At 46.2% G+C, this 576,716-nt stretch overlaps 2 protein-coding genes across 11 annotated transcripts; one reads left to right on the plus strand and one right to left on the minus strand.

Moving 5' to 3' along the window:
• Window positions 1-27,457: 27,457 nt before the first annotated feature.
• On the minus strand, window positions 27,458-58,121 carry LOC138504372 (uncharacterized). 9 transcript variants are annotated; one of them, XR_011279827.1, is made up of 6 exons: window positions 57,973-58,091; window positions 55,627-55,726; window positions 55,110-55,189; window positions 49,094-49,198; window positions 47,159-48,652; window positions 45,757-46,666 (listed from the first exon to the last, which is right to left on the minus strand). XR_011279827.1 is itself a non-coding variant. In XM_069624827.1 (5 exons), the coding sequence occupies exon 5, from the start codon at window positions 30,990-30,992 to the stop codon at window positions 28,641-28,643; it is 2,352 nt and encodes a 783-aa protein (XP_069480928.1). In that variant the 5' UTR covers window positions 30,993-31,995; window positions 49,094-49,198; window positions 55,110-55,189; window positions 55,627-55,726; window positions 57,973-58,091; the 3' UTR covers window positions 27,458-28,640. The 9 variants fall into 9 exon arrangements, 5 of the variants coding, with proteins under 5 accessions (XP_069480928.1, XP_069480929.1, XP_069480930.1 ...); XM_069624827.1 differs by lacking the exons at window positions 45,757-46,666; window positions 47,159-48,652 and adding an exon at window positions 27,458-31,995; XM_069624828.1 differs by lacking the exons at window positions 45,757-46,666; window positions 47,159-48,652; window positions 57,973-58,091 and adding exons at window positions 27,458-31,995; window positions 57,713-57,965.
• A 104-nt stretch (window positions 58,122-58,225) lies between these two features.
• LOC138504373 (tropomodulin-3-like) lies at window positions 58,226-477,346 on the plus strand. 2 transcript variants are annotated; one of them, XM_069624833.1, is made up of 10 exons: window positions 58,226-58,291; window positions 200,083-200,286; window positions 214,467-214,623; window positions 285,343-285,462; window positions 302,454-302,540; window positions 334,088-334,218; window positions 360,076-360,183; window positions 405,552-405,695; window positions 406,337-406,481; window positions 473,622-477,346. In XM_069624833.1, the coding sequence occupies exons 2-10, from the start codon at window positions 200,161-200,163 to the stop codon at window positions 473,654-473,656; spliced, it is 1,053 nt and encodes a 350-aa protein (XP_069480934.1). In that variant the 5' UTR covers window positions 58,226-58,291; window positions 200,083-200,160; the 3' UTR covers window positions 473,657-477,346. The 2 variants fall into 2 exon arrangements, with proteins under 2 accessions (XP_069480934.1, XP_069480933.1); XM_069624832.1 differs by lacking the exon at window positions 58,226-58,291 and adding an exon at window positions 194,815-194,992.
• Window positions 477,347-576,716: the final 99,370 nt, after the last annotated feature.

Raw genomic sequence — 576,716 nt, forward strand, 5'->3', positions numbered from 1 at the left:
CACAGGTAATGCTCCATCAGTTACGATTTCTAAGAACTGGGATTTTGAGGAATGTGAAGGGTAACTCCTTCAATGAATAGGGCTGCGGAGAGGTTGAAACCGGAGAGTGCATAGGGGATAATTCCCCCAACTGCTAGGTTAGCAGATAGATTAAGGGTGGAGGAGCAAGAAAGAGTGAGGCGGATAGTGAAGAGCGGAGGAAGGATAGAAAATGAGAGAGAAAGAAGAGGTTAGGCCTCTTCCTACGAGGATAGAATATAGGCTGTAAAGGGTGGTAGATGCGCAAGAAAAGAAAAAGATGAAGGAAGCGCAACAGTTAGCAGAGGAAGGGGTAATGCTGTTACAGTGGCAGAGAGATGAAGAGTGGGAGGAAGAGAGAAGACAGGCAAGGGACGTAGTAGGAGGAAGGTGGAGACATGGGCAGATTTTTGTTATATTGGAAAACTTGGTTATCAGAACAGTTGAGGTGGACATGGAGAACAGGGATGCTGCTATGGGTACAGAGGCTGAGCGAGAGAGGGCACCCTATGGTAGTGCCAATTATGCTTCCATGCCTTTGGAAGTGTTAGGGGATGTAGTAGCCAAAGTAGATGATGAAGAAGAAGAGGAGGAATGGGACGTCGAGCCTGGAGAGCAGGGTGTAGGCACTGTAGGGGAGACATAGTATCACACGTATGACACTGACACAAAAGATACAATATGTAAAACCTTTATTAACTTTGTGGGGTTTGGAAAAACTCCTACTTTGGCCCATTACTAGGATGGGAGTCATCTCGACCATCAAATAATAAAGAAAACAGTCTTAGGGCCTCATCACGAGATGGGTAGTAGTCCTTAAATACAGCGGTAGCTGTGTTACCATCGTATTTAAGGGTCCACCCAATCATGAGTATGGCATGTTTACCCCCAGCTCAGAGCTAGGGGTAAACACTGGAAAAATGCTGATTTTTGGCTAATACCACCAGCGATAATTGTGCTGAAAATTCCATATTTGGTCCAATGGACCCAATGGGGAATAACGTTTACCGGCCAACCCGTGATCCAGAGGTAATACTGCTGGACAGGTGGGCTGTAATGCAAATAAAGTTGGGTGGTATCCCTGTCGGGATATGGCCCAACGCGTGATGAAGCCCTTAGTCATATCTGTCAAATCAAAATGGCCTATGCTAACAAAACCTAATGCCTGCCCTATCTCTTGTGCAATAAAATGTGTACAGGAAGTATGTATATAAAAGGAAAATTGGTGTTTGACAAAGAATAAATGTGGCTGAATCATATAGACAGCATGGAATAAGGCAGTCTCTACAGGCAAGATGAGACGCCTGTCCTTCCACGTTAAAAGCTCTTGTTCCAGTCTTCTCCAAATAACGAAACAAAAGTTCACACCGGTCCCCCTCTGTCGAGCTCAGAACTTTTTGAACTAAAGAATAATTCAACATTTGTCCCCCTCTGTCGGGCTCAGACCTTGCACAGTTCAACGTTGTTCCCCCTCTGCCGGGCTCAGACCTTTCACAGTTCAATGACACTTTTCGGGGCTCCCCTCCGTCATTTTTACACTTTGAGTCTCTCTCAGCCGGGCTCAGACCGCTTTTCGGATGTCGAAGACTTTCAAATGTGCGGGACCTCCTTTTCAGACCACAGCAGGACCACTTTGACTTAGAAATTAATGTTCAGCTTTTCCTCTTCCCTTCTGCCAGGGTTAACTTCGTTCACTTTCACAGTTCATTTACTTTTACTGTCTCAAACAATGCACCTTTCACAGAGACTTTTGAGTGGGATACTCCTTTTCGCCGGACCACTCTGTTACTCAGTATCGCTGATTCCACAGCTGTCTGCACTTTAAAGTTCATTCACAGGTCTGCCTTTCCTTGCGTCTCATCCACAAGCATGCAGCCTTCACTTGTGATATATTGTTGCAAACTTCAATCCTTCTTAGCACACACTGGTCTCTCAGGTTGCTTGCCAACTCACCGGCTGTGTGTGGTTCTTTATTGCTTTTTCGGATTTCCAATTCAGGAGTCAAGGGTAGTAACACAGGCTTGGCCTCGCCTTCCTAACTCTGTTCTTCACCCAGGAGGGTCGCTGGCGTCCTTGCAATGCAGTGCAGTCTTCGATATTGGGATCTGGCCTTCTCCACATGTCTTTCGTGGCAGTGTGTAGGCTACGACCTCCAGTAGAACTCTTGGGGCTTCCAACCCGCGGCTCTCGTCCCTTGCTCCATCACTCTGCTCCAGTAGGTTTGCCTTTGCCCCAGAAGTTCTGCTTGCACTTGTGTACCACCTTACTAAGAGTGTGTCTCTAGGTTCCACTTTTTAGCCATGTGAGGGGAGCTAATTGGAATCAGATGTATGCACTTGAAGGCAAGTGCCTGACTTTGCCTGAACCGATTAGCGGGACATGTCCAGTACGATGTATGAGAGTTAGTCTTGTTCCTCTCAGTTGCCCTCTTCCTCGGCCTGGTGTTTGTGCAGAAAAAGGAGGGGGAGTTGGGACCTTGGATCCTAAAACATAGGACAGGTTGGATGTACAAAAAAGGGGGGAAAAGTGTGTCTCACCATCCACTGCCTCACCCCCACTCCTCGAAGACCCCTCACCCAGGTGATGCTCCCGCACTGGTCCATCCCAAGGGACAGGATTCAAAAGGCATGGCCATGCCCTGGCCACCTGAGAGATAGATCCCCGGGACCAGTGGGTGAGACACCATCTGGTTTCTCACAGCACCCTACCTCCTTCTCCAGTAGCAGTGACAAAGCACACCATGGAGCCATAGCACACAACAGGGTATTCATATGGCTGCAATAAGTGGTAGGGGAGACATGGGGGGGAAGTCCCAGTAAAAACAGGTATAACTCAGTTTCTGTTGCTCCAGAAGTGTCTGGGAAGGGTGTATCATGTCATGTGGACCGGAATAACTTGATGAAAACACCCCCCTCGTTCACTGCAGGGGTGGGGAAGTGGATTTATGGATTGGAGAAGCATACTGCTGGTGTCATGTTGGTCATAGGGGACATGAAGACCTTATTCACTGCCCTGATGGGGGAACAGTCAATCAAGCTTTCGAAGAAATCAGAGTATCCAGGAGTGCAGTTGGATATAAATACACATGATGGAGCAGCTTCTAATATTAGTAGGGTATGGGTATGGGGGTCTTGTAGATTATGTATCCCAATAAGTCTTATATCAATTTGATTTTAGGTAAGATGATGAAATTGGATGATGATCCTGCCTCACACATCCAGTAAAATTCAGGAGATGTGGAGGTGATGATTTGATGATGTGATGATTTGTTTACCACATGCTGAAAAAGGGACTCCCAAAAGAAGTCCAGCACGATTTTGATAAAGGAGTTGGGATGGAAGCCAAGAGTTGGCCTGAAATTCAGGCACTGTGAGCCAGGCATAGTATCAAGAGATGACACAGACAACAGAATTCAAGTTTATTCAAATGTCAGGATGGTATAAGATCTAACGGCAAGCTGAAGTCGAGATCTTTAGCAAGTATCGGTCAATTGCATTGAAGCTTCAGTCTCTGTTAGTTCAGGTTGTGATATTTCCCCATGAATTGGAGAAACAGGTAACACTGAATGTTTGGGTGGAACATTTTAGAGGGTGTAGATTGTGTCAAGGGGTCCTCGAGGAATTGCAATGCATCTTCATTGTATTCAGTTTCATCTCGTCGAGTTGTCACATGGTCGCAATGGTCCATGGCCACTTTGTACGGTTCGCTGGTGAGATTCCATTCAGTTTCCGCCAACTGGACATAAGCATCATGAGTCTGCTTATTGACTGGACCAGGCTGTGCCCCAAATAGTAGTTGCTCCATTGTGAAATCTTTGCACAAAAACATGCTCAATGTATAGCACACATACAGCAGATACCATTTTTAAAATAAAAATATAATATGAATAAAACATCTGCCTAAAAACTTCTCCAAAACAAACATGTTAGTTCTTTACCTTTGTCTTCTTAATTTGCTTTGAAACCATGGGCTTCTCTTTGCCCACTGCACTACCAAGCTGAAAAAAAGTGTTTTTATATGGTTTAAATCCAGCAAATTTAATTTCCACGCAAACAAACATATGTACATATCTACTAACAGAACCAACTTGAGTGGCTTGAAAACATTACAACATAAAAATGTATTCCAAATGCAGTGTGATGTCCAATTCTATTCAATATTAGGTTATGTTCACCTCTGGTTCATGTGCCTCCTCTTCTAATTCCACACCTTGGGTACATTCCTTGAACAGAATATTCATTAAAAAAATGAAAATGTCAATGATTAAGAACTGTATACTATAAGGTTTGTTGGCGCAAAACACTAATACAACATTGGTATGCACATACCCTCGAAAACAGTGTATGTGATTTAGTCATAATATACATTTCAGATTTCATCTGATAACCTTCCGCGATGACACATGTACTTGATCTGAGATCACAGTGCAAAACATACTGATTGTAATGTCGCCCTCATAAGATTTTTTATCTATTCTGCATTAGGGAGGAAGTGGAACATTAGAACCGAAATAAAAAAAGTTTGAAACAGTGCAAGGTTACATGAATTTCAGTCCCAACTAATATCCTTTGTAGGATTTACTTTCATGCTTGCAATGGGACCTGTTAGTACGCATACCTCATACTCTTGACCTGCTGCAATGGAGGAAATCATTGTAGTCGAAGTTCCCACGTCCCCATAACACAGTACTTGTTTTAGCATGGATAAAAACAGCAAAATGGAACTGAGACAATGAGATTCAGATGACTGTGCATATAGAGAGACACCTATACATGCCACTTAGTATAAATAACCAATACTATACCTATTTTATTTTTTTTTAAATTCCAAGCATAACACATTCTCGTAAAGGACAAGTACAATGAAATTACTTGATAGGCGAGCAAGCTTGATGTTGACGTCGTAAAAGTAAATGATGCAGAATCTTGCTCCTTAATTTTCAGTACATGGGCCTCATTAAGGCTATGGCGGTACCCGTGCCGGTAATTACCGGAGTGTTTTTTTTTCCGGCACCCAGCAATTACCGGGGCATTCTGGCCCCGCCGGACCTGATAATTGCCCAGTGCCGGGTGCCGGTATTTTTTACTCCCCATTCCCATTTGAGCCCCATAGGGTTCAATGGGAATGGGAAGGCCATTATTGACGGTGCCGGTGCTACCGGGTAGGTCTGCTCACGGGTGCCGTTCTGCACGGCGGATCATACCTGCCGGGCTGACAGGCACCTGCGGGCAGACCTCATAGTTTGCCTGTCCGGTAACTACGGTACCGGGGAGCTTACCGGTACCAGCAAACTTATAATGAGGTCCATTGTCCTAAAGTAGTACAAGGGAAAAATTAAAGTAGTATTAAATATGTGAGCAGATGCAACGCTCGAAAAAAATATCACTTTGTGCATGTTGGTAGGGCTCACCATAGGGATACTGGATGTGTCGGTGGTTTCGTCACTTGTGAGGGTCTGTGCTTCTGTCAGTGTGCTCTACGAAAAGAAGGACTATGTCAAGCAACATATTATGAAAACATTATAGGGCACTATGGCATTGCTTACCAATGGTCACAATTCACTGATTTATTAGAGGCTCCAGAAAGCAGGGACAGATGTAGTATAGTAAAATGAAACAATTAAAAATTGTAAAACTAAAGTTTTCATAGTTACCAGATTCTTTTGAATTTTAAAGTAAATATACACCGAAAGCTCTAATACGTTCATGAAGTTGCTTTTTCAATACACCACTTTAATTAAATTGAGAGATCACAGACAATATTTATTTATGCAGACCATCGTACTACATACCAACAACCATAACTAATTCATCATCCCGGTCTCACCTGAGGCACAGTGGGCAAAAATTGAGTTGCAAATGCATTTGGAAGAAATTTACAAAGAATTCTGGGTCGATGCTTTGTGTACTTCGATTGTTCGTACATATCATCAGTTAAGTGCAGGGTGCACATGCGGAATCGATTGGCCCTCATGGGCCCAAGACATCCTGTGCTCTACTTTCAATCTCATCCACTGGAAAACCATGATTTATAATCCATTTTCGTATTAAATCAATATCCTTCGGAAATATATGCAGGACTGTGCCCAGACTTTTGGCAAGGCTCACAGAATGGCAACAAAAACGATACACGAAGGCATTCTTGAAAAGTCGAAGATCTGTTTAAAAAAATATAAAGAATTAAAAAAAATACTGCATGCATGTGATGATGGAATTATAATACAGCTATGTCTGCAATATTTGCTTTACTCAAAGAACGAAAACCTGTGTAACCTAGTCGAATGAACACAGCAATAACTTTCTTACAGAATTGATTGATATACCACAAATCATAACGTGTTACTCATCCATTGAATGACCTTTCATGAATCAAAAGAAACATGCTTGTAAACATCGACCACGAAAGATTCCATTCTATTTCAATGCACACTGATGCAATGTGCCATTTACCGAGATCAAAATACTTGAAAGATTAGACAATGGTGAAGTCTTTGAGATAAATGAACATTACAATACTGGGCACATTAGGTGTAAATAAATAAAAACATTGAGATAAGCGATCAATGAATATAGAGAAGTAAATAGATGACCTACCCTTACCTGGACGTACAAACAAGCCGATTCAGCAAGCACGGAAGCAAGTAGCCGTGAACACGTATCCGGGGAGCAGGTAGCATGATGACGAGATACCTTGTAGATCTCAGAGATGTTCTCCTGTTAAATGTCAAGGTGTTTGTAAAGGATTAGAAAAGTGGGTGTGCATGTGAATGTGTGACGTGCTTGTTGCAGAGTCTTGAAGAGGGGAGTCTGGAGACACTGGGTCTGGGGAGCCCATGAGAGCAATGGTCACCGTGCAGAATATCCCTTTTGAAGTGTACATGGTGTTTGGCACTTTGGCCGTTCCCACCCTAGATGTGGTGGTACACACCCAGTGTCGAAATGTTACAAACCAGAAGGTGGTGGCAGTGCAAGGAATCACAGCAGTCTTGCATTAGACTACTTGTCAGAATATTTGAATGATTACCCGAGAGAGAGGGAGAGGGACCTACTATTTGGGGGTGTTTAGAGAAGGATTGCATACCAGGGTCCCCCGACTGCCTGCATAACTTAGAACCTACCCTCTGCCCTCGAGTTGCACCTGGTGGTAAAGGAGAAACTGGGAAAAAAAGAGCTAGAGTTGGCGCAGGTTGGCTGGCCCCTTTTCCTACCATCCCCTGTCCAATTTCATAGTGTCACCACTGGGTATTGTGCCCAAAAAAGAACTGGCAAAGCCGTCACTGAAGACCATGGGAATGGGGATTAACAAAATTACCGGGTGCTTGATTTCCTGCCCGCGAGTCCTCGAATAGCCTGATGGCACCGGGAAGTCAGCTGCCGGTAATTTATTTTACAGGTCCACAGCAACCCGACGGTAGCACCGGCCGGGTTACCGCCAGACCCGTAATGAGGCCCATTGAGTCTGCATTCCGCCTCCTGCCGGTTCACCCAGATAGTTTCTACCCGTTAGGTTTCCACTGGAAGGGCATGTTCTATGTGGACAAATGTGGCTTTCTGGAATGGGTGGCGTGCAGGGAGGAACATCGGGGAGGGATCATCCATTACCTAGATAACTTCCTGTTCATGGGCAGGGAAGGGTAGCAGGATGGTACCCACACACTTTCATCCTTTGAGGGTCTTATGGGTAGGATGGGCATCCCCCTGCCACCTGGTAAAACACAGGGCCCCACAGAAGCGTTGACTTTCCTAGGTATAGAGGTAGATACAAGGGATGGCATTTGCATTCTCCCTTGGGAGAAAACTAAAGGGCTAGTTGTTGAGATAGAGGACGACCTAGGAAAGGAAAAAATACAGACGTTAGGTAAACTGAATTTTGCTTCAAAGGTCATACCCGCTGGCAGGGTCTTTGCGCACAGGTTAGTTAGGGCAACGGCAGGCGTTAAGCAGAGGCACCACCACATCTGGCTCAGTTCCGCTTTAAAAGAGTATCCAAGAATGGGGCTTTCTTTTCTACAGGAATTCAATGGTGTAAGGTTGTGGAGAACTCCCTGGGAGACAAGGGATGAGCTTCAGTTGTACTCAGATGCATCAGGGAGCAAAGGCTTTGGGGTCATTCTAGTTCAGATGGGGTGGTCGCGCCAATGGCACAAGAAAGGCAGCACCAGGAATATTATGGCACTAGAACTTTTTCCCCATCGTGGTGGCTCTCATGTTATGGGCAAAAGAATTGGGAAACAAGCAGGTCCGGTACTGGTCTGATAATAAAGCCATGGTGCAGTCCATCAACTTAAAATCTGCATCCTGCCTGGCAGTGCTCAGCCTGCTGAGAAAACTGGTCGAAATTTGCCTGTGCAGTAACATTGAATTTTAATTTAGGGCCCAACATGTGCAAGGGATTGTTAATATTGCTGCTGATGCGCTTTCTCGTTTTCTGTGGAGCAAATTACGGAAGGCCCATCCTGCAGCCAAGGAGGAAGGGGCACAGTTCCAGAAAGAGTGGTAGCACCTGGTGTCGTGGCAGGGCATTGTGGGACCTGGGGGAGGATCGCTCACTCTGTGCGTAAGGTCCAGGTACCAGCGAGGCTATTTTTAAGTTTATGAGTGTGTCACAGGTGGTCGACCTCACAGAGGGGGCATTGCAGGAGCAGGTGCAGGCCTTTGTGGTGTGGGCACACGAAAAGGGGAAGAGCAGGAGATGGGCGACAGGCCCCCTTGCAGCAGTAGCATTTTACTGCAAATGTATCGGTGGGGAGGGCCCCAACCAAAGGATTTTTAGTGCATGCAGCTTTGAAGGGTTGGAGGTGTAGAGAGGGCCTCAAACAGGACGTCCGCAAACCCATTCATTTTGACTTATTGAAAAAATTGCTTCTAGCGTTAGAAGGAGTATGCTTTAATTCCTATGAGCTATCATTATTTCGGTTTGCATTTGCATTCTTTGGGGCCTTCAGGATTAGTGAATTGGTTTCCACCAGCAAGAACAACAGGTCAGGTAAGGCCCTTGCAGCCTGGGACGTCTCCTTTTTCATCAAAGGCTCGGGCGAGGGATTAAGGATAATTTTGAGGATGTGTAAAACCGACCAGCAGGGTAGAGGTAAATGGGTCAAATTGTATGGATCTCCACACAGAGAGAGCACCCTTGTCCTTCTCTTGAAACTATTCTTGCCAACAGGCTGCAGGTTGAGGGACCAACACTACATGAGGATGCAGCACCCCTGATAATTTTTCAGTTCAGGAAAGTACGATCAGCCTCCTTGATAGCAATGGGGATTCACGGCAGGTGTTGGTCCACACAGTTTCAGAATTGGGGCGGCCATGACGGCCTTCATGCAGGGGATATCTGCGCTGGCCATTTTAAGAGCAAGACATTTTTGTACTAACAAGCATGGACGGGCCGGTTGCCACCCCAGCGGCACCTCAAGCAAACCAGGGCTGGGACTTTGTTTTGACCAGTTTTCTTTTGTATCCAACAGATGACGCAGTGTGGATAAATGGTCATTCATTTATAGTGCAGACCGAGAAGAAGGCGCGGCAGTGGAGAGTAGGATCCAATTCAGGAATTCGTGAGACAAAGGTGGTCTGGTTTGGCACATCAGAAAATAGATGCCACTGTTTGGTGCCTGCGGTGCAAGGGCAGCTGCAATGGAGGGTGGCCCCAAGATTTTTGGTCGTACATTGAGGGAATTTATTTATTTCATTTATAAAGTGCACACGCAACCCGGATGAATGACCTAGCCACATGAGGCAGGGGTCGCTTACTGGCCCAGATGCAAGTGGCATTAAGGATCCTGGCGTAGCTGTGACGTAGAGCCTCCTCTCCGGAGGGGATGGAAAAGTCTAGGCGGTGCCTGAACAGAACCCTAGAGAAATTCACCAGGGTGGAATTCTAAAAAGGAGGGGGGTTAGAGTGGGGGAAATCGACCAGTTAAGAGGCTGGAGGGCCCACATTGCATGCGGCCCTCCTGCCCCACCTTCTGGGGTTAGCCATAACCTTGCATACTCCTTCCCCTGTGGGAGGAAGTTTGCGTCACCTGGACCGACCAGGCTTGGACTGGCCTATGGGGCAATAGGCTAATGGCCGAACCAAAAACACAAAATGCCGGTGTGGGCCAGTTTTTTTGGTCAAAGTGGGCCACTTTTTTGGCCAATGTGGGCCATATTGATGAGTTACTACACTACGCGGCTAGTAGTTTTGAGCAGTGTTGCTAAGTAGATATTCTTCAAAATGCACAATCTGCATTACATTTTATCAAAAAACTCCCCCTTGGGTACTATTCAAACAGTGTTACAAAAGGAGTGAATAGGCATTTGGAACTGTGGCCCACTTTTAAATTGGTGCTGAGATGATTTTATGGCCCAGTTCGACCCGGATCAGGGCTGCAAGCAAGAGGTTCTCTCTGACCCAGGCTGTCTGCACAGGTTACTGAAATCTCGCAGCACTTCCCTGTGTGCTACAACTTGTCGATCAGGACCTGGTCTCTGCGGCTGGCAGGCAGCCAAGCACCCCAAAAACATCTTCCCAGAGTTACCCAGTTTCTGCACCCTGCTTTCACCTCAATGCTGATACTATTGTGGAGTAAAAAGGGTTAGAAGAGATGGTTGAAGAAGGGCCAGGCCGGGCTACGCCACAAAGCAAAGGCCAAGCAGCCCTCTGGTGCTCCTTTTGACAATGCCTCTGTAAGTTTCTGAGGTCGAGAAAAAGCCAACGCAGCACTCATAGAGAAGTCTCTGGCCGATCATGGCTGATCAGGGGTGTGAAGGGCAGAAGGCAAGCTACTGCCGCACTCTAGATGTGGATGTGCATTTCAGAGCTTTGGTTCCTTCCCTCTTTTGGATTTCAGTGTACCTCAGAACAGGCTCGGACTGGGCTATAGCGTAATAGGCCCATGGCCGAACCAAAAACAAAATGCTAGTGTGGGCCACTTTTTCGGTCAAAGTGGGCCACTTTTTCGGCCATTGTGGGCCAGTTTGAGGAGTTACTTCACTATGCGGTTAGTAGTTTTGACCAGTGTTGCTGAATAAATATTCTTTAAAATGCACAATTTGCATCACATTTTATCAAAAACTCCCCCTTGGGTACTATTCAAACAGTGTCACAAAAGGAATGAATAGCCATTTTCAACTGTGGGCCACTTTTTCATTGGTGCCGGAGACAACTGTATGGCCCAGTCCGACCCCGGGACAGACACATCCAGTCTCAGGCCCGGGGGGGGGGGCTGCTCAGGGTCGTCCACTTGTTTCCAGCAGCACCTGCAGCTGTGAGTACGGACTGTTAAAGATTGGTATTCCTTTGTAGTTAGAGAGGGCAAATACATGAATAATGTTTCCATTACAGGTACTGTAACATATCTTGTGAATACCTTTGATGAATGTGGAGTGTGCCATTGTTTTGACTAGTAGGATTGTAGATGCATGTGGTAACTTGTTTTGTGTCACAGGCGGAGTGGTGAGGCGGTCCTAGCATGGGAGGAGAACTTTGACACTGTGGTCTTTAGCCACGAGCAGCTGTGGAATATCCGCGTTCAAGCCCAAACCGATTGACGGGCACTGACTCCCCTTGTGGACAGCTGAGACTCCTTCACCTGAAGTCAGTGGTCCTGAAGATGACGGACTGGCAGTCCTGAAAACCAGACCCAGGTGGCCGCTTTTGCAAATTGCAAACAGCGATTGGCACGGGTGACCCCTTGCTTGATCAGCTTGTTTTTCTATGTGGCTGGAACCGCCCCGATTTGCTGTGCTCCAATAAAACTGTGTTCTTTATGTTTCCAAACCATGCAACTGTGTCTGTGTAGATTATATTATGGATGTGGACCTTGGACCCATGGTTTTTTATTAAACTGATTGGAGAAAGGGGGTGGGTAGAGTGGGGAGGTCGTCCCCAGGAGAGTATCCAGCATTGCAAGGGGGGTGGGGGACCAACAACAAAAAAAGTTCTGCTAACTCCCCCCAAAAGCAGGGTGCACAATTCCATATAGTCTCATTTGTGCCCATAAACCACCCGCCCCCGCCACAATCTACTTTTTCGGTAACATTAGTGGTAGATGGCATTATAACGCATAACAAAAATAAATAAAACTGCAGAATTATTACCGATGCAGGAAACTTATCTATTAGAGTTCTGTCCAGGCACTCTGGGGCAAAATACATACAAACCTCCTAATTTACATACGGATTGCTCCAACAGAAATGACTTCACGGAAAAGGACATTGCAAATAGCATCATACGTTTTTGATACTTGGAGGCACCATGAAAGCGACTTTAGAATACGTTGCCATAAGTAAGCCAAGTGGCAAATAACTTTGTGGTGCAAAGTACCTAAATTGCACTATTGTTATTTATGGAGCAACTCTATAGTCAGGCTTTTTTTTTTAAAAAAAAAAAACAGCCCGATATATTAACATAAGCTCTGAAGTGAATCACAGAGCTACAGATAAGACACAGTGTGATTAAATGATCTTCCCAGGATCACACGTTTTGGCTAAAAATGGCGAAACCGAGATGTGGACAATTTAAGCAACTGAGCACATCTTCACAGGTTTAGTTGATATATTTATTAAGGTGTCCCTTTGCATTTCATGTGCTTAAATAATACTTTATTTAAAGCAAAGCCTAGGAAGTAAAGCACATTACATAAGAAACTACCCTTTCATAATTAACTTTACACTCTATACATCATTTTAGAAATATATTGAGCAATAAGAGGATGGCTTTAGTTTTATTCTCCCCATCCTTTATGCAAAGTCACAATAGCATCATACAGATTAATGTTAGCCTAACAAATCCCCATTGGATAAAGCCATAGGCCCTCATTACGACCCTGGCGGAATTCGGAAAACGATGGCGGAAATGCAATACCGCCATCGAATAGCGCTCGGTGCGACTATGACCCGTCACCGCAAAGTACGAAGCCATTAGCGACACCGTAGTGAACGCCAACGCTAACTGCACCAAGCACGCGCGCGCGCGCCATGCCAAACCGTAAACACCACCATGGCGCAAGGGTACGCTAATTCCGACCCTAGCGGACATGTACCTAACGCCATCAAGCATGGCGGAATGTACCATTCCGCCATGGTGAGAAGTACGGCATCGCGAATCAACCGTAAACGGCCCCACTGAGTGCCTGTACACCGCTCCCTGCCCACAAAGTACAACTCCCCGTAGGTGCAATGAAGTCACAATGCAACCATTGAAATGTACAAGTCACCCATGCATGCCAACGAACAAATGAAACACAAGAGGGGCCAATGGGAGCTGCAGGGCACAGATGGCACGAATACAGAAGCCATCCCAATGGACATGACCACAGTCCCCCACCAAGAAACGCACGCAAACACAGGCACCTGTGACCAGCAATATTCCGAAAATCACATCATTCCACCAGTCCACCTGGCTGACCGGCATCTGTTACACAAAACCCAATCCCCCGGCCCTGAGCATGACAACATTCAAACAGTCATATTGGCAGCCCCCATCCCTGACCTCACGGGCTTCGTAGGCAAACGCGCCCAGTACAGTACCACGCAACTAAACTCCGAAGCTGGAACCCAATGCAGATCTCCTCACAATACATCGCTCCCCAAATAGGAATATGCCACATCACTTGCAAAGAAGAACACTACACGGGCCAAATCAGAATAGAAATTTAATGCACAACAAAATCACCAAGCCCATACAGCCATCAGGCCATGAACTCCAAAACACATTTCACCATTGTGGGCTGCATCCGCAAGAAATGACCAGCCACTACTTGTGTGACGCCCTGTTCCATCATGGTACACAGAGCCACATTCACGTACGAAAAGGCAACATGGAAGCGCACAGAACCGCAGGGCCGTCCCAATGGGGAGGTACTAGTCCAGCTGAAAGGCCGAAATGTTGCTCCGAGCCACTAGTACTGCGTAAGGGCATGTGGCCTATTGGCGATCGTCCCATAAGATCGTAATGCTGCTCCACTGATTAACACGAAGCAGCAGGTGTCGGGAGTAAAAGCCATCTGCAGGAGTGGCATACAGATGGCAGTGGCAAAAGGGGAGGAGATACCTGTCAACCAAAAGAAAAGAAAAAGAACAGAATGGCCATCAGAACTACATCCGAACAACTCACTTCAATGATCACACTGAATCCACAGCCATATGCATGTTAGCCCACTCCAAAGGATCATCACCACCCCAAAACCACTTGCGACTCATAACCATCTATATCGAGGTGTAAACACCATCACAAACGAGTGTACCTGTGCATGCGTCTGTGAAAACAGAATCCATCTGATGGGATTGTTAACGTGCATGGACACAAGTGTCTGAAGGCGCGTCGAGAAAGGGAGGGCTCAACAAGGCCAGATAGACGATGGTCCCACTATGGCAGCCCTGCATCACATAGCGCAGGGGAGGCGGATAGATTCCAAGAAGCCCTGAACATGGCAAACTCTGTATCAAATCACCTGCCCATGCATCCATTCATCATTCCCTCATCCCGGTATAAAAACGCCTGAACATTTACTCACATAACATTAGAAATATCCATTGAGTCTGTGCGTTATGCAGCCTGCAAAATCCACAGTGCCCCAGCCCGTAATTCCAGTGTTGCGAAGTAACATGTATTTGGGAACGTCCGGCCTCATCGCCCACGTCGCTATTGCGCATCCCAAACTATTCATATCAATCATTGCTTCCTCGCCATGGCCCCTGTCTCAAGGACATTGAACAATAGAACGTTATATTTGCAGTCAGACCTGTGGGCATCTCCTCGCCGCGAGCTGAAAACCGAAAGCGCCGCCCTTCGAATTCCTCATTTGCAACATCACGTCGAAAAGGCATCTGTGGCCGTTTGAAATCACAAATTAATCCATCTAGTGCGGCTGTGTGTGAAAATGGCAACTGCCTTCACCCACAAATGGGACGCCCCGCCCGTCGGTGCAACTCGGTACAGTGATGCATGAGGGCCCACCGTTACTCGAGTACTACGTTCCACTGACCCTTCACAAGTCTGTTCGCGACGGCAAAGATTGTATGTGAAACAATGGGACCATAGCCGAATGTACAAATCAACAAATGTTACACGGCCATCGGGTACAAATACATGATTGCAATAGCAAGATGCCATTACCGAATTGCAGCGTTGTGTGCGGGACGTGCTCGACCAAAGGGGAGAGCAGCTTGCACAGGTGGAATGAATCACCACAGGTGGAGGCCATACAGCCTGAAAACACATAAATTGCACACCCAGTCTCCTCCCACAACCACACCCACTCCGAAATGCTACCGGCAGGACTCGCGATGTTGGCCCTGGGGGACCTGATAGCACTGCAAGTACTCCAACTCCAAGAAGAAGACGAACACCAACTACAACCGGCCGCACGGAGGAGACGCAGGAGGAGGAGGAGGGCAAGGCAGGGCCAGCAAGGGCCGCCAGCACAGCCACTACCACCACGCAGGCAGGCCGCAATCCCACGCCTCCGAGCACATCCGTTCAACCTCACTGATGAGCAGATCCACACCCTCTACCGTTTGGACCGGGACACCATAGCCGCCATTGTGGACATGACACAGGCTGACCTTGTCAGCATGATAGATAGCCCAACCGCCATCCCACCCCTACTGAAGGTGGTGTCTGTACTCCACTTCCTGGCCACAGGCACCTACCAGCACACAGTCGGACAGTTGCATGGCATTTCTCAGCCACTGTTCTCACGGACACTATTGCAAGTGCTCGATGCCCTCCTGCAGCACGCAGACGACTACATCTCCCTACCACGCTCGGAGCAGGAAATTACAAACACGAAAGTGGGATTCCATGCACTTAGCGGCATACCGTGTTGCATTGGTGCCATCGACTGCACCCATGTTGAATTGGTCGTCCCACATGCCATGGAGGCCCAGTACCGCAACCGAAAACAATTTCATTCCCTGAATGTACAAATGGTGTGTGACTCCAACAGGATCATTACACATTGTTGTGCCCGATTCCCTGGATCTACCCATGATTCTATGGTCTTGAGGAACTCTACAATACCACGCTACATGGAGCGACACGCAGGGAACAGATCCTGGCTACTCGGTGAGTCTCATTACATGCATGATAATGTGGGGTATGTGATTCGGCAATGACCTGGCAGGAAGGGGGGGGGGTGTGCGTACGTAGCAATGGCATTCCACATAATCCGTTTATCGTCCACATACAGGTGATGCTGGATATCCACTGAAGAGATGGCTCCTCACACCAGTCCGGAACCCACGGGACCAGCATGAGGAGGACTACAACCATGCCCACTCACGTACCCGTGTAGTCATTGAACAGGCATTCGGCCTACTGAAGACTCGTTTCCGCTGCCTCAGCAGGTCTGGCGGGGCACTCCTGTACCGCCATGAGAAGGTTGCAAAGATGGTGATGGCATGTGTCATGCTCCACAACATGTGCGTACGTAGAAATGTGCCCATGCCCCCTGACGCAGAACTGCAAGCACCTGATGATGGTCATGATGAGGGTGGGGATGTGGCAGCACCTCAAGGAGTCTGCGAGGCACCGGAGGGCCGTGACATTCGTCAGCATCTCATTGATGCATGCTTCTAGCACTCACGCCTGGTGGCTGATACATGGACACGGTACTCGTGGCACTGTGTGTGTCTGGTACATGCACAATATGGACTGTACGCCTATGATGGCCTAGTACACAATGATCATTGTCCACACATCACATTGGTTGATCGTGCACTGTTTATGGCATATGTGATATCATATTGAACACCCTATCGACCCGCCACCCAAGTGAGCCCAACACACCCCCTCCACCCTCCTACCTCCCCCCCGAACACCAGTGTCCAAAGATGCTCATTGTCAGTGGGCTGTCGCTATTGCAAGCCCCCTCTGCGGGTATCAGGGGCACCCCTGCCTGTGGAGCGCAGGTTCCTCCCAGATCTACGTTGGGGGCTGCCCTGGACGGAACTTGCAACGGATGATGTCTCTGCCTGCTCACGTCCATGCATGTCCCTAAGGGTTTGTGAGAGCTCAGAGAGCACACGGCGCACTGCGGCAAGTTCGGCACATACGTCTGTGGACGTCGCATGCAGTTCCCCCCTCAGGCTCTCGGTGCTTCTCTCCATTTGGACACTCAGGCTCTCGGTGCCACTCTCCATTTGGACTCTCAGGCTCTCGGTGCTAGTCTCCATTTGGACTCTCAGGCTCTCGGTGCTACTCTCCATTTGTGCCCTTAGTGTCTCTGTACTTCTCACCATTTCTGCCCTAAGTGTCTCAGTTGATGTTTCTATGTCTGCCTTAGTGCCCCCACATTCATCGGCATGGTCCTTGAGGAGCGTGGCCAGTTGCTGCTGTTGCACGATTAACTGGTCGAGGGACTGTTGCCTCTGCTGGGCCATGGCCATTTGCGGGGGTGTCACAGAGGGGCTGTTGACCTCATGTTGCCTTGCCACAGGGCTTGTGGGGGATGGCCAGTCGTCGTCTTGTGGGTGCCCCTGCGTGGTATCCTCATGTTGTACGGGATGGGACAGACAGGGGGATTGGGACAGGTCATGGATGGATCTGACTTCGACATCCCCGTCTTCTGTGTCGGAGCATGCTGCCATGAATGGGGTGTCACCTATGGTGCTGCTGCCACCAGAGGCAGTGCCTTCTGTGGCATCCGTTGGGGGGACCTGTGGTGGTGGTGTTGTGGGCATGCTGGCTGCTGGGGTGCCTGTTGATGTTCCCTCCTCTGTGCTGCCACCTGATTTGTGCTGCTGCCGTGTCTTGATGCGTGCAGCTGAGGTGGAGGGTCTTTGGCCGTTGGTCTTGGCCCTCTTTGCAGGTGTGCTGGTAGGGGTGTCCTGATGCTCGTCGTTTGGATCGGACCCTGTGGTGGAGTAAAGGAGGGCGAGGGTTATTAATGGGTCTGTGGGTATTGGAATGGCATTGTATCACATGCATTGGGGTGGTACCTGAGGGTGATTTGGGTCGGGGCCTTGGAGGTGCTTTCATTTGTGTGTGGAGTGAGGGTGCAGTTGTTTGGCAGCCTGCAGTTAGGGTGTGCCTGCTGCACGTGTAGTGGGTGTTTTAGGGGTTTTTAATTATTTATGTATTTATTGTGAGTTTTAAAGTGCGCTATCAGGCCGATGTGTGTGGACGTTCTCCTGGACATGTGTTTCTGTTGCACTATGTGGACACATGGTACTTCACATGATTGGACATTGTGGATTTAGCATTGTTTTATTTGGCCCACCTACCTGAATCTTCGGATGTCTGCACTCCTTTCTCCATCCCTCCGACTCCCTCTATGCTCTCCATTCCGATGGTGGAGGCACAGATTTCTTCCCAGGGGGTCAACTTGATGGGTGATTCAGGACCTCCGCCGGTGGCTGTGGCAATGTTGCGGTTGGCAGAGAGTATGCTGCGGACGCGTATCCGCAGGTCGTCCCATCGCTTTCGGCATTGCTGTGGGGTGCGGGGTGCGGTCCCCACCGCACTTACCCGCTGTGCCACCAGAGCCCATATGGCCTTCTTGTTTGCAAGTGCCGTCCTGGTCATTTGTGTGCAGAAGACGACGGCAGCATTCTCCTGGAGGGTCTCTGTTGGCACGGTGAGTTCCTCACGGGAGAAGTGGACCTGCCGCTTGCGGTCGCACGCTTTCTTCGCTACTTTTCCCATTTTTCTTGGTTTCGCTAGGGTGGATGACGGGTTGGGGTGTGTCTCAGAGTAGTGTTTTTAGTGGTTGTGTGGTTTTAGTGGTTTTATAGGTGTACGGCGGGATGTTTCCCGTTCCGGGCCCATGTTTTTACTTCCGTTTCCGTATATTTACGGTCACCGTACTTTCCGGTAGGCGCACACTGCGGTGTCCGCTGTGATGGGTGGCGGTATTGCACCTAGGGCGCCGTACGGCGGCGGTGTGGGCCGTTTTGGGGTCATTTCCGCCATCGCGGACTTTGACCTTCCGCCATGCCGTGGTGCTCGTGCCCGATGGGTCGGAATGGGCCGCACTTTGCTCCTTCGTGCAATGGCGGAAACGCTATTTACGCTGTGGCGGTCCGGTCAGTCACTTTCCGCCAGGGTCGTAATGAGGGCCATAGTCATTATTTCATAAAGCCTGCAGCATTATGCACCCTTCTCACTGCCTATCACTCCCTCCCATGCACATTTCTAAAGGGACAAAAGTCCCTGCTAATAGCCCCCTCCCTCCCATCAGTTCTTAATTGCTCACATTTGCTCACGGAGCTCCTTGGGACATTTTCCTGGCCGCGGGACACCTCTCCCGTTTAGAAAGGGTAAGGGGTCCTGCTGCCAGGACAATGAGCATGCAGAAATTGCTCAACACACATTGTCCTCCATTCGGGACACCTTTCCCGTTGGGCACCCTCATTGAGGTGCCAACGGGAAAGGTGTCCCAGTGACAAATGTCCTAGTCAGGCTCTCAAAAGAGCCTGTGGGGGGGGCAGCTTGCCCCCCTTGCTCGGTACGCCACTGGTCGTCCCGCTTTACCCGCACAGCTCTAGTGATGGGGCACTGTTTCACACAGTGCAGTAATTCGCCTACCCTGAACAATGCATCCCGTGGTCCACTGTTCTTCCGGGTCTGAACAAGAAGCCGCGCAGACAACGCTCTACTGGAACCCAGACACAGTATTATCAGGCACCAACTCTGAGGCTGTTAGGAGACACCCGCAGGAGTTCAATGTAAGAACACCCCCATTATTTTAGGGGTTAAATGTCCGTTGGCTCAGTTGTGGGGGCTCTCAGGCGCATAACTGCAGCTGCGGTTCTCTACAGGGCAGCCTTCCAGGAAGTTCTCAGATGGTAGGTGAGCCCTGGGTGGTGGCAGGCACATCCCTTCCTGCCGCAGACACAGGACAGGGCTACAGTGTGCCCCAATGCACCAAGACCAGGTGGCGCTGCAGATTACGAGAGCGCAGCTTCCATCTTTCACAGATGACATTGAATGGCTGGTTCGGTGAACACTTTCCACTGGAACGGAAGGCATTGCACCGGAGGAGGACCGGAGGAAAGGTTTGCAAGAAGAATTAGTGTTAGATTAAAACTGGGTGAACAAGGTATGTGGGGTCATCAATGTGGGTCTGTTCGTGACTGTGGGGAACAGGCTGGTCCTTCCCGCAGCGCACAGGGCTGGAGGTCACACCCTGCTCAGAGGACCGGGCACACACTCAATGTATAGCCCATCCGGGAGCAGGGCACACACCCGGAACCTGTGCTGGTGGGTTCCCTTGCACCTAGTTTAGGGCTAGTCACGGTCTCAGACAGCATAGCTCTTAGACTTCTAACGAGGTGCTTTCATATTATGGCGCTGCTTCACTTTCCCTTTTGAAGAGGACTAGAGGGTAATCACAGCACAAACTCGTCAATCTATGTCATGGCCACAAGGCAAGAACCACAAGCTCCACTACATAAAGGGTCTAGTTGGACCCAGTCCTGGCGCCTTTGGCACCAGGCTCATGAGAAAGTGTGCTCTGCACACTTATTCTGGTGCATGTGCTATTTTCTCCCCTGCAGGGCCTCCAGGTCAGACGTGGCCATAGGAGTGCATTGGGCTGCACATGCAGCATCTTCTGAGAGTGGCAGGGTGGGGCCACAAGTCAGAACAAATGGAAGTTGCCGGGACCAGGCTATTTAAGCCTGCCCCCAACCGCAAGTGCTTCGTGTTAGTCTGCTTATAGCAGCGTAACGCTCTCCGCCGCCTGAAGCACATCTTACCTGATTCCAGCAATAACCATCCCTGAAGCGCATCTTACCCAATTCCAGCAGCAACCGCAGTCAGAGCGCATCCTTACCTCATTCCAACAGCAACCAAGTCGGAGCGCATCCTTACCTGATTCCAACAGCAACCGCAGTCAGAACGCATCCTTACCTGATCCCGACTTCCAGCCTCAACACTTATTCGGGAGTCCATCTTCGGCCAGCATCATCGCGGATCCACCCGCCGGCAGATCTTCGGATAACAGCTACCCGGTCTGAATTCGCCATGCCATCCCTGCAAGAGAAAAGGACAAACAAGGTTAGAAAAACTATAAAGATATTACGCTCAAACCAATCCTCGCGCTTGACCTAAGAACCAAACTTACCACCTATTGGGACATCGTGACCTCTTTTTCTACATTGGGGCTCGCTTCTTGCACCGCAATTCCGTTGGGCCTCATATCACCTATTGGGAAGAAAGAAAGAAATTACAAGAGATACGGATAATAATCAAGGAAAAAGACATTACAAAAGAACACGGACAATAATCATTATCGAAGGATACTTACCTTTGAAGTGGTTCAGCCACAGCCGGTCTGGGCTGCCATGCACATGGACCAGTGAAGAAACTCAGTCTATCTAAAAGTGCCCCTGCAGTGAGAAGCAGGAAGGAGAGCTTGCCACCATAATTAAACAGGTGAGACTATATGGTTAGGCGCATGCTCACCACATTCTGGGAAGAAGGGTGTGGGGAGAGCACAAACACATCACAGCATTCTCACAGCCTCTCGTATTCTCGCAGGGGCAGTACCAACAACCAGCGCAGTCCACAACACAGGAGCTGGGGAAGAAGCCTGACCAAGGGGAGTCGGTTCCAGAGAGGGCTGCACCGTGCCCCAACGTCTCCGCAGAGACCAGGTGAGTGTAACAATCTAGCAGTAAGCTGGGTGTATACTGTTCCTTGCTGTGTGCCATGCATATACCGTGCCCCCAGGGCTGGGAAACTGAGTATTGGTCTGGAACAGCAGTTTCTGCTGCAGAGAAAGTGGCAAGACGTGTCCCGCAGTACAAGGGTAGTGTGTATAATTGGTGGTGCAAACCATAATCCTTCTAGAAGCTCAGGGTAGATGCCACGCATCCAGGGCAAGCCTATCTTTGGGCACACAGATTTTGATCGAAGGAGACCGGTCCGGGGGTGGGGGTGTTGGTAGCAACCCTGGTGTTGCACATTAGTTCTTACAATGCCTATTGTCATTGCCCACCTGCAACGTTCGGGTAGATCCTTACTGGGATTGGGCAAGATGGTCCCTGCTCCTCAGTGTATGTTTCTGTAGGGTATATTTACCCAGCAGCAGCGACTGGTGACTGCCGCTCATAGGTGCTTTGTATCATCTGTCACACATAACCAACACCTAAGTGTTGGTGCTGCCCCACAGGCAAAGGGCAGAGTTGGTGCTGCTCTTGGCTACCCGTTTCTTGTGTTATAGGTACTGTGTGCAGGAAGGGGGCAGTGGGTGGAGTAGATGGTGGTGGCATCTGCCGTTGAATATTTGATTAGTTCCTTGGAAAAACGGAAAGGTGGTTACTGGTTTAGTGCTTGTGCGTTCAGTGTTCGAAGTTGAGGGGAGCTGGGAGCTATTTAGCTCCTGTGTATAGCCTAGAAGAGCCTGGTTACCCTGACAATAACAGGCATCAGGAGATACTTTTGACTCCACAGGTCAACCAATGACGAACAAATACATCTATGTGAATTTAACTCTGTGCGTTTGGGACAATTTATAAATAAATATTAGGACTCCTCTGTACAGCATTGGAAGCATAAGAGGTCATAAACCATAGCACAATGATAAGTTTGCATCTTGTGTGGAAACTTGATTTGTGGAACACTATGTACTAGCTCCTTGTTCCCCAGTGTTAGAACCTGGTCACGGATTAATGCTGGCAGGGCCGGTCTGAGGCACGGCCAGTGTGTGCAGTGGCACAGGGCCCTGCTAGTCAGAGGGGCCAGCAAGAGACCAGTGTCTGCTTAAACTGCTGTGCAGTACGAACCTTGTGTGAGGCCACTGTGTCGCCTGCCAACCTCTTGGGGATCTCTAGGGAGACGCATCCCTTCCCAGCAGCCCATCAGATGCTGCAGGCCCTTTAATGACTGCTCATTACATTCTTTCCTCAAGCTGCGCATTAAGTGGGGGTGATTTACAAATGACGGCCCATTTAAGAGGCCATTGTTTTGGAGGAGACGTTTGTAATGTTTCTGTGTTAAAATGCAAATAAGCATTTTCATTTTGAAAGCATACACACACAAAGGACCAGTTAACTGCCTAAATCTAAGCTCTCCTCCAGGCCAATTACAATAAATCAGACAACATTTTTAAATTGGCTACTTTCTTTTTAGATGTTCATATTTAATGCCCAAAAAATAATTTTTGGTAGAATGTGATATTTTCATCACATATATGAACCCTTCATTTGTAAATCACCGACTCTGAATGAGGTAACCTTTTCACACATTAAATGTGGTTTGTTATGTCTTGAAAATACTTTTTCAAAATTTTAGGGACATTTTTTGCATGTTGCTTAATTGCATTCTGGTATTTGTAGTCTCCCAGTCAAGATGGGGGAATAATGCCATAATTGTACAGTTGTTGCTTAACATATTTCTGTAATGATTTATATATTTGAGCGGGCACTCATACCTTACTATGGTATGTGTACTTTTCAAGTCATCTTTATAAAGCAGAGTATTTTTGAAAGCCAGAAATGGGGTTTAGGTGGGGAATGATGAGAGGTCAAGCAATTCCTCAATATTTGCCCAGGATGTGGTAATAGAGGTTACAATCCTGGAGATTGGTGCAGTTATTTTTCCTCGATTGTGGCCATGTACTGCTTTTCACGGCACAAGTGAAGGATACATGTGGTGCAATTTCTTCTAAGGTCAAGTGAACTAAACTTGTATCGTTTACTTTAAGATATGTTCACTCACTCTTCCGAGTATATTCTTGGGTGCCATCTTTTGATTTTCGCTATGGGGCAAAAGTTCCCACACCGAGTTAAGCATGGGAGCCGTACCCATCTCCATGTCAAAACACCACATTTTACAGCACCTTTATTTATTGATACATTTATAGAAAGCACACAAACCTCATGCCGCAGGAATATGAAAGACAACATGTGATTTACAGGAATGTCTAAACGTATAACATTTCAGCAACAGTCTCCCAACCTGATCATTTGCCTTTGCAACTTTCTGCAATAGGATCCCCTGCTATTCTACACCCGGTGAACAGTTTTGGCCTGCTTACCCTCTCCAATCAAGGCTCAGGGGGTTCATTAATCAGGCTACCTTCTCATTTTGTAGTGAGCAGCACTTAATAAACGTAGTTATTGCTATTCTTTTTTTGGGACACTCAAAATAATCCTCATCAGTAGCTTGTGAAACAAAAGCATATCTCTAATTTGAACAATATGCCCAAATATACAAACAATAAAAATAATCGTGAAACTTCTGCAAAAACAGCAGTTGGGATCAATTAGCTAAACACAATCACCATATTTTTGCAATGCCTTCCACAGTGTTTTTAAACCAACGTTTCAAAGGAACTTTTGCAAACAGTATTCCTACGAGATGGTAAGAGATGCGTTCAAGTTCCTGAATTGGAGAGTGCTCTCAAATCCAGCCTTCACCACTTAACCGACATGAGAGTTCCCGAACCTTTTATCACACTATGCCTTATCTGCCAAAATTAGTAGTCTGTACAAGGAATTCAGAGATCTGCGATTTCAAAAAAATCACATCCAATATTACCAAATAGATAAATGTCAATATTGACAATTCATATACTGGATGTCAGTGTATGTGTCTACTACCTTACACATGGCAACATAATTTAAGTTCCCACGATACCTTTGCATACTAACCCCTGCTTTTGTAGTGAATTAGCAGCAGTAGGTAAGGGCGTGGGTGTTGTGCTGAGACTATGGTAAATGCACACTGCAGGATGGAGGTACCGGTGTTGATCTTATTCCGTACAAGGTATAGAAGAATAATTCCAGTGGGAGCTGGGGGGCTTCTTATATCACCTCGCCCTTCATACATCACCTCAGTATATGGCCAATATATTAGGTGGCTGTGGGCATCTGTCTCTCGTTCTTATGTCAAATGCAAAATTATGGGAGCAGGGGAGGTGTGCTCTCTGCTCCTTTTCACCCAAGTACATGACCTGGGTCCTATGAATATTAAATACTGGCAAGTTTGGGGCTGTGCCGGAATTGTTTGTGGATGTAAATAGATACTTCCTGTTAGGACGTGCTGACTGTTCTATTATGAGGGAGTCCCCCATTGCCTTGTTTTCCACCCTTCCATCGATGCATGCAAAGGTGAGGCTAGGTTACAGGGAGCCTGCTTTTGACAGGTGTGTTCGCTCCCCGCAGAACCTGTGTGTCGGAGGCCATAGATGGATATCTGGCACCCATGTTGAGAACTTATGTGAGAACAGAAATGGTCTCAGAGCTGCTGCTTGGTGCACGTGCAGCAGAAATAAATCAGAGCTAGACAAGTCATCATTTTTTTATTTAATTTCCATTTATAAAGCGCACAACTGCCCTAGGGCATCGTGGCGCTGTTACATCACATTCACTTGGGTGCAGGCAAAAAGCAGTGTACAGTTCCCATTCAGGGTCATAACGTATTAGGCGATAAAAGGGTCATACATATTAGACGATAAACAGCTCCTTGGTTACAGTGGAACAAACAGTTATTTGAATAATATGGTTTTCAGAGACTTTCTAAAGGCTAGGAGGGACGTTTCCTTCCTGAGTTTGGGGGGTAGTAGGTTCCAGGATTTTGGTGCCAATACTTCAAAGCTAGTACCGCCGGCTTTGGCTCTGTTAAAGACAGGGAGCGCGAGTTGGTCAGAGTAGAGTTCTCGCTTGGGTCTGAGTGATTGTGAAGAGTGTATCCGATCAGCTAGGTATTGGGGCGCTGATTGGGAAAGAAATTTGTGTGCGATTGTGAGCACCTTGAACAATATGCATTCTTTGATAGGGAGCCAGTGGGCATCTTGTCTGGCCTGGGAGATATGCGCTCTCCTGGGGATACTGAGAGCAGCTCAGAGAGCATTGTTTTGTGCAATTTGTAGCCTGTTAATGTTCTTGGCAGAAGTACCTAGCAGAAGGACATTGCAATAGACCAGTTTGGCTCCTATGGTGGCTCTGGCAATGTTGAGACAGTTCTTGGCAGAGAGGTAGGGTTTTACCGCGTTGATGATTTTAGTAGTGCAAGCTGCTGATGAGGAAATGTAGCTGACTAGTCTATTCATGGAGAGCGTGGAGTCAAGAAAGACTGAGTGTTTTCACTGCAGTTGAGACTGGGATGATCGCGTTTTCAATGCTGAAATTGCTGTATTTGGTGTCCAGTTTTTTTTAGGGTTTCCTTGGGGCCTACAATTAGGAGTTCCGTTTTATCCCCGTTAAGGCATAGGCCGTTTGCTGCCATCCAGGCCTGGATGATTGCCTATGTCTGCTGTAGTAATAAATAATAAAAGTACACTGTGTATGTGCCCAAGTTGAAAAGGAAGATCTTCCTGGAATCATTCTGGAAACATCCATGGCTAGTTCAGGGAGATCATCCGAAGCCATCCTGAAGTAGGTGTATAGGCCGAAATATTTAAATGACATGACTCTAGAATTATCACAGAAACTACTCCAGGATGAGTTCTGATTACTTCCAGTAATGATCTTGTGTTACTCCAGGATAACCCCATGACAACGTCAGGATGGGTGGGATAACTCCAGGATGACCCCAGGACAACTTGAGGATGGGTGGTAATTACTCCAGGGTGACCCCCATGACTTCAGGATGGGTGGGAGGGATTACTCCAGGGGGACACCATGACAACTTCAGGATAGGTGGGAATTACTCCAGGATGACCCATGAACAACTTTAGGATGGGTTTGGAATTGTGAACGATTATTGCAGACAACTTCAGGAGCAGTTATTTCATGTTGCTTCCAAACAATTTAGGAAAAGGGTTTTAATTCCATGTGTGTAAAATGGGTGGCATTACTACAGGGTGAGTATAGTTAAACATATGGCTAGTGTACTGGAAAACCTCAAGGGAATCACAGCCATCACTTTCCATCTTGTCCTTCTTTGCTAGAGCACTCAAATGTCATTAACAAGTTTGTGGGTTTAGTATACAAAGCTACAAATCTACCCTACAATGTCATGAACCAACCTGTAAACTCCCTCATTTCAGTACTCACCTCTAGCCAACATGGCATCACACCCAACAAACTCCAACAATTACAAATCACTGCACTTAAAAACACACTTTCAGTGACCTAAGCAGAATCTGTTAAAGGTCTACCTGCATGGCAGGCTGCCGACCACTTCACCCAATATCACTATGAGCAGCTAGCAATAAGTTCGATCATTCACCACACCCAAGAAAACACTAGCTGACCCCCTACAGAAATCAATAGAACAAAAACATGTACCATTTACAAGTTGTCACCAACCTACAAATTCACCAGATAGTTCTACACACAAGAGCACTTGCATCTTCAGTTCACAGAGCACCGTGTGAGCTACAATTACATTGGGCCTCATTACAAGTGTCGGGGGGAAATTCTGCCGGGGTCGGCCGGGCCGTCCGCAGACCTCCGGGCAGGGAGGCCCCAACTCCTCCCGTATATCCCAGATGAGATAGAATATGAGACACACGCAAGAAGCAAGGTGACTCTGCTGTTTATTAAACAAAAACGGCAGGGATGGGTCAAGGAGCGTACGCGTCCGTCCTGACACACACACAATCGTGGGGCTCGCAGGCCCTTTTTACCTTAGTATGACGCGCTACTTGCGTCACCTTAGAAAGTTAGCAAAAAACCTATTGCCACTCTTAATTGGTTGCTCAAGTGGTAGGGTTAGTATAGCATACGTATAGAGGACAATATTAGTGGACAAGGGTTAGTCAGGTGATATATCTGGGTTGTCCCTACAATTAGATACATGAGAATTGTTACATGAAGACTACTGATGATTGGTCAATGTTAATGGCGTAAGTGATAAGAGCCCCATGTTCTGATTGGTGCGCCCGTGAGCTTCCCAGCTTGGGACCATCGCTGTTCCCAGCTCTCGGTGTACCTGTCATTTGCAACAATGTTTCACTATGAGACAATGTGAGGACTTATTCATGAGCTGGAAGGCCGACTACTCCCACTGTCGCAGATGTCCATTGAGCCTTTTAAGTGTGTCTGCCTGTGTCTTGTACCAAGGGATCCAGACGTCTTCTTTGTCTTGGACTTGGCATCCTGTCAGGTTCGGCTTGGTCACGTGAGGTGGGACCGTGTTTGAGGCAGATTTTTGCACAATTAATATTGTTTTTCTACTGTGTGCCTGGTTTAATTTGCAGGTGTGACTTTAACGTTGGTGCGCGGCGTGCAAGGTTGCAACATCGTGCCCTTGATGGTCTGCTTTCGGAATGTGGGTTTGCAACATTGCGACCTTGGCTGTCTGCTCTCGCCGGGCTCATTTTGCAGGATCAGCAACCTGACTCTTGTTCTTTTAACGTCCATGGGAGCTCTTGCTTGCGGCCTACTTAGGCCTGGTGTATAGGTGGAACCGTTTGGTGCACAGGCGCTTTAGGTTATAGTATCATATTGTCTTATGACCAGTATCGTGTCTTCGTTATATTTCTCATTATGGTACCTGGGTTTAGGAGAAGCGTAAGCAAGCTCTTTAGATGAGTTCATGATGCGTCTTGCGTTTCTGCATTTTGAGAGCCTTTGTGGAAAATAATAAAGATGCACGTCCGTGAGTATGTCTGTCGCCTATGTCATAGCACTGAGTATATTCTTCGTGTAGATTGGTGCGGGAGTGTCCAGTGTGTATATTTGCACAGGTGTGCTGACCGTTGGCTAGGTCGTCATGGCATCTCTAACGACGTTTTGGTTTTAGTCTAGTTGATCCGTGCCGCAGGTGTCAGCATGGGCAGGACGTGCTGCTGGGCAGGCAGATGGACACATCCGTATGTTCCTGTACCAGGGTATTTGGTCGTCTGGTAGATGGGCAAACTCTTCTCGTGGCGGGTGCCTGGGCCGTGATCCTTTAGGCCAGGCGCGAGAGGGGAAGGACGGGAGCCTGTTTTTCCATTCTCCCACTTCAGTCCCCCCTCTGGTCGACTTGTCGACCACAAACATATCCTTTTCGTTATCTCCTCTTACTCTCCATATTTTAGTTATTCCTCCTAGATGTCCATAGTGGTTAACATGATCTTCGAATGACCAATACATATATTCACATGTTCCTCCAGGAGTACAGTATACCCATTTCCCTATGTAACTCCTGGGGTTTCTTGGGTTCTCGATCTTCACTGAGGGTGGGTCCAGATGGTTGGTGATGATCTGGTTGCGCAGCTTCTCCCTCTCTTGTATTATTATGCCTGCGTGTTGGCCATCATCTGCTGGCATCAAGGGGTGCATACCGACCATTTCAAGCAACTCGTCGGTGGTGCGTGCCTTCCAAAATCTTATTATGATCAGTGTAGCTCCAGCCAAAATAGTACAACCAACTATAATTTTTAGTCCATCTGACAGCCAAGATGGCATCCATGACCATAATAGCGAAAACCAGCTCTCATCCTTTTTCACACCTTTACTTTCATCCATCATTTTGGAGTGCATCTGGGCCAATTGTGAAACTGCTTCTGTCAGTGTACCGTTGTCAGCATCGTTGGCAGGAATGAACGTGCAGCATGATTGTCCTATCTTTGCGCATACTCCTCCTTCCATGGCTGTGAGGAGGTCCAATACATATCTGTTCTGGAGTGCTACCATCCTTACAGCTCGCAGCTCCTCTTTTATTGCGTTGAATCCATTTACTGTAGAATTGATGGTCATCATTAGTTCCCATCTAGTTATCTGGAGCCATTTTGCGTTTGCGTAAGCCTGCAGTCCCGGATGGATTATTGAGGAGAAGAACATTGCTGCTCTGCTGAATAGTCTGTGTTCTGGCGGAATTGAAGTGAGGGCCGTTTCCGACCTTCCCCATAGGTAATTTCCAGTCAGAGGTTCTCCTTGTCTTTTCCTTCTATTTAGGACGGTATTATTGCCGTTGGTCCTGTTCCCTTGCTCCTCCTGAGGTGGTGCAGATCTCTTCTTTCTCTTGTCCCCTTCATCCATTTTGGGAAAGTTTGCCACATTCACATGCTTCTTGGGTACCACTAGTGATGGTACATTGACGTGCACCATCGTGCATACACCATTCCACAGAGGGGGCAGTGTGTGGTATGCCTTTTCTCCACAGGCCCAGTAATGGTCCATTATTACTGCTGTTCCTGCTCCCCCCTCAGGTAACTCCATCACGCTGGCACAATTGGTGTTGTATCCTACGTCCACCTCTCCTTTATGTTGGTAGCATACCTTAGGCGCAGTCAGCGGCAGTATTGTTATTGGGTCTTCATCCGTCTCTATCCATGTGAGCATTGGTACGTACTTGATCCAAGTCGTCCAACATCTGTGGTTGTGTGCCTCGATAGTTGAGATAGTTTCCTTTGTTACCATGTTGCTTCCAATCACTCCTATCTCCCAATTGTTGTCCAAGTACACCTTCCCCGTTATCGTCACCAGTGGCCTCTCCCAGCATCCTAGTTTACCAGGAACTTCAGTGGCATACCAATCACATGGTAAATACTGCAGTGTTACTTTCTTTGTTTCCCCTTTTGCAGGACCACTTGTTATGTATCTGAATGCTTCTGCATGTAAACTGCTCTTGTGGTAACTCAAATAAGTCTTGAGGAAGTTGTTTTCGTATGGGTACGAATCTTGTGTTTTCCACACCATATGCACCACTGTCCCTTGAAATCTTCCTTTCGTTTGGAACAGTGCCAAGTATATTATGCATCGTGCTGTCTTTTCATCTATTTCTGTGGCAACAAATGTTCGGGAAGCGCTCATGGCGTATGGTATTAATGAGCAAACGTAGCAGCTGTCTTCTGTTGTCTGCTTACCAATGCGGGTCATGTGTTGGTACCATATGTTGTTTGAGACGTGTGCTGAATCTTGGATATAATTATCAATACCTTTATTATCTGAGTATGTGCTGCGTTGAACTCTATTTTGCTTGTGTATAATTTTACTAGTATCACCTGACGTAACACCTGTTGCAGCTGGGGATGGGGGTGTATTAGGTTTGGGTACAGCAATAATATTGATAGCACAGCTGTACTGCCATACAGAGGCAGCCAAGAACCCGGTGATCATCAAAATCCCTATTATTTTTATTACATATGCTAACTTCACCGGCATTTTTGCTCTTACCTTGCTGCGGTCCGGCAGCGTATTCTTGCGACGTTAAAGTTGCCCGCCTGAAAATTCTCAATATGCTGGTTATTAAATGTTAGTTGTTGTTGTTTAAGCTCTCCCTATAAGGTAGTCATTCAGTGCCCAGGCAAAGAGCTGTTCCCACGCCAATCTAAGCGATCTATCTCTTAGGGCAGGCAAGTATGGGTGGAGGTGGGGCATTGAGTATTCTATGGCCAAGAGGAATGCTGTGTAGTACACACGTACCCTTCTCTTTTTCAGGTACGTTGGCCTTTTTATTTCATATACAAATTGGTGCGACAATTCTTCTGGGTAGTCATCGTCTGAGGGTACCATCTACTCCTGGGCAGTGAATTTGTTAGTTATCTATTTTCTTAGCAGTACAATAATACGCAGTTCCTGCATGTGCGAGAGAAAAGAAAAGAAAGCATTCACGTGTTTACATGTGTACTTGTGCAATACAATGTCCTTTAGTTCAGTTATTACTCGTAGTGGGGGTAGGGGTCAATGGGCAGGGGGTTTGGGCTCAACTGGCGGAAGTATTTTTACTCTTTGAGCGTGTGACCATGGGGTGGGCAGTATGGGGATCACCCTTTTCTTCTTTAGTTATTGTCTCTGGGGACTCTGGGGAGTGACAGGGTATGGGAACACTTGGGTCGTTGGCTGTGATAGAACTCTCTTCCTCCGTCGGCGATGTTGTTGTTGTTCTTCCAATGGACCTGTCGGTGGCGCTGGGGCGGGTCTGGAGTTTGTAGATCTTTACATCGTGTAGGTGGTTCCAGGCACGCTTATCCTGTAGCTTTACTGCTCTCGTTGATACCTCCTCTACTAGATGGGAGCCAGTAAATCGCGGACTGTTCCACTTCCTATTGAAATTGCGAAGTAGTACGTGGTCACCTTTAGCAACTTTACACAGTCTTTCTTTTTCCAATTCTTTATCCGCGTCTTCTTGTTGATTGCTGTTAGACCCGCCCTGTGTGCGCTCGAGCTGTTGAGACACAAACACTACACTAGTAATCAAAGAAGACACAGATTGGTACATTTCATCACCAAGAACACTCGCTGTGCTTTCGTCGTCGGTAAATGCTCTTGATGTTGGCGTTAGGGGAAGGCGCATTTGACGTCCGGTAACCACCTCGTGTGGGGTGATGTGGTGGTCGGACCCTGGTCTATTCCTTAGCTCAAATAGGGCTAATGGAAGGCAATATAACCAACTCTTCTTTGTTGTTTGCTGTATCTTTGCGATTGCCTCCTTTAATAGGCCATTCAGGCGTTCACATACACCGTTGGCCTGTGGGTGGTATGCACATGCAAATTTATGCTTTATGTTCAGGAAGGATGTGATGTGCTGGAACATTTCGTTTGCGAAATGTGGGCCATTGTCTGACCTTAACACCTCGCACACTCCCCATCTTGGGAAGACCTCCCTCACTAGGAATTTAGCTGCTCTAAATGCATCTGGGTGTGAACAGGGCCCTGCTTCAATCCACCTAGAGAATGGGCATACTACTACGATCATATACCTATTTCCTTGACATATGTTGATCATATCAACATAGTCAATATGGAGATGCCGGAAAGGTCCCTCTGGCCGGGGTATAGTACCTCTTACCACCTTTAGAGTATGGCCGGCCGTAAACTGTTGACATGTGAGACAATTACTGATAAAGTTTGACACATGAGAATTTAGCTCGGGGCAGAACCAGTCTTCCCTAATTCGTGCTGCAATTACTTCCTTGCCTGTGTGGGCTGGATGATGTAGTTGGCTCAGGGCAGTGTCCAAAAGTGCCAATGGTATTACAACTTTTCCAGTGCCACCCTGGCGCCATAGTGCGTCAGTTGGTGACTTTGTGCATCCTCTTTTTACCCATATTTCTTTTTCGGCCATTGGTGCAGCCGCTTGTAGCTCCATAATCTGCGTGGCTGGGAGATGGGTGTACCCTTCTCTTATCAACATCTCCTTAGCCATTCCCCTCCCTCTCCCTCTCTGTGACTCTGGGGGGTTCCATATCTCACCAAAATATGCAGCATACTTCGCATGTGCGTCTGCTGCTGCATTCCCCTTCGAGACGTGGTCTTCACCATTGGTGTGTGCGGTGCATTTTACTAAAGCTAATTCTTGGGGGTCATTTATTACTTCAATTAGTTCAGCCAATAAGAGAGCATGTTGCACTGGAGTGCCATCAGCTCTCCTAAACCCTCTTCTTCTCCATTTCGACAGCCCTGAGTGGACAGTGGATGTAACATATGCGCTGTCGGAGTATATGGTCACTCGTTTGTCAAAGCTTTCCTTCAACGCCAAGATCAGTGCAACTAGTTCCGCTGCTTGAGCGGAGAAATGCTGTGGTAATTGTACACATTTTATTGCCACACACACCGGTACCTCCATCATTTTTACCACTGCTGCCCCAGTTCTCCTTATACCATCCCCTTGATCGATAGTTGATGACCCATCAATAAATAAGAGCTCACCACCCTCCAGTGCGTTTTCTTCAACCTTTCTAGTACATGAGTACATTTCAGTTATTTCCGTACAGTCATGGGCATAATCTCCCTCCTCAATTACTTCTGCTAGGAACCTTGCAGGGTTGACCGTGCTACATCTAACAATTGATAGTTCAGCTCTTGATAAAATGATCTCATAACCTGATGCTCTTTGCGTGGTTAGGGTGGACTTAGGTTTATTCAATATCGCAAATAGTGCATGTTCCACAAACAGTGTAGTTGGGCACCCCATGGTGATTGCTGATGCCTTTTCCACTGCAAAAGCAGCTGCGGCGAGACCTTGTTCGCAAGGGAAGTGACCTAACATCACAGGATCTAAGTGGCCGCTGTAAAATGCTACTGGTTTGTAGCCCATGCTTGTTTTTTGAGCCAACACTGCTTTCATTACTGCTGAGTCGCAATGTGAAAATATAAAAAATTGTCTCTCATAGTCTGGGGATGCCAGCACTGGAGCAGTTGATATCGCATCTTTCAATTCAGCAAAAGCCTCTTTCATTTCCATCGTCCACCCCAGCTTTTTCTCCCCTTTATTAGCTTCCCTTAACTCCTCAAGCAGGGGTCCTATGTATGAACTGTAATCAAATACCCACGCTCTACAGTAGTTGCACAGCCCCAGGAACTGCTGCAGTTCCCTCACAGTTTGTGGCATTGGAGTGTTTGAAATGGCCTGTGCTCTTTGTGGTGCAATCTTTCTTCCATGTTGGGATATAAGTTGACCAATGTAAAGTACCTGTTCTTGACAGTACTGTATCTTTTCCATGTCTACCTTGTAACCTTTTTCAGCCAATATTGTCAACATCTTTAAGGAGTCCTCTCTGCATGTTCTTTCGTTCGTGCTGCAAATTATTATGTCATCCACATACTGCAACACTGTGCTTTCCACTTCAATGTTACCCAAATCCATCTGTATCACTCTATTGAAAATTGAGGGTGATTCGCAATACCCTTGTGGCAATCTAGTGTGTTTCCACTTTGTGTTTCTGTAAGTGAAGCTCGTCAGATCTTGTGAGTCTGGGTGTAGTGGTATTGAGAAAAAAGCATTTTTAAGGTCGATCACTGTAAATCGTGATGCCTCTGCTGGAATGCCACACAATATCGTGGCCGGGTTTGCTGCTACGGGATATTCCGCTTCTACTATGTTGTTCAAGGGCCTGAGGTCCTGTATGAGGCGCCAAGACCCCCCTTTAGCCTTGCGCACTGGGTACACAGCCGTGTTGCAAGGTGATTCCGAGGGGACCAATATGCCATTATTTATAAGGGCCGTTATGGTTTCATATATACCCTCATCTGCCTCTTTTGATAGTGGGTACTGTTTTACTCTGGGGAGTATTGCACCTTTTTTCAATTTTATCCTTACTCCCCCTATACTTTTTATGCACCCCACGTCATAGGGGCAGTAGTCCACAATGATTTGGGTACCTTTGACATATCCTCCTTAAAGAAGGGGACAGGGGTGCATGCGGGTGCCTCAAGTGCCATTGCAATTTTCTGTGCTACTTGTTTGTAAGCCACTCTTAGCCATATTTCCACACTCATCATAAACGCCATTTCACCTTCTTCCTTTTCATCTGAGAACAGCTCCTCATCTGACACCTGGGTGAGCCTACATCCTTCTGCTAATGCTATCACGGCCCTCCATGCTCTTCCTTCTTTGTCTTGGGCATGTACAGCAATGTAATCAGCTGTTGCAATAATGCTCTCAATGTCCATTAGGATCACCTTTCCTTCTAGTTCATTAACAGGTGTTTCTGGTCTGAACAGATAGGCTGCTGGCCTCCTCCATATTTTCCCTTCTATCCCCGGCATCCATGCAATTGCCATATCTGTTCCATACTGGAATAGTTCGCCATCTACTGGCTCCGCCCTAATCGCTGTCTGTCCGCAGTATGCTTGCATAATCTGTCGTGCTGCGAGCATGCTAATCCCTGGAGTAGAGCAAATTATGCCGTCCTCAGTAAAGGAGATCGTCATATTCAACCTGTTCATTATGTCTCTCCCCAGTATATTTACGGGTGAGGCACTATAATATAGAAGTGGAACTGACAGATCATAATCTCCAATAGATAAGGGAATGTTATCAGTAAAGGGAACCAACCCTCTAGCCCCAGAGAATCCTTGGGTGGTCATGGCTTCGCCTGACATCTTAAATTTACCTTCCCTTATGCAAGACCGGGTTGCCCCGGTGTCAACAAGGAATGATATTTTGTCACCTATCTTTACCTCTATGCGTGGCTCCTCCGCACTATTAGGTGTTACTGACAGGATGGGACACACCAAGGCCGTCTGTGGGCTGTCCTATTGAGGGTTCAATGATTGGCCATTTCCTGTGTAAGGGTTGTGTCCCAAGACCGTCACCCTACCCAGTTGTGTTTGTTGTGCTTGGGGTTGCTGTGTCATCGCTACCTGTTGTTGTGGCAGTGAATACCTCTGTGGCTGTTGTTGTGTTAATTGTTGTTGTTGTTCATTTCCCTGTTGCAACGTCTGCTGTTGCTGTAGGCCCTGCTGTTCCTGTGAGGGCCTTGGTTGTCCCCGTTCACTCCATGATGGTGTTCCTGGTCTAACTCTACACGTGCGTGACATGTGCCCTAATAGTCCACAACTCCAACACACTGGCGGTTCCCTACTTTGCCATGGAAAGCTCCCTGTGTTGTCCTGGTATACTGGTTGCCCTGTGGGGTAGGGATTTCTAAGTCCTCCCACCTGGTGTTGGGTGTTATATCCGTATCCTCTCCCTCTCATAAATCCTCCTCTCCCCCTGTTATAATTATAATACCCAGCTCCTGCCATCGTATGTCCTCCTCCCATGTTGGTCATGTATGGTTGTATTGGCGGCGCCTGTTGTGTTACAGTCTGTGAAGGTGGTATTTGGGCGGAATCTTGTGCAGCCACTACTTGTGTGGGGCTTTGGGTCATTGTTGTGGGCGTAGTTATTAGTGCCCCTTCCATTGTGTATTTAGTACGTTTTTTCTGTAGTAGTTTAGCCTCTTCCGTTTTCCTGTCCTCTTCCTTTTGTTTCATTTTTCCTTGCCATGTCCTGCAATGATGCACTATAGTAAGTTGTATTTCTGCCCATGGTTTTGCTTCCATTCCCACTACTTTCTTTAGTTGTTTCTGAACTCCTTCTGGGAGCCCTTGTACTAGTATATGATAGAATATTGCTGGTGTTTTATCCCATTGCTCTCTCGTTTCCATGCGCCACTTCTCCTGGATCTCCTGGATATAATCAACAGGATCTTCATTCTCACGCATCTTGCATGAGGTAATTGCTCCTATGTCTGATGTGTCTGGGTACTGTACCCTCAGTGCCTGCCATAGTGCATGTCTGCAGTTTGCGAATGGTGCCCCATTGTGCGATGTGTTTGTTATTGTTACCCCATGGAATCCCGCTCTTTTCCAAATGTCATCCGCTCTATCCCCTAATATTGATATTAACAGGCCCTTTACATCTCCTACTGCCAGTTTCTGTCCTGCGGTGTGTTTTTCCATTTCATATATCCACTTACCCGCACCTCCACTTAATGATGGGAGCCTGCATTTTATATTTTCTTTATCGGTATGCTTCCAAGGGACATACTGCGGTCTAACCCCTCCTCTCTCTAAAAGTGGCATCAAGTTATGTCTCGTTTCACCCTTTGTGTTCCATAATACCGAGTCCTCACACCCTTCCTCCTCTTCCCTTTCTTCCACATTTTCACTTTCGTCCGTATTTCCCCTGCTCGTAACTCTTTCTTCTCCATCTTTTCCTGTTTTTAATGTGGGCATGTGTATTCGTCTTTCCTTCCTGCGACTAGGGAGGTTTCTAAGCCGATATGCATAGGGTGTCAGTTCTTCTGTGAAGGGCGCAAGTTTTATTTTGCGTAACGAGCGTGAGGTGGTTGAGCATGTAGGGTGCGATGGGAGAGGGCGTGATGGGGATGGGGATGGTGCGGACTCATGTGTCTGTCTTTCCACTATTCCTCGCTCTCCCTCCTCACTTCTCTCCAGTTCATCCTTTCTCCTACTGATCCATGGTGAGTCTGTGTTGGTCCGGGTGATGTATAGTTTATCTAAACTTTCCCTTTCACTTTTTCTTCCTTCTTTCTCCACTCCTTCTTCTTCCTCACTGCAAAAGTCAGTCATAAACGGCAACCCCCACTCGGTCTTTTTCCCCTTGATCGTTACTGTTTGTAAGTCTATTAGGTCCAGTTCTCCTGTTTCTCCTTTATCAACCACTCCCCTTTGTGCTGATGTTGTTGCTTCTTCTGTGTTTCTATATACATCCCCCTATTCTCCACTCTCCCTACTCCTATCTTCTCTTTCTCCTTCATTTCTCTCCTCCATCTCCCTACTATTTTCCTCCCTTTTCCTTTTTAATTCCTCCATCACTTCACTTCTCATCTGTTCTAGTATTCTTTCATCCTCCTTCTTCCTTTACCATTTCACCCTTTCTCTTTCTACTATACTCTCTATCATCCTCCCTTCTTCGTATTTCTTAGTTGTTTCTGATAGTAACCTCCTCTTCCACATTGCCATTTCTTTTTCTTTTTCTTCTTCCCTTTTCTTTTCTCGCAGTACTACTCTTGATACCCTCTCTGCTGCTGCTTTTACCCTTTCAGCTTCTCTCCTTTGCTCCTCTGTTCGTTCCCATATTTTTTCCAATTCGTTATTACCTTCTTTCCTTTTCCTCGTTCTCTCTTTCTCCTCCCTTTCAAGCTGCTTGATCAATTCATTCTGCTCATCCCTTAATTTTGCTAGTCGTTCCTCCAAAATCTCTTCCTGTTGTTGTAACAGCTCTTCCCCCCTCATTTCACTGTCCCTGGCATTATCCTCATCTGTTTTCTTTACTACCTCCTTCTCTTCTCCTGTTAATGAACCTCGTAATTTTAATAATATCTGTGCAGCTACCCACTCATCATTTCCTATTTCCACAGTCTGGTCTTCTCCAGTCCTCCCCTCCCCTGCTGGCATCTTCCTATGAGCCACATATGGTGGAGGGCTGTATGCCGGGTTCGAGTATCCCTCAGCCGCCCTTAACTGTCCTCTTTCTATTTCTCCTAATTCTCTTAAAGGGTACAACCCCCCTCCCTCTGTTTTCACCCCCCTTGCTATGGGTATCTCGTTGCTCGGTTCCTTTTTTATCTCATCTGTTTTATTATTCTTTTCTCCTCCCTCTCCTCTGTTCCCCGTGTTCTTTGGGTCCTCACTCCCCTTTTTCCCATCCTCTCCTCCCTCCTTAATCTCTTTTTCTTCTGGTATTTCCCCCATAGTGAACATTCCATTTGGTCCTGGTCGGGACCCCTGGAACATCCTCCATAAATTAAACACCTCCACATGGTTTGCCAACTTCTTCCCTTTATATGTATTGTGCAGATGGTTTAATAATGAATGTTGGACATATGGATCGAAGCTACCATTAGGCGGCCACGGTGCTAGCATTTTGTTATCCGTCCCCTGGGTCCATTCTATGCTATATTTAATCAGTTTCTCCCTATGGGGTGGCAGTGTTGTGCAGATGTGTTGTAGTGGGGTAGTGAGGGTGTTCCCCCACCCTCCCGATCCTGTCCCGTATGACATAGTAACGGTCCACTTGTTACCCTTCCCCTATCTGGTAGCAGTTTATCTCACCAGCAGTTTACAATATACAGCCTTATATCGTTTACCTGGCCCCGTAAGTTTGGGGACTTACGATAGTCCGCTAAGAAAAATTATAAAGAATATAGTATGTTACATTTGTATATTTCCTTCTGTCTTTCTTTCTTTATACAATACCCTTACGGCCCCCTGCGGCCGAGGCGCACGTAGCCCCCTGCGGCTGCGTACCCCTTATGACGTTCTTATACAGTCGTCCTATTTTCACGTGCTCCCCCCCCTTCTACACTTGCCGTGGCCGGCGTTCTCCGTGCGCAGCCACGTTCCCCGTTTCGCCTTTCCCCGATCAACTCATTACCGTTTATCTCCGTTTCCACTCCCTTACCACAATTCTCTTTCCCCACCACTCTCAGAAAGAAAGATGCCTTGTGCTCGGGATATCCTATGAAAGCCCTACTGGTGACGTCACCGATCTCTTCGAGCTACTGATAAGTTCTTCATATATTCTTTAAGTTCAAAATGCACTTTCAATCTACCCCCGTTAACCCTACAGCTGTCTTCCTGTCACTCCTGGAACAAGGTAATCAAATCAATAATATAATCAGACTGCGCACACTGCGTCGCCTCGCGTGTGATACGCCCCTCGACAGGAGGGCTTAACCAGCCAATTATCTTCCGTATTAGGCAACTAGCTAGCTACCGCCTACAGGGAAACGTCATCTACCTATCGAGTTTCTTGCTCGAACAATAGGGATCCTCATCTACTCATTGATCAATAAATGCCAAATCGTAGGAAACCACACACACCCACCCTTGCACGTAGTCGCTACCTAGGCCAATCAGTTTCTACGAGCGGCCGCACGTGATGTTTTCGTGCTCCGCCCCCCTCTCTCGCGTAACGTAGTCGACTGCTCTCGCACTTGTTCGACTACCATTCATTCTATTTCCAACATTAAGTTGTCGAACCTTCGCCGCGCACCTGTGCAACACCTCCCGCCTCCCTTATTTAATTCCTCCCCCCTCCCTCACAATTTCGCATTGCTTGTTGTGCGTGGCATGCTCACCAAGTTCTCTTGATGCGGGGCCGCTCGACTGCGTGCACCCCTCCAAGCGGCTCGTCACCTCCCCTCGTCTGGACCACGTCTGGACACTCGCCAACCGCGGGCGGGATACTTCTCAAGCGGCTCCCGAGGGCCAATATTCGGATTGCGCTGTCCGGTCTTCTCGCAGCTCCGCGATGGTCCTGTAGTCCTCAGAAGGGGGCGACGGCAGAGGGGGCCGCGCCGCCGGGCCTCCCCGCAACCGGAGTGCCTGGAAAAAGTAAAAAAACAAAAATAAAAAAAAAAGGGCCGATCTTAAACAGATCTCAGCAGTGCCTCCAACTTGTCGGGGGGAAATTCTGCCGGGGTCGTCCGGGCTGTCCGCAGACCTCCGGGCAGGGAGGCCCCAACTCCTCCCGTATATCCCAGATGAGATAGAGTATGAGACACACGCAAGAAGCAAGGTGACTCTGCTGTTTATTAAACAAAAACGGCAGGGATGGGTCAAGGAGCGTACGCGTCCGTCCTGACACACACACAATCGTGGGGCTCGCAGGCCCTTTTTACCTTAGTATGACGCGCTACTTGCGTCACCTTAGAAAGTTAGCAAAAAACCTATTGCCACTCTTAATTGGTTGCTCGAGTGGTAGGGTTAGTATAGCATACGTATAGAGGACAATATTAGTGTACAAGGGTTAGTCAGGTGATATATCTGGGTTGTCCCTACAATTAGACACTTGAGAATTGTTACATGAAGACTACTGATGATTGGTCAATGTTAATGGCGTAAGTGATAAGAGCCCCATGTTCTGATTGGTGCGCCCGTGAGCTTCCCAGCTTGGGACCATCGCTGTTCCCAGCTCTCGGTGTACCTGTCATTTGCAACAATGTTTCACTATGAGTACGTGCAGACAATGTGAGGACTTATTCATGAGCTGGAAGGCCGACTACTCCCACTGTCGCAGATGTCCATTGAGCCTTTTAAGTGTGTCTGCCTGTGTCTTGTACCAAGGGATCCAGACGCCTTCTTTCTCCTGGACTTGGCATCCTGTCAGGTTCGGCTTGGTCACGTGAGGTGGGACCGTGTTTGAGGCAGACTTTTGCACAATTAATATTGTTTTTCTACTGTGTGCCTGGTTTAATTTGCAGGTGTGACTTTAACGTTGGTGCGCGGCGTGCGAGGTTGCAACATCGTGCCCTTGATGGTCTGCTTTCGGAATGTGGGTTTGCAACATTGCGACCTTGGCTGTCTGCTCTCGCCGGGCTCATTCTGCAGGATCAGCAACCTGACTCTTGTTCTTTTAACGTCCATGGGAGCTCTTGCTTGCGGCCTACTTAGGCCTGGTGTATAGGTGGAACCGTTTGGTACACAGGCGCTTTAGGTTATAGTATCATATTGTCTTATGACCAGTATCGTGTCTTCGTTATATTTCTCATTATGGTACCTGGGTTTAGGAGAAGCGTAAGCAAGCCCTTTAGATGAGTTCATGATGCGTCTTGCGTTTCTGCATTTTGAGAGCCTATGTGGAAAATAATAAAGATGCACGTCCGTGAGTATGTCTGTCGCCTACGTCATAGCACTGAGTATATTCTTCGTGTAGATTGGTGCGGGAATGTCCAGTGTGTATATTTGCACAGGTGTGCTGACCGTTGGCTAGGTCGTCATGGCATCTCTAACAACGTGTTGGTTTTAGTCTAGTTGATCCGTGCCGCAGGTGTCAGCATGGGCAGGACGTGCTGCTGGGCAGGCAGATGGACACATCCGTATGTTCCTGTACCAGGGTATTTGGTTGTCTGGTAGATGGGCAAACTCTTCTCGTGGCGGGTGCCTGGGCCGTGATCCTTTAGGCCAGGCGCGAGAGGGGAAGGACGGGAGCCTGTTTTTCCATTCTCCCACTTCACAAGTATGCTGGTCCAGAAGAATCAATGCCGGTATTACCTTACAGGCATCCTTTACCACACCGGAGTAGTCTGAGTCGAGATTCCGGTGACACCGGCATCATCAGGGACCCACCGTTGCCGGTATCGGCGTTGACCCATGGCAGCCAAGCCAGTAACACTGGCATGCCGCATTTAAGTCCACATCATGAGGTGAACGGACATGCCGGTAATAACAGATACAATGATGCCGGAAACACCGGCATCACAGACCAAGCGTTAATAGGAATCTGGTGTGTAGAAACCTGCCACAGGTGCACACAATCAGCACAGGTGGAGGAAATGGACTGTGGCACAGCACAAAAAGACCACTCCCACACACCACACCCCTTCCAAATCCACAATGCTACCATTAGCACTAGCAGTACTGGAGCTGGAGGACATGCCTGCACAGCTACTTATTGAGGAGGCAGTGAGCCAGAGGATGCAGCAGAGGCGCAGGAGGGCCATTATGGGTCAGCAGATACCCAATGTGCTGGCAGTTGTACCTTGCAGGCAGCCACCAATCCCTCGCCTAAGGGCCACCCCATTCAATCTCACTCCCGCGCAGTTCCACACCCTGTACCGGCTGGACAGGGACACCATCACCACTATATTTTACCTCATAAGTGAAGACCTGGTGAGCCTAATCAATATTCGGACAGCCACCCCCCCCCTTGTTGAAGGTAGTGTGTGAGTGTGTGTGCTACACTTCCTTCCCACAGGCACTCAGCACACAGTGGGTCAGCTGCATAGATTCTCCCAAACCAGTTTCTCTTGTGTGCTCATCCAGGTGCTAGATGCACTCCTGTCCCACGTACGTGACCACATTAGCACCCAGGGAGTGCGGAAGTGTATGCAACCAAAATTGCATTCCAAGCACTTGCAGGCATGCCTGATGTAATAGGTGTGCTTGACTGTACACATGTGGAGCTAGTGGTCCGGCATGATGTGGAGGTAGTGTACCGCAACAGGAAGCTGTACCATTCCCTCAATGTACAGATGGTGTGCGATGCCTGCAAAATAATCACACATTGTTGTGCAAGATTCCCAGGCTCCACACATGACTCCATGGTGCTGCACAACTCCACACTACATGGCATGATACTCTGGACAACGTACCTGGCTGGTGGGGGGGGAGTGTCTAACCACAGGGCCATGAGGGTGGTTGAATTGGGGGTGGGGGGAGTTAACAGCATTCCTTTGCATCTTGTACTCATTTTGGACCTGAAACATGCTGTTCCCGTCTTCATCTTGTAGCCTGGCTTGCAACTTGATGTGTTATTATTCTGCAATTGTATTAGCGCTCACCTCTTGCTTCTCCACTCTTTTTGACTGCTTACTCTCTGTTCTCCCCTCTTCTCCGTTCTCCCCTCTTCTCCCCTTACTTTCTTCTATGCACTTACTCTATCAGAATTGTCCCTGGACCTAGTATGATAGCAGCCTCGTCTGTCTCCTCCCACCTCCCCTGTCACCACCACACCCCCATCCAGCACAATCTGAAATGTCAGGCTTAGTACGATAGTCGCTCGTTTTGTCCCTCCCCTCCCTTTCTGCACCCCTCGCCCTCACCTTTTGTTTTTCTCCGGCTCTACCAGAAATGTCATCAGGCCTAGTACGGTAGTCGCCTGTCTGTTTCCATTTCCTTCCCACTCTTCCCCCTCCCTTCTTTATCTATGTCTTAGCTCTTGTACTATCTGAAATGTCAGGCTCAGTACGATAGTTAATTTCACATCCTTACTGTTCATGGCCTGTTGGAATGTCATTCTTTTTTCCCTTGTTCCCTTCCCTTGCCTTGAAGCGCTTTGAAACACATTGTGTATAGGCACTATATAAATAAACTATCATATAGGCAGTGTCTCTGCTGGGTGAGTCGAACCACAGGGCCATGAAGTGTGTCCAAACATAGCATAGCAAAGCATGGTATGCATGAAGAGCAGATGTGCAAAATGCATGCATGAATCCCATCATCACACCTGTAAATTCCCCTAACCATTACCAAGTATCCAGTGACATGCACTGAGACTAGATATGCCAATAGAAGGCTAAGGTAGATGAGGAATTACACCAAGCAACCTCATCATTCTCAACCTACGCAACATCAAACCTCACACATTGAATGGGACAAGGCCAGACACAGCGTACTGGGTGCCTTGAACTTTGACTCATGGAGATTTACCAGGATGTGCAACACAGTGAATGCATGCCGAAGTGCAAGGCCTTCACAGCTGTGTCTCCATGCATTTAACAGACACAGTGCTCACATCAGCACATGTATTAGGATCATCACAAAACAGAAACCACATGTACCACAATGCACCACTCTGTAGTGACAATGCATGAAAAACATGAACACAGTAACGCAATGCACAAGTCATGTTGCTCAGCCAGAGAGAACCATCTGCCACACTGAAAGTAATCGTGACTGCACTCACAGCCCACAGGTACACCGCAGGTCAGTAAGCCAGTCATGTCACCTTAAGGGACACCTTCTAGTTGAATGGGACAAATCTGAAATTCAAAAATGCCACAAATCGTGACTCCCACCAATACATGATTGAGAGGTGCAGGCCTCAACCAATGTAGCTTCTTTCCACCATGCAAGCACCCACCCAGCCATATTCTTGTAACATACCCCTTCACCCGAGACACATTCTACCAATGGATATCTGAACTAGTCATATGGGAGATGGTGTAGATGGAAGTGTACGTGAAGACCTGACTATGTTGAATGCATACCGAGAAGACCACTGTATTACAAAAGCAAATTAGTCAAATATGTACATTGCCACTGTATAGGCACAGTCCATTTCCATTGCTAAAACATCAACGACAACTGAGTACATTGTTGTCGGATGTACTTGATTTGAGAGAGTGCACGTTAACAGTGGATGGGTCATGTGACAGCAACTGCACGCATCGCCCCCCTCCCCAACCCATGGATCAGCCCTAAATTCACTTACCGGGTTCATAGACAACGACACACGCCATGTACAGTCATGAATCCCTGTGCTAAGTTGACTTTTCAAATGTACGCTGTACAGCCAGTGGCAACATGGAATTACCAAATAAATCACAAGTACCCTTTCTCTTGCTCCCATGCAGGTGATGCTGGTTATCCCCTGAAGGCATGGCTCATGACCCCATTAGACAACCACACAACAGGCACAAAGAGGCCTAGAACCGTGCACATGTATGCACTCACTGCACCATCGAGCAGACGTTTGGACTGTTGAAGGCCAGGTTCCGCTGCCTCAGCAGGTCAGGTTGGGCCCTCATTTACAGACCAGAGAAGGTGGGCAAAATAGTGCTGGTATGTGCCATGCTACACAACATGTGCATCCGGCACAACACCCCCCCTGACATGGACATGATGCCACCAGAGGATGAGGATGAAGATGTAGGAAATGCTCTGCGCCACAATGGAAATGATGGACGTGCCACACGGCAAAACTTAATTGAACACTAATTTTGATGGACTGCTAAGGACACAGCACTGGGCATGGGTCACAATGGGCACTGAACACTGTACATGATTAAATAGACTCACACCGAATGAGCAATGTCCAGTCATGTTTGTTGGAAACACCAGGTGTATCGCATAAGGATAAACTATGTACAGATGTAAATTACATTGCCTAACACTACTATACCGTTGTACTGACCCACCACCCCCTCACCCATTACCCCCACACACCCTCCCCCTTTACCCCCACACACACTCCCCTTAACACCATAACCCCTTCCCAACTACTCCCTCCCCACATGCACAAGAACCTTGGCCTATTTACGACCCCTTTTTGGTGGATGGGGGTGAGCCACTGGCATGCAATTGAGTCGTTGCGACCCAACACACAGGGCTACTTTGAATGGAACTGGTTGGTGTTGTGCTCTAGGATGGGCCGAGTGGGGCTGTGATGTGGCATTGTTCCGCTATAGTGTTGACCAACAAGTTGATTGACTGCCATTCCAGACATTACTCCATTTCCCTCCCTCACCAGGTGGTACACCCCCTCCGTGGCTCTGCCCAGCATCCATGCCGTGTTACGTGAGGTGTCCTGCATTGTCTGCCGCACAGTTGTGCCTCAGTAAAGTACTGCGTGACCAAGGCGTGCTTTGCCTGCTGCCTTTCCTCCATCCTAGTGAGGCGACCCTCAATGTCTCTTTTGTGACAGAGTCCAGGTAGTGGCGTGGTTGGTGGGCTCCGAGGGCCTAGGGGAGCGAACACTGGTTCATCCTCACAGCTAGTGTCGGTCAGTGTGTCATGCACACTGCCCTCGACAATGCTGTGTGTTCCTGACTCTTGTGTTGGTGTTGCAGGTTCATCCGGCTAGCTGGGTGGCGGGGAAATAGGCTCTCCCTGCTGGCTGGGGTCCGAGGATACAGGCTCTCCCTGCTGACGGGCCAGCTTGGCAGCAGGTGTTGGTGGTTGCCAGGGCTGCTTGGAAGCAGGTGTTGGTGGCTGCCGGGCAGCAGGTGTTTACTGCTGGTGGGGGGCTGGGCCAATGGTGTTGTGGCACGCTTCGGTCTTGTGGTGGATGTGCTTGGCTCCTGGTTCAATGTGGTGGAGTTTCTGCGGCAGAGACGTGGACCTGGGTGTGGTAGCATGTTCCCCTTCAGATGATGTGCCTGTGGGGGACAGTGAGGCAGGGCATCAGTAATGGGAGTGGATCCATCTGACAGACATCAATGCTAGTACATACAGAGTCATGTGCATCGTCATGGACATGGCCGAGGGCATGGCATGGTGCACACATGAATGTGTGGGGGATGCAGTGTGGGAGCATATTTGTAATGCGGCCAGGGGTGCTGGCGTTTAGTGGTTTGGGTGTTGTGGGCATGCCACAGGAGCTGTGTGACATGTAGAGTTTGTGGAATGAATGCGTTTCACTTGTGGACATTGCTGCGTTGAGGTCGACTCTGCAGGAAGGGACATGGTGGGTGCGTCAGTGGTGTTTTATTTTGGTCTTGCAGCCAAGTACATTGTACTTGCGTGGAAGGATGTTGTCGGTGGGTGGTATGGCAACAGGGATCTGGTGCCACATACTTGACATTCAGATGTGACCATTGGCATTGGGGCTACAAGGTATGTAATGTAACTTTGGGGGTACTTTCACTCACCGGCATCATCGGATGTTACAGCTCCCGCCTCCACATCTCAGACTCCCTCTATGGCCTCCACGTGCAGGACAGTGCTGCATGTCTCCTCCTAGGCCTGCAGTTTGATGGAGGAATGGTGCTCCACCTCATGTGACTAGGCCCTGGCTGCACTCTGCGGCAAGGAGGTTGCAGACATGGAGACATAGGTTGTCCCACCTCTTCCTACAGTCTCAGACGGTCCAGGGTGTTGTCCCCACCGCCAAGACGTTGCAGGCCACATCCTCCCAAATAGCCTGTTTCCGTATTTGGGCTTGGCGCCGCAGATCTGCACAGAATACCTCATCTGCGTGCACCACAAGGGTGTCTGCCAGCATGTTAAGTTCCTGTTCACTGAACCGGGGTTGGCGGCGGCGAACAGGCTGCTTGAAGACATGTTCCTATGTGTGGGTAGGTGCTCAGATTTTGAGTAACTGCGAAATGAGGATTGCAATGGATTGTGTCTTAAAGATGGCCACCGGCGCTTTTCCTGTTCCAGCGCAATGATATTATTTCCTGTGCCGGCAATATCGGTACCGGTAATTACAGACTCCTCAGTGCCGGAGTCAGTGTCTGCGACATCGACGATGCCAGTATCGGGCCATTACAGGCATGCCGGTGCTACCGTTTCCAGCAATCCGGTGCTACCGTTTCCAGCATGCCGGAATGCGTGTGCACACTGACTCGGAATCTACCGTAGATTCCGGCAGTAGTGGTGCACAGACACGGTAGCACCAGCAAACCGGTAATTTTCTTTTTTTTAACCGGCAAACTCGTAATGAGGCCCATTGTCAATTAGTAGTAGCAGCAGCTGACATAGCAACCAAACTCTGTTGTGGAGATGTTCCAAATCCATTTTTTTTAAAGACTGTAATTTGAATGATTGAGCAGGTGTGTGGGAACGTGCAGGGGTCACTGCACTGTCCAAACAGGCAGGACAGTCACGTGTAACAAGGGCCCAGTGTTGAGAAAACATGGTGACAGAGCTGAGCTTGTCAAATTAGATCTGTCCGACAAAACATTTGTAGCAGACAATTAATTGACTGTTACTTTATAGTCCAATATTTTGTAGTTGTTGCGCAACTACATCTTTGGTAACTGCAACATTACACACAGACATCTGTTGATTTGCTTGGCCAGGTGAAGTAACAGAGGCGGGTTCTGAGGAAGGAATGCAGGAACAATTAAGAACACTAACCATCCCTGCCAAAAGACTACGTTTTCCAGCTTTTGTCAACTGCCGTGAATACAGTTGGGAATAGTGAGTTTCCACCCATCAGCTTTTACAATACAATTCTCTTGTTATTTTCACTGCATCTTCTTGTTGTTCAGGCAACACTCCAGCGCTTCCCAGATTCCACCAGTAGCTGCTCTTTCTCCCCTGCCTTTCTTTTTAAGGCCCAATTAGTCCCTCTGCATCACAATAGATTTTCATTATTTCGTCACATTTTTTCTGTGTCTTCATACGCTGTTTCTTGGCTGTGGGTATTAAAAAGGCAAGTTGAAACTTCAAAATGTGACTATCAATACAACAAACATTTTGCTTGAGTTGTACATGTGGTTAAGCGACTCCCCTTAAGCACGATCCAATCCATCCCCTTGGATTTTTGCTTATTCTGGCGCTCCTTTGGCACGTGCCTACCTCCCCATACAGCTAGCCACAACTCAGTCTAGCTGCACACATACTCCGAACTTGACTACGGTCCCCAAGGGGCGTTCAACCCATTGCGTTTGGCAATAACCTAAAATAAATCATGTAGTTACTCTAGAGGAAAGAGTTGCTGTAAAAAAGTGGTGGGCATTGTGCAGCACTCATCTGTATGTGTGAAAAAAAGGGAAAGCCTCTTCGTATGGACATCAGATGTACCCTCCTCCCCCAAACATCAAATAGATTAACAACAAAATATATACAATGCTTACCTGCCAACTAGAAAAGCACTACTGCCTTGAAATCCTTTCTTCACGTATTTGTCTTCTACTTTCATCAAGACCCTCTGAATCGAGTGCTATGAGTTGAGTTATTGCCTAAATGTAGAAATAAGTAAATTTAGTATCCTCCAAGTATTTGTGAAACGCGTCTGTACCCAAAACCATTAATTTATAATTTATACTGGGCTTGCTGTGGATGTTTCTGCCTGATGTGTCCCAATTTGTGAGTGAAGCGCCTCTTGGTGCTCACCTATTGTGGACTCAACTAGTTGCATCTGCTTACTTATAAAATTAGAGGTGAGTGTTCTGGAGAGGCAATACGTTCTTAACTGCAGAGCTCTTGTACCGAAAATGCTGCAGAGTCCTTGAAAGGAAAAGCACCCGTTACAGTTTCTTAAGTGTAAATATCAACCATAGAGTGCCAACTTGCAGACAGCAACATGTACAGGAAATTATAGGAACCAGAAATAGGAGGGCATGCAGGGACAGAATCCATGACCAAAGTGATCTTTACTGGGTGGGGTGGGGGCGGGGGGACACAAAGTCAATATTACACCTTAGCAGGCAGGACTTTGCGAATATGAGCCAGGCACTATCCTCCAGAAGGATCAGATGTCTCCCCCACTGCCCCATAAGCATTGCTACTGTGACATAAATTATGCACTAGAGCTGAACAAGTGCATCGCTCATGAGCAGTGGAAAAATCCTGCAAAAAAGTAAAAGCCATGGGTACATTTTGCAGAGGCATGGTTTCTCATACATGTGCCACAGCCTGATACATGTAGATAGCTTATTACTCAGAGGGTCGAGTGCACCTTTCTGAGAAGTGCATGGACCTATTCAGGTGGAACATTGTTGGGGATATTGGAGCAGCAACAGCATTATATCCAGAGAGGGGCAGCCAGTAGGAGCATTTATCCCCTACTTGGCGATGGTTTGAAAGCGATCAGACTGATCAGTAGAACAGCCATTGTATGGAACTAGAAAGGGGAAGGGAAGGAATCACCCCACCCACGAAAAGGGGGCCTCTGTATGCTGAATGTATGCTGAACAGCTAGGGTGCCTTAAGGGAGGGGCCTTCAAACTGGGGGGCCGGAAAGATGCCCAGCAGTGGGGGCCTTGAAGCATTATGGTGACTGTTTTTAATAGGAAATATAACCATTTGTGGCGGGGGGCGGAAACTATATTTATACTAAATGGTGCGGGGAGCTCAGCATAAAACAGGCTTGAAGACCACTGCCTTAAGGGAATAAAGTGACCTCCCACTTTCAAAGAGCAGAGCACTACTTTCAAGCCCAGGTCAGAAAACTCACTGGCACACCAGTCCTCTGATACACAAGGCTGCTGAAAAATCCGGCTGAATTATCTATAAAAGCAAGAAAATAGCTCTAAGCTCCACAACATCTAACAAGAATGAACTGGTACCATCATTCGAGACAAAAAAAAGAAACTAAGTAAAAACAACCATCACTATAAAAATCATTCACCCCAGATCATCATAAACAATCAAAAAAGATATTTGATTTTTGTATTTTCAAAAATTAATGACAGTGATCACTAGCCCTAGCCAGCATTCAATAAAGTTTACAGGCAAACTATCTTCAATTAACTGCTGAGGGGAAATGGTTGGAAAAACAAACTGCATTGAAGGGGCAATAAAAACCCCTCCAGGAACCTCATCAACCTATACTGAGAATGTGACATAAATATGACTAGAATATGCAGTAATCCCGAGTCCCTGAATCTTACATTTGTACATATTACACCATGTAGCGATTTCCCCAAAGTGTCGAACAAACTAAACGTAGATAGAGGAGAGCAAGGGTCATGGAGGGAACTAGAACACTGTCCCTGGCGCATAAAGGCTGGCCCAACTAGCCCTACTGTGAACTGAAAAGGCAATGGAAATGGAGCTAAACAAGTCCTTTATATGTTCTTTAAAATAAATGGCGCAAAAGCAATACAACAGCTCTACCTCATGGGTATAGCATCCGTAACTTCCAGCAGTGAAAAAAGAATATTCAAAGCATTACAATACAAAATGATAGTCTTTGAATGCCATACAGTTTGCTTTTTATAGGAGGGGGGGGGGGGCTTTACAGAACTTCTTTAGGGCTGCTTCGATCTTGAAATTAACTTTGAGAACAGAGTACCACCTGTCCTGTACACTTTTCATATTACACAAATCTCAAACCGATGCACATACACAATTTGCCCCAGCTTGAACAAGGTGGAACCGGGGGGGGGGAGGGGGGTGTGAGGGATGGGGGGGGGGGGGGGGGGGGGGGGGAGTGCTGGACAATTAATGGATGCCACTTTTTTTGACGTGCGTGGCAGACTGAGCTGCTGTGTGGTACGGAGCACACTCTATACCACACAGCAGCTCAGTCTGCCATGCACTTCAAAACTTAGCCAGCATTCATGCCAGTTTAACAAAACTTTGCCACTTGGCACCATCCTTCAGAATTAAGCAATATTCAAGATGCTGCAAAAGTCACATGCTTCCCACGAGCAACACGTCAACAATCCCCACACAAGGGAAATCTATGCCAGCGGGCATCTGTGCACTGGCATGCAGCTGTCTGGGCAACTTATTGAAAACTACAAGCTCTGTGCTCTTTATATACAAAGACACATTCACACAGGGGCTACGCGACACTGCAATGTTGTTAAGTAGACTACTGAGTTAAATCTTGAGTACCGCTGGGCCCGTGCAACTCTTTCCTTCACAGTAAACCACTGGAATGATTTTGCTTGTACCCACTGAAGGTGCGGTCATGTGCAGGAGTTGTTTATGCACCGTACCATACACATCGCACAAAAGGGCACTGCAAGCATGTGGATAATGGACCACTTTAGCAAGTAAAAAAGCAGCCAGGGATTTTACTAAGGTTTGTTTAGTACATTAAGCTTCCAGTGTTCAAGCCCACATGTCACTGTCCCCTGGTGGGAGGGTCCAAGTGCTCTTCCAAACTAGCAATCAATATATGTGTTACCATATAGCAGTGCCAGCAAGATAGCAATTAGGTTTTTTGCCTTTTTAGAAGAAAACAAGAAAACTTGTTATCAAGAATTTTATTTAAGTCACTCTAGAGCAGTGGTCTTCAAACTTTTTTGACCCTGAGCCCCCCTAAGAAAGAATTTCCTGGATTGGGCCCCACTACACACATGGACTCCAAAATGTTTATCGGTTGCGAAGGGTTATCGCCCACTAGTGTAAAATGGTGCCCCAAATGGAGGTGTGGGTGACAACTCCAAATTCTTTCAAAATCATTGCTTGCAATAACTAAAATTAGATTAGAGGGCAAACATTTGTAAACACAGCATTCAGAATGTTTTGCTACAGAGGACTTGACTAAATGTAGTGTTGGATATTTATTTCCTACAGGAACATTTGAAAAGTAACAATTTAAGTGCAACAACTTTGAGATTACTATCAATGCAGTCACATGCAAGTTGGACAGAGAACTAGTGTGAAGGGTAGTCCTGCCATTCAGCAGCCAGCCTGTCACTACTGGGTTCAATTTTTATAGTAGCCAACCACAGGTTTTCTTCCAGCTCTGACCGATATTTAGTCTTTATGGGTGCAAGAGCTGAGAATCCAATCTCGCAAAGGTACGAGGTACTTAAAGATAACAGTACATTTACTGCACATTTGGATAAAGTTGGAAACTCTGCATTTTGCCAAAATCCACCAAGACAATTTTTTTAATTGGCTCTCCAGTAAGCAGTCTCTTTGAAGCACCATTAGTTCCTCTTGGAGGTGCATTGGGAGGTTGGCCCCTACGTCTGCTAGGAAAAGCTGAACCACTCAGTCATTGCTGTTACAATTGTCCTCTCGAAAGTACTTTGAGACTGGTTCTGAGATGGTTTCGTATTATTTCCACAACACATGAATGATCATACTCGTCTCAAGTGCATCTGCTAATAATAAACGCATCGGAATGCAGACATCAACTCTCGTCCTCCAAAGCTCCAGCTTCTTCTTGAATGCCAATATTTTTGCGTTCATAGCCAACAATGTGGTTTCTGTTCCTTGCAGGGAGAGGTTTAGAAAATGTAGCTTTTCAAAGATGTCGCCATAGTAAGCTAAAAGTACAAGCCAGTGTGAATCACAGAGGCTCTTGTTTCGCCTGGTCTAAACCCAGGAGAAAGTTCCAGAGTTCCTAGACGTGATTTAAAACCATTCCCCTGAATAGCCACCTGACCTCCGTGTGAAACAACAAACCATCATGTTGAGCTCTCATTTCTGCACATAACGTGGCAAACAGACGGGCTCGTGGGGTGCATCTTAATACAATGTACAATTTTTACAACAGAGGTCAGCACCTCCGAGAGTCCATTCCTCATATTGCGCACATGCAAAGCTTCCCGGTGTATCACGCAGTGTGTCCACAATATATTTGGAGCTACTGCCAACACTTTTGCTTTTGACCCAGCTCTAGCACCACAAATTGAAGGAGCACCACCACATGCCTCCCACTTTATGCAGTGGGAACTTGAAGTAGTGAACAATGTCAAAGACTACAGATGCAGTTGCTCTGCCCTGAAATGGTTTGCATAATAAGAAATCCTCCAATATTTCTTTTCCATCGCAGTACCTCACATAAGCAATCAAATGTGCTTCTTTTGAAATGTCAGTGGCCTCATCCAACTGTAGGGCAAACTGACTGTTTCAAGCGCAATGTAAATTCTGTACAGATATCAGGACAGGTCAGCGATGCAACAGAAAATTGTGGTGTCAGGTATAGGGATACATTTGCATTTCTCTGCTGCACCGTCAACAATAATTACGCGGTTGACAGCCAGATATCTTCTCAGCATCTGTAAAAAGGTTTTGGCCCAGATAATGTGGTAAGAAGCTTCCAAAGCTTCTGCAGGTATGGAGGCCACATTTTTAACCATGTCTTTTTGCATTCGTATGCCTTGCAGCTGCCGTACAAAGAAATCCCTGGTCTTTTTTGCTAAATCAGTGTGTTTTGTGTCCAAATGCTGCCTTAATTGTGTTGGCTTCAGGCTTGCTAATGTAGCGCCACAAACCACACACTGCAGCTTAACTTCTCCAGCAATTGCGACACATGTGAACCTAAAGTCCAAATAAGAGAGATCATATTTCCGTGTTTTTGCATTTTTTTGGTCTGTTTCCACCTCTCCTGTTTTTGTTTGATATTCCTACCATCTTTGGGAACTAGGAAACTATGCGGTTCTGTGATATTTCTGCATTTTAAAGCCTGAACACATAAAAGGCCGATTCTTTTAGCCGTTTTTGTATTGGCATTAAAATGCACAAATATCACATCGTGCACCCACCCACCACCCCCATGCTGCATCAAAACACGCATCCTCCCCACACAGTCCAAAACTCACCTCTGCCTCCTGCGACAACTCCGCTGGGGATCATAGCGCCCGTCAGCCCCTGCGTGCACTCGTGTGTGGCAGGGGTTTAACAAGTATGATAGTTAGATTTAGAAAGACCGCTCTGTGCAGTCACAGAGCAGTCTTTCTAAATCAACATTTTTCCCTCCCCCCCCTCCCCATCGGTACATTGAACAAGATCTTTTCACTTAGTGCCAACAATCTATCTAAAAAGGGAGTCTGAATCTGTGAAAACATTGCAAACCCACACTTTAGTGTATGTCACGTTAGTTTTTAAAAGCAATTCAAAGTTTTCAAAAATGAAAAATGCCTCAAAAGATTTAAAATGGCAAACACCACATGCAAAGACTCAAAAGGAACCATATGAAAAGCTTGGGGGGTGGAGGGGAACTCTGCAAAAATGGGTCGGATATATTGGTTGGATTAAAAAAACACACATTGATACAAGTCTCAGAAGACTCCCTGTTCAGATCATGAAATTCTAGCTTGAATGTCTTTTTTAAATGTGGTCCTGGACTAGGTCACAGATTGGCGGTGAAAACCACACCTGGATGCACATTGCACAGGGCCAATATATAAACCTTCAGCACTTCTACTCAATCAATGGTACATAGAGAAAAGAAATCCTTACCTGCCTGCGTGACTGAGTCAAGTGCTTCACTGGATTTTTCTTGCTTGGACACAGGTGGTTAGGGTGACACACTGACTTTTCTAGCGATGATGTTGCAATGAAACCAAATTAGTCAAGGAATCATGGGTCTACTTGAGACTTCAAAATTAAGATTAGACGAGTAGGGGTTAAAACTAGCTCTTGGGTGTTAGGCATCAGCTAGTAAGCAGGACAGAACACCAGGAAACCAGAAGAGTGTACATAGTGCACTGTAAATGAAAACTCCCACAACTTATTTTTTACATTTACACAGCACACAAAGCGGCCCTCGAGCATCGTGGTGCTTACAAGCAGGGGTTACTTAGTTACAAAAAAACAGGGGAAAAAAACTTGAGACGTGAACTTTCAGCACCACCCTAAACTGGACATGGGAAAGAACAGCCTCAAAAATAGGTTTGAAATTCGGATTGGGACTAACATTTTAAAATTGCCCCAAAATCACCCACAGCTAAGTACAGTTAAAAAACGGCATTCTTACCATCGGCAAGTCCTACTACAGAGGTCAGGATTTTTTTATGGTGCCAATGCTGCTGGGGACTTTGGTGCCCTAGATGGGATGATGGGGCCAGTTTGTGTTCCTGCAATTGAAAAAGTACAATAACAAAAAATATTATAGACTTCTCAGATTGACCGAACCAATATTTGGCCACTATGCCAGTCAGCACACATTCTCCACCTGCACACAAAAGGGAAACATGGTGCAGGGTCCTACCAGGAAATCTCCAAAGTTCCCTATAGGCCACTCCACCCACGCTGGCAGACAGAACAGAGAGCAATCCGAAAACATACCTGAAAATGTGACTCATACTCAGTCACAGAGACAAAAAATGAAAGAGCGAGAGAAAGAGCATCAGCTTGTTATATTTCACCCTTTCTATTCCCTGCCTAGAATAGTTGAGAAGTCCAGCCAGCTGGTATTCCAATTATTCATCTACATATTTTAAATAGAATCAGACAGGGTAGTGCTTAACCCACCGATCGAACTTTCGGAAACATCAATAGTCATTTAGCTTTTACTGCAGTTCATTGACAGCGCTGAAGTAGCAGCAGACTCTGCCGTGGCTGCCATGCCAGACACGAGGGCCCCTGGCTTCTCTGTACCCACAGCAGGAAGATATACATGAATTCCAATTGAAATAACTTCTATGGCAGTGGTGCACCCAAAGTACTGGTGGTAATGCAGTGATTTTAGTACATTAAGGGATGCACAGACTCGGCTCTAAAGTAGATGGCTACCGGGGTTGCTCAGTAGGTTGACAGACCGTTACTGAGACGTTATATATGCAAAATATAATTATGTGTACTGATATATTGTCTTTTCTTTTAATGTGTTTAAGGTTGAATTTAACCAACACAAAAAATATATGCAAAACTTGTAATCGAATAACTTTTTGCAATGACTTAAAAGTGCTGTAAAATGTGTTTGGCCAAAGGATGGGTTGGCACGCATGAACCCAGTTCAAACTGCTCTGAGCACAATGGAAGCAGCATTTATTTGTGATTAACCAGTTTGATAAACATAAAATCTTTATAAATGTAACCTGTGATCAAAACACAAAGCAAGGGGAACATAAATTACAGAGCACTGGTGTGAAGAAAAAAATAAAAATACACCATCTCAAAGAAAACTAGTGAACGCAATCGGCAGCGTTTTGGAGTTTGGAAATGACATTCCGCCTATGAACGTGTAAAATGCACATTTGAAAAATAATGTGTCCAGCATGTATAATGCACGCTTTCAACAGTGATCCCTCCGCCCCCTATGCTGCCACAGTGATGTTCATGACCCATTGATTCCTGTAGTGTCCCATTCAGGCCAGAAGAAAACAAACAGGATGAGCAAATAGAGCCAGAAAAATCCCGAGTAACAGCTCGGGAAAGAAGCACTGCAAAGATTAGGTCACTGAACCCCTAGCTTCCCTCTGCGAAGCTGGGGGCTTGGAGGCAGTCCCCGAGACCCAGCCAGACATTGGATGTCGGATCTTGGGCCCGGCCAGAGCCATCCCATGGACCAGAAGGCTGACAAGGCAGAGAGGCAGCCAAAGCAGGGAGTGGGGGGGTTATATATCTGGCTCCCCCACAGCAGATTGCGGGACCAAGCAATCGGCTGCAGGGGAGCCGGATATCATACAACACCAGTAATGCGTGCTTCCGTCCCCGCTCGTCTCCCTTCCCCTGTGGCCCCCTGGGTAGGGGGCACAGTGGGATAGTATGGCTATTAGGCAAAATACTCAATTGCTGCTATCTTTCTGGCAAGAATACATAGGGTGTTGCTTTTTCACTGTATATTATACATGAACATGCAGGCACCTAGTCAGTGAGACAAGGCAGGGAAATTAAGGAACTCCCTCCAATACAGACAGCGGAAGAAACACCTGTAGTGAGAGGCGGAGGCGTCAAGAAAGACGTCTTTGGTACAATAGACTCTGGCTGGTACTGGTCAATGCACTGCCTGGCAGCAATGAGCGGTAAAGTTAGGCACATCTCCCTGCAATGCTCAAATTGGAACCCTCACCTCATAAAGGCAGTAAAGTTACAGAAATCATGCCAAGGGAATTTCATACCGTGGCAGCAGTGCAGAAAAGGAAGCAAGCACGCGGTTTTGGTAAAAATGGGATGACATGGTGTTGAAGAAAGAGCGCATATAATCCGACTTGTTGCTGGCAGCCGAATTTGCTCCCTCGGCGTGCACGGCCAAAAATAACTTCTGTTTAGAGGATAATACCAACCAAGAAGACACACATAGATCCGCTGTTGCTGCAAGCAAAACAGAAAAAACAAATTCATCAGGACCTAAATATACCTGGAGTTTCGAAACACTTACGAGATGTATAGGCGCCTATAAATACACGACAAAAAAATAAATATCTGCCCATATACTGCAGGGCGTGCCCCTTCCGCCGTGATTCTCTCCCTAAACACGTCGACTTCTAATAATCCACAGTGAAAACTTCACGATGATTTAACAGAAATACGTGGAAAACGTCATGACGCCTTAAAGACATTTTACTAACTGTCGGCAAACTTTTAAACAAATACACAATGCAATCGGGTCTCATACGGACTTTAAATGTCTTTGACAATGAAGCAATATAAGGCCCCCGTTTGCGGAACGCTCGCTTCCTGATTCCAGGCAGCTTTGGGTGAGTACCTGGGAGACAGCTCTTGTAGTATATGGATTTTTTTTAAAAACATCTATTAACTTAGTTCCCACCTCTTTTCGTCATATTGGTAAGAGGAGCCCTTTTGCAATCTCTGGAAATATATGCTGAAGCTTTCATTCGTTTTATTGTACTTATCACATGTTGAAATTAAACATTGCAAGTACGTGACTTTCTAAACATTCGGTTTTGAAATTACACAGGGCAGCCTTTTGTTGCTATTGTAGACACAGTAGCTGCTCCGAAGCTCATTTTATGGTACAGTTCAGGCTCTGGCATGATTGCAGACGTAGTAACTGCTCAGCTACTACACAGACCGCGGTCTGGTGTAGTGACTAATACCTGCGCCAGCCAATGATGGAAGACATGCTACTGTCTCCGGTTCCAGTGCCTACTGTGAAATTGATTCCTAGGGCTAATGGCTGCAGCGCCTCTAATTTCCCCGGGTTTAAGGAACCTTCTGTGGATAACTGTTGGCACAGTGTCTGTTCTAGGAGTAATGGCTGCAGACACAGAAACACTGTGATGAATATCGGAAGACTTGACTGTTGCGGGCGTGCCCCTCTGTGAGCACCACACGGGACAGTGTTCTCTGTCCGGATTCCAGGGTCGTCCTGGCAATCTGCGGCATGCCCAGTTTATTGTGTGCAGATGCGGTGGAGTTGTGTCACAAATGCTACGGCCAATGGAATGGGCTGCTCACTGCTATATGCGAATATCCACGACCTTGGCTTCTGCAACATGGGTGGCACCAATAAGGCATCCTAAATGCACCCTTGCCATCACATTAACGGATGACCCTGTGTCCACCAGTATAGGTATTGGGGACCAGTACTTTAAGTGGGGTGAGAAATTGAGGAGGTCGAGGGGGGGATTACTTGGGGGTGTGGCTTGCATGATGGGTGTGGCCTAATTGATGGGCGTGGCCTAAAGACCAGGTAAAAATGGTCTGGCCTACATTACTAAGTACATATCATAACACAGACTGCTTGCTGCATGCCTTAAAGTATAACAAATCAAAGATCAATGTCATTATTTATTTAATGAACCCTTAAGTGGGGCGGACAAGATGTGTGCCTACTGTCAAGACCCATTTTAAAGATTCAGTCAAAATTATGTTTATTTGTCCTATGTACTAACAGTTCTATCTGAACACTTGCTATATGCATGCAATATGATTGGAAAGAAAAATAGGGTTTCAAAGGGACCATTTACCCACACTTTCTTGAGAGCCCAATTCATTGGTAGTCTTGCGAGGGCCATTTGTTCAAAGTCAGCAACATTTGTATAAGCAACAGCAACGTTGGATATTCCCAGCTCAATAATTATTTCAAACGCACTGAGATTGTAGCAATCGCTTATCAAATCCCTTTTAGTGCACGAGCATAGCAGCTGAAAATGGGAGCTACATCTTTTTATAACACAATGCACAGCACAATGTTTACTTCAACTTATATTTATCCTAGACCAAGCTGCTTGCCACACATTCTTGTTGCTGGTTGGCAAAGCCAAGTCGGTGAGTCCATGTTGGAGGCAATGAGTGCAACACTGGGACAACTTGCAAACAGTCAAATAAGGGCAGAGCTTGGTGTTGATGGTTAAATGGGGGCAGTGAACTGCACTGAGGCAAATCGGGGCACAACCTGACACGGGTAAAAATGGGTCAGAATAGGGCACTGAGGGACTAATGGGACAGACCCCGGACTGAGGGCAAAAGGGCAACAGAACTTGCCACGAGAGGTGGGTGGGTCAGAACTGAGTGCCAAATGAGAACAGAGCTGGCACTGAGGATCAAATGGGGCAGAACTGGGAACTTGGGGCCAAATGGAGGTAGCACTGGTGCTGAAGGGCAATGAGCACAGAACCTGACACTGAGGTGCAAATGGGGCAACACTGGCACTGAGGGCAAAAGGTGGCAGATTTCACTACTGAGGGCAAAATGGAGGTAGATCTCAGCACACAGGGCAAAATGGGCTAATAACCAGCACAGAGGGCCAAAAGGGGCCAGAATTTAGCACAAAGAGCCAAATGAGGTGCACTTCAGTATTGAGAGCCACACATAGGCTGTAATGTGCACTAAGGGCCAGATGGCAAACTTTGCACGGAGAGCTACATCTTGGCATTACTGCGCACTAGGAAGAAAGTGGATGTGGCATACTTAAAAGACTTGAGGGCTATAGCCGATAGGAGTATAAGGGCAGAGCTTACTGTTGATGTGAAATGGGGGCAGATATCTGCACGGAGGGGCAGAACTTGGCAATGGGGGCTGCACAGAGCTTAACTGAGGGCATAAGGGCAACCAAATTTGCCACGGAGGCATTATTTTAAGTGTACCCCGATACACAAAAGGAACAACATTTTTTGCAAGTAGTTTGAAACGGCCACAGGCAGACTCGGACTGGCATGTAGGGCAGTAGGCCCATGGATGAACCAAAAAAAAGCAAAATGCTGGTGTTGCCAGTTTTTTGGGTCAAAGTGGGCCACTTTTTTGGCCAATTTGGGCCAGTTTGAGTTCACTTTTTTAGCAAGTAGTTTTGACCAGTGTTGCTGAATAAATATACTTTAAATTTGCATCACACTTTGTCCAAAAGTCTCCATTGGTACACAGAAAGGGGACGTGTCTCTGCTGCTCAACTATGCAAATTGCTTTATGTACTTGAATATGAATGGAATCAGTCCTTGAAATGTAGGACCACTGTTACGGTCTATGACTTCAATGTGATGCAATATGTTTGATATTGACGCTGGAGACCTTGTTTTAACAATAAATACCAGTGTAATTGTTTTTTATGAAATGTTAATAGCATTTTTTTATGATTTAGATTTAACCTTTTGAATGTGAAAACCGTGTTAAAATTTGAGCTATTTGTTATCCTCACCTCTGAGGTAATACATTCTATGCTTTAATGAGTTACAATTGGGACTCTACTCCCTCTGGGAGTGCATTTGGGCCTACTGTGTTGCGATGCATGGTTCTGGTTCAACTATGCAAATTGCCCAGCAGGGAGGGAAAAGGACAAGGGTGATGAAGGATCAGGAAGGGATGCCCCTTTCTCTCTCAAATAACCGTTGGGCACTTTTTCATTGGTGCCCGAGACAATTTTACAGGGGACTGTGCAATGTGGGGGGCGGGCATGAAGGCAAACAAGTTTTGCGAATCGGGGGGTGGGGGGGGAGATTTGGGAAATAAAGAAGCATGGGGACAGAGAGCATAAAGTAAAGGGGGGGTGAAGGAAAGAAATATTGAGGGAGGGGAGGGAAGAGGGCAACAGATGTGTCAGTTGCAGTTTCAGCTGGTCGAGGCGAACACACTGAGCAGTCACTTACCATGGATGCATGGCTTCTCCGTCTCGTCGGTGCATTGTGCGTTCTTGGTGGTAGTCTGTGGCAGCAGGAGTGGAGTCCGCCGTCCAGTGTGCAAAACAGGTAAACAAATCCAAAATGGTGCAAGCTGCGCTGTGCACCCTTTTATCAGGGCTGGCCTAGGACTCTAACTTCCTGTGGTGACCTCGGCAAGGGGTCACCAGAGATAGTAAGTTTTGAAATGTTGTGCATTTCTGGCAGGCAGCTGACTGACAAATGCCAGCCAGCCATAGGGTCGCTCAAATACTTTGTGCAACGCTGTGACTGGCTGGCACTTCTGTCATGGTGGCGGCTGGCGGTCTCATCTCCCGCTGCGGCCGTGACTGGACTACCTGCCATGGAGTAGTGGGACCGGAGGCCCCCGGCTCAGTCTCACTTTTTGGAGACTGCCCCGGCCCACTTAAAGCACTGCCGTGGATTCGTTGATCTGTACGAGACACCGTGGCTGCTTCCAGTTGGTGGCGCGCAGCGCACTGACGCTGGATATAAAGATATTTTGGCGCGCACCGAGGAAGCACCTGTGAAGCACCGCTTTGCCTGCTCACTTTGAACCTCTGTGCTCAGTTTTGTTGTGCCGTGTTCTACAGTGGATTACCTACGTCTGATTTGGAAACTAAGCCATGCCCACAAGCGTCAGCTTACAAAATCGGGCTCCTGCGCACACGCACCGAGGAAGCACCCATGAAGCCCCGCTTTGCCTGCTCACTCTGAACCTCTGTGCTCAGCTTCGTTGTGCCCGTGTTCTACAGTGGATTACCTACGGTATTTAGCCCACAAAGACTATTTCAAGCTCTGACTTATTTATTGTTGCTGTCAGTCTAAATACTCATCTCTTGTTACTTTAGTCTGATTCGGAAACTAAGCCATGCCCACAAGCATCAGCTTACAAAATCGGGCTCCCGCGCATGCTCGCTGAGGAAGCACCTGTGAAGCACTGCTTTGCCGCAGCGTCCAGTGCCTAGGGCAGGGTGCTTTCTTCGAGTGCGCTCTTATTGTAGGGTGCTCTTAGTGCTATTATAGCGTGTGGTCCACTACTTTGACACATGGCATACGCACAGCGGGGGGCTTTATTCTTTACATACAGACATGCCCTCGCTATGAAGGATACAAATTATGTCTGAATCGCAACAACTCCCTGATGACCTCATCGAAGGAGGCGGCTCCTCTAATGCCTGCCGCTCAGAATTGCCATGAAAGAGATACTAACGAAACAAAAAATTACAACTTCAACTAAATCCGACTTTCGTTTTTATGGATTTGGGAAACCTCCACCACTAACTCTTCCCATCACAAAAGAACTATTTTTACCAACTTGATCGTTCTTCAAACAAATTACTCATGGTTAAGCCTGTTCTTGGTGATTGTAAGCCTACTAATTCTTTAGAAGGGCCTGGCAACATGGACTGCAATATCTCAATTTCAGACAGCATGGTGCTGCAAGATGCACAATTGGGCATGCTTGCTGGCGTAGAGCCAGACATTGAAAATCTAACGGTCCAGGAGGAAGTGATTATTGATTTAAACTCAACAAATTCCGGTTTCTCTGCCAGAGAAGAGGTGCAAGATCTGTCAAGCTCATCGGATCTGTTCCAGCATTCCAGTTGTAACATCTCTGCACTTGTCATTTCCTATATTGCCCCGACTCCTCGTAGGCCCACCATGAATGTCTTTCTCCAAATAACCCTTCATTGACTAGATCGATACAAATTACATTACAGGTAATGAATACAGCTTTGATATCTCTTGCTAAGTTATTTGAAACATTGGATAGTAAAGTGAATGGCTACTCGGGACAGTTTGAACAGAACTTAAACTGGCAAAAAAAAATCTGACTAACTCTGGCTCAGAATTTGAGACCCGATGCTGCAGGCCCCTCCTGTACTGCTTCTCGGTCTATGGCACCTGAAGCTTCACTTATGCCCTCTATTAAGAATGTGGTTTCAAACCCTGTGTCCTCAATCCCACAAACACCTGATCCCAAGCCAGCATTTGCTCTACCATTTGTTAGTGGGATAATGACCGATAAAACTGACATTGTAGACCCAAGTATTGCGACATCTGACGCAATCGCAGGGGTGACCTCGATGGGGAGACATGTAGTCCACTCATCTAAGGTGGCTTATTTGCTGTTTAATAAAAACGTACCTTTGCGTCCACAAGCCCTGGGGTTAAAGGATAATAAAACTCAATCGAAAAAAGCAAAAAATATGAAGCTACCAAAAACTGATAAAAATGCCACAACGCTTTTTAAAAAACTTGGCGAAACCAAATAAGACTAACAATGGCCTCCACTGCTGTAACGAAAAAATATTCGAATTTGGACCTGTTGGAAAAAAAAACAAAAGGCATAATACTCATGTACCACCCATGATTATTTCCAACTCATTCCCCGCTTGACGATCTTATTAGTGGTGGAGGAGCAAGGTTGAACACCTAAATGGGATCCACGAAATGCCACAGTCACTGAATAAGTCACTAACTCTCACTGAGGGTGTGCGTTGTGCCTTGACCAGGGAAGTGGTTGATAATAGATTGCACTAAGAAAAGAGATGGATATTTACATGCAACACATTCGTTTTGAGCCCCCTCGCCTACATTTTATGATAAGCCTGAGCGCGCAAAGGGCATCGTCTGGAGAGTTACCTGGCTGTTGGGCTGTGGCTGCTGTGTGACTGAAGATTTCTGTCGTTTTTCAGTCTGCTTCCCTTGAGGTTCGCCTGTGCGGCGCGGACACCCAGTGCGGAGGCAGGAGTGGAAACATCATTGCGCCGGAGCGCTGCCTGACCACGCCTCCTTGCCCGCCCCCGGCTCCTCCCCCAGGAAGGAAGCGGAATTTAGGTCTGACCCAGACACCCTTGCGGCGCTAAGCCCGAGCGCGCAAAGGGCATCGTCTGGAGAGTTACCTGGCTGTTGGGCTGTGGCTGCTGTGTGACTGAAGATTTCTGTCGTTTTTCAGTCTGCTTCCCTTGAGGTTCGCCTGTGCGGCGCGGACACCCAGTGCGGAGGCAGGAGTGGAAACATCATTGCGCCGGAGCGCTGCCTGACCACGCCTCCTTGCCCGCCCCCCGGCTCCTCCCCCAGGAAGGAAGCGGAATTTAGATCTGACCCAGACACCCTTGCGGCGCTAAGCCCGAGCGCGCAAAGGGCATCGTCTGGAGAGTTACCTGGCTGTTGGGCTGTTTGGCTGCTTGCGGTTGTGGAGACCGCCCCGCTACGGGTAGAATTGGTAATTCATTCACCCACTAGGAAGCCTGCACAGAGGAGCTGCACGACAGGATGAAACCAGCCCCTGCGTCCATGGACATCTCTGCAACGGGGCTGCGAACTAGACTCCAGGTGTGGCAAAGAGTAGCCTCTTTACCAAAGGCAAAGGGGAGTCCTGAGCACTCATCGAAAGCGATCTCGTTGAAACAAAGCCGCCTACCTTTTTGCAGCAATAAACGAAAGTGCCTTTCTGGGGGGGCAAACACGGATATGGGGAACAATGATCCTCAAATGTGCCCTAACCCAGATAACTCACGATTGATATCAAACTCCCCGAAGCATCCCTCTATAGGAGGGGAAACGACCCCTTCTCCTATGATTCAAAACCCATCAAAGTCCCAGAACGACGATAATAACCAGGTGAAGGGGAAAGTTCAACACAGTGGTGAGTCAGATGCAACTACCCGAAGTGTTTGCTCGGTTCCCTCAAAAGAGCATACCAAAACACCAGTAGACTCCAATCTGCTCCCGGAAGATCAACAAAGGGAGGCCACGTGTGAGTTGGTCAACACGGAAGCCGACAGGGAGACTGGAATATCAAATGCTAGAAGCAAAACTGATTTGAGAAAGGATTTATCCACTTCTCGAAGTGATGATGACGTTCAAATGAGCCACCGTGCCGACGAACCTGTCGAAACTCTTATCGAACCTAATCTCGACATGGAGCTCAGGATGGAGAGCTCAACAGAGGAAAAGGGGTTGAGCAAACAAAGCGTCACTCCGAAGGCGCCTAGTAAATCGAGAAAGAACTCTAGTAACGAGACGGCTCCATTATCTGAGCGTGGAGGGACTCCCGGAGATGATTGGGACGTCATGGAGTTGGGCCAATGGGAAAAAGCCTTGCAAGTTTCTACAATCGATATGGAGGAAAAATCTTGTCATCTAGGCACCTGGGAGGCCTCCCCAGTAGCTATAGATATCTTCCAGCCATACAGGGAAGAGAACTGCATCCAAGACCTTATGGATAAAAGCAACCAAAAAACCCATATAAATATTCAGAATGATAAATCGGATAGGAGGCCAAAAGATGGCACAAACGAGAGAAGTTCATCTATGACCTTAGAAAATCTAATGATGGAGCCGCGTCCAATTGACGGGAATTACCCTACAAAGATGGGTTTAGACAAACACCCTCAAAATGATTCTGAAAGGATGACTCCTTTAATAACTCAGGAGTCCAGATTGCTGCCACCAGTTAACCTGAGTAACTCAAGCCTCGCGAGTAAAATCATGCAGGACCTTACGTTACTGACGGGGAAAATTCAAAGGGAAAAAAGGAAGAGCTTCTCCTTAATAAATGAGAAGATGGCAGCATTGGACATGGAATTAGAAAAAGGGACATCCTTTGTGAACGCCGATTCCGAGTTATCCGCCATAAATCAGCGGGGCGATAATGCGAAGCTAAACACTGCTCTTGATAAGACCAACACTAGCTCAGGCTGCCGAATACAAGATCCAAAACCGCAACTTGCAGTCGGTGGACCTCGTATGATAACTAAAATGACCCAGACGTTGGCAATGGATGACCTAGTGCCGAACCCGGATTCTCCACGAAAAGATCAAATAACCCAATTAATCAGCGAAGCCTGTATAACTGAAAGAGCAAAGGACATGGAACATATACAACAAGTGATCATGACCTCGCTGACTATCTCATTAATGCCTTTTCTCAAACTCTACGAGGTGATAAAAGACTCGGTACAAGAAGTTACTACTACGAATTATTAGGAGGCAAATATGCAAATGGATCTGTCCTTACAGAACCTGAATATACGAATAAATAAAGAAGCTGAACAAACTCAACTCTGGCAAAATCGCCTGTGTGATCTAGCAAGAAGGGATGCTAGTGATAAGTCACTGCTTATGGAAGCAGTTCTTGAAGACTGCAAATGGATGAGATCTTTGCATAAACAAAATAAAGTGGATTCGCAGGCGGTGGAAAATCTAAACCGAGGGAAAGGGCCTATGAAACTGAAACAAAGTAACGATCCAGTGACACCTCGTGAGGAAATAATCCTTATCTCACCTGGTTGTAAGGGAGATCAAAAACAAGATCCGAAACCCCAATTAGAGCAGCCTAACTTTGCGATTTTCTCAGGCACAATCACAAAAGAGAAGGAACATCGGTTGGGAAAAGAGTTGGTTAATAAAACTAAAGAAAATGGGAAAAAAAATCAAAAAATGAAACGCTAAAATGGAAGGTGAATGGATCAAGAGCCTTCTTGAGGAATTTAAGAACTCCTCCGAGAAGGGAAAATTTACAATGTACTAAGAAGCCTAGAAGAGAGCTGGCGTTGGGAGAATTAGATAGTATGGAGGCCGTGGGAGTGAATGAATCTAAAATCAGGGAGCCTTCAGTGGATGACAAAAGGGGATGATTTGGATAAATCCACGGACTTGAGTGACCTGATTGATCTCATGGACAAAATGAGCGATGAAGATGAGTGGGGAAGAATCAGTCCATCAGATTGGAAAACAATTGATAACTGGGACACGGTCGATTTGGATTTATCCTCGAAAGGGGGTAAGAAATCTCAAAAGAACCCAATTACTAAGTCCACCGAGGGGCTAAGAAAAAAACCTGCCCCTTCCGAACAAGATCATGATGACAATGATGAACAGCCCTGGTGCTTCAAAACCATGGAACAAAAAAGGAAAGAGTTGGCTCATAAAGAAAAGAATGTACGATTTCAACAAGATAATACTTGCCTTGAGCAAAGAAGTACTAACAGTGAAAAGGACTGTAGGGTTGATAAAAAAAGACAAAGGTCGTACGCTCCAATTCAAAAGAAACCATCGGTCTCCAGAGTATACTATCTGAAGTTGGAAACTATATCTAATGGACCTAGAAAGGCCCTTCTAAATAGATGCTATGTTATGTCTCTCTGTAAGCAGATTCCAGCGCTTTGGGAAATTTCAACAGACGATATAAAAGTCGTCGAATTCCCAAGGGAACAGAGGACGGATCAAGTAATATTACATCTTACCTCAAATGAAATCAAACAGAAGTTTCTGAAGGCCAACGAATATCTTAAAAAAAAGGGCTATCGCCTAGAAGATTGGGAATGGGATACCAAAAATTCAAAACCAAAAGATACAACAATGGGTGGCAGGAGACCCAGGGCGGAGCCCATAAAACTTGGCAGGGAAAAACCATTGGCTCACGTTTGTAAATCAAATGATAGAGTAAGCAAGGAGGCGAGAAAAAACGATGTAAAAGCACGGGAGATGGAGGGAGAGGAGAAAAAAACTAGAAAAGAAAGAAAAATCCTTAACGACCAACCCCCTACAAAGGAGTACTCTGTTGAGAAATGAAAAAATCTGAGATTCACAGTAGATAACCTGGGAAATCTAAGGAAGGGACAATCTAACCAGAACTACCCAGAACTTAAAATTAATGATCGGCTATGGACGATGACCACCTGTGATTCTAAGAAGCAATAGAGTAAGGAAGAGCAACATAGATCTGCATACTGTGTCTCATGGAATACCAGAGGATTTCAACATCTGTTCTCGAAGGATAGTGGCTTCCTAGCCAACTACGATCTAATCTCCATTCAGGAGTCCTGGCTGCGAGAACCCCCAATATGTGAAGGCTATGAAGTCTACTTTAACCCGGTGAAAAAGGGCCCTAAAGGTAGACCATTTGGGGGTCTGATGGTGTTAAAGAAACTGGATTCTCCACTGCAAGTCCTTGAACATGAGACACCTAATCCCTATGTGCAAATTCTATTAATTGCTCTTAAAGCAGAGAAACAGGATGACTCCAAAAAAATGACTCTTATTAATACTTACTGGAGCGAAAACATGCCCTGCCAGGAGAATTACCTAAAATCCATCATGAACACAATTGACAAGTCCATGATTGAAGATAAAGATAAGTTGATTGTATTCAATGGAGATCTAAACATCAAACTTCTAGATAAGGATGGCAAAATTAGGGAAACAGAAAATCTACGAGGAAACGAAAGTCGATGGATGAAGGAAATGTCTATCCGTGATATGAGGATGCTAAACAGCCAGACCAGAGGCGATTTAATGGGTGCAAACACATGGCATAACGGGAAAACCGCTGCATGCCTCGACTACTGTTTCGTAGGCGGAAACACGCTTCCATGGATTCAATCCTTCACAATAACTAAGCAAGCCAATAGTGACCACAGTTTGTTGAGAACCGAACTTGCATGGGACATTAGATTAACAACAATGACCAACAAAGGGAGCGAGACCGAAGTTTCGTGGGGGAGAAATCGATTGAGATTAAAAAATCAAGCCATACCGAAGCTGGTGCAGGACTATCAAGAAGCCTCTAATAAAGGTGAAGAGTCAGTCGAATACAAAGGGTTGTTGGAAGCATTTGTGGTTGAGTATGATCCAGCGAAAGTGAACAGCATTGAAAAAAAGCACGCATATGACGAACTTGTAGTAACTAGAAGAAAGCAATACAGAACAGAACTCAAGTTCATAAAAAAGATGAACAGCACGGAGAAAGAAGATCTCTTGAGGAAATGCCGGCAAACTTATAAAAACTGGCTGCGTTCTACTCGTTACCTAAGAACACAAAGAGACGCTGAAAAAATGCTGGCAGCGATATCAACAAATAACACAAGATGCACTTGGGACTTAATTAATAATAGAGACTGGAACCAGTCAGCACTAGGAGTCAATCAAGTCTCAGAGGACAGTTGGTTCCGGCATTATACCGCGTTGTTTAAAGGGAAAACCGAGGAGATTGGACCTGAGATAAGAACGGAGGGTCCTGCCTGGGCCCTGAAATTCGATAGAGCTGAAATACTGATGCTCATTAAAAATCTCAGCACCTCCAGGGCTGCAGGCCCTGATGGTATCTCCAACAAAATGCTAAAAGAAAACTGTGAAGGTTGGTCTGACCTGATATATGCACTTTTCCAAAAAATAATGAAAGCTAAGCAAATTCCAACCACGTGGAAGGAGGCATATATAGTCCCCATCTTTAAAAAGGGGGATCGTGGTAATCCAAGGAACTACAGGCCGATTGCATTGTTGGACTCCATCGGTAAACTCTTCGCGTCCATCCTGTTAAGGAACTTAAAAAAATGGGCCTCAGAAACTAACATCTTGGACGAGAGACAGACAGCCTTTATAAGCGGCGTGGGCACTGCCCTTAACCTGTTTTTGATAAACTTATTAAAGGCTAAAGCACTGAAAGAAAAGACCACGATCTATCTGGCTTTTATCGATCTTGAACAGGCGTTCGACGGAGTAAACAGAGAGCGCCTGTGGTCAAAACTGAGTACCAGGGGTTGCCCGACCGACCTGCTGGAAGCGATCCAAGCTCTCTACACCGATACATCAATTCAGGTTCAAATTACTAGGAATGGTGGGCTATCTAGGAAAATCAAAACAGCATGGGGAATTAAGCAAGGATGTGCATTGGCCCCCTTCCTTTTCGCCCTCTATATGGCGGACATGAAAACAGCTCAAGACCAAATTCGTGCTTTCCCTCCGAAGGTAAATGGAATAGAAGTCCCGTGGATGCTATATGCAGGCGACGTGGTATTCGCTTACCAGACACCAATAGGTCTACAGCGACGAATTGAAGCCTTCAATAAATATCTAAAAGGTAATCACATGCAAATTAACATAAAGAAATCGACGATTTTATGCATGAAATCACGTCGTGGGAAAACAACAACGGGGAAACGACAGACATGGATGTTGGAAAAGGAAAAACTGGAGGTAGTGGAAACTACCATATACCTTGGTATTAGGCTAAACAAGAACTGCAATGAACAAGCCCACTATACCCTGATTCGTGAAAAATTGGTAGCCTTGACCAATCAAGGGGTACTCCTACATTTTAGGTATGGAAAATTCTCAATGTTGCGAATCATTACATTTTATAAGCAAAAGGTGGTGCCCGTATTAACGTACGGAGCAGAGTCACTTCTAGCATTAAGATGGGATACTTGGAACTTATGTGAGTCCTACTTTTGGCGCAGGATTCTACATCTACCTAACTCGATTCCCTTAGTACTCATAAGATCAGAATTAAGACTTCAATCCATGGTCTCAATTACGATATGGATATCCCTATACCGGAAATGCATCCTGGACAAACCGGCGCAGCCTTATAGAATTCTAGCAAGATCTGGTCTACCGAACGAAGATATAATCCTGCAGGAGTGGAAAAGGAGATGTGAGGAAACCCTGGTACAGTTGGGCATCCAGGATGATATCCTGAAGTGTAACCCGGTCAAGGCTAAACGAATTGTTCGGGAAAAAGATTGGGAGGAAACTCAGGAGAACAAACTGTTACGATCTTGGTGTCCTAACATCATTTGGGAACGCAAAGCACTTAACATCCTCCCACCGTACCTACAGAAATTTCCATCTAAACACTACAGAGACCTGCTGTTGCGCTGTAGACTCAATATATGGTGCTCCCGTGAGGTAAAACTGAGAAGAAAACTTATCGAAAAATCATCAGCGTTCTGCAGGTTCTGTAGAAATAAGGACCAAATCGAATCTGTCAAGCATGTGATGCTAACATGTCCAGCCTTGGCATCAAAACGCCACTCATATTTGGGAAGTTATACAAGTAATATCTCCTTGGAAACTGAAGAGGAATACTGGGAGCGTCTCCTAACAGTTGAAAGAGTTGGGCGGACACTTGATGCTCTAAAGTTTGTCGAATCCCTAAAGCTGAATCAGGAGGAAAGTGACACAGTAGGGATCCAGGACAGTATAGTCTGAAGGATTATCTTTGGGAATCCTGTTGAGGACCCTTCTAGGGATGAATGTTAAAGGTTTAACGTTGATTAACCAATAAAACATAAATAATAAATAAATAAACGGTCAGGCCAAATGCACAGCGCTCCTTACCAGACCATCTGCTCTACAAATCGGTGATGACACCATTTCTGGTCATACCAGTAAAAAAGTACCCTTTGTCGAACCAGAGCGAAAAACGTATGCTATGTCGTCCAAGTCTCATATTTCTAGTACCAAAAATACTGAAGATCTGTCTGAGATTAGGAACTCTCTCGCTCCACTGTTAATAGCCCAATCTAAATGTAAGAACCATTTGACCCCACAATGTGGAATTAATAAAGGTGATATCGCAACCCAAGTGACTAACGTGAAGTCGACCTCACAAAGCTCGGAGGTGAATTAAAAAAGATCCACATTGCTTCCACTTGAAGCAAAGCAAAAAATAGACTTAAGACACTCCCTGTTAATCAGTTGTCAGGCTGATGCTTTTCCAACATATGACATGAACAGACAAAGCATCTTAACGCTCTTTGCAGATGTAGCAGCCTTAGAAGATATTGTATCTAGTGATTTGGATCAAATCGAATTCCCCAATAACTCAAACTAGGGCTCCCTATCGCTGACACCTACACCAGTGCCTCCTCCAAGGAAACGCTCACCGACATTTATTTATTTTTCTATAGCGCGCAAGCAGCTGAAGGGCATTGAGGCGCTGTTACTTGCAAGAGCTTAGTTACAGTTGCATCCTCTTTGTCGTGCCTTTGCCAGACCATATGGACCCTTCATATGGTCTGTGTTCTCCCCCCCCCCCCCCCTCCTTATCCTCTTCTCCCATTAATGGAGTCACCCGCTGGGACGCCCTCCAGGCATCCTTCCATTCCTCTAAGGTCATCATTAATGCTTACTCTAATGGGACTGTCCTGGTCCAAGGCCCTCAGGCCAACCTTCACCTCTTTGAAAGTCGCTTCCCGCCCCTCATCAACTTCCTTTCTTCTCCTGCTGTGCCCTCTCCCCTTTTCTTGACTACCTCGCCTCCCCCTTCTGCCTCCTCCTTGGCTACTTTGCCTTCCCCTTGCCTCTCTGCCCCCTCTCGGGCGCCTTCTACACATCCGCAGGGCGTACCTTTTGATCTGTACCCCTCCCCGGAAGTCCTTCAAGGATGGCAACCTTCTCCATATTGCCACTCTAAACTCTCACTCTGCTGTCAAACACTCCTCTGATATCTGCCGCCTTCTGGAAGAACTTGACCTTGATGTCCTCGGTCTCACTGAGACATGGTTCACGGCCAGCTCTATCACAAGCTTTGATATGCTCCTACTGACGGCTACAAGATCCTCTCCATCACTCCTACGTCTGTCACTCCTATGCAGGCCTAATTGTCTTTTGAATACCTAGTCTGCAGGTTCTCTTTCTGCCATAGCCATTCACTTACTGTGGCTACTATCTATCGGCCACCTGGTCAGATTTCATCCTTCCTCTGAGTGGGCGGACCTCTCCGCCTCACTCCTGGCCTCAACTACTCAACTCCTTCTTGGAGACTTCACCATCCACCTAGATGCCTCCTGTCCTCCCTCTGGACTCTTTCGCAACCTCTGCAACTCTCTCTCACTCGCTATTCTCCCCTCTGGCCCAACCCACTCTGCAGGGCACACTCTTGATGATCTGATCTCCTCAGACCTTCCCCTCTCTGTCCCTCTCACCACTCCTCTCTCGATCACTTTCTCCTCTCCTCCCACCTCACCCTCCCTACCCCTCAGGTCAAGCCACTTCATCACGGTCACCCACCTTCTCGGTCATCCGACCCATAAAGCGTGGGTCAGCTGAGGCTTTCGCCGACACCTTCTCACCCCCTCCTCCCTCTCTGGCTGACTCTCATCATCCTGACACAGCCCTCTCCACGCTCCGCTCTGCTATATCTGATACTCTTGATATCCTTGCCCCTGTCATGAGACAAGTGTAGGGTGGCCATGAGGAAATGGTGTGCTGCATGTACATCTCTGACAAGCTGGCCTGCCGCCTGCTGCAAAGGCAATACTTGCTCTCTGTTTCAAACCAAGAAGAGAGCGCATATCCAAGCCCGTGTCTCTGCGGCATCTAACAACTTGGCTGAACTCTTTCAGATCTGCAAGGAACTGGCCTATCCTGCTGCAGTCTGTACCTCTCTTGTCCCCTCCAAGGCCCTCTGTACGGCATTGGCTTCTCACTTCATCTCTAAAACCCAAGACAACCTGTCCTCCCTCATCCTATTCCCTCCCTCCCTCCCCACACTCCCTGCTCTTCCTCTTGGTCTTTCTGCAGCCATCTCTCCTCCCTCCTTCTCTGCCTTTCCCCTGTTCTCCACAGACAAGGTTTCTAGACAAGTCCGATCTATGAAAGTCTCGTAGAAACAGGTTAACCCCTGTTCCTCCAAAACTATCAAGGACCACATTGACGCCCTGGCTGATTTCTGCAATCACTCCTTCGCCACTGGAGTCTTCCATCCCCCCTGAAGCACTCCCTTGTGACCCCTTAAACCCTCTGCCGACCCTTCTGCCCGGCTAACTATCGCCCAATCTCCATCACTCCCTTCCTGGGAAAGCTCCTGGAGAAACTGGCCTTCTCCCAGCTTAATCTCCACAGTTGTCTTCATGACCATCAGTCTGGATTCAGAGCTGCCAGAAGCACGGAAACTGCTCTCCTGAACATTCATGAAGACCTGCTCTCTAACACACCTTGCATCCTCATCCTGCCTGATCTCTTCTGCCATTGACACTGTCATCCATGCCATCCTGCTCAACCGTCTCCGTGATAACCTTGGTATCACTGGTCAGGCTCTGACGTGGCCGACTTCTTTCCCCTCCGACCGACCCTCCCAGGCCCAATTGAGGTCTTTCCTCTATCTTTTTATTTCTGTGGTGTCCCCTAGGGGTCTAACCTCACTTCCTGACTGTTCAACCAATGCCTGTCACTCCTGGCCCACCGCATAGCCGCTCTCTGGGCCAACTTTCAGTGCTATGCAGATTACACCCAGCTCATCTTCAAGCTACCCTCGGCCTCCTCTTCTACCTCCCTCATCTCTGACTGTCCACTATCCAGGAGTGGTGTGCCACCAATGACCTCTGCCTTAATGCCAGTAAGACTGAGATTCTCCTCATCGGCACACCTGCTCCCTTCTTTCCTCTAGCTCTCGCTGCCCTCTTTGCCCTCTTCCTGTTCCCTCCTGCAAGGCTAAAAACCTTGGGGTCATCTTTGACTCTATCACATCTCTGACATCACTAAGAAGTAGCACTACCAGCTGCACCTCCTCAGAGGTATTCTTCCTTTCCTCTCCTTCCCCCAGAAGCTCACTGTCTCCAGCGCTCTGGTTCTTTCTAGGCTGGACTATTGCAACAGCCTTATTTCTAAATCTGTTTGCTTCTACTCTCCACCCTCTGCAACATATTCAGAACAGGACTGCGAGACTTGTCCTTGGCCTCAAGCCCAGGGATCGTATCTCTCCAGGACTGAAATCTCTGAACTGGCTCCCAGTGGCTGCGAGGATTAAGTTCAAAACCCTCTGCATCGTCCACAAGGCCTTCTGGGGCCTCAATACCTTCAACTCTCTCTTCCTAAATACCTTCCTTCTCAAGCTCTTCACTCATCTGCCTCAACTCCCTCAGGGGGGTCAGTCGCTTCTCCAAGCAACGAGTTGGTGGTAGATCTTTCTTCGGCAGGGGCCTCCCTCTGGAAAAGCCTCCCCGAAACTTGAGGAGAATCCTATTTGGTTCCGGAAGCACCTCAAAACCTTTTTCTTTGCATCTGCTTTTTCTCCTCCTCTCCCTTGCTGAAACTGCACTTGGTACCTGGCCACCCTCTGATCTTGGGCCCAGGTTCCCTCCCCCAAGTCGCACTCCTGCACTGCCTTCCCGGCAACCCCCGCATTTGGGGACTTTTCTGTAGCCCTACAGTCCCACTACCAGCACTTGACACCTGATGTCTGCACTTACCCTTGCACTTGCTACATGCTGGCTGTACTTTTACTTATTCCTTTTTTTCTTATCCCATGTACTGCACTGTCCTCTCCCCCTTGCCCCCCGCACTTCTCCTACTTCCCTTCTCATGCACTTGTACAATCTGAATGACACCTGGCCTAGTAGGATCGTTGTCTGTCTTCCATCTGTTCCCCCTCCCTTGTTGCACCTTGAAACACTTGTGTATATGCGTGTTATAAATGCCATATCAGATCAGGAATAGCACGTATATGGATGAAATCGCCCATTATACGAAATACGATTTGGCTAGCCAAAACTGCATTATTTGATCTTGGCTTCCTGATCACAACAAATACTGATGCACATAATAATTTGAAAATGTGTCCTAAGGACTTACAGGCAAGCGCATCTAGTGCAGATTCGCTCCCTTTCTTAGGAGAAGGTGACACACCTCGGGAGTCTCGAGCAACTAAATGCTGTTGTACTCTGAGGGTATAACTAGAAGAGCCATCATGACAACAAACTATATCTTTGACTAGCTGGAATACTTGTGGGTTCACACTTGCTTAATAATTCACAAAGCTTGGCTAATTTATGTGGCCACCTGGAATAATGATGACCTTCATTTCGAATCTACAATTCGAGGTACGAAAGTAAGACCAATGTCTGTGTTACTGACGGCGACACATAGCCTAGCCAACATTCAATCAATCTCTCAAATCTCCCCCATCCTTTCATGCAATTGACACATCTTACTATAGGCTCATTAGAACTCACATGTGTTCATCTTTATTGGAATCCCGTGAGTATTTCGAATGTAACTTTTTTCAGAGAGCTGATTAGTTTGATGGAAAAGATTGTTTTGAAGCTTGACATTGTGTATATTGTTGCTGGTGATTTGAACCTACGTTTGTTTGACCAAATATCTAAAATGAATGAACGAATCCAATTGTGGAATAATTTCACTAACACCTGGAATTTGACAATATTGAATGGTGAAATGTAATTGATTCACCGCCACAAGCAACTTGACATAGAGGAGAACAGAATGCATCAATTGATTACATTTATGAGTCTGAATTTGTTCATTGTGTCTGATTTTGTGATAGTTCCATCAAATTCTAGCGATCACTCCTTATTGACATTAAAGTTGAACATAGGCATGGTGTGTGCGGCAGTCCTAAGTGGGAACGCATTTGGGGGGGGCTGGAGACAGATAATCGGCTAAATATGCTCAGTTGGTCAGAGAAATCTCTTCTGCAATATCATGATCACCTAGAAACAAACCTTAGTCTAGTTACGCAACACTATGTGGGTAACAACGAATACTATGATCAGTAGCAACTCTATGCTACTAATTTAAAAATTGTCTCAAAACGTTAGTTAACTCATGATTTTGATCAGGTTAGAGACAGGAAAACTCTTTTTAGAAAGCAAACTAGACCAACTAGTCTGTTGCCGAAAGCTCAAAGATCAATCGCTCTTCGTGTGCTTAAGACGAGCTACAGGAATTGGACTTAGGCTTTCAGAAAGCTGGCGAAATAATGATAAAAGAAATGGAGGAAAAATACGAGGCAAATATGGAAGATAATAAACTCCTCCACCAATCCTTCTCAATTGCCTACCCAAATCAATGGAGTGACTGGACAAAATTGGGTTAAAAATGTTACCACTCTGTATGCAGCCCCAGTGCAAAAACTCGCTTTGAGGGCTTTAAATCTATCCTACAGCTTTGCCCTCGACTTCGATAAGGATGATCAACAAAGCGAGTTCTTCCAGGGCACCGAGCCTGGATGGACTTTCTAATTCCATCTTAAAAAAACATCCAGACATCTGGGTCTCAATTCTTTACACCCTCTTTCTTACTATACAGCAAAATCAAGAGTTACCACAATCATGGCGTCATTCGATCATTGTGCCAATTTATAAGAAGGGTGATCGGCAGAACCCCTCTTACTATAGGCCGATCGCCTTACTGGACGCACGAGGTAAAATCTATAGCCGCTTGGTGTTGCGAGATCTGAATGCCTGGTCACTAGCCACGAACAGGAAAGATCCATTCCAAACTGGTTTTGTGGCGGGACTAGGCACGTCCATCAACCTCTCTATATTGAATACCTTAAAGTCAGCTTATGCCATGCAGAAGCAACCCCTATACATGGCTTTCGTTGACTTCAGCATGGCGTTTGACTCGATTGATGGAGATCTATTGTAAACCAAATTAATTGCCCTTGGATGTCCACCATCCTTGGTGACAATAGTGACTCTCCTACACTCACACCTCAATGCAGATCAAATTGAACATGGAAAGCCTTCTCTCCTCCTCAATAAAGACCAAACGTGGACTTAAAAAAGGGTGTCTATTGGCCTCCACGCTCTTCAATCTGTTTATTCTTGAAATTGGAGTTAACTTTGCCACAGCCATCGCCGATGCTCCAAAATTGGACAACCAGACGATAGCTTGGTTACTCTATGCTGATCTGGTGTTGCTATCACAAACTCCAAGTGGACTACAGAAATGATTGGACCAACTATCCCAATAAGTATCCAAGAATAATCTAAAAATCAATTTGGAAAAAACACAAATTGATGAATTCGGAAAACCTCAATCAATATTTTCAAATAAGTTCAAGTGGACTATAGAAAATCAAACGCTGAATGTTGTTCCAGAATATAGATACTTGGGAGTGGTAGTTAGTAACTCTTCTTCAGACAAAGTACAAGAAGTTACCTTGATTTCAAAAATAACTACTCTGATATCCCAAGGGAAAATTCTTTTAAGTATGATAATTTTACTTGTTCACACTTAATGTCATTTTACCAACAAAAAGCTGTTCCCATTGTTACTTATGGAGCAGAAGCCACACTCCCAAAGCCAGAACAATTTTGGAACAGATTGGAATCAAAATTTTGGAAACCTGTGCTAAATCTACCTAAAAGCACTCCTTCTATGCTATTACGATTTGAGCTTGGGTTGTTATGGATATATGTCCAAGTTGTGTGGAAAATGTGTTCATTACTTCGTAAATGTTTACTGGGGCTCACTAATCGAAAATGGTATAGCCATCCTGGCAAACCATATACTGACTTCCAATCAGACATTTCCTTTGAAATGGAGATCACATAAGTTAAATGCATTAGAAGATGCAGATGTTACAATTGACCTCTTGTTAACAAATCCCGATGGAGCAAAGACCAAATTATGTCAGGCTGATTGGCGTCACACAGGAAAAATGCCTACTAATAGTTGATTTTAATAGAGATTTTTTGGCCATAAGAAATTGCACACTATGACAGACTATCTTATTAAATGCCCATCTTCGCAATTAACAGCGAACGTTTTGGGATTTCGTCTTAATTTCTGGCTGGTAAATGACTTCTTGGCCAGAAGAGGTATAATCAGAAAAGAATTAGGCTAGTTTCACTTCTGTAAAGTGAAAACGATTAGAGAGACACTCCAACATATTATTGAATGTAAAGCCTTCTCGGTTCAACGTTTGCTTCTCTTATCTCTCATGCCAAAAATGTCTGTTAGGAAAACAATGAATAACTCCGGTTCGAGTTATTTGCTACCGAAAGATTTCAGTCAGAATTGCGACAATTCATATTTATTTTTTAGCCTTTTCCTCTTTAATTGTTGCCCATCATACTGTAAAAAAAGTTTTGTGAAATATCAACTGTGAATTGCTGGTTGCACGCACATCGTTAACGCTGTTTAAGCCAATAGATCTGAATTTTAAACTCTATTATGATGAATGAAATGCGTGAATTGTAAACTGGATAACATAAGAAATCAATGTGAAAGCTTGCACTTCTGTTTTGGATATTTTAAAACAAGTAGCGTTATTTTAATTTTTGAAAGGTTAAAATGCTTATCCAAACAAAATAAAATATATATATATTTTCATCCTCGTCCTCCTCCACCTCTTTGTGAATTGGGCCATCTTCCCCTTGATCTACCTGGGAGACTTTTGGCGGGTGCTGTTCTCTAAATAAGCCTGACCTTACTGGCCCCCTCTGTACCACCACTGGTAACGGTGCCATGCACATCCGAGCATGGTGGTCCAGCGTTCACACGCCTTCCTCTGCACAGGACATTGCGCCGGGTGTGGAAGGTCATAACCGCACTTGAGGCATGACTCCAGAGTCCTGCCTCCTGTCAAGCTGGCCACCACTTGGTCATCGGGCACCTCTTCCTCTTTGACATTGATCCACGGCACACACCACCTCCGTCTTCCCTGCTCGAATGGCGGCATCCATTTTCGACGCCCTCACTTCAGACACCTCATGGGACCGGCCCAGCTCCAGTATGTGGGGCTGCGTGAGTCCTGGTTCCAACAGCACCTGTCTTCTCAGCTTGCCAGACGAACAGTTCTGTATGAGCTGGTTCCTGACTATGGTCTGTGGGGTTTCCCAGGCACATGACAATCGACATCTGGTGCAGACGGCCATAGAATGTGGCCAGAGACGACTCTCTGCCTGGCGCTACACATGACGAATCACTCATAGGCCGCATTGGCTAAAGGCATTACGTACTCGCGTAACACGTTCTTGGTTGCTGTGTATGATGCATCCTCTGGCTGCAATGATTGAAAGATTTTGTGCACTGCTACTCCTGCCGAACCTGGAAGTGTTGCCACTTTGCTGTCCTAATCTGTCTCCCCTGTGTCCCAGAAGTACATGTCTAGATGATCTATCCAGAGCCTTCACCTGGGTCCAAGACTCAATGGGGCCCCAGAAATATCAGATTCTGGCATTGGTGTAAGCGCCCCTTGCTGTCTCACATGCACTCACCGCTCCATCTTCATGGTCTCCCATGGTGGTGAGCGCACGAGTACCCCACGTGGAATCTGGGGCCGCAGCTCACGATGACACTCTCCAGTCAGAATGCATAAAAAAAAATAAAAAATCGAGCGTGCAGATAATAGCCAACACTCCACCCTCAGGCTTGCTGTAGTGATGAGTGGAGGGGCAGTGTCCAAACAGCCAGAAATGTCCTCGGCGCACAGGCCAAGTTCCAAAAATTGAGCGTGCAAATATCAGCCAGCACTCGACCCTCGGGATTGCCCCACCACTAGTGCCCCAAACAGCCAGGAATATGGAATAACCTCCCCAGCGCAAATGCAAAAAGTTACCAAAAATTAAACTGGATGGGACAAAGGGAAAGAAAAGAGGAAAAAATCCCTAGGCCTCACTCACCCCTCTCCTCACCTCAACACTGAAGAGAAGTGTCCAAAACACCCCAAATTCGTTTTCTGCCAATGCATGAGGGGGTCCAAAGATTGATGTGGGAGGCACACAAGCACTCCCAATGGGAGCCGCAACTCTCACCACTATGTGTAGACAAAATGGTGGCCATCTGCTTAGAACTGGCCGACTCTGCGGCATGGAAATCGGGATGCCTCCAAGAAATCTCATTGCCTCAGCCCTGCGGGTTCGCACGTCGGATCAACCACATGACTTCGTCGCCACTTGACTGTTGCCGGTGTGCCCCTCTGGCCTTTGTGCCCCGCAGCATACAGAACACACAGGACAGTGTTCTCTGTCTGGCTCCATGGTCGCACTGGCAATCCGTGGCACAGCCCGTTTATTGTGTGCACAGTTGCGTCATTCCACTGCATCTGTGCCCTTTAAGGGACAGGCACTACAACTACCTTCTGCTGATGGTAAAGGCCCATCACATCCTCTGGCTGGAGCAAATGGGTGCAGAAACAATACCTGCTCTGGAGCTAATGACTTAGGATACAGTACGTCGTACCTGCTAATCAGCTACATCAGTACCTGCCTAGGGGCAAATCAGAGGCCGTACCGGATTTGGGATACCGATGACGGACACAGTACCTCCTAATCCATTACATATGACCGAATACCTGCCCTGTGCCTTGTTAGGCAGAAACCTGTGCAGTTCCCTTAGGGACCACTGCAAAAGATTTAAGACTACAGGCGTTGGCAGTAAACCCACTTGGTAGCAGTCCGCACCACCCAGATTTACCTGGTAGCTGTGGCTGAGCAGTCAGACTTCCCTCAAGAGTTAGGCAGTATGCAAAGTATACACAATAGGCACTCAGATACAATAATACAAGCAAACACTGACCAGAGCTTTGGTATCAAAGTATATAATTATTTATTTAAAAACACAGTTGAAACACTCCAGCACCCTTATTGTAAAATATTCTAAACAGTTACTATTGTAATATATACACCCCTTTTTCCTTATCAGATAAGTCACAGTAAAACACCACTTATTTTTATACAGAGGTGAGCGCTTAACTAGATTGCACTCTAATAAGTTTGTGAGAAAGAGAGGGAAAAAGACAGAATATGGAAAGGTACACCACTCTAAGATTGAGGGTGCTGTGTAACACATATGTTAGCAAGGCAGAAGAGCAAAAGTCACTGGTGAGCCAAAGTCCAAAGGCTGGGCCCACTCTTAGAGAGCAGAGAACAAATGCGCCCAAGATCACAGTTACACTAGGCTTAGAAAGTCTTGCAGAGGGTTCAAAAAGAGTTTAGAGAGGCTTAAGAAAGTTTAGCCAGGGTGTCCCAGACTAACCCAGGTTCGAAAGCCGGGGGCTAAATCTACCCCGTACAGTCGGTAGCAAGGGAAGCCAGGCGGGACATGGTACCTTAATTGGGAAGGATCCTCCAGCGGTGGCAGTTGTTCCTGGTAGTGGGTGCAAGTTGCGTTGTCGTCCAGGGGAAGAGAAGATCTCGACTTGTTGGAAAGATGAAGGTCGTTGCACTACCAGGGCAGAAACCAGCCGCGAGTTTTCCGGTTAAAGGTGGTACCTTTTGTTTCACGTTCGTGGTAAAACGTGGTATCCCGGTTGCCGGGGTGCTTGGCACGGGCAAGGCGGCCACGAGGTACGTCGGGAAAGCGAAAAGACGGTGAAACTGGTTATCCCCACCAGTCAAAGGAAGAAGACTCTCCGGCGGGAGATCTCCTCTGTCGTTGGGGGGAAAAGTGGTGAGGCAGTCCAGCAGGGCTCCACCGGTAGTGGTGTCATGGCAGGTCGGCTCAGCTTCTCCCTCGTCGGATTCCTAGGTCCTGTGGCGACTTCTGAAGTTCCAGTCCCCAAAGCCCTGCTTTTATGCAGCAAACCCCCATTCACTCAGCCTAGCTGTCACTCAAACATGCTAACACTTGGACCAATCAGGATGGAGTGCGACTTGAGTTGCCTAGGCAACTCAGTCCAGGGTGCCTAAATTTCCCTCCAACCCTCCTAAGTACCCCAGACAGAGTGGCACCACTTTTGAGGGCTTCTGTGGAGAAGCCTGCCAAAGGGCTCGGCTTGGGTTGGAGTCACAGAAGAGAACACAAATGCCATTTCAGAATCAAGTTTTGGCAAAAAATACCAACCGGAGAATTAATATTAATTAAATAAACCAGCGGTATGTTCGAGGCTACCGTAAATAATTAAATACAGATAGTAGCCTAAAACAATGGGAAATCCCATAGGAAAATATTTGCGGTAGAATATAAAAAGTAGTATCCACTGCCACCAGCCAAAACTCGATCAGGTGGGACGGAGACGTGCCCCCTCGACTAACAGACCCCGGGGCAATTTAATTGCCCCAGCCAGTACGTCCACAATATGATGGTTTGTACTGGTTCTGTTCAGAATTTAAGACTAGTAAAGTAAATGGTGACTTTACATGCCCTGGGAGACAGTAGTCAGTCCCAGGGTATGGAGTCTATACTGGGGGGTCACTATGACTGACGCCCCTGTGTTACTGCACTGAGGGTGCTGTGTAACACATCACAAAAACACATGAAGCCCTATGGGGTAAAAGACCCCATAGCCCATTAAACACATCTAGATCCAAAGAAACACACTCAAATCATGTCCAAGAGTGAGGGTGAAAGAGTCTCACTCTTGGCAGGAGAAAAAAATAAACCCCAAAAATCCAGCAAAGCTGCTGGGGGACTCACTAGGCTAGGAAATTCAGCCTAAACAGAGAATTCTCCCTAACATGCCTTATAACTACAGTTACAATACCTGCTCTGCACTGTACGTGCTCTGGGGCTAACTATTGCAGGCATGGTATCTGCTCTGGAACTAATGGTATTTAACATAATACCTGCTTATGAGAAAATCTGGGGTTAATGACTGCAGAAACACTAAAAACCCCATGTACCCTTTCCTTGTGTCCTTTCCCATTCCTAATTCACCGGCACCTCGAACCACACTCTCTGAAATTAACATACAGCGTAAAGAAGTGACCAGTAGGGATAAACCAGTGTCATGATTTTCGAAACGTGTTTGGTGCAACTGATGGGATGTTCATTCACTACACTTGCGCCAAAAAGGTGGTGAACCACACACAAAGGTCTTTTCCCACCAAATGCACAACTGCGCAAGGCAGAGGGTGGAAAGGGGGTTTTGTGCATTTTCAAGTAATTCCCGATTTTCAAGAGGTTCAAAACATTTCCCTTTGCCTATTTGGAACAGGTGCAGAGGGATATAACATGTATGTATAGGTCACTTATGATCCTCTCGTGCAATGAGTGAGTGAATGATGTGTGTGAATAAGCAAGTGAATGTTAAGTCAAATAATGTGGGTATGTTTGTGCTCAGCCATGGAGCTGATTTTGGCTGGTGAGGGCAGCACAATAAAAATGCACCTTGGTATTTTCAACAGTAAGAACACATGTAACCCCTCCCCATCCCTTCTCGCTCCCCCACCTATTCTCCTTGACCCCAAAACATGTAACCAACAACACACCCAGTCCTGTCCCCCAACCCCCACATCCCTGAGTCCATGAACTATGTAGATGGCTCCCAGTCCCAGGTTTCTGCGAGTGGCCAGCTATCTTGCCAGCCGTTGTATGGGCCCTTGCACCGTTTGAGAAACCCCCCCCATACCCCCCGTAGTCCTAGTCTCCCCTGGAAACTTCAGCCATATCTCCTCCCAGCTTCCTGTGAAGGCACCCTCCCCAAGTGGAGCGAGTACTCACATCGGCCTTAGAAATCTCCTTTTCCTCAGGCACCATGCGGCCTGCGAGTCCTGCTGCAGATGACGCAGGACAATGTCCTAGTCAGAGAGAAACCTTTGGTGATTCCCCTTGAATCAAATAGGTCACCCACTACAGTGCCACAATGTTCTAGATTTTACTAACCCATTTGTGTTCTGTAGGGGCAGCTTTTTGTTTCCATTTGTGTGCCACCACAAGTGTTGCCGCCACTATCAGGATGATATGTCTGTCTTTGAGCTTTCAACAGTAAATTTTCCAGAACCCCGTCCATTCCCGGTATGATCATCCTTGTGTTTTCTGGCATCTGACTATTAGTTGCTGCACAGGTCATGTCCAAGTAAGGCTGTAAGACTGGGCATTCCCACCAAAAATGCTTCCACAATCCCAGTTCCCCACATCCCCTCCAGCAGAGTGCTGATGCAGTTGGTTAGAATCTGTCGTTTTTCTGGGTAGGATGCCATTGGACCATTATCTCAATCCACAACTCCTGAATCTGGATGGCCTGCGTGAGCTTGTGGATATCTGCCCATAAATGAGTGCAAAGTTCACCCTCCAGCGACTGCCCCATTGCAGTTTCCCACTGCTCCATATAGTGCAATGAATGGCTCCTTGCCCCTTCTGCTATAATCCCATATAACGCATATAAAGCTCCTACAAAAGTCCCAATGTCTATCATTAGCAAACAATTCAAAGGGGCGTGAGATCCCTGGTGGCCGCTGACCTGACCACTGGGGTCGTAAGCTACTGCCTCAGTTGAGTAGCGATACCTCTCCCACCCACCCCCATCTAGCCGAAGTCCTGCCTACACTGTGCAAAGGATTTGATGTCCTGACACGAGAACATGCCACGTAGTGTGCGGCACCCTGCCACCTCCACCCATTGAAGGCACCCCTTTCCATACCCAGTGTCAACTGGGGATTCCTAAACATCGATGTCTGCAGGGAGGGGAAGGTCAAGTTCACCCTCGGCACCAGCTCATACCATGAGTCCCCCACTGGGGCCCCTAACCTGCTATGGTACATGTTTGCATGTCTATCCCCCTTAGGTCGCCACAACAGCTTGTCCCGGGGCAAGCCCACCACCGCTTTGTCCATTAGATACCAGACCTTCCTGCAGTCACCCCTGAAACAATCCCGGCTCGCTCTGAATTGAGCCGCAAGGAAATGGAGGAGGTGGTTTGGTGCTCACAGCCCTCCCTTGCTTCTGGGAGACATTAGCATCTGCATAGCTACCCTAATTCTCTTGCGGTTCCAAATAAATGACCCCACATGTTTTTGAATGGTCCTGAAGAAACCTTGTTACTCTCACTGGCAGGGCCGTGAAATAGTACAGGATTTCTAGCATTTTAAGGGCATTTATCCTCCCCATCGAGGATATTAATAAGGGTACCCGTTCCACCAGCAGCCGGTGCAGATTTTCTGCTAAAGGCAGGTAGTTGGCACGGTAACGAGCACCCAGAGAACCAGTAATCTGGACCACCAAATATCTAATGCCGGTTTCTGCCCATCTATAGGGTACTATACCCTGCAATTCCTGAACCTTTTCTGAGGGAGTGGCCATGTTTAATAATGACTTGTGGGCATTTATTTTTAAACCTGCCATCTCCCCAAATTGAAGTTCCTGTAAGATCCCTGCATTGAGGTTTCTTGTTCTCTGATCAACAGGAGCATTTCATCAGCAAACGCTGCGACTCTATTCTCCTCACCCCCAAAGGGACTATCACTAATATATTCAGAGGCCCTAATGCTGGCCAAGAGCGGCTACAGGTGGTTGGCGCTTAAGAGAGGGGGAAAGTGGACTACCCTGCTTAATGGCTCGTGAGACCATGATCCTCTGGGAAAGTTGGCTGTTGATTGGCGGGTGCGAGGAGGGAGTTCGGTAGTTGGCTGTTAACATTGAAAGGAATTTAGAACTGAATACCAAAACCTCCATGGTACGGAAGAGGAATGGCCATTTGACCCGGTTTAATGCCTTCTCAGCGTCCAACACTTGAGTGCAGAGGTTTTAGATTTATTTACTTTTTTAATCGAATGACAGACCTGCTGAGGTCTGCCTATGCCTAATAAATCCCGACTGGTCTGGATCAATCAGTTTGGGGAGGAGCTTATCCAGGCATGGCGCCAGAACCTTGGTTTAGATCTTTGTGTCTAGATTAATAAGGGCAATCGGCCGGTACGAACTGCATAGTGACATCCTTTCCCGGCTTTGGGAGAAGCACAACCTTGGCTTCCTCATTGTTCGGGTGAGACACCCTGCCCCTCTCCCCCACCCCTCAAAGAGTTGAAGAGCTGGCCTAAGTGCAGTATCAGTGCCTCTCTAAAGGTTTTGTAGAAGGGCGCTGGAAAGCTACCCGGAGCCTTTTCTGATGGCAATGCAGCTATAGCCGCCCTTTTTTCTTCCGGAGTAGTGTCTCCCTCAAGTTCTTCCCGTTCTTGAGGAGTGATCTTAGGGAGAGGGCACTGACCGGTATTTCCCTTTGGGCTCCCTCGGGGGGAATCTGATGTATAGAAGACCTGTTCGATTCTGTCAAGGCCGACATTAAGTCAGGTAGAGCTGTGCTTTATTGCCTCCCTTACCCCAGCTTTATTTTAAGGGTTTTCTTTGATGCTGCTTTTTTCCTAATCAACCTTGCTGACAGGCGATCCGCCTTATTGGCTTTCACATAATGCCTCTGTTGGAAGTAGAGCAATGAAGGCTCTGCAGCTCTAGTCTGCTAAACATCCAATTGGCCCCTAATCAGCCGATATTCCCTTTGCAGCATACTCCCAGCGTTATTTGCCATCAGAGCCATTGTTTGTTTAGCTTCCAATTCCTCCTTTAAGAGACCCAGTTCTTTGTCCCTCTGGCACTTCATCACAATGAGCTCCCCCTTAATGTAGCCTTAAACGCATCCCACACCACCTGGTCCCGTACACCCTCTGTTGCGTACAAAATGTTATTCTTTATGTCCTCGCATAGGATTCCACCCTCAAGGATGTGGCTAGGAACTTCCACCGCCATAGGCATGGTTTGTTCTGCCCCATATTTAAGGTAATCGCTATGGGCGCATGGTCTGATGGGGCGATCACTCTTAGCTCTATCCCTGGGATCCTACCCAATAGCGACCTTAAAATCCAGGAGTATTCTGTCCTTTAGAAGGATCTATGAACGTGGGAATAAAATGTGTAGCCCCCGTTTCCCCAGTTCCCTCCAGCCATCTACCAATGCCAATTGGGCTGTGCGTTAGTCCAAGTAGGTAGATGGTGCCACCTGGTTGCAGAACACCCTTGTCTGCTCTTGGATCCCAGGCCAGAAAGTGGTCTACCAATATCTGCCCTTTGGCAAAAGTCTCCAATTTGGTCAGTGTCGCCTGCAAGAACTTATCTACACCTACCCTGTGTCCCCCCTCTGTAGCTATGAGCTGGAATCCTGGGATGGCCCGAATAGCGATTAACCTCTCCACCTCCCCTGTGTTACCAGGGGCGTTGAATTGGAACAGATGCCGGTACCCCTTGATTTTTATGCATTCTCACCTGCGAACGTGCATCTCTTGTAGGGCTACAATTCCCACGACTTCCCTTTCACCAAGAACTGTTCCACCTTCCATCTCTTAACCGGGTACTTAAGCCCCCCGACATTTAGGGCGGTCACCCCAAGCAATGCCCTCTTTCCCATGGTCGTCTTACCATGCAGCTCATACTGAGTGGCTGCCGTTGGGATCCCCCTGAATCCCTTTCACCCTCCCATCCCTCTCTGGGCGGGCTAAACTAGCCTCTAGCTTCCCTCAACCCATCATCTCTGGAATTGAGCCCTTGTAACAACCCAGAGTAAACCTAGACCCATGTAGATAAACCAAGACATCCTGTACCACCCCCCCGGTACCTTTCCCCTAACTATCTCCCCCAGGAGGACTACAATATTTCTTCCTGTAACCCCCCCCTTTCCCTCAGCGTGGCGCTCCAGTGTCGGTGGGCGTCTGGCACCTTCCACTCATGCCCCCTTGTTGAGGCTGGGAGGGGGATTCAATCCGGCACCTTTGGCCCTGTTTATTTTAGCCGCTTGTCAAAAAAACATCCACTCTCACATTTACCTCTTGAGCAGTTCTCTCTCCAGGCTTTGTCCTTGCCTTGGTGACCCTTCGTCCTCAATCTTCAGTACCCTCGTACCTTCCTCGCAGGTGGTGACCCAATGGGGTTTCCCTTCCCATTCAAACACTAGTCCAAAGGGAAAGTCAATTTATAGCATATGTCCACTTGCATTAAGGCACACGCCACCGGGGCCATCATCTACACTTCGCCAGGGTGGTCTGGGCTAGGTCCTGGAAAAAGTTCTGAGCCATTGAAGCGGATTGATCTGGCCCTCCTGGCAGCCACTAGCACCTTCTCCTTCTGCCCGTACTCGTGTAATGCCACCATTACATCTCTGGGTCTGGCCCCCGGCTCTCCCCTCTTTGGCCCCACTCTGTATGCAGTCCAGCTCTATCCCGACCAGTCTTTCACCTCCAGCAGGTCCGCGAACACTTGCTGCACCATTATGCGTAGATCCTTGTCCGCCACCGCCTCAGCAAGGCACTTTATTTTGAAATTAGATCTTCTTGAGCGGTTTTCAGGGTCTTTGCTCTGGGTCTCGAGGTTCTGTGTGACCCTTACTAATTGTTCTACCAGCTCGTCTATCTTGCTTGTGTCCCCTGCGACCTCTTGTATGGCGTTCTCCGCTGCATCACTCCGCTCCTCTTGTTTTAGGTCCCCCTTCACCTCTTGCAACGTTTGGGAAAGTTCTGCTCGCATCATGCTCAACTGCGACTGAATGGTGTTTGATATTTTGTCCCCTCCTCTGCTGGTCTTCTCTGCAAAGTGCTGGCTTCAAAGTTTGGGCAGGGGCCCTCCCGCCACGCTCTCCCACTCCTCACTGTCACTCTTCTCAAAGCTGGTGATCACTGCCTGCACTGGCCAGCCTCTACCTGCTTGCACCCTTTCCTTGGGCCAGGGCGCACACTGACCTGTGATGATGCTCCCCCAAGGGGGAGCGAGGGGGAGTAGAGCCCCTCAAGGTCACCGCCTTCCTGCCTCTTGACTTGCGCAGTGTGGCTCCTCTCGTTCCTCTTGGCCGCGCCGGGTGCTCTTCTCTGCTGCGCAGCTCTCAGCAGTGGGCTACAGGTATGGCCCTCTGGATCCTCCTGATCTCTGAGACGTTGTTTTGCAGGCGCGCGAACGGCGTGGTCCCACCTTGATCTTCCCTCTGTTGCTCTCCAGCAGGGGAGCCCCTGCTCCACAAATCCAGCCCGCTGTTCGACCGCGGATGCTTTCCACGCCTCGCAGCCGCACTGGATCCTCCGCACCCTGGGTCTCCCTGAGTGGTTCTTGCTTGCAGTTTGAGCGTGTCTCAGCTTGGCCAGCCGCGGGTGCAGTGCCCCTGCACCTCAGACACCACAGACGATGGCCGCACACCACCTCTGCTGAAGTCCCCCAGCGATCCAGCTGTTACACTCCGCCACCGCAGCCTACATTGATAAATCCCCACCTGGGAAAGGCTCTTTTAATCTATGTTGTCTTGGGCCCCGTGGGGTGAGGGCTCCACCCTCAGCAGCCATCTTGGAATCCCAATCACGATGCACTTTTTAATGGGTATCCATCAAAATGGCATTCAAAATGCATTTTTTTCGTTTTTTAGAAAGGATGATCTGCTTTTGTGTGACTGCTGTGGCATTTTGTGGCACCAAGTCTAGCAGTTCTTTGCTGTGGCATGACATTTATTTTTTATTTTTTTTACTGGGATTCTGACAAAGCAAGCAGCCTAGATTGGCATTTAGGGCAGCCAGTCAAGCCACTTCTTACTGTGGCATGTTTTTTTTCACTGGGTATCCAGGGTAAAGCAAACCTGATGAGCATTATTACGCATCTAGACTTGCCTGCATTGTGCAGCCAGTTTGGACAGGTTGTGCATGTTTTCCTATAGTATCATTACTGGCATTATGTTATTGTAAGTTGATTTGTACTGCACGGCTATCACCCAGGGGCAGTCTCCAGGTGGTCGCGTGGCTCTGCAAAAATGTGGGGCGGGAAGGTTAGTGGGGGGTGGGGGGAAGGGTGAGAGGATAGTTTCAGAACCAGAAGGAACGGGTGTCTGTGTGTTTTGCATGTGGACACTTACGAGCGGCCTTGCGCATTGTAACCGTATGGGTAAGATTCAATGCCTTGGGTGTGTGGTAGTTTTGTGTTGGTGTTAGTGTTGTGTGGTTATGATGGGTTGGTCGTGTGCACTGGTGAGATAGTGTCCATAAGGAATTCAGAGTCACAGGTGGTCGTAGCTGCAAGGTAGTCTGGCATCTTGGTGTGTTGTTGCATTTTAGATGGTATTGGGGTATATTGGTGGTTCACTCTGGATGTCTGAATAGTAATGGTTCTCTGTATCGTTGAGCGTGGCTAGTCCAAGATCTGGTGTACTGGTGTCTGTTATGTAGGAGGAGCAGGAAGGGAAGAGGGTTAGTAAAGTTGGTCAGTTCGTTGTGGTCTCTCTCTGGGGTGGCCCTTTGGATGCTGCTTGATGGTATCTAACCAGGTTCTTGTTTGCAGTTCTTTGGTCTTTTTGTCTGCGGTGTTGTTGCTGGTGTCCCTTCTAGGTTGTCATTGTCTGCTGGATAGCTGGGTTTTGAACAGTTTCTTTAGGTGATGTGGTCTACTGTGGTTCTTATAACTTTGGACATGTTGTTCCAGGTGTTAGCAATTAGACGTGAGAACGCTGTTCTGCCTAATTTCCTTTTTTTCGTCTTGTTTTGCCTATATATGTAGGTCGTTGCTGGATCTTAGATGCCGTACTGGGCGATACCTGCTAATCTTGTCTTGGAGGAATTCTGCTCCTTGTCTGTGCAAGGCTCCGTGGGCGATGCAGAGTGCTTTGAATTTGATGCACTTTTTTACTGCTAACCACCGTAGGGTTTTCAGTGCTGGAGTGATGTGCTCCCTTCTGTTTAGTCTTGGTAGGATCCTGCATGCTGTATTTTACACCCTTTGGGGTTTCATGGTGAGCCTTTCTGGCATTCCTAGGTAGAGGTTGTTTGTATAGGTAATTCTTGTGAGGTATAGGGATATGATTGTGAGGGTTCTGTGGGAGAAGGAGAGGTAGTGAGTAATCCGCTGAATGGTTGTAGGAGGAATAAGAATTTTTTGGCGATTTCGTTGACTTGCAGTTCCTGTGATAGTCTGTTGTCCATGAGTATTCCTAGGTTGTTTACTCCGTTGGTAGTCTCTGGTTGTTTTCCCATGCCAGTCCAATTGTGAGTTCAACTGGCAAGCATTATTTTCGTTTTTGCCAGGTTCAGTTTGAGGTTGTTAGTTGGCATCCAGTTGTTTATGTCTCTGGGGCAGTTGTTGATGGTTATTTTGTTCCTGTGTTCTTAGTTTTCACAATCAGTTGTGTCGTCTGTGCAGTTGTAGGCGGTAAGTCCGTGGGATCAAATGATTTTCATTAGTGGGCACATGTAGATGTTGAAAAGTTGACTGGAGAGGCTGGAACCCTGTGGGGCACCCACATAATATATTTTTGGTGTTTGAGGTGAATGGTGGTAGGTTCTTTTGGTTTGGTTTGTTAGGAATAAGGTACGCCACTTTAGGGTGGATTCCTGCCACATTCCATCAATCTTTTTATTCGTGTTGTGTGGCTGATTGTGTCAAAAGCCGCTGAAATGTCCAATAGACGGAAGGCCATTTGGGTGCTGTCTGCGTTTATTTTCAGGTATTCCTATATCCATAGAAGTGCTGATTCTGTTCCTCATCAGTCTGAAGCCAACTTGTGATTGGTCGAGTATTCAGTTTTTGTTTTCTATGTGCTTGATGGATTTTGTGAACGTGGCTCTCCGGGATCTTTGCTGTGCTAGGGCAGGTTGGATATCGGTCTGTAGTTGCTTGTCTTCTGCACTTTCTGACCTTTCTTTTTATCAGTGGTTTGATGTATGCTGATGTAATTTTGGTTGGTTTACGTTGTCGTATACATACATACATATATATTAAGAACGGACATCAGAGGACGCTCCCACGGGCATCACAAGGCTCAACTGGAGTCACTGCAACCGCAGCGCAAACACAAGACACTGAAACCAGGACCCCACAGGGGGCTACAAGCCAGTACCAATAGCCTTGATAAAGACCCTCGGGTTGAAACGCGTGTTGGCTGACGAGGGGATTCAAGAGCCCCTATTGTACTATATGTATATGACAACGTAAACCAACCACTTGCACAAATAAAAGCGAAATGACATCCCAGACAACGTGTAAGAACAATTCTTTCAAACCCACTAAGCAAGATAGCCAGGAACGAACCCCCCTTCTCTCCTCAACAAATGAGGTGGTTGGCTAAACCTCAAAACTAGTTACCTGTGATCTTGGAACTTGCCCTTCCATACCGATGCACCAAGAATACAGAGCCTAGCAAGGCCATTGCCACATTTAGAGCCAACAACTCTTCGACAATATAACATGGTTCTCTGTGGGCCACCACACTCTCATGATTCTTTCTACTACCTCTTGCCACATCGTGTACCCAACCGTCAATTGAAGGCCTCATCAGATTTCTCGAAACATGCAGGATTTGCATGCAACTATTACCTTGTATATGAGCCTTACAGGCCTAATCGGGCGAGATGATAACAACCATATTTGGTTTAATGGAAGTTAGAATTTAGGACTGGCGTCCTGGTCTTCAAGAGAAAATTATGAAATGATATCACTACACAAATCCAAACCCGCAATAACTGATTGCTTCCATAATATGGTGAGAATATGGTTTTATTTTAAACTACACTGACATTTCTATAGGTGAAAGACATTTGAGAGTTGGTCATTAAGATCTTGAGGCTATGCTTGAAGCTGCTGATTGACAGTCTAGGCGCTACACTGTTGCTACAAGAATCAAAGTCATGATTTGGGCAATACCGAGCCTTGAGGGGGAACCTGTTATCACTACCGTTTTACCTTCTGCTACCTGTTGAGTTCCAGGAAGAAAGGCTCCCATCTTAGGCCCCTGACCAGGAATGATGCAGATGAATCTTTCTCAGCGAGTGGAAGGACTTGGTGATGTATCAAGTTTTGGAGATATATTTCAAAATCGATATAGGAGACCATATTGTTAACACAAAATATATACATTACATATACTGAAAAAAGTATCTACATTTTGATATTTACACAGCTGCTTGTATTCTCAAACAGGAAGAGGAACCCTGCATTTGCTCTTTATTTTATCTTATAAATAAAGGTGTTGGCAGCTTACAACGGAGCATTTAACCCGCATAACAATATTGAGATATATATCGCCATTCAGCCTAAAAATTGACATGACTTTTGGACGAAACTGCACGTGCTGGGCAATAATCACACTCCCTCCCGTCAGTGACCGTGCAATTGACAGAGAGGCAGTGTTTGTTTTGACAGCCGTGGTGGTTCTTAAAGGGCAGTACCAAGCCTGATTTGCTTATGGTTTCCCTTCGTCTGAAATGGCATGAGCAGGGCCCGGCAGTCTCCAGAAAGGGCTCATGAGCCAGGGCGGTGTGGGGGCCACCCCCGACTAGCCCCAGCCAGCCGACACCTCAGGCAGCCCGTGTAGAGGCTGCACGGTTAGAAGATGCTTTTTTCTAAACCGAAGTGCTGACACCTGCAAGCAGCAGGCGTAATGGTGCAGTGCAGGCTGCCTGATGTCCATGTACTTGAACCAGGAGGAGGGATGACCTCCCAGCTCTCATTTTGTTTCGAGTAAATAACTAGTCATCACTAGTTACTCAAACAAAAGGAGAGACTGCGCCCTCAGCCCTCCTCCTGGTTCAAGTACAGACCTTTCATTTAAGGAGCCCGTGGTTAAAGCGGGCTCCTTGAATGAAAGGCCTGCCTGCTGTGTGCGAGCTGGGGCACACTGGTGTTGCACCTTTTGGTGTGCTCAACACCTTTTTGTTTAAAAGGAGGGGCTGGGCGCATCAAAGGAAATAATGCAAGTGGGCCCCAGCTCCAACTTTTACCAGCCCCCTCCCCCCGCCCCCACCCTCTCGATTTCCAATCCCACTTACAGCACTGGGCATGAGGCAGACAAACTGTCTGCCTAGAGTATTTGGCTGTTATTTTTAATTCAAATATTTTCCATCCATCATTCTTCTGTTGAAAGGCGCCCTGCGTGGCACCGATATGAGCAGGCAGTGGGCCTGATCTTTGGCTGCTTTGACACTAAAGCTCCTAACTGATAAGGCCAAAACCCGCCTCGGAGCAGTGCAGCAAACCAATGGGCCCGAACACGACAGACTGGTGCTCTGGCAAAACATGTCTTGCCGCCCAGGGGCTTACCCACGACACTCTCGCACGCACTTGAACAAGCAGGCGCCTTTCAGAAGACTCTGCAGCAGGCTCAGCAGGGGTTGCTTGTGCGTGAGACAACTCTGCTTCAGAACAGGATACTCCCAGCAAGATCTGTCCTGAAGCCGAGTTGTCACTTGCACGAGCACCCACGTTTCAACTGACCTGTTCAATAGACTCCGCATGCTCAACTGAATACAGGAACAGCCAAGGGCTCACATGCTTGTAACTGTCCAGACTGGTATGTCTGTCCTGCAACGTAGACCTTTTTTTCTTGAGGCGAGTGTTGTGACCAATTAAACCTGCAGACTAACTTGCATTATTCGCTCAAAAGGATTTCTTATCGCAAGACATGTTTAAAATTGAAAATCTGGACATACTTATGTTCCCTTAATGCTCTTTGCTTGTATGCAATCGTCAGGATTGGGTTCTTATGAAGAGATCTTGCTTGACCTTTCCTGATGAGCGGCCCCCCCCCCCCAGTACATGTCTTCCATTTCCAGTTCTGCGCTGCAAGTGTTATTTTGCAGGGGGCATGTGATCTGGCAGTTTGGGCTGTTCAGGCACGTTTTGGGAAGGGCCTGATTCTAATTTGCATGTAGTTTCCCCATTCTCTAAAAGCTGTGCTTGCTATAAAGCGATGGAATTGAAGGCTGCCTTGCGCAGTTGCCAGCGCTTTGATGAACTCACGGCGTTTTCGCCGATCAGTCTTCAGTGTGCCACGTGTAGAAGACCAGGGGCTAGGAATGGAAGTTGCCGTCTGGCAGTGTTCAGAGTGGCCGCCCCGATTGTGTGGACTGTTGAATTCCCTCGTCGTGTAGTCTAGTGGATCCCTCTTCCTGGAGGCAGCTTTTGAAGGATGCGCTTGCGCATGGGCCGCTTAGTTAACCCTTGCAGTTGCCGTTGCATTCAACACTGGACTACTAAGCTTGTTAATGTTTACCACAACTGCAAATCCTAAAGAAATTGGAGGTGGTGTCATGATTTAATATTCTCTGCTATTGTGGCTCTTCGATTCAGGTAAGAACGGAAGCCTCCGCATAAACTACTATTCTCAGGAACCGTTAATGCGCCCTTACGAAAACGTCGGTTTTCTGTGGTGCCAAGGACTCTGCGCCGTTGGCAGGGATGGAAGTGGTGCCTCTCCAAATTGAATTTAGTGCACAAAAGTAGAATTGATGGGTAAAAACTAGCCAATCAGATTTTATCTGAGGCATATTTGGGTTGGGGACTGACACACGATCACATGGGTTGCCAGTGGGGTCTAGACCTAAATATTTTAGACCTATATTGCTTGCTCTTTCCTCTTGGCTGGATGATGGAATCCCATATGGAATGTGCACTTAGCACACACATTGCTCTTTACGTTTTAGGTTGCCAGTGAGTGTCATTCAGTTCATGAATTGAATGATTTCCGTAAATGTGTAATCTAATGTTGCATTAGGCAGTCCATAGCCTCCATTTTAGTGCCTGTTTCTAAAGTGTGCTGCGTTAGCCACGTTTTGGAAAATATTTCCAATCCCTGGAGGCTATTAATTCATTCAGTAAACTGGGATGAGGCAGTGCCAGTACATGAAGAATGCTGATGTCATGGCTATGTGAGGGCCTCCACTCAGGCCTCCCCTCCGAGATGTAAGTAAATTGCTAACATCTGGGCGAGTGAACCTATTGAATTACACAGGGATTGGGCTTACAACATCTGCGCAGACCCTTGCTTAAAGAGCAAAGCTTCCTTTCTCGATTGAAACAAACGTAGAAAAGCAATCTCTGCTCTTTGGTTTTTGGCCCATCTTTGGTTTGTGTGATCATGAGTATAGGCCGGTGGTGAGGCTTGGGTGATCATGAGAATAGGTGGCTGGTAAGGCTGGGGTGATCATTTTTATTTATATTTGTAAAGCGCACTAGCGGCATTGAGGCGCTGTTGCATGAATTTGTCTTGGTTACAGGAGGGTTACTTAGCTCATGGTTACAGTGAGCGTGAAATAAAAACAGATGTTAAATGGAGGAACATGCAATGGTGGTTACACTTTTGGTTTGTCGTGCAATTACAATGAGGGTTACATCATAGAGAGGACCATGCAGTCACTACGGGGGAATAGCACCAGATACTATTTAAACAGTATACTTTTTATTGCTTTCCTGAAGGCAAGATGCGAGTCAGTACTCCTAATGTAAGGGGGTAATAAGTTCCAATGAGTCGCTGCAAAGACCGGGAAGCTAGTCTCCTTTATGAATTCTCTGGGTCTTGGGAATGGAGATCCTGTTGGTATAAGCAGTTCTTGCGGGTCTGGATAGCTTTACTATTCTTTGAGCAAGGTACAACGTGCCAGGTAAAGGACACATTTATGCTGCAGAGCAAGAGTTTTAAAGACTACCCTCTCTTTAATGGGGAGCCAATGAACCTGCTTCTGGTTTCAGAGAGGTGCTCCCTCTTGGAGATGCCAGTGGCAGCTCGAAGGGCATTATTCTGAACAGTTTGTGGTTTGTTGATTTTTTTTTTTTTTTTTTTTTTTGCGGATGTTCCTACAAAGAGGGCATCACAGTAATCCAGCCGAGATCCAAGAATTGCTCTCACAATCGTGAGACATTTCTGATCTCACAGAAAGGGTCTAGTTGCGTTGAGCAATTTGGAATGGTGGGCTGAGGTAGCTGCAATGGCTTTGACCTGCCTGTTCATGGAGAGGTCGGAGTCCAGTTAGACCCCCAAGGTCTTGACAGCTTGCAATACTTGGATTGGAATGTTGTCAATCATGAAGGAACTGTATTGTTCAGTTTCCTGAGGGTGATAGGTGATCCAATTAGCAGAAGTTCTTTTTTTTCACCCTTTAGGCCTAATCAGTTTTCTGCCATGCAGGTTTGGATGGTGGAATATATGGACTTGAGCGTTGCCATGTCAGCCTCATAGTCACCGGTCAGGGGGATGAGGACCTGCGTGTCATCAGCATATTTGGTGTATGTGATGACCAAGGGATCTAAAATGTGGAACAGTGGCGTTGTGAACTGGTTATAGAGGGTAGGTGAGATGCAAGATCCCTGTGGTACTCCACATTTTTTGTTGCTTCAGTGGGCACAGGCTAAGTCGGAAGACTTTTATAACCCTTCCTTGGAGAAACGAGGTGATCCAATCAATGGTCTTAGGCGAGAAGTTGGCAGCGGAAGAGAGATGGTGACAAAGGGTATTATGGTCCACCAAATCAAAAGCTGCAGACAAATCTAGGAGCAGAAGGAGAGCGGGTTTGCCTGCATCTCTGAAATCGTCCATTTGATTTTTTTTTTTAGGTCCAACAGTGAGTGCTGTTTCGGTTCCATGTCCTGGATGGAATCAGGCCGGAGGCCAACCAGATTGTTTGCTCGAGACACTTTTGGACTTGCAGATAAGCTTCCTTGTTGAGAATTTTTAATGGGAATGGGACCGTAGTGATGGGTCTATAATTCTTTGGGTCAAGTGCTGGTTTCTTGAGGAGAGGGCGTACCCATGCTTCCTTGAGACAAGTAGGGACAAGGCCTGACTGGAAAGAGATTCATGAAGGCTCTAAGGAAAGGGGCAAGGGTAAGGCCGAGATCTTGAAGTTGAGCCGGACATGCGTCCCTTTTGCAAAAGGAGGGTTTGATGGAGGGCGATGACTTCTGGTTCGCTCATTTCCTTGAAGGCGAATGGAGGGGAGTCCCCAGCAGTGCTGGTTTGTGATTTAGAGATTTGGTGGCCGAGTGCCTGTTGATGGGTAAGGATTTTATTTTGTAGAGTGTTAAGTTTGTCGGGCATAGCAGATTGGATCTTATTACACCTTTGTGGAGGGTAGGCAGGGTGAAGTGAGTTTCTAACTCCCTGAAGATAGCTAATATTTCTTTGCTCCCAGATTTAGTATTTGCTATCCTTGTGTTAAACGATGAGGCTTTTGCTTGAATTATGGCAACTTTATATTGTTTAGAGACCATCTTAAACACCAAGTTGGAGGCGTCATTAGGGTTAGCTTTCCAATGGGAGAGCGCTGTCTTTTTCCTCGCACGTATCTCAAGAAGCTCTTGGGGAAAACCAGGCGTTAGAGTGCTTAATACGCTTAGCTTTCCTTTGGGTAAGTGGGGCGATGGCGTCAACTGCTAGAGTGATGACTGATTTGAAGGCATTGGCAAGAGTTTCTGGGTCACTAGAGAAGAGGGCCTGAAGGGCAGGCACTAAGAGGTAAGGTTTGAGCTTTTCCTTAGTGAGCTGACTAGAACTTCTGGTGAGTGCCGGGGGGAGGGGAATCAGTTGCTGACAGGAGCCCTTCGTGGTATTGAGTACAAATCCAATTGCATGATGGTCAGACCAAGGTCTGTGACCGTGATGGAACAGTTGTGTTGGGTGACCCAGTCAAGGGTGCAGCCTTTAGTGTGAGTAGGCTCCGTGATAGCCTGGACGAACCCCAAGGTGGATAGGGCTTTAAGGGAGGCAGCTTGGGAGTCGTTTGGATCATTAAGGCCTAGGTTAAGATCTCCCAGGAGAATTGATTGGGAGGTTTTCTTCAGATTGTCAAAGAGTGAATGAGGTCATCTTGGAAGTCTGAGACTGGCCCTGGTGGTCGATAAATAATATGTAGGGCAATAGTGCAGTTAGGGGAGAGGTTGACTTTAAGAGGAAGGTAATCACTATTTTGGCCAAGTTTCCCTTCCACCCTTCTGATAGGGATGGTCTCTTTAGCAAAGAGCTACCCCTCCGCCTTTCTGAAGAGAATGATCTTGCCTGAAAATGGTATAGCCTGATCGGATGGCAAGGGCCAGGGCTGGTCCGGATGCTGCAGTAAACCAGGTTTTGCGAATTATCAAAAGGTCAATGTTCTAACTGCTGATGAGCTCATGAACGTTCAATGCATGGGCAGGGAGAGAACGGGTGTTGATGGCGCAATTAAGAGGAGCATTTTGTAAAGTCCTATGGGTGAGACCTGGTACAGAGCTATCCGTATTGGGCCCAGACAGATCAGCATTCAGTGTTTGGCATAGGCAGATCAAGCTCTGCAGTATTTGGCACAGAGAGGTCCACCTTTGCAGTATTATGAACAGGCAGATCAACATTCAGTTAGACACAGGCAGATCAGGTTCCACAGTATTTGGGACAGGCAGGTCAACATTTGATAGCATTGGGTTAAACAAATCGTAATGACACTTCCATCTCTGATTCCACCTGCAGTCTGTAAATAATTTTTATTCCTGTTTTTTGTACAAGTCTAGAAGGAAAAAATGGAAAATTAATAATGGGGAGTAACCAAGACTAATACTACTTTAGCTTAAAAACGATTCACACTTCCCCCAACGCCAAGAAAACCAGTTGGCTCTGAGGTTTCAACATACTGTATCAAGGATTGATGTGCAATTATAAAGTACTTGACTTCACTTGCATAGACAGACTTTCTTTTGCATAGGTCCTAACTCTAGGTGGATGAATCAACTCCAGTTATTGGTTGTTAGCCTAGGCAGCGTTGGTCTAGCGACCCGCTCCCTGCACCTGCCCCCATTTGCCGTCCAAGGAGCAGGTGAGTCAATCCGCTGTGTGCAACCCCTTTTCTGGTGTTTTTTTTGTCCAAAAAGTGTCCCCAGGCCCCGTGTGCCCCTGTGCTTTCCCAGCCTCCCCTTCCTCAGCTTCCTGGTCTTCTCTCCCTCCCATCCCGCCCACCGGCCCTGATTGGTCCTGACGAGAGTCTCCACCCCTCATTGCTAGTCCTCCAAGTGCAGCCCTCTGCCCGGCAGCCCATCGGCTAAGGACCCGAGGCAAAGGACGGCTACAACAGTGACGGCCCCAGGTTTGTATCTGCAGGTATCCGCAGGAGAAGCAAGAAGCCAACAATAAGTGTGGCAAGGGTGGGGACTGAAGCAATTACTTCACGCCATACTACTCTACCACTGATCCTCAAAGCTAAACCATTGTACTCTCTTCCATCTGTAGTTTAATTGCATATAGAAGTGCGCCTAATATCCTCTCTGTGCAAAGTTGAACTTAGACGTGTGAGTTTAGAACTGTGCTTAATAGCCTCTGTGTAAAGTCGTATTTAGAATTGTGCCTAATATCCTCTCTGTGCAAAATTTGAAGTTAGAAGTGTGAATTTAGAATTTTGCCTAATTATCCCCTCTGTGTAAAGCTGATTTTAGAATTATGCCTATTCTCCTCTCTGTGTAAAGTTGAATTTAGAAGTGTGCCTAATATTCATCTCTGTGTAATGTAGAATTTAGAAGTGTGCCTAATAGTCTAATATCCCCTCTGTGCAAAATTGAATTTAGAAGTGTCCCTAATATCCTCTCTATACAAAGCTAAATTTAGAAGTAGACCTAATGGCGCACCTTGCCCGAATTTAGAAGTGTACCTAATAACGTGCGCTAGTTGAATTCAGAAGTGTCCCTAATACCCTCTGTGCAAATTCAACTTGGAAGTGTACCTAATATTCTCTGTGTACATAATATCCCTCTCTGTGCAAAGTGTGCCCGTTAGTGTTGAGTTATTAGTTGAATATAGAAGCATCCCCAATATCCTATATGTACAAAACTCATATTTAGAAATGGGCCTAATAGCGCCCCTTGCCTGAATCTAGAAGTGTGCCTAATAGTGTGCCTCGATTGAATTTAGAACTACAATTAGAAAGTCCTCCTAAATTGCACTAAAAGTCCACCTAAAAGCATACCTGTGGCGTTGCTACACTAAATTTCTCCCTAATTGCTTGTCTGTATTCCAGCTTGCTAGAAGAAAGTCTACCCAACAGCATAACTGTGCTGTAGTTGCAACTAAATAGGCCACCTAACAGCATACCGTAAGGTGTAGCTACACTTCAAAACGGCCTAATATCTGTATCCTAGTTAAAATTAGTACACTAAAGTGAATAACCTCTCCCTGCTTAGTGGAACCCAAAAACCAAGACTAAACTCACCCATTGATAGAGCCGAACTTATAAAGTCCAACATAGTGTAAGTTGCACCTGAAACTACACCTAATAGCACGTACTAACCATGAGTGCACCCAATCCACCAGGGTCGGCTGGAAACGACCACCGTGGACCGTCTCCACTCTCTGGTCAGCCTTGCCTTCCGTCCCCCCCTTCCCAAATCATCCCACCCTCCTTCACATCCCCTACCCATCCCCTTTCCAAACACCAAGCCAGAGGGGCATGATTTAAGCACCCTAAGGCCACTACTCCCCCGCACCCCAACATCTAGCAGCCTACATTGATCATGCCTGCTCACCTCACTATCCTATCAGGCACACCCTGCCCTGAAATAATGCACCCCCCGGCTTTTCCCACTAACCACCACCACATCCCCCCCTGACCACACCCCTTCCCCCTCCCTAAAAACCACACGCCTAGCCCTAGCAAGAACAGAAGCCTCACCCCTCTCCCCCTCTGACCCCCCTACCCTCTCGCACACAACTATCGCAACAAAGACACTAAAGAGGAAACTTACCTGGTCCCCCTCAATCTCTCAGCACTTCTCGCCTCCCATGTCTCAACCCACCACCTCACTCCCCCAATCACCACCATCCCCCCTGGCTTCACCCTTCCTGAAACCCCTCTCCCTCGATTTCTCAGCGACCGCAACTGAAACTCCTAACCGCCTACACTTCACCTTCCCAATCGCCCTAACGCACACATCCATCCACTCCCACCCGAAAACCGCCAACTTTTCTGCTCGTCCGCTTTTTCCCACCGATCAGCAACCACCCCACCACTCTCCCTCTCCCGTTTCCACCCTCTCCCCTCCACCCCCCTCTGCTGCAGCTCTGGCACCAACCTCACCTACCTAAGTGAATTATATCCTATTTAATGCCCGATCCGTAGCAAAAAACAGACACTGCATCTTTGACCTCCTCGCCTATGACAAACTAGACCTGGTTTTCATCACCGAAACTTGGTTCTCTGACGACTTCGCCCCGATCGCCAATGAAGCCCCTTCCCCCCCCCTCCCGACTACTCCCCCATAGCATTCGTCTTCAAGTCTCACTTCCACGCCTGAATCATTTAAACCTTCCATTCCTTCCTGCGAATCACTCCCCGTTAAACTATACCCTCTCCCTGTCATTCTCTCAGCTCCCTAATCTGCAGACCCCCTGGCTACAATAGACCATTCTCAAACAACCTCTGCGACACTATTGCCACCCTTCAACTAAACCATCCAAACCTCACCCTTCTTGGAGATTTCCACATATGGCTCGACATCCCCACCAACCCTATGACGTACTCTCTTGTTGACGGTCTAGACGCGATTAACCTCCAACCCCACAAACGGCTTGACTCACTAGAAAGGACACTCTTGATGCCAACATCTGGTCCGATTATTTCTTTTGCCATTCGCTCAACCGAGCCGCTTCTCGTACTCTAACCTGAACCCCCGAATCTACGCAAATGCTGGAAAAAACGAATAATCGTTCCTGACCTAGCCGACGCACTCCTCCAGTCTCCTCCACCTACCTGCCAACTCAATAAACTAACCCCCGACGCCTTTGACTCATGGCTCAACACCTCACTAATGCGGCTCACACCCTCTTGCAAACCATCAGCCCGCCGTGGCCTGTTCCCTAGATGGTTCACACCTGAATTGAAGACCACTAAACTATATAAATGCCTAGAACGCAAATGGCAGAAAGACCAAACCCAAGAGCAGAGCCACCTTGGCCCGACACCTTCATCAGTACAGGGACGAAAACTGGAAAGAAAAAAAGTCCACTACAAGTCCCGAATCCTAAACTGCAAAAACCCCAGCAAAGAACTTCACAAAATCATCACCAAACCGGCATGCACTACCACCATCCCGACCCCCTCACAATCACTGTGACTCACTCTTCCACTTTTACGCCACGGCTCTCGAAAGAACAAATGCGCTAACCACCAAACTTGCTCTTACATCCACCAGGCAACCCTCCCCTAATACCGGCCAACCCACCACCTGTGACCACTGCGCAACCAACATTCGACTCCTTTAGTCCAATATCACCCGACCAATTTTTAAACTTCTCTGTCTGCAAACCATCCGGCTCTCCACTAGACCCTTGCCCAGCCACAACCCTCAAAGAAATGTTTGCTTCTACATGCGCAGGAGAAAACGCAAGATCCATCATAAATGACTCCCTTTCCTTGGGTATTTTTCTCGACGCATTCAAAACGGTTCATGTCAAACCTCTAATAAAAAAAAAAAACTTCCCTCGAGCCCAAAAACTACCACCCCATCTAAAACAGTAGGTTCCTTGCCAAACTCATTGACCGAACCGCCTACTCCCAACTAAATGCCTTTGTCGAAGCCAACAATCTCCTAGACCCCGCACAATCAGGTTTCCGAGCCCGACACGGAACTGAAACCACCCTAACCTCAATCTGGGATGACCTTAAAATCACAGGAGACTCTGTGGGATGTGCCGCATTAATCCTTCTTGACCTATCTGCCGCCTTCGACACAATCAATCACTCCTCCTTGACCGCCTCCACTCCCTAGGAATTTGTGGAACCGCTCTCAAATGGATAGCTTCATTCCTCAAAGATGGGTACCAAACAAGGCTACTCTTCACCTATTCCTCCCAAGCCCAACCAGTCGACAGAGTTCCTCAAGGAGCATGCCTATCTGCCCTCCTGTTCAATCTCTTCTTGATCACCCTCCCACCAATGATTCGTTCACACAACATCCTGTGTTACAACTACGCAGATGACACTCAACTAATTCTAAAACTCCTGAACTCGAAACCCAACTGCCGACCTGACCTCGCCTCTTGCCTCCTCGACAGAGCTCTGGATGACCCAAAGCCACCTCTTGGTAAACCCCTCCAAAACTGAAATCCTGGTATGTGGCAACTCCGAACTTCTTCCACACCCACTACCCTGGCCATCTGTCATGGGCAACTCACCGACTCCCTCTAACTCAGTAAAAAACCTTGGATGCATCCTTGACCCTGACCTAACACTCATGCGCCAATCAACATCGTCTCAAAGTCCTGCCACTAACACCTTAAAACTCTTAGGCGCATCTTTCTATGTGTCTCCTTTCTCAACAGACTCTCCGCGGTCCAATCAATTGTTATATCAAGACTGGACTACGCTAACCCCCTCTACCTCGGAGTCCACGCTTAGCCACTGAATAAACTTCAAAGAGCACAAAACGCCACAGCCAAACTGCTACTAGCGCTCGGCCAGAGAGAACCTATCTCCCCAGCCCGAAGGGTGACTTTCAAAACCTTATGCATTTCTCATCGAGCATTGCATAAAACCGGACCTCAATAGCTTCAAGACAAGCTAAAACCCGATCACCCTCCATGTACTCTAAGATCAAGCTCAGCCGGCCTCCTAGTCATACCTAAAACAAACTCAGTCAGGTTAGGCAGATCATCATTCTCAGCCTTGGCCCCGACTCTGTGGAACGCACTCCCACCCCACATCTGCCTAACTGAAGATCGAATGTCTTTCCGCAAACTACTGAAAACATGGCTCTTCCCCTAAAACCAACCGTAAGCAAACTAACCCAAACTGAATAACAGCATCTCAATGATACCAACCCAACAAACTACTAGATCTTGAATAACAGTAAAACAAATAACACAACATCAAGATCCATGCGAGAAATCGACAACTAATACTGCTAATGTAAACTAAAAGGACAAACAGAATAGAACGAGTAAAGTAGATCAATGCAGTGAAGTGGATAAAAAGAATAAATTGTACGAAAACTGTAATGAGGTTTAAATTAATGAAATGGATGTAATAAGTGCAATGGACAAAATGGGCGAAATGAATACAGAGAAGAGGATGGAAAGATGAATACAAGAGACTGATGAATACACACAGATGACACCGACTGTATGAGTGCATGGTATAAATGGAAAGTACAGAATAGACTATTCAAGTACATGAGAAGGGTGTAGTGCATGAAACAGATGGAGAGCACAGAACGGATCCAGTGCGTATAACAAGTGACATGGCCTGAATCGATAATGCATGATGAATGAACGATGTGAATGTAGCGGATGAAATCGTTGGAATGGATGAAGTGCGTGGAACGGATGGGGGTGTGTAGAGCGGAGGAGTGTGTAGAGCGGATGAGTCTGTAGAGCGGATGAGTGTGTATAGAGCGAACGACTTTGTAGAGCAAATGAGTGCATATAGCAGATGAGTGCGCAGAGCGTGATGGGTGCGCAGAGCAGAAGAGTGCGCAGGGCGGACGGAACGGGTGACGTATGTGGACGGAATGCATAAAACAACTTAGAAATACACAGAGCGGATTGGAGTGCGTGGGGCATTTGAAAGAGCATGTAACCCATCATATATCATATCGCCACGCGTACTCTTCTTTACACCACCATTCAACTAGAACAGATACAATGGCACCATTCGGTATAGCTGTTCTCATACCAACATCTGCCTCATACTCCCCATCACTCTAACTAAACACTGCTGGTTACACCCCCTCCTCCCCCAGCCAGGCGATCTCGTCAGGCCTAACGCAGCCACAATCAGTCTGGATAAATCCTGCCAGAACGAACACATACTCTTGATCTCTCAACCACCACACCTACCGCTAAGAAGCAGCTATTACACAAATGCCACACCAGCTGCACACATATCCGGTGCTCACACGCACCTTTGACTCTCTCTACTGACTTGAACTTCGGTTCCCAAGGGCGTTCAACCTACCAGCGCCTTCAGACCATACCAATGGTACATAAGGCGCTATATAAATGCAATGTAACATAACATAACATGTCACAATGGGGGAATCACCAGATGGCGAATTATGAGGCTGGTTAAGTATGACACCATGTGGCAGAATGGGTTCAACAGCATTTGGTAACCTATGGTTGAACAATACATGGCTTGCAGCCATTAGACAGTGTGGCGCATTAGATACAAAAGCAGAGGCAGGTTGCGGTAAAAAGGCCATTCGCTCAGAGGGAGAGATTTTCTTGAAATGACGCACCATAGGGTCAACCACCATGGCCACATTTGGGTTTGAGATTTTCCTATGAAAACATTATACAATGAGGCTGCTGTCAGGGATTCACATGATGGGCGCGTAGTGCTAATCAGATTAGCTGTATCCACATTATGAATGGTGGGCAAGGCGGCGGCCTCAGCATGATTTGGTGGTGTTCCTGAGGTTGAGCTTGTGAAGGAGGAGTGTTCCGGGTTTGTGAGGCAGGAATCTTTCACCTTCGGCGGGTGCCAATACTGCACAGTGGCTATCATGTGCGGCGTACTTGGGATGGAAGGGCAGGGTGAATATAGGATCGGTGATGAGGTGGTTTGCGTGCATCTACGCAACTCCTTTAGCCAGGGCACATATGTGTGGGCTAAATACGGTCTCGGGTGCTGGCAGAAGTCTGAAGTGGTCAGTGGATCTCTTTTCGGATGCGCTGGGTAATGGGAGTGCCAGTGCCCCTTGAGCACAGGTGCACATTCCTGGAGTGTATAGACTGGGCGTAAGTGAGGATTATAGAGGGTGCGCGCTCTTAGGCATGTCGCTGTGGCAGCAGTGGGGTTATGTGGAAGGGTAGCTTGCTGGGCAACAATAAGAGGGGGATCATTGGCCGTAGAACAGGCACCATTTTTAGAAAATGCTGCTTACCTTGAGCTGGTGGCAGGTTTCTGTGGGCAGCGGTATCGGTCGGCAGCCTCGAGCTGCAGAGAGGAAATGTGGCCTTCGCCTGTCGGTCTCCGCCCCCCCCTCCCTTTAAGGTGGGTGGGGAGAGGCAGGCAGAGAAGGCAAATCACAGCCCGGGCCTCTGATGCTATCTGGCACTTCTGTGTTGATGGCTGTAGCAACAGCCATGCTGGTGGCCATTTTGCTGTATTTGCGTCCTGCTTGGAAAGAAATGGCTGCATCTGACACAATGGGGCAGCCTTGAATCCCTCAAGGCCTTGCAACAGCAGAGCAATAGTCGTCGGGGCTGGAACGTGGCTCTCGCAGCAGAGCTGCAGAGAGGAAATGTGGCCTTTACCCTCGGCGTTCGCCCTGTGGCTTTTCATGAGAATAGGCTGGTGGTAAGGCGTGGATGATCATGAGAATAGGTTGGCGGTAAGGGTTGGATGTGAGATGCAAAGTCAACCTGATACTCGAGGTGTGAGACTGCGTCATGAGCCTTTATCGGGTCATATGGTGGTAACCAGCCCCAGAGGTTGGGAAGAGTTTGCGTAGTTGGACTCTGTAGGGCACCCATGATTCGCATATTTTTCCAAACTACGTAGTAGCAGCAGTGATCCTGCTCATCTATCTGTGCACCCTAGTCGCAGGTCCGAACCCTTGCATGGTCTACACAGCCCTTCATCCTTCCTATTTCGCTGCATTTAGCATTGATGGGTTGAGTAATGCTCGCTCCAAGAAAATAACCTTTGGTTTATGGGGAAAAAAAAAAAAATTTCATGGCAGCTTTGACTGATGTCAAAATCTTTTGTGGCAACACAGCCCTGAGCCAATTTTAAAGTCTTTATGCAGCACACCTGTTTCTATTAGGCTCTTTTCTGGTCTGAGGGTGAAAACCCGTTTTTTCAGGTGGGTTGAAGTCCCAGTTTCCATTGGACAGACCTTTAGAGCAGATGGTCTGTTTTGCTTACCGGCCTAGGGGGATCAGTCTTTGGGCTTTCCACTCCTGTGTCTGTGTTCGTGCATGTTTGTTCATTTGTGCCTTGTGTGCTAGTGGCTTCAATGCCTCAGTGATCTGGCTTGGGGCCTTCTGTGTCCTTTGTGTGTTTACGGTTCTGTGCATTGTGTGGTAACTGGTTGTCTCCATTATCTGTTGTGGTATGCTTGTCCTGTTCCAGTGGGAAAGGTGCAAACCATGTATGGTCTCTGTTAAGGTATATTGCGTTAAGCACAAGTATTCCATTTACATAGCCTCCTGACTTTGTGGACTAGTCTCTAGCAAGTATGGACAAATGTGGGAGGCTGTCATGCTATAGGCCTTTAGAATTGGAAAAAATTAGCAGTGCTATGAATGGTGTTAAGACCAGCTGAACTTTCACCATCTCCTGCCTGAGATTCCTGGTTTTTGCTCTTTGGGATGGCTGTCGGCGCACATCCCTGTGAAGCGCATAGTGCAAGCTTGTGCAGTAAGTGAGATGTGCGGTAACGGTATGGAGGTTTAGTACCACAAGACCCTCCCCATGTGCCTGCTTGTTTGTAGATGTCATACGTTAGTCCCTCTCTGATGGTGCATCAGTCCTTTGGAGTGGCTGCTGTTGCCAAAACATGGGGCGGTCATGGTGGAAGTCTCTGGGGTGGGGCGGTGTTGTAGTACTTCTTACATGCAAGCCTTCTCACATCTTTCCTTCTGCTTTTCTCTCCCTTTCTTCTTTCCCCCCCCCCTGCCCCTCCTTCTCGGTTCCTTTCCCCCTCCCATTAGGGACCAAATAGGTTCCATCCCCTTTCCCTGGCACCCATGTACAGTGCCCAAGAATGCAAACCACTTCAGGCCTTGCAAATTCTTTAAAATCCCACTAGACCTGCTGGGCGAGTTCCGGAGTTTACATACTCGACCTAAGAGAAATGCATTTGCCCCAAGGTGAATGTTGACCAAATATTTACTAGTGCTTTTGGTAAAATGGTGCATGTCACATAAGCTGACTTCATATGTGGTGCAATGGTGTGGAGCATGTACAGCAAACTTGTATTTGCCATTGACTGCAGTGTGTTTGCAGTAAATTCAAAATAAGTCTAACATCCCCCATAATCGCCAGCACGGTCGAGTATTATGCAAATGGTACTCGCCCTTCATAAAAACTACTTGCTAATGCTAGTGGCCTTTGGAAAGGGAGCATTCCCTTTTCAGCCCAGGGCACTCATTGAGTGTTTTGTTCTCAAAAGATGGGTTTAGTCCCCATAAAAATGTGGCGTGCCCTGCCTACTGCAAATCCCAGACAGATGCCTTGTTTATTGGTCTTTATCCTCTTGTGCACTTATGAACCGAATTGATATTGTCTGCGTTTCGTATTAGCCTTTTTTTCTAGCTTACATCTGGCTTGTTTGTCTGCTGAGTTAAATCTAAATGTGAAACTCTTGGGCAAAGGGGAGTCCAGACCAGGTGCTAATTTTAAAAGTAGGTTATATAGATGAGATTTAGGATGCTTGCTGCATTAAAGGGCCATAGGGGACATATTGCTCACCGGCACACAGGCTCCTGGCCTGTTGATTTCTAAATGTTAGTCATTGGTTGGATCCAGCTCTCGCTATGAAAATGTGCTAGTCCATCAGGACATGTTTTCAAATTTTACATATTGCTTATGTTTCCCAGCTGCAGGTAGTATTTGCATATTTCCATTCCCACACTATATGAAACCTGTAGGTAATGGCTCTGTGTCCTCTTTAGTACTATAAATACTATGGTGTGGAAATATGTATGATTCTAAACCAGTCCCTTTGTTTATTAGAAAATAGTTTTTACTAGTTTGCCCTTTTTATTTGGTTTTATCGGGATAGCTGGTTAAAATGTATACATCTAATTTCATTTTTTTTTTTTAATGGATATTATGAGACACACTGGGTTGCCTGTTCTGCCAGGAAACGGCACACCCGGCACGGTGCCCTATTTCATGACAGAAACAAATTAAAGGAATCAGTTTTTTCCCTTCATTATGGTGGTTGTTTTGGTAGTTGATGTCCTCCTGCTATGTCTAGTGCAGACAAATAATCTGGCTGAAATGTATGCTTTTTGGTACCCTTTTCTCTACCTAGATGTAGTCCTGGTGTTACTGACCTCGGTTGCTGGTACAGATTCTTGCCCACCAGTATGGGCAGAGACCAATGTATGACCAACCCAGCCACCAAGATAGTCGGGCAACCGCCAGCAAACTCCAGACACCTAACAGGAGAGGGGCTACCACCGAAGTTCTTCGATGTTTCTATGAGATAAACAACCCTGCATGGATGGCTTTAAAATCTCTACAGGATCTATATTAACATAAGTCATGACTGTTCTCATCCTTGACCCACTAGGCATCACCTACACAAATTACGCTGACGCGCAGATCCTCGTCCCACTTTCAGGCGACTAGAAACCTGACACCAAAGCCCTCCATGATCTATTCCACCATCCAAACATGGATGGCATAACATTTGCTTTGTATAAATGGGGACAAAACTGAGCTTCTTTTTAATTTGCTTCCCTGAAGCCCTAAGGAAACTTGACAACCAATACAACGCCCTCACCATTGACTATCTTCAAATCTGTCTCCCAAGCCGTCAAAACACTTGGAGGCTACCTTGACTCCAACCTATCCATGTCAAGACAGGTCAAGGCCATAGCATCCGCAGTGGCCTACCACTAACTGCAGCCAGACCCTTCCTCTCTGAGCAAAACTGCCTAACCATTGCCAGAGCCATAATTGGATACCGCCTTGATTATTGCAACACCCTCCTTGCCGGCACCTCTGCCAAAAACACAAACTTGAAAAAAGGGTCATTTCCAAAGCACTGGCCCTCACACACAAATGCCTACACAACACAACCCCTTTGTATCTCTCTCAAAGAATCTCAAGACCACACACGGCCAAACCCACTAGAACCCCCTGCCCCTACTACAACTGTATCACAGTACCGAAGGTCCTTAGAACATGCACCGGAGGCTTCAGCTTCCCCTTCATTGCTGCATCCCCCCGGAACACTTGCCTTGTGTATAGGCACTTTACAAATAAACATTACCATACCAGACACCCACACAGAGGATTAGCTTTCTCCAATATTGTAACTGTCGAGCACTCTGCCAAAGGAAATTCACACATTCCAGAATCATTTTAAATTCTGGAAAACAGAGGACCTAGTATTTAAACACCTTATCGATTACCAAGCAGTCAAGTCCCCTCTGCTTTTTAAGCCACCTAGCCCATCACTCCAATATACGGCATCTACTCACTCCTTTACGCCTCTGGCATATTTCAAGGAAACTCCAAATTTGCTCTCGAGCACACAGCATCTACCCACATTTTGAACCTGGACTACATTTTAAGGGAATGCCATACCAGCTCCCCCAACACAATGACATTTGGGTGACAAAGGGGCTTTTCCCTCCTACCTGTCCCACTGCATTCCAGATTTAAGCCACACCATGCCTGGTGCCAAACTATCTCAGCCCTAGTTGAGACGCGCTTCTTGCTTTTGTGCAGTACCATATGCCACGCGAGGTTGCGCCTGGAGACCTTTGAAATACAGGCAAGGGCACTGTGGGCACTCTTTCAGCCTTTGCTAACTCGATTCTATTTGATTTTGCCAAAGATGAAAAAACCATCCATTGGTTGATTTTGCCACAAATCTATGCAGGGGGAGACCCCACCCCATAATCTCACATTTATTGACCTAAACTCACACATTTGCGGCAACATTTGTTTAAATAAATTAGACTAAATGAAATTCGATTAAATGAAATTCGACATTCTGCCACGGTAAAGCCTCCCTATCCCGCTAACTCTACCACCTCAGATACTATGAGGCAAGCTGTTTGCATGTGACTTCCTATACCCTCTCACTAGACGGAAACGTAAACACTAAACGTCTACAACTAACCTACTGATCACCCTCTTGACCCCCACCCCCCCCCCCCAGCTCCGAGTACGTCTGTCTCCACACAAGAGCACAGCTGTCTGGATTATTTCTTTCTCCCCACACGCCAAACCCGCCCACTTTCAGATCCACCAGAGCACCGCATCATTGTATGGTATAATGCCTAATAACTATGTCCCTGCTATCCAGGAGCGGCAACTGCCTTGTCTCGCATTACAATAGCCCTATTCCAATAAGGGCCACTCCTTGCATGGTGCTCTTCTAAAATATAGCTGTTTTCTGATCTTTCGATAACTGTCAAATTCTGTATGGGCATTCTGAACCCACCGTGTGACATTGCGTTTGGCTAGAATTAGCTAATCCGCTACTGTTTGTGTATTTTAATCTAAATCTCCTCATCCACAGTTTTGAAACATTGGGATTAGTGGCAATGTCTTACTGTCCAATTGACGCACAGTGGGAATTTCCAAATGAGAGGCATGTTTGCACGATGATGTCTCAGAAGACCCATGTGTCCCTTCAAAACTAACGGTCATCCCTAACTTGCCATTTTTTTTCTGCAGCCAAACTGCCAACTGTGGGATTTTGTTTTTTCCCCATCCGGAAACCATCAAACTATAAAGACCCTTTCCTGGAGGAAACGCTCCAGCAAGAGGCAAATGGAGATTAGCTGAATGACTATTACTGTGTCCTTTTATCTTCCGCTAGTACTACAGAGGGCATGACCTAGAACTGTATTTTTACAAAACAGTCAGTAGGCAAAGGTGCTGTGGTTCTCATTGTAAAACCTGCATATGTTGTGCACAGTACCAGGCTTTCTTTTCGAATGTTTAATGGTTATTTATCCCAATTATATTTTTGAAGAAAAATGCAGTTGGGGTTCGATTTGGGTGGTGAGGGGGCTGGTGATAGTTTGCCGTGGAGGCTGCCCCCCCAGCCCCCCACATTTTCCAATAAAAAAAAGAAAGCTGTAAGAAAACGTCAGTAAAAAACACATAGAATCGTTGTACCTTTTTTTTTTTAAAAAAAAAACAAAAGCTTTTTATCATTTTAAAATGTATTTTCTTTTTTCTTTTCATGGAGAAACCGGACTGGAATTGTCCATTGTGGTTTTGGTATTCTAAAAGTGTCCCTGGCTGTTTGACCCTGATATGTATACTAGTTCACCTCCAGTTCTAAGCCACAACAGCATGCCATTATGGGTATGCAAATTAGCTCAAATGCAAACCCACCATAACTTTCTTGCTGGTGTGAAAACGTGGCCAAATGATCCAACCACAAGGCTGTCAGGACTATACTGCACTAATGATCCCTAATAAGGGTGTAACCAGGTATGTCATTGTCCTGGCAGCCGTGCAAACGTCTGTGTTGGGTTGATTAAGGGATGTGTAAAGTTGCACTGCCCTCTTAGACCAGACAATTTCCTGGAGAAAAAGGTTTGCATTTGAGCGAATTTGCATACCAACAATGCCTTGATGTTGTGGCTCGGAGCTGGAGGTGAACTTCCAGCGATGGCTACTAGGTGGCATTGTGGAATGTGTGGCTCAGCTCAAATGGACATTCCTACTTTCACATTTCAGGTTAGCGTTTTTTCCAAACCTTTTTAAACCCACCATAACCTTCTTGGTGTGTTGTGTAATATATATTCGCACGCCATTTAAAAAAAAAAATGGTTCAAGTTTGAATCCTTTTGGTGTTCAGAATCGTCAAAGGAAAGCATTAAAATAATGTTCACTAATACCCCAACGCAGTTCTTTTCTAAGGCATAAGGTTCATGCACACGTTTATCACCACTGGTTTTGTTTGAGCATGTATATGCATTGTTCATAATGCAGCTTGCTAGTGGCGATCTCGTATGAAGATCTGCCAACAATGCAATGACAAGGTAACTGCATGCACACAGGATTGCGGCACAATGGGAAATCGCCAGTACGTTTTGTTAATAAAAAAAGTGTAATGTCTATTGTTCTAAAGAGCTGAGGGCTAGCACAGAGGAAGTCATGGAAAATCTGGATTCATCGGACCACGAAACTGATGGAAGGGAGAACTTTGAATTCAATAGGAGGGGAGACGAGATCCCAACTTAAACAAGTTGCTTTAGCAGTTTCCCCGAGGATTAGAAATGTCAGTGTCTGACTGTTTTGGGCAGCTCCACAGGTTCTTGAGGCCCAGAGAAGCCTTCTTTTGCAGGAAATTGGACAGATCTCTTCCAACATGATATTTAAATAGAATGCCGATGTTGGTTCACTCATTCCCGTGTTTTGTTGTGCTTCATGTCACCTTGTAGCATTTCAGAGTGCTTGATTGACAGGCATGCTTTGTAAATATGGGGTTGGTTCTTTTATCAATTTAAACATCCCATTAAACCTGCTCCCAATTGGAAATAACTCTCCAGCCTTCTGTAAGACTTTGGGTAGGCAGGAGAAGGCTTACCTTAAACGAGATCATGTATCTCTAACAATTAATAGTGGTTTTTCGTGGGCCTAGACTTTAATATATCCAAATAAATATAAGAAGAACAATCTCTTGAAATAGTTGCGTCGGAAGATTAACTAAATGACTTGCTGTATATAAGGAAGTGACTATTTGAGCCCTAGGTATGTAGGTTTTTATTGCCTTTTCGTTTAAGAGATTCATATATTCTAAATTGGTTTGTTGGATGTAATTTGAAATTGGTACTTTTGTTAATGGGCTCAATATACTATCGCAACTAGGGCCTTGTAGATACAATATCATGTTTTGCAGAACAAAATGGATGAGCTGTATACTGGATGTGTAAAGAATGTTCAGAATACATTGTATCAGGCGTTGTGTTCACTAATCGGCTGACAAATGTCTCTTCACAGCGGAGGAAGGATCGAAACATGTACATGACCTGTTGATATGCAGATAGGATATTTATCTAAACCAACCTAAATCTATATATATGGATGGACTATCAATAGCAGATAAAATACATGAGATACATGTTCATTTACAATTGCATTTGAAAAGTCCTCTGTTGATTTATGGTTGTTATATTTGTATGCTTTTATTGGTTTGTAATAAGGGAGGCTGATCATGGAACAATATTGTGGTGTTGCTGTTGGGAATAGTTTATAAAATTATTTAATTGCAGGAATCTGACAATTGAATGTAGATATACTTTGCATTTACTGAATGTATAGCTTTTATCTGGACATGGTCAAATGGATTTTCTTTTTGTTGTGGTTATATAGAAGCTGATGAGTATCTTCTATATATTTTGAGTAATCTTTTAAATGTATATTTTGTGGAAATTAGTTTCATGTGTATGGATTTGAAGCTATTTTAATATTATGGGACTTGTTTCAATAGTAGTCCTATTATTTTTAAGTAGGGTCTCTGTAAATCATTGGAATTGGTTCAGTTGGAGAGATTAGTGTTTTTCAAAGCACTCCACAATTCCTGGGTTTTGAGTTCATTAACTCTGCAAACAAAATAACTTATAACAGAAAAAATGAACCAAACGGCCCTGACTCATTCACTACTCTCCACCTGCTGAGATTACTTTGGTTACAGTCTGTATGAAAGGTAAACTTTTAGTCCTACAAGCAAAATATCATTTTTGTTAAAAGCCGATGAACCCAGCCTCTGTAAAGAAAGTGCTGTAAAGACTGAGTTTGCAACCCTTGGATTATGACCATGCCCGCCTCGTCCAGTCCACTCCAACACCCCTTAACCAGCACTACCCCTCAGGCACCCTTACCTGACTAGCCTGAATCTGGTCCACTCCTTCGATGCACTAGCTGACCATTACCCCTGGTTTTTCCCCTGGCACTTGTCGTCCTGGTCTACCCTCAGCATTTGCCTAGCACCTGGGGCCCCTGCCTTCCTGCACTTCTCCATACCACTCGTCCCAGCCCCTCCTCCCTGATCTGGCCCTCCCTCTGACCTGCCTCCCCCCACACTGCACTTGCACAATCCGAATGTCACTTGGCCTATTAGGACCATTACTGTTTGTTTTTCCTCCCCTGTTCCCCCCCCCCCCCCCATTGTCTTGTGCTGCCTGGAAACGCTTTTGTATAGTCGCCATACAAATAACAAAACGAGATTCCGTCTCCAGCTCTTTGTCACAAGATAACAATACTTTTTTGGTCCAAATACATCACTGTGTTGATACGATCTCATGTCTACAGATACAGCTCAGGTTATTCTGGTAATCCTTTTGATGTCCAGGCATACTGCAGCAAGCTTGTGATAAAACAAGATCAGGTTTGAGCAGTGATGTTTTTGTGCTGGTTTTTATAATGCCAAATGTACAAACTATTTTAAATCCTTAACCACGGACACCAACCAGCCCTGATCTTAATATAAGCACTGATCTGTGCCTGACTCTCAAATCGGCATCTTCCTCATGTTCGTAAACTATCTGAAGCCTTTTCCGTAATGATCCACCCATTGTCTTGTCAACAACCTTTAGTCGTTTCCAAAACCTAGGCATTTGGGGATGGTGTTTTGAGTACTTAGTTTGTGGTTGCTTGTTTCCTTCCCTAGCTATTTGACCCAGTTGCACATTTGTTGAATGTTCCTAAATTTGCACACACTTTAATCCTACAAACTCCCCATGCCCATTAAAATCTGTCTGAAAGATTACATTTTATTACACTCCACTATAATCTCACGATTTGAATGACCGGGTTCGAAATTGCTGGGAGCTATTTCGTTTCTGGCTCTAGCGGGAGGATAGCTCGCTGGCATCATGGTTGTCTTGGAAGCAAGACAACACTGAGCAGAATGGGTTCACTACCCGGTGCCATGCTTAGAGGCTGGAATCTAAAAGCTCAAATATCTGTGTGACAGTGGCAAAACGCGCCAGTTGCTTGCACTCTGCTGGCTTTGATTATTTTGGGCAAGATGAAAGATTTGAAAACGGTGATTTTTTTCTGAATAAAGATTCAAATATGTTAATCTTTTTGACTCGTGGACTTTGAATTGAAGGGAATTGTACACTCCTCCGTTATAGTCCCAATAAACAGACTCCTGGGTTCTCCGTACAAAGTCCTTTATTGAAGTTTCGGTGGACCAGGAAGGAACAGAGAACGTTGCAACAACGCGTTTCACACTGGCGGGTTTCGTCAGATTGTTTGGATCAGGGTATTTCCGGTGTATTTACATATTCGAGTGCATTTTCCATTTCAAACGTCCAGTGCAAACAATGTATGTTTTGTTAGGCTAATGACTTCCGCCATATTGGAACGTGACTGGAATGTTAAATAAATAATTGACCCTCAGTTTAATTTGCACTGCAAATTATTGTCCACGCCTGTTGTGCCTCAAATTGTATGGCCACATGGTTGAAAAAGGAATATATATATATATATATATATATATATATATATATATATATATATATATATATATATAATTACAATGGACAATTGATGAAGTGCAAGTTGCATATCATGACACTCGAATTCTAGAGTATCGTAATAAAGTGCTTTACGTGCAATGAACTCGCCATAAAGTGCATAGTGCTCAATATTAAAATTCCCAGCAGTAAAGCCAATCCAAGCAATACATCAAAGTCCACATCAGGGGAGTTTTGCTAATGCAAAAGCATGTCCAGATTTAACATTACTCGATGGTATTGAGAGCACTATATGTGGAGTGATTGCAAACATAGTATAAAAAGACAAGCTCCTCAACAGCTTGGAGGTCGGCATCGCACAGTAATAGTCCTTGTGAGGGCCCCTGCACCAATGGCAATATACCGTGTATAAAGGATCCAGTATCAACTATTTGAATAGAGGTGCGTTGCATATTACGACCTCCTTAAGGTTCAACAATCCGTGTATAACGCTTGATACTTCCAATCTGCTAAGTTGCCAATCTTTCTGTGTCAAAAGAATAGACCGCAATGATGTACCGCTGCATTTGGCAGCCCATCCAATCTCCTCCAGAATAAAGTGCATAGTGCATGATGTTGATTGAATAAAGTGGCTTATATATATTTTTTTTATATTTTATGCACAATTTGGGCCTTACTCAATTGTAATGTAGACGACACGTGGATGTCAGCGCCAAACTATGAGAGAAAGGACCATTGGCCGCCATACCCACAAGGCTACTGACTTGGGTACACTCTGCTGGATGCCCAACAGGCATGCATGCAAAAGCTACATTAACTCGCTCAGTTGGGAAAATATCCATCCAGCCCTTACTTTTTTAGTTGGAAAATATTAATTCTTCCAGAGGAAGAGCACACCCTTGAAGCACGTGTCGGCTGGGTTCACCATTCCTTTAGACTTCACTAAGAAAATTCTCATTTTGTATTACGATTTTCTAAGGCCCACCCATCCTGTGTCGCCATTTCATTTGTTAGGGCTTGCCCTATCAAGCCACCCATTTGTTATTACATAAATGCATGCATTTACACTTATCAAATTTACAAATCCTGTGGTAAAATACTGCCTGACTTTCTTTTTTCTTTTTTTTTCTTGTTTCAATGCAAACATCTAATGCAATTACCCATCTGCGAATGCCAGTTTTCATTTTTTGTTTGCGAAGCGCCTGGCGTGACCGTATGCTTGCACTGAACTCACTTGTCCAGTGTGTACATGGGAGACGCACCATTATCTGTCTCCAGTGCTACTCACAGCGTTACCCCAATACTTGCCCACTTGCAGTGCAGTTGACTGGGACACTCCCATGAATTACTCAACTATGGCAAGCTGGCGCTAGTGATTGGGACATTATCTCTTTGTGGGCGGGAATGTTTATAAATGAGCATTGGGACACATCAGACATTCAAAGTAGGATGGGTCCTGTATAGTAGAAACACATTCTAGTTTGTATCTTTTGTATAGAATGTACATTTAAGCATGCTGTACAGTAGCCCCATGCATCCTACAGGTAGCCCCTGCTTACTGTGTGATGCTTACTGCTGCTTTTAGCTTCAGCTAATATATATAGCATGGCTTTGGCTCGGTGATCAATGAAACCTTTTACAATTCCACAACACATTGGCTCTTTACATTCTCAGTAATTGCTTTTTTTTTTTACACATTTTTCTATATTCCTTGGGACATCCATTTATGAATGGTGTCACATATGTCATAATATTTCAAAATGTAAATGGACACCATTGCTGTTTCCATGAACACGTGCATTAGCCAGTATTACTTCCAAAGAGAGACATTAGTTTAAGATGCAATTTCAGAAAGTGTGCTCTTTTGCTCATGTGCTCCTAAGACGACTTAAGCAGTTGTGAAGTGCCATGATGCTATGTTTGAATGCAATCAGGAATTAAGGATTTAAACTTTTAAAGTGCGTGTGACGTTTATCGCTTGAAGTCACAGCCCTGTCTCCAAAGTAATAATTTAACTCATGCAGTGAGTGAAAACATGTATTTCTTAAGTACAGATTAACTTGTCCCAGGAGGATAGCTCAGCGGCAGCGTGCGCGTCTTGGAAGCAAGACGACACGAAGCAACAACAGGTTCGATCCCCGGGTCCGCGCTTAGAAACCTCTGGGTGTTTAAGCGCGTTATAAATACGTAACTAAGACAAAAAAAATACGCAACTAAGAAAAACAAACAATTCCTGTAACAGCGCCTCGATGCCTACGGGCTGTGTGAGCGCTTTATAAATGTAAAATAAAAAAAAAAAAAAAAAAAAAAAAAAAAAAAAAAACCTCTTGTGTTCAATGCCTGGAGGATTAGAGATCGGTGCTGGGTCATGGCCTGACCTACTACTCTACACAGTAGCACTTAAGTTTTATTCTTTAATGTGTGGAACGGAAAACTCAATCTAGCAATGCTGAGTTGATGAAGGATGCAGGGTCCAGCAAATCGTCTCCAAGGAGGCTGTGCCCTCCTATCGTGTCTTGAGTGACATTTCCTGCCAGCTGTTGGGTAAGGGCCTATCCTGGGCTTACACTTTCGTGCAGGGCACTTGCAGCTCCCTAAATGTATGTCTTTGTTCCTTTTCTAGTGTGGCTGATAAATATGCTGCAGGGAAGGCCAAGAACTGGACTCCTCTGACATCAGCAATAAACTGAAAACACAACCAAAGAGACACCTGACCATGATGCTATTGGTTCTATAGGGGCGACAAATTGTTCCTCGAATAGTTGTTTCAAAGCGAGGCTTATGGAAATTGAAAAACACACCCTCCTTACATTCTGTGATGAATCCTGTAGAGTCCTCGCAAAAACCAAGTTTCCTCCCAGGTAGCCTGGGGAAGGCAGCCACTACCTGATCCCGGGGGTGGTGTTAGCCAGCAGGATCACCTGGGAGCAGAAGGTCCCAAAGGGAGCAGGAGAACTCAGTTGGGAGGGACTCCGTTTTTTCTTCCTCGGAGGAGGAAGAGTCTGTAATGCCAGAATATGTAATGGCTCAGTCAGAGAAAGTTATTCTTTCCCAATGCTGTCTATTCTGATGGTAAAGACTGTTCTCCCCAATCCTGTAGTGCGAGTAAGAATCTTCTTCCCAACGTTTAGCAATTGTAGAGGTGAAAGCTCCTATGTTCACTAGGATTACTAAAGATGAATCTAGATTCGGAGTCAATTTTCCTTAGATTGCAAAACAATTCAGTATAATCTTGTGAGACTCCTTTTTTAAAAAGGTAATTGAGAATAAAAACAAAGGCGTAAACAATTATCCCCTTTAAAAGAAGCAAGATGACCATTGGGGACTTCAAGTCCCATAATGCTAAAAGTATTGGACTAAGAGGGATGCAGAGGCCCTAGATTGCAAGTTGCAGGCAAATAGGGTTAATGACCCAAACCTCAGGGAGACTGGGAGGCACAAAGGCCCACTCGGGTGCATGCCATAGAGAAGAGTGCAGGCCATAGAGAAGAGTATCAGTGGGCGGCAGAGTGGTTGCAGTAGCTCCACATTGCAGTTGAAGGACAGTACAGATCCTTGAACCGCTGTGGTTTGCTGTATGGATGCCGATTCGGATATGGCTTCTTCCTTCAGAGACCTAAGTTGCGGAGGCCATACAGCAGAAAGCGTTATTTGTACAAGCTTTCCCTCGTGAAGATCATGGTTGCAGGCGTAGCGCGCCGGGAAGCGTGAAGCTAAGAAGCCTCTTTTCTCTATTCCCCCCCCCCCTCAGCCCCACAACCCATAAGGCAGAATCTGGTGGCAGGTGAACGCCAGAGAGCCCTTGGAGCGCGGAATGCTCCTGTTTTGCTCAGCACGGATCAAAAGGAAAACTAAGCAAGGCTGATTTCCATGCCACCCGGAGCAGAAGAAGCGGATAAACTGAAGGCAGCGAGGCCAGTGGACACGCACATCAAACCCGGTGAGTTCACTTGTGTGTTGTGACCCTGCAGCCCTCCGTAACCGCCTCCTGTCACGAAACAGGTGTTTTGAATATCAAACTAGTTGAAAAAGAACCAGTCGAACTGATGTAAAACAGAAAGAGAATTGCTTTACATACCAATCTAACACAACATGGGGAAAGTAGCAGCGTAAGGACTTGGTGGGCAGACCAGCAGAGTCATTGTGAGTTTAAAGGTCAGAAAAATTGCCAACAGTGCAAGGGGGCAATATTGCTAGAAACAAATGTAAACAACCATTGCCAAAGCCAAAAGAGTACAATAACCCATCCTGTTAAGGAGCAACATTGCCAAAGCCAAGCGGGAAAAAAGTTGTGTGGGAACTCTAGTGCTCCGCCTACTCCCAAACGCAGCCAATGGAAATAAGCTGTTGTGAGAACATTAAATGAAACTCCACCCTTGAAGAACAAATGTATAAATCGTCCAATCCAAGTGCTGAGCTGGAGTATGCTTGTCTTATTTGCATAGACCTGCATAATAGTCCAGCAGTTAAGTGGTTAAAACTGAAGCAAAGGGGGCCTAAACGTGTTTATTTCCGTCTTGTACATCATGCTACTTAAAAGAGAATAAAATCACAATTTCATAGTTTCAAATCTAGTGTTCTATAACCGAGATCCCAATTTTCAAGTGCAGAAAAACTCCATCTGGTCGTAGAAAGGTGTGTTGGAGAAGTGCAGAAGATTCACTGTTATGATTCTCAAAATATTAGTATTTTTTTCTGGCTAGACACAACAATGATAGAGGATTATTGATCGACTGTGAATAACCAGGTACTCATGAAGGCAAAGTTCAATTTGTATTCCTTGCTGCATGACCCAAAATGTGCACTCGCCACAAGCTAGTGATAATTGACTCTTGGAGTATGAAATGGGGTGCTGCGTGCATGTGGCAAATTAAGAGGGCGAGTGTTTTTTCTGCGTGGCTTGTAGCTTGCAACATGACATTTTTACCCCTGGTACTATTGCTAAATTTCCAAGTATAAAAACATGACCTAGAGAGGTTTAGTGTTTGGTAGACCCACAGGTACCACATTATTTCACTTCTGGAACTCCTCCGGTAGGGCGAAGATTTAAATTATTGGTGCTCCCGGAAGTGAGTAGCAGCAGCACTAAATACGCTTCAAAAGTCCAATGATGCAGCGGTGAAGCCAGTTAGTGCCGGCAGAAATCACCCAGTTTGTGAAATTGCAGAGAAACGCACGGAGTTGTTGCCCCCCTGGATTGTGGACTGTAGGAGTCGGTCTATAAGTAGCCACACAGTGAGAACGTATAGCCTCCAGTTTTCCCAAAGTGTGGACACATCAGTTTGCATTAGGGGGCACTAAGAAAACTACTTTGTGGGGCGGGGGAGGGGACGGGACACACAGTTTAAAACTTATCAGGCGAGGGCTTTCCTTTAACCCGACAGGGAGCTGTGCCTGCATAGATGGTGTGTAGATCTCTGCGTCCGTACTCCAAACACCCTCTCCAGTTTGTGAATCGTTGTCTGTGCGCAAACGGAATGGCGTATAGCAAAAAAGGCTATGGGACACTTACCCGCAGCACCAGTGAGTAAGGACTATGCATGCATATTCTGAAGTACATACTTACGAGTAAAAGGGTTGGAAACAGCCTAGACGTTGATAACTTTAAACAAACTTGAATGGAAAATGTGAAGTCTTTTGTTTTTCTTAGAAAATCGGTGGCCAGGGAACAGCAAAAGGCCAAGAGATTTGGTGGACGCTAGACACCCCTACAAATAAGTAGCATACCAGCCACTATGTAAAAGAAAGTGAATTCTTGCAATAAAAAAATAGGAGGGGAAACCATAGGAGCCTATACCTGGCACACAGCTCCAGGATTGTGTTTGATTAAAAAGTAATTTTTTTAATTGTTAGGTTCAAAGCAGAATGGATTACAACATATCTGAGTTAAAATATGTTGACTCACCCAAAAATGTCTCTTGGGAATACCAATTACATTTCTACTTCCTAAAAATTGCGTTTACTCTCCTTTAAAAAAGTATGCAGTAAGAAACTAAGTGCTCTCATGGTAAATGATCTTCTGCGATTGAAAGTTGTACTAGGATTTTACACTCCTTCTAAAATTAAGATTCTGTAGGGAACATGGGAGGCCCTATGAGGGCACAGTGGCAATACAGTAAAGTGGCATATGATGTGGCGTGGTGGGCTGATCAGGAGTGAGCTAATTGCTTGCCTTAATGGTCTTTCTGACTGTGTGGAACAAGACAACATCCTAGCTGCCTGCTACACTCTTAGCGCGACGGCATGGGTGCAGTAACCATGTACCTTTTTAGTTTGGCGGGTGGTGGGTTAGCCAGTCCAGTGGCCCCCAGGCTTTTTTGGTCAATGTTCATATGAAATAAAATGGTGAGCAAAATCCGAACCTTAACGCAACATAAACGGTGTTGGTAAGTCGGTCAATTACACAAATGATCATTTTGGACCTTTTACTTTGTTCTTTCTCTGCGCTGGAGGTAGTACTTTAAAAATATTTTATATCCTTTGTGTCCGTTTTTTTATTTTAAACTTTTGGCTATTAGGTGGCGCTTTATCACCACCTATAAGCCAGTAGTATTGCGTTGGAATCGAGGTAGGAGGGAGATGGGATGCGAGGACAGGCACAGCCTGTGGGTGTTTGACTGGCCCCATGCACGTTCCACGCACTATCTGCCTCTCCCCAATCCAAAACACCCTCTTGAGATCTTTGTTAGCTCTATCATGTAATAGCATGCAGTGTGCATGCCAGTATTGTTTGTAAGCAATGTTCTGAGAATAAAAGCGGAATTGCTGCTGTAAACGAACACCTTCTGTACCAAAAATGCCAGTCTTGGGCCATTTGATTTATAAGCCACGTGTCCTCATATTTGTGAAGTACTGTTAAAGATGAGCATTGGGAAAGCAAGCAGTTGTGTGGCACCGCAAAACGCGTCGTTCTTTTGCATTTCCTTGTTTTGTGACAAACTAAAAATAAAGGAATTTGTTTGTCTGGAACTCCTTTGGCGTGTCTGCCTCTTTGCTGAAAGCCATCACAGCGTTTTCTCTTGCTGCTTTTGGGTGTGCATCCTGATTTTTTTTTCTTCTTTTTGCTTGATTGCAAAAGGATGTTTTTCATATTATTTATATAGATTTGTATGTATTGTAAATTATAGTTTATTACATATTTTTACATCCAAGCCAAATCTCCCTCACTGTATTTCACTCACACAATCTCACTTCCGTATCAACTATATTCCAACATAAAATAGACCACTATTCGCAATTATCCAAGTTTAAAGTCTTAAAAAAACTATCAGAATAAATCATTGCTTAATCACTCCTTCTGACTTCGCATCATCTACACTTCATCAGTAATTATACATTATAACGTCGATTTTGACCAATTCTCAGACTTGACCAACTCTTGCCCACCAATCAACTTAGTTCTATACATTCTTATCGTGGAATTGCTTCTTTTCTTTGCAATAGATTGTCCAAGTAATCCACAACTGCGCAGGTCAACGAAAATTTCTGGCCTGCCAACAACTTAGACCACCATTTCGCTATGTTACCAAATCTTCCCAAAAGGAGGAGCTTTGTGCTGTTACCGCTAAGCATCAGTAACCAGATGTTTTAAAGACTCATTAATGTCACAGAATTGACAGCGATTGTTCAAGGTAGTCTCATCATGTTTTAAAAATAAAATTTCGTTTGTTGGTAACCTATTCAGACGTAGCCGCAGGAACTGATTACAATGGTACTTCGACAGAAACTGTTCCAGGTATTTAGGAATCTGGTTTACACCTTGACCTTCACATTCCAAGTCTAGACTGGAAACAAGATTAGATCTTTTGTTTATGGTGCTAATCCAATCATGAAGTAGTAGGGTTTTTTTTTGTGACAGAACACAGATTTTCCTGCAGTATTTTGAGATTTGTTCCTGCATCAACCAAATAAGCATTTATCATCTCAAACCACTCTTTCAGCAGCCCTTGGTGTGCGTTCTCATAATACAGATTTAATATTTGATAAGGACCCGAAGATGACTCATTGATATTTTTCTCCTCAGAGAAACTGACTTCCACATCACTGTTTCGAGACGGCAGTCCTAATTCATAGCGAATTGCTGCAATTGAAACGCTGTTTGGTTATCGTAGTCCCCAATGCCAAAATTGACCCTCCAAAATATTCCACGTTGAGTTGCCGATGTTGAACCCTGCCTCCCCGCCGAATGTTATTGCTGCTACAACATTTTGATGATAAAACCTGATTTATCGGTTTGGCTGAAAACTTGCCAGTCGAGTGTAATTTTGTAGCTTCTAATTATTCATTTGTACCTTTTTAGATCTTCAACCCATTGTCGTTCTCTTATGGAGTTGTTAGAGGACTCCCAGATAGCGGATACAGTCAGTCCGCTCTAATTCGGAATTGGCTGAATACCATTTTTGAAGTTTTTCCCCTTCTTTCCAAGCCTCGAACCAAAGTACACTATATTTGACTTTCTAGCATTTATTTTTAGGTCGTTCTTTTGTAAGTATGCTTCTAATGTGTTCAATAGTAATTGTAGCCCAATTTGCATACAATCAACTAACACCAAATCATCAAGTTACCCAGTTTATGGGGTGACCATTAATCTTGGGTGGAAACAAATGGCTATTCAGTAATGCAGATGGAAGATCAGCGATGTACATCTTGAAGATTAACGCAGCTAGGGAGCATCCCTGCTTGACTGCCCATTCAGTAGGGATTTTATCCGCCAGTCATCCTCAGCACTGATCTTCACTCGAAAGAGGTGTTCATATGAAGTAGCTGAATAGCTTGAAGATCGACGGGACAGTTCCACATTCTTAGTTCTTTCCACAAGGTGATTCTATTCATACTGTTGAATGCTTGGTGAAGATCTACAAACACCAGGAATAGCTTCTTCTGACCTAATTGTTTCGAGTTTTAGTAAGGTGTGCAGGGGTACATTTAATTCCACCCCAACTCCTTTGGTGAAGCCTGATTGTCTGGCATCTATTTATTTCACCCTCCAATAACCATTTCGCTAATCTGTTCTGCAAAAATGAAGCAAACCTCTTTCCAATGACATCCAACAAGGCAATCGGACTGTACTTTGGGTCTGTTCAATCGCCCTTTTTAAAAATGGGCACACCTACCGCTGATTGCCAAGTTCCAGGTATCTTATTTGTTTGTGAGAAAAGAATCTCAAATGTGGCCCAATGGTAGATGTTCTTCAACATTAAGTTGGTCAACCCATTAGGGTCAGCCACACCAGAATTCAATTTTCTATCGCTCCTGTTATCTCAACTTTTGTAGGTGCTGTTTCCCAAGGAACTCACTTCTCAGTGAGTATGCTTACCTCAGGGAGATACAGATTTTTAAATAACTTTTGAAATGTTTACCATGTGTCGGCGCTCACTCCTGTGCTCAGATGGGCCTTCTGAGATAAGGAACCAGTATTTAGTATGGCCCATGTTTCTCTACTTTTGTTTGCTCAAATCAGTTTGAGCATCCCTTCAGCACGCTCTTGCTCGCAAATCAATTTAAAGGAGATTAACCAGTTGCAATGTTTCTGGCGGCATTTCTTGCTTTTTTGATAAACTGGTCAAGATTACCAGATTTTAACAACTTGATTTTGTACAACATTTTTTTTTCTTGGCTCATAAAAAAAATGTATATGCTTTTGGTAGTCTACTCTAAACACACTGCCTATTCTTTTGAATTGCAGGAGTAATGCATCATACTCTATGGCATTAGTGCCACTTGTATAGCCGATAGAAACTGAAGTTATTAGATCCAAAATGTTCTTGGTCAATCTTAGACGGCTTAGACCTTGGTTTATCTCCAACATGCCTGTATAAAAGTCTCTAGCTGAAGGTAGAATGTCCTCCCAAATCATCTGTATGGCGTCATGGTCACTCTTTTAAAACATTTTGTCGTCAATTTATTGATTTTATGAGATTGTTTGAGTCCCAGATGTAATTAAGATCCTTATGGTGTCCATTTCTATGCCAGGTGTATCTGGCCGGGATGTCACCTCTTGTCTGAACATTCAACATGCTGCAATTTCTGATAGTAGGTTCTTGCATCTAACGTTTACCTCTAACATCCTTCGGATTTTTATCCATATCTTTCAATTGGCCATTGTCATCCACCCAGGAGAAATTTAGATCGCCGCACACTAGAATGAAAATATCTTGAAATTCATCATACAATCATCGATTACTTGCATGACTGATGAAATGAACTTCACAGATGAGATCATCGAAGGATTCCAATGTATGTTCATGACCAACAAATTATCTTTTTTGTTGTTGATAGTAGCTTCCATTATCTTAGCGTTAACAAAAATATTGGGATTCAATTATTTTATTACAGACCAATTTGCTTTGTTTTGGATCAAGGTTAGAAGGCCAGAGAAGGGGCGGCCGTCACTATTTTTCATGGCACCATTTAATAAAACTGAAGCCATCACAAACAGGAGTTTCGCAAAGCCAGGTTTCCTGGAAACCAACTATTGCATGTTTTCCTTTCTTTAGCTTACCCTCCTCCAATAAGTGGGTAAACCCTCGCGTGTTCCAGGAAATTGGTGAACACTCCTCGAGATGTGCAACACTTAATTTTTAAAAAAAGTTTTTGCTAATGTTGAATTGTGCTTCTTTCACTTAAATGTGCCGATCTTTTAGATTGGTCCTCATTCTGATTCAACACAATTCTCTCTGAACGAGTCTTCTCGTAGCTTTCCTTGAGTAAATGTCTTCACTGTTCATTATGTGTTAACGCATATGATTTTGGAGATCTTTATCTTGAATTGTTTCATTTGGCTGCATTTTGGTGACATGAAGTCTGCTTATCTAGTATCCAAACGTCAACAGTTCATCTCTCGCTGCTCGTAGAGCATTCTCAATTGTGAATGAACATGGAGGATGAACCAGTCTGAACAGTCTTCTGAAACTGTCATGATCTCTGCTTCCAAAAGGTCAGGGTTTTCCCAACTCCCTTGGAAGCAGATCCATAACCCAGGTTCCGAGTGCCAACCAGTCCCAATTGGGACCTTTTGGACCCAGTCCTGGCGCCAGTGGCACCAGGCTCATAAATATGCCCAGTCCCAGCGCTGGAAGCGCCGGGCTCATAATGCTTGGGTGGACTTACCTTCAGCAGACCATGCTGCTTACTTGCCTGCCAGTTGAGCCTCTGATCCTCTTCTGTTTGGAACTACTTTTCCTGTTGGGTGGGGCTGGAGCCACTCCCTAGATTCAGAACACTGGAACTCTTCTGGAAGGCAGGAACTCTTTTCTTACCAGGAACTCTTTTCTTACTTAGGCGTGGCTGTGGAAGGAGACACCTAAGCACTACAGGAGGCTATTTAAACCACACCCGGTGGATGAATCTTGCTTTGCGTTATTCTGCAACCTCTGCAGCAGAACGCTCATCGCGTCTTCTGCATCCGGTCCTGGGCCTAAGGAAAAAGGCTTACCATCCTGAATCCAGTCTTCAGCAACACCTATAAAGACAAGAAAGAACAGGTTAGCATTCCGGCATCTGAAAGGCAAAGGCTTACCATCCTGAATCCAGTCTTCAGCAACACCTATAAAGACAAGAAAGAACAGGTTAGCATTCCGGCATCTGAAAGGCAAAGGCTTACCTACTCTTCGTGCGCTCCGGAGGCCTTCGGCGCTGCATCCCGCATCTGAAAGACAAAACAAGGTGCGTTTAAAGACATTGGGGAACTTTAATACTCACGTGCCATTACTCCTTTCCACATCTAATCCAGTGGGTACTCCGGCACCCTGCAGCCGCTCCGAACTCGTACCTGCAAAATAAAAAGACAGTTAGAGCGCATAGTGAAGCAGGCAACAAGCGCTTACTTACGTGCTTCCAGGCGCTTCTATTCATCACACGGGCTCCATCTTCAACTCACTTCAGCCCGTCATCCGCCATCGCCAGAACCCTGCAAAACAAGAGACATCATTACTAAAGACTTTAAAGACATTTGAATGACTCGAAACTTACCGTTCGTGCAGTAAACGACGGACAGCAGTCCTCTGAAGTCAAGAGGCCTGCGCTACCTATCCAGTGAAGAAACTGGTTACAGCACCCTGCCCCGAGGCAGATGGAGAGCTCGGCATTCACTTACCTAAGGTGAGAGCGTTAACCTTTGGGGGTCTACAGGAGAGGAGAAGAGGAAAGAGATAGGGACACCCCAATAACCCCAGTTCATTAACCCCATATTTTCTATCTGCAGACATCTTACTCTACACGTCAGGCATACAGTGCACAGAGGTCCAGCCCAAAGAGCCAACCGGGTGCTACACATCACCTTTGAAGATACGGTAGTCGCCCAGTCAAGACCGGCGCCTCTGCGAGAATCAGGTGAGCGTTACAGAAACCTATTCCACAATGTCTGTCATCTGTTTTAATTATTTGTGAAGTCCTGTTAAAGATGGGCATTGGAAAAGCAAGCAGTTGTGTGGTATAGATATTAGAAGGGCGTTTGCCAGGCACGGACATCCTACGTCAAGGAATTTCCATGTTGCATCAGTTGCCATCGTTTAGGCCAGGAAGTAACAATATGCCAGTTCCTGACAAATGCTTATCACTTGTCTACTTTTTCTTTTTTTTTTTTTAAATTAAAATGTCAGTCTGCATACAAACTTTTACATTTTCGTCTCCCGTCATGTTTTTATACATCTGATTATTTCATTACCGTTTTAAAATTGAGGGAATTCTTGTCAACAATTCTCATTTTCCATGACATGTTTCCAGAATTGTATTGTTATAATCTTTTTGTTTGTCCCAGAGATTATCTGCGACATCCCATCTTCACCATAGCTTGTTTTTAGGTGTGGTATCGATTTTCCAAATTGAGTCGTTTATTTTGTCCAAGTTGTGGCATTTCAATAATATATGATGTACTGTCTCATCCTGATACATTAGTTTACAGAACCAAAAGAATTTATTTCCTTCTGGGATCTGGTTAGTTGTAGCAAGATATTCTCTTGTGGGGAGAATATTCAAACGGAGTCTTGCACGTGAGCCAAAACGATTGGGTTTTTCAATGCGTGCTCATATAGGCACTGCCATGTTGTAAGTGGGTATTCCGGTTGTGCATTGACAAGCCATTCATTTAGAAGAGCTTCCTGCCCGCCTTGTCCTCCATATTAATTTAGCTGTAATTGAGTTGGTGCTCTGCCTCAGGGTTCTGCTAGGGGTGATAAATTGCACCCTGAAATTTGACAATGTCTAGGTGAGAAAAAGGTTTTTAAATTGAGGATCTCCTTCCCAGGGTCTAGGAAAATAATTTGAAGAGTTCTATGGAGAGCATGTAGTGCGGATATACCAACCGAAATAAATGCAGTAAATTCCTTTTGCGGCATGCTTCGTACCTGCTGCAAAGAACCTGTCTGTTCTGTTGAAAGGTTTGTGTTGACATTTAGTTCTTCGCAGCAAGTGTCGCCCAGCCCCACCTAAAGAAACATTTTCATAAAATACATGTAGCCCGTCAGTGTTTTAATAAAAACATCGTTAATTCGCCTTGATTTAATCCTTTGCACCGCATTTTAAGAAACCTTGGAAAATGTCTCCCTAACCACCCCTGGTACTCGTGTTGCATTGGTTCAAGATCATTGTATCACATTATTTAATACTAAATCAATAACCTGGATTGAAATATTGATGTGTATTAGCCCATTGTATTGCGCTCATGTTTCGTTATTTCTTTTAAAAAAAGGTCCTGCTCCTTTTTGAAAAGATAAACATTGGTCATTTGACTGGGTTCCTCCCCCCCGCCTTCAAAAAAGATGCTGAAATGCAAATGAGTTCCTAGGAGTAACTCTGCCTTACTCCTGTAACCGTCTAGGCGTTAAATGCTTTAAAGAGAGCATGCAAAGCCTCCTTATGGGTAAATGGTTAAATCTGTAGGAGTCTTGGAGTTGGCTGCCCCCACGCTGCCCTGGGAGAAAACCTGCATTAGTCTCCATTAAGCAGCTGGAATCCTTTCAGAGGGCTGATACTGGAATGCAGATAAAGACATTCCCTAGAGCGCACCCTAGGGCCCCGCATCCGTTGACGGAGTGGAGTTCGTGTATTACACAATATATCAAGGAAGAAAGTTGGGGGCACAGAGGCTCCTTGGGAAGGACGACACACCCATGTTGGTTGTGTTTTGTTCTGTGTGAGAACAAAGAAGTGCGTGTACCCGCAACGGACACATCCGTTTTTGTGGCCTTTAAATACGCAGCATAATGCAAGCGAGTGACCTCGAAGTATATATTCTATATATTTAGGTGAGGAAGCCAGTGCCCCAGATAATGTTGAAGTTCGAGTATTTTACTCCTTGTTTTGTAAAGTTGGGAATACAATTATATTTAAGGGAGTTTATAAGCGAGTAAAAATCTAACTTTAAAAACGAAATGTTTTTGTAATGAACGTTTCTTTTCTCCTGGTTATTCATGCACATTGCAATATACAGGGTTACCTCTTCAGGTGAGGCAGTAAACTTAGCAACGCTTCTTCCTCTGGTTCTACGTGTACTCGAATAAAGAGCTGTGGGGGACATATTTTCTATTTTTTGTTGAATATTTTTACTCCCTATTTTTTTGTTGAGACTTTTTGCCTATTTTTTAGGGAGTAAAAGTGGTTGACGCACCCCTTATTTCTGGAGGCCGCTCAGTGGACTAATACATCCTCATCTGAAATTTGCACAACAAAAAGGCCATTGGTTTGAATCTGGATGGTCCATCAGCGTGTCAGGCCTCTGTGTAATTTACATGTAGAGCTGCAGCAGGATGTGATGCAGACCAAGTATGTTGATTAGATTTAACCACTATAAAATATTCATATTAAGTTTAAGCTTGTTGGAGATTAGCCCAATTTTCTCAGTGACCTTATTGACACAAGGAAACGGTTACTGTAGTGCGGTATGGGGGAGGGGGCGTGTAAGCATCTTTAAGGCCAGGACCAAGCAACCATGCTGGAGTGTTTCTGCCCTCAAATCCCTTGAGGTTGCCTCTTACTTTTTTTATTTATTTTTAATAAACTTTCTTGGTCTCTTAATATAGATTGTTGGTATGGGTGCATGATGGTGTTGGTCTTGCCTGGGCAGTGCTTTTTGGGTATATCTAGGGCATCCCAGCTTTCCTCGTCTCTTTAAGAGGGGTGTAAAGTAAAACCGCCTGTTGAGATCCTGGAGATACATGGCAATGTCCTGGGAGGATAGCTCAGCAGCAACGTGCTCGCTTTGGAAACAAGTCGACACAAAGCAACACAGGTTTGATCCCCGGGTCCGCGCTTAGAAACCGCTGGGTATTAAGCGTGTTATAAATACGCAACTAAGACATATTACTGTAACAGCGCCTCGATACCCCCGGGCTGTGTGAGCGCTTTAAAATTCAAATAATGTGGTGCTTCCTCACACGCCAGAGCTTAAAGCTTCCACGTTAACTTATTTGATGTCTCGCCTTCTCTTGTCTGCTTTTTTTTGTATAGGGTGAATTGAATGGTCCTCTGTGAAAATTAACATCAACCTTTTGTTTTCAACATCTTCAACATCCCCATTTCATGTGGCAGTGGGGGGCGCAGCGGGGAGTGGTGACTGTGCTTTTAATAGAAATGGAATCGTGAGTTCTGCGATTTGATGCACTGAGTGACTTTTGTGTAGGTCAGACTTATCTAATGAAACCTTTTTAAAAAAAAAAAAAAAAATGTGTGCAATTCCAGGCTGGCCTTTGACACACTTTACACACCTTCATGAAATTGTTACGTTCTGTAAAACTGCTTTTCTTCTCGTCAGTACACTGTCATGCGGCTTTGTTTTTAAAGACCCTGATATGTGTAGTGATTAAGCTTCCCCTGGAGCTGAATGCTTGGAATGTTGGAGTGAGTGACAGAGAATGCAGCCTGAGAGAATGTTGATGTATGAATGTGTTCTGTGAGTCAGCTGGAGATGTAGACCCCTGAGTGAGGGGATGCTGGTGCATGTTGCCTTAAACTCAAATGTACTTGACATGCTAAACCTAATATGATGTACAGGAACTGTAATAAAGAAGCGACTTATACATCAGAATATGTCAGTCCTCTTTGGAGAACCCAAGCTTTACAATGGCGAGGAGGACGATTACTGTGCTGGGGGTACAGTAGAAAGGATGGGACATGCACTGCCCCCAACCAAAGAAGATCCTCTCAGGTAGGGGCAGCGCTGTTTGCCTTTAAGCGCTGGATCCAGAGGCGCAGGATGTAGAGGGCAGCACCAGGCCTGGGGCCAGCGGACGGACCTGCCTAGAGGCGGCAGGCAAAGGACAGTGAGGGTTCAGAGCCTGCCAGGTTAACTTTGGCGGGGGCTAAGGGACCAGTAACAGATCTGAAGGGGTTTGGAGCCCATGGCTGCGAACAGGAGGGGCTTGGAGCCCATTGCAGTAGCGACTGAAGGGGCTTGAAGCCCATTGTTGTGCTGTGGAGGGGCTTGGAGCCCATTACCAAAGAGCATTAAAGGCGCCTGGGACATAAGTGACTTTGGCTAAAGCTCAAAACACCAGTGAAAGAAGGGCTGTTTTCTTTAACAGTGCTGCAGGATCAAAGGCACAGCGTCTGATGTTGAAGGGTGCGTGTTTCTGACAGCGAGTGCACAGTGGGACTTGAAATCCGTTTGGCTGAAGTGCTTAAGACTTAGAGCAAGGTTGCAGAAGGATACTACAGTGAGACTTACCCGTCAGCAGAGGCAGCTGGTGTTCTGTTGAAGGGGTGGTCTTCAGGTGCTGAGCGGTTCCGGGGTTCATGGGTGCTGCAGCGCAAGCAGGAGGCACCGCCTGAGGCGAAGCGAGAGGAAGAGAAGGCTGTTTGTGCGGTGCGGCAGCCCAGTGGTGGAGCATGTGAGGCGTGCAGTGGGGGAATTAGGAGTCACAGTGACCGTTACTGCAGAGCTCTTTTCTCCCCGGAGGCTTACTGTGAATGGTGACGTCATCCAGAACGCCTGGGGAGATGGTGATTGTCCCGGCTAAGTGAAGACGTCAGCTGTGGAGGTTTCCGTAGGTTCGTAGCTAAGGAGAGAGCTGAATAGTAAAAGAAGAACCCTACGACTTTTTTCGGACGTCGCAACGTTACGGGCGTTATTGAAGGGTTCGAGACGATGAGGGCAAGAGCAAATGATGTTATACTTAAATTAAAAAAAAAAAATTGTTGGTAATATAAAGCATCAAGATGAAGCAGGGGCCGTGTGCGCAGATGGTAGTCATGCCGGCGAGCAGCTGCAGCACAGTGCGGGCAAGTGCAATTGGAATGCTGGTCTAGTGGCCAGCGGGAAGAGGGGCCATGTCCCCAAAGGTACTTTGTTTCAATGGGTGCTGGCAGGAGAAGCAGCAAACGTGGACACATTGTTTTGGTTCTGGTTATAGTATTTTGTTGTAACAAGGTTACTATAGTGGCGTGATGTGAGGCCTGGGGGTACGACTGATGGTGTGCATGAGATGAGTGTAAATGTGTCGTGGCCTGTTAGAATTTACACGGCAGTGAGGGTGTTTTAGCACATGGTTTTATGACCATGTTAGTTTCAATAGAACAGTTATGTTTAACACATTTTTTCCACAGATGGACTTTTTTTGAAATTTTAGGGGAAATGTGCAGTTTAGTGCATTAATAACTTGATGCTTAGAGTATGATTAATGGTTTTCCTTCCCACAGATGGACTCTTTTAAAGTGATAGGTAGTGTGGACTGGTAAATGTTACTCCACATGGAGTCTGTGTGCATCTGAGATTGCCACACTAATGATTTTGCGTTGTAGGTGGGACTTTCGTTCTAGTTGGACAACTTAGAAGTTTATTGGTAAAGCTAAGTTTTTAATTGTAATTATAATTTTTTCGTTGTTGCATCGAAATGGTGAGATTGCTATGGTAGTGGTGCAATATGTGCTCCGTGTTGTAATGAGTGTTATGTTGAGCTTCCTCGCAGCAGGAGTCTTGGCTATCATGGTGGTCCATGGGACACAGGTAACTGTTGGGTGTGGCGACACAGCACCTTGTGTGTTTATGTTGTTGGATGTTGTCCACCCAGGTGTTTGGAATTCCCTGCCTGGTTCTTAAGAAAGTTTAGTGCACAGCTTTTTGTTGTGTGTTGGTGTGAGCGAAGTGGTAGGTTGGTAGTCGCTGTCGCGGAGCAAGTTGTGCAGATGAGGAGAGAGGTTGGAGTGCCTGGGGAGGTTGTGAGGATTTGCAGTGGTGCAATTTTCAGTTGTTTAGTGTCCTTTCCCCACCATGTAGAAAAGGGGAAGGGCGTTGTTTGAGTGAGTTTTGGTATCACTATGGTGCAGACTGTTTCAAGGTGTGGATGTGGGGGTTTAAGGTTTTGGTAGTTAAGTACATACAGGGGATGGTGTGTGTGTGTGTGTTGTGGATGGTGTGTGTGTTGTGAGTGTATTTCTTTCTGGTAGGTGTCATCATTTGCTCATTAAAGAGGGAAGATATGTAGTGACCTGGTTTCCCTGTTACCTTTGTAGAATGCATGGAATGTTGGGTGAGTGACGGAGAATGCAGCCTGTGAGAATGTTGATGCATGAATGAATGAATGTGTTCTGAGAGAGTCAGTTGGAGTTGTAGACCCTTGAGAGGATGCTGGTGCATGTTGCCTTAAGCTCAAATGTACTTGACATGATAAACCTAATATGATGTACAGGCTTTACAATATGCCTCCAGAAAACAAGTGAGTTATGATTCTCGTTTAGGAGTATTTTTAAAAAGTAACATTGTAGGTAGTTTTGAAATAGGGTCTGTTTGCACCATTTCAAGTGGTGTTAAGAAACCAGTAAGGCCAGTGCATTGTGGGGGTGTTTGCAGTGGATTATGACACAATGACTGTCACTTTTCCTGTGCCTGTGAGCTTTGGACGAAGTCACATTTTTTAACAAAGTCCCTCCGAGTGCGCTGCTTGCCTAAAATCCACACTTTATTTGCATTTTTAGTTTACATTAAACCTTTACCAGATCGGGGGGAAACGGAATCTCCAAATAAGTTACTTATGTCTTATACCACTGACCGTTAAGTTAGGTGGACATGGTTTAAAGGGGTTCGCCAAAACATTTCTAAAGAAACAATCACAATTGTCACTGAAGTTTGCTCTCCACTCAACAAAAATTTCCACCATGCTTCAGCCGTTCGTGTTCTAAATTTAAGTATTTGTCCTTTCATGGGTAAAGGTGGAGCAGCTGGTAAACGTTTCTTTCATGTCGACTAGTTCACAGAATCTGCATGAAGAATTACTAACTTCCTTGTTGACTCGCACCAATGTAATTTCCCTTGTCTTGCTTGTACAGGTTGAATCGGTTTCGCATAAATGTCGTTCTGATCCTAGCATCAGGACATTTCTTTAGATAGGGTTGTATCACACCTTACTTTCTGATCTCGGCTGCCAGATGATGCAATTTTAGTTGGTGTACCTCTTCTATAGTAGTTATACAATGTTTTTCACATTTTTGTTTTGTTTTTTTTTTTTTAACTTTTCCAGGATTAATCAGGAAGTTGTCCACTAAGCTCTCGAACTCTTTTGCACTTGTTCCCCCAGGTAGTAATTGATTTAATCGCTCCATGAAGAAGTTCATGTTTGATCCCCTCGATCATGGGTGGGAGGGCAGCGGGGGTGTAGCATTCATACTTTTCCCAACAGGCTCGGTGTTTCCCATTGGGCTGCCGTCTTCAGAATACCTAGCACTAGTTCCTTTCTGGCTACCTGTATTGGGATTGAGCGAGGCAGGCCAAGGAATTTTCTCCAAAAAAGCCTTCCAAAAGGGCTCAGTGCTTAAAAGGCAGGCCGAAAAGTACTGTAGGTGATGACCGGCATGACGACGTCCCTGTAGAACTCGATTATAGGCAGGAGCAAGTATTTCTGTTTAAGGATCAATGCTTAGCTTGCCAGTGTCCCAACCTTCTTATTTTAAAGATTCAGAGGTGTGGATCTCTACGGTGCTCTTTCAAATGAAAATTCCTAGATATTTAAAGGATGGTACCTTCGCAGTTTCTGGGTGGTTAAAGTGCATTTAAATTTACTTTTCCTCACTTCAGGGCCCTTTTTTAAAATGAGGATCTTTTTTTTGTGTTGATTTCTCGGTTTTCCTCATCGTGTTCCTGCAGTCAGTCCAACTGCTGTAGGCCTAATTCGGTGTAATAAAGGACTAAATCGTCAGCATATAATAGATGTGACCGTTCCATTTTACCAAGCTTTGGAGGAAAACTTCGAATAGATTCCATAAATTCTCCCAGGTCTGCAATGTAAAAGTTGTGGAGAGCCTGCGCCAAGAAGCAGCCCCGTTTAACTCCTCTGCCTGTAGGAATTTCCTCACTTAAGAGCCTGGAAATGTTGCGGCCTGGATGCGTTGTATAGGCCTTGAATTTGTTTCAATAGATCTGCCGATCACTTCTTCTCAGCTAACTTTTTCCAGCAACGATTTCAGTTTAGGCTATTGAAAGCCTTTGAGAAGTTCACAAACTCCAGATTTAGCTTACTGTTATTTCCAGGATCTTATCTTTTAAGCATGGCGATCAGAAGAGCTGGTCGCCAACCCCTTTACAAAGCCTGCCGGGAACATATTTTTTAGTCAGTTCTTCTGCAGCCATATTGTCAATCTTTTTAACCACAGGGTAGCATACAATTTCCCCAAACCATTGTCACAACCCCCATCCAGAAGACCCCCTGGCGAGCCCAGGGGCCAGGAAGGGTCTCCACTAAAACCAGGCATCCTTGGCCTAGGCCTTCTTGGGGCCAGTCTTGGCGCCAGGCTCATACTTGATAAAGGACTTGTATTGGGAACTACTTTATTTCAGTATCGCTCAACATGGAGGCATCCACATAGCTTGGCTCCTTGGAACCAAGCTATGCGGTATAGTATTTTTGGGTGTGGTACCATAGGAACTATTTTACCTGGACTACTTTCTTGAAGCTATTTAAACCACACCCGACTGGGATAACACGCTTCGCTTTACTTTGCAATTCTGCAACGTGACGCTCACCGTGTTCAGCTGCACCCGCGAACCTCGGAAGAACAGCATCTGTAAAGGAGAAAAAGGACATTAGCAGCAGCAGCTTACCTGTAATTTCATCGTTGGCTGTCCACGGCTCTTGAGATCAGCATCCTGGAACCAGCGCTCCTCCCGAACCGGCGGATCTGCAAAAAAGGGAAGAAACAAGGCATTAGACATTATTACAATTTAATGAACGGTGCCGAAAAGCTTACCTCGCAAGCCACTCCTCAACCGGCATCGCCTGAGGAATTCCATGCACCGGGTAAGCACCACGACCTGTGGGAAGACAACAGGTTAGCAAGAGGCAAGGCATCATAGCGCTGCGCTTAGCATCTACTCACCGCATCAAGGTGCTCTAAAAACGCCATTACTTACCGGCGAGACCCAATTCAGTCTATGCCACATATTGGACTTCCGTGCACCTAAGGAAGAGAAAAGACAAACCAAAAAGGCATGCAAGGACAATAATATACCACAACAGTAAGACCTTGAAAGACTCAAAGCGGGCCGGCATCAGTGAAGTAACTCGATCGCAAACGCCCACCAAACCGCGCCCCTGCCAAGAAGGCAGGACAGAGAGCACACATGCATTAAAAACGAGGTGAGGAGAGGTCCAGTAAGGCCGCGGGTATACGGGGTGGCGGGAGACTGTTTATCCCAGTTGCCCAGTCTTGAACATTGCCCACCTGTATTCCAGGTAGAACCCTCCCGCTGGTCACACCGGGGAACCGCAGAGAAGGATACCTGAGTCCCAACTGCTGGGTGGCGTCCCCGTGGAACCAGGTGAGCTTAACAACCATCCAGCAGAGCTATTGGTCTATAGTTGTTTGGGTCTGACCGAGAGCTGTTTTTGAATACAGGAATAATGTGGCCTGTTTTCCAAGATGCCTGGATAGATTTCGAGAACACATTTTGGAGCACCAGATGTTAGCCCACTGCTCCGGGTTTTCTTTTAACATGTGGTTGGATATCCCATCTGGTCCAGGGGCTTTGGATGGACTTAATCGTTTAATCATGGTAACCAGGTCATCATAAGCCTATGTTAGGTACCAAGTGGATTGTGCCACTGAAGGGGATTATTCCCCTAAAGTGAGATCTTTAAATAATGAACTGAAAAAAGCAATCCAATTTGCCTCCATCACACCATTTGTTTAAAATGCTCGGTCTGACTTAATGACTTGATTAAGGACCACGTCTCTGCTGTTTTTCTGGCTAAGGATTTTAACATGGGTTTAGCATCTTGTTGGAGTAGAACACTTCTGTGGCTTATGCACCATTATCTATAGTTTGCCTTTATTTGTTTAGTTTCAGCTGCATTTGTGGGGGTCAGAGATTTCCCAATCAACTTAAGGGCATGTCGTGTCTCCTTGCGTTTCAGGACCAGTTTACGGTCAAATGTATGATGGTATGAAGTTCTCCAGCATGGGGTCTGGCATGGATTCACATGCTCATGAATATTCCCCGTCGTCAGGCTGGGAATCTTCGGTAAAGAAAAAACCAGTATCAGTTTCGTTTCTGATCTGTCTTTCGTAGCAATAACCAATCACTGGTCTCTGCGTCATACTGACCACAGCCAATGACTGCCCTCTACCTAAGCACCGCCTCTGGCAGCCATCTTCAGATTTTTACCGCACGTTCATGTGTTGGGATCCTCGTGCTATTGCTCTCGAGCGTTAGTGCTATTTTTTCGCGCTTTTTTCACAAAAACTTCGATTCTTCGGTCAAAGAGCCTCAAGCTCCACCGATCCTACATCCGATCTACGGGGACCCGTGTCGGATTCATCTGTGCCCCTCAAGGGTGAAGATTTCGTCGAGCTACGCTTCGGAGGACTCCAGAAGCTTCTCAGGCCCGGTCTCGGAGATGGCCCAGGAGAAGGGAAGCTCGACGCCCGGAAAGCTGTTCAGGGTCTGCCCTGGATGCCAGCTGCAGAACGTCTTTAAGGAGGACGAACACTCTTTCTGCCTTTACTGCCTTCATGAGGACAAAACGCACGTGGAGAAGGACTGTGCGTTTTGCGGCAACATGTCGGAACGGACCATGAAGGACCGTCATCAACGTCTCGCCAACTGGCTGCAGGGTAAGAGCCCGTCTGGCGAGAAGAAGAAGAAATCCGAGCGGTCTTCTAAGACCTTTGAGGGCGCCCCGGCGACGGGGGCCCAACATAAGGCCAAGCACCGCGAGTCCGCTGGCACCGGGAGCGCCGAACGGTCGGGCTCTACGGGCGCCAGGCAGGGCGCACCCTCCCCGGCACCATCAACCACGAGCCAACGCTCTGGGTCGGGTAAGAGGAAGGCCGAGCACCCGGCGAAGCTCCTGGAGAGGCCCCGGTCGAGCTCGAAGGCAGAGGAGGAGCGTGGCAGTGCCCCCTCCCTCAAGGACAAGGCGGTGAGCGCACCTAGGGTGGTGAAGGCCTTGATCCATCCGACCAAGCCCTCTATCGAAACGGTCGCGGCGGCCCTGGCCCAGCCTGTGGAGGCTACTCCAGTGGTGGCGACCTCAGGGCCCAGAATCTCCCTGCCTCCTCGGAGGGAGTCTTCTTTTATGCCCATCGATAGGACCCCCGTGAAACCCTCCGTGGAGAAGAAGGGGGGGCAGGGCGTCGTCGTAGATTCGGCCTCAACCTCAGAAGAAGAGCTGGTCGAGGTCTTAAGCCACGGCCTAGGCGTGGAACAAGACCAGCCCGTCGGAATGGGTCCCGACGCAGGCGACGACGACGACATCGTCGAGGATGCCGACGGGGCCCCTGCTCGCCCGTCGGATTCCCCTCTGCCAGCGCCGCGAGACAACTCGGCGGCCATTTTGTTGGCCATACAGTCCTTATGCACTGAGATAAGGACGAGGCTACCGTTACCGACGGAGGAACCTCTCCCGTCGGGGGATCCAGAACCGGGACCTTCTGGTGTTCCCCCTGCCAAGAAAAGAAGGATCCATCCTCCACCTCCTTTTCAACCGTCGCGCCCCGTCCAGCCCTCCTCCCCGTCCACCCGAGGGGATGATACGGGGACTGACACGGCAGCGACGGGTACGGACGACGAGGCATACGACGAGGATTTTCCGTCGTCGCCCCCCACCAGGGCTTCTCCGCCCGACGAGATCGGATCTTTCCATTCCATGATCTCCAGGGCTTCCGAGCTTTTTCAACTCTGCCCCGAGGAGAAGAAAAAGGAAGGCTTCCTTTATCAGCGGCGCGAGGCCAAGAGGAAGACGGTCCTCGCAGTGCCTCTGTTGGACGACATTTGGGATGAGGGCCTTTCCCTCCTCAAGAACCCTTCCACGACGCCAGCTAGAAGAGACCGGTACGAGAAGAAGTACCGGGTCCCGGACACGGCCCCCCTATGCCTCCGGGCGCAGCCTACCCCGGACTCCGTCGTCTCCGCGGCGGCCAGGAAGAAAGCGGGGGGGGGGTGCGGCCTCCACATCGACTTCCCCGCCGGACGGCGAGGGAAAGAAATTGGATGCTATGGGACGTAGAGTCATCTCGTCGGCAGCGACGACGATTAAAGCGGCCAACGCCTTGGCTATCGTGGCCCGCTACGACAGGGAGCTCTGGTACAAGATGGCTCCCCTGCTGGATTTTCTGCCGGACGACAAGAGGGCTGAGGCCCTTGAGATCCTCCAGGAAGGTGAAGTGGCTTCTGACCACGCCATCACCGTGGCGACGGACATCGCCGACGCTGGGTTCCGCCAGCTAGGCAACGGCGTTTGCCTTCGACGTCGTGGATGGCTCAAAGCTACGGATTTTCGGCAGGACGTCCAGACCAGAGTCCTGGACATGCCCTTCGACGGGAACAACCTGTTTGGGAAGACGGTGGACGATTCCCTCCAGGCCATCAAGGCGGATACTGAGACGGCCCGGGCCCTGGGAGTCCTGCAGCAACGACGGACGCCCTTTCGGAGCGGCGGAGGCAAGGGCGCCTCCAAAGGTTCCGGTGGCGGTTTCGCTTCCTACCGTCAAGCGGCCCGCTCGTCGTCGCAAGAGGCCTACAGAGGACGAGGCAAGTCTAGCGGACCCCGCCGTCGTCGCCAAGGAGGTCAAGGCGGCAAGGCCGCGTCCAAGCAGGATTGAACCGGCCGTGGGGTCGGGCCCCCACCGAAGCACCCCGGTGGGAGGCCGGCTGGCGGGCTTCGTCAGCGTGTGGGAGTCCATCTCCACCGACCGTTGGGTGCTGGACGCCCTGGCCCGGGGCCACGCGCTCGAGTTTCAAAGAAGGTGCCCGCGCGTCCCCCCTGTGGCCAGGAGAGAACTTCACGTCCCTCAACTTCTCCTGGAGGTAAAGGCGATGCTCAGAAAGGGCGCCATCGAACTCGTCCCAAAGAGGCTTCGGGGCTCCGGAGTCTACTCGCGATACTTCCTCGTGAAGAAGAAGACGGGAGGATGGCGCCCCATCCTAGACCTGCGACGGCTGAACAAGTTCATCAAGGCGCAGAAGTTCCGGATGGTCACCTTACAGCACGTCCTGGGTCAACTGGAGGAAGGAGACTTCCTGTCGTCGTTGGATTTGGAGGATGCCTACTTCCACATTCCAATCCTAAAGGGGCACCGAAAATTCCTCAGGTTCGTGGTCCAAGGGCGTCATTACCAGTTCAAAGCCCTTCCCTTCGGACTGCGGTCGGCACCCAGGGTATTCACCAAGTGCCTCGCACCGGTGGCGGCGCAGCTGCGCCGCGAGGGGATTCACGTCTACCCCTACCTGGACGACTGGCTCATCCGCACCAAGACGAAGGAGCTCGCCGTGGTCCACACGACAAGGACCGTCCAACTCCTCACGGACCTGGGATTCTCCGTGAACTACACCAAATCCCACCTGGTGCCCGCGCAAGTCGCACTGTTTCTGGGAGCGAGGCTCGACACAGTGTCCCTTCTGGCCTCCCCGTCGGAGGAGAGGACCAGGACCATCTTGGGCAAGGTGCAACGGATGCTGGTGGCCGACGCGGCCAAAGTGAGATCCATCAAGTCCCTCCTCGGGATGATGTCTTCCTGCATCTACCTCATTCCCATGTGCAGGCTCCGGATGCGCCCGTTGCAAGAATTCCTGGATGCGCGCTGGATCCAGACGACGGGCAGCTTCGAAGAAAGGATCAAGCTCGACGAGAGTTTCCGGCGAGCGATACGGTGGTGGGGCACCCGCGCGCATCTGACGGCGGGCATGGACTTCCAGACCCCAGCCCACCAGGAGACTGTGACCACGGATGCCTCCCTGGAAGGGTGGGGAGCGCACACCGAAAATCTGCACGCGAGGGGACTCTGGCTCCCGACGGAGAAGTCCCTGCATATCAACGTCCTGGAGCTCCGTGCAGTGTTTTGGGCCCTCAGGTCCTTCCTTCCTTCCCTGAAGGGCAAGGTGGTGAGGATCTTCACCGACAACACCACCACCATGTTTTACATCAGGAAACAGGGCGGAACCAGGTCCCCAGCGCTGTCCAAGGAGGCGCAGGACCTGTGGCATTGGGCCGTCGCCCAAGGGATTTTTCTGGTGCCGTTTCATCTGGCAGGGATAAAAAACACCATCGCCGACTCACTCAGCAGGGAGCTGCGCTCGTGCCACGAGTGGGAACTACGGCAGGATCTGGTGGATCGCCTCTTCCGGCGGTGGGGCACACCCCAGATCGACCTGTTCGCGACGGCGACGAACACCAAGTGCCGGAGGTTCGCCAGCAGGTTTCCCCAGACGAGGAGCATGGGCGATGCTTTCTCGTTCCCCTGGGAGGGCCTGTTCCTCTACGCGTTCCCTCCCTTGCCTCTGCTAATCCGGCTCGTCAACCAGCTCAAGAGGTCACGGTGCAGGATGATCCTCGTCGCACCTGCGTGGCCGAGGCAGATATGGTTCCCGGACCTTCTGGACTTGTCAGCGTCCCCGCCGATCAAGCTGCCGGCGGACGCAGACCTACTCTCCAGGGAAGGAGGCGCCATCCTCCACCACGACCCGAAGTCGCTGAACTTGCAGGCCTGGCTCCTGCAGCGCTAGAGTTTGGAGGATACGACATACCGGCCGATTGCAGAGAGGTTCTTGCAAAGGCCAGGGCGTCCTCGACTCTTAAATGCTACGGACACAAATGGAAGAGGTTCTCTGTCTGGTGCCACGCACAGAAGATTAACCCTCTACGGATTACGGCTCCCCAAGTACTGCCGTACCTGCTGACGCTGGCCAAAGCTGGACTGGCACACGCGTCCATCAAGATTCATCTTGCTGCGATCTCCCGATACACCAGAACCACGGGGCGGACGTCCTTGTGGTCTCATCGTCTGGTGAAAGAGTTCATGAAGGGACTATTCAGATCGTTCCCGCCGGTGAAGGCTCCGGCCCCGGCGTGGGAGCTCAACGTGGTGCTGACCAAGCTCATGGGACCTCCGTTCGAGCCTCTGCACTCGGCCCCGTTGAAGTTTCTATCGTGGAAGACAGCTTTTCTCGTGGCCATCACCTCCGCACGACGACTGGGAGAGATCCAGGCCCTTTCCTGCAAGGCCCCGTACTTGACTTTCCACGACACGAGGGTAGTGCTCAGGACGCACCCCTCCTTCATGCCCAAGGTACCGTCGGACTTCCATCTCAACGAACCCTTGGTGTTACCTGTGTTCTTCCCGTCGCCTTCGTCGCCGGCTGAGAGGGCTTTGCACTCGCTGGATGTAGCTAGAGCGCTGAAGTTCTACGTGGATCGCACGAAGGGTTTTCGGAAGACGTCACAACTCTTTGTGAACTTTGGACCTGTCAATCAGGGGAAGGCTCTCTCGAAGGCTTCCATCTCCAGATGGCTCTCCGGCTGTATCATGTACTGTCACCGGTTGGCAAACCGACCGCTGCCTGGCCGTCCGAGAGCCCATTCCACCAGAGCGATCGCAGCTACCACGGCGTTCCTATCTGGTGTGCCCCTGCTGGACATATGCAGGGCTGCTACGTGGAGGTCGACGCACACCTTCACGAAATTCTACTGCGTCGACCGGGATTCCAGGGAGGAGTCCAGGGTCGGCCAAGCAGTGCTGCGCAACCTGTTCGCCTGAGGTGAGCCTGGTGAGGAGGTAAGATGCTTAATGTTGAGTTGATGTGATGCTTAATGTTGAGCCTTTGCCACCTCCCGTGGTTGTGCATGTGTGTACTGCTATGTATTCTTTATTCATGAGCATGTGAATCCATGCCAGACCCCATGCTGGAGAAGGAACAAGTTACTTACCTGTAACTGTTGTTCTCCAGCATGGGTCTGGCATGGATTCACATGCGAACCCTCCCGCCTACCCCTCTGCGGCTCTTCACTTGGTCATACTGCCACTTCACGTGCTTCCAAATCTGAAGATGGCTGCCAGAGGCGGTGCTTGGGTAGAGGGCAGTCATTGGCTGTGGTCAGTATGACGCAGAGACCAGTGATTGGTTATTGCTACGAAAGACAGATCAGAAACGAAACTGATACTGGTTTTTTCTTTACCGAGGATTCCCAGCCTGACGACGGGGAATATTCATGAGCATGTGAATCCATGCCAGACCCATGCTGGAGAACAACAGTTACAGGTAAGTAACTTGTTCCTTCTATTGCTTGAATTCTGGCCTGTTCCTCTTTCAGGATAGTCGGCAGGTTGATGTAATCCACCGGGGTCGGGAGCCTAACTGTGCCGAGTGTTCTAATTCTCATTGAGAGATTTTTGATGACATCTTCCACTGCCTTTGCGTTCATTCAGTCGGTTTGCCTTATTTGTCACTTCGACTTGAATGTGGCTTGTCAGTAAGGGACCAGGTGACTCTTCCAAGCTGATTAGCTATAGCCAGTTATGATCACTTCTCACGGTAGGGACTACTTCCAGAGAGTTTGTCCTTCCTTAGCTCTCGAGGTAAAAATATAGTCAATGACGGATGAGTGGGGGACCCCTTTTCTATTTAGAATGGCGGATAGTTGTGTTCGAAGAAGCCATTCATCCTGCGCAGAAGCCATAGTTCAACTTTTTCCGCGAAAATAGTGGGATTGTTATCTTCTGGTTCACCGTTTTTTCCGCTGCTATATAGGGCATTATATAGGGCATATTAAAATCACTGCACAGAATGACGGAGTTGTTGCAATTGTATGCTTAGTCAATTGCTACAGTTAGCTTCTCCAGTAGTTTAGTATAGTTTGGTAACACTCCAGTAAATATTGACAGGTGCCTTTGCGTGTGTTTGATTGTTGAGTAAAGCTTTTCATCTTTCCAAGGATAGTATGTTGGAGGAAGGCCCCATTGTTGTAATATTTAATTATTTCAAACTTGGCTTTAGCGTTACTTAGGGTTAGCAGCCCAGCTCTTGGTCTGCCCATCTCGCCCCTAAAATCTGGGTTAAATAACGATGTAGAACAGTCAGTACTAGCTCCTCACTCAACCATGTCTCTTGTAGGCCTATAAAGTCAAGATCGTCCCACGGCAAAGCATTCTCCAAGTGGGAGAAGCCTCTTGTGTTCCAAGACACGAGGGTAAGGGTCCTTTGCTTATTCTCTCCGCGGGAATCTCTACTAATGCCTATTTAGTGCCAGGGCTGTGGGGAGCCAGGTCCAGGAGGGCTCCTCAATATTTTCCACCAATGGTTGGGGTTTCTTTCTTCTGGTCTTGGGTATGTTTCCTGTTTCACAGTTGGTCAGAATGAGTTTAGGTTTTGACAGCTTTGTGAAGGACGCTCCTATCAATGATTGCCTAGAGTAGGTTCTTAAGGCATTCTTGATTGCAGACTCTCGGAGAGGGTCTCTTGAAGGCCTGGTGGCCAAGTCGTTTTCTGGGTCACTCTGGATCCTGTCATCCTTGAAGTTACTTAACGTGTCCGGGTTTTGGTCTTTGTAGGACCTTTTGGTAAGGTCTGTCAACCCAGCATTAGAAAATTTGCAGCTGCGAGAAGGAGTAGATAATGTTTATTGGTTTGTGTTTTTTTTTTTTTTTTTTTTTTACTACCAACGATTTCAAATGGATGTGGACCAGTTCTGACCTTCTCTTCTAAACTCTATCACGAAATCTTCACTGTCGATTTGCCTTAGCTGAGGAATACAATGGCATAATCTAACCACGTTCTGTCTAAAATGAGGCTTTCCCCCTAATCTACCACTCTTTCCAATCTAAGGCATCGTGTGTGATCTTTTGTAGAGTATGCATGATTGTTGGGTGGGTTCGCTGTTCTTATCTCGTGATCTGCTTGATATGGAGTGAGACAACCCCACCTTTACACCCCCCCCCCCCCTTGGCTGCAGTGTCTTTTCCACTGGGCCAGATTGGCTGCTCAAATCTGCTATCCTTCTCAGCTTCTATTAGTGTGGCCCTGGTTAGAGATGGTAGAATGGGGACGCATTTGCATCGGTCCGCTTTCTGCTAGACAGTGTAGATTCCTTCCTTAGGGATGTCTTTCCTCCTGGTCTATGAACTTTGCTATTAGGCGCTCACGTGTTTCTGCTAGTGAGAAAATGAGACCACTGTTATACTGCTAGTGCAGATTTTTGTGGGGCTTTGAGCAGATTCCTCTTGAGGGACTGATGGTGGCGCTTCACCTAGTGTTGGAGCAATGTCTGTCTTCCTCTCTCCTAGGTGGAATGTCTATTTCATTCTCTTCAAATGAGTAGACAGTAGGTTAAGGAGAGGATTACGGGCTCCCTGGGACAACTCCATATCTTCATTTGGCAGGCCTTAGGATTCCCTTTTGAGGTTAAATTTTTTTTTTCAATGTATGGGCTCTGCAATTCCCCTGTTGCTTATTAACCTTCAATGGCAATGAGTTTTTTGAAGAAATGGCTTTGTTTCCCGGCGAGGGAGAAGTAGCTCTCTGGGAGGACGTCGCTTGGGCCTTCTGGTTTTTTTACCGAATGAGGGTACGTTTGTTCACCCTCGCTCTTCTCTGTATTAATAGGCATGGTCGTCAAATCCAAAGTTGTCTTGGGGACAGGAACCATGGTTTCTGGCATTTCTTTAGCAATCGTAGTCCTAGCAGAGCCCTCTTCAGAACTAGTCCTACTGGAGTAACTTTCCACTAGTGGTGTTTCCTTGGGTATGCACTTCAAGTGGGGGATGTGGGTCTTCATATAATGTATTACTAGTAGATCTTCGAGTTGGTTGACCTTGCGGTGTGGAGTCCTCGTTGGTAGGTTGCCCGAGTGAATTGGCGGTCTCATGTCCAGCTCTTGCATGTGCCTCCGCATAGATCATGTTTGAATGGATCATTGCGAGTACAGTGCTATGGTTCGCCAGGGTTTCATGAATAGCATTGTAGAACTTCATGAAAGGTGCCATTGTAATGGTAACTGTTGACATTTTGGCGAGGGAGTCTTGTTTAGAGGACCTCAAATGTTTGGCCTCAGAGAGGCCAGCTGTCATCCATTTTTCTTTTTTTTTTTTTTTTTTTTCCTTTTCGAAGATGGTGGTTATGACTAGAGCTGGTACGGTTAAGATGCGGGGACAAGGGGCGACAGGATATTTTTGCGTTCTGCTCCATTTTACTTCATCCTACCACCTCTGTAGTTTCGACAAGAGGATTTCCCCTTTGCAGGTCGAGAGGCTACATTTCTTGACAGCAGACTTGCATTTCTTTTGATTTCCGTTCTTCCATTTGACATTTCACTTTGCTTGTTGTCCAGGGTTGTGATAGCTGTTCTAAAAACCTTGATGTCCTGCTGTATGTCTGCTAGTGAATTGCTAGTAGGGGCAACTCGACCCTGTTCTAGCAGGTCAGTGTTTGTAGTCTTGGCGTAGTATTCCGTGGCCTCAATTGCCACAGACTCTAAAGGGATCAGTGGGTTCTTGCTCCATTAAAGAGGAGTGGAAGATAACTGTGGCCTTTTATGAGCCGGTCTGCTGCTTTCGGTCAGCCCCTCCTTATTAAATTGTTTTATGTAGATCCCTGCAGGGTCTGCGAGTTGGTGCTCTTTGTTGGCTATACCCGCCAACAGTTTGCAATCTGTGGGTTCAGACCTTGAAAGGTCAGCCGAAGGGATTGCATCCATTTTAGATTTCAAATCCAGGATCTTAGTTTGGGTCATTAAGACGTTTTTTTGGGTCCTGGTTGGATCCAATAAGCCGGAAATGGCTGTTAAACTCGGTCCTCAGTCTCTGAGTCTGACCATTTCTCTTTTGGCAGCAGAAGCGCCCTCTGGGTAACGACTGGGCTTGGCAACATGGAATCGGAGGGGCTAAGGGGGCAAGCCCTAGCACCTAGTTCAAAAGAAGCCACTCCAATGGGTCAACAGATAGTTTCACTTTCTTCTGGCCCCCACATGTCATCTCTGCGAGGTTGAAAACCGTGATCATGGGGTGGTTCAACTTGTCCCGTATAGCTTTGTTTTGGCTCTGGAAAGCTGCGACTCCATTTTCCTCAATGTCATTTTGATAAATGTTGTCCATGGGAGTCCTTGGCCCTTTATTTTTTTTTCTTTTGGGCTGAATTATTCTGGTTTGTAACAGGAGGGTCCCATCTGTGTAATGGAATGAGCCGACCGTTCCGTAACATTACTCGCCGGACTCCAAAGCGCTTGATTGGCGCTAGTAGCGGTCGGGTTCTGAGATTATGGTAATTATCTCTTCCTGCTCCTTTTGTTTCATAAGTGGAACTTCTACAGCCAAGGTAAGCTGCGAAGGGAGAGCTGAAAGACCCCGGAGGAGAGGGAGAAGGGGATGATTCCATATGGTGCACAGCGCAGGCATCGGGGATAGCAATCGGGACGGAGCCAGGCGTGAGCTAAGGGTTAGGTACTGACACCTTTTTCATGTGGTGTTGGAGGTATAAAGATCGCTATTTCAGCAGCCTTACCTGCCATCTCGAGCAGTGCGGTTTGTAGAAGTCTACGAGGCAACAGCCAGTCTTTAAAGCGCCGGCTTCCTGCAATGGTCGCGCAAAGCTATGCCGAAAACTCCTCAAACTCGCAGCACGGTCCAACTGTCCTCAGTTCTCTGGTTTATCATTTCTCCCTTGTTTCTTGGACATTGTTGGTCCGTCAGACGGTCCAGCCACCCCGGACAGTCGGTCGACTGGTGAGTGACTCGACTCGTCGAAGGAATCCATGCAGCGCTCCGTGCCTGTTCTGGGTAATTAAAGGTTTTCTTAAAGTGCCAGGCTTCAATGTAGGCAGCAATGGGTAAACGCATGTCCTTGCAGTCAGCAAACCAATATCGAGTTATGACCATCTGCACGTCTTTTCCCTAGGCACTGATCCAAATATGAAAATAACATGTCCATGTACTGACTTTCAGGCAGTTAAAAAAATCTATAAGCTATGTCGTGTATTCAACTCAACTACGGTAAGGACTGGCTGGAATTTTTACTATTTGGACCCCTCTCGTTTTTGGATGAAAGTGTAAAAGGATAAAGTCAATTTGGAGGAAGAGTACTTTTGATTGTGGCTGAGGATACAAGACTGTAGGACGGAAACTAGCTGTTGAAATCCGTGGTTTCTTTAGAGGCTGTTTGTACATGCCCCTTGGATTTGTTTTATATTCCCTTTTTTTGCTTTTGTGTTCCAGCTGTAACTGCTTGTGTGTTGAAACAGTTGAAGCCTAAGCAAAATAGAAGGTCCCCTACTATTTGGTTGCAGTCCCATTTGCATGTTTTGAAGCTTTCTATCCCTGGAAGATTGGCCAGGCTTTTCTTTTTGGATACCGGCTGCTTCAGCCAGAGAAGTGTTGGGGTTGCGTCACGTGTGGTTATTGAGGATGCAGTGACTGATTAGTTATCGGTAGGACCCTACAGTACTTCCGTCTTTTGTGGACATGATCAGTTCATCTTACTGCCGCTTCACGCCGCGACTGTCAATCCCACTTCACTCTCACACCACCCCCTCTCACACAGTCTCCTCTTCACCACATTCTGCATTGCTTATTCCTCTTTGGGATTCTGGCCTCCCCACTTCTACATTGATGTCAATCTATCCCTGCCCTTAATTCATCTGTCACTTGTTTCCTTTCTGTCCTCTGCTTTCTCCTGCCGGATTCTGTCACTCAACTAGCTCCCAGCGCTTTGTGGATGCCTCCGTGATGACCATGTTATAGCTATTCCATTGGGGAAACTGCACGCTTTGCTACACTCGCGCGCGTTTCCCAGCCTGATGTAATTACTGTGATACCACATTCTTCTACCACTAATGTCAATTACAATGTGCCTAATGCCACCTCCTTGGTGCCCACCACCCCAGTAGCTATCAAGAACAGTCTGTACTGACAGGGCTATAACCACACACTCACTCACCACCCATCTCCAACTCCCCCACACCCATTCGCCATCCTCCAGTCACCACTGAACTGCATCTCAAATGTGCCATGATCAATGCCAGATCTATCAATGCTCATGCCCTTGACATACATGACCTCATCTCCACCCACAACCTCGACCTCCTCATGGTCACAGAAACTTGGCTACATGAAGCTTCGGGCCCTGCACTCTTACACTCACCCCCCTCGGCTACGCCATCATTAGACAAGATCGACCATCCAAAGGCGGAGGTGTTGCGCTAATAGCCAAAGACTACCTAGCCATTAGAAAAACTGAGAAATACATGATCAATAACAGCGACTACCTCCAACTCAAACTCAGCCTCTCTCTCCACAATGCACCATTGCCATACACCTTGTCTACCGCCCCCCCTGGGGGACTTCCAGTCCTCACTCACCTTCTCAATCTCAAGAAACCTTCCAAAGCTATCCTTCTCGATGTAAACTTAGGTCTCCATGACACTAAGGATCCAGCTGCTAAATCCCTCAACTCAGCCCTTGAGACTCTAGGATTCCAAAACACGATCTCCGACCCCACCCACTCTCTAGGGAGAACCCTGGACTGGATCGCCCAACATAACTGCTCTATCACCATCAGGGGTAATACCCCCACCCCATGGTCTGACCACCACATCATCTCCCTAATCATACCCATAACTAATTCCTCTACACCATCTCCTCAACCCTTACCCACCTGCCTTCGCAAGAAGCTCCCGCCAGCTAACTAAAGAGAGATTACCCTTCCAAGGCCCAGCCTTCAGACCACCCTTCTCCACGGATCCAGAAACTCTCGCACTCTCATACGATGCCGCCATCAAATCAGCCGTCAACGCCATAGCCCCGCTCAAACCCTGTAAACAAAAACCCATGACTCACTCAAATTCTTGGTTCACCCCAGACCTACTCATCCTCCGCACTGTAAAACGGACAGCCCTCACACAAAGGCAAACCTCCCACTCAGATAAAGACAAACTCGCCATCAAAGCACGCTCCAAAGAGTACAAGAAGGCCATCATCCTCGCCAAAGTGAAATCCTTCCAATCAAGAATCACTGATGATACCAACTCCAATACCAAAGAAATCTTCTCCATCTTCAGAGAACTAGAGACCCCTATGCCCGCCCCCCCTAAACTTCACCAAAGATAAGACATGGTGTGATGAAATCCAAACAGCCATGCGCAACAAACTTGGCACACTCCAAACCAAAATACAGCCCACTAAGAACCTGCTCACCACCACCCCCATGGCCCCCCGCCCCCGCCTCCCTTGACCCTAGCCTTGTCTTTTCATTCAAAGCCATACAGGAACAAGACATGATCAACCTCATGAGGACCCTAAAACCATCCAACCGTAAGGGTGATTCCTGCCCTGCCTCTGTTATTAAAGACTGTGCCAAGACCCTCTCACCATTCCTGACTGCTTTCGTCAATGCCTCATTTGCCACTGGGAAAGTCCCCTCCTGTCTGAAGGAAGCTTGGGTCCGCCCCCTCTTGAAAAAACCCTCTCGACCCCCACCTCCCCCAATAATTACAGGCCCATCACTACCGTCCCCTTCCTGCTCAAGATACTGGACAAAGCAGCCTATCTGCAGGTGCAGCACTTCATTGAAGAAAACCAGCTCCTAGGGCTACGCCAATCTGGTTTTCGCCCCAGGCATGGAACAGAAACCGCATTACTTGATCTAAAGAATCAGATGAACGATGCCAGAAACCTAGGCAAACCAGCTTTACTCCTACTCCTCGACCTCTCTGCAGCATTCGACCTCGTAGACCACCATGTCCTATGTTATCACCTTTCCACTACAGTCAGATTCTCCCCCGACGTCACGACCTGGCTCACCTCCTTCCTACAAGACAGAACCATGCAAGTATTTTCTGACCTAGCCTCCGTCTCACCCACCATCATGCTCTGTGGAGTTCCTCAAGGCTCCTGCCTGTCCCCCACCCTTTACAACATCTTTACACACCCACTCTTCCTCATTCACGACGCTATGGGTATCTCCTACACAAACTACTCGGACGATGCCCAGATCCTCCTCACCCTCACAGGCAACTACGACAAGGACTCGCTATACTTAACGACATCTGCAACACCATCCAGGCCTGGATGGCAGCAAACGGACTGTGCCTACACTACAACAAGACAACTCCTCCTGGTAGGTTCTCCCGACACACTAACAAAATCTCGACTCACAATTTAGCCACTTCAGTATTGACTCCATCAAAATTCCTGTATCAGACTCAGGCAAAACCCTTGGAGTCTATTTAGACTCCAATCTATCCATGAGTAAAAAGGTTAGTGCTATCTCCTCTTCAGCAGCATACCACGCCAAACTAATGAACGCAGCTAGCCAAAGAGAACTGCACCAACCTAGCCAGAGCCATCACAGGCTCAAGGCTAGACTACTGCAACGTCCTCTTCCTGGGAACCTCCCCCAAAAACCTGGACAGACTGCAAGTCATCCAGAACAACACACTCCACGCAGCTCAAGGCATCACGAAAAGAGCAGATTACTGCCTCCAGGAGAGCAGCCCACTGGCTTCCAATAAGAGACAATGATATTCAAAACACTAACACTACCCACAAGTGCATCTACCACTCTGCACCCGAATACCTCTCACAAAGGATTCACCCCTGCTCCTCCACAAGGCCAATTGGGACACCATACGCCAACATGCTCTGTGTGCCGATGGCTCCAGCTTCCCCTACCTAGCACCATCACATTGGAATGCCCCACGTCCCTCTATACAAGGCGAGGCCTCCCTCAAGACATTTCGCAAAGCCATGAAAACAGTGCTCTTCACGTGAAACACGCCACTATCTACTGCCATAATCTACCTGCTCACCACATAAATGTGATCCCACATAGGTGAAAAACATCCATGTTCATATGTATATTCTATGTATCCTAATATATACTTGCTCTATGTACAACTGGTTCTCCCCATGTGCCCTCTCCCTGTAACTAAGCTCCCCTCAAGTAACAGTGCCTCAATGCCCAAGGGCTGCTGTGCGCTATACAAATGTAATAAATAAAATAAATTAATTGGAGATTGGCTTCACTATTGACTCCTATTCTTTTTCTACTTGGCATATGCGTTTTCAGCCAGAGTTTGACTATTGGGGTGTTCAGGACGTACAATGATCTTTTGTATTGCAGGATTAATCTACATACCCTTTGAAGTCCAGTGGTTGAACTCATTACAACCAAGTTTGTCAGAGTGAGGATACCGGTGCACTTTTTTTTCCCGTTTTTGACAAAATGTTGTAACTAACTTTAGCACAAGTGAAACTCTAATGCATATAATGTACAGGGTAAATGATCGAAGCCCGTAATAAACGGCTATTGCACTAGTAAGGTACTGCCGTTTTATTACTAGGGTTTACACGTATGCCTTCTGCATGTCTATTGAGAGTCTGGACGTTTGTGTTGGCATAGGTGTGATGAGATTTCTACATCCATACTCTGTATTGTAATGCATGATTTGATATATTTTATTTATATCACACTCATACACAAGCTTTTCAGAACGTGGCAAGGAAGGGGAAACAAGGAGAACAAAAGGATCTTACTAGGCTCAGTGGCATTGAGAGCGCACAAGTGCATGGGGAAAGGGGGAAAAGTGCAAGGGAGGGGGGGAGAAGTGGCAACTTCAGAGTAGAAAACAGATCAATAGTAATAAATAAAATAATTACAATAAAGGTGGTAGTGCAGCCAGCAAGTGACAAGTGCTGGGTTTAAGGCAGCAGACAGGGTATGTCTGATAAGTGCAGAGAGAACAAAAAGGGTGGGGGCCTGTATGGGTACACATACAGACCCCAGTGCGAAGGGTGGCCCAGAGGCAGTGCAGGAGGGTGGTAGGGTGAGCAGGTATCTGGGCTCGGTGGAAAAATGGTGGCCAGGTGCATGGTGCCAAGAGAAACTGATCAGCAGGGGATGGGGGTGTGAAAGCAGAGGTGAAGAGTAAGGTCTTGAGGTGCTTCCGGAGATGGGTTCCAAGTTTCAAAGGGGCAGGGAGGCTGTTCCAAAGAGGCTGAGATCTACCCAAGCTTGGTTCTTTGAAAAACAACTGATCCGGAGGGAGTTAAAGGAGCAAAGGGCTCGAGGTGGGAGTTTTTTACGGAGGGATAGTTGAAGGTATTTTGGACCTAGTTCCCAGTAAGCCTTGTAGACCATGCAGAGGGCTTTGAATTTAATCTTTGCACCCATTGGGAGCCAATGAAGTGATTTCTGGAAAGATATGATCCCAGGAGTTGAAGCCTAGGACAAGTCTTGCAGTCCTGTTCTGGATTAGGACGGAGAGTAGAGGCAGGTAGATTTAGAAAGAGGCTGTTACAATAGTCCAACCTAGAGAGAACCAGAGCTTGGTAGACGGCGAGCTTCTGAGGAGAAGGAGAGGAAAGGCAGAGTACCTCGGAGGTGCAGAAGGAAGCTTGACTTTGAGGGAGTTATCCGAGATGTGGGCGGAGAAGGAAAGTGTGGAGTCAAAGATGACCCAGAGATTCTTGGCCTCACAAGTAGGGGGTAGGAGGAGGGCCAAGGGAGGCCGGCCAGAGAGTGAGGGGAAAGGATGGTGAAGGTGTACCGATGAGGAGGATCTGTCTTGTTGGTATTTAGACAAAGATCATTGGCGGCACACCAATCTTGAATGGCAGCTAGGCAATCGGAGATGAGGAGAGGAAGTGGCTGAGGGCAGCCTGAAAATGAGTTGTCATCAGCGTAGCACTGGAAATTTGAGCAGAAAATAGCAATGTAGTGGGCAAGAGTTGCCAGGTATTGGTTGAAAAGCCAGGGCGAAAGGTTAGACCAGACCCCTGCGGAACACCACAGGTGGAGAAGGAGATGGAAGATGGGAAGGACCCAAGTTGGACCTGGGAGTGTCGATCAGAGAAGAAAGAGGTCAGCCAGGCCAGAGCCTGATCAGTGATACCCGGGTTATCATGAAGACGATTGGGCAGGAAGGCAGAAGAGAGAAGGAGTAGGATGAGGACAGAGGGAATGTTAGAGTCAAAATTGGAGAGCAGATCTTCACGGATATTCAGGATAGCAGTTTCTGTGCTTCTTGCAGCTCTGAAGCCAGATTGGTGATCATGGAGAGAGCCAACAGAATCTGAGTGATGGAAAAGCTGGCCATCCCTCAGCTTAACCAAGAGTTTTCCAGGAAAGGGAGTAATGGAAATAGGGCGATAGTTAGCTGGACAAGAAGGATCAGTTGTGGGTTTCTTGAAGCGGATGCACAAGGGAATGCTTCAAAGGGGAGGGGGAAGGCCCCTGAGGCAAAGGAGAGGTTGCAGAAATCAGCAAGGGCTGGAGCTAGGGTATCAATGTGATCCTTGATGGTTTTAGAAGAACAGGGATGAACCGGTTTAGACCAGGCTTTTCATAGATCAGATTTGTCTAGCGACCTGGTTAGGGGAGAAAAGAGGAAAGGATGAGAAATGTGGGGGTGGCTGAAGGAGGGTCATTAAGCGAAGCCGAGAGGGGACAGGAAGGGGAGAGGAGGAGAGGGAGGACAGTATGTCCTGGGTTTTTGAGATAAAGTGAGAGGCAAGTGCATTGCAAAGAGCCTGGGCTGCAAGAGGGGGGGTAGAGACTGCAGCAGGGTTGGCCAGCTCCTTGCAGATTTTAAAGAGTTTGGCTGAGTTGTGGATTCTCTTCTTGAAGAAGACGGTCAGCATTGTCTTGAAGTAGGCTACAGGCCAGTTTGTAAGAGGGTGAACAAGAAGCCCTCCATTTCCCCTCAAACGCACTACACTTAAGCTTTAGTGTAGCTAGGTCAGAGTCCTATCAGGAATTGCACTTGGCTTTGGACTTCAAACAGATCCCCATGACAGGGGAAAGAGCATCAAGAGAATTAGAAATGGAGGGGAAGTGGGAGGGGGGGAAGAAGGTGGCAGTAAAAGCCTCAACTGGCACACTCTTCATGGCACGGATGTCCGAGAAGGTAGGTGGCAATGTTTGGGTAGGCTTGGGAGCGGGGGGGGAAGAGGGGAAGCGGAGGGAGAGATGAGAGAAGGCGGTGATCGCTCCAGGAGTGCAGAGTGGTCAGAGGGATAGAGAGGCCAGAGGAGATCAAGACATTGAGTGTGTGTCCAGCAGAATGAGTCTGGCCAGAGGGGAAGATAGAAAGGGAATTGCAGAGGTCACGAAAGAGCACAGAGGAGGTACAGGGAGAATCATGATAGATGTTAGTCACAGAGGAGTTGAGTGGTTGAGGCGAGGAGAGGTCTGCCCATGGGAAATTAGGTAATCTTCACTGGGGCTGGTAGAGAGTAGCAACAGTAAGAGTGGGTAGGAGAGGGAGAGCCTGCAGACCAGGCATTCGAAAGAGTACGTCTGCGTGGGAATAATAGAGGCAGGAATCCACTCGGGCAAGATTAGGACTACACCCCCTCCTGACCAGCCAGATATGGGTGCAGAGAGGATCTTGTAGCCATCATGGAGGAGTGTCAAAGCTCGTGACAGAGCTGGCCGTGAACCATGTGTCGGTAAGACCGAGGACATCAAGGTCAAGTTCCTCAAGAGGTGGCAGATGTCAGGAGTGTTTGGACAGCAGAGCGGGAGTGGCAAGGTGAAGAAGGTTGCCAGCCTGAAAGACCTTCGGAGGGGTACAGATCAGAGGTATGGCCTACAGAGGTGTTGAGGGAGCCAAAGGAGGAGAGGAAGGGACAGCAGGAGAAAAAGAAGTTGATGCGAGGGAACTGCCTATCGAAGAGGAGGAGATTGGCCTGAGGGCCTTGGACCATGACTGTACCATTTAGGTAGACAATGATGACTCTGGAGGTCTTAATGACGACTCTTTTGGGAAGTCTGTTAGGGTAACTGGATGTGCTTCTTGTAAGGTGCATGGGGAGCCAATAGCAGAAGGAACATTTCTTTGTAGAGGACATTTCACCGGACACCATTTTGTAATTGCAAAGCAGTAACATTTTGAATGGTACCCAATTGTACTCCAAAAATATCTCCTAGTCGTCCAGGTTACTAATAAAGATTCTACATGGTACCATCACTACCAAAGAAAAGCTTGCATGCAATTGGATCAGTTGCCGGACATGGCACTTGCTCAGACATATTCCACATTGTTGGGTAACATCTTCAGAACATTCTTTCTGGCAGCTTGCTCTTTTTTTTTCTCTCTGGGTTTCGCCAGGCAAAGGTCTACAGTACACATAATACACCAGCTTTATTTATGTGAACTTGATTAGATATGTCAACAAGCAACGCGCTAGTCGCGAAACACGTTATGCTGCTGAACCTTCGGTTTAAATTCTATGGGAACGCCATATGCTGATGGTTTTTAACACGCTTTGATGCATCAATAAAGGCGTTTGCTGATTACTTGGGCTCAAATCCTGGTTGTGGCTACTGGCTCTTCAGAGTACAACTCGCCCCTCTGTGTTCGCAGCAGGTTTTGAACATTGATTAGATTTTTGTGAACAGGCACTTGCTGTATTGTATCATGCTTTTTACAGTTTGCCTGGAAATTGTAAATCGAGAGCTCAGATTTCACAGGAGTACTTTAAACTGGTCGTGGTAGTAAATAATTTTCCTTGGGCCTTCCCGGAGATTCCACTTGTGCACAGCTTAGTTTACTAGGTCTGATGGCTCCAAGGCCGATTTCTTCATCCTGTACAAATGAAGACCATTCTTGTCTCGATTGCTTGGAGTCACAACAGAAATGTTGCCTTGTTGTGAAACTTGCTAGTACTATGCTACTGTATTCTCCTGTCTTGGGGTATAAATGGCCTTGAATCTGGAATCTTCTGACGCAAAGTGGGCAGATCCAGCTCCTCCTACACTCGGATTACCATCATTGATGCTTATGTAGTCACAAGTTAGGGGTGTACAAAGGCCAAGTTTAAAACCGGATGGTTACGACTTTATTATATTATCCTGGGACTAGGACTTGCTTGCAGTGCAGCTTCACTAGGCCTTTCGTTGATGCATGCAAGAGTTGTTCGGCTACAATTGGCATTTAGCTGTAAATCTATGAATTTGCCTTCGTCATACCCAGCTCTAAAAAGATCAACTTCTGCACTTATCCACTCCTGTTTAAAAACCAGATCTTCAATGTGGTCTTAAAATAATTCTAACCATGCTTATCTAGCCTGTCTTGAACAAGTGATGTTTTGATGAGGTGTGACATGGGAATCTGGTTGGGCTGGGGCATAAAATTGTTTTGTGCCCCAATGAGAATGTGTCCCACAGTTAAAATGGTGACTTGTTCCTTTAATAATAGACTGAGTAGGATCCAAGGGGAAGTTGTTGGGTACAATTTGTTACAAATATACCATTTCTAAAGAATATTTGTTTAGTTACACTGGTCAAAACTATACTCTGCAATTTATGAGGCTGCCCAACATTGACCAAAATAACAGGCCCATGCTAGCATGTTGGGCCTGCACTTCGAGCACTGCCCTAAAGGCCAGTCCAAGCCTGCATGGAAAAGGATTTTCTTGATGCCCATTACTATTTCTCCATTGTGTATGAACTCTCTGCAAGGCTTTTACAGAGATGGGGTTGTTCCAAATACATACCCAGTCCTAGCATCCAAACTGTGGAACTCCGTGCCATTATCCATCACAACCCTTCCGTCCGCCACGCTTTTTAAACACAACGCCAAGCTATGGCTATCCTCTACACCTCAGTCACTACCAGCTTAAGCCCCCTGCTCCACTACTCATGCACTACCGGCACTTTTGCTTGTGAACCTCCTGTTTGCCTGTACCTGTAGCCATGCCACTTTTGTACCTTTGTGCCTTTTTAAGATTTGCACCTATGAATATAATCTTTGCCTGTCTGTAACTGTATCACTGCCATCTTTGTGTACCTGTGCCTTTTAAGATATGCGCCTGGTTGCAAATAAATAAAATACAAATACTGTTCCTTTGCACAGTTAGTTTTCAGACCCAACTGATCTATCTCGCTCCTGGTCTGCAAATCTGACGGTGTCTGTGTTTTTCTAGGTCACTGGCTTGGGCTAGTGGTGTCTACATTCCTAGGAGCTGGCGTAAACACGAAAACTACCGTTATTATGGTAGCAGTAAACCTTGGGACGGACAGTTTTTGCCCTGAAAATAGTCGAGAGAGCGCTAGAGGCTTTCCTTGATGGGCAATTTGCTGCACCTCTTGCACCCTCAGCTTAACACTGCACACCATCCACTTCACCCGGCGAGCCACGATCTCCACCGTACACGGGCCACACAATTTCTGATCTGGCAGACTTCTCTTTTCTCAGCTGCTTGTACTGATTCGGGGGGAGGGGGCGGGGGAGGGGGCTTTAAAACTTTTCAGGTGGGGCTATATAAAGTCTGTTTAGCTAGAAGTGGGAGTCGGTTCCATCTCTGGCATGTCATCCCTGCAGTGTCTAATCACACAATGATTTCGAGCTGAGAGCGACAACTTTGAAGAGACGCAGAGTTCCTGACCGGAGATGCCGGAGGAGGTTTGAATAACCCTTTCCTTCCTGAGTTGCAAGTGCTTCAGAGGGGTCTTTTATAGTCTCCCCGCACGCAATCTCCCACCATCAGGCTTGGCCCCGGAAGCCAGACCTGCCCAAGTCGCAAACAAAGTCGTGGGTGGGAATCGCATTTTAAAACGTCATTTTAAAAGAAAACACCATGCTTCCATGTAAACCAAAAATGGCTACTCTCCAGGGGTAACATGTTGATATTAAACCTTCTTATTTAAGATTATTCGAAACGAAGTGACCCAAAAACAGTGACACAATCCAATGTACCACTTCGTGTAAATTCAAAATGGCCAGGGAGGCTGCAATCTACACTGGGTTTAATGGCAACTGGTTTAATGGGACACAACCTTCCGTTCAATCAGCTGGAGTTGTACACATACTCCAAAACACGGCTTTTGAACCACAAACAGGCAGGGGGCGGGAGAGAGGAGAGTTCGCTACGGCTGCGGGCTGGAGCAAGGAACTGATAGCCCATGCAAGGACCACTGACCTGACAGCACAGCGATTGCATCTCATAGCCTACAAGTGGGAACAGCGTGCTTCAAGCGCCTTGCCCTGCCTGGACTGAATGGGAAAGCCCAAATATCGCACACTTGAGGCTACAATTATGTGGCACCGAGTCGCTTCCCAGCACACTGTTGTGGAAAACTTTGCAGCATGTGCACGCAAGTCATTGAACTGGGATAGTGGGGCCCACTGCCATTTTAGCATATAGCGGAGGCACCCGGCCTTGTAAGTTGTCTCACAGGACGCACTACTACCTTTTGTACCAGAATCTATATTCAGCATTTCAGCCCACTTGACGCACAAAACGTGCCCTGAAACTGCCTCTTGACGGGTCACAGAAAATGTGACACAATGTAAAAAAGCAGGGTAGTATTTTCAAACCTAATGCCTTACTCTACAACAATCCACTGAAGTGAATGCAGTATTCTTTCGTCTTTCTTGCCCTCTACGCTGTATACGCGTTTGGCAGTGGCCACCATGCGTAGATGTACTTTGTATACTCGTGTGTCTTGAAGCAGCAGATGTTTGCAATATCCTAATGGAAATTAACGCGACACATGTTTCGTTGATCTTGGGACCTTCGACCTTTAAAATGTCACGATCATTCCTGCCACCGAACCCTTCCATCTTAACCACTAAATATCTCGCCTATCTTTGTCCCTAGCTTGTAGTGAATTCCTAGCTTGTCGGAGATGTTGGTGATTTTTTTTTTATAGTGCACCAATTCACCGTTTATATTCGATAAATGGTGTCTGATTAATGACGAACTATTGCCATTCAAAGGCGTTATGGAATCCTAGAGGGTTTTTTCTTTTCAGGAGGGAAATCCCACAATCTGCAGCAGATTTCTGGATTTTATTTTTGTAATGGGTGCCTGCCAATTAATGGTATTGATGGAGCGGATTGATAACCACTGCATCAGTGTCGCTTTGGCACCCTTCTTTTATCCAGAACCCTGACCCGTCGTTCTCCCCCACCCGCCCTCTACCCCTCAACTCTAAGGAACTTCTATTTTAGTATTTTACTTTTACCTAGTTTAGTTAAGCATAGTTGATACAGACTGCAGTTTTCTTTTTGTATAGTTATATTTTTACCACCGGGTCATTTAGAAATCAGTGCTACCATGACCTCGGTTGTAGCAGTGTCCCCTATTCAAATTCTCACGTCTGTTCCTGGTCAGTTCAATTGTAGCAGAAAGTGCAAAGATTTGCTGTTTGCTGTCCTGTTTTTATGCAATTGTGTAAGCCCGCCTCATTACAGGTGCCCCCAAATTCCGCTATTTCTACAACACTGCACGCGCTTTGTGCACGCTTCACTTGTGCTCCCTGTCCGCCAGGATTATATTAAAAACTGCATCGATCACTTTCAAAGCAGTATCAAACAGAACACCAATATATACTTGGTGGCTAAACGCCACACCTCTGGAGGCTCACACCTCATGTAGCAAAACGATCAAAAGGTTGGAGTCAAAACTAGCCCTCAAAGAGAAGACTCTCAGGCAGTCCTTTTGCCACACCCCTACCATCTGGAACTCAATCCCAGCAGAGGCTAGAAATGCCCCACCATCATCCACGTGTATAAAATGCCAACCCCAATTTTTTTTTTTTTTTTTTCCCCTGACGTGGTCTACAAGGTCATTGCAGAGTTTCTCCGAGGGGGTTGGGGTGTTGTCGCAGCCTGGTGGGTTTCTCATTTCTTTAATGATGTGAAACATTTCTTTTTGTATGTTGGTGGCCTTTGTGATTCTGTCATCATAATACCTTCTCGTTGCCTTTTGAATTTCCTTCTAGAAGCAAATCTGTGCATACAAGAACTGTTTTTTTTTTGTCTTGTTGTAATCTTTCCTCCATTCAAGTTTCAAGTCCATCTTTTTGTTTTCCTTTTTTCATGGTGCTTAATAGTGGGGTAAACCATTGCCATTGCTCTTTTTTTTATGGTGTTAATGGTTTTTCTGGGGCTATCTTGTCAATTGTATCTGCAATCCATTTGTGTAATATCTCTGCTTTCCCGTCTAGGTCAGCTACCTCAAATTCTGTTGTTGAGGGCTTGGTTAACTCCAGTTGTTCAATAGGTTGCTTTCTTTGACGTCTTTCCAGTTTCTTTTTGTGGTGGTTGAGAGTTTAAGGGGTTGGATGCAAACTTGCGTAGGCAGGATGATTACGAATGGGATGATGAGATGGTTGCTTCACAGTAGTTGTATTGGCAGTGCCGTGGTGGAGTTTTTCCTCGGTGAAAAATGCATCCAGTGTGTCCTGAGTGTGTTGCCCCTTTTTTTTTTTCTAGTTGTCGTAGTTTCATGGTGGTGCGGCATTTAGTCAGTGAGTTTTGGGAGTTGGCGTGATTGTCTTCAAACCAGATGTTGAAGTCCCCCAGGATGATTAGGTGTTCGTGGATGATGGCTATGTTGGTGATGGCTTCTATGAAGTTGTTGACGAAGGATGCAGCATAAGTTGGAGGTCTGTACACCAGGATGAATGTGATGTTGGTTTTTGGGCTCGCTGTTAGGTGTATGACCATGGATTCGCAGTTGAGGATGTTGGGTGGTTCGTCTGTTCTTATTTTTAGGTGGTGTTTGAATGCTATTGCGATGCCTCCTCCTTTTGTTTTTCCTATTTATTTCAAGGCATTTGAAGTTTGCTGGAAGGCAGCTTTTGGAGTGCGATTTTGTAGTCGTCGTCCAGCCAAGTTTCTGTGATGAATAGGATGTCAATACCATTGTCATCGAGTAGGTCGAAGATCTCTGTAGAGTGTTTTGACATGGATCTTGCATTTATTAGATTGCAGTGGAGTTTGGAGGTGTAGTTTAGTTTGGCTTTTCTTGTTAGGTTGTCTTCTGATCTTGTTGTGTAGGTTTCGGGTTGTTGGCGTCCTCGAATAGTTCTTCTAGGTTTTGTCTTGGGTTTTTGTTTTCGTCAGGTTCGTCTCCCAGGTGTTGCGGTTGTCGATTGGAGGTTCTTCTAGCTTTGGTGATGTAAGGTGTTATCGCTTCGGTCGTGTGTTTGGTGTTTCTGGTGGTGTTCATCCTTCGTTATTTTGTTTAATGTTGCTGCTTCTGGCGTTGTGTTGGTTCTGTCTGGTGAGCAGTTCTCAGCGAGGTATAGTTGGGTAGAGGGATTTTTCTCTTCTCTCAAAGTTGGTTCGATTTTTGATCCTGTCTGTGGGGGTGTGTTCTGTTGTTGAGGTTCTTAGTTGGAGTTCTGGAGTGTTTGTTCTTTCCCTCGAGGTGGGTCGTTTGCACGGCATTATACGATTCCAAGCTGTTTAGTCTTCCAGTTGGTTTGGTTTTGGTCTGGTTGACTTGTGGTGTAGTACTTGGTGTGGATGCTGTCCTCTACCGGTTTTAGCCTTTGTCTGTAGGTGGTATTTCCAGCTGATGTTGCCTATTCGTTCAGTCTCTGTCTTGGTGGGGGTAAGGGAGGTGGTTAAGAGTTGTATAGTAGGGTGTTAACGGTGTCTCTTTAGTCTGTCTCCCTGAATGTGGTTCACTGTGTTGAGTTAGCCATGTGTGTTTAGGAAGGACATGCACCGGTTGTGGAGTGACTTTGAGGGGCGCAGCTAGTATTTACTCCCTTGATGTAGTCTGGGCATCTAAGCCCTGTTAGATTTGAGAGACGGGTCTATTAATGCAATCTGAGTACCATATAGTGTAATTTGGAGACAGAACCCTACTAGACTTGAGAGACCTGTGTACTGGGAGAGAGGCCTATCAATGTGGTCTGGGTATCATACAATGCAGTTTGGAGAGAGAACCCCAATGGACTTGGGAGACCTGTATAGTGGGAGAGGTCTATTGATGCGATCAGAGTGTCATACAATACAATTTGGAGATAGAGCCCCAGCTAAACTTGATACCTGTATAGAGGGAGGCCTATCAGTGCAATCTGAGCATCACACAGTGCAATTTGGGGCCAGAGCCCCAGCTGAAGCTTGACCTGTATAGTGGGTGAAAGGCCTATCGGTGCAATCTGTGTTACGCTCACCTGGTTCCCACGGGGGCATCGACCGGAACTGGGCTGCTGTTTCCACCAGCGTGACGTGTAGCGCCGAGATGACTGACTGGACTGGCCCGCTCGGTCTAGTTTGTCTGGCTCGCAGGAATATTCTTCTGCAAAGGAGAAGAGGAATTAACCACCCGTGGAATTGAGTGTCAACCCACCTTCCCCACTCCCGTTGTCTTCCCACAGATCACTCTTGATGTCCCCTCCTTAGTCTCACCTGATGGTTTGGAAGGATGAGCTCTCCATCCTGCGTCGACCGCAGGGGCGCGTTGATGACCAGTTACTTCACTGGCGTAGAAGAATTGGTGAGTTCCAGTATTGACTCTAGTCCAATTGTTCATAAGAGTTCAAATGTCTGATCTTCACTCTGTCTGATTCCTTGCAGGTTGCCGATTAATCCACTCGAAGATTTCCAAATGCAATTGGTAAGATTCAGGTAAGTCTATTGTGGTTTTCCCCTTAGGGGCCGGGGTACGGCGATGAAGCAGAGTGGACTGCGCAGACCCGAGATGAGGTGAGTACCCCTGTGGTAAATCAGGTAAGTCCTTGGGGGTAGCTTGTATAGCCTTAGAGTTCCCTTGCTCACCTTGCTGTCTTTGTCTCCTTAGGTGTCGGAGGGCGGCCGCGAGATGCAGAGAGCGTGATGGAATGCTGAAGTACCGCCAAGCAGGTGAGTTCAGCGCGGCGCCGTAGGAATGCGAAGCGATGCTTCAAAGACTTCTGTCTTTCAGCTCTGTGGCGAAATGGATCAGGATTCAGGTAAGGATTAAAGTTAAAACTCCTGTTCTAACCTTTATCCTTTACTTCTTGTTTCAGGAGTCCCAGGACTGAAGCGGGCGTGGCTGAAGACTGGAGCTGCTGAAAACACGGTGAGCGTTACGCTGCAGCAAGCAGAATAACGCGAAGCACGTGTGGCTGTCCGGGCGTGGTTTAAATAGCCTTGGAAGAAGATCCAGGTAAGTATTCTTCCACAGCCCCACCCAAGTAACAAAATAGTCCCTTAAGTAAAATGGTCCCTCCTAAGCCTCATTTGGCTTGAGTCTTCATGCAGCATGGTCTGCCTCAGGTGAGTATGCAGCATGGTCTGCTTCAGGTAAGTTATCAATAATGAGCCTGGCGCCATAGGCGCCAGGACTGCCCCCAAACAGCCCCTAACTGGGGCTTTTGGGCATGCTCCAAGTGGCATGATGCCTGCTTCCGGGGCTGCTGGGCCTGGTCTGGTCTTCCGGGGGCAGGCATCATGACATCTGAGTATCCTACAGTGCAGTTTGGAGACAAAAACCCCAGCTAGACGAGAGACCTGTATAGGTCTATACAGAGCAGTGTCTCGGCATCTGGGGTAGAGTGGTTGCACTACTCCTGACCCAGGCCTCGTATCTTACTGGTCCTTGTAGTCGATGGTTTACGGCAGGCCACTACTTCCCCTGCAGACACCTGCTGGCGCTCCCCAGAGCCGCCTCTGCTGAAGCCGCCCCTGGTTTTAGGCCCCTAGCCACGGGCTGCACGGGCAGAGGGCTGTCCGTGGAGGAGTGGTGATGAGGGCCGAGAGGACCAATGGATGCAGGGGGGGGGGGGGGGGGCGGGTCGGGAGGCGGGGTCAAGAGAAGCAGGAAGAGGGCGAGGGGTGGGACAGGGTCTGCAAGGGGCCTCTGGCCTTGTTGAATACACATAATGATCCCAAAAGCCACTAGCAGCAGCCAGGGGCAAGGCTAACCGTGCGCCGATAGAGCACCTGGAGAGGCTGGGGGCTCACCCACTCACCTGTACGGCCCGGATGGCAGTGGCGTGCAGGTAGAGGTGTGAGTAGCACACGGGCTCAGTGCAGCCTATCTGGGCTGGTGGGAGGGAGCGAGGCCGGGAACAGGGGATGCAGGAAGCCGCGGCCTGCGCTGGGGTGGGGGTCAAGCAGGGGGCTAGGGGCTCAGAAGGGTAACGGGCAGCTGATTTCTAGGCCTAGGGGGTTGGGGGCTCACCCACTCACCTGCAGGGCCCGAATGGCAAAGGATACATAGAAAATAAGCGCTAGCTACTTTTTGTCATTTTTGTACATGCGAGCAATTCGTAACACAAGGAACGTTGCTTCAGTTTCCCAATACGAAAGATGGAACGTTGAGGCAAAATCTGATACTTTTTATTTATGTAAGCAGCTAACGTAGTGCAAACCTATAAGCGCTCCGTTCTTGTCGCAGTGCAAAAACCTTTGTTCTGTGTATTGTGGAAAATCTGCTTGCTCCATTCTATGTTGCACGAGCGGAAAAACCGGTGCCAATTGCGTTTTGTTAAATTGGGAGTGTCTTTCCCCTGAAGATGACCTTTTTTCCGTGCTTTCTCTTGGGGGGGGGGCAGAGAGGGCCTGGGGCAGCCGCATTTTCCGTCGACGCTTCTTCCAGCGGGGAAGATCTTGGATGTTAAATCTGTGTGCATTTCTACCCACCCCCCCAAAGTGTGAGCCTTGTTCAGATGAAGGAACCATCCTCCTTTAAAAAGTAGGTCATTGGTTTGGTTCCGTGTGAGGCTGCCCTATTCCTCGGTTGACATTACTTTGAACACACTCGACAATGCCGAGCTCTTCGGTGCGAAGAAGCCACAGTCGGTTTGGGCAGCGCTTCAAGCAGCGTGGGTAGGTGTTTGACTCTGCAGTTGGCAGCTTAGTAAAGTACTCCCGTGTGTTATTGTACTTGGCGCAGTCTTTTTCTTACAGATACACTGATAACATAATTTACGTGCCAGAAATCTTTAGCTGGTTCTTTTGAAAATATCCGTAAAAAATGAACACTAAAAATACGTAAACGTTCAGAAAAATATTTTCTGAAAAAAGTTAAAAATGAAGACGCTTGACAAGGCGGAAAAACAATCGAAACAAAAGTACACCCTTCTGGCGAGTAATATTGCAGATTAGAGCAGAGGTATTCATTGTGGCGAAGGCCACCGATTGGGGGCGGAGGGAGGGTGTGGGGGGCTGTAATGTCGGGTATGTCCATGAGGGAATCAGCCGGTTTCAAAAGGGAGGCGTGACTGCTTTTAGTCGAAAATCTAAGCATGTTTAGCCTTGGGTGCTACCCCCACATTTTTTAATCCAGGAAGTGGGGGAGGAGGAGGGTGCTCGGGATAAGTTTGGAAACACCTAACCCCTTGTTTAGAGCAGATGAGTGGTGGGGGTGGTTCGAAGTGTGCTTTCAGCGACGGTCCTTGTCCTCCCACATTTTGAAAGTAAGTGTAAAGAAAGGGTATTGAATTGAGCCGGAGGATGGGTAGGTTCTGGCGGTTGTCATGTGCTACGAACACATTTTCTTAGACTGTTTCTCTTGTACATTATATTCCGTATTAGTTTACTGTCTCCTTTTCATTTTGTGTATTCCTTTGATATTAAAACGTGTTCCTTTTTAACACTGCACCGACAGTGTGCATTGTCTTTGCTTTTGTGCCTCCCATTACATAATTGATGCAAGAAACCCATGTCTTACTTTGAGGCTTTGCTATTTTTTAACGGCTCAGCCTGGAACATACTCCAGCTAAAGGCAGTGATGTAAAGAAGAGTCTGTAGTATTATTCCAGACGGGCGATTGGCCCCAGTGATCCCCTATGGCCCCATCGGCATGCTCCCTTTTTCCAGGACTGGACTGTTTCTAGTGGCCGTTAGCAGACCCGGTGTTCGGAGCCCTACGAGATGCTGTGAGGTGTGGCAGGGGGGCTAGGGGAGACCAACACCAATGGTCTTCTATTTGTTTCCAACGGGGTAGGTTAGTGTCGGCCTGCCATGTGAAAGCGTGTAAGAGTTGCGCCATCAGACTATAGTTAGAAACGTCTGAGACCCCAATGCCTCCCATCGTTGCCCCTCTGCATCACCCTTTTTGGTGATTCTTGGCTTTTTCCTTCCCCAGACATAGTTCAAAACCCTTTTTTGCAACCTTTGGATCTCTCCTGGGTGTATGGTGTCTGGTAGCGCCAGGCATTGGTAGAGTAACGTTGGGACCAAGTTCATATTAAGTGCCAGAATTCTCCACAGCCATGAAACCTCTGTTTTGTGCCAATGCTCATGTCCTTTTAATAGGGTTTGAAATGGTTGGGGGGGGAGGTTGGCCCGGTATACCATTTCCGGTCTATTTGGTATGTTGACTCCCAGGTAGGCGATTTGGCCCATGGGATGGGGCTAAAGTTTGTTGGCGCTTCTCTATGCTCCTGGGTAATGTTTATTCCCAAGGCCCTTGATTTCTCGTAATTGACCCTGAAGCCTGCCAGTGAGCACTCAAGGAGGATGTCATCGGCATACATGGTTCCGCCCCAGCTGTAGCCCCTATGTGTGCGTTATCCCAGATTCTAGTTGGAAATTGCTCCATTGAGAGAGCCACTATTAGGGGAGAGAAGGGGGCAAACCTTGGCAGGTACTTCGAGAGATGTGGGGCATCGAATCCTGTTGATTCTTAGTGAGGTGGAAGGATGCTGGTAGTTGGCCATGACCCATTTGCTAAACTTCAGGCCGAACCCAAAGTGGGTTAGTGTCTTCTGGATGTAACCCCAATCTAATAGGTCAAATGCCTGCGGACTAAAAAAAGGAATACCCATTCCCAACAGAAGTATTTGCCTTTTTATTTTTTTTATTTCTTAAGGCAAGTAAAATTCTATTTTAAATGCAAAGTAAATTTATTTTTGAATCCATACTACTTTGCAGTACTGCCGTACTGGTAACGCTGTTCGAAATTATGATTCCTTTTTAGTTTGCCATTAGGTGACCACCGAGAAATGGCATCTAAGGGACATTTGCACACCCGTTGACAGCCCATGACCATGCTAATCCCTATGGTCATTTTCACCAAGTTCCTGCCCCGTCCAAAAGACTGCCTCATGGACACTGTTTGCTTTAAGCAAGCCTTGCCATCAAACTTTGCACTTGAAGTGCTTGCCAGTGTTTTTTCAAAGCACTAAAACTGGTGTAATATAAATGTCTTAACCTGGTCTACCTCTAGCCACTCGATTTATAAGCACCATGTATGTCCTTTAATTAAGTCCTGTTAAAACGAGCTTTGGCAAAGTCAACAGTTTTGGCTTGTCTAGAAGTGCTAGGCATTTGCCAGGCACTCCTATTAGATGCCCAGGTACTTGCATCATTTTGCCCCTGGCCCCATAAATGGCCAGTTAATACCACTACAGCAGTGCCTGGCAAATGACTTTCCCATGCCTACACAAATGCCCAAACTGTTGGTATAGGCAATTTTCGTTTTTAAAAAAAAAATTTTGGCAGGGTGGGTGGGAATATTTTACTTTTTTGGGATTGTTCTTAGCGAGTACAAGTGGCTGATATGGTACTTAACTAGGGTGGGGGAACCCAAGTGCAAGGGTTTAACTTTAGTTTGCAGTATCCCAATAGACACGCTGCTGAATTTAACTGACATGTATTGTAGAGGATGGTTTCCAGATCTAAATGGTTTTGGAGTAATGGTAATTGTTAACGCTTTGAGAAGAGTGGGGTTGGAGCTTGTTCCCAAGGGTCACGTCTCCGCACCTCTTGGAGTGAGTGAGTGCGTGTCTCTGCTGACATGGATTTCTCTTAGCAAGCCACCCCCCCTGTAGTGCAGGTGGCCATACGATTGTCGATGAATCCCACCACCGCAATATGTAACGTGGATGGTGAAGTTAAATAGCAATTTAGCTAGCAGAGATTTGATCGTTTTCCCCTCTCTAATAATCGGTAACATTAGTAAAATCACGCCTATCGCTTGCACTGTCTAAATATGGATGAGGCGATCCAAAGCCTGGGTCAAAGGAGCAAGACCCTTTTTTCGATGTCTGTTTTCGTAGTTTAGAGTCAAATTTGTTGGTGTGTAGGCCGCACCATCTCCATAGGTTTCCGATGGCATTGGTTGAAAGGTGAATGTGTGGCATTTGAGGTTTCCTTCACTCGATAAATGGTTTCCACTCTGGCAGGTAAATGGTCTTATTTTGCAAGTGTGGATCAGGGCCTCCTTGGGCTTGTGATACTTCTCTATGGACCTGGAAGCAAAATGGCATCATTAATAGGTTATGACTCAGTGACCAAATTGAAACTTGAGGAGACCCTTCAAACAGTGGTCTGCAGTCTCCAAGATGCACCCTGCCTTCTGTTACACGTTTTCCAGAATGTTCTCCTAGTTCTTTGCAGCTGGCTCTCCCATGCAGATCACCTGACCTATTGCCTTAAGGATCATGGTCTTCCATATTCCACGTGTCAGTACTTTTCCGTTGCTGCCCGCCTAAGCCTGCAGTTTGCAGGTCCATACCACGTGACACCCACGGTGCCTCATACAAATGCTGCGTCATCGGCTTCCTCACCTTGCTCTGTCACGCACTTGCTTTGAAAATTAATCCATTGGATATCACGCTTCACCATAATAGCTGGAAAGAAATGTTGGAGAAACGGCTCTAAATATTAGCCTCCAAAGATATGTATAAACAGTGACCTCACGTTATCGGAACAAATAAAATAAATTTGCATGTACATTTCATGTACATTTCTAAGCAATGGATTAATGTTAGCTGTACATTAGCTACTTTTGTAATAACGTATTAACTAAGTGTGCCTTCAGCCACTTGATTTATAAATCAATGTGCCATCTCATCTGTCCCTTGCACTCTGTAAACTCTAGGATTGGCAAAGCCAACAATGTTGGCTTGTGCATGTGTATTCCGCATTTGCCAGGCACTGACATCATATGCCCCGATACTCCTCATATTCCTGCTGTTGCCATCCTAGGCCAGGTAGTAAGTAGGTCCTGTGGGGTTCAAATCTAGCCTCAGACAAAAAAGGAAACTTAATTTGCCTCAGTTGGGCCTAAAATGCAGAGCATCAAAACCATGCAGAAATGACTGCCACATCAAAATGCTGTTTCCAGAGAAATGGAACTAAATGGGCTTAGAAAGTGTAGAACCTGGAGCCGACAGTGACAGACAAAAAGGTAGTATTTTACTTGATGTTTTCAAAGAAAGTCATACTTTTCATTAAAGCTGATGCTAAAATGCAGCATGTGTAAAAGGGAATTGTTGACCATTAAAACTCCTTTGCCTGAGTCACTCAAATATGTATTATATAGTGAAGGGGACATTGTCATGATGTGAAATATTCAAAGGCCTTGTGATATTATTATGAAAGAATATTTGTATAGTTATAACGTGCTTATTAATACCAGTGAGTGGTTTCTAAGCACAGGATCAGGATTCAAACCTGTGTTGCGCTGCATTGTTTTGCTTTCAAAACAAACACGTTGCCCCTGAGCTATCTTTCATATACAGATGTAATATTCGTGAGTTTTCTGTACCAGAAGAGCTGTATTCAGTCAGCTCAAAGGCATTTTCAGAAGAGATTTACAAGGTTAAACCCCCCCTCCCCCCAATGCCAAGTTGAAAAATCTCCCCCGGACCTTTGGAAGCTCAAAGTGACGAGATTAGTAGGGCGAGCTTGGGGCCAGGCTGCAGGCTTTATGGGGTTAGCAGATGACCCCATAGATGAACAGAAGACCCATTACAGGGGGACATTTAAAAAAAATAAGCAGTTCAATTTGCATTTGCAGTGTGCCCAGGACTTGAATGACAAACGACATGTTGCAGAACTGCCTCATGATGCTGAGGGAAAAGGGTATACCATATGCCCTGAAAGATAAGGGCGCTCCCGTACCTCGGACTTTGCAAGAGTGATTAATGGTTTTACCCCAGGCCGAAGCCAATAGAGGAAGAGGGTTCCAGATCTCTTGTTTAGTGGAGAAATGAAACCTAACGTACTTGAAGTAAAAAATATGCTTATAACTTGCAATCTTTCAGAGGTGGCTGTGAGTGTATGCAAAATCAGTTTGATAGTCTCAGCAATCATAGGGCGCACAGAAGGAGAGGGTGAGAGTGGGTGGAGGGGTGGTAGGATGAGACCGTAGTTGTCCAATCCAGATCGAGAGCCTATAAGATGGCACTTACTAATTGTAATAAGTTTGGGTGTGATTATGGCTTTGAAAGGTGGATGCACAATAGAGGGGGGGAGACCTGCCTAAAATCTGGGCGGAAATGCCGATTGTTGCAGAATGTATCCTTGCCTGTGAAACTGCTTGAAATTACCTGGGTTGGAACTGCTGATGAGATTGCTGGAGAAAACCTATAGAGCGGAAAGAGGCTGAGATTTTTGCCCAAAGAGGCAAAAGAGGGATTGAACCTGGAGAATATCCATGACTGGATTCTGATGGTCCCTGTCCTGTAGATGACCTCAGCTTGATAGGTTTACTGCAGTTATGCCGTCGGTGGAGCACGTCATTTGTGCCTGCCGCGACGGATGATCGTTAAATTGGAACCGCCGCGCACGCACTGGTATATATTGAACCAGGTCACTTTACGCTGCGTTTTGCTGCACAACCTATTAAGTGGACAGCCTTGGATGCCTACTACCCAAGGGTGCCGCCCATAGCAGTGAGACCCAAGGTGTAGACTTCAGTGGCCTTTCTGGGGACAGACAGCAGCCACTCCAGTCTACTTCCATCCTGGCCGCGAATGCTCATACATATGAGTTTTTATGACATCTTTCTCCTGATGAAGACGTTGTCCAAAGTACATTCTACGTCGAAACCGGTTGAGCCAATTCTCCAGGGATGTGATCTACATAATCTGCTTCCTAGATCCACCCTTGCGATAGTTTTTAATTATCTCTATTGCTACTTTTGTAAAACTTCAAATACTACAATAATCAGATTGGATGTGAGGAAAGTTTATCCCACCTCCTCTTGCTAATCAATTTTGTTAAGCCTTTTAGCAATTGTTGTATGGTTGAATGTCACAGAGTGTTGTGTATGGTCTGAATGCTGCACTATGAATGTTAATTGTGGTGGACTACTATTAGCCAGTTTTTATGTATACCCTTGCTGTCTTATGTGATATAATAATGCAGTGTAAATTAATGTCATTAGCTGACTCTTGAAATTTTGTATCATGGTGAATAAAATTTGATACACCATTGTGATAAACATAATTCGCTCTCTGGACAATTCTTTCAGACTTCTGAGCTTGATGACTGTTAGTCATATGCAGTGCCCTTAGGGACCACTGCACACAATTACTACCACAAGTGGTAGTACACTTTCACCTTTGGTACAAGCCTGTACTACACAGTAAAGTTGTAACAATGGCCGAGCAGCCAGACTTGCCTCAAGAGCAAATGAGCAGTAGTAAAGATTACACAAAGGACTACAATTACTGTGACTCAAACACTGACTCAAGGTTTCTGGTTAAAAATAAGTACATTTATTTTTAAACCATCTGTTCACAAAACACTTCACTTCTATTAAATAAAACCACACTAAATATACTACACACAACCAATTCCACTTGTGCATATCAATTCAAGGTAAGTACATTTGGATTTGCGAAACAAAGACGTTACCGTGGGTTAATACGCGATCACTGTTTGACAGTAATGATAGTTCGTTCTTACGAAAGAAAAAGCGTACCCGCGGGAAGAAATGTAACCGAAGTCAAACACACGTAGCACATAGAATTAACACAAGAGAATAGGGGATAAAAATCATAGGCAATACTTTTGTCAAGGCAATAGAATCAGAGAAGGTGTTCTAAGAGGCAGATAAAGTCAATAGGCCTGCGCCAGTGTCAAATGGAGCATGGCCTCTGTTGTCGGATCACATGGTTAGAACGGTTCAAGATTAATGTTGCCAGGAGTACTGGATATTGTCAAAGGAGGCAAAATTTATAAGACGGAAGAAAGAAAGGACAAGCCTTCGGAAAGGAAAAGGGTTCACCCCGATTCCTCACGGTCGGACGGAGAGAATGACCAAATGGACATAGTACCGGGGTGCAGCTTCACCTCACTGACGCCCAACAAGGCTGAAACACGTGTATGGAGTTGCTGTTGGTACTCTTGTTCAGAGAATTGCCTAGTATTTCAGTGCAGGACTGCCCCTGGGCAGGACAAAGACTGATATGCAGGGAGATTTCTTCTCTGTGAAAGGGACAGTGAGCTAAAGACTTGGGAGTCTCTCCCAGGGGTTACTCGCCCCAGAACAGGTCATTGGGCTGTGTTCGTGCTGGTAGAGATTCCCAGACCCCCCGCCCCCCTTGTTTTTCAAAAAGAGAGTGGTGTATTAAAAACAAAAAGCCCTACGGCTTCCAATTTTCCTGACCCATGTCTTAAAGCAGGGGGATTCCAAATGATCAACTGAGTGCCTGGGGCTTTGTGTGCTGAGACAGAACAGCGTCTTCCCAAAGTTAAACAGAGTGGAGTCACTGATTTTAGAAATGCATACCAGTTACCGAAAGTAAGGAAATGGCTCTTGAGAGAAGGGAGATTTTGCATTTCATAGTGGTTTCAAATATAAAGACAATGTGTTTTAAGTTTGCTCTATAAGACTACCACCTTAAGCAGCGCCAGTCCAACTTCTTTGTACATGTGATTTTAACTGAAACCAACTGCTAGCATTTCCAAGTGTGCAGGGAGATTAAAAAAGACAGTGCTCCATTTGTAAAATAGTTTTTGCCTTTAGTAAAAGTGTGGCAACTTATTTAAATTAAACTTTATATAAGAGTTGAATGTCTTGCTTATGATCTTGTCATGTTTCAAGGGGCTACCGGCTATTAAAAGTTAACCTCCTGCAAAGCATTTTGTCTTTACGTGTTTCGGGGTTAAAAAGAGTTGATCTGTATTCATGTTATGTAATGTTACGTTATTTTGCATTTATATAGCGCCTTATATACCATTGGTATGGTCTGAAGGCGCTGGTAGGTTGAACGCCCTGGGGAACCGAAGTTCAGATCAGTAGAGAGTAGAGAGTCAAAGGTGCATGTGAGCACCGGGTATGTGTGCAGCTGGTGCGGTATTTGTGTAATAGCTGCTTCTTAGCGGTAGGTGTGGTGGTTGAGAGATCAGGAGTATGTGTTCGTTCTGGCAGGATTTAACCAGACCGAATGTGGCTGCGTTAGGCCTGAGGAAAACGCCTAGCTGGGGGGGGGGGGGTGTAACCAGCAGTGTTTACTTAGAATGATGGGTAGTATGCAGCGGATGTTGGTATGAGAACAGTTATACCGAATGGTGTCATAGTATCTGTGTTCTAGTTGAGTGGTGGTTTAAAGAGGAGAGTAAGCGTGGTGGTGATATGATGCGTTATGTGCTCTATCAAACATTCTCTGCATTTCAAACCATACTATCTACTTCACGCAGTTCTGTGTTCCACTCCGCTCCATGCACTCCTATCCGCTCCATGCACTCCAGTCTGCTCCACACACTCCGGTCAGCTCGACGCCATCATGCACGCCAGTCTGCCACATGCGCTCTAGTCCGCAGACTCTTGTCTGCCCCACGCACACTCTTGTCTGCTCTATGTATACACTCTTGTCTGCTCTATGTATACACTCTTGTCTGCTCGATGCATGCACTCTTGTCTGCTCGATGCATGCACTCTTGTCTGCTCGATGCATGCACTCTTGTCTGCTCGATGCATACACTCTTGTCTGCTCGATGCATGCACTCCTGTCTGCTCGATGCATGCACTCCTGTCTGCTCGATGCATGCACTCCTGTCTGCTCGATGCATGCACTCCTGTCTGCTCGATGCATGCACTCCTGTCTGCTCGATGCATGCACTCCTGTCTGCTCGATGCATGCACTCCTGTCTGCTCGATGCATGCACTCCTGTCTGCTCGATGCATGCACTCCTGTCTGCTCGATGCATTCACTCCTGTCGGTCACGCGCACTCCTGTCGGTCACGCGCATTCCTGTCGGTCACGCGCACTCCTGTCGGTCACGCGCACTCCTGTCGGTCACGCGCACTCCTGTCGGTCACGCGCACTCCTGTCGGTCACGCGCACTCCTGTCGGTCACGCGCACTCCTGTCGGTCACGCGCACTCCTGTCGGTCACGCGCACTCCTGTCGGTCACGCGCACTCCTGTCGGTCACGCGCACTCCTGTCGGTCACGCGCACTCCTGTCGGTCACGCGCACTCACGCTCTAGGCACTCGTCCATTTTATGCCATCACACACCCAATGCATTCATCTGTTTTGCTCACTCACCCGCTCTACGCACTCGGCCGTTCTACGCACTGCTCGAGCGCTCTACACACTCCTCGACCCCTCTACGCACTCTATGTACTAGTCTGCTCTACCCACTAGTTTGTTCTATGCAGTCCTCCACTCTACACATTCTTCCGCTCGGCTCGCTCGTCTTCTCCCCTCGCTCGTCTGCTCCCCTCGCTCGTCTGCTCCCCGCACTCGTGTTTTCCACGTATTGAATAGCAATATGCACCCATCAGCCTTCTAAAGTCATTTGCTAATACGCAGTATTCCTGTTATATATATTCACCCGCCCTATGCACTCACCCGCTCTATACATTGGCCAGGTCTGGACATTCGTCTGCTCCCGCGATCTACACACTCCACACTTCCATACTCATCCGCTATACACTCATGCGGTCTACATATTCTTCACTCTACATACTCATATGTTCTTCGCACTCATCCGGTTTACGCTCATCCGTTCCACACATTTATCTGTTCTACGCATTCCTTTGTTCTACTCGCTTCTCTGTATTTACGCACTCATCTGCTCTACACGCTCGTCTGTTCTGCACACCCAACCGCACTACGCACTTAACCGCTCAACATGTTCATCTGTTCTGAACATTCGTCCGATCTCCATACTCATTCGAACTATATAGTCATCTGTTCTTCCACTCATGCATTCTTCCACTCAGCGCATTCCTCTGTTCCACACGCTTCATCCACTCTAACTACTTCATCCACGCCACTCACTTCGTTCACTCCTCTTGCATTATGCCATTTCTGGAGTTTAAATCTGTTTCCGTATGATTTATTCTTAATAACCACTTTCACTGCTTTGATCTAGTTTACTCATTTAGTTCTGTTTGTCCTTCTTTATATTAGGGGGTAATTGGTTGTCATTTCTCGGCTCAGGTAGTTTGTTGGGTTGGTGTCATTGAGATGTTAGTCTTTTTGGGTTAGTTTGGTACGGTTGGTTTTAGGGGAAGAGCCAGGTTTTCAGCAGTTTGTGGAAAGACGTTCAGTCCTCAGGCGGATGTGGGGTGGGAGTGAGTTCCACAGCGTGGGGGCCATGGCTGAGCATAATGATCCGCCTAACCTGACGGAGTTTGTCTTAGGTATGACTAGGAGGCCGGCTGAGCTTGATCTTAGGGTGCGTGGGGGGTGATGGGGTTTTAGCTTGTCTTGAAGATATTGCGGTCCGGTTTTGTCAGTGCTCGATGTGAGATGCATTAGGTTTTGAAAGTAACCCTTCGGGCTTCCGGGAGCCAGTGCAGCGTCTTAAGGGCTGGGGCCATGTGGTCTCTTGGGCCATGTGGTCTCTTGGGCCATGTGGTCTCTTGGGCCATGTGGTCTCTTGTGCCGAGCGCAAGTAGCATTTTGGCTGCCGCGTTTTGTGCCCTTTGGAGTTGATTCAGTTGGTACGCGTGGACTCCGAGGTAAAGGGAGTCTGCGTAGTCCAGTCTTGATAGAACGATTGAATGATTGGACCGCAGAGAGTCTGTTGGGAAAGGAGAGATCTGGAAAGATGCGCCTGAGGGTTTTAAGGTGGTAGTGGCAGGACTTTGAGACGTTGTTAACTTGGCGCGAGAGTGTTAGGTCAGAGTCAAGGGCGCATCAAAGATTTTTCACTGAGTTCGAGAGGGTCGGTGAGTTTCCCATGTCAGATGGCCAGGGCAGTGGGTGCGGAAGAAGTTCGGAGTTGCCACATACCATGTGCAATCCGTTTGGAGGGGTTTAACAAGAGATGGCTTTGGGTCATCCAGAGTTCTATGTCAAGGAGGCCAGGTCTAGGATTGGGTTTTGAGTTCAGGAGTTGAAGAATTAGTTGAGTGTTATCAGCATAGTTGTAACATGATGTTGTGTGAACAAATTATTTGTGGGAGAGTGATCAAGTAGAGATTGAACAGGAGGGCGGATAGGCATGCTCCTTGTGGGACTCCTGTGTCGACTGGTCGGGCTTGGGAGGTATAGGTGGAGAGTATTGTTATTTGGCACTTATCTTTGAGGAATGAAGCTATCCATTTAAGAGCGGTTCCCCGAATTCCTAAGGAGTGGAGGCGGTCTAGGAGGATTGAGTGATTGATCGTGTCAAAGGCAACGGATAGGTCGAGAAGGATTAGTGTGGCACATCCCGTGGAGTCTGCCGTCATTTTAAGCTCATCCCAGATTGAGGTTAGGGTGGTTTCAGTTCCGTGACAGGCTCTGAAACCTGATTGTGCGGGGTCTAGGAGGTTGTTGGCTTCGACAAAGGCATTTAGTTGGGAGTAGGCGGTTCGATCTGTGAGTTTAGCAAGGAACCTGGTGTTTCAGATGGGGCGGTAGTTTTTGGGCTCGAGAGGGTCAAGGGAAGGTTTTTTAATTGGAAGTTTGACATGAACCGTTTTGAATGCGTCGGGAAAGATACCAGAGGAAAGGGATGAATTTATGATGGATCTTGCATGTTCTCCTGCGCAGGTGGAAGCAAATTTCTTTGAGGGTTGTGGCTGGGCAAGGGTCCAGAGGAGAGCCAGATGGTTTGCGGGCAGATAGAAGTTTGAGGAATTGCTCTGGTGATATTGGACTAAATGATTTGAACGTCGGTTGCGTAGTGGTAGCAGCTGGTGGGCTGTCCGGTATGGGAGGAAAATTGCCTGGTGGATGTAGGAGGGCCAGTTTGGTGGCTAGTGTATTAGTTCTTTCGAGAGCCGTGGTGTAAAAGTGGAGGGAGAGTGAGTCGCACAGTGATTGTGAGGGGGTCTGGACAGTCGTGGTCCAAGCCGGTTTGGTGAATTCGGAGATGATTTTGTGGAGTTCTTTGCTTGTGTTTTTGCAGTTTAGGATTCGGCAGTTGTAGTGGGTCTTTTTTTGCTTTCCGGATTTTGGCCTTGTACTGGTAGAGGTGTAGGGCCAAGGTTGTCCTGCTCTCCTGGGTTTTGTCTTTCTGCCATTTGCGTTCTAGGTATTTATAGTGTTTTAGTGTTCTCCAACTCAGGAGTGAACCATCCGGGGAAGAGGCCACGGCGGGTTTATGGTTTGCAAGGGGGTGTGAGCCGCATCAGGGATGTGTTGAGCCATGAGTCGAAGGCGTCAGGGGTTAGTTGTTAGGAAGGCAGGTAGGTGGTGGCGACTGGAGGAGTGCACAGGCTAGGTCCGGGACGATTCGTTTTTTCCAGCATTTGCTTAGATTCGGAGGTTCAGATTTGAGTAAATTTGATAATTTCATTAGCGATTGGGGCAAAGTCGTCAGAGAACCAAGTTTCGGTGATGAAAACCAGGTCTGGTTTGTCAGAGGTGAGGAGGTCAAAGATGCAGTGTCTGTTTTTTGCTGCGGATCGGGCATTAAATGGGATGCAGTTCACATCGGTAGGCGAGGTTGGTCTCGGAGATGGAGGGGAGGGCGGTGGTGGCAGAGAGAGTGGAGGCTGGGAAGGGAGAGGGGGAGGGTGGGCGATGATAGATGGGAATAGTGGGCGAGCAGAAAAATTGGCGGGCTTCGGCCAGGATTGGGTGGCTGCGTGTTCGGATGATCGGGTTTGGCTGTGGGGATTTGAAGGTGGGGTGTGGGTGGTTAGTTAGTTGCAGTTGATGAGAAGTCGAGGGAGAGGGGTTTCAGGAAGGGTGAAGCTACGGGGGAAGGAGGTGATTGGGGGAATGAGGTGGTGGGTTGAGATGGGGGAGGCGAAGAGTGCTGAGAGATTGAGGGGGACTAGGTACGTTTCCTCTTTAGTTTCATTGCTGCAATTGGAGTGTTGGAGAGGGAAGAGGGGTCTGAGGGGGAGAGGGATGCGGCTTCGCTTCTTGCTAGGGCTAGGCGTGCAGTTTTTAGGGAGGGCAAAGGGTGCGGTCGGGGGGAAGGTGGCGGGGGTTTGTGGGCAAGGCGGGGGTTGGATGATTGCAGGGCGGGGTGTGCCTGGTATGATGATGGAGGGAGCGGGCATGGTCAACGTTGGCTTGCTGGTGGTGGGGTTGGAGGGTTTTGGGGGGGGGGAGAGTGGTCTTAGGGTGGTTTGTTCGCAATCTTGCCCCTCTGGCTTGGTGTTTGGAGAGGGGAATGGTAGGGAATGCAAAGGAGGGTGGGGTGATTTGGGAAGGGGGGGACTGGAGGGGAAGGCAGATCGGGGAGTGGGGGCGGTCCACGGTGGAGGTTTCCGACAAAATCTGGTGGAGTGGGTGCAGTCATACTTGGAATGAGCTGTTGGGGGTAGATTCAAGTGCAACTTACCGTTTATTGGACTTTATATATGTTCCACGAAGCCGGGTGATATTATTCACTTATTTCTAGGTTTTGGTGTACTATTTGTACTAGCTTGTAGATATTAGGCCATTTTAAGGTGTAGCTAGACCTTAGGATATGCCAATTAGGCAGCCTATTTAGTTGTAGCAACAGCGTAGTTATGCTGTTTGGAAGGCTTTCTTCTAGTTAGCTGGAATACAGGTAAGCTATTAGGCGAAATTGAGCGTAGCAACACCCTGGTGTGGTTTTAGTTTGGACTTTTAGGTGGAATTTTAGGAGGGCTTCCTAATTGTAGTTCTAAATTCAGTAGGGGCACGCCTTTAGGCACACTTTCAAGTTAAAATTGCACAGAGATATATTCTGGACACTAGTCAGTTCAGTTAGGGCACGCTAATAGGCACACTTCTCTCAATTAAACTTTATACAGGGAGGGTATTGGGCATGATTCGAAAATCAGCTTTGCACAGAGGTTATTAGGGAGAATTAGTTTGTTCTACCAGGCACAGTGTTAGGCTATTAGGATATCTGGCACACCTAATTTCAACTTTTGCAGAGAGGCTATTGGGCGCCCTTCTACATTTAACTTTCTCCCAGAGGCTATTGGGCACTTTACAATTCAATTTTCACATAGAAGGTATTGGGCACATTTCTAAATTCAGCTTTCACAGAGTCTATTCGTCACACTTCTAAGTTTAATTTCACAGAGAGGCAATTGGGCGCACTTCTAAATACATCTTCTAAATGCACTTCTAAAATCAACTTTCACATATTCTATTGAGCACACTTCCAAGTTCAACTTTTCACTGAGGCTATTGGGCACACTTCTAAATTCAGCTTCTAAATGTTCTTCTAGATGCAACTTTTATAACGATGCCATTGGGCACATTTCTAAATACAACTTTACATGAGCGGCTATTGGGCACGCTACTAAATTCAACTTTTATAAGGAGGTGATTGGGCACACTTCTAAATACAACTTTTAATGTACTTCTAGATTCACCTTTTCACAACGAGCCTATTGGGCACATTTTAAATTAAGCTTTTCACGGAGGTTGTTGGGCGCACTTCTAATTCAACTTCTAAATGCACTTCTAAATTCAACTTTCACAGAGGGGCTACTGGGCAGACTTCGAATGCAACTTGTAAATGCACTTCTAAATTCAACCTTCACAGAGATGCTATTGGGCTCAGTTCTAAGTTCAGCTTTCACAGATGGGATATTGGGCACATTTAATGTATTAAGAAAGAAAAGCATTTGGGCCACGAGTGAGGTGGCAAAATCAATATTAATTTTTGTACTCTGTAATAAGTATTCACTGGCCTAGGTCTTGGCTTATCTGTTCCACAGTGGGAGTGATCTATGTAGCTCTATGGGGTCATAGACTGGGCTAGATTGAATCACATCATTGGTACATTATCTGTGGTGCTTTCAATTGGGGATAGAGTGAAAGCCATCTTTTAAGGATGACCCATAAATAGATCACTACTGTGCATGGCAAAACCACAACCCCATAACTACACAAAAGCCAAAACTGTTGGATTTGCCAATACTTGTTTGTGTGGACAAGAGGTTTTGGTTTACACTGCCTGCCAACCATATTGCGTCAGAATTATGTCATGCTACAGGCATTCCCTTTTACACCCCAATACATGAAAGTAAGACCATGGCTAGAGATTACTACTTCTCTTTCGCAGCAACGAAGGCTGACATCTGGTGGTTACCAGTTTATTTCTTTTTTTTAAATACAGCTTCTGGTAAATAGCCTAATTTTGAGAGGGCAAACCTTTGATTCGCGAAAACCTTTCAGAAGGGGCGCTTTGCAAAAGCACATGATTAAAAAAAAAAAGTACGCCTAGTTCTCCAGGGTGACCATAATAAAATCCAACCTAATAAAAAACGGGTGGACTTCAGAATGTTTTCATTCTGGCCGTTTGATCGACTTGTGGTTGCTAGCCCAATCGGGAGGCAGATCTCGTTTTCAAGTACACGGTTTTCCATTTCACACGTTTCCACTTGCAAAAAAGTTGCAATCAAAGCAGTTCAGGTCAAAGTAATCCAGTGGGAGATTTTCTTTTTTCATTTATTTATTTGTATCCTTCAGTTCCAAAATGTATTCCAAAAATCCCGTTCCTCCCATGTTGGTTGTAAGTGTCTTATAAATGTCTGTGCACAGTGTTGACACCAAGCTGGAGGAAGCGGCTTTCAAATTGCTGGGTTGAAACCTATAAAAACCCTGGTCAATTACTGAGCTTATCGGAGCTTTAAACTAGACCAAGAACCAGATGTGTGTGGGTGCTGTACACACGTAACTGTCCAACACTAGTGTATGGGAGTCCATCTAAACCAATATTAAATGTTTAACTTCGTTTTGTCAAATCTCGACTTGACTTATGATCTTTGCAGCCTTTTTCAGTTCGAGCACAGGAAAAAATTCGGTTGGCGCCTACATCCCTCTCAATCTCTTTACATCCTTAGTGAGTTTTGGCTATTATATAGCGCTGTATGTGTGGACTAGAAGCCGGAGCGCATGGCTTGGAAGGGGAGATTGTAAAGGGGTGGGGGATGTGAGGAGGAGCATGCTGCCAGTGGGGGGGGGGGTGTTGGGGTTTTTACCCACACATTGATCGTCCATGGTGGTCCCTATGGCCATTCCCACAAATGTCTGCCTCGCGCCACCCCAAAGGCTGCCCCCCCCCCCTCTCCGTGGGATCTCTGAGCTAGCTCTGTGCTTTTAAAGGGATCCCAATGCTATTTCTAAGCAGACTTTTGAAAGCTCATGGCTTAATTGCAGCTAGAAAGTAGCTCCCAGTGCAATAGAAATGTCAATGTGCCTTTAACCACTTCGTCTAGAAGTAAAATGTATATCCATGTGTCTGATCCTTTGATTGGATTCCTGGTAAAAATGAGAATTGGCAAAACCAACTGTTTTGGCTCTCCTATAAGCAGGATCATAACTGCCATAATATGCTCATACTTTAACCAAAAAAGTGATGGGCGGAAGGCTTTGAATAAATCTGAACCACTCCCTGGGCAACCTTCCACACCATTGTTTTTTAGCGTGTCTGCGTCCTTGCAGGAAGAGGCCAGCCATATGCCAAAACGTCTGGTACTGCCACCAATAAGAGCAGCCCAGCTCAAGCTGCTAGGCCACGTCCCCTCTGCACGGATACACAAGCAATCCCAGACTTGTTCGGCCTTGTTGGGCCTCCTCAGTGAGGTGCAGCGTGGTTCCCTACAGGGCCGAAACATGTCTGGGGTTGCTTGTGTATCCGTGCAGAGGGGACGTGGCCTAGCCGCTTGGGCTGGAATGCGCCCATTGGTATTAGTACTAGACTGACTTGCGTATGGGTGGTTCCCCTCTTGCACTGGCGCATACACGCTAAAAAAACACTGGTGTGAATGGTTGTCCAGAGCATTGCCGGTGGTACTCAAAACCTTTTACCCATCACTTCTTTGATTATATCACTTGCTAGACTTTGCCATATTATGGCCAGGTAGTACCATAATAACAGTGCCTGGAAGATACTTAAACACCGAAACGGTTTGCTTTGCAAATGCTTACTTATTCCCTATATGTGGCATGTTTCATTGTCTTTAATTGCTTTGCTGCAGCAGGAATAACTGTCAGTGTATGCGCACAATTAAGGTGGCTTTAGGGCCCGGACTACCACATCCTTCAGCATTCGTTGGTATTGTGGAGGATGTGGGCAACCGTGTTCCTGCCTTTTAAGCAGTTCAAAAACTGATTAAGTCAGTCTGCTTACTTTGTTCATGTGTCCTCTTGTGCAGATTTGCATGCCTCAAATGGATTAAGCTTCTGCAAGCCTTCACTCTACCAGACTACTCCCAGTGACCTGGTTGCCAGCGGTTGAAAAAACGCTCTCAATACCCAATTTCTGACTACTTCTTTCTAGAAGTAGTTTAGCCGCAGGCACGTTTTCGGGTAAGCAGGCCTTGATCTGAAATGCATTTAGACCATAGCACCAGGGTTTCTGAAGCTTGAGTTGCAGATTTCTAAAGCGGCTGCATGCTACTCTTGCAATGGACAGACGTGATTTGACCACCACACGGTGTTGGAATATTTTTTGGTAATCCCTTTGCTGAGCCTTGTATCTTGATTGTACTGAAGTAATGAAAATACTGCCCAAGACTCTCATACACTTGTGGATGAATCCATGGATCAAAGTATTCTAGGATCAAGACCAGATTTTCCTCTTCAACTGATTACATGATCTTGCAGCCAAAAAGGCAAGCTGGGGATGTAGTACTGAAATGAGTCGGTGATCAGTAATGTGTCTTCAATGCGTTCATCTTCCGGTCTTCTCTTTTGGGATCTTCCAAAAATACGTGTGAACCAGGCACCGGGTGTAAGAAAAAAATAAGGGCACCTGGCGAGGTGCTGATATACCCAGGCGGGTACACATGTAGTAATAAAAAAAAAAAAAATCGGGATGGGAGATCCTACAAGCAATGTGCGGTTATGAACATATACATTTATTTCAAGAACATCAGTTTATTCTTTAAGTGTACATGAATTTCGATAAGCACGAAAGTGAAATGACAACGGACAAGTGATTCAAAACAGTGGAAATACCCAGTGTGTATCAACCTCTATGGTGTTGAGGTCAAAGCTCCACAATAGGGCACAGACACAAATGACAATAGGGTGGACCTATAATTTGCCCAAAGAACACCCAGGACATGGTATGGTCCAGGGCGTAGTTAACAGAGTTCACACCACAATATCTACATAACATACACAAGGTTTTTTATTGTACAGTTGTGTCACAGGGGATCGACACGGGTGTGTTTCGGCCAAGGAGGGCTGGATTGTAGCTGTCTGGATAATGTCCTTCTTCAGGCTGGGAACCGGTTTGTGGTGCTGTCCGTAATATCTGCTGCTTTGTTGGCAGTGGTGAGGCTGTATGTGGGACAATCGTTGATTGATTGCCGGATTGTTGGTGCATTGATGCACATTGGGGTAAGCAGTTGGTTCTTGATGTCTGTTCAAGGATCCAAAGGGCTTGATGAGGGTCTGAAAAGGTCCCTATTCGTCCTAGCACAGGTGCGTGTCACCGGGGGCTCTGCAGCGTCTGCTGGTTGCTTTTTTGATTACTACATAGGCACCGGGTCTAATCCAGAAACGTAAAATCCTGTCTCTAAATATAGCGCAAATAAAAATACATGTGGGATGCAATTATATAATCTTTTTAGGAAGAAATGTTTATTTTGGCTTCTCCTGCCTCTACTAAACTTTCCAGAATCCTCCCCACCGCTCTTTTTGGGAAACAGTATACCCTAAATTCAGCTTAGGATAAATTAGCCAGCATGGTGGTGGTAGCAGCTCACTGCCTTTTTGATTCTCTGACACTTTGATTTTGCTGATTGCGTACATTACTATTGTATTTTTTAAAACGCAATGTTAACCCTAAAACCTAACCTTTTTTATTTGTAATGAGTATTTCTTGACGTGTTCAACTTGATTCTATACAGACAATGATTTTCTCGTCCTAACTACTTGGAAAGAAAACCTTTTTAAAGAGCCTCTCCTCAAATGGAAGACTTGTTTACATAAGGTTGTGTTTGCATAGGGGTTAAGCATGATGGTTGTAGCGATTGGCCTTTTGTGCTTCTATGCTCCCCTTGAAAGCTATTCCTTTTGTAGATTGGAACAGATCCACAATATTTAATTTGAACATCCCACCGGTGAAGAGCTATGTCATTTGGTTCTATTTGAGCTCTTCATTCTGACGTGGAACCTTTTATTTCTTCGACATTGTCGATGGTTTATTTTAATAAACATTGTCTTTTTTTTTTTTTTATTTCTCTGGTGTGGTGTTTAGCGGCAAACCAGTAGTACTCCTATAAGACTTCCACTAATATGGACCAAACTCTCCCTGATGAAATGTGACTGAGCAGTAAGGCTTCACTCTTTGGAGGGGTACTGACATACAAGGCACAACTCGCACATATAAAGTACAAGATTGTTAACACAGGCTGAACCAAATATGCATATTTTCTATTCCTATTCATAAACGAGCATGTATTTAGAAATGGAAGATATACAAAACGTAAGTAAAATACACAAAGTATAGCCCACAACTAGAGCAACACAGTATCCATTTCAACACAATGAAACATAGTTGCAGTTTCAATTCGGAAGAAAGGATTGATTAAATCACAAAAGACTGCTTTAAAAATAAAAAAGCACAGGTTTAAAAATCGAACCAATGGGTTAGAATGTCCAACGCTACACCCTTAAGGGAACAAAGACCATAGTTGGGCCAGGTTCCAACACAAAAGGCAAGAGGCGTGGCAGCTGCAGACAAGGACTTCAGCCCACAATCCCAAAGATGCTTTTGGAGGCCACCAAAAGGGTTGGGCTTACGTGTCCCAAAGACACAAATAAGGAAAACCAGTGTCTCTAGGTAGATCACGGATCCAGGGTAGTCTACTCTCACTGATGGGTGCTGTGCAGGAGGGGCGGGCGGTGGTGTTGGTGAGCTTTGGGTCAGGTTCTGGTGTCTAGATTAGACTCCGTAATAGAAGCCAAGGCCAGGATATTCAGGATTGTTGAGGCTGTTTCCAGAAACCCACAAGTAGGAAGGGTACAGAAGATGTAGCAGTAATGGAGCAGAATACATGTGATCTTTCCCGATGGTTGCAGGCGATGCAATGGCAGACAAAAGGACCCAGGAGCTAAGTTTGGACATTAGATTGTATGAGTGATGAGATTCTGGGGAACCCTAGGATGCAGTGAAGGACAGGGAATGGACTGTGTCAGCTCAAGGGAGGGAACAGGTTTTCCCTTGGTTGAAAGAGCGGGCAGAGCTTTGCAAGTTCTGGATACAGCAGTGAAGGCTTCAGGCAGAGCTTTGGGTGTTCACCTTGGGCCGCCTTGGTTTCCTCAGATTCAGGACCAAGTGGTAGACTGAAAAATGGCCCTAGATCCCCCGAATACAAACAGTAGGGCTGAGGGTTACCAATCACCAGGTGAGTAAAGTAAGTTTTGGCAGTCATCCAATCCTAGATGGATACCAAACACCATTCATGGCATCACTCTGAAAGCAAGTAAGATGTCTGGCATACCTTTTGACCCACCCCAAACTGGTTCCCGTTCAACTGGCTCCACTTTTGGAGCTCTGCACTAAAGTGCTACGCTACTCCGAATGCAAAGAAAATGGTCAACAAAGCCAGCACTTCAGGAAGACTGGGCATGAAACATTGAGGTAGCCGTTTTGGCCACTACACAGCCAAATGGGTCGACCGTGTAGAAGAAAATAAAGATGCACCATAAATAAGATACATTGGCATCAACCGGTCTTGAAGACAGTCTGGATTGGAAAATTCACTTGCACAGAACATTGGGAGACCCCCCACGCCCCTCCCCCCCGCACTGGCAGCCAGAAAAAAAGAATGCACAAGCCACAAAAGAAAACAAGCAAATAGCCTGCAGTGGAGGGTCTTCATAGAATGAGGCTGAAATGCATCAAAATATTTGAGGTGCTTTTTAAAGACTTAAATATATGTTTATTCATGCTGAACCAATAGATCAATTATAATACTTACAACGTAAATATACATTTTTAATTTTGTCATTAATAATCTATTACACAACATCAGTACACACATGAACTAAGAGACCAAGCAAAAGAATAAAGGGGTAGACAAACAGTCCTGACTGAGTAAACCTGTCTACATGGGACTATCTACTTGTATATATGTATGCAATTATGCTATTATACGAGTTAATGCAAGTAAGTCTGTGCTTTTCGAAGTAGCCGGCAGACCATACTATTTAAAAAAATTACATTTTTGTCTCCAATTGGTTAAATTTGTGGTTTAACTTCTATACAGTAATTGAATTTGTGGTTACTCCCTGTGCTAGAACATACTAGCACAATTGTATACAATTATGCTAATGTGTTAGTTCTGCTAGATGGTCCCATGTAGACCAGTTTAGTCAGTCAGGACGGTTCGTCTTCCCCCTAATTCTTTTATTGCTTGGTCCATTAGTTCATGTGTGTACTGATATGTAACTGATGATGACGATTAATGAAAAACTAAAAAATAAAACGATCTGTTGTAAATATAATTGAATATTGATTAATTGTTCTAGATTTGGCCTTTCAGATTTTTACACTATATTTCACATAATCTAGAAGCCCGGGATCCCTGGTTTCCGGTTTCCTATTGGAGCTGAACACCTTTTGTTTTGCGTACCGTTTTTTTTTTTTCTTCTCATCTGGCAGACTTTTGAAACTTTCCAGATTGGTCATAAAGGAACAATTCAGTTCAAAATAACACAAAGCACGGACACTGCTGTTGCCTCCAGACGCTGCGATAAATCGTTCTGACCGAACGAAAAGGCAAAAATAGTTGCAAGTGTATAAACAGTACAGCTGTCCCTTCTACAAAAAACGAACTAGGCTTACTTCTTAGACACTTGAGTCTTTTTCTAAATCTGCATAGCATTTTAAAGATGTCCACCTGAAAAATCATCTTGCGACACCTGTATTACTATTTTGTGACTCTGAATTAGGATGTTTTAATTACTTCCCAAACTTTCCTTTTTGATTTGGAGATTCGGGCAAAAAGATTGATATTCTAAATTTGTTGACCAATTGTTTCACAGGTAGTCTTATGTTTTATACAGGCCTCCAAAATGTAATGTACTCTTGCCACTAGCTAGTGCTAATCGACTCTTGGCAAGGAAGAAATTGTGTGTATGTGGATAATTAAGAGAGCTTGTAGGCTTGGATAAGTGCTCCTGGTTTAATACATTGCACTTTAAGCTCCTTTGGGGGGTGGAAAAAAATCAGTCTTGAGAATGATGCCCCATACTTGGAGGGGAGCATGGTAACAGTAGAAGGGGGCGTGTGCATGCCTAATGACCTTCAGTAGATATTGTTTGCAACTAAGGGGTAAAGTAACAGGATTAGCTTTTAATGTTAATAGCTGGGGTAGCAGTGTTTGTGTACCTGGCAGTCATGGGCTTTTTTGGGAGGAATTTATTGTTCTGACGGGGCCCATATATTACTACTCGGTTTATACATATTTGAGAAGTGAAATGCAATCCTGCAAAGGAATCTTGGCACTAAACAAAAGATAGCGATAGTGTAAATTTGGGAACAGGAAACTGGTCACCTAGGAAAAGAGCAAAATGTTTGGTTGGAGTCTGTGAAATTGAAAAGGATCAAGAAGAGCTCTGCTTTCTGCTTTGAATGCTTTCCCGGAGCTTAGCTGCCTGGCAGGGGACATCATCTGCCTCCTATTCAAGACAGACAAAAGCATGGAAGTCGTAAAGGTTTGTCATTAATGAACCCAAATTCTTACTATGGGATGAAGCATTGCAATGTGCTTATCGGAAAAAAATTAAATTCTCATTCCATAGACAACTCTACGAACCAAACAAGCGGTTTATGCTAAATTCAGAGCACCAGTGTAAATGGTGGAATGCTGGGGCATCTCCTGGTCACGAAGACAGATTGCGAAAGAAGTTAGCTGCCATATTGCATACTCTGGGACATCAGTAGAAGTAATGTTTGCATAGTCCAATCGTTAGGAAACCAGCATGTTAACCATAGTAATTTCCACTGTGCGAGAGAAATAGCCAAACATTTAACATGTTATCTGTGCTGTCAGAAAAAGTAGCAGCTAGCCTCCGTCTAGGTTTTTTACCATGCAAACTGATTTGGGATGGGGCCCCATACAAGACAGCCAACGGTCCTTTGTCCATCAGTCTGTCTGACAATTAACCAAGTTGGGATTTATCTTCAATTGATTGTGGTATATTTGTTGATCTACAGCTATCAGATTATCGGCATGTCTTGGCATTGCTCCCACCATTATCCAACCATATGATGATCAAAAAACAAAAGCCAAATAATTTACTCAAATTGGCCAAGGGTGTCTCATACAAATTGAGCAGAAGCCATGCTGATCCCTGTGGTACTCGGCCAGGCAAGAGGAGGGCGAGGATTCACGGGCATCCAAGGCAACATTCTGGGGATGGTTTGTCAGAAAAGGTAAGCCAGTCAAGAACAATACTTTGCAGAAAGTTGCAATCTTAATCAGAAGCTGGTCGACACATGAGAGGCTGCAGGTAAATCCAATAAGATAAGGTCTACTACTTTGTCTGTCGGGCACCTCTGAAGTAGTTCAGGACACTGAGCATGGCTTCTGCACCCATTTCGGGGTGGAGGCCATCTTGTTGATGTAAGACTGATGCTCCGCAAAGCACTGAATCTGAGAGAACACCGCCTTTTCCAACCGCTTCCAGAGATGAGAATGGGTGAAAGGTTGATGGAATTGTAGGCACAAGTGTAGATTTCCTCAAGAGCTGAATAACTGCAGTCTTTGAATTTGCTGGGACATAGCTTTGTGTGAAGGAGCGATTAAGAAGGTAGATATTTTGAATATAATCGCAGAATAGATTCCTTGAAATTTCTTGGAAGGAATAAGATTGTGGGAGTAATTTAATACTTTACTGTATCAATTTGTATTATTGTGCATGTCGGATAGAAGATTAAATGATGTATTTAAGCAATATAGCAGCTGGCCCTTCTGTTGGTGGCTAGAGTTGGTAAGGTCTTCTCAGAGGTGGCCTATCTAAGATTAGGACTAAAGCATTGGTTTTGGTTATGTTTCAGAATTCTGGTTGACTTCAAGAGAGCCAGCTTATCTAAAATTTCAGAAAGGTTCTGTTAGTAGTCAAATGCACTCGTACATTTAGGAAAAGTGTCCTTCCTGAGGGAGAAATAAAGTGGGTTAATCACTATGGGTGGGCAGCACACCTTTCCTAGAATATATTCATTTATTTTAATTTACCGCCAGGATAGAGGAATTGGTGATTTAAAAATCAATCGTATAGTGTTCGGATGAAGCCTGGAAAATGCCTGGAAAATATTTAGGGCAGCAAACCTGAAAATCTGATCGAAGTTATGACATTCAGTTATAAAATAAAAAGTAGACTAGGAAGGCGCAGCTAAGTTTGGCATGTTGAACTGGCAATGCCCCCCGTCTGAGGGTTCTATTTTATTAGTTCCCTAGCACGTTATACCGGGGTACTAATAGTATTGTGTACTGCAAAAATGACTTTGCACTGCAAAAATACACTATGCACAGTTCCATGTATCAGGGTTTGTGTCGGCAGTGCAAAGAAAGTCACTTTGAACCATGCAAAAAAGTCCAGAAATCGGGCCCCAAAGGTCTCCTGCTCTACTACACCCGTCCCCCCCGCTTTATTTTGTGAGAATCACTGAACTTTGTAGCTGTGATTAGGTCTTGATCACACAGGTGTATGCTGTTAACACATGACCAATTTACTATATTATTCAATGTTAAATTGGGTGAAACCAACCATATTGCAGAAATAAATTGGGTGGTGGTCTGAAGGCAAATATCCCGAATGTTTAGAAAGGGTCATAGTTATGTAGAAATCGCTGCGTGCCTTCTGTTAGAACAGCCCTTATGGGCTGGCTCCTGTTTGAATGAGGGGCTGCAAAGTCAGCAGAACAGTGCTTGGGAAGGATTCCTTTTTTTACCTCCAAAAGGAATGAAATGGTCTGAAGGCAAATTCTACAGAATTTAACAAAAGAAAACTAGGTTATAGATACTATAGAGCAGTTGGAAGTCTGTTTGTAACTGCACTTGAAGAAGCCAGCACAGCACATCAGTAAGTGCTGTTAGTCCCTGCCTTTATACAGATAATCTACATATTTGTACATCTTTCTGTATAATGGGTGGCATGGGGACATGGGGCTAGGTTAAAGGGGGAAACACTACCCGTCTTTTAACATTGGAATCCATGAAACTGCAAAACAAGACCATGATAAATGCTTACAATATATTGCTCTGGAAATTACCTCATTTTCCCAATGAAGCTAAAACGGTCAGCAGGAACAATGGCAGGCTCTGCAAGTCCCTGTTAATTGCGGGAGCCGCCCTTTATAACTCTTAGTCACTTACGCCCGTCCCAAACACAATGGTGCCTTTCTCTTATCTGGGTGGCTCTGAGAAATCTTATGTAAATAATCAATAGGGTCATGTGTCCATTTATACTGCATTTCCAAGAACAAAGTTAAGACGAGAGGTGTAAGCTTGAAGGTGCAAAGTAGACATTCATTTTCTACTTTTGTTGAATGCTCGTCGAGTTAATTTGGCTCAGCCATCATCTTTGTATACATGTGTTTTTAAGCGCCATACACAATACTCGAACAATTGTGTTTTGAGACCAGAGTGGTCACACGTTTATAATATGTTTTAGCTATTAGAAAAACTAATGTAGAGGTAGGTGGTATGTCTGCTGCCTTACTTTTTCTATAAGCTTTTAGAACATTTGGTTGGAAAATTCGGTAGTTATAATGTCTCTTGGTGCTTTTACATATGCCTCAATGCTTTTACATATGCTGTCATTTTTAGGATCTCAAATGTATTGTTGAACTGCGATTTGATAGTAACCTAATACATATGTATGATGTGCACAGTGGGCTCTACTCAAACAAGCGGTTAATAAGAGGACATTATTGCACAGTAGCACAATTGTCTTAACCTTTTCTGTATCCTGAATCAAAATCATGTATGCCACAAAGTAAGGGTTCACATTTAATAATGGTTGTCAGTGTAGATGGATGAATCTAGGCTTTAATTGGTTGCTCTTGAAAATCTTCATTGAAAGTCGGCTTAAATTAAAAGCTACCCTACCTCTTTTTGCGTTTTCTATAGGTCCACAGGCAGAGATTCATGGCAAATTGTGGTCCATTGTCACATGAAAGTGGTAGAGAAGTTGTGCTCAACTGTAGGCAAGACTTTGGCTGCATAATTGTAATCCTGGTTGAGATGATTGCTCCACTCCTTGACACTAAAGGTATTCTGTGAGGTCGTTGGCTGCCCACCCCCACCAGTAAGTCTGTTATTTTAATATGCTTTTATCCCGCACCAAATTACTACCATAGTTTCAGCACACAGAGGCTTGTCTGTGGAGCGGCATACAGTGCTCCCACCAGAGTTATCCAGATCGTTGCTTACTGGAGTAACAGAAATAATCAAGGGGAATAATTGAGGATGGGATGGCATTGTACATAAGAATAGGAGTCTCTTGCCAAGTCTGGAGAAAAATGTGAAGTTGCAAGATACTCGCCAGGCACAAGTCACTTGCCCCTTCAATTCTACACACGCACAAAGCATTTCTTACTTGCTAAAAGGTAGTGATCACTCGCCCATGGCTAATGACGAGTGCAAGCTTTGATAAACTCCTTGTTCTCCCGGCCTAAGGAAGCTGCTGGACCTTACTGATGCAAGTCTTGTTTTTCTGTTGTAACTCTTGCTAGGTTTCCCTGTCATTTGGGGCTGGACTGCCTTTTGAGCAGGGCCAGACATATAAACAGTTTTAGCTGATATGGTGCAGAGGGCTAAATCATAGATGTCATCCTGAGTGGTGCACAGCCCTCGGAGCAGGGTATTTTACCTTTTTGTTTGTCTTCAGTAGTGGAGTTTTCACATTGTCTAATCTTCCAGGAAGCCTACTGGCTTTCAGGGTCCTCAAGTTTTCAAAAATATCTCTTGTGGCTGAACGTCAGGGGAATACTACCAACAGGGGAAAACCTGGCACTGTGGTTTTCATTGTCCAAACACTATCTGGACAAAAGCTAACTCAGCTGCCCCTCAATTCTTTTGTCGATTCAAATTAGAAACGAGAAACCCGAAGGATGGAGGCCTGGGTGTCTGCGATTCAAATTCAAAAACTAAAGGTTGATGGCTGGGAGGTTTTGAATTACCCATAACTTTGGAAATGCTCTGGGCAATCCTCCAAACCACAAACTGACATGCTTTTACAGTAGGGGAAAAACAATCGGCAAATCGGGCTTGGCGTGGTTTGCAAATGGTCTTTTTTTCCCTCTATCATGACATGGCAGGCTGAAAGGAATGGGCTGGATGCTTACCCAGAGAACTGCAGTGGATCTTCAAACCGTCCAGCCATCGATCTTCAGTTTTGCTAGTGATCGAAAGTCTCAGACCTAAAGCCATAGAATGCAAGGGATTTATTCAAGTATACTGTTCTTGGTAGGTTTGGCCTACGTACTTTACAACTGCAATATGGGTTTATTGGGTGTGGTAGTAGATATGCTAAGGTGAACTGGGTGAGGCATGTTACAATAGCCAAACCACTGCAAGCTTTTTGTGGCTCACAGCTTACTCTAAGCTGCAGCTTTCCATTTCCCGTCACATTCTTGACTGGCAAATGGGAGCAAGAAGATCCGTTGGCCTAATTAACAATCACTTCTGCGGCTCAAAACGAATAGTTTTCAAAATTATTGAAATTGAACAGGGACATGGATAGTACAGGACACGCTATGGTTTACAATGTGATTCATTGTAAGATTGCAATCTTTGCTATACCAATACATGGCATTGAATGATGGTGTAAAACCACATCAGCCCTGAGAAGCCCTACACTGGTTTTCAGTAAAAGAAAAAGCATTAACTTCAAAGCCGTCTGCATCGCTCGCAAATCGCTAAACCGACCAGGTGCCGAATTTCTCAAAGCCAAAATCAACTGTTACCAACCAGGAAGAAACCAAAGGTCAAGGAACGACGGACGTCCAAAACGAAACACTTGAAAAGGAAATTCAGAGGAACTGCATACTCCTGAGATTGCCAATTTATGTAACTATACCGAAGGAAATGAGAATGGCAGAAAATCACATAACTTTCAGAAAACAACTGAAAACCTGGCTATTCAATTCACTGAGAGGAGCATAAAAACGGGCACCTCCCAAAACACATACCCCGGGCCCAAGACCGTCATGGAACGGTACAGATCGTGGACCTTGCAATAAAACAACCACACGTCAAGCCAACCACGCGCTGCTGCTCGCTCCTCTTCTGCATACCTCCTATGTACCACACATGCACAAAAGGGCCAGCCATAATGCACACAAAGGCACAAGCCACACATCTGCCACAAAAACAAACAAATCACCCAGACACAGGTCATTACCCCTCTGGACACAACAAGCCCAGTGCGCACAACCAAAGCACATTCTAAGCTGACACGCACAGATGGCAGTTGCAACTGGTTCTGCAAGCATCAACAGCGGAGCACAACCTCCATCCTAACCCTCACTAACCTACCCACTTCTTATAGAGCCACGCAAGCAGCGGTGCACAGTAGAAATAAACATAACACAGCATAAAACGCCAGGTGAAACATTAATCTAGAACACAGGAGCTGAACAGATTTAATGTTTGCCCACGATCACAAGACTGCAAAGAAATGCACTCCTCACATCTACCATAAAGGTTTCTGTTCCTCTGGGTAAGGAAGCCAGAAGCCACATCAACAGTTAGTGGCTCTGGACTCGCAGAATGGGTTCACATGCTTCACCCTCGAAGGCACACATCTTAATGTATGTGATCCCATATATAACATACAAGTTTTCACTATGAGCAAGCATTCACCCCTTCCTAGAGCCTAAAAGGGAGTGTATATATATTTTAGGATCAGTAGAGGAACTCCACACTGCCTTAAGAAGGGAGCGAGACGCTGGATGAGTCGGCCTGGCTACTACCGGATGTAAACAAGAGGGTGGATGAGGAAGAATTTCACCAACTCCCTGTCTCCACAGGGATGCAGCAACTTGTTCGCAGGCACAGCCCTATACAATTGACAACTCAAAACTACAATTCCTAGCAGGCACCACATGGGAGTGGTCTAGTCGCTGACCTGGATTGCATAGCATGTGACCATCGGTTGAGGACTGCTCGTGGACCTGCAGAGTTTGTGAATCCTGCCAGGTTGACTCGCCAGAAAGGAATCTTTTCCTGGTGTGCATGCAGATCGGAAGGTCCAGCGCACATGCAGCAGACCATTCCTCAGTGGGAAGAGAACTCTGGGCATCTCAGAGCTGCTGAGAATGTGATGAGAAATCCAAGATGGAATGCATACTGCAAACCCTTTTCAAACCTCAGGGTTCCCAAGTCAAAGTTCTAGGACCAATAAAAGAAGAAACCAATGCAAGACCCCAACTAATACTTTTAAGAGCAGATTTATGAGTCCTAAGCAAAATAACCAATCCCATGAAAGGATACAGAAGTGCAGGGGAATTGGGCCGATTTTTAAAAAAGTATTGACAACCTCAAGGGTTTAAAATGTCAGGGAAAGTTTCAGTATCTTGGAACTTGCAGATTTACCTGCTGATGCCCCCTTGCTGCAAGGGGAGTCTTCGCGAGAGAAGATGGCTGAGAGGATTGCTCCATAGTGGTGAAGAGCTTAAAAATCTTGTAGGTCCTGGCGAATGAGTGCTGACCTATGGCCCTACCAGCCCCTCTCCAGTTTTTGAGCTAACTGGAGAGCCAGGGTCTTTCCACCAGTAACCCCTGGGGAAAGGGAAGTTGAGGGCCCTGGCCCATGGCAGGGCAAGAGTATCGGCAGCCTTAAAAGGACTGTTTACAAGGGAAGGCATACCCATTCATTTCTGAGAAACCCATGGTATAGGAGAGACATGTTGCAAATTCTGAGAAACCCAATGTCCAGAGAGAAACTACAGGGGATTCTGGTAAGCCAAAGGTCTAGGACAGTCACCTGATGTCAAAACTGAGTAACCAAAGGTCTAGTAGAGACTTCACATGAATCCTGTAAAAACGCCAGGGCGGGCAAAATTCCATGAGTGACTTTTTGGAAGCTGTCGAAGAAGAATAAAGAAAAAGCTGTGGAACTGAGCGAGAGGTCCTATGACATGGTTGAAACTAAGCTTGAAATCACTTGAAGGAGCCTTCTCAGGACAATTTTTAATTTGGTTTTGATTGGCATAGGGCTGGAAATTTGTAGTTTAGGATTGTGGACTTTATTGGCCAAAATGTGGAAGATGTTGTGTTGAAGAATTTGGTAGGCCGAAGCCTATGGTCTCTCGACTAGGTTTAAAGACTTTCTGTTGACCACAAGGTTTGAATAGTACCTTCGTAGGATAGGTTCATAGAAGTTGGTTATTTTTTGTTGGATTTTAATCTTTAAAGCTTTGACATCTGGACTAGACTCCATTTTGTGTTGTCTCAAACTGCTGAGTTTTACTACAAATCTTCCCTAATTTCATTACACCCCACAAGCTGAAGGTGTTTGGACAAACCCTTCCTTGTAGAACTTGTGATAAATGGATTTGCTAAAATCTCATTGTTGCGCCTCCTTGATTGGGTTTACCACATTAGTTACGGATCTTTGAAACTATTTTATTTGTGGCTCCAGCACCTTTCCAGAAAATGCATTATTCTGGGCAAATTCCCCTATCTTTGTGTGCCTCCAATTGAGAATGCAATGTGCTATATAGTGGTGTTAGTTACATGTGGCAAGTTAACGCTCCCAGCCATATCGATGTTTATATAAACCAGTCTCCACCGAACCCCAGACCAAATTATTCTGTGTAAAGTACTAATGCGGTAGCACCTGCTCCTATATTCTTGGTTAAGTCCTATGCTGTACCTGTAGCTATTTTCACACTAAATGGAGTACCCTTTTTAATCTATTTTTTAAAAAATCCTTAATTTGTATTCCTTAAGAGGTTTTACAAATTATGTTACAAAAAAATATCCAGTTGGAGTGTTACCCTCCTAGTGGTTACTTCTAAAACAAAATAAGAATTCTACTCTTAATGTAGTTCTTTGACATGCAATTAAGCTTCTAAAGCATACAACAAAAGGTTTCTGCTAAAATCATTCATCCATTAGTTAATCCTTTACCTAAGGTGTTTGCATTATGCAGTAACAGTTTCTTTACACGAGTTTGCTTTTAAGACTGGAAGTTCTCAAATTCTCTGTATTTTGTAAGCCATTTTGACACTTCCTGGTGGTATTGCAATTATAAATGTAATCCCAGTTCAGTGGGATCTGTTAAATCCTTGTGGGCAGCATGTTTTCTTTTTTTAAAGCCAAGTCCAACCTATTCCCCGCCCCCTTTTTTGTTCTCCATTGCATGTGCTAATTGACATTGTTTCTACCTAGGCACTAAGGTATTAACCAGATTGAAGCATTTGACTTCTTTGGTTTTGGAACAAATTGAAGGACTCTGCTTTTGGGACCATGGATCTGTCTTTTCGAAAAGAATTGGACAAATACAAGGATCTTGATGAAGATGAAATCCTTGGCAATCTTTCTGAGGCTGAGCTGAAGCAGCTTGAAAATGTACTGGAAGAACTTGATCCAGAGGTGGGTATGCATTTAATATGTTAATCGCAGGCTACAAGCTGCTTTTTATCATTTATTTTTTTTTAATTTTTTTTCGGTTTCATTCCATTATGGTTAATCGGTTTCAATTCACACTTTTAGAACTTTAAAATCGTGTTACAAAGAGCCTTTCTGCCATTTTCGTGGCCCTGTAAGCAAAAGTGGGTCGGGATTGTTATTTGGTTAGAGGGAGAGATGGTTGCAAAAGTTGGGATGTTGATGGGTGCAGGTTGGAAGTACCCAATTGCTGAGTGTTAGTCCGGTTCTATGAATGGGCATGTGTTTTATCCAAAGGGAAGAGCCCAAAATCTGATATTCTAGCACTGAGTCTGAGTTGAGCTAAAGAACTGTGCTTTGTCATAGCTTCACTAATGTTGAGATGTTTGGGGGGGTGTGTGTGGGGGGGGGGGCTGGCAGGCATAAGGTTTGTGTGTGGGGGTGTAGGGGGTAGTGCAATGTGACCAGAGATTTTAGAGGAGAGTTAGATCTGGCCTTGCCAATTATTAAAAACCCCACTTGACCTTCAGGTCATGTTCCTTAGTTTGCCTACTCGACCCAAGAGAAATGTACTTGCCCCATGTTAATGGGTGACAAAATAGTTACCTGTGTTTTTTGAAAAATGGAGCAGGACACCAAAGCACACTGCTATTTGAAATGCTCTGACCCCAAGGCCAGCCGTGTATGGTGAAATATTTGTATATATTTACTACAGTCACATTTAGTTTGCATTAAATGTCAAAAGTTTAAACCCTTTCCATACTTGCCAGCAAGGTCGTGAACCATGCAAATGGTGCTCGCCAATCATACAATCTCCTCGTCAATGCAAGGGGTCTAGCAGATTGTGGGAGCCCTGTAGATGGCATATAGACCAATTAGATGCAGGGTGTATCTGCAATTTTGACTCTCCCAAAAATAGGCAAATGATGAAGAAAAATGTGGGTGGGGGGGTAAAAATGCTCCCAACTAAATATAGGAAATGGACACAAGGAAGGTGCCTATTACTCTTTCACCCACAGGTTCTCCATGCATATGGTGTACCGTTGCCACACATAGTGCCACAGGAAGAGACCATTACTACTGCCTTATTGGAAAAGGTAAAAATGTATCTTAATGTGCAAGAATAACTAGGCCCAAAGAAATATTAACAAATATTTGTTTTACAGTGAACACACATTTGTACTTGCTTAAAGTACTTCCATTGGGAATGGAACTTTACTTTTTGCTTCCAAAAAAGGAATCTTTTATTCTAAAACGTTACAATATAGGAAGTACAATACTGCTGCTTCAAAACCGTATTTGGAACACCATGTAGTGGGGAGCATAAATGCATTGTGCCCCATCAGGAGTGAGCAAGTTGGGCACTCAATGCCCTATCTTCACCACTCGAGACACCACAAAGGTCTGTTCTATCTTTCCGGCAGTATTGGCTTGCTTCCATTTTGGTTGTGTAGAGCTTGATGTGAAATCTGTGCTCCAATTGCTGACGCGTTGCGTGTGGGTTCACAGTATAGGCCTATGACTTAGGAGGATAGGCTCCCACATTTAGAAACTTCCATGTGTGGCGCTGTATTGTTTGTAATGTTGGTGCTGTACTCATGTTGGCCTTCATTGACGAGCCAGGCTTTTTGCTGTTTTCTGAAGGCCAGATTATCTTCTGTGCAAATGTTTTTTGTGGGCATAGGAGTTTGGTTGGGATGATGGGGATGGAAGATCATGTGCTGTGTTTACAGTTAAAGCTTGGCACCGCTGGGGCGTTGTCAGATCGAAGCAATCTTTGGGGTTGGAAGCGGATACAATTCCTTTTGATGGATTCTGGGTCCTTTGATGTAGAAGGCTGGTGGGCAATGCATATTTGCATAGTGAACACTTTGCTTGATCTGAAGTCAGTGGAGTGTTCGGAGGGCTGTGGTGATGTGCTCTTTTAAGTCTCAGAAGCAGACTGGCTGCTGCATTTCAGACTCTGTTGCCTACTGAGTTGTATTCCGGGAGCCCAAGCCAAAGGTTGATTTATAATCTGGCCTTGAGTACTAGTATGATCACTGCCATGATTCTGTGCATGAAGGCCAAGTAGGGCATGATGTTTTTAGTCGTTTGGACTTTGAAGCTAAAATGGCTGTAAACTGTGGTTGCAGTGCAAGGTATGTGTCTGTCACAAATCTGAGGTTTCTGGCAGTTTTGTTAGGTAGAGGGCAAGTTCCCATTCCTGCAGGCTATGGGATTGGTGCAGTGCCGTAAATCAAAATCTCGGTTTTGGTTAAGTTGAGCTTCAGACCGTAGTCATCCAGGAGTCGGCATGTGGTGTGATCCTGTGCATTCGTTTTAGTCGATTGTAAGTTTGTAGATGAGTTGGGTATCCTCTGCGTAATTAAAGCATGTGAGGCCTGAGTTAATATAGTCCAGTAGTGGGGTCATGTAACTATTAAATAAGAGATGCGCCTTGATACTTGAGTGCTTTGTATGGGAGTTTTCAATGGCATGAACTGAAAGGGGTCATATGTGTTATTTTGGTCTTATCAGTCAGGAATGGTATGATCCAGTGTTCAGTGGTTCCTTTAGATTTAATGTCCCCTAGCCTTCTTAGTAGGCTCTTGTGGCTGATGGTATTGAAACTAGGCAAGTTTGCAGTATATGTTCATAGGAATGCTTCAGGTCTGCTTCTCCAACCTGTATTAAAAAAACATAACGCGTATGAGGAAGTTGTTTAATTGTTCATTCAAATTAGTAATACCCTACTAAAATATCAAGTTCATAACCACAAGTTTGAATGTTCCAGTGGTAACCCGTTTTCATAAAGGGATAGCCCTGCCCTGTGAGAGATTGCAGTTGGAACTCCACTATCCAAAGCATCATGCTGTGGTGATTTACACATCTGTCTTCTAAACGAGTGATGTAGAGCCATACTCCAGTGGTTGCTTCAGATTTGAATCCCTCACGCGTGACATTGTGCATGGTGCTTCTGCAAGTAGAGGGGCTAGGGGGGCAGCATTGTAAGAGTTTGCAATTACAAGGGATCAGGCGAGTGGTACCAATGAGATCTATTGGATCTGAATGGGCTCTGTGTAAATAAGTCCATGGTTTCCTGCCAGCTGGGGTAGGTGGTTGCCAGCTACTCTTCACGGGCAGTCTCACCTCTGAGCAGTGCTAAGGTACGGGCTTGACCAGCGTTGATACCAATCCAGCCATAGCAGTGCCCCCTTGTGGACCTAGCCTCCAAGGGCCAGGCTATGCTTGCATCCCTTCGAGTCCTATCCTCCCGCTTTGCCAAGCAGTCTTCACTTGTGCTTCTGGATCTGTCTGCAGCATTTGATACTGTCGATCACTCTCTCCTGCTGGTTTCACTTGCTTCTCTTGGCCTTAACTCCTCTGTCCTCCTTGTTTCGTTCCCATCTCCATAACTGAACTTGTTCTGTCACTTAGGCTGACCATTCTGACCTCCGGTTTTGGTACTGGGACCGCTCCTCTTTTCACTTTACACTATTCCTCTTACTTTCATCCTCATTTCCTTTGGGCTATCACATCACTTCTATGCTAACGACTCAACTTTTTCTTTCTTTCTCTGCATTTACCCCTGCCATTCATAACTCTATTACTACTTGTCTCCTTGCTATCCAGTCTTTGATGTCTGCTCATTATCTCCATTTTACCCATCCAATATGGAGGTCTTTAGTTCCCTGCCACCAGCATGCCTCCTGTCTTTATCTCCCCCCCCACAACCCTCTACCAATCTCTTCTTCTGCCCAAAATCTAGGTGCACATATTGATTATTTTAAAAAACAACTTTTTTTCATTGGTTTTACATAACAGTGAGTGGTAAACGAACAACCAATAATAACAGTAACTCCCCCATCCCCTTCTTTTGAGCCCTCCCATCACGCATAGGACATTTTACATACCTATCCAATCATTGTGTTTTACATAACACAGTAGGGACTATCCCAGTGGTATAGGTAATGATCCATAGTCAAAGTTCACATATTTTCACTTTACAATAGTGTCCGTTGTCAAAGATTTTCGTCTCACCCGGTTCTATATTGTTCAATGTTTGTTTCCCAGATACCTGGGGTTGTCCACTCCCATTAGTGGGTTAAATCACATTGTGGGGTTCACCCCGACTATTTGCTCGTCTTGCATCTTATCGGAATAGTAGTGTCGGAAGGGATACCAATGATCAAGCGGTCTACTACCATTTGGGAGCATTAATGCATATCGAGATTCTCTGTTTTCACACTCATAAAGATCAGCCAATTCTGAAAACAAGGTGCCTTACGTTTCCATGATGTTCTGGCTATTATATATCTGGCTGTCACAGTAGCCATCCCCAGCAGTTTCCTTCGAGCGGGAGCCCCCCCACCCCCCCTCTCAATCATTGCCAGTAGCCACAACTCTGGGGTGTAGTTACACAGGGTCGTTAACATATGAGAAATAGCTTCTTCAATTTCCCCGCAGAAAGGTCTGATAAGTGGGCAAGACCATGCCACGTGATAGAAATCGGCCGGGTCCCTGTTACATCTTTTACAAAGGGGATATCTCGGGGGGAAAAACCTGCATAGGCGGGCTGGCGAATAGTAGACTGGATGTAGGAATTTACAGTGTATTAGTCTAAGCCGGCCATTCAAGGACAGATTGTCTGTGTGCATATGAGTTTCCACTGCTCTCTGCTTATTACTGACCCTAGTGTCAACTCCCATCTATATCTATACATCTGCACCCCTACATCCTTCAGCATTCTATAATCTGGTAGATAGTGGGCACCAGTTTCTTGGTGACAGTGTATTAATCACGTATTGAAGTATTGGGGAGAGTGCGGGTACTCGCGGTAAACCCAGCCATTTAGATTTAAGCACCTCCTGAAGCGAAGTACAACAGTATAGTCACGGCCAACCTGTCGCCTTAAGTCTTCAGGGCGTCCCATGTTTTGCTCATTCTATACCAGGTCCCCCAAGGTCTGTATTCCCAACCTCTCGAAATGTGTTTGAAATACATTTTCGTGTGTGATCAGGATCCCGCATATTTGGTAAATGGGAAGGTCTGGGGAATAGCGGCCCTCTGCGTGCACCCAGCTGATCTGCCCCCAGGCTCTACAAGTTACTTCAAAAGGTTGGATCTCGGTTTGTGTCACCGTCCCTGGGGTGCCCCATAGCATCCCCTGCAGGTCATTTGGATACGCGAGGGCCTTTGCCGCTACCATATGTGGGAGTTTGGTGGTGGACCACACCATTCACAGTACTGAGTTTGTGCAGCCAGAAAATAGAAGTATAAGTCAGGGTATTCCAACCCGCCCCGCTCGTATGGTAGGGCGAGGGTGTCGTAGGACACCATTGCTTGTTTACCGGCCCATGCTAGTCGTACCATTAGGATTTTAGGTCGGGACCAGAAGTGTTACAGGGGGCCAGGTGGGCACATTGTTGAAGATATAAAGTAGTAAGGGCTGGACTACCATTTTAGCCAAAGCAACGCAGGTGGCTTGGTAGATGGGTAGGAGGATCCACAATCTCACTCTTTGCTCTAGTAGTTCGAGCGTCTTTACATAGTTCTCCCTATATAGGTCTCCTACCGAGAAAATCCCGAAGATGACAGAGTATTTTATGCCTTGGGGCACCATCAGAAGTCCTTTCCAACGTCTGCCTTATGTACACTTGGGGTTAGGGGTAGCACTTCTGACTTGGTCCAATTAATTCTCAACCCCAAGAAGTCTCTGAATCTACTTATCTCCTGTCAGTGGAGCTAGGTTCTGTCTAGGATGTTTGACATATAGTAGTATGTTGTCCGCGTATAGGGAGGTGTGATTGTATTCTCACGCCCCGGCGAGCATGATATTCTCGTATGTAGCAGGCTAGCGGTTGCAACGCAAGGGTGAACCGTATCAGCGGCATCTCCGGCTTGTTCCATGTGTTGGATGGATATATTCTGAGGTCATAGCGTTGGTATACACCGCGGCCCTAGGTGCAGTGTACAACAGGCGGACCCACCTTATAAATGTAAGGCCAAACCCAGACCGGCGGAGGACCTCGAACAGGAATGGCCATTCCACAGTGTCGAAGGCCTTCTGTGTCCAGTGCTGCCACAGCTATGGGGACCTCTGGGTCGATATTTTGCATAAACAGTCGCCTCAGGTTATTTTGGGTTGATCGACCATGGATGAATCCCACCTGGTCCGGGAGCACCAGTGCAAGCATGTGCAGTAAGAGTCGGTCCGCAGGTATTTTAGCTAATATTTTGTTGTCTGTGTTGATTTAAAGATGGTGGTCTGTAAGATGTGCATTTTTTGGGGGTCTTTTTCTGGTTAGAGGAGCACTGTTACAAGGGCGGTTCTGGTGGATTTGGTGGGGGACACCTGTGGATATGGTGTTCTTGTACATATCTCGCAGGTACGACAACAAAAGGTCTAGAGTTCAGCCGTCATTCCATCCAGGCCGGGGCCTTCCCGTTCGGGAGGGAGAGAACATCTTTGCGGATCTTATTCCAATATGGGTGCATTCAGAGCTTCCCCTTGGGTCGGGTCTAGCCGCTCCAGAGCTATCTTGTCCAGATATTGCACTATGGTATCGTGCCCTACGTTGGATTGGGATGTATATAATCGGTCATAGAATTCGCAAAATATGCTATTGATTCCCTCTGGGTCTCTGAGGCTCCTGTTCAAGTCCTCTAATTCCATAATGGGCATCAGTTGGTGTTTGTTTGATGGCCCAGGAAAAGGGTCCTGCTAGGTTGGTCACCCTCGCTGTATCTTACGGCTGCAATCAGGTCTCCAAGAAACCTCTCCTCTCTGATTGCCAACTGGCGCAGCTCCCCTTTTCATTCTCAAGGTGTTGTGTACCTCTGGCGAATCTTGGGTTCCCTGCAGTGTCTCCATCTTTAATAGTGGTTTCTAATACATGCATGGACTTGTATATCAAAAGAAGGAGGGGTTCTGAAGGCCCTACACAACAGCCTGACTTATACCTGAAAGGCCTCCCAGATCACCGCCGGGTCAGGGACCGACCCCTCATTGGTTTGGAAGTAGGTCTGTATATCCTGTCCTATTTCCTCACTGAATACTACTTCTAGGACACCAGCTCTAAACTGCCAGCGCAGTTGGTTCGGGGGCGCAGTTAATTCTGCAACACAAATTAACACCGGGGAGTGGTCCGAGAGGGTTCAGGGGAGCATGTCGCCCTCAACTACACCTCTGGCCGGTGGAGGGGGAAGTCACTATAATATAATCTATTCTGGAGGAGCTACCATGAACACCCAAGTAGGCGTATTCCCTTTCAGCGGGGTGTTTCCTGCGCCATTTGTCGTGTAAATTGAGATAATCTGCGATATCGTTTACCGCGAGCGGCTCAGGCGTGGGATTGTGTTGTACTGTAGATCTATCCATGTCTAACCTGATGGCCATGTTAATCTCCCACCCACACAATGTCATTTAGTCCGGGAATGTATGGATATGGTAGGTGCAGTGGTGGAAAGTATCAGGTGAGTCTGTTTGGGGCATATGTTTATCAGGAGAAGTTTTTAATCTGAATATCTCCCCGCCCAGTATAATATACCGGCCTTCCTCATCCCCGATCTGTTCATGCAGTTTGAAATCCAGGGAGCAATGTATATATGTGGCTACCCCTCGGGAGTGTGTAGTGGATGAAGGCCAGTATCTAGGGATACCCAAGCCTGCTATGTTGGGGAGGGTCCCTGCCTGAGCTAAGTGCATTTCCTGAAGGCATAAAACATTAACGTTATGGTTCTTGATATTATAAATTATTAGTCGGAACTGTTTCCTGGTTGGTGAACCCATGTATATTCCATGACATTATGGTGTCGAGTTTCCTCATTGAATTGGGCATTCCCATATTGTGAACAGTGGTAAGAAATGTCTAGGTCTATAGTCCCTACTTGGTTTGGCTGTACTCTGGGCTCTAGCCAGTATGTTACCATGGTGTGCCATAAGCATTGGATCGCGCTTTCCTGCGCTGGACCCAAATCCCCCCCGCCCCCTCTCCCTTATAAACCGCTTCAGTTGAACACTTACTATTCCAGACCTCAGTAATACCCTTCCCCCACCCACGCCAGAAACCTAAACCTACCGGCTCCCATTTCCCCTACCCCCCACCACCCCCCCGAACATCCCTCATTAATCACTAAACAATGTCCGCAGTGGCTTGCGGATATCTGGGAGCCACAAGCGGATAGTTTGCTCCTCGTGGCAACGGCCACGTCCAGCATTTTCGCGACCTTGTCCGTCTCAGCACCCTCCATTTGAAATATCCAGGCAATCATATGGCAGCTCGGTGAATTATTGGTGGTATCAAGGCGAGCGCTGAGGCGATTGCCTCACGGTTAGGGAGGTTAAATGCGAAGCGTTCAGCCTCCGGGCAGGTTAAGGTTACCGAGCCATTGTGGACCACCCTGAGTTTGGCTGGGTATATCGTGGAGTACTGAACCTCTTTTCTCCGCAGGGTGTTTTACTCTGGAAGGTTTTCCTTTGTTCCTGGTCTGACTGAAGTCCGGGAAGAGTCAAATTGTAGCAGATCCCCACTGCAGCTCCTTGTCTCTGGCGGCACGAAGTAGGATATCCCTGTCACGATAACTAAAATTTCTGGCAATAATGGGACGTTCCGGGGACCCAAGGGGAGGCCTCTCTGCCAGTGAGCATTGTGCTCGCTCCACCATGTACATGTTCGTGAGCAGGGGGTCCCCCAGGACGTTCGCCAGTATTTTCTCCACAAATTTCTCCATGTTATCAATTGATGTGAACTCTGGTATTCCCAGGATGCGGATGTTCCGCCTTGATCGTCCTTCCAGGTCCTCGTTCTTCGCCACTGTTTGTTGTAGTGCTGCCACTTCCCGTTGCAGGGCAGCCACCTTGTCCTCAGCTTAACCTATTCTCTGCTCCGCCTCAGACATTCAGCCAGAGTTCATCGATCTGTATGGCAGCGATATCAACTTTACAGGTAACTGCATCGATTTATTTGCGCCAAGGTTATCTGTGCTACTTTTCAGGGCCAGCAGGGGTTGGTGTAGGGCCGACACATCTACCTGGACAGGGCTCTGGTTGTGCTCCGGGGGAGGGTTGTGGCTGATCCCGTCATGCAAATTGGTCCCTCTTGGCCTGTCTTTTGGGGTTGACCATTGCATTGCACTCACTGAAGCGTGCACCTTGCTCACATCACTATGTCCTGTGTTTCAGATTGTCGTAGCACAGTGGTAAGGTTAATTATTAGGGGACCCCGGTGGTCGGAGTTTGGACTATGGGTCCAATATTCAAATATATTTGTGGAAAGATGGCGGTTGTTCACCTCAGATTCGGGCACCTATCAGGTAGATGTAAAGAGGTGGTTACAGGGATATATCGGGCCTAATCTGGAAACACCCACAAGTCTTGTGGGGAGGGTATCGTGGTTGGCCTCCCTGGAGACCTGTGGTAATGTGGCCTGCACAGTGCCTTTCCTATTGCAAATAGTGTCACATCAAGGTATTCATAGTTAAGAGGATGCAAGTTCTGCACCAGTGTATGACTATGCTGCCCCCCCACAGTGCATTGTAACATGGGTTATATCTTCCATAGGGCACCGGTTCTGCGGTATGGCTGTTTGGCTCCAGAGAGTGGGTATTTGCCCCGTCCTGGGTTCTCCCCACTCCATGCGTCTCACCCCTCCAGTGGCAGGCTGAACTTGCCAATCTGGAATCACTCTGAGTCTTGTTCAAAGGTTATCGTGGAGGACCACCCGAGTCGACCCATGTTAATGTTTCCTGAGCAGTGTCCTTCATAATGTACTCGGTGACTCACCAAGGCATTCCTAGGCAGGGAGATGCAGGTCCCGGCACAGTTCCGGGGTCCATGGTTATGCAGCCCCCCCACTGTGTAACGTGGCTTCCGTCCTCAAGGCGGCAGATCTCCAATATGGCTGTTCCAGCCCCAGAGGGCGGGTATCATGATGCAGCAACCCAGGATCTCCACAGACCATGTTCTACACCCTCGGTGACAGGCCGATCTTCCGAGCAGAAGCTTATGAGGGTTAGGGTTTGGGGGTCTGCACACACCCAGGCCGCCAAGCAGAGAAACCACCGGAGGGTGAGCACTGGGGCAGCAGCGTGGAGCTGCAGCGAGTCTCCTAAGAGGCCGGTCTCCCAGCCGCAGGACTCGGGCGGTACACGTGCCACAGTTCAATATCCTCCCTGCGGCAGCGGGTCCTTCCCATGATGTCAGGGGAGTCATGCCATGGAGTTGGGAGTTGTGCACCTGTACCAGTGCTCCGCAGCGGCCACACCATCGGGGATGGGGGAGCTGACTTAACCCTCATGACTCCGTTAGATGTCTCCCTGGGAGCAGGTCGGGTCCTTGCAGTCAAATTGGGTCAGAAGTGCCCGTGCCAGCTTGCTTTGTTCGGGTGGCTGCTCCGGGGTTCTCGCCTGAGATTCCTGATGCTGCCGGCAAGTCATGCCTTATCAGGGGCATGCCGGACACCACCAAAGGAGATCCGCCTGGATCAATCTCCTGCACCGTCCATTGCGTTTCTTTTAGGTGTCGCCACAGGGAGGATCCACGCTTTGTGGTGAGTTTCACGGGTCTAGGGTAGTCGACCCAGGCTAGTGGGTGCTCTTGGGTATGCTACGCTCAGGGAGGGTTTGCAGTCAGTCCGTCACTGCCACGTGTATTTGCCAGCATGTATCATCGCATAGTATGATGGGCTAGCGGATGCTTCATTTTAAAGCTGAACACTGCCACGTTATGTCACTGCCCCATATAATAGTATATGCTGTGGGTTGCAGGAAGGTAACCGAGGCTCAGGTCGCAGGATCTTTACTAAGGATCTGAAGCCGTTGCCGGAGCGTTTCAGGCTGTGGCCATTTTCTAGCCACGCAACAGCTCCCCCACTCATTGATTCTTCTCTTCGTTTCTCCTCACAGATTTCTACACTTTCCTGCTCCTGTTGCTTCTATCTTTTCAATATTCAGAAAGCTTGACCCTTTCTTTCATTTCATGCGACTAAGCTTGTATCTTTTCTTTTCTCGTATTGCTCCAGTCTTCTTGGTCTTCCTGCCACTTCTCTGCCCCCTCTTCGGTCGATCTCTAACTCCTCTACTAGTCTTCTCTTTTCCTTATCTTCTTGTAACTCTGTCTCTCCAGCTTTGACTTCTTTGCGTTGGCTTTCTTTTTATTCTCGCTTATGCTTCGATTTCCTTTGTCTTGTATCCAAATCTCTTCACAATTTTGCTCCCCCTGATCTTTCCTCACTTATATCATTCTATTCCCCTACATGATACTTACGTTCGGAATCTTGGTTTCCTCTGAATGTTACTCAATCTCCCTGTACCTCACGTTTTCTGGTCGTTCTGCTTGCTCCCTTTAACTGAAACGCCCTTCGTTTTGCTATTCGTTCTGTTTCATCCACTTCTTAAAACGTTTTTTGTACTCGTCATTGTTCACTTTTTAGTACTGTTTATTGTTAAAAGCGCTTTGGCGTATAGCGCTCTAGAAGTACAAATAAAATAAATGCATCCACTGCTTCCTCCATCGGCAACCTGTACTTCTCCAGCTTTGCGACTTGGACTGCAGGTCTCAACATTGCTTCATCACATTCACTGGAAACGACTGCTGCTGCCTGTGTGAAAGGTGCATGATGCCATCGCACAATTCAGCACGATGCTCTCTTCTCTCCACTGCAACAGCTGATGGAGAAGAGGACACCGAGGCAAGGAGCTCTTTAGGTGGAGGCCCACTTCGTAGGCGAGTCATTCAAACCTCTGGCAGAAAGCCAAGATGCTGAAGATCAGCTGTTGCTATGCTTGCTGTCCATTTTCGGATGCCACAGCATTGCGTTTAGCTGTGCAAGACCTAAAAAGCAACCTTAGTGGAAACATGTAGTAGATTAATCTGCCCACAACTCCTCACCTTGCTTCAAAAAGTAAAAAAAGAGCGAAGAGGCTGCAAAGGCATTTCTTTGGTTTACTTTTTATACATTGCAAGTATTTTTTGTCCCATTCCACCATGAACACCTCTGGCCTTAAGATTGGGGGGGGGGGCATACGAGAGTAGGGAATCGAGGCTATTTCCCATACCTTTCGGATTTATTTTGCAGCTGCAAAAACCACCTCTAGCCACGCATTTCTTTTTGCTCAAATGGGAGCTTCTTGCATACTTGCCTAACCCCAGCAGCCATCGTGGTAGGCTTAACCCACCTCTCCCTTAACCTGTCATGAAAGTGACAGAATAATAAAACAGTTTGGACAAAGTGAACAGTTTCGATCTTTGGATCGACCACTTTGGCTGCACAGGCCACTTCCAAGTTCCCTGGTTGTGGGACCGTGGAGATTACCAACATGGCTGTAGTGCAGGTACTGTTTAGAAGTTGAGCATCCCTGCCCACCTCCCTTGTCCCCTGCCCATTGTCTAGTGTGCTACTCCTTTTGCCATACTCACTTCATTGTATTGCACAGACTTAGAGGTTGGGGTACATAGCTGGCATTCATCAGGATGGAACATATGATGCGTATGATCAACCCTTTATCACAACAAGGAACTCTGGGCTAGTGGGGGCAATCTACAAAGGTTGGCATTTAGCCTTTTCTTGATGCTTGTAGTGATGGGTGAGTTTCAGGAGAGATTATGTTGGCATCAAAATGTTTGTAAACTTGGGTGTCTCGAGTCGGAGAGGGCGGGGGGAGGAGGTCTGAAGCTATTGTAACATGAGGAGAGAAGGCAAAGGGCTGTAGGGGTGCATTGGAGGAGTGAGGAGTGTGCCCTGTCTGTTTCACTCCTGTATCTGCACTGACGGACCTTCAGTAGATTAGTTTATTTATGTAGCGCGCCGCTTGGCCCAGGGGCATCCAGGCGTTTGTCATGGTTACAAGGTTGCACAGTAGTGAACGTGTTACAGGCATGGTAGGCAAGTGTTACAGGCATGGGAGGCAAGTGTTACAGGCAGGTAGCAGTAGGTATGTAAAACATTGCATGAGTAGGTAAACATTGCATGAAGTTAAGACATTGTGATACAGTTGCTGAAGATATACACATTGTACCGCAGTTACTGACAATATACAGATTGTGATGTATATACACAGTATGCGATTGTGCACAATTGTGTTATGCTGAGTCGGCAATTTAAACTTCTTTGGCCAGAAGCCAAGTTTTGGCGCTGTGTCTGAGGCGGTGGAAGGAATAGTTCGGCTCTTAGGTCGGATGGTAGTGGGTTCCAAAGTTTTGCGGCAAGCACTGGGAAGCTTGTGCCGTCTGCTTTTTGGAGCTTAAATCTGGGGATATTTAAGCAGTGAGTTTGGGCTGATCTGGTTGGGCGGGATGATATATGGTATGTGAAGTTGTCCGAGGTATCTAGGTGCTTGGTTAGATAGGCATTTGTGTGTGAGAGAGAGTGTTTTATATTCGATTCTCTGAGATATAGATGGCCAATGACAGTCGCGTCTGGTAACAGATGTGCTCGTGTTTGGGTATGTTCATGGCTGCTCCTAGTGCGTCATTTTGTATAACTTGAAGCTTGTTGATGTTCTTTAGGCTAGTGCCCAGGTAGAGAGAGTTGCAATAGTCGACTTTGGAAAGTACTAATGCTCTGGCTAGGGTGATGCAGTTGGAGGTTGAGAGGTAAGGTCTGCTGGCATTGATGAGCTTACATGTGTAAGCGGTGGCGGATGAGCTAGCGTTGATTGCTTCTTGGAAGTGTTCCACTTCCATTTTTTTTCAGAGTGCGAGATAGTTTGGTTAATTTCTCGGGCTGCAAACAAGGCATTTCAAACATATAGTCCCAATACTAAGAACATTACGCACATATTTTTGTTGCTTGAACGTTACTTGGAAGAAAAGAGAGGCCTGGTTGGGGCATAGCCTGGGAACAGTTGCTACAGATACCTAAACCTGTGCCCTTGTTCTAGAATGCCATTTGAATGGTGTAAATTATTTAAATCCCTTTACTTGGTGCCGGTGACAAGTATATCAAAAGGATAGTGAAAATGAAAAAAGAAGACCCTATTAAGTCTGTCTTTCTCGCTGCCTTGTCCTGTACCCTTCAGTCCCGTTACTGGATGACTAGAGGGCACCACATTGTATCATTTTGGAAAACAGTTAGCATGGACCATATTTTTCTATCCAGTGTTCTGAAAGGTCACGAGATCCTTGCATAGTAGCATTCGCCTTTGTGTCGGTTCACGCAATTTACTTAATTGTGTTTTTCCAGCATGCACTTCTACCAGCTGGCTACAGACAGAAGGATCAGACGGAGAGGAAAGCCACAGGATCTTTTGACCGGGAAAGCCTCCTGTCCTACTTGGAGAAGGACGCACTGGAGCAAAAAGACAGAGAGGATTATGTGCCCTTTACTGGAGAAAGGAAAGGTAATTTCACTTGGGAGCATCAAAGCAATGGCCTGTAGCCAAAGATTATGAACTATCTTACCTGCTCTGATCTAATTGCTGGCGTTGAATTCTTCTGGGAAAACTGCATGTTGCCGCACCCAACTGGTTGTATGTGCATGCTACTTCACCTGTGCTCTGCGCTATGGGCCTATAGCATTGCCTGTCCGCTTTCAAATCATTCTACATAAGGCTTCTGCTTTTATGGTGTGTTTCAATATTTCCTACTTTATTTGTCCGTATTCATATTTTGCCAGTTTTATCTGTTTAGTCACATTTATTTTTGATTTGTAAAAGAAATACGTTGAAACTATTATTTTTCCACATTGAAAAACACATTCGGACTCTTATTCCTGTGGTGGGAGTCTTGTAGAGCTGGTTTCTTGCATAATACTTCAAGGCCTGCCTATCCGCAGTGATTTCAACAACCTAAAAAGGAAATTAATTTGTCTGCAATTGCACACCCATTCAATGCATGACTAAAATTATTTAGAAGTAAATACTGAAAGGAAATTGTTTGATTCGGTATTAATGTGTAAAAAGAAAAACGGTGAAAGCGCAAATCAGATGGCCTTACTTATGCACTCCCCCCAAATCCGTTCAATTTAATCTAGTCGTGTTTCTGAGAACGATTAAATTTATGGCATGTTTAAAGCATGGGAAAATCCAACTTCTTACAACCTCTGGTCAAGCCAACAGTGCTATGAGAACACGGTCGTCTCGGCCTTGTTTTTTCCCCTATGGATTGACCGTATTATTATTGCATTTGACTTCATTGCTGAACGGGTAGAAACTGTGCTGTAGTTTTAATGAGAACACCAGCAAACGAAAACAAACAGCAAAGGCTTGTTTCCTAGGCATGAAGATGGCGTCAGCAGGCCTGGAGGAGGGTGGCTCGACGCCGTGATTGAAGCACATGATGTGCACATGAAACCTTTGCGGATTCCCGACTTGTTTTTTCTCGAGCTGCACCAGTGTGGCTTGTGGGTTTCTCGGTGTCCTGTGGATTTCCTTTGACTGCTCTGCAGCCCTTCCTACGGTGCTAGGAAATGTGAACGCCTTTGAAACGCAGCCTTTGCAATGTCACTGTTTCTTCATGAAGTTTGAGCAGTGCCGATGCAGCCATGTTTTTTTTGTAAAAATAAAAACCCGTCTTAAAAGGTTAGGTGTCTCCAACGTAATCTGAACAAGTGTCGGCAAAGCTATTGGGCGCTTTGTTAGTGTTTTAGAAGTGGCCAGTAGTAGATGTACATTTCTTAGGGGAATCCTGGCGGGAGCAGTGGGATCCCTGCCCATGGCTCCACCGATCGCAGGGAGAAGTCGGGCAAGTACTTAGCGTGGGCACCCCAGTGCCTTGTCCCCCCCCTCCTCCATGACCTGGCCCCTCACCCCCCCCTCCTCCCCTCATACCCCCCAGCATATGTCATACATCACACGTTGAAGAAACAACTCAGACACCTTGTAAAGTTGGAAGAGTAAAATGCCTCAGCAGCTTTATTTTGCATAAAGTCTTGGAGTTATTTTACAGGCGATCCGTCAGTCACCACCACAGGTATACTACTCTGTGTGCGGCTACCTAGGTATCCCTTGCCCTCCCCCCCCCCTCCCTCTCCCTTACCCTCCTCCCCCCTCCCTCTCCCTTACCCTCCTCGTCTGGTGGACGCCTCAGGTTGAGCCCGGCCCTTGCTATTAACCTCTCTCTACCCCTGGCCGTTTGTAGATTTCCCATGAGCGACTTTTGGCATAGGCCCCCCCTTTTCTCTAGGTCTTTGTTGGGAATCCCCTGCCCCCCCCCTCCCCTGACACTTCACCGTGTCCGGTGTTTGGGTCTAGATAAAATCGGCAGCCACGCGGTGCCTCGCTAGTAATCAGGTTCCTATACCGGCACCACCACAAGTGCCCCAACGCTACACATATCCCACATCCGTACGTTAAGGCCGACCCCGACCTCCGGTGCCGGCCCACACCTTTCTGCCTGCCTATATGGTCATCGCTTTGCGATGCCCGTCTATTTTGAGTCCTTTCTACTCTACTCTGTCCCCCCTCTCCGTCCCCCAAGTGCCGCTTGTACCAGAAGCCCTATCCTATCTATGCTGCCCCCATGTCTCCCTTCCGTCTTGCCGAGCCCCTAAATCCTCCCAGTTCCCTCTCCCCCCCGGCCTCCTTGTGGAGTCTGGCCCAGTGCCCCCCCTACCAGCGTAATATCTCTTCGGTGTACCCTATCCCTTCTCCTTCCTTCCTTTCCCTCGCTCCTCCACTCACCAGGTCCCCAGTTTTTAGGGTCCCGCCAAACCCCCCCCTGCCGTTTCTGCCCCTCCATATCCTAGCTCCATTTCCCCCCAGAGGCAGACTTCCCAGCCCTGTTCTTCTGTACCCCGTCTCCTGTCCCCCAGCTATTGGTCCTTGCCCCCCCCCCCCCTTATTCCTTGGGGCTGGCTTCCTCCCCCCCTGTTCCCTCTATTCGCCTAGCCGCCCTATCTTGGATCCTCCACCTCCCTCCCCCTCATGCCCCCCTCCTTCCGTGAAGACTTCCCCTTGCTGTTATTTTGTCACCGTTACCTGAGCCCCCCGTAGTCTCCTCTTGCTCCCCCCTGACCGACTTCCCTTGATGGCCTTGATTGTGAGTTCATGTTGATTTCCCCCCCCCCCCCCGCAATTTTGGGCTTGGAATTGGCTCCCAAGTCCCCTACGTGCCTCCCCTGAGCCTAGTACTCTTGGGGCGCCGTAATATCTAAGCTGTTGGCTGAGCATTCCCCTATGGGCCTGCCAGTACTCCTCCAAGACTCTCTGCTGGTTGCCGGCAGCAGAGAGTTCCCCCCAGCCTGCACAGGTCGCTCCATAGCCGACCCTTCCGCTTACTCCCCTCGCTCCGTTGCTCCTTGGTTGGTGTATGGCCTCCTTGTCCCCGCCACCCCCGTCCTTCCAAGGCCTTACCTCCCCTGCGCACCCTACTCCCAGGCAGCAGTGAAGTAAACGCACCGGGGGGGGGGGGGGGGGGGTGTACGAGTTGGGCTGAGGATATTCCATTTGTTGCCATTGCCGGGTTGAGGACCTAGACCTAGGTCAGGTTGGTTCGTAACTGTGAGGGAGTAGGCAAATGCCTAATTTCATTCGTGTAGAGAAAGGTTTAAAGTTTTTTTTTTTTGTTTTAGACTCCATTTTGAAACTGTGTCTTGGGGCAACCCTAACTTAAATGCGCAATGCCCTTACGTGTAGTTTGTTTGAGTGGGTTTGAAATTCGTTCCAGTGAATTCGAGTGGATTCTCTCCTGCCCCCTTCAGGAGATGCCTCTCCGTTAATCCGCACTTAGCTCTTGCGGCACGTTACCTTGTGATGCTTAACTGGTTGGTTTAATAGAACTGTCTTGTCCTACAGATCATGCTTGAATGTGGTATTTGTGCTCTCACCCTTGCCCCCCCCCCCCCCATTCCCGGTGTCTAGTTCTGTACCCCTTAATACTGTGCCCCCTTACTCCCTGTTTCGCCGGACCGAGCACCCCAATCCCCAGCCATTCTCTGCACGGGGTGAGGGGGCTCGAAGCGAATGTGTGATGCTCCGTGTGGTCTTGCTCCCAACACTGGTCAAAACTATTGGCCGCATAGTGAAGTAACTCGTCAGCAGTGCCATGGAAGTGGTTTAAGGTTGAATTCATATATAAAGAAATTGCGCTGTTTTAAAATATTATTTTGTACCTTTCCTTTGGTTGGAGGTCAACTTAGTTCAGTCTTAACACTTACCCACAAGGCATTGCAAGCTCTTTGTCCCCCCACCTCTTACTCTCGTCTCTCCCCCCCCCCCCCCCCCTGACATAACATTTTCTTACCCTACCACGCCACGCGCCCCCTGAATGAGCTCCATGTCAGGTAATTCACCACAAGCCCTGCGCCGCGCTGAGTTTGAATATTTTTGTTATAGCATTTTCCGCCCACGGAACATTGGTCGTGGCGCTGCGGCCACCACGTTGCGAAAACATGGCATACATGGCGTAATAAACCTAACTCGGGGCCCCCCACAAAGAAGGCCCCGTTTACCAAATCCGACATGCGGCACGCACGGCAACCAAATGTGTTCGAACAAAGTAGGCCATTCCTGGTGAATAAAGAACTATCCCCCAAACCTTCATCCTTGTTCCAACAACGTGCCAAACCTTCCGCATTTAACTCATGTTGACCACTGTAAATGCAGCTTCCCGTACTTACCACCCTGCAACCGTCTCGCCCCAGCGTGGACCAAACCCCCAAAGGCCCCATCCCATGGCACTTCCAAACCCGCACTTACCAGGTGTGCCCCCCATTCAAAACACCGAGCTCGACCTGTATTGTATACTGTGTTAGTGGCATCTTCAAATTAGCCCTCTAAATTCGCCGGCCCCCCATGACTAACATCAATCCCCATTTAGAATTCCCGGTGCCCCATACGTTTGCAATCAACGCCCACCAGCTCTCAGGAAGGCTAGGGGGTTCGCGGCACTATATAAATACCAAACTTTCCATTGCACTTGGGCATGCGGGGCCAGAGCATGGTTAAACCAAACCCATCCCTGGTAAACATTTTACGAGCCCTGTGCATCTGTTCCTCCTAATCGCGATCCTTCATCCCACCCCCCCCCTCACCCTGCCACGTTGCCCGCGAGTTGCCCCGCGCGAAGACAACTTGTACCACATCACTACAAACAATGCGCCCTAAAACGCTGCACCACAACGAGTGTGCGCGCCATCCGTTGTGCTTCCATGTTTTTGTTTATGCCCCGCAATTATGCTCGTGAAATTCCAAGAGAGGCACGTTGCAAACCGCATCGTGGCCCCCTTCCCTAACTGTTACACTGCGCATTGCAGCCTACCCTCTCCTCTCCCCTTCATGCCGTGGCCGCCCGCATTCTACCTCGCACGCCCTCGAACCCTGCCCCACCTTTGCTTCTCAAATTAACCACACACCGTGGGCAACAATAAGCAGCGCCCAGACACCTGAGGGCTCGCAGCGCTTTACAAAATGCCAAATTATTATTCCTTAAACCCCCCAGACATCTACGGGCTTCCGTTCCTACGGCGGGCATGTCGCGTTTCAGGTCCCTTGATCCCCCCGACCGACCTAACGCTTGTGTTTATGCCAAGCGACCCAACTCTTAAACTCCCTCCCATTCAGAACCGACAGTATTGAAAATGCAGTGTGCCATTGCTGTCCATCGTGCGGTGGCAGCACATCCCGCTCCGCCATTAAAATAAGGGTAGGGATTTGGTTGAACCTAGCCCTTCATGTTGCCAGATGTACCGCGTTTGTTTTTTGCATAGGCCTCAGAGGGGATTCGCACCTGGGACCAGCTGGGTCAGCGCCTGCTTTACCGCGCTGTGAGCCATTATAGAACTGCTAGTTAAAACTCCAGCGGCTGCCCGAGCCACAACTTGCCAGCTGTACCCCAACCTGTGTGCTCCGCGAATGACCCACTGTTCTAAACCCCGGCACACCGAGCCCCTTCCTTGCTGTGCTATGACATAATCATCACTATTATCCATCTGAAAATTGCACGAAGGGCCAAATTTGCGGGCAGAAACAGGCTGCCGCCCCTGCATTATCTTTCCACAAACGCTGTTGCCTGCCTCGCCAAAACTACAAGCAGCACAGCCGCAGCCGGGCCCACTAGCTTTGCGGCCCCCCCCCCCCCCGTTTCACAGGAGCCCCTTCCTCGCTGTGCTATAACATAATCATCACTATTATCCCTATTGAAAATTGCACGTAGTGCCCAAATTGCGGGCAGGAAAATGCAGAAACAGGCTGCCGCCCCTGCGTTATTTTTCCACAAAACGCCATTGCCTCGCCAAAACTAACCAGCAGCACGGCCGCAACTGGGCCCACTAGTTTTGTGCCCTCCCCCCCCCCCCGTTTTACAGGACGCACGACATGGCCGTATCTTGTTGCCGACAATCAGCCCTCGGACACAGCCTCTCCACCTTTATATACTAACACATAAAAAGGCTCCATCTTGCTCTCAACGCCGCGACCGCTGACAAATGCCCTCTACACTTTTAAATGGCAGCCAAACCATGACTAGCCCCTGCTCTCACCCTTGCAGTACCTTCTCTTCCGGGCCTGCCAGAGCCGAGCCCCGCTTTCCCCTTCTCTCCTCGCCCTGCTCCTTACCCGACGCCCATACTTGGCTGACGCGAAGTTCCTCCTGGCTGGAAACCGCATCCCAGACTGGAAGCCCTCTTCCTCCGGGTCAGGAACACTGTCCGGCATCCTGAGCAGCAACAAGACTGGAAACCTTCCTCTTCTGTGTCCGGAACTGCACGGCACGATCCATCGAAACAAAATCCACGATCCGGTGGGGGCAGGGAACCGAGGGAGAATGTGTTTGTATCTGGAACAAACCTGTGCCTTTATGAGGCCTGCTTCTCCCTCGGCTCCCTGTCCCGCCCCTTGCGTTTCGCGCGCTCTCGTCCCTTCCGGGGGCAGGCTGCGCGTTCCTCCCCCATCCCCGCCCCCTGACCTGCTTCTTGAGTAGTGGGGGGGGAGGCCGGCTGGGCAGCCCCCACTAAGGGGCGGCGCCCGCCATGCCATCTTCGTTGGCGCGTTCGCCCGCCATTACACTCTGTTTAGCAGCTTGAAGCACTATCTAGCCAAAGGAAATGGCTAGCAGTTGATGGCAATCTTTGCAAGCATTCTCACAGCCCCAGTTTGACTTTGTTTTTTAGTTGAGCACTGATCCTGGACCCTTAGTGTTGTGTCCTGAGACTAGGGAAAGGCAGCGTTTTTGCGCAACTGCCGGTGTCTTGTGGAAATCCAGTATGATTTACATGAGAACATGTTCATTACTACATAAACACTCTAAAGCTAGTTATTTACTAAAACTAGCTGCAACACACTGCAGCACAGTGGCAATGAGAGCCCACCAAATCCATACGGGGCCAGCTCCCATTGGAGATGATTTTGCACCTAGAAATTGTGAAGTATATTTTCTAGTAGCCTGTCGCAGCTGCTGCTGGCTAGAACCATTCCAGACACAATTTAACTTCAGTCTTGCACTGTTCAAAATCCAATTTTTCTGATTATTTTATTTACCCCCAATTACTTTAATAAACTAGAATCCTCACTCTAAATCCCTATTGTAATGTTCCTGTTTTTATCTCCGTTTGTATTGCTTGTTTTTAGGCCCGACATAGTTTCGAATTAATGAATTTTCTTTTCTTTCAATTTACATTTTTTTAAATCTCTTGCAACTGCTTGGAGTTGTATTTTGTTGCGGACTTCTATCCGTGCACTATGAAATGTCTAAGTTATGGAGACATGGGCTAGTTGTGGTTTGCAAATGGTGGATTCCAGCTATAGTGGGAACTCTGGTAATGTGAATGTATCCCGTTTCTTTCCATCCCACCTCTACCATGTCTTTTCCCTACAGGGGGCATGTTCATCAAGGCAAAAAAAAAATGGAAATCAACTTTTTCAATCCGGCATATTGCATGTTAGCCATGAAGCAGGTGTATGAGACACTTTAAACAAACATCGCAAAAAGCCAACAGTTCTGGCTTGTGCATGCATGGGATATGCATTTTCCATGCACTGCCAGGATGGTACTACCTGGTCCTAAAATGGCCACAGCTGATAGTGTATCCGAGCATAAGTGCATGCCTGAGTCATGCCTATACAGGAGTGGACATTATTGGCTTGGCCAGTGCTCGTTATGCACAGGAAGTAAGTGCAAGGAATAGATATGAGCCTCCACCTCTTGTTTATAAAGTGGCTGAAGGCACAATTCGTTAAGGCATTTTTATTACACCACATCAGGGGCTGGTTTTAAGTTGCGTTTAAAGCATTACCTTTCTGAAGACTATGTAACACTGATGCAGTGTTCACTCAGAGGTATGTATGCATGGAGGGATGTTTTAGGCGGGGAGGGGCAGGTAGTTTGCAGGGATGGCCATAATGATCAATGGCTGGCTAAAAAGACCAATGCCCCTCACAAAGGCGCGTTCTCCCCCGTCTCCCATCCTATCTCTTTTTCCACTATCCATGCCAATATTCAGACTAGATGCGGTTACAGCGCCACTTAATGGCTAAAACTAAAAAGGGGAAGAGAAGACCAAGGACAACACAAGGACTTGCTCTGCGAAAACATAAGATGAAGTTTAGGGACAGATTGGCATTTTCTTATACCAAGAAGAAGCCGCCATCCTCTGGATCTGGTGAATGTAACTTACTGGAAGGAGTTGTCGGACCATGTTAAGGAGTTCTAAAAGGGCGAGCCCTTACCCGAGGATGAAAAAAGCGGGACTCCACGGATATTTCCTTGAGAGAATTGATAGCAGTGGCCCCAACAAACCCCAAGTTTGTGAAAGCTTGTCCAGGTGAGGGCTCAATCAAATGTGTGAAACTCAACCCAACCCTGGACAGGGGGCATTTTTGGTGAAAATATTTAAATTGCATTGTGAAACCTAGGCCCCTCCCACTCTACAGGGGACTCAGACCTAGGTGTGCTGTCTCCATTGCTAAATTACATTGTAAAATTAGTGCTGTCTTTAGTAAGAAGGCAAAAACCAAAGTGTTCACCTAGCAAACTGTTCTACTACTGTCTGAGCCCTTGTCATTTTCTTCAATTTTCTATAGTCTCGTCTGCTTGCACACCTCCCAGTGTCCTTCCCTAGTGTTCCCCCCCTGCCCCAACCCCCCTTGATATATTTATTTTTCTCCCCCTGCCCCCCCCCTTTACTCTACTCTACTCTACTCTCCTCTCCTCTCCCTACCTACCCTATGGTGCTCTGTCTCCTATCCTTTCTAACTGCTTCTCTATCGGCTATCCTGTTCTCCTCACTAAATCTGGTAGGAAAAAGTTTAAAAGGGACATCCTGGTCTCCAACCTAGGTCTCCCTATCGCCGACACCTATGCCAGTGCTGCCTCTAGGCAAACCCTCACCGACATCTTTGTCGTTCCGTCACCAGACTTATGGACTCTTCATATGGACTATGTACTTTTTCCTTTCTCTTCTCCCATTAATGGTAGCACCCGGTGGGAGACCCTCCTGGCCTCCTTCCACTCCTCTAAGGTCACCATCAATCTTTACCGGAATGGTACCGTCTTGGTCCAAGGACCGCTGGCCAATCTTCTCCTCTTTGATAGACTCTTCCTGCGCCTCATCAATTTCCTTACTTCTCCTGCTTTCCTTGCTCTTCCCTCCACGGCTTCCTTGCCTCCCCCCTGCTGTATTCTCCTTGGCTACCTTGCCCTCTCCTCCTTCTTTTCCTGCACCTCTGCAGGGTGTACCACTGATTTGTACCCCTCCCCGGAAGACTTTCAAGGACGGCAACCTTTTTTCATATTGCCACTCTAAACTCTCGCTCAGCTGTCAAACACTCCTCTGACATTGGTCGCCTCCTTGAAGAACTTCACCTTGATGTCCTCGGTCTCACCGAGACATGGTTCACGGCCAGCTCTGTCACAAGCTTTGACACTCTCCTCCCTGATGACTACAAGATCCTCTCCGCGCCCAGGTCCAACCGTACCGGAGGGGGTGTAGCCTTGATTTTCCCAGAGTGGATTCCTGCCTCTGTCATTCCTACACAGGCCTACTCTTCTTTTTTCTTTTTATTTTCTTTTTTTAATGCCTAGTCTGCAGGCTCTCCCTTAGCCATTCCCTTACTGTGGCTAACATCTATCGGCCACCTGGTTAGATCTCTTTCCTGAGTGGGCGGACCTCTCCTCTTCCTTCCTCCTTCCTGGTCTCGACCACTCAACTACTCCTCCTTGGAGCCTTTAACATCCACCTGGATGCTTCCTTTCCTTTCTCTGGACTCTTTTGCGTGACTCTCTAGCACTATATCCTCCCCTCTGGCCTGGCTCGCTCTGCAGGGCACACTCTGGATGTTCTGATCTCTACAAACCATCCCCTTTCTATCCCTCTCACCACTCCGCTCCCCTGGAGTGATCACTTTCTCCTTTCCACCCAACTCACCCTCTCTACCCCTCAGGCCAAGCCAACTCCAGCACTGCCACCTACTTTCTCGGTTATCTGACCCAGGAAGCGTGTGTCCTTTGAGTCTTTCGCTGCCACTTTCTCACCCCTCTTCCCCTTTGGCTGACTCACACCCTGACACAGCCCTCTCCATGCTCCACTCTGATATCTGATACTCTTGATGGTCTTGCCCCTGTCATGAGGATCCACTTGAAGCCCAAAGCAAAGTGCAACTCCTGGTATGACTCGGACTTCGCCACGCTTCAACTCAAGTGCAGGGCGGCTGAGATGAAATGGCGTGCTTTCGGTACATCCTTTGACAAAGTGGCGTGCTGCCTTCTCCAAAGGCAATACCTGCTCTGTCCGCAACAAGAAGAGAGCACACATCAAGTCTTCTTCGCTGCGGCATCTAACAACTGGGCCGAACTCTTTAAAATCTGCAAGGAGCTGCCCAATCCTGCTGCAGTCTCTCTCCTGTTCCCTCCCAGGCCCTCTGCACGGGCCTGGCTTCGCATTTAATCTCAAACTCTGGGCATCCTGTCCTCTCCCTCTTCCCCTGGCCCCTCTACTCCCTGCTCGTCCTCTGGCCCTTCAACCACCTCCCCTTCCTCCTCTTCCTTTTCCCTGTTCTCCCCAGACAAGGTTTCCAGACAAGTCCGATCTATAAAAGTCTCATGAAAACAAGTTCACCCCTGTTCCTCATTAATGACCACATTGACACCTTGGCCCCTGCTCTGGCTGATTTCGCAACCACTCCTTCACCACATGGGACTTCCTTTACCCCCCTGAAGCACTCACTTGTGCACCCTCTTCTTAATAAACCCTCTGTTGGCCCTTCCTGTCCGGCAAACTTTCGCCCAATCTCCATCACTCCTTTCCGGGGCAAACGCCTGGAAAAGCTGGCCATCTCCCAGCTTAATCTTCACACTGAATCTGTTGGTTGTCTCAATCAGTCATGCTTCAGAGCTGCCAGAAGCATGGAAACTGCTCTCCAACCTCGATTCCAACACCCCTTGTGTCCTCATCCTACTTGATCTCTCTTCTGCCTTTGACACAGTCAACTATTCCATCCTGCTCAACCATCTCAGTGATAACCTGGGTATCACCAATCAGGCCCTGGCTTGGCTGACCTCTTTCATCTCCTCCACCCTCCCAGGTCCAACTTTGGTCCTTACTCTCCTCGATCTCTTTACCTGTGGTGGTCCACAGGGGTCTAACCTCTCTCCCTGGCTGTTCAACCAATACCTGGCACTTCTTGCCCACCACATTGCTGCTCGCTCCCCAAACCTTCAGTGCTATGCGGACAACTCAGCACATTTTCAGGCTCCCTTCCTATACTTCTTCTCTCATTTCTGACGGTCTGCTATCCAGGAGTGGTGTGCCGCCAATGATCTCTGCCTTAATGCCAGTAAGACTGAGATTCTCCTCATCGGCACACCCGCTCCCACCTTTCCTGTTGCTCTCTTGGCCCTCTTCCTGCTCCCACATGTGAGGCTAAAAACCTTGGTCATCTTCGACTCGACTCTCTCCTCACATCTAATGTCTCTAAGAAGTCCCACTACCAGCTGCACCTCCTCGGAGGCATTCTTCCTTTCCCCTCCTTCCCCAGAAGCTCACTGTCTCCAGAGCTCTGGTTCTCTCTAGGCTGGATTACTGCAACAGCCTCTTTCTAAATCTGCCTGCTTCTACTCTCTGCTGTTTTGCAACTCATCCAGAACAGGACTGCGAGACTTGTCCTTGGCCTCAAGCCCAGGGATTATATCTCTCAGGACTGAATCCTCGCAGCCAATGGGAGTCAGTGCAGATATTTAAGTTCAAAACCCTCTGCATTGTCTGCAAGGCCTTCTGGGGCCTAGGGCCTCAATACCTTCAACTCTCTCTTCCTAAAGATCTCCCTTCTCGAGCTCTTCACTCATCCACCTCCAACACCCTCCGGGACAGTCGCTTCTCCAAGCAACGAGTTGGTGGTAGATCTTTCTTTGGCTGGGTCCTCCCTCTGGAACAGCCTCCCTACCTCCCTGAAACTTGAGAACAATCTCCGGTTCCGGAAACACCTCAAAACCTTCCTCTTTGCTTCTGGTTTCTCTCCTCTCCCCTGCTGAACTCCTGGCGGAAACTGAAACTGCACTGGTCACCTGGCCACCCTCTGATCTTGGGACCAGGTACCCTCCCCCGCCAGTTGCACACCTGCACTGCCTCCCTGGCAACCCCCTCACTTGGGGACTGTTTTCTGTATCCCTACAGTCCCCTACCAGCACTAGACCGCTGATGTCTGCACTTACCATACCCTTGCCACCATCTGGCCACACTTTTTACTTGTTGCTTTTTTAATTCTAATTATTTTCTTTACTGTCGATCCCATGTACTGCACTGCCCCCTCCCCGCACTTTTTCCCCTTCCCCTGCACTTGCGTGATCTCAATGTCACCTGGCCTAGTAAGATCATTGTCGTTCTTCCCTCTGTTCCCGTCCCTTGCCTCATCACGCCTCACAACACTTGTGGATATGTGTGTTATAAATGCCATATAACTGGCTGAAGGACATTATGGAACCCTGTGATGAAGTGCCTGGGCCAATTCGTCCAAATGATCAAGAGGCTGGAACCTATGAAGAACCAAATGGGATATGTTTTAAATGCTGAAGATCAAAGATGTCTCAAATATTTAAAATCATCATACTGGGGGTTTCTAAAGTGCAAAATACAAATTCAATGGATGGCAAAGCGCCTGGTTTACTCCTTAAAATCCATCCCATATCCCCAACAAAGAGTGGGAGTAGCAGCCAGATGTGCATTTGACTGATCCTTTGGACCACTTGCACTGTTCGGGTGAGATCTTCTGCTTTAGGGCCCTCTGATCGGAAAACAGCCTATTTGACAAGTATTTTTTTAGTAGTTATGGATTTCCTAGCAACACAATCTTTGGGTCACAAGAAGAAGCCTTTTTTTGCTTACTTAATGAAAAATACCCCAGTGGGGAATGAAGTACATTTTTACTTCACTATTATTGTACTTCCAAGTTTGCCAAAGTCTTATCTTGGGACCTCAGCCTCCGCTGTACCCATTTGTAAAGGTCTAGGAAGCATGACAAGCTGAAAACGGCCAATTCCAAATCCATGCAAATAGTGACCTATTTTTTTTGTCTTTTTTCTGAACTTGAGGATGGCAGGTTTACACATACACGTAAAGTCCCCAGGGTTTGTACGTGTTCTTTTCCAAAGTAATCATCCACGCAAAAAATGGTATTTTGACTCATATTTATTAACCATTTAAAAAAAGGTTTTTTTAAACATAAATAACATACAAATTAGTGTTACGCTCACCTGGTATCCACAGGGACGCCACCCAGCCGGGTTACTCGCTGGTGTGCTTCTCCGCTTTGCCCGGATGTGGTCTGCGGGGAAGGTTCTGCCTGAAAATACAGGAGGTCGATGTTCAAGACTGCCCGACTGGGGTAAGTATCCTCCCTCCACCACGGTATGATTTAAGCCCCTCTGGCGCCCTCTCCTCACCTTGTGGTAGAATTAGGCGTGCTCGCCGTCCTGCCTTCTTTGCAGGGGTGCGTTGTCTTTCATGGGCGAGTGCGGTCCAGTTACTTCACTGACGCCGGCCCGTTTGATATTGTTCAGGTAGGTCTTATTGCTGTTCTTCAGTTTTGTTGCTATCCTGAATGCCTTTCTTTGTTTAAAATGTCTTTTTTTTTTCTCCCTTAGGTATTGTCATGATTCCTGCCCCTCCTCTCCCCAACCCTCCAAGAAGTCAGGCTGGAGCCAGGCCAAGATCACCTACATGGCCCTCAAGGGCCTCTCCATCCCTCCAAAGACCCACTTGGAGTCAAACTTGGTGCTTGTGGCACCAGACTCACTCACTCCCTTAGGATAACATTGGGGATTGGACTTGTAATGCATTGATGGGGACAAGATGGATGCCCCCATGTATTTCGGTTCCCCGAACTGCATGTGCAGTCTAGTCTTTTGGGTGTGGTTCAGCCCAGAGACACCTGGGATACCCAGAGACTATTTAAGCCCATGCCCAGGCTGAGAAACATGCTTTGCGTTTTCTGCACCTGCAGCGTGACACTCACCATGTTCGACTCGGTCTCCAGTAGGCATGCATCTTTCTTCTGCGCTCACCTCCTACAAGAACACTGTTAGGAACAGACTTAATTAGTGGAGCTTCTGCCCATCATTCATCGCTCCTTCTGTTCTGCAGGCGCCTTCGGCAGTGTCATTCCCATCCCGGCACGCCTCAGAAAAAAGGCAAATCTTCGCTTATTTTCAAAGACTGTGCAAGCTTCAAACGCTTACCTGAATCCCAGCCACTGTGGGGGATCTCTGTCTCCGGAACTTCTCATCCATCTACAAGAGGGAAAAGACACTCCAGGTTAGCGTGGAAACATCTAGAGGTGCTGCATACCGCGCTTACTCACCGCATCATTTCTTCATAACCGGCATCCACGCTGAAAACGTCGCGGCACCTAAAAGACACAGAAAAAGAACTCTGTTCAATGCAAATACGAAAGGGTCGCATCGCTATCACTCACCTTCAGCGCTACTCCTCTCAGCAGCACGTCGCCATCCCCGGACGCCGGCCATCATCTAAGGAAGGAAAGGAACGAAGTTGGAGAACTGTTCAAAAGACTCATACTTACCTGTCGGACTCTTGCCAATGAAGTAACTAGGCAGCAACGAGCCCGCATCAATCAACGCGCCCCTGCGCTGAAAGCAGGACGGAGAGCACACTTTCCAAGAAAACAAGGCCCAGTCTCCAGTCGAGTAGACTCCAGGGAAGGGTTTGAGGTCGTATGAGGTCAGAACAGGCTGAGTGACGTCCCCGTGGATACCAGGTGAGCATTACAGGTATGCGGAGCTTCAGCGCAGCGAACTGGCTTGGTTGAACCCCGCTGATAAATGATGGAGGCGCATTAAGAGCGCTATGATGCGGTAAGTAAGCGATATGCGCAGCGCTGCGAAGTCTTGCCTTTGCTAACCTGTGTTTTCCTTCCTTGTAGGTCGTGGAGTTCTTCAGCGTGAGTGGAATGTCCAGAGTGGTGCCAGCCGAGAGGCGACCAGCCAGGTAAGCCTTTTGAGCAGTTTGTAATGTATAAATGTCTCTACTGCTTTCTTTAATGTTTTCGCTATCTTCCTCTTTCAGGTCGTTCTGTCCGGGAGGCGTGCAGATTTGAGGAAGCTGTTCTCAGTAGCTGCAAGTGTTTTGTTTCCTTGCAGGTTCTGCTTCTCCGAGGTTCGAGGGAATAGCTGGACACAGTGAGCGTCGCGTTGCAAGCTGCAAAGTAACGCAAAGCATGTTGTCTTGCTCGGGTGTGGTTTAAATAGCCCCAACAAAATAGTCCAGGTAAAGTAGTCCCTAGGCTACCACACCGAAAACACTAGACCGCATAGCTTGGTTTTTAGGAACCAAGCTAAGTGGATGCCTCCATGTTGGCTGACAATACAATGAAGTAGTTCCTAAGCACATTGTTTTTCATGGTGTATGAGCCTGGCCCCATGAGGCCTTTTGAAGAGGATGCCAGGCTCTAGAGGCCCGAGTCCTGACTCCACCTGGCCAATGCGTTTGCCAGAGGGGGTTTTGGGCGAGGGTCGTGACAATTAGTGCATTCAGACATTTAAGGCATCTAGGTAGGCCGTTCACACATTTACCAAGAACATCAGAAAGGGTGCATATAAATTGCCAAATGTTTGGAAAGAAAAAAGGACTACATTTTCGAAGTTAACAAATTGCGCGTATAATCTTACATTGCTACATCGAGACAATACGAGTGAAAAAGCTCTTAAGTGTAATGGGCTAGCATGGTCTCAACGGTTCTACTAATGTAATATAGGACATGCGCCCTCACATCCAGATGGGTGTGGAAATTTTATTGATGGTATCAATTTTTCTTTTTTCCATAGATCATAGTGACCATTTCCCCCCCCCCCCCCCACACCCTGTGCTAACAAAAGTTGATATGTGGAAGGTCTATAAATTCCTATATTTGCTCTAGAGAGTTTAGGCTATTTTCTTACTTGCTGGCCTCACGTACATGCTGCATTTTGCCTATAATGCTGATAGTTCTACTCCGTTTCAGATTCTGCTGGCTTTACCCTAAAATTACATGCCAACTGTATCCTGAAAATGTCCTGCTGCTCTAATTCCCCTGGTTGCGCTAAAATGCTAGGTTTTTCCTTTTTTGTGAATGTGTAATCGGAGCACTTTTTGTATAATACTGTTATACCAATTGCTATACTTTTACCTTGACTGTCTTTCTTGAGGCCCGCTTTACTCTGTGCCTCAGTTGCTTGCTCCTGCTGCCTTTTGTAACCTAGGCCTTCTGCCCCATTAACCTTTGATATACTGTTTCTTTGTTCATCTGACTCTGCTTCGCCATTTTTTTGCTGCTATGCCTCCCAGTGAGCTACTGGTGAACTTTGCATTGCTTCCCATTAGTTCTCCATCCTCCCCCCCCCCCCCTGCCCATTCCTTCTTACATCTGATACTCTCCAGCTCCTCCATCTATTCCAATTGCTAATCTATCACCTTTCCTAACTATTTTGAAGTCTGGAAGGACAAGCACTCCTGGTCTCCAACCCAGGATTGCCCATAGCCGACACCTATGTCAATGCTACCTCCAGGCAGACTATCACCAACATCCTCTTTACTGTCCCTTCTCCTTATCTATGAACTCCTCCCCATATGTTCTCTATCCTCCTCACCCATTAATGGTGGAACCAGATGGGAAGATACATTGGTACACTTCCCATCTAGGTGCATCATTAATGCCTACCAGAATGGTACCATTATGGCCCAGGGCTCTCGGCCCAACCTCCTTGACTGGCGCCTTTCGTCTCTTATTAACTTCCTCCCTTCTCGTGCCACTCAAGTCTGACACCTTTTGCCTCTTTGCCCCTTCCGATGGGTGTACTTCGTCCCTGTTCCCTACCTTGGAAGACCTTGAGGGCGGCAACCAGCTTCACTTGGCTACCATCAATTCACGCCCTGTGGTTAAACTCGCCTCTGACATCTGCCACCTCCTTGAAGACTTTGACAACTATCCTCACTGAGACGTGGTTCGATTCCAGCTCTGCCACTGCTTTTGACACACTCCTTCCTGAGGGCTACAAGATCCTCTCCAAGCCCAGGTTTAACAGGACTGGAGGCAGAGTGGCCCTTATTTACCCTGAATGGGTCCCTGCTTCCATCATACCCACCCAATCCTACTCTTCTTTTGAATGTCTTGTCTGCAAGCTTTACGTCTCCGTACCCTCCTTCACATTTGCTACCATTTACTGAATCCCTGGGTTAATCTCCCTCCTTTCTGAGTGGGCTGACCTCCCTTCGTCTAACCTCTACCTCTAAGCTTCTCCTCATGGACTTCAGCATACATCTTGACTCTCCTGATGTGGCTACTTTACTCTTCCGCAACCTCAGTGACTTTCCCTAACCATTCTTCTCTCTGGGCCAAAGCATTCAGCCTGGCACACCCTGGATGAGCTTATCTCCGCTATCGCCCTCACTAACCCTCACTACGCCTCTCTCATGGTCTTACCATGCTCTCCTCACCTCCCATCTGGAGCTCCTTGGATCCCTGGCTAAACCTCTACCCACACTGCCAGTCTCCTTCTCTGTCATCTGACTGATGAAGCAAGTGTCAGTAGCTGCCTTTGCTGCCTCCTTTCGCCCTCCCCCCTTGCTATTGACTCTTGCACGGACTCGGCCCTGCTAACCTTCACCTCCATCTCCAACACCCTTGACATTCTTGCCCCTACCATGAGGATTCGTATGAAACATGTTTCCAAGTGCAATAGTTGGTATGATTCCAACCTAACCTCGTTGAAACCAAGTATAAAGCTGCAGAACTGAGTTGTTTGGCTTCTAGCACATCCTCTGACAAACTGGCCTGTCGCCTGTGCCAAAGGCAATACAGTCTCCCTCCGGCCCTAGAAGCATGCCCATATCCAAGCCCGCATCTCTGGGGTCTTTAACAACACAGCTGAACTTTCTCAAAATCTGCAAGGAACTTGCCAATCCTACTGCAGTCTCCACTTCTCCTCTTCCTTCCCAGGCCCTCTGAATGGCTCAGGCCTCCCATTTCACAACTAAAATGAAGGACATCCTGTCCCCCATCCTCTACTCCCCCACCCCCCCTCCTACACCTGCGCCCTGGCCTTCCTTGGCCCCCTTCTCCTCTTCCCACTAATCTCCTCCTTCACACCCATAGCACTGGATGAGGTCATCAAGACAGTTTGCTCCATGAGTCTCCTCCAAACAGGTGCTTCCCTGCTCCTCTAGAACGATCAAGGACAACATTCTCTCCCTCCCACCCCCCTCTCGCTCCCTCACTGAGTTCTGCAATCATTCTTTTGCCACTGACTCTTTCCCATCACCCCTCAAGCACTCCCATGTGCACCCCCTCCTAAAGCCATCTATGGGCCCTTTTCTGCCCGGCTAACTACCGCTCTATCTCCACTACCCCCTTCTTGGGCACTTTCTTGGCGAAGTTGGTCTTCTCCAACTAATCCATCACACCGAAACTGTTGGTCGTCTCCATGACCAACAGTCTGGCTTCAGAGCTGCCAGAGGCACAGAAAAACTGCTCTCCTGAACAACCATGATGACTTGCTCTCAAACCTCGACTCCAACTCTCGATCTGTTCTTATCCTCCATGACCCTTCCTGTGCCTTCACCACGGTCAATCATTCCACCCTCCTAAATCTGCTCTGTGATACCTTTTGATATTACGGACCGGGCTCTGGATTGATTGACTTCTTTACTTTTGAATGGGCCCTTTGCAAGTGCAACCTGGCCCTTTTGTCTCCTCTACCTCACTCTCTACCTGCAGCGTCCCCAGGGCTCTATCCACTTGCTGTGGCTTTTCAACATTTACCTTGACACTCCTGCCCACTTGATCTCCTTCTCTCCTCATTACCAGTGTTATGCTGATGATACACAGCTCTCCTTTAAGCGTCTCTCCTCTCCTCTTCTCTCATTCCTGATTGACTGCTTATCGGGCATGGCGTGCTGCTTATCTCTTCCTTAATGCCAGTACGACTGAGCTCCTTCTCATTGGAACTCCTGCCCCCCCCTACTCTCTGGCTGCCCTCCTTGGGCCCCTCCCCTCACCCTTCTGTGAGGCTAAAATTCTGGGTGTCCTCTTCGACTCCTCACCTCACATGGCTGACCTTGCCAAGAAGGCCCACTTTCATCTTCCCCTCCTTAAAGATAGTCTCCCTTTCCTCACATTCCCCCAGTTACTCAATGTCTCCGGAGCTCTCATTCTCTCTAGAACTCTGGTACTCTCTGGATTACTGCAACAGCCTCTTAATCTGCGTCTTTCTGCCCTCCGCCCTCTTCAACTAATCCAAACAGGACTGCAAGACTTATCCTTGTCCTCAAGCCCAGGGAGCCGCATCTCTACAGCCCTAAAATCTATCCATTGGCTCGTGGTGGTTGCAAGGATCAAATTCAAGACCCTCTGCATCATCCACAAGGCTTTCTGGGACCTGGGTACTTGCTACATCCAACTCCCTCTTACTAAATACCTTGCTGCTAGTCCTTTGATCTGCAGAGAGTTGGAGCTAGAGGACCAGATGTTTCTCCAGAGTGGGGGGGTAGATCTCGTTCTTAGGCAGGAGCCTCCCTCTGGATTGGCCTCCCCACTCCTCTCTGAATTGAGCCTGATCTCCTTAAGTTTCAATAGTTTCTTAAGACCTTTTCACCTCCTCCCCCCCCTCCCTTGCTAGTCCCCACCTGACCTGCGACTGGTTGCTTGTTCCCTTATGAGTCAGGCCCTCCTACCAGTCTTCCCCTGCACCTCTTACCAGCACTTGCCCTCAGGCCCCCTTCCCCCACTAGCCTACTGAGGCTGGTCCACCCCCTTCTGGCACTTGCTGGCCCCTGGCACTTAACCGGGCTCCCCTTGGCACTTGCTTGGCCCCAGGGGCCCCCCTCCTTCGCCCTGATCTGCCCCATGCACTTTTCTTGAATGTCACAAGGCCTAGTAGGACCGTTCTTGTTTTCTCCTCTGCCCCCCACCCCCTTTGTCTTTTGAGACCCTTTTTGCTGTATAGGCACCACAAACGTTCAATAAATAAAAGGGTAATTCAACAATGTCCTTATATCTTAAACATATATATTTTTTTTTTAAAAAACTTTATTTCCAGAGTACCTGCATTTTTGGGCACTCCCACCATACATGAATAATTGTTCCTATTTGGGAACACTGTCACCAGCAAAGGTTTCATGTGTGTGGGTAAATGTTTGGTTATTTGAGTCAAATATCACTGAAAGGGCACTTTAAATGCGTTCTTTTTTACTGAGAACATGACGCTGGTTTGGCCACTCAATATGTTGCCACTGTTCTGTGTATTTTCCCCATGAGGTCCCTCTTCCAATTTCGCTAGAAGATTTTGAAACTTTTGGATCAAAGGTTGCAAGGGATTTGTATAGATATGATATGGCATTTGTAACGCGCCTATACACAAGTGTTTCAAGGCGACGAGGCGGGGGGGGGAACAAGGGGAGACAGACAATGCTCCTACTAGGCCAGGTGTCATTCAAATCGCGCAAGGGTAGACGGGAAGGGAAAGTGCAAAAGGGAGGTGGAGAGGGGAGAGTGCAATACAGGGTTAAGAGCATACAGGATAAATCACAAGGGCCAGCTAGTGGCAAGTGCGAGATAAGTGCAGAAAAGTGCTGGGAAGGGGGGCTGTAGGGATACAGACAGTCCAGCGGTGCAGGGGGTTGCCAGGGAGGCAGTGCAGGGGAGAGTGGCTGGGCCAAGGACCGGTGAGTGGCCCAGTTGCAGATTCAGTGCAGTTTCAGTAAGTTTAGCAGGGGAGAGGGGGAGAGAATGCGGAGGCAAAGAGGAAGGTTTTGAGGTGCTTCTGGAACCGGAGATGGTTCTCCTCGAGTTTCAGGGAGGCAGGAAGGCTGTTCCAGAGGGAGGCCCCTGCAGCGGAGAGAGATCTGCCCCCAACTCATTGTTTGGAGAAGCGGCTGTCCCTGAGGGAATTGGAGGCGGATGAGCGAAGAGCTCGAGAAGGAAGATATTTAGGAAGAGAGTTGAAGGTATTTTGGCCCAAGGCCCCAGAAGGCCTTGTGGACAATGCAGAGGGTTTTGAACTTGATCCTCGCAGTCACTGGAAGCCAGTGTAGTGATCAGTCCTGGAGAGATACGGTCCCTGGGCTTGAGGCCAAGGAATAGTCTTGCAGTCCTGTTCTGGATGAGTTGCAAAGGCAGGAGAGTAGGGGCAGGCAGATTTAGATAGAGGCTGTTGCAGTAGTCCAGCTTCGAGAGAACCAGAGCTCTAGAGACAGTGAGCTTCTGGGGGAAGGAGAGGAAAGGAAGGATACCACGGAGGTGGTGGAGCTGGTAGTGTGACTTCTTAGAGACGTCGGATATGTGAGGAGAGAAGGAGAGTGTGGAGTCGAAGATGACCCCAAGGTTTTTTGCCTTGCAGGAAGAGGGCCAAGAGAGGCCGGCCAGAGCTGCAGGGAAGGAGGGAGTGGGTGTGCCGATGAGTAGAATCTCAGTCTTACTGGCATTAAGGCAGAGGTCGTTGGCGGCACACCATTCCTGGATAGCAGAAAGACAGTCGGAGATGAGGGAAGGAGAAGAGGAGGCCGAGGGTAGCCTGAAAATGAGCTGGGCGTCATCCCCATAGCACTGAAAGTTGGGGCAGAGAGCGGTGATGCGGTGGGCGAGGAGTGCCAGATACTGGTTAAACAGCCAAGGAGAGAGGTTGGATCCCTGGGGGACACCACAGGTAGAGAAAAAGATGTCCGAGAGGAAAGACCCCAGTTGGACCTGGAAGGGTCGATTGGAGAGGAAAGGGGACAGCCACACCAGAGCCTGACCAGTGATACCCAGGTTATCACGGAGACGGTTGAGTCTCCGTGATGGACCACTTTGAGACGGTTGAGTCTCCGATGAGACCACTTTATGAACCTGGTGCGCATAAAGTAGTAACTGAAGGGGTTACAGTTCCCAACAAGCTGCATTTCTTATTCTTGCATTTGAGATGGTGTCCGATTTACAAGCAATTGATAATGTATCCCTTTCCTCAAGATTAAATCTGATTTTACAAGTGTGGAAGACTAAAGGTCCCTCTACCAAAACCCCTGAGATAACTGTTTAAAATCCATTAAGCCTTATTCCTGCTTTTTACTGAATCTTTTACAACTCGAATACCATTGAAAATTCCATGTTTTAGAGGATTAATGTCAAAGGGGTTGGATACAGAGATGTCCTAAAATCCTCAGTATAGCTTTCCAACAGTGAAGTGCATGTGTCACAATTTCGCTAGAGGAACAGATTGTGGAGCTTGAGTTTAGATGAGAGCCATGAAGTTCAGGAGCTTGAAATACTTGCCTGTTAGTATCATCTTGTTGCGATACTACAGTATCAATCTATCAAACCTGAGTTGTGATGCATTTGTATACCTATTAATGTCTGGAACTACAAGACCCCCTTTCTAGTAATGTCCGCATTAATATTTTTCTGGGCACTCTGCATCGTTAATGGGACAAAATAAAAATCTTAATGTAGTTAATCACTTTCCCAAAATGGTGTGGTAACGTCATGGGTAATACTTGCAGGACATAGATGTGTGGAAGCAATTTCATTTACATGTTTGGTGTTATTGCAAACTGAGAACCAGGATTGCCGTCGCTGTACTTCATCAAATAAAACCTTTATCAATGCAGAATGATTCTTTGTACAATTACTTAAAACATGTGTTCGCAAGTCGTGAATATGTTCATCTGGCTAAGGGAATGAATACAATTATGAACTTTCTTTCGATCATTGTATGTATAACTGAAAAATTCGGATCATGGTTTTTGCATATTAATTTGAAAACCAATCAGAATTTCCCCAGACACCTAGCTATCTGGAGAGCACACAAAGGATCCTGAATCTAACAAATTGCACACATTTATTTATTTTTTTGCAGATGACTTCTAGTTTGCTATGGAATAGGCTCTAATAACAATGTTATAATCTTCTGGGCCAGTGGTTCAATTAACAAGTAAAACTGGAATGGGGACAGCCCCTGTCTCACTATGTCCTAAAACTGATGTCTGAAGTCATGCAAAAGGAGCTTTTAAACTGGTGAAAATGTACCTATTTGAAGGCAGATTCAAAATTTTAGTAATGCTAGTTTTAGAAATGTCCAATTTACACATTGAACTGCTTTTTTTTTCCAACATCTAATAATAAGAGGTTTAAAAAACATATATACGTGTGGTCTAACAAATAAATAAAATCTACAGGCCTCAGTGACTGACATGAAAGGAAGAACGACATAAAATAGTCTTGTTGAAGGTGAAGTTTCTGCTGATCTCGACCACATAAGGATGCATAAAATTGCTTAAAGAGATCAAGCTTGTCGTCCTTTTTATATATCAGTTTGCCATGCTCAGTTATCAGAGGAGGGATGATTTGGTACTGCTAGCTTTTTCAACATATAGGCCAAGAGTTTATTAGCTTTAATATTGCTTTTGTAATAAGTGTTTGGTTTTTAAAGTAATGCTGTGGCTGTTTTATCTGCTCTTGATGTGGTGTTGAGCTTTCCCCTAATGGTCGATATTTGCAGATTGTTGTCTTCTGAGAACCCGAAGGTATGTGTAATGTTGAAAGTTCTACAAGTTGTTTAGGGTTTGGATTTCTACCCTCTGAGCCTTCTGTCTGGTAGTATTAAAGCGAATACATTCTCCTCTGAAAACTGCTTTGGCTGCATCCGATATGGTTGCCCCAGTCAAGTCACCGGTCGTACTGTCCTTGATATTGATGAATTATACCAATATTTTACTACATAACACATGGTCTCTTATTAGTGAATGATCAAAGCACCACAGGATGACACGCTTACAATAATAGCCCAGTATATTTCTAAATGTGGCAATGTGTGTGGTTCGACAGGGAATGAATGTGTCACGATCATGGCTGAATGATTCCACTATATGCCCACCACAAAGATTAAAAAGTAATGCATCGATGGAGAAGACGCCAGGTGCATGGGCCAAAAAGGTATATGTAGAATTGACCATATATCCATCAGTTTCAGATCAATCAATCCCTTATGTAAAGCCACCAAAGTGTTACAATTAAATGACGATGATGGACTAGAGCGGTTGGATTCTGTGTTGAGAACGAAGTTTCAATCGCCACCAGTGATGCGATTTGTTCCTCAAATTATCCGATTGCGAGTATATCTAAAACAAAGTGTTCTGGCTGTTCATGAGGGCAGTGAACCAAGGAATCTGCTCTCACCATTCAGCATCTCCTTTATCCCCGCTGACTGTAGTCCGCTCCATCCCCCAGCAGGCCTCCTTGTATAGTGAAATTGGATCTATGTGATCACTGCGCTGCCGAAAATCTTGACTTTGAAATTGCTCATTACGTTCATGGTGGCGCAGTGATCACATAGTGAAAGTGCATGTGTGCGCCATAAATACAATAAAAATACTGACTTTGGAAAGTTAAATACAGTTCATGAAAAAATAAAAAGGTTGAGCCACCACGATTGTGGCACGTTTACCGTGTTTGTTTGAGCAGGAGCAAGGGGCATGTTATGTTTCGTTCAGAAGCTGACGCCAGAAGTGAACGTGCGCTTCACTGAAGGGAAAGTACGTTTAATTTTATAGCTCGATGCGTCCGCAGGCGTTAAAACACAATCACTTGGAAATGACAAATGTAGGAGAGAGGGAAACAAAATAATAGTTATAGAAAAGAATTAGCTGCCAAAGAAACGAGTAAACAAAACGGTTATTGTACCAGATGAAGGATTACAGAAGAGTGTGAACGTCGGAGTGGGGGTGGGGGGGTGTAATGGAAAAGTCAATTGTGTGACAGGAAGAGAAGTGTCATTGGGGAAAAAAAGGAGTACATGCTAATGTATGACAATGGTTATGTGATCTTACCGACGCAAAATTGAGTGGTACATTTCATCACGACCAAAATGCCGAAAAATACAGATTTTATTTTTTATTTCGGGTGTCCCCCCTAGGCCACCGATTTCCTAGCCTTTTATAATGCTACCCCATCCCAACCTATTTTAGCCCCTTACCCCACTGCCCTTAATGTTTTCAGTATTTTTCGGTATTATGGTTTTCTGGTGAAATGTACCTTTCTGAATTATTTGCAGTAAATTGACTGGGTACCAATGACAATTATAATGACTTGTTATAAAAGGGAAAGTATGCAATTTTTTACATTATAAATACATATTTTTGTAATGGGTAATTGATTTTGTAATGGAGAAAGCTAAGTGTGTGTTTTCTAAACAAGGAAACAAACAGCTAAGCCTAAACGGGTATATTTATTCAAAGGAAACAATTTAAAATAACAAGACATTGTGTGCACGCAATACTCAGTAAATAATTGATGAGGATGTGCATGCATGGAAAATGAATTGGAAAATGTGCAGTGTATTAGGGAACATAACCATGAATCAAATGTCAGTGCAACAGAAATGAGAGGAACAAATTCAAGAGATGAAAAATAAAACCGACCTTGAACAAACTACAAGTGGGCAAGTACTGAGGCAGGTACTAAGTGAACTGCCCCAGCACATTGCCGGTGAAATGCCTAGTTCCAAATCACTTAAAAGAAGACTTTTTCTTGTATCATTACCCAAATGTATACAATGCACTAAATTATTGATCAACATATAGAGCAATTCTAATGCCGGCTTGTACAAATTGTATAGGACTGATGTGAGATGTCAGTTAATGTGGTATATGGATGAGATGTGAATGTGGATGGATTAATGGACTTGCAGTATGGGGCGCTTTAAGTATTTTGATACCTTGTGTGTATAGAACCCCAAATGATGTAGCTGCAGAAATGTGCGATGTTTTGAAAAACAAATGTGTTATGATTAATTTGTATTTATAAATATCAATGTAACTCAGTTTATAAGGGTGATCTTGAACTGTCAAATTAACAGGGTTGAGAGCAAAACCCAAGCAGATAAAGACATGTACACACCTGGAAAATACCTTCTCATTTGTAACTTATTTGCCCACATTAACACAGGGTTTCATTTTCTAGTTATTTGGGCCACTTGCTCTATCCTTTTTAATAGTATGCACAAACCAACTGATGGCCTACCTCTAGACTTTAATTCCTGGGTTAGTGTCTCCAAACAAAGGTGGGATCCTGCTGTTTGCAGGTATGTTGATGGTGGGGGGGGGGATACTTCAACTTCCAAACTGGGAACATCAAGGCTTGAATGCTGATAACTGTCAACACAAAAGGAGCTATCGATCCCCAATTACTTCACTCCTGCCAGTTATCTGGACTTCCTGTTTTATCAGCAGTGTTGTGACACTATTGGTGGTTGCCACCAAATGAGCCAACATTCAACACCATTGCTAAGGAGCTTTAACATTCCTGCCCTCCAGTATAACTGACACCAGACAGGACCATGGTTATCTTTGGAATAGGTGGAGACAATCGTGTATTATCCTTCTTTTAATCTGCTAAACTCAAGATTGCATTGCAATATATAACATTCTAGACCAATAGGATTTGGGAAATTGCTGTAAAAAAACCCATCACCTGTAAGTATGTAAACGTTTGAGTTCATGCATATATATTTCTCACAAATGTGAATGGGAGGAGATGGAGAATATGCATCAGAATGTTCAAATGGGTTAAGAGTTACAGGTTGAGGTAAGCATTGAAAAGGGAGGGCAGTGCTAGACCATATTGTTGCAAAGTAACAAAGCCACTATTCGCCCAGCAGACATTCATGCATGCTGCAGAAGAGCAAAGCAGGCACGGTTGGGGGTTTTGATCCCATTTTGGATTACTCTGCAGTGCCTCTATCAACATTTCTGTGTTGGATTTCTCGATTGTCATGCAGTTTATGCAGGTTCTTGATCTTAAAATAAATTCTGTCTGGAATGGCTATTGCTTCTATCCATCTAGTCCTTGGTTAGTCCTCTATCTTCTGTTCATTTTCAATGGTGAGGTCACTAGTCATCTGTGCCTTTTCTCCAGATATGTTTACTGGTTCTTTCCCCTGTAGCCGTCCTATTCTGATTCATCATAAACTGATTGGCGCACTGAGAGATAATCTTGGCAGGCTTAGGATGCCCACAACACATTCCCTGTGCATGTGCCAAAGTACAGTTGGCTGTACAGGCTTCACTGGTACCAAATATTGGATTCCGTATAGCTAACATTCTTTGTGGCATTCCACACTGTTGATGTAGAATTCTAGTGGGGGTGGCCTTACTAGGAACTCCTGTATGAAATACACAATGGAGTCCACTTGAGAGATGGGTGCAGCCATATAAGATCATGGCTGCCTCATGTCTCGGAGAACGAGGACTACAGTGACCACAATCTGATATAGCCAGTTGTGTAAATGGGTGCTTAAAGTCCTGCTTGAATAAACATCTGAGAAATCCTGGAAGAAGTTTGCAAAAGTTTACATGTGGCAGTCCCCCAATGACTAGGTGGTTGTCCAAAGCTTGAAATATTATGTATCATTTCAATTGGAAGCAGAGTGCTGTCTAACTGGGGTGGGGAGGTGGTCTACATCTGTACTTGATTCTGTGAATCATACTGGTTAGATTCTCTTGGCACTTCAGTTTTGACTCTCGTATTCTGGTATTGTCAGCACACTTGTGTTTCCTGCAATGACATATTGTACGGGCTTTAATTTGTTTTCGGGTTCTCAATTCCCGCTTTACTTGGCATTCTGATATATGGTGTACTCGCATATCCAACGTGAGGGAATCTCACATTTCTCACCAGCACTAGAGGTTAAAACCCGTGTTGTAACCTTGTTTTTTGCAGGGCTTAACGTTTGTTTCTGCAGAGTATGGACAGAGGACAGGGGGGACAAACGTATTAATGAAGTTTCTTCTTGCCTCATGAGCTTAGCATTTATTATTCCAAGCGATTTCCGTGTTCTTTGCCGCTCAGCTCTGGTAAATGGAGCAAACGGACATTGTGGTTTTTTTCTTAAAGCTTATCAAAGTCAGCTCGTCACTGCATCTGTTGGGAGCAGTGCTGTTTATATGGAAATACAAAAGGACAAAATGCCAGCTATTGTGATTGACATTAGTCATTTCTCTCTGTGAAAAGCTAGAGCGTGCATATTTGCTTACATTACCCGTTTATTCGCTTACTGTGTCAGTATAATTCTGCTGCTTTGTCAATCATTTTCTCTCATAGGGCTATATTGTGCTCGATTAGTGTCCTGGTCATTATTTGTGGTAACCCGCGTTTGTCAGTCCACCAGGCTGTTTTGAGTAGAGGGGACCTATATTTTAGCGGCTTTATAAATCTCTGCTGTTCACATAATGGGACTTCTCCTTGGTGAATTATCATTCAAGGTGGGTTTCTGCATATCAACATGGTTTATTATCTCACCATTTTAAGTATGCTGACTTTTATGTAGCTTCTGTTTCCACACCGCGTTGGCCTGCTTGTTACCTGTGCTTGGATTAGAAACTGTTTCTAGTGCACGTCATCGGGTACTTTTCTCCAACGATCCCACTCTGCATCCATAGTTTACACAGGTTACTATGGATACCCGTTATTTGTTTTACGCTGATTGCCTTTGTATTCTCGCAAGATTCCTTTGAATGTTCGCTGATGAGTAGTGAATTTTTATGCACAGTTTTTATAAGCTACTGTTTTAAGCAATGCTAAAACAGTTCGTTTGTAAAGGATGATTATAGCAGCATTTCCCTCGGATTTTTATAGTTCATCTGCTGGACAGTTTCACAGTGCTTTCTCTACTAGTCCATCTGTTCGTTGAGTACTTTTTCTACACTTTGTGTTATATCACGTTGTCTTGCAATTACCACACGCCCTGAAAAAGACCCCTGTCGGGTCGAAGCACTTGTTGGGCTGAACTGTACCATTAAAATCATTATGCTATAAAACAAGCAGAATCTTCTGCCAATTTCTACATATAGTATAGATTACGAGTGTAATTTCGTAGCCGACCTAGCGCCAGTGTGACAGGTTCACACCCCACCTTCTTCTAAACAATTTTTGAGATGGAAGGGCTCCATCCCACATAAACCTAGTCCTGGGCAGCAAGGTCCACCATTCTTTTTAATGATCAGTGCTGTGATCTCTACATTCTAGTGCTCCTCCATCCCCCATTCAAAACGAATGTGCCTCTCCATTGTCAAGATGTCCAACAAAATGTCCTCTGTCCATAATCCTATTCTGGCCCTCACACTCGAAAATGAAATCTAAGGTGTAAAGGAGATAGACTTTGAAGTTTTCAAATGTTCAATTCCATCCAAAAGAGTTCTGCGCAGACAATCTTTATAGTTCCTGAGGACAGTACTTCCCTTCCCCAGATTTCTCGTCTTTAACGTACAATCATGACTCTTCCTAGGGATTCTTGTTACCACAAATATGAATTTTAAAGGTATAGTTTGTTTTTTTAAGAATAACACAATTCATAAACTCGAGGGCAGGTACCCTCCTTCAGTGTCTTACTTGTACACACACACTTGCATGTGCCTGGTATACTCCCCTAACAGGACTTCTTTTGAATACGCTTCTCTTCACCTGGTATTCATTCTTTCCAGGCCGCCTTTCACAATTATTTATACGTTTTTATCTTCACCTGGTGTACTCTCCTGCCAGGACATTTGCACACTTACTGTTATCAATTCCTTGTATCCATGAAACGACTTTGGCCCAGTGCTGGCATATAGTTTCTATTATTTCAGTGTTAACCTTGGCAATAGTTCTTTCTTTCATTCAAGTGTTTTCCCCTTCTCCCAGTTAATTCTCATTTACTCTGGTTTCTCAAAGTGTGAGTTGATTGACCCTTCTGTGTTACAGCTTGCAGGTATATCAACCTTCTCATTACTTTCGGTTTGCTTCCTCGTGCAGTTCACACTTTCAGCCAACTCTGTAGACTTCCCTGGGCTTACTGGGTGCTGTCGGTGCTTTCTTTGCTCTCAGGCTGTTGGCTTAGCATGTGCCCTGTTAACTGTTGTGCCTTCGCCGACTCTGTACATGGTTCCCGCTGCCTCTTGCTCACAGACGAGGAGCAGTCTGCCTTCCTGCTTCCTCTGATGTTCTGCTGCGTTACATCACCGTCTACCGCAGCGTTCACCTTGACACTATGCCGGTTGCAATTTGTACAGGACGGTGTCCTTCAGCCTCTGCAGCTCTCCCGCCTTTTGTTCAGCTTCCGCGGGAGCACCCAACCAGGTGGATCTCCTATCCGCTTCCAAGCCGGAACTGGGAAAAGGTTGCTCTTCACCAGAAGCTCTCCCTGGTTCCCCTAGTGAGGGAGCATATAACTTCGTTTGGGCTGTGGCATTCTGTTGGTGCCCAGGGGTTACCCTTTTTTCTGGGGCGAGGGGGGGGGGGGGGGGGCAGACTGGTCCCCTTGGTTCCTCCAGCACTTCAGTTCCCCACTGGCAGTTTGGGTTCAAGGGTTCCCCCTTCTGTCCTCTAGAACATTAGTTCAATGCCCCTTCTGCAACAAACGATTCCTGGTCCCTGGTCTTTCATGGAGGGCCTCTCTCACTTCCCGAGTCTTTCCTTGCTTTTATACTGGTTCTGGCTAATAGGATTTTAGGAAATACTAGACTGCTATGTTCTTACATGTAATCCTCATTCCTCCATTCTTTTCCCTCGTCACAGTACTGATCTTATAACTTCATTGTGAGTCATTGGGGATCTCACTCGTCACAGTACTGGGAAAGGGATCCTTATTAGGTAACTCCTATTCTTCCTCGTACCAGTTCTTTAGAGGAATAGTAGGATAAGTACAAGCTATGAATCCATTAGGGAAGGGATTATCCCTAGGGTTGTAGTAAGGGGGAATCGAAGGTCTCTTATCTCTTAATTGGCGGGGATACTACGACTCGCCTGATGTCTTCCCCCATCTCCTGAGGGTCGCCTCCCCTCATGTGATCCTCCCTCAACCAGTCAACGCCAGTCTGGATCAGGTAGCAGCTGCCATCCCCTGGTGAGAGGCTACCCCAGGAAAGAAGTGATGGCCGCCTCATTTATCAGAGGGCAGGGTTTTTCACTTCCAGAGTGCACAGAACTTTATTTTGGACAACAAACACATTTGTAAGGTAAATACATAAAGGTTTACAAAACTGTACTTCAGTACTCTGGGATTACCTTTAGAGGTTGGGTGCGGGGTCCCCAGTAGATCACTGGATTACTGTTTATTTTACCCAAGAAATGGAACTGATTTGCACCAGTTAAGGTTGTCACTAAGCATCCCTTTAGTCTTTTCAGTCCTTAACATTGACTTGGGATGAGTCCTCTGCTTTCTAAAGAGGAGTTTATTTCCCTTATTAGTAATATGAAAAAAAGAAATATATAGCTAATCTGCTCTCTATCACTGACCTTCCTTTTGAAGGTAAGCTTCTTGAAGCCTGCTTTTGCTAAGAAAAAATTCAAAATTACCTTTATGCTGTTTGCTTTGTACTTGCCAGTCCAGTTTTTGCTCACCAAGGGAGCTATCGTTCAGATGCTTGTTAATGCCAGGAAGCTTGTAAAGGGGGTCAGGGGGCGTTGCCTCTTTGCTTGTTGTTCTCAATCTCTTGGTCGCAATTGATATGGCGGACCATAAGGCACTTGGCACGATTGTTCTCTTTGATATTGGGTGTCATATCCGTGAATGGTTTACATCTTTCGTGTCTGGACACCTGCAATTCATACAGGTGGGAACCTCCAAGTCCAACTCCCTTCCCAAGAAGTGCAGAGTGACTCAGGGTGCCATCCTGTGTACAACATTGTTTAATACCTATGGCAGCACTGGGAGACTTGACTGTATGGGCACCACTGTACACCAGAATGGAAATTACACCCATCTCTACTTAACCGTGTTCTCTTTGGCTGATTCCTTGACACTACAGATAGTCGTGGTCCTTTTAAAGTTTGTCTGTCTCACCACCCGTTCAATCTCAATCCAGTGAAACCTGCAGAGTATCTCTGTCCTGAGAAATGTGTCTGGATTTTTATAGGGATTTACACAATGAGATTCCTACATTGGACCATAGGATACATTTAGGGGTTTACACTGTACTTCCTAGCGAAAAATCCTTGACCTTTGCTACTTGGTCCACAGCACTACATCTCCTGCTTGCTCAACTCCGTTTTGCCCTACCATAAGACATGGTCCTCACCCACGGTGGATTGCTCCACCATAAACAATCAGCCACTGCCCCGTAACTGTCCCACATGGCATACCCTCCAGTTCTCGGGCGACTGCCTCACCTTCATGCGACGTGACACTTCTCTGCGTCACTCGTGTCTGTTCCGAATAGGGGTTCACAATCAGCTGTACAGCTTTCTAGTCTTATATAATTTGTGCCAAACATTTGTTGCTCAACCGTGTCATATCCGTAATCGTGGCTATGTTGCTGCACTGTTGGGGAACAGCTGCATACTCCTAGTATAACAAACTATTCACACCTGCGCAGCACTTTCAGCTTTGAGGTTCTCCGCCTTGACTTCAGACCTTTTTTATAGCTTGTGCTTGGCTATATCTTTGAAGTGTACTGCTTCCCCTCTACTACCAGTTAACAAAATCTCGAAGGATTGCCAAAGCCTGTTGGCGATCTGTCTCTGACCTAGTAAGTTTTGCCTTTCAGATCTGGTGCTCTCAAGTCCTCATTGTGCAGGCCTCAAAATTCTTTAAAATCCCACTAGACCTGCAGGCCAAGTTACTTTGTTTACCTAGTCGAACGAAGAGAAAAGCACTCGCCCCATGATGACGGTGACCCATGTTTTATTGGTGGTTTCTGTAAAATGGTGCCTGCTACAATAAGATCACTCCATATGTGAAGCAATGCTGCCACCCAGAGACCAGCTATGCACAGTGAAACATATTTGCCATTTACTGCAAAGTTTTTGTTTGCAGTAAATGCCAAACCTGTTAGCGACGTTCCTGTACTTCCCAGCAAGGTAGAGGACAATCTCTTTGACTATGCGAGTAGATTTTGCAAACCCAGCTGTGATATTTGGTATCGCTACAAAATACTGAATCCTATTACTGCGAGGTAGAAAACCTTGCATGCAAAACACTGATTTCCTCCCCAAAAAATGGTGGTGGGGGTTGGGTAGGTTTATTTAATAAAGTGGGAGCTGCAGGGGTCTCCCCCTGCTTCGGAAATACCTAAAATTCGTTTTTACATGCAAGGTTTTCGACCTAGATTTGTGAAATGTTCCCTCCCACTCCTTTTCCGTTTCAAGCCTTTCATTTGAAGCGCCAGGCTGAGGACTTATCATGTATTCTGCCTTTTACTCCTTGGTACCAGATCATTTTAGGCAGATTTCTTTCAGCCTTTCGCACTTAGGAGCTTTAAGGCTGTATGAGCACGCTTACATCCTCCCCTACCGTTCAGATTTTTTTTTTGAATGCATTTATTGCATAATGTTATCCAATATGCGAACGTTTTGGCTGAATACCTGCAATGCCTGCTGCAATTTGCAGAAGATTCTCGCAGTAGGCGTTGCCTTGGAGCAGTACTATAGTGCCCTGCTCACAATAAGCGATTGTCTCGAGTGGAAAGGTGTGTTATGTACTCTTTATGCAAGTCTGACCCTTGTCATCCGAGCGCATGTTACATGTATGTAACCTACTGCTATTTTCGTTGACTACCCGGTGCTTTAGTGAGTGCATGTGATGCCATTGAGAGGAAGGTTCCACTGCAGTGACTCATTGATATCACACAGGTCCAATTAGTACTACTCAGTACAAGGCTTTTCTTCTCTATTAAATATTGTGATGTTCGACACCTCCTGTACATTAAGCTAGCTTCGCTGATGGATTTCTGCACGCCCAACGTGCAGGCATCCGTTTGCTATTGAGGGTGGTGTGAAAGCTTGTGCCAGGACCTCGCCTTCATAGCTTTGATTTGCATTTCACTAAAGGCGAAATAAAACAGTCTTTTTTGTTTTTTGTTGCTAAAATCAGTGTGACTGGATGGAACCCAGTTGGCATCTGCTTTTGATTACCGCCGGCATTGTGGTGGGTAGGATTGGGCAGAAAGCCAGAGAAGCAAAACGTTTGACTTGGCTGGTTTCCCGGCGTTAGATCATTGTTTCCGTGTGTTGAGGTTTCTTGCTGTTGACAGCAGTATAGCGAGACTGTTTTTCCATGTGTTTGCAGGTTACATTGGTGCAGACCGATCCTGGTGAATGTGTGGAGGCTTGTTTTATTGCACTTATTCAAATGCGGCTTCCTTTGTGTAGGCATTTTCCACGCTCACATTTCCTTATCCATGTGCAACTATCATTCTATTAAAAAAACCTTCTGCAGTTGTACCAGCGTTCCCATTTAGTTAAATTTAGATTTGGCATTTTGCCTTTAGCCTTTCAGTCGAAGCTTTGGGCTAAGACATTATCCAACCAGTGTCCTTGTTGTATAAGCGCAGCAGAAACGGACATGGGCTTTATGCTCCTTTGCACAAGGTATCGTAGATACAGAAAACAGTACTTGACACCTAGGTTTCTTCATTTTGGAGTATGCAGCTCACTGAAAGCCATGACGTTATGTAACTTAACGAACAATGAAGTGATGATCTACACTGCGGCCAGATATTGCAGAGAGCATTGATACTAGAATGACATTTGCGATTGTCAAATCAGACTGTGTTCTAAATTTGTTGTATTTTAATGTGGGATTTTAAGTTCTGTTTTTATCGTGGTTTGATTTTATTAAATGTATTATTCCTAAGACGTTCTGACATATAAAGGATTTAAGCATGTCAATACCGACGTAGTATTGAATGAATTTCTTGTTTACACTGCTCTTCCTTTTTTCGTTTTCTGCTCATCACCTTTTCTATGTATTGCTTATGTTGCATGAGTATGTTTTTAAAAAAAGTTATACATTGCTTATGTGCCTTTATGCCATGGGGTACCACTCGCCTCCCATACCATATATTTTAGTTTTTAATCGTTTTATCAGTCATTTTTTGAACTGAAGGTTTTTCACATGACCATTTTTTTACAACCTTTGCAAGTGAAGAGTGGCCGATTGCACACTTGAGCATCCATTTTTTTTTTTTAGACTTGGCAATGCAGGTTTCAGTAGTACCAACACGTTGGTTTTAAAAATTCCTACTTTACAAATGGTTGAGTCTGTTTCCCACTCTTACCCTCTGACCGGTAAACGCAACAACTGAGAAATTTGCCTTTGACCAGTCTTTCCAATAAATGTTGATATGTGCAACTACAGTAACGTCCACCTTCTATGTTATGTCTTATGGTACGTATAAAGTTCTGTAAAGCTAATTTTTGACACCTCTTCACCTGTTAGTGTTGCAAGGAATTGAAATGAAGCAGTTAGTTTGGACAAAAAAACTGAATAAGAGCATTTTCATTTAGCAGAGATGAGCCATCAGATTGCACTTTAAAGTTTTAAATTAAAATTCTAGAACCAACAGCTTCACGGATGGCAGCTTTAATGCTGAGCTTCTGTGCCCTGAATTGCATCTACCTCTACAATGACTGACCTCAATCATTCTGAAATATCCCAGCCAGCTAAGACAGAAAGGTGGTGGTGGTGGTGGTGGTGGTGGTGGTGGTGGTGGTGATGATGATGGTGCAGAGAATGAAAGGAGGAAAGACAACTACTGGAGCTTTTGACAAAGGTGACATCTGACATTGCAGAGATCAAGACAAAGCTATTTGCTTCAGTGGAGAAATATGTCAAGCTGTCCACCAAAGTTGAGCATCAGTTGAGCTCTCTAGATGAAGCACGGAAGATGGTTGAACAAATAAGGGAACTACACATTCAAAATGGGAAATTGTCTCTTGAAGCCTCTGAACAAGAACACTTTTCCATGAGAAATAATATTCACAGTCGCAGAATTTCCAGAAAATATTGAAAAAAGCTGCCCCATGGATTTCATGGAGAAGTCTATTTAAATTACTTTAGACCCTAAAATGCTCTTAGAAATTGTGAGGTCACAGGTCGTTGGGACCAAAACCAGCACTTGGACAGAGACCAAGACACTTCATTGTGAAATTTTTAAGATTCCCTATGAAGGAATTGGTTTTTAAGAGAACACGTTATATGGGTGATCTTGCTTGGGGAGGTCACAAGATACTGATTTTTGGAGATTTGAGCAAGGATGTGTTTAAGAAAAGCATTTAATGTGGCAAAGGAAAAAGCAAGGGGCAAGAAAGTATTACATGGTATATCCTTCCATCTTTAGGGTGGTACTAGATGGCCAGATTCACACTCTTACTGAACATCGTGGTCCAGAGGCATTCCTATCTGACCTAGATCAGGAACATATGGAAGAATCGGCAGCCACACAGAAGTGTAACCACTGGAAGGAAAAAGAGGAGCACCTTTGCTGGGACCCTGGTCTGGTTTTGTTCTTATTTTAAAACAAGGAAAGTGTATGTGCCTTCATGATAAAAGTTCAACATAACTGGTTTGCAAGATATTTAAGCATCACTACTTGAATATTTATGAAGTTACTGTGAAATACAATCTGTCTTGATGTGAAATGGGTGAATGGACCTTTATGACCTGGAATGTCAAAGGTCTAAATTGTCCAGGACAAAGTGATGGCAAGGATATTGAGGGCAAGGGTAGATGTGGTTTTATTTGCAGAAAACTCGGTTGATAAAGGCAAAAAATAATAGTTAAAGATATTCTTGTGAGTTTTCCAATTGCTATTCACCAAGATCAAGTGGGGTTAGTATTCTGTTCAGGAAGGGCATGAATATCAAGACTGAATGGCAATGGATGGTGAAGGACGAATAACTTTAACAGATGTACTCTATGGTGGTAATGTGATAACGTTGGGATGCGTTTATGGACCATGTCCATCAGGGAAATCATTTTTTGAGGAAATCACTAGATTGTTGCGTGGGGAGACATTGGTTTTAGGAGGGCATTTTAACTGTCATTGATCATAACGTGGAGCGGTCGGCATCACGCAAGTAGACGCATTTCAGAGTAAGTAAAGAATTCAATCTTTTGCTCCAGGGAATTGAATTAATGGATATATGGAGGGTCATACATCCCTCTGCAAAGAAATACACATTCTATGCACAAGTACATGATTCATTATCTAGGATAGCTTATATATTGGTATCTGACAAACGTATTAAGTCATATGTGTAACTATTAGGGAGCGTGAAATCTCGGACAATGCATTGGTAGATCATCTAAGATTGAGTTTGGGTGGAAAGAGATCTGTCTTTGTTGGGTAGCATCCTAAAACTGGAATTCTGCAGGATCTTGAGGAGGTAGCAAAATGTTTTTTGTGGGAGAATGTGGGTTCAGCTGATATCCTGATGATTTGGGATGGCTTTAAAGCTACGATGAAGATGAATTAATTGGCCCTCTTATTCGAGGAAGACCGGTTTGATGGACTTAATTATTAGAGGAGGAACTTTCTCAGTTACAACGGTGGTATGCGCAAACCAGAAGTGTTGCTGATCGGTTGCAGATGACTTGTGCACAAGATGATCTGGCCAATAGGACTGATCTACTGGCAGAAAAGGGCCTTTTCTTTGTGAGACAAAAATATTGGTAATGTGGGGATAACAGCGGTAGGCTGTTGCCTAGTAGATTGAAGGGGAGGACTGAGAGATCGTTTAGGCATAGAGGATGAGCATGGTCGTGTAGTGGTAAGAAGTACAGACATCTGCAAGTGCTCTCTCATTTAGTTTTATGAATCATTTTATACTGAGCAAACATTTCCTTTGGGATCTGATTCAGAGGAATTATTTGGTTCAGTGAACACCTCTTTATTAACACCTGAAGATAATGCTGCTTTAAATGCTTCCATTGAAGTTGGAGAGATTTTAATGGCGTTTGAACAACTTGATGTTGGGCAAATCTCCGGAGTTGGATGGTTTGTCTATAGAGTTCTACAAGTCATTTTGATATAGTTTGGCTCTTTTTTTATGTGAATTGTTTAATGCTTTCGTACAGGAGGGCGTTTTATGTCCCATCTATGCGAGAGGCCTTGTTAGGCAAGATTGTATGCAGTACCCTGTGGGAGACTGCACCAGCCTTGTCCTCTTGGCAATAGCAACCCAACCTTTGGTAGAAGTCTGTACTACACAAGTTGGTAGTGACTGAGTAGCCAGGCTTATCTCAAGAGTGGGTCAATGTGTGCTGTAGGATTGCAACAGAGTTTCACAGTTGCAAGTATCCAAATAACTCTCACTCAAGGTTTCTTGATTAAACAAGTATTAAACAGTCAGTTTGAATAAGCCTTCTTTAGAAGGGAGTAAATATGTAACACTTAAACTTCAAAATGCACACACTCGGTTTCAGTAAATCAGTAGATAACCTTTTGGGATGGCACACACTCCCTACACCCTGAGGTGACTTCAATAACGAGGACAATGTAGACATTGAAATACCACTGGTCTATTTAGAGCAATACTGAGTTTGGTGTCAAAAGGAAAAGGTTAGAGGAAGAAACAATGGTTAACCAGTTTCTCAAACAGGTAAGCACTTTTGAACCTCCAATGCAATGTAAATTAACCCTTTCCCAGCTACACAAGTAAATGTATGCCTTTTTGGAGGGACAGATCAAATTACAAAGTCAGAGGTTAGTCTATCAGGGAGCCAGGACAGCCAGTGTCACTTGAGCAAAGTCTAGGGGAGCTGAAGTTCTTGCAGGTAAGTAAAGTCTTGCACAATGTTAGAGTTTTTGTTGAAAAAGAAATCACTGTTAGACCACAAGCTGGGAGGCTTGTGAAAGGCAGAGCTGCAGGCAACTCTACAAAGTCGTCTCAACTGAGAGCAAGCAAACTACACAGCAAGAGGTCTTGGTTCCTCACAGTACCCTAGGTCTGAAAATTGGTTCCAGCTGGCTTTTGTTCCAGTTGTAGTATGGCAGATCCTGTTCCTGGGCCTCGGTCGTGGGGACGAGAGAGGACGTCTGGGACTCCTGCACCAGTTTGAATGTCGGCGGCGGCAATGGGCAAAGTTCAGATCAGCAGTACTTCGTGGTTTCAGCTTCTCGCGAATAGCACCACCGCAGTTCTGATACCTTGTGGGCTTTCCTTGCTTCTGGGGTCCAGCACTCTGAGGTGGCTCAGGCTTAGTTGGTCCTGCTTTGAGGGAGTCCAGAGGATCTTCCTCGAGCTCGGGGCCAACTTAAACATTGCACTCTCTTCTGGTGTTCCTGTCCCTGGCACTCGGTTTCTGCAGAAACGCAAGTACAGCCAGCTTCAAGAGGATTTCCAGATGAGTTTGTCTTGGGGTCGATTGGTCCCACCAACCCAAGGGGAGAAGTCCTTTGCAGGGATTCTCTAATCGAGGTGAATTTGAAGCTTAAGCACTGCAGCAGTTGCAGCAAGCTGCTCTTCCAAGTTCTTCTTCAGATTCCTTCGTCCAGTGGTCGACTCTGCCTTCCTTGCGAAATTCACAGCCTAGCTGTCACTCACACAGCAGGGTGGCTATCCTCCAAGGACAGCCAGTCGGCCAATCACGTTTGGATGCATTCCTGTAACCAAGGAGACTAGGCACAGGGAGTTTTGGTAACCTCCCTTGCTTCCCTGCCAGACACGCTGGAGCCAGAGGCTGGCTTCACCAGTGAACCCTGCCAAAGACAAAACTAACAAAGTTGCCAAACCTGGTTTGGCATGCAGAGTAAATCTCAACAAGGACCTTTCCAACAAGAAATGACAAAAAAAGACCACCGGAGCCATTTTCACAAAATGGGCACCCATGGGTGCTTTACTGCAGCTGAACTTGCAGCCCGCAGTAAAAACACCCAATGGTAGGAAAAAGTAAACCACTGCCACCAGCCATTATTTGTAGAAAGGGTAACATAAAAATGTTACATGAGAAAGTAGACCAAGGGGATACTAAGTAACCCCTCCAGCACCATATGTAAGATAGTGTGTGCTGGGTCTACAAAGTTACAAACGTAAGTAAAGTCAATTTCACTTCACTGCCCTTGGAAACAGTAGTTTAATCAAGAGAAGATATTTAAACCTTTGGGAAATCTGAAATACTTCCCTGTGCCACTGCACTGAAGGCGCTGTCACAATGTAAAAATATGATGCCTATGCAGTTTGTCAGACTCCAAAACCAAAAGAAACCGTGTTCAAATCACAGAAAAATACATGATTGATAGGGTAAAAAGGTCTTGCTCTCTCCTAAAGTCCAGAAAAAGAGCTAGGGATCTCTATGGTAGAAAGGAATTGGCACATTTCTGAGAGTTCTCTCTAACATGCCTTGATTACTTTGATCCCAAAACCGGGCAGAGATCATAAGAAATGTGAAAATTGCAGACCAATTTCAATTTGAAAATATTTTCAAAAATGTTGGCTAATAGACTTGATAAATTTTATGGGGGGTTTAATTCCTACCTCCCAGGTTGGTTTTATGAGGGGGACGGTTGGGCACGATATTAGGACCATTATTGATGTGATGGGACTTGGTCAAGACGTGCTTTTGGATGCAGTGCTAGTTTTCATGGATGCCGAAAAAGCGTTTGATAATTGGACATTTTGGAAATGCACTATGCAGAAGATGGGGGTTTGGTGCTCGATTTCCTAAAGGCGATTAACTATTTACATAACGCAGATCTGGGTGAACAATTATCTGACTCATTCACTCTTGCACGAGGCAGGGTTGTCCTTCGTCACCCTCATTATTTAATATTGCTTTGGAGTCATTGGCAGCTTATATTCGTCAAGAACAAGGAATCTGAGGACTTGGGTTTGGGGATAAAGCAGTCAAGGTGTTATCTTCTACAGATGATATGGTGATTATACTATTCAATCCAGAGGAAGAAAGTGTGGCCTTGAAGATGCGTTTGAAAGAGTGGGCAGACTTTCAGGTCATGAAGTTAATTGGGATAAATCGGAGGTCTCCGCTTTTCTGAGACTTGTAGAAGAGGGGACTTTGCAGAATGCAACTGTAAATGGTTGGATTCTCATGTAAAATATTTAGGGCTGTATTTAATCTGAGATCTGAAGAAGATTGTGGAGTTTAATGTAGAAAAGTTAACAGGGGTGTTAATTAATGATGTAGGGAAATGGGAAAGATTAACTTTAGGTATCTGGGCTAAAGTCAATGCTATTAAAATGTCTACTGCCCGAAAGTGCTTTACATCATTCAGTCTCTACCTTTGCGTTTCACATAAGTTACTGAAGAAAATTGATCAGATTTTTCAGAACTACTTTTGGGGGGAAAAAAGAAACTGAGAATTCCTAGGTATATACTGATGCAAAGTATACAGGAAGGTGGTTTTGGCTACCCTGATCTTATTAAATATCAGAGGATTCATACTGAAGAAAGCCCATTATATAATGCCTGAAAATACACAAGCCCATTTGGTTGACAATTGAAAAGTGGGTTTTCTCCATTTGAACAGAGTAACATATATTCTATGGGTAAAATGTCAATAAACCATAAGTTAGCCTCTATTGGTGTGACACGAGAAACTCTTACCTTGGGGATGGCTGACACGGATCAAATTATATATTCGCACTACAAGGTCTCTTTGGCTGAATCCTGGCATTCAAATGGCAAATAAACCATTATACTGGCAAAGTTGGATCTCAAAAAATATTTTGAAGATGGGCGATGTAATACCAGATGGGCAAGTGGTGTTCTTTATTTTTTTTTTTGCAGAGCTTCAACGTACGTTTGGTCTAGGGAACAGAGCATTGGATAGATTTAAGGATCTAGAATCGCTCTTGCTTCAGAGACTATGCATGCGGTCTGGCCCAATGGAGAATGAACCAAATGGATGTGCCATATTTGCATTTTCACCATGAATGGTATATACATATCTTAATTTAATGCCTTTGGATTATTTGAGTCTTGACGAAAAATTGTGAAGGACTTGGGAGGGAGACTTATATTTCAGATAACGAGTGGAGCAAGTGTAATGAGCAGGCTATAGGAGCAAGCTAGATTTGAATTTAAGACTTGCAAATCAAAAGGTTTTGGGTCACTTATACTGGATCCCAGTACGTTTGCATAGCCTTGATTTATTGGACAGTGCTCTGTGCTGGGGATGTAGAAAAGAAAGGCACCTTGATTTAGATGTTATGGAATTGTCCTAGATCAAAACACTTTTGGGGGATGTGTTGGACAGAGTGGACACAGTCCATCTATAAATCTTCCTGGAATGCCCCTTGTCTGGCAGGGAAGATGTGGGACCGTAGAACGATATAGCCAATGGATTGATAAGTGGTGGCAGTGAAGCAGATCCTGAAGCTATGGAAAACCAGGAAAAAGCCACAAACGGAGAACTGGTTGAGTGATGTGCAATTGCTGTCAGACTTTGAGAAACCTTTGTATCATAGGCGGAATCAGGGGGGGCGTTTATTTGGAACTCTGGATCCCCTTTAACGATTTGTATGGTACGTAGCAGTTGATTTTATGGCACACAATTTTAATTAACATGTGAGAATTCTGGGTAATGTAAGTGGGGGTGTGCGTGTGTCTGTGTTTTTCTCTCATGTTGTGTTGGATTTATGATTAGGATAGACGTACATTTTGATATGGATTGCGTTGCATTATCTTTACCGTAGTACTATATTAGATATTTACGACCTCTTATGTGTTAAATTTATTCTTTGTCTAATGCTAGAGGGAATATTGATCCTAGTGTTACATGGTTGTTTGAAGTATTGCTTGATTTGAGTTATACATTTGTAAAACCTGTAAATAAAGAGAAATTTTACATGATCTTCATTTTTCTAAGAAAGGGAGATGGTGAGTTCAGTAAATGTGTGGCGAGGTATCAAAGTCCTGCAGCCCAAGCAATGTTTATTTACATTTGATAGTGTGTGGTAGAGGTTGACTGGTAGATCTTAGTTGGTCATGAAGGTTTGTAATGTTAAACCTTCTTTTGGATGTACCAAGTCCATTGTCTATCCAGAGCTTTGAACTATAAAACTCACTGTTCTAACCAGTGCAGATTTTGAAGAATGGGTTGAATATACACTCATTTAGGTTTAGAATTTGTCACGCTGGAGCATTGTTTGTGCTTTCCTAAAGTCTAGGCTGGTAGGCCCCGATATAAGGTGTTGGCGTAATCCAAAACCATGGATTTTAATGTAATTGCAGACTTAATTTGAGAATATAAAACAAACCGAAAATAACATTTAGTTATACCATAAATTGAACTCTTAACATAAGCGAATATAAAGGCTCTCTATCCAACAAGTGTTTATGTTGGTTCAAATATATACAGCGCATCCTCTCTATTATCCATTCTGATGCTGTTAATGCTAAAAGAATTACTGACCCACCCAACCAAACTCTTAATACGATGGAGGAGCTGCCAAATGAGACCCTGATTGAGGGCCTCCTGGCTAGAGAATTTGGATCATTACCACCCCACTGAACCAGTATCCAAATTGTTGATCGGTCTTAGTAGGAATAGTTCAACCAATTTCAATACATCGAGCAAGGGTCTTTCAAAGTCAAGTAGGCCTGTCAATGTGATGGAGGAACAGTCTAATTTGATGGACAGAAGTAGTTGTAAATACTGATCCTATATCCCAAGAAACACATAGTGCAAGTAACCTGACCATGTCATTAGTCCCTGAAGCCCGATGGGACCTGGCACGTTGTCGGTAACCAACCTCATTCAAAGTGAACATCAACAGCCAAGGAGTTGCTAGATCTTGACTGAGATATTCAGTCCCTTGCAGCAGTCTGGGGCGCCCCTGTATAACTCTTGCTTTGCATATTGCGCTACTGAATAACCAGACCAGTGGCAAAATGGCCATTCGCGTTTGAAACCTAGCTGGGATCAGTAATAAATTATTGAATGACGATTGGCAGCTGTATGTGCATACATTTGATGTAATCAGTGTTCAGGAGATATGGGACTGCTGTCTGATTTTACCTACATTTCTCAAACTCTGCTATTAAGGGTACTCTTGGAAGATCCAGTGAGGGACTGACTGTCTGGATCAGGGCAGAGAATATTTTGAGGGCAGGACTATCCTGTTTTATTCGGCTAACTGTAGTTATTACTTTATATATAGCAGCCATTCTGATTGGTTCAGACCATTCTATGAATCATTGTCTAAAACAAAATGTCTGAGTTGGGCAATATGCAAGGGGCAAAATCAGATAGCCAGATTATGTTACTGGGTGCTTAACTGGAAATGTTGGGGAAAGTGGTCAACCTCTACTTGGATATAGATGAGATCTGGGGGATCCCTGAAACCATAGTACCTTTCCCCAAGAAACCCAATAAGAACACAGGCTTCTTACCTCATCTTGCCCCGGGGTGTGCAGGCATAGAATGGATTTTTTTTTGCTTGCTGGTTAGGCGCTTATACAATAATAAAATAGTTTCAATGTGCCAACAGGGCAAGGGAGGCAGCAGGAGTGGGAAATACATTAAAACACAATATATATGAGCAGTGGGGGTGGGGGGGAGGAAAATGGGACAAACCTACTATGCCTTGTGAGTATTCAGAACGTGCAAGTGCAGAAAGGAAGGAGGCAGGGGACAGTGCTGTGGATTCTGAGCTCATGGGTGAGCCACAGAGGAAGTGCTAGGAATGTAGAGTGCTACACAGCCAGGAGCCGCAAGAGGTGCAAGTGCAAGCCACCAGGGCGGAGGGTGTAGGTGAAAGTGCAGATAGAGGAGCTGGGCCGATTGGGTGTGGGAGGTTAGGGCGCTGAGGATGCATAAAAGCCCAGGATACCAATCTCAGCAACTGTGGGATTAGTGTAGAGAAGGGAAGGAAGGGGTAAAGAGGAGTATTAAGGAGCTTCTGGAATTTAAGAAGGTCCTGCTCAAGGCGCAGTGGGAGGCTGTTCCGTAGGAGTGAGCCAACTGAGGAAAGCGAACGACCACCTGCCCTCTGTTTAGCAAAACGCTTTACACAGAGTTAGAGCCAGAGGAGCGTAGTGGTTTAGAGGGGGGAGTATTTAGTAAGGTAAAGTTGAAGGTAGTGTGGTCCCAGGGCCCAGAACGCCTTGTGGATGATGCAGAGGGATTTCAATTTAATCCGTGCAGCAACCGAGTGCCAGTGAAGACTTTTAGTTCAGGAGAGATGGAGATGTGGTCCCTGGGTTTAAGGCCAAGGATGAGTCTCGCTGGCCTATTCTGGATTAGCTGGAGGGGTCGCAGAGTGGAAGATGGTTTACCCATGCAATTCTAGTGAAACCGACTTTTCGTTCTTGTTTAGAAACAAGCCACATTGGTTCTATTTCTATAGACCCGACTTTGTGGCATCTGGAATCAATGTTTTCAGTGGATCTTAGGTCTGAGGGTGACCATGACCTCCCCTGCCCCAAATCCTCCAACTAAACTCGAAAGAATCTGTCACTTTGGTGGAGGGTTGTGAGGCGCTACTACCTCAGCTGAACAACATGGATTCTGATAGTCCAGAACAAGAGGGTTGTCACATGACACAACCGTTTACTACCTTTTTGCTATGCAATGTCTATTTGTACCAAAGCTAAAATAATTTGCAGTTTTTAAAGCCGGCAAATCCACAGGTATAAGCCAGCAGGTAAGACATGCGCAAGCCATCTAATGCATGATAACATGAGAATGTTGTAAGGTGAACAGGTTGCTACTTCAGGCAACCAAAGAACCATCTGCCCGGAAGCCACAATTAGTCTGCCCTGAGAAAACCGCTAGTCCATAAAATATTGAGGAAGAGAAGTGGCTTCACATTTTCAGTACCTAATATAGGGCTGCCAACCGCATCAATGTTAATGTTAATTGTACCGTGCACTATCAAGAACGGAGTGGTCCCCTGGTGCTCTGGCGGATCTGAAAAAGGACAGTGTGATATAAAAAAGGATGTTAGAGCGGTTAGTAGAGTGCAGTTGGAATAGGAAAGTGAGATCTGATCTGTTGGCAGCTTCCGTTCAGTTTGCACCGTTCGCTGAGCTTAGGTGCGATTTTCGAGTCAGTGATTCCCATGTGCTGTAGTGCATGGTTGGTGTTTGTATGTTGCAGTGTGGTGCAGTGCATGCGGTTTGCTGTGCAGAGATTTGGTCGTCTGAGTTTCTGTAGGAGAAGTTTGTGGAAAAATGAGGTTTCAGTATTGGGTTAGCAGGTTTTTTTTACCACTTTGCTTTGGTTTCTGTGATCTGCATCTATGACCATCCTGTGTGCTTTATATTGTTTGGCATCCTAGTCGGCAGGTAAGTTGCAGTGTGATAATTATCTTCTGCAGACGTCCAGAGGTATGTGGACATGGGTCGTGGAGGTGTCATTTCTACCCCCCACCCTAGGGTTGGAGATGTTTGGGTTAGGAAGGTTATGGGTCTCTCCCTTGACTTATAGTGGGGGGGGTCCCTGCCTACTGTGGTATTAGTCTGTAAACTTGGCGGTGCATGTGCATGAGGGGTCCAAAATGTCCTCTCTACGCCCACCAGTTGGGGATGGTTAGGCAATGGATTTTAGGTCCCTCCCTCAGCTTCCTGTTTCTGCCAAAATGTATGCTTCCTACTCGTTCCTTTCTGATTCTGGGGCAAAGAGCCACGTTGTTTAGTCATTTTTCTGAATTCCAGATGATCCCTTATATTGTGTGTTTTTTTGGTAGGGAATTTCATGTTTTAGGAGCCAGGTGTTACCAATATTTATAATGCGAACGGTCGCCCAAGGGCATCATGGCACAAAGGACACAGACTGCAAAGAGCTTAAAGACCTAAAACTGTAAAGTTTTCAGAAGAAGACGGAATTGAAGATGGTTCTCCACCTGCCTAAGTACAGGCAGATTATTCCAGGTGTGAGAAAGATGCTCCTCTGAATTTTCTTTTATTGTATGTTTTTTTTGGTTCTAGGCAAATGTCGTAGCTTGATCCGAGTGGTCATGCTGCATGGTAGTTCATTTCTTCTTTAGGAACTCTACTCCTCGGCCGTAGATTGCTCTACATATACACACACCAGGCAACTCCAGACGATGACGATGATTGTGACAGTTTGGTTTGTAATGTCAGGTCTGCCATTGTTGCAAAATCTGTGGTGAAATCCCAGGACTGCACAGATTACCTGTAGATGAATTTAAAGGGGAACTTTGTATCTGGGTACCTTTTCGAACAGCAATGTAATAATCGGGCATAGGATTTCCTCCGGCCTAATGCAGAAGGTCCCATATTGCGATTATCTCAGGACACGTTTCTTACAGACTGGGCTATGGAAAAATCAGGTAAGGAAAAGTGACCTATTACTAGCTAGGCAAGAGTTGAGGAGCTATCAGATTCTCCAAACTTCATGTTAACTGGGTGGTTGAATTGCCACTTCAAGTGTATAAAATAAAGTCCAGGGCATCTGTCCTCTATAGAGCAAAGTTGTGGGGACACTTCAGTTTGTGGGTATAAGTATTATAGAGTACATTTTTCAATCCGCTATTGAAATTGCCCAATTAAACTCCAAATGCACCTCTAAGGCTAGAATTGGGATGTGAAGGGCTCAATTAGATTGCATACTACCAATTCTTTATTGGCTTGAACTAGAGTCCTCCACATATAACTAAATACAGAGACTGTTTGTGATGTTAATAGTTTATTTGGTGCCCAACATTACTTTGGTTTAGACACATTTCAATCACTCTGAGACTAATGCGGATGGATATCTTCAAAAATCCTTTTAACCTGGGGCCATTTAACAAATGGCTCCTTAAATGGAAGGTAGCCTCCAATATAATGGAATCCAATTGGGTTCATGCCTAACCGTAAGGAATGGCCTAAGTGTTTCACAAGCCTAATGCAGGCTTGGAGAGGGTACATGTTAATAGAATGAGATTGGATACATTGCCATTTGTGACTGTCGCCTCCAAGAGGTCAAACAGCGGCTTAATAATGTGTCGGAAGTGCCCTAGGTGCTTGGAAAACCTAATGCATTTTATGATTTACTGTCCCCATGTCAGTAGATTTTGTGCGACCAGACCCTCAATATGCAGAAATATGACATTAAATGACCCCTAACCTGACCCCCCTCACCTGCACAAATCCGATTTCACCCCCCCCCCACCCCTACCAGATGGTGAGATTTTTTGTAAAGTGGGAAGTTTCTCCCCAAGCAGCCTTTCCTCCCAATCCGTCCACTTCCCTGCCAAAAGCCTATCTCCCGTCCCACCACAGACACACTAACAGGCAGACAAACATGCACACTTATATTTTCCCACTCCCCGCCACCCTCCCCAAGCATCATACACACACTTACCTCTGGCACCCGTGTCTCCTCTTGCCCAGCCACGCCTGTGTGTCGAAGGGGCTGACAGTTTGATTTAGAAAGACAGCTCAGAGCTGTCTCCGAACAAGCTTTCTAAATCTGTCTTCATAAATCTTCTTTTTTTTTTTTCACTTAGCGTCTCCTTTGAGACATTCTGCCAGCGATGGCTTTATACTGTGAGAGCTAATTATATTTCTGCATGTGCTGAAGCTACAATAGTTCTGCACTATATGGTTAATGATTTTACAAGTGGTTTGTGCTCCTATTTTTAAAGCAAGCATGATTGACTTAGCATTATGTAAAATCCCTGCAATGATGGTCTCTTATCCACGTTTTTGTTAATCCTTCGCGTAAGACAAGTACTGACTATGTAAGCTTACTAAACAAGGCAGAATATTGTTAGACTGCACCAAGGCAAAGGCAAGATCAGCTATATAAATGTTAAAAAGTGCAAGAGCTAATGTGCAGCCTTGTTGCAAGCATCTAGGTCGCTAATGGGGCAAGAAAATCCACCATCTATATTCATGCACACCTGTTCAAGTGCAAGTCCCTCAAAAGAGCAATTAAATGGGCAGGTTATTGCAGACAAGATTTTGCTAGATTAATCCAGCAGTGCAATTGGAGGGGGGAATAAAATGAGAGCTACCAGGGCAACATATCTTTAGAGATTGAATCATAGGTTTTCAAGTGTCTGGCTGCCCTTTAAGAATAATTTTGAATCCCATCTGGGCTTGGGGCTGTAGATGATTTAGAACCTTTAATCATCGATGCTATATCCTCCAGAGTATTTTAGTCCTTCATAGCTAGTGAATTGCACCGACTCTTTGCTTCAAGATCGTATTATTCGAGCATACAGATCTGCAAGGTATTTTACACCAAGAAGTTTCTGAAATGGGATTGACCCAAGCCTCTATTTTCATTGAATTGGACTTGTTCATTAGGTCCCAAAAACTGAGTATTCTTGAGCCCCAAGTCCCCAACATTCTTTCAGCATCCTTTGGCAACAATAGATGTTTATGCCCTTAAGCCAATTCTTGTAATGTTTCTTTATTAGTTTGCACAAGGATGAGTGCTCTACGCCCTTACACCTTTTTCCTATTCATCATATCTGTCTCTTCAGGATCGAAGCACCAGGCGAGAAACAAGTGCTTTAGTTGACATTCAAGAATAAAGTTATTAATATTGGCAATAATGGAATCAGGAAGTAGCCAATCGTAATATGAGAAAAAAACCTTTTGCGCCTAAACAGAAGTGTTGATTCACAACCTGTATATTGGTAACATTCAATAGAATACCATTTCTAGCCTTGTTTGCAACAAATTTCTTTACGAGAGTCCTGATTTCGCAACTGGATTTTTAAATCAATAGGTAATTAAGTGACATGATCACTAAAGATGGTGTCAACAATTACAAGATTCAAACATGCATTTAATAATGACTTTGAAGTAAAAATGTGTAATCCAAGGTCGAAATAAGAATCACTTCTTTGAATGGATTGTGTCCTCCCACATATTCCTCATCTTTGATATATATTCGCATCATCAGCTTTGCTGCTTTGGAAAAAAAACATTCCACACCAGAGGGCGCTGTGCTCGAAGTCGTGGCGTCTATGTCCCTTGAGGGCAACCGTTGAGCGTCAACGTCATCCGTAGTATAATTAGCTCGAACCGCGCCCGTTGGCGCCAGTTCCGTTTTACCGAAAGCTTTGCTTCAAGTGTGAATGGCGCACTTCAGTTTTGAAAGAAAAGCTCTTCTAACCCTTCTACCCCAAAATCTGACTTCAATCAATGCCATGAATGCAGGGCGAAAATGTCGATAACGGACCCCGACCGTGTCTGCCTGAGGTGCCTGGGTTACGAACATCGAACCGATTGCGAGTCCTGTCAGGCCATGACGGCGAAAGCTCTCAGGGAGCGCTGAGGTAAACTGGCGGTTGGAAGGGCCGCTTCAGTCATCTTCAAAGAGCGATAAGAAGTTGGGTGAGTCCAAAGATTCGTCCCGACGCAAAGTTAAAAAAAAAAAATCTCGATCGAGGAGTCTGTCGAGACAGTTGTCTTTGTCGAAGGCAAAAAAGAGACGCCCTAGGTCTCCATCCTTGCTCTGATTCCTCTACTGAGGTTATCAGGTGTCCAACCAAGACTGATTCTCCCAAAAAATGTGATAATTTCAAGAAAGCAATGCTGCGAATCTTCGTGAATGCAGCATCAACCCCCTCGAAAGATTCACGCAGAAGCCATGCCCCGTTCGCTCCTTTGGATGACTTGGGGAGGTCTAAGATTACCATGGCAAGGCTGACTACCAAACCGTCAAGTCGCTCTTGATCCGACGATAAAATAGCTGCGGGTATCGTCACGAGAACAGAGTATCTCTCTGAACCTCCGGTAAAGAGCAAATCATCGATGCGCTTGACTAATTCATTGACTCCATCAGAGTCGACACTACGAAACATAAATCGAAGGCAACACAGAGCAAATCGACATTGCTGTCGAAACCTTCACCATTGTCGAAGGTTCCGTCAACACCATTGTCGAATGCCTGTGTCGAGTCCTTCGACCATTTCGAGGCCTCTGCCCTTGCCAGGCAAGATATTTCACCCTGTGTCCAGGAAAGACTTTAAAGGCCATGGCCTCAATTTATGAGGAAGATCAAGCCTCCGAGGATTCTCCACCTCCTGGTGTGCGTTATGGCACACAATGTTCCTGAGGAACTTATTAATCAGGAGTCCAAAATTACCGATCTTTATGATGGCCTTCAGGCTGCTAAAGACATAGACACTTCGCCAGCGTTCGAATTTGGCAAGCCGGATCCAACTGATCATGTGCCTCATGGGTAGTTATTGAATTTGTGAGCTGGAATAGGAACTCTCATGCCTACGAGCAGGATGATATGACCTATATACTGATCCAAGGCCCTCAGAAGGATCCAGTGTTACCTTTTCATGCAGCCCTGCAGAGAGGTTTTGGCAAACTGGAATACTCCCGAATCTGGACTCGCTGTAAACAAGAATTTTGTCAGAAAATATAGGCCTTACAGTATTGATCCAGATCACTTAACCAAAAATCCTATACCCGAAATCTTGGTGGTTCAGGCAACATCGACCAGGCAGTCGGCCTATCCATCTATTCCTCCGGATAGACAAGAGGGTGAACGCCTGGGCTGTGAGATCTTTTCATCGGGCAGTAAGGCCTTGAAATCTGCACCCTTTCGAGGTTCACTTGCACCCTGTGGGACTGTTAGTATGGTGGCTGAACATCTTCCCGAAGGCGAGGACCGAGACGGCTTCCTGGCTATTGTGAAGAATGGGAAGGAGGCAATGGGAGTCTCCAGCCAGGTCGTGACACTGCTGACAGCGTGGCTGAGAAAATCTGACTTTGCATCGGATGTGCAGGCCAGGCTACTCCGTATGCCCTTTGACAGCTTGAGGTTGTTCGGCAGCAAGGCGGATGAGTCTGGAGAAACTGCAGACCTCTAAAGCGGCGACTAAATCACTTAGCGCCTCCATAAGTCATCCTCAACAACACTCCTACTCGGGCTCATCTTCCTGGAGGGGTCATCCTTTTCGTTTCCTTTCGGGAAGAGGACAGGCTGGACAAAGGGGACAAGGAAAGAGTGCTAGATCAGCCCTGGCAGCGGAAACTGTACCCTCAGCCGCTGCTGCAGCTGCCTCTAAGCCACTCTGAGGCCTTGACCCACAAGACCCCAGTGGGAGGCAGAATCTCTCAAATGGCAGGGCATTACTTCAGATGCTTGGGCACTGGAAACAGTAACCCAGGGTTACTGCCTTCCTTTTCAGAGAAGGCCTCAAGATCGTCCACCAGGATTCAACTCTGCCAAAATTCCAGAACTGCTCCTTATGCAGGAAATCTTAACCCTGCTAGAGAAAGGAGCAATAGAACATGTACCTGTAGCGGAGAGGAACAAGGCTTGGTATTCCCCTTACTTTCTCATTCACAAGAAGGATGGAGGCTTGAGACCCATCTTGGACTTGGGGAAACTTGAACAAGTTCCTCAGGAAGAATAAGTTCAAGATGGTAACCCTTTCTCAGATCCTTCAGCCTCTCCAACTCCAAGACTGGTTGGTATCATTGGACCTTCAGGATGCTTACTTTCGTGTGCCAATCCATCTCAAGCACAGAGTACCTGAGGTTGGCAGTTCTCACGATCGGTTTCGAGTTCTGCCATTCGGGCTGACCTCCGCCCGAGGGTTTTCACCAAACTGATGGCAGTAGTGGTAGCGAGTCTCAGGAGAGGGGGGGGGGGGTTTCACATCTACACCTACCTGGACAATTGGTTGATCAGGACTCGTTCACCCGAACAAGCCCAAGAACATCTTGATCACCTGCTACTCCCTACACAAGACTGGGCTTCTCCCTCAATTGCAAGAAGTCGCATATTATACCTTTCCAAAGACTCCAATTCATTGGAGCCGTCCTGGATACTTCCTCGGGGAAAGCCTCGTCCCACGAGGTGACGGCTCGACACATTCTGCAGATGCTAACAAAATTCCAGAATGCTCAGCATCTGCCGGCCACAGATTTTTATGAGGTTGCTCTGCCTCATGGCATCGTGCATTTTTCTGGTGCCAAAGGCCCGATTGAGAATGAGGTCCCTTCAGTGGGCCCTCACGACTCCGAGCAGAATGGCTCAAGACCTTCTATGGTGGGCTTGCAAGGACAATATTCTCAAGGGAGAATCTTTTTGGCAACCATGACTGGAGATGATGGTAGGACAGAGGCCTCACTCACGGGGTGGGGAGCACACACCATCGATCTGACAAATGAGCGGTCGTTGGTCTCTATCAGAGTCCAAAGTACACATCAACCTTTTGGAGCTGAGGGCAATCGGACTAGCGCTGAAGGCCTTTCTGCCCTCTATACAGGGAAAGAATGTCCTGATAATGGACAACACAGTGGCCATGTACTACCTCAACAAGAGAGGTGTAGGGTCGCTACCAGTGTGCAGAGAGGCAATGCAGCTCTGGTTCTGGGCAATGCAAGAAGGAATCTTTTGATCGGCAGTTCACCTTGCCGGAGAGAAGAACACAGCGGCGGATGCTCAGAGCAGGCAGAACAGTGTTACACGAGTGGGTAAGTCCTTCAAGAGATCTTCACCCTTTGGGGAACCCCTCAAGTGGTTCTGTTTGCGACCCAGGTCAATTGGAAGTGCAAACCGTATTGCTCGAGGCAATTTCCCCCAAGAGGAGATCTAGGAGACGCGTTCGTGGTGGACTGGGAATGTCCACTCCTATAGGGATTTCCTCCAGTCGCTGTCATTCATCACGTGATCAGGAGGTTGAGAAGGTTCGGGAAATCCATGATCCTAATTGCTCTGGATTTGGCCAGGAGGACGTGGTACCCAGACCTTCTGGACATGTCTATCTGCCCTCCAATACGTCTTCCACAAAGAGGATCTTCTCTCGCAAGAGGAGTTCTCCATCCAGAGATCAAGACAATCAGCCTTCACGCATGGTTTCTGAGAGACTGAGCTATAAGGATTGGGACCTCCCGGACGACGTAATGGAGATTTTGCTTTCAGCCAGAAGGCCAGCAACAAAATCCTTGTACCGGTGTTGTTGGAATAAATTCAGTAACTGGTGCAAGGTTAAGAATGTGGATCCATTCCTATGTGGCACACCTATGGTGCTTTCTTTCCTACTACATTTAGCCAATCTGGGGCTCCACATTGCAACAATAAAAGGATACCTGGCTGCACTTGACATTTGTAAGCTCTCCTCTGAAGAGGTCTCTTATTTCAAGATACCATTGATTGTGCAATTTCTAAAGGGTCTCACTAACGTGTACCCTCCAGTCCCTTTTCATGTCCTGTTTGGAATTTGAACTTGGCATTGAAATTTCTCACATGTATTCCATTGAAGCCATTACATTCATGTCCTCTAAGGCTCCTTACATTAAAAACAGTCCTACTAGTGGCATTAGCATCAGCCCGCAGGGTAAGTGAGTTACAGGCTCTTTCTCGTAAGCCTCCTTACACCGTCATCCTTAAAATCAAACCATATTTTCGGTCTAAGGTAGTCTGACTTCCATTTGTCACAAAGGATCATACTACCAGCCTTTTATCCTCCCCACCCCCCACCCCCCACCCCCCTGCATGCAGGTAAGGAGGAGAAAAGGCTTCACAGGCTAGACCCAAAAAGACTCCTCTGAGCTTTTATATCTCAAGACTTGCTAAATTTAGGTAAGATGATCAACTCTTCATTGGGTATACCGGCCACAAATTGTGCCTGGCTGTAACAAAACAGACTATATCCAGGTGGATAATTCTAGCAATCGGAGAATGTTAGACTGGCTGGCAAATAACCACCAGATGGGCTAAGAGCTCACTCCACTAGGGGCATGGTAACTTCTGCAGCTCTCCAGAGGGGTGTTTGGTACTTGATATCTGTGCAGCAGCCACTTGGTAGTCTGTGCACACATTCATAAAACATTACTGTTTAGAGTCAACCTCGTCTCAAGGGGGTCTTTTTGCAAAAGATGTTCTTCATACAGTGCATGACTAAATTAAATAGTACTGCCGCCTCCAAATTGGCACTGCTTTGGGAGTCTATCAAAGATGAGGCATGCGTGAGAGGACACAATCCATTTGAAGAAAGTTACTTACTCTTGGTAACGTTCTTTCGACTGGATGTTCCTCCCATGTATTCCTCATCGGCCCTCCCAGCCTACCCTGCCGTACAATTTACATGTGTTATACACTGTTTCGTGAGAGCTTATGGTCTGGGGGTTCGCCTGGTCGACTTTTCAATTGATGGCAACGAAAAAACTGAACTGAAGCCAATGGGCATGGCTCGAGCGATTTGTACTACGGATGACGTTGACGCTCGACGGCAGCCCTCAGAACATCGACGCCACGACATCGACCACAGCGCCCTCTGGTGTGGAATTCTTTTTCCTAAGCAGCAAAGCTGATGATACAAATATATATCAAAGATGAGGAATAAGTGGGAGGAACATCCAGTCGAAAGAACTTCACCAGGGGTAAGTAACTTGCTCTTCTCCAAGTAGACTGATTATCAAAGTCACCATGACATTCTCATTCATCTTAACTAGGCCCCACCGGTGCAGCACTTGCGTTAGAGCTGTACCCCTCTGGCAAGAGGACCATTGATGCTGGTATACAAGAGAACCTTTGACACTATCCTCTTCCGAACAATTAAAATCCCCAGCTACTATAATATTGTTAGAATGGTATACCAACCAGTCACCCAAAATGCTTGCCAAAGAGTCTAATTGTAATAACAGCATGGCATTCCGGTAGGATGAAACTATCAAGATCTCTTTGGAGTAACTTTTAGAAATAGTTTTACTACAAAGTTTTACCGCAAAAATTAGGTGACTCATTGGACCACAGATTTGAATCCTGTAACCAATCATTCCTTATGGCTACCACTAAGCCTCCAGATGGACGACTCTTTAGCCCTTTCTGAGCTCCATTCAGATAGACTGTATAGCCATCTAAATACGATTACTCCTGCAACCAGACCACTTGCAAAAAAATTATAATGAGTTAGCAGCAATATTGTTTATTGAACTAGATGATGAAATCCATGTGTATTCCAGGAAAGAATCTGAAGATGTGCACCACTGTTTCTAGTGTTAGCCAGAGCAGAGGTTATCCAGGATCAAACTGCCTTCTCCCAATTCGCCTGATGTCATTATCACCCTCTTATCTAAAAAAAATAAAAAAATAAATAAATGGCTCTTCAGAGAAGCTAAGGACCTTGGAGCACAAATGAATCCATGAACCAAACTTGCGCTTAATTTTTTTGCAATTTGCCCGATACAAGAACATCGTAACACAATGACAAAAGGGTGAACATATAATAAACTTACATTGTCTGAATGAGTTTCATCAATACAATATATAAAAATCAAAATCTTTGGAGTGGATATTCCTCAAAACCGGAATTTCATAAAATAACTCTAAAATAGCTTGTCGGTTCAAAATTATGGAGCCATAATTTTTTAAAATGCTCTTAACTGCTAAAACCTTCCCCTCCCCCACTGGCCGGATGCTGAGCTTGCGGCACAGTATCCACACCCTGAGATGCATACAAATCTTTTGCATGTAACTCTTGGCTTCAAAGGTCTTTTGAGGTTCTTCATCCAATATAGCAGACATCCATCTGAGATGCAGTTTGCATTCTCATTGACTGAAGTGAGATTATGAATGGTACAATTGCTCTTCTCTCGCAAATGAAATTTTGCCAGGGCAACTGCTCGCTTTTCTTTCAAGGTTAAAAATTGACTTGTTTCCTTGGGGAAAGATGTACACCAACACAACAGTACGAAATCACAGGTTCAGATACTGATGTTACTGTTGATGTAGAAGATGGAACTGGAAAAGGCCTGGTAGTAGGCCCAGTCTCATCTGAATAAGTTGTCACTAAGGTTAATCAACATTAAACTTGAATTGATGATTTCTGCACAGACATAAGGAGCAGATTGCTCCTGTCGATCTAGATCTGGTGGCAACTCACTGCTTGTGGACTTTACCATACTTTACTTTTTCTTTTTACCTTTTTTTTATTGATATTGTTAGGTGCCTCCTTTGATTGCTTAGAAGATCCTTTACTAACCGTTGGAGGCTCATTACCTCTCATGGTCCATTTTAGCACGTAACGACCATAGTAACTTTCTTGAGACCCCATTATTAATGGGGTGGGAATGTTTAATGTTTTTAGACTTTTTCTATGCTGAGGTTGCCTTATTCCTCAAGGAAAAAAAGGATGAATATTTTGATTAGCAGCTTTGGGCCCTTTAATATTCAAACACCTTCATTAAGGCTTTGCCTAGATATATCGTCAATCACTGAAGGGGAGGAGGACTCTGTTAAATTTCAACGGGCAAGGATTGTGCAGACTGCCTGTTCATGCAAAGTGTACCACTAGCCTAAGGCAATTTCTCTTGGGCACAAACATAGCCATCCAAAAAAGTTACTTTGGAAATGCAAGAAAATAAAGCCTTTTAGTTGTCTTTCAGTTATTTATATTAAGTTTAACCAGTGAATTCAACACCAATTTCAAGGTAAATCGTGAGGGTGGACCTAGTTGCTGAGAATTGGATACATTGGCCTTTGAACCATTGCCCACTGAATGAAATGAATGAGCTAGGATAGGAGTGGGATTGTATGATAAAGCCGAGGGTTGAAAGATTTTCGATTTATTAGTATTGAACCAAATTTATAGGTGAATTAAGCAATGGTAATGAAAGTACCAGCGGAAAGACTTGACAGTCAGAATAGGTATTTCAGTCTCGCAGCCGGCTGACTTGTCCTGCCCCTGGGAAGACTGAACCGCTTTAGTTTGAGTAGCCATAACTTCACCTGTGTTCAATTCTCTCCTTTTAAAACCGACTTAGTTTTTGATTTTCCACACCTACATTTGAGCAAACATTAAGCTGTGACTCCAGTAACTGTCTGGAGACAATCCTCGTCAAATTAGGTGAGGTAAAATGTGAAGCCGAAGTCATGAATAAAGGCGTAGCCGACAGGGAAGAGTTAATCACAAAGGATACTCCAGCATTAGGTGCTTTTATTCTCAAAGCGTACATATTCCGTGTGGGATCTACGAGCAATTAGTTTTGATTAGATATACAACGGTGAAGAAGCACTTCACCCACGGTCGAATATCCAGCACCTTTTCGTATGCTCCGACACCGAGCACAACTGCTATAACTGCACTTCGGTGCACTTCGCGACACTGCTTGATTTTTAAATGTTCCTCTGAACGCTGGTCAAGGAGGGTAGCAGAAATAGTAGTAGGACTCCCAGTAGTCCAAACACATTACTGTTTTCCAAGAGTGACACCAGCTTCCACATTCAAAGCTCTACACCAGCAAAAAGACAGTCTACCAAGCTGCTATTACTGCACTTGCAATGTAAATTGTGAAAGTAAATGTTAATAAAAGCAATGGGATAAGAGGGGGAACACTTTGCAACCCCACATGTTTGAGATGAAAAGGATGACAGAAAAGGGGCAAAGCTGTAGCAGAAGATCTGTCATTGACGGAGGCTAGCGATAAAAATGCTTTCCCAGAAATACCAGTTTGTCAAGTGGGATGGAGTGGTCCACTTGCATCGAATGCTGTATGTAAGTGCAGCAGCACTAATGCAGTGGTCTTGCCTTCATCCCTCTGATGACTGCGGTTGTCTAGAATTCATACTAACATGCGTTCAGTGCCATGTGGTAGCCTAAAACCCGATTGTCTTTCGTGATGTGGGTAGTTTTCTTAAAATAAGGCCCTGTAGTGTCTGAGATGTAAGCTGTACACCTGGAACTAGGTATCTGCACAAGTCTTTCCGATCATTTTAAGGTGAGCTCAGCCCAGTTAGCAGGCTGACATTGCTGCTAGCTGCCCACCAACCATCAACAAAGGCATGACATTGTTGTTACTGGCACTGATGGCCTGCCTTCCACGTTTAATATTCCTATTGGCACCTCTGAGTAAATCCACACAGAAGCTAACAGTGGTTTTAAAGAAAATGTCATTTCGTGAAAGGGTGCTCCCAGGGAGCACCTTTCATCGAAGGTAAACCAAATAATGATGGCTACGCAAGAAAATGACATTCAAATGGATTGTCCTCCAACGTGTTTCACATCTTTGACATGTGATGTCCACAGCTGTGCACATTACATGTCAAAGATGTGGAATACGTTGGAGGAACATCCAGTTGGTTAGTAAATTGTTCCTCTGAAATAATGCCCTTTCTCTTTATGATGGCTGTTCCGGTGATTTGGGATGAAGGTTTTAATTTTTTTTATTTTGTTTAAATGTGGGTTGGCACGGCATGAGGTTCCAAAGCTGCAAACTACTGCTGTCTGGCTGCTCCGAACTCTGGCGTTTTAGCAGTGAATAACAGTGCCATTCATCAGAGTATCCTGATTGGTTGAGCGCCCCTTCCAGGCTGCTAATTCCTTGATTGTATTCCTTCTTAACATAACGTGCACTAGTAGGATCTCAGTTCCATGCACTACTGCTGAAACATTTTTTTCCCACAGTAGATGTGGTATGTAGAGCCAGACTAGATATGTGCAAATAATTGTATTTTTAGGAGACCACAGAAGATTTTTAATTGACATCACTAGTTTCATATGAAAATGACCATGCCCAAGCACCCACCATACCATCTGGCACTCGATCCAATTAACCAACTATTGCATAGAAGATCACCTCAGGAAGGCTCCCAAAACATGGCTCTTCCCTTCAACAGCCTGACCGACTCAGCCGACCTCCTGGATGAATTATTAGTTGCCCCTAAAGGGAATGCGGAGTAGTCGACGAGGGGGTACCATTTTTTTTTTTAAATAATTTTATTGGTTTGTAAATTAAACCTTTAAAATACATAAATGTTACAAAACAGACAAACAACATTCATCCATTTCCCTTTCCCTCATTGTTCTACAGAAGTATCATTTCCCACTGTCCCAGGAGAGATGTAACACATCCTCAGCTGTTATTTATGGCTACATTAGGGGTCATCAATCTATCGTCAATTATTGCTAAAAGATGTGTTACAGGCAAGACTAGTTTCATATCCCTTCCATTAAACATTTGTTGCCACCAATCTTCAGCGTCCATTGACGGATGGAAGTCACTCCAAGGGCCCAAGAGACGAGTTCTTTCCGTTTGCAGCCCAACGCAGAAGAGCATTCAATGTTTCAAGTGCTTGAAGACAACAGCGACAGGTTGGATCTAAATTTGCATATGTTGACCAGGCCAGTAGCCGCTCTTTTGTTTTAAACCCATTTAGCCTGAACCACATGAACAGTCTTCGGGCGTGCGGGTCTGGAAACAGTTCAACGTATTTTTGTGGGTTGTTATATGCCCGAGCTTCAGTAGGAACCTCACACATTATTTTAGAGGACGTTCTTTTTGAACATGTTAGTTCCCAATCCTCTTGCCATATTTTTATTTTTGCTGCATTCGGGTTTCCTTGGAGAGTGTCTATCTTAATGTCATATTCAGACATAAGAGCTTCACAGCGTTTCATCCATAATGCCAGGATCCCAGGTCCGGAGGAGGTCGCACCATGGAGTACGCCAAATTGCGGAATCTGTTCACTAGTTCTCGTTTTCCGATAAAGTGATAACAGATTCCAACAAACTCTCGCATGAATTGAGATCAATGATAGTTCGTATCTCATCGAGTACGTAGCTGTTCCTTTTGGCAACTTAAGGACTTTGGTCCAAAATATGTTCTCAAGAGTAGACCATATCTCCCAAGTACAACCCAACGTATTTTCTGCCCCATATGTAAGTATAGGTATCACCTTTTGCTCATAAAAACGTAAGACTGCTTTCAGAGAAAATTTCCCATATTTATTGTTTATCACCTGCGCTTGACACGCCAATTGTTTGCATTTACGTTTAATCTCAATTTTCCATGGTTCGTCACTGAGGCTGGAACTGAGCATCATTCGAAGGTATTTCACATTAGGCGAGATAGTTAGCTTTTCTTGGTTTAATGACCATGTTAGATTTTTTGCAAGCCTAGTTTTGCCACTTTTTAAGTCTTTCAAAACCAGTATTTCACACTTCTTTGTGTTGATAGACAGGTGGTTTTCGATCACATATTTCTGGATTCCATTAATTTTCCTCTGTAAACCAATCGGTGTTAAATCCAGCAATATAAGATCGCCCGCATACAACATCCAGCTCAACCGGGATTTATGGATCTTCGGCGGAAAGATGTTTAAGCCTTCAAAGGAGTAGCCAATATCAGAAATGAACAACCCAAATAATGCCGCCGCCAGCGGGCAGCCTTGCTTGACTCCCTTAAAGGTGTTAATTGGTTGAGACAGCGTACCAGTTTGATCCAGACGAACCCTTATAGAGGTTCCAGTGTGTAAATCTTTTATTGCGGCAACTAGGTCTTTCGGGCAGCCCCATTCTCTTATTTTGTTCCATAGCCGTGCTCGATCTATTGTATCAAATGCATGAGAAAAATCAATGAAAGCAAGATAAACCATTGTTTGGGTTCTAATTGCTTCCTTTTTAAGTATATTTAACAACAATAGATTCAAGGAGCATCCAACTTGCTTGACAAAACCAGTTTGTCTAACATCTACGTGTTTCGAATGAGTTGCCCATTTGACTAACTTATGCTGCAACATGGTCGCGTACACCTTCCCTAAGACGTCAAGCAAGGCGATCGGCCGGTAATTTTTAGGGCATGTTCTGTCCCCTTTTTTAAATATGGGGACAATCACCGCTGATTTCCAGGATTGCGGTGTCTTTCTTTGGAGATTCACTCTCGCAAAGAGATCCACACAAAAGTCTGCCCATAGCTCTGGATGTTGCTTGATCGTGAAGTTAGTCAAACCGTCAGGACCAGGAGCCCTGGAATTTTTGGCTTTCTTAATTATACTCATGATCTCCTCTCTCTGGAAAGTTAATGACCAACCTGCAGCACAGTGATCGTCCAGGTTAGCGTCACCTCCGGAGTCTTTATATAGTTCTTTGAAGTGTGAAATCCATGTTGTTTCAGATACCATGGAAGCTTGTAACGCTGACTGGGATGCCTGTGTGTTGTTAATGAGCTTCCAAAAATCACGGGATTTCTTGTTATGCAGATTTCTTAACATACATTCTGAGTCGCCTTGGGTCATAATCACTTTGTAAGATTTAATCCAGTTTTTGTAGTGTTGCTTCGCCTTTCTTATCTTCATGCAACGTGTCTCTGGGGCGTCAGAGCGTGCCTGCCGTATTATCCTTCTCATACCCCGTTTCTGTTGTAATACGGCCAAATCAAAGCAATGGGTTCGTTTCAACATAGTATGTTTAGAGCCACCATTCTTGGTTCTAAAGTTTGCCAGTAGCTGAGCATATTCTAATGTCGCAGTATCCCTATTGAATTTGTTTGTTATGAGTTCAACGTCCTTTTCAGCTAAACACAGGCGAACTCTACTTGCTCCCACATCGACTTTCACCTGCCATTTTGGTTTAGCACTTACATTTGTACTTATGAATTCCATCTTTAATATTCCATGGTCGCTGTTTGAATTTCGTTGCACTTTTAATGAAGTTACCAATTGATGGAAATCGGCAGTGACAAATATATAGTCAATGGTAGAACCCTGATTTCCACGGTTCCACGTCAAAGCCGGCGGTATGTCGCCTAGCGTGCAGCCATTAAGCACCTGCAAATTTCTTATGCCCAATTCTTTCATCCATTTAGTTGCCAAATTCTTTGTCTGACGAGATTTAGATTGAAAGCAGTCTATATTCAGATCGCCACAAAGGACTATATTGGCTCCTTCTTGCTCAACCAGTAGGCATCGATGAGAAATGTGACCTTGTCAATAAACACATTGGTTCCAGCCCTCACATGATTCCAATATAAGTTCAAGATAGTTATTTGTTCTTTATTACTCGAATGTTTGGCCAATTTGACAATCGTGGACTCTTGGATGAAAGGTGAGTGATTAATCGATTTTTCGATGCTATATCCGGATGATCGTCTTACTAAAGTTATAAGACCAGCCATAGGACGGCCTTTCACCGCTTTTATAGCTGGATTTATAGCTATCTCAAAGTCTGATGCGACAGGGCTACTGCTTAACCATGTCTCTTGCAAGCATACTATGTCCAAACCTCCCAACCACTCCGTATTCAACAAATGTGTGAAGCCCCGTGAATTCCAAGAGCCTAGTACACAGTGCTTCACGGCGTCAGCATCCTGGCGTTATCGTTCACAGCTATTATTTATGCGTGCGGCCATTCAAATATTTCACCCTGAAAGCAGGTATTTGTAGGTGAATTGGGCTCTGCGACACCTTGTCGCATTTTACCTTGTATTGTTATAGTGAGTTTCTCGCTTTCACTTTCAGGTACAGATTTTTTATCTTCGTCCGACAAGACCTGTTTTTTTCTGTGTTTTATGGTCTTGTTTTGAGCCATGTTTTCGCCAGAATTTTTATCTTCGTCCATCAAGACCCCTTTTTTTTCATAATTTGAGGCCTTGTTTTGATCACTGTGTTCGCCAGGCATGTTATGTCTTGTCGTAGTTGGCCCAATCAGTCGTGTATTGGCTAATTCAGTTGATAATACTGCCGGATTTAATAGGATAGAGGTACTTGAGGCTTGGGGCTCTGTCGCCATCTTGGGCTCACGATATGCTCCAGAATCCCCATCGTCTAATTTATAGACATCAAAACCCAATGAAAAAAGTGATACATTCGCCTCCAAAATGGAGGTAGCTATTAAGGACGAAGTGATGTGTAAAATCACTATCGTTCTTTTGCTCATCTGGAAATTCCACAATCTTTAGATCCTCAGTGGTAACTGCACGTAAACTCGCTACATGATGAAGTAGCTTAATAATGTTACGCCTGTTTAAAATCAACCTGTCAGATGAGTTTAATCTCTCAACCATCAATCTGACCTGAGGCGCTAGACCATTGGCCGTAAGGGCTTTGTTCCTTACACCCGTGTCACATTCGTTAGTGGTGTATTTAGCCCGATCGAGCCTGTGCCTGTCATTTTGCGTTACAAGCTGCATTTCTTGCAATTTAACATGTCTACATGATTGTTTTCCGTATAGTTCAATCTCAGTCAGGTCTTCGGGCCCCCTCCTTCCAGGATTAGTAATACAGGAACCAAGCTTCTTATCCCTTTTTTCCTGCGTGGTCCGGAGGGTCTGGTTGTTTAAATTTCCGTTTATCGGCGTTAATGCGGTTTTCACTTTGTGGTTACTAGCCAACCTTTCAAACGGCTGCACTGGCTTTATCATGACGTCCGGCATGTACTTTAAGCAGGTTCCGTGTAGCTTGTTACGTTTTTCTTGTAGAGTCAAACACATTGGACTTTTTTCCTTCTCGGTCATATGCGCTGATTGTATTGCCGTTTCGTTGGTATAAAGGGCACTGTCAGGACACTGAACTATTGCAACCTGACTTGCTGCAGTAGGCTGTACCTTCCGTTTTACTTTTTGTAAAACGACAAATCTGCCGTCTATGCAGTCTTTCTCCAGGAAGAAGGCTTTGGGACTCTCTTTGTTGTTGCTTTGGACTTTATCGACAAGAACAGTTGGCTCTTCAATTATGCGCTGATTGTATTGCCGTTTCGTTGGTATAAAGGGCACTGTCAGGACACTGAACTATTGCAACCTGACTTGCTGCAGTAGGCTGTACCTTCCGTTTTACTTTTTGTAAAACGACAAATCTGCCGTCTATGCAGTCTTTCTCCAGGAAGAAGGCTTTGGGACTCTCTTTGTTGTTGCTTTGGACTTTATCGACAAGAACAGTTGGCTCTTCAAGATCTTCATATTCTGGCTCATTATAAGTTGACATATTTAGTAATTCTGATGATATTTCAGTAACCTCTATGATTTCATCGCTTGAGCCTTCTTTCGTTGCGCTTTCATTCGTGGGTAGAATGAGTGATTTTTTTGATTCAGTCGAAATAGACTCAATCTTTCCATTGGCAAGTACGTGTACCACTTTAATATTCCTTAAAAATTTTCTTGCACCGTGCATTTTTGTTTTCTTTTTTGCTGGTTGATTTTTTGTTTTTTTGCACTGCTGAATTATCTGATTTTTTTTTTTACAGGTTCCATACTAAGTGGTTTCGCAACTTGTTTTTCAAATAATGGAAATAACTTTGGCGCTGGATTTGAGATCACTATTTCCTCACCTAAGCCAACTTTATTCTGTTCAATATTACTATTAGACCTAGATTCGTCTCGAGTAAATTCAAGTGCCGGATTTGCTGAGCTGCGTGCTTGCACAAACGCAGTGTGAAAAGACACATCGACTATTTCCTCAATCGGCAGTATAACCGGGCCCAAATTTCCTGCACTCGACAATCTTATAGAGCCTCTTGCTGCACTATTCTCTGGTTTATCTATAATTGAAATCAGATCTGACTGCCGGGTAGACGACTCTTGAAGATTAAGTTTTACACCGTCAGACTTTACACGATTATCCTGAGTCACCATGTTTGCAGTCTGTAGAACGACGTTAGGTACACATTTGTTGGGAGCCTTGATAACTTTTAGTAGGGTTTGTTCAGAATGTATTTCAGGATTGGGTACTTTGTTTATAGGATTCAGAGTCTCTATTGCTTTCGTGTTACAGGTTAGGGCAGGATGTACACTGGCCACAGATTTATCACTCAACTCGCCGTTTTGAAGGCCACGTGTATCTTTTTTTTAAACAAGGCAAGAGCTTCTTTAGCGACCTCCGCAAACAATTTTTTGTCAATTGTATCATTCTTTTTTTGCTCTTCTAACAGCTTATGCCATTCGATGCACTTTCCAAAACCTTCATGCATTGAGCGGTTAGTGTTGGCACAAATTTGTTCCAATTCTACAACTTTCGAATTTAGCAAAGCCACTACTGTAGTTAAATTTCTTGTAGCATCGTATAAATGTTCATACAACTTTGTAAATGGGGCCAAGGAGATAGCTAGTGAGGACAAAATCAATGATTGTAAATCTGAAGAGGGCATAGCATTACTTGTTTCGGGACCCTGTGTCAATCTTTTTGTACACTTGGGTAAAAGGTCGAAACTACATCTTTTTCTCCTAATTTTAGGGAATGGTCGTTCCATAAACGACGAGTTTGTTGTCTCGTCTCCATCAGTCATCAGTATTAGAAACCACAGATCCATTAGCGTTACTTGTACTTTGATTTCTGCGATAGGCACAATGTTTGCCACTATGCAGTCTTTTCTGCGATGATAATGGTAAGCCTGAAGTGTCGTGTGCATATGCAGACAATGTTTCATTTTTCGACATTTTTGCACGTTTGAAGGGAACATCCACCAGGGTCATCTCACATGGATCAAGTAACACGTTATTAGACCTTTTCAAAAGAGCTTTTGAGCTTCCTTCATCAATAGGAGGTGTGGCCGCACTCGCAGAATTTTTGTTGTTGCCCTTAGTCAGGCTAAATAGAGTTTTCAAAACATTGTTTGCGATTTCCAATGAATCGCGTCGCATATTGGGTTTTGATGTTAGTTTTGGAGATGTTAACAAATCAGATACCATCTCTTTATTTAAGCCGGCGACCATGTCTGCACACCACTCTTCACCAGTATTGGTATTATCATTGGGCTTAGAGGTTCTTAACAAGTCTAATGGTGAACCAACGGATGTCATCGGGGTAGCCGGGGGCCGTGGGACCAATCGACAGTTGACTCCAGGAGAACTCGTCTCCAACGGAAGCTCGACGCAGGAGTCCATCGATTTTGCTGCACTCGGCAGCTCTGGTCTCAGTCCTCAAACCGTCTCGGTTGACGCCCCCAACTACGCACCTAGGTAGCTCATACGGCGTCGACAAAGATCCGTCATCAGCGTCAGCCGGCACATTCCCGACGCACAGAGTCTCTCCGGGCTCCGCGACTTCCACGGCCTCCCACGGCAGCCCTCCGGGCACCACAGGGCAGTCCACACTCACCGCCACCACCTCAGCACCGACACAGTCCAGAGGTAAGATTACCGGTGATTGTGAAGTTTCGGATGGGGACTTAATTGGATTTTGTGATGGATTTAAAGTTCCGCACATGCTCGATGCCACGTCCCCGTATGCTGTCTTATAAATATTATTATAAAGACTAAGCGTAACTTCATCAAACTCAAATTGTGTGATCTTATTTTGTGTGCATCTATCCTTGCTTTTTGTCGGGGAGTCATGCAAGACAGCGAGATTATCATTTAAAGCCGTAGGCACTCTAACAAACACATTGTTGGCCATATTAGCCAAATCTGACTGTTGCAATGGTGACAGTGTGGTCGAAGAATTGTGTGTATTTGGGATGAAAAGGGGAGCAGTCAGTTCACATGTAGAGGTACACGAGTGATAATTACTTTCTTTTCTTGCGTGGGTATGCTGTGACTCGAGAGTTTTAGTGCTGTCTGCGTGAACCTCGCGTCTCTTTTGTGCCCGTGTTTTCAACATTAAGTGGCAGGGCGTACCTTTTACTTGCGTTTGTTGTGTTTTCTCCGCCACACTCATGATGGGAACCGTCGTCGGGGGCACTCCGTCACCCGCCACACGCCAAACAGCCCAACAGCTCTCCTTGTCAGCCCTTCGCTCCTCAGGGCTTAGCGCCGCAAGGGCGGCGGAGGCGGCCTCTTAACCCCTGACCTAGCTGACCACCTGACCAGGCAGCTATGGGGTTAAAGGGGTAGGCACACGCACCTCCCGTCAGGTCCGATGGTCCTCCGATGTTTTTCCGCAGCAAATGCCGAACAGCAGCACAGAATAGGCACTCGCCACAGCCCAACAGCTCTCCTTGTCAGCCCTTCGCTCCTCACTTTATTCAGTTTGTAACCCGATACTGAGAAGGAAACTTTGCTGGCCTTTCAGCCGCTGCATCTGTGTTTCTCAGGTACCATCATACCACCCCAACCATCGAATGCATCTTGATCCAGCCTTTATGATGAGCTCTGAAAGAACTTTCAAACCAGGGATCCGTCTTTCTGCACTGGAACATCAAGCACACTATAGCAACAACATAACCATAGCCCGCCTGGGCATGGCCCACCCACCTTCTTCTCAATAAACACTACTCCATTATACACAACACGCATCACCACCTCCAAAAGAATACAGCTGAGACCCACTCAAAATTCGGACCAGCCATTCACCTAATCAACCTTTCTGTCTCTCTCTCCCCCTTGACAATTTGTCATGGCACCTATTCTCTCACCTAATAAATATAGCTTACTGCTAAGTGACCTTGCCACTCCCCTCCTGCTGGCAAAAATGCACACATACATTTGAGAAATCCTTTCCTCACCTCACACCTGACTACAGTCTTCCGAAGGGTGGTCATCCCACAGCCCTTGGGTCATACCAATGGCAGTAGGTGCTATACAAATTCCATACACCATATTGTATTTACTGGTCTTGTTTTGAGCCATCCAGGCACCAGCCAGATATTTCACGTGTTCATACTACTTTCAAAGCTTCTCGTCCTCACATTGACAGGTGCCCTAATTCTGTATTATAAGATTAAAGGAATGGCACGCTCAGAAATATTAATTGATAAAATGATTGTCAAGTCTAAAACATAGTTTAGACATATTTTGAATGGAAGTTCCATATTTGAATGGAAGTACACTTTGAGAAAACGAGGCTCAAAGTGTTTACATGGGAGCATCCATTTTGTGATTACAGGCAGCCTCCTCAGCTCTGCCCTTGCGGCACTAAACAAGGAGCAAAAGCCCCCTACTAGGAGCTTTTGCTTACTGCAGCCAGAGCAGAGCTGAGGAGGCTGCCTTCACTTTCATTTTACGTTTTCTGTGCTCCCCAAGCCCAGGGAAGCACAGAAAACATAAAATGAAGGCAAAAAGCCGAGGGGCAGCAATTAAAAATAGAAAGTTGTATTTGTGATTGCCGTGGTTGGAAAACCACGGAAATCATAAAAACAACAACGTTGTTATTCTGACAGCGCAGCTTTCGCGTGGAGTCTCTTGGGCTACCCCAACCCTGAGGGAGTCCAGGAGACTCCAAGCGAAAGCTGCTACATTCAGAATAACGTTTTTGGATTTGTAAATACTGCGGCTTTTACAAATACAAAAGCGTATTTCTCACTGCGGCAGCTTTCGCTTGGAGTCTCCTGGTCTCCCTCAGGGTTGGGGGAGCCCAGGAGACGCCACACGTAAGCTGCCGCAGTGAGAAGCACTGCAGCATCTCAAAACACCTGCGTTGTGTTTTTGCCTGCAGCGGCTTTCACTTTGGGGCTCGCAGGCTCCCCCCACCCCCCTTCCCGGGGAGCCCAAGTGCCCCAAAGTGAAAGCTGCTGCAGGCAGAAACACTGCGGCATGGAAACGCAACCGTGTTTCTGCCTGCCTTGGCTTTCACTTTGGGTCTCCGGGGCTCCCGGAGTCCCGGAGACCCAAAGTGATAACCACAGCAGGCAGAAACGCAACACGGTTGTGTTTCAAAAACGCTGTAGTTTTTCTTTCTAGGTTTCTCAGGCTCCTCCGGCTCGGAGGAGCGCGAGAAACTTGGAAGGAAAAACCGCAGCGTTTTTAAACACAACGTAGTATCTGTTTGCGGTAGCTTCAGCTTGGAGCCCAAGCGGCTTCAAGCTGAAGTTACCGCAAACCTAAATATGTTTTTAAAGCTCCTCGGGCCCGGAAAACTTAGAAAAAAAAACACAGCTAGTGCTTATTTTAAAAAAGAAATTGGCACTTACCGAGATGCAGCTGCAGCTTTCCTGCCTGCAGTCTCTGGTCTCTGTCCTCCGAGTCCGGCACCAATGAAGCAAAAGCCACCGAGTGGTAGCTTTTGTTTACTACAGCTGGCTGGCTTTTGCTTCATTAGTGCCGGAAATGCAAGCCCAGGCGGCATCCATTTCACAAAATGGATGCCTCCTAGTGCTTCCCATTTTAAAGTTTGAGCTTCATTTGCTCAATACTTTACATAGGACTTAAAATATCTAAAAAATATATTTTATTTCATTATTGCCCATCTTTTTGGCCAATAATAATATTTCTGAGCACACCATTCCTTTAACGGAGCGCTACTAAAGATGGGAGCGATAATGGTATGGGAAGGAACAGTGGTGCAATTATGAACCATGCATGTGTGGTGACTGCCTGCAGTTTTCTGCTCTAGGTTGGTCTTTGAGACTATTGATGCACATAGGTCTTTTACTTAGCATTTTTCTCTGAATTTTGTGAAAAAGTAAACGCTACTGTCAAATTACGCTCTGTAGGCTGAATTTACTAATGGAATCTATCTAGTATGAGCAGGTAATAATAGGAGGCAAATTCAGAGGAAAGCATGGCAGAGTTGATCCTTGCCCTTCCTCCACCTTGCGTCAGCATGAACATTGGCTGGCGCATTAAATGAAGACATAAAAGCAAGTCTGTTTAAGGCACTGCCTATTGTAAAAAAAGGCTATATGTGTTACACCTAGGACCACTTTAAAGAAAGCTGTTGCAGAGATTTGTAGCACTTTGAATGGGCCATAGTTAACATCACTTTTGTTGCAAGAGTCCCTTTTTTGGGCCTTTTTAGGTTTTGTTTTCCTTGAACTCTCCATTTCTTGATGTTTTCCTCAACCCTGCTGCAGCAGAAGGGCACAAGGATAATAGTGAATTTTGTTTGTGTCCCAGTAATACACTTTGACTTGCCAGAGCGCTTGGTGCGTTTTTAATGGCAACTAGCACCCACTCTTTGAACGGGTTGTAATGCTCTGACCTGGGTGCTGCCTTTTTTTAATTACATTTTTTAAGAGTCCTGTTTGTATGTGCGTTCCAGCCCTCGTGCACAATTTACGTTTTACCCGCTTAAGAATTATTTCAGATACCTCCCTATTAGTGCAGGTTTGTAAATACTGAAGATATAGCACCCCCAAATGATATTACAGTGAATGACATGGTTTGCTGTGAACCTGTATCCTAAAGGCTCCAGTCAACCCATGGGTTTAACCTCTTAACACCCTTCTTACCCAAAACATTCGGACTTATAATCTTCATCAGTCCAGCATGCAAGTGCTTTTATTGCTACAAACCGCATCCTTTCTTTGACTGCGCACCCGCATTCAGTGAAGTCTCAATGGCTCTTTACTGACACGCAGCTCCTGGCTCTTGCATTGAAAGGTGCGCAACCTATTACTCTTGCACATGCCTGACTGGTAGTTTGCTTCTTTTTTTAGGAAAAGCCTTCATCCCTAAGAAGAAAACTGTGGAACTACACACGGAAGACATTTCCCTGGATCCAGAGCTAGAAGAAGCATTGACCAGTGCCAGCGACACAGAACTTGGTGACCTTGCAGGTTAGTTCTTCAGCCAATCATGTGTTTTACATATTCATACGGACCATAACTAATTGCTCTGGTTCTTTAGTGTAAATGTTAATTCAACGTGGTGGTGAGGTTATGCCACCTTTCACAATTGTGCATTGTGTCCTTGAATCTTGCCTGCAAAGCTGTGTAGTTATGCATTTTGCTGTTCAATTCATGGAGCTGTGGCAGGGTCAGAAGAACGCGAACTGTGATTTTTCCATCTCACTGTTTATAATAATAAACATAAACTTTCCCAATACTAAGTGTGTGCCCTACCTAACAAAACTGAGATGCTTGTCGGTGAGAGTCCAAATCAAGATCAGTCAACTGTCCAAACTAATCTATCCTGACCCCACCACTACTAGAAAAACGAAAGTACAGGCGAATGACTCCCTTCTCCTGTGGGTTGGTTCTTCACCAGTTCAGTTCAATAATGTATACTTGGGTAGTCCTTGGTAACTGTTTTGATCAAATCACAACGTTCTGATCCTGGGATCTTCAAGGTTTCAACAGTCTCTTCCATTTGATTACTCTTTTATCCCTTCTTGTTCTCTTGTCTTAATCTAATAGTGTTTGTCGCTCCTTCTTTCTTGAGACTAGTTTATTCCTTTTCGTTCACTCAGATTTAAGGTTCTTCCCTTTATTCATTGTCCACTCTTTATCTTGACTGGGACGAGTTTGGGTGTTCCATATTTATTCTCTTGTCCTTAATTCACTTGTGATACTATATCTCTACTGGGATAAGTATGAGTGTTCCTGTAATCGTTCTCACTTTCTTAACTTACTTCTGATACTTTCTTTGTTGGGAAGAGTATGAGCGTTCCAGTAACAATTCTCACTCTGTGGTTACTCTTGATACTTTGTCTCGACTGAGACAAGGAGGAGCATTCCAATAATAAACTTTGATCCTCCTGGGTCTCCCGCTTTCCCCATTACGTGGATTATTCAGGGATAATGTCACTGGGATTCTTAACAGTCGAAGACCCTCTCGTTCGCTTGTCAATTTGGCTTCTTGTAACTTCTGAAGTCGCACATACGGTTTCCCAGTTCTTTCTTCCATCATTTCACTTTGCGTTTCGTCAAAGGAATTGGTATCAGCGTTATTCATGGACCCACCGGTCCACCGCGACATGCTAGTGATCGTGCCTCCACTCATCTCTCACTCTGCATCAGGAGGTCTTGCATCCCACCCAGTTTCTTGAGTCTCCTTCCCTTTCCAATGCTGCATGTCAGTTTGCACCTGGGCTTCTCTTCAGTGTCCAAGTTTCCTTCGCCGTACCTCTGCCAGTGGATTAAAAACACACAGGTTCTCTTCAGTGTCTCTGCCTCGAACTTTTATTACGCTGCCATGGGACGTCCCCAGCACAATTCTTCTCTGTTTGGCTCATACTCTGTATTCTTCCAGAGCTTTTCTTCGTCTCAGTATAACATACGTTTCCTTTCATAGGCACAATCGGAGTCTTTGGGTGACAATAGCATATTTTAGTTTGTTCTTCATGTCTTTCTTCACTGGATGTTTTTGAAGGTGGATTAATGATGGATGGTTTAGGGAGTTCCTCAGAAGAACGCAAGTCCTTATCCCCAAAAAAAGATGCAATGTTCTTTGGCAAAAGGATATCAGGGGGAAGGACTTGCTTCCTCTGGCTTGTGGTTTCAAAAAACCTTTGCACTAATCATTTCTGGAACCAGGAGAATGACTCCCTTCTCCTGGTATTGGCAAAGTCCTTCTCGGGGGGCCTCAGTGGACTTCTCCCAGCCACCTTGATGAGGATGCTTTCCTCGAATGCTTAGTATACTGATGTCTGGGTCTTAGACGCTTCTCTGGTGGTCAGTGGGCTTGTTGCTGTCAGTGCGATGAGGAAGTTATTCTCTGCTTCAATCACTTGGATTTGGGTCCCAGACCCTTCTCTGGTGGTCAGTGGTCTTATTGTTGCAACTGCGATGAAGTTCTCCTCAGATGCTCTATGCTCCATTCCAAAATGGGGCAGTGGAGAGCCTCTCTAGCCTGCCTCTCTTCCATTCCCATGGCCCCTCTGGGTCTCTCGTGCTTCCTGGTACCTTCTTTCGGACTTCGGTACGCCGCCAGGGCTTCCCTCATAGTGTGTTCATCCAGTTCAATGTACATGTAATTTGTATTTTCCAATGAAGAACTTGTGATAGACACTACTACTTTAGTGTGAAGCTTGGCCTATGAAAGTTATTTTGGAATGTTTTGAGACTCTGCAAAGTGATTCATGTCACAGTCTCACTGAAGCCTGGGTTATTGTATACCATTTTGATTGAAGGGTAGCTTTTGGGGGCTGGATTTTTGACTGGAGTTTAGACACTTGGAATTTTCAAAATTCTGTTCCATTTTCATGGTCCACTAAAGGGAGAGGCAGGCTTGGATGTGTATCCGCTTAGTGGAATGAGGCCAAATCATTGCACAAAGTTGATAACTTAAAGAGGGTGGCTTTTAGAAACCCCATTTCTCCTTTATGGGAGTGAAGCCAGGGAGGTCGCCTAGCCCTTCCTTACGTCTCTGTCCTGTTGAGAACAGACTCAACAAACTGCACACCAGAGTTAATGTTGAGGCCATCCATACTATCAAGCACAGCCGCACCTCTCCCAGAACCAAGACGTCAAGTCTACCCAAGGGCCAGATGGCCTAAAAACCAGAAGCAAGGCAAACCACAGCAGGATGAAGGGCCCAGGCGGAATGGAGTGGAAGCGCGGGATTGGAAGACCCAGGTGATGTGGAGCGTAGTCCATGTTCAGTGTGGCTGTGAAGATGAGGGAAAACCATTATGAATGGACCCAGTACTATGGAGGACCCTCTCCTCCCTTTCCAAGCCTGGGATAGCCTCTATACCCAAACTTCTACTTAGGAGGACGGTTCATGGAGGCGGCACCACTAACTGGAGAGCGAAGCAAGCTTCTAGGCTAATGAGTTATTCAGGTTTTGAAATGGAGTTCACCTACACGTGTAGAGACAAAGAAGTGAAACAAAAGCTTTTCTTTGGCTAGACGTACGGGCAGATGTCAAACCAAGGCCCTGTTAAGCCTGTCGGAGGGTCTGAGGGCTTTGGGGTGCCCTAGAAACACGAAACACAGAAAGCAGGACAGCCCTGAAGCACAAAGAAAGAACATTATCGAGTATGGAGTCAAATGGTGAAATTGTGTTAAAACCATTTCTTCTTTGAAAAAGGGAACTGTATGGAAAAAAATGTAAGGACTTACATTTCAGCATACAGAACCTGCAGAGAGGCTGTGTACTCTATTGTGAGAAATTGATGATCTGTCTTGCTGTAAAAGGGATCCAAATATTGGGGGCAGGGAAAGCTCAAGGACCGAGGCTTTTGCTCCGGCCTCCTTTTTATTTTATTCCCTATGTGGTAGGGCCAGTTAGAATTTGGACTAAGGACAATTTCTTTTGTACTGCTGATGTTCGTGTTAGTTTGCGGTACAAATATCCTTTAACATTATCACCACCGGAGTGGTCCTCTGGCGGCTCTGAAAAGTGGAGTAGGAGGGGGGGGTTAGTGGGAACGAGTGGAAGAGCAGTGATGTGCCATTGGCAGCCACAGGCCGGCTAACACTGTTCACTGGGCTTAGGGTGCTTTCTGATAGGTGTTGTGTGCTGTTGTGCGAGTCTGTGTGGTTTGTTTGTTGCAGTGTTTGTGCGGTTTGTTGTGCTATAGGGTTGTGGTTGTTTGGTTAGAGTTTGAGAGGTGTATGCAGAGGGGTGAAATTGTTAGTGGGTTGGTTATTGGCATCCCTGTCTAGAAGTGATGTGCTAGATTTCTACATTCTTTTTAGATGTGGCGCATTTCTATCTAAATCCGGTACTGGCTAGTATACACAATACTTTCCATATGACACCCACCGACACTTAAACCGTATCCACTTGTGGCACTCGGCCACATTCAGATTAAAACCTGTCTATGTGAAACAAGCTAGTATTCACAATTCTATCGAAGTCTGGCCTCAATCGTATTCCTAATGCAGGCTAGACTTGGCACTGTGTAACAATCGCTATTCTGTCTAGATGTGGCACTGGCCAACATTCACAATCCTATATAGTTGTGACACAGGCTATTGTTCCCAGTCTTATCCAAGTGTGGCACATGCTAACATTCGCAATTTTTTTTACCATACTGTTTAACATTTGCAATTCTGTCTCGGCCCGGTGGAGGCTAATGTTCACCATTCTATCTAAACGTGGTACTTGTTAGCCTACCTAATTCTAACTAAGTGTGGCGATTACTAACATTTACAACTCTATCCAGATGCAACCCAGGCCAACGTTAACGATTCCATCCAGGTGTGACACATGCTACAATTTACAATTCCATTTAAGTGTGGCACATGCTGACATTCACAATCCTATCCAGATGCGATGCAGGCCAATGTTCACAATTCCATGTAGGTGTGGCGTATGCTAACAATCCTAATTGCATCTGCACATGCTATCATTCACAATTCTATCTAGGTGTGACTCAGGCTAATGTTCACATTTCCAGCTAGATGTGGCACATGCTAACATTCACATTGCTATCTAATGTGGTACTTATTGACCCTCAAGATTTGGTGTAAGTGTGGAGCTTGCTAACATGCACAAATAAGTTGAGATGGGACGCAAGGATAAAAGAAAATTACCATTCTGTCTCGAATAGACACAGGCTGATGGTTGCGATTCTATCTTAGTACGAGTGTTGTAAGTGATGTTCATGTTCACCTATTCTGGAAAGCGTCTCAGCACTCGAGCGAGAATCGCAGGTCTCGCTGCTAATTCTGCCTATTGAGATGCCCTGCTGCAAGAAAATATTTGCAGCCTCTATGCTGAGATCTAGATGCCAACAGCTGCCTGAGACCCCTTGCCACCATTACCCACCATGAGTAGTTTTGCACCTTCAAAGATGGCCGCCCGCAATCTTTCACATACCTCCAGTGCTTAAATGAGCCCAGCAGAGTATGCTGAGCACCGATTGGCTATTGATCTGATCTTAGCCACCTATCGTGAGCCGGTAGGCGAAGCCGGCCCACTCCTACCAAGGCCCAGGGAAACCAGGCCAATACCTGTCCTCAGCCTTCCTCGCCGTTAGCCCAGAACCTCTGCCCTTTTTCTGGTCCACTACCCCTGTGACCATCCGCACCGGGTAGTGAGCCCTCGCAAAGACTAACTGCCACTGACTCTTTGATACAAACATGTCGCCGTAAGTCTAGCAATACTATTATTGATTACTTGCGCTACACTCCCTTGTTTTACCTATGCTCCAGTATCTACCTGTGCTATCTATTAGTATATTAGTAGTACCTATGCTGCAGTAGAGTTTAGGTTCACTCTACACCTTATGCTTGTCCTCATATCCGTTCATTGCAAAGAACTGTAAAGGTGTAACTTGTTGTCTGCAAGCCACAATATTGCCCACCATGATTGTAGCTCGAGCAAAGCGCAATGCCTCTCTGGTATAATCTGCATCTAGCCTAGCACTGCCTCCCATCTAGCCTATCCGATTAAGGTTTCTCATCCTAATATTCACCTTAACCTAATTGCATAGTATGCCTAGCTTGTATACACGTGATGAAACTGTATTTTGTAGCTCCCAGTATTCTGATAGCCAAACTGTATGACTTGCCTACTGTGCTGAAACTGCTGTATCCTGTAGTACTTTTGGCAAACCGCATCTAGCCCCCCTGCCAGAACTGTTTTTCTGCACTCACACAGCTGAACTATGATATGCCTTTGTTGCTCTGTCCTAGGCCACTTCTGCCATTTTGAGTGTACCTATGGTCGCTTATAGGCCACATTTGCCCTCTTGACTTTGCCTCTTGCTGTTCATAGGCCACATTTTACCAGGCTTACTTACCACTGTGAACATATGCGTGTTAGCACATTGTATTGCCCACTACGATCTGTGACTACAGCACTTGACTCTGACTATTGCCTAGACTATTGACTAGCCCAGTAGCAAAGTTAGAACCTCTGAATAGTTGCTTTACCCTTATCCTAGTCCACTGTGCCCTAATCAAGTGACCTCCTACTGTGCCAGCCATAGGATCTTGTGCTCTCAACCCACTTATACGACATATTATATAGTAATACATACTCAACTCTAGCAGAATGCATCTTAGCACAACCCTATTAACATACGCCCCACTGCTGTTATTATAGCTTATACTGGCAACTATGGACCAATTTAAACATGCACCCTGCCCTTCTCTCCACAGAAACCCTAGGCTTTGCGCTAGACTCTCCACCCTCTACGAACCGCAGTTACCTAGCAACCCCTATTTGATTCGCTGTACCATACCCAAAAACCAGAGTAGGAGCTCAACGCAACCTAAACCACAATTACCTGCCAGCACCTTAATGAAAGAACCCATCCCGGTTACTTCTAACACCAACTGTCTACCTAAAACAATCTCCATAACAGGAGCACTGATCAATGCTAGATCAGTCGTGAAATAGCTGACCTCCTTACCTTAGATAACCTTGACCTCCTAGCAGTCACAGAAACCTGGCTACATGACGCAGCAGGTCCAGCCCTCTCCCTAGCAATACCCAAAGAGTACCTACTACTAAGACTAGACCGCCCTAACGCCAGAGGTGGTGGCTTAGCCATCATTGTCAAATCCAACCTGAATGTAAGGTTAACACTGCCCACCTTAAAATCCTGTGAACTCTTGGCCGCTAAATTGCCCAATATCCCCATGCCAAACCCTAACTATTTCTCATTTACAGGCCACCAGGGCCCTTAGGCCCTTTCAAAGAGGAACTATCCAGCCTCTTAGCAGGCAACACAAAAAAGTCATCCCAGACAATGATCCTTGGCGACCTTAACCTAGGTCTTAACGACCCAAATGACAGACAAACGCAAACAATCGCTACCATGCTTGAAGGGCATGGCCTCACCCAAAAAGTCCTCACCCCCCCACCCACGACAAAGGGAGAATACTAGACTGGGTAGCCACCTCCAACTGCCCTACTACTATTACTAAAATTACACCCCAGCCTTGGACTGACCACTTCCTCATCAATTTCTACTTAACACTCAACAAGATGTCCAGAATTGAAAAAACAATGGCACCATCTGTTCCCACTAGATCCAGAAAAAATCACACCAGACAATATCCTACCCCTGCTCCTCCCAACCATCAATGCCTTGCCATTTGATTCTGACCCAGACACCATGGTTAAAATATACGACACCATGACCATAGCCATGGACACCATCGCCCCACAGCCATGGACACAATCGCCCCACTGAAAAACTGTATTTGTATTTTATTTATTTGTAATGCGCACCTAACCTGAAGGTAGCCAGGCGCAAAGGCAGCAAGAGGGTTGCAAAGCTTCGTTACATACGTGTGGCGAGGTCCAGCTAGGGTTACATTGCCGGAAGTATCACGCCAAGTAGGAGGGTAGAACATGTACATTAAAGGCAGTACTATAAACATATTTACAATTAATGCGTAGGGGAAGAACATAACATGTGCATTAGGGCAATACTATAAACATATTTACATTCAGTGAGGCGCCACATGGTAGTGGCGAATCTGGGTCTCTAAGAGTCATTATGAGTCGAGAGATTTGAGCCAGTGGATGGTCCTAGCTCTGAACTGGTGGTAGGGTAGGTCCTCCCTGCACGACGGAGGGTGGGAGTTCCAGTATTGTGCTGCTTTTACTGGAAAGCTGTTTCCTCCAGATGTAGTACGTTTTAAACCTGGGCACCAGAAGAAGGTTGGAATTGGCCGTTCTCGCGGGGCGGGAGAGGGTAGGTCTAGTAAATCTGGCGGTGAGGTATTGGGGGGCTGCTTGGTGGAGGCATTTATGAATCAAAGACACTGATTTAAGAAATATCTTGTCCTTGGTGGATAGCCAATTAGCAGTTCTTCTGGAATCTGAGATATGGGCTTTCTTCGGGATACTAAGGGCCGCTCTGAGGGCATTGTTCTGGAGGATTTGGATTTTGTTAGAGATATATTTGTTGCAGCCTACATATAAGGCATTGCAATAGTCCAACTTGGACAGGATCAGCGCCCTGGCCAAGGTGGTGCAGTTGGTGGGGGAGAGAAAGGGTTTGGCTGCCCTGATAAGTTTGCAAGTGTAAGAGGTGGCGGAGGCCATTGCGTTCACTTGTTTGTTGAAGGTAAGGGTGGAATCTAGATAGAATCCGAGGGTTTTAACCTCCTTAGCTACCATGATTTTGTTGTCGTCAATTATGAATGAGGAGTATTTGTGGCCCAGTTTGTTGAGGTAGTGTGTGGAGCCTAGACCGTCTTGTCATCATTCAGGCATAGTCCGTGTGAGGCCATCCATGCCTGGATGATGAGGTACACTTTATTAACGAAGGCCAAATCCTTGTCATAATGCCCCGACAACGGGATGAGGATCTGGGTATCATCGGCGTAGTTAGTGTAGGTGATACCCAGATCGTCTAGATCATCAAAAAGGGGCTTCGTGAAAATGTTATCAAGTGTAGGGGAGACGCACGATCCTTAGTGTAGGTGATACCCAGATCGTCTAGATCATCAAAAAGGGGCTTCGTGAAAATGTTATCAAGTGTAGGGGAGATGCACGATCCTTGCAGTACGCCGCACGTGATCGGGATAGGGTCGGCTGCTGCTGTTAATGAGAAGACTCTCATCGTACGGTTATTAAGGAAGGATTGGATCCAGTTAGTTGCATCTTGAGAGAAGTGGGCAGCTATTTGTAGGTGGTTGCACAAGATCTCATGGTCGACCAGATCGAAGGCCGCAGAGAGATCAAGGAGAAGCAATAGTGCTGTCTTCCCCTGGTCTCTCAACTCATCTATGAGGTCTATGAGTGCGGTCTCTGTTCCGTGTTGTGGCCTGAAGCCTGATTGACGGACGCCTAGGAGTTGGAAGTGCTCAAGGTAGTGTTGGATCTGTTGGTATGCTATTTTATCGATGATTTTAAGGAGGAAAGGTACTGTGGTAATAGGGCGGTAGTTGGTAGGGGTGGATGGGTCCAGATTCGGTTTTTTAAGCAGAGGGAGGACCCAGGACTGTTTTAAATTATTAGGTACGGTGCCTGATGTGAAGGACGCATTTATTAGTTTGGTAATAAATGGTGCGTGATCACGGGCAGCATCCTTAATCAGTTGAGCGGGGCATAAGTCTCCATGGCAGTTTGAGGGTTTGAGGGTGAGAATAGTATTCTCTACCTCTTTGGTGGATACTTTGTGGAAGTTAAAGGATGGGTTAAGCGCTGGGGGGGGGATTGAGTCGGGTCAACCTTTTTGTGGGAGGCGGTACTCTGTTTGGTAGAGGAGAGTAAAGATTCTTTTTTAGTGCTTATTTTAGTCTTAAGGGATGAGATTTTGTTCGCTAGGGCATTTTGAATGCCCGTGCACCAGTTTTTATCTTTGATACACGAGTCAGGTACTTGAATCGGGGATTCAATCTCTTTAAGTATTGTGAAACGCTCTCTAGTGTTAAATTTGGCTTGTAAGATCCGCATGCTGAATGACGATTGTTTAGCCAGTATAATTTCTTTTTTATATTGGGAGGCTAGGCTACTCAAGTTTTTTAAAAATTTTTCTGAGGGGGAAGCTCACCAGATTTTCTCACAGCGTCGCTTTTCTTGTCTGAGGTCTTTGAGATGAGGCGAGAACCAGGAGTTAATGTGTTTCCGGGGCTTGCTCTTTTTTAGCTTCAAAGGGGCTATAGCGTCGAGGGATGAGAGCATGATTTTATTGTAGATATCCACCATCGTGAGTGGATCAGTGTGGTCCGGGATGGCATTCAAGGTTGGTGTGATAAGCGGGATCAGGTTTTCCAGGGTGATGTTTTTTTTGTTACGGGATTGGACGGCTGGAGCTATACTACTAGCTTGTGCTGGGGTTGTTTTTAGGGTAAACGAGATCAAATAGTGGTCTGTCCAGGGCTGTGGGAGTATGGCAGAGACCAGGACTGGGCAGTTGTGCACAGCAAGCCAGTCCAAAGTTCTCCCTTTGATATGGGTAGGTTCGGTAATCTTCTGGGTGAAGCCCAGTTCCTCTAGGGTATTGTTGATTGTACTAGCATTGGCGTCTGCAGGGTCGCTAAAACCAAGGTTAAAGTCTCCTAGTAGGATGCGTTGTGAGGAGTTTTTGAGATTGTTTGATAAGATGTCTGTGAGGTCTTCTTCGAATGATCCTAAAGGGCCCGGTGGTCGGTAGATAAGGTGAATGGAGATGGATTGAGTGCTAGAGAGTGTTAACTTGGCTGTAAGAGATTCACAGGAGCTAGCATTGATAGGAGATTCGATTGTGATAGTAAATTTAGTTTTGGCTATAATGGCAAGACCTCCACCTCTAGAAGTGGTGCGATCAAGTCTTAATAGCGTGTAATCGTCTGGGACTGCTAGCATAATTGCAGGGCCTGCCGTGGGGTGAAGCCAGGATTCGGTAACTAAGAAGTCCAGGTCTTCATTATGTAGCAAGTCACCAATGTCTGATGCGTGGGCTACCATGGAACGTGCATTTATTAATGCGCCCTTAGTCCCTAGATCTGCTAGGTTTAGGGGTGGTGGCATAGCATTGTGCGTGCTTTTCTGGTCTCGGATGGGCTCACGGTGGAGTCTACTATTCAGTTGAAGAGGGTGTAGAGATGGATTCCTGGTCACCTTGTTGTGGGCTAGTTTAGACAGTGGGTCATAGAGTCTTGCGAGCCTGGCACGTAATCTAAGGTTTCTTGCGAGAACAGGGCAGGGTATGGAGTTCATTTCAGTTAATAAGTATGGGTTGTGTGCAGGCTCAGGTGCTGATAGGTTGGGTAGCATGATTAGGTATTGGCTATTCAAGATGTACAATGTTAATCTCAGTAACACTGTATAAAGCGTGTGGAAATGCTTTGTAATGTTGGGCAGGGTAGACTGGTGCAATGTATTAATGTCTGGTAGCGTGGGTCTAGTCTAGTGAGGCACCTAAAGTCGATTTGCGCAGTCCAGGCACGAAAGCAAGGTCACTAACATAGTGCGAGGGCAATGGGTCACTTGGATTCCGTTTTTAACAGTCAAGGCACAAATGCAACGGTCACTTACTGCAGTTTGAAGGCAAAGGGTCATCTAGATTCGTTTTTAACAATCAGGGCACTAGAGCGTGGGACACCCTAGCAAGGTGCATAGGCAGGGGGTCACCTAAATTCAATTAGCAAACAGGTATAAAGCATGGTTCACTGTAAGGGTGTGAAGGCAAAGGTGAGCTAGATTCGGTTTAGACAATCAAGGCACAAGAACCTAGGTCTCTAGGGTGCATAGGCAATGGGACACCTAGATACTAATTTTTATCAATCAGGCACAAAGCATAGGTCACTAGCAGGGTGCGAAGGCAAAGGGACATCTAGAATCGATTTAGACAATCAGATACAAGAGCATTTTGACAGTCAAGGCACATGAGCATAGGTCTCTGGCATGGTGCAGAAGCAGTGGGGCACCTAGAATCAAGTATTTAGCAATCCGCAACAGAGCATAGGTCACTAGCAGGGTGCATAAGCAATGGGACACCTAAATTCAATTTAGCCATCTAGGTATAAAGCATGGGTCACTTAGTAAGGTATAAAGGCAGAGGATCAACTAGATTCAATTTTAACAATCGGGACACAGAGGCATAGATCGCTAGCAGGTGCAGAGGTAATCAATACTGGTCACAGATGTACTGAGTGCAGTTTTGTGCGCCAAGCATATATAAACTAATCAATGTTAAACATAGGTGTGCTAGATACAGTTGCAGGGAATATGAGAGCATTGCAAGAGCATTACATAGGCAACAGTCAATGGAGGCGTGTTCAAAGAGATGCAGATCTTCAAGATGCAGTTACTGTACAGCTCACGCAGTAGACATGGTTTCAAATATAAGGGAATACATAAGAGCAAAAGGCAAAGGACGTGTAGAGGGGAGTAGAGGCAAAGTGGCACTAAGCTCAAAGTCAAAGTCAAGTTAGACCCTGGAGGTGATGGTAGGAGGGCTCTGAATGTATGTTAGGGTGGGGAGGGTAGAGGAAAGAAGGGGGTGGCGATATTCAGGAGTGGGCAAAGTAGAGCACGCAGGTTAGGAGAAAATGGCACCTGTTTCTGTACGAACGTGCAGTAAGGTACAGTTGACCCCTTGTGTTAGGGCAGCGGCTGGAGAGGGTGTACCTTGTATGAGATGGGCCAGGGGGACTGGCACACTGTCCTCACGGCTCCAAACAGGAGTCAGCCTTGCCTCCTTGGGACGAGTGGGCCGGCTTCGCCTGCCGGTGCCCAATGGCTGAGGAGATAGGCCAGTAGGCCAATCAGAAGGCTGCTTGGAGGCAGATCAAGTAGAAAGGGCAGCAGGCGTCGGGTGGGCGGCCATCTTCAAGAGGAAGGGTACCTCATGTACCTTAATGGTGGCGAGGGCTAGAATCAATGTTTCAGGGCGAAGAATGTGCAGGTAAAGCACATTGCGTTTAAAAACAAAGCGCCTGTAGTAAAAACAGGGGCTAAATTGGCAATTTTGATCACGATGCGCGGATGACTTTGGCGCTCACCGGGAGGCATATAAAATGCTGTATGAAGTAAACGACAATCCCACCTTAATGCTTGGTTCACCCCCCATCTAAAAACTGACACTGGGGGAAAAAGGAAGCTTGAAACTGTATGGCAACACTCCCCTACAGTTGAAAATAAACTTAAACTGAAATTGTGCACTACACATTTATAAGAAAGCAATCGTCCAAGCTAAAAAAAGGTCTATAATGACCGAATTTCAAAAGCATGCTCCAATACAAAGGAACTATTCACAATCTTGCGAGAACTTGAATCCCCCATATCACCACCTGATAACGTACCCAAAGACAAGCAATGGTGTACAAATATCCAAAATGCCCTCGCTAATAAAGTAAAAACACTACAAACAAAAATTGCTATAAAAAAGCCTCGCTCCCTCTTAGTGAAATTCCCAGCACGCCCACACCCACGCTCAAACCTAGCCGAACACCCTTCAAATTCTCTAAAGTATCCACACATGAAACTGAAAAAATCATTGCCTCACTAAAACCATCCAATTGCAAAGGCGATTACTGCCCAGATAATCAAGGATGCCGCTAGAGACCTTGCCCCCTTCGTCACCAAACTCATCAATGCTTCCTTCTCATCTAGCACAGTCCCAAGTAGTTTAAAAGAGTCCTGGGTTCTCCCCCTGCTTAAAAAACAAACCTTAGACCCCTCCATCCCCACCAACTATAGGCCCATCACTACTGTCCCTTTCCTCCTGAAGATAATTGACAGTGGCCTATCTCCAAATCCAAAAATACCTAGAGACCAACTCCTCGGCACCTGTCAATCGGGCTTCAGACCGCAACACGGCACTGAGACCGCCCTTATAGATCTCAAAGCCCAAATTGACGAGCTCAACGATAAAGGAAACACAGCTATGCTACTCATCCTTGATCTGCCGGCGGCTTTTGACCTAGTGGACCATGCAGTACTCTGCCAACACCTAGCGTCAGCCACCCACGTCTCAAGTGAAGCCATAGCCTGGATCCAATCCTTCCTCGACAACAGAAGCATGCGAGTCTTCTCGACCTTAGACTCTGCAGACCCTATTCAGACAACATGTGGAGTCCCACAGGGCTCTTGTGTCTCACCAACGACGTATAATATCTTTACTACACCTCTATTCGACAAATTGGACAGACTGGGTGTCACCTACACAAATTATGCAGACGACACCCAGATCCTCATCCCCCTTTCGGGCAATTTCACTACGGATACAGCTTTAGTAAACAAAATGTACACCCTCATTCAGGCATAGATGGCAACCCATTGCCTCTGCCTGAATGATGAAAAAACAGAGATCCTCATTCTAGGCTCACCCAACAACCTAAAAAAACTTGATTCCAACTACAGCTCCTTCAATATCGATGGCAATATAATCCCCGTCGCCAAAGAGTTGAGAACCCTTGGTTTCTATTTGGACTCCACTTTGTCCCTAAGGAAACAAGTGAACTCCCTGGCCTCATCTACAGCCTATACCAGTAAACTTATTAAACCATGCAGACCCTTCCTCTCACCAGCGAGCTGCATTATCCTAGCCAATGCACTAATCCTCTCAAAACTGGATTACTGCAATGCACTTTATGCAGGCACAAATAAATACATCAATAAACTTCAAACCCTACAAAACACGCTCAGAAGGCCCTGAACCTCCCAGCTAGAGAGCACATCTCAAATGTGCGGAGAAAATACAACTGGCTAAACATTAGCAATAGGGTCACCTTCAAAATTGTCACACTAACATTCAAATGCCTAAACAATGCAGCCCCCCCATACCTTAGGGATAGAATAATAAGAAAAACCACTGCACGACAACCAGAACGCTGCGAGGAATGCCATGCTGGAAATGGGGGGTGGAGGGGGAGGAGGGCAAGGGGACCTCACACACGCTCCCCTGCATGCCAGGATGTTAAATGGCACATGAAGCGTGTGAGCTGGGGGGGGGGGGTAAATCCAACTGTGGGCCATAAGTGGAAATGATAAGGGCATGGGGGAGGGTGCAGGAGGCAGGAACACTCTCACATTGTTTGATAGGTAGGGAATTCTCCTGTAGCAGTAGGGCAGATGAGCGTTTTTTTTTCTATTTAAATAAAACATCCTGAATATGTCCCCACTTAGTCTGACTCCTAGTTTGCCACAGCATGCACACATTCACCCAGATACCTGCACAGCAGAGATTTCAGTGCCAAGAAGCGCTGAGATAGAATGGACCATCAGGAAGCCCGACCGGACAGAGAAGAGGGCCATTCCCGCAGTGTCTGCATATGCCAGAATCGTCTGCAGGGAAGGCAGGAAATCCCATTAAGATGGTATCCATGTATGCAGTAACCACCAGCTGCTGCAGTGCAAAAAATAAAATGACCTGGCAGCCATTTTGGTGTAAGGAGTGTGGAGCCACACTGCACCCCTTTGCAAATGGGGAAAGGAAATTGCCAAGAAGATAGGCAATAACCCCTGTGCGCACTAAGTCTGCAAAATTGCGCAGAGTTCATAACCCACCAGAAGAGCTGCATGCCCTGCAAAATACACCGGCACAGTGGCGTAAAAGCAGGATTCACTGCTGTCATCTGTCCCAGGAAACAAGCCAACAGAATGGCTAGAATTCGAAAATGCCCATAAATACAGTTTATCAAAGTGCTGTTTTGGCGCTAAATTCAGTTATGTTCCCCAGTGAATTATTGAAAGTGTGCTGGAATCAAGGGAAAATCCAGGCAGTCGGAGGAATCCAGGCATCACAGCCTGACAGCTGCCTAAAGAAATTGGCTATAAAACTTGGCTTAAATGTATTTCTTTGTCCTGAAAAGTTGCAAAATCCACTATTTCAAGTATGTTGGTGAAGGGCTAATTCTTTTAAAATGGTTAAATCCTTTATACTCTGTACTTATATTTTATATGTGAAATGAAAAGATTTTAATGTCCAAGAGCCCAGTCTGAAGCCAATCCACATGTGAATCCTGATCTGACCGGGCCTGGCCTGGGAAAACTGACATCTCCGGTTGACTCTCCCTTGAGAACAGGAAGGTTAATGGCTGTTAATGGGTCACGCAAAATACCAGCAAGTCACCCAAAGGGGCTGCATTAGACATTAGTCTGCTGACTGACCAAAGAACAAAGGACATGCTGAGAATTGGCCTCTGCAAGGAGGAGCAGGATGTTGGGGGGCGGTTCAGTGAACTTCAAAGGACTGGCCATCTTCTCACTTTGGGAAGCAAGAAAACAAAACGTGGACTGGATTTTTAATGGAAATTACTTGTTTTTGCCTCCAGAACTTTGACATTTAACATGACAGCCAAAATAGGTAGACAAGTGAAAAATACAAACTTATAAATCTGAAATCATGCTAGACAGTTGAAGATGTGGTAGGAGTTTTTACTGCATAAGGAACCAAAGATACACTAAAATACTGATTGTGGCAAAACTATTAATGTTGCAAGCTTAAAATTGTATGTACATGACCCACTGATCAGCGCCCAGAGGTGTATCAAATTAGAAATGATGAATCCAAAGTGCTCTGGGTAAAATTGATAAAAATCCATAATGACCAATAGAGCTCTCACAAAGATGGACATTGGATGTAAATGTAGCCAGTGGGGATTTCGGAGAAAGACAACCGACAAATGGGAGGAGATCACAAAAGACATGAAAAAGAAAGGGAGACGTCAAAGCGAAACCAGTGCTCACCTAGAATTGCAGAAGATCCCGGACGAAGACACGGTCTGAATGCAGAGACTTTGATCGAAGACTCTTGTTGCAAAAGTCGCCAGAAAAGGGAACCCCAGGAACCACCTGAGCCTGGACAGGAGCATTTTCAAACTTTTTTCTTTGTCTTAACATTTAATCCGTCCTGGCCACTGAACTAACCTTGACATTTCACTTACTTTGTTCTTCCTCCGTTCATTATTTTGCCCCCACAGTATGAAGATTCCCTAATAATAATAAAAAAACTTTAATGTTGGGTTTTCTTATGTCTGATCAGTTAACTCTTGTCCCATGCGACAGTATTCAAATTAAAATGGTAAGATTAATATTCTATTCCATTTTGCCTTGGTTTACCATTTTGTTTTGCAGTAATTATTTCTGACCTATAGATGTTGTAATGTGTTCATTGTGTTTAATTTTAAGGTAATAGAATTTGCCTAACGGTGGCCTTTCATAGCGGTGCATTTTGATTGCTAGTGGCATAGTGACTGTTATTTTGTAGAAATAAATTTCATTTAATTCTTTTTTTCTTTTTAACCTTGCAAGCAAAGAGGCAAAATTAAATGTATTTTACTTAAATAAAAAAAAAAAAACGGTACCATGTTTTAAAATGCGCTAGACAGTCTACATTGGAGGCGAGAGGGTGGGCATAGCTGGGATGGTGAAATCAATAGCAACACATGACTTCTTTGAAACATAATTACTCGTCTCCTACCTGCAATGTGTGTAGTTTCATATTTTACTGACTAATGTTGCATAAATCTTTTTTTTTTCGCAGCTATTCTTGGAATGCATAATTTATTAGCTAACACGCAGTTTTCCGGCTCGGTCAGCAGCAGTAATGGCATCAGCAGAGACTATTCTGGTGAGTATTGATACCTGAATTTGCATCGAAGAATGTGTTTAGATTGTTTCACCAGTTATCGCACATGTGAACCTTCCCTATTGCATTTTATTTGAGAATGTTATGTGTGGAGAATGAAGATTAAGAAAAATGATCCTCCCAAACCTTTACTAGAAAGGGAGGAATTCATGGCTTCACTCTGAGCCAAAAGATTCGAACAATATAGTGAACTTTGAATGAAACTGTAAATCTTGACGTTGTCGATAAATTGCTAGTAAATGTAGGTGATTTAATTGAAGTAATTCAATGTTAAATGTAGGAGTGTATGTTCCGAGAGCATAACCAAGTAATTCCTAATTTTTTGAAGAAACTTATCAAGAAGTATGTATACAATGGTTGAATTGCCAGAGATTTCCATTGGGGCCTTTCATAATCTTTCCACAAAACATTAACAAATGCATTTTTTTAAAAGCACATTCTGACAAAGCTCCACGTTTGGGCCAGAGTGTGGTTTTGGAGATCAGTGGTGCTTGGGAGTGGTTATACGAATTGTCTGCTGTGCCCCTTCCCACAAAACTACCACCAGGAGGTCTGGGGAAGGGGACCTTCACATTGGCCCTACTCCTGGCCCTTTAAATCATTCCATACGTGAGGCAAAGACAGCCACCCGGCCCATGTCAGCTGGGTATTGCTAGTGAGCGATTAGGAATTGCTGTGTCGAGTTCTCGAGGAGATTTTGTTAATGTTGGCAGAGCAATTACTGACCCCACTGCTCATGTGCGTGAGACTTCAAAGGTGGCCAACAAGCCTATTACGAACATGGTATGTGTTGCGGAATGGGAAATTGTTTAACGCACACAAGTCTTTACCGCTTGGCCTATACCAAGTAAAGAACAATTACTTATCACACGTGCAGCTCATAGATAACCACTCATTCCATGGGAGGATATGGGACACTTTAAAAGCCAGGGGAATGTGATAGTGGGTGTTTGGAGTAGCGAAGCAACAGGTCTTGGAGAGCCAGGGGTGCAGAGACCTGAAGGCTCAGGTGGAGAAAGCGGTGCGGAAAGAGTTGAAGGAAGGTGTAGATCGAGGAGGCAGAGGTAGCAGTTTTGAGAAGGAAGAGAATATCAAGGAGAAGGAAAAAACATAAATGGTTGGAGGAGGGCAATAACGAGAAATTGCATGGCACAGGTCTGTCGAATGAAACCTTGAAGGTGGTAGAGTGCAAAGAAAGTTAAGAAAAGAGGACTAGACTGGGGGTTGGAGGGCGGAGAGAGAACCACAAAGTGAAGATGGAGACAGACACTGGTAAAGAACAGGAGGATAAGCAAGGTAGACTTATCCCTAGTTGGAGGAGAAAAAAAGAAAACCAGGCAGAAACGTGGTGGACATTCCCTTCAGGTGCAGGACCAGTAACACTAAGTGAGACGCCCTTGTTGTCTGAGGAAGTGTGAAAAGGAAGAAGCATGTAGCCAAATTCATTGGCAATAAGGGGGGGGGGGGGTTGGGACAAGGAGAAAAGTGAGTGCACATATAAACTAACGGAATTATTTTTGTTTTTTTTATATTCCTAATACAGGGAAGAGCAATGTTCTTTTTATCACAAAAGAACATACAAAAAATGAGATTCGACTTTGAACTGAGCCTCTTATAATGGGGTGAGTTTGAGTGACAGTCTGACCAGGTTGTGGAGGGTGAGTAAATGGAACAGTCACCGTGGCAATACATGGGTTGACCTGCATAGATGAAGGACAATTGGCATTCGACTTAGGCGGTATGGCCATCTGTTAGGGATGTGACCATGATGGATGAAGTGCAGAGAGAGTGCAGTACAGAGGCAGATTGGAGGCAAGGGAAACATTTTAGCTTGAAGGCAGATGAGGTCGGTTGTTTTTACATAAGTTGCTGTTTGTGACAGAACTTTGAAAAGCCCACCTTAGGTGAACAGGATGAAACCTTTTAGTTTAGGCCTGAGCCATACAAAGGTTTGGTAGAATGGCGAGCAGCCAGGCTCATTCTAAGGAGGCAGGAGGGTGTTGGGTAAGATTATCATAGCCATGATAAATCTTCCTGATTTGTCAAACCCAGAACTTTTCGCTTTTACTGGTGGATTATTTTTCCTTATACCTCAGTGGGAGACTTTTTCCACACTCACAGAATCTTTTACTCTTTTTATGGGTGTTATTTTTAAGGCTCTCCATACTGTCTTTTAAAAGTTATCCTCTTTTGACAACGTTTTGGCAATAAGTGCCTATTGTTACTGGGTTGCCCTAGTGGCTGTCCTTTTAGCTTTCCCTGGCTAACCTTAAGAGAACTACAGTACTCCTACGTCCCGTCCCCTTTCCTCCATACTTATGGGACATCTCTCCGTCCTGTGGGACGGGACCGGAGCACTTTGTAAAAAGCATCCAGATTTTTCCAAAAATGTGTCCTTCCTCTTTCCTGCGCGGGGCCCGGCACGCGGCCGTAACTCCGCCCACCTTGGCTCCGCCCTGCGCATCGCCCCTCAGTCCTTTTCTCTGCTCGATCGGGGCCGGACGCACTTGCATCCTCGGAAGATTTTCTTCCCTGTTTTCCTCTCTGGCTCTCGCTAGCGTTCGTCATAGTCTGTCTTTTAAATTAGACTTTCCCGACTGCTCTTCGTGTCATCGTCGCTTCGCAAGGGCGGATCCCCCTCCTCTTTCTTTTGAGTGTTTGGGTCCGGAACACCGCTGGGACTCCTGTTTTTACTGTGACTCCCTTTCGGTCCGGGCTCTTCAACGTCGGTTGGAACGGTGGGAGGAGGTATTCCGACGCGCTCCTCCATCTCATTTGCAGGTGTTCATCGACGAGAAGAAGAAACGCCCGGTAAGTTCTTTCGTTTTCAGAGCACCCCGGCCGGGGGATACCTTCCCGGGTTCCTCTCGGGCCGGGAGGGGCGTTGATCGCTCTGTCACCGGGGTTCGCCCTGAGGTGCCTGTCGGGCCTAATTATTCTACCAGAGTTTTCTCCGAGGGTCTCCGTAAGGGTCCTGTATACACCGGAGTAACTTCCGAGGCCCCTCATGTGGGGGCTGTGTGTAGACCCAGTACTGCTGAGTCACAGGGTACCGGAGCTTGCTCTGAGGCCTCTTTCGGCTTCCCTTAAAAATAAGAGCGGGGTGCGCCCGAGGCCTTGGTTGGGCTTGCGTTTACTGGATGTTTGAGGCCCGTGCCGATAAGGCTATTACCGGGCCTAGGCCCGAGGTCCCTCGTACAGAGGTTAAGGCTACCAGCAGTTCTGAGGGGCCGGTCAGGGCCCTGTTGGTGAAAGCGGTTTCTCACCGTTCCCGCTCTTGTGGTGATACCAGATCTGTTGAGGGGGCAAAGAAGCAAGGTTCTTCTTTTACCGGCAGTGCCGAGGTCCTTCCTTCGAAGGCTCAGTTGGTGGTTGGTATGTCGCAGAAACATTACAGGCCTCATAGTACCAGCTCTGCTGAGGTCCCTTATGTTAAGGCTAAAATTAAGACTCCTGATCCATCGACGGGGACCCCTGCCTCACCACCTCACGTGCCGCAGTTCCCCTCAGATGAAGACAAAATGGCGGCCGTTCCTGCTACGACCACGGCGGCCATTTTGGATACTACCCCTACAACTACGCCATCGGCCTCTTGTGTAGGGTTTGGTCCCTTGGGTGAACATAAGGTCACTTGTGCGTATCCTTACCGGCCCGTTTATGATTGGAACGCCCGGATGCCTCTTCCGCACAATGTTTCGTGCCTGCAGGGGCGGCCCCTTTGATTTATGTGGATACGTCGGCGGAGGGCCCGGTGTGGCACCCTTCTCCGTTACGTCCCTGGAATTGCCCACCTCATGAGAGGCCTCCTCAGGTTCCGAAGCAATCTCCTGAGGACACTTTTTTCGGTAAATTTCAAGCGCTTATGCGCACCGACCCATGAGGGAGTATTTCAAAGGGCTTTTTAAGGAAATGTGTCCACCAGCGCCTCCGGGTGCACCCGTTCCTCTGGTGGTTCCGCCAATGCCTCCTTTGCCTGTGGTGCCTGCCCCTGCTCTTCCACCTTTGCCACTGTTGTCCCCAGTGGACAAGGCAGTGCCTGACACGGTTCAGCAGGATCCTGACCTGTCGGATGACCCTCAAGGCGAGCAGGACAACGAGGACCTCCCCCGCTCTGTTAGAGCTTTTCATGACCGGGTACTGGACATGATGAATTTCTTAGATGTCCCGGTTCCCGAGGCACCTGCTCCACAGAAGGGCGTGCTTTCTGGGGCGTTCACCCTGTCTCCTTTGGAGCGTACCAGCCTTTTAATGCAGAAGGATGTTTTGGCTGAGGTCCGAAGAGTCTGGGAGAAGCCACACTCAGGACTTTTCGTCAATAAAAAGATTGACGCGAGGTACAGGCTGCACTCTTCGGAGGAAGTGGCCTTGCCGTCTTGTCCGCCTCCCTCCTCCACAGTGGTGGCTGCGGCCACGTTGCAGTCCAGACCTGCAGCATCCTCTTCCGCGACGGCTACTCAGGTCTTGGGAAAGGAGGACAAGCTCCTGGACTCCCTAGGGAGGAAAATCTTTGCCAATTCGGCTTTGCAACTCAGGCAGGCCAATGCCGAATTGATTTTGGCGGGAGCTAACATGCGGATGTGGAAAGGTCTGTCGGAGTTTGAGGAGTATATTCCAGTCGAGAAGTTGGAAGATTTCAGAGGTGGCCTTTCCGATGCCAGGGTCTTGGCCCAGGATCTCCTGGAGCCTGCAGCTCATCACGTAGACACCTCGGCTCGGGGTTGATACCTCGAGGCAAGCGTGGTTGCATGCCACCAAGTTTTCAAAGGAAGTGCAAGACAAAGTTTTGGACCTTCCATTCGATGGTAAGGAGCTTTTTCATTCTTCTACTGATGTAGAGCTCACCAAAACCAAGGATAGCACTCAGACGGCTAAATCATTGTCTGTTCTGGTTAAAGCTCCTTTCAAACCTCAGACCGTTATCGCAGAGTCGACCTTCTTCTGGTTTCAGGGGCTTCCTCGACCGCAAATAGCGCAGAGTGGACACTCCTGCGGGAAATGACCGCCGTAGACAACAGCATACGCGGTATTTCTCCCGCTCCTCAGCCTCCTCATCAGGTTCAGGTGGCACCGCCACCGATAAACCTGCCAAATGAGGTTTTTCCGTGCTCGCACGAGACCCCGGTGGGAGGACGCATCGTGTCTCATTGGGAGGCGTGGCAGACCATCACAGAAGACAGATGGATCTTGTCAGTCGCTCGGGCGGGCTTCCGCTTACCTTTACCCCCTACCCCACTCCTCAACCCTCCTTTTCAGCTGTCGGGCTCACCCTCCCTCAAGGCCGAGGTTCAGAAACTTCTGCTCCTCAGAGCTGTGGAACCCGTTCCCCTTGAGGAGCGAGGGGAGGGCTTCTACTCCCGGCTGTTTACGGTGCCCAAACCCAACCAGGCTGGCCTGCGCACCATCCTAGACCTTTCCCAGTTTAATCGTTCCTTACCCCAAGAGAAATTCAAGATGATAACGCCCGGCCAGATTCGCTCCTCGTTGCAGGCGGGCGATTGGCTCAGCGTGGTGGACCTTCAGGATGCGTACATGCATATCCTGATTTGGGCTCCACACAGGAGGTACCTCCGTTTCTCTTTGGGAGGGGAGCACTTCCAGTTTCGGGTGCTTCCTTTTGGCCTCAGTTCGGCGCCGCATGTCTTCACGAAGATGTCGGTGATTGCGGCCTATCTTCGTCTTCAGGGTATCCATTTGTATCCTTATTTGGACGATTGGCTTCTACGCAGCCCTTGTCCGCTGGCGGCAGCGGGCAACCTCCAGTCTCTCCTTCAGCTCCTGTTCCATCTTGGGCTGTCGGTGAACTGGCGGAAATCCTCCATGACGGTCTCTCGGGACCTGATTTTTCTGGGTTTTCGTTGGAACACGATCGACTGCAGAGTATACCTGACCGGGGACAGAATGGCGGATCTGTTGGCCACGTGTCAGATGTTTGCGCAGTCGGAGAGCATGTCAGCCTGGTGGTTCCAGAGGCTTCTGGGCCTCATGGCCTCGTGTGTGCTGGCTCTTCCTCTTGCTCGTCTCAAAATGAGACAGACCCAGATGGCCCTTCGGAAATTCATGGCGTCAGGCAGTAGACCCAGACTCCATGCGGATAATGATTCCGGATTCCATGAGAGTAGACCTGGACTGGTGGTCATCTCTCAGCAATCTGTCGGGGGGGCGCGGGGTTTCAGGACCCGGTCCCTATGGTGATGGACTCCTCCCTCCTAGGGTGGGGTGCGACGTTAGATCTCCTTCAGGTCTCGGACCTCTGGTCGCCTCAGGACAAGCTCCTGCACATAAACCATTTGGAGCTTCTGTCGATTTCTTGGCGTTCAGACCGGTCATTGCCAACCGAGTGGTCCGCATAAGAACGGACAATGTGGTGTCAATGTATTACATCAACAAGCGGGGGGAACAAAGTCCCCCCCCCCCCCTTCTCGTGGACCTGTCCATCCAGATTTGGGAGTGGGCCGTGCTTCATGGTGTCTGGCTGCTTGCAGTGCACATACCGGGCCAGCTGAATGTCACAGCAGATGCCCTCAGCCCTCAGCCAGCGGACAGTGGTCAGCTACGAGTGGGAGTTGAAAGCAGAGGTCCTCAGGGATTTTCTCGCGCTGGGGCAGACCGCAGGTGGACCTCTTCGCGACCAAAAAGAAGCTTCCTCTGTATGCCTCCAGAGGGGGGCTGGGAGCATCCTCTCTGGGGGATGCTCTAGAGATTCCATGGCACAACATGAGAGCTTACGCCTTCCCGCCTCTGCCTCTAGTTTACCGGGCAATTTGGAAGTTGAAGAACTCTGTGAACTGTTCTCTTCTACTGATAGCCCTGTGGTGGCCGGCCAGGTTTTTGAAGTGGGAGAATGGAAGACCAGGCTCCCGCCCTTCCCCTCTCGCGCTTGGCCTAAAGGATCACGGCCCAGGCACCCGCCACGAGAAGAGTTTGCCCATCTACCAGACGACCAAATGCCCTGGTACAGGAACATACGGATGTGTCCATCTGCCTGCCCAGCAGCCCGCCCGGTCCATGCCGACACCTGCGGCACGGATCAACTAGACTAAAATCTACACGTCGTTCGAGATGTCATGACGACCTAGCCAACGGTCAGCACACATGTGCAAATATACACACCGGACACTCCCGCACCAATCTACACGAAGAATATACTCAGTGCTATGACGTAGGCGACAGACATACTCACGGACGTGCATCTTTATTATTTTCCACATAGGCTCTCAAAATGCAGAAACGCAAGACACATCATGAACCATCTAAAGAGCTTGCTTACGCTTCTCCTAAAACCAGGTGCCATAATGAGAAATATAACGAAGACACGATACTGGGGATAAGACAATATGATACTATAACCTAAAGCGCCTGTGCACCAAACGGTTCCACCTATACACCAGGCCTAAGTAGGCCGCAAGCAAGAGCTTCCATGGACGTTAAAAGAACAAGAGTCAGGTTGCTGATCCTGCAGAATTAGCCCGGCGAAAGCAGACGGCCAAGGTCGCAATGTTGCAAACCCACATTCCGAAAGCAGACAATCAAGGGCTCGATGTTGCAACCTCGCACGCCGCACACCAACGTCAGTCACACCTGCAAATTAAACCAGGCACACAGTGGAAAAACAATATTAATTGTGCAGAATTCTGCCTCAAACACGGTCCCACCTCACGTGACCAAGCCGAACCTGACAGGATGCCAAGGCCAGAAAAGGCGTCTGGATCCCTCGTTACAAGACACAGGCAGATACAATTAAAAGGCTCAATGGACATCTGCGACAGTGGGAGTAGTCGGCCTTCCAGCTTATGAATAAGTCCTCACATTGTCTGCACGTACTCATAGTGAAACATTGTTGCAATACAGGTGCACCGAGAGCTGGGAACAGCGATGATCCCAGACTGGGAGGCTCGCAAGCGCACCAATCAGAGCATGGGGCTCTTATCACTGACGCCATTAACCTTAACCAATCATCAGGGGTCTTCATGTAACAATTCTCATGTATCTTATTGTAGGGACAACCCAGATATATCACCTGACTAACCCTTGACCACTAACACTGTTCTCTATACGTATGCTATACTAACCCTACCACTCGAGCAACCAATTAAGAGTGGCGATAGGTTTTTTGCTAACTTTCCAAGGTGACGCAAGTAGCGCGTCATACTAAGGTAAAAAGGGCCTGCGAGCCCCACGATTGTGTGTCAGGACGGACGCGTACGATCCTTGACCCATCCCTGCCGTTTTTGTTTAATAAACAGCAGAGTCACCTTGCTTCTTGCGTGTGTCTCATACTCTATCTCTTTTGGGATATACGGGAGGAGTTGGGGCCTCCCTGCCCGGAGGTCTGCGGACGGCCCGGCCGACCCCGGCAGAACTTCCCCCCGACATTTTGGTTCTCAGAACTCCAACACCTGTCAGTTTATCCGACGATCAGGTTACCGGTAACTCCCGATCTTCTCCACCAGGGGGAGCAGCAGCTGTGGCACCCCTCCCCACAATCGCTCAGCTTGGCGGCTTGGTGTCTGAATTCAGGTCTTTAGAGCACCTGAATTTGTCTGCGGATAACATGCGCATTATCCAGGCAGCCAGAAAACCTTCGACCAGATCTCAGTACAAGAGTAAATGGCTCAGGTTCTGTCATTGGTGTCTAGAGAAGAAATTGGATCTAAGGGGGGGGGCCACGGTTGACGTGGTGTTAGTCCTTTGTCCTCCCTAGCAGAGTCAGGGGTTCATGTTCTGTCATGCAGGACTTACCTGTTAGCGGTCTCTGCTCATCTCTCTACGGATCAGTGTTCGTACTCTGGCTAACCCAGTGGTAAAGAGGCATTTTGCTGGTTAACACGCCTTTACCCTCCAGGTCGTAATCCGCACCCGCCATGGGACCTGAATGTTGTCCTGACGGCGCTGTGCCATAAACCCTTTGAGCCAATGGCTAATGTGGACCTCAATACTTGTCTTGGAAAGTGTCCTTTTTGGTCGCCGTCACCTCGGCAAGGAGAGTGAGTGAGCTCCAGGCATTGTCGGTGGAGCATCATTTCTTGGTCTTTCACAAGGACAAGGTAGTCCTTCGAACTAATCCGGCTTTTCTGCCGAAGGTGGTGACCGAATTCCATTTGAATCAATCGATTTCCCTACCTGTCTTTTTTTCTGAACCCCGTCTCTAAGGCGGAGAGGGTTCTACACTGTCTTGATGTCCGAAGAGCTCTCAAGTTCTACCTGGATAGGACTTCTGAGATTAGAAGTTCTTAACTTTTTGTGACTTTCGGGAAACCCTCAAGGCAAACGGGCACCTAGGGCAACTATATCTAGGTGGATTGCCGCCTGTATCACGGAGTCTTTCACTGTCCAAAAGCTGAAACCTCCTAAAGGTATTCATGCACACCTGGTGCGGGGCAAGGCAGCTGCAGTTGCTTTTCAGAAGTATGTTCCCTGGGAGTCCATCGCTTGGGCAGCTACTTGGGCCTCTCCAGTTGGGTCAGGCTGTGCTGAAGAACCTTTTTCAGTAAGGGGTATTTCCATCCACCCGTAGGTCCTGTAAGGAGTGCTTGGGAATCTCCCATAAGTATGGAGGAAAGGGGACGGGACGTAGGAGTATTAACAGGTTACTCACCATAGTGACCACCTTACTCCTAGTCCATAGTCCCCTTTCCTCCATACGTCCGCACGCCGTCCCCTCTAATAAATTGGTAATGGGTCTCTGACCTGGCAAAGAAAAGGATTGAGGGGCGATGCGCGGGGCGGAGCCAAGGTGGGCGGGGTTACGGCCGCGTGCCGGGCCCCGTGCAGGAAAGAGAGGAAGGACACATTTTTGGAAAAATGTGGATGCTTTTTACAAAGTGCTCTGGTCCCGTCCCACAGGATGGAGAGATGTCCCATAAGTATGGAGGAAAGGGGACTATGGACTAGGAGGAAGGTGGTCACTACGGTGAGTAACCTGTTAATTCCCAAGGGTAGAAATGATCTTTGGATCCCTTTGACATTTTATTAGGTGAGACCAGCACCCCCCACCTTATGTGGAGTGCTGGGGAGATACGGAGTATCCCCTTTCTCGTTTTAAATTTAACATTTATGTTAGAAGGACAAACTTATCTTTAATGACTGGTGGCAGTGAACCTTTTTATTCAGTGCACCTTTACCGTGGGCTGTTTGTACAGGAAAAAGAAGAAAGCCTTGCCTAGAGCCTTCCCTGTGATCCTTTCTGCAAATGTCCTTTCAGTGTCCTGGACAATGAATGCAGTGCCTGGTTTTTGCCTACAGATCCAGAAGTCCTGCTGCACAAACATCTGTGCTGAGGTACTGTGCTGGCTTGGGTATTTGCTTACCTTAAGTCTCTTGTGATTCCTGTGTAGTTTTGGGGTATTTTCTGTGATTGGGGGCTGGGGGGGGGGGGGTCTCGTCCAGTTCACCCAGACCCACTGCTGGAATCCTCCTAGGGTGTCTTCTCTGAAGTCTCTGGACCCTCAACTAACTTCAAACAAGTAAGTATTTTTCTTTAAACAGTCTTCCTCTGGAACTCTGACTTTGCCTGCAACTGAGCCCTATCTCACCCTGCCCACAGCTGGCTCCTAGACCACTACGGTCCTTCTTCTGCCCATGAGAGAACTCATGTACTAGAATTGGGAAGGGCTGGATACTTATGGGGTCTGCCTTGAAAAGCAAGTGTCGACACATTTACTTGTAAATGAGTTGGTTGGTAACTTTAAACTCTTGAGTGAATAGTTACAAAAAGATATTTACCTTGGAGATGTTTTGCCATTCTGAAAAGTGTATATACAGGATTTACTTTCCTTGGATACACTGTGTGCCGCCTTTAAGTATTGTCAATGTCTTATTTTCCGTAGAAACTGTCTCGCCATTCTCACTGAAAGTAGATTCAGGTTAACTTGCTCACCTGTGAATTGGGTTCCCTTCTTCCCAAAAGTAATGCTGCTGGTTTCACTTTATTATTCCTGTTAAGATAATTGTAAAAGTGTCCCCAATTGGGTCTTGCTTCCCCTGACTTGCTGTTAACCTGTCTAGAATAAGGGTCATACTTGCCTTTTTAGGTTGCTGGGGGCTCCTGACGACAAAAGTGCATATGTTTTACTTACCTTGATCATAACTGTGTTATGCTAAAATACGTTATTGCTTCCCTTAGCCTGTGAACTGAAAAACAACTGTAATTGAATATTAGACCCCAAGGTCCAACTCCACTAGAATAACTGTTATCCTGAATCAGAGTTACATTTTACTGGTACTAGCATAATTGTTCGACTATTCAGCAAACTATACTGTCCAGTTGACTTACTATGTCATTTCTTGCTGAGCGTCACATTGCAACTGATAGGGTCTGCTGCCCTGATATTACTGAAAGTAATCTAGAAGTAACTATTGGTTGTCACTTCCCTAGAACTACTGTCCCACATGTTTTCATTGTGCAATAGTTACATTTTAACTTTCAGCACATTACAAAGTAAAATTCAATTTTTTAAACAAAAATAAATCCAATCTAAATAAATTATGCCTCATCAGCAATACAAGGTACATTTAAGCACATATACATTACCAAAATATAAAACCATCAAATTGTGACACCTAGTAAATTTACTCAAATATAAAATCTAAACCTCTTTTGGGCCTCTTTCCATATTACAAATGCCGCTGCTGAAATAATTATAGACTCTGCGCTCACTTGCATTGACCAGAATTTATCTTAGTGATGTCCTTAATATGTGACACATAATAAATATAACCTTTTATAATAGCAGTCTTTTAAAAATATATCTGTCAGTATGTGGCGGCTAGTCTCCATCCACAGTAGTATGACCTCGGCGGCAAGTACTTTAATCAAATTGTTTTTTTTTGCCATTTGCTAACATACTACATTGTCGGTAGAAGATTAAATTGTAAATAAATTATGAAGCGTTTTTTTGACTCCATAGGGCAGGTCTTGGTCAGGTAGCTACATAGTTTGTAAATGGGGAAACTCTGAAGGAATTCATTGTAGCTTCTCTTTCTATGGAGGATATCGATAGTTTAGCCCTGTCGCACAACTTTGACTTCTTTTTAATTATCTTTTCAAAATTTGGCTCTGTATAAAAAATGTCAATCTCTAGGTCTAATTCATCACAATATTTATAAGTAGAATATTTCAATTCTACAATCCTTTTTTTTACCTGTTCATCTTTTTTCCCAGAGGTTTTAATAATTTATTTGAATTTTGATTTGTTAGCAGGACTTTAGCACAGAGTAAAGCTCTCTGTACTTGCCACGAGACCCTCAATGACATCGGCACAAATCCTTATTGGAGTGCCTCAACCAGGGCTGAATTTGGGAGGTTCATGATAGTACATAGGATCCTAGACTAAGCAAAAAAGCACCAAGCACACCTATTCAAAAATAAGTTTAGTTTACTTCTAAAATATGTAGATGCATTCAGTATTCATGTAAAAGTACTTTAGATACAGGGGAGAAGTGTTCAGCCTTGGTATCTAGGCTGGGAAATATAACGAGAGAAAGATTTCCTAGGTCGGAAACCTGCATCCCCTGCACAATAAGGCAGATGCCTGAATGTGTATTTGGATTTGAAGGTTGGTCCGCTGTTGCAGACTTCAATGTAGGAGCTACTAACCAGGCCTTTGTCTTTTTCTAAACAATGTTTGTTAAGATTTAGACGTTTGTGACCTCATGAACGCAAGTTAAAAGAAAACATTTTTTGTATTGTTTTTGTATTGTATTTATTTTGTTTATATAGCGCTTTACTCCAAAGCGCTGAACATTTTAACAACTTGATACATATAACATTATAACAGTTGAAGCAAATTACAATTATGAATCAGTTCAACAAAACAGTAAGAGCAATTAAACTGAAGGGAACAGGGAAAGTAGTGCAGTAGAACTGAGAGGGAGGGGTGAGGAGGAGAAGGATGAGGGAACGGAAGGGGAAAGGGTGAGAGTAGGCTGGTGGGGGAGCAGATGATCAAGGTGAAAAAGATAAAGGACGGAGGGAAAGCAAGAAGGGGTTTCAAGGTGAGGAATGGAGAAGGAGTTCATTAAGGGAAGTGCAGAATGAGGATAAGGTAGGAATAAAGCGGATTGAGAGAGAGCTAAGGAGTTCCAGTGTAGGGAGGCTAGGAGCTGGAAGGAGTGGAAATGGGAGGGGGCACAAGGGGATGGAGAACTGTGAGCAGGAAGTGGTCTGCAGAACAAAGGGAGTGGGAGGGAGTGTAGAAAGAGAGGAGGGAGGAGAGATGAGGGTGAGCAAGATCATGAAGAGATTTAAAGACTAAGCAGCTAAAATGAAATTTTAGTTGGGAGTGAAAAGGAAGCCAGCCCAGGGAGGCAGAGATGGAGTCACGGGAGGTAAGGAGGCAGAGGGTACGGACAGCAGAATGGTAGATTGATTCGGGGGGGCGAGATGAGCAGTAGGTAGTCCAAAGAGGAGCAGTAGTAGAAGAGGCGAGTGAAGATGAGGGAGGAGATTAAAAGTTTAGTAGCATGGAAAGTGAGAGAGGGGCGGAATTTGCAAATATTGAAGAGGTGGTAGCGACAGGCACGAGAGGTGAGGGAGATATGGTGGGGGAAAAGAGGAGTCCAAGTGAGTGCCTAGGTTGCGAGCGTGGACAGAGATGGGAAGATTAGAAGGAGGAAAGTGAATGAAAGGTGGAGGAGAGGGAGGGGGAAGAGAGTTGGTGGGGAAGAACACGACTTCAGTCTTGTCAGTGTTGAGGGAGAGAAAGCAGGAAGACATCCAGTTCTTTATGGCAGTAAGACCAGAAGAGTTTCGGGTGGAGGTCGGTAGAGAAGGAAAGGAAGAGCGGAGTATCGTCAGCATGGAAATGGTGGGAAATGCCAAACAAGGAGATAACGGGGGCAAAGAGGGATGTGTAGAGTGAGAAAAGGACTTAATTAAGCAAATCGATTTTTACAACTTAGAACACATTTAAATATAAGATGTCTCAACTTATAGCTCATCAACTCAAGAATAGATTCATCACATTGAAAAACTAACAAATTACATCAAGTGGCTCATTGCCATTATGTTTGACAACTTTTTACATCAAGTAGACTCCATGCACCTAAAAGTTGGACCCGCTTCTGCTGGTATTTAAACACAGGAGAGACTGCTGATTTTCTGATGATAATGAGTTTTCACCTGATTCTTGATAATATAGGTTTGTTGGTCTGATACATACACCAAGAGATTGATGGTAGACAGTGTCAAAATCATATTTAATGATAGATATGTAATGCTTACCAATATGGTACTAGTCATGATGTTCTACTATGGGCTTGCTGATATTCAAATCCTTGTGTCCTCAAAGTCGGTCAGAGGCACCAGTGGAACCTGTCGAGGTAAGTACTTTATTAATGACCTCGTTTGAATATAACTCATCTGGCAAGTCAACGTAACTCTAGAATGTGCTGATACACCTACCATTTGGAGTGGGACACAGCATACCCGATCTCCAGATTACAGAGTGATTATAGACCAGGTTCAATTCCTCATTGCTCGAACCGTCTGGAAATCTGTCAATTTCTGTACTAAATGATAGCTAATGCTTGGTTCTAAGAATAAGACAAAGGGTAATGTATTTAGGTCACTTATCCCTGATATCGGGTAGATATCAACAGGTTTGTGGGGATGTCATTTTACAATTGGTTTCTCATTATCACACAGAGGTTTCTCCTAATCATTGACTGTGTTTTGCGGTATACTTGTTTGAGTTCCGCCACCAAAGGGTCATACATGAGTTCTACCCTGGTGCCATTATGATTTACCATTGTATTGCTGTTTTCCCCTACTACAAGATAGCCTATAGCAAATCATATATTCCTTCGTTTCCCTAATGTTGCTTCCAGGTACTCCCTGTGGGGGTTCTGAGTCCATGTTTAGGGAAGTGAAGGGGCGCCTTCCTCTGCCACGGGCAAAAAGCGAGGGTGGCAAATGATGTCTTGGTGTTCCCCAAAGAGAGGGGGGTGGGTTTCTGGACCTGAATCTGTATAACTAGGCCGCACGGAGTGGTGATGCCTCACCTGAGGGAGCAGGTAGACCATCACTAGGTGGGTCTGGATAATTAATTCCTTCGACCAACAATCGTGGGGACAGGCTGTGGGCACCAAAGAATAGGATCCAGCGTAGGAGCACTCCATACTGAGGTAATATGGCATTTTTGGTTGAAGGACCCGGGGACGCAAGGGGATTACGTCTTGGCCCTCGCCATTGAGTCATATTTAGGCTCCAAGAGTGAGACAACACGTCCCGAATTTGGATAGGTTTCAGACTCTGTTTGAGGCTGGCTTGACAAGAGTTGGACAGTTACGGAAGAATGGACAGCTTACCCCTATTTTGGAATTGGAAGAAGCCATGGGAATTAGGACTCAGTCTGTGTGCTCGTATTTATAATTGAAGTGGGTGATTGCGGGAGGGTAGGTGCAAGGCAGAGGTACAGCGGGAACTGACCCCCTCCCCCCCCGCCCCATGGAGTAAATTCTGGATTCCCATTCCGAAATGAAGGGGTTGATCTGTTATATGGCGCCCTGGTAGAGGCAAGTAAAGGGAGCACGGATAGATTACGTGGAAGGTGGAAAAGAGTCTTTGGGTTTGAGCTGGATGGGGCACTATGGCACAGATGTGCAGGAGAGCTTTTTCGATTGTGTGCCAGTATAAGCTCCATGATCTCAAGTTGTTACACCGGTGGCAGTATGACCCAGAAGATGTTTGTAGGGATGTGTCCACTCTGCTGGCATGGATGTGGGGTGCAGCAGATTATTGGCACATGTGGTGGGGCTGTACTAAGGTTCAGGCTTATTGGGAGGAGGTTCTGGCATGGATAAAGCAGATAGATGGTGTGTCCCAAAAAAACAGACACCGCTACTGGTACTGTTTGGCCTCGAGGAGATTGAGGGCGATTATCGGAGTTTATCGCATCTGGCACACTGTTATTGGCAGCCATAGCATGTCTGACCATGCATTGGAAGAGGGCTTCCTTGCCTGGGAAAATGGAGTGGGTTAACGTGGTAAAGACTATAGATGTAATTGAAAGGATAATGGCAGTCCTTCATGAGCATGGAGGCAGCATGGAGATGGAATGGAGTGGGTTTTGCAGTAGGTTTATGATTATGTCCTCTACTGTGGGGGAGAGAGGTGGGATGATGAGGTCCTGATTGGGTTGAGTCTGGCCCTCTCCTGTTTGTTGAGCTTGGGAATGAAGTTTCTGTGACCGTGGAGTGGTTTGTCATCTGGGTTGGGTTGCTAAATGGTCCGCAAATATGCTCTTACTTGCCTTTTCTTTATTTGGGAGTAGATGAAGTTTCCTGCTATGAATCGAGGTTTTGGTTCCTGGGATGGGGTGAGGGAAATGATGGGTTGGGAAAGGAGGGGAGGTGTAGTTATCTGATTTATTTATGGTGTTCTTGAGTTTCTTTTCCTCCCATTTGGTGTTGTGAAAATTATAATAAAAATTGAGTTAAAAAAAAAAGAACTGTATAGTAAGTCATTTAATACTCAGTCATGTAATTGTTGTAATTATTTGTAAGAACTTGAAATAAGTCCAACTGCAACAAAAACATATCTATATAGTCTCAGAAAATGTCAATGGGTGCCGTAGAGATAGAAACTTTTGAAATGAAAAGTTTACCCTCACAAAACGTCACTGAAAGAGGGAATAACCATTAAGGTAGAAACATTCACTGTAGACCAGTACAAATCCAACCATAAGACTCAGAAGTATGAACACTCTACCATTACAAATTGCATGGAAACCTTATGATATCCAAGTCCTTTTAATTGCATCTCCTTAAGCACATGATTTGGAGATTAGAATGTTTTTCACTTAGTGTAATAGTCGCACTATCTGCCTGTATTTGAGTGCAAAATAGATCTACTCCTTGGAACTGGAGGCAGATGGTGGCGCACCACAAGTTTCGGTGCTCCATGAAAAGTGCTAGCTGTAACATAAAATACCACCTTTTGGAATGGGAAGAATTTTGTATATATCCTAGTTATTAATTATATCCGCTGATTCCCCATATTCATAAAATCCTGTATTAGATCAAGAATGTTCAGGGTTCTGGACGAACAGGGCCTGGATACAGAGCAATGGTGTATTTGTAATGCATCAACTGAAGTCCACAAGGTTTGTCTTGACTTCCACTCTGGCACAAGTGTATATGCAAGTTTGATCCTGCTTCTCTTTGGTGCCAAGCTTGACTATGCAATACTGTCCAAAAAAAGCTGCATTTGCCATTATCAAATGCTTTCTCAGTGTCCAAGAATACTGAAACATTTGACTGCAGTTTTGGTAGTGAAATAATATTTAACTTTAATAATTGTACAAAGCCTGGTTGGTCCAGACAGACTTTAGCACATGCATTTGATTAAGCAAAGTAGCATCACGATAGAAGTACTAGTTGTTTACCTTTTCACTGTGGCTTTAATGGGGTGGCTGTTGGGCCCGAGAGGGAGACAAGGTGTGACTCGTAACCTCTTGACATTCACCTCAAGTCTGCCAGCAAAGAACTCCCATCATATAGAATGGATAAGACCATTACAGCCAGGTTAGCTTCTTTCCTTACCTCCACTGTGGACCTAGATCTGTCATGTCAAAGAAGACTTCAGAGTCAAAGTCATTTGAGGTGGAGACCGAGCATTGATTTGATTTTTAGAGGTGGTACCTTTGACAGACCTTTCTTTCAGGTTTTCTTATTTGTTTCTTCACTCGATGACCAAGAGGCTACAGCTAGGACCTAGGAAAACATTACCTTTGGCCGGTTTGACGGTTCCTGAGTAGTCCAAATGCAAAGACTTCATGTACCATAAACCATAATTATTTTTAAATGGCCATTTGCAATTAACAGCAATGTTGGCCTATTGTGCGAGACCTCATGAGCGAAAGCCTACAGGCAGAGAGTAATCCTCTCTCCGCACAGATGAGGACCAAACATGAATCAACTGAGAGGGTGGACTAAATGCTGACCTGAATGGGAGCTAGTCATAAAGGTTAAACCCTGTGTATGACCTGTGCAAAGCCTGCACCATATAGGAAATCTGGTGTGCCAAGTCGGTAGACCTGCATTGTCTAAAAGGGGGCATATCTCTTACCGCCGACTAAGGCAAGTACAACAAGGGATCAAAACTCCAGCTAAAAGAGAAGTCCATCCCTAAATCCACTTGTACCAGAAAGTTTGTGTGCAAAACATTATCCCCTGCCTTTCCTCCATCATTCCTTACTCACCAGTCTTTCTGTTATTTCCAGGAAGCCTGCAACAAGGCCAGTGAGCCCCCAAGAGAAATCTTATCCTTGAGGCAGCGGCAGAAAGAGAGCTGCTGCTTGCACCTGCAGCCCAGACCGAAAGGAAGCAGATGTCTCCCCAAACCGACTCCACACTTAGACTGCTGCCCTCCATGGCAACCCGAGAATTTGTGGATCCTCGGGAGGAAGCCAGCAATCCCTTGCAGTGGCCTGGGAATCCTCTAGACCACCAGGGATAGTAAGGGGCGCTAATCTCACTAACCAAACTCGCCACAAAACCACACTGAATGGGGAAGCCAATGACCAACATAAATATTGGCAAATGCACGCCACCATCCATATTACGCAGCAAGCCCATGTGGAGAAAGTATGCCAGCTTATCCCTTTTTTTTTTTTCTTTTCACAAGTTTTCCTCATACATACATGCCAATGGGTGGGGGAAATTGGACCAGATTGGCCAGGGAGAGTGGGCCAGTCAGTACAGTGGGAGGGATATTTAAGAAGGCAACAGGAAGAACTTGCGACTTATTCCAATGAGGTCAGCAGTGGAGGTGTACTAAGAGGCCAGCAGCGGGAGGGAGGGAGGGAGGGAGGGAGGGAGGGAAGGAAGGAAGGAAGGGCAGGGGATTCTTGGATAGGGTGAGGTATTGCCTTAGGAGTGATGGTGCTTTTGTGGTGTAAGTGTGTACGGTTGTGTCGAGTCTTAGAGGGTAGTTTAAGGATTGAAAGTGAATTAACTGTTACAGAGTGTAAGAAGGGAGTTTGTGTAACTAGGAGGGTGGGGTAGTGCGAGCAGGAAGGAAGTGGGAAAGAGTGGAGTGGGAGGAGTAGTAACATCAAAAGCTGGAGGCGAGAGCTGGGGGAGTGAAACATTGGAAGGAAAAAAGTGGCAGGTGGAGTAGGCTGAAGGGTTAGACCGCAAGAGAAGGGAAGAGGTAAGCATGGGCATGAGTGAACAAGGTTAAGTCCCCCTGAATAAGTGCAAGGCCCTTCCCAAAACCCCTTGCAGCACGATCGGCTGGCTAGTGTAGGGACAGATGGGAAGTCAGAGTTTAGAAACCCGTTGTTTTAGGGAGACCATACCTAGCCTATGCCAGAAATTGGACAGCAGAGTTTACCAATTAGTAGCACTAACCCAGGGTTATGGATGTGTGGGTTAGTGAGGGAATACCACAGGAAATGAGTGATGGCCCTAGAGCCCACAAATTAAACACCCATGAACAGTCTTTGAGCCCGAGTATTTTGTGCCATCTGTGACACGGTATCACTACATATTATCCCCACCAAAAAAATTGCTGTATATATGGTCGTCTGGAATGGCCATAGGTGATATTTTTCTGTGGGGGGGGGTCATTTTTGGGATTTTTGGTTGTGGGGGTGTCTCCCGCTCAATTAAAAATAATGCAGGGTTGCAGGGGTGTCCCCTGCAAGTTCCATGCCTTAATATCGCTGCAGAAATATGGCGATATTTTTGTATGCCAATATTTTTGAGGGGATATTAACACATGGAACCCTTTGACACTAGTGACTTCTTTAATTAATCTCAGTTGGTTTGGTTGTAAGTACTGTGAAGAATCCTGCAGATCCTCATTGAAACCCTGCCTAATGTCTCCTCCCAGGTGGCATGGGGAAGGCAGACTCTTCCTGATTCCAACCCTGGTGGTGCTGTACTGCGGGAGGATCACCAGGCCCAGGGAAGTGAGGAGATTTTGTGGGATGAAGCACAGTATTTTTCCTCTAATAGAGAGACTCTTACCACTGTAACGGAAGAGGTTGGGGCATACTGTAATTTTAATGTCTCTTAACCTCCTATGGAATCTAAGGTGGTAAGCCCTAAAGTTGTAACACCAAGGCATATTATACCAAAATAATCTTTTGGTACAAATTACAATGCCCTCCTCACTACCAAAGGTATACTACAAGCAATGGTGGAAATGTTGTCTTCTCCAACTAATTTTCCTCTAACACAGGTAAAACCTACAGCCTCACTGTTAGAATTGCTAAGGGAATGAAATCTACCCTTAAAGATATTCAAGAAGTAGAAAAACCGGACTATTGATAAAGCAAACTACATGTCTCAGAATCCTATAGGGATTGAGACGAAGCAGGCAGTAGAGGCATGTAGATGTTGTAGTCAGGCAATTAAGCCCAGCAGCCTTTGCACACGTCAGGCAATTGAAACCAATGGCTCACACCTGAAGTCAATTGCCAAACCTGGGTGGCATAAAAGGCTGCAGCAAGAGAGGAGAGAAGGAAGGAGTTGGAAGACTGGCAGTAGAAGCAGTAGTAGAAGAGCACAAGGCTGGCAACTCATGAGGACGTGCGATCAGAGGACGCCGGAGCATGGAGACAGATTTCACCTGCGAGTTCTGAGAGGGTCCTGTGGTCTCTCACTCTGCATTGCTGTGGCTGCACTGAGGAAGACTTGCTGAGAGTGGTGCTTTCCACATGCGCGCTGAGTAGCGGTGATTTCAGCGCCGTTACTGTGCTGAAGGCCGAGGCCTGTAGCAGAAGTTGAGCCGAGGGACTGAGTGAAGGAGACTCAAAACTAGCATGGCTGAACCGGAGGCACCCGTGCTGCAGAAGGGTATGATGATAGTTTATTTATATATTTATAAATATATAAATGTGTGGGTCCCAAGAGTGCCCAAAGTAGCAGTAGAAGTTGGGAAAGTGAAGCAGCCTGCAACCGTAGTGTTCCTGGAACCGTCGAGTGAAGTTCAGGTTAATTCAAAGCCTCGCTGGTAACTATTACCAGCTACCCAGCTCCGAAGTAACCTGTGTAAGTTCAAAAGACAGTATAAACTGTTTGTTGTGGAAGCTCCTTTTATTAATGGAAATGTAACACGTGCACTATTAATGAGAGCTATAGTGCTTGGTTTTGTGCCATTCGGCCATAACTCCGCTTCTGCCCTTGTCAAACATGTTGGTGTTCTGAGCGATATCAATATGGAGGGAAGGAATGTACCATTGTTGTGCACTAGAAGAGAGGATATATAGGTACATGTTGGGTAAGATTTTCAAACTTATGATGCATCTTCCTGACCTGTCAACCCTAGAACTTTTTGCTTGGACTTGGTGATTATTTTCCCTTGGCATTTGTCTCCTCTCACCTAGGCTTTTACTCTTTATGGGTGACCTTTTGTATGTCTCCATAGTGTATGGTTGAAGGTATAGTTTCATACAACCTTTGGGCTTGGGCTGGGTTGCCCCTATGGGCTCCCCTGTTAATTTCTCTCATGTACTTGGATGAACTACAGTTCCCAAGTAGTACAGAGGGATTTTCATTCCCACTTTACATTTTATATAGTGGGTCAGCACACCCCACCTTATGTGGAGTGCTGGGGGATAAAATGTATCCCCTTATTTACCTGTAACATTTTCGTCACAATTGCAAGTTTGCTTGAATGGCTGGTGGCAGTGGTTTTACCTTTGACTTGTAGTAATTGTTACTTGCTGGCTGTTAATTCAGCCTTGGTAATGCACACGAGCCACCATTTTTCAAAAACAGTGGGCTCCTTTTTTTTTCACCATTTCTCATTTGCTTGTAGTTTCTGAGGTCTTCCCCTACAATTGTAGGTGGGAGCAGCCACAGTGGGAGTTTTGTCTTTGGCGGGAATCCTTTGTATTCCCTGCCAAGGATCCAGAGTGAAAAGGCAGAGAGCGAGGGAGGTGTCCAAAACTCTGCAACACTTTGTCTTTCACCTTGTCTGAAAGGAGCCTGGTCTCAATGGGGGGCGGAGGAGGGGGGGGGGGGCTTGCTGTCCTGATGTCCTGATTGAATTGCAGAAGTTGTGCTGTAGTTTCTGTTAAATACTCAAAAACCTGGAAGCTGCTGACAAGTTGCCCACTGTAGCTGACACCAAAGAGGAAGATGAAGAAAGACGGCTGTAGCGATTTCCAGCGACCAGAGCGCCTGCTGCGTAACCGGAGCCTGCTGTAAGCCTTCCTTCCAATCATCCTGGAGATCCACAAAACAGCTGTTAAGGAGAATTCTCAGAAATGTGTCAATTCCCTCTACCTTAGAGACCCCCAGCAACTTTGCTGTATTTTGAGGACTTGATTTTTTTTTTTTTTTAACCTGGAGAGAGAGAGACCCTTTTTTTCCCCACTCTGTCATGTATTTTGAGGTGATTTTTTTGTACTGTTGCTTTTGGTTGTGGAGTCTGACAAACGCCGTAGGCATCATCCTTTACATTGTGGCACACCGCACCTTTAGTGCAGTGACAGTGATGCCTCTTAGATTCCCCCAAGGTTTAAATACCTTCTGGGATAAACTGTTTCCCAGAGCAGCAAAGTAAAATTGACTTTACTTACATTTGTAACTTTCTAGACCCAGCACAGACGATCTTACAATAGGATGCTGGAGGGGTTACAATTTTTATCTTGCCATTTCCTCACTGAATGGCTGGTGGCAGTGGTTTTGTTTTTACTACCGTGGTGTGCATTTACCACAGCTCCAGTAAAGCACCCAAGGGAGCAATTTTTGTCACAATGGCCCTAGTCTTCTTTTTTGCCATTTCTTTGTGGAAAGGTCCTTCTTGAGATTTACTCTGCGCGCCAAACCAGGTTTGGTCCCTTTGTTCATTTTTCCTTTGGCGGGATTCACGAGTGAAGCCTGCGTCTGGCTCCAGGGTGTTTGGGGTAGGCAGGAACTGAGGGAGGTGCCCGAAACTCCCTGTGCATAGTCTCCTAGGAGATCCAAATGCACTCTGTGATTGGCTGGCTGACTGTCCGGCAAGGGCAGCCACCCTGCTGGGTGACTGACAGCTAGGCTGGAATGAAGGGGGAGAACTGTATAAAAGGCTAGTCTTTTGGCTTGAAAGGCAGAGTCGACCACTGGACAAAGGAACCAAAGAAGAACTTGAAGAGGATGCCTGCTGCAACTCCTGGTTCGTTGGGTTGCCCGGTGAAGCCCTGCTGCGGTGCTGAAACGCGTTTGCATCGACCGAGAAGCCCGTGCAAGAACGACTTCTCCCCTTGAGTTGGTGGGACCAATCAACTCCAAAGTAAGCCACCTGGCTATCCATCTCGAAGCTGGTTGAATTTCCAGAGTTGCTGCTGGAACCCATAGAGCCAGGGAGAGGAACACCAGTTTGTGTACGTTGCTTTTAAGTTGGCCAAGAGCTCCAGGAAGATGCTCTGGACTGCCAGGAAGCAGGACTGACTGAGCCTGAGCCCCCTCAACAGAGTGTGGGACCCCAGAAGCAAGGAAAGTCCATCTCGACAGCCAGGAACCGCAGTGTTGCTATTTGCAGTAGACACGAGGAGCTGAAACACTGAACAGCCACTGAAAGTGAAGTTTGCCGGTTTCAAGTTGCGACCGTCGCAGTGCTGAAGTCCACCGATGTCCTGACTCTTGTCCCCACGACTGAGGTGCAGGAACAGAGATCTGCAGAGCTGCACAGGAACAGGAGTCATCTGCTGCATCTTTTCTTCATTTAAAGGTACTGTACAAAGTCTAAGAGCTTACCTCTTGCTGTAGAGTTGCTTGCATCTTCCATTTCTCACAAGTCTTAACAGCTTGTGGCCCTACATTGATTCATCTTTTTCTTCAGACTTCTGAAACATTGTGCAAAGACTTTTCTACTTACCTTCAAAGAAGTGCTTCAGCCCATATCGACTCTTGCCTATTGACTTTGGCATAGCCTGTTTTAACTGAATGACTTATTGGTGGATCTAAAAGGATTTGCCTGTTTAAGAAATATTTGTGGTATCTTGCTTGCTCTAATCTTTTCCCTTTTTGCTTCCTCTGAACTAAATCTGAATGCCAACAGTAATACATTAATGTCAACGGCACCCTAGCAGTTGAAGTCACCTGTGGGTGTAGGTCTCTGCTATATGCCATCCCAAATGGGTATTTACTGATTCTGAACTGAAGAGATTGCGATTCTGAAGTATATTTGTGTAGTGTTTTACAGTGCTCCCTTCCGAAGAAGGCTTATATGACCTGACTGGTAAATAAATTAATAATTGTTTTATCAAGAAACCCTGAGTGAAGTGTCTGCTTGAATACTTGTCACCGTGAACCTCTAACTCCCCGACAGCTCACATTGACCCCTCTTGAGATGAGCCTGGCTACTCGTCCACAGTACCAACCTGTGTAGTAGTACAGACTTATACCAAAGGTTGGGTTACTACTGCCAGGAGGTCAGGGTTGTTATAGTACACCCTAAGGGTACTGCATACAATCTTGCCTAACAGCGACCCCCGACTCAGAGCCTGGTGAGATCCATTAGACACAAGAAGACCTGCATTTTGATCCACCCCACTTCATGCTGTGACCTCTCGGGGTGCAGTTCCCCAATACCTTGGGACCTCAAGCCATTGGGTGGTGCAAGGTCTTCCGAATCCAGCTGAAACTTTGGTGGCATCTTGCTGGACCTCAAGAGACAGTCCTTGAAGTCCCCTCACAGAGTCTTGGACCAGATTAGAGACGAGAATCCGACCAGCGATATTCAGTCTTCTCCTGGCTCCTGAAAAGGGCGCAAAAACAGAGCTGCATCCAGCCACGAAGAAACTCTTGCCTCAAGTCTTCCCAGTTGATTCCTGCTGGAAAATGCCTAAAAAAAAGTCCTGTCTTCTATCTTCATGACAAAGGAATCCATCTACCGGGTTTTTGGCTGCAGATACTGAAGTTTTCTGCCTGCGGCAACTCTTCTTCTGTGCTGAGGTACTGTGTTGGCTGGGGTATTTACTTACCTTAAGCCTGTGTGATTTCTGTATAGCTCTGGGGTGTTTTCTGAGAGTCCTCCCATCCAGTCACTCTTGCCCACTGCTGGAATCCTCCTAGGGTATCTTAGAGGTCCCTGGACCCCTTCTAACTCTAAAGTGAAATGCATACTTGTTTTGTACAGACTTCCTAGGGACCTCTTTTTTCTGCAACTGTACCATATCTCACACTGCCTACAGCTGGCACCTAAACCACTATGGCCTCTCTTCTGCCTCTGAGAGAACCAATGCAATAGACATTGAAGGACTGGATAAGAAAAGGATTATGCCTTCAAGTATTACACGTGTTTAAAAGTTCCTCACTTGTGAAAGAGTTGGTTGGTAACTTCCCCTCTGAGAGAGCTTTTACCCAAGTTCTTACTTACCTTGAATGTGTTCTGCCATTCTGAAAAGTAAATACCTTTTATTTTACTCACCTATGAATTGGTTATGCCTCTTTCCCAAAAGTAATGCTATTGACTTTACTTTACTATTTCTTTCAGAATATTAGTGTATATGTTTACAAACTGAGTCTTGCTTCACCTGACCTGCTGTATAGCCTGTCTAGAATAAGTCTGCCTTGGGTTTTCCTTACCTTGAATAGCTGTGTGCAATCCTAAATTAGTGTAGAATGTTATTGCTTACGTTAGTCTGTATTCCACTGATCTGAAAAGTAATCGTATATTACACCAGAAGGTCCTACTCACCTGGTATAACTGTGTGCTGTGCTGAATGTAGTTATAGGTGTATACTGTTCCGTGAATCTATGTTCCACTATTCAGAGAAGTATCCTGGTAACAGGGTTGGTTTACTAAGTGATTTCTTAACGGAGTGTCACTGCATGCCTCACAGGGTCTACTACTGTTGACTTACTGTAATCTAAAAGTAACTGATGGTTCGCCCCATGAATAGGTGTGTCCTATATTAAATGTTATGGTCTGACTCCCCTAGAAATACTGTTCGGTTTCTGACCAGGGTCTATGCTTTGGTTTGTGCACTTAAAGCATTGTGTTTTTATATTTCTGTTGTAGGAAAGTTAGAAGGTAGATGGATGTCACAACAGTTCAACTGGACGAGTATATAATTAAGAAAACATATCAATTTTATTCAAATTAAACTGTACATGAATTTGAAGAGTTTAATCCTGTTTTTAAACAGTACTTTTTAATAGAATTGATTTTTTCTTAATTATATACTTGTCCGGTTCCACTCTTGACACATCCATCTACCTTTTAACTTACCTACGTACTTTATACCCCTAAATAAAGGTAGGGATTGCACTATTCACACACTGTTCCTTGGGATTCCCACCAATTTCTAGTTTATTTGTGTTACATATAATGTGATGGTACTTATTTTCCCAAGATTCTTCTTGGCCTACTTGTATTTAAATAAACAAATAATTTGTACAATACATAGTGTTTCGGTGTTCTTTGGACCATATGTATGCTACAATTTCTTTATACTAAGAAACAGCCCTCTCTCCCTCCTACAATAAGCCTGGATGCTCTGTCTATGCTACCATATACTCGGGTGGTACAGCCTTCTACTAAGAGCAGAGTTTTTGTACTGTCTCAGTTGTATTGTTTTATTAAGCATCGACTTCAGAAAAACTGTCCTAACAGTCAAGAGTGCCCCATTGAAACATCAACAAATATGGGGGAAATTGATGGATATGGTTTATAACGACTGACCGGGATTATACTGAAGTGGGGACGGACCCTGGACAGGAACTGGGTAGGACCTGAAAACAATGGACATGCATAAGAAACATAGCAATGAGGAAGGGAGGATGATGAAGGGCAGCGGGTGAGGGGTAAGTTGTGAGTCCAAACCAGGCAGAGGGTACTGTGAGGGGTCAGAAATGAGAGCTGTACGCCAGGTTGTCATGTTTCTTTCAATTAAATGAAAATGGGTTGGAAAAATACCTCCTCCGACACTATGCTTAAGAGGAGGATCCCTACCTATAAACCAAAACTAGGGAGTATGTCTGCATCAGGATTTCAATAACTGAAAAACCATCCTTGTGTCCAAAATACCCCATCCTGACCCCCACACTACAAACAAAAATGTGTAAGGAAATCTCTTCAACTTGATACTGGCGAAGGTGTTCACAACTGAAGAAGGAATTGCTCAAACAAAAATTTTCTCCAAGGGGTAAAGCCTTGGATCCAGAGGGTGAACTCCTTCCCCCGAATACTTAAGTAGGATAACAAATAGTCTTTTTTACTAACAGTTCTTTTGTGTCTTGCCTCGATTCACAAGGTTCCTGGTTAGGCAACATGTTCTGTAAAAATCTTTAACACTGATTTCTCCTTGGTTTGGAAAACACGGGGCCTCATTCTAAGTCGACCGGTGCAGTAAAGTGCTGGTATGCATGGATACCGTCACTTTACCAGACTGGCTGACTATAGGTACCTACGGGTAAAAGCTGGACGTAAGGCAGGCGCCCTACCGGCAGATAAACCTATCATTACAAGCACTGGTATTGGCGGTGCGGGTAAGGACGGCAAATTCCCTCATGGAGCTCTATAGGGGCTCCATGAATGTGGATTTACACTGTCACTCCAGCACCCGTAATCCGGCGCCATTGCTGCCGGACCAGGTGCTGGAAACTAACATTTGCCGGTATCCTGGCGGCTCTACCGCCAGGATACCGGCAATGTTAGAATGAGTCCCGCTGTCTAACACCACTATCCTCTGTTTGGAAAACACTGTCTAACATTTCTGAAAGCTTTGCAAATTGCCTGCTATACTCCCCTGCCAGGTTTTTTTATGCAGTGCCAACTGCCTTGTGTGCTCTCTTGCCAGGTCTTCACTTGTTGTTTTCACTTGCCTGGTATCTTGTTTTGTCAAGGCTACTCGTGTTTCAATTGCCTGGTATCTTGCTTTGCCAGGGCTTCTCATACGTTTCACAGTTCCTCTCTCACCAATACTGTATTGGCCTGGTATATATGTTTGCGGTAAAGTTTGCTCAAGATGTAACCCACACTTGCACTTGCATCCATAGCTCATTGGTATTGTACTTTGCCTTTTCTGCATTCAAACAATCTTCTCCTAGTTGTAATATTACATTCAAATTGCTGTTGGCGCAGTTGCCTGGACGCCCCAGTGTCCCCACTGGCTTCGGGGTAGGCTCACCGGTCTCATCCAACGTCGCCGGTCCAGGCTTCTGGGGCGTGTTGCTTTCACTGGCTTTACACACTGGAGTGTGCAGATGTTCTGGCTTCCTTCGCGGTTCCGCAATCACTCGCCTGCTGTTGTGAGATCTACGGGTCAACGCATTCAGGTCCGGAGACCCAGGCATCAGCTGTCATTGGTGTCATTGGAACGTCCTTCCAGCATGGCGGCTTAAAGTTCCGGCATTAGCAGTCCAACTTTCTGCCCAGTCATCCCTCCGGACCAAGCCACGCCCACAACACAGGAAACCGCATATCCAGGCTCTGCTACCCTCTACAGAGTGAGGCTCCGTAGGTTCGTACTTATTTAGAATCTCTCCTTTAGCCTTTAAATACTTGGGGCGCTACCATCCGACATCTCGCGTTCTTTCTTTCAGTTTTCCTCCCTTCCCACCGCGCCTGTGCTAGGAGAGTCCTATTCCCTTGATCCTTTCTATTCACCCACGTTTACCGTGCTCCCTCATCCAACCTTAGGTAGGTGATGGAAGGGGTATTGATGATGATCTCACAAGGATTCCTGGGTTGGGTCTGCCCGTGTAACTTTCATTGGTTTCCTAGGCGGCGTGAAGGGTTACCACACAGACCCCTAGAAACTTACACTCCCAGACGCCTGCCGCGCACAGGACACGGACGCCTTCGGCTCCTTATTCTTCCGGTACATTCGTTCAGCTGTTTTCAGCTGTCCCTCTCCTGTCCATCTGGGGTTCTCCTTTCTTTTTTCATCCCCTTTTCTATTGTTCACCTTCGCCTGTCTGCAGCGCTTCATTTCCACTCGCTTCTTCCTTCAAGGCTGTTTTACTGCGAAGGAATCGCCCCCAGATAGATACCGGGTGAGTTCTCTGGGGTATTGGTCATCTCTTTGGGGGAGGGATTTTCAGAGGCCAGGCTAATCCTTTATATCCAAGTCTCACATGATTTCCAAATAGGAGGGTCTAGGAACTATTCTACAATCCGGCAAGGTGTCTGTTAATCCATATGCTCTCGCTGAAGACTGGATTCAGCGAACCCTAGCAGCTCATTTCAGGGTTTTATCCCCCAAGAGGGTTTCCCTGGGGGCCTCTCTGTTCAAGCCTCTGGGCAGGACCAGTGAGGGGTCACCAGGGCAGTTTCTGCAATTGGATCCACAGAGGTAGGTAGGTGGCCTTCTGGGTTACGACAGCTATTGTGTATTTTGTGTTGGGTTACCCTGGCAGCCACTCTGAGCCAAGCATAACAAATGCTTCATTTCAGCTCCCAGAATGGGGAACGCAGCCTCCTCGAACTGCCGAGTGCCCAGGACCTCTCTTGCAGCTCTCAGCATCTCTACGGCACTTCTGTCTCTGGCACACTGTCTCTTCCTCTGACGTGGCAGCCTTTGCTGCTCCGCCACACCGGTTTATGATCTCTGCATACGTGAGCCTTGAGACAGGAGCCCACATCTTGTTCTCCAGCACTACCTCTCAATTGTGCACTGGTCTTGTTTAAATATCCCATGCACGGGTGCTTTGGAAAAACAACTAGACTGCATGTAGTGTTTCAAGCTCTTGATACCTTGTTCAAACTCCTTCATCCCCCTTGTCTCTGTACTTGGGGGGAATTGTGGGCGTTTAAGTCCATAGATGTCATGGGACAGTTATTCTCAGTGATTTTACATAAAGCTATTTCAGAAGGAAAAGGTGTTAAGTTGGAGCTTTGTGTGTTTGCGTTATAGGTGGGTGTTTGACCAGAAAAATATGAAGAAGAGGTTTCTTTACCTCTACAAGTGGGAACAAGCAGTTGACAATATGCCATTAGGGTTTTGGGGGGTGGGGGGGGGGCTTCATCATGGAAAAAGGTCTTGGGTCTTAGAGGGTCTTCCTCATGGGAAAGGGGGGGGAGATGCTGCTTCTCGTCCAATGAAGTCATAACATTTCCTGGTGGTTCTCTCCTCCCGTGTGATCCTCCCTCATTAAGCTGCCCTCAGGATCAGGTAGTGGCTGCCGTTACCTAGCCACATGGGAGTTCACAGCTGGGAAATCAGTGATGACTCCTTTGGATTAATCACAGTACTCCTAGAGTTGAACGGGAAACAGAGGACCAGAGATGGTGAACCAAGCAACAAGTTTAAGGGACATGTAAACCCCTGAGGACTGAACTTGCACTGGGAGAGAACTGAGATTTGCAACCGAAAAAACCTAAACTCTTACAAGCAAAGAGAAGCCATTCTACTTTTGTCACTGAAGTTTTGCATTGCACTTTTCTCGATTTGGCCCAACATTTTTTAAGTCCCAATAACCTGGCTAGTGTCTGCATCATGCTGCTTTTACTCAGCTTTCTGGCTGGTGGCAGATTCCTAGGCCCCCATATCACACAAAGATGATACATTAGTCATATTGCAGCCTCTTGGGATTCATTTAAGGGTGTATTCATCTGTAAAAAGTTCCAGGACAGCAACTTGGGTTCCCCACATAGATTTCTGTATCATTACATGTTAATTGTTTATGAAACCTATGTGAATTCTGGCACAGCTATTCTGAGTTCTGTGCATATGTAACATATTTTGATTATGATGGAAATGTTAGTGGGGATTTCTTAGTGTCTTTTGGAGCTATGCAATTTGTTCCGTGAAAAGATGCAGTAACTAGGTTGATAAACGGTAAACCCAATTTTATTTCGTCCATCTCCTCCCCATCCAGTCCCTTTTTACACACACCCACTTTCTTTGATGTGCAGGAGTTTGCCGAGCAGTTCCCTCAGTATGCCACGAAGGTAAGGGGAAGAGGATGGTTTTATTGTAGAGCCCCTACAAAAAGTGTCTGATCCTTGGAATGGACTTCATATACACACAGACCTAGGTACAGACACCTTCACCTACCCCACTTCGGTTTCCTGCCTCTGTGGGGATGCAGGGGGCACCTCACTGTTGGGACTGTGATTAGAAATGGCTGCCTTTATAATTGGTATACCAGTAAGTAATCTATGAAGTACAACTTGCAATATATTGAACGTTTTTGAAGAAAGTATTAATGTGGAGAAAATACCAGAGCTAGAGTTGGTAGCAATGCTGCTAAATACTGTGTAAACATTTTAATTTGTTCCTGAAATTTGGTGACTTCATTCTCTGGTCTTGCTTTAACCCAGCAGGTCAACTAATGCGGATTTGTTTTCCCATGCGGAAAAAAGTGTAAAGTGCCCCTTTGTCCCCCAGATGTTTCACCAAAATAATGTTTATGCCTGCTATATGTGCTTAGTTTGGTACATGTAGAGCTTGCCTTGTTAATTCGAATGCCATCCTTTTTTGCTATCCTTTCGTGGCACATTTATATTAATGACATGTGAATTGCATAGGAGTTATTTTATCAACTTTAAATGTACACGTGCTACACCGCCAAGTAGGGATGTACATCAAATGGATATCCTGGGAGAATGTTTATATTTCTTACTTGTGCATTTCCCATTTCAGATATTGTGAAAGGAGAGAAAGTGAATCCTGTTTTTGATGAACCTCCAAACCCCACAAATGTAGAAGAGACCTTGCAAAGGATCAAAGAAAATGATGCTCGTCTTGTTGATGTTAATTTAAATAATATCAAGGTAAATGTTATGACATGGATTTGCGAACATGATCTTGCTTCTTCCCCCTTTGCTTAATCATTGTAAGAGCAAGTAGTTTGGTCACAGGTGAGTACCAGAACTCATGTGCTTCTATTAAAAACACATTATGTGAAGTTTTTGTGAATGGTCTTTTGACAATTCCATTTACAAAGACATTTCTTCACAAGAGTTTAGTAAGGAGCTTCTAGCTTCTCCCTTCTAGCTTTTTTAAGCCTTGCAGGGAGGACCTTATGCCATGATTTAACTTACAATCCTCCGTGATCTAAGAAGTCATAATTGTCTTAATTGGGGATTTGCACTGCAATAATTAAATCTACAGAACCATGTGGATGTTGACTGTGTTGGGCTTATGCTGCTGTCTGAATAATCATGCTAGGGATGCCTTTTCCAGAGAGCTGCACTCCGACATCACAGGGGCCCTCTTGTGCTGTTTATAGCTTAGAAGTGCATTCAGGAGTACACTTTACATCAGCAGGGCCAACTGATGTTATATGCATCATGAGTAATAGCTGGTTATTTTAGTGATGCAAGAAGACTGTATACTCCTTTCTTTTTTTTGTTTTACAAAATATGTAATCCTTGATTACATTTTTATCTTTAACATTGTCTCTGAATAATTCAACTGCACTTAAATACAAAACTATCCTACCCTGTTTAATGAGACAGACGAAAAATAAATTGGTCCATAATAAAGCGAGATTGACCTACTAGATCAGCTCACTTTTTCTTCATCTTTAGCAAAAAAGCACTGCAAGTCCCAAGGTTCCAAAACTCGGCTGAACAAGTGTCTATGAAAAAAATATTGTAACACATTGCTCAAGATTTATACTGGATTCTAAACTGGGCATATGTGAAGCTTAAAGTAAGTTTCATACTGCATGTTTGTAGCCACAGATACCCTTGCATACTTAACCAAATAAAACTATCAGCCCCCATTAAACCTGGGCTCTGCAAACCTGTATTTATTGTCTCCAGGAATGCATCTGATCTGCAAAGAGCTGCAGCTTTTCAAACACTGGCTCCCAATTTGCAGTCTATGCCCTTTGTAAATATGAACCAGTGAAAATACACGATTCCCCCCTGAAGAAACTGAAGACATCCTTTCTTCTGGTCTCTGACAACACTTAAATATGGCAGTACGTAATATGAGGTGGCGGATGACGTGCCCGGCAGAACTTAGTGCACGCATTGGTTCCCTTGATGAAATGCAGGGTAATTTCAATTTGCAAGCTAATGGAGTATAAAAAAGCCACTCCCCCTTGGTTATGCACATGTACAGAGCACATTATGTCTTACTTGCCAAGAGTACATTATCACTTATCCATAGATATCTGCTATTGCATATTTTGCGGCCTGTACGGTACACCATGCAAAGTGACATTTGGTACATTTGGGTTAACATAAGCTGAAAGCAGTAAATCTATCCGGATGCAATAAGGTTTGTCTGTCATCTGCCATCTGCCAAACTTGTTTCTGCCTGTTCGGGCAGTTTGTTGGTCGGTGTGACCGGATCATCTTCATTCTGTTCTATTTTGTATTCCTTTTATTTGTTTTTGCTTTTCTCTTTGCACAGGTGTCGCTAAACCCGATTCAGGATTATGTCCTTATTCTCATGATATACGTTTGGTGCTTAACGCCTCAGGTTCAATTAATCTTTGTACACTAGATTCTGATATCTATAAACCTAACGAAATCTTGCAACTTCTGAATATTGTAACCTCTAACCATCACAGCGTTTGCTTATGGGCAGCACTGATAAATGACAGATCTGCTATAAAGAATGCAGTTCCAATTAAGGACCTTATTACGGCTTCACATTTAGACCTCTGTTTCACACGCGGACGTTCCGAAAGTGGCACAATCATGAGCATCAGGGCTGGGAGGTGTTGCTATTATTTTTAAATACTCCCTTACATTGTCTAATTTTCAGTTTGATTTGGAAGGAGTTATCCCAAATCTATTCATGCACCCGATCCCTCTCCCCAAACGATTCCCATTTTGTACTTTATCGGCCACCCGGGCTTCTTGGTCCCCTCTTAGAAAATTTGGAGCTTAACCTTGGATCTAAAGCTCTGACATTCCAATTTACAAATTCTTGGTGATCTAAATATCTGGTGTGGTATCTCTGATAACCCAGAATGTACTAAGCTTAACGACATACTGCAGTCTCCTGATCCCTCATTATTTACAGTGTCTGTTTCTCATAACCTTAGACACTGTCTGGACCTAGTTATGTCTAGAGGGCTTATTCTATCTCATCAAGAAAACACTCCAGTCACCTGGTAGGATCACTTTGTTGTTTTTTCTATCTTAATAGACCATGTGGGCACCCTATTAGTCTTTGAACTCTTCCTTTTTCCTCTGACCTTAATGGCAGTGTCTACTATCCGACCAATATGCCCATTTTAAAGAGTTTTGCGATATGAAAGCACCATTGGAAATTAAGAAACCGGTCAAGACTAAGAATAACCCATAGTACTCGGACGCTTTAAGGAGCCTGGAACAATTGCAAGGAAAGACCTGACTCGGAACCAGAGATCCTATAGATCTCCAGGTTGAAATTTTCAGCATTGGCTAATTATAAAATCGGAATCTTAACATCAAAGTCTGTTCTTTAAAAAAAATAAATGACCTCACTAAAAATAGGTCAAAGGAACTCTTTACTACAATAAACAAACTTAATGTACCCAGTATGAGCTTCAACCAGGGTACCACCATCCCTTTGGCAAACCAATTCAATACCTTTTTTTCCAATAAAGTTAACTATCGGTTTGAGCACTGACACACAACTGTTGAATTCCCAAACTCCTATATGAAACCTAGAACCTATGGCCTTGCCTTCTCCAGCATCTCCCGATTTTACGTTTCCTCCAGTTAATGTGAATGATATTGAAACACTGATAAAAAAAATGACTATACCAGCCTACCTCGCAAAACGTTTTATGTCTGAAAGATGTTCTTGTTGCCTTTGTTAATGCCTCACTGACCCAAGGCTGTGTGACACTAGATCTAAAAAAACGTATTTGACCTCCCCGCCCCCACACTAACCAAATCCTCACTGGATCATAACATGCTCAGCAGTTATCGACCTATTGCTGGCCTGACCTAGCCGTCCACGATCCTGGAAAAAGTTGTAACAGTTTCAGAATTTTCTAAAAAGAAAAACTGAATCCTCAACACCTGTTGGTTCTCTTTTCTATCAGATCGGGTCTGGTATGGTAGATTTTTATGCATAATCTCCTCCACAAGCGAGTCCGCCTGCACTTTTTGCTGGATTTATGGATTTTTGGTTTATTCCCATGAGTGAGTGGGAACCTTTTTCCACACCCATTCTTTTACCCTAGCTTTTGGGAGACTTTAACATTTATTTTTGTAACTCTTCCTTGGGAAATACTTTCCTCCAACTTTGATGGCATCTAACTTACTACACACAGCACCTTCTGTGCAGTGTGGTTGGTCCTCCATTTTCATTTTCTGCTATTTTCATTGTGAGAACCAATGTTCCAAGGGCAGGGGGCTATTTGGTATCCTTCCTAACTTTTATAATGTGAGATCAGCACAAGCCACCTTATGTGGAGTGCTGAGTGGTTACACAGTATCCCATTTCTCACTGCTCCTGTAACTTTTTACTTAGTGATAGGCAAAGCTGAATGGTTGGTGGCAGTGGTTATATCCTAACTACATTTGTGTGTTTTGTACACCTAGGCTGTACTCGCACCCACGGTAATGCACAGAAGCACCATTGACCCAAAATGGCGGCTGTATTTATTTTTCGCCATTTCTTTTGCTTGTCCCCTCTTGGTCCTTCTGCTGTGCTGGGCGGGGCAGGAACTAGTTTGACTTCTCTTCAGCCAGAGCCTTTGTGAAGCCTGCTGATGCTCCAGAGTGTCTGGGAAACTGGGGCGGTGACACTCTGCTTTTTGTCTTCTAATGTACCTGCCTGTAACCAGTTCCAACTTGAGGGAAGGCTGGGCTGGCTGTCATGTAAGAACATCCACCACCCTGAGTTTGAATGGTGCATGAGTGCTGATTTGCTGGGTTCCTTGATAAAATACTGGGATCTTGAGGCTGAAGACAAGCTGACCCCAGGAACAGTAGGCCCATTTAAGAAGAGGATGTCCGCAGGCACTTCCAGCAGACCACAGAAGCACTCTGAGTAACCGCTGCTGTCTGATTTCCCCTTGTTCCAAGCGTCAGGAGAACTCCGGAGAGGATGACTCACCCCTTTGACTGGTAGGACCAATCGGCCTTGAGACGACCTGCATTTTGAGCCCTCCCACAACGAGCTGCAACCTTCCAGGACTGCAAACTGTCAATACGTGCAGTGTCTTCCAAAGATCGAATCCTCTTGAATCGTTGGACTCCTTCCGAACTATCAGAAGCAAGATTCCACTCCTAGTCCCTTCACCAGAGTGCTGGATCAAGAAAGCAAGGCAAATCGATCAGGCGACAACCGTTCTCCATCCGGTATCCTGAAAAGGGCACCAAAAATCACAGATCCGTGAGTAAAAACAAAGAATCCTTTGCTGAAGCCTCTTCCCTTTGCTGCCTCTGCCAGATCCACTGCAGTGTCCCCTCTCTCGTCTGCCTGACCAAGAATCCGGTGACCCAGTCTGCTGCTGCATCGTAGAGTCATTGGGCTGCAACTTTTTCACTCCTAAGGTACTGTGAGACTCGAGGTAGAACTTGCCTAGAGTCGTTGTGCTGCTCATGTGTTTCGGAGTTCGCCCAGGCCTAAAACCTGTGTGCTTTCAGGGGGCCTTCTAGAAAGTCCTTGACCCTTTTTCCACCAAAAACTGTTACTTGCAATGTTGGGTATGATTGTGGGCAGTACCCTTTGGGAGATTATACCAACCTTGTCCTCCTGGCAACAGGTAACCCAACCTTTGGTATAAATATAAGGTCTGTACTACACAGGTTGGTAGTGTAGCTGAGCAGCCAGGCGTTTCTGATGAAGGGTCAATGTGAGTAGTAGGGTTTTTTACACAGATTCACAATGACCAGTATTCAAATAAACTTCCACTTAAGGTTTCTTGATTAAACAATGATTCATTTAACAGTCAGTTATAAGCCTTCTTTAGAAGGGAGCAAAACATGCAACACTTTAAAATATACTTCAAAACACACTCTTAGTTTCTCTAATCAGATGGTACCCATTGGGGATGGCACACACACTTCCTTCACTCTCATGTGACTTAAATAGCTAGGACACTGTGGACATTGATTTATCACTGGTATATTTAGAGCAATCTTGAGTTTGGTGTAAAGGTTAGATCGGGGAATAAAACAAAGGTTAACAACATTCATGAACTGTTAAGTACTCTTTGAACCCTCCAATGCAAAGTAAATTAACCCTTTCATGGGGGAAAGGCAAAAACACAGTCCAAGGTAAGAGTCTCTCAGGGAGCCAGGACAAGCAGTGTTAGTTCAGCAAAGTCTAGGGGAGCCGGAGATCTTCTTGCAGGTAAGAAAGTCTTGCACAGTGTTTTTTTTACAAAAGTTTGTAGAAATGAAATCAAGAAGGGCAACAAGCTGGGAGGCTTGTGAGGGGCAAAGCTGTAATCAACTCTGCAAGGGGCAACGAAGACCAGTCTCAACTGAGGTAGTAAGACTACACAACAAGAGGCAAGTCCTCTTAGGTTTACAGGGTTTATAGTGATTGCCTCGGCAGCCAAACCATCAACAATCATACCCTTAAAAAAAAAAATTAACAAAAAATCCATTGAATGCATTTTCTTTTTAAACTTTTAATGGGGGGGTTCCTCAACCCCCTTTTTTTAACATTTAAAACACATTTTTCCTAAACTAAACCCTTTACCATTGATAAAAATGCATTTGTTTTTTTTTTTAATGCTTTTCTTTCAAGGGTATGGTTGTCGATGGTTTGGCTGTCGAGGCAATCACTGGATACAGTTTACAGTACCTTTTGGTTAGAAGAAAAACTGCTTCCAGCTGGCTTCGGTTCCTGTGTAGGTCTGCAGATCCTGTGTTCCTGGGCCTCCGTCATGGGGACAAGAGGGAGGACGTCTGGGGACTAGTGCACTATGAATGGAAGGTCGGCGGCAGCAATGGGCAAACTTCAGATCAACTGCACTGTGCGGTTTCAGCTCCTCCCGTCTCTCGCACCACTGCGGTCTCTCGGATACCACTATGGACTTTCCTCGCATCTGGGGTCCAGCACTATGTTGAGGCGGCTCAGGCTTGGTCCGTCCCGCTTCAAGGGAGTCAGGAGGATCTTCCTGGAGCTCGGTCTGACTTAAAGCGGTGCACTCGGTCTGGTGTTCCTCTCCCTGGCACTTCGGTTCCTACAGCAGCAATGGAAGTACAGCCAGCTCAGAGAGGATGTACAAACAAGTTCACTTTGGGGTTGATTGGTCCCACCAACCCAAGGGGAGAATAGTCAGTTGCAGGGCTTCTCTAGTTTAGGCGACTTCAGAGCTTCAGTACAGCAGCAGGGCTTCACCGGGCAAACCAACGGTCCAGCAGTTGCAACAGGCATCTCTTCCAAGTTCTTCTTCGGATTCCTTCGTCCAGCGGTCGACTCTGCCTTCCAAGCAAAAAGCCTTGCCTTTTATGCAGGTTTCTCCCATTCATTCGCAGCCTCCAAGGACAACCAGCCGCCAATCACCTATGGGTGCATTCCTATAACCAAGGGGAATAAACACGGAGTTTTGGGCACCTCCACGCTTCCTGCCCCTGCCAGACACGCTGGAGCCAGAGGCGGGCTTCACAGTGAATCCTGCCAAAGACAAAGCAAAGGAGCCAAACCTGGTTTGGCGCGCAGAGTAAATCTCGAAGGACCTTTCCAACAAGAAATGGCGAAAAAAGACTGGGCTCATTTTGACAAAATGAGCACCAAGGAGTGCTTTACTGCAGCTGCAATTGCAGCCCATGGTAGAAACACACAATGGTAGGAAAAAGTAAACCACAGCCACCAGCTATTAATTCTAGAAAGGGTAACCTAAAAATGTTACATGAGAAACTAGACAAAGGGGATACTTAGTAGCCCCTGCAGCAGCCTATTGTAAGATGGTGTGTGCTGGGTCTGGAAAGTTACAAAATGTAAGTAAAGTCAATTTCACTTCATGGCTCTTGGAAACAGTAGTTTAACCAAGAGAAGGTATTTAAACCTTTGGGAAATTTAAGACTTCCCTGTGCCACTGCACTGAAGGTGCTGTGTGTCACATTGGTAAAGATGATGCCTATGGAGTTTGTCAGACTCCATTACCAATACAGTCTAAATCACAGAAAAATACATGAGCGAGTAGGAAAAAGGTCTCCCTCTCTCCAGGTTGGAAATTAAAAGTCCAGCAAAACGAGCTGGTGGTCTCTAAGGTAGAAGGGAATTAACACATTTCTGGGAATTCTCCCGAACATGCAACAGAAGACTTCCTCTGGAACTTTCGAACTTTCTACAGCTGTACTGTACCTGTTTTGCCCTCCAAATGGACCCTGAGACACTCGTAACTACTTAAAGGTGGACTTCTACAGTGCTGGCCCGCTGTGAAATGATTGCCTAATATTTACTTACCTTGTGTTAGTTTTGTTTCATTTCATACCTGAAACCGTTATTACAAAAGTATTTTACTTTTGAATTGCATACTGCCATTCTAAAAAGTATTACGTGGATTACTTACTTTGAATAACACATTGGTTTTCCTAGTTACTTATTGTATATTATGGTACTTCACTTTACTTTAGTGTGTGTATATATAATAAACCATTATTTTTATATTACTCTGTTTTTCTTTGGCCTATGTGTATACTATGTTTTTTGTACTACCCACAGTGCTGTTTTCTCTCTTAAGATAAGACTATCTGCTCAACCATTGCTACCAACATACTTGTGTGGTTCAGGCCTATACTAAGAGTGGTAACCCTGAGTCCCAATTATTTGGAGCCTTGTGTCCCAAGTCTGAATCGTCTCTAGTCCTACCCAATGTGGACTTTTGTAAAACTTCCTAACCGGGTCCAAGTAGTGAAACTGGGAACCTATTACTCTGACAACCTACCGGTTTTATGCGGGGGCCCTCAGGGGTCCTGCCTCTCCCCTGTTGTGTTCAACATTTACATTCGACCATTGTTTGAGTTCGACATGAGCTACCACTCATACGCTGATGATGCACATCTGTCTGACTAGGGTCTCCAGCGGTAGCCATTAATCGGATACTGGCATGTGCAAATGCAATAAAAAGCTGGATGCTTGAGAACAAGCTGCAACTTGAACCCTCCAAAACGGAGGTTATTTTCTTTGGCTAAAACAAAAACATTGATGGACTTCCATGTCTTGCCTTTTTTGACGTTCCAACCTCCTTCTCCTTTAAGGTAAAAGATCAAGGTTGTATATGGCAGGCATCCTCAAGTTGCAATGCTCATATCACTGAAACCGTGAAATCTATTTTCTACCAACTCATACTGTTGAAACCTATTCTGCCACTCATTGCCGAATCTGATCGCTCTGTACTGTAGCACCCTTCTCCTGGATGCTCCAGTTGGCTGGTTACATCGCTTCCAAGTCACCCAGAATGCTGCAGGCTTTTTGTTCATATTGCCCTTTGGTCATTGTTCCATGCTTTTCTCACACTCTGCTTTTTAGTTCCACCTGTAGATGTGTGGGGACACATGAGATATGAGATGGCATAATCTCAGGAAGCCAAGTATAACCTGTTTGGTTCGCAAAGGAAGACCAGAGAGATTGCTAGAAGTGGCCTCTAAAGACTGGGATCCTTCCATACAAGAAAAACTGATGACATACAGAAATGTAACTTATTCTGCAATAGTACTTTGAGGGCACTGAAGGCAAATTGATATGGTCTTTGAAGGTGTGCTGCGATGTTCTCATTCTCGGCACTGGCATCTGATCTAATTTGAAGAGACTTATCAGAGAGAAAGCTGTTGGCATCTACAGCTTAGTTTCTCTAACCTAGAGCAACCTTATTGGGTTGCGGGCCAGAGGATATACACATCCTGGATGGAAATTCATAGTAGTCTTAACCTTTGCAAGTTTAGGAAATTTGAACATAAGACACTTCCTCAAGGGGACTGTAACGCTCACCTGATTCTCGCAGAGGCGCCGGTCTTGACTGGGCGACTACCGTATCTTCAAAGGTGATGTGTAGCACCCGGTTGGCTCTTTGGGCTGGACCTCTGTGCACTGTATGCCTGACGTGTAGAGTAAGATGTCTGCAGATAGAAAATATGGGGTTAATGAACTGGGGTTATTGGGGTGTCCCTATCTCTTTCCTCTTCTCCTCTCCTGTAGACCCCCAAAGGTTAACGCTCTCACCTTAGGTAAGTGAATGCCGAGCTCTCCATCTGCCTCGGGGCAGGGTGCTGTAACCAGTTTCTTCACTGGATAGGTAGCGCAGGCCTCTTGACTTCAGAGGACTGCTGTCCGTCGTTTACTGCACGAACGGTAAGTTTCGAGTCATTCAAATGTCTTTAAAGTCTTTAGTAATGATGTCTCTTGTTTTGCAGGGTTCCGGCGATGGCGGATGACGGGCTGAAGTGAGTTGAAGATGGAGCCCGTGTGATGAATAGAAGCGCCTGGAAGCACGTAAGTAAGCGCTTGTTGCCTGCTTCACTATGCGCTCTAACTGTCTTTTTATTTTGCAGGTACGAGTTCGGAGCGGCTGCAGGGTGCCGGAATACCCACTGGATTAGATGTGGAAGTTCCCCAATGTCTTTAAACGCACCTTGTTTTGTCTTTCAGATGCGGGATGCAGCGCCGAAGGCCTCCGGAGCGTACGAAGAGTAAGTAAGCCTTTGCCTTTCAGATGCCGGAATGCTAACCTGTTCTTTCTTGTCTTTATAGGTGTTGCGGAAGACTGGATTCAGGATGGTAAGCCTTTGCCTTTCAGATGCCGGAATGCTAACCTGTTCTTTCTTGTCTTTATAGGTGTTGCTGAAGACTGGATTCAGGATGGTAAGCCTTTTTCCTTAGGCCCAGGACCGGATGCAGAAGACACGATGAGCGTTCTGCTGCAGAGGTTGCAGAATAACGCAAAGCAAGATTCATCCACCGGGTGTGGTTTAAATAGCCTCCTGTAGTGCTTAGGTGTCTCCTTCCACAGCCACGCCTAAGTAAGAAAAGAGTTCCTGGTAAGAAAAGAGTTCCTGCCTTCCAGAAGAGTTCCAGTGTTCTGAATCTAGGGAGTGGCTCCAGCCCCACCCAACAGGAAAAGTAGTTCCAAACAGAAGAGGATCAGAGGCTCAACTGGCAGGCAAGTAAGCAGCATGGTCTGCTGAAGGTAAGTCCACCCAAGCATTATGAGCCCGGCGCTTCCAGCGCTGGGACTGGGCATATTTATGAGCCTGGTGCCACTGGCGCCAGGACTGGGTCCAAAAGGTCCCAATTGGGACTGGTTGGCACTCGGAACCTGGGTTATGGATCTGCTTCCAAGGGAGTTGGGAAAACCCTGACCTTTTGGAAGCAGAGATCATGACAGTGACGTGGCTACATGGCCACGAACTGAGACGTGCTTTCTGTGTGCTGCTGCCGATACGGAGATGATCCGACTAATATAGATGCCCTAAGGCTAACTCACAATGCCATTGCTCCAAGTCTGCCTTTCTTAAACTGTAGAGCATGTGGTGGTAAGTCCGACCAGAACCGTGTAAGTGGGAGGGAGTGTGAAGGCAATGAAGTTGAAGCGTTTCCTGGCAGGACAGACAAAATGGCGAACGTCGTAGAACAAATCCAAATCCAAAGGCTGGCCAGAGTGGCGCTGGCAATGTAAAGCAAGGGTGCGCCTACAAGCCCAGCTGATCCGATGCGAAGCGGGAGGATTGGAAGACTGTGGCAGCCGTAAGGATATAAAAGTGAAACTGACATGAAGAGAAAGTTCACGGCTGATTCATACCGCGGGGAGGTTTCGAAGTGGAGCCTCGTACTTTTAGTAAAGCAGTCCTGCCATGGTGAATGAGTCGCTGCATTCTTGAAACTGACATGGAGTGTGGAAGAGAAATAAGAAACCTGCGAGTTTGGCTGTGCGGGACTCGGCTATTGATCGCCTGCCCCTTTCTCAGTCCTGAGCGTGTCACGTGTGGTAAAAGAAATACAAGTGCACGCAAAGACTGCAGGGACATATTAGAGGAATAAAGTAATGAGATTCTGTTAACACTCATCAATATCAGGAACGCACCGCGGAACAGTGGCGGATAGGAATACACAAGGACACCAACACGTGGATCCAAACGTAAAGCACAACAGTGGAGGTTTCGGGAGAACCTGCCTGGCAGAACGTGAGTTTTGATGGCAACATTCTAAAGCCCTTAACTGCACGACTAAGGAATCTCAACCCTGAGCGGGCTGGTCTCCGCCCCCTGGAGGTGAGCAGCCTGCCAGATCACAGTGGGGGCATAAAGGCTAGCAGGCGGAGACTGCCCAGAAGGACCATATACCAGGTCAAGCCTCTGTCAGTGTGCATACTGTATGATCCCCAGCATCCCTCCAGCACGAGCAACCTTTGCTCAGACCAGAGCAACCTAATAGCAAAGCAGAGCGATCCCGTTCACGTGGGCACCCTGCATGCACCGGAGAAAACTCTACACTGAATGCGGTTAAATCTCCAAGATATGCACTCCTCTTGGGCGGATAGAACATACTGAATGGCCCCGAAGGGACGAATCAGACTCCCAGCGCATTAATAACTTGCCCCGACGAGGCACACTAGTGACAACAGTGGCCCGGAAGGGTGTTGACGAGGAATAGAGGGCCCTACTGTAGCAAGAGGGGACAAAAGTAGAAAACTGCGCAAGCTGGGAGAGTGACAATGCGCCTCTAGGCACGAGACGACGGAACAGAGTAAGGAGGCGGGATGCGCCAAGACAAAGCGCACAAACACCAGGCCCCCCTGCTTCAACCCAAGTGGACGGACAAAATACCCGGAAGAAGGACCTAGGCAAGAGTAATAAGATACTGTGAGGGGACCCACAGACAGGTCCCGCATAATAACACAAGGAGGCGGTTACTCGCTGAGGGCGGCACCAGCAGCCAATACCATCACAGATGCCAGGGAAGAAAGATTACTAGAGTGAAGATGATGGCAATGTCGGCAAAGCCAAATGGTACCAAAGCGAAACGGACATCCCTGGACACGTTCACCAGACCAACTCAAGAGATGGAAGGAGCAAAGGCACAGCCACAAGAGCCAAATGAAGGAGATGCGCAAGGGCGATTGGACAAATATTGGTAGCCATAGCAGAACTAAAAGCGTCCCTAGAATTCAAGATGGACGCAATTCAGGTTGACATGAACCTCCTGAGACCCTGTTGGAGTGCACCGGGACTCTAGAAAAAGAGGTCAAGAGCAATACCAACAGTTGCAAGGACAACGCCTTGGATGACTCCATCCTAAAGCAGCAAGTACAGACCTGGAGAACAGGGCGGAGGAAGCAGAAGGCCGTGCTAGGTGCAACAGTGTGCAGATCATCGTACTCACCGTTGGCAAATAAGGACAGGACCCGACCAACTACATAGGACATGTTCCTACAAGAAATGGGAGCGAGCACGCTCACTCCTGGATTTACGGTGGAAAGGGTGCACAGACGAGACCATGACCTGGCGCCCCACCAAGACCAATTATAGCCAAAATATTGAACTACAAAGACGAGGAGAAAATACTGGAATATTTTCGGAAAGGTGGTATGATCAACAGAGCGTCGGCGTCCATCATAGCGTACCCAGACTACACCTTCTTGGTACAAAAGCAGAGGATGAACTACGGAGCGGTGAAAAGACTGTGCACCCCAGCTCAAATATATGCTACTGTATCTGGGGAAAAATGAAGGTGCTGTATAAAGACCGTGCCCTGTTTTTCGAAACCCCAGAGGACATCAACAGCTGGTTGGTTGCCCAGAACATGCCGGAGGAGCTGCAGAACCGAAATGCTGAGGACAGTGATAAGTGATGCGACAAAGGGGATTTACTGTATAACCCAGGGGAGGGGGGTTGGAACGCAAGGGGGAGCGAGACATTTGGACTACTAGATAAATATGCTTGAGGATCTATGACTGTTAACGAAATGCAGGAGCAACGCTCGCTGTAGTAGAGCAAGCAGCGCAGGAAGCACCCTTACCCCCGGTAGGTTAGTTGGGATACTGGTAGCACAGTATCCGCCTGCTCTGCTCGGAGTACTGGCCCTTGCCAAGAAAGAGGGAGAAGCAGGGATGCCTGAGATTCAGTTTTGGAGCTGGGCAATTGTTGGGGTTAGTTTAGGGTAGCGGGAGGGGGGAAGATGGGGAAGTTACGGGGGAACGGGCCTACAGACACGCATTGTGAAGCGAGATTGGGAGAGTGGGAGCAAGGAGGAAGATGGGTGAAATAAAGATGGCAACCTGAAATCTGAGGGGGCTAAACTATATTAAACGCAATAGGGTGATGTACTTGAAATGACAAAAAATAGACATTGCATTGTTACAAGAAACTCATCTGACCCAAGAAAATCTAGAAGTGTTAAGGGGAAATGGAAAGGGATAACCCTGGGTGCAGCCTGCTCAGCTTACGCCAGAGGGGCCATTACATGGGTAGCACCTCATGTCCCATTCAAGCTACTACAGTCCGCCATAGACCTTAGAAGGATGGTAATAAGAGGGTTGCTAGAAAACAGAGGTATATCAATGTGTATGCCCCGAACCAACATACTGCAGCCTACTTCAAGAACCCATATGCCAAGATAAGTCCGTATATGGATGGTGCGATGGTGTGGGGGGGAGTCAGAGGGGTGGGTTAACTGTACCCTAGACACAACAATGGACAGGTCGGATAAAAAGCGCAGCTAAAGCCTTAAACACTTTGTTGCAAGCATTTTGGCTGGAGGATGTATGGAGACTACACCACCCACGAGATGGAGAATATTTGCATTATTCCGCCCCACGGAACTTGTATACAAGGTTATATTATGTATTTTTAGGAACGGATGTAATCAGGGAAGTGATGCAAGAAGAATACAAAGCTATGGTTGTCTCAGATCATGCCCCACTGGTAGTTACATGGCAGACCAAGCCACCTAGAGCTAGAATCCTGACATGGAGACTTGGGGTGAAATCATTAAAGGACACTGCATTCAGAGAGGACCGGAGGAAGGAAATAGGGGAGTATTTTAAATACAATACAGGCAGTGTAGACTCAGCAGGAACAGTATGGGAGGCATTTAAAGTAGTAGTTGTGGGGGAGAGGCATGCTACAGAATTTGCAAAATGCAGAGCAGAGGCTGGAAACGATGATGCGAGAAGGAACTAGATCTACAGAGGAGGCCCAGACTATAAGCCAACTACAACAAGAATGCAGAGACCACTGGGAAAGGCTGGGCAACCTAAGCTATAAGAAATATATGGATAGACGGCATGTAGAATGCGACAAACCGGGTAAATTGCTAGCTTGGCTGAATAAAAGTGAGACCTCTGCGCAGACTATCAGGGCGGTACAGGGGAAAGACTGGCAGTTACGAGAAACCCAAGAAGAAGTAAACAAATGTTTTTCAGAGTACTACATGCGATTATACACAGATTCGACTGCGGAGGAAGAGCTAGACATACAGGGAACATTAACGAAGATCACACTTCCCAAGCTCGGAGAGAGCCTAGAAGTCCTGATTACGTTAGAGGAGCTAGAATACGTAATTAAGCTATTGCCTACTAGCAAGGCCCCAGGCGCAGATGGACTCCCCAGCGAATTTTATATATCTTATAAGAAATGCTCCCCCCACCCCATTGCTGGCGGTGCTCAATGAGGCGCTTGATATAGGCACTCTGCCCGAGACTCTAAGGAAAGTGATCATTATCCCGCTCCTGGAACCCAATAAACCAGACGCAGAATGTGGAGCCTATAGACCGCTCTCACTGCTCGACCAGGACAGTAAGCTCCTGACGGCGCTGATGGCTAATAGGTTAAGACCCCTTATAGGCAAATTCGTCCACTCGGACCAAATAGGGTATGTCCCGAATAGAAACATAACCAACAATTTGAGGAGACTCCACCATGTCATAGATCACACTCAAAGGGGCGCGCAAGAGGTGGCAGTAATTTCACTTGATGCAGTGAAAGTGTTTGATTTGTTTAGGTTGCCCTGGTTACTGGCGGTACTGGAGGAATATGGAGTGGGGCCCTTATACCCGAGGTGGGTGCGCTTGCTGTAAAGCAGGCCGATTGCATGGTCAGGACGGGCTCTAGGGTTTTGAGACCATGGCAGTAGAGTAAAGGCACCAGACTGGGATGCCCATGGTCCCCGATGCTTTTTATTGTAGCGCTGGTGCCCCTAGCGGCATATTTGAGGCAGCAGTATGGGGAAGTTGAAATCAATACTAAGGGAGGGCGGCGACATTTGTTAAGATGGATTTCTAAACTCTGACCTGGTGGGCAGAAGTTCAGAAGGCCAGCCTAGTTTCTTGGAACAGGGTAACCTCTGGACAAGCCAGACCAATCAAGGTAGCTATGGCAGGCAGTCAAGACTAAGTCTCAAGAGGGGTGAGGGTTGCTGAAAGACCTCAATGAGCACACAAAGCAAGGACACTTGCAAATTACTCCAGACAGGTGTTATATCAAAAATATATACACATTTATTGCAAGGCCTTTGTAACAGAGACCATAGCAAAAGAATCACAGTTAACATTAAGTAAACCAACACATCACAATCAATACAATATATATACAAGACCATTGTTGTCCTAAGGGTTAGATGTACGAAATATGTCGACAACCTAGAGGGGAAGCAAACGGGCAGTGCAGATAATCTTTAGACCCAGTTCAACATCGAGAATACACCAAACTAAGAGGCAGTCCAAGCTTTAAGAAGAGAGAAGCCTTGTGCTCAATAGTACATGCAATGCAAGTGCACGCGGTTGTGCCAATGGGCAGAATAGGGTCTCTTCAGAGGTCTCTAGCAGCTCGGGAAGGTGGATGAGGTGATGCAGAACAAGTTCCCACTTTTCAAGGAGGACCTCCACTTGAAGGCAGAGGCAGTTCAAGAGTTCGGGAAGGAGTCGCTATTTCGCAATAGCAGTGGAAAAATGGGCCCTTGTGCTAGGAGCCACCGGTTGGGGTATTGAGTACTCACCGCTCCCCGACGCAAGTGGACCCAAACTTCGGCTGGCAGTCCACTTCGCTTGCAGGTTCGAATGCGGCAAAAAGGACGTCTCGGCACCTTTCCTGAGATACAGCGATGATTCCCAAACGGGGTATTCTCCGCTCCGGGTGGATGAATTGACCCAGTTTCACTGCAGCAGGCTTCAGGGGCAAGAGGGTCCCAAATGCAGCGGACTTGCAAAAGATGTTGCCGTGTTGACGGTAACTGTGTTTACTCCGGTCCTGTCGCACTCGTCTCACTTCAGACCTGGGAATGCCAAGTGTACGAAATTCGGCATGAGGGTGCTGTGGACACAGAGCTAGCAGTATACCAAGTTTCGAGGGCCTCCTCGAAACAGCGGAGGTGACAGAGCAAAACTGGGTAAGCTGGTCAATCCATTTGTTGGCCTAGGGACACTTCCAAGAAAGCTTACTTGCAGGCTTTGATGAAGGTGGTGCCGAGAATATTTGGTCCCACTATTCCAATGGGTGGAAGCGTCTTCGCAGACCTTCTAGGACGTCCAGATGCAGAGGGGTCCCACAGGACGACAGCGGGCTCAGGGTGCCAAACCTTCCAGCGCGTCAACAGCGGTTCCTCGACTCGGCTTCGTGTTGCCGGATACTTGGGATCCTATCCTTTGTTCAGTGAGAACTCGGGAGATCGACATGGTAGTGGTGTTTTCAGCCTCCTCTTATCCAAAGTTCCCTTCGCGCCAAAACGGAGAGGACCCAATGGGAGATCTGCTCACAAACGCACACTCCATACGTGGACCAATCACGGACCACATTGGTCCCAGGCATTCATGGCACGCCAGACTCTGGCACCCAGAATGTGTATTGGAACCAGCCATTCCAGCCGACATCCTGGAGGCACACACAAGGCATGCAGAAGTCCGCGAAAGCATTGGCATTTGTGGGAAAGTGCATGACCAAATGAGGACTGACCCGGGTCGACTCGACCTGGGAAAGGTGAAGCGGCAAGATGGCCAAAGGACCGGACAAAGAACCTCGTGGCATGGCCATTTTGGAGCCAGGCGACCTATTCGTGCCAAATGCGGCTAACATGGCAGAAAAGGGTTAAAAAGAATGCGAAAGGATAGCTGCCACCCGTCCTGTCCATGAGACATCTGCACAGTTCATAAAAAGTCCAGCAAGAGTTTCTAGGGCCTTAGGAAATGACTATAGACCCAAGTGTGCTGTATGGTAAGATACTTTGCACACTTGTTACATGTTGCACACAAGTTGCAACATGAGGAAAGGACTAAGGGAAACAGTCTCCCAGTACTGACTGTCTTAAGGGCATGTCGGTTCCCCCATAAAAAGTGAGCGAAAGCCCAAAGGAGTGCAGCTGGAGGCTGTGCTTCTCTGGCAAAGTCAGTCAATGGTGTCTTAAACAGCATCAAAAGGTTTGGGGGTTGACACAAGGAGGGAAAATTACATACAATTATGAAATCTTTCCTAACATCATTGTATGCCGATGATATGTTATTGTACCTGCAATACCCAGAAGAGAACTTAAAATACATTCTGGAGGTAATGGCACGGTATGCAAAAGTATTGGATATAATGTTTAACCCACAAAAGTCAAGCATATTCCCACTGGGGAGGCATGTGGGAACTCCGGAACATGAATCGCTGGTATTACCGATAAGATGGGAAACCAAGACCTTTAGATATCTGGGGATAGATGTGTATCACAATACCAGAGAGAAACACAAGCAGAATACACAAAAGGCAGTGACTAATATAGAAAAGAGTATGGCATTTTGGGCCAAACTACCATTGACCATAATAGGGAGAGCGGCATTATTAAAGATGGTGGTGTTGCTTAGGTTACTACATTATTTTACAAACATCCCACAAGCAATACCAAAGCGCTTTTTCATGAAAGTACAGAGCATGTGTAGAGGTTTCATCTGGCATAATTCTAGGAATAGAATAGCACTGTGGAAGCTACAAAATTCATATGAGCTAGGTGGCATCAGATTGCCATACTTTGAAGTATACTATCTGGCTAGCCATCTCCAATTTGTAGCGAGGTGGCTGTCGGGCGAGCAAACACCAGAGTCCAAGCTGTTGAGGGCCGATTGCACCCCTTATTTCCAAAACAAAAGGATTTGGTTACAGAAACAGCAGAGAATGGCAGAGGGTAGATTGCTAGAACTAGGAGGAGAAACATGGCATAGAGCTTGCCGATTGATTAAAAATCCGACCCTGTGTTCCCCGCAAATGCTGTTAGTGGTGCTGGGAAGCGTAGATGAACAAACTAGGCTGAACATTAGGATGAAATGGGAGCTGGCTGGGGTAGCAACAGTGGGGGATGTGTTGCTAGAGGGGAATCCCAAGGAGTTCGATAGATTAGTGGAAGACGGTATCTAGACTTAATTGAAAATGGATTCATCTAATGCATTTCCATCGAATTTTATTAATAGAAAATACTGTCCATCGAAATGCATTTTCATTTAATAAAATTCAATGGATTTTGATGGCTTTTAGGCTTAGGGTTAAGTTTAGGGCACGTGTTAGAAATGGGGTTAAGGTTGGGGCAAGGGTTAGCAATAGGGCTAGGGTTGTGGCTAGGGTTAGGGGGAACACCCCCATTAAATAATGAACACTAAAACATTACATGAAGCTGGCCAGTGCCGAAATACTTTGAAGTTTTCAGCACTGAACAGCTCCATGTAAAGGGGGGGGTGGGGGGGTAAGCAGAAGCCGAAACACAAACATTAGAATGAAGATGGAATATTCATTAGAATGAAGATGGAATATTCGAAGAGCGAGTTATGATGTATGCCGGGTGGAGGGGGGGGGAGTTATGGGATGGGAGAAAATGGAAACCTAGAACTGTACCTGTAAGTAATTGTGTACAAAAGATTAATGTGTTGTATGGTTGGATGTTGAAAAACCAATAAAAAAACTTTAAAAAGACACTTCCTCAAAAGTATTTTGAACCCTGTATTGTTGTAGCAGGAAACATTGGTTCTTGTGATTTTTACCGAGCACTTTTTCAGCGAAGCATTTATTTTTACCGAAACAGTTTAATCGAAAATATCACCAAATATATTTTTATTTGGGGAATGGGGGAGGCCCAAACCCCCTGCTTGCCTATGTTTATAACTCCACCACCCATTTTAACCCATTACCCCACGTGTGTGTGTGTATATATATTTCTGAGGCTTGTGGAATCTGCTTAGATCACATGCTGTGCATAGGCCGACATCTAGTGGAAGCTGCAGAGTATTACAGTTTGTTTTTCGAAACTCGAAAAAGGGCGTCGACACAGGCGTGCCAGTAATACTATCCCTAGTGTGACGTCCACTGTACCCAAGATCCCTCACGCGTCTGGGATCCTCAGATTGTTTTTTTCCGCCATACTGGTCGGAAGCATCTTGCGGAGTCCCCCTGGCCTTAGCCATACTTTTGCTAATTATTGCAATTTAAAATTATTTATTGACATCCTTCCCCACCCCAACGTCGACCATCGACACTCGACGACGGCTGGAGAAGACATCGACCGTCGGCTGCTGCACGACGGATCTGGGCCTCGGAAGGCCGCTGGCCTCGGCCCGGGCCTAGTAGGCCGCTGGCCTCGGCCCTGCAAGTAGGGAGAGTGGGGGGTGGTACATACTCTTCACTCTTGGTATATAGGTACACCTTATATATTTCCTACACTTACCAGCCCGCTGCCTCAAGGTGCGTATGGAGGGTACCCCTTTCCAATTCTGCCCCAAGTGCAACCGCAAATACCCTTGGGTCGACAGGCACGCCACGTGCAATCTCTGCTTGCCGAGGGACCACCCAGAAGCGAACTGCAGAGCGTGTAGTAGGTTTAAGCCTAAGACACTTAAGGACCGTTCGACAAAGCGTTGGGCCCACCACGCCAGGCAGGCAGCCATGGCAGCGGAGGGCGCCTTCAGCGATGGCAGCGACGCCGTACTTTCGGACGGCAAGGGCATTACGGCGTCGAAAGACTGCCGAGCGCAGGTCCCCGACCTCGGAAGGTTGTCCGGCAGGGCGGCTATGGGGAAGACCCCCGGCGACGCAAGCGCTACACACCCTACACACACTAAGCACACTAAGTCCAACCGAACCTCGACGACGTCGACTTCTCGGAAAGAGGCACGGATAGAACGGTCCGACTCGGTGTCCTCTGGGCGCTCTCGATCGAGATCGCCTCATGACGCAAGGCAATCATCCACTCTTGCCAAGAGTGCCTCGCTCCCTAGATTAACGGAAGTTCGATCGTCGGAAGACGAAGACGACTTCCACCCCCAGGCCGCGCTCCAGGACACCGAGAGCGCAGTTAACACCAGCGAGGCCCCACGCTCGAAACAAGATACCTCTCCCGACCCTCGGCGCCAGGCGTCGAAAGTCTCTGGGGCCTCCAAGGGGCAGGGAAAACATTTTTCCACGCACGGGGAGGGAGGGAAACGGCGGAAAGCTCAGCCTTCCACTCCTGTAAGACCATCCTTCCACCCCAAGCAGACAGATAAACATAAATCTACTGGGACATCAACATCCAGCAAGGGTACCCTTGATAAGTCCTCTAAGTTGCCTACTAAAGTCATACCCTGTTCCAAACAATGGTCCAGTGAGGACATAGACAGGGTCATGTCAAGGATGTCTTCCTTAGCTGATTTTTATGACCAAAACCCAGAACATTTCCTTTCGCATGACCCTCAAGGGGCCACACCCTCAGGCTCCTCTGATTCTATCCCCCTAAGTAAAAAGGCCCGGGTCGAAAGACCTGACCCCTTCGAGGTGCAGCCTTACTCTACTCCATACTCTACTCCACACCCCAGATACCAAGGACAACCTTTCCCTGAAGGGGACCAGGAGTTTACAATTCTGGAGGAACGAACCGGGTCTGAATACTATGCGGAGGATGAGGACCTGGAGGAGGTAGAAGATGAGCAGGAAATTTACAGAGTAGATTTCCCGGTAGAGAGCGAAGCCCCAGTTACCGACTCGCCAGTTGATAACCAACCCCTCCTTAATGAAGTTCTCGCTCGCGCAGCAGAACATTTTCACATCGACGCCCACGGTGTACAGGAGGAAAGGGACTTCGCAGAAGAGTTGGTGGGAGAGAGGAGGCCGGTCGCTCAGACCATCCCTATCCTTAAATCCATCCAACGTAGAATAGATCCATCCCTGGTGAATCCTAACCTCACCAGAGCCGTCAACCCCAGAGTCGAAAAACTTTTTCGGGCAGCCCAGTCTGACCCTCTTTATATAAGAGGTCATCTTAAACCAGACTCCCTAGTGGTTACCAACACTCGGAAGAGGGCTGGGACACCCTTATCGTCGTCAGAAGCTCCTCCCGACAAGGAGAGCAAAAGACTGTACGGGTTTGGCAGGAAGGTAGCCTCAACGTCCGCCTACCAAGCAAGGATTGCAAACTCCACCACCCTGTTGGCAAGTTACAACTGCCATCAATGGGAAGAGGTCGCGGCGCTCATAGCCTCTGCTCCTGAACCGTTAAAGGGCCAGTTGGCTCGGATCTCGGCAGAAGGGAGAGCCGTGTCTGGTTGCATATTAAAAGCAACTTTCGACGCTGCAGACAACGCAGGAAGATTGATAGCAGAAGGTACTGTTATCAAGAGACATGCGTGGTTACGGCAGTCGGGGTTCAAAACAGAAACACAGGCTTCATTAATAGACAAGCCGGTGGAACCAGATCTATTGTTTGGGAAAGCGGTCGAAGACGCACTTAAGAATGCCAAGGACGAGTACGAGACTCTCAAATCCCTTGGCCAGCTTACCAACAAACCCCCGAACCAGAGGGGGAACAGTAATTTTCGTCGCCCACGCGGCCAAAATTCACAAAGAGGCAACTATGCCCAAGGACAGGGTACACAATGGAACAACAACCAGCAGTCTACCCAAAGTTACAGCAAGGGTAACAAGAGAGGTCGTGGAAGAGGCAGAGGCAGCCCCAACAAGGGAGGTGGCACGCCTCCGCCAAAGCAGTGATGCTCAGTTCAGGGTCCCTTCTCACGCAACCCCAGTAGGGGGACGCATTTCCAACTTCACCCAGGCTTGGGAAGGGATCACCTCAGACAGATGGGTGCTGTCAACAGTGTCCACAGGATATTGTATAGAATTACTGCAGCGTCCCCGGAACCACCCTCCACGACAAAGAATACACTCCTTAGAACATCAGAAGATCCTTCTCGAGGAGATCGCCATTCTGCTAGAAAAGGACGCGATAGAACTCGTCCCAGGACAACAGGTAAACAAGGGTATCTATTCAACTTACTTCCTTGTGCCAAAGAAAGATTTGACAATGCGCCCAGTATTGGACCTACGGCCTGCCAACAAGTATGTCAAGCCCCACAAATTCCGTATGACCACGCTACAAGAGGTAATCCCCCTCCTAAAAAAGGGGGACTACATGGCAACCTTGGATATGAAAGATGCTTATTTTCATATTTCCATGCTCCCAGCGCACAAAAAATACTTGCGCTTCAAAGTGGACAGTCGCCACTACCAATTCAAGGTACTGCCCTTCGGGATAGCTTCAGCACCAAGGGTATTCACCAAGGTACTGGCGGTGGCAGCTGCACACCTACGCAGGGAGGCAATCCCAGTGTACCCTTATCTGGACGACTGGCTCATAACGGGGGAAACCCCAAGAATTTGCAGGTCAAACATTCAGAGGACTATCGACCTCCTCGACGAATTAGGCTTCTCTATCAACGAGAAGAAGTAAAGTCTGGTGCCAAGCACCTCAAAACAGTTCCTAGGAGCAATCCTAGATACTCAGAAAGGGTTGACCTTCCCCTCGGAAGAGAGAATTCGGAATATACTACTGCAAATTCCACATTATCAGTCAGGTCAACAAATAACGGTACGCAAGGCAATGCGGTTACTGGGCATGATGGCGTCATGCATTTACCTGGTCCCCCACGCGCGTCTGCGCATGCGTCCCATGCAGGAATGGTTGGCGAAACAGTGGTCTCAGGCAAGTGGTCAGTGGGACGATCTAGTGGTCGTTTCGCCAACACTCGTACAGAGCTTACACTGGTGGACAAAAGAGAATCTCGCAAGGGGAAAACCCTTTTACGATCCCGAAGTACAGGCAGTGGTAGCTACAGATGCATGCCTGACTGGGTGGGGAGCTCACCATCTCCACCACACAGCTCAGGGTCTCTGGTCTCACTCAGTAGCCAAGAACCACATCAACCTGCTAGAGCTTTTGGCAGTATTCCGAGCGCTTTGGGCGTTCGAGCCCCATCTACTAAACTTGTCGGTGCAGATCCGGACGGACAGCACGACAGCCATGTTCTATCTGAACAAACAAGGAGGGACTCGTTCGCCAAATCTGTCCAAGCTTGCACAGAAAATCTGGATATGGGCACTCAGACGGAACATCTTCCTATCAGCACAACATGTTCCAGGGGAGCTCAATTCCCTAGCGGATGCCCTAAGCAGAGACTCCCTCCCAGAAGAACACGAATGGGTCCTTCACAGAGAGATCGTAGAAGATCTCTTCTCTCAGTGGGGTTTCCCCACTATAGACCTATTCGCCACAAGCGAAAACAAACAATGCCCAGGATTTGCATCCAGGTTCCCCCAGCCAGACTCCCAAGGGAACGCCCTGTGGATGAACTGGTCAGGGATGTTTGCGTACGCTTTTCCACCAACTCCTCTCATCAGGAAGGTGGTGTACAAGATGAACAAGGAATCGATGACGCTCATCCTAGTTGCTCCCATGTGGGCGAGACAAACATGGTTTCCACACCTACGCAGGATGGCGCTGTGCGAGCCCATCAAACTCCCAGCCTGGTACAACCTACTGTCCCAGCAACAAGGTCAAACAGTGCACCAGGAACCCAACTCAATGAACCTGGCAGCATGGCTCCTGAGGTCATAGAGTTTGGGCATCTCAATTTACCACAGAGGTGTATGGACATCCTAAAAGAATCCAGGAAACCAAACACAAGGCACTGTTACTTTGACAAGTGGAAGAGATTCGTTATTTGGTGCCAGAATAAACAAATCATCCCAGTTGATTGCACTCCTTCCAACGTTGTAACATACATGCTCCACCTGCTGGACGCAGGTTTGGTTTTTAACTCTCTGAAAGTACACCTGGCAGCCCTCTCGGCTTACACCACATCCCATAACAAAGTATTGTGGTGGAAAGTACCAGTAGTTAAAGCCTTCATGGAAGAAGTAAAGAGACTTCACCCTCCTATTTCGAACCCACCGCCAGGATGGGACCTCAATGTGGTGCTAGCTAAGCTCATGGGCCCCCCTTTCGAACCCATGCATAAAAGTAGTCTCAAACACCTGACTTATAAAACGGCCTTCTTAGTAGCCATTACCTCTATAAGAAGGGTCAGTGAAATTCAGGCTCTGTCAGTGCAGGATCCTTTCTTTATTATCCACAAAGACAAACTGGTTTTGCGTACACACCCTACGTTCTCACCTAAATTTATATCTAAATTCCATGTAAACCAGTCCATCGAGCTTCCGGCTTTCTTCCAGAACCCGCAAAGCTCGGCTGAGGTGAAACTACACACCCTTGATGTGCGTAGGGCGGTCCTCTACTATGTAAATAAAACCAGACCGCTAAGAAGAACAGATCAACTGTTTGTCTCCGTAGCTACAGGCAGAGAGGGGGATCGCGTCTCTAAAGGCGCGATCTCGAAGTGGATTATCAACTGTATACAGCTGTGTTACTCTCTTTCTGGAAAAACTCTGCCTTTTACGCCAAGGGCCCATTCTACTAGAGGCATTGGTGCCACTCTGGCTTTCATTGCAAATGTTCCCCTCGACACCATTTGCAAAGCAGCTACTTGGAGCTCTATTCACACTTTTACTCAGCATTACTGCATTGACACTCATTCCAAGACAGATACACAAGTGGGACAAGCGGTTCTAAGACACCTGTTTGCTCATGACCCTTCTCACATCCCACCTCGTTCTTCGGGTACTGCTCGCTAATCTATGCACAGCATGTGATCTAAGCAGATTCCACAAGCCTCAGAAGGGATACATTACTCACCGTAATCGTATTTCTGATGCTTGTATCTGCTTAGATTCACATGCGACCCACCCTTCCTCCCCTCCGAGAGAAGGCGCATGATTACTTGTAGTCTTAACTTTCTGTCTATCTGCTTGGATTATCTGTACTCACGCTACTCCTCATGCTTCCTCATGTCAGAAAAAATACAATCTGAGGATCCCAGACGCGTGAGGGATCTTGGGTACAGTGGACGTCACACTAGGGATAGTATTACTGGCACGCCTGTGTCGACGCCCATTTTCGAGTTTCGAAAAACAAACTGTAATACTCCGCAGCTTCCACTAGATGTCGGCCTATGCACAGCATGTGAATCTAAGCAGATACAAGCATCAGAAATACGATTACGGTGAGTAATGTATCCTATATATATATATATATATATATATATATATATATATATATAATTTTTTTTTTTAATCTTTTTTTTCAATTAATTTATTTCATCGGAAAATGCTTTCAGTAAAATCACTGGATACCAAAGCATTGTATTGTGTGCTAGGAAACCAGTCTGGATGTGCCACCTGATTACCGCAGATTAAATTGAATACTTGCTGGTGAAGGGAGAATTTGTTTTGGGGTGCAATGGGATTATTTGTTAGAGCAAGTATTAGCTGGTTATGTGGGCACCTTGTTTTTGATTCATGTCCGTAATCATGTGATGAAGAAGAAAATGGGGTCCATTTATTTTAAATGTTTAAAAAGAGGGATCATTTTTAATGCGTTTTTATTTTTCTTCAAAGAACATTCCAATACCAACCCTGAAAGAGTATGCAAAAGCCTTAGAAAAGAACACACACGTCAAGACGTTCAGTCTGGCTGCAACTCGGAGCAACGACCCAGTTGCTGCTGTAAGTAGTCTTGCAGAGCTCGCAAAGTAAGGCATTTCCTGTGTGTGCTTTGAATTGTAACCTATGTCATGTGCAACCCAACATGCCTGTCGTTATGTTGGTTCATTTTCTTACACTTGGACATTTTTGGTTCCAAAAAAGATGTTCTGCCCATTAATATTTAAAGATTTCCATTCAAGAGAATGCATTGGCAGCTATTTTAAGATCTGACTGAAGTCGTAGAAGAAACAAATATTGATAAAGGTCCTAACTCGCCAAAAAGCAGTTGCCCCATTACCAAAGGATACCAGACATTAAAAAAGAGCAGTGTGATTTAATTACCAATTTCATTTATTGGCAGAATGTAAAAATGTGTTTTACACCTTATACAAGCTCTTTCTGGAAGTATCTGCCCTATATTAATAATGTGTGAGGAGCACCTGTGGGAATATGATTGATCAGCAACCTGTAGGTAAACTTGAGAATGTAAACGTGCACCTTACTGTGCGCATGCGCTTATTAGAGCATGCAGGGAGGTTTGGGGGGGGGGGCTCTAGCGAATGCACCCACACTGTTGGGAATGAAACCTCCACTGGGAGCCTGTGCAAGGTGTGTGACTGCGGCAAAAATATAAGAATCTGGAATGATATACGAATGTGCAGTAAGCTTTAGGAGAAAAGGTATATGCACCCCTATTGCGCACAGGCGCGTGACAGTGAATCCCGGGATTTTATTCAATAGCACCCCGCCTGTGCCTATGGGTATGTGGAGCGAGTAGAAGGCCAGCTCCCAGGCCCCCTTACCTGTAAAGAGAAAATACCCATACGCCTGTACCTAGAAAGGTATCACATTAAGATACTGTGAGCAATAAAACATGCCCAGTTACACCAAATGATTTATCAGGCCTGGATGCCTTCAGGTTTGGTGCGCTATATAAATGCCAAAAATAAATGTAGGGTAACCTGGTTAGGCAGAAACGGTGCCCTGCTGACTCAGTTTTACAGACATGGGCTTTTACATTTCAACTGAACTGTGCCCCCAGCTCATAAATGAGTCATCAATACTTTAGTTGCCTATTACGTTAATACAAATAGAACCTTTAAATATGCTGGTCCTACGCCCTGCAGCACCATCTGGGTGATTTATACTGAGAGATTTATACCTCGCAGTCCTGGTTTAGTGTGCAACAAAACGCGCTGGAAATGGAGAAAACGAAGGTGTGGTGCTGTCGGACCCCTGAAACCCCAATGTTCGTACAGCAAAAAGAAAACTGGCATAACTGAACAGCACAACTGGTATAGGCCCTTAGGATGGGGCTACCTTTAAGAGCTTAAATATTTAGGACCACAGCAGCTTTAGGATTATTAAAGCAATGAACCGGGGTGGCCCTACAGTAAATGTCGCTTGCAGCAGGTTTTAGTCCCTCCCTGTGAAGGTGTAATGATGAACCCTTTCAGTGAGACCATGGGAGGGTGCAGGGGATGCCCCTGAATATGCCTTCAGCCCCCATCAATCACTTGGACAGAGGAAAATGACTGACTACCTCTTGGTTTTATTTCTTTAAAAAAAAGTAACACAGACGATACCTTAAGACACAAATACATACATACATCAGAACAACCCTTTAGTTAAGAACTGTTGCTAAACAATATTAATCACCATGTAGGATTGGCTTAGCCACAGGCAACCTCTCGCCCCATCCCCCAGTATCTCAGGTCAAAGTGTCAGCTTTTTCCTTCTACAGTAGTGAACCTGTATGCACTGAGAACACACCCTAATACATTAGAAGCCCGATTGGTAGCTGCAGTCTGCCACTCAGAGTAATTACGACCACACAAAGAAAAGTGCACCAACCACAAAACACAACTGAAATGACAAAAAATGTGACATATAAGGTTTCTATCATTACGGACCGGGAACTGGCTTTAGCTTCCAGGATAAAAGGAAACTGCTTTAGTAATGTGAACCAGGATGCTGTTGGATAACCGCAAACCTAGAGAGTAGCTAGGCATGCGTAAAGTGTATAGGGTACAGTGGAGATGAGCCTGCACAAGCACTTGTATCACTGCGTCTTCACTTCCGCATAACAATTGACCTGCCATAATGCTCACCCACCCAAAATCGGATTGGGGGAGATTAGTTATTCATGAAAACCGTACCCAAAGGTGGAAATTTCTCTTTAAATAAAAAAAAATAACAGAACTGAGGTTTCTCAGGAAGCTCCTGTTAGGCAAGATTGTATGTAGTAACCCTGTGGGAGACTACAGCATCCTTGTCCTCTTGGCAATAGGTAACCCAGCTATTGGTATAGGTCTGTACAACACATGTTGGTAGAGTGACTGAGAAGCCAAACTTATCTCAAGAGGGGTACGTGTCAGCTGTAGAAATGTAACATAGAGATTCACAATTACAAGTATTCAAATAACGCTTATCCTCAACGTTTTCTAGAAAAAAGATTTATTAATTTAAGTCAGTTTTAAAATAAGCCTCCTTTAGAAAGGGCAATATGCATCAATAAAATACAATTCAAAAAAACTTCCTTAGATTTAAGTTCAGCAAGTAGATACCCTGTTGTGATGTCTCTCTTTCTCTCTTTCTCTCTTTCTCTCTTTCTCTCTTTCTCTCTTTCTCTCTTTCTCTCTTTCTCTCTTTCTCTTGGAAAGGTTTAACCTATCCCCCAATGAAGTATAGGTTAAACCTTTCCCAGCTATACAAGTAACTTATGTACGACCTATGAGCGACAGATAAACGCAGGGTCAGAGTCTGCAGGGAGCCAGCACAGCCAATGTCAATTGAACAAAGTCTAGGGGAGCTGAGTCACTTTTGAAAGATAGCACAAATGTCTTGCAAAATATTATGACAGTTTGTAGAAAATAATCACTGTTGGGCCACAAGCTGTAATTCTTGTGAAAGCAAAGCTGCAAGCAACTCTGCAGAAAAAGCTGCTACTGTAAGTCTCAAGTGAGACAAACTACAGACCAAAAAAAGGTAAATACCCCCTTAGTAAAGACAATACCTTATATTGGAAGAAGAGGATCCAACTGGCTTCTGTTCAGTTTGCAGTCCTGCAGTTCCTGGGTTACTGGGCCTCAGTCGTGGAGACAAGAGGGAGGACGTCTGGAGGACTCCTGCACTGCAGTTCGAAGGTTGGCAGCGGCAAAGCGCTCTTCCAAATCAGCAGCATTTTGCAGTTTCAGCTACCGGCAAATAGCACCACTATGGTTCTTGGACACCTGGTGGGCTTCCCTTGCTTTTGGGGTCCAGCACTCTGTTGAGGTGGCTCAGGCTTGGCCTGCTTCGGCAGGGTCCTCGGGATCTTCCTGGAGCATGGGTCTGGCTTAAAGACGATGCACTCGTTCCTGGTGTTCCCGACCCCTGGCACTCGGTTCCAGCAGCAGCAAAGGAGTACAGCCAGCAGGGAGAAGGGGTGCCAGTAAAGTTTGTCTTGGGGTCAGTTGGTTCCACCAACCCAAGGGACGAAGTCGTCCGCTCCAGGCTTCTTTAGTCTATACAAAATTCAGAGCTTCAGCAATGCAGCAGGACTGCACCAGGCAAACCAACGGTCCAGGAGGGTGCAGCAAGCTTCCCTTGCAGTTTCTTTCTTTGGATTCTTCGTCCAGTGGTCGACTCTGCCTACTGTCAAAGGGACCTCACCTTTTTATTCAGGTTTCTCCATTTCATTCGCAGCCTAGTTGTCACTCGCACAGCAGGGTGGCTGTCCTCCAAGGACAGCCAGCGAGCCAATCACATTTGGGTGCATTCAGGTAACCAAGGAGACAAGGACGGTATAGGTCTGTACTACTTGCGTAGTACAGACCTATACCGTAGGTGGGTTACCTATTACCAAGAGGACAAGGCTGGTGTAGTCTCCCTCAGGGTTACTGCATCCATTCTTGCCTAACACGCATATATATAACCTGGAAACTCTAAAGCTTTGCTGGACCTTGCAAGGAATATGTTGATGCCATGACTGTCAGTGTGTGCCAGTAACAGCCTTCACGCTAAATTTTACCTATCTAACATATATTGTCAGCTTTTGTCTAGCTAGAATCCTGGAGTTACCCTTCAATAAAACCGCATATGTTAAACTAACACTGGATCTGGTCACACTAGACAATTTAAATGAGAGAGCAGTTTTTTTTATTAAAATGCATTTCCAAGAACAATTGGGTATTGCAGGTAATCGGGCCATGTTATATAACTCAATATGGAAGTTGGGAGGGTTGCCAACTTCCCCTCGTCACCTAAAGGGCCAGAATGTTGTACTCTTGTGTATATATCACACAAACATCAAATATGTGTGCAGGATGATTATGGAATGCATGTCGTCTGTTTCAATCGTCTTTGGGAGAATGCTCTGGAGCTTATTTCGGCTGCAGGAGAACAAAGGGGCACCCCCTCTCATAGAGAGGACTATTCTGAAGCCCCCTAGCCTCTCTCCAAGGCTTCGTCAGGAAAATCTATGCCGTCTGAGCAGCCTTTTCCACCCCCAGACCCCTCTGTATCTTCCCTATGGACTTAAGAATTATTTGGACAAGATGGCCCAATTTATAGATTTTTCTGATAAATACATTATTTCCAAGAGACCTAGGGAGGAAGACTGCAAATGCTTCCCATTCCTACACAAGTCCACCAAGAGGTCTTAGACCAGGAGGATCCGGACACAGCTGACCAGGACTGGGTGCGGGATCAATCAGCAGATCAGGGGCCTTGGCATTCACCCAGATACCCCTGACCCATACATTATGTGTCCAGACCCCCCCCCCTTCACCTCAACAAATACTGACATCGCCTGTGGATGACCAAATGCTATATAATGCCATCCTAAAAAGTGCCACAGATCATTTTTGAGATTGCTACACAGGAGACGGCCCCCGATGATGACTTTGTTGAACATATTTTCCAGGAGAAGCCTCCCACTAGTCCGGCTATTCCGCAACTCAATTCAATAAACGCCTAGCTCCTTCTTCATTGTCCCCCTCCCTCACAAGGGCAGTCAACCCTCGGGTTGAGAAATTGTTCTGTCCCGCCCCATCTGACCCTATGTATATACAAGGTCATGCCACACCGGACTCCCTGGTTGTTACAACCACTAGAAAAAGGGCAGGGGTTCCGCTTTCCACAGCGGAAGCTCCCCCGGATAAAGATTGCAAAAAAACATTATGCCCTAGGGAAGCATATTACTACTTCTGCGGACTCTTCTACCAGAATAGCTAACTCTGACTCTCCTCGCTAGTTGCAGCCACATCCAATGGGGCCTGCTCCAGAAAGGCCTTCAAGAGGTTGCAGAGCCCATGCGATCATGCTTGCTGGCGGTCGTAACTGAGGGCAGGCAGGTTACCCATAATATATTAAAGGACACTTAGACTGCTGGACGTACCGTAGCCCAGGGGACTCTTCTTAAGAGACACACCTGGCTGAAGAACTCTGGCTTCAAACCAGAGACTAATGCCTCTCTGAATAACAAACCTGTCGATGACTCCAACTTATTTGGCAAGGCTGACAATGTTGGCTAAGAAAGGGCATGAGATGCTGAAGTCACAGCCAAATCTTCCACCAGCGAGGAGGCTCAAATTCTCCCCGTTCCTTTTGTGTTCCATCTTTCTCCTGGTCTCCCCATGGTCAATATGGCTCTGGATGTACTCCTTGGTCCTCCGGTCAAGGCTCCTCTGGAAACAGCCAATATCAGCAGAGAGGTCAACGTAGAAGCAAGGGTAGAGGCAGGAACTCTGCTACAAAGTGACTCGCTGGTTCGGGTCCCCTCCCATGCCTCCCTGGTTGGGGCGCACTGGTCCTCTTTCATTTACGCATGGGAGGGGATCACATCAGACCAGTGGGTGTTCCATCACCCACGGTTACTGCATCGATTTCCATCGGCCACCTCAATTCCACCCACCAAAGAGCAGACGCCTATCACCAGCACACCTACGAATCCTGTTGGAAGAGGTGCAGATCTTCTGAAAAGGGCACCGTAGAAGTCGTCCCAATTCACCAGGTAAAAAAGGAGATCTATTCAGTGTACTTGCCTGTACCCAAAGTATGTCAAACCGCAGAAATTCAGAATGACACTACAGAAGGTAATCCTGCTGTTGCTGCAGGGGGGGTTGCATGGGGATTACATGGCCACATTGGATATGCAAGATGGATTCTTTCATATTTCAATGTTGCCAGTGCACAGAAAGCACTGAAGGTTCATGATGGAGGATATTTCGCTATCAGTTAAAGGTTCTTTCCTTCTGCATTGCCTCAGCTGCACAGGTGTTCACAAAGGTACTGGCAGTAGTAGCTGCTCACCTGCGCAATGTAAGGAAGGAGGGGGTTGGTTTTGCTCCCCCCCCATACATTCTACGTGAAAGAGACCACCTGCTCTTGCACTAGTGGAGTAACACCTTTGTTGCCTTTCTGTGGCCTCGGGGATAAGCCCCTGGTACATACAGAGGTGGGGCTATTGCAAGACACATTTGTAATCCACTTTGTGTACCCCGGACTCCATCTTTGGACTAGGCTGCATTCTGGTATCGGTTCAGCCTTCTCTCCCCTCCGCAGTGCCACGCACAGCTAGCACGGACAGCCCCCACCTTTTTCCTCCCACGCCTGTGCCTCCCAAGTCCATTTCTCAGGGATGCTCTGACGCGAATTATTGCAAGCAAACTGTGTATTCTTTTCATCCTTCCTCTGAAATCACTGCCCTGTGTGTGACCGGGCAGAATCATGACTTGTGGCCCACCTATCTCAGCAAACCCGATCCTGCACCTCTCGCCCCCACTGTTGGAAAATGACTGCCTGTTCAACCCTGTGCCCCACCAAAGCTAGTCTATTGATGTAGCAGAAGTGTGACCCTTCCTTGCTGATCATCCTAGAGTGCCCTCAATAAAACCAAACTCCTGTCGCAATATATTCTTTCCTAAACGAACATGTCACTCCATCTCTTCCCGCTCTGATGTGCCAGACCCGACAGCTATTGATCCCATGCCATCTAGAGGGCAAGCCCCCCCACACCCTTCACCCTGCCAATGATCTGAAGCGAGATAATGTGAATACACGTGTACAATTTATAGGCCTCTCGTAAACACCAAAGGTGTAGTAATGGTCATTATTTACTGTATGTCTTGTGATAGTGTGTAGATTAGCCATTACCAACCGCCTCTCCCGGACCCAACCTGACCTTCACCTCGCACGGACCAGCCCAGATGAAAGACGTGATGCTCGACATCCCGCCAAGCCACCAGCCAATCTCGTGGAGCCGGCCCCTACATCACCATACTCGAACCCATGCCCTCACCAATCCAAATGTGACTTGTAGACTGTATAGAAAACGTCACTGATGATGCTGTAACCCTTTAAAATGTATTGTTTGCAAGAGCGCTCTCAAGGCATCAGAGTTCTCTGAATGCTGAATCTTACATAAATACTTTGTCTATCACCCAATCTCATGGTCTCATTCCCTACTTTGATGTGTCCATTATTCTGAGTCTTATTTGTGATGTGGGGAGTGACCACCTTCAGCAGGCAGTCCATCCCAGTCTATCCTTACCTCGACGACTGGCTAATAATGGGGGATTTGTACAGAACATGCCTAACCAATACCCTGAAGAAAGTAGATCGCCTCTTCAGCCTAAGGTTCTCCAACAATGAGAAAGTCCAGACTAGAACCAAACAGTTTTTGGGGGCTCTAATTTGGACCAAAGACGGCCTTGTTTCTCCCTCAAACGAGAGGGTTCAAAACATGCTGTTCCAGATCCCACAATATGTAGCCAGTCACAAGGTGACCGTACGCAAAGCCGTGCGACTTTTAGAGATGATAGCCTCCTGCATCGATCTAGCTCCATGCGCCCATGCAAGAGTGACTCTCGAGCCATGGTGTCGGGCCAACGGCCAGTGGGATGCTCTAGTGGTGGTCTCGGCAGCCCTCATTCAGTCTCTGAAGTTGTGGTCAAGAAAAAACCCTCTGCAGGGGAAAACCTTCACCACCCCCCTGCACTAGAAGCCACTCCCACCACAGATGCATTGACAGGGTGGGGGGGCTCCCCTTCATCAGACGGCGCACGGCTTGTGGTCCCCAGCAGTAGCATCCAACCACATAAACGTGTTGGAACTGCTAGCAATGTTCAAGGCCCTGAACGCTTTTCAAACTAACCTCAGGGGAAGACCGTTCTAGTCATCCCTGACAGTACTAGGGCCATGTGTTAAACAAGGGGGCACTCTCTCTCTAGGGCTTTACAGACTGTCCCAGAACATGAAAATGGGCTCTCAAACACAAGATATTCCTCCTGTCACAACACGTTCCAGGTGGACGTACTCTGCAGAGACTCCCCCCGCCCTACCCGTAGAGCACGAGTGGCAACTACACAAAGACATTGTACTCAGTCTTCGCAGACTGGGGCTTTCCAGAGATCGATTTGTTAGCAACTCTGGAGAATGCACAATGCCCAGATTATGCCTCCAGGTACACAGAAACCGCTCCAAGGATAACAGTCTCTGGATAACATGGTCGGGGAGATTTGTCTAAGCTTTCCCCACAGACCCCCTGATTCCCCTGCTCAACAGGATAGTGCACAAGATGCACAAAGAGCCAGTCAGGATGATTCTGGTGGCCCCAACGTGGGCCCGCCAAACTTGGTTCTCCCATCTCATGGTAATGCCAATATATCCACCCAGGAAGCTGCCATGCCCTTACAATATGCTGTCGCAAGACCAGGGGGAAACACTAAATCAATGCCCTCAAACTCTCAATTTAGCAGCTCCTGAGGCTAGGCATTGCAACTCCAGCAAATGGAAACGCTTTGTCATTTGTTGTAATGACAAAGGCATCAATCCTATTTAATGCACACCAACACATATTGTTCTAGACCTAACCCACCTGTTAGATTCAGGTCTGGTTTTCAATTCCCTAAAGGTCCACTTAGCTGCGCTTTCAGCATACACCTCGTCCCAGAATAAAGCTTTGTGGCGGAAAATTCCAGTAATTAAAGCTTTTATGGAAGGTAAAAAGGCTTCATCCCTCCAGGTCCCACCCTGGAACTGGGTTGGAAATAAACGTTGTACTTCCCAGACTAATGGGGCCTCCCTTTTGAACTTGTAGTATTGGGGAACACTGGAGAGACACCAGGAGGCAGGTAAAACGCTGGAGGCATTAGTATATAAAAATTAGTAAGTTTATTCCAAGTTACAGGGCAAGTTGGTTAGGAGAGGCAGGAGCTAAACAGGTAACATCCTCTGTTAGGTTCTCCCATCCTGAAGCTCCCAACTGTAACTATTGGAACACTGTCCCATATGATTCTAGATTACATCAATGCATTCTACTGTCTGCACAGTGTGCACCCAGTGCAGATAGATACTACAGATACTACAAACTAATGCACAAGGCTAGCCTTAAAGCACTCCCCTACAAGACCACCTTCCTGGTGGCAATCCCATCAATAAGGAGAGTTGGTGAACTGCAGGCCCTTTCAGTTCAGGACCCATTCGTCACGATTCACAAAGAGAAGGTGGTCCTGCGCACTTGCCCACGATTTGCACCCAAATTTATTTCAAAGTTCCATATAAACCAGTCCATAGAACTACACATCTTTTTCCAGAACCCCACTAACGTGGCAGAAAGAACCCACCTCACACTAGATGTGAGGACAGAGGTTATCTATCTGGAAAAGACAAAACCACTAAAAAAGTGTTTTTCGTTTCAGTGGCAGCTGGTAGAGAAGGGGACCATGTCTCTAAATCGGCTATTTCAAATTGGATCGTAAACTGCATCATACTGTGCTACACTCTTGACAAGAGAGATCTGCCATTCAGGACCAGAGCACACGCTACTCTAGGCACAGGTGCTACCATAGCATTCATTGCAATGGTCCTCGAGTCCATTTGTAAAGCAGCAACCTGGAGTTCTGTACACACCTTTACACAACACTATTGTCTAGATACACACACTAGGTCTGACTCTCAGGTGGGACAAGCCGTGCTAAGACATCTCTTTGCTACTGTTCCTTCACACATCCCACCACCATCTCTGGGTACTGCTCGCTAGTCTATGCACAGCATGTGATTGTAAGCAGATTCACAAGCATCAGAAGACATGCATTACTCACCGTAATAGCATTTCTGATGATTGTATCTGCTTAGATGCACATGCTCCCACCCTTCCTTCCCTTCATGAAGTAAAAGGAACATAGACATCTTACACCTTCTCTCTTCTGTACTCCCTCACGCTGACCATAAGTCTCCCTCATGGCAGAAAAAATAATCGGAGGGACCGCAACGCGTGCAGTATTTTGGGTACACTACAGGTCACGTTGGAGATGGTGTTACTGTCACGCCCATGTCGACGTCCCCTTTCGAGCTTTGAAAGAAAGATGCAATACTCTGTGATTACCAGTAGATGTCAGACTATATGCACAGCATGTGAATCAACGCGGATACAATCATAAATGCTATTACAGTGAGTAATGCATGTCTTATGGTCATGCATTGCCCGGGAAAGCCTTGGTTTTTGTGGGCTAGTGCAGGGCCATGTGTGTGTTTCCCAGGAAGTGGGCTGGGACTGTCTGGTCCCAATCATCCTACTGGTTTCTATATGTATGCATGAGTTTCACCATCAGTGCTGCTGATTGGACCCCTACTTCACTGTGTCAGGGGCGTATCTTCTATTCAGTAAGCTGGGTTTTTGTCAGACCTGAGTTTTTAGATAGGAAAACTAGTCCTGCAGCCATGCCTCAGATCTTGGAGAAATTCTGCAAGGAGGCAAGTTACCTGCCCAGCTCTGTAGACCGTGGACCCGTCCTAAGAAGTCATGGCTACCAACTTTTGCTACAGTCTCGGTTGAGCCCAGTCTGGCTAGCGATCTTCAGAGGTCCTTCAGTGGAGCTTCGATCATTGGAGTGGTGGGACCAACCATTCTCGAGTTCGGCACGTCCTGCCAAGAAGAGACCTCATAAGCACCCCTGTACCACCCAGTGGCTGACCTGCTCGACCTTTGGGCTGGCGCTCTGCCAATATCACCGTTCCATGTTTTGGCTCGGAACTGAGTGGACTGCTAGCGTGTCCTCCAATAGTCTTCTCTGTGAAATGTTAGCGTACCAGCATTCAAGGGACCTGAGATACGGGGGCTGACTGACCATGACACATGTCCCCTCCTGTCGCCGTGCATCTAGTCTTGTGCTGAGAGGAGGCCTGCAGCCGAGTGAGCTTCATTCTTCCATTCACCAGAATCTGTGGCCAACCGAGGATTCACTCGAACCTGCAACTCCTAGGCACCCAGGTTCCGAAGAAACATCGGGGAAGCGTGACCTCTGACAACCTTATTTATTTGTTCAGATTTGTAGAGCGCACGTCAGCCCGGGGGCATCGTGGCACTTCTTACAGGCATATCTTAGTTACATAGAATGCATTATTTACATAAAATACATTATATACAGTGGCAATATGACACATGTACAAATTTTGCAATGCAGTATATTTACATAGATTTGCGAGTGTCACATTGTGCGGAAAGAGGTCTTCAGTTTCCTACGAAAAATCGGGAGTGAGTTCTCCGCTCTAATGTCTGCAGGAAGAGCGTTCCAGGTCTTGGTGGCAATGTAGGGGAAGCTTAGGCCACTGGCTTTGGCTTTTTTGATGCGTGGGATGTAGAGCAAGTTGGTGTATTGTGTCCTGGTGGGACGGGAGGAGGAGGGTATGGAGATGGTATCTGATAGGACAGGGCGGAGAGAGAGAGACCTTCCAAGTCCCAAGAGAAACCACAGTACGGGGCTAGTTACAGCTGTACTTACATGAACCTCTAAAACCCTCCTCTTAAAACTTAGCTTTGCCATTACTTGATTGCACAAGCACTCTGAAAGCTGGGGACCATTTCATTCACTAGAATAGACACTTACATGACTTCTGGAACGGTTTCAAATCCACAAGTCCCTCACGATGTCAGTGCACAAGGCCCCAATTAATTTAGGGTTGGATTTCTGAGGTTAGGGTTGTAATCTTGTTGACTGCCATTGCCATTTTAACCATTACCTTTCCTTTCAGTATTCAGGGGTAGAGGGTATTGTGGTTTTATTGCACTGGCTACAGGGGCTGTATATATGGATTTTGAGTTTGTGAGTGGTTGGTGGATGATGTATAGAAGGCCAACCTAGTTTAGTGACAGGGACAACTCTGGGAGCTGCAGCCAAACCAGTTCAAGGCAGCTAGGCGAGTGGTCAAGGTTAAGTCTCAGGAGGGGTGAGTCTGGTATGGGGTCCTCAATGAGTACACGCAGTGAAAATTCCAGGAAGACACTTAGACAAAGGTTATTAAAATATTTATTTATGGCCATATAACACAATGACTATTAGCATGTAATATTATCACACAAGACTAAATGATACATATATGCAATCACTAGAGTAGGGCAACATATGCAAAGGAAGGTAAGTAGTAGTATGGAGAACTACAGGTCCACAGAGATGCAACACTAACTTTAAAAGTGCATCCCTAAGATGTTTGGGGCCTTGTGCCCAAAGGTTCCACACAGTTTTGTGAGACAGGAAGAAGTTAGTGGATGGCATCTGGGGTCCAATGAAGAGTTCCAAGGTGTATGAGGACAAGTTGTTCTTGAATAAGTGCCCCCTCCCCAATGCTTGACAGAGCAAGCTATGGCAAAGCCAAACGTGTACAATTTTCTAAAAGTTACCAAACATTTAAATGGGCGAATAGGGGGTTCAGGTAAGGCATGTTACAAATCCCCTGCTGTACTCTTTATTCTTTGTAGGAGTTAGCAGGTCTTCAGAAGAGGGTCCAAGTTCGCTTTTCCCACCGTTGGCTCTGGCCATCTATGCTCAGGGGTTGCAGGTTCGAGCACTACTCCGGTCGACACCCTGGAACAGGTGCAGTGGTCCTTCTTATCCAAAAGCCAGTCCTGGTCCACTGGTAGCACAACTCATGCATACCATTCAGACACACAAACTGGTTTGTTGATTGGGACCAGACAGTCCCAACCCACTTCTGCACGGCCATCTGTGTTTGTTGCCAGGGAGTCCGCAAAAAGCCTTGGCTTTCCCTGGCACTGTAAGTCCATATAAGGATGTTTGTCCTTACAGGTCGGGAGGAAGGGTTGGTGACAAGATGGCCAAGGGACAAACTAAAAATCTTGTGGCACGTCCATGTTTTAGACACGAGCCACAGTGGGTAGTGTGAGGGGGTCAATAATGCGAGATGGAAAACTGCTTGTAGTTTTCTCAGTATTTGACATTTTATTTTAAACAAGAATTTCAAAGAAAACCTAACTAAGGCTTCTCCAGCATTGGATCTTTCATGGATTCACATGCTTAGAATATTCCCAGTCGACAGACTGGGAACTCTCGGTAAGCTTAAAGCCTTTTCCTGTAGGAAAACATTCAACACTTTTGTGTCCCATCTTTGGCGTTTTGGGCCACGCACGCACACCCCACTAGGACGTAGTGGTATAAATGCCCCGCCCCCGCGGCTCCCTTCAGATTTCAACCGTCTCAAAAGTGGGAACACCTTGTGTATTTTCTACTTGGTTAGGTTGTGCTGTTGTGGTTTTTTCTCCTAATGTCGGGCTAAGCACTGTTCCGCCCCTGCGCTACGTGCGGTCTAAAGAAGGTCTACGAGGGGGACGGACATATGGACTGCATTTACTGTCTGCACCCTCATCACTCGGCGACATATGTAAGGGCTTCTCCCAGAAGACTCTTAAAGATCGAGTCGCAGACATGTCGCATGGTTGAACGACGGAGCGGGGGCATACCCGCCTTCGGAAGTGGGCTCCACACGCAGCGCTGCCTCGGTGTCAAAATCTTCTGGGCCCCCCCGCCGCTCTTCGTCATCGGAACCACCGGTAAAGAAGTTGCGACCGGTGGACAATGAATCGTCAGTAGGCCATTCCAGGGACTCTTCTTCGAAGAAGGCCTCTTCGTCCTCATCTAAATCCTCCTCGGGCGATCGTCATAGATCGACCTTGAGTCGAGAGACAGAGAAGCGCAGGTCGAGTTCGGAAAAGGCGGGAGCAACGCATAAGCCTGCGTGACCACCACCATCGTCGACGGTTGGGAAGTCATCTACTTCTCTGTCGCAGTTAACATCAACCGGTCCTGGATTGCAGGCGGCGACGACGACGGGGCCGACTATTGCTTCGTCGACGGACACCCCTCAAGAGGCCTGGTGTCCAGAGGTCTACTACCCAATTTTGCTAGACACACTTCTACAGCAGGAGGCTTTGTCGGTATCCTCGGGAGACAAGGGTGAAAGGATAGCTGCCCCTGCAGACCTGGGGTTACAACTTACCACACCTTACCCCCAGGAGCATTCCGGGTTCTACCTCCCTGCTCAATCCGCAGTCGCTTTTGTCATTGTAGGTTTTGTCCACGCTGCAAACGCTGCTGAAGACACTGGATGACAGACTGCCCCGAACAACTCCGGCCAGGTCGGACGTCGATGACCCGGGCCCGTCTCGCCACCCTCCACCTTCAACCCCCACGGCAGAGCCTCCGGTGGCAAATCTCTCGGCCCCACGCTGCGAGGAAGGGGAACAGTTGGATTCGGAATCAGGCAGCAGAGCGTCGTCAGTGGTCTCCCTTTCCCCCCTCCAGGGATCCGACTTGGGAGTCCGATGTGGAATTGGAAACCCCAAGGAGCCCGGCTCAGCCGTCTCCCCAGACGATATCGGGTCATTCCACAACATGATGGCCAGGGCTTGCACGGAATTTGGCCTGGCCCAAGAGGAAGAAAAGGACTGTTTTCTTTTCGACCACATGGGTAAAAGGAGGAGGTCTGTGTTTTCAGTGCCCATCCTAGATCATGTGTGGAAGGAAGGTCTTCAGACCATGCGTCACCCTTTCTCAGAGCCAGCGATGAAGGGTTGCCTAGAGGAAATTCAAAGCCCCTGACTCTACTCCCAAGTGCCTTTCCTCTCAACCAACACCTGACTCTGTGGTATCGGCGGCGGCGAGAAAGGCAAGGGCTCAACACAAGTGTACGACCCCTCCGGAAAGTGATGCTAGATGCTAGGATGCGTTCGTCAAAAAAGTCCTGTCGGCAGGTGCTACCACAGTGAAGGCGGCCAATTCGCTCGCCATAATTGCTAGATACGACAGGGAGATGTGGCATCGGCTGGCGCCCATACTCTAACACCTTCCAGATGAACATCAAAAAGCAGCTATGTTGCTGGTCAGGGAAGGTGAGGAGGCTTCAAATCACGCCATTAACATTGCGGTGGACCATGCGGAGTTGGGGTTTAAGCAAATGAACAACGGCGTAGTTCTCAGACGACCGGCATGGCTAAAATGCACCAACTTCCGACCGGAGGTGCAGTACAAGGTACTGGATATGCCGTTTGAAGGAGACCTCCTCTTCGGCGAGAAGGTTGACGATGCCCTGAAGGGCATGAAGGAGGACTCGGACACGGCGCGTTCCTTGGGGGCCCTCCAGAGTGGTCGGAGTTTCGGGTCTTTTCGTCCCTTCAGAGGAGCATCGGGGAATTCCCGATTTTCATCGAAGGACCGACCCTTCGGTACGCCAGCATATTCCTCTCAGGGATACAGGCGAGCTTCGCAAGCGGCTATACGTCGCCGGGACTACCAGGCCCCCAAGAAGAGAGCAAGTTACTCGTCGCGTGGGATAAACCGAGTAAGGACCAGCAATGACGGGCATCGGAACGTTCTGGGGGGGCAGAGTATCATGTTACATCAACGAATGGGAGCTGATAACAGATCAATGGGAGTTGGACACTGTAAAATACGGTAATTCCCTGCAATTCAAGAGCAACCCTCCGCATATTCCACCGGCGTGTGTAGCTCAATCCCATCTGAGCGTGTTGCTGCAGGAAGTAGCACTTATGCTACAAAAAGGGGCTATTGAACTGGTCCTGTCGTCACAAAGGGGTCAAGGGGTTTATTCCCGATACTTTGTGGTGAAAAAGCCAAATGGAAAGTGGCGTCCCATCCTAGACCTGCGCGAACTAAACAAGTCGCTGAAAAACACAAAGTTCAAGATGCTCACGCTCCAGGTGGTGATCAGGTCAGTTCAAGAAGGGGATTTACTGGCGTCTCTGGACCTGCAGGACGCGTACTTCCACATACCGATGTCGGCAACACAAGAAGTACCTAAGGTTTGTGGTAGCGCGGACTCACTACCAGTTCAGTTCTTTCCTTTGGACTGAAATCTTCCCCCAGAACGTTCACAAAATGCCTGGCTCCGGTGGCAGCCTGGCTGAGAAGGCAAGGCCACCATGTATACCCGTATCTCGACGACTGGTTGGTGAGGAGGCCCTCCCCGGCGTCGACGCACAGGAGTCTACAGGACACCATGAGCCTCTTGCAACGATTGGGGTTTGCAATAAACTTCGAAAAATCCTTGTCAACGCCGTCCAAAACCTTGGTGTTTCTGGATGCATAGTTCGAGACCCAGTTGGGGTTAGTCAGACCATCCCTCGACAGGATCACCAGGCTCAGTCGATTGGCAAGTCAGTTGAAAATCAATTCCAGGCTGTCGGTGAGAAACTATACATCAATCCTGGGAGCTATGGCGTCCTGCATTCCTCTGGTTCCCAACTGCCGCCTTTTCATGAGGCCAGTGCAACAGTTTTTGGGGAACCGTTGGACGCAGGCTCAGGGCCTCTGGTCAGACAGGCTGACCGTCGTCGACGACAAGCTCCTATCAACTCTTTGGTGGTGGAAGAAAGTTCAGAATATTTCCAAAGGGGTACCCCTACAGGAGTCGGAGTTCCGATTCACCGTGGTGACGGACGCGTCCCTAACTGGCTGGGGAGCGCACATGGGCACTCTGCAGACACAAGGCCGTTGGTCTCAGAAGGAATCTCTCCTGCACATCAACGTTCTGGAATTGAGAGCGGTCCGCTGGGCCCTGAGGGCGTTCCTGCCTCACATCAAGGGATCCACAGAGTTCTGAAGGACAAAACCACAGCAATGTTTTACTTACGGAAACAAGGTGGCACACGATACAGAACCCTCCATCGAGGCTCAAAGTGTGGCACTGGGCTCTAAAACACGATCTATCCATCGTAGCTCATCACCTGCCAGGAGTGAGGAACGAGCAGGCGGACTCGCTCAGCAGAAATATGGACCAGATTCACGAGTGGAAAATAGACACCGATCAATTGTCGAAGGTCTTCGAAAAATGGGGGCGACCTCAACTGGATCTCTTCGCCACGAAGGCGAACAGGAAGTGCGAGAGGTACGCCAGCAGGTGGCCACAGGAAGATTCGGCGGGAGAAGCGTTTTCCTTCCCGTGGACGGGCAAGTTCCTCTACGCCTTCCCTCCGTTCCCTCTGATACGGAGAACTCTGCAGTGGATACGCAGGTACAGGTGCCGAGTCATCTTGATAGCGCCGTGTTGGCCGAGGCAACCATGGTTTTCCGACCTGCTTCATCTGTCAGCGGATCACCCGATGGCGTTCCCGAAGGTGCCCAACCTCTTGTCCCGGGACGAAGGGACGGTGTGGCATCACAACCCGAGCAGCCTCAGCCTCACAGCGTGGCTCCTGACTTTTCAGAATTTGGTGCCTTGAACATTCCCTCGGACTGTCGGAAGATATTACAGGCTGCGCGGGCCCCGTCCACCAACAAGTCTTACAGGTGTAAGTGGAGGAGATTCTGTACGTGGTGCCAAGGACAGGCAGGCGTGGAACCTCAGAGTTGCTCCGTAACAGATTCTCCTGTATCTACTACATTTGGCGAAGAGTGGTTTGTCTTTTTCATCACTAAAGGTTCATCTGGCGGCCATCTCCAGGTTCACAAGAGGGAAGAAATCAACGCCCTTGTTTAATGACAGGTTAGTGAAACATTTCTTGAGAGGTTTATTCCGGACGTTTCCCCCGACGTGGAGCCTTAACCTGGTACTTGCAGGGTTAATGAAACCACCCTTTGAGCCGATGGCCACGTCGCCGATGAAGTTTTTATCATGGAAAGTGGCTTTTCTAATAGCCATATCATCGGCTAGACGGATCTCAGAGTTACAGGCATTGGTCATAGACCCTCCATATCTCAGATTTTTCAAAGACAAAGTGGTCTTGTCAACGAGTCCTCGTTTCAGCCCGAAAGTTCCTACGACTTATCATAAACATTCATCCATTGTCCTGCCCACCTTCTTCGCGACTCCCTCATCAGCTGCGGAAAAGTTCTTGCATACCCTGGATGTCAAGAGAGCTCTAAAATTTTACCTTCATCAACTTCGATCTACGCAGCAACTCTTCGTTGCATATGGGCCTTCGACAAAGGGGAAGGCAATTTCAAAACAAGGACTGACCCGATGGGTCTCGTCGACGATTGCCTTCTGTCACTCAAAAGCGGGGAAACCGCTACAAGGACGTCCGAGAGCTCATTCGACCAGGGCAACTTCATCGACGGCGTTGTGGGCAGGGGTTCCACTGACAGACATTTGCAGGGCGGCAGCATGGTCAGTGCCCCATACATTCACCCGCCACTACTGCCTCGACCGACAGCATGCGGAGGAGATTCAAATGGGACGAGCTGTCTTGCGACATCTTTTTCAATAAGGTAAGCCCTTCTCTTTGAGGAGGGTCTATGCTGGTTTGGATATGTATTTGTATAGATAGATATATATATATATCTATGTACGAATATACACATGGAGGTAAACACGTGTGTTTTATGTATGCTTTTTTGGCTTATATAAATGTTACTCGGTGCAGTACTGTGGCATATTGTTAGTTTCGAATCCTATTTGATTATGATTCGCCTTTTTCAGGATAGGGTGGGTGCTGGATTGCATTTACACCTCCATTGTTTCAAGTTCACTGCTGTGCATTCTATTCTAAGCATGTGAATCCATGAAAGATCCAATGCTGGAGAAGGGAATAGTTTCTTACCTGTAACTCCATTTCTCCAGCATTGGTATCTTTCATGGATTCACATGCGCCCTCCGGCCTCCCCAAAATGCAATCATCTTGTAATTTTTGTTTCACCCCGTTCCACTTTGGAGGGGTCAAAATCTGAAGGGAGCCGCGGGGCATTTATACCACTACGTCCTAGTGGGGCGTGCGTGCGCGGCACAAAACGACATAGATAGGACAAAAGTGTTGAACGTTTTCCTACGGGAAAAGGCTTTATAAGCTTACCGAGGGTTCCCAGCCTGTCGACGGGGAATATTCTAAGCATGTGAAGCCATGAAAATTACCAATGCTGGAGAAATGGAGTTACAGGTAAGAAACTATTCCCTACTCTACCAGGAAATCCCCTACCTAGTCTAGTGGAAATCTCCTAGCATACACAAAACTGACCCACACACTAAACGAGTCAAAACAACGCATAAACATCATAAATGAAAGATTACCAAATAACCAGTGTCTTGGATGACTGCCACTTGTCCTGGATAGATCTCGTTCCCCAGGATTGCCCAAAGTCAATTTCTCCCAAATCAGTTCTTGAAAAGTTGCATAGAAACAAAGTTCACTCAAGCAAAAATCCACTGGTAACAGTTCCTTCTTCGTTTGTTGAGAAGTTCCCGTTCCAGGTTTCACAAAGAAAACTGCACCAATGGTATTCCTCGATAACCTCCTTCCAGGATAGAATGGGTAAAGTTCAAAACAAAAGTACAACTTCTGCTTTAACACTTCTTCTTTTGTAACCTCTACTGCTTTAATATCCCTTGTCAGGATGCTTCTTAGGTGAGATTTTCATATTAGTGATAAATCTTCCTGAGCTCTGTCAACCTCAGAACCTTTTGCTTGGCTTTGTAATTATTTTACCTTATACCTGTCCCTAGGTGAGTAGGAATCTTTTTTCCCCTCTCACCTAGTCGTTTACTCTTTTTATGGGTGACCTTTTTATGTCTCTCCATAGCGTATGGTTGGAGTTGTAGTTTCCTATAACTTTTAGGCTTAGGCTGAGTTGCCCCTTTGGGCTCCCCTGTTATTTTCTCTTCCATGTATTTGGGTGAACTTCTGTTCCCAAGTAGTAGGGAGATATGCATCGCCTTTAAATTTTATATAACTAAGCCAGCATTCCCCACCTTATGCATAGTGCTGGGGGGATACAATGTATCCGTTTTTTTACTTAACTGATAACATTTTGGTGACAATTGGAGGTTTACTTGAATGGCTAGTGGCAGTGGTTTTTATTTTATGACTTTTAGTCTTTATTACTCACAGGCTGTTGATTCAGCCTCGGTAATGCACAGAAGGGCCATCTTTTTGCTAAAATGGTGGGCTGCTGATTTTTTGCCATTTTCTGTGTGCTGGCTGTTTCCGAGATCTTCCCCTGCTATTCTAAGCAGGAATGAACTGAGTGGAAGTTTTGTCTTTAGCCGGAATCCTTTGAATTCCCCGCCTAGGCTCCAGAGTGTCTTGAAGGCAAGAAGCAAGGGAGGAGTCCAAAATCGTGCAGACCTTTAGTCTTTCACCTTGCCTGAAAGGAACCAACTCCCAGTGGGGGTGCTTGCTGTACTGATTGGACAGCCAGACCGCCCCTTGTTGTAAAATGCATGGAGAGATTGCAGAACCTGTGCTGTATTTTCTGATAAACTCTGAACCTGCTGACCAGTCGACCGTTGGAGCTGGAACCGAAGAGGAAGATGAAATAAAGATGGCTGTAGCGATTTTCAGCAACCATAGTCTGCTGTGTAACTGTAGCCTGTTGGAACCCTTCCTTCCAATCAAACTGGGGTCCCTAACGCAATGACTCCTACCCAGAGGCTGGTGAGATCCACTAGTCTCAAGAAGACCTGCATTTTGAGCCACCAAAGGCATGCTGCGACCTTTCTGGGCTGCAGTACCTTGCGACCTCGAACCATTAGGCAGTGCATGGTCTTCCAAAGTCCCAATTGTGCTGAAACTTTGGTGGCACCCTGCTGGAACTCCAGAGACTTTATTTGAATCCTTGAAGTCCCCTCATCAGAGTGCAGACCAGATTAGCGACTAGAATCCAACTGGCGATATTCAGTCTTCTCCTGGCTCCTGAAAAGGGCACCAAAACCACAGCCTCCTTGCCTGGAGTCTCCCCTGTTGATCCCTGTTAGTCAAGAATTGATGTAGTAACCTATTAGGTAACCCACCTATTGGTTACACAAGTTAGCGTGACGGAGCAGCCAGACTTCTCTCAAGAAGGGTAAGTGTGAGCTGTAGAGCTGTAGCAATGAAATCCACAAATACAAGTATCCAAATAAGACTTGCGCTCAAGGTTTTATAGTAAAATAATTATTTAACAGTCTGTTTTTAAATGAGCGTGCTTTAAAAAGGGCAATATATGTAGCAATCAAATGCACTTTAAAATACTTGTTCAGAATTATCACAAAGCAAGTAGCTACTCGTTGGAGATGCTTCATACACACGTCCGACACCCTGAGGTGACTTCACTAACTAGGACAGTTATGGCATTTATACATCACTTGTGTACTTTGTAATTCTGAATTCGCAAAAAGGAAAGTTTAAAGGAAGGAAAACGGTTAAACAGGTTCTCGGAGCATGTGAGCACTTTCAATCTTCCAATGAAGTCTAGATGAAAACCTTTCCCAGCAATATTCGTTAAAAACCAATGTATCACCTATGGGGGACAGTAAGAATCAAAATCAATTGGAAAAGAAGAGTATGCAGGGGGCCAGGACAGCCAAGGTCAATTGGAGCAAAGTCTATGGAGCCGAGACACTTCTTAGATCACAAAAGTCTTGCACAAAATTACTTAGTTGAAGTAAAATCACTGTCTGGTCACAAGCTGTTAGACTTGTGAAAGTTAGAGCTGAGATCAACTCTAGAAAAAGCAGCTACTGCAAGTCTCAACTGAGAAGAGCAAGCTACAGCCACTGAGGGAAGTACCCCAAGTCAGAACAGTACCTTTGGTTAGAAGAGGGTCCAGCTGGCTCCTGTCTGGTTGCAGCGATGCAGCTCCTGTGTTCTTGGACCTCAGTCGTGGGGACAAGCGGGAGAACATCTGGGGACTCCTGCGCAAGCAATTCGATGGTTTGCGGCAGCTACAGGCTTTTTTCTGATCAGTGGCACTTTGTGGTTTCAGCGCTCGGTAAATGGCACCACCGCAGGACACCGCTCGGGCTTCCTTCACTCCTCGAGTCCAGCACTCTGGTGAGGTAACTCCAGCTTTGGTCGGCCTGCTTCTGGAGGGTCCTCAGGAGACTCATGGAGCTTTTGGCTGTCTTACAGACGTTGCACTCGACTACGGATTACTCAACCCCTGACACTCTGTTTCTGCAGCAGCAAAGAAGTACAGCCAGTCGGGGAAGGTCTTCCAGCAAAGTTTGTCTCGGGGGGGTTAGTTGGTCCCACTAACCCAAGGGAAGAAGTCGTCCGCTTCTCTTGTTCCGAAAAGTTTCAGCACAGCAGCAGGGCTTCACTGGGCAGTTCAACAGTCCAGGAGGATGCAGCAAGCTTCGTTCACGGTTTCTTCATCGGGATGTCCTTCCCAGTGGTCGATTCTGTCTTCAGTGCCAAAACATTTGCCTTTTAAGCAGGTTTCTCCCATTCATGCACCGCCTAGCTGTCACTGGCACAGCAGGGTTACTGTCCTCCAAGGACAGCCAGCCAGGACTGGGTGCATTCAAGTTTCCCTGGAGACCAAGGACAGTGGAGTTTTGGGCACCTCCCTTACTTCCTGCACTTCAGACACACTGGAGCCAGAGGCGGGTTTCAGCACTGAAGCCCGCCAAAGGCAAAACCTAACAAAGGGGTCAAAACTGGTTTGGCGCACAGAGGAAAACCCAAGAAAGACTTCACAAACAGAAAATGGCGAAAAAAGAATACTGGGCCATTTTGACAAAATGGTCACCCATGGCTGTTATACTATAAAATTAAACCACTGCCACCAGCCATTTAAAGTCGTATGGCTAACATAAAAAATGTTACATGAGTAAGTAGGAAAAAAGGCTACTCAATGACCCCCCGAGCACTCCACATAAGATGGTGTGTGTGCTGGACCTACAAAGAAGGAAGGTAAGTAAAGTCACTTTCATGATGCACTAGATTCTGGTGTTCCTGTCCCCTGGCACTCTGTTCCTGCAGCAGTAATGGAAGTACAGCCAGCAGAGAGGATTTCCAGTCTAGTTCGTCTTGGTGTCAATTGGTCCCACCAACTTAAGGGGAGAAGTTGTCCTTTGCAGGGCTTCTCTAGTTGAGGCGAATTTGGAGCTTCAGCACTGTAGCAGGGCTTCACCAGGCAAACCAATGGTCCAGGAGTTGCAGCAAGCTTCTCTTCCAAGTTCTTCTTGGGATTCCTTCGTCCAGTGGTCGACTCTGCCTTCCTTGCAAAAGGCCTTGCCTTTTATGCAAGTCTTTCAAATTAATTTGCAGCCTAGCTGTCCTCCAAGGCCAGCCAGCCAGCCATTCACCTTTGGGTGCATACCTGTAACCAAGGAGACTAAGCACAGGGAGTTTCGGGGACCTGGCTCGCTTTCTGCCCTGCCAGACATGCCGCTGGAGCCAGAGACGGGCTTCACCAGTGAATCCTGCCAAAGACAAAATGAACAAAGGGACCAAACCTGGTCTGGTGCACAGAGTAAATCTCAAGAAGGACCTTTACATCAAATAGCGAAAAAATAATTCCGGGGGCATTTTGACAAAATGTGCACCCATGGGTACTATATTGCAGCTACGAATGCAGCCCACGGTAAACGCACAATGGTAGGAAAAAGTAAACCACTGCCACCAGCCATTAATTGTAGAAAGGGTAACATAAAAATGTTAAATGAGAAAGTAGATCAAGGGGATACTAAGTAACCCCCCCCCCAGCACTCTATGGAAGGTAGTGTGTGCTGGTTTACCAAGTTACAAAAGGTAAGTAAAGTCAATTTCACTTTACTGCTCTTGGAAACAGTAGTTTATCCAAGAGAAGGTATTTAAACCTTGGGGAAATCTAAAGAACTTCCCTGTGCCACTGCACAGAAGGTGCTGTGTGTGTCAATGTAAAGAAATGATACCCTTTGAGTTTGTCAGACTTCAAAACCAAATGAAACCGTGTTTAAATCAAAGGAAAATACATGAGTGGGGAAAAAGGTCTCTCTCTCCAGTATAAAAATTAAAAGTCCTAAAGTCCAGCAAAAGAGCTGGGGGTGTCTAAGGTAGACGGGAATTGGCACATTCCTGAGAATTCTCCCTAACACCTATTGCCAAGAGGACAAGGCTGGTGTAGTCTCCCACAGGGTTAGTACATACAATCTTTCCTAACACTCCCTGCTGCAAATTCCCTTCCCATGACCTGTCTTCAATCATCACAACAAGGAATTCGTCCACCCGGATTTTGTCTGTTGGTCCTGAAGCCATCCAGCTGCAACTCTTCTATGCTGAAGTACTGTTTGCTGGGGTATTACTTACCTTAAGCTTTTTGTGATGCCTGTGAATCTTTGGGGGTGATTCATGTGATTGGGAGTCCTCTCATCCAGTTCACATAGGCCCATTGCTGGAATCCCTTTAGGGTGTCGTCTCTGAAATCCCTGGAACCCTTCTACCACTCTTGTTTGAACAGCTTTCCTCAGGAACACTGACTTTTCCTACATCTGTGCCTAGCCTGACCGGTCTGTTGGCCATTAGAACTAGTGACCCGTCCCCCCCCACCCCACCTCCTACCACTGGGAACACTCTAGGCTCCAAGAATACGCTAGGACTTAAAGGTTGGGGCCTTTTGCCTACAAATGTAGAAGTGTTTGAGATACTTACTTGTAACAGTTGGTTTGTTAACTGCACTGTGAAATATCTTTCTTACTATACTTTGAATGTGTTTTGCCATTCTGAAAAGTGTGTCTATATAAGGTAATTTTACTCACCTGTGAATTAGTTCCCCCACTTCCCAAAAGTAATGCTGTTGGCTTCACCCAACTGTTGATTTCAGAATATGTGCATGCGTTTACCAACTGCCTTGCTTCCTTGCTGTATAGCCTGTCTAGAATAAGTATGCCTTGGTTTTTCTTGAATAGCTGTGCGCAATTCTAAAACAGTGTATTGTGGGTTTTACTAACCCCTTTCTGCCTTGTTCCATCCTAAAATAAGTTGGAGAGTTATTGTTTGTCTCAATCTGTGATCCACTAATCTGAAAAACTGTAATAGTTTATTACAACATTAGGTCTTACTCACCTATAACTGAATGTTACCCTGAACGTAGTTATAGGTTCATACTGTCATGAATTTTTATTCCACTATTCAGAAAGGTGAAAGGTATCCTGGTAACAGGGTTGGTTCACAAAGTGATTTCTTAACCGAGTGTCACTGCATGACTGACAGGGTCTACTACCCTTGAATTACTGTAAGTAATCTAAATGTAACTTGTGGTTTTACACCCCCTGAATAGGTGTGTTCTATTCTCAATGTGTAGGCATGCACCAACATGTGTTTACACCCTCTGTCCCAACAGGCCATCCCCACCCTCTCTGGTCCCCCCGTGTTGTTCCCTTGTCCACCCCCCCCCCCCAACCGCCTTCCTGCACACAGGAGTCCGTCCTGATACATTCTGGTTTCACCGTCTTGTGGCCAATGCTGGATTTTACTTTTATGGACTTCATTGATTCACAGTGCGTCATCCTTTTCTCAACTCTCATGCTGGACTTCCTTTGCATCTTGTACTCATGGTGGCCCTGAATCACGCTGTTCCATCTTCATCTTGTATCCTGACTTGCAACCTTGTGTTACTACTGACTTCTGCAATTGTATTCACTCTCCTCTCTTGCTTCTCCACTCTTTGACTGCTTACTCTGTTCTCTCCTCCCCTTCCTTCCCCCTTTTCCTATCTCCTTCCCTTACTTTCTTCTATGCACTTATTCTATCAGAACTGTGCCTGGACCTACTATGATAGCAACCTCGTCTGTTGCTCCCCTATCCCCTTACTGTTGCCCCCCCCCCCCCAGCACTATCTGAAACGTTGTCAGGCCTAGTACTATAGTCGATTGTTTTGTTCCTCCCCTCCCTTTCTGCACCCCTCTCCTCACATTTTGTTTTCCTCCGGCTCTACCAGAAATGTCGTCAGGCCTAGTACGGTAGTCGCCTGTCTTCATTTCCTTCCCACTCTCCCCCCTCCCTTCCTTAGCACTTGCACTATCTGAAATGTCCAGGCAGAGGACGATAGTTAATTTCACATCCTTAATGTTCATGGCCTGTAAGAATGTCATTGTATTTTCCCCTGTTACCTTCATTGCCTTGAAGCGCTTTGAAACACTTTGTGTATAAGAGCTATATAAATAAAGATATATCATATATGATTAGGTCTAACTTGCCTAGAAATACGCGTACAGGTGTCGAAATAGAGATGTTTGTACCAGGAGCTGAAAGTAGCTCCTGGTGATCTGGAATTATCTTCTAAGAAGGAGCTGTTAAATTAAACCATGCTATTCTGGTGTGCTCTGTTTTCCAGCTGGCATTAGGTGGAGAGATACAAGGAATGCAGTCCAGCCTATGTGACACTGGGGCGTACACTCTGCACACAAGCTTTACCAAATAAATAAAAGGAAGATCCACTGTTAGTGGCGCAGCCTAGGGCGCAACTGGCATCAGATGTAGCAGTGGCAGGTTCCAGTTGTCGAGCAGATTGCAGCGAGTACTGTTGGGCAATGGTATCTTTGCAAAGTGCTAGTGCCCATGAAAACTGAAGTGGGTGCCAGAGGGCATTCGTTTTTGTAAGACTTCCACGTGTCCAGTATATTGCACGGACTGTGGCACACTGCAGAGATGCAAACAGCCCCTACTAATCGTACGTTACTAGCAGCCCAGGCACATTGCACTGATTTAATACTTCAGTGGTGCACATGAAGCAACTTGCTTTGTCCTTTCCCCACCCAAGATTAATCTGCGCGCCTATTTGTGCATTATAAAGAAAGATATTTGAGACTTGGGGTTTATTTTGAGGCAGTTATTTTTTCTGAGAAAATCCCACTTCCACCAGTAATCGACAAAGTAGGAATACATATTTACAACACGTTTCCACTCTGGTTTCTGTCAGGTTACAATAAATGTAGGTTATGCTCAAAGGGTTAAAATCTCGACACCCCTTACACTTGACGTCTCCCTTTACCACCAGCAACGGGTACTCCCGTTTGCTATAGCATATGGCCGACCCCTGTTCCTTTTTAAAATGTACATCAAGCAAAAATGAACTTGTTTAAAATAACCATACTGTCGTCATCGTGTTTACAAAGGCAACCAGGTCCGTGGCCTCTGATTTTCAGGGAATGGCGACCTTTATCTGTCTCCTTCAATCACTTGAACGGGATGTGTAAATGTACATTTTTAAGGGGTGTTGCTGTGTGAAAGGGTCTGTTAAAAGGCCCTAAAACGTTCCGCTCTAAAGAGCAGACATTTAGAAGCTCATTCGGGCTGTAGCACAAACCCATAACACTCTTCACACTGCCAGTGGTCTTAAAAGTAAGGTCACAACACACGGCAACATTCACGTTAACCAATTTTTAAGGATGCAGATTACAAAGTTGCTCACCTTATCTAATCAGGGCGCAGTCACTACTAAATGTGACTGCCTTATTTGTGGAGCTCAATTTCAACTTTGTGACTCTTATGATCTTCCCCGGTGTGAATCGGATTATCTTTTTTCATGGGCGGGCTGCCTCGGAGTTCTGCCGCAGAGCATACAGCCGATCTGTAGTGCAGAGCTACTCGCACATGCTGCTAGCATTGATCTTAAGTTGGGGTAGATACTCCTGATTGTGGCGTGAGATTAATCGCGTTGCAGAGGACTGTCGGTCTGAGAACACAATTGGAAGCATTGCTGGGTGCACCAGAGTGTGTATTCACTCTGCAGGTCTCCAATATGCTTGAATGCCTTTTGAACGTCTGGGCATATTGACAAAGGGCCATTGTTACCACAGGTGACTTTGCTTAGAATAGCTGTCTGCTCCCACCTAGTGGTCATAATGAAAAATCGTACACACATTGAATGTACAGCAGGCACCGATGTCAACGCCTGGAAACAATTCTGGGGACTTATCAGGTGGTTAAGGAGAATTCTCATAAATGTGCTAATTCCATTCACCTTAAAGACCCCCAGCAACTTTGCTGGATTTTGAGGACTTGATTTCTTTCCCTGGAGTGAGCCTTTTCTCCCCACTCTCTCATATTTTGATGTGTGTTTCACTGTTGTGTTCTTGGATTATGGAGTTTTAGACAACTCCCATAGGCATCATCTTTTCATGTGTGTGACACAGCACCCTCAGTGCAGTGACACAGGGAAGCCTTTTTTGGCTGTCCCAAGGTTTAAATACCTTCTCTGGGATAAACTACTGTTCCCCAGAGAATGTAAAGGTAAATTGGATGTATTAGTCTTTTTAAATTCCTAGACACAGCACCCACTATCTTATAATAGAGTGCTGGAGGGGGTTACCTAGTATCCCCTGTGTCTAGAAACTCATGTAGCAGACAGATGCTACCTTTTCCTATCGAAATGGCTGGTGGCAGTGTTTTTTACAACAAACTACCATGATCTTTCCTGACTGCGAACACTGGTAGCATTAAATCGCAGAAGCCATTTATTTCAAGATGGCCTCTGAGCCTCCTTTGTTTAAACGGGTCCCGGTCTTCTTTTTTCACCATTTCTTTTTGAAAAGGTCCTTCTAGAGTTTGTGCGCTCCAAACCAGGTTTGGTCCCTTTGTTTCATTGCCTTTGGCGGGCTTCAGGACTCTGTGCTTAGTCTCCTAGGAGACCTAAATGCACTCTGGCGTGATTGGTTTGCTGTCCGGCAAGGACCGCCACCCTGCTGTTAGTGGCAGCTAGGCTGGAATGACTGGGAGAAAACTGTTTAAAAGGCAAGTTTCTTGGCTTGGAAGGTAGAGTGGACCACTGGAACGAAAGAACCAAAGACGAGCTGGAAGAGAACGGCTGATGCAACTACTGGACCGTTGGTTTGCCCAGTGGAGCCCTGCTGCAGGTCCGAATCGCCAAGTTCATCTTGACAGAGAAGCCCTACAAGGACGACTTCTTCCTTTGAGTTGGTGGGATCAATCAACTCGTAAGTGTCGTAAATCTCCCCCGTCTCACCTGAGAGCGCTTCTTGCTCTGTTCGGCGGGAGGATTCCTCTTGTGGACGGATCGGGTCTTGTATAGGCTCACTCGAGTCTCGTCCGGCTGCAGAGCGCGTTGAGTTCCGGGAAGGCCGCTGTTCCAGGATGTCCAGGAAAATAGGTAGCGGTCGCTAAGAATGGGGATTCCAGGAGCAGATTAGAGGGAAGGGGTGAAGGAAGAAGGAACCAGGATCTAGGAATTGTGGATACGCCGAACAGCACACACGTCAAGTCACTACCTAATGATGGCGTTGAGACGCGCGGGGCCACGGGGCTGTGGCCAATTTATAGAACGTGCCGTGTGCGACGTGAAAGCTGGTGCGAGACAAGTCGCTTGTTGCGGCCATGTTGGGAGTGCCAAAGAATATAAGCCCTAGCGCGATAAGGACCAGGAAGTCCAGAAGGGGCAAGTTCTATGGGTCATGACGGCATGCCTCCTCCGAAGACCTGTTCCACCAGGTTTGCCCGGGTGTATGAGCTGGAATCTTCTAAGCAGTCGAGGGGTGTTTAAGTTAGAAACTGGTGCATTCAACCAGGTATTTAAGTCGACCCCTTTTATACCTGGAATCGCATATTCTGGACACTTCATATTCCAGCTGATCGTCCACAACAACAGGACTGGGTCTGCAGGAGTTTCGGGAGGATTGGATGTAAGGTTTCAATAGGGAAGTGTGAAAGACTGTGTATTTTCTTTCAGCATTCGGGTAGCTTGAGTCGGAATGAGACAGGATTGATGACTTCCTTTATGGAAAATGGTCCATAGTACCGAGGGGCCAATTTTTTTGGCCGTAGATGTCGCGGTAATAGTTTCGAGGATAACCAGACTTGATCACCAACAGAATAAGAGGGCGCTGATCTTCTCTTGGAATCCGCATAGAGCTTAGTGCGTGTTTGAGCCTCTTTCAATTGTTCCTTGGCTTCCTTGTGTATGTTGAGGAGTCTGTATCCATGAGTCGAGAGTAGGTACTGGAGTGGGATGTGGAAGAACAGAACGTAAAACGGACGGGTGAAAACCTTGACTGCAATAGAAAGCCTAACCTTGAGTGCTGAGTGATCGGAATTGTTGTAGGCAAACTCGGCCAGGGGTATGAGGAGAGACCAGTCATCCTGAACCTTGGTGGCAAAACTACGAAGATATTGCTCCAGAGTTTGATTTACACGTTCCGTGGCTCCATTGGTTTGTGGGTGATAACCTGATGAGAGAGCGCGTTGGATCCCTAGACTACGACACGGATGTTTCCAGAATTGTGAGACGTATTGAGGTCCTCGGTCCGATATGTGCTTGGAAGGAAGTCCATGAAGACAGAAAATATGTTTCAAGAGAGATTACAGCAAGTTCTGAGGATGGTAGTTTATACAAAGGTGTAAAATGAGCCATATGGGTGAACAAGTCTTTGGTTACCATGATGGTCGTGTACCCTCGGGAAGGTGGCAATTACACAATGAAGTCTCTAGCAATAAACTCCCATAGTCTTGTTGGCAGCGAGGGTTGCAGTAGAAGACCCGCCGGTCTCTTGTTATCATGTTTGTTTTGACTGCAGACAGTACAAGCCTTGACGTACTGTTGTACGTCGGTCTTCATTCGAGGCCACCAAAACTGTCTTTGTATAAGACGGAGGGTGTTAGTTATACCACGATGACCGGAGTGAAGGGTAGCATGGCAGAGGTTTATTACCCTGTGTTGTAATTTCTGCGTAGGAATGACCAGTGCATTGTCCTTCAATAGATATTCTTCCTTGACTCTTAGATTTCATGGATTCTTCCTTGAAATATCCTTCAGGAGGTTTGAGGACTTGGTTTGCACTCAGATTTCTTCCAGGAGGTTGATTGCTTGAGCTACAAAGATAGTTTGGGGAATCATTTTAGGATAGGCCTTGTCCTCAGTGGCTGCGTAGTCAGGACATCGAGATAAGTCGTCAGCAATCATGTTTTGTGATCCGGGAACATGAGTAATTTGAAACTGGTACTGGGCAAAGAAGTAGGCCCAACGGGCCTGACGACTGTTCCTGCACTTCAAAGACAATAGGATTTGGAGATTCTGATGGTCTGTGCGGCCCTGAACTGGATATCTACCACCCAGAAGTAGGTGTCGCCATTCAGTGAAGGCTTGGCGGATGGCCAAGAGTTCCTTCTCCAGGACGGAATAGTGTCTCGCTGGGGGTCGGGGTTCGTGAAAGGTAAGCAATGGGGTGTTCCAGTCCATCCTCCAGTTCCTGTTTCATGGCCGCCCCTATGGCGTAGTTGGAGGCATCCGTTTCCACTAGGAATGGGCGATTTATGTCGGGCTGGGTCAGGATGGGGGCTTGCGTGAACTGTCTTCAATCGTTGGAATGCTTTATCTTGCGGCGTAGACCAGATAAAGGGGGTGTCTTTCTTCAATAGAGCAATGATCGGTTGAACGATCTCGGAAAAGGTAGAAATAAACTTCCGGTAGAAGTTGGCGAGCCCCAGGAAGGATTGCACTTGTTTCACAGATGTGGGAGCGGGCCAAGCCAGTATGGCCTTTACCTTTGAAGGGTCCATAGCAATTCCTTCTGGGCTAAGGATGAATCCTAGGTAGTGAACAGAAGTAACATGAAACCAGCGTTTTTCGGGTTTGACTAACAGTTTGTGTTCACAAAGTCGTTGTAGTACTGCCTTTACATGTTCATGTTTTAGAGGATCCTTGGAAAAATCAATGTCATCCAGATGACAATGACGAACAACATATCAGAGAACACCCTGTCCATAAAACGCTGAACGACTGTGGGAGCATTGGCTAGTCCAAAAGGCACGACTAGGTATTCATAGTGACCAAAGGGTGTTCTAAAGGCTGTTTTCCATTCGTCCCCTTCTCGGACACGGATTAAGTGGTAGGCCCCCCGGAGATCCAACTTCGTGAATATTACGGCTCCTCTCACAGCTTCCGGGATATCCGAGATCAGGTGCAGTGGGTACTGATCTTTGAGGGTGCATTGGTTTAAGCCTCAATAGTCAATGCATGGTCTGAGTTCCTTGGTATCCTTCTTGGGAATGATGAACAACAAAGCACCCGCTGGAGATTTCGAGGGTCTTATGGTGCCAATTTCAAGATTGGTGTCTAGGTTTTCCCGAAGGGCCTTTTTCTCAGGTTCGGAAAGAATAAACATTCGGCCGAAGGGAATTACAGCTGAGGGATCTGTATCTATGGCACAGTCTTCGGCCTGTGAAGGGGGTAAGGCTTGGACTATGGCAGTAGAAAATACATCCGCATATCCCTGATGGGCCTCTGGAACTTGTATGATATTGGAAACCATGAGTGGTGTTTCTTGGTCTCTTGGTGGTTCTTTAGGAGTTATCGAGGAGGGCTCCAGGGATAGACAGTGGGGCATACAGAAATCTGAGCCCAGGAATAATGATCCTGCAGTCCAATTGATAAAGGGATTGTGCTTTTGTAACCAGGGCATACCCAAAACCATGGGGTAATGGGCTGACTTAATGATGTCGAATGTAATCCGCTCTTGATGATGGTTTATGGAAAGTTGGATCTCTTTAGTCTGCAGACTTATGGGTCCTGAACAGAGGGGTCTTCCGTCAATTGCTTCCACCGGCTGCATGGCGTTTCGTGTCTCGTACGGAATATGACGACTAACAACCCAGTCTTGATCAATGAAAATTCCCATAGCTCTGCAGTCCACCAAGGCCAGAATGGGATAGATCTTGTCTTTGGAGGGCGACAGGAAGGCCTGTAAATATCACCAAACTGTTTTGTCCAGGAGAGTTCAAGGATGGAATTGATGTGGAGCAAACGTCTCTTTCCCGACACCTCGCTCCATCTAGGATCGGGAGCTGGCGTTTCCCGAACGCCGTGGAGGGGCTAGAGGGCATTCTCTACCAAGGTGTTTATCCGAGGCACAATACATGCACAGGCCTGTGTGGATCCTTCTCATCCTCTCTTGAGGGGAAATAGGCCCACGGAAGGCTCAGATTTGCATGGGTTCCGGATCTATGTCGGGGGTTGGGGCAGAATCGGTTTTAACAGAGGTCTCAAGAGAATTCTTTTGAAAGGGTGTCTTGGTCTTTCTTCTTTTAGCCTTTCTTTCCTGGATTCGGAATTCTATTTGCATGGCTAGATCCATAAGAGCCTGGAATGAACTAGGACGAGCCACCCGGGCTAAATCATCCTTAGTGTCCTCGTTTAGACCCCTGCGAAATAGAGTGAAACTTGCTTCTGAGGACCAATCCGCTTCCTTGGCCAGTTGTTTGAATCTAGTAACGTACGTTAGCATATCCTGAGTACCCTGTCGGAAATCAAGTAAGCGTTCCTGAGCACTAAAAACCTGTTCTGGGTGGTCGAACATAGTCTTGAGTGCCTGAATGAATCCATCATAATCATCCAGGAGGGCATCCCCTGAGTTGACTAAGGGAGTGGCCCAGGTCAACGCGTTCCCTGTGAGGTGCGAGATTATGAAGCCCACCTTCGCCCTAGAAGTTGAAAAATAATGGGGCGATAAAGTGAAATGCACCAAGCAGGAATCCACGTAAGGATTTTGCCGATCCATCATATTTGTCTACCACTCCACCCAGTAACACGCTGTCCTTGTTAGCGGGGTCGTGAGACAAAACAAGCTGCCTTAACGCAGCATTCTCAGCCTTCGTTCTGTACTTCAGTTGTGAGCTCTTGCATGCCACGCATAAGGTCCTAGACTGCTTTCTCCATAGCAGTATCAGTGTCGGTCGTTAGGCGTCTCAAACTGTCGTAAATCTCCCCCCGTCTCACCCGAGATCGCTTCTTGCTCTGTTCCGCGAGAGGATTCCTCTTGTGGACGGATCGGGTCTTGTATAGGCTAGCTCGAGTCTTGTCCGGCTGCAGAGCGCGTTCAGAGTTCCAGGAAGGCCGCTGTTCCAGGATGTCCAGGAAAATAGGCAGCGGTCGCTAAGAATGGGGATTCCAGGAGCAGATTAGAGGGAAGGGGTGAAGGAAGAAGGAACCAGGATCTAGGAATAGTGGATATGCCAAACAGCACACAAGTCAAGTCACTACCTAATGATAGCGTTGACGCGCGGGGCCGCGGGGGTGGGGCCAATTTATAGAACGTGCCGTGTGCGACGTGAAAGCTGGTGCGTTTCAAGTCGCTTGTTGCGGCCATGTTGGGAGTAACAAAGAATATAAGCCCCGGCGCGATAAGGACCAGGAAGTCCAGAAGGGGCAAGTTGTATGGGTCATGACACTAAGCCACCTGGACACCATTCTCGGAGCTGGTTGTATTTTCCTCAGTGCTGCAAGAAACAGAATAGCCAGGGAGAAGGACACCAGTTTGTCTGCTTGAAGCTTTGTGAACAGTCCCTGTACAGGGCAGAAGTCCCCACGACTGAGGCTCAGGAACTGCAAGATCTGCAGGAACTGCTAGGAACAGAAGTCTTCAGCTGCATCTTTTTTTTTTGTTTAAAGATAAGGTACTGTGAAAACCCGACCGAGAGAACTTTCCTCACCGCGAAAGTTTGTGAAACTTTGGCAACTTGCAGGCCTAGTCCGCTTGTGACCCGAAATATAACTTTCTCCTGAGAACCGTGGCAAAGACTTTTCCGTAGATCTACCAGAAACATTTTCACCTATACAAGACACTAGCCCATTGACCTTGGCCTACCTATTGCATTGGACCAACTCCTCTGGTGAACTCAAACTATTTGCACTGTTTTAAAGTAACTCTACTATTTGTTTTATTAACTTATGCCTTTTTGCTCCTACTTCAAATGCTCTGAATGTCATTTTTCTCCTACTTCAAAGTAGTGTAAATGTTTCAGAACCTGATAGTGTGAAGTATTGTAGGATATTTTTGTGTGATATTGATTGCCTCCTTTTAGTGAATGTTTTCTAAACGACTGTGTAATAAATAAGTGTTTTACCAAGAAACCTTGAGTGTAAGTGTCTATTTGAATACTTGTAATTGTAGACCTCTGTGTAACCTCATTACAAGGTCACATTCCCTTTTGAGATAAGCCTTGCTTCTCAGCTCACTACCAAAAACTGTGTGGTACAGATTTATACCAAAGGTTGGTTTTACTTACACATGTAGTCCTAGTTGTGTGTAGTGGTCCCAGAGAGTACTGCATACAAACTTTGCCTAACAGTGCTCTGTCACGTCATTTCTGTCCCCGCTATTAGTTATTCTGAACAAGGTCTATGCTTTGGTCCATGTACCTTAAGCACTGCTGTGTTTTTATGTTCTGTTTATGATGCTATGACAAAGTACTTACCCACCAGGATTTACTGTAGCCTGTTTGTATTTATAATAAACTGTTATTTTTTTATGATACTTCTGGGTGTTGGTGTTTCTTTTGAACCATTGTTATGCTACAGGTTCTTTGTACCTTCCTACAGCACTTTCCACCCTCCTAAAATGAGCCTGGCTGTTCGGTCTACGCTACCAAATACTCCGATTTTACAGCCTTATACAAAGAGTGGAGGATTGTTTGATCTGTTGTATGGTTTTGTGAAGCCCTTAGTTGGACTTCAGAAAAACTGTCCTAACACTTTCTTCTAAGGAGGTTGCTTTCTCCTTGGCAACTCCCTTCTGCAAAGGATACTGTGAAAGCAGGCTCCTTTGCCTCAGTCTACTACTGCTTCAACTACATTCAACATAGTGTTCTGGCAAAATTGTAGACAACCACAGTTCCCCTGCTTCTGCTGCAACTTGATACTTTGAAAATGTAGAAGGCAACTTAGACAAGACTTTGACCTCTGCAGGTAGGCAAGGCACTCTTCCTTCCTATGCCATAAGAAAGGGCACCCTCTTTGGCTCTTCTCTCTTACTGTCTTAAAGGTACCACAAAAATCTGTCTTGGCTTCTAGACTGCTTCCCCCTCTCATCTTCAACAGTCCTAGCTTCACAGATTGTTCAGTTCTTTGAAAACAATCACCCTTCCACAACTTTATGTACACCTTTGCAGGCAGCTAATTTCCTCTACAGGAAGTCCCTACCCCATGTCCAGCCGTATGTTGGAAGCCTGAGATTGTGCCATGTTTGACGCCAGCAGTTTTGACTAGTCCACAACGAATATTCTATACGATATCCACTGAGAAAACCCTATCAGATGTATCGTGAAGAGATGATGATCTGATGGAGTAGCTCCCCGAAGGAATGGGAATGAGAGATGGCGACATCATACGAGCGTGACGCACTGAGAAGACTGGCTGAAGAAGAAAATGTATGGACCTTATAGAAACTGATGGCAAAGTTGAGAATCAAGTAAACTTTCACATGCGGAAAAGATTGCATGTGTGAAGAGCACTGCAGAAAATGCAAGCCGTTCAATAAATGTACCAATGCTGCAACGCAAGTAGATCAAGCAATCTTAGAAGCTGGCTATAGTAGTGAAATAGACTGGAGGCAGACCCGCTATTTTATAGAAACTGGACATTGGTGTCAAATATTTGGTAAGCTCAAACCCATGGCGAAGAGCCGAGAGCAAAGAATTAGCTAAAATCGTGGATGAGTCTGGAAGGGCTGTCTGGCCTGGTGTCAAAGCTGAAGCAGCCAAGACTGGTTATCTATTATTGAAGGCAGTAACCGCGAGATGCTGAATCATCCCTTGATAAGGTGCAAAGAAAGAACACCATGCATGCCAAGTTTTATTAATTTAAGGCAATTAAATGCTGAAAAATGGACCAAGTCGTGGTCTCCTGTTACGTGAGCCAGGGATGGAAATAAGTTTCCAGAAGCGTGCTCACACTATTCTATTCCCAGAGACAAGAATACTTTGCAAGTTCAAAGACCATCTTCATGGCAAGAGGCATGGGTGATGAGAGATAATGGGCTAATTAGGTGGGGAGGTAACATGATGTCCACCTCTTGGCACTTGGGGTTGAGCTTACCTGCTGCTAGTGAGCTGAATGTTCCAGAAGGGCACAAACGTGCCACCCAATTGTAGAGGGCCATATAACAGAGGGCCTTATATTTTGAAAGACAATGATGTATTCTGTACTTAATAAATGTTAAAGATGACTTGCACTAGGGGTGGGCATGAGTTATCCACCTGACAGAGACCCAATCACAACCCAACTCCTAGAAAGTATACTTGGATGTTCCCCTTGAACGAATCACAACCACTTGTAGGTTTCTCTTATTTGCCACATAGTATAACATCACGTATGACGATTTTTTTGTATAGAATCTGTTTTTTTATGAAATGCGTCGAGTTGAGCGGAGTAAGCTGATGTCGGTTGTAACGCCCTGTTTTAGACAATGATAAAACATAGTCTTTGCCATCTTCCTGAGTTGGTTTGATTATTTAGTGTAAGTTACTTTGCCTCCCATCCACTGCATGACACGCTACCCGACAAGGGCCATAAGTTCACCTTCTTGTTTCCACTAGTTACCCCAAAGCGGTATTGCCACTCTTCTAGCCTTTGATAACCTTGTCACTCTGGTATCGGAGGACTCTGGGTTTAGAACAGCTTCAACAACTTCGAAACATTGTTTTTTAGATCTTGATTGCGCTGGTTTCACCTTAGAAAGGATAGGTCTACTGTCTTGGGTAATGCTTGTTCTTGTGTCTTCAGCAACTTCTGCAACCGCTAAATAATTGTTTTGAATGTGAGTCCGGTTTAACTTTAGAAGCAAATGTATGTACACGCAATCTCTTTGTAATGAACTTCCACAAAGGCTTGCGTTCCCTTTTGTTCATGCAGCATTCTGCGTTAACGTCGATCAGGAAACTATTTCTTACGAGCAACCTTTTTTTGATGTTAGTCTTGTAACACTTCTTGAATTATTGATATGATATGGCATTTATAACGCGCTTATACACAAGTGTTTCAAGGCACGACTAGGCAAGGGAGGGGAAACAAAGGGAGCACGGACAACGATCCTAGTAGGCCAGGTTTCCTTCAGATCGTGCAAGTGGTGGGAAGGGGGCAGGGACAATGCAGTACATGGGAATAGATAATAACAGCAAGTAACGGGCAACATGTGGCAAGTGCATGGATAAGTGCAGATTTCAGGTGTTTAGGGCTGGTGGGGGACTAATGGGATACAGAAACAGTCCCCAAGTGCGGGGGTTGCCAGGTGAGCAGTGCAGGTGTGTGACGCTGGCGGGGGAGGGACCTGGGCCCGAGATCAGAGGGTGTCCAGGTAGCCAGTGCAGTTCTGGTTACAGCCAGGAGGTCGTCAGAGGAGAAAAAGCACAAGCAAAGAGAAAGGTTGTGAGGTGGTTCTGAAACCGGAGATCGTTCTCCTCAAGTTTGAGGGAGGCAGGGAGGCTGGCTGTTCCAGAGGGAGACACCAGCCGAAGAAAGCGATCTACCACCAACTCGTTGCTTGGAGAAATGACTGACACTGAGGGAGTTGGAGGCGGATGAGCGAATTGCTCGAGAAGGAAGATCTATAGGAAGAGAGATTTGAAGGTATTGAGGCCCCAGGCCCCAGAAGGCCTTGTGGACGATGCAGAGGGTTTTGAACCTAATCCTCATAGCCACTGGGAGCCAATGCAGAGATTTCAGTGCTGTAGAGATATGAGCCCTGGGCTTGAGGCCAAGGACAAGTCTTGCAGTCCTGTTCTGGATAAGTTGCAGAGGGCGGAGTGTAGAAGCAGGCAGATTTAGAAAGAGGCTGTTGCAATAGTCCAGCCTAGAGAGAACCAGAGCTCTGGAGACTGAGCTTCGGGGGGGAAGGAGAGGAAGAATACCTGAGGTGCAGCTGGTAGTGTGACTTCTTGGCGACATCAGAGATGTGAGGAGAGAAGGAGAGGGTGGAGTCAAAGATGACCCCAAGGTTTTTAGCCTTGCAGGTGGGAGCAGGAAGAGGGCCAAGAGAGGCCGGCCAGAGCTACAGGAAAGGAGGGAGCGGGTGCGCTGATGAGGAGTTGGTCTTACTAGCATTAAGGCAGAGGTTATTGGCGGCACACCACTCCTGGATAGCAGACAGTCAGAGATGAGGGAAGGAGAGGAGGAGGCCGAGGGTAGCCTGAAAATGAGCTGGGTGTCATCCGCATAGCACTGAAAGTTGGGGCAGAGAGCTCCAGGTATTGGTTGAACAGCCAGGGAGAGAAGTTGGACCACTCCAGGGGGGTGGGGAGGGGGGACACCACAGGTAGAGAAAAAGATAGCGGAGAGGAAGGACCAAGTTGGATCTGGGAGGGTCGGTCAGAGGAAAGAAGTCAGCCACGACAGAGCCTGAACAGTGATACCCAGGTTATCACAGATGGTTCAGCAGGATGGCATGGTTGACCGTGTCAAAGCCTGCAACATTCTACCTCTTAATGGGAGCGACACAGGACTGCTTCGGTAATGGTGTAAATGCAACAATGGGAAAAGAGGTTTTCTTTTCTACATGAGCATTTTAACTACTTGTGCTGAATAAACGGTTCTATGTGATTAATATTAATGGTCACACAAAAAGACAGATTATTTTCTATCGATTAGGTGTGGCCTTTATTATTACTTTGTCCCACCCCTCTGATCCCTCACTTCTGAAAACAAGTGGCTTTCACCCCCCCCCCTTGAAGGCACCTCATCGCTGCACCGTCCCCTATGCTACCCCAAACACATTTAAATATACCCTAACACACGCACACATACCCATACACCTTGTCCCCACCCTCTCCACACACTAACATACACACACACACACACACACACACACACACACTTACAGGTCTTCCCACTTCCGCCTTCCCGATTTTCTTCTCGGACATGTCTGCAGCCCCTACGCGCACTTGTGTGCGGCAGGGGTGTGACAGTTAGATTTAGAAAGACCGCTCTGTGCATTCACAGAACAGTCTTTCTAAATCATATATTTTCGATTTAAAAAAATAAATAACCTTTTCACTTAATACCAAATAAGCGTGTGATACAAGTATTATTTCAGCTGGTTACAGTTAACGGCAAGGAGTTTCTTGCGATTTGGAGTGCAGAGCTTCACTCACTGGCTCCAAGTCACAATGGTTGCATGCTGCTTAAACTTTCTGACTCTCTTCTGCTACATGAACTCTTTTTGACCCACTCCCTTCAGCAGCACGGGTGTCTCAGATCTGGCCTCGACAACAGATAATCTTCTTTTCTCCAGCTTCCCTCTGTTTGCTTCTGCACACGGGCCTCAGGTGGATGCACGACTTCAGCTCTGCATGCACAACAATTAGACACACTTGGAAAAGACTGCTAATCTCTTCCAATGCAGCCACAGGCAAACCGGATTTGTGAGCACAGGACCAACTCAGAACCTGCAGGTGAAATCTGCTCTTCTCTCGTTCCGGCGTCCTTTCTGTGGTCACACTTCCCAGTGAACAGACGGCCTCATGCTCTACTTCCTCTTCTGCTATTGCTGCTGACCTTCCAGCTTCTTTATACTTCTTTCCTGCTGCAGCCTTTTATGCCTCTCAGGAGGGACAATTGGCTTCAGGTGCAGGCCCTTAGCCTTTGGCAGGGTCGTGAAATTAACACTATTAGGTAAGATTTCAACTTTAGTGCTAAATCTACCTCACTTGTGTGAATCACAGAACTTTTTTGCTTTATTGGTGGATCATCTTTCCTTATTCCTCAGTGAGTGGAAACCTTTTTCCACACTGTCTTTTTTTACTCTTTTTACGGGTGTCATTTTTTAGACTCCCCATAGTGTCCTTTTAATTGTATTCCCTTTGACAACCTTTGGCATATGCTGACTATTGTTGCTCGGTTGCCCTTGGGGCTCCCCCATTTGACATTTTTTTTGCTAACCTTGTGAGAACTACAGTTCCCAAAGATGGAAAGGATAGTTTATCCTTTAAACTTTATTTAGGTGGGGCCAGCACACCCCCCTCTCCCCTTATGTTTCTCATTTTAATTGTAACCTTTGTTACAGGGACAAGCTTACCTTTAATGGCTGGTAGCAGTGAACCTTCTTACTAATTCAGTGCACCTTTACCGCAGGCAGTTTCCACAGCACAGGTAAAGGCACCCATGGGTGCTCATTTTACCAATTCACAGGTGAGTAAAATAACCTTGTATATACTTTTCAGAATGGCACACCACACATTCAAGGTAAGTAAGAACTTGTATAGGTGCTCACTCAGAGTTAGTTGCCAACCAACTCTTTCACAAGTAAGTACATTTAAACACTGGTTATACTTTTCCAGACCAAATCCTTTACTTATCCAGTTCTTCCCTATTCTATTGCATGAGCTCACTTGGAGGCAGAAGAAACCTTAGTGGTCTAAGAGCCAGCTGTAGGCAGGGTGTGTTCCTGTGGAAGGCTGTTAAACAAGTAGTTCACTTAGTTGGGGTCCAGGGACTTCAGAGAAGACACCCTAGGAGGATTCCAGCAGTGGGCCTGGGTGAGCTGGATGAGAGAACTCCCAATCACAAAAAAACACCCCAAAAGTTTTACAGAAATCAAAGGCTTAAGGTAAGCCCAGCAAAAATGGTACCTCATCATGGATGAAGGGTTTCAGCAAGAAGACTTCAGGATCTGCAGCCAGAAACCCAGTCATCAAATTCCTCTATCATGAAGACCGGACATAGGAAGGGCTTCTGCAGCAGAGATCAATGGGGAAGGATCCAGGCAAGAGTTTCTTTGCAGCAGTGGATTTGGCGCCCTTGTCAGGGGCCAGAAGACTTTTTGGACTTGATTTACATCTCTGGAGGTCCAGCCGGGTGCCCAGTTTCAGCAAGATTCAGAAAACCATGCACTTTGGGGTTTTGCAGCCCTGCAAGGTCGCGGCACAACGTGAGATGGCACTAAATGCAGGTCGTCTTGAGACTAGTGGATCTCATCAGGATCTGGGTCTGCATTGTCCTTTTTGATATCCCCAGGACGAATTGAAGGAAGGGTAACAGCAGGCTCCGGTTACACAGCAGGCTATCCCGTCCCTCGAAATAGATACGGCAGCCGTTGCTTCATCTTTCTCTTCGTTTTCAGATCTAGTGGTCAACTTGTCAGCAGCTTTCAGGTTCGGAGTTTTTATCCGGAACTACAGCACAACGTGTGCATTCTCTTGCTGCATTTTACAGCAAGGGGCGGTTTGGCTGTCCAATCAGGACAGCCAGCCCCCCACTGAGAGTTGTTTCCTTTCAGGCAAGGTGGAAGAAAATGGGCTGCAGAGCTTTGTACTCCTCCCTTCCTGCCTTTCCACACACTCTGGAGCCTGGGCAGGGAATCCACAGGATTCATGCCGAAGACCAAACAGTCACTGGGGGGGTTCCTGTCTAAAATGGCAGGGGAAGACCTCAAACAGCAGGCACACAAGAAATGGTGAAAAGGGAAGGAACCCACCATTTTAGAAAAGTGGCGGCCCTTCTCTGCATTACCAAAGCTGAATTAGCAGCCTACGACTAATAGACTAAAAGTCATTAAGGTAAACCCACTGCCACCAGCCATTCATGTAAAACTTGAAATTGTAGCAATGTTACCCGGTCAGAAAGGGGATACATTGTATTCCACCAGCACTCCACATAAGGTGGGTGGTGGGTGTGCTGGCTCACTATATAAAATGTAAAGGTGGTTAGAAATCCCTCTTTACTACTTGGGAACTGTAGTTCACCCAAGTGCACGAAGGAAATTAAAAGGGGAGCCCATAGTGGCAAAGCAACCTTAGCACAAAAGTTCGTCCATTTGAATCTTGCGGTCAGGGAGGGATGTTTCTGTGCCATGTCTGGGTCTAAAGCTGGATTGACGTAGGCCTAAAAGATTGTTGTCTTCTAGGTGCTTTTGAATTTGTAAAGATGCTGCTCTATCGATTTTCAGGAGGAACGGCACTGTGGTTATGGGGGTGTTAGGATCGAGGTTAGGTTTTTTTGAGGAGAGTCATGTAGGCACGTGAACGTCTGCTTCCTTCAGGCTCCCAGACCCGAGAGTTGTGACTCTCTCTCCAGGTGTAATCCTATTAAATGTCCCAGTGCTTGTTATACACAGACAACCACTACTGCACGTCTCGAGCTTTTCAGCATCAGTAATCTGTATCGCTCCAGTCCTGTTCCTCATCCCAGTACTCCCATATACGTGGGAATGATGGGCAGTTCTTGACATGTCATACAGATGTCATTGGTAAGTTTTGTGGGTGCTTAGTGAGAACTATCATAGTAAGCCATAAAGGCATGAGACATGGAGGGAATATGCCTTCTGGGGAAAGGGGATGTGTGCTCATCTGATGCTGTTAGCCTCTTGAGGGTCACCTCCCCCCATGTGGTCCTCCCTCATATAGCCACCCCCAGGGTCAGGATCAGGTAGCGTCTGCCGTTCCCTGGCCACATGCGGGGGAGGCTACCTTTGGGGGGAAAATAGTGATGACCGCTTCAGATTCATCACACCACCAAGGTTGGGCATGAAATGACAACAGTGGGTTGGCTATGCAGATGATTTAGTTCTGCTTGACTGCACGGCTAAAGGCCTTCAAACGCAACTTGATAGTCTTGGTAGTATATGGAAAAAAACCAATGGACTGATAATACTAGCAAAACGAAAGTTAGGATATTAAATTCCTGCATAAATGGCAATCGGAACATCTGCAAGTGGGTTTTGGAGCATAATTTCCTCAACGTAGTACCTGAGCAACAAATACTTGGGCATTAACATCGAGTGCAAGTTGTCTTGGCTCCTCAGCTAGAAAGTTACATGCTCACAGCATCATACGCCCTTACATTTTTACATTCATCCATCTTCAAAATCTCATTCATCCTTTGGCACCTACAGTTGCACATCTACCATCCTAATTGTTCATTCGTCTCCTTCTATTGAACCCCTTTGTGTACTGCCCGAGTTCCTCTGGACATGTACCCTGCATCCCCAGGTGTCATGTGTGTGAAATTAGAAAAGGCTTTCACCATACAGCAGCGAAACTGTGGCTTTGTCACTGCTTGTTAAATCTATGCAACAAAAACATGACTAATTCGCTGTAGACTGAGCTTTGTGTTGCAAAACTAATGACTACTGCATATGAAGAGACTGTCATAGAACAGGAAAATCTCCCATGCTTATTCGGTACTCTACATCTAGTGCTGAATGTGTGAATCTGTTATTCAGAAGCATCTAAGGAATCCCAGCATTTTTAAAATGTTTAAATGTTTGCAGAAGTGGAACCAGTAGGTATGTCGCACAGTTTCTCTACTTTGTGGTTTTCGATTAATCGACTGACACATTTTAATATAATTACCCCACTAGCAGGTCTCAGTGACTGTTGTAGGTCCATTATTGACTTTAGTAGCACAGCGTGTAAAAAAGAAAGACTACCTCCGTTTTAGTACTTAAACACGCGTTTTTTCCTACCGTGCAATGTTTTTGGAACACAACTATCTTGCAGCTTCATGGTACTGTGCAAAATGGGTGTACTGCGTTTAGGAAAACTTTACTACCAAACGCCATTAGTTATGCTGGGTTAAAAAAATGTTCGACCTGAAATGCGAGAGTAGAATAGTCAATTTCAGCTAACAAGCACACATGCCATAGCTCCAACCAGTAGCCATCCCTTGCAGTTCACCTCCAGTGATTTATAGTCATAAAGTCGAATGTCCTAATGTCTAAAAAATAAAGTCGAAAAAAAGTTGCATTTCTTATTTTGGTTGCTTTTTGTTGGAAATGGGGGGGTTCCCCCAACCCCCCTTTTTGTTATTTTGTTTGTTTTACCCCTTTCTTTACCCCCGGAACCCAAAAATAAAAATTCATTTTTGTAATTCGACATCATGACTGCACAGCCCTCCAGGTCTAAGCCAATGAGCAATGCTTTGTGGGTATACAGATTTCCACCTAGAGGCATACATTTTTCCTGCTTGTTCCATGTGAGAAGAGTGACTTTGTGTATTGGATCAGTGCCATTTTATACATGGCTTTATTAACCCAAGACCCTTTTCTGTCTTGCTGGTTCCGAACCGAGGTAAACTTCAGGGATAGTTGCTGGGTAGGGAAAGGGCACTGCTGAAAACATTTTTCAAGACGTCTACAATAATGGGAACAACATCAATGACACTTAAGAAATTAGATGGGTGTATTTTTATGTGGTTTGTCTTCCGAACACTTCAAGAATGTTTCTATAATGTATTGCTATCCATCTGTCTGTCATGAAGGCTTTATAGTTATCATGGAAATAGGTTTTCTTCTTATGAGTATTCCCTCCAGCAAGGGAGAGGGGCAGGTCTGTTACAAATTGATATGAAGGTGGTTGAGGTAAAAAATTAGTATATATTAAAGGAGTGGTCTGGGGCAGTAAGCCTGTAGATGTAAATATGTCTTGTACTACCATGTGGCCCGACCTGTAATCTTAATATCCACTGGGAATCTTTCTAGGAATGGAGAATATCTGTAATAAAACCTTAATGATGCCTAAAAGAAACTTCTACTTCTGATTTAGAAAAATCTCATCCTCCAGTGAAGTGTAACAAGATTTATAATAAAGAGCGAACCGGCTGTGGCACATTACAGAAGTGTCCGAACAGGGAGAAACGTATGTGAACAGTTTTTCCATTTGATTGCCAGCAATAATTGACTCTCCACTCTCCTGTTTCTAGGCTTTGGCGGATATGCTGAGAGTGAACCGAACCCTGAAGAGTCTTAATATAGAATCAAACTTCATCACTGGAGCTGGCATTTCGGCTATGGTGGAAGGACTAAAGGAGAATGAAACATTGTCCGAGATCAAGATTGATAACCAGGTAACATGGCCAGGTCCTTATGTGCTCTTTTATACTGGATGGCTCTCCCAGTACATAGCCTTGTTTGTGTTTTGATGCTAGAATACTGTGGCAAGGATCGTGTTTTAATTAATGCAAAATTGGCAGTCGCAGAACACCATCACTTTGTGACATTTTTTTCTAAGAGCAAAACTTCCAATATGACAAACTGCAGGGGCTTCCCATGTTGAAAGCCAATCTCTGCCAATTTCACGTAGAGCTTTCCATGGCTGTCTTTTGGCTATAGCTGCTGTTATTAGTGAAGCGAAAGGTTAATTTATAACACCATTGGGTATATTTATTGTAACAATAGGCATTATACACCAGACGTTCCTCACATATGATCTGTGCACGGAAATGTGTATAAAGCTCAATCTGAGCGCTGCACTTAAATGTAAGGGGAGCTTTATTTTTGTCAGTTTGATAAAGCAACTATTTAACTTTGACGTAATTTATTGCATTGCTAATTATTGATTGTTATCGTTCAATTGTTGACTTGATATGCTTTGTTATCGATTTAGGAGTTGAAAGTGCAACTGGCTGCAGAGGAGAGGTTGAGCTATTGTATGTGAAAGGCAGGCATTATGATCATGCAATAACATTGATTTTATGCCACATTACAGAGGCAACTTCTTGGCACTGCAGTTGAAACGGAGATTGCTCGCCTGCTTGAACAAAATCCAACAATTGTGAAATTTGGATATCACTTTACACATCAAGGTCCCCGTACAAGAGCAGCAAATGCCATCACTAAGAATAGTGATCTGGGTAGGTACGGCTCTGGAAAGCCAATTGGTCCAGTGTTCATTGTTAACCACCAGTGTGCTCTGATTCTCATGGCTGAAGAGCAGAGTGATCTGCCAGTAGCTCATCACTATTGCATTGATGGCTAATACAATGTTTATTACAAACGGCAGTTCGTGTGTATGCCTTAGATTGGCTGCTAGCTTGACTGATGTCTGTTTAATGTCTCTGCATACAAATATCTTTGTGCAACCATGGTCAAGCAAATTAATTAATGTTCCCCTTTGCCTGCGGAGAGGCTGTGCAGGCACACAAACTAGAGATCCTATGCAACACTTCAACAAAAAAGAGTTTTGCCCAAAGCAAATACAGAGGATTTTTCTAAAAAAGAAAGTTTATTGAATTTCACAATGAGAATGATTAAAAATTCTATAATTTGCAAATGAAAACCTTTGTAATTAAACTATGTATGCCAAAGATTATATCAGTTGACATAACCCCACTCGCACAACAAAACAAATACTCGCATACAAATCCAACATCCATAGATGCGCAAAATTAATTTTTTGTGCAAAGGGAAACAAAGCTAAACAAATAATTTATATCATTTTACATTGCAGCTGGTACCTAATACCATCTGACACTGCATCTTATGTAACCATGTGCCATTACTCTGTAGAATGTGGCGACCAAGTAGTTTAGCACCTACTGTTGCTGATTACACAACCATAGTAAACCAGTTCATTAAGTCTGTTCAAGCTCCACATGCGTACTTGAGCTTCAGCTCTCAGGGTTTGCACCCTTTCAATAAACCCAGATTCTTCAGGGCAGAAACATTTTGGCTGTGGAGTGAGCCATAACAAACGATCTATTAAAACAAATGTTAAAAAGATTAAAGAACCAATTACTCAAATATTTAATTTAAAAAACTCTACCAACGTAGTTTACATTATGTCATCGTGAGTTCTTGTATGTGGGAATTGCTACATGGAAAGTGTCCACTAGAATAAATGAACATCGCATGCAGAATATGCAATGGTGCTATTTCAGCACCATTGGACCAGCATTTCCTGGATAAACTGCATGGTCCAGAGGATTTCAGGTGGTTAGTTACAGACCAACTTGATTGTAACTATTCAATGACCCGGTTTGTTCAAGTTAAGCAAACATGGATTTACTGCTTGAGAACCCATGAATGTGGGTTAAATGAGGATCTGCAACGGGCAGCCATATTGGCCTGATTAGTGAGCTATGTGGACCGTTGTAGTCTAAAATGTAAAATGCTGCTATAAAAATGCTGGTGTCATATATGTACATACTGTGCATATGATGTACACAATTGGTCTGCAACATCAGACATGAGCGCACTATAGTAATTATTTGACATAACGCTGCGCTTTCTATTGTGAGTGCTGCAGATTTACATTCAGCAAGGCATGGTGCTCTTTCCAGCCTCTACACAATAAGATCTTAATCCTACCATTCTCGAGTTTAGTTGACGACCCTCTGGTCTCTAGACTCGCATCCATTGAATGATCTATTTTATTTATAGCGTGCCTATACACAAGTGTTTCAAGGCGCGACAGGGGAGAGGAACAGGGGGTACAAGAACGATCTTACTAGGCCCAGTGACATTGAGATTGCGCACGTGCAGGGGAGAGGGAAGTGAGAAGTGCCAGGGGAAGGGGAGGAGGAGCAAGACATGGGATCAAACATTGAAAACAAGAAGTGCGGCCAGCAGATGGCAGTGCAGGGTTAAGGGCAGTTAGGGGGGTTGTAGGGTTGCAGATACAGCCCCAAGTGCAGGGTTGCCAGGAGGCAGTGCAGGTGTTCAACTTGGAGGGCAGGGACCTGGGCCTGTGGTTCAGAGGGTAGCCAGTGCAATGTTGCCAACCACCACATTTCATGTAGTATGGTGGTTCTATTTTGTTTCCTGAAGTCTGAAACCAGAAGATTAATATGTGCACAGACACCTATTGCAGCCTGCACTTGCCATCATCCTCTGAAAGCTGCTGATGCATTTGCCAGTGGGTACTACACAGCAACATCCAACTTCCTGCCATCAATAGCACTCTTTCAAATGCATGAAGGCTTCGCGCTGTACCCTAGTGGGTTCTGGACAACGCAGTCTTCAAGTGATTTCTTTTTAATAATTTGTCATCAAGCCTAGGTGACCGCAATTAGCATCTTAATTGGAAATGGTTTGGACTTGTCAGTTCTCTGGGGCATCAATTCCTTACCCCTGAGTTGGGGAGGTTTTCCATGTCGATAATCAGCTGCAATATCCAAAGCATCTGAACCTGAAGGACTACTAGAAATCTACCGGAGGACTGATGCTGCAAGAAGCATTGGCCAAGCCACCCACGCCTATGAGAACCCTACCGTCAAGCTGATGGGTAAGAAGAGAACCGGGTGCCGTCCTCTGGACTGGTGAGACCAACCAGTCTGAAGCCCTGCTCTACGTTCATTGCATCCCTGAGGTCAGAGTTGTTGAAGGGTCTGCATTTGGCCTGCTTCCCCCTAGGTTTGAACTGCACCATTGCATGGGCACCTTCCTGGCTATCACTGGAAACTCTAAAGGCATTCTCACAACTCTTCTGGAACACCTGCTGCCTGTCACCACAAGGAAGATTCTGCTGGAACCTGAGGCCAATAGTGTTGCTTCTAAGTGCCTGCCAACTGGGTGGGTCTCAGTCTCCTCCTGAAGGGGGTCATCCTGTGCTGCTGATGCTGTAAACGGGAAGTCTTCATCTTGACCCGAGGTCTTTGGAAGAGCCTGAATTTAACAGTCAGTGGAAGGCTCAAACCCACAGCTTGTGAGCCTTGACCCACAAAACATATAGTATGCCTCATTGCCCACAGCAATTTCCTGCCCTGTGTTGTCATGGGTTTCACAAATAGGAGTCCAGGGGTTAAGCTAGCTTATCTCTTTAAGTGCCTGTATCTCCATTGATATGACTAGCATTTGACATAATGTCCGGACTAAAAATGTAACTGCCTTACTGGGCCATAGCCATGAGCAATAGTTGGAAGTCCTCTCTACGGTCACCTCAGGCGTGGTAGTCTATCCTCTCCATAGCTGGAGGAATGACTGGGATCTGTCTACATTGAATTTCTCCTTAAATCTGCTTATAAGGTCACATGCCTATAAAACACTCTGAGAATGGTAAGGATAGTCTTGTTTTTTTTAGGTATTTTGCAGTTGTACTGTGTGAAGTACTATGTTTTATAGTGTTTGTAATTACCTAGTAGTGTGTTGCATTTGATGCAGACCAATTTTAATTGATAGTATATTGTTGGACATGCCTTTGTGGACCTCCTGTTAACAGATTTTGTAATTGTTAACTGTACTTGAGACAAAGTCTACCTCCTCTTAAGTCTAGGCCGGACTGCTCAGTCGATTTGGTGAAGGCTCAAATATAAACATTCTGCTTTTTGACCCCTTGCCGGAGAAATTGGAAAAACTCCTTCAGTTATCCTGTGTACCATGCTATGAGAATATTTGTATTCGTGTTTATATTGCGCAAACCTAGTTCGGAATGAATGGAGTGCTGGACAAGTTATTGGGGGTTAACGGAGGTTGTGGAATAGGTTACAGGTTGTGACCGCTTGGATATCCCATACTACTGGGTAGTCCTAGGCACACATCGGGTCCTAATTGACCCCTAGGTGTTCCCTTAAGAGCAGGGGCTTGAGTTCCTTCCTTAACTGCTGGAGCGGACCTGGTAGAGAATGGGGTGGTTCTCCAGTAGCCTGAAGAGGAGCAAGAGGTCTGTTTAGGCTTGAGCTTTGCAATGGTCTGGCTCCTAGAGGATCGTGTGCCACCTGATCCCATGAGTTTTGACAGTAGAAAGGCTGATGTGCGGCTTGATAGCTGTTCAGACACTTTTTGCACCACCCTTTGAGGGAGCTACAACCACTAACCCTTGAGGGGAGGCTAACACACCTGACCTGAAAGGGAATTCAAGCCTCTCTTAAAGTAGGTAACATGCCAGAGTGGCGAGACTCAATTCTCAGGTAGGGGTAGTTGGCTGTGATAGAGGTACAGTTAGTGCACACACTTCTCTAGAAAATACACCACACTGATATTCTGAAACATATAAATGAATAAAGTCTCTCACACACACACACACACACACACACACACACACACACACACACACACACACACACACACACACACACACACACACACACACACACACACACACACACACACACACACACACACACACACACACACACACACACACACACACACACACACACACACACACACACACACACACACACACACACACACACACACACACACACACACACACACACACACACACACACACACACACACACACACACACACACACACACACACACACACACACCAGTTGAAACCAGTATCTGGTAGTAAACCATATTAGAAAGATAACCAACATATTATAAAAACAATGCCTATGCAAGGACTCTCCTAACACCACTGTCTGCCCATCATCATAGGTTCACCACCCAAAATAAAATAACAGGGGGACAGGAGAACCATAAAACCTAGCAAGCAAGTCCTCCCCCACACAATAATGTACAGTGTCCTAAAGACACACCCCAACCCTACTATATGTGGAACGACGAAAAGCTAATGGTTGGCACCAAACACATTTGGAACACAATTTAATCAGTAGGAAAAATGTTTTAGCAGTCCCAAGTCCTATAACAGTAATCGTACCTTCTAGGATATGATATTGGATATGCTATTAAAATGAATGCACACACTAACATGAATACGTTAGTCATGGAGAGTAAGAAGCCCCTGAAAGAACACAGCCATAGGTTTCCAAGAATATTGTTTTTGTCACACTTCACTTCCTGATACATTTCAAGGAAGAACATACACATTGCTATGTGAATTAGTTGGTGTTGGAAATACATTCACCACAATAAAAATTCATGCATATAAAATCAAAGGAAGGTTTTAAAATATAAAACATGATCCAGAGCTCACTGGATTCCTTGCGGATTCAGGAAAAATGTCCAGGGCCAGGGATGTGCCCCAGAGTGCATTTCAGGAGTTTAAGAATAAATTCACAGCTCGGCTTGAATTAATGGGAGCACCTAAAGGGCCATTTGCTTTAATGGAGGGAAGTCGGATTTACCCCACAAGTGTGGTTTATGCGATGTGCAACCCAAAGGAAGGAAAGAAGCAACACCCCACCCCCCCCCCCAGTCTAAGGATCCAGAGCAATAAGATACAGAACAGGAGGACCCCAATAGTGGGAGAATTGTGGTAAAGTCTTGCCTTCCAGGAATCTGTACCCCGAAAACAGATGCGGGGGGGGGGGTTAGTAGCTTCAATAATTGCCCACCCTAGGACCCAAAGCTAGGTACTCACATCAGGTTTCCGTTAGTGAAACCTGCTCCACCAACCCGATACAACCTGCTGAGTCAACTGCTCTTTTCCACAGATTTTCAGGATTTGGATTCTAGGGACTTGCAACCTGGGCCAACTATGATTAGTGACCTAGAAATGGAATAAAAGTTCTTCCCAGGATTATGTAGTTACTCACAAAAACTGCTCCCAACAGGACTGGGACAATGCCTGGGGGCACCCTTGGAGGTCCAAAGCTGATCTGATGAAGTTTCATGCCCACTCTGGACACCAGCAGCGACACCGCCAAGCGGATGATTGGTGGTAAGCTGTGCGATGCAGTGTTAACGGCACAGAAAACTGTTACAGAACGTAAGCCTCGACCCAGCAGATGTGGGGAGTCCCCAGCTATCTTCAAAAAGGCCAGACTAGACGTTTAGGGGCACCCAAACAGGATATGCACAAGCCACTTGGAAAGTATTGCCCAGTGAGGGCTTTAAAAATGGCAGCAACCTAGCCGAGTTAGGACAGTTTTTCTGAAGCCCTTAGTAAAAACCATTCAAGTGAGGCAGTACAAGACGCCACTCTTAGTATAAGACTGTACCACCTGAGGTCAGGGTAGCATAGACCGAGCAGCCAGGCTCATTTTAGGATGGAGAGGGCTGTAGAATCAGTATAAATAAATTGTAACACACATGGTACAAAGAAACACAAAAACGATGTATTGTAAAAATAAATGGTTTATTTAAATACAAGTAGGCCCAGATAAATCTTGGGGGGTGGGTGGGACAAGCATCATCACAGATCATATATAAACGGATTATAAAAACACAACACTATGCTTGCTGGTACACAGACCAACGCATATAACCTTTATAACACCTAACAGTAGTTCTAGGAAAGTCAAAACAAAGTTACTTTTGGATTACTTAAAGTTATACAATGGTAGTAGTCCCTAACAGTTGTACCGTGACGCTCAACAAGAAATCACATAGTAAGTCAACTGGACAATATAGTTTTCAGAATAGTAGAACACTTATTCCAGGAACAGTATAAACATATAACTCTGATTTAGGGTAACAGTTATTTTAGGGGAGTTTGACCTTAGGGTGTAATATACAATGACACTTACTTTTCAGCTCAGTGGAACAGTCTAAGATCAGTAAGAACGTATTGTGTGATTTATGGATGGCGCAAGGCAGACCATGGTTGACTACACCCACGAACACGTCAAGAATGCCACACAGCTATTCTAGGAAGGTAAAACCTAATGTTGTAATATACTATTAGTTTGCTTTTTAGATCAGTTTAACGCAGAGTAAGGCAAGCAATAACTCTCGTGTTTTAGGAGGGCACACAGCTAACACAAGCTAAGTAAAACCCATACACCTTTCAAAAGGAACCATCTGCAAATTAGAGAAAGTATAACCTAAAGGCAAACTTATTCTGGACAGGCTAACGGCAAGTCAGGGGAAGCAAGACCCAATTGGGGACACTGATAGATTTATATCCTAACAGGAATAGTACAGTGGAACCGGCAGCATTACTTTTAGCAGGAGGGGGACCCAATTCACAGGTGAGCAAATTAAACCTTATCTACTTTGTTAGCATGACAACAGTTTCTAAGGAAGACTTTAAGAATACTTTTTTGAGTAGGCACGCAGCTTATTCAAGGTAAGTTAATCCTATATATACACATTTCACAATGGCATAACATATATAAGGTAAGTAATAACTTTCTGTAACTATTCACTTTGAGATATTATAGTTACCAAGTAACTCATTTACAAGTAAATAAACTTAATTGTTTTACTTTTCAAGGCAAACTGCTTAAAGTATCCAGCCCTTCCAAATTCTAGTACATGAGTTCTCTCGGAGGCAGAAGAGGGACACTAGTGGTCTAGGAACCAGCTGTAGGCCGGGTGCGATTGAGTTCCAGAGGAAGACTGTTCAAGCACATATTCTACTTTAGAGTTAGTTGAGGTTCCAGGGACTTCAGAGAAGACACCCCGGAAGTAAATACCCAAGCCAGCAAAGTATCTCTGCACAGAAGATTTTGCAGCAGAACGACTTCAGGATCTGTAGCCTAAAGCCCAGGTGCTGCATTCCTTGTCAGGAGGACAGAAGACAGAACCCTGGATGGGCTTTTTCAGCCGAGATCAGCAGAGAAGGCAAGGGATTCTTCTCGGCTGGACACGGCTCTGGATTTGGCACCTTTTCAGGAGCACAGAAGAAGCAGACTATCCTTGTTTGCAAGGTTCAGCACTCTGGTGAGGGGACTTTTCGTACTGGAATCGTGCCTCTGGCGATCCAGCAGGATTCCCACACCGTTTCAGCAATATTCGGAATTTGGAACTGTTCATCGCACAATGGCTCGAGGTCCCAGGGTATTTGGGTATTGCATCTCCACAAGGTGGCAGCAGGACATGGGATGGCTCAAAATGCGGGTCTTCATGAGTCTAGTGGGTCTCACCAGGCTCTGGGTCGGGATCGTCTTTTTCGGGACCCTCTGGTCGATTAGAAGGAAGGTTAACCGCAGGCTCTGATTACACAGCAGGCTCTCCGGTCACTGGAAATCATCTCAACCGCGTTTCCTTCATCATCGTCTTCGGTTTTGGTTCCAGTGGTAGACTACCTCTTCAGCTTCCAGGATCTGACTTTTATGCAGGAACCCAGCCAATCAAACAGCCATGCAACATTCAAACATGGGGCAGGGAGACGGGGGGGTTGTCGGGAGGAGTTGGGGGAGTTTTCCTACAGTCCTACTGGTAGTAAGACTTTAGTAAGCTAACCCAGTGGTTTGTAGATCTCCAACTCTAGGTATCGGTCTGTACTAACTCAGGACTTTGGTAGAGTGGCAGAGTAGTTCGGCTTATCTTAAGAGAAAGACGTGAGCTGTAGGATAGTACACGGAACCTTAGCTAGACATGCACATCAAAGAAACTTATAATTTATATAAAATTATATAATATATACACCAGCATCACTTTAAATACATTGGACGTTTACACTAGAACACTTCGGAATACTTGAGAATACACTTCAAAGGACACTCACTTTTGTGTGTTCGCAGTTACATTTGTAGCAATTTTAGAAGGGGGAAAAGACAGTGTTATCGTATTACTGGTTATTACACGCACCTGCAGTTTTTCTACATTTCATACAGTAATACATTTACTCTGCAAACATATATAGTAAAGTCACTTAAACGGAGGAACATGGTTAGTGTAAAATTAGGGTGGTTCCAGGTTCTAGAGAGGGTTTCTTTGCACAGCAAGTCTAAAGTCCAAAAGCGCAAGCCTAGCTAAAGGCAGTTCGGAGAGGGCTCAAAGTCTTGACAAGCAGCAGAATACGAAGAGTTCCTGATTATTTCTTTCAGTCTCTATTGTTGAAGAAGCAGCAAGTTAACTAACAAGGGAGTCCTGTAAAAGGACTTGATGATGGGACACCAGCAGCGGTTGAGTTGGATGTAAGAGGGGGTGACCCTGGACACCTCTACTTGCACTCCAACGCTCAGGAGCAACTTCTTGGGATCAGGTAAGCAATACCTTTTTCCCCACAGTACCTTAGATTAGAAGAAAATGTTTGTGCTGGATTCTCCGCGATGTTGCCACTCTGGAGCCAACCTCCGGATTCCTTGGTCTGATGACTGAAGACAGGACAATGGACTGGATCTCTCAGCAGCAGTCTTGAGGTAGGACCTGGGCACGACTTTGAGCAACTTCTTGGTTCACTCTGCGATTTTGGTGCCTTTTCTGCAGCACCAACAATGGACACGGATTGCCCGGTCAATCTTCTTCGCTTCCTGCAGTCCCAAGCTCTGATGGGGTCTGGGTGAGTTGGATGGGATCTCTTTAGTGTTCCTACGGGTTCTGCAAAGATTTGGACAGATTCAGCCTTTCCACAATGATGCACACGAAATGGGCAGCAGGTCTCCTTGTATTGGGGTTCCGCAGCTCTGGAAACTCCTAGGACTTTGGGAGATGGCTCAATTCAAAGTTCATCTTGGGACTGGTTGTTCCAGCCAGCCAAAGGGAAGCAGTCGCGCTCCTCTGTCGCACATAAAGTGGGGTCAGGACAGCAGTGGTCACATCAGTGTTGCAAAAGGTCTGCAGGCGTCTCTGGTCGTCGTCTTCTTCAGTATGTCAGCTTCCAGTGGTCTACTTGCTTTTCCCTCCAGAAGCCACACCTTTTATGCAGTTCCAGCATAGACTCCTATGTAATCTCTCAGCATTTTACAGAAAGGGATGTTTGGCTGTCCAATCAGAACAGCCAGAGACCCCCCTCTGTGGGAGCTGGTCCTATTCAGGCACAAAGGACAGGGGGTGGCAGAATCCTCCCCCACTTCCTGACTGACCAGACACTCTGGAGCCAGAGGCAAAACGCACACTGACCTCCCCCCTCCCAAAATGGTAAAAGAAGGGCTAACAAACAACGACCACATTAGCAATGGTGAAAAAAGAATGGAGAGCCTAAGTTGGTACTTGGGTACTTGGGTGCTCCTAATGTGCACTACCGAGGCTATATACATAGCCTGCGGCATGAATTACAGGATAGTTGGTAGAACATGTCCACTGCCACCAGCCATAACTAGGAGATTGAAGGTGGACACTAGGTATCCCTTTGGAACTCCACTGAATGTGGTGTGTGCCAATCTCTAAGACTATCGAGTTTTCAGAGAAATACTAAGCATCTCTCCAGCCTTGAACGGCTGTTACTTGAGGATATATACAAAATCTCAAAGATGGACCCTAAGGGACCCCAGCAACACTGCCCATTAGGAGCTGTGCTGCAGTAGTAAAACACAGATGCCTTTAAGATCTATGGAGCAGACTGGCTCCATAGTACAGGTAGAATACAAAGTGTAGCGTTCCTAAAGACGGAGCCCACAAGAATGAATGAGTGGAAAAAGGCTCCACTCATTCAGGCCTGAAAGAAAAATGTCCAGAAGTCCGGCAAAAAGTGCTGGGGGGGTCTCACTAGGAAGGGGGATGAAGCATACAAATGATAAATCTCCCTAACAGCAGTCCTTCCAAGACATTTAGCCTCCCAGTTTGAACTGGATTCTCGCAGTCAGGCTGGAAGACACAAGTTTTGAACTCCTCCCTCGATTCCTGCCTTCAGACACTGGAGCCTGGGCGGTGAATCCACAGGATTCGTGCCGAAGAGAACATTGACACACAGGATTTTCCCACCCTGGATGTCGGAAGGTACAAGAAAGGACAAGGAACACTAAAATGTCGAAAAAAGAAGACTGGAGCCATTTTGGTAAAATGAGCACCCCTGGGTGCCTTACTGGGGTTGTGGAAACAGCCTGCGGTAAAGGCGCACCAAATTAGTTAAAAGGTTCACTGCCACCAGCCATTAAAGGTAGGTTTGTCTTTGCAACATAAATGTCTCATTTAGAATGAGAAAGGGGATACCCAGTATCACCCCAGCACTCCACATAAGGTGGGGGATGCTGGTCTCCCCTAATAAAATGTAAAAGGGATCCAAAGATAATTTCTACCCTTGGGAGCTGTAGTTCTCAAAAGGTTAGCCAGAGAAGGTTAAATGGGGGAGCCACATGGGTAACCCAGAAACAATAGGCAGTGTGTGCCAAAAGTTGTCAGAGGGTAAAATTCAAAAGACACTATGGAGAGTCTTAAAAATGACATCCATAAAAAGAGTAAAACTCACTGAGGTATAGGGGAAAAAGAATCCACCAGTAAAGAAAAGTTCTGGGGTTGACACAGGTCAGGAAGATTTATCATTGCTATGAAAATCTTACCTAATAGGCAGGAAAACTCCTTCAGCAGGTTGGCAGACCTGCCACCTCCCAAGTTACAGGAATTTGCAAGCGAGAGAAAGAAGTGAGGGCAGGACAAAGCTTAAATAACCTTGCAAAAAGGGGGACAGGCCAGCCAATCACTAACACAGGCAGGGGGGCAAAGAGTCGGGTGGCCAGTCACTAGAAATGCCACTTAGCCTTAGCTACTGCCACAGGAAGGGAGAGGGATAATCCAGGACCTACACTGGCCGAAACCAGTTGGCACCAATATGCAGGCTTCTGTTGTGGGATGACAGAACCCTAGTGATTAGAACAACCATTTAAGGGCACCTTATGGTCACCCAGAACACAGCCCTGAAATGCAAAATGGCCATGAGCTTGATTTTAAAATAACCCATTGATAACCCAATGACTACCAAAAAGATACATTGGGTTACAAATGCTGCAAAATGTCTTGCACCTTTGGTGAAGCCAAAACTAAAGTATAGCTGCTACCAACCTACGCCCTAAAACCTGTGTAATGTGAGACATTCAGTTAGGACAGCTTTTCTAAAGTCCAACTACGGGCTTCATAAAACCATACCTCCGAGGCAGTAAATAAATCAATTCTTAGTATAAGGCTGTACCACCTGAGAACATTTGGTAGTGTAGACCAAGCAGCCGGGTTTATCTTGGGAGGGAGAGAGGGCTGTAGCTTGGTACAAAGAAATTGTCTCATACATATGGTCCAAAGAAGCACTATGTATTGTAAAAATAGTTTATTTAAATACAAGTAGGCCAAGATAAATCTTGGGAAAGTAAGTACTATAACCTATTAAATAAACACAATAACCACCAACTCCATCCTTATGGGTTACAACCCAAAGTATAACTTTATTTAGATTACACTAAGCAGTCAAGGTGAGTCAAACCTACAACACATTCAGAATGGCAGTTAACTATCCTTTGGGAGTAAAACCAGTTTTTATATACTTTTAGAATACAATCACTAATTCAAGGGTAGTAGACCGTGTCGGTCTTGCAGTGACACTAAACTAACCCACTTACAAGTATGCACCAGTTCAGAGCTAGTAATGTAACTCGTATACCTTCGGTAGGGACCTAAGCTACTCAAGTATGAACACTGAGTAACTATTTTAGAATGCACTAAGCAATTCTGGGAAAGCAAAACCCAGTGTTACAAGTTTGGAAGAGCAACAGCTGTTAAAGGGAAGTAAAGATCCATATACTTTTAAGAGCGGCTACAAAGGCCAGTATTAACTTTGACTGGTTTAGAAATGCACTAAGCCGATCGGGGAAAGCGAAACCCACTGGTACACTTAAACTTATTATCTGTTATTAAAGCTAGGTAAACCCTATTGGTAAGCTTTTACTCTTTCAGTTAAGAATAATAAAACAGTACCAATACTTATTACTTTTCAAGTGACTGCTTAAATAGAAGTAGCTTGCATTGACACTTATTACAGTAAAATGACATGTATACTTTTTCAAGGGGCATCCAGCTACTTTAATGTATGTATAAACCCTAAAACTGTTTTAGATCTGTATAAAGCAGACAAGGGAAAGCAAAACCCAATGGTACACTTCAAGGCAGGTAAAGCCTATTGGTAAGCTTTTACACTCATTCAGTTCAGAATAATAGTACCAATACTTATTACTTTTCAGAAGAGGGGAAACGCTATTCAAAGTAAGTAAAATAACATACTTTTTTGAGGGCTGTTTGGTACGTTTTCTGAAGTCCAACTGGTGTGGGACTTCATAAGACATCTTTTGGTATTCGGGACCCAGCTCTTAATATAGGCCTGTACTACACAAGTTGGTAGAGTGGCTGCGCAGCCAGGCTTAACTTAGCTGGGGTAATATGAGCTGTACACTGAAATCAGTAAACTCAAGGATCCAAGTAAACACTTACACACTTTATTAAAATATTTATTTATATATACACAAGGCAAATCAATCAAACTAAAACAGCAGTAACTAGCAATAACATTCCATGGAAGAGGGATTTAAATTAATAAAAGAATCAATAATACAGGTGATTAATTTATTTCTATGCTACAGTTCCAGCACAGTGATATCAAAGGTCAATAATAGACATCGACGGGGCGTGCCAGTAATAATGTCCCTAGTGTGATGTCCACTGTACCCATGGTCGTTCACGTGTCGTGGTCCGATAGATTGTTTTTTACGCCACTGTAGACGGACGCTGTTTGCAGAGTTCTCCTTTCTGCATACAGCCATTGATTTATACAAATTAGTTTACTATCCTTTATATTCTACTTCTCCGACTATCAAACGGCCGTTGAAGAATCCCATTGATGGATCCGTCCGGCCTTGGAAGGCTGCTCCAGGCTTCGGCCCACACAGTAGGGAGAGGACATTTCAGAATGTATTTACCCCTTTTCGTACATTATTCTCGCCTCGCTGCCGTGTCATTCCATTATGGATAGAACCCCCTTTTTAAATTTTGCCCGAAGTGCAACAAAGTTCCCTTGGGTCTACAAGCACCTGGTGTGCCAACTTTGTCTACCTCGGATCACGTCGAAGGGACCTGTCGAGCCTGTAAGCTCTTTAAACCCAAGACTTTAAAAGACTGCTAAACCAAATGCTGGGCTCACCACGCCATGCAGGTCAAGGCCACCACAGATGTAGAGGGCACTTTCATCGACCGCAGCAACGCCGCGTTATCCGACAGCGAAGGCAATGGGGATACTTTGGTTTCCCAAGAGCAGGCCCCTTACCCCATCAGACAGGTCGGCGGCCTTGTTATGGGGACGATGCCTGGTGGCAGTGGCATTCTCGCAGCCCCCTCCACTAAGCTCACAACCCACGGACGAGACTCCACACGTGCGTCGAACAAAAGCCCACACACGACGTCTAGGGAGAGGTCCGTAGAATCACTGTCCTCTGGGCACTCGAGGTTCCGATCGCCGCAAGGCCTCGACTGTCGAAAGACCGAACAGACGTGAGTAAATCCATTCCCGAACGCTGCACGTCAGTAGACGAGACTTTGGATCATTCCATTGCCGAAGTTCGACGTTCTTCATTTAAAACGGTAAAAAAAAAAAACCTATACAGGCGGGACTAGCCCATTTGGTTAAAAATGTCCCAGAAGGCCTAGTAAAGGCGAGGGAGTCCAAGAAGTCTTCTAAGACCCCTCATAGGGAAAGATTTCAGAAGGCTAGGTCCCCTCACAAGGGTAAGGACCCACAGGAACAGGATTCCTTGTCTTCAACCCTAAAGAAGACCCAACCTTCACCTCTAGTCCTATTCACTCCTTAGGATCAGGGGGTTCCGTTGGCTCCCATGTACATTCCTAGCTCTGCCCAATGGACATGTGAGGATATAGATGGGGTCATGAGAAGGATGACCTTCATGGTAAACCTTTTTGAAAAAGACCCTGATTATTTCAAAAGTCTTCAGTCCAGCCCACCCACAACAGCGGCCTCTGGTTCTCAGATCCCTGTATCGGCCACTGCCTCTCAACACCCTTCAAAGAGGTCTAGTCCTGATACCCTATTTCATCACAGCAAGACCCCCTGCCCCCCAGTCATTGACCTATGTGACCCTGACACTGAGGACCTTTATGTATCTGAGGAGGCCGCAGACCCTTACTATGGGGAGGATGATTAAGAGCCTGACATGTATACTATAGACTCTCCCATCAACCAGGATCCTCCTGTGGCGAATTCACCTATAGATAACCAGCCATTACTGAATGACATGCTCATCAAGGCGGCTGAACATTTCCAGATAGCAACGCAGGAAACTCAACAAGATAAAGACTTTGACGATATTTTGGGGGAACAAGGCTGTCACTCAATTCATTCCCCTCCGGCAGTCTATTCTGCGGAAGATTCACCCCTCGCTGGAAATGCCTAACCAGACGCGGGCAGTTAACCCCTGCATTGAGCTCTTCAGGCCTGCTCCATCAGACCCCCTCTAAATCAGGGGACAGCTCAAACCTCTCTCTTGTAGTTAAAACAAGGAAGAGAGTGGGAACTCCCCTAGCCTCCTCCTGAGGCACCTCCGGACAAGGAGAGTAAGAAGTGGTATAAGATGGGGAGAAAAGAGGCCTCTTCCGGGCTGCCTTTCAGACGAGGATGGCTGGTAACTTCACTCTTTTTTGGTGAGTTATAACTGCCATGAGTGGGATGAGGTATCGGCTTTGTTTCCATCAGCTCCTGAAGCCCTTAAGACACAATTGGCCCATATGGCGGCAGAAGGCAGGGCAGTTCAAACTGCATGTTAAAGAGTAATTTGGACCCTGCAGACCATGCTGGCAGAATTATTGCAGAGGGTACAATTAAGCGTCATGCTTGGTTACCGCAATCCGGCATCAAGCAAGAGACACAAGCCACACTTCTCAATATGCCCTTTGAGCCCAACATACGCTTTGGAAAGGCTGTTGAAGATGCCTTAAACTGCTAAAGAGGAATATGATACACTGAAGTCGTTGGCCCAGCTAACCAATAAACCCACTGGCCAGAGAGGGAATAGTAATTTTCGTCGCACACGCGGACAAAATTCCCAGGAGTTCCGGCTACATTCGTGATCAGGGAACATCCTGGGGTAACAATCAAGGCCAGGCCTCTCGGTTACATGAGTGCGCCATGCGGATCCTGCGGCTGGGGGAGGGGGCTCCTCTAGCGGTGGTACCACACCTCCAAAACATGGACTACCCACTTCAGGCGCCCTCACATGTCTCTCCAGTTGGAGGGCGTATTTCAAACTTCACCCAAGCATGGGAGGTAATCCCCTCAGACAAATCGGTCCTATCCACCATGGTGTGTGGTTGTGTGGTGCTCCTAGAGCGACCCGGAACCATCCTCGCGCCAGAAAACTCAAAGACAAAAGCAGGAAATGGCAACTCTGCTGCAAAAGCATGCCATAGAAGTTGTCCGGCCAACCAGGTAAACCAGGGTATTTATTCAACCTACTTCCTTGTGCCAAAGAAAGAGCTAACCATGCACGCACTATTAGATTTATGCCCTGCAAACAAATGTCAAGCCACAAAGGTTCTGCATGACTACGCTACAAGAAGTAATCCCTCTGCTAAAGCGGGGGGACTGCATGACAACATTGGATATGAAAGATGCTTATTTTCATATTTCAGTGTACCCAACGCACAGAAGATTCTTGAGTTTCAGGATAGCAAACCTGCACTACCAATTCAAAGGGCTGCCCTTCGAAATAGCATCTGCTCCAAGGGTATTCACAAAGGTACTGGCGGTGGTGGCAGCACAACTGTGCAGGGAGGCAATCCCAGTGTACCCTTAGCTGGATGACTGGCTGATTACAGGGGAAACCCCCCCCCCTAATTTGCAGGCTAAACATTCCAAGAACTATCAACCTTCTCTTTCAATTGGGCTTCTCCATAAACGAGAACAAATCGAGCCTAGTGCCAAGCACAACCAAGCAGTTCCTAGGAGATAATCAACTCAGAAGAGGGGTTGGTCTTTGCATCAGAAGAAAGAGTCCAAAACCTGTTACTGAAAATACATCATTATCAAGCCGGCCTCCAGATAAGCCTGCGCAAAGCCATGCGTTTGCTGGGCATGATGGCATCTTGCATTTACCTGGTACCACACACGCGCCTGCGCATGCGTCCCATGCAGGAGTGGTTGGCAAAACAGTGGTCTCAGGCAAGCGGTCAGTGGGACGATCTAGTGGTCGTTTCGCCAACATTTGTACCAAACCTTCGCTGGTGGACAAGAGAAAATCTGTTGAAAGGGAAAACCCTTCCACGATCCAGAAGTGCAAGTGATTCTCACAACAGACGCCTCACTCGCATGGTGGAGGGGCTCATTACCTTCATCAAACAGCACAAGGTCTGTGGACTCATGCTACGGCAGAGAACCACATCAATCTGCTGGAACTGCTGGCGGTGTTCAAGGCCCTTCGGGCAATCGAGATACACCTAGCGAACCAGTCTGTGCAAGTCCTGACAGACAGCACTACGGCAATGTTTTACATCAACAAACAGGGGGGCACACGTTATCCAATGTCCAAGCTAGCGCAACAAATTTGGGGATGGGTACTCAGATGGAAAATATTCCTATCGCCACAACATGTTCCAGGGGAACTGAACTCTGGCAGACTAACTGAGCAGAGATTTCCAACCAGAGGAACACGAGTGGCAACTAGACACGGGTCGTAAGCACCTCTTCTCTCAGTGGGGTTTCCCCACAATAGACTTGTTTGCTACAAGCGAAAACAGTCCATGCCCAGACTTCACGTCCAGGTTCCCCCAGCCAGGCTCAAAGGGCGAACGCCCTATTGATGAACTGGTCAGGGAAATTTGCTCGCGCTCCCCCCCCCCCCCCCCCCCGGTCTAAGGATCCAGAGCAATAAGATACAGAACAGGAGGACCCCAATAGTGGGAGAATTGTGGTAAAGTCTTGCCTTCCAGGAATCTGTACCCCGAAAACAGATGCGGGGGGGGGGGGTTAGTAGCTTCAATAATTGCCCACCCTAGGACCCAAAGCTAGGTACTCACATCAGGTTTCCGTTAGTGAAACCTGCTCCACCAACCCGATACAACCTGCTGAGTCAACTGCTCTTTTCCACAGATTTTCAGGATTTGGATTCTAGGGACTTGCAACCTGGGCCAACTATGATTAGTGACCTAGAAATGGAATAAAAGTTCTTCCCAGGATTATGTAGTTACTCACAAAAACTGCTCCCAACAGGACTGGGACAATGCCTGGGGGCACCCTTGGAGGTCCAAAGCTGATCTGATGAAGTTTCATGCCCACTCTGGACACCAGCAGCGACACCGCCAAGCGGATGATTGGTGGTAAGCTGTGCGATGCAGTGTTAACGGCACAGAAAACTGTTACAGAACGTAAGCCTCGACCCAGCAGATGTGGGGAGTCCCCAGCTATCTTCAAAAAGGCCAGACTAGACGTTTAGGGGCACCCAAACAGGATATGCACAAGCCACTTGGAAAGTATTGCCCAGTGAGGGCTTTAAAAATGGCAGCAACCTAGCCGAGTTAGGACAGTTTTTCTGAAGCCCTTAGTAAAAACCATTCAAGTGAGGCAGTACAAGACGCCACTCTTAGTATAAGACTGTACCACCTGAGGTCAGGGTAGCATAGACCGAGCAGCCAGGCTCATTTTAGGATGGAGAGGGCTGTAGAATCAGTATAAATAAATTGTAACACACATGGTACAAAGAAACACAAAAACGATGTATTGTAAAAATAAATGGTTTATTTAAATACAAGTAGGCCCAGATAAATCTTGGGGGGTGGGTGGGACAAGCATCATCACAGATCATATATAAACGGATTATAAAAACACAACACTATGCTTGCTGGTACACAGACCAACGCATATAACCTTTATAACACCTAACAGTAGATCTAGGAAAGTCAAAACAAAGTTACTTTTGGATTACTTAAAGTTATACAATGGTAGTAGTCCCTAACAGTTGTACCGTGACGCTCAACAAGAAATCACATAGTAAGTCAACTGGACAATATAGTTTTCAGAATAGTAGAACACTTATTCCAGGAACAGTATAAACATATAACTCTGATTTAGGGTAACAGTTATTTTAGGGGAGTTTGACCTTAGGGTGTAATATACAATGACACTTACTTTTCAGCTCAGTGGAACAGTCTAAGATCAGTAAGAACGTATTGTGTGATTTATGGATGGCGCAAGGCAGACCATGGTTGACTACACCCACGAACACGTCAAGAATGCCACACAGCTATTCTAGGAAGGTAAAACCTAATGTTGTAATATACTATTAGTTTGCTTTTTAGATCAGTTTAACGCAGAGTAAGGCAAGCAATAACTCTCGTGTTTTAGGAGGGCACACAGCTAACACAAGCTAAGTAAAACCCATACACCTTTCAAAAGGAACCATCTGCAAATTAGAGAAAGTATAACCTAAAGGCAAACTTATTCTGGACAGGCTAACGGCAAGTCAGGGGAAGCAAGACCCAATTGGGGACACTGATAGATTTATATCCTAACAGGAATAGTACAGTGGAACCGGCAGCATTACTTTTAGCAGGAGGGGGACCCAATTCACAGGTGAGCAAATTAAACCTTATCTACTTTGTTAGCATGACAACAGTTTCTAAGGAAGACTTTAAGAATACTTTTTTGAGTAGGCACGCAGCTTATTCAAGGTAAGTTAATCCTATATATACACATTTCACAATGGCATAACATATATAAGGTAAGTAATAACTTTCTGTAACTATTCACTTTGAGATATTATAGTTACCAAGTAACTCATTTACAAGTAAATAAACTTAATTGTTTTACTTTTCAAGGCAAACTGCTTAAAGTATCCAGCCCTTCCAAATTCTAGTACATGAGTTCTCTCGGAGGCAGAAGAGGGACACTAGTGGTCTAGGAACCAGCTGTAGGCCGGGTGCGATTGAGTTCCAGAGGAAGACTGTTCAAGCACATATTCTACTTTAGAGTTAGTTGAGGTTCCAGGGACTTCAGAGAAGACACCCCGGAAGTAAATACCCAAGCCAGCAAAGTATCTCTGCACAGAAGATTTTGCAGCAGAACGACTTCAGGATCTGTAGCCTAAAGCCCAGGTGCTGCATTCCTTGTCAGGAGGACAGAAGACAGAACCCTGGATGGGCTTTTTCAGCCGAGATCAGCAGAGAAGGCAAGGGATTCTTCTCGGCTGGACACGGCTCTGGATTTGGCACCTTTTCAGGAGCACAGAAGAAGCAGACTATCCTTGTTTGCAAGGTTCAGCACTCTGGTGAGGGGACTTTTCGTACTGGAATCGTGCCTCTGGCGATCCAGCAGGATTCCCACACCGTTTCAGCAATATTCGGAATTTGGAACTGTTCATCGCACAATGGCTCGAGGTCCCAGGGTATTTGGGTATTGCATCTCCACAAGGTGGCAGCAGGACATGGGATGGCTCAAAATGCGGGTCTTCATGAGTCTAGTGGGTCTCACCAGGCTCTGGGTCGGGATCGTCTTTTTCGGGACCCTCTGGTCGATTAGAAGGAAGGTTAACCGCAGGCTCTGATTACACAGCAGGCTCTCCGGTCACTGGAAATCATCTCAACCGCGTTTCCTTCATCATCGTCTTCGGTTTTGGTTCCAGTGGTAGACTACCTCTTCAGCTTCCAGGATCTGACTTTTATGCAGGAACCCAGCCAATCAAACAGCCATGCAACATTCAAACATGGGGCAGGGAGACGGGGGGGTTGTCGGGAGGAGTTGGGGGAGTTTTCCTACAGTCCTACTGGTAGTAAGACTTTAGTAAGCTAACCCAGTGGTTTGTAGATCTCCAACTCTAGGTATCGGTCTGTACTAACTCAGGACTTTGGTAGAGTGGCAGAGTAGTTCGGCTTATCTTAAGAGAAAGACGTGAGCTGTAGGGAAGTACACGGAACCTTAGCTAGACATGCACATCAAAGAAACTTATAATTTATATAAAATTATATAATATATACACCAGCATCACTTTAAATACATTGGACGTTTACACTAGAACACTTCGGAATACTTGAGAATACACTTCAAAGGACACTCACTTTTGTGTGTTCGCAGTTACATTTGTAGCAATTTTAGAAGGGGGAAAAGACAGTGTTATCGTATTACTGGTTATTACACGCACCTGCAGTTTTTCTACATTTCATACAGTAATACATTTACTCTGCAAACATATATAGTAAAGTCACTTAAACGGAGGAACATGGTTAGTGTAAAATTAGGGTGGTTCCAGGTTCTAGAGAGGGTTTCTTTGCACAGCAAGTCTAAAGTCCAAAAGCGCAAGCCTAGCTAAAGGCAGTTCGGAGAGGGCTCAAAGTCTTGACAAGCAGCAGAATACGAAGAGTTCCTGATTATTTCTTTCAGTCTCTATTGTTGAAGAAGCAGCAAGTTAACTAACAAGGGAGTCCTGTAAAAGGACTTGATGATGGGACACCAGCAGCGGTTGAGTTGGATGTAAGAGGGGGTGACCCTGGACACCTCTACTTGCACTCCAACGCTCAGGAGCAACTTCTTGGGATCAGGTAAGCAATACCTTTTTCCCCACAGTACCTTAGATTAGAAGAAAATGTTTGTGCTGGATTCTCCGCGATGTTGCCACTCTGGAGCCAACCTCCGGATTCCTTGGTCTGATGACTGAAGGCAGGACAATGGACTGGATCTCTCAGCAGCAGTCTTGAGGTAGGACCTGGGCACGACTTTGAGCAACTTCTTGGTTCACTCTGCGATTTTGGTGCCTTTTCTGCAGCACCAACAATGGACACGGATTGCCCGGTCAATCTTCTTCGCTTCCTGCAGTCCCAAGCTCTGATGGGGTCTGGGTGAGTTGGATGGGATCTCTTTAGTGTTCCTACGGGTTCTGCAAAGATTTGGACAGATTCAGCCTTTCCACAATGTTGCACACGAAATAGGCAGCAGGTCTCCTTGTATTGGGGTTCCGCAGCTCTGGAAACTCCTAGGACTTTGGGAGATGGCTCAATTCAAAGTTCATCTTGGGACTGGTTGTTCCAGCCAGCCAAAGGGAAGCAGTCGCGCTCCTCTGTCGCACATAAAGTGGGGTCAGGACAGCAGTGGTCACATCAGTGTTGCAAAAGGTCTGCAGGCGTCTCTGGTCGTCATCTTCTTCAGTATGTCAGCTTCCAGTGGTCTACTTGCTTTTCCCTCCAGAAGCCACACCTTTTATGCAGTTCCAGCATAGACTCCTATGTAATCTCTCAGCATTTTACAGAAAGGGATGTTTGGCTGTCCAATCAGAACAGCCAGAGACCCCCCTCTGTGGGAGCTGGTCCTATTCAGGCACAAAGGACAGGGGGTGGCAGAATCCTCCCCCACTTCCTGACTGACCAGACACTCTGGAGCCAGAGGCAAAACGCACACTGACCTCCCCCCTCCCAAAATGGTAAAAGAAGGGCTAACAAACAACGACCACATTAGCAATGGTGAAAAAAGAATGGAGAGCCTAAGTTGGTACTTGGGTACTTGGGTGCTCCTAATGTGCACTACCGAGGCTATATACATAGCCTGCGGCATGAATTACAGGATAGTTGGTAGAACATGTCCACTGCCACCAGCCATAACTAGGAGATTGAAGGTGGACACTAGGTATCCCTTTGGAACTCCACTGAATGTGGTGTGTGCCAATCTCTAAGACTATCGAGTTTTCAGAGAAATACTAAGCATCTCTCCAGCCTTGAACGGCTGTTACTTGAGGATATATACAAAATCTCAAAGATGGACCCTAAGGGACCCCAGCAACACTGCCCATTAGGAGCTGTGCTGCAGTAGTAAAACACAGATGCCTTTAAGATCTATGGAGCAGACTGGCTCCATAGTACAGGTAGAATACAAAGTGTAGCGTTCCTAAAGACGGAGCCCACAAGAATGAATGAGTGGAAAAAGGCTCCACTCATTCAGGCCTGAAAGAAAAATGTCCAGAAGTCCGGCAAAAAGTGCTGGGGGGGTCTCACTAGGAAGGGGGATGAAGCATACAAATGATAAATCTCCCTAACAGCAGTCCTTCCAAGACATTTAGCCTCCCAGTTTGAACTGGATTCTCGCAGTCGGGCTGGAAGACACAAGTTTTGAACTCCTCCCTCGATTCCTGCCTTCAGACACTGGAGCCTGGGCGGTGAATCCACAGGATTCGTGCCGAAGAGAACATTGACACACAGGATTTTCCCACCCTGGATGTCGGAAGGTACAAGAAAGGACAAGGAACACTAAAATGTCGAAAAAAGAAGACTGGAGCCATTTTGGTAAAATGAGCACCCCTGGGTGCCTTACTGGGGTTGTGGAAACAGCCTGCGGTAAAGGCGCACCAAATTAGTTAAAAGGTTCACTGCCACCAGCCATTAAAGGTAGGTTTGTCTTTGCAACATAAATGTCTCATTTAGAATGAGAAAGGGGATACCCAGTATCACCCCAGCACTCCACATAAGGTGGGGGATGCTGGTCTCCCCTAATAAAATGTAAAAGGGATCCAAAGATAATTTCTACCCTTGGGAGCTGTAGTTCTCAAAAGGTTAGCCAGAGAAGGTTAAATGGGGGAGCCACATGGGTAACCCAGAAACAATAGGCAGTGTGTGCCAAAAGTTGTCAGAGGGTAAAATTCAAAAGACACTATGGAGAGTCTTAAAAATGACATCCATAAAAAGAGTAAAACTCACTGAGGTATAGGGGAAAAAGAATCCACCAGTAAAGAAAAGTTCTGGGGTTGACACAGGTCAGGAAGATTTATCATTGCTATGAAAATCTTACCTAATAGGCAGGAAAACTCCTTCAGCAGGTTGGCAGACCTGCCACCTCCCAAGTTACAGGAATTTGCAAGCGAGAGAAAGAAGTGAGGGCAGGACAAAGCTTAAATAACCTTGCAAAAAGGGGGACAGGCCAGCCAATCACTAACACAGGCAGGGGGGCAAAGAGTCGGGTGGCCAGTCACTAGAAATGCCACTTAGCCTTAGCTACTGCCACAGGAAGGGAGAGGGATAATCCAGGACCTACACTGGCCGAAACCAGTTGGCACCAATATGCAGGCTTCTGTTGTGGGATGACAGAACCCTAGTGATTAGAACAACCATTTAAGGGCACCTTATGGTCACCCAGAACACAGCCCTGAAATGCAAAATGGCCATGAGCTTGATTTTAAAATAACCCATTGATAACCCAATGACTACCAAAAAGATACATTGGGTTACAAATGCTGCAAAATGTCTTGCACCTTTGGTGAAGCCAAAACTAAAGTATAGCTGCTACCAACCTACGCCCTAAAACCTGTGTAATGTGAGACATTCAGTTAGGACAGCTTTTCTAAAGTCCAACTACGGGCTTCATAAAACCATACCTCCGAGGCAGTAAATAAATCAATTCTTAGTATAAGGCTGTACCACCTGAGAACATTTGGTAGTGTAGACCAAGCAGCCGGGTTTATCTTGGGAGGGAGAGAGGGCTGTAGCTTGGTACAAAGAAATTGTCTCATACATATGGTCCAAAGAAGCACTATGTATTGTAAAAATAGTTTATTTAAATACAAGTAGGCCAAGATAAATCTTGGGAAAGTAAGTACTATAACCTATTAAATAAACACAATAACCACCAACTCCATCCTTATGGGTTACAACCCAAAGTATAACTTTATTTAGATTACACTAAGCAGTCAAGGTGAGTCAAACCTACAACACATTCAGAATGGCAGTTAACTATCCTTTGGGAGTAAAACCAGTTTTTATATACTTTTAGAATACAATCACTAATTCAAGGGTAGTAGACCGTGTCGGTCTTGCAGTGACACTAAACTAACCCACTTACAAGTATGCACCAGTTCAGAGCTAGTAATGTAACTCGTATACCTTCGGTAGGGACCTAAGCTACTCAAGTATGAACACTGAGTAACTATTTTAGAATGCACTAAGCAATTCTGGGAAAGCAAAACCCAGTGTTACAAGTTTGGAAGAGCAACAGCTGTTAAAGGGAAGTAAAGATCCATATACTTTTAAGAGCGGCTACAAAGGCCAGTATTAACTTTGACTGGTTTAGAAATGCACTAAGCCGATCGGGGAAAGCGAAACCCACTGGTACACTTAAACTTATTATCTGTTATTAAAGCTAGGTAAACCCTATTGGTAAGCTTTTACTCTTTCAGTTAAGAATAATAAAACAGTACCAATACTTATTACTTTTCAAGTGACTGCTTAAATAGAAGTAGCTTGCATTGACACTTATTACAGTAAAATGACATGTATACTTTTTCAAGGGGCATCCAGCTACTTTAATGTATGTATAAACCCTAAAACTGTTTTAGATCTGTATAAAGCAGACAAGGGAAAGCAAAACCCAATGGTACACTTCAAGGCAGGTAAAGCCTATTGGTAAGCTTTTACACTCATTCAGTTCAGAATAATAGTACCAATACTTATTACTTTTCAGAAGAGGGGAAACGCTATTCAAAGTAAGTAAAATAACATACTTTTTTGAGGGCTGTTTGGTACGTTTTCTGAAGTCCAACTGGTGTGGGACTTCATAAGACATCTTTTGGTATTCGGGACCCAGCTCTTAATATAGGCCTGTACTACACAAGTTGGTAGAGTGGCTGCGCAGCCAGGCTTAACTTAGCTGGGGTAATATGAGCTGTACACTGAAATCAGTAAACTCAAGGATCCAAGTAAACACTTACACACTTTATTAAAATATTTATTTATATATACACAAGGCAAATCAATCAAACTAAAACAGCAGTAACTAGCAATAACATTCCATGGAAGAGGGATTTAAATTAATATAAGAATCAATAATACAGGTGATTAATTTATTTCTATGCTACAGTTCCAGCACAGTGATATCAAAGGTCAATAATAGACATCGACGGGGCGTGCCAGTAATAATGTCCCTAGTGTGATGTCCACTGTACCCATGGTCGTTCACGTGTCGTGGTCCGATAGATTGTTTTTTACGCCACTGTAGACGGACGCTGTTTGCAGAGTTCTCCTTTCTGCATACAGCCATTGATTTATACAAATTAGTTTACTATCCTTTATATTCTACTTCTCCGACTATCAAACGGCCGTTGAAGAATCCCATTGATGGATCCGTCCGGCCTTGGAAGGCTGCTCCAGGCTTCGGCCCACACAGTAGGGAGAGGACATTTCAGAATGTATTTACCCCTTTTCGTACATTATTCTCGCCTCGCTGCCGTGTCATTCCATTATGGATAGAACCCCCTTTTTAAATTTTGCCCGAAGTGCAACAAAGTTCCCTTGGGTCTACAAGCACCTGATGTGCCAACTTTGTCTACCTCGGATCACGTTGAAGGGACCTGTCGAGCCTGTAAGCTCTTTAAACCCAAGACTTTAAAAGACTGCTAAACCAAATGCTGGGCTCACCACGCCATGCAGGTCAAGGCCACCACAGATGTAGAGGGCACTTTCATCGACCGCAGCAACGCCGCGTTATCCGACAGCGAAGGCAATGGGGATACTTTGGTTTCCCAAGAGCAGGCCCCTTACCCCATCAGACAGGTCGGCGGCCTTGTTATGGGGACGATGCCTGGCGGCAGTGGCATTCTCGCAGCCCCCTCCACTAAGCTCACAACCCACGGACGAGACTCAACACGTGCGTCGAACAAAAGCCCACACACGACGTCTAGGGAGAGGTCCGTAGAATCACTGTCCTCTGGGCACTCGAGGTTCCGATCGCCGCAAGGCCTCGACTGTCGAAAGACCGAACAGACGTGAGTAAATCCATTCCCGAACGCTGCACGTCAGTAGACGAGACTTTGGATCATTCCATTGCCGAAGTTCGACGTTCTTCATTTAAAACGGTAAAAAAAAAAAACCTATACAGGCGGGACTAGCCCATTTGGTTAAAAATGTCCCAGAAGGCCTAGTAAAGGCGAGGGAGTCCAAGAAGTCTTCTAAGACCCCTCATAGGGAAAGATTTCAGAAGGCTAGGTCCCCTCACAAGGGTAAGGACCCACAGGAACAGGATTCCTTGTCTTCAACCCTAAAGAAGACCCAACCTTCACCTCTAGTCCTATTCACTCCTTAGGATCAGGGGGTTCCGTTGGCTCCCATGTACATTCCTAGCTCTGCCCAATGGACATGTGAGGATATAGATGGGGTCATGAGAAGGATGACCTTCATGGTAAACCTTTTTGAAAAAGACCCTGATTATTTCAAAAGTCTTCAGTCCAGCCCACCCACAACAGCGGCCTCTGGTTCTCAGATCCCTGTATCGGCCACTGCCTCTCAACACCCTTCAAAGAGGTCTAGTCCTGATACCCTATTTCATCACAGCAAGACCCCCTGCCCCCCAGTCATTGACCTATGTGACCCTGACACTGAGGACCTTTATGTATCTGAGGAGGCCGCAGACCCTTACTATGGGGAGGATGATTAAGAGCCTGACATGTATACTATAGACTCTCCCATCAACCAGGATCCTCCTGTGGCGAATTCACCTATAGATAACCAGCCATTACTGAATGACATGCTCATCAAGGCGGCTGAACATTTCCAGATAGCAACGCAGGAAACTCAACAAGATAAAGACTTTGACGATATTTTGGGGGAACAAGGCTGTCACTCAATTCATTCCCCTCCGGCAGTCTATTCTGCGGAAGATTCACCCCTCGCTGGAAATGCCTAACCAGACGCGGGCAGTTAACCCCTGCATTGAGCTCTTCAGGCCTGCTCCATCAGACCCCCTCTAAATCAGGGGACAGCTCAAACCTCTCTCTTGTAGTTAAAACAAGGAAGAGAGTGGGAACTCCCCTAGCCTCCTCCTGAGGCACCTCCGGACAAGGAGAGTAAGAAGTGGTATAAGATGGGGAGAAAAGAGGCCTCTTCCGGGCTGCCTTTCAGACGAGGATGGCTGGTAACTTCACTCTTTTCTGGTGAGTTATAACTGCCATGAGTGGGATGAGGTATCGGCTTTGTTTCCATCAGCTCCTGAAGCCCTTAAGACACAATTGGCCCATATGGCGGCAGAAGGCAGGGCAGTTCAAACTGCATGTTAAAGAGTAATTTGGACCCTGCAGACCATGCTGGCAGAATTATTGCAGAGGGTACAATTAAGCGTCATGCTTGGTTACCCCAATCCGGCATCAAGCAAGAGACACAAGCCACACTTCTCAATATGCCCTTTGAGCCCAACATACGCTTTGGAAAGGCTGTTGAAGATGCCTTAAACTGCTAAAGAGGAATATGATACACTGAAGTCGTTGGCCCAGCTAACCAATAAACCCACTGGCCAGAGAGGGAATAGTAATTTTCGTCGCACACGCGGACAAAATTCCCAGGAGTTCCGGCTACATTCGTGATCAGGGAACATCCTGGGGTAACAATCAAGGCCAGGCCTCTCGGTTACATGAGTGCGCCATGCGGATCCTGCGGCTGGGGGAGGGGGCTCCTCTAGCGGTGGTACCACACCTCCAAAACATGGACTACCCACTTCAGGCGCCCTCACATGTCTCTCCAGTTGGAGGGCGTATTTCAAACTTCACCCAAGCATGGGAGGTAATCCCCTCAGACAAATCGGTCCTATCCACCATGGTGTGTGGTTGTGTGGTGCTCCTAGAGCGACCCGGAACCATCCTCGCGCCAGAAAACTCAAAGACAAAAGCAGGAAATGGCAACTCTGCTGCAAAAGCATGCCATAGAAGTTGTCCGGCCAACCAGGTAAACCAGGGTATTTATTCAACCTACTTCCTTGTGCCAAAGAAAGAGCTAACCATGCACGCACTATTAGATTTATGCCCTGCAAACAAATGTCAAGCCACAAAGGTTCTGCATGACTACGCTACAAGAAGTAATCCCTCTGCTAAAGCGGGGGGACTGCATGACAACATTGGATATGAAAGATGCTTATTTTCATATTTCAGTGTACCCAACGCACAGAAGATTCTTGAGTTTCAGGATAGCAAACCTGCACTACCAATTCAAAGGGCTGCCCTTCGAAATAGCATCTGCTCCAAGGGTATTCACAAAGGTACTGGCGGTGGTGGCAGCACAACTGTGCAGGGAGGCAATCCCAGTGTACCCTTAGCTGGATGACTGGCTGATTACAGGGGAAACCCCCCCCCCTAATTTGCAGGCTAAACATTCCAAGAACTATCAACCTTCTCTTTCAATTGGGCTTCTCCATAAACGAGAACAAATCGAGCCTAGTGCCAAGCACAACCAAGCAGTTCCTAGGAGATAATCAACTCAGAAGAGGGGTTGGTCTTTGCATCAGAAGAAAGAGTCCAAAACCTGTTACTGAAAATACATCATTATCAAGCCGGCCTCCAGATAAGCCTGCGCAAAGCCATGCGTTTGCTGGGCATGATGGCATCTTGCATTTACCTGGTACCACACACGCGCCTGCGCATGCGTCCCATGCAGGAGTGGTTGGCAAAACAGTGGTCTCAGGCAAGCGGTCAGTGGGACGATCTAGTGGTCGTTTCGCCAACATTTGTACCAAACCTTCGCTGGTGGACAAGAGAAAATCTGTTGAAAGGGAAAACCCTTCCACGATCCAGAAGTGCAAGTGATTCTCACAACAGACGCCTCACTCGCATGGTGGAGGGGCTCATTACCTTCATCAAACAGCACAAGGTCTGTGGACTCATGCTACGGCAGAGAACCACATCAATCTGCTGGAACTGCTGGCGGTGTTCAAGGCCCTTCGGGCAATCGAGATACACCTAGCGAACCAGTCTGTGCAAGTCCTGACAGACAGCACTACGGCAATGTTTTACATCAACAAACAGGGGGCACACGTTATCCAATGTCCAAGCTAGCGCAACAAATTTGGGGATGGGTACTCAGATGGAAAATATTCCTATCGCCACAACATGTTCCAGGGGAACTGAACTCTGGCAGACTAACTGAGCAGAGATTTCCAACCAGAGGAACACGAGTGGCAACTAGACACGGGTCGTAAGCACCTCTTCTCTCAGTGGGGTTTCCCCACAATAGACTTGTTTGCTACAAGCGAAAACAGTCCATGCCCAGACTTCACGTCCAGGTTCCCCCAGCCAGGCTCAAAGGGCGAACGCCCTATTGATGAACTGGTCAGGGAAATTTGCTCGCGCTCCCCCCCCCCCTCCCCCCCCCCCGACTCCTCATGAACAAGGTGTTGAACAAGATGATCTTAGTTGCTCCTATGTGGGCAAGAGAACCTTGGTATCCACATCTGCGCAAACTGGCGATGTCCAATCCCATCAAGCTCCGATGCCTGACCAATCTGCTCACTCAGCACGGGGGATTAACAGTGCACCCTCAAACTCGCTCAATGAACTTGGCAGCATGGCTCCTGAAGTCATAGAGTTCGGACATCTTAACCTACCACAGATATTCAAAAGGAAGCACGAAAGCCTAACACTAGACACTGTTATTTCGACAAGTGGAGATTTGTAATTTGGTGCCAGTCTAAACAAATTAACCTCATATAATGTACCCCATCCCACATTCTAAATTATATGCTCCACATGCTAGACTCAGGGTTAGTATTCAACTCTTTAAAGGTCCACCTGGCGGCCTTGTCAGCCTACACCACCTCCCACAACAAGGTCTCATGGTGGAAGGTGCGGGTCATCGAAGCATTCATGGAGGGAGTAAAGAGTTCACCCTCCGATTTCAAACCCGCCGCCAGGATGGGATCTCAATGTAGTACTCTCTAAGCTCATGGGACCCCCTTTTCGAGCCCGATGCATAAGTCAGTCTTAAACACCTGACTTACAAAACTGCCTTCTTAGTGGCTATTACTTCAATAAGAAGAGTTATTGAATTGCAAGCATTGTCATTGCAGGATCCTTTCTTTGTCATACACAAGAACAAACTGGTTTTACGTACTCCTTCTAGCTACTCTCCTAAATTCATCTCAAAATTTCATGTGAACCAGTCCATTGATCTTCCGGCTTTCTTACAGAACCCAAAGAGATCAGCTGAGGTAAAACTCCATACACTAGATGTGAGGAGGGCGGTCCTTTACTATGTAAAGAAGATCAGACTGCTAAGGAAAACGGAACAACTGTTTGTCTCCATAGCCCCAGGCAGAGAGGGGGAATCGCATGTCCAAGTATGCCATCTCCAGAAGGATAGTCTGGTGCATACAACTCTGCAATTCAGTGTCAGACAAAACACTGCCTTTCACACCAAGAGCTCGCTCCACAAGGAGCACAGGAGCTACTCTGGAATTTATTGCAAATGTCCCCTTAGACCGTATTTGCAAAGCAGCTCCATGGAGCTCAGTACACGCTTTCACTCAGCACTACTGCATTAGCACTCATTCCAAGACAGATGCACAGGTTACACAAGCGGTTCTAAGACATCTGTTCGCCCATGAACCTTCTTACAACCCACCACCTAACACTGCTCGCTAATCTATGCACAGCATGTGATCTAAGCAGATTCTACAAGCCTCAGAAGGGATACATTACTCACTGTAGTCGGATTTCTGATGCTTGTAGCTGCTTACATTCACATGCGCCACCCTTCATCCCTTCGGAGAGCAGGCGCATGGATGTTTATGAGCTTGTATGATATATAGTTGCTTGGATACAACTGTACTCATGCTACACTTCATGCAACCTCATGACAGAATAATAACAATATGAGGGACCGCAACGCTTGAAGGACCGTGGGTGAAGTGGGCATCACATTACGGCTAGAATTACCGGCACGCCCTGACAACGTCCCTTTGCGAATTTCGAAAACAACTGTAATACTCTGCAGCTTCCACTAGATGTCGGCCTATGCACAGCATGTGAATCTAAGCAGATACAAGCATCAGAAATACGATTACGGTGAGTAATCTATATATTTCTGATGTTTGTGAAATCTGCTTAGATCACCTGGTGTGCTAGGCCAACATCTTTTGGCAGCTGCGGAGTATTAGTTTGTTTTTTGAAACTCGAAAAGGGACGTTGAATAGGGTGTGCCAGTAATACTATCCCTAGTGTGACATCCCCTTTACCCATGATCCCTCACGCGTGTAGGACCTTCAGATTGTTTTTTTTCCACCATACTTGTCGGACGCATGTTGCGGAGTTCCTTCAGCACCAAGCCATTTATAGTTAACAATTACTGTTAAAACTCCTCCTTTCTCTTCCACTGTATGCCGAAGATCGACACTGGTGAAGATCGAGTAAGTCGGCCGTCGAGGACTGTCACGACGAACTCTGGACCTTGGAAGGCCTCTGGCCTCGTCCTTATACAGTAGGGAGAGTGGGGGGTGGTCATACAGGCTCTTTCCCCACTTTTCTTACATATACCCGCCTGCTGCCATTTTGTAACATATGGAGAGTACTCCATTCAAATTCTGCCCTAAGTGTAATGGGAAGTTTCCCTGGGTGGATAAGCACAATACGTTTAATCTGTGTCTCCCACGAGACCATCCCGAGGCTACCTGTCGAGCTTGCAAGCTCTTCAGGCTGAAGACCCTTAAAGACCACTCGACTAAGCGCTGGGCCCACTATGCCAGGCAACTAGAGGCCATGGATGTAGAAGGGACATTCAGCAATGGCAGCAACACCACTGAATCGGACGGCGAGGGCAAAGGGTTGACTTCGGACACCCACGTGCACGCCCCCGACCCCGAAGGACTGGACGGCAGCCACGTTGTGTGGACAACACTCGGCAGCAAGAGCGTATCACATCATACCACCACTAAGCACATTAGCCCTGGCTGAACCTCAACATGCGTGTCGAGCGATTGGTGCCGGACGACACCACGAGAGCGGTCCAATGAATCCTTGTCCTCTGGGTGTTCCCGCTTGCGTTCGCCTCATGACAAAGCCCAACCGTCTTCGGTTGATCAGGCCCGATCAACAGCCCCTGAGGCCTGATCGTTGGATGACGAAACCGCTCAGCACTCTGAAGAGGCTAGACGCGTTGCGTCTGACTGCACTCCAGAGACTACACGTCCTTCTTCGAATCCCGCCTCCGAAACTCAACGCGATGTGTCAAAACCTTCGGAGGCCCATAAAAAATCGGGTAAACATTCCTCTAGCCATGGGGGAGGGGATAAACAACACAAGAGAACATCTGCAGGTCCCCATGTTCATAAGGAGAAACAGAGTGCCCCAAAGGAGACGGGGAAGGCTAAGGTTTCAGAACCTATCCCAAAACACAAAAACCGTTCCTCCCACTGCTGAGGATATGGGCACTGATAAGGAACTAGAACCTGTTATTATTCCAAGCTCCAAAGAATGGAGCTCAGCAGACATTGATGGCGTCATGAAAAGATTAACATTCATGGCTAATATTTATGAGTAAGACCCTAACTACTTTTGTAGTTACTCCAACACCCTTCCTACCTCTGCCCCTTCTGGGTCCAAGGCAACACCTGAGTGCTGTCAGCCCCCTGCTAAGAAACTCCGCTCTGACGCCCTGTTTCAGGGCTTGGTCACAGACCCCTTTGTGGTGGAACCTTACCACCCTGATTCATATTGTGATGAAACAGAACCTCAGTTGGTTGATGACCAGGCGGGTGACCCTTGTTATGGGAAGGATGAGGACCAGGAGAAGGATGATGAGGCTGAAGCCTACAACATTGACTCCCTGGTTGCTAAAGACCCCCCGGTGCATGACTCGCCTGTAGATAACCAACCCCTCAATGAGGTACTGGCTAAGGCAGCTGGCCATGTTTTGTATCGACACACAGGGTGTCCAAGAAGACAGGGATTTCGCTGAAGAAATCCTAGGAGACAAAGCCATTATTCAGGCTATCCCTTTGTTAAAATCCATCCAGTGCAGAATTGATCACTCGCTGCAAATCCCAAATCTTACTCGAGCGGTTAATCCGCGAGTCGAGAAATTGTTCTGTGCCACACCCTCTGATCCCCTGTACATTAGGGGCCAATTAAAGCCCGATTAACGACCACCAGAAAGAGGGCAGGTACAGCGCTTGCATTCTCTGAAGAAAATGAACTTCTATATGCTCTGGGGAGAAATGTTGCCTCCACTTCAGTTTATCAGGCATGAATTGCCAACAGTGCCACCCTTTTGACAAACTACAATTGCCATCAGTGGGAGGAAGTGTCCGCTTTGGTTTCCTCCGCACCCAAACCCTTAAAGAGCCAGTTGACTCGGCTGGCAGCAGATGGAAGGTCTGTATCAGGCTGCATGTTAGAAACAAACTTTGATGCAGCAGATACTGCTGGGAGGTTAATCACTGAGGGCACTGTCATAAAGCGTCACGCTTGGCAAAGGCAGTCAGGGTTCAAGCCCGAAACCCAAGCAACCCTGATAGGTATGCCTTTGGAGCTGAATGTACTATTTGGCAAGGTAGTGGAGAAAGCTTTAAAGACACGAGTACGAGACCCTAAAATCTCTTGGCCAACTCACCAGTTACCCCTCTGGACAAAGGGGTAACAGTTTTCACCACTTTCAGGTCCAAAGTTCCCAAAGGGGTTCAAATTATTACCAAAACCAGGGAACCTCATGGGGTAGCAACCAATCCCAATCCTCACAGGGCTACCCCAGAGGGCAGCGCAGGGGTTGCACTAGGGGTAGAGGCAGCCCCGCCAAAGGTACGCTACCCAACAAGCAGTGACGTTCCGCTTCAGGTCCCCTCCCATGCATCCCCAGTAGGGGGGTGCATTTCCACCCTCGCCCACGCATGGGAGGGGATCACTTTCACTTTGGACAGATGGGTGCTGTCCAGTGTCCGGAGGATACTACATAGTTGCTAGGACGCCCCCACGACCATCCTCCGCGACAGAGTACACTCGCTGGAACATCAGAAGATCCTCCTCGAGGAGATCGCCATTCTGCTAGCAAAGGACGTCATAGGTCAACCAGGTAAACGGGGGCATTTATTCAACCTACTTCCTGGTGCCAAAAAAAGATCTGACAATGAGCCCAGTATTAGATTTGCGCCCTGCAAACAAGTATGTCAAGCACAAAAACTCTGCAGGACTACACTACAAGAGGTAATCCCTCCACTAAAAAAGGGGATTACATGGCAACATTGGATATGAAAGCTGCCTATTTTCATATTTCAATGTTCCCACCGCACAGATTCTTGAGATTCAAGGTGCTGGCCTTCGGAATAGTCTCGGCTCCAAGGGTAGTCACCAAGGTACTGGCGGTGGTGGCGGCGCACCTACGCAGCGAGGCAATTCCAGTGTACCCTTACCTGGACGACTGGCTCATCACAGGGGAGTCCCTCCTAATTTGCAGAATAAACATCCAAATAACTATCAATCTCCTCTTCCAATTGGGCTTCTCAATCAATGAGAAAGTCAAGCCTGGTGCCAAGCACCTCAAAACAGTTCCTAGGAGCGGTCGTAAATACCCAAGAGGGGTTGGCCTTTCCATTAGAGGAAGGAATTCGAAATTTGTTGCTGAAAATTCTGCAATATCAGATCAGTCGGCAGACAAGGGTGCGCAAAGCTATGCATTTACTAGACATGATGGCATCTTGCATTTACATGGTTCTCCACGTGGGCCTGCGCATGCGACCCATGCAGGAATGGTTGGCGAAAAGGTGATCTCAGGCAAGTGGTTAGTGGGACGATCTAGTGGTTGTTTCGCCAACACTGGTTCAGAGTCTTCACTGGTGGACAAGAGAAAATCTTACGAAGGGGAAACCCTTTTACGATCCAGAGATACAGACACCTCCCTGGCAGGGTGGGGAGCTCAAAACCTTCACCACACAGCTCAGGGTCTCTGGTCTCACACAGTGGCTCAGAAACACATCAATCTGCTAGAACTTCTGGCAGTCTTCAGAGCGCTTCGGGCATTCTCTCGTATCCAACCAGTCAGTGCAGATCCTAACAGACAGCACGACTGCAATGTTTTACTTAAACGAACAAGGGGGCACTCCTTCTCAAAATCTGTCCAAGCTTGCCCAGAAAATTTGGAAATGGGCACTCAAACGGAAGATTTATCTGTCATCCCAACATGTTCCGGGGGATCTCAACTCGCAGATGCTCTGAGCAGAGATCCCCTCACAGATGAACACGAGTGGCGACTATAAGAAGAGGTCGTAGGAGACACTATAGATCTATTTGCCACAAGCGAAAACAGACCATGCCCAAACTTCACATCCAGGTTCCCCCACCCAGGCTTCAAGGGGAACGCCCTATGGATGAACTGGTCAGGGATATTTGCCTACGCTTTTCCACCAACCCCTCTGATGAGGAAAGTGGTGAACAAGATACACAAGGAACCGATGATGCTTATCCTAGTTGCTCCTATGTGGGAAAGACAACCACGGTATCCACATCTGCGCAAACTGGCGATGTGCAATCCCCTCAAACTCCTGTGCCAGTACAACCTGCTCACCCAGCACGAGGGACTAACAGTGCACCCGCAGCGGCACTCCATGAACTTGGCAGCATGGCTCCTGAAGTCAGAGTTCGGACATCTCATTCTGCCAGAGATGCATGGATGACTTGAAAGAATCAAAACCAAACACTAGGCACTGTTACTTTTACAAATGGAGAAGATTCATAATTTGGTGCCAGACTAAACATATCAACCCCATAGAATGTACTCCAGCCCACATTCTAACTTATATTCTCCATTTGCTAGATGCAGTGTTAGTATTTAAAATCCCTAAAGGTCCACCTGGCAGCTTTGTCTGCCTCCACGACCTCTCATAATAAGGTCTCATGGTGAAAAGTACCGATCATCAAAGCATTTATGGACGCTGTAAAGAGACTCTACCCTCCAATTTCTAACCTGCCAGGTTGGGACCTCCATGTGGTACTCGCTAAGCTCATGGGACCCCCTTGCGAGCCTATGCACAAGTCTAGTCTCAAACACCTGACTTATAAAACTGCCTTCTTAGAGGCTATCACTTCCATAAGAAGGGTTAGTGAAATCCAAGCATTGTCCATGCAGTATCCTTTCTTTGTTGTACAGACAAGCTGCTTTTACGTACTCGCCCTAGGTTCTCACGTAAATTAATCTCCAAATTTCATGTAAACCAGTCAATTGATCTACCGGCTTTCTTCCAGGAACCCAACAGCTCAGCTGAGGTAAAACTCCACACTAGATGTGAGGAGAGCGGTCCTCTACTACGTAGTCCAGACCGATGAGAAAAACAGATCCATTGTTTGTCTCCATAGCACAGGCAGAGAAGCTGACCGCATTTCTAAGAATGCCATCTCTAGGTGGATAGTCGGATGTATCCAACTCTCTTATTCCCTATAAGATAAAACACTGTCTTTTACACCCAGGGCTCACTTCACAAGAGGTACAGGAGCCACTCTGGCTTTCATTGAAAATGTCCCGTTAGACAGTATTTGCAAGGCAGCTACATGGAGCTCAGTACATACTTTCACTCAGCACTACTGCATTGACACTCATTCCAAGACAGATACACAAGTGGGACAAGCGGTTCTAAGACATTTATTCGCCAATGAACCTTCCCACATCCCTCCTTCCACTGCTCGCTAATCTATGCACAGCATGTGATCTAAGCAGATTCCACAAGCCTTAGAAGGGATACCTTGCTCACCGTAATCGTATTTCTGATGCTTGTATCTGCATAGATTCACATGCGACCCACCCTTCCTCCCCTCGGAGAGAAGGTGCATGGATGCTTATGAGCTTGTCTGATACGTATCTGCTGGGATACAACTGTACTTGTGCTACCTCATGTCAGAAAAATAACCATCTGAGGGACCTTGATGCATGAGGGATCATGGGTACAGCGGATGTCACCCTAGGGGTAGTATTACTGGCACGCCCTGTCGACATCCCTTTTCGAGTTTCGAAAACAACTGTAATACTCTGCAGCTTCCACTAGATGTCGGCATATGCACAGCATGTGAATCTAAGCAGATACAAGCATCAGAAATACGATTACGGTGAGTAATGTATAATATATTTTCACCTTTACACATTGAGTTTCGGAGGGAATGTTTTAGATGGAACAGACTTTAGCAACTCTTACAATAGTCTTTTCTCCCAGAAGAATGTAGCCAATATGGTTGAGAAGAGGAGTCTTTAGGGCAACCAGGATAACCAAAGTCAAGCGGTGCAGTTCTTCAGAGAAGTGATTCAGTCAGTAGTTCTTGAAGAATTCCAGGAGCTGAAGAGGATCCTACCTGATGATACACAAGCTGCAAGGCCTGCACAAGTGAGTTGAGGTCAACTCTAGATGGGTGAAAACCGCACTTCCCAAGCCAGGAAGCACCAAAAATGGCACAAGGGAGTTACACCCCAAGCCCCACATTACCTTAAAGATGATTGTCCAGCTGGCTTCTTTCCTGATGCAGTGATGCAGACCCTGATTCCTGCTCCTTTGTGACAAAAGAGGGGCAGGGGGGGGCGATGGCCTTTGACTGGCTTCTGCGGCAGCACTCTGGAGAGGGACTCTGCAGCAATGGATTCCACTCACTTAAGCAGCTCATTGTGATTTTGGCACCTTTTTCTTCGGAAGATGATGCACTCAGTGATGGTCCAGGTACCCCAGGTATTGGGTTATTGCAGCCCCGGAAGGTCGGAGCAAGTTGGGGGTTGAGCCACAATGAAGGAAGTCTCGAGGCTAGTTGGTCGCACCAGCCTAAGGGAGGAAGTCGTCCTTGGCGGATCAGGGAAAACAGGGTCTGCACAGCTGCAATGCTTCACGTGTGCTTTCATGGTCCTGGAAGGTGCTTCTGGCATCTCCACTCGTCCTTTTCCTCAGATGTCTTGTTCCAGTGGTCGACTCTGTAGTCCCAAAAACATCGTTCCTTTTATGCAGAATTTCAGTCATTCAGTCATACAGCTGTCAATCACCCGCGGGGTGGCTGTCCTACAGGACAGCCAGCTGCCCAGTTAGAACTGGTTTCAGCCAGGATTTTCTGCAAAGGCCAGTGAGGTTTTGGGCTCCTCCCTCACGTCCTGCCTTAGCTGACACACTGGAGCCTGGGCAGGCTTCAGGGCTGAAGCTCGCTAAAGGCAAAACGCACAAAGGACTCAAACCTAGTCTCAACGATAAAGTAAAAGTCCAGAAGGAACTGACAAATGGCAAAAAAAAGAAGACTGGGGGTGGGGGGGCATTTCGGAAAAATTGTCACCCATGGGTGCTGTACTGCAGTTGAGAAATCATCCTGCTAGTACCCTGCACAAAAGGCAGTAAAAAGTACCCATTGCCACCAGCCATATGTCGGTCAGTGTAACAAAGTTACATGAGAAGTGGGATAAGGAGTTACGATGTAAGCCCCCTGCCCCCATCCCCCACACTCCACATAGGGTGATGTGTGCTGGACCCACAAAAGAAAGGGTAAGTAAGAGGTTATCTCACTATTATTGGGAACTGTAGTTCACACAAGTAAATGTATTTAACCATTAAGAAGTCCAAGGGACCTCTCGGTGACGCTGCACAGAGGGTGATATGCGTCACTATGCAAAAAGCAGATGCTTATAGCGTTTGCCAGACTCCATTAAACAACAAGAATTTAAAAATCCCAGTCGGAGAAACAGACCGAGTGGTAAAAAGGGCCACACATGGGATTAAAATAAAAAAAAGTTCAGAGTCCAGCAAATGTGCTTGGGGCCTTTCAGGTTAAAGGGAATTGGCACAGAAACTGAAAGATATCCCTAATAAGGGCTTAATGCAACTCAAAGGTAACTATAAACTTAAGGACACTTTGTAACTTATTCTGTCACAGAAATAGTTGCCACACTTTCTTTAGCAAGTAAATAGTTTAACACTTGTTAGACTTTTCAAGACAGGATCCTTATTTTATAAAGTCCTTCCCTAGTCTATAGAATGTTTTCTCAGAGGCAGAAGAGGGACCCTAGCGGTCTACGAGCCAGCTTTAGGCAGGTCAGGATAGGGTTCAGATGCAGGAACGTCAGAGTTCCAGTAGATATCTTAAATAAGTAAGTATTCACTTTAGAATTATTTGCAAGTGTTTAGGAACTTCACAGAAGACTCCCTATATGCGTTCCAGCATTAGGCCTGGGCATGTGGTATCAGCAAACTCCCAACCACACGAATCGCCCACTCAGCCTCACAGGATTCACACAGGACTTGAGGTAAGTATTACTCAAGCCAGCACAGTAGCTTAGGAGAAAAGAGCATACGAGTGGATGCTTTCAGGATGCAGCAGCAAAGGACCCGGTCCCTGGATTCTTGGTGTGGAGACCAAAGAAATGGACACTGGACGGGAACTTGCAGCAGCAGACATCAGAGAATGCTTCTAGCAAATGTTTCTGCACGGATTCTCACGGCTCTGTGGATTTGGCACCCTTTTACAGTAGCCAGATGAAGAACCAATATCGCCAGTCGAATTCTCTTCTCTCGGTCCTGCACTCAGGTGAGGGGACTGCAGGTATTCAAATCGTGTCTCTGGGGATCGAATAAGCACAGTCAGCCCCCCATTGGGAACTGGTACCTTTCAGGAAAGGAGAAGGACAAAGTGCTGCTGAGTTTTTCACTCCTCCCTCGCTTCCTTCCTTCTCAGACACTCTGGAGCCTAGGCGTAAAATACTAAGGATTCCTGCCGAAGACAAAACTTCAGTCAAGGTAGTTCCCACCTAGAATGGCAGAAGGCTTCAGAAACAAAAAGCAAATGCTAAATGGTGAAAAAAGGAACCCACCTTCTAACCGAATGGTGGCCCTCCTATGCATTACCAGGCCGATTTTGACAGCTTGCGAGTAATGAGTCATAAAGGTAAAACCACTGTCACCAACCATTCACACACATTTGCAATTGAAACAAAAATGTTACAAGGTCAGTAAGAAAGGGGATACATTGTATTCCCCCAGCACTCCGCATAAGGTGGGGTGTACTAGCTCACTTAAATCATTGTAAGGGGATGTGAATCCCACTTTACGTCTTGGGAAAGTAGTTCACCCAAGAAATAAGAGACTTAAAAGGAAGCCACTGCATTTATAATGCTGTGTGCTGCCATAGTATAGGTATAGTAAAGTCAGTACACCTCATGATCAGTTGGTCGACCAGTTTTGATGGTATACGAAATTAAACCAGCTTCAGGACCGTTGTTTGTAGTGTGGTAATTCACGTTCCAACAATTCACTGTTGTACAGTAAAGACGAGCGCCTCTGTCTCCTGTAGGGAGACAAAGATCAAAATGCAGGGTAAAAGTACCCCACTGACTACATAGAATCTGCATTACCACACTACAAACAGTCCTGAAGAAGATGGTTTAATTTCGTATACCATCGAAACTGGTCAACCAACAGATCATGAGGTGTCTCCTGATCACTCTGATATCCCAGATAAGGCTGGATAAGACCTACCACAATTACAACTGCACTCACTTTTAGTGGGCCAAAACATATGGGCATTTGGCTTTAACATGTTTTTGAGCACAACCAATTGTTTGGTATACTGATACCTGTGTAAATAAATCAATTAAACTCCCAGGGTCCCAAATATATATTGTTTTCCACCAGTCAGTCAGCTATTACTGACCGGATCTACTATCCAGCCCTGTTTGGGTAATAATAGCTGATTGGTTGTATCTCGAGTTATTTTAACTCTAACAGAATTTGGGATTTTCCAATTGGCAGAGATTAGGGACAGTTTTTCTTCCACTATACCTGTTAGATAGGCGGTGCACCATCCATTACCTAGGGCCAGGCACTCCTGTTAGGAACAGGGTGTTCTTCCTCCAGAGACAGCAAAGACATTTACGTCGGTTCCCCTTTTAAACTTTGTCGCCAGTTCCAGTCAGTATTCATTCCTTCTCCTGAAGAACAGTTTGTGGGGGTTAAGACTGTTCTATCAACGGTTAGGGAAGGTAATCTTCCTGTATTTTGAATTGTACCCTGTCGTTTTGGTTCCGCTCTCCTTCCAAACATTAACAAACCCGTCGCATCAAATGCTCTCTTATCCGAAGGGGTGTATAGATCTTTTTTTTTTATAGTAAGTGTGTGACAATATTTGTCGAGCAGTTTTGATTAGTGTGTATTTTAAAGGCCTTATAAATCATTGTATATTTGTTTACTTTCCTGTATAACTGCAATTGTTGTTCTCTGTGGACCCATTGTAGCCCTAGGCCACTCTGTCCTCCTAAATCGAAGCTGTGCCGCTCTGATACGTTACCTTAATTGGGCATGGCTAGACTTGTCTCCCTGCTTACCATGATAGGTTGGCCTGCCAAGTCCACCACCAGGGTTCATTTTAGAAGTCCATTTTGACAGTTAAGACCAGAAATTAGTTTTTTGAAGTTCAGGTTGCAACTCAAATCTGTTGCTGGATGGTTGCAAGAGTGTGAGGATTGTGTGGTTTTCTAAAGTCCAACTTGTGTTCAACTTCATAAGACTTATCTCTTGTTATTAGGGACCCAACTCTTAATCTAGGCCTGTACTACACAGGTTGGTAAAGTGGCTGAACTGCCAGGCTTATCTTAGTTATGTGAGCTCTAGAGCAGTGCAAAGAAATCAGTACATGCATAGACCCAATAAAACACTTACTGAAAGTTATATGAAAATACATACATTTTTCTGATGGTTGTGAATCTGCTTAGTCGCATGCTGTGCATATAGTCCAACATCTAATGGTAATCGCTGAGTATTGCATCGTGTCTTTCGAGGATGGAAAGGGGACGTCGACATGGGTGTGCTTGTAACACTATCCCGAACGTGTAGTGTACCCAAAATCCTTAATGCGTCAAGGTCCCTCAGATTGTTTTTTTCCGCCCAGCTAGCTGGTCGCCTTAAGCGGAGCTTGAAAAATTGCTAATAGATATCTTTGCCCTTGACCTCCGGTAGTTTCATATTCGTCCCCTTCACCGATGACTGCTTCACAGCCAACGCCAAAGACTACGGAAGACCACTTTGGCGGCTGGTGCTCCAGTAGACACTGTCGACCGCGTGGCCTCGGCCCTCAGGCCAGGCCTTCACAGTAGGGAGAGTGGGGTCCGGGCAGGCCTCCAGATAAGATGCGTACTAGGCCTTTTTACCCATTAATTTCTTGTAAATACAAGGGCAGTGCAAAAGTCAGGGTAGTTGACAGAAACCAGAAGGCTTTTTTTGATTTTATCTACATGGATGTAATTGGAAGCCATGGATAAAAGCCTCTGAAACAGAATGCATTTCTCTGAAGCCTTTCAAAAATGAAACTGCACACTATGATAAAAAGGAATGCTGTATTTCCATTCAGCTTCTGCTGTGTTGCTGCTCATGGAGCAAACAGAAGCACTGTGCATATTTATTTTTCCTAGCATTTTAGGATTCTAAAATTAATAAGATTGACAGCTAAGTTGCAAATAAGAATTAATATGTTGCATCAAATTATGCTTGTTTTCCAGTGAAAGCAAACCAGTATTGCACAATTGTATTTTTCAGAATGCCTGTCCTATGTGCATAATCGTGCAGAGGCAGATAATTTTTACACTATTTTGATTTACAGTCTCATTATAAAAAAAACAGTGTGTAAACTGAGGACTATGCACAATCTAGTTTACATCCATTCAACCCTGCAGTCAGTGGGGTACATTACTATAAATGGTCAGTATTGGCACAGTCTTTGTTCAACAGTAAGTGATTGTCATTACACCAATCAAATCTAGCCTCTCAAATCTTCAAGACTACAACATCCAAAACCTGACTCTCCAGGAAGTGCAAGCACTGTTCAAAAACAAACAAATGAAAGTTACTTTTGTAATTGAAATGGAAACTCAGCGAAACTTGTCCCTGTGATAATACAGATAGGTATTTAACTTTATGTAGTGCTTCATACATGGTTCGTCCAACATCTAGACACTGATTTTATTATACCTGTCAATATGCAGTTAACCGACCTCTGAACAATGTTGGGCAATAAGACAGATCGCACCAACGTGTGCTCAACCAGCTCAGCTGTGTGTGATCCATAGGTTGCGGGTTTGATTCCCGGCATGGGCAACTCATCCTTTCAAGGTCAATAAAGGAGTACCGACTTTGGTTTGGTGATAATTGTGATAAATATGTTCTATGTACATCGCTTTGCCAAAAGCGCTATATAAATAACCATTTAACCATGAAATTAGATCTAGAATTTAGCACCGAGTCATTGCCTCTCTGCACAGTAGTATCATAGACATTGGCATAACATTAGGTAGTAATAGCTCCAGGAAATTCGGACTTTGATTAAACATCAAACAATTCTGCTATTGAACCTAAAAACTCACAATACAATTTGTGCTTGCTTTACTATGTAATTGGCTAGGTTTTTGTGCTTTAGGTCCTAAGACAATAAAAGATCGGTTAGTAAAACGGTGGGTGGCCTACGCCGTGCAGCAGGCCGAGAGTAGCTCCCCCGCTGGCGCCTCAAGAGACGAGGAAGTGAGCGTCAGCTGTGGCTCTGATGCGGAGGCCATTGACCTATCTTCGGAGCAACACTCCAAGGTGTCCATCCCCAGCATGCAGGCCACCGGTTCTGCTATGGGGAGTGTACACTCTGGCAACCAAGACACACACACACCACATAGGAAAGCACCCCCCACGCCTCCCGAGCCTTACTCGTCGGGAAGGCCAAAGATGCCAACGTCGATCCTTTCGGTGGAACCCACTGATCCTCAGGGTTGGCCGCCCTCCCCACAACCATCTAGGTGGCATGCGAGGTGGCACTCGCTAGGTGGCACTCAAGTCACAAGGGCGTTGGCACCAAATCTCACGAGCGCTTGGATGCCTCAGAAGAGCGCGTCGACGTGTAAGGTTTCAGCAGTGCCGAAAACCGCAACTAAGACACAAGGCCCAACAAAGTCTCTCCCAGACACGCCAGAGATCCACGAGAGTCTGGCAAAAATAATCTCCGCAACGAACAAACCTAGAGACACATCAAGACATGTCAAGACGTCTGGTTCCCAACCCCTGTCTAAAACTCTCAGACAAAGCTCAACAACCCAAGGACACAAGGCCCCAAGAAGAGCCCTTTCCACCCCAGACCTCTGTCATTCTTATGCACTAGGGACAGGTTTGAGGGATCTATGAATAAATGTTCTAAATTTGTGGATTTTTCCAAAACATTAATTGCCCCTAAAAGGCCTTCAGAGGACCTCCCGGATGTTGGGGCTCTCCACCTGCCTCATTGGGACTGCCACAGAACTGCTGGGGTGAGCCTGGTGCATTTCCAACTAGCGCATGAGGCGCAGCATTTTTTTGCAAAAATGCATCTAAATTCGATATTTCTATCGCGCCTGCCAAGGATGGACTCTGAGGAGCAGCGCTTCTCTTCTTTACTGTTATTCAAGACTTGAATTGTACTTTATGCTACCCTGCCTCACTGTGTTTGCTGCCTCCAACATGGCTGCTTGTTTTTGTCACCTAACAACTGCTGTCTTGTGGGTTGGCCCTGCTCCCCCTCCCATTGGTTGCACTTGGCTTTGATAAGCCAATGAGGGCAACCGGGAGGCGGGAGCTGGCCATCCACCTAAGGCCCACAACAAAGGCCCTGTCTACCCCTGTCCACCACGGTACGCTGCGGATCCGCATGAGTGAATGCCCCCCACATCCCCTCCCCTTGGTAACCAGTGTGAGTGCATGCCCCCAACCCCCCCGCTGCCCCCTGTATGTCTTACCCACCCCTCCTCTGCCCCCTGCATGTCCCCACTGCACCCCTCGCTTGCCCCTGTTTGTCTCTAGCCCCCTTCACCTACCACCTAGTCGTTCCTTCCACCCTTCTCCTCCCATCCCAGGAAGTGTATGTAGTTGCCTGCTATATCTAGAGATTTGCTCCAGGCTGGTGCCCGTTGATTGAAACTTATGTATTAGTATGCACTTGCCACCGTCCCATAAGGGACTGACCCCATGCTATTCTATGCTGACGCCACCTAGGTGTAGCTTCTCTCCTCTGTATCTGTGCCGGTCACCATGCACTTACCCATATTCCAAGATGTCCCCACATCTTCCCCTGTCTCCCGTGATGTTTGTTACCCCCCCTCACTTGTCCCCTGTGATCTTTGTTAGCCCCCCACTCCACTTTGTTCTCCTTTGATGTTCATTAGCCCCCCACCCTCCCTTATCTCCCGCAATGTTAGCCCCCCACCCTCCCTTATCTCCCGCAATGTTAGCCCCCCACCCTCCCTTATCTCCCGCAATGTTAGCCCCCCACCCTCCCTTATCTCCCGCAATGTTCGTTATCCCCCACCCACACTTGTCCCCTGTGATGTTCTTTAGCCCCGTCCCTTGTCCCCCTGTGATGTTATTTAAACCCCCACCCTCACTCGTCCCCCATGATTTTTGCAAGCCCCCCACCCTCCCTCGCCACCCATGTTGATTGCAATCCTCCCCTACCCCTGTTTGTAAACCCCCCTCCATAATGTAACCGCATGTTGGCCCTCCCCACCACCACTGCTGCATTGATTGTCTTGATTCACTTTCGGATTCGCCTTCACCGAACTGTTGCAAATGCTTGGACTTGTCTCTTGACACTTGACTCTTGTGCCTCACCTTCCAACTCATACACATGGCGACCTTGCTTCATTGACTTTGATTCCTGTGCATCGCCTCTCAACTAGTACGCATGGTGACCCAGTTTCATGTTGTGCTCATTTGTGCCAGCTTGAATCCTTGCTTACATCTCTTCTCTAACTTGGAGTCTCACTGACTTCTGCAACTGTTCTCTCTCCCCTCTGCTGTCACCCCCCTCTGTTTTTACTCTCTGCTTCCCCTCTGCCCCCTCCCTTCTTTATCCTATGCATTTTGGTTATCAGATTTGTCCTTGGACCTATTATGATAACAATTGTCTGTCTCCTCAACCTTCCCTACTTGTTTCCACACCCCTGCCCCTCTCCAGCACTATCTGAAATGTCGTCAGGCCTAGTACGATAGTTGCTTGTCTGTTTCCTTACCCCCTCCCGACCCCATTCCTTCCTAACCTGTCCTATCTGAAACGTCGGCAGGCTGAGTACGTTAATTTCCCATTCTTGTTGTGCATGGCCATACTAGAATGTAATTGTATTTTTCCCTTGTTCCCTCCCTTGCTGTGAAGCACTTTGAAGCACATTGTGTATAGGTGCTATATAAATAAACTATCATATCATACCACAATGTAAAGATGATGCCTATGGAGTTTGTCAGACTCCAAAGTCAAAATAAACACAGAAAACACATAGGGCCTCATTACGAGTTTGGAGGTAGCCATGCCCTTAATAAGCATGGCTGCCTCCAAACTCTGGTCCGGGTCCGTAGTCCCTGAAAGGGGAAATACCAGGCCATACTAACCTTGGAAGACCCAGTATTTCCCCATTCAGGGAACACATCCCTATTTAAGCCCCCATAGGGCTCAATTGGGAGGGAGCTAACATCTGGCCCGTTAATAACAGGCCTGTTGTTAGCACCCTGGTCCCCTTGCAGTACCCGCAAAGGACGTCTGGTCTGATCAGATGTCCAGAGCGGGTCCTGCAAGGGAACCTCGTAATGGGGAAGAATGGGTTTACCGGCACCTTTACCGGCGCCGTTAAACCCATTTCGCCTGGGTCGTAATGAGGCCCGTAGAAATAAAAATACAAAGTCCCAAAGTTCAGCAAAAGAGCTGGGGTTCTCTAAGGTGGGAGAAACTAAACACTAAAATGAAAATTCTCCCTAACACGAACCAATCTGTCAATACCTGCTGTGGACCCAAGCAATAATGTCTGTGAAGTGCAGTTGTTGGCTCCCTTTACCGACTCGCCTAATAGTTACTTTTCTCCAGCATGGGGTCTGGCATGGATTCACATGCTCATGAATATTCCCCGTCAGGCTGGGAATCCTCGGTAAAGAAAAAATCAGTATCGGTTTTGTTTCTGATCTGTCTTTTCGTAGTAGTAACCAATCACTGATCTCTGCGTCATACTGACCACAGCCAATGACTGCCCTCTACCTAAGCCCCGCCTCTGGCAGCCATCTTCAGATTTTTACCACACGTTCAAGTGTTGGGATCCTCGTGCTATTGCTCTCGAGCGTTAGTGCTATTTTTCACGTTTTTCTCAAAAAATGTCTTTTTTTCGGTCAAAAGAGCCTCAAGCTCCACCGTTTCTTCATCCGATCAATGGGGACCCGTGTCGGATTAGTCTACGCCCCTCAAGGGTGAAGATTTCGTCGAGCCCCGCTTTTGGAGGACTCCAGAAGTTTCTCAGGCCCATCTCGGACATGGCCCAGGAGAAGGGAAGCTCGACGCCGGAAAGCTGTTCAGGGTCTGCCCTGGATGCCAGCTTCAGAATGTCTTTAAGGAGGACGAACACTCCCTTTGCCTTTACTGCCTACATGAGGACAAAACGCACGTGGAGAAGGACTGTGCGTTTTGCGGCAATATGTCCAAGCGGACCATGAAGGACCGCCATCAACGTCTCGCCAACTGGCTGGAAGGAAAGAGCCCGTCAGGCGAGAAGAAGAAGTCCGAGTGGTCTTCTAAGACCTTTGAGGGCGCCCTGGCGACGGGGGTCCAACAGAAGGCCAAGCACCGCGAGTCCGCTGGCACCGGGAGCGCCGAACGGTCGGGCTCTACGGGCGCCAGGCAGGGCGCATCCTCCCGGGCGCCATCAACCACGAGCCAACGCTCTGGCTCGGGTAAGAGGAAGGCCGAGCACCCGGCGAAGCTCCTGGAGAGACCCCGGTCGAGCTCGAAGGCCCCATCGGAGGGGGAGCGAGGCAGTGACCCTCCCCCCCAAGGAGAAGGCAGTGAGTGCACCTAAGGTGGTGAAAGCCTTAATCCATCCGGCCAAGGCCTCTATCGAGACAGTCGCGGCGGCCCTGGCTCAGCCTGTGGAGGCTACACCAGTGGTGGCGACCTCGGGGCCCAGAGTCTCCCTGCCACCGCGGAGGGAGTCTTCTTTCATGCCCATCGACAGGACCCCCATGAAACCTCCGACGAAGAAGAAAAAGGGGGGGCAGAAGGTCGTCGTGGATTCGGCCTCAACCTCTGAGGAGGAGCTGATCGAAGTCTTAAGCCACGGCATTGGCGTGGAAGAAGACCAGCCCGTCAGGAGGGACCCCGACGTAGGAGATGACGAGAACGTCGAGGGTGCCGACGGGGCTCCTGACCGCCCGTCGGACTCCCCTCAACCAGTGCCGCAAGACAACTCGGCGGCCATTTTGTTGGCATTTTGTTTTACAGTCCTTATGCTCGGAGATGAGGACGAGACTGCCGTTACCACCAACGGAGGAACCGCTCCCGACGGGGGACCCGGAGCCAGGCCCTTCTGGGAGCCCTCCCCCTAAGAGAAGGATTCATCCTCCAACTCCTTTTCAGCCATCGCACCCTGTCCAGCCCTCCTCCCCGTCCACCGCACATGGGGATGATACGGGGACTGACACGGCCGCAACGGGTACAGACGACGAGGTTTACGACGAGGATCTCCCGTCGTCACCTCCCACCCGGGCTTCCCCGCCCGACGAGATTGGATCGTTTCACTCCATGATCGCCAGGGCATCCAAGCTTTTCCAGCTCTGCCCGAAAGAGAAGAAGGAAGGTTTCCTTTATCAACGGCGCGAGGCCAAGAGGAAGACGGTCCTCGCTGTACCTCTACTGGACGATATTTGGGATGAGGGCCTCGCCCTCCTCAAGAACCCATCCACGACGCCGGCTAGAAGGGATCGGTACGAGAAGAAGCACCGGATCCCGGACGCGGCCCCCTTGTGCCTTCGGGCACAGCCGACCCCGGACTCGGTCGTCTCCGCGGCGGCCAGGAAGAAAGCGGGGGGGGGGGCGCGGCCTCTACATCGACCTCCCCGCCGGACGGCGAGGGAAAGAAATTAGACACGATGGGACGCAGAGTCATCTCGTCGGCAGCAACGACGATTAAGGCGGCCAACGCATTGGCTATCATAGCCCGCTACGACGGAGTTGTGGTACAAACTGGCCCCCCCTGCTGGACTTCCTACCAGACAAGAGGGCGGAAGCCCTAGAGATCTTGCAGGAAGGAGAGGTGGCGTCGGACCACGCCATTACGATTGCGACGGACATCGCTGACACTGGATTTCGCCAGTTGGGCAACGGCGTGTGCCTTAGGCGGCGTGGATGGCTCAAGGCTACTGACTTCCGTCAGGACGTGCAGACCAGAGTCTTGGACATGCCGTTCGACGGAAACAACCTGTTTGGGAAAACAGTGGACGATTCCCTTCAAGCCATCAAGGCGGACACAGAGACGACCCGGGCTCTTGGGGTTCTCCAGCAACGGCGGCTGCCCTTTCAGAGCAGCGGAGGCAAACAGGGTGCCTCCAAAGGTTCCAGCGGCGGATTTTCCACCTACCGTCAAGCGGGCCCGTTCGTCGTCACAGGAAGCTTACAGGGAACGAGGCAAGTCAGGCGGACCCCGCCGTCGTCGCCAAGGAGGACAAGGCGGCAAAGCCTCGTCGAAGCAGGACTGAACCGGCCGTGGGGTCGGGCCCCCACCAAAGCACGTCAGCGTGCTTCATCAGCGTGTGGGAGTCCATCTCCACCGACCGTTGGGTGCTGGACGCCCTAGCTCAGGGTCACGCGCTCGAGTTTCTAAAGAGGTGCCCGCGCGTCCCCCCTGTGGCCAGGAAAGAACATCACGTCCCTCAACTTCTCTCGGAGGTAAAGGCGATGCTCAAGAAGGGCGCCATCGAGCTCGTCCCAAAGAGGCTTCGGGGCTCCGGAGTTTACTCAAGATACTTCCTCGTCAAGAAGACGGGAGGATGGCGTCCCATCCTGGACCTACGACGACTGAACAAATTCATCAAGGCACAGAAGTTCCGGATGGTCACCCTCCAACACGTCCTGGGTCAACTGGAGGAGAGTGATTTCCTGTCGTCGTTGGATTTGGAGGATGCCTACTTCTATATTCCCATCCTAAAGGGACACCGAAAGTTTCTCAGGTTCGTGTTCCAAGGGCGTTACTACCAGTTCAGAGCCCTTCCCTTCGGATTGAGGTCGGCACCCAGGGTGTTCACCAAGTGCCTCGCACCGGTGGCGGCGCAGCTGCGCCGAGAGGGGATCCACGTCTACCCCTACCTGGACGACTGGCTCATCCGAGCAAAGAAGGAGCTCGCCGTGGAGCACACGGCAAGGACCGTCCAACTACTCACAGACCTGGGATTCTCCATAAACTACGCCAAGTCCCACCTGGTGCCCGTGCAAGACGTACTGTTTCTGGGAGCGAAGCTCGACAGTGTCGCTTCTGGCTTCTCCGTCGGAGGAAAGGACGAGGGCCATCTTGGGCAAGGTGCAGCGGATGCCGCTTGCGGACGCGGCCAGGGTGAGGTCCATCAAGTCCCTCCTCGGAATGATGTCTTCTTGCATTTATCTCATCCGCCTGTGCAGGCTCCGGATGCGCCCGTTGCAGGAGTTCCTGGACGCGCGCTGGATCCAGACGACGGGCAGCTTCGAGGAGAGGATCACACTCGACGAGAGTTTCCGACGAGCGATCCGGTGGTGGGGCACCCGCGCGCATCTGACGGCGGGCATGGACTTCCAGACCCCCGGCCACCAGGAGACAGTGACCACGGATGCCTCCCTGGAGGGGTGGGGAGCGCACACCGAAAATCTGCACGCGAGAGGCCTTTGGCTTCCGACGGAGAAGTCCCTCCATATCCACGTCCTGGAACTCCGTGCAGTGTTTTGGGCCCTCAGGTCCTTTCTTCCGTCCCTCAAGGGCAAGGTGGTGAGGATCTTCACCGACAACACCACCACCATGTTCTACATCAGGAAGCAGGGCGGAACCAGGTCCCCAGCCCTGTCCAAGGAGGCGCAGGATCTGTGGCATTGGGCCGTCGCCCAAGGGATCTTTCTAGTGCCGTTTCATCTGGCAGGGATAAAAAAACACCATCGCCGACGCTCAGCAGAGAGCTGCGCTCGTGCCACGAGTGGGAACTACGACAGGATCTAGTGGACCGCCTCTTCTGACGGTGGGGCACACATCAGAACGATCTGTTCGCGACGAACTCCAAGTGCCGGAGGTTCGCCAGCAGGTTTCCCCAGCCGAGGAGCATGGGCGATGCTTTCTCGTTCCCCTGGGAGGGCCTGTTTCTATATGCGTTCCCTCCATTGCCATTGCTGATCCGGCTCATCAACCAGCTCAAGAGGTCACGGTGCAGGATGATCCTCGTCGCACCTGCGTGGCCGAGGCAGATATGGTTCCCGGACCTTCTGGACTTGTCAGCGTCCCCGTCAATCAAGCTGCCAGTGGACGCGGATCTTCTCTCCAGGGAAGGAGGCGCCATCCTCCATCACGACCCGAAGTCGCTGAACTTGCAGGCCTGGCTCCTGGAGCGTTAGTTTGGAGGATACGACATACCGGCCGACTGCAGAGAGGTTCTTGCAAAGGCCAGGGCGTCCTCCACTCTTAAATGCTATGGACACAAATGGAAGAGGTTCTCTGTCTGGTGCCACGCACAGAAGATTAACCCTCTACGGATTACGGCTCCCCAGGTACTGCCGTACCTTCTGACGCTGGCCAAGGCTGGACTGGCTCACGCGTCCATCAAGATTCATCTTGCTGCGATCTCCCGATACACCAGAACCACGGGGCGGACGTCTTTGTGGTCTCATCGTCTGAAAGAATTCATGAAGGGACTGTTCAGATCGTTCCCGCCGGTGAAGGCTCCGGCCCCGGCGTGGGAGCTCAACGTGGTGCTGACCAAGCTCATGGGACCTCCGTTCGAGCCTCTGCACTCGGCTCCGTTGAAGTTCTTGTCGTGGAAAACAGAGTTTCTTGTGGCCATCACCTCCGCACGAAGGGTGGGAGAGATCCAGGCCCTTTCCTGCAAGCACCCGTACTTGACTTTTCACGACACGAGGGTAGTGCTCAGGACGCACCCCTCCTTCATGCCCAAGGTACCGTCGGACTTCCACCTCAACAAACCCTTGGTGTTGCCTGTTTTCTTCCCATCGCCTTCGTCGCCGGCCGAAAGGACTTTGCACTCGCTGGATGTGGCTAGAGCGCTGAAGTTTTACGTGGACCGCACAAAGTGTTTTCGGAAGACGTCACAACTTTTTGTGAACTTTGGACCTGTCAATCAGGGGAAGGCTCTCTCAAAGGCCTCCATTTCCAGATGGCTCTCCGGCTGTATCATGTACTGTCATCGGTTGGCAAACCGACCGCTGCCTGGCCGTCCGAGAGCCCATTCCACCAGAGCGATCGCAGCTACCACGGCGTTCCTATCTGGTGTGCCTTTGCTGGACATCTGCAGGGCTGCTACGTGGAGTTCGACGCACACCCTCACGAAATTCTACTGCGTCGATCAGGATTCCAGGGAGGAGTCCAGGGTCGGCCAAGCAGTGCTGCGCAATCTGTTCGCCTAAGGTGAGCCTGGTGAGGAGGTAAGAATTGCTTAATGTTGAGTTTGATGTAATGCTTAATGTTGAGCCTTTGCCACCTCCCGTGGTTGGGCATGTGTACTGCTATGTATTCTTTATTCATGAGCATGTGAATCCATGCCAGACCCCATGCTGGAGAAGGAACACGTTACTTACCTGTAACTGTTGTTCTCCAGCATGGGTCTGGCATGGATTCACATGTGAACCCTCCCGCCTACCCCTCTGCGGCTCTTCACTTGGTCATACTGCCACTTCACGTGCTACCAAATCTGAAGATGGCTGCCAGAGGCGGGGCTTAGGTAGAGGGCATTCATTGGCTGTGGTCAGTATGACGCAGAGATCAGTGATTGGTTACTACTACGAAAAGACAGATCAGAAACGAAACTGATACTGATTTTTTTCTTTACCGAAGATTCCCAGCCTGACGGGGAATATTCATGAGCATGTGAATCCATGCCAGACCCATGCTGGAGAACAACAGTTACAGGTAAGTAACTTGTTCCTTGTAGTCTGCAAGTTTAATTTGGGCAGCATGTTGCATAACGATGTTTATTGTGACTAAATATAGCCTGATGAAGGATGCACATGGACTGTGGGAAAGTGTACTGCTACTCTTCCCTGGAATTCTGCTGTGGATCCTTAATTTATATCTAAAAGATTGATATTTGGTATTTTGGGTCCACGGATGAATTTCGAATTCACAGATTAGATGACTGATCTTTTAAAATCAATCCCATGGATTTTATTTCTTCATGTAATGACTGTTGGTGTATTTTATACTTTGTTGTAATGGCTGCTATGCTAAACTGTCCCATTAAATGTATTCTATAGCATTCACACCATGCAAGATGGCAGCTGGCATTTTAAATGCTTGCATTATATTGCTTTGTACGGCAGTTTGTAGCTCTATCATAGAATAGGCACATTTGATGTGAAAGATGCATACTTTCAAATTTCAATGTTGCCAGCGCCCAGAAATTACATAAGGTTCATGATAGAAGACACCGACTATTAGTTCAAGGTTCTTCCCTTCGGCATTGCCTCTGCTCCACGGGTGGTCACGAAGGTACTGGCGGTAGTAGCTGTTCACCTGCGCAGGCAGTCCTTACCTCGACCACTGGCTCATACTCATACCGACGACTGGCTCATACCTTGGCTGGCTACCATTTCACTCAGCTAAAATTTTACTTCCTCTGCCTTGTCTTCAAATCCCTTCATGGTCTTGCTCCTCCCTATCTCTCCTCCCTTCTCTCTTTCTACTCCCCCCCCTCCCATTCCCTTCGATCCGCTGACCATTTCCTTCTCACTGTACCTCCATCCCCCTGTGCCTCCTCCCGTTTCCGCTCCTTCCAACTGCTAGCGCCTCTGCACTGGAACTCACTCCCTCTCGCAATGCGCTCCATCATGACCTTCTCATCATTCCGCACTTCCCTTAAATCCCTCCTCCTTCATTCTCCTCCTCGAAATCTCCCCCCTCTCTGCTTCCCCTCCCTCCTTATTCTTTCCCCTGACTTTCTCTCCCCTCTCCCACCTCCTCTCTCTCTCCCTTCCATTTCCCTCTTCCTACTCATCACCACCCCTCCCCCCTACCCTGTCCCACGCCCCTGTTCCCCCTCTCCCCTTCAGTTAATTGCTTTTTTCACTGATTTGTTGAATGATTCATAATGTAATTTTGCTTCCACTGTTATATTATGTATGTTCCACTGTACAGCGCCTTGGTGTAAAGCGCTTTATAAATCAAATAAAATAACGGGGATTCGTACGGACCATGCCTAACAAATACCCAGAAGACGGTAGATCTCATCTTCATCCTGGGGTTCTCCATTAATGAGAAAAAGTCCAGTCTAGACTCCAGCCAAGTCAAACCATTTCCAGGGGCTCTAATTCGGACCAAAGACGGCCTAGCCTTCTCCTCAGAGGGTTCAAAACATGCTGGGGTTCAAAATATGCTGTTCTAAATCCCTTACTATGTAGCCAGTCACAAGGTGACCGTACACAAAGCCATGCGACTTTTAGGGATGATGGCCTCCTGCATCTACCTAGTCCCACACGCTCGCCTGCGCCCCATGCAAGAGGGACTCGAGACAATGGTGTCAGGTGACGAGCTAGTGGTTGTCTTGGGAGCCCTTGTTCATTCTCTGCAGTGTTGGTCAAGGGAAAACCTTCTGAAGGGAAAGACCTTCACCACCCCTGCAGTAGAAGCCACTCACCACAGACACATCTCTAACAGGGTGGGAGCACTCACCCCCTTCATCAGGGGGTGCACGGCATGTGGTCCCCAGCAGTAGCAGCCAATCACTTAAACTTTTTGGAGTTACTAGCAGTGTTCAAGGGCATGAAGGCTTTCCGAACACGCCACCAGAGGAAGACTGTTCTAGTCCTCACGGACAGTACTACGGCCATGTATTTCAACAAACAAGGGGGCACTCGCTCTCTAGGGCTGTCCAAACTGTGCCAGAACATATGGAAGTGGGCTCTCAAACAGAAGATGTTCCTCCTGTCACATGTTCCAGGGGAACTCCATCTTGTGGCGGACGTACTCAGCAGAGACTTCCCTCTACCCGCAGAGCACGAGTGGCGACTGCATAAAGACATTGTACTCAACGTCTTCAGACTGGGGCTTCCCAGAGATGGACTTGTTCGCCACTCTGGAGATCGCACAATGCCCAGATTACACCTCCAGGTACACAGAAACCGCTCCAAGGGGAAAGGGGTCTGGATAACATGGTCAAGGAAATTTGTCTACGATTCTCCTGCTCAACCGGATAGTGCACAAAATGCACCAAGAGCCAGTCAGGATGATTCTGGTGGCCCCAATGTGGGCCCACCAACCTTGGTTCTCCCATCTCATGGCAATGTCATTCTCCCCTCCCAGGACGCTGCCGTGCCCGTACAACATGCCTCAAGACCAGGGAGAAACACTACATCCATGCCCTTAAACTCTCAATTTAGCAGCCTGGCTCCTGAGGTCATAAAGTTCGGGCACCTCCAACTCCCACAAAGATGTATGGATATACTTGGAGTATCAATGAAACCTAACACCAGGTATTGCTACTCCAGCACATGAAGCGCTTTGTCATCTGGTGTAATGGCAAGGGCATCAATCACGTTGAATGCACACCTAAACATTGTCCTGTATCTAACCCACCTATTCGATTCAGGTCCCGGTTTTAAAAGCTCTAAAGGTCCACTTAGCTGTGCTTTCGGCGTACACCACGTCCCAGAACAAGCTTTTGTGGTGGGGGGTGTGGCCAGCTAGCTATGCAATAGGACGTGTCCCGCGACGCCGCTCCTAAGGATCCGTTATTGATTCGATTAAACACATGCTAAATACCGTGTACGGCACCTATAAACGAAGGCAGAGACGGCGGAACGTGTGCTCCACACTGCCTGCGCATCGCAACAGGAACGGTGACTTCATTGATGCGTAAGACACTTTATTCGTGTGCGGCCGCTCCGTCAGATGACCGCACAAAATGGCGGCGAACAAAGGATCCGAGCTTGCAGACCCGAGCGTCGGCTGAGGAAGACTGTGATCGCACATAGAGGGACCAGCTGCAAGACGGGACGCGTTCGCGCCGCGGTGCCTGCCGCCCTCAAGGAATACACACATGCATGCAGTGCTTGTAGAGGAAAGGGGCTGTGAGCGGAGTCCCCCGGTGGCTACATTGTGGCAGCGGGAGCCGGCCAGGGCTCTATGAATGTCTTTGATGTGCCCGGGCGGAGTGCTGGAAGCGCCAATGCCACGAACACACAGCGGCTGGCGACGCAGACTTGAGAGGGGAATATGAGAAAGACATTGTGCTGCATTTGCGTTGCCGCACTGCCTCTGACCACAGGGGAAAAAAGCTGATGAGGCATGGCTGCATTTCTAAACGAGGAGCTGAAGAGGCTCATGTGAACAAAGAGCAGTGCTCGTCCGTGAGTAGTGTGTCGGGCAGCAGAGGGGAGAAGCTGCTTATTCACATGATCAGGAAATAATGAATGCCCATGGTGGGCAAGGGGACTTAACACTTTTATGGCCATAATACTGGTGAGGAATAGCTGGGTGCTGTGTCCCCTGGGATACTAAGATACTGCGGCACCCAAGTGCGCCGGATGCCGGCCCTGGACTGCGAATACGTGGGAGGGCACAACCCACTCTGAGTAAGGGCTACTCTACGGTAATCACCCCACGACTGGGAATACGCAGCGGCGCAAAATCGACACTGGGAAGCCGGACTGTCCCACCGGAGTTCCGGCAACCTTGAGCGCAAGACACCGGCCACAGCAGAATGGCGGCGCGAGGGATCGCTAGCAAAAGCAAGAATAAGCAAGCCACATTGGACACTTTTGCTAGAACACAACAATCTCCCGCTGCCACGACGCCCATAAGCTCTGTGACGCCAGCGGCGAGTGCGGCAACAACGGAAAACCATCACATATTAGCGGCTATCACAGAATTGAAAGACTCATGGGGGATAGCAATGTCGGACCTACGCTCTTCCTTGGAGGCTAAAATAGATGCGGTAGGCATAGAGGTCTCCCTGCTGAGACAAGATGTCAGGAGTCTCGCAGAACGGACAAGCAATCTGGAAAGTGCGGTGAAGACCAACACGGACACCAGCTCTAGCAATGCAAAAGAGATCCACATGCTCAAACAGGTAGCCAATTTGGAGTCTCGCACGGAGGAGAGAGCGAGAAGGAATAACATCCGCGTGGTGGGCCTGCCAGAGGGAGAGGATGGACGGGACCCGGCGGACTATGTTGAGAACCTACTTTTACAGGGAATCAGAGCCGAAAAACTCTCGCAAGGATTTGCAGTGCAGCGTGCACACAGAGCCCTCATGAAGAAACCGCGACCGGGGGCCCCTCCCCGTGCCATAATCGCCAAAATATTGAACTATAAAGATCGCGAAAAGATACTGGAGTACTTCCGTAAAGGTGGGACAATTGAAAGAGCTTCAAGCGCCATCACGGCGTATCCGGATTACACTATGCTGGTCCAGAGACAACGGTACAGCTACGTGGCCATCAAAAGGAGACTACGCGTAGCTGGCATTAAATATATGCTTCTGTACCCAGCTAGACTGAAGGTGGTGCACAAGAGTAAAATGTTCTCTTTTGACGCTCCGGAGGACGCAACGACATGGCTGGATTTGCAGGGTTGCCCAGAAGGAGATGCGGAAGCGGCCCGAGAGGAACACGATGAGTGACTGGGACATTGTACACACTATGTCACGGAGTAAGATGGGCACCCTAGGGGTTATTATTTAAGACCTGAGATTGATTGGTGTGGCAAAATGATGCTGACTTTCATTAGTTGCCGCCAATGTAACGTACTTGAGGGACTTGAATATAGCAGCGTGTATACACACGCAAATTGTGTAGCAATGTGTAGTTAACTTTAAGCTCCGTAGGAGCGGCAGGGCGGCAGCACCCTACCCCCGATTTATAGTTGTAGGAGTAGTAGGTTGGTCATTAGGGTGACCGCGCCCTGCGGAGCTTAAGAGTACAGGCGCGAGCCAGAAAGAGCTAGATGCGGGGGTGCCTGAGATCCAGGCATGGAGCTGGGCAATTGTTTGGGGGAGTGAAGTCGGGGAAGGGAAGGGTGGCGGGAGGGAGGGAAGGGAGTTTGGGGGAAGGGAGGCAGGGAGTTTGGGATGTATATAGTTATGGGGAGTTCAAGTGTAAATATGAGCCTTTGCAGAAGAACTAGTCAGGAATCTGTTTTGTGTGGTTGGGAGGGCTGATTGGAAGGGAGGGGAGGAACTATTGACGAGCCATGGGGGATCTTAAGATAATAACGTGGAATGTTAGAGGACTTAACAGTTATTTGAAGCGGAATACGGTCATGCTGTATTTGAGGAGGCAGAAGATAGATGTCGCACTACTACAGGAAACGCATCTGACGCAAGAGAATGTGGAGTTGGTGGGGAGAAAATGGAGAGGGATTGTGGTGGGTTCGTCATACTCTGCCTACGCTAGGGGAGTGCTTGTCTGGGTGGCGCTGCATGTTCCATTTAAGCTAATCGAGAAAGTGGTGGAGGCGGACGGGAGGATGGTCATATTGAGAGGGCTGATGGAGAATAAAGAAGTATGTATTGTGAATACGTACGCCCCAAACCAAAACACGACGGCATACTTCAGAACGTTGTGTACCAAACTCAGTGCATGTGTGGGTAGTGCGGTGATCTGGGGCGGGGATTTTAATTGTGTAATGAATCCTAGGGTAGACAGGTCGGATGATAGGATTGATAGGCCCACCCCAGCGGCTAAAGCATTGCAGACACTACTAGCGGACTTTGGCTTGGTAGACGTGTGGAGAGCAAAACGCCCTGATGAGAGACGATACTCGCACTATTCGGCTCCGCAACGACTGCATACGAGGCTTGATTATGTCTTTGCCACTCCGGACGTGGTCACAGAGAGTACCCATATAGAATATAAAGCGAGAGTCCTCTCGGATCACTTGCCCCTGGTCCTCGGATGGCAATATTGCCCCCCGAGGGCGCGGATACCGACATGGCGCCTCCGGGCAGAAGCGCTCAAAGATCCAGTCTTTAGAGAGGACATAAGGGATGAGATTATTAATTTGAGGTGAATACTGATAGTGTGAAGTCTGCAGGTACTTTATGGGAAGCTTTTAAGGTGGTGATGCGTGGGGTTGCCATAGCTAAGTCGAAGGGATTGCAGGGAGGAGTTCTAGCTGATCTGCGAAAAGCAGAGATCGAGCTGGAAAGAGTATTGGTAGGTGGCGGGGCTGATATGGAGTTAGTACTCAAATTACAGCAGCAGTGTGCGGAATACTGGGATAGGCTTTGTAACCTCAATTACAAAAAGTACATAGAGAGGCAGCATGCAGGAGGAGATAAAACGGGCCGGCTTCTAGCGTGGTTGTACAAGAGCGAAACCCCTAGACCCCCGATTCGGATTGTAACCAAAGAAGATGGCGAGACAGTAGATACCCAAGAAGGTGTAAACAGGGAATTTGCGGAATATTACAAGGTGCTGTATGAGGATGTAGAGGGAGGTAGCCGAGAGGAGATAAATGAAACGCTAGAAGATATAGGTCTGCCCAAGATAAGTGAAGAAGAGAGGGAAATGCTGGATACTTTGGAGGAACAAAGAGGTTGTGAGGCAGTTACCTACTAGCAAAACTCCAGGAGCAGACGGGTTCCCTAGCGAATTTTATGAAGTATATGTGGTGGAAGTCATAATACCGCTCCCCAAGTCCAATAAACCAGACACAGTTGTGGCTCCTACAGGCCCTTGTCGATGCTGAACCAGGATAGTAAGATGCTGACTGCTGTCCTGGCAAACAGAATGCGGAGAGTAATTGGCAAATTAATTCACCCAGATCAAACGGGCTATGTCCCGAGCAGGAACAGAACTCTCAACCATAGGCGACTCCATCGAGTGGTCGAATGGGGGTGCAGCAGTGAAGGCGAAATGGCGATTGTGTCATTAGACGCAGTTAAAGCGTTCGACTCGGTTAAGTGGCCATGGTTGTTGGCGGCCCTAGGAGAATATGGAGTAGGGCCATGTTATATTAAATGGGCTAAAATGCTATACAGTGAGCCGTTGGCCAGAGTTCGAACTGGTTCAGTGATATCTGAGAGATGGCAGCTTAGCAGAGGTACTAGGCAGGGGTGCCCCTGGTCCCCGATGCTTTACATTTTAGCCCTGGAGCCCTTAGCAATATACCTCAGGCAACAATATGACCCGATAGGTATTGAGGTAGGAGGGGAGCGACACTTAATATCCTTGTATGCATATGATTTGTTAACATATCTGAAATACCCGGAAGAAAATCTCCAATACATTTTGTAAGTGTTGGAGAGGTATGCCAGGCTGTCCGGCATAGCGGTGAACCCCCAGAAATCTAGCATATTCCCGCTGGGTGGCTATGTGGGACTCTCCGCAGAAAGATTGCCGGTGCTACAGATACCGTGGGCAGTGAGCTCCTTCCGCTAACTTGGGATAGACGTGTATCACACGGCAGAGGAGGAACATAAGTGTAATACTGAAATAGCCATTGTGAAAATTGGGAAATGCATGAGGTTTTGGTAGAAGTTGCCCCTAGCGATGATGGGACAAAGTGCAATGCTTAAAATGGTGGTTCTACCTAGGCTTTTACATTATTTTAGCAATATAGCATATATGATACCGAATAAGTTTATGTGCAGGGACTTCTTGTGGTATGGTACCCGGAATAGAGTGGCATTATGGAAGTTACAGAACTGCTACGAAAAAGGCGGTATTAAACTGCCAAATTTTGAGGCTTACTATGTAGCAGCTCAACTGCAATATGTGGCTAAGTGGCTCTCTGATGAAGAGACCCCTGAACATAGGTTGTTTGGGCGGAACTGTACTCCTTTTTACTTGCGAGAAATGATCTGGTTGGTTGGCTCAGAAATGAGGGAGCGCCCTGGAATGATGTTGGGGTGGAATATGTGGCGTCGAGCTTGCAGGATGATGGGGGACCCTTTTCCATGTGCCCCGCAGATGCCGTTGGTTGCACTGGCAAAGGGAGATAAGCAGTTGAGGGTAATTATTAGGACCTACTGGGAATCAGTGGGATTGGTTACATTGGGGGACATTTGGCAAGATGGGACTATTGCAGATTTTGAAGGACTTGGGGAAGTAGCGGGATTAGGCCAATATGTCACATATCATGGAATAGTGCAGAAGATTCGAAGCATGTGGCCTGAAACTATTTTGACTGAGGAACCAGATGCTACTGTTGGGACAATATATGATATATCGGAGGGTGGGCATGAGATCTCTAGATTGTATGAGATGTTGATGACTAAGGTCGGGAAGGAATTGGTACATTTGAGATTCGAATGGGAAACGGAAATGGGAGTCCCGATGGAAGATGGGATATGGGAACCTGCTTCACAAGAAGGCGTCGAGGAATGCCAGGTTCAAACAAATACAGCTATATATAACGCACTGGGCATACATGACCCCTCAGAGAATATCAAAGTTCCGAAATGTTGGGCGCCAGGCGTGTCCTAAGTGTGATGAGAACGCCGACATGATACACATGTTTTGGTCGTGCTCGTTAATTGAATGCTTCTGGGGCGAAGTGGCACAAAAGCTAGCGGGGAAGGGGGTCACGCTCGCAATAGACACGGCCTGGGCTTGCTTGCTGGGGAGGTATCCCAGATCACGGAAACTTAAACATGTTGGGAAATTGAAAGATTTGGCATATGTGCTTGCGAAATGGAGGTTCGCTATGGGATGGAAGAAGTGCCATAAGCCACGAGTGGAGGTATGGTGGAAAGACCTACAGAAATGGGCAGAGGCTGAAACAATGGTATGGCAAGATACTAGTAGCACGGGTGGGGAAGAAGAAATAGGCTCCCTCATGGCATAGAAATTATTGATAGCTGAAATGTTTGGAGTAGTATTGGATCCAACAGAATCCGAGGGCAGCGAAACCCTGCCACGCGAAGCAGATATTGGATGCGAAGAACAAGCAGGCTCATAAAGGGGGGTGGGATCGGGAGTCCAGTGTCTATATTTTAAACGTGCTTAATTGAATTGTCACAAATTGCACTGCAAGTTTGGTTTGTAGTGTTGTTTGGTTTGTAGTGTTTGGTTTAAATAAAATAATAAAAATTAATTTTAAAAAAAAAGGTTTTGTGGTGGAAGATTCCAGTAATTAAAGCATTTATGGAAGGGGTAAAAAGGATTCATCCCGCTATTTCCAACCCAGGACACTGGTGGGACCTGAATGTTCTTACCAGACTAATGGGGCCTCCCCTTGAACCACTGCACAAGGCTAGCCTTAATGCACTCGCCTACAAGACTGCCTTCCTTGTGGCAATCACCTCTATAAGTTGAGTTGGTGAACTGCAGGCCCTTTCAGTGCAGCACCCATCCGTCAAGATTCACAAGGATAAGGTGGTTTTGCGCACACACACACACACACACACCCCCTTGCTTTGCGCCCACATTTATTTCAATGTTCCATGTAAACCAATCCATAGAACTACCCACCTTTTTCCAGGACCCCACTAATGTGGCAGAAAGAAGCCTCCACACACTAGATGTGAGGAGAGCGGCTATCTATTATTTAGAAAAGACAAAGCCGCTAAGAAAAACAATTTTTCAGTGGTAGCTGGTAGAGAAGGGGACACTGTCTCTAAATCGGCTATTTCAAAGTGGATCATAAACTGCATCACACTGTTACTCTTGCCAAGAGATCTGCCCTTCACGCCTAGAGCACACTCTACTCGGGGCACAGAGGCAACCATAGCATTCATTGCAAATGTTCCTCTTGAGTACATTTGCAAAGCAGCAACCTGGAGTTTTGTACACGCCTTTACACAACACTACTGCCTAGATGCACTCTAGGTTTGATTCTCAGGTGGGACAAGCGGTGCTAAGACATCTCTTTGCTACTGTTCCTTCACACATCCCACCACCCTCTCTGGGTACTGCTCGCTAGTCTATGCACAGCATATGATTCTAAGCAGATCCACAATCATCAGAAGACATGCATTACTCACCGTAATAGCAATTCTGATGATTGAATCTGCTTAGATTCACATGCACCCACCCTTCCTTCCCTTGTGGAGTAGAAGGAACATAGACATCTTGCACCTTCTCTCTTCTGTACTCGCTCACGCTGACTATCTCACGGCAGAAAAAACACAACCAGAGGGACCTCTATGTGTGAGGGATTTTGGGTACACTACACGTCACGTTAGGGATAGTGTTGCAGTCACGCCCATGTTGACGTCCCCTTTCGATATTTAAAAGCAAGATGCAATACTCCACGATTGCCACTAGATGTCGGACTAAATGCACAGCATGCAATGATCAAAAATGTTATTACGGTGAGTAATGCATGTCATAGTATAACTAAGTGTGTAACTGTTCTAGTTGGATACCTGTATTTACTAATTTCATTGTACAGCTCTACAGCTCACATTACCCCTCTTAAGCTGAGCCTGGCTGCTCAGTCACACTACCAACTTGTGTAGCGCTGGCTTTGTTGGGGAGAATTCTCATTTCTGTGCTAATTCCCTTCAAACTTCGAGACCCTCAGCTCTTTTGCTGGACTTTGGGACTTTTGATTTTTATCCTGTAGTGGGTGAGAGCTTTTTTTCACTCATGCATTTTTGATCTGATTTGGACTCTTGTTTCTTTAGTTTTGAAGTCTGACAAACTCCATAGGCCACGCCTTTTGTATTGTGACACACAGCACCCTCCGTGCAGTGTCACAGATAAGTCCTTTGGATTGCTCATAAGGTTTAAATACCTTCTCTTGGGTAAACTACTGTTCCCAAGAGTAGTAAAGTGAAATTGACTTTACTTGTTTTTCCTATGTTGGTCCAGTACACCCCATCTTATGTGGAAGTACTGGAGGGTTACTTAGTTGCCCCTTTTCCTATTTACTCATGTGACTTTTTTATGTTACCCTCACTACTTTTAATGGCTGGTGGTAGTGGTTTAATTTTCCTACCAGTGTGTTTTTACGACCGGCTGAATCCTCGGCTGCAGTATTGAACCCATGGGTGCCCATTTTGTCAAAAAGGCCCAGGTCGTTTTTTTTTTTTTTTTGTGCATTTATTGCTTGTGGGGTCTTTCTTGGGTTTTACTCTGCGCCCCAAAGCAGGTTTAGCCCTTTTGTTCTTTTTACCTTTGGGGGGCATCACTGCTGAAGCCTGCCTCTGGTCCCATTGAGTCTGGCAGGGCAGGAAGCGAGGTAGGTGCCAGAATCTTACCTGAATGCACCCAAAGGTGATTGGCTGGCTATCCTTGGAGGACAGCCACCCTGCTGTGAGTGACAGCTAGGCTGTGCCTGAATGGGAGAAACATGCATAAAAGACGCAGTCTCTTGAACAGACCACTGGACGAGACATCGGAAGATAGAAACTAGAAGAGAAGCTTGCTGCACCCTCCTGGACTGTTGGTTTGCCCGGTGAAGCCCTGCTGCAGTGCTGAAGCTCCGAATTTCGTATCGACAAGAGGAGCCCGAAAAGGACGACTTCTTCCCTTGGGTTGGTGTGACCAACTGACCCCAAGACTAACTTTGCTCGAACCCCTCTCCCTGCTGGCTGTACTTCGTTGCTGCTGCTGGAACTGAGTGCCAGGGGTCAGGAACACCAGAAACGAGTGCATCGTCTTTAAGCCGGACCAGAGAGCCAGGAAAATCCTGAGGACCCTCAACAGAGTGCTGGACCCCAGAAGCAAGTCCCAAGAACCGCAATGATGCTATTTACCGGTAGCTGAAACCGTGAAGTGCTGCCGATTTGGAAAGAGCACATTGCCGCTTTCAAACTGCAGTGCAGGAGTCTTCCAGACGTCCTCCCTCTTGTCCCCACTGAGACCCAGGAACCCGGGACTGCAGGACTGCAACCGGAACAGAAGCCATCTGGATCATCTTCAAACCTAAGGTACTGTTTTGACTAAAGGTGTACTTATTGGTCTATAGCTTGTTTGTCTCACTGGAGAGTTGCAGTAGCTGCTTTTTCTGCAGAGTTGCTTGCAGCTTTGCCCTTCACAGGCCTTACAGCTTGTGGCCAAACAGTGATTCTTTTACTACAAACTCTCTAAATAACATTGTGCAAGACCTTTGTGCTATCTGAAGAAGTGTCTCCGCTCCCTAAACTTTGGCTGTCCTGGCTCCCTGCAGACTCTTCTGACCCATTGACTTTGGTTTTAACTGTCCCTCATAGTTTAAATTGTATTGCTGGGAGAGGTCTAACCTAGACCTCATTGGGGGATTGCAAAGTACTTGCCTGTTTTCCTTCCCTAAACTTTTCCTTTTCCACAACCTCAGTATTGCTTTAAGTGTTAACATTGATATGTCCAGTGTCCTAGTAATTGATGTCACCTCAGGGTGTACGAAGTGTTGTGTGTGTGTGTGACATCCCAAAACGGTATCTACTTAACTTAAATCTGAGGAAGTGTTATGAGGTGTATGTTTATTGTTGCATATTGCCCTTTCTAAAGGCTTATTTAAAAACGGAATGTTAGATAAATTAATAATTATTTTACTAGAAAACCTTTAGTGGAAGTGTTATTTGCATATGTGTAACTGAATCTTTCTGTTGCATCGCTACAGCTCATTTACTCCTCTTGAGATTAGTCTGGCTGCTCAGTCACTGTACCAACTTGTGTAGTACAGACCTATACCAATAGGTGGGTTACCTATTACCAAGAGGACAAGGCTGGAGTAGTCTCCCACAGGGTTACTACATTCAATCTTGCCTTACAGGCCTATATTAAAAGGTGGGTTACCCAATACCAAGAGAAGTCTTGTGTAGTCCCACACCAGTTGGACTGCACTAATTTTTACCTAGCAGAGACTAACACTTGCATGTGGAGGTAGCAACTCCATAGACTGATGGGATGCTTGCAAAAAATGTAGTCTTCTGAGCCTTTCCTAAAGTCAGATGGTCATCAAACTGCCTGACAAGTACTCGGAAGCAATTCCAAAACTAGCTGCCTTAACAGCTAAAGTTCTGCCCCTCAGATCACCTTCACTTAATTTGCAGGGAGAACCACAAAGTGGCATGAGTTGAATAAATGCAACTGTCTGGTGGGTGCACATATGTACATCTAGTCCATTTTACTTTTTGACCTTTTTCCAATGTATAGGCAGGCTGTTTTAAATAAGAACCTGCTGGCCACAGTGAGCCATTGCAGACTCATATATTCAGGTGTAATATGATCGCTTAGTTAAAGCAAAGGCGGGCAGCTGTGTGCTGCATCAACTACACCCTGAATAGGGATGTCTTTGTCATCCAGGCTTTTGCAATGATTATTACTTAAGATTACCAGATATTGACTAGAACACCTCGATGTGGGAACGAAAACTGAGAATATACATTCACTTCCTCCTAAAGACACTGCTTCTTTTAGGTGCTTTTTGGTGTTAAATTCTCATCTAGCTTCATTCCCAGGTTCCAAACTTACTTGACTGGGGAGGGGTGTATTCCCAGAGAGCGGAGCTAGAAGGCATTGTTGTAGATCTCATGATGTCTGGGTTTTGTAGGGTTCAACTTGGGCCTGCTGCTGTCCATCCAGCAGCAGACATCTATCACACGCTAAAGTGGGTGACGGCCTGCTCTGGATCAGCATCAGTAAAATCTGATTTGTGTCCACGTTTGTATTGAACTCTGATCCTTGTATCAATTCTAACATAGAAATTGCAGAAGAAAGGCGCTCTTCCCTGTTGCACTAATGTTGTGAAGGCCATCCAGAATAGCATCTCCGGTTGCCCGCAGCATGTTTTTTTTTCAGTTTAATGCCCTTCACATCATTGATAACTGGCACCATTCACAGATATTGGAAGCTGCACTAATCAAGTCACCCAAAACCCTCAAAAAATGCCTTTGATACTGATATGAAAAGTGTAAAATTGCTCGATCGACATTGTTTTACATATTTTTGTTTTCTTTTGTTACTGATCTAGTTCGCAAAAGACGAGTTGAAAAAGACCATTACTAAGTCTTGGTGAAGCCCGCTGAACATCATTGGAAGTTTTCAAAGATCAAGGAATAGCTGCTTAGCGTGGGCTTCGGAGAACTCTGGCTTCGGAGAACTCAGACTTCCTTTACATGGGTAGAAGGGAAAAGACTGGAAACTACAATCCCATTGGGATTATTAAAGAATATTATAATTCCATTTATTTTTTGTTTTCATATTTTTTTTTTTTTTACAAGATCTTTCCAACCGCATAAAACTTCACAGGATGGTGTCAAATTTCCATTGCAAGATTTTCCGCTCTGCATTAGTCCAGCCATCCATAAATTCTTCTTTCAAAGTTGTTTGATTGGAGATAACTTCATTGATATTGGGCGCACTATTGAATAAAATTATTTGAAAGACACTTTGCGCTAGATAACTAAAAGGGATCTTTTGGTGCAATTTGTAAATATTTCTATACATCAGTGCACTCAGCTTTTTTTAATTTTAGTTTTCAAAGAGGAACGAATGTACTGATCAAGACTACAGATTTTTCTTTTTGCATTGCCAGGTGCAATTTCCATCCTTTGAACCCATTCTTAAAGGGGAAACCACATAAACAGTGCCATAGGCCAGATCAAAAATGAGGACTCGCGTGAACACATCTGTATTAGATTCTCATCGTGTGGCCATTTGTGTCTAACGCAGTTCCATTTCCATTTAGAAAATAAGATTATTTTTTTTAAGGAATACAAATTAAAGTTTTTAATCTGATGAGGAATGTATAGCTTGTGATAAATTAAGTTGCTTGCAAGCCACCTTGAAAGTGGCCTACTAGTGTTTAAATGAGGCCAGCTCCTTTAATCATGTAACTAATACTTTGATTATAAAAGTGAACCAGATTGGCTGTTGCAGCCCAAGCTTTCTCAGATATGACCAATAATGCTGCAGGGTGGGCACCATGCCATGAGAATAAGGTTTAATTTGTGCTTGAATAATCCTTCTCCCTCATGTTTGGGGCACAGCTAGACTAGGGTGTCTGTCACTTGCTGCTCTTGGGGCTCAACTACTGTTTTCCAGATGTTGGCTCTTTGGTTTGCCTTGGTTTGATTGCTTTAACAATTAGTTGCACTTGCTACAACACTAATGAACCCATCGGTCATTAAAATCAATGATTTAAAAATCAGTTTCTTAAACAAATGCTGGTATGACAATGTTGTCTGATGTCTGGAAGGCCACAAAAGTGGCAGTGTGTAGGCACCTACCACTGAATGTGTTACAGTATTTTGATGGGTGGAAGTGTGACGCAGATCTTTCACATACTTTGCTGCAACCCTTCTGTACAATCAAGGCATGTGTGCAATTTGTTCAGCAACTTGCTGTGTGATTTCAGTATCGTCACAGTCAATTTAATAAGACCAGTATATGTTCAAGTAGCTCTCCCCACAGAATTGCTTGTGTTCATCAACCTGTTTTGTTCTAGGATTCTCTCTTATCTGGGCTGTGCATTTTGGAACAAAGCTAGAAGTAAATGTGTAAATGAGACTTGCAAAAATACATTACATACATAGAACTTAATCAAAGCATCCTATTTAATTGTCCAGGAAACTGAACATAGTCATTGCAAAAGTACCTTTAGTCTGTACTTTTTAAAAATCCTTAGTACATTCAAATGTTTCTTCCATAATTGTATCTTTTTTAATGTAAGCTAAATGTATTTGTTAAAACGTTGCATATAAACATGATCTGAGATCATGCTAGCATTGTAAATGTATGTATCTGGGTGCCAAATAATGAGCAACCATAAAACACATCCTAGTCTTAAGAGTCATTCCAGGGTAACATTCAGTGATGTCTTAACAGATGTACACTTTGTGTACTTTTATGTACAGAAAGATAAATGTCATTATTGGTCTGTGATTTAATACATGGGTGTTGAAAAAGGGGTTGTTTGGTATTTTATTTTTTATTCTATAGATTTTTTTTTTTTTTAGCTTTCTGAATTCTTAAACCTTTTAAATTGTAAACTTTTTTTTTTTATTTCAATATCATAAAAAGGAAACTGCAGGGAATCTGCACAAAACCAAAGATTTTCCACATTATATAAGTCTTGCAATTGTCAGGAATGCAATTTTATTTTTCCACTAAAATCTTCATATTCACTTTGTTAAAAATGTTTTATATTTTTCAGGCTGTCAAACTATTTTTAAATGTGGGGTTCTTCAGTTTGTGTACTGCACTGGGTTGAAGAGAATAAAATCTAATGAAGTTAATTGGTTTTTCATGATATTTTGCCAATATGCTTTGTTTGAAGTGCAATAAGATTCCATAAACTGTTTGTAATATTGTTTGCATACTTTGCTTTGACCAGCAGATCTATCACAAATGATTTAGTTATGCCATGTTGGGCCCTATTTGGGGGGAGGGTGGGGATCATTGTACACTGGAATTTGATGTGGACTGAACAGAATGATTTTTCCACTTATTCTTCTGCAGTTTCCATACTATGTGTTATTGGTCGAATCAATCAGCTTCAAAGTCAAATTGACTTGGAAGTGGATTGATTCAACCTAGAACAGGCACAATGACTTGTAAGCGTATATTTTTCAACTCTTTGTGAAAATATGTGGTGAAGAGAAACCAGGCTATATTTATAGGTGACAATGTACCCATTTCCCCCCTAGATTTTCAAAATTACTTTTAAACATGTGTTCAATCACAGGACAAACTAATTCTAGCCTAGCGGCCCTGGCGACCACTTCTGACTTGCAGTATGTGATACAAACGTTTTACTTGGCAAGACCTTAACTGTCACTCCAACATGTCTGGGAGTCATAAATAAAAAGTTGGTAGTCAAATTATAAAGTCCCCCTGTAAATGGTATTATCACTTGAATAATGGGTGTTCGTACCATTTTGTTTTATGTTTTCAACTACAGAAGACTAAATGGCTTAGACAGCTACGTAACCAATGTTTGTTCATTTGGTTTTGTCTGCAAAACCATGGTGAGAATTTTTGGACTGTCGAAATTTGTAGCTATGATTTTGTTTTATTTAAGTGAACGTTTAAGAACAAAAAAACTGTCAAAAATTCCTTTGCCTCCACAGTATTTTTAAGTATTATCTGGTCTAAATATTTATAAAATAAATTAGACTGATTTTGAACCCTGGCAATTTGGAAAAGGTTTAAAAAATTACGATTTCTGAAGTTAAAAATGTGTTAACTGTTGCTTTGGCTTGGGTGTTGGGAGTGGGGGGTCAATTGAAGTCTTAATAATCTGCACCTTAGTGATGTTAAAATTGATATAAATAAGGCCTGTGGCCCCGCCGGACAATAATGACCCTTACGCAATCAGAGATTACTTTTTTTGTGAAAAATGTCGTAACTTTTTGGAAAATACCCTTTTGTTATTCAACTTGTAATCCAAATATGCAAGTCATATTTGCTTGTCCATGGATGTGTTTATAAAGCATTCCATTGCAGAAAGCCTGTGAGGGCATACCTGGTTTCCGTTTCTGACATCTTGTCCTGTGGCCTGAAACCTTATTTGCTTGAATACATTTGTTGGAAAGCTGTCTCTCTACTCACTAGGCTTCAAGAAATTGTAAGTTGCAAACTTCAGTTAGTTTGAGTTTCTGTTAAAGAAACATGAGTGAACTAATGTGAGTGTATAGATTATCAGCACTATATGCTGTAAAAACTTTAGAGCAAATAAAGTATTTTAAATATCCAGCGATTTCAATTCATTGAATGTGTGACAAATGTAGATTGAAGTGATGGTAACAGTAGGTAGTGAACATACAGCTTTGTATTTTGTATATTTTGTTTTGCAGCTGCATTGCAGTACAGTATGTGTGTGAGTAACAAACCAAACAGCATTTTAAAACCTAATTTGCTCCTAAGTTCAGACACTGATCTTTACCACATGTAGAAGAATGTTTTCTATAAATTAATTGGGAGAACACAATTCAGATTTATACATTTTATGACCTGTAGCTTTGGGTAAAGGCTGAGAGGGGGCCCCCAATGTTCATCGCATGCACTAAATGTTGTTGGACAAAAGATTTAGGAGATGGTGATACAATGCTGGTGTGACTTTTAGGCATTTTCCAAAAGTCTCATAAAATGCTTTGAATCTTAAAAAAAAAATGTAGAATTTGCAAACACTTTGTGCTGTAAAGTCTTGATTCTATTAAGGACATGGAGGTCAGCACTATGCTTTTATTCCTTTTAATTAACATTAAGAAATTCTAGCAGTAACTCTTTAGGAAATCTTCCTCAAAAGATGTAAGACTATGGTACCCACCATACCTGCAGAGAAAAGGAGTCCTTTTCATAAAATGTCTCAACATCAACTACCAATGTCCCGCTAGAAGGCCATGCAAAGTCAATCCACAATTTCTTACAGTAATGTTTCTTTGGCATTGCAGCCACAACATCAAGAACTGGCAAGTGATCTTAAACGACCACCTGAAAATAAACTCTTCTCTCATATGTAGACTCGGAACCTGGGTTGGAACATATGATTGTCAAGCTCCAAGAAAGACCTCATTATCCATCTAAAAGCTTTTGTTGTAGCCTACGCGCCAGCACAATATATCTGCTCTGAGTAATCTGTAGCCACTCTACGCATGACTAATGCTATCTGCAAGCTTTTGCTAATCAAAAGGCCCTCCCCGGTCTTGCTACTGGGGCTATACTGCTGGTTCTATGAACCTTTGCTGTAAATTATTCACTGAATTTTGCACTTTATTTTGTGGCAAAATTAGGTGGGGGACCTCCTGCACCCTCCCCTTCCTATCCTCACCACCATATATACCTTACCCCCAGTTAACATATGCATTTTGCCGCAAAATAAATAGCGAAAATGCATGTGGTAAAAGGGTGCTAGGCCAAAATGATCACTCTTTTAATAGACCCAAGACTTTCTGCACCAAGGGTTTCTGAAAATCTCTATTCTATCAAGACCAGAGGAGCATTATACTTGTTCAAAGCTTACTTACCACTACCAAGGCTGGTTGAGAAGCAAGCTTAAGGTAGTTGTCCTTAAAGGCGATACTCCCCAACAAGTCTGCAGTCTCCATGATGATCTCTATATGGTCTAAAACCTCTAACGCCTTGGGAGCCGTACATCTTTGGCTGAATGCACTCCAAAGAGGTTAGTATTCCCGCTTGTTCCAATACCCAGCTGACTCATCTTGACAAAATTGGACAGAAAATTGCCCCTGTGTCCTATGTAATGCAATCATTACTTGCACCGATGTCCCAGCTTTGAAGAGCAACCGAAAGTACCCCGTAAACTTTGACTCAACAAGCCAGGCAAAGTTGATCTGTATAACTTGGGTAGGAAATAACCCTTGAATTGCATTTGGACCTTATAGGTGCATGCATCTTACCACATCTGAGTAAAAGACTGCCTGTCATGTCCATTGCATGCACATCTAATACCCTCCTGCAGGAGATAAAGCATAGGAGAATGGTCAGGTTACAAGAGCTCCATGCAGGACATTTTTAACCTCCCAAGATTGCTACATCCTAGGTATCATATAAACATCAGCGGACTTGGTAGCAGGGTCATAGGACGGGTGGGGATATGTAGACCTTTGAGCAGCGTACACATGAAGGGATGATCTTTTCCACTGGAGAGCCTTTCAGAAGAACATGGCTTGCCAAAAATCAGTCAGATGTACTGAAAAGATCTATCTGCACCCTTCTGCAGATACCTGCAATGCCAGACTGACAAGGAGGCCCGATAGGATCTTGAAGTACTGGGTGGCAAAGTTTATGAAATTAGTTTAAGCTTTCTGTAGAAGTCTCGGAACCATTCAATGAGCCCACACATTATCCTGGCCACCAACACCATCCTGCCTGACATCCCCAGTGGGTGAGGTTTGCCCAGGATCAGTCAGGAGAAGGTTCAGAGGAAGTGTGATGGGGAAAATCAAGCTTGCAACGTCCAGGGTGGTGGGGTCAGCATCACTAATTCTGCCCTAAGGAAACCCAAGGTAAGGCATAATGAGTTCCCAGAACCCCTGGCTGTAGAAAGGCATCCAAGGCTGCCGCCATTGGATCCAGCCTCCAACTGAAGAAGGTAACCATCTGAGTGCTGAGCCAAGAGGCAAATAGGGCACATAGATTTTTTTGAATTTGCAAAAACAAAAATCCCCAGGTCTGCCAGATACCGGGAATTCCAATATTCCATTTAATTAACCAACCTGGAAGACATTCTGCTCTGATTGCATTTTGCCTTTCTAGGCAATACTTCCAGAAGGCCTTCACTATATAGGGGTGGAGTCTGGACCCTGTCTCCCCCTCATCCTCCACCCCGTTGATCTAATGAAAGGTTCTGTTTTCAACAACTTTTATTTTTTTAGTCTATTCTTTGTGTACTTTTGGTTGACATGAATTCAACAAATGTTTTTAATGGTGTCGTTTCCACTCGTCCCATGCACCCAAGCCCACACCACCACACCCTCACCCCTCTAGCCTCCTCACATGCATAGGTAATTGCATGGTCAAAGTGTAGACTTTCAGCAGACAACCTAGCAGTTGCCCATCTTCAGGACCGTGTAGCAGCTCACTTTGTGTCGGGCAAGTGTGCAGATAGCAAAAGAACCAGATGTAATATATATGCAACAGTTCTTCTTTAGACCCAAGAATAGTACTGCCCTTCCAAGCTTCCGTATGTTGGAGCCACCAATTAACCTCTAGCGTGGATGGGGGCACCACCTGGGAATAAAACTCTGTCCGGCAGTTATGAGAGAAATTCTTTGTTGGGCCTGATAATGCAGAGGGACTACACATATGGCATGCATTGTGACTGATGGGAGCCATTTCTCCTTGCTAGAATCTGGGAGATGCCTGGCACCTGTCCAGGTTTTTCACCTCCCCTATTGTGCACTTTTTCTACCAGCAGGCAAAGTACTGCAAAATGTTTATAGTGAATCCAAGGAATTTAATCTCTGGGGCCAGTTTAAGGAATCGCTCTGGAGAATATCCGTTGCCATCCAGATGTGCTATAGCAAGAGCAAGTAGTCTTGCGACATGGGGATGTCTTGCGACATGGGGATCTAGGTAGAAAATGAGCCGGATACCTTTCTCACAGGGACACCACTACAGTTTTCATGACCTTTGTGTAAAGCACCATGGCACTGAAGAGCATTAGAAGTGCATGCTTGCAAATACCCAGCAGTGTCCTGCACAACAGAATAGGCGAGATCTCATGTGTGGACCAAAGATGGGGATGGATGGATGGGCAAGTGCCCCTTCAGTCCAGATTGGCAAACTAACATACCTTCAGGAGTATGTCTTGGGAGTATGTGGATGCCCTCATCTTGAAATGTGGTAGGCCATCGACTCGTTGAGATCTTAAGTGATCTCCCATGGCAGTGTCTCTGATTTGGAGATGGTCCTCTTATCCAAAGTAGTTTTCGGTTATTGTAATTTGATAGTTTAATAGTGAAGAGCCTAGGCACCTTAATAGTAAAGAGCCTGGGGACCTCTCTATTATCCAATTTGTAAGTGCCTCTTGATTCGCCAAGAGGGTCTTTCTTTGGGCTATGTCTGAATAATACCTTGACATCAAGAGTAAATAGTTTGTCTTGAGGTGTCATATTTGATAGCCCTCAAAAAATTGAAAACTTCTCATGTCTGTTTTTTTTTTCCTTCCTATGAAAACCTGCCACCTAGAGGCACATTTACATTATGGTTATAGCAAAGCATGAAATGGGCCCAAGAAGGCAAAACAACCTGCTCTCCGAACTCCGGCCACATATTTCTGCAGATAGACAGTGACAAAGTGAAAGGGGAGCTAATGCTCTTCTAGACACATTTGTGTGCAACAGAGATCATTGAATCGGCAGTTGAAGGGTGGGTTGCTGACTGGGGGCTCTACTTGTTACTCTAAGCAAACTGCGAAGGGAATTGGAGGCATGAATTTTGGATCAAAAGAAGGGGTCCCTGATATATGAAAATCACAGGCACTCCTCTCGCATTTCTTAATATGTTGGTTGGCAGGCCGAGAGCTTTCCCAAAACTTGCTCAGGAGGAGTTCTCGGAGGAGGGGAGACTTGGGATTTTTCCCCATCAGGGGAATGACCAGCATTGGTCAGGTGGTTGGGTCAGAGGCTAAAACCCCTCATTGTTACTCCCACTGACTACAACATAACTCTTAACCATCACACAGGACAACATGTCAAAAATAAATTCCCCAATACATTCTTTTTTGAGGCAGCTCCACAACTTCAGTTTCACAATGATGATGAAACCTTGCAGGGTGATCTTCACGTGGAGGTTGATAAAATGAGCAGAACAGATAAAATATGGAGTTGTTGGTTCCATTAGGTGCCCCCACAAAGCTGGGAGCGCCATCCCTTGATCTAAATGTTGTGCTGCAGCTATATGAAGATGCAGAGAAGCATGCTGACCATGAAATCAAGGGGTTTGTGGTGTAGATTATACCCTCAATCCCTGCCTTTTCAAGGGGCAGATGGTTCCAACACACACAAGATTTGTTGCCTTTGAGGCAAGGAATGTGAAGACTGCCACCACCGTATGCAGGCAATCAAATGCTTAGGTGCTTTTATCCTTTGTCTCAGATATTGCTGACGCCCTTTCCTCCACCATGTCTTTTCAAGCTGCTATCGTGCCACAGAGCCAGTTTCCATGACTGCCACCATGGACAACAGACTTCCATTCTCAGGCCAATTGAACAAATGATTCTACACTCCTAAAAAGCCATCTGCAGAGATAGGCACACCACACCCACTGTCGATCTTATTTTAGATCTAACTGGTGCCATCACCTTGTCATAACTAGATGTTCAGGCCAGGTATAGCCAGTTGACGTTGAGCAAAGAATCATGCCGTATAAAGCGATTTCCAGCACAGATTGGGCTTCAGAAATATCGACAGCTCTGCTTGGCACTGCATCAGTTGTGGGAGTATTTCAAGACCCAGTACACCAGATGACGGGCAGATTTGAGGGGTTCATCAACATGACTGATGACCCTCTAATGTACTGCTTTATCAAAGAGGTACATTTGTCATGGCGGTCAGGTGTGCTACAATCGCTCAAGCTTGCTTGACTTCACACCAACCAGTGTGAAAATTATGAAAGACAGCTGGAATTCTATGGATGGGTATTCAGACACCCAAAGTATCAGAGCTGACCTTCAGAAGGTTAGTGGCATCAAATAAGCCTAATCATTAGTCTGTCTGTGAAATGAACAGTTGCTTCGGCACGGCTAATTACTATGGGAAATTCATCCCAAAGCTGGTGGCTCACATGTTCCTTGACGAGACAAAAGCCAACCCTGAGTAGGATTAAACAGACTGCCATCAACCTTCAAAACATAAATAATACTAAATTGGTATATTTTGACAGTGATAAAGACGGAGGTCATACTACACGCCAGTCATTGTGGTCTTGGTGCTATCCTCTTGCCTAGGAAGAATCAATCCATTGGGCAAGTCTGTCTACTATGGAAAGACGATACTATTGGATCAAAAAGGAAGCCATATCAGTGCTCTGGATCAGTTTCATCTGTACAGCTAGGGCCAGTGTTTCAGGTGCATCACAGACCACATGTTGCTGTCCTCTTCCCCCCCCCCCTCCCTGAACCCTACAATCTCCAGCCCTGCAACCTTTGGCCAGGACGGAGAAGAAAATGCCTCGGCTACAAGACTTCTACTTTGGTCCATCTACCCACCTAGCTGCGACGACCTGGCAGATTTTCTGCCGTGCAGTAAGTGCAAGAGGAGAAAGACACTGAAGTGCATCTGTGCATAGTAACTGAGATGGTGCTCACTAAAGCCCTGAGCCTTAATGAGATCAGGCAGGAAATTGAGAGAATAGTGCCATTAGATCATCTTCCCCACCAGATCAGTCGGAGATGCTACTGTTAACATCGCTAACGAAGCCAAAGCAGCCATGTCCCCCTTGCCCGCCATTCATGAGGATTTATCATAGTGTCTCACTGCGCAGATGAACGTGGATTGCCATCAAGGGATTCCCTGACTATATGGGACTTTTTGCTTGCCTCTTGGGGGCATCAGACAATGTGAAGACCAAAGCCTGATTAAAACAAACAAAATACAATTGGCTTCAGTCCCCTCCTGGAAGAAATTCTATGCATCTGTGTCTCGTGTCTGCGAACCGGCAGAGGGAGAGCAGTGAAACCAGTTGCCAATCAGGTGAGCAAGGATGTGCATTATAAAACAGTGTTGGTTTCTGTTCCCTGAAAGGGTGTGCCTATCCGGTCGTGGAGGACTATTACAGATACCCCAAAGTGTTGAAGTGCTGTCCTTCAGTACGGAAGATGTAAAGCTAAACTAGATGGAATCTTTGCAGCATAAGTGCATACACAAGGTAATAAAGACAATGGGCCTTCATCCATTCCTGAGAATTTTAGTGCTATATGAACAGCCAGAGTAACGAGGACAATTAACATCACTCTGTGCTGGCATCACGACTCTGTACTCTTCCACCAGATGTGCTCATCTGATACTCCCCTACCTTGACTATACCTTCCCCTACTCCTAGACTCAATATGAACCAGCAGACAAGTAATTGAGGGACACCGGATGACTAATAACATGTACATGATTGCATGACGGCATATAAAAGAATCAACCATCTTACTTGGAGATGGTCATACTATGGACCATATGCCCCCAAGGGAAAGCTAGTGCCCATTTGAGATGACTCAGTGGACTGTTATTTATTTTTCAATTTATAGAACGCCTAAACCAGATGGCATCAAGGCACTGTTACATATCCAGTTACACACTAGAGAGGAAGCAAGGAGTTCACGCAGCAATGTCAGACAAACTGACAGGTTTTCAGGGCTCTTTGGAAGGCCCAGTACGATTCCTCAGCTCTTAGCGCAGGTGGGAGAGAGTTCCATTGGTTGGTGGCCACCATTGGGAAGCTTGAGCCGCCTCCTCTGGCTCGTTTGAATTTCAGTTAGACCAGTCAGTGTGCATAGGCTGGTCTGGTGGGATTGGCTTTAAAGATCTTTTGTGACGGGTATGGAGGTGCTGAGTAGTAGAGGCATCTGTGTGTAATGGAAAGAGTTTTAAAGATGATCCTTTCTCGAATAGGGAGCCAGTGGGCCTCCCTTCTTGCTGCTAAAATGTGATCTTGTTTCGGGATGTTGAGGGCTGAACAGTGCGCATTGTTCTGGATCACCTGCATCTTTTGGATGTTGTGTGTTCAGGTGCCAGCAAAGAGTGTTGCAATAATCAAGCCTTGAACCAATGACCGCTCGGGCAATGGGGAGGCAGCTGTTTGGTGTTCAGAACTGTCTGGCGGTGTTAATCCTCTTGGTCATTTATGCAGCAGAAGAGGCAATGGAGTTCACTTCGCGTTTGAGTGAGAGGGTGGCGCCCAGCTGGACACTCGGGGATTTCACAGAGGAGACTGGGATCTGTAGGCAGTAGATGTAAAGGAGGTTTATTGGTCATTGAGCTTCATCAGCACCGCTGGGAGTCCTACCAGAAGGACCTGTCTTATCTTCGTTCAGGCAGAGATGGTATGTGGCCATCCATGCCCGAATAGGCAGGTAGATGGTGTTAAGGGTGAGGGAGTCATTACTATAGTTGCCTGAAAGGGGCAGGCAAATTTGTGTAATCGCCGTAGTTTGTGTAAGATATACTGATCGAGTCCAGTAGGTCAAAAATAGGTTTGCTAAATATATTGTATAGGGTGGGGGATACACAGGACCCTTGTGGTACACCGCATGAGATGGGTGCAGGAGGGGCTCTGGTTGTTTCCATGAACACTCTCCTAGATCTTTCCCTAAGGAATGATTCAACCCCGGTGGTGGGTTCTGGGGAGAAATTAGCAGCCGCTGTGAGATGCTGACATAGGATTTGGTGATCGACCAGGTTGAAGGCAACAGGTCAAGGAGAAGAGCTGGCTTCCCATCATCCCCAAATTCAGCAAGCTGGTTTCTCGGATCCAACTGTGCCTTATTCAGTGCAATGTCCTGGACGGAAACTGGACTGGTGAATTCTCAGGATGCGGTTAGTTGTCAAGGAAGTGCTGTATTTGGATGTACGCTGCTTCTTCTAGGATTTTTGTATAGAAAAGCAGCATTGAGGGAGGAAAGATCGTTCCCACCCACCGAAGATAAAGGGTGAACCATTAGGGTGGCTCGTATATGCAGATGACCTGATTGTGTTGGACCAGACTCAAATTGGCTTGCAATGTAAGCTTAATTCGTTAAGTAGTTATGTAGAAGTAAATGGACTAAAGATAAATGTAGCAAAATCAGCAGTCTTAGTCCTCCAGAGATTACGAGGGGGAAAAAAGAAATGTACCTGGCATGTGGCAAATGAAGAGATTTTCCAAGTAAACAATGTTAGATATTTGGGTATCAACATCAATCCAAGTATTTGCGATGCACAACGAGTGATAGAGTCAAAGGTAAAGAATTTGACAACTCTGGGCAGGGTGATTCATAAAAAATATGGTAAGATTTCCCTTATACCAATTCTTAGTTTTTACAAGCAGATGGTTGCACCAATTAAGTATGGTGCAGAGACCTTGCTGTGCCTGCCTTGGCAAAGCTGGTCACAACTTGAGTGCTCTTTGTGGAGAAAAATTGTACATCTCCCAAGTTGTGTACCGATGCCTATTATAAGGCACGGGCTAGGTCTCCTGTCACTACGCTATTGTGATCTGGAACTCCCTGTCTTTGTATCGGAAACTAATAATGGAAAATTCTCTGCCCCAGTTCGACATCCTGAAACGGAAAGGTGTGAAAGTGAATTAGGCTTTGGACTTGTGGTCAAGGTGATGTATCGACAACCTTGAGATTTTGACTCAATCTCTTTTCTACTAAAGAAGTCCTCATTGCTCGAAAACAAGTTGTGAGTGATAACATGGCATGTCATTTGTGTAGTGGCCATTCAGAAAGTTGGAACATGTAACGTTATTTTGGCCCCTTGTAAAAGCCATAAGAACGACCTACTTAGGAATTTTTGTGGGGGCATTTCAAACGAGGAACGCTGATGATTTGTGGCTGGAACTCTGTAAAGGTGAACATTTTCATCTGATATTTGCTTTGACAAATTGCTTGAGAGAATTTCAAATTACCCCAATGGGCTGATAACAACTTAGATGTTGAACGAGAGGATGCCTCATAAGGGGGCGGTTCTGGTAATGGTTCTTTAATTTACGCCTCTGCACGATTTGAGGAAGTCCTTTTATTCATATTTGTATTTTTTAATGGTTAATCGGTTTTCAGATTTAGATTGAAATTAACCCAGGCTTTCTCTAAACCTATGCTTTTAAGTACTATTTTGTTTTAAATAATGTTTTAATATGGATTTTATTTTTTGGTTCTTTAAATGTATAGTTATCATACTTGTTTTTAGTTCTCTTTTTTTCTCCTTTTCTTATGTATGGTAATGTGGCAAAGGTTTGAAATAAACCAAATGCTGAATTTAAAAAAAAGAAAACTGTTATTGGGTGATATAGTTGTTAGGTACTGCAGGATCCAGGGCAGGTTTTCCTTAGTAATGGGAGTACCCAGGCTTCTTTAAGGCTGGTAGAGACAAGGCTTGAGGAGAAGGAGACATTGATGAACCTGGTGATAAATGAGACCAGGGCTTCCGACCAGTCCTTAATGATGGTGGCTGGGCAGATGTCACCTTTGCACCTTGATGGTTTCAGGCTCTTGAGAATGCTAGCAGCTTCCGAATCTGTGATCTACCTGAAGTGGAATACTTGGGTGTTCAGGCTGGTGGTCGTGAGTGGAAGGGCGGGGGTGGCATATGTTTTGTTTAAGGCGCATTTCTGGCAGATTTTCTCATGTAGCGAGTTTGAGTCAAGCATGGTATTTTGAATGTTTAGACCAAAAGGACAATGGTCCTGGATGTGTGCCCCATATACTCTAATTCATAATGATTCTTAAAGCTGGTGCTCCTTCCTGGACAGAAGTAGCATTTCTGGAGTCCTCAGGAAGCATCCATGGTGATGATCTGTGAAGACCCAGAAGATCAAGGAGGGCCAGTATACATTGATGCCCTATGAAGTCACAGAAGAACCTGTAAGCGACTCATCACCTGTTACCGCAACCAGAAGCCAAGGTTTTGTCAAGTTTCACTGCATAGGATTACATTGTGGCAACATCATGCACACCATACTATCCCTGAAAAGGTGGAGGGAATATAGGCCAATCTACACGTCACATTGCCGCCAAACAGGGTCAAGGTATAAAACATTTGACCAACATAAAGGGATCATGATCAGAAGTCGTATTCAAATAGTTAAAGACACAATATGCACACTGGACTCTAAGTACCATGATACCCGCAGATGTTTTGTGATCCCATTAGATCTGAAACTCTCATGAGATTCTGCGAGACCATGTGAATCTCGGCTGCTATTTTCGGAGAACACCTCATTAAGGCTACGCCTTGGAAGCCTTGCACTTGGCTTTCCTTACCGAATCCGGTCGGTAACTCGTACCTTGCTTTTCAGAAGACCACACCACCATGGTTTTATCTAGATGGCAAAGACCTCTGGGATCCACTTCTGCACCTTTATTTTGAATTGCTGAAACCTTGATGAGACCAGCCTAGACCTCCATGAGGAGATGAGCAGAGAGAGACAGTAAGGGATGAGTTTAACGTCAAAGACAGTATGCAAGCGGTACTAGATGTTTGTTACTAACAAGTGACTAGTTGGAATGTGGATTGGTCATTTGTGGTGAAGACGTATTCCCACAGAGTGCATGTTGAAATCCCACCACTTAACCTGACACAGAACAGTTGTTTATTAATCTGCACTTCTGTTAGATTGTTTAGGAGTGAACCTAACTTCTGTAAAAACCTGAACAGGAGTTACTGGTGTTTACTTTGAGAGAACTGTGGGGAATGATTACTGCATTACCCAGAGAGTGAAGCAACTCACTTGCGACTAAAACCTGAACCCGCTAAGAGCAAGGATTGTAAGTGCAATAAGGGAACATTGAACACTAGATCCAATATAGAAGCATAAGAGGAGTGGAAAGACTGGGGGGCAGGGAGGGGAACCTTCTCCTCTTATTGCGGGGAAAGACCAAACCAACAAAAGAAGGGTTTCTGGGTGCAGCAGCAACCAAGAAACACAGGGAGGTTTTCTTAACCTTGCTCCTTGAGACATCTTGGTATTATTTGGGAATATGGGTGCTTCCATCACCAGAGACCGGATCGGCATCCCAATTCTACCTGGGAACAAGACTATAGAAAGGTTTTGGAATAATATATAAGAAGGGCTGACTAATGTCTCCTCAGTGACATAGGTGCTGTGACCTAGGATGCTGAATTAAGACTTCCAATTCAGATGACTGATATGTGCTTTTGCATAGTGTTCATGCCTACATGGGGGAGATGTTATGTATGAAGTTGCACATTTGATATGCAACACCTGTTGCTCTAAGGCATCTCATACACCATACACCGGCAGAAGCGGGTGACATCACAGACAGATTAATATAGATCTGACCTCTGCACCTGCACTTGAATAGGAAACTGAGGCAGGTGTTTGTCACGCACACTATCTCCTGTTAACCTACATGAAAGTTTTGCTTGCATTCTGTGTACCAGTATGGCGAGGTACATGATGCATGCATGTGGCAGATTTGTTGATCTTGTACAAATACAACTTTGTCTTCAGTTTTCTTCTCTGCCTTCGAAACCCTGAAGGAATGAGATTACGATGTATCTTTTTACCTAACTAAACTTCTGTTTGTCTCTGTAACAGAAGTACATTTTTCTCTGACAAATTTGAATGTAAAATGTAGTGCCCTAATTAGAAAGATTCAAAAATGTATCACGCAAGTCTCTTTGGCCTTGTGGATGCAGACGGACAATGACGGTGTGTGATGACCAAGACACTTGTGCAATATTTTTTCAAAACTCTTTATATTAAGGGGTCTATATATATTACATGAAGATTTGTCTGAATCATATTCCGGACTTGAATGAAAAATAATGTTCAAGAAATTATCTCTAAAAGCGTACCCAACTTGAAGCAAGTGGGTCTAAAGAATCTATGGTCCTGAAGAAGGTGGGTAATTCTACGCTAACTATGTTGACCCTTTTGAGATAAGCCTAAAATTATATTTCACTTTCTTTGCGTTCCAAACAGTCAAATAGAGATTCAGATGTGTTACTGTTATACATCATGTGACATTTTGCTGTACTACATTGTTTTTCAACCTTCTAAATGTATGTATGTGTTCAAGCATTCTTTTTTAATCTACATTATTTGCTTCTGAATAATCAAGAAAATTATATGAGATATTGATTGCCTTAATTAACACATTTGTTGATATGAAGAAGTTTAAAATCACTTGTTGAATTGTAATCCTGTAATGAACAAATTACCTTGTGATATAATATTCAGATTCGCAAAACATCTCTCCTAGACCTTGGCTAATATCAGGTTTCTCAACAGACGCAGTGGGTATTTCTCTCCATCTCATTAAGGCCCCATGGTCAGGAAGCAGATTATTTCACCTTCCTACCATGGACCCAGTCCCTCTCCAATTTGCCTTGGAGTTGTGGGTGGATGGCCTCAAGCTTTGACCTTGCTCTTACTTCATGGTGCAGGAGTGACATTTCAAGCACCCTGGTTAGCTTCTCTTTTTAGGGCCTTCTAGCGTGGACTGCTTGCAGTCTGGTTTCTTCCAATTAGTTATCCTTGTTCAAAGCAATACTCCTCTGGTTCCTTATTTCAGGAATCTTACCCTTTAGCAACTGAGCATGAGCAGGCATGTCTGTCTCCTGCAGTATTTTCTTGCCCTGAGCTTTCCTGCCCCTTTTACATTCCTTGAATGGAGGTTTGGCTTCTAATCTCACTCTCGATTGTACCTTAAATTTTCAACTCTGGGTGGTTATTCACTGGGAGTTCCTTAATCTAGCTCATTATGTTATTATTGGATCAACCGTATTGGGTAATTACCGGATAAACCTGATCGCTGCTGATGGGGTTTGGGAAATGTTAAGGACTGCACGGTGTGCAGTGCAGTCATGGAATCGCCTCTCACATGGCGAGCGGTTCTGTAGGGTTCTACAGCTCTTTAGCTCCGTAGAGGCTCAAACTGTTCCGGGAATGCTGAAGCGTTTAATGTGCAAGCCTTCTGTCTTTTTCAGTAAACATCAGATACAGTTTGACTGCGACAGATGAACAATGCAGGTTTGAAATTGTTTTTAGCCTGACCTGAGCGTTGCTCTGATCTCAGGTGGTGGGTGGGTATATTTTGAAACGTTTCTTGGGAGAAGTAGTCCTGTGGGTCAATGTCTCATAATGCTTTAGAGTATGGTGCCTTACAGCATCTCTGGACGACAAGCTTGTAGGATCCCTCCTCAACCACCCTACTGCAGGCACATCAGTTAGCGGCTGGACCAACCCAATCCCTTTTGGTTTGCTTTCCCCACATGTAAGGATGGGGAGTTAAGACCACTCCTAATACTCCCCTTTCTGTGAGGCTCTACCTATTGTGTTGGAAAGGAAACCCACTCAAATAATTTACATTGCAATGAACTACTTCAAACATATAGGGTTTTCGGGCTAGGAACCACTGCATGATTCTACCATTGATGTCTTTCTGCTGCGCTAGCCAAACGGGAGGAGTATGGTCCATGATCAAAGGTGCCCCTCTGTACAGTATTTTAGGCACTATTTGGCTAAGGCGCATAATTCTTCTCAATGGGAAAGTTTTCTACTTCTTTACAAAATGGGATGTTCGTTCCATCATATATTTTGTAAAGGACAGCCCCTAATCTCGGTTTACAAGAATCTGTTTGAAGAAACGAAAATCGATTTGAATGGGCATTCATACAGTTGTTGAAAGAGCCATAGTTTATCCTGACCCCAACTCTACATGTGGAACATCATGGACTGCATTGGCGATAAGACAACCAGTCCCAGGAAGGTCTTCACTTCCATATTCATATGGGGTACTTGTCTGTTCTTAACTGCTTCCACCTTTTTCCTCTTGGGATCCAGAGGAGTCTGTTGCTCACAAAGAAACCCAGATTCATGACCTCATTCTGTGCCAGGTGACATTTGGCATGATTCACAATCAAACCGCCTGCTCTCAGGGCACGTGAGGTTGCATATAGATGGAACATTTGATAAACTCAGGTGTAACAATTAATGAGATCAGAAAAATAAGCTTCATCAAATGATTGATGTATCAGAATGATATCCATAAGCCTCTGGAAAGTGGCTGGTGCTGCATGCAAATCGAATTGCAAGACAGTAAAATCGTTATAACCTATCTCATTTCAGCTAAGAGACCTGACAATATCCCATTGTGGGGGCCAAAGGAGGTGATCTATTTGGCATCACCTAACTGTTGAAAGAGCTTGTAAGTCCTAGGCATGGGATACGCTTAATAGGCCAGGTTCTCCAGCCTAAGGTCTTGCATGAATTCATATGCTGATAAATATTCTCGGTCGTCAGGCTGGGAATCTTCGATTTACAAAAAAAAAGCAGTTTGAGTTTAAACTCAAAACTGCTCATCTCCTCTGTAGCTTATCAGTGAGATATAGCCGAACTGACCACCATTGGAGAGCCCCCAGTCAATGATAATCTTCCTAAGCTCCACCGCTGGTGGCCATCTTCAGATTTTACTGCATGTTTCTAGTGTTGGGAGTCCTCGTGCTTCGCTCCTCAAATCGTAGATTTCTTGATGGATTTTTGCATTTTTCCAAAGATATATTCCATCTATTTTTCGTCTACCATCATGAGGCGACTTCCAGCAGCAGGGACCCGTTGTCTGCGAAGATCTTCTATCCATCGTTGGATCTTTCACCCTTGGCACCCACAGGCCCAGGCTTGGGCCTACATCTGGACACCTTGACCATGGCTGATGCTGCAAAGGAGAGCCTTTTCGGGGCCTCCGAGAGCTGCGGCCTGAAGAACATCTTTGAAGACTAGCACCTCAAGTGCCTTTTGTCTTCACCCTGACCACGATGTGAAAGGATGCAGCATCTACCAATCCCTCTCGTCAAAGACCAAGAGGGATCGCCACTGGAGGTTGGTGACCTGGATCGAGGAGGGAAAGGCCTCTAAGGGGCCTCTGGGTGCAGTCATGCCTCATCCAGGACTGGCAGGTCCTCTGAGCATGCTCCCTTTGGTAAGAAGAGGTTGAGGTCCTTTGAGGAGGCTTCCTCTGTGAAGAGCCAAAAGAAGGCAAAATCCAACGCTCCATCGGCATCCTCGTCACCTGTCTCTGGAGCTGTGGGACCAAGTTCTGGAAGAGGTCGGCCCTCAACGTATATGATGGTTAGCCTGCTGGTTGCTTCTGTCTGTGTCGAAGTCACTGACACAGTCCGAGCATAAGAAGAGTGGCTCTTCAAAGGTCCTGTCACCATCCCTGCTGTTGTCCAAGCAGTCGGTGGCACGAGCCTTGTTGACAAAAACGTCTTCCACAAAGACCCACCACCCCATCGACGACTACCTCGTTGATGACCAGGACCATCACTCTGTCGACGAGTGCACTGTTGGCGAAGTCAGGGAAAACGAGTCTTCCTTCAACGACAAAGAGTTCATCAATTACCATCTTCACTACGACCACCTCACCCAGGGAGTCTCTGCCACCTACACCCCCATCGTCCGTCCCAACCATGACCCAGTCAATGGTTGCACCTTTTCCTACAGCGCAGACTCCGGTCATAGCCTCCTTCCCGAGCTTCTCGGATCAGGTGATAGAATTACCTCCAGCTCTAGACTTTTATGCCAAGGTTCTTCCTCTGGCTTCTTTGGGATTCACCAGGAAATCATCAGATATCTACACCAGTTCTGAGGTATATTTGCCTAAAGACTTTTCCTCAGGCCAGGAAGGAGGACATTGACCCCCTGCCTCAGGAGGGGCTACCGTCCCATGTGCCTTACCAGCCATTTAGCTCTGCTCTGCTACTGCACCAAGGGACATGTTCCAGGACATTTTAAGCACCTTGCATATGTTGGTGGCAGGGATTCAGCAGGGGCTGCCTGACGCTCCTGTGCCTGGTCCAGCAAGGAGTCTTCCAAGGCCCCCTCTTCATCAGCCAACACTGCCCTGTAGGGCACCCGTTACTCCTGGGCCAGTGCTGCCCCCTGTGGCAGAGGAGTTGGTTCACACAGATACGGGCACACACACTAACCCCATCAGATCTGGAACAGATGAGTATGATGGCTATGTTCCCACAGATGGGGACCTGCCGGATGTCAACAAGCCCTCCAGGGCTTCACCCCTGGACAGGATTAGCTTCTTACACTCCATCTGTCAGCCACGCTCTTCAATCTGGTGCCAGAAAAGAAGAAAAAGAGAGGCTTCCTTTTTCAATGGTGACGGTCCGCAAAGAAGACCATTGTGTCAGCCCCGTTGTTGGACGACAGTTGCAAAGGTGGATTGGCAGTCATGAAGACTCCAAACTCCAGGCCAGTGAAGCGTGACAGGCTGGAGAAGAAGTACTGGGTCCCAGATTCGGCCCCCAGGCGTCTGTTGTCAGCCTTCTCCAAGCTCTGTGTTGTTGGCTGCCGCCGCCAGAAAGCGCTCATATAACTCATTGTTGTCAATGGTGCCTCCTGACCAGGAAGGCAAGAAGCTTGATGCAGCTGGCAAGTGCATTATTATCACGGCAGCCTCCACTATCAAGGCTGCCAACGTCCTCGCCATCCTGTCTAGGTATGACAGGAAGCTGTGGTCCAAGCTTGGGCCGATCCTGGACTCTCTTCCTGATGACAAGAAGCCCAAAGCCTTGGCCCTAATCCAGGAAGGAGAAGTGGTGTCGGACCACACCATCACGGTCGTTCTAAACATAGTGGACTCAGGGTTCTACCAGATGGGGGGGGAAATGGTGTGGCGTTCCAGCGCCAAATTTGGCTAAAGGCCACAAACAGACATGCAGACCAAAGTTGTAGTCATGACATTTGACAGGGACAACCTATTTGGGAATGCGGTGGATGACACACTTTGGGCCATCAAGACTGACACATAGATGGTGCGCTCTTTGGGGTCATCCTTTCATTTCCTGAAGGGAAGAGTCTTCAGGTTCACCAAGGGGTACACTACACCCTATAGTCAGCCCTCGCACACCACCTCCCAGGAGGCCTACAGGGGTTGATCCCGGGCATATGGCAGTGGAGGCCAACGTCATCCGCCATCCAGGACACGGACAGCAAACTAGGCCTGAACTGGCCAAGATCTGCGCCCCACTTTTGCACCCCAGTGAAAGGCCGGCTATCAAACTTTATCAACCAGTGGCAAATGATCTCCATGGACAAATGGGTAGGGGACATTCTTCAGCAGTGGCACGCTTTAGAATTTCAACATGTCCCCCTGCATTCCTCCTGTTGCACATCAAGAACTAACATGGCCCAGCTGCTATAGGAGGTTCAGGCCATGTTAGGAAAAGGGGCAATAGAACCAGTCCCTCAGTGGCTCCGGAGTGTACTCCAGATACTTTCTGGTAAAGAAGTCAGGAGGGTGGTGATCAATCCTAGACTTGTGACGCCTAAACAAGTACCTAAAGTCCCAAAATTTCAGGATGGTCACCTTGAAACACATGTTTGACCAGCTGGAGGATAGGGATTTTCTGGCAACTCTCCACCTGGAGGACACATACTTCCACATCCCCATTCATTAAAAACACTGGTGGTTCCTGCATTTTGTGCTCCCGGGGTGGCTTTACTAATTCAGGGCCCTTCACTTTGGCCTGGTAGCAGGGCATCTACGCTGCAAGTGAATACACGTCTACACTTACCTAGACGATTGGCTCATCCAGCCCCGCTCCCACGCACTGGAAACCCAGCACATGGAGGAGACCATACACCTTCTGACTTTACTCGGATTCTCCATCAATTATCTGAAAGTCCTGCGTGGTGCCATCTCAGGAAAGCACTGTTCCTGGTTGCCTGCCTCAACACTATCTCATCTCGTGTCTGGCGACCCTGTCAGAGGAAGGGTGAAAGCCATTCTGGGGGAAGGATCAGTGGCTGTCCACAGCGTCCATTGCAACAGTCCAGTCCATCAAATCCCTGTTGGGCATGATGTTGTCCTGCATCCATCTGGATCCCTTTTGCAGGCTCCAAATGCAGCCCCTACAGGAGTTCCTAGATGCCTGGTAGAAGCAGGTGACGGGTACATGGACAAAGACAAGATTGCCCTCTATCGGGCATTCGGGCAAGCTCTCCAATGGTGGTCAGTTCGACAACATCTCACTCAAGGGGCCCTCTTCCAGACCACTCTGTTTCAGGCTACAGCCACTAACGTTGCCTCTCGGGAACGTTTGGGGGCTCACACAGGACAATCTCATACCATAGGCCTCTGGCTCCCAGAGGAGGACTGCACATAAACATCCTGGAACTACGGGCAGTTTTCTGGGCCATCAAGTCGTTACAGCCTCAGCTACAGGGAAAGGTGGTGCAGATTTTCACGGACAACGGCACCATGTTTTACATCATAAATCAGGGTGGGACTCTTTCTCTCTTTCTCCAAGACATGTTCCTTGTCCCCTGGCAGGCGTCAAGCACAACATCGCGGACTTGCTCAGGGAGTTGGCAGCGGTCACGAGTGGGAGCTTCACCAAGTGCAGGTGTCTCGCCTCTTCAGTGAGTGGGGTCTTCCCCAGATCGACCTCTTCATGACAACTCCAAGTGCTGGAAGTTTGCCTGCAGATGTCCTCAGCCGAGAAGTCTAGGTGATGTCTTATAATTCCCCTGGAACGGGCTCTTCCTGTACGCCTTCCCTCCGATTCTGCTACTTTTACATGTGATGAGCACACTCAGACGTTGCCACTGCATGATTATCCTGATTGCACCGATGTAGCTGTGGACGAGGCAGATCTGGTACATGTACCTTCTCCATCTGTAAGTAGTTACAGTCATCCAACTGCCTCCACTTCCCGACCTCCTCTCCAGAGAAGAAGGCTCAATCCTGCACCACAACCCGACCTGGCATCACTGAACCTCACAGCCCGACTCCTGCAGCCCTTACAATTTGGGCACTATTCCCTGCCGCGACTGCAAGAATATCTTGGCCAAGGCCAGAGCTCCCTCTACATTGTCTTGCTACTAGCACAAGGGGAAGTGCTTTAAAATGAGGTGCAGAAGACCACGCCGCTGTGGACCACGCTCCGCAGCTCCTCCTTTATTTGCTCTCGCTGGCTATGGCTGGCCTGGCTCACACCTACATCAAGTTTCATCTGGCTGCCATATCCCGGTACACATGGGCTCTAGGCAAGCTCTCCATGTGGATTGCACAGGCTTGTCGAGGAGTTCCTCAAGGGTCTCTTCAGGACTTTTCCACCGGTGAAGGCTCCTGCCCCGACTTGGTAACTGAACATGGTCCTGTCTAAGGTTATGGGGTCTCCGTTAGATCGTGATCCTTTGAAGCTTTTATCGTGGAAGACCGCTTTCCTGGTTACAATCACATCGGCCAGGCGAGGGTCCATTTTGGACCTTTGGGACATGGGAAGTGTCTGTTTAAGGTTTCCATATGCAACTGACTCTCTGGCTGTATCATGCATTGTCTGGCCAACAGACCATGTCTAGGCCAGCCGAGAGCCCACTCCACCAGAGCCATTGCAGCAGCGACAGGGTTTCCCTCTGGTGTTCCCTTGCTCAACAGCTGCAGGGTTGCTATGTAGAGGTCTACCGACATCTTCATGAAATTCTGTGTCGACTGGGATTTCAGGGATGAGTCCCGGTTCGGCCAAGCAGTGTTATGCAACCTACTTGTTTGAGGTGGGTCTATTCCAGCGGTCTGTATTGCTTCTGTGAGCCTTGCCACCGCCTGTGGTTGTGTATATGTACTGCTGTATAATCATATTCATGAGATCGGAATCCATGCAAGACCCCATGCTAGAGAAGGAAGAAGTTTCTTACCTGTAACTCTTGTTCTGCAGCATGGGTCTTGCAAATATTCACATGCAATCCCTCCCCTCTATGGCTCTTCTTGGTTCATACTGCCACTTTACGTGCGCTACCAAATCTGAAGATGGCCAACAGGGGAGGAGATTAGGAGGACGAGTGTCATTGGCTGGGGCAGTACTACCCAAAGGACACTGATGGGCTATAAAAGAGACCAGCAGTTGAGTTTAAAGCTAAACTGATTTCTTTTTACCGAGGATTCCCAGTCTGGCGACAGGGAATATGTTACGCTCACCTGGTATCCACAGGGATGCCACCCAGCTAGGTTACTCGCTGGTATGCTTCTTAGCTTTGTCCTGATGTGGTTTGCGGGGAAGGTTCTGCCTGAAAATACAGGAGGACTGTGTTCAAAACTGACTGACTGGGGTAAGTATCCTCCCTCCACCCCTGTATGCTTTCAGTCCCTCTGGCGCCCTCTCCTCACCTTGTGGTAGTATTAGGCGTGCTCTTTGTCCTGTCTTCTTTGCAGGGGCGCATTGTCTTTCATGGGCGAGTGCAGTCGTTACTTCACTGACGCCGGCCCATTTGATATTGTTCAGCTTGGTCTTATTGCGTGTCTTTAGTTTTGTTGCGATCCTGCATGCCTTTCTTTGTTTAAAATGTCTTTTTTTTCCCTTGGGTATGCAGAGCTTCCGCGTGGCAAACTGGCTTGGTTGAGCCCCACTAGTAAATGATGGCGTATTAAGAGCGCTATGATGTGGTAAGTAAGCGCTATGAAGTCTTGCCTTTGCTAACCTGTGTTTTCCTTCCTTGTAGGTCACGGTGTTCTTCAGCGCGAGTGGAATGTCCGGAGTGGTGCCAGTCGAGAGGCGACCAGCCAGGTAAGCCTTTTGAGCAGTTCGTAATTTGTAAATGTCTCTACAGCTTTCTTTAATGTTGCCTCTATCTTCCTCTTTCAGGTCGTTCTGTCCGGGAGGCGTGCAGATTTGAGGAAGCTGTTCTCAGTAGCTGCGAGTGTTTAAAGAAGAAGACTGCAGGTAAGATGATGATGATGATGATGCTGCTGCTGCTAATGATGATCCGTTTGTTTCCTTGCAGGTTCTGCTTCTCCGAGGTTCTAGGGAATAGCTGGACATGGTGAGCGTCACGTTGCAACCTGCAAAGTAACACGAAGCATGTTCTGCAGTCAGGGTGTGGTAAAGTAGTACCAGGGAAAGTAGTTCCAGGCCTGTCACACCCAAAACACTAGACTGCATAGCTTGGTTCTATGAACCAAGCTATGTGTATGCCTCCATGTTGGCTGACAATACAATAAAGTAGTTCCCAAGCACATTGTTGTTCATGGTGTATGAGCCTGGCGCCATGAGGGCTTTTGAAGAGGATGCAGAATCCTGACTCCACCTGCCCAATGGGTTTGCCAGAGGGGGTTTTGGGCGAGGATCGTGACCGAATATTCATGAACATTTGAATCCATGCAAGACCCATGCTGGAGAACAAGAGTTACAGGTAAGTAATTTGTTCCATATCCTTGACCTGCATGAAGACCATGCAAATTCTCCAGCAGTATTTTTTTTTTATTAATTTTTGACAAGAACCACTGGTAAGGACCATTGACTTTGCGAGGGATTCATCAATAACCTTTTCTGAACAGGCTTTTGGATTATTTCCCACTGGGATTTAAGCACTCTGTAGGGTTTCAACTGGATGAACTGTCCAGATGTATGAATATGGTGCAAGAAGCCCTCTATTTGGCCTAGATTCCCAGAGAACACATGAGGGAAGCGATCAATCAGATCTTGGAAGTCTTGTTTTTGCTGATTACGGAGGTTCTGTGTGATGTTTCCAACACACATTATTGTGGATATAGTCCATGCTAGAATATTTGGGTCCTCCCACTCCTTTAGTAAATTAACATGGATATTTTTCTTTTACTCTTGTGTCTGGCTGTCTCACTCTGTAATTTAGGTTGCTAACTACTGTAATTTTGTTAGGGCTGAGCCATTTGGCAATGAGATTGTGTCTGACATTCGTAGGACTTGATCCCCGAAAATGAATTTCCTGAGCTGGATCTTTCAATTATATAGCACCTGTTTTTTTTCTGGGCTTGGGATAAATGGCTGTTGAGCAAGCCCGAATGAAGGCCATACTTGCTTGGGTATTTTGAGTGAACTGTGCCAGTTTCTTGCTGTATCATCTTATCTTTTGCAACTCTCCTTCAACGTGCCCTGGATATCTCAGGGTTCCTGCCTGTAGAGCAACTCAAAGTGAGAGAACCCAGTAGAGTTTTGAGGTATTAATATGTTCCAGATCTTGCCATGTTCTTTTACTATTTTTCTTCGCTTCTTACATGTGTGTGGATTTTGAGGTAATGATAATGATACAAGTCATGTTCAAAGTGTAGTTCAAACAGTAGCTTTATTTCACTTAACAGAATAGTCAGGTTTATTGTTAGATACATGCCCAACACATACTAGAGGAAAATCTACAACTGAAGAGGGACTTCTAAATAGGACTGTCAGGATGGTCTGAACTATAGAGTGCCCCCTTAGTCCTCCCAAGGATCCCTTCCTGCTAGATTATTATCCGAAACCTATTCTAATATATCCTCGTCCTTTCAGGAATCCCCCTTTGTTCAATAAAGAAAGGCCCAACAGAAAAGTCTCAAACCTAACCTTTATAAGTCGGTAGCCTCCTACACCAATAAGTTCTAAAGCAAACACTTCACAAATCTACTCTTCAAAGTCCATCCCTGTTCAAATGCAAGTAAATAGACTTGCCCCTCGGTTCTTTCTGGGTTAACAGGCCTCTACTGATCCTGGTTTAATTCAGACTCCCCAACTGGTCTCTCTTTTGGATATTTGATTTCAAGATTCACAACCTTCCTGGACCTTAAACTTCAGGATTCATGACCAGTTCCCCTTGGACCTTAGCACTAGGATTTACGATGGGTACCTCCTGGACCTTGGGTTCAAGATTCATGACCAATACATTCCCCTGATTGGCTCCCTTCTACTTGGTTATTGAAGCAATGGTTCTGGCCTGTTAGATCATGAATTCTCTTGAATCCGCACAAGCTTCTGGACCCCACAGACCACAATTGATGTTCAGTTCACAACATACGAGGCACAGTTGCACCACCATTGAGGGAAAGTGGACAAAATAATAAACACAGGATCTTCTCAACCTGTCTGGAGACTTGTAGGTTGAAAAGGGTGATAAGAAAAAATGAATGTTCAAATTCTAGTCTGCTGTACTACTCTTAATGATTCTCCCACCTCTCTCTACCTGTGTACGCCTCAGCAGAACTTTAATGTAATTTCACAATGTCTTTGAATCCTTTTCTTAATGCAAACTACTGCCAATAATACAATGTGGTTTACTTTGGTCTCTAGAAATGTTTTCAGAATTTTAGTAATATGTACTCGATCTTCTAATTGCTGCTAATAATACTGTACATCAGAATTCCATTTTTCTTTTTCCCCCCCAAACTGAAAGGAAAATGTTGAAATTTTCTTTTAAAAGTATCATTGTCACTGTGTATTTATTTTGCTCATGCTGATATTCCTATTTGCAGAGTTAAGGTTGAAAACTGCTGCCTGAACAACTTCACACATTCCACAAGTAATTTGTAGCACGCATTAACGTAACGGGTTCATTTATTCTTCCTTTCACAAAGTCAGACAGGAATGCACATGTGAACTCTGGTTATGTTGTTCCGCTCTTCGACGCTCCTTGGGCACGCGCACAGCTTGGTAGAGAGACCACGCTTTACGTCAGGTTCGAGGATGCGTTGCTATGCTTTTCGATGCTCGGTGGTATGCGCACAGCTTCCATACCAAACCGCTTTTCAATCGAATAAAGGTATTAAACCCGGGCCTCCTACGCGAATGCTCGCTCCAACTCAAACGCAGTTGATTTCCTCTAACCGTGTCGCCTTAAAGTATATGTACAGTAAAATATAAACCCTTTCACGTGCCACTTATCTTTCTTTAACAAACAGCTGTACTTTCTTCCACAGTGACCTCCGCAGCAATGTCCCCCTGCAGGATACGACTTCTGAACTGCAGACGCTTAACTTCAGAATCACCAGAAATGTTACTATAACTTTATCTGAACTAATAAACTGGGCCTACTTCAGGAGCTCCTACAACACGGTTCAAGAGCTTAAGTGAAAGGCAGTTTAGAATGCCTTCAACCTTCCTTCCTGCCCCACTCTCCAGTTCCTTAGATATCTTGCATTGTGTCTCCATCTTCAGTTGGGCACAGTACAATCTCCTGCCATAATGTTAAGGAAATGTGTCAATGTTTGCTAATTAAATTCAAATTACATCTCAATTCACAACACACACCCTCACACTCAGTCCTCATTAAAATGTCTGCTCCCCAATACAAGAGTGGACTTGGCATGGCTTGACTAGTTCTCTCCTCATATTGGATATGGGAGAGATTGCCCTAATTAGCTTTAAGAGGCTACCGTGGCACCATTTTGGGTTCCCTCCTTTGCTGATGCATGGTTTCACTCTACTCTACTGTAGCGGGCAAGTGCTGAGCAAGCAGCAAAGTCCTCTGTCTGGTTACATTATTGACCATCTGCTCTGAAACCATCGGCACACTCCAGTGGGTAATTGTCTCAGTTCGCTAGTTGATCTCCCATGTGGGTCTGTCTCTCATTCTGCTCAATCAAGTTCTATGGGTTCTGGGACCTATGTTCCTTTCCCAGCATATTCTCTAATCACAAGCTTTTAGAGGTGGAAGAAAAACGGTGTCTCAGAGGGGCTGACAATCACCGGAGGACGCGCTTGCTCCTTCTTTCCTTTCCTTCTAAGGTCCAAACAGGGCTGGGGCCAAGGCCATCCGAGTCTTGTGACTCTATTCCCCCCAATTTATAGGGTGGTGAGCATCTGACACATAACAAGAGTCTTACTAAATATTCATTAGAGGAATATTTACAAGAGTCTGGTAAACGAGGCCCAGGAGGTTTTTCTCCCACATAACTCCTTAATTTCACCAATCCTTAACCTGAAGGTACTGCCTGGGTCTATTAGAATTTTATGTAGAATGTCAAACTGTGAAAAGAATGGTAAAATGTGTTCCAGTATTTGATGAGGTGTTGGCTCTCATAGGAAACATTTCTGTGTATGTAGTTGCATATCCCAAGATGACCAATGTATATTTATTGTCTTTCATGGAACCTCGCAAAATCCCACTATGTCTTACAATGTGTGAGAAAAGGACCTCAATAATTGCAGTGGTTGTAATTGTGCCTTTGGTACCGGATATTATGAGGCATTTTGACAGATGTTGCATGTGTCAAATATACTTTTGTATAGGGTGGCAGAGCCTGGGACAGGATATGGTATTGCTATTTTGCTATGCCTTGGTGTCCAGCTGTAAGATGGACATGGGCAGTCTCCATTACTTCATTTTGAAAATGTGCTGAGACCAGCAATTGAGGACATGCTCTTTCAACATCCTTTGGATTCGGCTGTACCCAGTAAAGAAGCCTATTCTGTTGTATTAAAATGGCCTTGCTGATCTTTCCGGCTGTTTGAGATGATCCGTCTGTAAGCATCTCTCAAAGGATCATTTCGCTGCGCATGTGTTTCATTATGTCATTTGGCATTAACAAAATGTTCAAGAGTTTTTAAATGGTTTTGAGGTAGCGCTCCCCAAAGCAATGAAGGAAACGTGAGAGCTGTGAAGTTGTTTAATTTGATGATGATGGCAGCCAAAGTGGGAGCCTATAGAGTGGTGTCCGCTCACACCAGGTGCATTCTGTAACCAAGTTCTGGTCTTTATAAGGGTGCAGTTAATCAAAAGAAGGATGAAGCTTTCCTATTGTGAGACACCTGACTCTGTCGCCCTAGCTAGTCCTTAGGGGTCTGCCATCCAGGTTGCCAGGACACGGCCATCGCTATTGGATCCAGTTCCTGGGGGTGGACCAATGAGGGAGGATCACCTGGATGGGGGGTCCTCGGGGGAGTGGGACACCGGGTGAGATGCGGTATCCCCTTTCTTGTAGCACTTTTCCCCCATCCTACCACGTAGGACATTCACAACCACTATTCCCCCCCCTTTCCTCCACCCCTTTTTCGACACAAACACTTGTGCACAATGCACTAGAGAATGGAATAACACCAGAGCCGTTTACCTGACATGTCCCAATACAATGGTCAGGCAAAGTCAGGAAATTGATCAGAGTTGCACACACCTGACTGCCTTTTCCATTCCCCACAGGGATAAACAGTGGAGCAAGAGAGCACAGTATGAGCAAGGCAGACCGCACGATGAGATGGCTAACCGGGCATGGCCGTCCAAGAGAAGGAGAAAGGCGGCATGATCGAGAGGGTGACAAGGAGAAAAGCAACCTTGCCCTTTTCACCCGTGGATCCTTCGTGGAAGAGGACAGAAGACTGTGAACAATAGCACAAGTGTCTTGCAGATGTCAACGGTGAACAGGGCAAGCCTAGGCCGGTAAGAAGGAACGAGGGAAGCTCCTGCGCCCGTTGAACCGGCCTTGAATCCAGTGAAGCTGAAAGCCAAGCGGTTCATCACAGCCAATGAGTCGACGGGAGAACCGATAAGAACGCGCTGTGTTAAATGAGAATCACAAAGTGGCAAGTTTGAACCAAGTTCAATGAACTGTGAAAAGTGTTAAGGGGAGACCAGCTGCAGAGTGAAATTGGTATCCCTGCATGAATGAAACTACAGAAACTAGAAGGCCATAGAGCCGCAGGGATAGGTCAAAGTGGTCATACAGGAGAAAGTAAAGGAAGTGAATCCTGCAAATGAAAGTGTGTGTGAAGTCAGCAAGAGTGAATCCGACAAAGTGATGCTGATGGAAAAGGGGGGAAAAGTCTAATGTTCCAAGAAACAGTGTGTTGACAACCGTGAATCCAGCCGAGGGATGTCCACTATGAACAGTTCCAAAAGACAATGACATTTGAGGAGGGTCTGAGCCTGAACAAAGAAGATCCAGGGGTGAATCCATCACCTGAGAAAAGCCAGTTAACCTGGCGAAGGGAGGCTGAAGGTAGAGAAAGGTTTGGCTTCCAGAAGAGGAGGATCCAGTCATGAGCCATTATCACCGTGATCAAGTGAACCCAAGAAGGAGAGGTTCACAGTGAACTGTGTTTGAAAGGCAAGGAGAAGTTGTGGACTATGCCGCTTGTCAACTGGGATTTGAGCCCAATTGAGGGAGAAACCAAGAAATATTGTAAAGCAAGAGGAAGTAAACTATCCCGCTTGTCATTTGGGTCTGATCCTGGCCAAGGGAGATCCAGGGGTGAAAAGCCATCACCCAAAGTCTAAGAAGGAAATATTTGATTTATGGAGGGTCAGTGCCCGGAAGAGGGGGACCCAGGGGTGAAGCCGTCACCCAATGTGAACTGTGGAAAAGAACTTTAATTTTGTTAAAGGAACTTTTGTTTTGGTTACTTGAATAAGTCTGGCCCTTGAAGGCAAGAGACTTTCATCGAAGCTCCTGATAGACTGGAACAGAACTGTTGACTCATGCTGGGGAAAGCACAAGATCCCACTTTACCCTGTGCTCAAAACGAGGGGAAGGAAGAATCAAGCTACTGCATCCTGACATATTATTTCACAACACTTCTTTCATTTCTTGAAAACTATTGTGCACCACTTTTTGTATTAGCTGTGAGTTTTGGCAATAGGTTTCTTAGTATAGGCCCTTTTATTTTGACACAACGCCTCTAGGACTGCTGTATTTTCATTAGATGCTCAACACTTGCTCCCATCTTAGGTTTAGTTTAGGTGTCTATCCACCCTGCAAACATTGTTAAATAAACTGTGATCACTTGTGTCTTTCTTTACTGTTGCCACCATGAGGCCCCCACACTATCCAATCCCAGAATTACAAAGTTAAAGAACAAACTGTCCGGATTATGCCTAATGAGCAAGGGTTTTAGGGTAGCAGCAGTATTTCTCATGCCATTGGACAGACAGCATAGCATAGATCAAGCAAACCCATCAGAGGGATTTTGGAGAGGAAACTGGATTGGTGGTTTTTATCCAGAATACCTGGAGAGTGGAGTATTGCTGGACCTTGTGGTAGGCTAAGAAGTAAGACATGAGTCGCAAAGTTTAGCTCAACTACTTTCTATTGTTCACACAGGAAAGGTGGGGAAAATCTGTGGTTCCTGAGGGGGACTAGAAACAATATAACCAAAAAAGGAGTTCAGTTCTGAATAATACAAGATGGTGATTTCTGGCTGGCAATTGCCGATCTTCCCCCAATTCTTCTGGTATAAATTTCCCAACCCTTTAGAACGTGTCTCCCTTTAAACAATGTACTCTATAACGAAAGTCCCAACAAAAAGTCTCAAACTGTCACTAATGATTCCCAAACCCTCACTTTACTCCAATAGAGCTGCCAGGAGGATGGGATGAGGACTCCTAGGACACCCAGTTGAACAGAAGGCAGGAGGAATGCTGCACAGCTCTCGCCTGAGCTGTAAGAACTAAGAAACAAGTGGTTATAATGACAGTAATGTTGATCACTCCCTTCTTCCCAACAGCTTAGGTTACCTGGTGTTTGAAAGAAGGCGATGGGGAGAGTAAGAGAGCTGCACTAAGGGAAGGGGGCCACAGAACTACAAGTAGTCCATGCGAAAACTGCCCCTGCTTAAAGAGGGGGAACGTAGCCACTAGCACAGGGATGCACCTAAATACCTGGTATAGTCCTGGGTAAGGGGGTCAAATGCAGTAGGGAATAAGGGAGCAAAATGAAGGCAGTTCAAAAGCGTAGTTCCAGAGTTTTTCGAAAGTGTATGAAAGGTTAATTCCAAAACAAAACAGGATCCAAGCGGTGAGCGGAACAATGTCCATTGTCTATGAGGCCCATATGCCAAAACTCGAGATGAAATCTGAATCACAACCAGTAGCAGTCCACGTAGTCACCAATATCGAAGAAGCCAAAATGTATTCCACACAAAGTTCAAAAACAGAGCAGAGGGTCAGAAGCCAAATAATACAAACCACAATGAAATACCACAACTGAAGGCTATCTGGTGAGACGTTGCACCTGTAGGGTCACGGTTCTTTTTGAGCCCTTCTCTGTGGTCATGCTTCTGAAGAATGATGCCGCACATCACCAAAGGAGCTGCGCGTTGCATCACCCATCACTTGTCTCTCTTGTTGTCGCTCTGGTGGGGTCACATGACCGGCCCCTGCATGCCTAGAATGCTGTCGCAGGCTGCATGTTTGTTGATCAGCGCAGAAAGCACCAGCCTAGGACATGTGCTTTGGAATTCATCACACAAATGCTAATCTTTCGTAAGTCCACAGCTGAGCGGTGTCATTAGTGTTTAACGCCAAGTTCCAAGGTTTGGCCAAAATCAAAAAGTCTACAAGTTCTGTATCCTTTGTGTGTTCCTATGCTACTACAAAACAAGTTCTTGTATGGGCAACTCAGTGTGGGTCCCCCTCCCCCCCCATTTGCTTTGACCAAGTGTGTGGGTTGCAGGTGGATGTGTGATGTGATACCTCAAAGTTCCTGAAGGTTAGTAACAGGGCTTGTCCTACTTGCCCCTACTTCCACTGCAGCAGACTCTTCTGGCATGTAGCAAGGTTCCCACAGCCTTGCAATCTGCCATCCGTTAGCAGCCTTCTGGCCTACTTCCTTCTCGGCAGGGAATCTGGACTGCACACCACCTTAGTATCCCCTCTGGATATCCACCCTGAAGGGGCTCTCCCTTTTAACCCCCCCCCCGGTGCTGAGGCTTGCTCTCCCCCCTACCACACACCACCATTGGTTGCTTAAGTTTGTACTGCGGACGCTAATTGGTTAACTACGTAACTGTCTTGGGATTCTCCAATGTAGTTCAGTGAAGAGTAGCGTGGCCATTGCCCCCATCTTGGTTCGTATCAACTCATGAAATGTGTCTGCCTGTCCTGCCATTCTTCCAGTGTCACAACACCTCCCAGCATGTATGCCTCTGCATTTTGTAGGTAACATGGGCTCACGTCCTGCCTATGTGGGGTGTGGTTTTTTATTGCTTGCTGTTCCCATGCTGCAGGGCATCTTGGAAGCTGTAGTCGCTTGAATCTTCTTCTGTTGGGTAGGGATTGCTTCATGCTTTGCAGAGAAACAGGCCCATGGGATCTTGCCTCAACTGCCATTGGGTAGCAGTGGGGCCAGCTCCATCCCGAACGTCTTGCTATCACTTCAAGTCAACATGCGAAGGTCAGAACACCCCCCCCCACCATTGAAAGTGGTTTCAATGGATTCCTGGGAAGGATGAGAAGCACTTTGAAGGGACACGGAGTCCCAAGGATTTTGGGCAGATCTGGAGATGCCCCTCAATTCAAAAATTGGAAGGAGTTGAAAGCAATCCTTCTTTTGCACCTTTTCTCAAAGGTCACTGAGAGTTGATATGGGCAGGCAACACACAGCCATGTCCCATGTGAACAGGAAAAGCAGAACATAATTGGAATCCCTCTAAGCCATTTTAGACAGTTTGATGGACTGGTAATGACAGGATATTATTATTAAAAAGAACTTTTTATAGAGCACAACATGCCCCAAGGCCTCAGTGCGCACAAGTAACAACCAATACAAACAACAGAGAAAAGAGATTCAGGAAACACAGTTCGGATCAGGAGATCGAGGGAAACACAATCCTTACAATTAAAAAGAAAGGTTTTTATAGCTTTCTTAAAGTGAAATAAGTCTGGAATATTACTAATTTCAGGCGGAATAGAATTCCAGAGGGAAGGGACAGCAACATCTAAACTAGTGCCACCACAATTCTTTAGCTTGGCCTGTGGCTGGGCCAATTTAATGCAGCATTTGGATCGAAGGGAGCGAATAACTAGGGCTTTCGAATTCTCCTCGTCAAGTACACAGGAGCTTGGTTTGTCCCACATTTTTGAGTCAGAGATAGTATTTTGTAAAGAAATGTGTTTAACTGGAAGCCAGTGCAGAGATCTGCGAGCTTGAGAGACTTTATCCATTCTAGCAAGTCCACAGACCGCTCTAACTGCACTGTTTTGAGCCACCTGTAGGATATTGACATTATTTCTAGAAGTGCCAGAAAGAAGAGTATTACAGTAGTCGATTTGTGAATTGACAACTGCAGTGGCAAGGGAGGCAACATTGGCATCAGACAGATGAGGCTTAATCTGTCTAATTACCTTGGTCATATAGGCACATGAGGAGTTAATGTGGCTGACATGCTTTTTCATATTTAAATTGGCATCCAAGTAGATACCGAGGGTTTTCATCCTGTGACTTATTTTGATTAGACCGTCTGCAATTGTAAATTGACAGTACCTAGAGTCAAGTTTGGACAGACGTTGGCTAGAACAGATTAACAGTTTTGCTACCATTTAAGGCCAAATAATTGAGATTCATCCATCTTTGAATTATGTGATAGGCCAGATTAATGGTTTGAGTACCTGTCATAGTCACCCATCAACTCGAAGACCACCTGGCTATCATCAGCATAATTTGTGTATTTGATGCTGAAAGAGAGGGCGGGTATACAGGTTAAACGGAGTCGGAGAAAGGCAGGCTCCATGTGGGACACCACAGGAAAGTACCTGTGGCTGAAACGGAAATCCTCCAGAAGCAACCCTGACAATTCTGGGCCCCAAGAAGACTGCCAACCATGAAAGAACTGGTTTAGAGCAGCTAGATATTTTATCCAATCTCTTGACTAACAAAGCATGATCAATGGGATCAAAAGCCACCGAAAGGTCGAGCAGCATAAGCAAAGCTACCCAACCTGACTCCGTAATGTTAGTCAGGTTGGTTCTTAAATTGAGCATGATGGTCTCCGTGCCATGCATGGCACGGAAGCCAGATTATAAAGTACCTACAAGATGACATTTTTCTATGTGGGTCTGGAATTGCAAGTATGCTATTATAGCTAAAACCTTCAGTAAAAAGGGCACATTGGTGATTGGGCAATAATTGCTCATAATCTTAGGATCAAGGGTTTCCTTTTTCGGAATAGGGATGATCCATGCATTTTTAAGAGTGGCAGGCACAACTGAGGAGGTAAAAAAGGAGTTGACAATTTTTGTAGTAAGAGGAACCAGGCAACCAATGACATCCTTAATAATCCTGCCTGGATATAGATCACCAGGACAGGATGATGGTTTAAGACTTTTAACAGTCTTTGTCCGCTCATGTCAGAGATTTCATTAAAGCTAAACTCAGGAGTTAGAGGGTGATTTACAGATGTCTTATTTTCAGGATTATTCTCATAATGGTCGACTAGGCCAAGGTTCTTCAAGGCAAAGCCTTGTTGAATTTCAGTACACCATGAATCACTCTTTGTAATACCATGGTGAGAGCTGTTTTTCCCTTCAAACTCCTTGAGGACAGAGAAAAGTTGTCTCTGAGATTTAGCAGAGAGAATTCTATTCGCAAAGTGATTTCGTTTGGCAGAAATAATGGAATTCTTGTAGTTGGTGGCCGCAATACGGTACGTAGAAAGTTTCTCCTGACAAGAGGATTTCCACCAGACTCTTTCACATTGTGTTTTTATTTTCCTAAACTCAGTCAAACTGTCTGAAAACCAGGTTTTGCCCAAGGTTTTGGTTTCAATCTTTTTTAACAACAGGGGCTAAGGTGTCAATAAGACAGGTGGTGATTTTTTTGGAGCTGATCCAAAAGAATGCAAGTGTCACTAGCGTGAATAGGACTACTTAATAAGGGACAAGCCATATCTGAAAAAACTTCGGTAGAGATCCTATGGAAATTACTGACCTTCATGTCTATTCTAGGATTAGTGTTGACCTTTACTGGCTTAGAAGGTAACAGGAGTGCAAAACTAATCCGGAAATGATCCGTCCAAGGACATGCAGAAATGTCTTAGAGCGTGGTAGCAAGATTGTATGTAAGAACCCCATCTAAAATATGTTCTTCTTTGAGTGTGATTCTTAATCAGCTGAAAGAATCCACTTGCTTGAAGGGACGAGATGAGAGAATCTGCATGTGATAGGCCCAATAGTTAAAATTGTTTAAAATTAAGATATGTTAAGATCTTTTCATAATCTCCCCAAAAAGCATCAGCAGATGCGCTTCAAAGGGGTTGCCATGGGAGGTCGATAGAGTAAGAATGCCAACAGTAGTATTTTGGTCAACGTTTATCTTTATAGATGTATTCTGACATTCATTGAGTGTAAGGAGGGTATCAGCATATGCATTAAATGTGTCTTTCAAGATAATTGCAATGCTTCCTCCACTCGCCTGTGGATGATCAGTCTGAAAGATTCTTAAGCCTGGTGGTAAAGCCAATGTTGCAGCATGATTAGCTGTCAGTAAGCCAGGTCTCAGTTAAGCATATAAGGTTTTGATTTTTACTCTCAATTAAGACCGCAATTTCAGTAGCACATTTGACGAGGGAACGAGTATTAAGTAAGGTCGTTTTCAAAGAATACTGAGGAGGCGTGCAAGTAGTGCTACAAGACAGATCACTAGTAGCATAGGTGAGGTTTACAGTGACTAGGTCCTGATAAGTCAGAGCATCTGAAGAGGGTAGATAGGTTGTCAGACTACGCTCAGCATGTAATATATGTAATTCTGGTATGTTATGTTTAGTGCAATCCTTAATTATTGCCTGGATAGAGTGTTCGTAGTAATTACCAACATACCAACAACAGCATTAGGTGGATTACATGGAGCCGATGAGTGTGAAGAGGAAGTAGTATAACGTGCAACAACTTCCTTGAGCCAAGAGAGTTTGAGAAACAAATGGGCCTCATCTAGTTCATTACCAATTTGACTCCTAGCACACCGAAAGAGAATACAAGTAAGAAATGTGGACCCATGGATTGCAGAATGCGCACAGGGTCAAAGATGAAACGGACTGGCACACACTGGCTAGTTGTTCATGCACCAGAGCTCACGCACCTTGTATGCATATAAGTAGTGTAGAGAACTACAATCCTGCTGCGAAGAGTAGTTCTAATACACAAGGAATCTTTTGAGGAGATTATCAATGGTTCAAATAAAGGATCCTTATAGTTCTTCAACTAGTGAGGACAGCTAAGTTCTATTTAAAAACAAAATCACATTTCACTTCATAATGAATGATTTTGTCTCTAAAATAAATACACTGATTTTACAGTGTGCAAAATAAGCAGATTAGCAAAAACAGAGTATTAAACAATGTTGTTTATTTCAGCTATTCCTATCCAGGGAATCTGCAATCTCAAAGCAGACCGGCTGAACCATGGTTTCCAATTCTCCATCAGTTATAGGTTGTCAGGGACAGCATTTAATCGTATCTGTAGCCAGTTCAGGAATACCATCACAGACTTGCTCACCAATAAGGATAACAGGAGGGTGGACAGATACTGCATCTGACATCCAGATTGTTGCATTTGGGGCACACATAACCTTATGATTTACTGGCCAGAGAGCCTACCCATGTCCCCCCCTCCCCCAAAATCTATCAGTGACATTTCAGAGGGATCAGTCTGATCTCATCTTGGGGATTCCATCTTGGGCACATAGGCTGGGTTTCTGATGAATCTAGCTGAATCAAAGTTATCATTGAATTTGGTTTTCAGCGCCTCCTGCTGTCCCGGTGTTTCCATAATCGGGCATTGGCTTGGTTGACTCAGTCAGCCTGGTTGTTGAGAAAGGAGGTCTCATTGAGTTGGGATTCTCTGACAGAGTATCACAGGCTGCTCAGCATTCCAGAGTTAGTTATACCATGGGCTCATGTTCTCATCGGTGGGCCTCTTTTGAGAGATGGGGTTTGTGAAGAAGTGTTGTGTAGTAGAAATCTATTTTTATGAACTTTTACTGGATGGTTTAATAAGAGGTTAGCTACTTGCTCTCTTAAGGTCCAGTGGGCCATGTTATGGACTCTCCTACCTGGCTCTGGGGCATGCAAGTTGGTCACTGAGACAGCCAGGGGCCATCCCAAGCCAGTATATGATGGGCCCGGGGCAGTATGGGAGGATCCCCTGGTCACCCTAACTTTCTCCCCATCACATGGCATAGGCCAATTGTAGTTCAGGCAAATCCTGGAAAGCTACAAACTCCATCTCCCTAGTCCTGTAGGAAAAGTCACCCCGACAGAACTACTCCTACCAAACCCCCTGGGAATCCCTGTAGAGTAGCTCTAATGTATCATCGCCTCAAATGACAATCCCCATACCTGCTCCTGGGCAGATCTAAATTCATAACATTTATAAAGGAAGATTTTTCTTAATTTAAGAGGGTTTCGGGCACATATGAATGTTTAGTCCCTGTCCCTTGTCACATAAAAGAACTAATCTTTGACAGTTGGCTGGACCAGCAGTGAGCTCTGTAGTGGACCTGCACATGCAATGTTGCAGGTTTGCAACTTTCTAAATGCTGAGGATTTGGTGCGCGGAGGTATCAGTTTCAGCAACACTGCTCACTCACAATGGCTTCTCCAGCCAGGGATACATCATCACTAATTCTCTGCACGCTCAGTGAAAACGTGTCCTCCAAGCTTACCCATTGTGTTCCTGGTGAGTAAAACACACTCTGAATCTCAGTACAGAATATAGGGCACCCAGAAGGTTCAGAGGAGCGAGAGTAACATCCAGACCCATGTACCCACAGATGCCCATAGGAAAGAGAGCCACTCGGAACACTCTCCTAATTATCAGTCCCAGGTGCAGACCCTCACCAGAACCACCCAAGGGGAGGAAGGAGCACCCTATAAAAACACTCTGATTCAGGCTGACAGCGTGGGCTGTTGAAGAAGGCACTCGGAGGAGTTTGGGTGCAATAGGAGGAAGAATTAGAAGGTGTGAAAGAAGATGGAGAAGGAGCACGTGAGAGGAGGGGGTGGTAACATCTGAGGAAGAGGTGGTATCGGAGGAGGAGGACATGAACAGAGTGGAATTCCCAGCAGTTAACAGGAAGGAGTGGAGGGGGGCGCTGTTGCGCTCGATGAAGATGGCCGCCTGATTCACTGCTCCGACCCGTGTGGCACTCTCTATCTGTAAAATCTCCTGTTTGCCCCGATACAGCGTATAGCCGACTCCCGGCGTGGGTCACTGACCGGACTGGGAGTCTACCACGCGAGTTTCGCCCGCCGAGCCGCCTCTGCTGCAGAGTTACAGCCCGCCGCGGGAAGGGCAGAGGCGGTTGCCCTCCGGCCTCCGTGCTCGGCTCCAGGAGTTCCCGCCCGTGCTCCGCGGCCTGCGGCCTACTGTGTGGGGGAGGGGCACCCCACTCGCCTTGCGCGGCTCGCTCCGGCTTGGCCCGTACTGCACAGCGGCCTCTTCCTCCTCACCACACTGGATTCCAGAGCGACCCGCTCCGCTGCCCCGTCCTGGGCGGTGTGCTGTCCGAGACCTGAGTGTGCATCGATCCTACCCCGGATGGTGAGTGGCCCTGGCCCGATATCCTCCGCGCCCACTACACAGCAGCGGACCCTGCCCTCTTCCTCCCAGATTTTGGAAGCTTGCTTCCCCTTCCCTCCTTCAGCCATCTGGGGTTGGCAGTCGGTCTGACCACCTCCGTTACGGTCACGGAGACAACCGATCCACCCAGCTGTTGGGCCTACTACTGCGACTGGTCCAGGGCCCCGGCCCCCTCCACTTGCTTCTAACGACCTGCACCGAGCGCCACCCGTCCTACTGCCTCAGAGAGGATTGCTCCCCTACACTACTCCAACACCGGCTCCTTGTATCTCTCCGGCTGCTCATTGTTTCTTGGGTCCGGACCCCCTGCGGAATTTCTTGAAAACTTCCTGGGCCCTCCTCCGGTTAACTTGCTCCTGCATGGTTTGACTACCCCGGCGTGCCTCCGGCGGAGACGCCATATTTCTTCCGTCCTGGCGCTCGGCTCGGCCTCCGCTCATACACTGCCTGCTTGGTCCTGGAACCTGCTCTGGCCACCATATCCACTCTCCTGGTTGGTCTCCGGGGCTTACGTTTATCCCCCCTCCGGCGACATGTCGACACGAACCGGCAAGAAGCAATCCTCCATCAATATTTTCACTAAACCCTCGGTGGGCCCCGGGGCGGAGGCATCTACACAGGACTCTTCCCCCTCACCCGTGCCGGAACCATCCGATTCCCAGAAGATGATGGAGTTTATCCGTGAGGGGTTCACCACAATTCATAGCAAGCTGGATGATATGAATGGCACGATATCCTCCATTAAAGCACATATGGAGAGAACTGATGGTCGTGTGACTGAGATTGAGGAGCGTGTGAGCACCGCCGAAGACTGCCTAGGTTCTCTCCGTGCGGAGGTCTCTATACTATCCACCCGTGTCACCGAGGTGGAGAAGAAGAACGAGGACCTTGAATCTTGCTCGAGGCGCAACAACCTTTGCATTGTCGGGGTGCCAGAAGACGGTATACAGGAACCCATGGAAGACTATGTGGAGGGTATGTTGCTCCAGCTCCTGGATTCCCCAAAACTCTCCCCGCAGTTTGCGATCGAGAGAGCCCACCGTTCACTCACGGCGAAACCCAAACCTGGTGCACCCCCACGCCCGATCATAGCCAGGTTCTTCAACTTTCGGGACCGTGATGCCCTCCTCAGGGCGGCGAGGGCCAAGGGGGACCTTCTCTTAGGCACGGCCAGGATCCATCTATATCCGGACTTTTCGGTGGCTGTTCAGCGGGAACGCAAGACCTTCCTGGCGGTGAAGAGGAGACTACGCGACCTCCAGGTGAAATATTCCATGTTATACCCCGCTAAACTGCGCATCGAACATGCAAACCGCATTTACTTCTTCACGCTGCCCGAGGAGGCCTCCAGGTTCATAGATGAACGCTTTCCCGGCTGAAATACTCTTGCAGCAGACGCCACTACTGGCTCATCACAGCTTAAGACATTTGTTCAACGGATGCCCTTATATCCTGCCCCAGTACTTACCTGTTCCTCTGGCATTCTGACATTACCTAATGTGGTTCCCATGAGACCACCTGTTCGCACCTGTAACAGATAATGTTGTTATCTTTGATGTTTTTCACTACTGTTATTGCTCCCTGCTCATTGTCCTAACGCTACGTGACCGGGTTAACCCCGTTAAATTGGTTCATTATATGTTTACCATGCCTGCCCCTTCCCCCACGGGACCTCCCTTGGACGGGAATTGATATTAGCATCGGGCATTATGGTTATCCTAATATTGCCTCATGGTTCGGAGCATCGCCGCCAGGCCACCTCGCAGGCCCCCCAGGCGTTGATGCCACTGTTCTGGTTTTGGTTGTTGGACTATAGGGTCATCATCCTTCTGTTTGGGGGAGAGATGTGGGAGGGGGAGGGGGGAATGGGGTTATATGTTAAAAAAAGCTTGGTATTCGCAGTGAAGGTTGAGTCCGAAGCACTACAGTCCCGTTGGCGATACAGATCTGCCCGCACTGGGCGCCGACCATGGGGGGCACATTTCCATCCACCCGTATTCCTTGATGGCTGCCCTTGGAGGGTTGAGTGAGGAAACTTTGACATTTATGAGCTGGAACGTACGGGGGCTGGGTAATTACAAGAAAATGAGGCTATTACAACTTCAGGCCGAGCGTCACGGGGCTAAAATCCTGTTCCTTCAGGAGACGCATGCATGCACAGAATATTGTGACAAATTCGCTAAAACATGGGGCCCACAAAGGTACTTCACCACCTACTCTACCCAGAGCCGCGGGGTCATGACCCTTATCCACAGGAGCCTTAGATTTGTCCCCAGTGCTACGATAATTGATCCCCTGGGCAGGTACGTGCTTCTCCATGGCACCCTACAAAATAGGGAAGTTATCCTGCTAAATATATATGGTCCCAATATTGATGACCCTCACTTTTACACACATCTTATAACTCTCCTGGATGGCTTCCCTCTGATACCGATTTTCTGGGGAGGCGATTTCAATACGATATTCGACGTGGATCTTGATAGATCTGGCTCCAGACCCCGTCAACTCTCCAGAGCTGCATACACCACACTTTCCTCCCTTCCTCGCTTGGCCCTGTTTGACGCTTGGAGGTTCCTCTACCCCAACTCCCGCTCTTACTCCTTTTATTCCTCGGTTCACGACTCCTTTTCCCGGATTGATAGATGGTTGTTATCCGACGATCTGATGAAAACCGTGTCTGGTATGGCAATCCTTCCTAGGACTCGGATCACTCCCCAGTGACTGTCACCCTATGTTGGGGTCTAGACCGGGACCAAACCAGATACTGGAGAATGAAACCACTTTCTCTCCTTGATCCGGTCTTTAGCTCGGAGATGGGGTCGGCGATCGAGGAGTTCTTCGAGATCAACACCAACTCCGTGTCTTCACAGGCCACCCTATGGGAGTCCTTTAAGGTCTATATCAGAGGCATTGCCCTTTCCAAGGAAAATGGTATCCTCAAAACTATTCGTAGGGAAATCGCTGGAAGCGAGGCCACATTATCTGCACTGGAGGACCAGTACGCTCTAGACCCAACCCCGGAAATCCTTGCGTTAATTGGCACGGAATTGGACACCTTTCGCTCGCTCGCAGACCGCGAGCTGAGGTTTCTTGATAACCCCGGTCGGGCAAGGAGATATGGTGAGGGTGAACGTCCTAGCCGTCTCCTAGCTAGACTTCTCCGCCGTGAGTTCGGTGCCCCACCTATTCCCGGAATTGAGAGACCGGACAGGTCCCTGGCCACCTCCCCTTGTGATGTCAATACCGAATTCCTTTCCTTCTATCAATCCCTATATGCACACTCAGACAACGCCACTACGGTGGAAATAGATGCTTACCTCGATAAACTCCCCCTCTCTGCCCTCTCTCCCGATACCATCGGGTCCCTTGAGAACCCACTCACCCCTGAGGAGTTCTCGGAGGCCATAGACTCCCTATCTTCGGGCAAATCCCCAGGCTCGGATGGTATACCAATCGAGTTTTATAAGCACTTCAAATCACTCCTACTCCCTCGTCTGGCAGCACTCTGGGAGGAGTCTGTGGAGGCAGGTCAGTTCCCCCCTCACTCCACGAAGCCACTATTACAGTCCTGCTAAAACCTAATAAATCCTCCACTCAATGCGGCTCTTACCGTCCGCTTTCATTGATCAACTGTGATGTCAAGATTTATGCCAAGTCACTCGCTCTACGGCTTATCCCCTTCATGCCACATATCATTCATCCGGACCAGTCTGGATTCATCCCGAGCCGCTCCACCTCCTTGAATTTGAGACGCCTTTTCAACATTATAAGTAGAGTAAGCCCAGGTGTACACGCGGTGGCCGAGACTCTTGATATGCAAAAGGCCTTTGATTCGGTCTCGTGGAGCTATCTCTGGCGGGTACTTTACAAATGCAAATTTGGCCCCACCTTTGTCTCCTGGGTCAGGCTACTGTACTCCAACCCCGTAGCCAGAGTCCGTACCGAGGGCCGTTGTTCCCCCCTTTTTCACATTGCCAGGGGCACTAGACAGGGTTGCCCCTTCTCAACCCTAATCTTCGCGGTGGCAATGGAGCCGTTTGCTGACATGCTTCGCCAGAACCATTCGCAAAGGGGTCTGCGTACAGCTGGCTCCTCAGATATAGTTTCTCTATATGCTGACGATGCTCTCCTCTATATTCGTTCCCCTGAAGTTAACCTGGCCCCAATACTGGAAGATATTGCTCTATTTGGACGTATCTCTGGTCTCACGGTGAACTGTTCCAAATCAACCCTCTTTCCGCTCACTCCCACCTCCCGATACCATGGGATTCGCATGGGCCCAATCTAAATTCACTTATTTAGGCGTAGTGGTGTCCAGGCACACCGAACGGGTCCTGGAGGAAAACTATCAGTCATACCTTGCAAATCTTACAATAAAAATACAGGGCTGGAACAAACTTCCGATCTCACTGGCGGGCATGATAGGAGTACTGAAGATGGTGGTACTTCCCCCAACTACTGTATAGATTTGCCAATATTCCGCAATGGCCGGGAGCTGACTTTTTTCAGGCGCTGACACGCACCCTAAACGCCTTCCTCTGGCACTCGGGCGCAGTCCGCCTTAAACTCAAGACCCTCTCCGCCCCCATGGAAGCTGGCGGCTTTGGGGCACCAGACTTCCTTAGGTACTGGCTGGCGGCACAACTCCAACATACTGCACACTGGTTCAATACTCTGGACCCCCCTCCCCACGTCAGGCTAGAGAGACTATCAGTCAGTGACCGTGACATTCGATCTCTGGTGATCACACCTATGCCAGTGATATCAGACTCACTGGACCCAGCGGCATGCACATCCCTGGCCTTATCCAAATCTTGGCAAATACTGGGCACCACCCATCCCTTCCACGGTAACCTCCCAATTTGGAATTTCCTCCCGGAAGTCCCACCCTCTGTAGTTCGTTCTTGGGCCGAGGCGGGTTATGAATTGCTGCGTGACATATTCGAACAGGGTAACTTCATTGAGTGGCCTGACCTCTCGGCTTCCCTCAGACGGAGACCCTCCGTTTGGCTCCAATATTCGTCCCTCCGTAGAGTACTCAAGCACAAGTACACATGCTTCCCAGCACTGCCTCCCGATGAACCTGCAATCACCAAACTAACCTCACCCATCCCCTTGAGGGGCAAAATCTCGAGACTATACACTCTGCTTCAAACCAGATCGCCCCTACATTCCCCAAACTGCAGCGCTCCTGGGAGACTGATCTCGGCCTCGAGGTGACCGATGAGCGCTGGGCCCATATGTGTTCACGTATCCAGGGTGTCTCCTTCAACTCCCGATTCAAATGAATTCAATTTAAGGTGCTTCACAGGTACCACTACACCCCGACCAGGCTACATCGCATCTCGGGCGACTCCTCCCCTAGGTGCCCTAGGTGTGGATATGATGATGCTGATTATATCCACATGATATGGTCTTGTCCCCGACTTGCTCAATTCTGGACCTCAGTATGCTCTACTATGTCGTCTATCCTTGAATCCCCCATTCCCCTATCCCCGATGAAATGCCTGTTTCATGATTTCCCTGAGCTCCACCGTGACTCCAGAAAACTTGCTGGCCTCTGTATGTTACTTGCTGTGTGCACAATTCTGCTTTGCTGGCATAGGCCTACCACCCCTACTCATGCACAGTGGCTCAGGGCAGTGACGTGGGCCTCCGACACAGAAGAGTCCTGGGCGACGCAGCAGCACGACCACTCCAGACCTAGAGATATCTGGCTGAAGTTTCGCTCATTTATGTCTCCCACTGACTCCGACTCGGATCCTGTATCCCCAGCCCCCTCACCTAGTTCATCCTTAGGCGGTCCTTGAATTTTTTTTGTTTTTTTTTTTTCCCATCTGTTTATGTTCCGACTTCCCATGTGTCCCCCCATGTGCATATGTTGATTCTTTTTTCCTTTATGTGCTTCGTTTATACTATGTGTATTTGTACCGATTGAACTGCTTTGATTTCATATGCCTTATTTTTACTCACCTGTACCTGTGTTACCAAGCTGAATAAATAAAAGTTTTAAAAAAAAAACAGGAAGGAGTGCAACCCTTTAGCTAAAAAGAACAGGGAGGTACAAAGAGTCTGCGTAGGCCCAATGCATGTAAAGAGGGCAGAAGGAGGACTGAGACCTCGTAAGGGAGGACAAATTAGAAGTAGTCAGGTTGGCATAGAGGAAACCCCAAGACTAGAAAAGAAAGGTATACAAGGGTTAAGGGAATAGTGACTTACCAGAAGGAGATGATGGCAACCCGTGGACCTCTCAACAAGCGATACTGCATGCGTTTCTAAGCCTTATTCAAGAGACTGTACAACGGATCCTTGAGGATAGAGGTCAGAAGAAACCCATAGGAAACTGCAGCAGCACTGAAGAGGTGATGGAATATCACGCCCAGTCTGGAAGAGCAGATTCTTCTTTTATTTCATCTAGTTATGTCGATCCATTTATATCAATAAATGACTGCCAGCAATCCCTCACATGTTCAGTCTTCTGTACATCCTACGTAGATCTCCTGACAGCTGCCATTAAAGCATTTTGGCTAAGGTTCTGGGGTTTGTCTCGGTAAGATTCTTTGATATCTAGATTATTCAAGGGATGTCTCCTCCTTAATCCTTTGTGCAAGTTTCAGCCCCTTCAATGGGACCCCCTTTCCTAGTATCTATCTTTTTTTCATTCCTGATCATCCTTTGGCCTAAGCTCCAGCACCTTTCCTTTGTGTTGCGATTAGAATCGGATCAATAATTGATTTTTAATATTTATTGGTTTGCATGTTTGGTCTTATTTGGTGTAATCCAAGCTACAGGCATTGATCTGTATTTGTTTTATGGTATTAATTGGAAGTGTTTGCACATTTATAATATTAATGACATGTAATACATGCTGTTATTTTATTTTTTGTATCGTTTACAAACAATTGATGCTTTTAGTGTATACTGTAAATTAATTATTGTACTTTGTTTACTAAACAAAGAGAAGAATATTTTACAATGGCTCCCTTTCAGGCCATTGGAATGTTGTACTGGAATTCCTGGACCCTGAAGAACAATTGCAGGTTCGAGCATTGATGGACTCTGGAGTGTATGGAACCTTAATCGATTTTGGTTTGCTCAAACATACCCATGTTTTTGAAAGCGTCTTCAGAGCCAGTGCATTCAGTCAATGGTTTTCTGTTAAAATCCAGTGTTACTAATGCCATAGTAACACTGCATATGTGGATTAATGTCAACCTCAAATGTATCTAAATTGTCCAATTTGATCTAATCCACACACCACACCTGAAAATATTTGGCATGTCATGGCTTACTCGACATAACCCTACCTATAATTGGCCTTTGTGGCCTGGGAATGGTGTCCGGTCAAATGGTCGAAAATAAATGGTCGAATGACCATTTGATCGGATCAAAATGGTCGGAAAAAAAAGGTCGAATTTTTTTTATTTATTTATATATATTTTTTTAAGTTTTGGTTGCTTAAACAATATTTTTAATAAAGAAAAAGGGGGGTTGGGGGGGACCATTAAAAAACAAACAAAAAAAAAATGACTGGTAACCCATGGGAATTTCTCTTCAGAGTACTGTCTAGAAATCTGTTACATGGAATGGTAATGACATGTGGTGCTTGCCTTAGTGTATAATCTGGTATGAGGTGGTAGCTGTCAACAAGTTCCCTCCGGAATACCACGACTTGAAGATATCTTCTCTCCAGTCAATGCTGAGAAATGACCACCTCATGGTCCATATGACTGTTCTATTGAGTTGTTGCCTGACAAGCCTATTCTCCAGGGATAGAAGCACATCCTTTTCATGGAGGAGAACTTAGAAGATGTCTTAAAGAAAGGTGTGATCCAGCATTCCACTTCACATGTACGGATCACTGATACTCTTTGTGAAGAAGACCAGAGCCCTACATCCCTGCATCGACTACAGAGAATTGAATAACCTCATGGTAAAGAAGCAATACCCGTTGTCCTTTAATACCAGACCTGATCAATCAGTTGCACATAGCTGAGTGGTTTATAAAGTTGGCTCTCTTGGGCACTTCCAGTAAGTCCTAGATCAAGGAACGTAGGAGTTGAACAGAGTCTTCAAAACCAAGGACGGTCACATTGAATACTTGGTGATGCTGTTCAGTTTATGTAATACACCTACAGCATTTTTTCAATATTTTTATAATAATAATAATAATAATTTGGCATTTATATAGCGCTATGAGCGCTGCTTATTATTACCCACGGTGTGTGGTGCTCATTTAACGCTGAGTTTGGCGCTGCCGGGATTCGAACCTGCGTTTGCAGGCTCTGCACGGATGTCAAAGCGAGCGCTCTATTCGCTGTGCCACTTGACCGGCTTATACCTGAAGTCTTTCTGGACATAACATGCGTTTTTTGTGATAGTTTACTTAGATGCAGGATCACCAGAACCAGATGTGAGTCTTACTGTGATTACGTGTTATTGCTTACATGCAAAAATGGAGAGTAGCATTTCCATGGACAGGACATGGAGTTCTTAGGTGAGGGAGTTTTCCTAAAGTACACTGGGAGGTAAGACTTCATAAAACTATCCCAATAATGTGTAGATCCCCCAACTCTTAGTATTAGTCTGTACTACTCAAGGAACCTTGGTAGAGTGGCAGAGCAGTCAGGCTTATCATAAGAGGAAGATGTGAGTTGTAGGTATGTACACTGAACCTAGTTAGTAATGCAATTCAAAGAAACAATAAATGTATATTAAAATATAGATGTATTATATATACAAAAGAATCACTTTTAAATACTTAGTACATTGAACCAAAACATTTTAGAATACTTTTCAAAGGCCACGGCTTAGTTTGTGGTTGCTTGCGGTTACAATTGTTACAGCATGTGACACTAATGACAGTTCTACCGTACAATCGGTAATAACGAGCACTTGTGCAAAGTAATACCGTAATTGTATTTAGTTAGCAAAACCGCATAAGATAATGACTTTTATGAAGGAAAACAGTTGGTTATTGTAATATTAGCAGGGTTTAAGGTTATAGAGACAGTTGCTTTCGCACAGCAAGGCTTTTAAAGTCCAAAACATAATCCTAGTTAAAGGCAGTTCGGAGAGGTCTCCAAGTCTTGACAAGCTGCAAAACATGAAAACGCCTACCGATATTTACTAGTCTCCAGTCTCTAAGATGCAAGAGGATACAACCAACGTTGGACACCATGTTAAAGGACTCGCTAAAGGGACACAAGAAGCAGCTTGGGTTGCAGGTAAGAGGGGGTTGCCCTGGACACCTCTATGTGCATTCCAACATTATGGAGTGACTTTTCAGATTAAGGTAAGCAATATCTTTTTCCCTACAGTACCGTTTGGTTTGAAGAAATGTTTGTGGCTGGATTCTCCTTGATGTGGCAGCACTGGACCTGATCTCCTGATTCCTTGGTCTGATGACGAAAGGAAGGACAAGGGACGGGATCTCTCAGCCGCAGTCTGGCATAGATTTCAGCAACTTCTCTGGTTACTCTGTGGTGTTGGTGGCTTTTCTGCAGCACCAACAAAGAACACGATTTGCCCAGTCAACCTTCTTCGATTCCTGGAGTCCAGCAGTCTGCTGAGGGGACTTGGATGAGTCAGATTGTGTCTCTGGAGGTTCACCTGGATCTCAGCAAAGACTTGGATGGATTTGGCCTTTCCATGATGATGCACTTGAATTAGGTTGGAGGTCTTGTGCTATTGGGGTTCCGCAAGCTCTGGAAGGTCACAGGACCTCGGGAGATGGCTCTGATTAAAGTTCGTCTTGGGACTGGTTGTTCCCAATAGTCAAAGGGAAGGAGTCATCCTCTTTGGAATTACTCTGTCGCACAGAAAACAGGTTCAGGACAGCAGTGGTCACTTCACTGTGTTGCAAAGGGTCTGCAGGCGTCTCTGGTCGTCTTCGGTTACATCAGCTTCCAGTGGTCGACTTGCCTTTCATCTCTGGAACCTCACCTTTTATTCAGTTTCATCACACACTCCTCTGCAATCTCTCTCCGCAGTTTACATAAAGGGTTGGGTGGCTGTCCAATCGGGGCAGCCAGACCTCCAGTGGACGCTGGTTCCATTCAGGCACTCAGGCGGACAAAGAGCAGGGGAGTGGAAAACTCCTCTGCCACTTCCTGCCTGCCCAGACACATTGGAGCCTAGGCAGGAATACCCAAGGGTTCCCGCCAAAGGAAGAAAATGCACACACACACCCTGACCCCCTCCCAGAAAGGTAGAAGAAGGGCTAGCAAAGAACAACCACACTAGAAATGGTGAAAAAAAGAAAGGAGTTTAGGTAGCCCTATTGTGCACAACCAGGGCTAAGAACATAGCCTGCAGTAAAAGATAGCACAATAGTTGTTAGAACACGCCCACTACCACCAACCACGACTAGAAGGCTGTCTATGTGACTAAAAAGTCACAGGAGCAGAGAGAAGGGGGATACTAAGTATCCCCTTGGCACTCCTTATAAGGTGGTGTGCGCCAATCTCTCAGAATATAAAGTTTTAGGAGAGATACAAAGTAGCGCTCTATCCTTAAGAACTGTAGTTGCCCTAGGATAAAGAGGAATCTCAAAGGATTCCCAGCAACACTGTTCTTAATGAGCTGTGTGCTGCAAAAGTAAAATACAGATGCCTTAAAGAGATATGGAGCAAAGTAGACTCCGTAGGACAGGTAAAACATAGAGAACAGAGTTCCAAAAGACACAGCCCATAAGAATGAATGAGTGGAAAAAGGCTCCACTCATTCAGGATTAAAGAAAAAGGTCTCTAAGTCCAGTAAAAGGTGCTGAGGGTCTCACCAGGAGAGGGGATGAAGCATACAAATTATATATTTCCCTAACATTAGGATATGTGCTGACTTCTAATAGAGTATTAGAGAATCAAGACAAGATTCAAGCAATCCTAGAATAGCCACAGCCGCATACCATGACGGAGGATTAATGATTTCTAGGCTTTGCTAATTTCAATTGCCGCTTCATTAAGGATTTCTCATCAGTATTGCAACCCCTTATGCAACTCACTAAAAAGAATGTGTCTTTCGAATGGACCTCTGCACCTCGGAATGTTTAGAGTTGTCTTCAACAGGCATTTTGCTCTGCACCTGTAGACAGACACAACTAAGCCTTTTGTAATCAATGTTGATGGTTCTGGTACTGCACTGGGGGGAGGTTTTGTCACAAAGGAGGCAAGGGAGTCTGCTGCATCCTGTATCACACCCAAGGGGTTGGATCCAGCAGAGTGCAACTGTCCAATATATGACAAAGAATGACTGGCTATTAAAGAATGATTTAGTCATTGGTGACACTACTTGACGGGGTGTTCCATCTTATAAACGTGCTGACCGATTACAAGAATCTGTCCTTTTTGAAGAAAGCCCTGTATCTGACTCCTCATCATGCCCGCTGGATGTTATTGTATGCACGCTATATAAATTGTCCTCCTGTCAAATTGCACAATAACGCTGATGCCTTGTCCAGATGCTCCTCTGGTCAAACCAATGGTAGGTCATATGAGAACTTTGGAACAACGGCTTAAGATATATCTGCAGGAACCTAAGTTCTTAGAATAGTTCCAGATGTATACAGCACTATTAGCCCAATGCATAGGGGCTGCTGACCTATGGGGAAAGACTATGGGCCTCATTACGACCCAGGCGGTAAGTTACCGCCTGGGCCGTGACTTTACCACCATGGCGTAAACTACGTTTACGCCATGGTGGTTGGCGGACTTACCGCCCCATTCCGAGGTTGGCGGGGGCGGTAAGTCCCCAATCCCCATTTACCCTTCCCCATTCCCATTTTTGCCCCATAGGGCATAATGGGAGTGGAGAAGGCGTTAATTACGCCACCGTAAATTACGGTGGCGTAATTAACTCCATGGTCCCTTAGCGCCATGGATTTTAACACCTGCTAAAAGCAGGTGTTAAAAGCGCCATGGCGCTAAGGGACCTCGTAATTGGCGGTAAGGGGTCGGCGCAGCTAACGCTGGCGTAAACCCCTTACCGCCAGGGTCGTAATGAGGCCCAATGTCCCAACCAAATAGGTGCAAAGAGAACTCCTACAATGCCCCTATTCTACTTCAGGGGGTCTTCCTGGCATTAATTAAACTCTTGTGATGGTTCCACAATGGTTTTGGTGACCCCCAGATGAGTAAAGACATCACAGAATACATCCACAACTATTACATGTGCATTGCAAAAACACAGGACAAAGGCCCCCGTGGGGTTCTAGCAACTGTTCATGAAAGCTTCTTGACATTGGGCAAAAATCACCATGGACTGTGTACCAGAATTACCACCCTCGATTAAAGAGACAGTTATTTGGGTCATCATGGACACATTGTTACGCTCACCTGGCTCCCACAGAGGCATCGATCGGAACTGGACAGCTGCGGTCTCCACCAATGTGATGCGTAGGGCAGAGATGACGGACTGGACTGGCCCACCTAGCTTCGTTTGCTTGGCCCGTAGGAATATTCTTCTGCAAATGGAGAAAGGGAATTAAGCACCCGTGGAGTTGAGCGTAAATGCCCCCACTCCTGCTGTTCTCCCCTCAGATCACCTTTGATGTCCCCTCTTAAAGTCTCACCTGATGGTTTGAAAAGATGAGCTCTCCATCCTGCATTGAGCGCAGGGGCGCGTTGATAACCAGTTGCTTCACTGGCTCGAAGGAATTGGTGAGTTCCAGAACAATATTGACTCTGAGATTCCCGGCAAGACGCCGTAAGTATAAAGCTCGTAAGAGTTCAAATGCCTGACCTTCACTCTTGTCCGATTCCTTGCAGGTTGCAGCTTGACCCTAATGAAGAGTTCCTCGTGGCAACCGGTAGTATTCTGGTAAGGATTTGTATTTTCCAACACAGTTCAAAAAAATAATGTCAATATGTAACCTGTTGCTTTCTCCTTTATTCAGGCGCTGAGAGAAAGTATGAAGTCTTGGGGAATAATACCTGCGGTGGAACACATCCAGATGTTCCAATCTAACAGAGCATCTAGACTGACCGCTAACGCCTACAGGCACATTTGGGATGCACAAAGTATCAGTTTAAGAACTTGAAAATTCCCTAGATAATTCCTCAGCCAATGAACGATTGTCAATTTCAAACCTTTCTAATTCAGTTCATTTGTTAACCAAGGACCAGTCCCTCAAGATAACCATAGTATGATCAATAAGGCTCTTCCTTTGACTAGTGACTAAAGTACCCCCCTGTTACAAGCTCTAGGACCTAGTTTAGACCACAGACGTGCAAATTCTACAGATTATCCATGCTGTCTCTTCAAGAGTTCAGCAATGTCCCATTCCATATCCTCACCATCTAGAAGACCATAAAATGTGCATAGTGGCTCAGACTGGAGATTAAGGTCACCTACTGAAAAAAATAGCTATTTAATACATCTCCTTTTTCAAATCAAGATTTTATGCTTATGAATGCATCTTCGTAATCTCGTGTAGAGATAAACTACGCTACCCAGGAGTACTGTAGTTTTTGTGCCCTTTTATTGGCGGGTCAGGCGCGTCTGGCCGGTTAGTGTAAGGTGAGTGTTATATTAGCTTTGCTTAGTGTTTCACTGTTGGATAAGATCTGCATCTATTGTTCCATTATATTTCCACTTAGGTGTATCTTCTGCATAGTATGGCCATGTCAAAGGTTGAACTTGTGCCCAAATTCAAATGAATCGGTGGGCAAGATGAGCCGGATCTTTCTTTGATTCTCCATCGGACTGTAGCTCTTCTTGTAATATCCCTTCTTCATTACCTTATCTTCCTCTGGGTGGTAGTCATATATCCGGCAATCCTTTTACTGAGCATGAAGTTAACATTCAGAACCTGAATTGTCTTTTACTTCCAACAAACAGAATTCACCACACATTGTGTGTCCATAGGTAACTCTTCTCCTGTAATAAAAACATCATTATTAAATACAAGCTCTTTGGTATGTCATGCAACTGAGTTGGCAGATTTTATAGTAGATTTTTCAGGAGTGGATTTAGTAGTACTTACAGAAACTTGGTTACAGGAAGCAAACAGGCATGCTACTGAAATTGTCACCCCTGAAGGCTATGATATTTTACATTCTGACCGAGTTGGCTCAAGAGGTGGTGGTGTAGCAGTTATATTCAGAGAATCTCTCACATTTTATTTATCAGTCACGCCTGCTATTAAGCATTGTGAATTCATGTGGGTAAAATGGTGTTCAATCAATCGACTACACTTAGTAAATCCATCATTTTTCGTGCACCACCCCTATTTCAAAACCTATTTTTGAGGAGCTACTCTTGGGTCAGTAGTCAAATCATCTTCTGATGTAATTCTTGATGATTTTAATTTCTGGGCATATAATGCATTGGACCAATGTGCTGCTTCTTCAATAAGTATTTTTGACAGCCTTGTTTTTTTTACAACATGTAAAAAGCTCTGAAAACATGGCTTTTCACCTAGAGCCCTTGACACTGACTCCTCCTGTTGCCCCCTGCTGTTTTTTACTTCCCCCTTCAAGTTTAAGTGTACCTGGTTGTAACAGCGCCTTGATGCCTGAGGATTGTGTGTGCCTAATAAATGTAAAAATAATTAATTAATAAAAAAGTGCCACCCACTCTGGAGGGAATATTCTAGATTGGATTCTAACAACAACAAAAAAAAGTTGTATCTGGTCTGATCACACATGTCTGCATTTTAATATCTCTTACTAGTCTGACTTTAAAAAATGTATTTTCGGATTTGACTACAGTCCTGTTCCAGAGCACCAGTAATGCCACACTGGAAGCTTTTCATTCCTTAATACCCCTAAACTGTTAACTCTGCAGGAAAACCTACCACTTGAGGTTTTTACCAATTCCCTTTGGACCATTACGAAGGATGCTTTCAATGTAATGGCACCTTTAAGCCTTATTAAAAAAAACAAATCCAATAATAATCAGTGGTTTTCAAATGAGATTCTGGAAACTAGAAGAATTAAGTGTATGGCAGAACGAAGTTGGAGAAAAACCCCTGATCGCTCCACCTTAAAGGTGTATAAGGCTGCAGTAAAAAGTTACAATGAAGTATTTTTCAGAGCTAAAACAATCTATTTAAATGAACAGATTACCTCTGTTAAATCAAACTCTCGAGAACTATTTCATATTTTGCGGGAGTTAAAAGGTACACCTAGTGAAACATCTACAACTATTAATGATTGGTGTCAAAAAATCCAGAATCGATTCATACAAAAAACTAATTTGCACCAATCAAAAATCTCTGATTGTTTAAGTACGCTTTCTGGACTCACTCTGGCTATTCCAGCTGTATGTTTGTCAGAATATATAGACTCTCCTTCCTCTTTTACTTTTAAACATTTCTCTGGGTCTGGGATTCTTAAAATTGTAAATGACATAAAGCCCACCTTCTGTCAGGAGGATGGCCTTCCTGCCCATCTCTTAAAAAAACTCTCGCCTTCCTTTGTTCACTGGGTTACCTGCCTCAAATAGTTTTTTGAAGGCTCTGTACCCGAGTGTCTAAAGGAGGCATGGATAACGCCCCTACTCAAGGAGGAGAACCTGGACCCTAATGATCCCACAAGCTATCGACCAATAAATGTTCTTTTCCTTCTAAAAATTATTGGTGAAGTAGCATATCAACAATATCGGGAATGTGTAGAACAATATGAAGTTCTGGCTGGTAGGCAATCAGGTTTTCGACAGAACCATGGGACGGAAACAGCGCTTAAAGATCTGAAATCTAACATTGTCAGAATTATTCACAATGATGGGCCTTACTTTTACTTCTTGACTTATCAGCCGCATTTGAATTGGTAAATCATGAAATGCTACTTCAAAGGTTGGTTGAACTAGGAAGATGTTCGAATAAGGCAGCAAACTGGTTCAAATCTTTTCTCGTACCTAGGATGTCCAGAGTGGCTAAGGAAGTCTTTCAGTCCAAATTCTGGAGTTCCACAGGGATCTTGTTTGTCCCCGTTGTTATTTAACATTTATTCTAGACCTTTTTGTGATCCTCTGGAGGGTCTTGGTTTTCATTTTGCAAATTATGCGGACGACTTTCAGATCATCGTAGAAGTGGTTGGATCATACTCTGATGATCTCACAAGAGTTAGACATTTTTGTTGCTATTAAGACTTTGATGGCTAATAATTCTCTTGCTCTACATGATAACAAAACCTCAGATCATGTAAAAACATTAGGAATTTCTCTGGATTCTATGCTAACCTTTAAAAAACACGTTTCATGTGAGTTCTTCCTGTGCATATATGACTCATGTCCTATTGCAAATTCACCCCTACCTGTCTGAAAACAATTGGACCCTGATTGCAGCAGCTACAATTAATACCAAATTAGACTACTACAATGGCCTGCTGGTTGGCAATTCCCAGGCAAATATGTTGAAAGTTACATTGGCTCCCAATACGCTTTAAGGCTTCATATATTGCGTACAAATGCATGGCCAATGCTGCCCCATCTTAACTCTGCTCTCGGATCGAGAACCCCCAGTAGACACACTTTGCGTTCAAATAAAAACAACTTACTGACACAACCCAGGTTCTCCTAGAAGAGTATGGGAGGTGCCATGTTTTTACTTTTGGGCTCCTATGGCATGGAATATGTTGCCCTGCATGCTTAGACCCATCCCCTCCATTGCTCAATTCAAAAAAGGTCTAAAATTCTATCTATTCAATGAAAGACCAGAGTGAGTTTATCAGATCCTCTCTATTAATTCTGGACATCTTTGTTTTTTGTTGTATTGTCTTGTGAGTGCCCTGAGGCCTTTGGGTGTGTACGCGCCATATAAAACCTCTATAGAATAGAATGATATTGAGGCCATTACCTCCTGAAGACATATTATATAGGTTCAGGAGGAGTATTTTGATTCCAATGCTTAATGTGAAACTCTTGAAAATCATTACAGTCTGCATTAAGTTTCAATATTTGCATTAACAGTCAAATTCATTGTATTCGTTATTTATATAGTGACCTTTCCCCATGTGGTTGGAATGCCTTTGGTAACTACAGTCCGTGGGTAGGAGGTTCTAAGAGTTTAAAATAAAAAGATGCTTGTGTTCATTTTTGCCAGGTTGGGACTTAGGTGGGCTGGCTAGGCTCTAGTAAGCAGCCCGAAGGTCAGGCATGTGCGTGGGTGCTGTTAGTGTTTAGGATAGAGTGCTAGTGCTGAAGATTCGATGTGTGCCCAGCTAGACCACATTTATTTTCGATGGTTGTCGCTGTATACTAATGGCAGAGGTGTTGAGGTACGTCAGGGGTTTTAGTGTGGACAGCTATGCGTGCTGCTAGACAAGAATAGCATAGCCATAGCTACATTCTAGGGTGCATGGATGGATGGCCGTGCCTGTGGCCTGTGTCCACATACATGGTCTAAGGTATACGTACCGTATGCTTGGAGTCCGACTGCAGTGTTTTTTTTCCCTTGGTCCAATGCGATTCGCTGGTCTTACTATTCGTGGTCTCCCTGGAATGAAAGTCTGCGTAGCAGGAGAGGGGCACAGAGGGGGAAGAGGGGGCACGGGATGATGGGAGGCCGATAGTTTGTTACGGGGTGCCTCTGAGAACGCTGCTGGCATCCGTGGGGTATTGGTGGATAGGAGTGTTGTTGTGTTTGTGTCAGCATTTGTTTGCCTATCTAGAGTGTAGAGTGGAGGAGGGTTTCAAGAAAAGGTAGGGAAAAGACAGGTTTTGAGGGCCTTTCTGAATGCCAGGTGATTGTCCATATTGCGAATGTGCAGGGGTAGGGAGTTCCAGATGGTTGGAGCTTGAACAGAGAAAGAGGATCCGCCCAGTCTGGAGAAGTTTTAATGTGGGACCACTAGGCGAGATGCTGTGCGAGATTTGAAGAGTCTTTGAGGAGATGGTAGCGAGGGATTTTATGTTGAAGGAATTCTAGGCCGATGTTGCGGACGGCCCGGTAGGTAATGCACATGGCTTGAAAGGTAGTGAGTCAACCAATAGGGAGCCAAAGGAGGACTTTTAGTGTTTGGCTGAAAGGTTCTCTGGGAAGTAGGTTAATGAGCAGGCAGGCAGCAGCGTTTTGGATTCTTTGCAGTTTCCTTAGCTGAAACGCTGGTGCACCTAGGTAAAGGCAGTTTGCGTATCTAAGTGGGAGAGGACGATGGAGATAATGGTGGAGACACCGTGAGGATAGGTGAGGTAACGGAAGATATGCCTGAGGATGCCTAGATGAAAGAAAGAGGTTCCGGATACGGAGTAGATCTGTTCGGAGAGGGATAAATCTTTGTCCAGTGTAAATCCGAGGATTTTCACAGAGGTGGAGGTTTCCGGTGGCGGGGCCTAGGGATTGCAGCCAGGGAATAGGCTGGGGGAGGAATGCTGTTTTCTGGCAGACTAGGATTTCAGTTTTCCCAGGATTGAGGATGAGGTGGTTGGCTGTCATCCAGTAGTCAATATCTGAGAGGCATGAGGACAGATCTGCACAGTTCGAGCTTGGTGAAGGATGATCTGCATGTCTGTGTAGTTGTAGCAGGTAAGAGTGTGGGAGCGGATGAGGGTTTAGATCTGAGGCCTTCAAACTGTGGGGCGCACCCCCCAGAGGGGTGCAGTCGCATTCCTGGTGGGTGGGTAATGAGACCCCAGCCTGAAATAAAAAACATTTAAAAAAAGTGTTTTTCTTTGTTTTTTTAAATAGCGAAAAGAAAAGGCAGGGCAGGGGCGGCTCATCCATAATGGGCGAGAGGGCGTCGACCCAGTGGCCCCCTCACCCATTATGGAGGAGCCGAGGAGCCAGCCCAGTGAAACACTGACTGCTCCCTCAACTGCTTTTTCCAGCTGAGGGAGTGCTCCTGGGCTGGTTGAACTGTCAAAGGGAACTGTCAACAGCCGGAGCGCCCAGGAGGGCAGGAGCCCCCTCTCCCACCTATCCCACGGTGCATCCAGTCAGCCACGCGACCCGCGACCTGGCTGCAACAAGAAGCCCTCATCACGGCCTGATCTGCCTGCATCAGCTGCACGCAGGCACAGCAGACCCCCTTTCTGCCGCCTGTAACGTCTTCCGACATCTCGGCACACTCGCTGCCTGGCCCGCCTCGGCTGGCCCCTCTAAAATGGCGGCCTAGCGCTTTGTTTACCGTTGCCTAGCAACGTTCCCCCGTTCGGCGCAAAGCATGCAGAATATCCGCCGGCAGGCGGAAGCCGGCCCCGTGAGCAAAGGCCCACGGGAGATAAGGCCCTGTTTGCCCCTGTTCGCCACGGGTCGCCTGTTGCCGGACGCTTCACAAAGGTAATTACTAATGAGCAACTTTGAAGTCTTTGCAACCGCCATTCCTACCTCGTGACTATCTGCTCGCCATTGCTCAGAAAATGCTTTGTACCTCTCTATACGAACTACATCCTGGATCCAGTTTCATATCACTTACACTGCCTCACAGTCAGTGCCAGATGTGAATAGTGGATTCATACCTGATAGTGCCTCTGCGCACCCTGTGGAAAGTACATTTAACATATCCCATGTAAGTGATTGCTTTAGCATACTATGATAAGTTCATAGCGCCTATCCTAGGTTGTTCTGTCTTGTTTATGATACGCCATGCCTTAGCTGTTCACTGTGGTACACTCACCTTGGCTGAACTTTACACTGCCTTGCCTAACTGCATTAACAACCTAACTATGCACACCCCTCAGCCTGGTGTATACTGCTCTTTGCTTTAGCTAATGTGCCTGATATTTGAATCTAGCTGCGCTGTATTTTGCACTGCACTCCCTGATGTGCCTGATATTTGAATCTAGCTGCGCTGTGTTTTGCACTGCACTCCCTGATGTGCCTGATATTCGAATCTAGCTGCGCTGTATTTTGCACTGCATTCCCTGATGTGCCTGATATTCGAATCTAGCTGCGCTGTATTCTGCATATTTGAATCTAGGGGCACTGAGACTGCTGTATATTGTGAAATGCCACCTAGTCTATCTACATCCTGCCACCTTAAAACTTGTCAATGCCTGTTAGCCTCAGTTAGCCCGCCTATACCTAGCCTTCTTAAAATAAACTGAAATATCTCAATTTTGTACCTAGCCAGTCAGACGCTCCTAGCTTGACGGCACTAAGCAATCTTACGTGCACCTGCGTTCCAAACCGCACCTGGCTTGTTTGTCGCATCCAGGCTGCTCGCTTTTAACCAGTTAGCATGTACTCCCTAAATCTAGTTAAACAAACTATTGCTGCCAACCTTAGGATAGCTAAGCTACCTCGCCTCATCACCTCCTCCATCATATTAGTAGCATTATCACTTAGCCTAGCTACTAAGGTTAGCATACTGTCCCACAGCACAGGCCACTCCCTACCCACCACCCATACCACACCATGCCGATATCACAACAAATCATAGGAACTATAGTGAACCAATATCAGGAAGATACTATCTTACAAAGGCCTTGTAGTACCGCAGACAGAAACCTTAAAATTCGTGCACGCCTACCTAAATTGCACGAACTACCAGCTAAGAAAATTGAACAACTCAATCTCCCAAAAAAAAAAACACCTACTGTCGAAGCCAATTATAGAATATACCAGGAAAGATAGCAATCCCATAAAACTCACACAAAACTGTTCCAAATCCATCACCACTGCTAGTCTCAGTACCTCGAACCCCAAACCTGAAAGTCACAAACATCATCTCAAAGGTGCGCTCATTAACGCTAGGTCGCTAGTAGCACATGCAACAGAGATTTCAGACATCATTCTCGCAGACAACCTCGATTTCCTGGCTATCTCAGAATCGTGGCTTCATGATGCAGCAGGCCCTGCCCTATCATTAGCAGTTCCAGACAATTATACCATCTTACGAGCAGACAGACACACCTCTCGAGGTGGGGGCCTAGCTATCATAGCCAAGCTTAGTCTTGACATGAGAATTACCACAACCCCTATTACGAAATCTTGCGAATGCCTTGCGGTCAAAATTGCCACCGCTAACTCCCAAACACTGAACCTCATCCTTATCTATAGACCTCCAGGTCCTACTGGAACCTTCGCTGAGGATCTATCTACAACCATATCCAACAACCTAAAAAGCACCTCCCAAACAATAGTGCTAGGGGACTTCAACCTAGGCTATAATGACGCTAAGGATATCCAGTCCACAGCTGCAGCTCTGATCCTAGAAGAACTGGGTTTCTCCCAGAAAGTTAACCTTCCCACTCATGACAAAGGCCGCATCCTTGACTGGATAGCGGAACATAACTGTGGAGTAACCATCACAGAGACTGTACCCCAGATCTGGACTGACCACCATCTATTACTATTCACAGTAGCTACGAACTCGGCCACGGCTCAGTCCCCACTTGCCCCTCCCATGCCCACGAGGAACAAAAAACGTATGACTGCGGAAAAATTGCTGCCCATCATACTACCACATCTGAACTCGCTCCCAGCGAATACGGATCCAAATGTGCTAGTTGAACAATTTAATTAAACTATCAACACAGCCCTTGACCACATAGCTCCGCTCAAGCTACGTAACAGTAAACCGAAGAAACATCTCAACTCATGGTTCACTCATCACCTAAAAAAGCTCAGGCTAATCAAAAGAAATCTTGAAACCACCTGGAGACTCTCTCCCTCAGCCGAAAGCAAACTCAACCTAGCCAAGGCATCTTCCCAATATAAGAAAGACATCTTACTAGCCAAACAGGAAACGTACAACACCAGAATATCACAATCTAAATCTAGTGTCAGAGAATTGTTCAGCATCCTTAAAGAACTGGAAACTCCTATTGCCCCCCAAGAAAACTGCACCTAGGATAAAAATTGGTGCTCCAGCATACAGTCGGCCCTCACCAACAAAGTAGCCAATCTACAAACTAAAATTGCCCTCAAAAAAGCATCTCTTACACCTCATATCCCACAGACTATAGTTCCACCTCTAAAACCTAAACAAGAATCACGTTTCTGCTTCTCTAAGGTATCGACCATTGAGGTAGAAAAAGTTATCTTGGGACTTAAACCATCCAACTGTAAAGGCGTTCAATGCCCTGCCCAATTAATCAAGGATGCTGCGAGAGAATTATCGCCATTCATAACCAAACTCATCAACTCATCCTTTACCACAGGCACTGTACCGAATAACCTAAAAGAGTCCTGGGTACCGCCACTCCTAAAGAAGCAAACCCTTGACCCGGCCATTCCTACCAACTTCAGGCCTATTACGACCGTGCCCTTTCTTCTAAAAATCTTAGACAAAGTGGCATACATGCAAATACAAAACTTCCCTGAATCCAACCTTTTACTTGGAACACGACAATCCGGATTCCGCCCACAGCATGGGACTGAGACAGCCCTAATCGATCTCAAGGCCCAAATAGATCAATGTAGAGACAATGGCCAAGCAGCCCTTCTCCTACTGCTAGACCTCTCAGCGGCTTTTGATTTAGTCGACCATACAGTCTTATGTAGCCACCTAGACTCTGCCGCCCACTTCTCCAAAGAGGCCATAATATGGATCAAGTCTTTCCTGAGTAACAGAACTATGAGAGTCTTCTCTCCTTCAGCCTCAGCAGACCCGATCCCCATAACATGTGGGGTACCTCAGGGATCCTGTGTGTCACCCACCCTCTACAATGTATTCACAAAGCCACTCTTTGACGAAATGGATCATCTGGGTATTGCCTACACCAATTACGCAGACGATACCCAGATCCTCCTCCCGCTTTCAGGAGACTACGTCAGGGATCTGGCTTTAGTAAATAAAATCTACAGCATTGTTCAGGCATGGATGGCCACACACGGCCTATGCCTGAACGATGACAAAACTGAACTCATTATCCTAGGCACCCCGACATACATAACCAAACTCAGCCCGTATTATGCCAATTTCATCATCGATGGGAAAAACATAAAAGTAGCGAAGGAAGTGAAGACCCTAGGCTTTTACCTAGATGCCACCTTGAACTTTGCTAAACAAGTTAACTCCCTAGCCTCAGCTACCGCATACACATGCAAACTCATCAGAGCGAGCAAACAATTCCTTTCTACAGACAGCTGCATCACGCTTGCCAGAGCCCTCATACTATCCAAACTGGATTATTGCAATGGACTATACATTGGGGCTAATAAACAGACTATTTATAAAATCCAGGTCCTCCAGAACAATGCCCTGAGAGCAGCTCTCAAGATTAGCAGAAAGGAGCATATATCCTCGGTAAGAAGAGAACATAAATGGCTATCCACACAGGATAAAATTCAACTCAAAATTGCCTCCCTCACCCACAAGTGCCTCAACAACAAAGCACCACCATACCTCAAGGATAGGCTACACCCTAGAACCTCGACCAGACCCACAAGAACAGCAAATGCTAACTGCCTACAAGTCCCGCGATTTAAACTTGTGACTATAGGAGGACAGAGCTTCCCAGTCAAGGCAGCGCAGCTGTGGAACTCACTACCCCTTGGCATCAGAGAACCCCAGCCCTTTGCAAAATTCAGGCAGAACTTGATCAATTGGCTGAGAGCAAATGACGCCTAACTAACTACCCTGTCCTGACTGTTTCCATTGGTAAACTAACTGAAGCTCCACTGGCACCCCTATACCAGACTATCTAAATCAACTTCCTTTTGCACTGGAATATTCCTGATACCTGTATATATTATTGTATACTATATATTGTATGTATATTACTACTGTATATATTATTGTATACTCCCGATAGTATACCCACACCTGTAAAACTGTGTTGGCTCTGGACCTAGTTCCGGCCGTGTATATATATGCCTACTATATACTGTATATTGTATGATACCCTTGTACTGTTACTACTTATTATGTACTTGTAACTAGGTTGAGCATATTCTTGTCCTGTGCGCCCTGATGCCCCAGGGTATGGCGCGCCCTATAAATAATAAACTAAACTAAACTAAACTGTTTTTAACACATACAAATTCAACAATCTAACCCATCATTTTAAAATATTTCCCAGGGACTGAACCCCGCCGAACCTCCCTTGATTGGTTTGGGCATCCGCGCTACGCACGGTCGCTATCGCATAACTGGGGCAAATATTTGTCCCTCCACTTAAAAAATACACCAGACACCAGGTCTGTGCTGGGAGCAGGGTGGGGGAGCCCAGGGTCTGTGGTGGGGTGGGGAGAGCCCAGGGACTGGGTACGAGTGGGATGAGGGAGCACAGAGTCGGTGATGGGAGCAGGTGGGAGAGCCCAAGGACTATACTGGGAGTCGGGGTGCAGTGACGGCGTGCAATAGTTCATAGCCATTTGGACTTACTGTCCACTTGGCATTTTTGGGGGGGCCCGGCCTGCCCACATTTTGCTGAGGGGGGTCCATGCAAAAATGTTTGAAGATCAATGGTTTAGATAGATGTTGAAGAGCAGGGGAGATGGGGATGCTCCTTGTGGGACCCCTTTTGTTACTGGTCGTGAGGTGGAGGCGAACGGGTGGAAGAGCATGATTTGTGAGCGATTGGAGATGAAAGAGGAGATCCAAGAGAGGGCTGTTTGTTTGTTTATTGATTTATATAGCGCACCGAACCCAGAGGTATCTGGGCACATTACAAGAAAATTCCAATTATTCAAGTTACAGATAGTTACAGTAGTTATGTACAATAATACGAAACACTGGGACAGCATAGTAAGATATACACAAAGTTACAATGCAATACGATTCAATACAGTAATTTACATAGTAGAAGGCAGTATGTTACAAATAGTTACAGTAGTTATCCTGATGTTATGGAGTGGTTGAGGATTGAGCGTGTGATATTGCCTGCACAGGTTGACTCTAGGATGATTTTGAGGAGGGTGGGCAGGCAGGTGTCCTCAGGTGAGCCTGAAAGGTGGATTTATGCTAGGAGCAAGAGGAACTCCTGGTGTCAGTTGGGAGAGATGGAGGTGAAGGTGTGTATCTAAGGGGGTGTTTTGCTTTATTGTGGACACCTGTGGAGATCTCGTACTTACGTTCGCATGGGCCTTGCAAAATTAGTTATTGGACTCAGACAAAGAGTTACACATAACATGTTGGTTATAGTTATAAGAAAAATGTCGCGGTACAGGCTGTTTATTGAATTAGAACATACAGAAAGAGAAAAACAAACACAATCTGTTATATATAAACAAAGAAAAAATGCTTCACCATTATGCTTGCCACAGAAGATACCTTCATCTCGGCCACTATGACACTTCTTGGTCCCACACCAGGTAGGCAAAGAGATTGATCTTTCTAACGGGATCTGGAGTGGAGCGTCCTCCCTATCAGTAAGACTGCACCACCTGGGGTCCAAATTCTAACTCTGTATCCCAAGAGGAAAAACTTCATCTCTTATGGGGCTGCTTTCGATCCCCGCCCCTCGTGGGTTAACATGCTTCCCTCGGCCGAAGAGCAGACAATAAGCATGAGGCACAAACATAGTGGAATATTCCAGTTAGAAGTGGAAAAAAGCCATCTTCCCTCCTTGCCGACATTCCCGCTACTCCTTATCACTGCACCTGCAGAGTGCTCAGACTCCCTTTCTAGCTTGTCCTTTGGCGGACAATACAATAACTATTCTCCCCGGCTTGGTCATCTGTCATAAATATTTGACCTAGCTTTCGCAGCAGAAATACAAGTTTAATGGCTGAGCCTAGAGCCCAGAAAAACGTAGGCTTTCATTTCTGTTTCATTGCAATAAATGGATGTGAATATCCAAGATGGCTGCGCATCAGCACCATGCTTTCTGGCTCATTTTGCACATGCACTAGAGGGGGGGTCTCATTGGGTGAGTGCATGCATTTTAATTTAGAGATGATGTCGGAGTGTCTGTCGATAGTGACATTGTGGAAGTTTTCTTATAAGGAGTCACATAGGGATTGGGAGATGAGTGGGGGTAGGGTTAGAGTAGGCTGGGTAGTTGAATTCGGAAATTATTCTAATGCAGTTCCTTACTCGAGTTGCGAGAGTTTAAGATTCTGTTTCCATAGAATGCTTTCTTGGTTTTTCTGATTTCCAGTCTGTATGCTCTGGTTAGTCTTGCTAAAGCGGTTTTGTTCTGGGCAGTAGGGATGGTTCTCCAGGTTCGTTCCAGATGGTGCTTGAGGGTTTTTACTGATTTAAGGTTGGCGGTAAAGCACCTGGGGTGGGTCCTGATCTCCGAGAGGTACACTTAGTTGGGGTGAGGGGGTGTAAGGGAATTCGAGAAGCAGAGGTTGAAGATTTTGATGGCGGCTGGCCTTTCATGGACGAGAGAGGTGAGGTGGAAGTTGGCTAGATCTGGGGTGATAACGACTTTATTCCATAGCGGAGTGAGAAGTGTTGGGGTTGGTAGTGGTTGGCCGTGGCCTTGGGCATGGACCGCGTTGGTCAGGGGTGCAGAGAAGAAGATTTCTGATTGAGCAGTCCATAATAGGGGGTGTGGGGTAGTGTGGATATGTTTGTGGTGCTGAAGATCGAAGGTGTGACCTCCAGTGTGGGTGGGTGTGAAGATGTGGTGTCAGGTTGAATGCTTCTAGGTTGTTTGTGAGAGATTGGGTCATAGGGTTTGTAGGTGAGGCAAACCAGATGTTGAAATCCCCTATGATGGTAAGTGTTGGATGGAGGTTGAGGTTGGTTATCAGAGCTTCGCAGAGTGCGTCTATGAAGTTTTTGTTGTAGCCAGGGGGTCTGTAGATGAGTAGGAAGCTGTGTGAGGCGGAGGGTGAGAGAGTTTTACCAGAAGGGATTCATAGTCTGTGGTGTTGGCTGAGGTGTCCTTAATTATTAGTTGGAATTGGTGTTTGTGGTGTAGTATAGCAAGTCCTCCAACCCTTCACAATCTGTTCCGAACAGTAAGGTTGTACCTGGGTTAGAAGGCCTTGTGTGCAATGGGCTCGTAATCGTCAGCAAACCAGGTCTCTGTGATGAAAGGGACGTCTGGATTTTCTTCTGTAATGAGGTCAAAGATGTGGTATTTGTTTTTGGAGACTGACCTAGTGTTGATGAGGTCGCAAGAGAATTGGTGGGTTATGCTTGCAAGTGCTGGATTGGTCGGGTTGGGAATGGAAGTAGGAGCGGGACTGGAGGAGGCACGGGTGGGTGGGGGTTCATAGAGGGTGTGACCAAGAGATGACGTTAGGAGAAAGGGGTTGGTCGGGGTGGGCAGGGGCAAAGGTGTGGGTGGTGGCGGGTGAGGGGAGGAGGCGTGGGGGAGTGTAGGTGGAACTGGGGGGCAAAGAAGGGAAAAGGGCTAGGGGCCGGCTTGGGTGCTGGCAGGGAGTTTGGGGTCCTATAGTGAGGTGGCAGGGTTTGGGATCTGGCCTGACGGAAGGGTAATGCTAGGAGGTGCCTGAGGTGGCCTTGGTCTGGGCCTTTCCTTGACTTTTGGGTGGCCATGGGGTGTGGGTGAGAGTAAGGGGGGGGGGCTGTGGAGTTTGGGGTTGCTCTTGCTGTACCAAGAGAAAGGAAGCACGAGTTTGGAGTGGGGGTGCTATGTTGTACAGGAGAGGTGCGAGCAGAAGGTGCAGGTGAATAGCTACCGGTAGGGGCAGGGTGGGAAGGGTGTTTTATTTGGGTTGCTGGGCGGTCCAGTATGTTCTGGGGATCAATGTTTTCTGCTCCCTCTCTCCATCTTGTCCCTCTTAATTGAGCAGAGCGAGATCTACGTGGAGGGTGTAGCAGGTCAGGGAGAGGCAGGTTGGACAGGGGAGGAGGAGCGATGTATAACTTGGGGTGCTGATGGGTGGGCACTGGGCCTCGGGAGGAGCTGGGCTGTTGGGATGATGGGCTGTGTGTTAGGGATGGCTGGGCTAGGGTGTGGTGGCTGTCGACAGGCCAACTGGTGCGCCAGAGTGCGGCTCTGATTTCGCCAGTATGTGGATGGTGTCTAACCTGTGGGAAGGGTACATCAGATTATGTGCCAGAGTAGAGGGGGCACGTACAACTGGGGTACAACACTAGATGTACATTTACCTGGCCTTGGGGCACCTGGTCAGGGCAGTAGGAGCCCGTTTTTTTACCCCTGGATAGAAGGGGGGTGACACGCCTAAAAGGTGGTAACACAGTGGACAGTAAAATACAGTAGCACCTAGATTTGGGCCACCTGAATAGCAGGAGAGATGCCTACATGGGGACACAACCGTAGACAATATACAGTAAAATACACTAGCACCTAGATTTGGGACACCTGGAAAGACGATGAAACGCCTAGATGTGGTAGAATAGTGGAGACAGTAGCTACAAGGTTTGGGATACCAGGGTGGAGGGGTAAATGCCTTTGCTGCAAGTACAAGAGTGGACAATTTGCCTAGATGTGAGACGTTACTGCCTGACCCAATCTGGCTGAATGCGAGATATGTTAGACTAACACACTCTACCTAGATGCGAGATATGGTTAAGTGAAACAGCAGGCTTAGGCGTTGGATATGGCGAACATACAAATGTGCAACAAACTTCAGGCTTTTAGATAATATGATAATAGGATTGGTTGGACAGTCTAATGGGAAGCAGTAATTGCTGGCCCCCCTGTCTGGACCTCGCTGACTGACGGCTGCAGACAACAAAGGCTAACACGGGCCAACACGGGCCAACACGGACTTGAGCTGCTTCTTCAGGAGCTGCCCTTTGCCTCAGGGACGTTAGCTGGAAAGGAGATGCAATGGGGCTGTCGTACATTACTGAATTAAAGAGGTAAATAGGGCAACCACTGGGTTGGGGCGGGTAAGAAGGCGGGCAAGAGTGGAACCAGGAAAGTGCTAGAACTCGGGGCGCAGGGAAAGCACCTGCCACAGCAGCAAAATATTAGCAGGTGGATACCTGCTGGAACAAATCTGATCTACAAGGAGGCTGCTGGTTTTAGAGAGCACGCCCATCCTCGCATCACAGTAACCCACTGACACAGGCAGACTATGGTGGAGAAAGGGAAGCCAATCACGGGCTGGGGGCAGGCTGGGAGGCGGGCGGAGTGGAACCAGGAAAGGGCTTGGACTGGGGGGCAGGGAAAGGACTTGCTGCAGCAAAACTGAGCCGCACGCTGGCCCGCCAGTATGCTTAAGAATACCCACACCCTATGCCAACCCTCTCCAATGCACAGCCCAAACTCCCTACCCTCCACCACTCGTTCAACAATGCCCACACTGACCCGTCCAACACTTTCAAACCAACCCCACCAAATCTCTTGCATCCTCATCGATGGCAGGTCAGTCTCTAAAAACAAATTTAACTTCTTTGATCTTCTCTCAGACAAAAAAACAGACGTCCTCTTCATCACAGAGACCTGGGTTTTCTGATGATTTCCAGGCCTTCCCAACCAGCTACAACCCTGTTGTTCAGAACAGATCGGGAGGATAGCTCAGGGGCAATGCGCTCATCTTGGAAGCAAGACAACACAGAGAAACACAGGTTTGATCCCTGGGTCCGTGCTTAGAAACCTCTAGGTATTGAGCGCATTATAAATAACCAATTACAATCGAGAAGGGGTGGGGGACTTGCGATACTACACAAACATCAATTTCCTGTGCTTATCAAGGACACCTCAGCTAGCACCACAGACTATGAATCCCTTCTTGTAAAACTCCAACTCTAACCCTCCACCTCGCACAGCTTCCTTCTCATTTACAGACCCCCTAGCTACAACAAAAACTTTGCAGACGAGCAGAGATGATCTGACAACTAACTTCAACCGGTATCACTACATATTATCCCCACCAAAAATATCACCGTACATATGGTCGTCTGGAACGGCCATAGGCAATATTTTTGGGGGGGATAATTTTTGGGGGTTTTGGGACCAGGGGCTGCAGGGGTGTCCCCCGCTCCTTTAAAAATAATGCAGGGGTGTCCCCCGCAGGCTCCATGCCTTAATATCGGCGCAAAAATATAGCAATAATTTTGTATGGCAATATTTTTGCTGGGTTATTAACACATGGAACCCTTCAACCTACATCCAGCACTCCCCATCCTAGGGGATTTGAACATCTGGTTTGACGCCCCTTCAAACCCTATGACCTGATCGCTCACAGACAACCTGGAAGCCTTCAACCTGACAACGCATGTCTACGCCCACCCACACTGGAGGCCATACCCTTGATGCAGTCTTTAGCACCACAAACATATCCACACTGCCTCCATGCCCCCTAACATGGACAGATCACTCAGCAATCTTCTCTGTACTACTCTCAACCGATGCCCATGCACAAGATCATGCCAACCACCACCAACCTTCACACCTCTCACCCCACTCTGGAACAAAGTCCTTATCACCCTGGATCTAGCCAACTCCCTCCTCAACTCACTCCCGCACTCGCCTTCCAGGGTGCCCCCACCTCTCCATCAGACTCTTCGCCCTCTGACTCTGTAAGGCCCTCACACCAACAAGACGGCCCTCCCAGAGATCAGGTCCACACCCAGGTGGTACACCGCCAACCTCAAACCGAAAAACCCTCAAGCACCACCTGGATTGGACCTAGCGAACCAACCCAACCGCCCAGAACAAAACCGCCCTAGCAACACTAACAAGGGCCTACAGATTTGAAATCATAAAAACCAAGAAAGCATTATACGGGAACAGAATCTTGAACTCTTGCAACCCCAAGAAAGGAACGGCATAGAATTATTTCTGATTTCAATTCTCCGGGCTGCTCTAACCACCCCCCCCCCCTCACCCAACTCCCAATCCCTATGCGATACCTTATCAGAACACTTCCACAACATCACTATTGACAGACATTCTGCTATCATCTCTAAATTAAAAAGAATGCCCCCACCCATCCCCGTCCAAACTCCCTCCTGATACAAACCTTTGCTTCTTTCGCTCCTAGCATAAAGCCGCCCAGCAGTTTCTCCCAAAGACCCACACCATAGGCCTTAGGCTGGTCTACCAATAGATTAGAGTCAACCAGGTTTCTTGAAAACAGTTTTGTTTTTCTAATAAAATCACACCACAAGACATGAGATTAATTCTTCAGTAAGCCAGCAATGTTCCATATGATAGATATAAACCCTTCTGCATAGAAGCTAATATACCTTCAAGGGTATTTATAGGAACAATAATACTGGTACATGAACATTATGTCAATCTACTGCCCCCAAACTACTATCTCTTATCTACTTTTGTAGTCAGGGCTTCATAAACATTACCACTATGTATGTTGGCTAAACCATTATCAGACATAGTACAACAAGGGTCCATTAGCGGCCCAGCGTTAAATTGCTTCTTTTCAACCACTCGCTTGCTCTTATGCACTACCTGAGTATTTATAAGAGGGGGTGCTCTAGGTTCTATACCAGAAAGGAATGGTAGATATGTTCTGAATGCAAGTAATGGAAGGCCATCTACAAGGAATTATTTTTTAAGTTAAATACAGATGTAGTTGTTAAAATCATTACCAAAAGCAGTGTGCAGTGAGCACCTTATTATATCTTAACGAATTACAAAACATCACCGGTTTGTGTGTCCAATTCAATGTATAAACTTGTTCAATAGAGAATCCACAAGTTCCTTGGCAGCCCTAGGTAATTTAGGCACATTAACCATATAGATCACATTTGTCTTTAGAACATTCTGAGAACAACTAAGAGCCAGCCTTAGTTCTCTCACCCATTTTCCTGGACATAATCAGTAACAAAGAGACCAGACTTAGGCTCTATTAATATATCCCTGCTATGCTTACTATTATGGTGACGGGAGCTTATTCAGGACATGCTGTTCTATTACTTTAAGCATTCCACATTTGGATAAAGGGTCTGGGTGGATATGCTCTGCATGTTTATGGTTGCGTTTACTATTTGGCCTATTAGATTGCTCCCTATTCTTTATGTTTAATGTATTTGCTACTGTACTTAATTACTATCCTTAAGTAAAACATCCCCAATTTACGCACTATTAATCCTGCTACTGGAAAAAGACTTGCATGTTCTGAACATTTCTTTCTGGTGCCTTTCAGTCCCCTAAGTACATGTTTAACCATTTCCCTCAAAGCAACCATCTTCCAAAGCAACATCCACAATTGACAGAATTAGTAGAAATTGCATCTGCTGGCTTACCACATCGGACATCTGGGTCTATTGTTCTCGGTGGAACCAACCGATCAGGATTTGAAGATTTCTGAGCATCAGCAAGATGCAAATTATTATTAGAAGTCAAAATGATGGTTCCACGGGGCAAGTCTAAATTCACTATTTTATCCATAGGCTCTTTTGAATATGCAATTTTGCCAAGACTCTTATTGTCAACTGGGACTATAGCACATGTCACTGTAAAAAAAAGGTTGGAATGGTTTCAGAAGGCTAATCTCACCTACTTCAGATTTAGAATTCTCAACATCATCTGATAACTCTAATCCATTAGAGAATGAAACCTTAATTAAAAAGGAAAAGTCTTTATAACTTCAGTTAATACAATCCACCTGAGGGTGATCAGTTTTACTAAAATTATCCTTGATAATTTAGTTTGAATTTGGAATCAAATCTCCACGTTAAGGTATGGTAGTATGAATTTCGTTTGGAATATTATAGATGATAGACGCCACTGGGAGTATGGAAAGCATTACTCCCTGCAAGTTCAGATCTTTCCTAGATTTAACAGTCTAATTCAAACACGTTTTATTAGGTGTTTTGGTTACATTATCAGATTTCTTAGGTAGATTTAAATCAGATTAATGTATCTGGGTAATGTTCATATTACCAGATTTAATACAATTAGAACCCCATGATCGTGAGGGGACGTGGCCAGCAGCCTGCAAGATGGCCACTTAATTTCTCCTCACTCTATGTGAGAAATATTTACTATGGGCACCTAATTTGTGTACTTTTCTTTCTAAACCTAGCATTAAATAGTTTGTCTAACTTCTTGTCAGTCGTCCTTACCTGAATTATAATGGTGAGCGTTGGTGAGGTCTCAATGGCTCTCACGCTCGTTTCGTAATGGGAGTCTGCAACTGGAGCCCTTTCACATCTGTGAACATGAAGCGCTTGTGTGTCTGTGGAGGGGCTTGGGGCACTGGTGATTGTGTGCACCGGTTAATCTTCGTTCTTCTTGCTGACTCCGACAAGAGGTCTCCTTTGCCATCTGCACCACTGCAAACTCTGCTGTGAAGGTACACGCCCACCATCTGAGGTAACGTGTCGCATGAAGAAAGCTACACTTCACTGATGCTACATTTTGCATTCAAGGCCATCTCACCCCTAATGCTCACTAATAATACTGCAGCTGATATTTCTTTTTTTTACTTTCATCAACAATACCATTATGTGGAATTACGACTCAGGAGACAGGTGGATGCTGAAATAATATTTAATACTGAGATGGAAGTGGTCTTCACATGTCAATAAAGAATAATTGTTCAAACTGTTTCTTCACCGATATCTCTTCCTTCCAAAATATACTGGTGAAATTCCCAGCTTTCTCCTATCTCGAGGTGTCCGGATAGGCCCACAACTCTGCTCGTCCTTCACTTCCTTCTTCCGTGTCCTGGGAATAGAACAGACAACGTCAACGTGAATTGGCATGCTTTTGTTCCTTTCCTCAGTTTCAAATCCCCACCAATCACCATGGCCCCTGCCTAGCCCTCCATTCATTGGCTCCTGAGGCTTCGTCCCGCCTCCCTCAAAGGCTGCAGTCCCGGCATGCAATACCTCCTGCATCCGGAGTTCTGGGGGAAGACCTGTGGCGGCCACACCACCGCGCCTCCCATGGAGCCGCAGCCAGGCCGAATATGGGCGGACCCTGGCGTCGCGCTTCCCTCTCCAGCTGGGACCTGCTCCGCGGCTGCCGCAGGATGTTTCGTGGTGGCACCGATTCTGTCCCCCCTCATCCCGTCTCAGAGGGGCCGCAAGGGTCGCCCCCCCAGCCAGCTTGGCTGTGTTGAGAGGTAAGTGGGGTGTCATGTTGCCACAGCTATACGCAGCGTTTCCTGACGATGCTGTATGGACGATATTAACAGCCGTCATTAGCCGGGCTCTTCCACTGCTCAGCCCCTCTAGGCTGTCTGTCCTGGGTGTGCTCTTAACCTTCTGTGACTCCCTCCTTGGTGCTCCCTTACACATTACCTTGGCTGTGTTTATTTACCCTGAATATATCAGAAACTAAAGAAGAACCACGTAAATTCTCACCCAATGATCTCTTCTCATTCAAAATGGACAAAATATTATGCAAATTATCTAATATTTGCTCCTTGATGTCAATGCTACATTATATATACAAGAAGACTTCGAATTATTTCACAATGAAAAGAAAATTTTATCAGGAAGATTGGGTGATGCTGAAGATCCTATTCCAGGCATTGAGGAATGGAAGGCATGGAAAATATGCAACAGAGAATATTGCAGCTAGAGGCAGATATTACTAACCTGAAGACAAAACTAGAAGCGATAATGTTAGTTTTTAAGGAATCCCAGAGAAAGCTGAGCAAAATGACCCAATTAAATTCCTTGGAAACAGTATTCCTAAAGCATTCGACATTACCTTCCCAACCCCTTTGGAGCTACAGAGAACTCACATGATAAGGCATCAGTTTGCTATAAATAATTCCTCTCCTAGGCCACTCATAGCATGATTTCCGAGACATCAACAAGCTCTATTAGTTCTAACAGCTGCCAAGGAATAATCTATTATTATTGCAGGCCAAAAAGTCTTCATCCCACCAGACTTTTCTAAAACAACGCAACATAAAAGATTCCTTGAACTGAGACCTGCCTTACAGAAACTTGTTATTAGATATCAATAATTCAAAGAACTTTATTCTGCAAACGTGCTATAAAAGCCACAAAGATAAAAACATAAATGAATAAAAAAAGGTTGAAATACGATCAAGCCAAAGTTCATCACAGATTTAAAAAAGATACATATAGTGAGTGCAATGTACCAAATAAAATTTAAAAAAAAGAGTAATAAGGGCTCTTTTTAGAGCACAGTGGGGAGATTCTAAATCACAGCCCCACTGGCACTTGATAATAACATTGTTGCCAAGTAATCACATTAGGAGATTGAAATCATCTGTACACAAAAGACGGTTATTAAGACACTTTTCCTCTGTCATTAGGCCCATCCATTTTTTTTCGTCTCAAGAGTTAAGCTCTGTGGACGTATTGGCCAACACAGCTCACAATGTATGGCTTTTTGTCTCCTTTGCATAGTTTTAATGCTTCAATGGTGGAGCTAATGCCATCTTCCCTGAGTACGGGATGTAGATATGTCACCCTCAATGTTTTTGTGACTACACACAAAAACAGAAAGTGGGTTACTGTCTCATCTCCCACACCACATAACAGGCAGACCTTTGAGCCACTCCCAGCCCAAAAGTTGGTTAGAGTGGCAATTGGCAGGGTCCCAAACTACAGTCTTACATAAAGCGATCTTGCATATGGGAGCACAAATAATTAAGATAACCTTCTAGACCAAATTCTGGTTTGGAGCTGAGATACCCCCAACTCTTGGCAGTCTTTTGAGTTTAGCCTCGTTGACTTCAAGCAGACTTTTTGTTAATGTGGGCCACCCAAGGAATACTTTTGCCACCCTCAAGGCACAAAAGATGTTTCAAGGCCTCTAACTACATCCCCAAATTCTTTGAAGCTCCAGTGCCTCACCCTATTAGATATGGCTTACTTGACCTATTAGAATGATTATCACAATTTCAGATGGCCCTACTAAACAATTCCTGGATCCTGATGACCTGTTCGCTCTCATACAATCACTTGAATCTTCATCCATGGAAACGTTTTTGACACACAATCCTCACCCATCTTCGAAATCCAGTCATGAAGATCTTCATCCTATGCAAGCAGCCTATAAATGCCACAAAAGCAATATTAGAAAATTCAACTTGTTGCGGAACAGATCTGATTCAATTGCATCTACTAATACTTCAGACATTCAGGAAAGAGCAAGAGCTAAATCTAGGTTTCCAATTAAAATATAAGATCCTTCCTTATCCTCCCTACAAGATTAATAATATCCTCCTCTATTTCATTCCACTCCCTTATCTCCATTCATCTTTATTCAAGATACTTCATTAAACCATTCTTGCTGAACTATCTAAACTTTTGTCCCTTTTCTTCTTCATTTTTCTCTATGTTTTTACCCTTGCCACCTTTTCTCACTGTCAGTCTTTTGGAGGTTTGCAGCTATTTGTTCTCCTACTCCTGGTAGTCCCAAGAAATGCAAATATTGCTTCATATATTTCTTTCATTACTTGTTGTCTTTCTACTTTACTCTTCAACATCCAAATTCATCTATTCTGCCCAGTCACTTTATTTATCTTTTCTTACTCTTCTGTCCTTTAAAAATCATTTTGACATCTTTAGACACTATTCTATGTTCCCTTACCCCTGTGTTTTGCCTTATATTTGACTACGGTTTCTCCATTATTCATTATACTATGGACATTTTCGTGCATAGAATTTCCTGTTTTTACTGATATGTCAATTAAATGTTATTTGGTGCTTCCATTATTGCTTTTTTCTTTAAATTCTTTATTTACATTTAACTATACAAGAACATATAACTCACATAAATCAGTTATAATAGTACAATCACCCAGCATTGCATCCAAAAGGAAACTGATACTAACTGCAGGTGAAGAAGAGGGAAAAAAAATAACCTAGTACGTATTAAAAAAAAAACTCCCAGACCTTAGCATGTAAGTGTAATTTCCCCTGCCTTCTGTAAATCATCTTTTCAATAGCCGCCAAAGAAACCATCTCATCAACCCAAGCATCTGAGTTAGGCGGGACCCGGGACTTCCAGCTCCTCAAGATCATTTTCTTGGCAATCGACACACCCCTAAACAAGAACTTTTTCTCAGACATGGATAAATCCTCAAGTAAGACACCACTGCCCAAAACCATCGTCCTAAAATCCAAGTCAATACTGTGATCCAAGACCCGTAGACACATAGTACAAACCTCCTGCCAAAAACCCCTGACCCAGGCACAATCCCAAAGTAAATGTTCAAGAGTGGCAACCTCCACATCACAACACCAACACACATCAGAATCAGACATGCCTCTGCCCTCGAGCCTCTCCGGGCACCAATAAACCTGGTTGAGAATTTTAATTTGCCTAGAGCGCTCACAAAAACTGATCGAGCAGAGCCTCACATTTGAACACATCTCAAGCCACGAATCCGCAGTGATCTCGCAACCCAGCCTTCTACTCCACTCATCTAATAGACCAATATACACTTTGCTCGCAATCGACTGACAGGCCACCGTGAAGAATTCCAAGCTCACAGACTCGTTTCCATCAATCTCGCCAATGCGTCTCTTTAATTTCCTGTAATCTGCAACCGAAAGATTTTCAATAGTGAAATTTGCGCATAGCACATCAAAATCAACCCACACCCCATCCCTGTAGACATCACTAATCCAATGAACTCCACCAACAAACCAATCCGGCCAAAATATAGGTCTTCCACCCTCTGTGATTGCTTTATTATGCCAAAGTGAGGCTGAAGGTGATTTCAAAACACTTGAACCACACATATCATGAGAGCCTTTCCACACATCCCGCAGAAACTCAGTAAAAGGAGATCTCCTACCATGCTTGCTAACTGTCGTAAGCGCAGCTCGCGGGGCAAGAGGGCCCAATGAGTTCGCCTCCACCACTGCCCAAGCACTCATAGAATCACTCAGAAAAGGAAGCAAAAACTGGCACGAGAAGGCTAAATGATACGCCCTAAAATTGGGGACCCTAAACCCCCCCCCCTTCTCAACAGGTAACTGCAGCTTCCACAATTTAAGCATAGGAGGTTTCCCGTCCCAAAGGAAGGACTGTAAAGTCATATCAATTAATTTCCATTAATATGGACTAATCTTCAAAGGGAGCATACTCAAAACATAATTGAGTTTCGGGGATGCAACCATCTTCAAGGCGTTCACCCTGCCCCACAGTGACAAACGCAAAACCGACCACCTCTGCGTAGAAGATTTCAACTCACGACAGGCCTCCCCCATGTTCACCTCCACCAGATCACTCACCACTGGAGTCAACTAAATCCCCAAGTATTTCATTTTGCGTAGACACCATTGAAATCCATAACCAGTCACCAATGATTTAGCACAACTCCCCGTGATTGGCAAAACCTCAGACTTTGACCAGTTTATTTTATATCCAGCCACCACATGGAAACGATCCAGGATGTTCATCAAAGATGGCAAACAAATCTCCAGATCCCATAGAACTAATAAAAGGTCATCTGCATAAAACCATATTTTCTGCTCAACCCCATGGAAGGACACACCTTTCAAGCACAAATCACCCCGCAAAGCAATAGCGAGTGGTTCAATGGCTAGCACAAATAGTAAAGGTGAAAGCGGACATCCTTGTCTGGTGCCCCTCCAAAGGCTGAAAGTTCCAGACAACAAGCCATTAGTTTTAACATCTGCTGTGGGACAAGCATACAAAAGGGAAACCCAAGAAATATATTCATCACCCAAATTCATTGTCCTCAGCACTGTAAACACATATTGCCAATTAACATGATCAAACGCTTTCTCAGCGTCGAGAGAGAACACAGCCAAGTCCTCATCCAAATTCTGGGCCTGTGACATGGTCAGCAAAAGATTTCGAATATTGCTAGATGTTCTATGTTTTTTGACAAAACCAGGCAGATCCATGTGAATAAGTCTTTGAATCACATCCTCAATGCGCAAAGCAAGTATTTTAGCTAGGATCTTGTTATCTGTATTTATTAAACTTATCGGCCGATAACTGGGAGTTAAGAGACTATCCTTTCCTTTTTTCAGAAATACAGAAATGGTAGCATGATTGGTTGATTCTGGAAGCAATCCCACCTCCTTGGACTCAATATACATATCCCTCAAAAGCCCCAGCGCCGCTTCAGGAAGAACCTTATAAAACTCAGCCGGTAAGCCATCAGGATTATTCATTCCATTGACATTCCAAGAAGAGACCAAAAGACGAGACCCTCCAATGTCAGACATGCTAAAAGATCGAAGAAAGTCTAAAAAAGACCCCAACCAAAAAAACCACAAAAAGCAACAAAAAAAACAACCCTACACAACCTGAAACAGAAAAAAGACGCCAACGCTGAAAAGTGCAAAGAAAAAACCAACCCAACACCCCCGGCACCCCTCCCAAATAAAAAGAAAACTCCATAGCGTTGAATCCTATGACACGCCCCTCGGCAAAACACGGGTAATACATCAAACAGGAAGAAACTAGAATCACAACCCCAACAAAACCACTCCTAACAAAGACCTAACTCACCCTTGCTCCACCCAGCCAAAAAGTGTACACAGTAGAAGCTGGTACCACAAAAGTGTATAGAACATGCATCCCATACACAATTAAAAGAGTTACAACCCCTCCTAAAGAACCACTGTCCCCACAAGCCTCCCCATCCCATTAGAAGAACCAAAATGCGCACATAGTCCACCAGTCCCGCAATATCCCAACATCCCAATACAGCCACATTACGAGTAGGTTCTAAAAGTGAGCATGTAGTCAAATGCAATAGCATAAAGCCCCAAGAAAATTCCAAACATAGCAGGATGGATAAGCAACAGCTCAATATGAAATAAATAATAAAAGTAAAAGAAACATTGTCAACCACTAACACACTACTAAATAATTAAAAACATTACCATCTGTCAATTAGCATTGGCATAGACAATAGCAACATGCAAGTAAGTGCATTTGAAGGTCCCAGTGAGTGTAGTATTGACATGAGAGCCAGTGGTGCAGTTTGAGCAAACGAAGAAATGCCCACAATTCCAAATGTTCCCAGAGTTTGTGCCAGAAAATCAACTGCTGTGCCTCAGTGGTGATCCACAATGATCACACATGCCTGCTCTAAATAAAAGGGGGTTTCCATACACCAGTTCTAAATGTTTTCTCAGCCAGTCACCCACTCGTATGGAAAAGTGAACAGAAGTTGGGATCCTAAAACATGAATTGTTTCTACCCAGCCGCAGTGATGGTAGGTGACTGGACAGGACACGTGGAAGAGAAGTGGCGGCATTCAAACGCTGCATCCGGCATTAAGCAGTAAAAATTCCAGAGTCCAAATAATGCCTTGCTAGCACCCGACCCCCACTCACATGCCAACATCAGGATCGTGAGGACAGGCAGGCGGAAGGTGGAGGCGTCTATGTAGGCACCAGCAGGTTGAATCCCAAACAACGATGCGGGCCGCAGAAGGAGCGTGGAAGTTGCCAATCCCAACAAAAATGAGACGCCAAGCAATATTAAAGAGGCACCGGAAACCAAAGCGAGCCCACGTTCACAATGACGTAGAGCCCAATGGAACAGCTGAAGACAGACACCAGCCCTCAGCACCATACGGAGCACAGCATCTCCCCCTCCGCACCCCAAAAGTCACGTAGCCCGAACCTGCACCGATGTTTATATTTCCCCCATCTCACCGCACTTCCACGACCACGTGCAAGCCACACGCACTGCTTCACTGTACTTCATGTCAGCCCCAGTTCCAGCGGGGTCCGGGTGCGGTTAAACGACTTCCAGCCCTCACTCTGCAGATCTGCAGCACCATTTCCAGATACAGACGCAGCCCCGAACTTGCCCAGTCAGCTCTGTTCCATACGCACACAGCCGCACCAGAAACAGGAAATGATCATAATTCTAGACGGAGCATGTCAGCTGATCGGGACAGCATTCAGGTACTTTACTCGAAGATGCATCTTATGAAGCCACTTCAAAACGAAAATTCCATACACGAACGAAGCAACGTTAACTGAAATCTCGATTGGGTGCTATTTTAACCAATATAAATAATAGAAAAACACAGTTTTATACTGACAAAGTCAATAAAATGAAACAAAATAAAGGCAGTCTCCCATTTTAGTCAGCAATATTATTATTATCAGGAGCATGCATCTTCTCCAGCCATGAAAAGGCTTCCTGAGGGTCAGAAGTGGATCTGTTACCATCAGGCAAAACCAAAGTCAGATTGTTAAACCTATTCAAGAAAGCCTTTATCTGCAGAGGGATCTGTTACCATCAGGCAAAACCAAAGTCAGATTGTTAAAACTATTCAAGAAAGCCTTTATCTGCAGAGATGTGGCACACTCTTTCACTCCTTTAAAGATCTTCCTTGCTTCCATCACCTCCTTAAGGTAATCAGGGAACACATACAGGCTTGCCCTTAAAAGCAACAGAGCCCCTGATCCTGGAAACATCCAATAAAGATTCCTTTTTCCTTGCCAGAGCAAATGCCACCAGGATGTGTCGAAGGTTTGCACCTGGAAGCTTACCAATCCGATAAACATGGTCTATGTTGCTCTCCAGAAGAGAACCCACACCATAGCAATCCTTAAATATCTGTAAAATCAACGGTAACAGTTCTTCACTCTTAGGGTCTGAATGCTCTGCAACTCCCACCAGCCTGACATTCCTCTCTCGCAATCTGAAATCCATCTCCAAACAATGATTTTTCTCCTTCTGTACATCAGCCTTCAGGGTTTTGTAGGCTCTGTAGCTTCCAGCCATTTCAGACCCCATATCAGAGGATTTCTTCTCCAAATCAGTTACCCTTGTATCAAATCAAATTCTTTAATGTGATATAGTATGAAAATAAATTCAAACTTTACACATATATTAATAATCATCAAACCAAAAATCACTACAAATAACATCTAATTCAAAATGCAAGTCGAGTAAGATAAGAGAAGTTGAGAGTTTAAATTAGAAGAAAGGTAGACATGGTCACTAAAGACCTTCGGATTATTAATTACATAATTTTAAAACGGCTTTGCCTATTTTTCAAGCACCCTCAGGTCACTACGTAAAAATCAAGGTTAAGGTTTACTCAAGTTTCCACTTCATGTTCTATCTGTTGCCAGATATTATACAGGGCTATGAATAAATTCATATTCAATGTATTGGTACAGTACTGCCAAAACCTAAATTTGGGTATAGTAAGCGGATCATGCACAAATTCACCCAAAGAATGGACAATAGTCTTCTTGAGTGCTCTACATTGCGTTAGTACATGTCTAGCGGTCTCTAGGCACACAGCAGATTTACACAGTCGGCAAGTTCGCTCGTATTTACCCTTAGTAGTTACCCTTGTATCCAAATGCGTGACTTTTGTATTCAATTCTGCCATGGTAGTTTTAACTTCAACCATGTCCATGGCCGCCTGGCGCATCAATTTGAACAAATCTTGAATACTTGGGTTCTCTTCATCCATTTCTGCAATCCGTTTCTGTTTTTTAGAAGTAGGATTCTCAGGTTCCAGGATCTTTTTCTTGGAATTCATATCAGCAATAAATGTCTTCAGGGAGAAGGCCAGGAGCTGAAGGCTTAAGCTGCTTTCACCTTGGCCACCATTCCGGAACTCCCATTATTGCTTTTTTCATCTCTAGATAAGTCTCATTTTATCTCTGCATACTATGAGCACTACAATTTTAACCTGGAATGTGAAAGGTCTCAACCATCCAATCAAATGCCAAAGAAATCTTATCTCAGACGTCTAAATCCAAAATGAATATTGTCTGCATCCAAGAAGCACATTTGGAATCTGAAAAAGAAAATAATAAATTTGGCTTGGACATATTTTATTTTCTAACACTCTTCAACAACAGGAGTTAACGCAAATTCCTATTAACAAAAAGGATACGTCTGACTGCTGGATTTATTAATGCTAACATCAACATCTTACCTACTACTATTGTAAGTATTGGTCCTGCTAAATTGTCCCAAAACCCTCGGTCTCCATCCAGTAAATCTTATCTTTGTAAATGCACTATTAGTTCCTGCTATACAGAAGTCTCTGAAATTGGCTCTCTTACTGTGTCTGATCATGCCCAGGTCCTTACTTCTCTTGTATGGGAACCCTGTTATAATAACTTATCTAGATGGAGATTTAATACATCCCTTTTGAAAGATCCCACTTTGATTTTTTTTTAAAACAATCATTTTATAATATAATTCTTTATTAATATTCGTGCTGAAGACACTTGTATTGATAATAATTGGGAAGCATTTAAAGCAGCAGTGAGAGGCTTCCTCTTAACATATGTGGCTCCTAAAAAGAAACCAGCTGAAAAAATCTCTAATGATTTACTTCAATATATTAAACTAATTGAATCAGGTTATTACAATCACCCATCTGACAACACTTTAAAAGAAATGATGACTTAGCGCATCATATTTAATAAAATATATACAGAAAAAGCTTGCAATTCTCTGCTCCGAATTTAAGCAAAATATTATGGAGGCTCTAATAAAGCGGGCAAATTGCTAGCCTCATATTTAAAACATAAAAAAGAAAAATCCACAATCACTTCTATTATTGATCCATCTGGAAGAAGAATAACAAAAAATGATGTGATTAGGAAAGCTTTTATACATTTTTACTCAGAACTCTACTTACCAGATCCTAGAATAGAAACTTCCGAAACAAATTAATAGGTGACAAAACATACTGAAACCCTGACTCAACTAGTGGATTTACCCCGTCTAGATGAACACATTAACTTGCAAGAATTCGAAAAAGCTATTTTAAACCTAAAAATAGGGAAAGCCCCTGGTCCGGATGACTTTTCTACCGATTTTTAAAAATTCTTTTCAAAATGATTCTTCCCCAAAGCTTCTTGAACTTTATGATAACTTTTTTTACTCAAGGACAGCACTTCAGTGCTTTTACGGAAGCTCTTTCAATCCTGTCCCCCCAACCTGATGAGGACAACTCGCTTATTAAATATTAACGCCCTATTTCGCTAATTAATTCAGACTCACACATGTTTGCAAAAATTATAGGTAGAAGATTAGAATATTTCTAGCCCATTCATATCCATGCTGATCAGACAGGGCTTATTAAAGGGTGTTATTCCTCTTCTAATATTAGAACACTTTTCAATATTTTATCACATGTTCAAAAATCAATACATCCCATGGTCCTTCTTACACTAGATGCTGAGAAAGACTTAGATCACCTTTCCTGGTCCTTTATGTTTGACTCTCTCAAATGGCATGGATTAAGTCCCACCTTTTCTAGATATATAAACATCTATACTCCTCACCTAGTACATGCCTCTGTATTATTAATTCCTTTTCACAACCTTTGCCTATTTTGAGAAGAACCCGTCAGGGCTGCCCATTATCACCCATGTTATTTATTTTAGCCCTTGAACCACTCCTGCAAAGCATTAGAACAAATGAGAACAGCTCAGGAATTCCTGTAGGAAACTATTTATTTACATTATCAGCTTTTGCAGATATTTTACTTTATCAAACCCTATCCATTCTATTCCTAATTTGATCATGGTAATAAACAATTTATCTTTTGTCCCTAGTTACAAATATTGTAACGCTTACCTCTGGTGCCCTGCAGGAGTGTCTGTTCCGGACTGTCTGGTGTGTTGCCCTCTGCAATGGAATGTGTGTCGGTGTGGTCCAGACCACTCCCTTCCCACTGTCCACTGAATGGCTATAGCCCAGTGACCGTTGCAGTGGGAGTGGCCTAGTAAGGTTTCCTGGACCCACAGTTGTTATGGAACAGCTAGGACGAGGACCTATGGGCAAACAAGTGACAGGTTTTGGTGTGTGTCCTCTTACTCTCCCCTTGTAGTGGAACGGAAGGTGCATTTTTGCGGGTGCAGTAGCCTGCTGAGCTAACCATATTACGTCCTTAGATGGCTGTATTAACAGCTAAGACTAACAGCTTATTCAAAGTATGTGCTAAATGCTGAAACAGATCATTATAGATGAATTAGTAATGTGTTGTGTTAGTAGTGCCTGCATTAGTAGCATAAGAAGCTACATTGAATGTGCAGGCCTCAAAGGGGTGGAAGGCTACATTGTGCATAGAAAGGCAGGGCAGAGGCCCAAGTTTAGTAGCTAATAGAGACATGTATTTGAGTGTTTGAAGCATTATAGCACCTATAAAGCCCCTGTCTTGTAGCATTATAACACTAGCTAGCAAAGCACAGGGCCGGTAAAGCTTGCCCACTAGAGGTTAATGGCAATGCATATTATTGGAAGCTTCTCCTGGAATATTCTTTATTTGCAACCGTCGCGCTGCCAGCCTTGGTAAACAGTTCCTCTTTCGCATGAGAAGGAATGGTACGGCCTCGTACGCACTGATAATAAACATTACTCAATTTGCAGATGGGCTTTGGGGGAAGGAGCGTCTTCGAGAGTTAGCAAGTTGGCTTTTTCCAGCAGTGAACATGCTTGCACGAAGAACGTTCTAGCATAGTGCGTCATGCTGATTGACAGCACAACGGTGAAGTATGCGTGCACACATGAACCGGGGGGGAGATTCATCCGTGGACTGCCGTGGAGCAAGTGCCCGGAGCGTGGTGATGCTCCTTGTTGCGCTGTCATCTACAGAGCTGGCTGAGGATTAACACCTGGCGATGAGCAGCAGTTTGTTTTAGATGACCAGGGTCCCCCAGCGCTAATAATAACATACAAGGACCGTGAGACTGTGTTCTGATTATTAATGATTTCTCTAACTTGAATTTTCATTATGTCCAAATTGCTGATAAATGTACTGTTCTTTTATATTGTGCTTTCTGTCTAATAAATGCTAAATTTATGCTGAAGGTGTTCTCTCTCTAACATTGTGTTAATGGCCATTGCATGGAGAACCTGTCTGGGGGTGTGATAGGGTAATTTATTGCAAAAGGGGCTGGTCCCAGGGGGTGCAAATACCCTTTTCACGACATTTGGCGTAGTCTTATTGGATCCTGCAAAGCCATGCCAGGCTGCAGAAATGATAATTGTGTAAGAGAACACAGTGCAGATTCAGGGGTATGCTGTCGCATTTCCATTGTTGCCTCACTGCAGCTCTGAGTCAACAAAATGAAAGTACTTGTGTGTCGGTTTGCCACGACCGATAGCTTGTGTAGTTAAGATTTCCCCCTTCAGTAAGCAGCAAATGCTTGGGTGACTTACTGCTTGGGAATGAAGCCAGGGAGCAGAAAGTTGCGCGCAAAGTGGGAGATGACTATGTGCATGTGCGCTCCAAGGAATGTGTAAAGAAGGATTTATTGCCTTTATTGCTTAGATAAGGAAAACATTGCATGTGGTTTCCCTACTAAAAGGTTTATATTTGTATTGCAAAGTGAAACAGAGTTCTTGCCCTATTTTGGCATGAGGGGCAGAAAAGTTGCAAAAGTATTTGACATGTGATATGATATGGTATTTATAACGCGCCTATACACAAGTATTTCAAGGCGCGACGAGGCAAGGGAGGGGAACAAAGGGAGGACGGACAGGGATCCTACTAGGCCAGGTGTCATTCAGATCACGCAAGTGCACGGGCGGGGGCAGGGACAGTGCAGTACATGAGAAGATGATAACAATAATAAGTGATGGCCAACAAGTGGCAAGTGCACACATCAGGTGTAAAGGGCTGGTAGGGCGACTGTAGGGATACAGAAACAGTCTGCTAGTGCGCGGGTTGCCAGGTGGGCAGTGCAGGTGTGTGACGCTGGCAGGGGTGGGACCTGGGCCCGAGATCAGAGGGTGTCCAGGTCGCCAGTGCAGTTCAGGTAACAGCAAGGAGGTCAGCAGAGGAGAGGAGGAGAAAAGGCGGAAGCAAAGAGGAAGGTTTTGAGGTGCTTCAGGAACTGGAGATGGTTCTCCTCGAGTTTAAAGGAGGCAGGGAGGCTGTTCCAGAGGGAGGCCCCAGCCAAAGAAAAATCTACCACCAACTCGTTGCTTGGAGAAGCAACTGACCCTGAGGGAGTTGGAGATGGATGAGCAGAGAGATCAAGAAGGAAGATATTTAGGAAGCGAGAGTTGAAGGTATAGAGGCCCCAGGAGGCCTTGTGGACGATGCAGAGGGTGTTGAACTTAATCCTCGCGGCCACTGGTAGCCAGTGCAGAGATTTCAGTCCTGGAGAGATACGATCCCTGGGCTTGAGGCCAAGGACAAGTCTCGCAGTCCTATTCTGGATAAGTTGCAGAGGGCGGAGAGTAGAAGCAGGCAGATTTAGAAAGAGGCTGTTGCAATAGTCCAGCCTAGAGAGAACCAGAGCTCTGGAGAATGTGAGCTTCTGGGGGAAGGAGAGGAAAGGAAGAATAACTCTGAGGAGGGGCAGTTGGTAGTGTGACTTCTTAGAGACGTCAGAGATGTGAGGAGAGAAGGAGAGTGTGGAGTCGAAGATTACCCTGAGGTTTTTAGCCTTAAAGGTGGGAGCAGGAGGAGGACCAAGAGAGGCCGGCCAGAGAGCTACAGGGAAGGAGAGAGCGGGTGTACCGATGAGGAGAATCTCAGTCTTGCTGGCATTAAGGCAGAGATCATTGGTGGCACACCACTCCTGGATAGCAGAGACAGTCAGAGATGAGGGAAGGGGAGGAGGAGGCCGAGGGTAGCCTGAAAATGAGCTGGGTGTCATCCGCATAGCACTGAAAGTTGGGGCAGAGAATGGCGATGCGGTGGGCAAAGAGCGCCAGGTATTGGTTGAAAAGCCAGGGAGAGAGGTTAGACCCCTGGGGGACACCACAGGTAGAGTAAAAGACAGCGCAGAGGAAGGACCCAAGTTGGACCTGGGAAGGTCGTCAGAGAGGAAAGAGGTCAGCCACGCCAGAGCCTGACCAGTGATACCCAGGTTATCACATAGACGGTTGAGCAGTATGGCATGGTTGACAGTATCAAAGGCAGAAGAGAGATCAAGCAGGATGAGGACGCAAGGGGTGTTAGTATCGAGGTTGGAGAGCAGGTCTTCACGGATGGTCAGGAGAGCAGTTTCTGTGCTTCTGGCAGCTCTGAAGCCAGACTGATGGCCATGAAGACAACCAACAGATTCAGTGTGGAGATTCAGCTGGGAGATGGCCAGTTTCTCCAGGAGCTTGCCCAGGAAGGGAGTGATGGAGATTGGGCGATAGTTAACCGGGCATTAGGGATCGGCAGAGGGTTTCTTAAGAAGAGGGTGCACAAGGGAGTTCCTAAGGGGGGATGGGAAGACTCCAGTGGCGAAGGAGTGATTGCAGATATCAGCCAGGGCAGGAGCCAGGGAGTCCTTGATAGTTTTGGAGGAACAGGGGTGAACCTGTTTTGATGAGACTTTCATAGATCGGACTTGTCTAGAAATTTTGTCTGCGGAAAAGAGGGGAAAGGCAGAGAAGGAGGGGAGGAGAGGTGGATGCAGAAGGGTCAGAGGAGGAGCAGGAAGTTAGAGGAAGAGAGCGAGGACAGGATGTCCTAAGTTTTAGAGATGAATTGAGAAGCCAGTGCCGTGCAGAGGGCCTGGGAAGGGACAGGAGAGGTAGGGACTGCGGCAGGATTGGCCAATTCCTTGCAGAATTTTAAAGAGTTCAGCCGAGTTGTTAGAAGCTGCAGAGACACAGGCTTGGATATGAGCTCTCTTGTTGGTTAGGACAAAGAGCCGATATTGCCTTTGGAACATGCGGCAGGCCAGTTTGTCGGAGGATGTACATGAAGCACGCAATTTCCTCTCGGCCACCCTGCACTTGCGTTTCAGGGTGACAAGGTCGGAGTGGTACCAAGAGTTACACTTGGCTTTGGGCTTCACGTGGATTCTCATGACAGGGGCAAGGATATCAAGAGTATCAGAAATAGCAGAGTGGAGAGAGGAGAGGGATGTGTCAGGGTGAGAGTCAGCCAAAGGGTGTAGTCCTGCGTAGAAATGACAGAGGCAGGAATCCACTCGGGGAAGATCAGGGCTACACCCCCACCAGAGCGGTTGGACCTGGGTGTGTAGAGGATCTTGTAGCCGTCGGGTAGGAGCATTTCAAAGCTTGTGACAGAGCTGGCCGTGAACCAAGCCTCAGTGAGACTGAGGACATCAAGGTCCAATTCTTTCAGAAGGCAGCAGATAACAGAGGAGTGTTTGACAGCAGAGCGAGAGTTAAGAGTGGCAATTTGGAGAAGGTTGCCATCCTTGAAGGACTTCCGGGGAGGGGTACAGATCAGAGGTACACCCTGCGGTGGTGTAAAAGAAGCCAGAGAAGTGGCAGAGGGGGAAAGGGAAGGCAAGGTTGCCAGGGAGGAGGCAGAAGGGGGAGGTGAGGTAGTCACAGAGAGGGGAGAAGGGACAGCAGGAGAAGAAAGGAAGTTGATGAGGCGCGGGAAGCGTCTGTCAAAGAGGTGAAAGTTGGCCTGAGGGCCTTGCACCAAGACAGTTCCATTGGAATAGACATTAATGATGACCTTAGAGGAATGCATCCCACCGGATGCCACCATTAATGGGAGAACAAGAGAAAGGAGAAAGGAGAGAGCACAGATACCATATGAAGGGTCCATAGGTCTGGAGAAGGTACGACAAAGAGGATGTCAGTGAGAGTTTCCTTGGAGGAGGCACTGGTGTAGGTATCAGTGATAGGGAGGCCTGGGTTGGAGACCAGGATGTCCTTTTTAAACTTTTTCCTACCAGATTTAGTGAGGAGAGCAGGATAGTCGATAGAGAAGCAGTTAGAGAAGATAGGAGAGACGGAAAGCACCATAGAGTAGGAGGAAGGGAGGGGGGAGACACTAGAGTAGGCTGACAGGAAGCAGGAGGAATACAAATAGATCAGCAGGGCAAGATGAGGGCACACTCACAGAAAGTGCATATAGAGATAGGTGAGAAGGCCCACCTAGGTTTGAGAATCCAAAAGGTGGAAGCAATGGATTATTATACAATGCAAATATTTATTTAAATATGTAAATGTAAATTGTGCATGGTGATTCAAACGCGTTATTTGGCCCCACTGTATTAGTGAATGAGAATGGGGGGGCTAAAATGTTGACGGGCGATGGTGATGGTTTGCCTTTTGAAACTGATGCTTTAAGTGTTAATTACTGACATTACAGAATACATCGCAGGAATGGTGGAGTTGTTAGGAAAAATGAGTAACATCTGTGTTGAGACACTTGAGAGGCTTTGTTTTTGGCAACTGTAAAATCCATGTGAAGGTGGCTAATTCCGTTTTAATTGAACACACTAAATTGTCTTCATTGTATTTAGCTGTGCCAAACATGGTTACAATGGAAGTGGGTGAAAGGCATATAATTATTCACTTGAGCAATGATTTGGAATTGCAGAATCAGTTTGCAGTGTTTTGGGGGGGAAAGACAATTTAAATGTATTAAATTGCCCCAAGAGTATTTGAACAATCCCACTCTATGCCATGGGTTGGTTGCTAAAAACATGAAAATGTTGCAATTAAGTGATGAATGTATTGAACATTACGTTGATATAATGTTAACTGTGACACATGTTGAAAAAGTTGTTGACAAATTGACAGCCCACAAGCAGAATAGGGTGTGGGCAATTCATGCAGAGAACGTGCAGGGATCTGCACAAAAAGTCAAATGTTTAAGCGCAATGTGGTTTGGATCAGTACAGAAAAGGATTTGTTTTATTGTGCTAATGGTACCACAGATTGAAACATCTGTGTTTAATAAAGAAGCGCCAAGATTCAGTGAGTTGAGGGTTCTTTGGAAAGATCATGCACTGCATTGGATTCTAATTGTAAAGCCAAATTACAAAGTTACGAGGAAGAAATAGGCTTTTGAATGGGACATTGATCAGCAGACTGCGTTTACACTGGCTAAAAGACGCTTTGCAGAATTATAGTGAGTTGAATCTGATGAAAAAAAGGGCCTCTCTTGAATTGAAAGTTCTTGTCGGCAATAATTTTGCTGTGTGGGGGTTGTGGCTTGAGAAGACAAATTGCACAGAAATTCCTGGGATGGGCTGGGTGCGTGAAATTGCTGTGGGAGGAAGGCGGAAAAGCGCAGAATGCCACTCATGTCTAGTAGAAGTGGTTTTTACAACAGCGCACAAAGGCTGGCAGTACAGGGGTTTCTAAGTTGCCGGAGCAAATGTTGAAATCAGTAAATCTAGAGGAAATGACTGAATAGAGTGCCCCTGTAGCACTGCCAAATCTCCCTTTATAGTCGCACCCGCTTATGATTTATGGGCAGAAGGAGCAAAGAAACCGTCTTGCCTTGCGAACGGCACTGCCATGCACAAGAAAGAACAAACACTGGCCAGCAGTTGCATTCCATCCCCATCGAGAAACACTTTTAATGAGAGAAGAAGTGGGGGTCAAGCCAGTATTCTGAACTGAAAGTGGTAATTGCGGTGATTGAGAAGGTGAAAAAGAGAAAAATTTACCTTGAGCATGCAGATGCACGCATGCTTTCTGACACCAGTATGCTGAACTGTAATGATGGAGCTAATCAGATGGCAAAGATTTGCCCAGTGACAACATCGCAAGAAAGGAAATGCTGCATGAAATGGCAGGCTGGGCGCATCAAGCATCTGGACATTTGGGGAATGGGAACCTGTGAATGGGCTAAGAAATGACAAGTGCCTGTTACAATGAACATTGCCATGCAAGCTGCATCCCAGTGCCCCGTATGCTGTAGAATAAAGCGCTATGAAGAGAAATGAAGAAACACAGCCAGCGTTAGCGAGCTACATTGCAAGGGCTGGAGTAACTGATGACACATTATGGCGTTCCAGATGAAATCAAATCTGAGAAAGGTAGCCATTTTGCAAGATACAACATGCAAAACTGGTCTTTGAAGTATAACATGAACACTGCACATTAGCCATGATCCAGAAGCCTCAAGGCTTATTGCAAGAATTAATGATTTGTTGAAGCAAATAAAGAAACTTACTCAAACTTACGCTCCCACAGGGTGGCCCAAGAAACAGCAGACACCCTTTGGGAAACTGACGAGTAAAAAACAAGAGACTTTAAAAGGCACTAGTTGTATGGAAAACTGGAAAAGGAGCAAGACTGCTTGTGCAAGCAACCACAGGAAGTATGGGACTAAAAGACTTTACCTTTGAAAATGGGTTAATGCCCGCAGGGCAAACCAAATCAAGATCACGAGACACTGGAAGCGGGTTGCCGTTGGTACCTATGGACGCATTGGTGAAGGACAGCAGTGATCTATTGAGAAGTGTGATCTGGGTACTTTTTAGTATTGCTTTTGCAAAAAAACACAGGTCCATCTGAGGTATCATTGACCAAACTATTATCGCATTGCACAAATGATTTGTGAATAGGCAGTTAAACCCCATGTGTTTGAAAGCAAACAAGCCCCCGATGCCTCATAGAAAGGTGATTGTGGTAGCAATGATTAGAAAGTGCGTAGTCACCTGATAAGATATCTGATGGGGGGGAAGTATTAAGCGAAGGGGTGGATGACATTGATATTGTACTTTAGTGAAATTCTAACATTCCTGTTTGTTTTTTGCGTAGGGAAAAACCAAGAAAGTAGCATGCCATGATTGGGGTTAGATGTGTGCAATTATCGGGTGCTTCTGATCAGTCAAGCAGACGCATTCTCAGAGAAAACAGGTCACTGCGGGGTGCCATGTGAACATTTCCTGCACCGCACTCAATGCTACTGATGTGCGTGATGACAATTGTACTACAACCTGTGCCCAACAGCCTAGTAACTTTCACAGAACTGCCACGGTGCTGACCTGGCATACTGTCGGACACTTGATGATGCAGATTCTCAAATGTTTCAATGGGTGATTTTAATAACCTGTTTGATATGTTATGCCTTTTTTGTCTAAAGGACTGTGGAGAAAGCAACCGCAAAGGGTTGTGGACTTAGACATAATGTGACACAAACAGCTGTGTGAAACAGCACTTGAATGCCAAAATGCTGCGAAATGGTTTTTATATTGGTGACATGCATTTAGAGATGGATTTATGAAGATGAAATGTTTTGCTCTTCCAACTCAGCTGCTTTATCCAGAGTTGTTTATTTTGACAATTACTACATTGCCCGTAGCCAGGAGAATGATTTATGAATTGTTGGGGCAGCAGGGTTGTGCGAGCAGGAGCGTTAAATGTTTTGATATAATGTGAGCGCGCACACAAGCTATCTGTGCCTATGTTAAGGTTTTGCTTTGAAGAAATGCTGCCAAGAATATGAGCTCTAATTGGAGATGGTAGAATTTGAGTTACAAGGACATTTTTGCAGCCTTAGGGTGTGTAAATGAAATCCTAATTGACTCTACATGCATTTTATGACACTATTTGTTGAACCAGCAAGTTTCATTTTTTCTGGGGACGGCTGTCTCCAGCACACTGATGCAAAGAGTTACATTTACCTGCAAATGTTTTTGATTGGTAGAGCAATAATTGTGTTTTGATGCAAATTAGTAGAACTGTTTGTTTTAAAAACCTGGTGCCCATGTGTTAATCTTGCTCATGAAATTAGATGGTTTCGGTTGGGTTCCACCTACATTGGGGAAGTGTTTAATCACACAGCCCATAGTCACGCTTGTAGGCCATGGGAACAGGGGGGTGGGTAGACCTTTAGAGTGGAAGGATGCCATGTTTAGAGCTGGTGACCATACATGAATGCAATTTCTCATTCAGATTGACCAACACCATATTGCCTTGTTTTAATCACATGCTGCTTATTAACCATATCAGTTAGAAGATATTTGTAGGTATTTTGGGTAGGCCAGGCTGTAGCTAGGGTAAATGTCACTATTCACATTGTATACATTTTTGTTTAGGTAGGTCTACATTAACCTTGCATGCTGCGATGACTAACAGCTAGAAGATAGTTTGCTTAAACCTCTTGGAAAGCTTCAAGATCTTTAATTACCTGTTATCACTGCACGTCATACAATGAAGATAGAAAAAAGCCAGCATTGTCGCCCACACTTTGAAAAGGGGTGGAATGTAGTGGAATGGAAGGTGCATTTTTGCGGGTGCAGTAGCCTGCTGTGCTAATCATATTACATATTAGGTCCTTAGAGGGCTGTATTAACAGCTAAGACTAACGGCTTATTCAGACTATGTGCTAAATTCTGAAACAGATCATTATAGATGAATTAGTAATGTGTTGTGTTAGTAGCGCCTACATTAGTAGCATAAGGAGCTACATTGAATGTGCAGGCCTCAAAGGAGTGGAAGGCTACATTGTGCATAGAAAGGTAGGGCAGAGGCCAAAGTTTAGTAGCTAATAGAGACCTGTATTTGAGTGTTTGAAGCATTCTAGCACCTATATAGCGCCTGTCTTGTAGCATTATGACACTAGCTAGCAAAGCGCAGGGCCGGTAAAGCTTGCCCACTAGGGGTTAATGACAATGCATATTATTGCAAGCTTCTCCTAGAATATTCTTTCTTTGCAACCGTCGCGCTGCCAGCCTTGGCAAACAGGCCCTCTTTCGCATGAGAAGGAATGGTACGGCCTTGCACGCACTGATGAGAAACATTCCTCAATTTGCAGATGAGCTTTGGTGGAAGGAGCATCTTCGAGAGATAGCAAGTTTGGTTTTTCCAGCAGTAAATATTCTTGCACTGAGAACGTTCTAGCATAGTGCGTCATGCTGATCGACAACACAACGGTACATGTATGCGTGCACACATGACTCAGGGGGAGATTCATCCGTGGACTGCTGTGGGGCAAGTGCCCGCAGCGTGGTGATGCCCCATGCGGCTCCTTGTGGCGCTGTCATCTACAGAGCTGGCTGAGGAATAACACCTGGCGATGAGCAGCAGTTCGTTTTAGATGACCAGGGTCCCCCACCGCTAATTATAACATACAAGGACTGTGAGACTGTGTTCTGAGTATTTATGATTTCTCTAACTTGAATTTTCCTTATGTCCAAATTGCTGCTTAATGTACTGTTCTTTTATATTGTGCTTTCTGTCTAATAAATGCTAAATTTATGCTGAAAGTGTTCTCTGCAACATTGTGTTCATCGCCGTCGCATGGAGAACCTGTATGGGGGTGTGATAGGGTAATTTATTGCAAAAAGGGTTGGTCCCAGGGGGTGCAAATACCCTTTTCATGACACCTCCCACCTTCCTTCTATGCCCCCCAACGTTTGCTGACTGACACAAGCGCAGTAGCTGACCCGTTATTATGGAAGCTGTGCTCCAGGTAGGCATTCAATCCAGTTACTTCACTGGAGATGGTGGCCCAGGCCAGCTTCGGTGCACGCGATGCCCTGGAGGGTGAATGTTCATGTACAGCGGTAAGTATCCTCTCTGTATTTAGGCTGCTTGCAGTGCAGCGTGCGTGTAATGTTAATAAAGTTCTGTTCTTGGTTTGTTGTCTTGTATCTTTCTGGTGACTCGGAGCGCGGGAGCCTAAGTTATGTTAATATGTCCCTGCTTGCCTTGTCTTTGTATGTGCGTGATTGCCTTGTCTACTTGGAGCTGTGGTGTGAGTAGCCTCCGGAATGTTAGCGAGTGAAGAATGACGACAGCAGTCACAGGTAAGCGAGTTTGCAGGGGTTTTTTATGGTAGCGTTGTTATGGCTAACAAGACGCTTACTGTATGTCTTCCTTATTGCAGGAATGAAGAGCCGCTGCGGTGAGAAGCGTTCTCTTTCTCCAGTTCGATCAGGTAGGCATCTGGAGCATAAATGGACTTCAGAGTTCCTGCCTGTTCCAAAGGTTATGTGTGGATGTGCCCTGTCTGCTGCAAGGGTTCATGACAGCACTCCCCTCCAAAACCTCCCCAAGGAAAGCTACACCTGGCCCTGGCCGATTCGGGTGATTGCGATGGTAGTGAGCTAATAGATGAGGTGCATGTATGTTAGCTACTGGTTCCCAGGTCCTATCAAGCACACTATATCCCTTACAGTCAACCAAATAATGGAGTTCCCTCCTAATTATTTTGGAATCTAGGATATTGCGGACCTTGTACTCTTCTTCCTCCTCCTGTACTTCCACTGGAGGGGGTCTAGTTATGGAGATACGAGTGCCAGGCTGCACAGGTTTTAATAATGAAACGAGTAAAACAGGATGTATTCGTAGGGAAGTTGGCAGCTCTAACTTAACGGCAACTGGATTGATAATGGAAGTAATCGGGTACAGACATATATTTGGATGGAACCTTTTTGGGCCTTTAAATTGGATATATTTTGTTGCCAACCATACTTTTCCCCTATATGGTAAGTGGGTGCTTCGGTTCTTCTCTTTTCTGCAAAGTGCTTATGTGCTGCCTTTGCGTCCTGTAATGTTTTGGTAGCCATTTTTAGCGTCTCATTAATGCTAGTGTGTAAAGAAGTGATAGCAGTCATTTTTAATGGTGCAGGTGGATCTAAGGTAGTGGTACGTGGATCCCTCGTGTGTAGAAAAAAGAAGGGTGAATGACCAGTAGAACTATGAATGGTGTTGTTATATGCGTATTCTGCTGCCCAAAGAAGATCGACCCAACTCTTGTCTGCTTGTACAAACACGCAGCGCAAATACTGGTTGAGGGTTTGGTTGGTTCTTTCAGTTTGGCCATCAGTTTGTGAGTGGTGACTGGTGGACAGCCGAATTTCAATTTGAGTTTTGGCACAACAGCTCTTCCCGAATCTGGAAATTAATGGACTCCCTTGATCGGATATCACTGCAGATGGAAAACCATGTAGCCGGACTATATTTGCCAAAAACACTTGTGCCAGAGTTCCTGCATTTGGTAGTCCCTTTAGGGCAATAAAATGCACCATCTTGGTCAAAAGGTCAACAACCACTAGGATGGTGTTGTAACAGTTGCATGGAGGAAATTCAGTGATAAAGACTAAGGAGATTGTGTGCCAGGGGGCAGGTGGTACAGGTAACAGGCGAAGTAACCCTTGTGGCTTGGTCTTGGGAGTTTTGTTTCTTGCGCAAACATCACAAGTTTTCACATATTGTGTACCATGTAACGCTCACCTGATTCTCGCAGAGGCGCCGGTCTTGACTGGGCGACTACCGTATCTTCAAAGGTGATGTGTAGCACCCGGTTGGCTCTTTGGGCTGGACCTCTGTGCACTGTATGCCTGACGTGTAGAGTAAGATGTCTGCAGATAGAAAATATGGGGTTAATGAACTGGGGTTATTGGGGTGTCCCTATCTCTTTCCTCTTCTCCTCTCCTGTAGACCCCCAAAGGTTAACGCTCTCACCTTAGGTAAGTGAATGCCGAGCTCTCCATCTGCCTCGGGGCAGGGTGCTGTAACCAGTTTCTTCACTGGATAGGTAGCGCAGGCCTCTTGACTTCAGAGGACTGCTGTCCGTCGTTTACTGCACGAACGGTAAGTTTCGAGTCATTCAAATGTCTTTAAAGTCGTTAGTAATGATGTCTCTTGTTTTGCAGGGTTCCGGCGATGGCGGATGACGGGCTGAAGTGAGTTGAAGATGGAGCCCGTGTGATGAATAGAAGCGCCTGGAAGCATGTAAGTAAGCGCTTGTTGCCTGCCTCACTATGCGCTCTAACTGTCTTTTTATTTTGCAGGTACGAGTTCGGAGCGGCTGCAGGGTGCCGGAATACCCACTGGATTAGATGTGGAAAGGAGTAATGGCACGTGAGTATTAAAGTTCCCCAATGTCTTTAAACGCACCTTGTTTTGTCTTTCAGATGCGGGATGCAGCGCCGAAGGCCTCAGGAGCGTACGAAGAGTAGGTAAGCCTTTGCCTTTCAGATGCCGGAATGCTAACCTGTTCTTTCTTGTCTTTATAGGTGTTGCTGAAGACTGGATTCAGGATGGTAAGCCTTTGCCTTTCAGATGCCGGAATGCTAACCTGTTCTTTCTTGTCTTTATAGGTGTTGCTAAAGACTGGATTCAGGATGGTAAGCCTTTTTCCTTAGGCCCAGGACCGGATGCAGAAGACACGATGAGCGTTCTGCTGCAGAGGTTGCAGAATAACGCAAAGCAAGATTCATCCACCGGGTGTGGTTTAAATAGCCTCCTGTAGTGCTTAGGTGTCTCCTTCCACAGCCACGCCTAAGTAAGAAAAGAGTTCCTGGTAAGAAAAGAGTTCCTGCCTTCCAGAAGAGTTCCAGTGTTCTGAATGTAGGGAGTGGCTCCAGCCCCACCCAACAGGAAAAGTAGTTCCAAACAGAAGAGGATCAGAGGCTCAACTGGCAGGCAAGTAAGGAGCATGGTCTGCTGAAGGTAAGTCCACCCAAGCATTATGAGCCTGGCGCTTCCAGCGCTGGGACTGGGCATATTTATGAGCCTGGTGCCACTGGCGCCAGGACTGGGTCCAAAAGGTCCCAATTGGGACTGGTTGGCACTCGGAACCTGGGTTATGGATCTGCTTCCAAGGGAGTTGGGAAAACCCTGACCTTTTGGAAGCAGAGATCATGACAGTACCCCCCTCAAGGCCCCTCCCAAACCGGGCTTCTCCGGGGGTTTTGGCTTGTCAGGAAATGTTCGGTGAAATCTTTTGATTAGGCGAGGAGCGTGGACATATTCAGCAGGTTCCCAGGATCTCTCTTGGGGGCCGTAGCCTTTCCAGTCAATTAGGTAGAATAGTATAGATTTGGAGATCTTGGAGTCCAGAATGCTTTTGACTTCAAACTCGAGTTCTCCATCCACTAGGATAGGTTTTGGAGATTTGGTTAGTCGGGTTTGAGGTTGCACGGGTTTTAATAGAGAGACGTGGAAGACCGGATGTATCTTCATGTGCGGGGGCAAGTCCAACTTGACCGCTACTGGGTTTACTATTGTAGTGATGGAATAGGGACCAAGGTATCTTGGGTTGAATGTGCGTGGCCCTTTTAGAGATAGATATTTGGTGGATAACCAGACTTGATCCCCTACTTGATAGTGAGGGGCTTCCTTCCGATGTTGATCTGCTCCTTTCTTGTATTGTTCTTTAGCCCTTTGAAGGTGAGAAACAGCTTCCTTAAAGGCTTGGGTGATTGTAGAATGCAGGTAGTCTACTGCTGGTGTTTCAAGATCTTGGAGGGGATCCAACTCCGAGGTTCGAGGGTGACTGCCGTACAAAAGAAAAAACGGGGTTTTCCCAGTTCCCGAATGGACAGAGTTATTGTAGGCATACTCGGCTATCCAAAGGATATCTTTCCAAGTTTTTTCAGTTTGTTGCAGCATGCAGCGTAAATACTGTTCCAGAGTTTGATTGGTCCTCTCGGTTTGTCCGTCGGTCTGAGGGTGGTGACTGGTCGATAGTCTCACATCAATTTGAGCCGACCGACAGCAACTTCGCCAAAAATGAGAAATAAATTGACTACCTCGATCCGAAATTAGAACCGAAGGAAAACCGTGCAGTCGGACGATGTTTTCGAGAAATTCTCGGGCCAGAGTTGCTGCTGTTGGCAAGCCTTTGAGCGGAATGAAATGCGCCATCTTGGAGAATAAGTCCACGATTACTAGAATCGTATTGTATCCGGAGCATGGAGGTAGATCGGTGATGAAGTCCATAGAAAGCGTATGCCAAGGGCGAGGTGGGATGTCAATAGGGCGTAAGAGGCCTGCTGGTCTTTCCTTTTGACTCTTGTTTTGGGCGCATACTCCACAGGACATTATAAAGTCTCTGATATCTTTTTTCCAAGACGGCCACCAGAAGTAGCGCTTGATCTTTTCTGAGGTCTTGGCTATACCGGGATGACCTTCCATTAAAGAGTCGTGATAACAAGAGATTACTTTTTTCTGTAAATCTGTGCTGGGTAGGTATAATCGTTCTTGGAAATACAATAAGTTGTCCTTTACTGCAAAGTCCTTTCCCTGCAGATGCCAATTCTGTATGTCTGCTGGAGTTACAAGTTGCCTGGCTTTATCCTTAACTTCCTCTATGGATTCTGTGGCGATTACACCCAGAATTCTTTGTTCGGGAATGATTGGTACAGGTTTAGGGTTGACCAAGTGTTCTTCCACTCCCATCCGAGAAAGGGCATCGGCTTTACCGTTCTTTGTACCAGGTCGATAGGTAATTATGAAGTCAAACTCGGCAAAGAATAATGCCCAACGGAGTTGTCTAGAGGATTGGGCTTTTGCGGTCTTCAAATATTGCAGGTTTCGGTGATCCGTAATCACAGTAACGGTGTGTCGGGCCCCCAGCAGATAATGCCGCCAAGCCTTAAAGGCAGACTTGATAGCCAGAAGTTCCTTGTCAGTAATCGTGTAATTGATTTCAGGAGGCGAGAATTTGCGGGACCAAAATGCCACGGGATGCAACTGATTGGTTACCGGGTCCTTTTGTGATAGAACTGCCCCCATGGCAAGGCTTGAAGCATCAGTTTCCACGATGTAGGGGAGTTCGGGGCGAGGGTGTTTTAAGATTGGTGCAGAGATAAATTTAGTCTTCAAATCCTGGAAACCTTGTTCCGCCTCGGTAGACCATTCAAAACGTTTGTTTTTCTTTAACAAGGCAGTGATGGGCTGGACTATTCGAGAGAATTCGGGGATAAACCTGCGGTAAAAGTTAGCGAAGCCTAACATGCTTTGCACACCTTTTACGGAGGATGGTGATGGCCATTTGAGAACTGCATCGACCTTCTTTGAATCCATACGCACTCCGCCAGGTGATAATATGAATCCCAAGAATTCAACTTCAGTCACGTTGAAATCACATTTTTCCAACTTAGCGAAAAGTTTGTGTTGACGCAATCTTTCGAGGACCATTTTCACGTGTTTCCGATGTTCAGATTCCGATGAAGAATAAACGAGGATGTCGTCAATGTAAACAACAACACATACATCTATGAGCTCTCTGAGGACATCGTTCATAAAATATTGAAAGGCGGCCGGGGCATTGCAAAGTCCGAAGGGCATGACCTGATATTCAAATAGCCCATACTTGGTGCGGAAGGCCGTCTTCCATTCATCGCCCTCTTTTACTCGTACCAAGTGGTAAGCTCCTCTAAGATCCAGCTTTGTATATATGCATGCTTTTCTGACTTGGTCCAGGAGTTCAGGGATCAAAGGTAACGGATATCTATTCTTAACGGTGATCTGGTTCAGGGAGCGATAATCGATACAAGTTCTAAGGTCTCCTTCCTTTTTTGGAACGAAGAACAAAGCTGAAGAAGCAGGGGACTTGGAAGGATGAATAAACCCATTTGCCAGGTATTGATCCAGGTATTGTCAAAGGTGAAGGTTCTCAGGCTCGGTGAGGGCATAAATTCTACTACAAGGAGGAGTAGATCCAGGTATCAGGTCTATCTGGCAGTCATAAGACCTATGAGGAGGTAGAGAGTTAGCCTGATCCTTCCGGAAAACATCTTGGTATTCTAGGTATTCGGGAGGTAATTGGGGAGTCTCTGAAGAAATTGCGGCCAGTGCAACACCAGGTGGAGGGTGACAAGTAGAGACACATTCTGGAAACTGGACCGTTCTTGCTCGCCAATCGATCAGAGGATTGTGTTTCTCTAACCAAGGTATTCCTAGAATAATCTGAAACTGAGGGGCCTTGATCACATCGAACACGATCTTCTCATGGTGTCCATCTTGACTTACTAGCATCACCTCTTGAGTGGTATGCGTTACTGGCCCGGAGGCTATCTCCGTACCATCCACCGTAGTAATGACGTCCTTTACAGCCTTGGGACAAAGAGTTAGATTCATCCTCAAAACCATTTCATGATCCACATAATTGCCGATGGCACCGCTGTCGACGTAAGCTTCAATTGCATGTAATCGATCCGGATTATCAGGGCTAATGAGGACCATAGGTATCACGAAATGCGAGGTCACGGAACTGGTTTTCACGCTCGGCAAGAGGACCTCTATTCTTGTCGGGCGAGGTCGTTTCCCTGCTCAGAGTTTATAACTTTGGTAACTGCAGCTCCTACTGCCTTCTTGGCAGGTTTCACCGGACAGTCTCGAAGAAAGTGCCCTGAGTTTCCGCAATATAGGCATAATTGCAACTGTTTCCTCCTTTCCCGCTCCCTTTGTGTTAGAGGACCTTTCAGACCCCCTATTTGCATGGGTTCCCCAGAGTCTACTCCTTTGGAAGGAGTTGGCGGTTTGGAAAATACTCGAGCATCAAACTTGGAACGATCGGCCTTCCTGTTCTGTAGCCTGTGATCTATTTGAACGACCAAGTCTATATAATCCGAACAGTCTTGTGGGGGATTCACTACTTGGGCTAAAACGTCTTTGAGCTCTCCACGTAGACCTCTATAAAACAGCGTAATCCTTTTGTCCTCAGGCCATTGAGTTTCCACTATTAGTCTATTGAAAGATGCAATATAAGCCAAAAGGTCTTGATTACCCTGTCGCAACGAAAGAAGCTCATTGTCCAAGGCCTGGCCCTGTGAATGTCTTGCGAACAGTTTTTCCATACTAAGCTGAAAGGCTTGAAAATCATGGAGAACCGGATCATCTTGATTAACTAGAGGGATCGACCAGTCTGCCGCATTGCCACTAAGGTACGAAAGTACAAAAGCTACTTTTGCTTGATCAGTTGGAAAGGCTGCTGGCCGGCATAAGAAGTGCAACCGGCACTGATTGATAAATACTGCAAACCTCTTTGGGTCACCAGAAAATCGTTCGGGCGGAGCCAGAGGTACATTCCCAGGTAGGTTGATCTGCACTGGATTCATAGAGGATGTTGAAGGAAGATTTGCCCCTGATGCGGGTAACGGGGTCTGTCCGGCTTGTGACTGTAGCACTTGTCTAGCAAGATTGTCTGTTCTCTCCTTGGAAATAATTAGTTCCCTTCTTAGAGCATTTGTTTCCTGACGAGTTGCATGCACTTCTGCCCTTAGTTCCCCAAGTAACCGGGCTAGGGGGTCAGTATCCGAGGTTTCCATAGCGCCTGGGCGAGAGTTTTGCGGTAGGCTTTGCGTTCTGTAACGCTCACCCGATTCTCGCAGAGGCGCCGGTCTTGACTGGGCGACTACCGTATCTTCAAAGGTGATGTGTAGCACCCGGTTGGCTCTTTGGGCTGGACCTCTGTGCACTGTATGCCTGACGTGTAGAGTAAGATGTCTGCAGATAGAAAATATGGGGTTAATGAACTGGGGTTATTGGGGTGTCCCTATCTCTTTCCTCTTCTCCTCTCCTGTAGACCCCCAAAGGTTAACGCTCTCACCTTAGGTAAGTGAATGCCGAGCTCTCCATCTGCCTCGGGGCAGGGTGCTGTAACCAGTTTCTTCACTGGATAGGTAGCGCAGGCCTCTTGACTTCAGAGGACTGCTGTCCGTCGTTTACTGCACGAACGGTAAGTTTCGAGTCATTCAAATGTCTTTAAAGTCTTTAGTAATGATGTCTCTTGTTTTGCAGGGTTCCGGCGATGGCGGATGACGGGCTGAAGTGAGTTGAAGATGGAGCCCGTGTGATGAATAGAAGCGCCTGGAAGCATGTAAGTAAGCGCTTGTTGCCT

The sequence above is a fragment of the Ambystoma mexicanum genome, chromosome 11 (assembly GCF_040938575.1).
Source record: "Ambystoma mexicanum isolate Mex_15411 chromosome 11, UKY_AmexF1_1, whole genome shotgun sequence".
In the NCBI taxonomy this organism is placed as follows: Eukaryota; Metazoa; Chordata; class Amphibia; order Caudata; family Ambystomatidae; genus Ambystoma; species Ambystoma mexicanum.

Coding starts and splice junctions, on each gene's coding strand:
- LOC138504372 (XM_069624830.1), bottom strand. CDS start 30,992: ATGCCGGTGAAGTTAGCATATGTAATAAAAATAATAGGGATTTTGATG.
- LOC138504373 (XM_069624833.1), top strand. CDS start 200,161: ATGGATCTGTCTTTTCGAAAAGAATTGGACAAATACAAGGATCTTGAT. Junction 360,184..405,551: donor GCAACGACCCAGTTGCTGCT/GTAAGTAGTCTT, acceptor TCCTGTTTCTAG/GCTTTGGCGGATATGCTGAG. Junction 405,696..406,336: donor AGATCAAGATTGATAACCAG/GTAACATGGCCA, acceptor GCCACATTACAG/AGGCAACTTCTTGGCACTGC.